The sequence below is a fragment of the Lissotriton vulgaris genome, unplaced genomic scaffold (genome assembly GCF_964263255.1).
Source record: "Lissotriton vulgaris unplaced genomic scaffold, aLisVul1.2 SCAFFOLD_929, whole genome shotgun sequence".
Lineage (NCBI taxonomy): Eukaryota > Metazoa > Chordata > Amphibia > Caudata > Salamandridae > Lissotriton > Lissotriton vulgaris.
Window position 1 is genome coordinate 28,025 of NW_028242548.1, and position 576,716 is coordinate 604,740.

The 576,716-nt window shown below is 46.5% G+C and overlaps 1 protein-coding gene across 1 annotated transcript; it reads left to right on the forward strand.

Moving 5' to 3' along the window:
* Positions 1 to 1,665: 1,665 nt before the first annotated feature.
* SLC41A2 (solute carrier family 41 member 2) lies at positions 1,666 to 418,291 on the forward strand. Its single transcript, XM_086948344.1, has 11 exons — positions 1,666 to 2,032; positions 4,081 to 4,308; positions 39,006 to 39,151; positions 106,082 to 106,153; positions 160,016 to 160,160; positions 220,028 to 220,174; positions 278,269 to 278,416; positions 315,762 to 315,841; positions 334,048 to 334,179; positions 373,815 to 373,963; positions 415,087 to 418,291. Exons 1-11 carry the CDS (start codon positions 1,666 to 1,668, stop codon positions 415,270 to 415,272), a joined length of 1,800 nt encoding a protein of 599 aa, XP_086804470.1. The 3' UTR covers positions 415,273 to 418,291.
* Positions 418,292 to 576,716: the final 158,425 nt, after the last annotated feature.

The window sequence follows — 576,716 nt, forward strand, 5'->3', positions numbered from 1 at the left end:
AGTAGAGTTCAACCAAAGATTAAAGTCGCCCAGCAGCACGATTTTTTTGTGATTGATTATTAAGGGGGCTAGATGTTCTGCCAAAGATGCCGCAAATGTAGGCATGTTTTGAGGGGGACGGTAGATAAGGATCATTAGTAGTGATCCACTGTCAGTGTCCATTTTAAAAGTCATATTATCTGATCCTATGAGGTCAAGAGATGATAAAAGTGAGAATTTGTGGGTGTTGCGAATAATAGCTGCTATTCCTCCACCCCTTTTGTCAGCAGGTCTATTAACATTTGAAATGTAATAGTTAGAGGGGACAGCTGCTAAAATGTGGGGTAAAGAATCTGCATTAAGCCAAGTCTCTGTGAGGAGTAAGAGATCAGGTTGCTCGGCCTGAAGCAGAAAAAATATATCCATATGGTGTTTGACCATAGACCTGGTGTTTAAATAGTAACATTTAAGAGTGGTCTCTAAATCCAGTGAGGGTAGAAGGGGAGTACAGGGATTGGGGCGCGTGGCTTTGCCAGCCGTGGTTTGGGTTTAAGAATGCCATAGCTAGCGGCGCGCTTTAGTACATACGCTGGTAAAGCTGGACCCAGGTTGTCTGTGGGTCTAAGTTGTATCAGGTCCTGGGAAGAATATGTGTATATTTGGCCAGGGGTACCGGCCCCTAGCCCCGGCCGGTCGCGGACGGGCGCAGACGGGCTTGACTTATGGGCGACTTCGGCGCGCATTCGTCGCGCCCGCTGCGCTGCTGTATACACATTTAGTTTTATAGCCTGCCTCCCGGGAGAACTAGACCGCTAGATCCGGTCCAGCCCCACCCAAGATGGTGGCTCGCCTCGCCCTCCACACAAACGGCACCGGCCGCGGTGGAACAGGGCGGGATACAGAAGAATAAACAACACAGTGGGTAGGTTAGTAGGCCTACTCCAACCTCCTGAGCCGGGGTCTCCCCTGGTCGAGTGGCCCAGCAGGAAGTGCAGGCGGACCTGGGGATCTGGACCGGAAGTGCCCGCAGACCGCGAAGGACGGCAAGACGAGTAACTCCTGGACAGCCAGACGTGGCGAAACACGCGGGCCAAAGGAGTGTGACGGACAATAGCATTATCGCCGATGCCCCGGCCCTCCCTGATATTGAATAGGCGGCTGTAAGCGTGAAGGATCCTGCGACGGCGAAGGGTAGCCGCCATTTTCTGGACAGAGGAAGTCACTGCGCACTTGGTGAATACCAGCACTCTTCGCCCTACGGAACACCCCACCGAGGCTTGAGCACAATACATCTGGTTTTGGAAGTGCGACCACGTCACTCCAGACACCCTGGAGCGGAGAGGCACGAGAAGCACGAAACTCAACGGCATGGCGGGGAAAGGTCCCAAGGGCGGTGCCACACAGACCCGCATTGAAAGGTACACCTCCGACAAGCCAACTACCTCCCCGATAACGGGGAAAGATCCGGGAAGCAAAACTGCTGATACCCCGGGAGGTAAGAAGGCGACGCTGGACGATGTGATGCATGCTCTGGCTCAACTTCAGACGACAGTGGGTACGATTTCCACGGATGTCACCTTGCTCAGAGCCGACCTCCACAAAATGTCGGAGAAGGTTAAGGACATGGAGGTGGTTACGAAATCCCTAGTGGAGGACGTCTCCGAACTTCAACAGGCAATGGGGAGGATGGGGCAAGACAATAAAATGCTTCGTGAGAAACTTGATGAACAGGAAGGGCGTTCTAGGCGGAACAACATCCGTATTATTGGGGTACCGGAGTCGGAGGGACTTAAAGCCATGGACCTATTTGTGGAGAGCTTGATCACGGACGAACTTAAACCGAAAGGCTTGTCAACCTTTTTCTCCATTGAAAGGGCCCACCGCGTACCGGGAGGCCAACCGAAGCCAGGGGCAACTCCGCGGCCCATAGTAGCCCGTTTATTTAATTTCTGCGACCGGGACGCCATCCTGCAGGCGGCCAGGACTTCTCCTCCTATTAAAATACAGAACGCTACTATCGCCATCTTCCCTGACTACACGGCGGAGGTAGCACGTAGGCGACGAACCTTCTTCGATGTTAAAAAGGAACTGAGGTCACGAGAACTACCGTACTCCATGCTCTTTCCAGCAAGACTTAGAGTGGTAGCTGAAAACAAAACGTGGTTTTTCGACAACCCGGAGACAGTCCAGGAATGGCTGGAGGGATGGAGGCCGGGCCAACATCCGCGACGGACAAATCGACCCAAGAAGAACCGAAATGCAGGTCAACGCCCGGGCTCCCAGGCTTCGGGAGGAGGACCAGAGAGTAGCGAATCCTTGGGGGCAGACGGCGGCCAAGAAGAGAATGAGGAACAGTGATCTTCGGACTTTAATACTTCAATAGACATTTAATGCTGTACATGCACTTCCCGCCATTGGACACTGGGTGATGGACCTCCGAGGGTGTGAATGAGAGGCTGCCGGCAGCGGAGAGTCCCTCACCCCAACGCGCAAGTACACTGTTCTGGGGATGGGATATGCACTCTGCTCAGTTGGGGGGGGCGGCAGTTTTGAGTCCGTGCAGCAGGGGGGCAGGGAGGGGGGTGGATAGGGGTTCGGGAATGTTTGCAATACAGGGCCCTTTGGTTCTGCGAGTTTTTGTTTTATGCACACACATGCTCATTGGTATGTTTCACTATTCTGGTAGCATCTTGTCTATTGGGGACAGCGAGGAACTGGAATGTTGGAAGGAGTCACATCTACCCTACACTTGTCTCCGTACGCCACCTCGCTCACGGCAGGAGGGCCTCATGGCTGTTCACCACTTTTCTCATGGCCGGGATAGATAACCATACTACACCGGCCCCATTGCACGTCATGTCGTGGAACGTTAGGGGCCTAGGGGACAAGATCAAGAGGGATCTGGTGTTACAGGGTATTAAGAGACAGGGACCTGCCCTAGTTCTATTGCAGGAGACACACCTGACGGGGGCGGCCACAAGGGCTCTAGATAGGCGAGGTTATCATATGATAGTACACGCGGAATTTACTTCAGGGTCCCGTGGCACAGGTATTTTGCAGAAGAAATCCTCCCAATTCATAGTGAAGTCAACGGCAGTCGATGATCGAGGCCGCTTCGCGGCAGTACATGGCCAGTGGGAGGGGAAATTGTTAAATGTGGTCTCCGTATATGTACCGCCGGCACTGCACTCGGTAGCCCTGCCGGACCTCGGCAGATTCCTGCTAGATCTCCCTGACGGGGACTTGCTTGTAGGTGGGGACTTCAATATGACACTCACAGATACCCTCGACCGATTCCCCGCCAGAACGCACACAGATGGCCCCAGCAGGTTACAGACTTTTTTGGATGCACAGGGTTTGGTGGACGTATGGCGTACACTGCACCCAGGTCAGCAACAATATTCCTATTACTCTGCCACCCACAATAGTCTTTCAAGGATCGACTACTTTTTCACACTGGGCAACGGTCTTCTTACCGTGGCCGATACAAGCATACAGCCGAGAGGAATCTCGGACCACTCACCGATCACTCTGACAGTAACCAGCACAGGCACTAAACGAAAACGGATATATCCGATTTTCCCGGGGTATCTTAAAGTCCCACAGATAAGCAAGGACCTGAAGAAAGCTACCCAGCTTTACTTTGAGGAGAATCGGTCCTCAGTAGACTCCCCCTCCACATTGTGGGAAGCCTACAAGACTGTGTTCAGGGGCCAAGCCATCGCCATCGCCATCATTACGAACCATAAGAAAACACATAGGAAGGAAGCATTAGTTTTGGAGTTGGGCCTCGAAAGGGCCAACACTGCCCATATGGCAGGCCCATCGGAAGACACACTTCACGAATTACAGGTACACCAGCGTCGCCTCACCGACCACTTGAGGCGGGTAACGTTGGCGGACATTGCCGCGACTCAACACAGGGTTTACGATATTGGGGACAAAGCTAGCAAACTCCTGGCGTGGCTGGATAAGAAGCAAGGGGGAGGGAGGAACATACTACAGCTCACCTGGTTGGGTATGGCGTCGTCCATACCCAACCAGGTGATATAGTGGAAGTCCTGGCTGATCATTTTAGTGATGTGTACACTCCTGCGATAGTGGTAACAGAGGATGAAGCCCGAAATGACCTCGAATGTGTGCCTCTGCTGAAACTGACAGACGAGGCATCGAAGGACATCGACGCCCCCTTGACTGTCGACGAAATCCAATTGGCCATTGGATCCCTTCATTCGGGTAAGGCTCTGGGCCCCAACGGGGTGCCCATCGAGTGGTTTAAAACTATGTCAGAATCCCTGAGTACGCCCCTGCTTCAGATGTACGAAGAGAGTAGGTTGAAGGGAACACACAATTCCGGACCAGCGGATGGCGACTATTGTAGCCATCCCGAAACCGGGTAAACCCCCCAGCAACTGCACATCGTATAGGCCCATCTCCCTCCTGAACCCGGAGGCCAAAATAATAGCTAAAGTACTGGCGAACAGACTCCTACCGTGCTTAACTCAATTGATTCACCCGGATCAATCCGGCTTCATGCCGCATCGAAGCACGGCCCTAAACCTTCGCAGGGTACATGGGGTTGTGGCGAGGCTCTCGATGCTGCGGGAGCCGGCCGCGATCCTATCATTAGACGCCAAGATGGCGTTCGACATGGTGGAGTGGAATTACCTCTTCGCAGTGCTCGCACGTATGGGCTTTGGTCCAGTGTTTATCTCATGGATACGTATGCTTTATAAAGATCCCATGGCCAGAGTGGTAGCAAATGGCCACATCTCTCAAACCATACATTTAGGGCGTGTCACACGGCAGGGATGTCCACTTTCACCCCTCCTTTTTGCTCTGGTTCTGGAACCGCTGGCGGTTACTATTCGTACCACGCAGCTCCTGAGGGGGATCCAATGGGATCCACATTGGGAAGATAGTGTCCCTCTACGCGGACGACATGTTGATATACCTGACCTGGAGGACAGCCTTCTCAACCTCCTAGCTCAATGTAATTCACATGGGCGAGTATCAGGGTACACCATCAATTGGGCAAAGTCGACAATCTTTGAGCTCAAAGGGCCACTTCCGCCACTCCCAGACTCCTGTCCACTGGAGATAGCACCCTCTTCCTTTAAATATCTGGGAATCCATATTACCCGCGACGAGGCAGAGTTTGCACGGCTTAATTTGCACCTCCCTTGCTCCGACTCCGTAACGATGTGCAGCACTGGAAAGAACTCCCACTGACATTGCTGGGCAGGGCGGCGTTATTTAAAATGATGGCCCTGCCGCGCTTTTTGTATATTCTTGAGAATGCCCCACGCTTGATACCGGACAGCTTCCTCCAAAAAATAACGGCACAGATCACGGGCCTGCTCTGGGGGAACCGACCAGCCCGGATTTCACACACAAAGCTGAATAGGAGTTGGTACGATGGGGGCATTGCACTGCCCAATATAAGACTGTACTATTGGGCGCCCCAACTTAAGATCCTTAATCAGTGGGTACACGCCCCGCAAGATGATCCAGCGTTCAAGGCAGACAGGGCACAACTGGGCACGAACAGTTTGCTGGCTCCACTATATCACCGAGGCATTGCGGCAAAACTCATGGGACCCACGAAACACACTGTTCGCCTGTGGTACAAGGCGCAAGCGAAGCTAAAATGGGATGGGACCATCACAAAACTTACACCTTTATGGGACACTAAGGCACTGGGACATCTGCGACGCACTAAGGGCTTTACCCAATGAGATAACATCGGGATTTCAACTGTGGGAGACATGTGGACTAGAGAGGGGGTGGTTTCCTTTGCAACCCTTCAGGAACAGTATGAGTTGGGGGATAACGAACTATACAGATATATACAGATCAGACACGCCCTACAGGCAGCAATCCCACCAGACACATCCCCACCGGAATCCTCTCCGCTAGAAGACCGTCTGCTCACGGACTTCTTACAGGAGGGTGCAACCTCGCTGACATACCGCAAATTGATCAACAACCTACCTGACCCACTGGAGAAGCTAAAAGACAAATGGATGACTGATGTCGGAGATCTAGACGAGTCCGACTGGAACGCAGCCATGGCGTCTCCACGTGAGGCAGGTATATCCTCCAAATTCCGTCTAGTGCAGTTAAAAATTCTACATAGGATTTATTACACCCGAACGACACTACATAAACTGCAAAGGGCGGATCATCCCTATTGTCTTAGAGGCTGCGGGGCAGAGGGCACGTTTATACACACGCTGTGTAGTTATTGGCAGCGGGTTCTACGTACCATTGCACAGACACTTCACACCTCACTCACACTGGACCCGCGGATGTGTCTACTAAATGTGTGGGGGCCTACTGATCTTACCTTCTACGCAAGGGTATGGACCACGATAGGACTGGTCACAGCCAAACGAGACATCGCACAGAAATGGGGGTCGGCAGACCTCCCCACACTGGCACAGTGGACCAGGAACATGGACATGCTCATGTTGACAGAAAGAGCAGTTTACAAACTACGGGATAACCCTCGTAAGTGGAACGGGGTCTGGCAACCGTGGCATTCCTACAGGGGGGATATATGTGAGCCGCTGGAGGAGGAGGATCTTGAGGGTTCTGATGATGAAGAAGAACACTGAATGGGGACCGGGGCAGGAGCATGGGCCACACACATGGAGGAACTGGGGATGGTTATGTAGCAGGGGTTTATGACGGTGGGGGTAGGGAAGGGCTCAGGGTACGGAGAATGTACGAGTGGTCCCTCACATGACAACTATGATGCTAGATGCTATACCGAGTCTAACTTAATGACATGCTGATTCATGTGTGCAATTTCTTTTAGTTTCCGTTCAAGGTTACAACAAAAAAACATAAAAAGCAAATTGTAATTTTTACTGTACATTTATACGCTCCGTTCATCTGACCATTTTGATAAATGATGCTGCTCTACAATCAGATGAGGTCCGGAAACATACGCATTGTTTATATTTATTTTGTACCGCGAGCCGGCCTCAGGGATGTAGGCGTTTATGTGATTGATGATAATACTATTTGATTTTTGCAACAAAAAATTTTTTTTTTTAAAACATTTGTATTTGTGTTGGTTTTGAAAACAGATAAATAAATGGCATTGTCATTTACATTGCCAATAGCGCTAACTTTTCCAAAGGCGAAACCGTTGCATTGTAAATGCTTGTTATTACTATACAAACACATTTCATATAAAATCTGACAAAAAAATTGTAGGCCTGAAGCACAAGTGTGAAGGTGGTAAGAGAATTACATACATAGCGCATAGCAGTTTGAAGCACTCCATAACACTAAAACCTGAAGCACTGTATGAGTACATGCATATTTACTAAATTATCACAATACTATAAGGAAAGACACTGAGAATTCATAATTGGTTCACTTTTAATTTAGTAAATAGATTACTATATGGTACATAAACAGTCACTATGGTTTTGCAACGGTACAAATTTAGAGTAGTGCAGTGTTGTTTGTCTAGTGTAGGGGGTCGTGCTGGGGTAGTGTTCTAGGGTAGTGCAGTGGTTTTTGGGTAGTGTAGGAGGTCGTGCTGGGGTAAATTGAAAGTTTAGGGTAGTGTAATGATGTTTGAGTAGTGTATGGGGTCGTGCTGGGGTAGTGTTTTAGAGTTTAGGGTACTGCACTGGTGAATGGGTAGTGTAGGTGGTCGTATTGGGGTAGATTTAGGGTTTAGGGTAGTGCAGTGGTCTTTGTGTAGTGTTAGGGGTCCTGCTGGGGTAGTGTTCTAGGATAGTGCAGTGGTGTTTGGGTAGTGTAGGAGGTCGTGCTGAAGTAGATTTAAGGTTTAGGGTAGTGCAATGGTGTTTGGGTCGTGTAGGGGGTCGTGCTGGGTAGTGGTTTAGGGTAGTACATTGGTGTTTATATAGTGTAGGAGGTCGTACTAGGGGTAGATTTAGAGTTTAGGGTAGTGTAGTGTAGTGGTGTTTGTGTAGTGTAGGAGGTCGTGCTAGAGTAGATTTATGGTTTAGAGTACTGCAATGGCGGTTGGGTAGTGTAGGGCGTTGTGTTAGAGTAGTGTTTTAGGGTTTAGGGTTGCGCAGTGGTGTTTGGGTAGTATAGGAGGTCGTGCTGAGGGTAGTGATTTAGGGTTTAGGGTAGGGCAGTGGTGTTTGGGTAGTGTAGGGGGTCCTGCTGGGGGTAGTGATTAGGGTTTAGGGTAGTGCAGTGGTGAATGGGTAGTGTAGGTGGTCGTGCTGGAGGTAGATTAAGGGTTTAGGGTAGTGCAGTGGTGTTTGTGTAGTGTAGGGGATCGTGCTGAATTACTCTTTTAGGGTAGTAAAGTACTGTTTAGGTAGTGTAAGGGGTCGTTCTGGGGTAAGTTTAAGGTTTAGGGTAGTGCAATGGTATTTGGGTAGTGTAGGGGGGTTGTGCTGTGGGTAGTGTTTTAGGGTTTAGAGTAGTGCAGTGGTATTTGGGTAGTGTAGGGGGTTGTGCTGGGATAGTGTTTAGGGTTTGGTGTAGTGTAGTAGTATTTGGGTAGTGTAAAGGGTCATGCTGAAGGTAGTCTCACTGAAAAAGTACATGTACTTACATGTCTGCAAATACATCAACCAACCAAATTATTCTCTCTCAATTTTCCCAAATAGACACTGACTCTCAGTATAATTCTAGACAAATAACAGTATTTCTTATAAATGGAGTATATAGATACTGATTGGGGAAATGTAGGCCTGAAACACAAGCGTGAAGGTGATCACACTACTACTTGCATAGTGCATAGGAGTTTCAAGCACTGCATGCCCTAAAGCCTGGCTCACTACAAGAGTACATGTACTTGTATGTCTGTCTGCAAACACATCAACCAACCTAACCATTCTCTTTCAGTTTTTCCAAATGGACACTGACTCGCAGTGTGATTTTAGACAAATAACAGAATTTCTTATCAATGGAGTGTATAGATACTGACTGGGGAAATGTAGGCCTTAAACACAACTGTGATGGTGATTACACTACTACTTGCATAGTGCATAACAGTTTTAAGAACTGCCTACCCTAAAGCCTAGCTCACTGCAACAGTAGATGTACTTATATGTCTGCCAACACATCAAACAACCAAATCATTCTCTCTCGATTTTCCCAAATGGACACTTACTCACAGTGTGATTCTAGACAAATAACAATATTTCTTATAAATGGAGTAGTAGGGTAGTACAGTGGTGTTTGGGTAGTTTAAGGGGTCGTGCTGGGGTAGGTTTAAGGTTTAGGGTAGTGAAATGGTGTTTGGGTAGTGTAGGAGGTTGTGCTGGGATAGTGTTCTAAGGTAGTACAGTGGTGTTTGGGTAGTGTAAGAGGTTGTGTTGTGGTAGATTTAAGGTTTAGGTAGTGCAATGGTGTTTGGGTAGTGTAGGGGATCGTGCTGGGGTAGTGTTCTAGGGTAGTGCAGTGGTGTTTATGTAGTGTACGGGGTCATGCTAGGGATAGTGTTTTAGGGTTTAAGGTAGTGCAGTGGTGTTTGTGTAGTGTAGGGGGGCGTGTTGGGGTAGTTTTCTAGGAAAGTACAGTGGTGTTTGGGTAGTGTAGGAGGTCGTGCTGGGGTAGATGTAAGGCTTAGAGTAGTTCAATGGTGTTTGAGTAGTGTAGGTGGTCATGCTGGGGTAGTGTTTTAGGGTTTAGGGTAGTGCAGTGGTGAATAGGTAGTGTAGGTGGTGGTGCTGGAGGTAGATTAAGGGTTTAGGGTAGTGCAGTGGTGTTTGTGTAGTGTAGGGAATTGTGCTGGGAGTAGTGTCACTGCAAGAGTGCATGTACTTATATGTGTGCAAACACATCAACCTACCAAATTATTCTCTCTCTCTCAATTTTCCCAAATGGACACTGACTCACAGTGTGATTCTAGACAAATAACAATATTTCTTATAAATGGAGTAATAGGGTAGTACATTGGTGTTTGGGTAGTGTAGAGGGTCGTGCTGGGGTAGTGTTCTAGGGTAGTGCAGTGGTGTATATGTAGTGTACGGGGTCATGCTAGGGATAGTGTTTTAGGGTAGTGTAGGGAATAATGCTGGGGGTAGTGTCACTGCAACAGTACATGTACTTATTTGTCTGCAAACACATCAAGCATCCATTCCATATATTCCATAACTGCATTTTACTATTAAAGCTAAACTCATTTTGGAAACAGATAACCTATGACTAGTTTCTAATTCTACGAAAACGTGAGAACACAATAGGTTTTTAATCAATTACATGTCCGGAAACACATGAAGTACCAACATGCTTCTCTTAGAGTGATTCCTAAATGCACACATACCCACTATGTGATTCTACACAAGCAACTCTATCCCTTGCATTTTACCAAAACACATTTACTAGTCTACAAGACTTTAGGTGACTCTACACATTGCACACAATTTTCTACTACACATTAGTATAGAGTGCCTCTATCAGAATGATTCCTAAATGCACACAAGACTCACGGTGTGATTCTAGACAAACAACACTAGCCCTTGCATTTACCAAAACACACACCAGAGTTTCTTATACAGAATCTCTGTTTTGTACACCTCTCACCAGAACCAAAGAATGGCACAGTTTCCCTCTCATTCTGAACACATATACACCTAAACATCAAATCACATTACTTTCCACATTAATTCAAAAGCAAACACACATTTCTATTGGTTACACATTTCAACCCTTTCCAGATGACTTACATTTCAACTCTACCCCCAATCTGTCTTCTCCCTGTTACCATAGAAACAGTTCATGGAACACTTAACTGAGCACACAGGTCAAAAGTTCCTCACACAATGTTGCTAATCAAAACGGCAAGTGTGCTTGACTTTTCAACATATCAGCTTATCTTATGTAACGTTCCTTTCAATCAGTTTTTGTTAACCAATAAGAATCCTGCTTTTAAAAAACAGAAACATGCACCCTAGTTTCCAGTGTAGAATGTTGCCTAACAACCAATCATTTATTTTCTTTTTTCAAAACTGCATCTTATCCACCATTTTAGAAAAGTCTTAGTTTTCAAACTGCCATTTCATTTACAGAGACCATCTGAGTGCATCCAGACCTCCCTTCAAGATGCTTAAAGTGTGGATTGTGGGACACAGCTATATTTTCTGGAGCCAAAGGTATTCAGAAAACAAAGGAATTCACAAAGACCTAGGTTTACCAAATGTAGACATTAAATGGATTGGACAGAGAGGGTTAAAGTGGCACCAATTAATGCCATTGGTTAAATCCTTTTTGGATCTCCAACACCCTGACCTCATTATTGTGCACTGTGGTGGCAATGACCTAGGCACTTTGACTGGGGTAGGTCTGCAAATGCTTATGAAGGACACCTTAGGAGAACTGATGTCACTTTTCCCCCAAACTGCCTTGAAATGGAACTGGTCAATTTTGTCCACAGATTGAGAAAGCTAGGAAACATGTGACTAAATCTGTTTGTGCTTTTTTCCGAGACTATAGAATGGGGCCCATTTACCACAACAATCTGCGTTTCAATATGCATGGCATCTATAGGAGAGATGGGGTACATTTTACAGATGAGGGGTACAGTCTTCCTCTTGAACTTTATACGCTGCATCAGTACTTACTTGTAGGTACTAAAATCTCTCAATAAACACAAGGGCTCGTTTTAGAGCCACCTAAGAACTAAACACATAAGCTTGATGTATATCTGAAAAATATTATTTGTTTTTTGGCTTGGAGTCGCGCACCCATCGCGCCAAAGTCATGCAGCCAACGCGTACTAGTCGAGCACCACACGCGCTGGATTCGCGCACCCCACCGGTTAGAAGCCATGCATCCAGTGCGTGCACACCAGGGGCCGCACTGAGCTCTGCGTTGAGTGCGCGACTCCAAATTTTACCGTTAAAAAAAAAAACACCAGGCCCTATCACTATTTGTATTATCCCCGGGGATCCCATCCCCTGGGGCTTATATACAATGTTGAGGACCGTGGGGGGGAGCCCCAATGCCCCCACGGTCCCAGCCGGCTCCCCGCAGCCTCGGGAGCCGACATTGCTGTTCCACATAGAGAGCTGCTAACATGCAGCTCCCCATGTTGTAAAGCAATATGGTTTGCATTTTGAAAGAGAGAGCAGGTTTTCATGCTCTCTCTTTCAAAAATCCAAACCACGTTTGCTATGGGAGGGCGGAACCCGCGAGACTCCCGCCCTCTCATAGCAAACAGCAGTGTCCCAGGGGTGGGCACCCCGAGACACTGCAGGAGCCGGCCCTGGAGGGTGGCTTTCCCCAGGGCCCTCGAGAGCTCCAGGAGGGGGTCCACACAGCCCTCCTCCCACAATTCATAAAGCCCTGGGGGTGGTGGTCCCCAGGGCATGGGAGGGCGATTGAGCCCCCGCCGCAAATTATACTGGGAGGGGCTTTTCAGCCCCTCCCAACAATTTATTTTGTAGCCCCGGGGGTGGCGGTCCCCGGGGCTGGGGGGCTCCTCTGGGGCCTCTTTAAATTTATTAATTTTGCCCCCGGGATTTGCACCCTGGGGGCTAATTATAAAAGAAGGTCCTTTCTATTTTTTTTTTTTTTACTGCAGTGTATTTAGCGATTTGAAAAAAATTGGGGGGGGGGGGCTGTTCTGGGACCCCCTAAGCAGGTCTAGAGGGTCAGGGTATTTCTACCCTGCCCCCTTTATACATTTTTCACACATTTCACAGACTTCTTCAGCCTCGCCTCTACCGAGGCATAAAATGGCTGCCAACAGTTCCTAGTTTCGAATATTTTCAACCACTTGACAGCCAATTAGCATTCAGCGCGTGATTGGGAGGGTGCGCTCAGGCTGCGCTCACGGTGCTATGATCCGCCGCGCCTATATATATATAATATATATATATATATATATATTCACTGAAAAAACCATAGGTTATAGACCATATATAGTTAGGAATTCGCATTTACAAAACCTTATTTTACTCACACAAAACCATTGAAATTCCATATATAGTTAGTTGCACTAACTATATATCGCGCACCCGCAATCCACTGCTGATGATGTCACATATTACATCATTCATGACATGGTCAGTGACATCACTGATGACATCACTGATGACATCTCAAATGACATCACTGATGACATCTCAAATGACATCACTGATGACATCACTGATGACATCTCATTTGACATTACTGATCACATCACTGATGATATCATTCATGTGATAATACGATGAACCTCTTCAGACTCTAATGTAACCTTAGATACACTCAGTGTAAACAGACACTCACAGACTGTCACTCATCCATGGAGTTACTCACACACCTAGTCAGTCATGCAAAGAATCAATCACACCTCCATTTCCTCAACTATACAGTTATACAAACTTTACTTATTCAAACATATACTAACACATTTACTCTCTTATACAATCCCTGATACAAGTTCACAATGATCCATACAGCCACTCACACATTCACTGGCTCTTATGCACAGTTATTTATATATGTCAACTCTCACATGTACTGTGTTTTACATATGTACTTACTTTGACATGTAGCACTGAGATATCCATTCACTCACCAATACACTCATGCACACAGTCAACCGCCCATACAGCTGTTTCCACATGCACTTTTGAAACCATACATCTAGTGAATCAACTGCTCACACATCTATGCACAGTCATACACCTCCCAGCCACCCACACACACACTCAGTCTCCCATACAAATACTTGGGCAACCAATCAATAACCCATATAGTTACTCATATAGCTACTGATCAACACATGCAGCAGTTTACAGAACAACAGACATTATGATGCACAAATTAAGACAGTTTAGTCACTAACCCATGCACTCAGTGAGACACATTTAATCACTCACTCATACAGTCAGTCATGCACCTACTAAATCCTTCATCCAGACACTTATACATCCACTCATTCTTCAATATGTAAGACATATTTTAACTTTACAGAAACATACAGTCACTGGATGTTGTCATCAGTGATGTCATTTGAGATGTCATCATGTCATCAGTGATGTCACTGACCATGTCATGAATGATGTAATATGTGACATCATCAGCAGTGGATTGCGGGTGCGCGATATATAGTTAGTGCAACTAACTATATATGGAATTTCAATGGTTTTGTGTGAGTAAAATAAGGTTTTGTAAATGCGAATTCCTAACTATATATGGTCTATAACATATGGTTTTTTCAGTGAATTTTCAAAGTTTTGTAAATGCTAATTCCTAACTATATATGGTCTATAGCCTATGGTTTTTTCAGTGAATATATATATATACATACATATATAAACATATATCATCTGTATATCTATATAAATACAAACATAAATGCATGCATACATATACTTATATGCATACAGATGCATGTTATTTACATGAAAGTTGAAAAAACACTAATAAAAGCAAAGCTAAAAAGCCACCTCATTACAAACAGAATGGCTTTAACTTAAACGAGGGCGAGATCTATTGCATTTTCAATGCTTGTTTACTTTGGTTCCATCAAGAAGGCATTCAGATGTGTCACACATTTGCCATAAATTCTGAATGTTAGCACTCTAGTTGCACATTAGATCACTGTAGTAAAGCTACTTCATTCCAATCAAGATGGCTTCTGGTGTGCCATACTTTTGTCATAGGTAAGACTGTTAGCTGTTCTTTAGAACACTCTGGGACATTCTGTCATTGGGCTATACTTGGGGTACATCTGGGTGATATTTGGGCTACATTTAGGCTCTTTTGTCTCTGGTGGCCATTTTGGGAGACTGCATGTCAGAATTTTTTAATGAAATAGAAGAGGATTTGAAAAGTCACTCAAAATGTGCCCTAATTTTTCTTTCTGCAGCACTAATAATACCTTCTATTGCATAATATACCCCCTCATTTTGTTCCTTTTTAAATTAAATGTTTTAAGAGTTACCACTTTATTCCCATCACGATGGCTCCAGGTGTGCTAGACCTTTGTAATAAGTAGGACTGTTAGCGCTCTAGTTGTTCTTTAGAACACTCTAGGAGGCTGCAGTAGAACACAAAGGAATCAACTGACAGTCTCTGTCCTTGTTGGATGTACATGTTTTACTGAGAATGTCAGACCTCATTTTCACATGACTGAGAAAGATAATGTGAATTTACAGAAAATATGCTTTCAGTTTAGCTTATAGATCCCCTTCCAAACCACTGTGGGAAAATCATGAGATATTAGTTTTCTTTCAAACAATATTCATGATATCACAGCAGAAGGTTTTTTCACATGGTAAAATCACCTTAGAACCCACCACAATTCCTAAAACGAGTATGGTACCATCAACAAATGATTTATAATGTAACTAAAGTCCTAAAACCCTCTATTAACTACAATGCTTTTTAATGAGGTGCTATCATGTATATTGGTCCCAAGATGGCTGCCAATACTTCTTGGATGAAGTGCTGACAGCCAATCAGATCAGATGTGTGGTTAGGCTCCGCTCAGATATATATCTTTTTTTGAACCTAAATTACTCAAAATCCACTGGAGCACATATATTGAGACCTAGCAAAGGCACATCGGGCTAACAGTCTCTACAATTTTGCCAAGTTTCGTGCAAATCCATTCAGCCGTTCGAGCTAAAAGTGAGGCCAACCACCCTATGGAAATTAACATGGGAAAAACGCGTTTTGGGACCCCCCTTTTTTCTCGGCCCCCCGTTGATGAAACCTTCCCAAATTGTCAGGGGCTGCTCAGAAACAATGTTCCATTTTCCTGAAAATTTCAGCCAATTCCGTCCACAAACGCCAAAGTTATTAGACATAGAATTTTCAAAAATCCCATAGAGAAAAAATCCTAACTATATATACCTACTGGCGACCGCCAGTAGGTAATATATATATATATATATATGTATATGTGTGTATATATATATATATATGTATATGTATATGTAGCAATCCCCGCTACCTCTCGCCCGGAGCCCTGTTCTGGATACCGCAGCGCAGGAAGGGGAGAGGAGACCTCAGGTGCAGGTGAGCAGTGTATTTTTATTTTCTCAATGCAGTCCATATCACGAAGGGCGTACTTGTCAGTGCAAGGCTGGACTCTCCTTGAAGATAAATTTCTCACCAAATTCAAATATAACGCAGCACTCTCCAGGCGTGACTAAGACCTGTGTGGCTGAAACTCGTAGATGGAGTAAGATGGCTTGACCAATAAACAAGTAAAGAAAACCCCAAGGAGAGTGCTGCGTTATATTTTAATTTGGTGAGAAATATATATATTTCTCACCAAATTAAAATATAACGCAGCACTCTCCTTGGGGTTTTCTTTACTTGTTTATTGGTCAAGCCATCTTACTCCATCTACGAGTTTCAGCCACACAGGTCTTAGTCAGGAGAGTGCTGCGTTATATTTTAATTTGGTGAGAAATATATATATTTCTCACCAAATTAAAATATAACGCAGCACTCTCCTTGGGGTTTTCTTTACTTGTTTATTGGTCAAGCCATCTTACTCCATCTACGAGTTTCAGCCACACAGGTCTTAGTCACGCCTGGAGAGTGCTGCGTTATATTTTAATTTGGTGAGAAATATAAATATAAATATATATATATATATATATATATATATAATCTACTGGCGGTTGCCAGTAGATAGTTATAGTTAGAACCTAGTTTCCATAGGAAAAACGTTTTTTGTTTTCCTAATAACTTTGGCGCCTGATGACAAATCTTCGTGTAATTTTCAAAACTCGTGGGGTGCTCGGGCCAGCTCCTAGCCTGAAAGTTGCGGGTGATTCGGCAAGCAGGGGCCGAGAAAAACGGGGGGGGGGGTCCCAAAACGTGTTTTTTCCATGTTAATTTCCATAGGAAACTTTAGACACGGCTACAGCCCGAACTGCTGAATGGAATTACACCAAATTTGGTAAAAAGGTAGTGCTTGCTTCAGAAAGCGCACTTTTTTAGGTCTAGCCTATGCAGCTCTCCTTAGGAAAGAGACCTCTTTCGATTGATTTAGCTTACCAGGCAAAAACGTGCACACTTTGCATTGCTTTCCATGCAACGCGTGCACGTTTGGCTATTCCCTTGCGGGAGCCAGTGGCGTCATATGTTGGCTATTATTGCGCTCGCTCCCGCAGGGGAAACTCTGCCTGCTCTCGGCCGCATTTGCCCCCACCGCCCACACTTGCACGAGACGCGCTTGCGCGCTTTTTTATTTCTGCCTTGCAGCATAAATGCTGCGCATGGGGCTCCTCTGCCCCGGGGCGGCCGACCCTGCACGGGTTTAGGACTTGATGCTGTAGATGGGTTTGGGCCCGTTCCTTTTCTGTCCAGCGTCGGCACCCATCGTCCTCTCCTTCCACATGGGCAGCACCACTGGAAGTGTGTAGCGGGCGAGAAGCAAATGATGTGGCAAGAAAAAACGATTATGCTGGGATATGTGGCACATTTGTTTATTTTTATATTTATAAAACCTTTGTAAAGCGCGAAACGAAGGCCCGTGGGCATCTCGGCGCTAAGTAACTGCAATGTTTAACCAACAAGGGGACTAGGAGTTCATTGATTAAAAAGCCAGGTTTTCAGGTTTTTGCGGAAAGACCAAAGGGACGTGCTGGTCTTGATCGAATGAGGCAATGTGTTCCATAGTTTTGGAGCGGCCACAAGGAATCTTCTGTCACCCCAGTTGACAGATTTAGTTCGGGGGATCACCAGTTCCAAGGAACTGGAGGAGCGCAGTGTTCTAGACGGGCAGTAGGGGGTTAGGTTCTGAGTGAAGAACACTGGTCCGGCATTGTGTAAAGCCTTGTATACCAAGCACAGGGATTTGAACTTGATCCTCTTCTTTACCGGGAGCCAATGAAGCTGTCTTATGGTGGGTGAAACCGGTTGGTATTTGGGAATTCGCCCTAGGAGCCTGGCGGCCGCATTCTGTATAGACTGCATTTTCGTTAACACTCTCTCCTGGGCACCTAGAAACAGAGCGTTACAATAGTCTAGGGTGGAGAGCACCAGGGAGCTTACCAACGTTTTCGCGGTGTTTTCAGGTAGAAAGGGCAGAATTTTTTTGATGAGCCTTAGTTTATGAAAGGCTGAGGAGGATATCTGGTTGGCATGTGGTAGGAAGTTCAGACGATTGTCGAACATGACTCCCAGGTTCCTCACCTTGTCAACCGGGTCTGGGGGCTGGCCCATGGGTGACGGCCACCAAAGGGGGGACCACTCCGGGGAGAGATTGCCAAAAATAACAACCTCCGATTTGTCGGAGTTTAGCTTCAGACAATTGTGTGACATCCAGTTCCCGATTGCCGACATGCCCTGGTTGAACAAGTTGGCTTTCTGAAGCCCGTCATTTTTGACGGCAAGGACCAGTTGAGTGTCATCAGCGTATGAAGTCAGGCTCATCCCGTGTGCCCTGATGACATTGGCAAGGTCCGACACATAAATGTTAAATAGTGTCGGACTATGGGATGAGCCTTGGGGGACTCCACATGGTAGTGACAGGGGGGAGGATTCAAAAGGTCCTACAGTGACGACCTGGGTCCTATTAGCCAGGAAGGAGGCAAGAAGATTTTTAGCATTTGGTGATAGTATTTATCTTTGTTATACTTGTACCGCATTAGTACCGGTTTAACAACCAAGCATAGCAAAAAGCAACTGAAAGGTGAACAGTTCACTTTTGGGATGGGTGTTTCTTCCACTCCTTATTTTTATTTTTATTTTTTAAATAAGCTTTGAACCACTTGAGCCAGACACAATATTTTTTGTGTGCTGAAATCTGCAGATTATGTGGCACAATCACAAACTCTTCATTATGTGGAAAATACCACAGCTGCAAATTGAATAATTCCAGTGGCCCGAGTGTAGGAGAGTCCTGTGAGGCAGCCACATGGACGTCATCACAGTGCTTTGCAGCCTGTTGATAAGGAGCGCTAAAGCACTACTTTCAGTGTGGTGTGGCGCTCGTGTTTTTTAATGTTATTTCTATCTAAGCTCGTGTGCGCCTCTTGATCTGTGCCACATTGATTGACCAGACGATTTTCAGTCTATAAGTAAAAGGCGTGGGCTTTAGGCCTCATTCCAGCAGTGCAGAGTGCGTCGTGGCAGCTCCAGCCTGAGACGGTGCGACCTTCACCTGGTCCCATGCCCATGGGGTACTCTTGAAGGGCCTGCAGTGTCCTGTGCTTCCTTCTTCCGAGCCCGACATGTATTTGGGCACAAAACCTGCAGTGTCTCCTCCTTGCCCTCATGGCATGCTCCAGGCCCGAGGTTTGCCACCCTCTTGTGTGCCCCTGGACACATCTGAGCCAGATCCAAGGTGGTGGTCGCGAGGTGACCCCCTCTCGCACATCCGAGTTCAAGGATGGTCTCCGAGGCAGTGACCTGGGGAAGATCCCCGGGGTGGCCGTCGTCTCCTGCGTAATTAAGAAGGTCCGACTGCCTCTTGTTGGTGAGACGAACGGTCCATCTGGTGCTTCAGTGGCGGGCGTGTGCACCTGTCCCGGATGTACTGCCAACCCCTGGCTGGGATAAAACTGGAAGGGAGGACAGGCCTAGAAGCAAGAAATGCAAACACAACAGTTGATGCACAGAATGCAGAACAATGTCATACATTCACCCCAGTACAGAGATCTGGGCCTAAATCCATCGTTTTTTTGCACTCCACCCCACCCCAGTTCAGACATGGCCATATGCAAATCAGCTTTGACCCTGTGCCTCATGGGAACAGTCCAGCCCGAACTGCAAAGCCATGTCTTTCCTGGACCGGCATCAAGCATCCTCGGACCGGTTTCTGGCTATCAGCCGTCATCAGCCAGGATAGCTTGACTCCAGTGGTGTGGAGAGCACAGGACTCACGTCTGAGCATACCCGTCCCACTCGGGGTGACAAATGCAAAAACAACAGTTGATGGACCGAATGCAGAACAATGTCATATATTCACCCCAGTACAGAGATCTGGGCCTAAATCCATCCTCCTGTGCGGCATGCACCAGCGCCCCCTCGGGGTCTTCCTTCCGCTCCAAAGTCCCCAGCTTGTTTCACCCTTCCATGAATGCACACATGCTTCGTTCATGCATTCCTGCCATGGCTCCACGTCCGGGGAGAGCAGCAGGCGGCTGACGGCCCTTCAGAGGAGCAAAACAAGGCCTGCCACTGAGTCCCCGGGGGCCCTCGCAGGAGGCTACCAATCAGGATGCACACAGCAGCCTCCCCAGGGACCGGGAAACAAACCAGCCCCCTCCCCAGGGGAGTGAGTGCAGAGGAGGGCAGAGCCAGCGGACATGAAGCATGCCCGGCCGCAGGTGGATTGCAGCCTGGCTCCCACTGCCACCCGGACGCCACCGGAAAGGAAGAGCCATCCGCCTTGCACCCTTCTTCGAGTCTTGGAGAAGAGCTTCTCCCACTGGCTCATTCGATGGAGTGAGGGTTTTTGTTTTGTTTTTATTCTTCGCTGGCTGCCTAGGCTCTCCCAACACTCCTTTGCTCTTTGTGAAGCCTCCTGTCCTCAAGCAGGCCGTCACTGAAAGAATCCTCTCCCATGCCCAAAGACCCCTCGATTCTAGACACTAGACCACGCCTCCCATGGACAATGGGGTCTTGGTCACCGGAATACTCTCCAGCTCAGTCTGCGGTGGTTCTTTTCCTTCACAGAGAAAAGCCATGCTTCAAGACAAAGTCCCCGTAACTTTTACACAGGCAACGGATGCTGATACCTTTGTGATGATTTTTGTCTCGCGCTTTTGGTACACAATTGATTGTCTTGTTTCTCTGTAGCCAACACGAACCAAAGCCCTTTGTCCCCCCTTGTAAAGTCGGGTGCAAAACAAAGCTGCTAATGTTGGACTTGTCTCGCCTGTGTGTTAACACAGGTGCACTGTGCGCAGCAAGGTTTGCTGGAACAGGAAGGCTGCCGGAATGGCCTCGGCTGACGAAGTTATGCAGCAGAAGGGTGGTTCGATCCAGTCAGACAGCGAGTTCCATCCCAGCAGTACCATCCAAACCCTCTCGCCTTCAACACAAACAAGGGTTTCAATCTTTCAAAGGGAATGACACTTCTTCTTGTGCTGTCCTCGACCTAGCAGGCCAAGAAAAGACTATTCAGTGGCAAGAACTTAGCAGACATGTCCTTGTGTCTTTTCCAGTCCTGCCACCTTATGGGGTGTGTGGGTCCCCCTCTCCTCGAGGCCATTCATGCCTCCCTCCATGTCCCAAGAACTCTTCAAGGAGGCACAGAAGCACCTCTCTTGGTAGCCATAGAGCAGGGCCTGCCTTCTGGAGGTGGCAGTGCGTTTGCCCACACTGTTTTTGCTATCACGAAAATAAGCCAGTGAACTCTAACCCTTTCTGCGTTTATAGAACTGAAGCTACTCTTTCCCCTTCAGAAGTTCAAGATGCCGACTCTGGCACTAGGCTGCAGGCCAGCTCGGCTATGGGCATGTGCCGGGGATCATCATGTTCACATGAGGGGGCAGCATACATGAACAATACACAGTGATGCTTTGGCGGCCTCCGTACACCTTTGTAAGTCCTAACATAACTGCTGGCTCCACCAGGAGCACTTCTGTTGGTGCCTATATTTGTACTCGCTGTATGAAGTCCATCCTTCAAAGCCCTAGATGGCTTCTGGTGAGAGCTTGCTAAATGGAGCAATATCTGTCTTGTATGGTTATTGTCTACTTCAGATCTTGGAGTCCCCGCCCCGCAAATTCTTTCACCAACTAAATATGTTTACTTCATAAGATATTCTGGACACAGTTCAAGTGGAAGGAAGACTGCCTGCACAAAAAGAAGGGGACTGATGGATTGCTCATGGTAGGCCTGATGGTTCTAGGGTATCTTGGACTGTAGGCCTCTTGCACTTAGTGTTCTCCGTGTGTTTAATTAGCCTGCTTCTGGGTTCTAGGACATCCATGTACCTCCTTCAGATCGTTCCTTTGCTAGTCAGTGGGCGATTAAAGGATCTGTACTCCCTATGTATAATAACTCTGCTTGACTGGTTCCTGCAGAGCTTGCATTTTCCACCTAGGCTTCTCCTTGGATGTCCTGTCTGCTTAGGCGTTGTCACAGTGCTCTTATCAGTCAGTTCTTGTACTCCAACTTTGTCTTAGCTTTACCTTCAGAAACAAGCATTTGCAATGCAATAGGTCTTGCATTTGCTAGACTTTCCGCTATTGGAATTGCAAATTACAATGCTTTTTATTTGTGTGGGTGTTGAAAACACATAAATAACAAGCATTTGCAATGCAATGGTCTCGGCATCATTAAAGGTAGAGCAATTGGCATTGCTCATGACATTTCTTTTTTTTTTTCTTTAAATCATAACTAAATGGCATTGTCATTTACATTGCCAATACACAGCACTCTGCACTAAACAGCACACACCACTCTGCACCTGCACTCACTGCTCTGCACACTCACTCTGCACACTCACTACTCTGCACACTCACTACTCTGCACACTCACTACTCTGCACACTCACTACTCTGCACACTCACTACTCTGCACACTCACTACTCTGCACACACTACTCTGCACTCACTACTCTGCACTCTGCACTCACTACTCTGCACTCTGCACTCACTACTCTGCACTCTGCACTCACTACTCTGCACTCTGCACTCACTACTCTGCACTCTGCACTCACTACTCTGCACTCTGCACTCACTACTCTGCACTCACTACTCTGCACTCACTACTCTGCACTCACTACTCTGCACTCACTACTCTGCACTCACTACTCACTACTCTGCACTCACTACTCACTACTCTGCACTCACTACTCACTACTCTGCACTCACTACTCACTACTCTGCACTCACTACTCTGCACTCACTACTCTGCACTCACTACTCTGCACTCACTACTCTGCACTCACTACTCACTACTCTGCACTCACTACTCACTACTCTGCACTCACTACTCACTACTCTGCACTCACTACTCACTACTCTGCACTCACTACTCTGCACTCACTACTCACTACTCTGCACTCACTACTCTGCACTCACTACTCTGCACTCACTACTCTGCACTCACTACTCTGCACTCACTACTCTGCACTCACTACTCTGCACGCACTCACTACTCTGCACGCACTCACTACTCTGCACTCACTACTCTGCACTCACTACTCACTACTCTGCACTCACTACTCTGCACTCACTACTCTGCACTCACTACTCTGCACTCACTACTCACTACTCTGCACTCACTACTCACTACTCTGCACTCACTACTCACTACTCTGCACTCACTACTCACTACTCTGCACTCACTACTCTGCACTCACTACTCTGCACTCACTACTCTGCACTCACTACTCTGCACGCACTCACTACTCTGCACGCACTCACTACTCTGCACGCACTCGCTACTCTGCACGCACTCACTACTCTGCACTCACTACTCTGCACTCACTACTCTGCACGCACTCACTACTCTGCACGCACTCACTACTCTGCACGCACTCACTACTCTGCACGCACTCACTACTTTGCACTCACTACTCACTACTCTGCACTCACTACTCTGCACTCACTACTCTGCACTCACTACTCTGCACTCACTACTCTGCACTCACTCACTACTCTGCACGCACTCACTACTCTGCACGCACTCACTACTCTGCACGCACTCACTACTCTGCACGCACTCACTACTTTGCACTCACTACTCACTACTCTGCACTCACTACTCTGCACTCACTACTCTGCACTCACTACTCTGCACGCACTCACTACTCTGCACGCACTCACTACTCTGCACGCACTCACTACTCTGCACGCACTCACTACTCTGCACGCACTCACTACTCTGCACGCACTCACTACTCTGCACGCACTCACTACTCTGCACTCACTAGTCTGCACTCACTAGTCTGCACTCACTACTCTGCACTCACTACTCACTACTCTGCACTCACTACTCTGCACTCACTACTCACTACTCTGCACTCACTACTCACTACTCTGCACTCACTACTCACTACTCTGCACTCACTACTCACTACTCTGCACTCACTACTCACTACTCTGCACGCACCCACTACTCTGCACGCACTCACTACTCTGCACGCACTCACTACTCTGCACGCACTCACTACTCTGCACGCACTCACTACTCTGCACTCACTACTCTGCACTCACTACTCTGCACTCACTACTCTGCACTCACTCACTACTCTGCACGCACTCACTACTCTGCACGCACTCACTCCTCTGCACGCACTCACTACTCTGCACGCACTCACTACTCTGCACGCACTCACTACTCTGCATGCACTCACTACTCTGCACTCACTCACTACTCTGCACGCACTCACTACTCTGCACGCACTCACTACTCTGCACGCACTCACTACTCTGCACGCACTCACTACTCTGCACGCACTCACTACTCTGCACGCACTCACTACTCTGCACGCACTCACTACTTTGCACTCACTACTTTGCACTCACTACTCTGCACTCACTACTCTGCACTCACTACTCTGCACTCACTCACTACTCTGCACTCACTCACTACTCTGCACTCACTCACTACTCTGCACGCACTCACTACTCTGCACGCACTCACTACTCTGCACGCACTCACTACTCTGCACGCACTCACTACTCTGCACGCACTCACTACTCTGCACTCACTCACTACTCTGCACTCACTCACTACTCTGCACGCACTCACTACTCTGCACGCACTCACTACTCTGCACGCACTCACTACTCTGCACTCACTACTCTGCACTCACTACTCTGCACTCACTAGTCTGCACTCACTAGTCTGCACTCACTAGTCTGCACTCACTAGTCTGCACTCACTAGTCTGCACTCACTACTCTGCACTCACTAGTCTGCACTCACTACTCACTACTCTGCACTCAATACTCGCTACTCTGCACTCACTACTCACTACTCTGCACTCACTACTCTGCACTCACTACTCTGCACTCACTACTCACTACTCTGCACTCACTACTCACTACTCTGCACTCACTACTCACTACTCTGCACGCACCCACTACTCTGCACGCACCCACTACTCTGCACGCACCCACTACTCTGCACGCACCCACTACTCTGCACGCACTCACTACTCTGCACGCACTCACTACTCTGCACGCACTCACTACTCTGCACGCACTCACTACTCTGCACTCACTACTCTGCACTCACTACTCTGCACTCACTACTCTGCACTCACTTCTCTGCACGCACTCACTACTCTGCACGCACTCACTACTCTGCACGCACTCACTACTCTGCACGCACTCACTACTCTGCACGCACTCACTACTTTGCACTCACTACTCACTACTCTGCACTCACTACTCTGCACTCACTACTCACTACTCACTACTCTGCACTCACTACTCTGCACTCACTACTCTGCACTCACTACTCTGCACTCACTACTCTGCACTCACTACTCACTACTCTGCACTCACTACTCACTACTCTGCACTCACTACTCTGCACTCACTAGTCTGCACTCACTACTCACTACTCTGCACTCACTACTCACTACTCTGCACTCACTACTCTGCACTCACTACTCACTACTCTGCACTCACCACTCACTACTCTGCACTCACTACTCTGCACTCTGCACTCACCACTCTGCACTCACCACTCTGCACTCACCACTCTGCACTCACTACTCTGCACTCACTACTCTGCACTCACTACTCTGCACTCACTACTCTGCACTCACTACTCTGCACTCACTACTCTGCACTCACTACTCTGCACTCACTACTCTGCACTCACTACTCTGCACTCACTACTCTGCACTCACTACTCTGCACTCTGCACTCACTACTCTGCACTCACTACTCTGCACTCTGCACTCACTACTCTGCACTCACTACTCTGCACTCTGCACTCACTACTCTGCACTCACTACTCTGCACTCTGCACTCACTACTCTGCACTCACTACTCTGCACTCACCACTCTGCACTCTGCACTCACTACTCTGCACTCACTACTCTGCACTCACCACTCTGCACTCTGCACTCACTACTCTGCACTCTGCACTCACTACTCTGCACTCTGCACTCACTACTCTGCACTCTGCACTCACTACTCTGCACTCTGCACTCACTACTCTGCACTCACTACTCTGCACTCACTACTCTGCACTCACTACTCTGCACTCACTACTCTGCACTCACTACTCTGCACTCACTACACTCACTACTCTGCACTCTGCACTCACTACTCTGCACTCTGCACTCACCACTCTGCACTCACTACTCTGCACTCTGCACTCACTACTCTGCACTCTGCACTCACTACTCTGCACTCTGCACTCACTACTCTGCACTCACTACTCTGCACTCACTACTCTGCACTCACTACAGCTTCCTTCCACAGCTAGAACTAGTGCATAATGTCAAAACAGAGAAAACAAGGAAACACACTGAAGCTGTCTGTACCACGCCAAGTTCACATTTCGAGCAGCATGTGTTAAATCACGCTTTAGACTACTTCTCTACTCAAAAGTAGTACATTTCCTTCAAAAAGATAAAAATATGACATGCAAACAGTAATGCCGAAACAAACTGTTCAGCATGGGTTCTGATTTACATGAAAACCTTAATTTCACTTAAAATAATAATAGTTTTTAGCTAAATTAAATTTACATTTGGATTTAGGGCATATTCACATATTTTTAGTAAATTTAAATGAATTTATTTTCTCATGTACGTTATCATAACCAATGATATACTATAGTGTACTACGAGATTATTTTGGATTGGTATTATTAGTTGGCTTTAATAGTACAGTTCTTAACAAGAGAAACAGTATTTTGGAGTAAAAAAATAAATCAAACATTGCAGTATTTTAATAATGGGATCTCATTAGGAAATAGTTTGGGAAGTGGAATGATAAAGTAATTGTAATCCAAAAAGTAACAGTAACACTAAAAGAAATCACTCACAATGTTTCTTCACTTTACTTTTGCATTAGTGTTCACTTAGCACCTAATATTTTTTGACAAAACAGAAAATTTAAAATATTCACAATAGACTACCTCTGTCCTTTTCCTCATCTTCAAGTTGCCCACCCCTCTCAACTCCTCTTTTTTTAATACTGTTGAATAATGGAAACCGAAAGCAAAGAGTTATTACTGCAATAACCCAAAGACTACACCAAGAATAACTATAATTAAATTAACTATTATCAAAAGTAAGATGTATTTTAAAGTAAATGGGAACTAAAGATGTGCAAAAGAAAATCACGAACTGATAAAGTTGTAACATCTGAACATCTGTGAGAGGAAGAGTAAATGACCAGATTTCATTTAGGGATCTTACACAATTAAAGATATACAGGAGCAAATGTGTTCAGTTGCAAAGATGCTAATACAATATATTTATCTACAATAAAATCAGGCTCTACTAAAAACCTCCCTTTCCCTACCATCACCTAGATGAAATCTTTACCACGTGCCCCATGCGCTTGGACAGACCACGAACATAGAATTTACACAAGAATTGAAAAGAAAACACATAAAAAGATGCTTAACTAGAAAATCTTTCTACAGCATAATACAGTTTAAAGTCCAGGGAACGTAAATAATGTAGGTTGCGCAGAAACTCTAATGGGGATGACAACCATAGACTCCATATGCCTTTTTACAATAATGTATCGAATTATCAAACATATTTCATTACCGAAAACAAATGCTGGAGATCTGTTTCAGAGAAATTAAGAACACTCTCAGAGCATCAAAAGCTAAGACACTTGGACTTTGAAAGAAATGTCAGTGGCAGATGGACACGCTTTCATTTAGCAGCCAAATATACAATAACTCTTACTGCCCCCGGAATTCCGCCGCGCCCGCACCGGAAGTCAGGCAAGGTCGCCTGTGACGGGGCGGAGCCGCGTCCGGACCGGAAGAGGAGGCAGGCGAAGGAAATGCGTGGAGCGGCCCGGGGCTCCTGCGAGCGTGGAGAGCCCCGGGGCCGACAACAGGACGTTGCACGCGTGTTGCGGGGCTCCCTTGACCAAGAGGGAGTCCCGGGATAGGAGCCGCAGCGTCAACTCTCCCTGCCGGTGCGGAGAGCGGAGTCCCCCAGATTGCCACAGTAAGTTAAAGGGGAGAAGGGGGGCCGGTGCGTGCGTGCGCGCGCGTGTGTGTGTGTGTGTGTGTGTGTGTGTATGAGTGGGGGGGTTCTGTATGTATGTGCGTGCGTGAGCGCTTCTGTTTCTATGCATGCGTGTGTTGTGTGGGAGCCTCGCGCAGCGCTCGTACTAATGCGCGTGCCAGTTTAGATTCGCCTGCGCGCGGCCAGGAGTGTCTCCTGGGAAGCACGCTCGATGACATAAGATCTCGGCGGAGACGCGGTTCCGCGCGTCTTTAGCCGAGACCTAAAAAGCATTGTCATTACAATGCCAATAGCTTAAACTCTGGCAAATGCGAGACCGATTGCATTGCAAATGCTTGTTTTAAATGGTGTAAATCCGTTGCTGAGAAAATCAAAAAATAAAAGTTTCGATAAATAGAGGTGCGGTGCGGTGCGGTGGATCCACGCACCCTCCCGACCGCGAGCTTTATTCTAATTGGCTGTCAACACTCCAAACCAGGAAGTGTTGGCAGCCATCTTATGACTCGGTAGAACCGAATCACAAGAAAAGAGAAAAAGAAACGCAAAAAAACTAAACAAGGAGGCAGGGTAGAAACCCCCTGACCCCCTAGGCCTGCTCAGGGGGTCCCACAAGGACCCCGAGGGCCCAAAAAACATGAAAATACAAATCGGCTGAATTTGCGCTGGGCGCGCAAATCCGACCAAGGGCAAAAAAAGAGGCTCGGACTTCTGCGCTTCGGTATTATTTAGCCCCCGGGTGGACCAAGTCCCGTGGGCATAGTGAAATGTAACTGCGGGGGGCCCAGGGGGACCCGCGCAGCCCTGGGGACTGCCACCCCCCAGGGCTTTTTTTTAATGTTTGGGGGTCCTCGAAGGCCCCCCCAAGCCCCGGGGACCGCCACTCCCGGGGCTATTATCAAATATTTGCGGGGGGCATACTCTCCCTTGCAGCCCCGGGGACCATCACACCCCGGGGCTTGTTTTTTTTAATGTTTGGGGTGCCTCAAAGGCCCCCCCAAGCCCAGGGGACCGCCACTCCCGGGGCTTTTATGAAATATTTGCGGGGGCACACTGCCCCCCTGCAGCCCCGGGGACACCCACCCCCGAGGGTTGTATTTTTTTAATATAAAAAAAACCTGTGTGAGGGGGCTTGAGCCCCCCACACTCCCCGGGGACCGCCACCTCCCCGGGGCACTAAAATGCTCATTTGGGGGGCCGTTACGGACCCCGAGCCCTGGGGACCACCACCTCCCCGGGGCTGTGCATTGGATGGGACGGGGGCCGCCCCACCCCCCTACTGGAGCCTGTGATGGCCCTGGGGACCACCACCCCCCAGAGCCGACTCCTGCAGTGTCCCAGGGTGCCCACCACCGAGACACTGCTGTTTGCTAGGGCAGGGCCGGAGCCTCGCGGCTCCCGGCCTGTTTTTAAATTATTGTGTGGGAATTTGATTGCTTTTCTTCTCGGGGGGCTTAATTACTTTTTGCATCACCGGTCAGCCGCTGAGAGACGCCATCTTCATGAAGTGCGCTCTGTAGCTTTTTTTGGCTGCTGGCGTATAAAAATGCATGCCGCGCAGCGGAGGAGCGCGCCGCGCCGAAGGCAAGCCCGTCTGCGTCTCGGAAGCGGCCAGGGCCAGTTACTCTGCCCGTTGTCCTACCAACACCCGGGTAAGGATATCTTATACCAGGGAGGATCTTGTGGCTCTTCATAACTCTTCTGACCATTTTCATTCCCAGTTTAACTTGCATTCGGTCCAGGATTACACTTGTGGGTTTTCTTTATGCCTAACATCTCCTTTGGCCCACTACTTCTGGGGTGTCTGCCCAAGCCCTCCAAGCCGCAATCGATCTCAGCGGATTTGATTAATGTGCGCTCTCTAAAAAAAAGTCACTGTGAAGTGTTTGAACTTCTCTCCGATCGACCATTTAACCCTTTATTGATTACTGAAACGTGGCTGGATAAAACCTCCGACCTGTTTGTCACTCTGGCCATCCCTACGGGATATAAAATCGCCAGGGCCGATCGTTTGGAGGGGATGGGTGGAGGAGTGGCAATTATTTTTAGAGATGTGTGATCTCATCAGGGGCGATGAGGAGGCTTTGGACTTAAGTATCAGGTTCTCGCCCCACTGCCTGCTTGAAGGTTCATTGATTTATTGCCCCCGGGTTCTGCTTGGTCCTGCTTGCAGTCGTTGGGTGATGCTCTGACTACTAGGGTTCTTCGATTTGCACAGTATTTGTTCTTGGGAGATTTGAATATCCTCCTTGATCAAGTGGAATCGAAAGACGCCCTGGCGCTGGGGGACATCCTTCAGCTCGCCCAACTGTCGCAATGGATCACTCTCTCGATTCATCAGGGTGGTCATATCCTTGACCCGATTTGTTCAAATTTTAGTTTCATGGCCGAGGATCCTTTACCAGTATCATGGTCTGACCACTTCCCTACCTTCTTTTCCTTGAAGCTACCTTCAGGGTGTGTGACTGGTTTCAATTCTCGGAAACCGGCTTTTAAAAAAATGGATCCTTCTAACCTGGAAGAGGTCTTGGTGACATCAAGACCTACCCCTGCCCCAGACCTGGATGGGAGACTTCGGGGTTTCACGAAGTGGCTAGCCAACTCTGTCTTTGCTTGCTACTCCCACTTCTTACAGATTCTCAAGGACTTCGCCTTCTAACTCTTGGTTTTCTTCTGACTTGCGCCTGCTTAAGCAGGAGTGTAAAAAACTGGAATGGGTCTGGCGTCGTAGGGATTACTGCCCCCTGGCTAAGGCTGCTCTTATGGGCCGACAAAAAATCTATTATGCAGCCATTTTTCAGGCCAAAAAGCAGTATTTTACAGCCCGTATTGCGCAGGCCCGCAATAACTCCAGGAGTTTCTTCATATAGTCCAGAGTTTTACGTCCCCTGCGGCTCAAATGTGTGCTCTCCCTGCTACAGAGGGCTGGTGCAATACTTTATCTAATCTTTACTTAGCTAAAATACGCTTGATTCAGGCTACTTTTATTTCCTGCCCTGGGCCTTCTTCTGCTTCGTGGCCCATTGCCTCGATGTTGTCGGTTCCAAGGCAGGTGCTATCAGCTTTCACACCTGTGGATCTGACCAGCTCTCTTAAGATTTTGAAGGGCCTGAAGTCTGGTTCCCCCCTCTGATCCTTGTACGGCAAGATTGCTTGCAGCAGTGGCGGAGATCATTAACCCTGAGGTTAATGCTATTATCAAAGCCTTCCTTGGTGAGGCCCGGGTGCCGGAGGAGTGGAAGCAGGCTAAAATACTTCCCCTCTTGAAGAAGCCTACTCTCGACCCTTTGATCCCAGGGAATTATCACCCCATTTCCCTCCTTCCCAGCTTGGCCAAAGTCTGTGAGAAGGTGGTTACCAGACAACTCACAGAGTTTGTTGAAAAATCTGATGATTTACATCCGGCGCAGTCTGGGTTTCGCGCTTCTTACAGCACGGAAGCAGCACTGGTTGAGATCTCTGAAGCCATTCGCGATTGCTTGGATGCTGGTGGTAGAGCAGTCTTGGTAATGCTCGACCTGTTGGCAGCGTTCAACACGGTCCCACATTCCAAACTGCTCACTTGTCTCACCGAGATTGGTGTCTCTGACGCAGCCTTGCCTGGCTGAGGTCCTTTCTGGAAGGGCGGGCCCAACAGGTTTGGCTGCCACCGGCTGCTTCTGCTCCTCTGGCGCTCACCTCGGGTGTCCCTCTGGGGTCTTCAGCTAGCCCACTTCTTTTTAATATCTATGTCAATCCTTTGGTCTTTTTGGCCGAGGAGTTAGGTGCTATGGTGATAGCATATGCTGATGACACTCAACTCCTCTTTACGTGGGGAAAGGGAGAGGACTCAGTCATGCCTGTTTAGAAGTGTCTGGCTGCAGTTTTTGGGTGGTTGGCGAGGGCACAACTCAAGTGTAACGTAGGCAAATGCGAGATCCTTCTCTATGGCAACTTCTCCCCTGAGTTCAGAAAAACGATTTAACCTCCTGGATTTCCCTTTCCTTCTTCTAATAGGAAATCCGCAAAAAATCTAGGAGTGTGGTTTGAGGATAAACTCTCCTTTTCGGCTCCAGTAAAGAGGATTTTAGGTAGTGCCTTCTTAAAACACTTAAGAGTTTTCTCCCTCTCTTGTCTAGATCTGCCAAAGAGACGGTTGTTTGGGCTTTGGTCCTGTCTCGTTTGGATTATGCTAATGCCCTGTATGTCGGCATCCCTGGATATTCCATAAATAGACGTCAGGCGATCCAAAACGCGGCCGCTAGGCTGCGTTTAGGTATTGCTAGGAGGAGCAGTGTGCATGCTCATCTCCGCGCCCTTCACTGGCTGCCCGTGGTGGAGAGGGTCAAATTTAAATCACTGGTGATAGCTCACCGTGCACTCTATGCTCTTGGGCCCTCCTATCTGCAGAAACTGTACTCTTTATGTCCCACCAAGACAATTACGATCTTCTGCCCTTCTGTTGGCTAAAGTACCGCATGTCTCCCGCCACAAACTGGGTGGCTGTTCTCTGGTTGTTAAGGCCTCCCAGGCCTGGAATGCTCTCTCTTTTCTTCTCCGCAACACTCAGGACCCGAAAGCGTTTAAGAAATTACTAAAAACTCATTTGTTCCCATAATCGCTGACTGTGATGTTAGAGACTCCTCTTGGTTCCGCGCTGGGACACTCATTGGAGTAGCTATTGTGCGTTATAAAAGGATTAAACATAACATAACATAGCAAACTGTGGTTTGGATTTTGCAAGAGAGAGCAGGGAACCTGCTCTCTCTTCCAAAATCCAAACCAGATTGCTTTTCCACATGGGGAGCTGCATGTCAGCAGCTCCCCGTGTGCAAAAGCAATGTCGGCTCCTGCAGGAGGCGGGGAGCTGGATGGGACCGTGGGGGCATTGGGGCTCCCCCTCTGTCCCCAACGAGAGGCCAGGCCCCGGGGGATGGGGTCCCTGGGGCAAGCAGTGGAAGGGGATGGGGGCCACGTGCCCCCCCCTCCCCAATAATAAATAAAAAATAAAAAAAATAAACATGCAAAGGCCAGCCCCGGGGGAGGGGGTCCCCGGGGCCATAAATGGCCTGAGGAGGGGGCTAAGGAGCCCCCCTCCAAATATACATATTTTTTAAAATAAACACTGGCCATGCCCCGGGGGATGGAGGCCCCGGGGCCTAATATGGCCTGGGAGGGGGGTTACGCGGCCCCCTTCCATTTTTGAGATAAATAAAAAAATAGGGGTCAGGCCCTGGGGGATGGGGTCCCCAGGGCCCATAAAATAGAAAAAAAAGACCGGCATCGCCGAGGCCCGCCCACTCCCAGCAACACTCTGCAAGCGAGCTCTATGGCGCGTTTTAAGTTGGGGAATTAATTCCCCTTCAATCCTGAGGGCCCCTGGGGCCAACTAGCCCACCAGGTACCTCCAGTAGGCGCCTGTTTACAGAGAGGCGCGTTTGCTCAGTGGTGAAGGGAGGGGCGACATGCGTGGAAACATGCGTGGAAACCTGCCCTGTGGCGCTTACTGGAGGTACCTGGTGGGATCGTTGGATCCCAGGGACCCTCAGGATTCAAGGGAACTTAATCCCCTAACTTACAACGCGCCAGGGGGCTCCTTTGCAGAGTGGTGGAGAAAGAGGGCACAGCCTTTGTCTACCTTTCGCCAATCCCACTGTATGGAGCTTACTGGAGGTAAAAGGTAGGCTAGTTGTCCCCTAAAGGACCCCCAGCAGTGAAGAGGACTTCAATCCCCATCCAAGAGCGCGACAGGGAGCGCATTTGTAGAGTGGTGGGTAAAGTGCGCGTGGCCTGGTACGAATACTTACCAGTGCTGCTGTGTGGGACTGACTGGAGGTAACAGTTTGGGCAGTTGGCCCTCAAGGATGTCCGTGGGGGCCAACTACCCCTCTTGTTACCTCCAGTAAGTCCCACACAGTGGGATTGCTAAAACATCTTCGGAGTCCATGGCCCCCTTTCTCTACCACTCTGCAAACGTGCCTCATGACAGACTACGAGAGGGGGGATAAAGTCCAATTTTTAGTCCTGAGGGAGTTGGGGGGCCAAGAAACCCTCCTGGTACCTCCTGTAAGTCCTACGCACCGGAATTCCTGAGCGTTGATTGGATGCCCAGTACCCTTTCTCCTCCACTCTGCAAACGCGACTACTAGTTAAAGTAGCATATTTCTGTACCTCTGATTTATAGGTAGTTTTAATCCCCCTGCCCTATTATGTACTAGGGCCTTACAGAGGAGGTCATGCTAATTACAGGGGTACCCCAATGCATAGTGTTCCCTAGTGTATGTAGGTGTTTTCACTGCATTCTAAGTGCCTTTTAGCATAGCAGTGGCTCTAGGCCTGGTTAGTCAGAGTCAGTTACCACCAGTACCCATCTGAAAAAGTTGTGGGCACATGATGATTTTGCAACAAGGCCTCTTTCTGCTCCGCTGTTAGTTCTTTCTGCATATGTCTTGCTCCTTCCTGCAGTTTTCTTCGTCTTTGTGGACTTCTGTTGCTTCTTTCTGCATTTCTTTTGCTTCTTTCTCTGCGTTTTTTTCTTCTTTCTACACATGTCTTACCTCTGTAGGCATAGTTAGAAACTAGCATTTAAAAAACCTTTGAAATTCACTTAAACAACCATTGGTTTCAGGCACGTTATAGTTAGAAATTAGCATTCACTGAAAAAAACATAGATTTCAGGCACGTTATAGTTAGAAACTAGCATTTAAAAAAACATAGAAATTCACTGAAAAAAACATAGGTTTTAGGTAAAGTTCTAGTTAGTTGGACATTTCACCCATACAAAACCAGAGAAATTCCCCTGTTATAGTTAGTTCAGCTAACTATAACTCTTGCCCCCGCAATGCACTGCTGATTACGTCACATATTACATCACTCATGACATAGTCAGTGACATCACTGATGACATTACTAATGACATCTCAAATGACATCACTTTTTACCATGCATGCTTTTACAACAAAAATCTTCATTGAAAAGGCATGCATAATAAAGGCACATGTATGGTTAAAGTTTTTGTTGTGAAGGCATGCATACTAAAGAATCATGTGTTATAAAGACTGCATTGTAATGGCATGTATGGTTCCGTTATCCGGTATACAACTGCTCTGATACTAAACACACAACTGGTGGGTTTATTTATTTGTTTTAGTTTTTTTATAGTGCTAGCTAGACCCAATGGTATTGTGGCCATTCCAATAAAATTTTTTAATGGAGGTGGGGTGGGGTGGTAGTTTTTATGGTGCTTTGTGTGCCCAGGGGGCAGGCAGTCTGGGAAGTCAGACTTATGTCATGGATGATAGATCGTTCAATTTTTGCAACTCTGCCAGTGAAGTAGGTGGATATTTCTCCACAACGTTCCTGGGTGGATATTGTTTCGTGTTGGGTAGTGAGGGTAGTTTGTTGTTCTATTATGTGAGGAGAGCTCCCTCTGTCTTTTCTTCACACTGTCAAGTTGATTGCAAAAGAGAGTGCCATTTTCCCTAAAGATGTGCTTTTTGTGGGAGAGTCATTCTGATCTGAGGAGCGAAAGGTATGCCGGTGCTGGGTTCTGTCTTCGTTACCCTTTTGGTCAGTTTTAGTTGTCTCCTCTCCTTGTTAAGGTATCTAGATTGGGTTTTTCTCTTTAGTTTCTGTCTCTCTTAAGTTTGAGAGGAGCCACTTGATGAAGAACCTCTGTAATTGCTGAGCTATAGTGGATGGCGAAGTAATTTACGGTGTGAGGGAGAGTTTGAGAATGCAGTTTGGCCTGATCCTGAATTCCAGCTCCGTTAGTGGGATTTGTTTGATAATCCTTGTCAAGTGCGTGGGTTTGCTAGATGAGGCTGGATACGATCTAGGGAAAGCCTTGAGTTTGAACAGTATTCGAAGGTGGTCAGACCAGTCAGTGGGCATGATGGATCTGAGGGAGATGAGCTCACTTCTGGTGGTTATCGAATCTAGAGTAGAGCCTTTGCTATGGGTCAGTTCATTGCATAGTTGCTTGAGGTCATTTATTTCAAGAAGATTTAATAGGTTACAGACTGTGGTGTCTTCTGTGTCATTCCAGTGCAGGTTGAAGACATCTAAGAAACCTTGGTACCCATCTTCTGCGTTTGCCCGAAGTTCTTCAAACGAAAAAAAAGCTGAAAGGAATTTTTATAGAAATCTAAAAATTTGATCCTGCAGGCAAGCGGTAATGAGAATTTGCCTAGCTTTGGAGCTGGTAAGTTCCAATTCTATTAAGGACTCGGAGGCGAAGGATTATGCCTTACTTTCTTCACTTTATTGCAAACAGCAGCAAGAAAAAACACTTTGTAAACTACATTTCCCATGAACAATAGGGAAAACAAAGAGTCACAATGGCAGTCCTTTGTCGCTCTCCGCACTCCTGCAGCTCCCATCACGCCCTGCAGCTGCTTCCTCTTCCTTCGCGTGAAGCCCATGCTCAGACAATCTCATGCATCTTGTTTGGTACCGTCGTTTCCTGCAAAAAACGCAGTGTCAGATACCGACCATGTACTCGACTCAGCGACATATACAAGGCGAGAGATCATATAAATCCATAGCCAAAAGGAACAGGAAAACAAATTACTTGCATTCCTTACGGGGAGGGTCCACTTCCATGAAGTCATTGGGGGGGATAATCCTCGCCTCCGAGTCCTTAATAGAATTGGAACTTACCAGCACCAAGGCTAGGCAAATTATCATTCTATGGCAGGACCGGAGGCTTCGGATTATGCCAGTTCAAAGCTTGTCGACCACCAGCCGAGCCGCTTCCAACACTGGCTTGAAATAGAATCTCTTAAAGGTGGAGTCAGAGGACCAATCGGCCGCTCTCAATAAATCCTCCAATCGAGCCCCGAGGGCAAAAGCTTTAGAGGCCATAGCTCCTCTTGCAGAGTGTGCACCAAATTGCTTGGTGTCAATTCCCGCCTCCTGCATCACCCAACGCACCCATCTGGTGATAGTTGGGGAAGAAACGGCCTTGTACGGTTTATGTAGGGCAATGAGTAACTGTCTTTCGCCTGGGGGGGGCGAGTATCTTCTGTTAAATCCTCATAAGCACGGATGCACTGTACAACGCACAGTTTAGGGGAATCTGAAAAAGCTGGATAAGAGATCACTCTCGACATGGACTTAGTCCTCCTACTCACTGTGAATGACACCCCATCCGGGGAGAAAACTCTAGCCGTAATGTCTAAGGCACGAACGTCAGAAACACGCCTGCAAGACACCAGGCACAACAGCATTGCCAATTTAGCCGTGAGCTCTTTGCGAGATAGAAACCTATTCGGTTGCCAAGACAAGAACAAGTTGAGAACTCGGTGGACGTCCCACAGGACAGAATAGCGTGGTTCCGGAGGCAAGGAGAGACGGATTCCTCTCAGGAGCCTGCACACCAGAGGGTGCTCCCCAATCGGGACCCCTGCACCAGGTCGTGTCTGGCAGAAATAGCAGAGCGGAAGGTGTTGATGGACCTATAAGCTAGGCCATCCTCCGCTAAGTCGGCTAAAAAATTAAGCACCTAAACTACATCCGCCCCCAGGGGATCGAAACTACGTCGCACACACCAGCGACGCCATCGATGCCAGGCTGATCGATACCTTCTGGTCGTGTTATCTGCCCATGCCTTGGAGAGCAGGTCCTCTGCCTTTCCCGAAAGGCCTCGGAGCGTCCAGCGACGCCGGAGATCCGCCATGCCATCAGACGCAGCGATCCCTCCTGGACTAGCCGGTGAGGAGACCCCTCCGGACTGAGCAGAATGTGAGGAGAGTGGGGGAGTAGGATTGGAAAATCGCAAGAAAGTTCCAGAAGAACTGGAAACCAAACTTGAGATCTCAACCATGGAGAGATCAGGACCACCTCCGCCGACTGACGGCGAAGCAACGCCGACACTCGCGTTATCATGGAGAACGGGAGAAACGCATACCCCTGCTCGCTCGACCAATCCTGCAGGAATGCGTCTGTCGCTTCCGCCAATGGATCCGGGTGCCAACTGAAAAACCTTGGGAGCTGATGATCTAGGCGGGACGCGAACAGGTCCACAGTAAAGGGACCCCATTTGTCCGCAAGTCGCGAGAACACCTGAGGATCCAATTTCCATACACTGGCGTCCAACAGGTGCCGGGAGTGCCAATCGGCTACTTCGTTCATACGCCCCGGCAGGTACTCCGCCGTGACCGACACCTGCCGATCCAAGCAAAATTGCCAAAAGTCCTTGGCTAGGTCAGCCAACACCTTCGATCTGGTCCCTCCCAGATGGTTGATATAGCAGACCGCTGACACGTTGTCCATCCGGAGGAGGACTCATGACTGAACCCTGTCCTTCGTCCAACACTGGACTGAATTTGATGAACTTTGAAGATTAAGACTATGATGAAGAATTCTCAGATGTACGACGAGAAAATAAAAAGAAAATAAAAAATTAATTCAATGGACTTTGAAAGAATATTGATTTAATTGTGGACATCTTGTCTCTTGAGACCATAAGAAACTTGCTTGTGCTCGGGAACTACTTGTCTTTTGGTCTAAGACAATGTTTTAGAGTGATAGTAAAGAAATTGTTTTATGTTCATGATACTCAATGAATGAAATTGAGTTAATGTTTTTTATTGACTAACCACTTAAACATTATTAATATATTATTATATACTTCTCTGTGTGAAGAGACAGGTCTCTGCTGTTAAAGAAAAAAGGCACACAGTGCGACTTGCAAAAAGAGTGAAAGACGATGTGATGCTTATTTAATAAAAAAAATAAAATAAACAATGCATTTGGCTTAGCATTTAACATTAACACTGAATTATTTTCTCCTTCGTGTATATATTTTGTCTGCATTTATTTTAATGCGTGTCTCATATTTAGCACACAAGCATATACAACACCCGTAGTGCAAATAGAACTAACATTCAGACTAATGACTTACTTTTTTTTACACAATTTTTAGGGAAACCATCACCATTTAAATGTTTATTATAATGCACTTTCAAAGGGATTTATGCTCAAATGTTATCTTTTAGCATATAAGCAACAGTTAATTTTTCTCTTCTTTCAACAGCATTGGGATGTGTTCAAAAATATTACAGAAGTTTTTATCTTGGTTCCTGCACTTCTTGGTCTGAAGGGTAATTTGGAAATGACTTTGGCATCTAGGCTTTCAACAGCAGTAAGTTTTCTACATTGTAACATGGAGTAAGAGTATTGTTTCAAATGTAGCACATGTTACCCATACCATTCCATTGTGACTGTATTGCGACCTAATGACATAGAATTTGTGTTACAAATACTTTTCGATATGTACCAGGAAAATGACTACTTTAGTATTGCAAGTTATCCAATGAAAAGATTGTCAACTTTCGTTATCTGCACTCAACCTGCAGATCTTGTTTTAATGATATATTGTTTACATTTTACGATTGTCACATGGAGTATCCTGGTCTGTTAGGGGTTGTATTTTAGACCTGTAATGATTGTACGGGAGGGCCAATCCCATACCAACTATTAACAGCGAAGATTCCTCTTCCTCGTTGGCAAAACAGACAAGTTTGAGAGCCCTTTATTGTAGCCTAAATGATGTAAGGAGTTTCAAAGAGACTGCTTTATAATTGAGCTATTATGAGAGTTTCAAATAGGTTTTGTCCCCCCACAGGATGATACAAAGACTATTATTAAAGTTTGAATTCACCTTCAGAGTTTCCAAACATAGAATGCTCAATTCCCCTCAACAAATATGTTTTTCAGAAAATCTACCTTTCTCTAAGTACAGGACATAGGCATGTGTTAGATAAGATACTTTTCCAATAAAGAAAATAGATTGTACACCTCTCCCCTTGATTGCTGAATTGAAATGTTGAGGGCTAATCTGCTCTTAATTAAAACTCTCTACATCTAATCTAGAGGCCATGATTGCAGTGCAGAAGAACTCAAATAGGGTTCAATATAAAGAAAATGGCTGGGGTATTGCTGTTTAGCTATTGGTAAGAGGATCTGTTCTTTGACCTTTTTGAGAAATCACATTTGGTAATTCACTTGTTTTTAAAAAAATCACATAAATCATGCAAAGTCTGACGTTGACCCCTGCAACAACATTCTCCATGGGTATTAGTACTTCATTTCTAGAAGTGGCAGACAAATTGTGATTGGCTAATGCATATCTTCGAGTAGAAAAATTCTTTCCAGGGGGAAGGTAATTTGGTACTGGCCAGTCCAATGAAACCTTCATATGTGGTTGCTTTATATCGTTTTGCAAGAAGATATGTCAGCTCCAAGATGTCTTGGCTTAATAACCCTACCTATTCTCTTTTTTATTAATGGTGCTTTCTGCACTTGCCTTTCACACAATGCAAATAGCAAAACAAAATTTCGAACATGAAATATGTTGCAAGCAATATGTAAAAGCCATAGACTAATTTAGTCCATGATAGAAAATTCAATTCAGTTAGTCAGTTTCATTCTCACAGAAAGTAGATGGGTTTACAAGCACAATAGATTGCTACCGGGCAAAATGTTTGCAGGAAACACACAAATTCGTGGAATGTTTAGTTGATGGTCTCATTGAATGAGACAGTAAAACTATTTGGAGGGGCAAAGTTGCAGTTCGATTGTTTTTGTCAAACCCCTGCTTCTCCAGACGGTTTCCAGTAAGTTGGACGTTTCACAGCTGGAACACCTGGGCCTCTGAATTATTTTCACCAGCTTGTAGTCCCATCACCAGGCCTCGGCCACCTTGGTTCTCATTAAAGCCATTGTCTTGTTCAACAATCTTCCCAAGGTTTCTGCTCTAGTAGTTTCATGATAATGATGGTCCTTGTGTTTTGGACCACTGCCCTTGCTTCCTCTCCGCCAATTTGGAACTACTTATTGAGAGTTGTCACTGGTGTAGGCAAGATGTGTATATTCTTCATCACAAATTCCTTTTCTTGTGAACAGTGATTGCATTAGCACTGTCTAAGTTAGAAGGTTACCCTGGGGCACTCGAGTCACAGGTGAATCTATACACCGAGTATGCTGCATTTTGAGTTTTTAGGCTCTTCCTTAGATCTTGGCTTTCCTGAGAGTTTGGCCATTTTAGCTTCTTGGGCAGAGATTAAAATCAGTAATTTGCCATAGGAGAGGCGTCAAGAAAGATGAGCGTCTTGAGGAAGTATTAGGCTCACACGGATCTCCCCCTTTCCCTTCATAAAGTGAAACAGTCTCTGGGTCTCTTCACTGCAGTGGTTTAATTCAAGCTTATTTTGGGCAGGAATGCTTGTCATAGTGACCTCTTTGGTGGCATCTCTCCTACTAGCTGGATTTTCTCGTGTCTCTATCATTGTGGCCTGTTCGGATAGGTCTTTTTTTAGGTCTCGCCCTGGAATTCGCATCCGAAGGATGCGTCCAGGGCGGAGACGTATAGCTATCGGACACAGGAGAATGGGAGGACAAGAAACTGTCACGAGCTTTAGACCTTTAGAAGGCAGATTTGGGTGCGCGAACGCGCACGTTCCGTCCTGCGCCGCGCCGTGCACTTCCCTCCCATACTCCCAGCAAGCCAGCCTAACGCGCATGCATGCACACACATTTACACTTACACGGACACGCAGGCACCCAGACAGGCAACCCCCACCCCCCCCCACAGTCACACACACACACACACACACGCATACACACAGACTCCAAGACACATACACACACACACACACGCGTGCACGCTCACACACATACACAGCCAGCCACCGCACACTGCGCGCGCACACACATGCCCCCCCGCCCTCGAAGCCCAGCAACAAGGCGAAGCCCCACTCACCGGCTTCCTTGGGGCAGCGGCTCTCACCGGCAGCAGGACTCTTCCTCCCTTCTTCAGCACCGGGGCACAGGGTAGGCTCCTGCCTGCTCCGGTGCTCCAAACAATCGCGGCTCTCCCGTGGGAGGCGGGGTAGGCTCCCGCCCTCCTACTTCCTGTTTCCGGTTGTCCCGCCCGGCCTGCCTGACTTCCTGGTCGCAGGCCGGCGGCGGACTGCAGGGGCATTTGATCGCTGGCGTCCAAGCGCGATGCAGCGCTTCATCACTGAAGGGTAAGAAACTGCAATGTCTTTTACTTTGTCTTAACAGTTTCGCATGTCGTTTCCGTTTTTCTTTGAAATACATTTTTATAATCCCCTGAAAAAGAATGAATAGCTAAATGACGTCTCTCAAGTACTCTTACATATCTTGGTCTTTTGTCAGCTGTGTAATTCGCCAGAAGATGATAATTATTTTATCTATGCACTTCTTCTGATGGTTAGGGAGTGAAGCGATGCACACACATGATTCTATCCATGTTACTTTTTATTTAACTCCCATCCGGTTATATCATGCGGGTATAGATGTGCAGTTAACACAACCGAGGCGCTCGCAGGCCTGGCACGCTGTCAGAAGTACAATGCATACATACATTTTCCATATTATTCTGTCGCTCCTGCAGCAGAAGACCTGAAACACGATCCATTGTATTTTACCACTGTCGGTCAGTATCCCCTTAAACGTTTCCAGCACCGATTCTCATAGGGTTTTTTTTTTTTTTTTACTGTGAGTGTAACTCAAATTACATAGATCACAGTTTTTTTTTTATTGTGTGTGCGTTATTCTATTATCTTCTTATATTTTCTTATTTAATTTAAGCACGCTTCCAAAATCAGCCTTGAACATCTTTGTTTGGGTTCAATTCATTTTCATTTTCATATAAAAAGGTAAAGCAAGTAACAGTATACCATAGACCCCTGTAAGGCTGTAACAATACATCTGGAGGGAGAACCCGCATGAATTAGCAGTCTTAAATAAGTATGGTGGGAAACCTAATAAGATACATCGATAACTGCAATCAGAGTGGAATAAAAGGGGCTGGGTCGACAGGAGTGTGTAACATTGCAAATTAAGCGGCTCATAGGGAAAGGGGGCTAGGAATATTGGAAAGGCGAGAATGGAGAGGGAGAAAAAGAAACCAGCAAGGGGAGTAGAGAGGGGAAGGGAGGCTACACTGGGTTGGGGTCGCACTTTACAGGGGGTGGGGAGTACCATCTTTTAACACTTCTAACATGCATTGTACCATCAATAGTGCTGGTATGGTGAATGGTTCTGGCCGGTGGATCACTGCAGGAAATTGACAGTAAGATTTTAGCAAGTTTGGAAATATGTCCTTCAGTGTCTAAACAGTTGGTCCTAGAGCGAAACGTCTGCTGCTTTTCGTTTTATTTGTCTTTTAAACATTTAGAGTGGGTGCTTTGTTCTGTTTTCATGAGCTCGGATTTGACTCCAGCTTCTGCGAAAGTGAAAGTGATGAGCTGTCCAGTGGGCATATTGCCATCCTTGGTGTGGTTTAGATATTTGTCAGTTGGGGATTTTATGGGCGGGCGAGGACAGCATTTGCACAACAACTAAAAAAACTTGCTGAATAATATTCGTTTCCTGTCCAGGTGCATCTTGGCATGGACTGTAGCCAGGGCCAGTGGAATTAGGCGGCAGCGGAGAATCAAATTATAGAACATGTTTGGTTAAATTATGCAGCACATCATTAAAATGTTTAACTTTTCTACAAGAAATATTGTATATGTACTTTTTTATGCAAAGAAAATTTAAATACTGCATAAATGACTTTTCTACAACACATATTATATATGTACCTTTTTATGCAAGGAAAATTAAAATAGCGCATAAACAAAAACATTGCCATTTACATTACTAATAGCTCAAACTTAAATAATGCGAGACCTATTGCATTGCAAATGCTTGTTCTTTCAGTGGAGTCTGAGACCGGGGCAAAGATTTGGTCGGTGAAGAGCTCATGTTTCTTCCTTGCCCCCTTGCCCTCTCCTTCTCTCTTGATTTCCAGCCATTGTTTTTACATTTGTTTCCTCTCTAGGGTAGTGAAGATGGGTTGTGCAAGGCTGGCCTTGATTAAGGATTCCAATTGGGCCACTGCCAAATTTATTTAGCTGTTTACACGTACCATTTTGAACTCCTCTCATACTAGAGGAACCTGCATGCTTTTGATGTCTTTACTGTTTACCTAGCGAGTATGACCCCTGAAGGCAGCACTTTTGTCACTGCTGGCTAAGTGAAGGGTTGCTATGGCTTGATTCAGGGGACTTCCTCTCGCTGCTAGGGCCTGGATATGAGATGTTGTCTACTGTAATTTATAGGCTGGTTGCTTCACTGTGTTAAGCAAACACAAGGAGATGATGGATGGAGTGCTGAAACCTTTCAGACACTCACCCCCAGTCACAGATCTGGGTTGCACCCATCATCGTTCTTTAGCTCACTTCGCCACCCCAATTTAGATACAGCTATATGCAAATCCGTTTTGACCCTGTACCTCATGGGAACAGTCCAGCCTGAACTGCCAAGCCATGTCTTCCTTGGACCGGAAACAAGCATCCTGGGACTGGTTTTGGGCTAACAGCTCTCATCAGCCAGGCTAGCTTGAATCCAGTGGCAAAATGAGCAAGGGACCCACGTATGGGCATACCCTGCCAATTTAGGGCCAACAAAGCAAACACAAGGAGATGATGGATGGAGTGCTGAAATTTTTCAGACACTTACCCCCAGTCACAGATCTGGGTTGAATCCATCATCGTTCTTTAGCTCACTTCGCCACCCCAGTTCAGACACAGCTATATGCAATTCAGTCCTGACCCTGTGCCTCAAGGGAACAGTCCAGCCCGAACTGTGTTGCAACCTGGGCAAGTATTCACAAGGACCCCCTCCATAATTAACTAGAGGAAAGACCCTACTGTGGGTGAGGGGGGCTGCAGGGGTTCTGGGTGTTTATAGGGAATCAGTGGATAATAATATGGAATGTAGGTACCTGTGGATTGGTAGGGGGAAACCCGATAACATTATCTATCACATGGAATAAATGGGTCGAGTACATTATTATACTCAAGCTCAACTGTCTCTCAGTTGGCTAAACTAGGGTTTCCTATATATGCGCCGCTGTATGTCCTCATACTTAAAGATGTGATTTGGTACCTGCTATGATCAAGCTGCGATTCACTGCATGATTACCATTGTTGAGCATATGGTTTTAATGAAATGTGTTGTGACGGAAAAGTACCTCGCATGGTGATGAATGTGCACCCCTGCACTGAGTGCCCCAGCTGCATTAATGTCTGGATCCCTGGTACTGATTTTTGTTGTCACAGGCGAACACAGACAATGCGTGTGCACCATGACATAGTCCTGTTTCACAGATTGCAGTCTTTTTGGACCGGTTGGGGCAACCAAAGCACTACCCTCATAGTGATGAAAGGAAGAATCAGGAGGCTCTTCTGGAAACTTCAAAGGTTGCTCTTTGATTCAGAGAGCGGTCACTGGGAAGGAACCTGGACCCATCTCCGGAAGGAGATGGGGCTGATAAGAATATCATAAAGAGTGGGGCAGAGGCTCTGCAGTAACCTTTTGATAAACATTTCACTGTGTCTGCCATCCAGGTGTGAAACCCTGGTCACTCCCATGACATGTGGTGTAGGGCTATCCGATTTGGATTTGCTCCTTCTGTGACAAGCTGCTCTCTGGAGGAAGGGCAGGGCTGAGGAGAAGGCACTTCAAAAGGCATCAGACCCCCAACATAAACTTCAAAAGCTCAAACTCCAACTCACATTTGATGTATGGAAGTGGAACTCCATGCCTTCAAAATTGTCATCTATTAAACAGCCAGATGACTGTGCGAGAAGAAGAAGCTCCGGAAGACCTCTGCCAGTGACCAGGACATTCCCCAGGTACTCCAAGAGCACCTACCCCTGGCGCACCAGTGCCTGTCTGCTTGCCAAGACTAGTGGTCCCTGTGAGGAAGAGGAGTGTGTTGGAGGGAGCCAATTCCAGTGGGGGATCCTGACAATTGGATCCCTCTTGCTTGGTGTTAGATGTCTGCTGTTCTGTCGGCGACCCCCCCCCCCCCATGCCAGAGGAGGGCCGCCGTGAACTTTTTAATGTACCAATCACGTCATTGCCCTTGTGCAGGTTTAAAATCAGCCACCCCTTACGCAAGATGTGGCTGCCGTGAAGATTGCTGCCATGCTAATTGGGCTAAGGCCCTGTATGGAGTAAAGTTAGCAGCCTCGTATGCCAGGTGGGTCTTCGATGAAGATTGCTGTTGTGTCGATTGGGCCGTCTACAGAGTGAGTTCGGCGACCCCGTATGCCATGGCGGGCCACCAGCACAAGGCAAGGCACGAGGTCATTGCCCTTGTGCAGGTTTAAAATCAGCCACCCCTTACGCCAGATGGGGCTGCTGTGAAGATTGCTTGCATGCTGATTGGGCTACACCCTTGTATGGAGTAAAGTTGGCAGCCTCGTATGCCAGGTGGGTCTTCGATGAAGATTGCTGCTTTGTCGATTGGTCCGTCTACAGAGTGAGTACGGCGACCCCGTATGCCATGGCGGGCCACCAGCACAAGGCAAGGCACAAGGTCAGTAAAGACCGTCATCGTGAGGAGGAGGCTGCTGTGGTGACTCGAGCAGGCCCAAGACCCGACTGAAGACAAGCACCAGGAACATCACCCTCTCTCCTTGTGGGGGATGATCCCAGAAAACTCACGAACACTGGAAGAGCATCAAGCACCTCCCCCCTCCCTCTAAAATCCTTGCTAAAGTGTTGGCGAATAGACTGATCCCCATAATCCTAAAATTGATACACCCCGACCAATCAGGCTTTATGCCAGGCCGCAATACAGCCCTCAATCTCCGTCGTCTACATGGAGTGCTAGGCTGAGGAGACACAATACAGGAGGACGTCACTTTGCTCTCGCTCGATGCCAAAATGGCATTCACCACTATTGAGTGGCCCTTCCTGTTTGCGGTGCTGGAGCGCATGGGCTTCGGTTCCAAATATTTGAAATGGATAACACTCCTTTATACAAACCCCATAGCACAAATAGTAGTGAACTGCCACACGTCCCGAACTATCCAACTGAGTAGGGGAACTCGCCAGGGGTGTCCCCTGTCGCCACTCACCTTCGCTTTACTGCTGGAACCTCTGGCGGTGTGGGTTAGGGGAGATCCCCTCATCAGGGGTCTAAAATGGACGGAACAACATAAAGATAGAATATCCCTCTATGCAGACTATATACTACTATACATTGCGGCCCTGACAGCGTCAATCTACCGCATCCTCCACATATTCCTGATATTAGGCAACCATTCATGATACACCATAAACTGGGCCAAATCCATAATGTTTCTCATACACGTTCCAAAGCCAAAACTACCTAAGGGATGCGAGGTCCCGGTGGCAACAGAGGGATTTCGATACTTTAGAATCTACGTGACCCCAAACACATCGCTCTTCTACAAGGCCAATATGTGGGTGCCCCTAATGCGCTTACAGGCAGATGTTCGACCCTGGCAAACCCTCCCCTTGACTTTCCTCGGAAGGGCAGCCCTCTTCAAAATGCTTGCATTGCCTCGCTTCTTATACGCATTCCTGAGTACCCCTTTTAGAGTCCCAGAGTCCTACTTCTCAAACATCGAGAGTGCAGTGAGGACGTTGTGGAGGGATGGGAGGTCGCTGTGCATCACACTGCGGAAATAGACCAGGGGATCGTACGGCGGCTGGATTGCCCTGCCAGACCCCAAACTGTACTATTGGGCTTCCCAAGTTACTGTAATAAACCGTTGGGTCCACTGCCCACACACTGATCCAGGTCACCAGATGGATATTTGGCTAATGGGGCATGGTGGGCTCCTCAAAGCTCTATTCACGAACCCTAAGCACCAACACCTCACCGGCTCTACTGCCCATACTGTAGAAATCTGGCACACGGTGAATACAAAATTAGGGTGGCATAGGAAAATCATACAGGCTAGCCTCTCTGGGAGCTGGAGTGACTCCGTGGATTGGGCTCTTGCCCCGGGGTTGACAAGTGGGACCTGATAGGTAGCTCTTCAGTGGGTGACCTATTGAAGAAAAACTGACTTCTCTCTTTTGCTGACCTGCAGAAGGAGTATCAACTATCACAGTCTGAAACTTTTAGATACTGACAAATCAGACATGCCAAAAGGGCCGCAATCCCCGCAGGGGTGCCTCTCCCAAGGCATCTCACTAGAAGACAGGCTGACACTTAATCCCATGCCCAAGAAAGCATATCTCTCACATGCATGAAATTGCTCAACAGCAGACCTGACTCACTAACGCGTCTTAAGCAACAATGGGTGGTAGATTTGGGGGAGATAGAAGAAGATTGGCGAGACGCACTGGCTTACCCTTGTGAAATAGCCATTCCCATGGGACTAAAACTGGTAAAACTAAAAATCCTGCACAGAGCCTATCTAGCAGCAGGAACCCTGGTCAAAATGGGGAGGAGAACAGACACACGGCCTATGACTGTGCTCACATGAGGGAACCTTTTTTCACACGGTTTGGGATTGTCCAGTCATCCAGAATTACTGGGCAACAGTTATCTCCAAATCTGAAAGGGTGGAGGGGAAAATGCTCATTGCCACCGGAAGCTCTGCTTATTAAATATATGGGAGGCCTCCGATCTCAAAACCACTGAACAATCCTGGGTTACTCTGGACCTGGCACTAGCCAAATGCAACATAGCACAAAACTGGGGCATTGACGAATTGCAGACAATCGGAAGATGGGAGGCTGACATGGACAGATCTATGATAGCAGAAAAAGACGTTTTCAAAAACAGGGTTTGCTCTAAAAAGTGGGTTTTGAAAGTGGACGGCGTGGAATACGTATCTGGGTGAGATCTGTTTGTCTCCATCTATTGAGCTGTGTAGAAGCAAAGGCGGATTGCGAGAACCATGCTGGGAGGGAGAGGCACATCGAAGCTGTAAATGCCCTGGTGGGAAGTTCCCAATGCAAGGAACACTTGAGATGTACCCTAACTGTAATTCTATCATCTGCTGTAATGCTGAGACTTTGACTTTGTTTTTGTTTTACTCAATAAAAAGAATATAAAAAAAAGGAGTTGAAATGGGATTCCTGAGACTGACTACTAGTCTGGCTGAATGCTACCTATAGTGAATCCGGAATAACCACTACCGCTACCGAAAGGGGAGGGGAACTCAACAACCTGCCTACAAAAACACGAGAGCACTGACCTCAGGGGACTGTGTATTTTGCTTGTGAATGCTGTGTTTTACTTTGTGTTTGTATATAAATACAATTTTTTTTATAATAGCAAGTATTTGACTGGACAATCATTTATTGCTGCTGCATGTATTTTGAGTTGTGAGCCTGTGTTCACCCTCCTGTATCTATCTACCTCCCCACCTGGAACCCCACCCCAAGAAGCCTTGGACAACTCGACTTCACGCTACCACTAAGAGTCAAGTCCTGAATGGGTACTTTGCCCAGTTACTCTGGATCCATGGTGTGTTAGGCCCCAGGACATCAGGAGTAAAAGAAAACGTCTCAAACCCCACGTTTGGGCCCAGTAGCTCCTGTTTGCCTTTTGGGCCTCTGAACGAGCTCTAACAAAATGTTTAAGTCTTTTCTTTAAATAAAAAGGCATGATCTCTGAAGACCTCTGATTATACTAATGTAATCTTGTTTTTGGAGGCTGGCGGACTTGTGAATGTGTACAGTGGGAAGGGCGAAATATCCCCCCCGCCTCCTCATATCTCCCCCTTTCTTCTTTTTTGCTCTTTATCTATGCCTACAGTGAACCCCAGGAAATCCGCTCTGGAACACAGTTTTGCTTCTGAGAAATGAGCAACTGGTCCCTTCTGTGGTAAGACTCCTGTTGGTGAAGGCATATTTTTTTTCTAAAATTAATGGGGAAAGGGGGGTCTTCCCCTTATTTAGGTCTCAGCTAGCGACGCAGCGCATGCGCTGCTCGCCGTGGCGAGATCTATTGGGCGAGATCTATTGTTGTCGGTATCTTGGCCGAAGGGGGACAGGATATGTACACGCGTGCGGAGGACAGGAGTTGTGCACGCGTACGCACCTCTCCTGTCCACGCTCGCGGCGTTTGAGCAGACCGCACGCATGGCGTGCTTTAACTCTCACTGCGCCAGCTTGTACAGGAGTTGTGCACGTGTACCCACATCTCCTGCCCACGCTTTCACTCTCACGGTGACAGCTTGTTTCAGTATGCATTGAACAAGAGAGGCGAAGAGACTGCTTATCACTTAGTCCTTTTCAAGTGAGGTGAGTGGTGCTTACTCTGTTTTAGTAACCTGGGTGCAGGTAAACCAGACTAGCCTTTCTTTCAACAGTGTATGGTGTCTGGTAGCACTGGGTTCTTGAAACGTTTTTGTTCTCCAGTGTGCGCTATTACAGCAGCTTCTGCTTGGATTTTATTAGTAAAGCTTGGTGAGCTACTTCTGGTGCTATAATTTTTAGTGAATTTTTCCATTACACTTTTTTGCTGAAGGAGGAGATAGTCTTTACTTTTATAGAGTTCACTGACTAGGATTTGACATTTGCTTTGGTCAGAAGAAAATGTGTGGTGCTGTAATTCAGTGAAGCACTGAAGGGTTTCCTGTAAAGATGCCCGCTGGAGTCCTGTGGGAAGCACTGATTGACCGATGGATGTTCTGAATGATGGAGCTGTTGGAGCGTTCTAGTCCTGGAGATGAGGTGAGAGCTCTGGGAGAGTGTTTAAAGATGTGATGTGGAGAGGAGAGGTCCCGTCTGGAGCCCAGGCTGCTATAGCCCTTGGAAAGTAGTTTTATGTAGGAATCTTTAACCGTCCTCTGAAGAGATCACAGCCCGTATTTCAGGGGGGGTGACCATGGTTTTTGCTTTACCTATGCCGGAATGTTACCTCTGCAGTGGAAGTGGGTGTTGTTGGCTGTAGATATGGAGAACTCTGTCATTAAACAAATGTGTGCTTCTCAGAAATTGAGAGATTGTAGATTGAGAAGGGTACGATTTCAAGTCCCTGTACTTGCGGTTTGTCCTGTGGGTGTGGTGGGGCCCTGGCTGCCTTCACGAGGTCTGTCACCCACTGTGGGATCTTTTCAGTCGCGCTTGCAGATCTCATTTCTCGCTGCCTGGCAGCAGGTGTATGAAAACGAGAAGTCTGCTAATGTATCTGGTTATTGACGTACTTGTTTTGCGCCTGGGCAGCCACAGGGCTTGTTTTTAGGGAATGTTTGTTTCTTGCATACATGGGTGCAAGCGCTGTACCAACCCGTCTGTGCAGGGTTAACGAAATTGGGGGCGACAACAAGAACAACTTTTGAGGGGACTCTGTACCTGGTTTGGAATGACTATTGACTAGTAATGTTAAGGCATGTGTGTTTTGGGTGGGGATGATGTTAGGGAAGCTGAGTGGCTTTGGTATAGGCATTACACACCCAACGTCTGACACACGTTTGATGTAATGGACAGAGCAGGATTTTAGTGTTTGTGGCAGAGCTGGGACCTATTGTGTTTTTTAGAGGGAGAGGATCCTTGGTTCTCTTGAGGATTAATGTACGCACAGTCTCAAACAAGTTTGATTGGTTGGGAGGGTGCTGGATTTCATGCCCCACATGCTTCTGTCCCCTGAAGAGCTTTGTCGTCTTAATTCAAATGTTTGCGTTTTTAAAATACTTATGTTACATATTGTTGTATTGCCAGGCAGGCGTCTGCATTAAGAGTATCCGTGGTTTGTGCCTTCTGCAAAAGTCAGATTTTATTTCTTTTTCTTTTTTTTTTCTTTGCTACTAATTCACAGTATTACATTTGTAGACTGGCTTTATTGTGGCAACTAGGAGCGATGTCTCAAGTGTAGAGGAAAAAAAACTGCCTGTGAACCCTTTGTTCATCATAAGTGTCTTTTCTAGGTGTCAATGTTCCCCTTCTTGGTCAGCCTTTTGCTCTGTGCCAAACTTTCTTGTCAAACAAAATAATCTTCCTCATTGGCTCTAGGCCTCTGGTTTCTTCTGTCGTTGACAAAGGACCTGGCCTGTGTGCTGTAACTACCATTTAAGCAAACGGGTTCTGCGTTTGATAGTCCAGGCCTCTAAGTGCAAACGCGGCATGGGGCACTTGGAAACAAACAATATTTGCAATAGAATAGGTCTCGCATTTGCAAGAATTTAATCTATTGACATTTACAGCGCCAATAGCTCAAAGTCTCGTAAATGCGAGACATATTGCATTACAAATGCTTGTTCCATTAGGCAGGGACATTGAGGAGCCCCCTTAAACTGAAAGGGATCATAATCTGAGTGAGCACGTGTTGTGGACTTCTGCAGCTCAAAGGAGCTTCAAATGCAAATTTCCGGAGTGTTCGGGTGGGGAGGGTGTAAGGTGGTTGTAGTTTGCGATGCTACTTGGCTGTAGCTAAGTCCCCTTTTAATGTGTTATCACTCTCTTCCCCTCTCTCTTGCCCTGCTAGAGCACGGGACCGCCGCCTTCTATGAGGTGCCCCCTGGTACTTTCAAATGCAGTGCAGTTGCGTGAGGCGCCATGAGACACTAAGACAGTAGGAATTGTAGCAGTGTGCGTCGGACTACAGAAGTCGTCGCTACTTGCTGTGCTGCCACACCTGCATGCACACTGCCAAGCAGTGTGCACGTTTCCCCACCGGCTTTTGCCTAAATATTCCTTATTTCTCAATGACAAAGCAATGCAAAGCTATGCATCACTCCCATCCGGTATCTATTCCTAAATTCCTTTCCTAGTTTCAGTGGGGCGGTCTTCCTTCCAACATTTTTGCATTCTACTCCTTTATAATTTGTACCGGCAGTTATTTCTGCTTATTACATGTCTCAGACGCAGCAACATATTTTCTTTTAAGGAAATGTGTAGCTGTGCATGACGATTTCAGTTTCTGCATCTCGTCTTCAGGCTGACGCCACAATTCACCTAGTAATTAACTTGCATATTGTTGTTTCTTGTAGAGCTACAGAGATCAGTCATTGCACGATTTACTGGTTACAAAAGTGAGTAATAGGTACGTTTTGTAATGCGATCTAAAGCTTTTAGTGTACATGTAAAGCACCTTAATGACATATTCGAAAACGGCGTAATTTCAGTGTTTTTGTTCTGGCATCCTAGCTCTGCAGGTGTCATCAGTTGCTGATCTCAGAGTTTAGCCAATGCTATATTTTTCTTTCTTCTTTTTTAGGAGGAAGCCTACCAGACAGCACAGTTGTCTGTTTTGCTAAAGATATCACGGGGACATTCAGAAAGCTTCCATGGGAATGCATTCTGCCCGTTGCTTATCATTTGCTTTGTGGTTTGTAACTCAAATTTTCTGGCATGCTATTTGCTGGCTGTTTTTGTTTTTGGCTTTCCAGCGTGAGTTCTTTCCACACAAGAAGGAAAGCCTTTTCACACCATCTCCCCTTGTATTCTTCCACAAGTTCTCCTTTCTGTATTCACTTTATAGGAGCAGTAGTTCTGCCACATCAGGAAACAATGCATTTCTAGCTTGGACTGCAATTAATGATTCAGTGAATCACAACAATGATTGTACAAACAAAAAACACTATTGCCTTGAATAGTGTTAATATATTGAAACAAGCATTTACAATGCAACGGTCTCGCCTTTGCAAAAGTTAGCGCTTTTGGCATTGTAAATGACAAATGTTTTATTTATGTGTTGGTTTTGGAAACAGATAAATAAATGGCATTGTCATGAGCAGTAGAGAGTGAGTAGTAGAGAGAGAGTAGTAGAGAGAGTAGTAGTGAGTAGTAGAGAGTGAGTAGAGAGAGTAGTAGTGAGTAGTAGAGAGTGAGTAGAGAGTAGTAAGTGAGTAGTAGAGTGTGTAGTAGAGAGTAGTGAGTGTGTAGTAGAGAGTAGTGAGTGTGTAGTAGAGTGTGTAGTAGAGAGTGTGTAGTAGAGAGTGTGTAGTAGAGAGTGTGTAGTAGAGAGTGTGTAGTAGAGAGTGTGTAGTAGAGAGTGTGTAGTAGAGTGAGCAGTAGAGACTAGTGAGTGTGTAGTAAAGTGGTGAGTGTGTAGTAGAGTGGTGAGTGTGTAGTAGAGTGGTGAGTGTAGTAGAGTGTGTAGTAGAGTGTGTAGGAGAATGTGTAGTAGGGAGTGTAGTAGAGTGTGTAGTAGAGAGTGTGTAGTAGAGAGTAGTGAGTGTGTAGTAGAGAGTGTGTAATACAGAATGTGAAGTAGAGAGATTGAAGTAGAGAGATTGAAGTAGAGAGATTGAAGTAGAGAGATTGAGGTAGAGAGATTGAATTAGAGAGATTGAGGTAGAGAGATTGAGGTAGAGAGATTGAAGAAGAGAGTGTGGAGTAGAGAGTGTGGAGTAGAGAGTGGAGAGTCTGTAGTAGAGTGTAGTAGAAAGTAGTGAGTGTGTAGTAGAGTAGTAGAGAATGTGTAGTAGAGTAGTAGAGAGTAGTAGAGGGTGTGTAGTAGAGTGTGTAGTAGAGCGTGTGTGTAGTAGAGTGTAGTAGAGTGTGTAGTGTAGAGTGTGTAGTGTAGAGTGTGTAGTGTAGAGTGTGTAGTGTAGAGTGTGTAGTGTAGAGTGTGTAGTGTAGAGTGTGTAGTGTAGAGTGTGTAGTGTAGAGTGTGTAGTGTAGAGAGTGTAGTGTAGAGTGTGTAGTGTAGAGTGTGTAGTGTAGAGTGTGTAATGTAGAGTGTGTAATGTAGAGTGTGTAATGTAGAGTGTGTAATGTAGAGTGTGTAATGTAGAGTGTGTAGTAGAGTGTGTAGTAGAGTGTGTAGTAGAGTGTGTAGTAAGTAGTGACTGTAGTAGATAGTGTGTAGTAGAGAGTGTCTAGTAGAGAGTGTGTCGAAGAGAGTAGTGGCTGTAGTAGTGAGTGTGTAGTGAGTGTGTAGTAGAGTGTAGTAGAGAGTAGTGACTGTAGTAGAGAGTGTGTAGTGAGTGTGTAGTAGAGTGTAGTAGAGAGTAGTGACTGTAGTAGAGAGTGTGTAGTAGTGTGTAGTAGAGAGTAGTGACTGTAGTAGAGTGTGTAGTACAGTGTGTAGTAGAGAGTAGTGCCTGTAGTAGATAGTGTGTAGTAGAGAGTGTCTAGTATAGAGTGTGTCGAAGAGAGTAGTGGCTGTAGTAGTGAGTGTGTAGTAGTGTGTAGTAGAGAGTAGTGACTGTAGTAGAGTGTGTAGTACAGTGTGTAGTAGAGAGTAGCGACTGTAGTAGAGAGTGTGTAGTAGAGTGTGTAGTAGAGTGTGTAGTAGAGAGTAGAGTGCGTAGCAGAGAGTAGTGACTGTAGTAGTAGAATGTGTAGTAGAGTGTGTAGTAGAGAGTGTGTAGTAGAGTGTAGTAGAGAGTAGAGTGCGTAGCAGAGAGTAGTGACTGTAGTAGAGTGTGTAGCAGAATGTGTAGTAGAGAGTAGTGACTGTAGTAGAGAGTGTGTAGTAGAGAGTGTGTAGTAGAGAGTGTGCAGTGATTTGAGTTTTACATCAAATTAAAAACGGGAACGGAACAAACTCATCCTATACATTATTGTGGTAGGTGCCCACGCATATAGGGTTAAATGATGCGTTAGATGCCACAGGTCCCACCAACACGCTTCCTTTATGATAGGAGAATGCCCAACATCGCGGAGATTTGCTCTCTGTTCTTCCCGGATATTTGTATTTTCAAATGTATAATGTTATCCTGCTAAACGAAGACGATGCTCAAACTATAAAAGAAGAGGGTTTCACAGATATGTTAGTCCTTCCGGGCAAACGAAATGACCCAAAGAAAGATCAAGTGACAGTTTAGAGCTCCAAGTGAGTCTTAATAAAATCAGTGTCTGGAACGCATAGCATCAAAAAACGAGCGGGGCATCAAACTGCAGTGTCATTCAATCAAAGCTTCAAGGCTTCTGAGCGCTAGCCGAGAATTATTTTTTGTGAAGCACTAATCACTGTGGAAGGTGCCCCTGCTATCCCAGATGTGAGAAGTCAGTCTGATATGAAAATAAGCAGTATTTGGAATGAATGTATTTGGCAGGGGGAAGGTGGGGCGGCGCAAGACCGTACTGACGAGTGAACAGGAGCCATTTTGTACCGAGTGATTCTGCCTGTGTGCATGTAGACAAACCAGGCAGCAGCATGAGCATGTGATTCGGTAAAATAACAAGCATTTACAATGCAATGGTTTTGCCTTTGTTACAGTTAGAGCTATTGGCATTGCTCTTGACACTCTGAAGCTCCACTCTGCACTCTGAAGCTCCACTCTGCACTCTGAAGCTCCACTCTGCACTCTGAAGCTCCACTCTGCACTCTGAAGCTCCACTCTGAATCTGCACTCTGAATCTGCACTCTGAAGCTCCACTCTGAAGCTCCACTCTGAAGCTCCACTCTGAAGCTCCACTCTGCACTCTGAAGCTCTACTCTGAAGCTCCACTCTGCACTCTGAAGCTCCACTCTGAAGCTCCACTCTGCACTCTGAAGCTCCACTCTGAAGCTCCACTCTGCACTCTGAAGCTCCACTCTGAAGCTCCACTCTGAAGCTCCACTCTGCACTCTGAAGCTCCACTCTGAAGCTCCACTCTGCACTCTGAAGCTCCACTCTGAAGCTCCACTCTGCACTCTGAAGCTCCACTCTGAAGCTCCACTCTGCACTCGGAAGCTCCACTCGGAAGCTCCACTCTGCACTCTGAAGCTCCACTCGGAAGCTCCACTCTGCACTCTGAAGCTCCACTCGGAAGCTCCACTCTGCACTCTGAAGCTCCACTCTGAAGCTCCACTCTGCACTCTGAAGCTCCACTCTGAAGCTCCACTCTGCACTCTGAAGCTCCACTCTGAAGCTCCACTCTGAAGCTCCACTCTGCACTCTGAAGCTCCACTCTGCACTCTGAAGCTCCACTCTGAAGCTCCACTCTGAAGCTCCACTCTGAAGCTCCACTCTGAAGCTCCACTCTGAAGCTCCACTCTGAAGCTCCACTCTGCACTCTGAAGGTCCACTCTGAAGCTCCACTCTGCACTCTGAAGCTCCACTCTGAATCTGCACTCTGAAGCTCCACTCTGAAGCTCCACTCTGAAGCTCCACTCTGCACTCTGAAGCTCCACTCTGAAGCTCCACTCTGCACTCTGAAGCTCCACTCTGAAGCTCCACTCTGCACTCTGAAGCTCCACTCTGAAGCTCTACTCTGCACTCTGAAGCTCCACTCTGAAGCTCCACTCTGCACTCTGAAGCTCCACTCTGAAGCTCCACTCTGAATCTGCACTCTGAAGCTCCACTCTGAATCTGCACTCTGAAGCTCCACTCTGAAGCTCCACTCTGCACTCTGAAGCTCCACTCTGAAGCTCCACTCTGCACTCTGAAGCTCCACTCTGAAGCTCCACTCTGAAGCTCCACTCTGAAGCTCCACTCTCCACTCTGAAGCTCCACTCTGAAGCTCCACTCTGAATCTGCACTCTGAATCTGCACTCTGAATCTGCACTCGGAAGCTCCACTCGGAAGCTCCACTCGGAAGCTCCACTCGGAAGCTCCACTCTGCACTCTGAAGCTCCACTCTGAAGCTCCACTCTGAAGCTCCACTCTGAAGCTCCACTCTGAAGCTCCACTCTGAAGCTCCACTCTGAAGCTCCACTCTGAAGCTCTACTCTGAAGCTCTACTCTGAAGCTCTACTCTGAAGCTCTACTCTGCAGCTCCACTCTGAAGCTCCACTCTGAAGCTCCACTCTGAAGCTCCACTCTGAAGCTCCACTCTGCAGCTCCACTCTGCAGCTCCACTCTGCAGCTCCACTCTGCAGCTCCACTCTGCAGCTCCACTCTGCAGCTCCACTCTGCACTCTGAAGCTCTACTCTGAAGCTCCACTCTGCACTCTGAAGCTCCACTCTGAAGCTCCACTCTGAAGCTCCACTCTGCACTCTGAAGCTCCACTCTGAAGCTCTACTCTGAAGCTCCACTCTGCACTCTGAAGCTCCACTCTGAAGCTCCACTCTGCACTCTGAAGCTCCACTCTGAAGCTCCACTCTGAAGCTCCACTCTGCACTCTGAAGCTCCACTCTGAAGCTCCACTCTGCACTCTGAAGCTCCACTCTGAAGCTCCACTCTGCACTCTGAAGCTCCACTCTGAAGCTCCACTCTGAAGCTCCACTCTGAAGCTCCACTCTGCACTCTGAAGCTCCACTCGGAAGCTCCACTCGGAAGCTCCACTCGGAAGCTCCACTCGGAAGCTCCACTCGGAAGCTCCACTCGGAAGCTCCACTCGGAAGCTCCACTCTGAAGCTCCACTCTGCACTCTGAAGCTCCACTCTGAAGCTCCACTCTGAAGCTCCACTCTGAAGCTCCACTCTGAAGCTCCACTCTGCACTCTGAAGCTCCACTCTGAAGCTCCACTCTGCACTCTGAAGCTCCACTCTGAAGCTCCACTCTGCACTCTGAAGCTCCACTCTGAAGCTCCACTCTGAAGCTCCACTCTGAAGCTCCACTCTGCACTCTGAAGCTCCACTCGGAAGCTCCACTCGGAAGCTCCACTCGGAAGCTCCACTCGGAAGCTCCACTCGGAAGCTCCACTCTGAAGCTCCACTCTGCACTCTGAAGCTCCACTCTGAAGCTCCACTCTGCACTCTGAAGCTCCACTCTGAAGCTCCACTCTGAAGCTCCACTCGGAAGCTCCACTCGGAAGCTCCACTCGGAAGCTCCACTCGGAAGCTCCACTCTGCACCCTGAAGCTCCACTATGAAGCTCCACTATGAAGCTCCACTCTGAAGCTCCACTCTGAAGCTCCACTCTGAAGCTCCACTCTGAAGCTCCACTCTGCACTCTGAAGCTCCACTCTGAAGCTCCACTCTGCACTCTGAAGCTCCACTCTGAAGCTCCACTCTGCACTCTGAAGCTCCACTCTGAAGCTCCACTCTGCACTCTGAAGCTCCACTCTGAAGCTCCACTCTGAAGCTCCACTCTGCACTCTGAAGCTCCACTCTGAAGCTCCACTCTGCACTCTGAAGCTCCACTCTGAAGCTCCACTCTGAAGCTCCACTCTGAAGCTCCACTCTGAAGCTCAACTCTGAAGCTCAACTCTGAAGCTCCACTCTGCACTCTGAAGCTCCACTCTGAAGCTCCACTCTGAAGCTCCACTCTGAAGCTCCACTCTGAAGCTCCACTCTAAAGCTCCACTCTAAAGCTCCACTCGGAAGCTCCACTCGGAAGCTCCACTCGGAAGCTCCACTCGGAAGCTCCACTCGGAAGCTCCACTCTGAAGCTCCACTCTGCACTCTGAAGCTCCACTCTGAAGCTCCACTCTGAAGCTCCACTCTGCACTCTGAAGCTCCACTCTGAAGCTCCACTCTGAAGCTCCACTCTGAAGCTCCACTCTGAAGCTCCACTCTGAAGCTCCACGCTGAAGCTCCACGCTGAAGCTCCACGCTGAAGCTCCACTCGGAAGCTCCACTCGGAAGCTCCACTCGGAAGCTCCACTCTGCACCCTGAAGCTCCACTCTGAAGCTCCACTCTGAAGCTCCACTCTGAAGCTCCACTCTGAAGCTCCACTCTGAAGCTCCACTCTGAAGCTCCACTCTGCACTCTGAAGCTCCACTCTGAAGCTCCACTCTGCAGCTCCACTCTGCACTCTGAAGCTCCACTCTGAAGCTCCACTCTGAAGCTCCACTCTGCACTCTGAAGCTCCACTCTGAAGCTCCACTCTGAAGCTCCACTCTGAAGCTCCACTCTGAAGCTCCACTCTGAAGCTCCACTCTGAAGCTCAACTCTGAAGCTCCACTCTGCACTCTGAAGCTCCACTCTGAAGCTCCACTCTGAAGCTCCACTCTGAAGCTCCACTCGGAAGCTCCACTCGGAAGCTCCACTCGGAAGCTCCACTCGGAAGCTCCACTCTGAAGCTCCACTCTGAAGCTCCACTCTGAAGCTCCACTCTGAAGCTCCACTCGGAAGCTCCACTCGGAAGCTCCACTCTGAAGCTCCACTCTGAAGCTCCACTCTGAAGCTCCACTCTGCACTCTGAAGCTCCACTCTGAAGCTCCACTCTGCACTCTGAAGCTCCACTCTGAAGCTCCACTCTGAAGCTCCACTCTGAAGCTCCACTCTGAAGCTCCACTCTGAAGCTCCACTCGGAAGCTCCACTCGGAAGCTCCACTCTGCACTCTGAAGCTCCACTCGGAAGCTCCACTCTGCACTCTGAAGCTCCACTCTGAAGCTCCACTCTGCACTCTGAAGCTCCACTCTGAAGCTCCACTCTGAAGCTCCACTCTGAAGCTCCACTCTGAAGCTCCACTCTGCACTCTGAAGCTCCACTCTGAAGCTCCACTCTGCACTCTGAAGCTCCACTCTGCACTCTGAAGCTCCACTCTGAAGCTCCACTCTGCACTCTGAAGCTCCACTCTGAAGCTCCACTCTGCACTCTGAAGCTCCACTCTGAAGCTCCACTCTGAAGCTCCACTCTGCACTCTGAAGCTCCACTTTGAAGCTCCACTCTGCACTCTGAAGCTCCACTCTGAAGCTCCACTCTGAAGCTCCACTCTGAAGCTCCACTCTGAAGCTCCACTCTGAAGCTCCACTCTGAAGCTCAACTCTGAAGCTCCACTCTGAAGCTCCACTCTGCACTCACTCTGAAGCTCCACTCTGCACTCTGAAGCTCCACTCTGAAGCTCCACTCTGCACTCACTCTGAAGCTCCACTCTGAATCTGCACTCTGAAGCTCCACTCTGAAGCTCCACTCTGAAGCTCCACTCTGAAGCTCCACTCTGAATCTGCACTCTGAAGCTCCACTCTGAAGCTCCACTCTGCACTCTGAAGCTCCACTCTGAAGCTCCACTCTGCACTCTGAAGCTCCACTCTGAAGCTCCACTCTGAAGCTCCACTCTGCACTCTGAAGCTCCACTCTGAAGCTCCACTCTGAAGCTCCACTCTGCACTCTGAAGCTCCACTCTGAAGCTCCACTCTGAAGCTCCACTCTGAAGCTCCACTCTGAAGCTCCACTCTGAAGCTCCACTCTGAAGCTCCACTCTGAAGCTCCACTCTGAAGCTCCACTCTGAAGCTCCACTCTGCACTCTGAAGCTCCACTCTGAAGCTCCACTCTGAAGCTCCACTCTGAAGCTCTACTCTGAAGCTCTACTCTGCACTCTGAAGCTCCACTCTGAAGCTCCACTCTGAAGCTCCACTCTGAAGCTCCACTCTGAAGCTCCACTCTGCACTCTGAAGCTCTACTCTGAAGCTCTACTCTGAAGCTCTACTCTGAAGCTCTACTCTGCACTCTGAAGCTCCACTCTGAAGCTCCACTCTGAAGCTCCACTCTGAAGCTCCACTCTGAAGCTCTACTCTGAAGCTCTACTCTGCACTCTGAAGCTCCACTCTGAAGCTCCACTCTGAAGCTCCACTCTGAAGCTCCACTCTGAAGCTCCACTCTGCACTCTGAAGCTCCACTCTGAAGCTCCACTCTGAAGCTCCACTCTGAAGCTCCACTCTGAAGCTCCACTCTGAAGCTCCACTCTGAAGCTCCACTCTGCACTCTGAAGCTCCACTCTGAAGCTCCACTCTGAAGCTCCACTCTGAAGCTCCACTCTGAAGCTCCACTCTGCACTCTGAAGCTCCACTCTGAAGCTCCACTCTGCACTCTGAAGCTCCACTCTGAAGCTCTACTCTGAAGCTCCACTCTGCACTCTGAAGCTCCACTCTGAAGCTCCACTCTGCACTCTGAAGCTCCACTCTGAAGCTCCACTCTGCACTCTGAAGCTCCACTCTGAAGCTCCACTCTGCACTCTGAAGCTCCACTCGGAAGCTCCACTCGGAAGCTCCACTCGGAAGCTCCACTCGGAAGCTCCACTCTGCACTCTGAAGCTCCACTCTGAAGCTCCACTCTGCACTCTGAAGCTCCACTCTGCACTCTGAAGCTCCACTCTGAAGCTCCACTCTGAAGCTCCACTCTGAAGCTCCACTCTGAAGCTCCACTCTGCACTCTGAAGCTCCACTCTGAAGCTCCACTCTGCACTCTGAAGCTCCACTCTGAAGCTCCACTCTGAAGCTCCACTCTGAAGCTCCACTCTGCACTCTGAAGCTCCACTCTGAAGCTCCACTCTGAAGCTCCACTCTGAAGCTCCACTCTGAAGCTCCACTCTGAAGCTCCACTCTGCACTCTGAAGCTCCACTCTGCACTCTGAAGCTCCACTCTGCACTCTGAAGCTCCACTCTGAATCTGCACTCTGAAGCTCCACTCTGAAGCTCCACTCTGAAGCTCCACTCTGCACTCTGAAGCTCCACTCTGAAGCTCCACTCTGAAGCTCCACTCTGCACTCTGAAGCTCCACTCTGAAGCTCCACTCTGAAGCTCCACTCTGAAGCTCCACTCTGCACTCTGAACGGTCAGACTCCAAAAATCGGCCCTAATCACAATAGTATTATTTCACCTGCGTGAATATAAGTCTTTGAAATTCTGGCTAGTGGTAATACACACAAGTAATATAAAATTGTTGTTCCAAAGAGCATTAAATGGAAATAAAACAAGTACCAGACCCATTGACGCCTGCACCTTAAAAGTGAAACTGACTGAAGCAAGCGCCAGGGCCACGTTGAAAAAAAAAGCCACACACATTAGATGCAGTCAAGGCGCGCTCACGAGGTCAGAAGGCACTCCACAGGAACAACTACCAGACACATTGTTTCATTTCACTCTGAAAATGCAGGTGTCAAAGTGAAACTGACTAAAGGAAGCGCACAGCCCATTAGATGCAGTCAAGGCGCGCTCACGAGGTCAAATCTCCAAAGGAGAAGCTCGTGACAGCCTGACTACAGCAGAAAAAGCTCGTAACAGTCTGATGTCCACAATATTCCCAGAAAGTGGCAACATAAGTTGTCTCGCATAGACAGCAAAAGCTTCGCTTTTGCTTTCGTCTAGGCGAGACCTAAAAATCGTGTGTGTTGAAGAATAAGTAATACAGAACATGACACATACCCAATATACACAACAAACATAAGTACTTTTTTACAATGTTGACAAAAAAGAAAAGAATAACCGTTGTTGCCCAACTAGTGTATCAAAGAAGATGAATTATAGGTCTTGTTAGGACTTTTTTCACTATTAAGACAACGCTATACACTTAATTTTTGTTCTATGTGTTATATTTGTTATGTATAGTTTGTATTGTTGATACATGTATAAAACCACTTCAGTCACTTTCTTTTCTTTTTTGTCACCATTGTAAAAAAGTACTTATGTTTGTTGTGTATATTGGGTATCTGTCATGTTCTGTATTACTTATTCTTCCAAAAACATGATTTTTTCAATTTATTATTTAACAGTATTCGAGTCAATTGTGTTTTTTGTTTGTACAATCAGTGTTGTGATTCACTGATTCATTAATTGCAGTCCTTCATCTGTGATGACTAAGTAAGAAATGTATTGATTCCAGATGGGGTCAGGGGCAACAAGTTTTCATTATTATTTTGTCCTCTGCACAAGTAAGCCAACGTCATGCAGTACAAACCTTTTGGCTGCCAGTTTATAATACCACATTATGGTTCAGAGGAGGGCACTGTCTACAGTTTAGGTAATATTTGTGTCCATACGTTAATGGTAATCGAACTTGTACCACTGCACTCTTTGAACTGGCCTAGACTAGAGTGGTGTAGAGCATAGTAGCACTCTTCACCACTCCAGTATAAGCTACTCCAATCTGCTCTTCACCACTCCACTCTACCAGTGGCGGCTGGTGACTTTTGAAAGTGGTGATGCATTAAAGCCAGGTAAGCAGCAATATAAAATAAAAAAAACACATCATTCGCATTATTGGAGATTATCCTGCAAGACCAAAAACCATTGCACCACGTTTTCGTATCAAATATAATGGGAGCTGTCAGCACTGCTTTAGCAAAAGTAACCTAAAGTGGACCCCATAGACTGCTTATTTTTCTAATTTGATACCAGACGACATTTGCACAAACAATTTGTGCAGTTCCAAAGAGAGGTTCACGACAGCTGGCACTCACTGCTAGAGCAGGTCACCTTAAATGGGGAGGTTCGGGCTCTAAATTTCAATTGGTCAAAAAGGATTTAATCTTTTGATCCTACAGTAAATTGCAGGGCATAGAAAGTCAGTTTGAAGCATGTGTGTTACCTTTGCTGACAACCTGGGGTGAGTAGGAGGTTTGCCTTGATGCAGGCCAGTGATGTGCCAGCGTGTTGGTGCAATGCTGGAAGTCAGGCTCGCGTGGAGGCAGAGGAGCCACGCTGCACCGCAGGCACGTGAGCAGGGTGGCCCTACAGCTCTTTGGAGCTCAGTCTGACAGGGAACAAGCACTGATGGCCTGAACTATGCTCCACAAGAAGAGATCTTTCATGGCATCTATGCCATGGCCTGGCCTTTCATTTTTAGGTCTCGCGACCTGCATTGCACTGCGCAGCAGTGCTCGTGCAGGCGAGAGTCCTTTTGTCCGGGGTTCAAAAATGGACCCTGGAATCGCACACGCTTGTGCGTGTGTTTTCTGTTTTGGAGTCTGTAATTGAGCTCTGAGTGCATGTTTTGTTTCAACAGAGCATGCAATATGCCAAAGGTGGGCGCATTGCTCTGCCCACGGCCTATTGGTGTCTGTTACGTGCACCAAAGCTCATATGTTTTCAACTATCGTGCCCAGACACGGGCGCGATAATTGAAAACATATGCCTCGCAGTGACACACGCGCACCACTCACGGGCGTGTTTTTTTTTTTCCGTGCCGCTTGTTTACATTAGTTCTTCTCGTCTATACCCTTTCCCTTCTTTGTCAACTTTTGTCCTAGCAGCTGTACTGCCAACTATACCGGGACACCTCCACTGCTGATTATGCCCCACTACTTACACCATGTTGGTGAGGTGATGCACCAGTGAACACCATCCAAATGAAAACCCTCTTCGGTGGCTCCGTGAACGTGCCGAGGACGGTGTGCCCCTCCGGACGGAACGCAGCGCTCCTGGCCCCTGGAGCCTGTGCTCACATTCCTCTGCTCTCCAGGGCCACAGGGGTTAACGCGCTGGCAGCCCCGTGAAGTGTTTGCGGTCGGGGAGCTGAGCCTGCGGCCGCCATATTCCTCCCGCGCGGGGCCCGGTCCTGCGGCTGCCGCTCGCCCCTCCGCCCGTCCTCCCTCCCTCCCACCAGCAGTCCGAGCCGTGCGGACCCCCCGCCCGGGACTGTGCATGAAAGTCTCTTTTCCCGTGAGGGAGGGGCCGGGGGCTCTGCTCGCCGGGGCCCCTTCACCAGGAGGAGTTGGCAAGTAGCGCACTTGTAGCAGTAAAATTACACCATGCTTCTCCTCCATTTTCTAATGAAATCCGCGTGGGAGAGCAACAGGAGTTCGAGGCGCTTTTCCTTGGAGACTTTCGCCGTAAGTTTGGGCTCCTGTAACTTTTTGTTTTGTTTTTTGTATGTATCCAACAACACAGGAGTGACTGAATGTTCAAAAAATAAAGATAATAAGAAAAAGTGGAGTGATACGTGAAAATAAACGTTTTTTTGTATAACCCTCACTCACCAGTCTATTGGGTGACATGCTTCATCATTGGGTTTTTATCACCAGGCGGGCAGAGAGCCTACCTGGTGTGCTACGACACCTGCAGTTGCAGTGGAGCTGGACAATTAGATAAATACAGTGCAAAACGTGATAGTGATAAGGACTAAAAGGTGCGAACACTGACCAAAACCAAACTTTAATAAAGGTCACGCAATTAAAAGATTTGAAAGGACAACCTTGACTGTGAATTTGAGTCAGATTGTCCAATTCGATAGGTCAAATGGTCGACATGTTTCTGCTCATTGAGGCCGATTTGGCCGAGCTTTCTTCAGGACCAACAAAGAAGGTACAAACACTGGGCGGTGTGCGCACTCTAAGGCCTAACCTCAGTGTTACGAAAAATATGAAACTCATGGTTATTAATACCGGTTCACCCTGGTGTATCCAGGTGTGTAAATGTGAAAACAGATTCTGTCTCCCTTCATGGGATCGGTGGCAGGGGTTACTTCACATCGGAAAGTGCTTACTTCCGATGACTCCCCGCGTTGTGACCTACGAGGTTCACATCCACTGCCCGAATACTGTTTTTTGTATGTGCATGTTTCAATGTTTGCTGTTGTGTAGAAGTGCCGGCGAGAGATTCGGCAAGAACGCACAAAGACTGCCCAGTTGCAGAAGAAACTGTTCCAGATGGGCGGAGGTGTGTGTGCCAGGCATGGCGCAGCAGAGAAAGTTTGTGTGGAAACACTTCTGTGGTGGTTAAAAGAAAAATTCGCACCGAATGCGGGAGACGAAGGGTGAAAGTATTCGAGTTTGTTTTCCACATCGTTCCTCTATTTCAGCAGCTAAATGGCTCCAATTCTATTTATTTCTTCTTTTTAGTGTTTTTGTCTTTCCTGTTGCCGTTCCAAAGTGGCCAGATCAGACGTCAAAGTCTGCTCTGTAAATAGACCTTTGCTTTTTTTGTTTGTTTGTTAGTGATTGCGCAGTACAAGGTTTGATTGGTAAGGACAGAGCAGTGACAGGGTCGAGCGAGGGCAGGCAGATCGATAACAGTTGAAGCTAGGAGCACAGCTCCAGGGGGCTGTGCGGTAAGGGGGTGCTTCTGCTCGGGAGAGGAGGAGGAATGCTGAGGTTTGAGGGGTGGGGCAGAGGAGAACCGTGGCTGTCCGGTCCGTCTGTACATAGCAGTGGTTGGTGTTAAGCTGGGTGTGTGATGGTTGTGGTGGCTAGAGCTGGTGACGGTGACTAGAATAAACAATGGAGGTTCAGGAAGAGTCCGCTGCAGTGGCTGACCGCAGTGAGAACCGTGGTTGCCGGGCATGGAGGAGCTGTTCCTCACAATGCTGTTGTGAGGAACAAGGGGGATGGACAGTTGTGAGCAGTGATGGAATAGTGGGGGTATATCTAGTTAACGGACTGAGATCGCTGCTTTTAGATTGATAGAGCAATGACTGCTGAGGCCTGGGCCATAGAGTTGTGTTTGCTGGGATGGGGGTGCAGCACTGATTGCTATGGATGATGAGCAGTGACTGCTTGGGTGCAGTACGTAAAACATTCACTGGATATGGGCAGAGTCTTACTGCCAAGGTTGGAGTGAGTATAATGGTGGTTATTGGACCGCCGGCTGTGGAGCGTACCCGTGACTGGCGATAGATGTGAGGCCAGGATCTAGTTGTAGAAGCAAAGTGTATCGAATGTATTCTGCAGATGTCAGTCGGGCATGTGTAACATGCTAGGTTAGGTTGGGAGGGGCAAGGAGGTGTAACCTGCCAAGGGCTATAGTTCAGTTTCTCAGGCTGCTGAAATCTCCGGTACCAAAAGGGAGATTCAGTTCCTATAATCTCATTTGGTGACCTAAGCGATTGTTGATCACAGCTAAATTAGCTAAAGGGTCAGAGTTGAACTCTCCTGAACTCTCCTGATGCCTTAGTTATTGCTACTGACAGAAGGGTTTTCTATCCGAGGGAATATTTTCACCAAAACCGTGATTGGTACACAGACAACTGAGCCACAGCCCATTGGACTACACCTTGCGGTGATCTTACGCGTTTCATATACTTGCATGGTGTTTACTGCTGTGCGTTCAGATTGGAGACTGGTATCAAGGTGCATACAACCTCGAAGAGATTGCTCTGTACTGTCATAGATGCTTTATCCACCAGGCAACAACTGTAATATGATGACCTCACCAGCTGAGAATCCACTCGGCAGTCGCCAATTCTTAAGCCCAATTGTCTGAGTCGATCTTGCTTTTCTGTGAGCAAATTATATGAAGACTGGAGAACATGCAACTGGTCTTCAAATTATAAATCCTGCTTCTTGGGTGGAGTTGAGATGTAGAAGGACCTGCCAGGCATTAACCAAAAGTATAATTGTCATTTTATGGTGGTGGGACCGAACAATGCCCCATACAGCGATTGTGGTTTTGCGCCATGCCTTGATTGCTGGATCTGCAAAGTTCATTAGATACTTATTTCTTACTAGACTACGATGGCATTGGAGCACTTACAGAGAACAAGCACTATATATGAGAGACAGAAAACCCAAACCTATTGAGAGCTGCCAAGCTGTAGACATTCACAGTATTCTTTTCTATCCAGTATGTTCATTTGGTATTACAGACAAACTGTGTCCAAAACTTGTTATGGTAAATATCAATGTACTAAATGACATCCGATGTCCCTGGTTCTTGCTCCAATTGACAGATGTAATTTCCTCCAGCTTGGTTGATACTGATCTGTGAAAGTTTACATGTCGAATAGCTCCTCCAATTCAATGTAATTCAGAAAGGCCATCTTTCGTCTTGGGAATTAAGGTTGTAGGTCTGCTAAGAATGGTATTCTATCTACTTCAAGATGACATTAGGGAGTCTGAAATAATTATATTGAATTCGCTTTAGTAAGTTACTCAGTTTTTGTATCCACACATATAGTCTGATCCTGCTATCTTGCTGACCCTTTATCAGGACATTTTCACTTAGCATTGTTGGTTCTAAATTTGCGTTCACAGATATTTGAGAATCGTGCGTTCCACAGCGATTGTCCCTAATGCATCCAGCATTTTGCAGGCGCCTTTAAAGCTCTTAGCTGCAATGTTTACACTAAAATGTAATTTCCTTTTTTTAAAAATTGTTATGAGGTTTCATTTTTAAATATTAAGAAGTGTCTCCTTTGTGGTAATGCTTCCACCGGATTTTTAAAGAATTTGGTGATGATGGAAGAACTGAGTCGAGAGGAACCAGATTGTTCCGTTGACATCAGAGATGGTGTGATGATTTGGTCAAATAAGTTATGACTCTGATGGCTCTGAAAGGTTTTTAATATTTTATGGTCCAGGAGTCTGGTTTGCAGAATGCAACAGTTAACCATATCTTTTGCTAAAAATGCCAAATGTACCTTTATTTTACTGGCAAGTTTTGAGACTGTAATCATGGGTTCTCTTCTCAAATAACATCATAAAGAGGTACATCTTCTAGGGAGTTATTTTTCTGTCCTCAGATTATGAAAATCCGACCATTGTATTTCAGAATTAGACCTAAAAGCCTGATCTTGTTTTGGGTTTGATGCAGGTTATGTTAATACCCTGCTCTGGGATCTCTAATGGAGTTCACACAGACATCAGTCTTGTCGTTGGCTGACCCATGGGTGTTATCTTCACCGGGGCAAACAGGACAGAAAATGCGAGCCATTTCAGTTGCTCAACCCCACCCCATAAGCTTACGTGCTTTAGTGAGAACTGCACTGTTTCAATATTTGGGAACGTTATCGAGATATATGCTTTCTTGTGTGACTTTGGACTTGCAGAACTTCCCAGTCCCAAGAAAATAATACCTAGCTAAAGTTGCTCCCTTTTTAGGTCTCGCCTAGTGACTCAGCTCAAAATACAGAAAAGATTGCACTGGCTGAATTTCTTCCCTAATGCTGCCCCGATGTCAGCGGAATTGTATCCCGAGTATTCTACTCCATATGAGGAGTTTCCTGCAGAAATTGGAGGATTTTCAGCTTCCTGCAAACTTCCAACGAGAACTGTAATTCTTAAATTCTCCAGAAAATCTGTGTTTTTCAGATCTGGTGCATTAAATTGTCAATCCTAATTTCCGTTTTTCATGGATCTTTGATTTTCTAAGCTGCTAAAATAACTCAGTAGATTAAGGAATCTACTCGTGAAATGTATGTGCACATCATAGATCTGAATCCAAGCAGAATATAGTGATTCCTACAGTGCTGGGTAATACTAAAATTAGATCTACAGCACTATGAAGCCACAGTACAGTAACAAAAACTGCAACAAAAAAGTTTTTATTTCAAATGTTCCTGTGAAATTTATAAAGGCAGTTTTATGTTGCAAGATACAGCAGCTGTGGGAAAAGCAAATATGACTAACTGGAGTCTGTATGTCCTACGAATCTCCGGGACATCTCTGTAGGTTGAATTATTTGGGTCTGATCAAATGAATCAATTTGCTGACCAATTGTTTCCAAGGGTCCCATATTTAACGGTTGACTTGCGACCTGTCAGGATGAATTACACGTTCTGACTACTGCTGAGTTTCTGAATGATGAGATGACATGCATAGGCATGTTAGATATAAATCTTAATAACTTGTTTTCATAACGGTCAGACAGTGCTTCCCACGCACCCTGCAACAAACCGGGGATAGAGTTGAAGAATACATCCTGATTTACACTACTTCAGAGAAATCCGTTAACCTCTCTTCTAGATGAACTCGGTCTGGTGTTCACATTGAAACGTGTGTGTGTGCGTAGGGTATCACTTTGAGGTGACAACACCAGGGGCAGTCTAACCCTCGGCATTTTATTAAGAAATTGAGTCAAAACATTTTTGCCTTCTAAATTGATGTCATACGTGTGAGCTTCCTGTTCGTATGGGAAATGGGTTGTTAGTAAACTTAATGTGGTATATATCATCTCATTGTAAAAGCCTAGTGTACACAAGGTTGTTGGCACACAAACTCACTTATAAGACCTTTGAAACAGTTGAAATTGATCATTATCTAGTTATTATTGAATCGTGGACATCCGCAACAGGACAGAAACACGTCTTTTGTATTCATTACATTTCCTTAAAAAGATGCTTTCAACTTTAAAAATTGAGTGAGTAAGTAATACATTTGAGTAATAAAACAGACATTTACGGAGGTAGTCGTAGTGCTATACACACATCAGCACAGGCTTGTTCAGGATACTGCACTCCAGTTGCGGCCGGCATTACTCGCGGGGGATGGGGGGTGGGGTAGGGGTTGCATGGGAAGAGACAGGTTTAATTAACAAAATTTAAAACGTACCTTCCCGGGTCCCGTGCCTCAGCTCATGTACGGGTCCCGTTGTCCTGCTGCTCTCTTGAACACGAAGCAGCCACAGGCAGCCTCCCTCCCCTTCCCTAAGCTAATCACTACAATGAAATGGCAGCATTGTGATTGGTGGGGACGGCGCCCAACTGGGTGCCTATGGGCAGGCCATTTTCTCTATGTAGGCTGCATAGAGAAAAGGGAGAGTCCGCATGACTGATTTTGTCGGCTCCAGAGGACTGACCAAACCAGTCTGGGCCCACAGCATTGGGCTAGCCACGCCTCCCCTGCTTCACAGCAGACCCGCCCACCCCCAACTAGGCACTTCTGATTTCTCACACTGCGAGAAGCAGAAACATAAAATGGTAGTTTTACCATTTTATTATTCTGCTTCTTTCACTGCGAGTAAGCAGTGGAGCGACTCTCCTCCGCCCTAATGGAGGAGCCACCCCTGCACTCTGCGCAACTCTGCAATACTGCACTCTATGCCAGTGCACTCTACACCAATGTACTTTACTCTATAACACTCTGTAACACTAAACTCTGCGCCCCTGCACTCTGCGCTAACCCACTGTCTGCCACTCTAATCTACTCTACTGCACTCTACACTACTTTTATGCCATTACACTCTGACACTCTTTGCCACTGCACTCTACCCTGATCCACTCCAATCTGTGCCACTTCACTGCACTTTGAAACATGTACTCTGAAACAATCTACTCTATGCCACTGTATTCTACACCACTCCGTGTCATTCCGGTGTATGCCACTGCTCTCAAGCCACTTTACTCTAAACATCTGCATTGTATACCAATGCACTGTACACAACTGCACTCTGTCACTGCATTCTACTCTACTCCCCTAAATTCTATGCCACTGCACTCTGCCCCACTCCACTCTACACCATTCTACATCACTGCACTCTCTGCGCAACTCTACTCTACACCACTACACTATACGCCACTGTACTCTATGCAGCTCTACTCTGCACCACTGCACTCTGCACTACTGCGCTCTACTATGCACCACTCTAATCTATGCCACTGCTTTGTACTCTGCTGAATTCTAGGCCACTTCACTCTATGCCACTGTACTCTACATCACTATACTCTGCAACACTCTATGCCAATACCCTCAACACCAGTTCACTCTTCTCTGCAACACTTTACGCCAATGCACTGTACACCAGTCCACTCTACTCAACGCCATTCCACACCTTTATTTTGCACCACTGCATACCACAGCATTCTGCACCACTTCACTTTACGTCTCTCTACTCTGTACCATTCTACTCTTTGCCAAAGCACTCTACGTGACTCTACTCTACTACACCATTGCACTCTACACCACTCCAGTCTAGGTCACCCCAATGTACTCTGCATGACTCAAGTCCACGCCACTCTTCAGCACTGCGCTCTATGTCAATACACTCCATGCCAATGCACTTTACTCTGTAACACTCAACTTTATACCCCTACATTATATGCCACTCTACTCTACACCACTGCACTCACTCTTTACCATTACGCTCTATACCACTCCAATCTAGACCAGTGCACTCTTCACCACTCCAGTCCAGTCTAGGCCACTCCACACTGCTATGCACAACTCCACTCTACGCCACTATACTCTACACCACTCTGCGAGACTGCACTCTCTGCCAATACTCTCTACACCACACTTTACTCTGTAAAACTCAACTCTATGCTCCTGCACTCAAAGGGCTGTACAACATTATGGATCAGAGGAGGGCACTGTCTACCGTTTAGGTAATATTTTTGTCCATACATTAATGCTGTTCGAATTTGTATTTATGGTTCATTAATACAAAGCCTTTCTTATTAGGGTGAGCGTTCAAAGGAAATGTTGTAAGCTTGGACTGCACTACTGTCAGTGTTTCCGGTGTAAAAATGTGTACACCCGTTTAACAATATGAGGCTACATACAATGTTCCCGGAATGCTCTCTAATTAGATGGAAATATCTGCAGAACCTTTAAAGCAAGATTGATGATCCTTTGCTTTCAAAATACAATGTTCACAAAAGAAATGCAACAAAAAAAAATGCTTTGCTAAACCACTGTGAAATTGTAGGTAACATTTTTTTGAAGCATCATTTAGTAAACTTTGTTGATGCATGCTAGTATTTCCCAAAAATATTCATAATGAAAAATCAGTACAACCCAGTTTCATCAAGATGATGGGAAACATGAACACAAACGAGCATTTGTGAAGCCAATAGGTCTGACGCTGGTGGTCAGCCTTTTGGTTTTATCAATGCATGTCTTGTTTTGATATGATTTTTGTAAAACTTTGTGGAAGCTGTCATGCCCTCACTATTTAACCAGACATTGGCAAAAAGCAAAAATATTTTTTTAGTCTCAAAGCACACATTGCCTCAGTAGTCCCTGGCACGGAACAAAATTACTTTGTGTGCCGATATGCTCCTTGGGACAGAGCGATGCTAGTCGATGGCTGGATGGATAGATAGAGAGAGACCACTTTTTAATAAAAACAAAAAGTCTTGGGTAATTCTAGACCAAATGAGGGGCCCAAACCTTAAAGAAAGTAACACAATTCCACCCATGGTGTACACCCTTGCATTAGTGAAGTTTTACTGCTTTCATGAATTCACAAAAGACAGGCCAGGAAATCGTACTCCTAGAAAATATTTGTGTACTGCTTTTCAGCACAAGCAAATATGCAGGTGTAGATTTGCTCATGCGACAATCTGAGTGTTTACAAGTTCACTTTTCTACAACCACTTTTTTCCTAACCCTGGAAGAAGTTTTACTTCTGTTATTATCAGGAGTACATTTCAACCCTTCTGTCATTGTCTGGAGTACATTTCAACCTTTCACATTATGGGATAGATTAGAGAAGAGCTGTCGAAAAATTCCAGACTCAAATGGGCATTCCAACCCTGGAACTATTGCTCAACGCTACCTCCAGCCCCAGTAGGTAGATCTGCAGAAAGGTGGCAAAATAGGGAAATTGCTAGAATTCAAATCTTCCTATAGTATGAGCCCTGGCATAATCGGAAAGACGAATACCAGAGCTTTTACATAATGAGATTGCTGCCATAATTTGTTGCCGCACTATGTGGCACCAAAAGGACAAGTGGATTTTTTTATTTACAGGGCAAGTAGATTTCTCCAGTATTGGGATATCTTTCATAGATTCACATGCTTGGCTCATTCCCCATCGTTGAAGTGGGCATCCTTGGGTACTTTAAAAGCAGTAAGTAATGACTTTAACATTAAAGTTAATAGAGTAAAAACATTCTCTTTAATATCTCGTCCTAGTCCTTAGGAATGGTCCAAATTCCAGCTAATCAGGCGACAGCACCCTCTAGAACCCTCTTCACAGAGGCTCCAGGCTCTCAGATTTTCTATTGCACGTCTTGTGAAGGGAGTCTCCCTGATCTCTGCTCAGTTCTTTCTTTTGGCCTACTGAAAAATGTTCTTCTTCAGAGCAGTATGTCTTCTACAGAGAAGTCTCTTTTTAGGCATTGTGACTCCTGTGGGAAACTCAGACTTCACGCGGATGATTCCCACAAAAAGTGGATTTTTACTGCCTTCACCCTGATCATCAGATGATAGATGGTAACATCTGCAGAACTTTCAGAGATAGAGAGGGACATCTTCTGTGGCTACAGAAGTTGAAGACCAAAGGCAACCCTCTGTCTGATGAGGATAGTGATTCTTCCCTCAAAACTACTGCTTCTAAAATGAAGGCAAGTGAGGTGGATTTGGTCTCTCCCAAGGCGGTTAAGATATTGAAGAAACATCACCATTATTTAAAATTTGGTGATCAGCCCTCCTCATGTAAAAAGGAATCTGCCTCTCACAAGGGTCCTTCTGTGCCCTCTACAACTTCTACAGCCCGAGCTAAGGTAAAGTCAACGTCCTGGTCTCTACCGATTTCGTCACCTCAGAAAGGCACTCCATCGACGAAGCCGTAGACGATGCCCTCGTCGGCAAAAGCTTCAGTAGCCACACTATGATGTCGACCTTCTCTTCGCTTCAAACTAAATTTATATCTTCGTCGACCATAGTTTCTGTAAAGGTGAGGCCTTCTACGTCGACATCTGCACCATCTATTATATCGACTACAAAAAAAGGACTATCGTTAAAATATTCGTCTATGAATCAGTCATCGCCTCTGCAGCTGTCGACCGCTCTGAAAAACAAGCCTCCTAGACGATGGCTCCGCCGACGGACACGAAGCCTATTTCCACATGTCAAAGCTGTTGACGGAAGAGCCGTCTATGAAAACTCAATCGTCAACGGTTGTTTGACATCGTCGTCCACTCAGTCGACGATTTTGCCCGCAACTCAGGATAATGGATCCGATTCTACGTCAATGAAGAGGCAAGTTGCCCAGGACACTGTTTTATCATCTTCAGTTACCCAATCTAAAAGAGCTTCACAAGAAGTGATTTTGCCTATCTACACCTCTCCTAGTAAGGTGTCAACCAGTCCTCCAGAAGAAATATTTGATTATGGAGACAAAGAAGATTCTGATGATGAAGACATGTTTGGTGTGGCCCACAGTCCTCCAGATCTTCAAATAAAATGCCAGGAGGATCATGATGAGCACATCTACTGTCCTCAGGACCCCAACCAGGATTGATAAAGTGAACAAATCATTCAAATGTCTGTTTCCCTAGTATCAAATCCACAGCATATGGTGGAAGATTACTACTGCAGATTCCCTCCTGCGACTTCAGTCCCTCAAACTCCTACTGCGCAGCCATCCTTGATAATAAAATCTCCTCCTTCTTTTTCTCCACCACCTGCAGCACGGCAACCACAGGTTCAGGAGCATCACACTACTTATGTGAAAGAGAGGAGGGTGAGCTGGATGAGTTATCACTACCTAACGAGTGGGACGACTATCAGATACAAACACCATCTCCTTCCACACTGCCTCCAGTGGATTCTGCACCCGAAGATATCGGTGGTTTTCATACCCTTATGGAATGAGCGGCAAAGAGATTTCAGCTTCCCATGGTTACCAAACAGGCTAATTGTTTCCTTTACAATTTTAAGTAACTGACGTAAAGACAGATTCGTTCAATCCCCATAGTGGATTTTATATGGGTGGAAGGCCTCAAGATAATTAACACCAGCCTCAATTCCAGCAGTCATGCCTAGGTTGGAGAAGGAGTATAAGACGCTGGACAATTCGCCGGCCTGCCATATAGGGCAACCTAAGCCGGATTTGGTGATTTCTCAGGTGGCTCAATGTCGTGCCAGGAATCCTGCTTCACCCCTGTCTACCCCTCCAGATAGAGATGGAAAAAGTCTTGACTCCATTGGCAAAATATTCTCCACTATGGCAGTACCCACTGTTAGAGCGGCAAACTCTCTTGCCATTCTGAGTAGATGCGACCACCAAATGTGGTTGGACATTTTGCCATTTGTTGATATGTTGCCACCACCCCCTTTTCTGAATCGTTTTGTCCACCATAAGCGTGGAAGGGTATACTCAGATGTGAGTCCCTTGCTCACTGCACCATCAGGATTCAAGCAAGCCGGGCCGAAGACGGCTGTTATGCCAGAAACCGGTCCCCGGAAGTTTGTTTCCTTTCCAGTGAAAGAATTGGCTTGGTAGTTTGGTCTGCCCTGTTCCCATGATGCACTGGGCCAGGGACAGACTAATTTGCTTGTAGCCAGGTTCTGAGCTGGGATGGTGCAGTGAGCTAAAAAACAGTGATGGATCAAGCCCTGATCTGTTGACTGGGTACGAGTGTTCTGCTTAATTCAGATACTTGGTCCTTCCCCACCCCCTTTTCTGAATCGTTTTGTCCACCATAAGCGTGGAAGGGTATACTCAGATGTGAGTCCCTTGCTCACTGCACCATCAGGATTCAAGCAAGCCGGGCCAAAGACGGCTGTAATGCCAGAAACCAGTCCCCGGAAGCTTGTTTCCTTTCCAGTGAAAGAATTGGCTTGGTAGTTTGGTCTGCCCTGTTCCCATGATGCACTGGGCCAGGAACAGACTAATTTGCATGTAGCCAGGTTCTGAGCTGGGATGGTGCAGTGAGCTAAAAAAACGGTGATGGATCAAGCCCTGATCTGTTGACTGGGTATGAGTGTTCTGCTTAATTCAGATACTCGGTCAATCACCACCCCCTTTTCTGAACCAGGACTCGATAGCAGAAGTAAGGAGAATTCTTCAGGATGGAGAGATGCTCTCGGTGGAAATTGACTGTGCTGTAGATGATTCGTCAACAGGTTTCCCCCAGTTGGCTGGGGAGGCGGTCCTAGGAAGACAGGGTTGGTTAAGAGCTACTTCTTTCAGCCAAGAAGTACAGACAAAGATCATCGAGATGCCTTATGACGGGGAATCCTTATTTAGCCAGCAAATTGATGAAGAGCTGCAAATGATTAAGAAGGATTCAGATACTGTTAAGTCGTTAGGCACCCTGTAGTTTAAGAAGCAGCCTTTTCGTGGAGCCTGAGGACGTGGCTCGTCTTCCTGTCAGGAAGGTTATAGCCAGTACAAACAGTTCCAACCATATCCGGGGCAATCCCGATATTCATCAACACAACATCAGCAGTCATACAAGCAACGTCCAGCCGCTTCCTACAAGCACTATAGAGGAAAGACAACCTTCAGAGGCAGAGAGCCCACCAAGAAACCGTGACAAACGCCCAGTGTCAGCCAAATTTCCCACCAGTCCTTGCACAATTGGTGGAAGGATTTCCTGTTTCCTCCCCAAATGGTCTACCATAACAACAGACAGATGGGTCTTCGATATAGTTTCCAATGGTCTCCCTTTGGAATTTCAGAAAATCCCTCCAAATTACCCACCACGAGGTCCTCCGCTTTCTCATCTAACGGAATTATCTTCTCAGATAAAGGTAATGTTGCACAAGGGAGCGATCGAAGTGGTACCAGGGGCACAGCGAGGAACAGGATTTTATTCAAGATTTTTCCTCGTAAGAAATAAATTGGGAGAATGGCGCCCCATCTTAGACGTATGTTACCTAAACAAATTCCTGAAAAAACAGACCTTTCATATGTTACTTTTCCAGAGGTGCTTCAATTAGTGAATCAAGAAGATCACTTGACTACCTTAGACCTTCAAGATGCCTATTTTCGTATCCCCATTCACCCCAAGCATAGGAAATTCTTACGCTTCAGAGTGGCTGCCAGGGACTATCGGTTCCGGGTTCTCCCATTTGGCCTTCGTTCAGCACCTCGAGTGTTCACCAAGGCCCTAGCACCGGTGGCGGCTCTTCTAAAATAAGCAGGGATTTACATTTTTCCTTACCCGGACAATTGTCTCATTAAGGCAAAATCTTTACAGTGGCAAGCAGGCATACTCAGAAATGCCTCTCCCTTTACAAATCCTTGGGGCTTTCCATTAACGTTCCAAAGTCTCCGCTAATTCCTTCGAAGGTCAGAACGTTTTTCGTAGCAACCTTGGACACTCAACAGGCGAAAGCATTCGCCTCACAGGATAGGCAGGAGAAGGTTCGCAGGCTGGCAGCTTTACTCATTGTAAAAAAGTCAATTTCAGTACAAAAGTACAAATTACTTCTGGGAATGTTGTCCTCCTGCATTCACCTCATTCTCAACTGCCACTTGTGGATGAGGCCCTTGCAAGATGAACTAAACAGTCAGTGGTTAAAAATCTCAGCATCATTTGAGGATATAATATGGATAACCATAGATGAAGGAGGCACTTCAATGGTGGACTTACATCCCGAACATAGCCACAGGCCAGTCCTTCTTAATAGATTCTCTGAAATACGGAATTACCACTGACTCCTCCCTCGAAGGTTGCAGAGCACATCTGGAGGGCCTGACAGTCAAGGGCAAATGGGACGGCTAGCAACGGTCCCTAAACAACAATCTGTTGGAACTAAAGGCAATTTTCCTGGCCCTCAAGTCCTTTCTTTCAAAGATCTCAGGAGAATCAGTTTTAATTAGGACAGACAGTGCTACAAGTATGCACTGTCTGAACAAACAAGGAGGGACAACCAAAGTTGGATCACCTCTTTTTATCATTGGGCGAACTGAAGTTGGATCTATTTGCGACCAGTCCGAACCGCAAATGCTGTTCCTCGCCAGCTGGCTACCCCAACAGGGATCGTGCAGGGAAGCGTTTTTGATAATTTGGTCAAAGATTTATGCTTACTCTTTTCCTTCTGATTCCTTTTTATTCCAAGGGTGCTCCGGAAGATGAGGAAGGAACCTTGCTGAATACTACTCATAGCACCTAGGTGGCCTCGCCAGTTCTGGTTCACAGAGCTTCTCCTTCTCTCGGCGTGCAAACCCATTCTGTTGTGTCCAATACCAAACCTGTTAGCGAAGAATCATGGCCAAGTCTGCCATCCAGACCTACAATCTCTTTGATTGTTGGCTTGGCTCCTGAACACTATAAAGTTGGCCGATCTAGCCATCACTACTGTCGTGAGACCCTTGTGAATGCTAGAGCTCCATCCACTATCCAAACGTACAAGCTTAAATGGAAGAGATTCTGCCATTGTTGTGCAAGCTCTGAGGTACATCCTATCCAATCTCATCCAGAGCAGTTACTACCTTTTTTCCTGCAGCTGGCTAAGTCTGGTCTCCCCTATTTTCTTCGCTGCAATATCCAGATTTCGGCCGCATAATGGATCACAGTGGCTTTGGTCATCAAGAATTATGAAACCCCATCTAAAAGGCTTGTTTAGAATGTACCAACCAATAAGGCATCCACTTCCACCTTGGCAACTCAACGTTGTGTTGGCACAACTTATGAAAGGTCCATTTGAGCCCATTCATAAAGCAGACCTCAAATATATCACATGGAAGTCGGCTCTTCTGCTAGCTCTTACGTCCGCTAGATGAGTAAGCGTCATACAAGCTTTCACTATTCATCATCCTTTCCTTCAATTAACAGGGGACTCTGTTATACTTCGTACCAATCCTACCTTCATCCCTAAGGTCTCGTCGGATTTTCATTTAAATGAACCAGTCCTTTTAAAACCTTTTTCCAAAATCGGCAAACACCAGCGGAAAGATTTTTACACTCCTTGGATCTAAAGAGATGTATCAAATTCTGTTTGCAGAAGACGACCACCATCCGCAAACCTGATCAGCTTTTTGTGGCATATGGGAACATCAGAGAAGTATATTATTATTACATTTTATTATCGTTTCTTGTTAGCTTGAATGGCTGTATTTTTGTTTGTTAGACAACAGCAGCTATAACAAGTCCAGATGTGATTAGTCCTGTATATTATAGGTTACGGATATTTGGGATTGATGTGTTATTTTTTGATATGTAGTGCTGTTTTTTCTTTTCTCCGTCTGCTTTGCTTCATTTTTGCAGTGATACTGTGTTATTCTTTTTGTAAAATCTGTGCTTGTATGTGTACTCATGGACTTCAATAAAAAAAAAATTAAAAAAATTAAAAGGAAAGGATATCCTGTTACTAAACACACTATAGCATGTTGGATTTCATCATTATACAGCTGTGCCATCAAAAAGCAGGTAAAACACTATCTTCAACAGTGAAAGCACACTCTACGAGAGCTGTTTGCTCTTCAACATCCGTCTTTGCCAGTGTGCCTATACAACATATGTGCAGAGCAGCAACCTGGTCGAGCAGGTACACATTTACAAGGCATTACTGTTTGGAAGCCACAAGCAATGCTGACACAGCTGTGGGACAAGCGCTTCTCTGTAATCTTTTTCAATAACGTGAGCCTCTTCTGCCCACCTTCCTATATGTTTGGACTATTGCTTTTATTTGATTGATAATGGACTTGTTTGTTTTTATCATGTATACATTGTTATTTACACTTGTGTGTATATATGTGTGTGTGTGTGTGTGTGTGTGTGTGTGTGTGTGTGTATATAGATTTTAATCACAAAATGAGATGTTACACGGCATGTTCCATTTGAAGTCCTGTTACTTGACTCGGCCGACTCGTTCCAGCGTATGGCTATCTTCCGTGCCGGGAACTTAGCACGCTTGTCAGCTGGTGCTCGTTAGGTGGACACAGAAGTACAAGCGCTCTGAGGCCAACGTCCAAACCCTTCTGTTGTTAAAGGTACAATGTCCCTCTTGAATGATGCTGCACTGATGTTATTTTTCAGCCTGACAAACCGATCTTTATCGTAAAGGCAGTTCAGTAACTGACCTTCAAGCACTATGGGGAGCTCTGGAAAAATATATAGAAGTAAATCGGGATCCAAAAAGATTAAAAAATACTGGCACCTAATTGTAAATGACCCAGACATAGGTTTCCTTCTAGGATCGAGACCATTAGTAACCTACAGGAGAACAAAATCAATAAAAGATTTGGTGGTAAAAAGCCACTTACACGAAGAGATACCAACATATTGGCTCCAAGAACAACAGCAAGGCTTGGTGAACTGCAACACTTACAAAGCGTGTAAAATTGGAGAGAATCGGAAAAATGTACAGGTCTTTGAAGGAAAAAAAAAAGAAATCAATCAAAAAATTACTTGTACCACCAAATTCGTTATATACGTCATCAAGTGCAAGTGTGGCATGCAATATGTCTGAAGCGCAATCTTCATGTTGAAAAATAGGATACTTGAACTTGTAAGAGCGGTGAAAAATAGAGACTCAACATATGCCACGGCGAAACACATGATGGCATGCCAAAATGGTGATTGGAAATCAATGAGTTTCTTTGGTATTCACACAATACTGAGTAACGAGCAAGGTGGAGACAAAAGCCGCAAACTTCGTCAGATGGACTCAAGATATATAATCAGACTAAGAACAAAGACCCCTTTGGGGATCAACATCGCCGAAAAATTGTATGTACATCTAAAAAAACAGTACATGCTGATAATAAATTCTAAATGCAGCAAAAACAAGGACTGAAATAATCTGTATAAAGGAAAGGAAGAAGAGAACAACATGTTTGACTTATAATGGATATTGTAGGCACTAATCCCAACAAAAAAAATGGAAAAAGAACAAATACAAAACCATACATATGGAGTTAAAGAATAATATGGAATAACTTTACGGCGGCAGCCAGTAAAACAGTGGTAAAACATACTAATGGACATGAAAGAAAGACTCACACAAAAAAAGCATACTCACTGAGAGGAACGCTGATTACTAAACCATTACATTTGTAATGTTGGTAAACACTTTATAAAATTATGTAGTAAAACACACCATCAACAGTCTAACAAGCAATATGTAAATATTGTAATATAGGAAACCAATGTAAATGAGCACTACATCTCCCACAATGCTGCATTGTAGGCTAATGTGAATTGTATAAATGTTGCTGAAAGAAAGACTCGCCTACCATGATTAAGGCCTAGGAGGGCTGAAACAAGTTGGTGGAATCGATATAGTATTAAATTCTGATTAATTGGAGTTCTCAGAGTGCAGCGCATTTTTGTATTAAAATTAAATTCCATGGCTTGGATTCAGCCTATTGCGCTTGCACCCATTGTTAAGCGTGCTGCATACCGGGATCCAATATTGTGTAACGAGATATATATGTATATATATATATGTGTGTATATATATATATATATATATATATATATATATATATATATATATATATATATGTATGTGTTTATATATGTATGTATATAGATTTTTTTTCACAATGTGATCCTTTGCTTCTTGAGAGCACTCGACATCGTGTGCTCTGCCCAGGGGTCGGATCCAGACCCAGTATTAATTTTTGTTGAACAAATGAGGCAGCACAACCGGGTGATTTTGAAGCTTTTAATTCAGTGTTTCTTCACCCCACCAACGCGTTTCAGCCAAACACAACCGTGACCATAGCCGTGTTTGGCTGAAATGCATTGGTGGGGTGAAGAAACGCTGAATTAAAAGCTTCAAAATCACCCGGTTGTGCCGCCTCATTCGTTCTACAAAAATGTGTGTATATGTATATATATATATATGTATATATGTATATGTATATATGTATATGTATATATATGTATGTATGTATATGTATGTATATGTATGTATATGTATGTATGTATATGTATGTATGTATGTATGTATATATATGTATATATGTATGTATGTATGTATGTATGTATGTATGTATATATGTATATATGTATGTATATATATATGTATGTATATATGTATGTATATGTATGTATATATGTATGTATGTATATGTATATATATGTATGTATGTATATGTATATGTATATATGTATGTATATATGTATATGTATATATGTATGTATATATGTGTATATATATATGTATATGTATATATGTATATATGTATATATATGTATGTATTTATGATGCATTTTACTACATACAGGGTTATGTATATTTTTTTACTGCATGCCTTATATCAACATACATACCTATAATACTACTGCTATCTATTTAGATTCAAGCGTGTGAATCTTTGAAAGATACCCCAATACTGGAGAAGAAAATAAGTTACTTACCAGTAAACTTTGGTTCTCCAGTATTGATATCTTTCATAGATTCACATGCGACCCACCCTATTTGTCAATATTCAGGGATTTATCCCGATATTATAAAATGGTCGGTAAAATGCAATAATTATAAATGTTGCTGTGAATAGTTGTAAAAATCGTACTATTCCAAAAGTGTAGTCCGTCGACTATGTTTGCCTAAATGTTGGTAATTTTAAATGAACCAATCACTAAATAGCACTGTGCACTTTAAATACGCTTGAAAAATGTGGTTACTCTGTCATGTGATCAAGGCTTTGTGCCGAAACGTTATGGCGACAGCTGAATAAACTCTAACAACCAGCATCTCATGTTTGGTCCGTGTCTGTTTCCAGCGCGATCGAGAGCTAAGGCGATTGCGACAGGAGAACTGAGGTTGGTGTGTATATATATATATATATATATATATATATATATATATATATATATGTATGTATTTATGATGCATTTTACTACATACAGGGTTATGTATATTTTTTTACTGCATGCCTTATATCAACATACATACCTATAATACTACTGCTATCTATTTAGATTCAAGCGTGTGAATCTTTGAAAGATACCCCAATACTGGAGAAGAAAATAAGTTACTTACCAGTAAACTTTGGTTCTCCAGTATTGATATCTTTCATAGATTCACATGCGACCCACCCTCCTCCCCAGCATAGAGGCTCCCCTGGTTATTTTTATATGCTTACATTTCCCTTGCGCTTGAAAATCTCAGAGCCTGGAGCCTCTGTGGCGAGGGTTCTAGAGGGTGCTGTCACCTGATTGGCTGGAATTTGACACATTCCTAATGACTAGAACAAGATATTAAAGTGAATGTTTTTTTCTTTATTAACTTTAATGTTAAAGTCATTACTTACTGCTTTTAATGTACTGTGGGACTTCCACTGGGAATAATTCAAGCATGTGAATTTATGAAAGATGCCAATACTGGAGAACCCCATTTTACAGGGCGTAACCTATTTTCTTATGGGTCAACCTGATCCATGGTCAAGTAGATATTTGATTACATTCCACACCCCTTCCACTGTACGCCACTCTAATCTAGTCTGCACTAGGGCACTCTACGCTACTTTGCTTTACGCCATTACACTCTACACCACTCTACTCTTCGCTACTGCACTCTACGCCTCTTTACTCCACTCTACTTTATGCCAGTGCACTCTCCACCACTCCACGCCAATGCGCTCCACACAACTGAACTCTACACAGCCTAGACAGCTACACTTTATTCTGCACCACTGTATTTTACAACACTGATCTCTACACCGCTGTATCAGTGCTTAATTTGAGCTGGTGGTTTTCTGTGCTTGGCACCCCCAATTAAATGTCAACACCGGCGCTTGTGGCAGTCTGCACAAGATGGTGCTGTCTGGAGATGACCAAACAACAGGTAATTATTAATTCAATATACATAAAAAATTACTATTACCTGCCACCCATGCCATTTTTACAGCTTTGGGGGTCTCAAATAGTCAGAATTGTCACAGTTGTGGGAGTGTGAGGGTTATAATAGTGTTGTTACTGTCATTGGCAGCATAGCAGGAGCAGTGGGTGGTGTAAGCCTCCCGACGAGAGCCCTGGAACCTATTTTTATTTTTTTACAAATTAAGCACTGCACACCTCTGTACTCTACAGCACTCTATTATTATTTATTATTATTTATGTAGTTTATACAGCGCACAGCTACCCCCGAAGGGGTGTCCCGGCGCTAGAACCAGAACCTCAAGGGGGAAGGGGGGAAAAAGGAAGTCAGCAAGAAGGGATCACAGTCCGGAGAATAGCCAGGTTTTTAATCTAGCACGGAAGATGGATTCGGACGGGCAGAACCTGAGGTCGGTTGGAAGGCAGTTTCACAGTTTAGCAGTGATTACGCTGCACCCTCTGCCGCCCATTCTGGCGCGTCGAAAGCGAGGAGAGGTCATGAGGCGTAAGTTGTTAGATCGCAGTGATCTAACGGAGTGAGATATTGACACTCTCTTTTGAAGGTAGATGGGACCAAGGCCGTTGATGGCTCGGAAGGCGAGGGTGAGGATCTTGAACTGGATGCGGCTTGCAATGGGGAGCCAGTGGAGCTCCTTGCGGTAGGCAGCAACTGACTGACGGTAGGGGATGTTTCCGATCAGTCTAGCCGCCGCGTTCTGAACGATCTGGAGCCGATCGATCAGATATTGAGGAGCGCCGGCGTACAGGCTGTTAGCGTAGTCCAAGTGAGAGGTGATGAGGGCCTGAGTGACCGTTCGGCGGGCGTCCAGGGGGAGGTAGGGAAGGATCTTCTTAATCATGCGCAGCTTCATAAAGCAGGCAGAGGTGACCTTATTGACTTGTGCTTTGCATGAAAGAGAGTCGTCGAACTGGAAACCTAGGTTGCGTACAGAGTGGACTGGGATGGGTGCGGGGTCAAGTACAGTGGTCCACCATGGGGAAGGGGGAATAGGGTTTTTCTGATTAAAAAAACAAAACCTCTGTTTTATCAGAGTTAAGTCTTAGGTGATTATTAGTCATCCATACACTGATGTTGTCTAGACATTGGCGGAAGTTGGCAAACGTGGAGTCAGAGTGGTCTGTGAAGGAGAATATCAACTGAGTGTCATCAGCGTACGAGACCACTCTGACTCCACAGGACTCCATGTTGGAGGGAGGCATTCCAGATTGCACTCTCCGTCACTGAATTCTACTTTGCACTATTGCACTCTAAGCCAATGCACTCTACAATGCTCTGCATCACTGCACTCTACACCACTGCACTCTGCAGCACTCCACTCTACACCAGTGCACTCTGCATCACTTCAATCTGCACCACTTTATGCCACTGCACTGTCTGCCACTCTACTACGCTAAATTCCACTGTACCATATGCCACTGCACTCTATGACTCTACTCTGTACCACTCTTCTCTGCACCACTCCACTCTGCACCACTACACTTTACTATGCACCACTCTAATCTATGCCACTATGTTCACACTCTGCATTGTACGCCTCTGAATTCTATACCACTCAGCACCACTGAAATCTACGCAAATGCACTCAATGACATCTACCCATCAACACTGCACACCCCTGAAGTCTACAATACTCTGCTATGCTCTGATGCATTCTATGCCAAGGCACTGTATACCACTGCACCCTACACCACTCTACTTTATGCCACTCTACTTTGCATATCCATTCTCCGCCACTTCTCTCTACAGCACTCCACTCTATGCCACTGCCATCTATTTTTTTTTTTTTTTTAATACATTTTTATTGCAGGAATTAGTCAAAGTTACATGTTGGTCCACGGTAAGGCAATTGGTCCACGGTAAGACGATGGAAGAACACTAATACACGGCCATTTAGCCCACAACCCGGAGGTCGGGCGGCATTTATATTGAATCGATGCCCCCCCCAATTAAACAAAACACACCCAGGGGACTAAGTTCAAAACCTTTAGTGCAATAAGTCATCAGTGCAGTAGGAAGCTTATGACGCTCCCTCTTTTCCGCCTCCCCCCTCCCACCCCGCCATCGGTGATCTGGTAGACGTGCAAAGAGCGTGTGGTAGGAGACATTACCCTTCCTGACTGGAATACCGCGTCATTATTGCTCCACGGGGACGTAGGCTGCTCACCATCATCACTATCGGTGTCACTGGGTGTGTTGTGATCGCGCAGGGCCTGCACCAATGTCTCCCACGCCTGTGCTGATTCTAGCGCCTTCTCATTCTGCTGCCACCTCGCCAGCTGATATCTCAAGGTGCTCTCACCCTCAGCCCATTTAAGAAATTCATTGCGCCATTTAGTGCCCGTTGGACCAACCGGTGCCTTCCAGTGTCTAGTTATTTCCCGTTTCGCCAGGAGTAGCCCCATGTCAATAAATTTACTGGTAACTTTGTTTTTGGGGGTATGCGGAAACCAGTGCAAGATCCCCACCGCAACATCAAACTGTAGGGACCTTTCAGTGACCCTGTTAAGGGTGTCCCCTATCAGCGTCCAATATGAGGACAAAGCGGAGCAGGACCATAACATGTGAATGAGGTCAGCCCCAAGCATCTGGCATCTAGGGCAGGCCCCCGTGTCCGAGGCGAAGTATTTCTGTATCTTCTCCGGGGTCAGGTAGGCGCGGTGCAGTATGTAAAAGTGGACCAATTGGAACCGAGCTTTACGCGTGCTCTTCCAGGCCCGGCGCATCAGCTGGGCCCATGTGGTCTCCGGGATGTCCTTCCCAATGTCTGCCTCCCATCGGGTCCTGAGTGTGTCCAATGGGGGTAGCCGCTCGTTGACCATCCTGGAGTACAAGCATGTTACGGCTTTGACCGTTCCCGCCGCCATCATGACATATTGACACGCCGCTGACGTCTGTGGTTCCTCAAAACCATTCTGCCAGTGCGCTTGAAGTGCCCTCGTGATCGCCGCATGAAGCAAGAATTCGCCCCGAGGGATGTCAAAGCGGTCTAGAATCGCCTGGAAAGGCATCAGCACTCCATCCTCATAAAGGTCGCCTATGATCTGTATTCCCGCGTCCTCCCAAACCCGTAGTTGCGACCAATCGCCACCATTCGGCAATGCAGTGAGCATCCCCAGTGGGATTTCTGGGGCATAAGGGTGTTTCATTCCCGACTTGCGTTGCACCCGGTTCCAGCACTATCGTATAGTGCGTTCCTCCTGTGTGAGGTCCTTCAAAGCCAGCCTCTGTTGTAGTGCAATATAGGATAGAACGTGTCTGGGTATGCCCAGCCCCCGCTCCTCCTCCGGGCCTCGAACCTCCTGTGCTATCTCCTGAGTGTAGGTCTGCAGTTGGGCAGCCAAGTAATACGTTTCAAAGTCGGGTACAGCCAACCCCCCCTCCGCTTTAGGTCTCATTAGGGTCTTAAGCGCAACTCTGCGGCGGCCCGATCCCCAAAGGAACGCCATGAGCAGAGAGTTCAAGTTCCGGAAGACGGCCGGTGGTATCCAGACCGGAAGCGTCCTGAAGTAATATAGTAGCCGAGGAAGCGCCACCATCTTCAGCAGTGCAATACGTCCTGCCACCGATAGTGGCAGGGTGGCCCAGAAGGACATGCTACCCTTTAACGCCCGGACGCATCGGGAAATGTTGCCCTCCAGGATGTCAGCAGGGCTGTGATAAATGTACACCCCCAGATATTTAAGGCAGCTAGGCGCCCATCTGATCGCCCTGGGAGTGTCGGGTTGGGGCTCTCCCCCGCGAACAGGCAAGTTTTCGCCCAATTCTCCCTGAGGCCCGACATCTCACCGAAAGCAGTGAGTACTGCGTCGGCCCCGGCCAAGGCTTCTCCAGCATCCTCTAGGAAAAGCAACAGGTCGTCAGCATAGAGGGAAACGTACTGCTGCCCGACAAGGTCCGCAATCCCCTGTAATAGGCCCCGGTGCGAATCGACAAAGGCATCGCAAAGAGCAGCGGGGACAGCGAGCAGCCCTGCCTCGTGCCTCGCTCCACCGGGTATTGTTGGGAAATCAGCGGGCCTGATCGTACTCTAGCCATCGCCGAGGCGTATAGCACCGCGTTCCATCGCAGGAACCCCTCCCCCAGGCCAAAGCAACCAAGCACTCTACGGAGGTATTCCCACTATAAGCTGTCAAAAGCCTTCTCCAGGTCAATCGAGAGGATCATGGGATGGGGGGCCTCGGCGTGGTCCTCCTCCAACAGGCGGAGCAAGCGTGGGATGTTCATCGTATTATTACGCTTGGGGATGAATCCCGCCTGGTCTTTATGCACTAGGGAGCCCATGTGACCCAGCAATCTCGAGGCTAGAATGCTGCTTAAAATCTTATAATCGACCGTAAGCATCAAAAGCGGCCTGTAAGACGCCGGGTCGTTGCCCCCCTTATCGGGTTTGAACAGGGGGACCACCAGGGCCTCACGCATCGAGCCAGGAAGGCGCCCCAGACGCTTCGCCTCCCTGTAGACTATATAAAGCCGTGGGGCCAGTGGTCAACGTAGGTGGAGTAGAACTCCACTGGAAGTCCGTCCAGGCCTGGGGTCTTGTTTCGCGCCATCTTTTTTATGGCGCTGCGGATCTCCCACAGCTCCACTTCTCTCCCAATTCCTTCGCCTGATCAGGCTCCAGGGCGGGGATTGGTAAATCCTGTAAGAAGTCATCAATAGGGGTAGTGTCCGGTGACATCCTACTTCGGTATAATCTTTCATAGTAGCTCAGAAAGCAACTAAGGATCTCGGGTTGGGTATAAACCTCTATGCCCTCCGCATCCCGCATAGCCACCGTGGGAGAGGTGCGCCTCGTAGGGTTGGCCAGCCAAGCCAGGAGCGCTCCTGATTTATCACCCTCAGCAAGTGACCTGGTCAGATAAGCCTTGTAGTCGAAACTACGTAGCCGTTCAACTTCCACAGCCACCGTTTCCTTCGCCGCCGAAGTCTGTTGTTGAAGCTCCGGGCGGCCGGGACGGAGGAGCTCCATCTCGCGGAGTTTCCGATCAGCTTCCGCCAGGTCCTCTAGAAGGACCCGTCGCATCCCCACCTTCTTTGTTATGCAATAGCCCCTAACCACCACTTTAAATGCATCCCATTCAGTGGCCCTCGCCCCAGTTGTGCCCTCGTTCTCCGCGAAGTACGCAGCGATTCTGTCTTCCATTTCACTCCGGAACACCAGATCTTCCAATATCTCGGGTGTAGCCTCCAAGTTGGAACGTAGGGGGTACCCGGGAGCCACCTAAAGTCGGCCAATAGAGGATTGTGGTCGGAGATGGTCCTCGCTAGATACTCAGACCTCACGGCCGAGGATACTAGTTCCCCCGACCCCCAACAACCCATCCAACCGCACATGCAATTCGTGCATGCCGGAGAAATGGGAGTAGTCTCGGGCACGTGGGTGCTGGGCTCGCCAAATGTCCGTCAGTCCCCACTTAGTCTGCCATTCCAGTCTACCCTTGGCTACCCGGTGGGTTGGTGAGTCCGGAAGAGGAGGGTGAGATCTGTCGAGATCAATGTCCACCACCGAGTTGAAGTCTCCTCAGATCAAAAGAGGTCCTGATTAAATAGTGGGCCAGAGAGCCCGACAGTGCATCCAAAAAGGCGAGCTGGTCCACGTTAGGCGCATAAATGCTGCAAATGTTCAGATCCTTTCCCCCCAGTTTGCCAGCAATGGCCACAAACCTCCCCTCCGGATCCACAGTGTGTTTAGTTACCTGCAAGGGAACCCCGGCCCGCACCCAGATCAGCGCGCCCCTAGCATAAGCTGAGTATGTGGTGTTGTATAACTGCCCTCTCCACCTATGCTGCCACGCCAATCCCTCTGTCTTAGTAAGGTGTGTCTCTTGTAGCAGCGCAATCTGTACGCCTCTACGCACCAGGTAAGCGTGGACCTTATGTCGCCTGGACATGGAATGCAGACCGCGTACATTCCAGGTGATGCACTTCAAGGTAGATAATCAGCCATTGTCCCATGGTATCTCATCAAGTCTCCCCCAGCAAAGCTCAAGTACAGTTAAGCACAGTGTAAGCCCCGCAGCGATGGCTTGTCTTCCCCCCAACAACAACAAAACAACCCCCAAACACTTTCTCCCCCCCACCCTCCCCAGAACAGGTCCCAAATAGTACCATCTAGTTCCCATCCAAACTGCTCCCTGACGGTAGCCACCGCAGGTGTGCCTTAAGGGCAAAGTGGGGGCTGAGCGTCGACAGGGGGTCTCCACACCTCAAAGCTACCGAAGTGCGATCGAGCCCTGAGTTATGAGGGCCGAAAATGGGTTTGACCCCAACCCACCTCATATCCAGTTATCCAACAGTTTCCCAAAGATTCCCCCTCACCCCACCCCTCCCCCCCCCCATTGGAACCGGCTCACCCGAAATCATCCCTGTCCATCGAGCAGGCCCTCCCCCGTCTCTGGGGATATCACAGGGAGGCTCACACTATCTGTCTCAGAGTCCTCCGTGTCCGTGTGGCCTCCACCCCCGCCAGGCTCCGAGTCTTCAATTATGGGTCCGCCTTGGGAGCCTGACATGCTGGATGCCATCTCCAACATCCCCCGCCGTTCCGCTGTAGTCTCCACTGTCGAGGGTCGGCCAAGTCTGCCTCGGCGATTCCGGATCCTTTTGGACCTCCGCTGTAGGCCTATCTCCGAGGTAGTCGGGAAGGAGGACCCCGAACCATCTTTGCCTGCTCTGTACAGTTCAAGCCAACTGCACGCGTCCTCCAGGGTATCGAAGAATGTGGTCGTGCCGTCCAGGATGATGCGGAGCCTTGCTGGAAATAGCAAAGAATACTGGATGCTTTCACTCCTCAGTTCTCGTTTGATCGCTAAGAAGGAGGCTCGCCTCCGCTGGGTCTCATAGGTGTAATCTGGAAAAATGGTCACCCGACTGTTTGCCACCTGCTATGGCCCATTTTGTCTGGCGGCATTGAGAAGCAAATCCCTGTCGCGGAAATGTAGTAGCCGCGCCACCACCGGGCGTGGGGGTCGGCCCTGTTGCGGCGGTCTGGACGGCATCCTGTGCGCCCGTTCCAGAGTGTAAAAGGAGGAAAGCCCTTCTGGTGCCACCACAGTCCTGAGCCAATCCTCCAAATAGGCCACCATGTCACCACCTTCGATTTTTTCCGGTAGGCCCACCACACGGATGTTATTCCTTCTATTGCGCCCTTCCGCGTCTTCCGCCCTTCTTTCCAGAGCATCTATGCGGGTCAGAGCGTCCTTCATGGCGGCGGCTAAAGTTTTTTGCGCGGGTTCTAAGATTCCCACCGAGCTCTCCACTTCCTTGACTCTGTCCGAGAGCTTACCGTGGTCCGCCCTGAGCAAGCCCAGGCTCGTCGCGACCTGGGCAATGTCTTGTTGGAGGGCCGATCGTGTATCAGTGATCGCCGCCAAGATCCTGCCGAGTTGTTGTTGAAGGTGTGGGCTCCCCGACCTCTCCGGATCCAATCGATCGTCTTTATCAGGCGTCTCCACATCCGAGGCGGCCTGAGTGCCACCCTTAGTGCTCTTCGGCTTCACCATAGCGGCCGTGGTCTCCAGTGGAGGACCCGGTGGTCGCCCAGTCGAGGGAGGGTCAATCAGAGTGCCTTCGGTTGCCGTCGAAGGATCCGTGCCGATGCGGACCGCTGGTCGGTCCCCGGTGTGGTGGCAGGAGATATCTCAACTACTCGTAAACCAATTACACATAGCTGGGTGCTCTCCCATGGGGGTTTATCCGTCCACCGAGAGTGTAGGAAGTCCGTGATGGTGTCAGTGGGACTTCGCAGGCTCGGCGAGGTCGCCGGGATCAGGCAGCAATGGCGTCCGTCGTTGATGCCACGTGGCGCAGGCACCCAACGAACTCTTTCCCCTGAAAGGCCGCGGAGGCAATGGGTCGGGCGGGGGCCAGCAGCCCCTCTCCTGGAAACAAAAGGGCGGTAGCGGGGGGGAGAAGGGTCACTACTAGGCAGTAGTGCACAGCCGGGGTCTTCGATCTCCTCGAGGCACCGTCGCCTTCGCCACCAACTGCAGGCCTTGTCGACCACCAGGTTCAGCCTACGTTGATTCTGTGATTAGGCCGAGCTCCGTCCAGCCACTCTCGCTGTCTCTCAGTTCCCGGGTTGGGCTCACAACTCTCCCAGTGTGGTGCAAGTGGGCCCACACGCTGCCGATTCCGAGGACCAAGATGGTGTAGGTCCGTGTCGTTCCAAGCAGGACGACTTGTCCGGCCGCTCCCCCTTCCCTTCGCGGCTTCATGGCGCAGTTAGGGCTTGGCCGAGCGGCGGTCTCGATGGGCACCGCTTGGAAAGTTCACAGGTGTCTCCAGTCGCTCAGTCAGTCGGCACTGGCGTCGCACCTCCAGAGGGGGAAGGAATAAGAAGGTGTCACCGGTCCTCCTAGGCCCGCGGGCCGCTTCAGGACCATGAAGACGGAGCGAGCGCCATCTTGAGCTCTGCTCTGCTCGCCCCGTGGGTTCTCGTTCGCCTCGATCGGGCCTCGCTGCAGGTCTCCAAAGTCGCCCCCCGGTTCAGCACCCACAGCGCTCAACGATCTGGGGGTCGGGTGCCCGTGTCGCCCGGGAATCAGGATTAATGGCGGCTCGATCGCGGAGCCGAGCGCACAGGCGACCTCCACCATCGGCGCTCAAGCCACGCCCCCGTCATGCCACTGCCATCTATGGCACTATATATTACTCTGCACCACTCAACGTCACTGCACTCTACATCACTGAAATCTACTTCACTCCACTCGACTATGGAACACACTAATCTACACCACTGCATTCAATGGTGCTGCTTCGTATGCTGCTGCACTGTACGCCACAGCACTCTATGCCACTATATTCGGCAACACTCTACAATGCACTCTGCTCCAGTCCACTCTACGATGTGCTACTCCACTCTATGCCACTCCAGTTCACCACACTCTCTGCAACTCTTCTGTACAATACTCTACTCCACTCTTCGTCATTCTCTCTGACACAACACTCCACTCACCTCAAGGCCACTAATGTTTATCAGCAGAGGAAAGCTGAAATCGAACTGAAGCACAAACTGCACTTTATAATAAGTTATGTAGCACTACAACACTTATTCCAAAGTGCTATTCACAAACTGCACATTTGTTAAAACATACAATTTTGTACTAACTCACATTTTTGTTGTATTTTCCTTTCTCTATTATTTTCTATGTGAGGGTGTTTTATTACCAGTGGTTTGCTATGCGTAGTGTTGAACTTACTACAAAAGTGTAAGCTACTACAAAAGGGCAGTTTGGGACTACCAAAAAGTAGTAAACGCACTCAAAAGTGTTACGTTACCTTTGTGATTCAGGCTGTACATGTTTTAAGAATGAATGGTTGCCGTTGTGGAACATTTACTTAATTGTTGATTGCCTCTTTTACAATTTAGAGGATGTATTATTCAACATTAAACAGTGTTTTCAATTCCTTCGCTTTACCTCCTTCTACCCACCCCATAACTATAAATTCACCCTTACCTCCTTTTACCACTACCCATCCCTAAACCATAAAATCACCTCTACCCATCCTTAAACTTTAAATGTATCCTTGCTTTCCTTTACCTTACTCACCAGAACCCTACGTTCACCCTTATCTCCCTCTAACTATTCCCCTAAATCCAAAAATCACCCCAACACTGAATCCTTAAATTCACCCTTAACTCCCTTTATCTTCACCTACCCCTGAACTCCAAAACCACTCTTTACCTCTACACACCTCTTTTTTATGGTTTATTTATTGTTGAGGCAGACAAACCAGTAGAGGCATTAAGACCTCAGCAGTCAAACATGATAGTTAATACAGCATGCAGTACATACAATCAAATATACAGCAGAGCATCAGAACTAATGTGAGAGTGGACAACAAAGGACTAGATACAACCACCCATAGACAGCAGTCAATGTGAAGGGGCCCTCCACAGATGAGTGCAGCAACTCCGAAATAAAAACCCAATAATCCAACTATGAACTGGCAGTTCAGAGATATATCCCTCAGCCAGCATCAAGAGTAAGCAGATAAATCTGTAGTGACTCCCAAAAGTCTCTAGGTCTTGCAGCACTGGGAAGGGTGCATGACTGAAATTGCCCACTAGATGAAGACCAACTGCCTAAAGCTGAACATTGACAAAATCAAAATTGTGATCTTCTGGAAGAGCACATTACTGTGGGATTCCACCAGAGCAAAAGACCCTACCATCCATGTAAACATTCTCGTGATCATCATGGACAGCAAATTCGATATGACCGCCAAGTCAGTCCCATCACTGCACCCAGAAAAACATCACACATGCCCTAGTTACAAGTAAACTGGACTGTGGGAACACCCTCCTTGCTGGGTTCAACAAAAAACTAATCAGAAGGCTGCAGACCATTCAGAGCTCGACGGCCAGAATCACTCTCAACCTCCCACGCCACACTTAACATCACACCCTAAGTGTAACCTTACTTCCGAAAATCATAATCATCTCTCTTTTACCTTTACCTACCCCAAGCCCTAATATTACCCTTACCTCCCTTTACCTCTATATTCCCCCAAATCCTAAAATGACTCTTACCTCCCTTTACCACTTCCAACCCCAAACCCTAAAATAATTCTTACCTCCCTTTACCTCTACCCATCCCTTAACCCTAAAATCACCTTAACTCCCTTGCCTCCTCCTGTATCACCAGAAAACATCACTAAAAATTCACTCCAATATTTTCAAGATGCTCCAAAAATGCAGACAGAGCTGCATTCCCTGCTCTGATGGCATTTTTAGCACTGCCTTCATACGGGGCCAACATGGCAAACTTTAGCATGGATGTAGGAAAAATAAACAAATTCGTTTTTTTCCTTAAATGCCTTTTATGTATTTGTTAGTTTGAGACATCGCGGCCAAGCCATGATCCTTCTTGCTTTTGATAACTTCCAACCACGTTAAATAGATTTCAGCCCTCGCACCCATTTATGGATGGAGGTTATCATTTTTTTTATTATTAATTCATTTGTATTTTGCCTACCATCCTCAGTCTTTGGCTTACATTTCCCGCTACCATTAAAAAGATTGAATATGTATTCAATTTCTTGTTCCTTACGTTTGCTGAAAAGTTGTTATTATGATTTGTTCCTGAAAACTTTTTGGGGGGGAAGGCCGAGAATAATTCCATACGAAGTGAAAGCATCACTGCCCTTCGTGGTCAGCTCTGGCTGCGTCGTCGTGTTTTTCTTCCCCCTAACTTGCAGCAATACTGCGCAGGAGTCACCCTGCTGCACATCATGGCTAATGGATATTTACAAGGCCAATAGTCGTTGCATCGGCGAGACCTGTTGTCTTTGCCAATGCCGGTTACTTTTGTAACTGGTACAGGGAGCTCTAATCCGTAGAGACTCCAGCAAAATGCAGACTGTTGCCCTTAACTTCACCATTTGAGTGAGCCCTGTGATAAATGTCCCTATTGCCCTTACCAACTTTAGTCCTTGGAGGCAAAATCCTCCTTCGTCCCCCTCAGACTGAACTGTAGCTGGGGTCAGTAGAATTATGGTTTTGAGGTTGCCACGGTGCAGCGGGATGTTGTAAGCTGTCCTCTCAATGTAAAGCGAGTTCGGGAGGAAATGTAGGCTGCTTCGTATTCTTTTATTTCAAATGTTCGGTCTGTGAACATTGTGTAAAAACAATTATAAAACTTTGCAAACATTACCAACACAAATGATTGTAGGGCTACATTTAACAAGTTGCAACATTTATCATAATGTAAGAATGAAGTTTGCAAATCCTACGATGAGTGCTGCCCACAGAGAATAAAATCGATTCTTCAGTTCTTCTTGCTTTTCTTTTGTCTAAGGCAGTCTTGAGGGAGGCCACGTTGCTTCCCACTGAGTAGTTTCAGAAGAATTCACACGGGACCCTGCATATAGGCAGATGCTCCTGCTGTCAACCTCCTATATAAGGAGGGGAAACGTGACCTCAATCCGATGTACTGGATCTTTGTAACTTGTGTTGCCATTCACAGCGTGACTTTAGCCAACTGCCCTACTTTGTGAATAAAACCTGGAGCTGCCCAGGTGCTCACTGATCTTTTGCTGGACTTGAACTTGTGATAACCCATGCTTCTGAAGTGCATCCAGCGAGTGGGGCTGGCATTCTGTCCACTGTCCCCTGGCACAGACTAAGCCTGAACATGTTCTTGAATGTGTTATTACGGCAAAATCCAGATCACGGTCTGACGTATGCCCACCAAGAATAATCTATCTAGCTCCTGAGATCATAGCCCAAAATGTTACTGACCTCTTTAATCTTATTTTCAAGACTGGAGAATTCCCTAAGCAATGAAAAAAAGGCCTTCATCCTTCCTCTCTTAAAAAAACCCTACCTTAATACTTTGGATCCTAGCAGCTATTGCCCTATTTCCCTTCTCCCACTCCCGGCACAAATCATTGAAAAAATTGATAAATCAAGATCTTACCACCTTCATCAATAATAATCACTTTCTGGACCCTACTCAGTATGGCTTCAGGAAAGAGCACAGTACGGAGCTGGCCCAGAACAATGCCTCTGAGAAGATCAGATGAGAGGTTGACAAAGAAGGAAAGGCGGCATTAATACTATTAGACCTCTCTGCAGCTTTGGACTGCTCAACCATAGCCTATTGTTAAACTGTCTCCAATTCCTAGCTATTAGTGGATCAGCTCTTTCTCTCCTCAAATCTTTCTTTCAGAACGAGAGCAGCCCTTTCAACTGAGCAATTTTGCATCACCTCCCTTCAGATTACCTTGCGGTGTTCCTTAGAGTGCTTCGCTCAACCCTTTCCTTTTTAACTTGTATATCGCCCAACTGGCAAGTCTCATGAAATCTTTCGGCTTTGTCATGGTGTCCTATGCCGACGACACCCAGATCCTCATCTCACTAACTAGCAACATTCAGGATACAGCAGCCAGGTTTCATAACTGTAGGCAACAGGTTATCAAGTGGATGCTGGAGAATTATCTAAAGTTGAATTCAGGCAAGACCAAGGTCCTTTTTTTTGGATCAAACGCCTCTATCTGGTCACCCAACTGTTTGCCTCATGAACTCAGTATGCTCTCAACACCAGTTACAAAAGCAAAAAATCTGGGAATAATTCCTCCACCTTCTACACCCTAAAAACGCTCAGTAAAGTCTTCCCATTTATACCCAATGATCTCCAAAAAACAGTGGTCTCCGCTCCTATTTTCTCTAAACTAGACTATTGCTATGCTCTCTTTGTCAGTCTACAGAAAGGTCTCCTTGGCAAGCTACAGGTTATCCAGAATGTAGTTACCACACTTTTGACAGGGACTTCCAGGCATCCGTGTGCCAAACAGATACTTGTCTCCCTCCATTGGCTCCCCATGAAGAAACGGATAGATTTTAAAGCCCTATGTTTTGCTTTCAAAGCCCTTACACAAGTCCGGACCCGAATACCTAAAGCACCGGTTCCATTGGTATAAACCTCCAGGAACTCTCCGCTCTTCCACTTCCAATCTTGTTGAGGTTCCTAGATTCCGGTTATCAAAATGGGGAGGCAGAAGTTGTTACCACTACTTCCAAACTGAGGAACATCCTTCCTGTGCATTAAAAAAAATCTTCATAACTGCTTCCATTGAGAAAAGCCTTCAAAACAAGTCTATTTACTCTTAGTCACTGACTTCAACGTCATAGAATTTCTGTCTCTATCAAATGTATGACCCATCAGTCTGGTGGCGCCTAGACGCCTCTCTGCATTAGTTTCCGTTTTATAAATAAAAAATAAAAAATCAAAAAATAAAACTTTCTTACTGATGCTATGTTTGCCTGCAGTGCTGCAGCTTTTTAGGTTTCGCCTAAGTTAAAGCTGCACAAGCAGCTTTTCACGAAGGTGAAAACCTAATGAGAATAATATGTGGGAATCCGCCCCTCTGTTCCATTGGCTAGCACCATAAATGGAGGCTAGCCATTGGAACAGAGATCTGTCCGTCATGGCCGGACCAGATTTGTGGGCGTTCCCGTGATTTCTTCCCTCTCCACCCCTTTCCGATCGTCATTGCGGCGAGGGCGTGTGCAATGTTTTTTTTTCGTCTCGCCATGTTTTCTTCATTTCCACAGTGTAGAAGTCCAGGTGAGTGCTTTTTCTTGCCGTTCCCGCCCCCCTCCCGCTGTCCGTGCTTTTTCCACCCCCCCCTCCCGCTGTCCGTGCCTTTCCCGCCCCCCGCAGCGACCCCTGGCAAAAAAGCTAGCTCCGATCCCACCACCGCGTCGGAAGAAGCAGTCCGTGCTCATCGAGTGGGACACGGGTGCGAGGATCGCTTCGGAGCCTCTCTCTTGTTCAATAAGACATCATTTACTAATGCTCAAATTCAGATTGCCCCTTCCACCAAGCAGTCCATCTCCGCACACTAAAGTACTTCACCATTTTGTGACTTGAGCATACCGTTAGTTTCTCGATTCTCTTCTGAAATGTCTATGTCTCTTTGTACCTTGTTTTTAGAAAATAAACTAGCTACCTTGAAGATTTATCACCACTTCGTGTTGCCTGCGATTATCATTAGTAACAGTACAGGTTTGTTTCAGCATTTGTAGTATTCGTGTTACGCACCCGAGTATTTATGCATGAGCATGTCCTCTTTGCTCTCCATCACGCTTCGTTAATTGACGTTCTGGGAGAAGATTCTGTTTCATGATTCTCGACTTGCGGTAGTCACAAGATCACGCTTTTAAGCTTCCTACTCTTCAGCTTATAACAGTCGTGTAGCACCCTGAAGCATTTCATTCTACATCATGAGCAAGCACAACTACGAATAGTTCGCAAGTGTTGGCAGACCAGACAAGCATTGCAAGACCCATTAATGTCACAGTGACCTACCTTATATGCCTGACACAAAGACACGCACGGATGAACTACCAATATCTTGTTTTCTGTGTAAACCAGCAGCTCCTCTATTAGGTTTTGTAGCGCTATGGTAGCAGGCACTACCAACAAACACGATATTAACAAGTTGAATTGTTCACTGATAAAAAATTATTCAAAAATACGGCATAAAGATGGAACATAAAATAGTTATTCGTTCTAAAATTGGATTAAGAGGTGGTGGGGGTGTGCTCCAATCCAGGATGGATTATAAGGCCACTATAATGCTTTCTGGTAGTTGTTCATCAGAAGCTGTTTTTCACACTGTTGGCATGAAGCTGGTACTCTGCCAGCTTTCAAATGTTGCCCCTCGGTTTTTGCACAACGTGTTCTGTCTCCAGGTCTATTAATAAAGGGTTCCTGCAGGCAGTGAACCAGCGTCTGTGCACCCTCTTTATCACTGCAATGAATCCACATGGCTGCCAGAGCAGAGCAGCCACTGACGACATAGCCTTCCGTAGGATGTGAGAGGTGTCTAAGCAATCAACCTCCTCCTGGAAGGAAAACTCCTTTGCGCTCAGCCAGCAGACAAACTCCTTGCCTGCACACACCGACACCGACGCAGACGAAGACCGCAGACACATGCCGGACGGATAACACAACAGAAACTCACACAGTCAACACAGCACACACACTCATTAACGCACATCACTCAACCCAGCACTGGCTGTTCATGTCTTCTCAGATGGGTGTGTGCTGTCAGTCAGCAAACCTAACTGTTTATGTAAATCGAGATGTCCTTTTCACAAGAGCCTCATGGCAAGCTTTGCAGCTCGTCATCTGTCTTCACGAATGACAGATTGGTGTTTAATTTTTTTATTCGCTCTCCTCAGCTTCTGGAATACTTACACTGCAAACTTAAGAGGGTGTCTGTATTACATATGGAATGTTTAGGCAGTGTCCAGCTTCACATGCACGTTTGCTTTCTAGCTGATATAAACCACTGGATTTATGGGTTTTAGACAAAAAAATATTCACAATAAAATGGTGATTCAGTGACTGATTGAAGGGTGTCTGGCTCTGTGTGGGTGTCTGCCTCTGTGTGGGTGTCTGGCTCTGTGTGGGTGTCTGGCTCTGTGTGGGTGTCTGGCTCTGTGTGGGCGCCTGGCTCTGTGTGGGCGTCTGGCTCTGTGTGGGCGTCTGGCTCTGTGTGTGTGTGTGAGTGTGTGTGTATTTGTGTGTGGGGCTCTGTGTGTGAGCAATGCCAATAGCTCTAACTTTTCCAAAGGCGAAACCATTGCATTGTAAATGCTTGTTTTGTATAGTGACCCTGCTGTGTGTGGCAGCCAAGCTAAAGATGTAAACTCAATGACTGTGTGGTCACAAACATCCATAGAGCCACTGAAACTTCTCACAACGAGGTAGAGATGAGCTGCCCAAGAGATTGAGAGATACAAGTGCAGGTGGGAGGTTGATGAATCAGCCTTGTGACTACACCCATCTCTGCACCAATATTTAATATTTAAATACATTTTCTTATTAAATATTTGATCTGGAACATATGGTGAGTCTGCATCTGGTTGGTCATTTTGAGCCCCCATGTGTGCTCAGGTTGTTGGACCATGCATGTTTCATGGTGTTCCTCCACTGTACCCCCACCTATTGGTATGAACTCCGAGACTGTCACCTCTCCTTCCATGTACCTTAACGCCATAAGTTGATATTATAGTTTCCTCTTTGATTTGCATTTAACAGTTTGCAGATATGTAGATCTGCAAGCATGTTTTCCTTAGGTAGCCGAAGAGATACAAATAATCCTGTTTTGACCGGAAGATATTATGAGTCTCTATTTTGAGTGCTCGTTTCAGTTTTAGTAGAGCTTTGCAGAGTTGTTGCTTCTGAGCCTTGTGTTTCTTTCTCTGTACTTGCTGCCTTGGTTCTGTGACTTTCCCATTGTTGTGCGCTCAAGTATTTGAATTCTCACCCCCTCCTCTCCAGATCAATTATCTCTTTCCTACGGTCAGATAATAGCTATACATTCTTCTGCTTACTGAATTCTTTGGTTATCCATTTTTTTCTATCTTCATTTTTTGTTTGTTTTCACCTCAAATTATTTTCCTGTTGACGTACCAATGTTCTTTTTGGGAACATTTGACTTATTTGTCTGTGTAGCACTGTGACGTCTGGTTATTATTGTTTGTGATATATAAAACTGAAGATATAAACAAAATAGATTTTGTGCAGGTTGGACAAGTGGAGCCAGGTGTGTTTTACTTGGTCTCTAAAGTTACTTTTCCGATTCATATTCCATGGAGAATTTTTTGGGATGGGTATAAAGTTTGAGGGCATTCACCAAATTGTTCATGAAAACAGCGTCTACTTCATGCTTTAAATAAGTACATATAATTGGCCCACAGATTTTTGAGAAAACTCACCCGGCATCCCATAAAAGAATGGCAAAAATATCTATAGCCACATGATAGCTTAAGCGGCAAAAATAAAACACAAATCTAGACTGGCAGTTTAGTTAGCTGGTTGACATTAAACAGTACATCTCCAGTAGCAAATCTAATATCTGTGGCTCCTGTTTTGTAAAAATCATTGGGCTTAATGACAACAGTTCGAACACGCTGTACCCGGTGCTGTTTTTTCATACCAAAAATTACATTTGGGCATTCGCTACTTAAGACTCGCATGACTGCGGTAAGAGGCAATTTGTTGTAGCTTTTTTCTACCTCTTTGTTTAAGAAAAAACGTATTTCCGGTCTGGCTGTCGTAACGTAACAAATCCAATTCCGCCCATGTAATTAAACAAATTGTTTCTCAATTTATTTTCCATTTCAGGGCCCACGGTGTTTTCAGTCAAAACTTGTGTGGAAATGTTCTGTTCTGTCCCTGCTGGCTCTGTGTTCCAGTTTGCGAGTTGTAAATGAAAACTTCCTCCCTTCACTGTTTGGAATGAATTTTGCCTACCTTTTTAGGTCTCGCACCTGCGAACCGATTGCGGAGCGATAGTCGCTGCGAGACTCTAGATGAGAAAAGATGTGCACGCGCGCGTAAACGGATCAGGTCGCGCACGCTTCCTGTCTCCCATGGCTCGTTGTAAGCAGACACACGCACACACACATACAGAACCCCCCCCCGCCGCGCACACATAGAGAACTCTCCCACCCGCCGCCGGCGCCGCGCATTAGCACGCGCGCACACACACACACACACACACACACACACATAAAGAACCCCCCCCCGTCGCCGCGGCGCACGAACCCACCCTTGCCCAGCTGGCGGCCGCGGCACTCGTCGCTCACCACCACCTCCTCGATGCGCCGTAAGGACACCGTGTTTAGGCTCCATTCCAGCAGCAGCAGTCGAGCAGCAGCCGGGGATCAAAGAGCTGCGTGTCATCTGGCATCATGGCAGGAGGAAGCGGCTACGTCTCCAGCCCCGGTCGCCGATACCAGCCCGGCAGGAGCGCGAGCCTCTGACGTAGCGCGGTGGGTAGGGGATTCTGGCGCGCGCAGCATTGTCTATGAAGGAGGCGGCTTTCGACCCGCGCCTTCGGATTGGGTCACGCACGTGAGCTTATAACGTAAACCGCTCACGACGCGACCCAATCCCAAGGCGCGCGTCTGAATCTTCCTCTGCCATGCTTGTTGTACTTAGTAACTGTGGTTATGAATAGAAGTTATTTCGTGTGTGAATGAATAAAGGAATTCATGTTTGCCGATATACGATGAATTCGCACAGGAATGATACCAAGACACATTAAAACAATTGTATGAAATGATCTGATACTTCATTTACAATAACAGTGAAATGATGAATGGCTAAATTCACTCTGGGCTTCATACATTGCAGGTGAGGTAGTAATACTTCTCTAGCGCGATTTGCCTGAATTCGATAACATACCACATTTTATACTTGATATAGGCATTGGCTGTAAAAATCAAAATTACATTGATTCAAGTGCCTGAACAAACATGATCTTGCTTGTATGTAATGCTAGAAGCGAGAAACGCCCGCAAACAAGGGACAATTGGTTTGCTCTCTGTAAAACGTAGTAACCCTATTCAACAACCTGTATATCATTACTTCGGCACATGAAAGGGCATATAAATCTATGCACACGAGTTGCCAACTCCAACATGGCACCAGGCGTGGATGACAGATGCGGCCATGTTGATGTTGGCATTCTTTAAAGTTACTTTGTTACCCACGGGAGGGGGTTTCTGACGCAGGGCGCTCAGTGCGTTGAGGGGCACCCAGCAGTGGGTGGGGCACCAGCTGTGGTTCAGGGTGGGAACAGGGATGGCGGCCGGAAGGTGAAGCAGATCCCTAGGGAAGGGGCAATCTCTCGGACCCTCGGCGAGCAACGGAAGCCAGGTGTTATGTGGACTTTAATAAGATTTGCCTCCATTTCCCTGACGCTTAGCAGCCTCCTGCCAGCTGCGCTTGCAGGTAGGAGGGCGGTGGGAAGTTACCCGTGTGTATTCCCCTGAGGCAGGCTCTGCTCTGCCTTGCTCCATAAAGGCGCCTTATGTATATAGTGCTGGGGAAATAAAGTGCTGGTGGTGCTTGCTTCCTTTCAGTGTGCATGGTGCTGCCCGTGCTATAAGTAACCGCTGCTATTTCCATGGCAAATCAGCTGCTGGGAGTGCAGGCAGCATGGCCCTGCACCAAGACTCGGGCAGGAGCACTCACTCGATGCATGTGTCTCTGTTTCGTAGATCGACTGCAGGGTCGCGAATAAGTTTGCAGGGAACTCATTAGTATTTTTAAATGGGTTGTAATCCTCCCAGCTCTTCAGTGTGCCCAAGTGTGGAGAACTGTAACTGTCTACATAGTGAGTGTATGGATCGCCGAGCCTGGTGAAAGTATTCCCGGAATCCAGTGCTTATAGTGGGCGGGCACGGGGTACTTGCACTATATGATTTGCAAGGCACTTCTCAGCAGGGGTGCAATACTTTTTAATAGCAGCACACTGGCACTTCTCAGTAGAAAACGGATGCTATGGGGTAGTGAGTACCTGCTCTTTTATATTTTATTTTGAGCACTGTCCGAATCTGATACGTTTATTAAGAACATACCTAAAATTGGAATGCAACATGTAAGGTGCTAGTCTGAGAGCTGAGAGCAAATCTTTTTCACCTAGACATACACGATCTGTAATGGTGTGTAGGATTGTTTGAAAACGTTGATTTATCAATGTCATTTAAGTAGGTGCAGGATTTCGGGTTGGGGTTGTTAACCGCATCGCTGCGGCTGTAATTTTTGAGCAATTTGAGGTCATGATCATTTTACGTGCCTCCATGCACGTGATTCACCAAAATGCTAGGGGTAGCAGAAGGGACATCATACGCCGTTTGACCTTAATGACATCACAGGTGTGACATCACTTGACCGATGACCCAGAAGTTTGCAAGAAGGTCCTGTCACACAACAATAAGCCTGATGAGATCACAGTAAGTGAGTTCAGCTTGCTGCATTTATCAATGAAGGCTGAAACTGTCGTTGTTGGATTAATTAATTCATATATTTCGATTCAGGTTAGACCTAGTGCTTCAGATAGGATGAAAAAGGGTCTCTAAAAGGGGCATGGCAAAAGAAGTAACTAGCAATTTCTTCAAAGAGGCATGGGCTATGTATTTGAGAGCGTGGCTTAAACATGTACACTGAAATCTTGTGCTTTACGCAGCATGCCACCTGACCGGCATTGGGTGCCTCTGTGAGTTTATTTGCAATGCAATAGGTCTCACTTTTGCGAGAGTTTAAGCTATTAGCATTGTAAATGACAATGTCTTTTATTTATGTTTTAAAAACAAAAACCTAAATAAAAGGCATTGGCGTTTACAATGCCAATAGCTCTAACTTTAATAATGCGAGACCTGTTACATTGCAAATGCTTGTCTTCCTCCGGTAATTACACTAGTGCCTGGCAGGCAAACAGCCCTGCCTCCCCTAGTTATTCCAGGCACTCGGGCCCTCATGATAAAATCACCGGCAGACTTGGCTCGACGGTCACTCGAGTGCCTGTCAAACCGGGATTACAAGTTATACAGAATTACTACATTTATGACTTGTTTTCAACTAACGAATTCTACCAGGAAAACGCTGGCGGAATTTGTGCGTGGGAAAGTGCTCTTAAAGATAAAACTCGTGGTAACGGGATGCTTAAACTCCGAGACTGCGTGTTATGAAGAGAGCCTGAGTTTAGTCACCCTACCACAAAGTGTGCGTACCCTGTACAAAGGATAGAGTACAATAGTCATGGAGCATAGACAAAATAAAATACAGATTATCAAACAATGACGCACAAGATATTCCTTTGTCATCCTCTGAAATGACCGACTTTTCACCTGCAGGCCACTCCTTGTGCACATAGCCACACCTCACAGCTATAACAAATACTTTGCTTTGTTTGCTAAATGCACGTCTACAGGGCGTTTGAATTGAAACATGGAAGTTTCTGATAAAGAAATATATGCAATATCTGTTATGAGGTTGTTCTGTTTAAAAATAGGACGCTGCTGTACAACCAGTCGAAAATTCATGCTAAGCTAAAACAAAATGCAGTTTTAAAAGGTTGCAACTTGTATCAAGCCGAAGGTGTAAGATTTCAAGACCATATAAGCCAGGAAGTTTAACTGTGTTAAGCTTGATACACATATGCTCTTGACGGTTGCCAGTCATAAGTAAGTATTACCCTAAAACAGGTGACATAATTGCAAGGTTGTATATTATTTTCGAGTTAAAAAAAGTATTTCCCTGATATGTTGATGTGTTTATTACATTAAGACTTTTTTTTATTTTGACAGGTCAATGTTGGTAAAATGGATTCTCCAATTGAGAAGTGGAATCTAATAATTGGCAATTTAGCCTTGAAGCAGGTGAGTTCTTACAACTGCACGAAACGCCGGCAGGGACCCTTCAATGATCTTCTTTCTGATGGCTAATAGTCCTAAAATAGTTATTGTTCACCAGCGACTTTCACATTAGCCTGTGCTTTCCCTGGTTATATATATCAATACTGTAATATTTGCTGCCTACTAGATGCATCCTTTTAATGTGTGCATGTAGTGGATGTCTGTTTTCAGTCGTTTCACTTATGGAATTGTTTTTCAAACGCTATAGCTCCCTACCTAAGCATTCAGTAGGTGAGAGCTGTACAAGTAACATTGAAATGCTTTCACAGTAAACAAGAGGGGCGTTTCCATTGGAGAAAGATCTTGAAAACCATCGGGTATCCACAGAACTGTGACAAGACCTTCATCGAGTTAATGAGGATAATCAACTACACCTGCTTACATGATGTCATCAAACGTTGCAACTGCATGCTATAATCTTGTGGTAGTCCTGTAAACCTCATGAGCAACGCACTACCACGACCGAACTTGCAACAGGTAACCACAGACTATCACTTATCAGAAGGCTAGACTAGACAGTACTGCGTGGGCATGCAAAAAGTGCTGATTTTCCAGATTCAATTTTCAGCTGAGGGAAGTCAAAATATTTCTATAAATGACGCATCCAATGAGAAGAATAGACCAAATGATCTGTCGTAGAGATTCTACTCCTGTATTGGAAAATGGCAAAATATCTGCATCCTCATACCTTACAAAAACAATTCTGCAAGTTATTACAGTAGTATTTGCCCGGACTTCAGTAAGCAGCTTAAATTTTATAGCGTGGTTTAAAAAAAAACAAGATGGCTTAACTTTGTCTAATGAGAATGAATCGGAAACTCCCCTCTTATCCAGTGCTACATTTGTAAAAAATAACCCCCCCAATAATAATATAATATTTTTATATGAGACCTGTGCTGCGGAATGGTTGGGTTTTCAAATACCAAGGCTACTGTGTCTTGATTCCACTGCATGTTTCTTTGTTGCACCAGCGTTCACTTTTTGTCTCTTTTTTTCCACTCAAGCTGTTTCTTTTCCATCCATGCGTTCTCCCGTAGTCAGATTTTCAAATATATAAACAAGTTCTGGTCCCCAAAAATGAGTGCTGATGCTCAGCAGAATTCTCTTTTTTCTGCCTTTGATAGGCTCTCTCTCTCCTTCTTTGAAGGCGTGTATTTGGTGACCTGTGTTTCACCAAATTTGACTGCTAAACAAAAGAATTGTCTTCCCTTTTGGCTGATAATGAGACAGAATATCGAGGCCAAAAAATTTGCACTGCATGAATATCGAGTTGAAAATATCATGGAGTGGTAATATTGAGTGCAAGAATATCGTTGGCGAGAATATTGAAGGTAAGTAATATCGATAAAAAAAAATATACAAGTCAATAATATAGTTTGCAAAAATATAGTTTAAAATATCGATTTTTTAAAAATTAGTGTTATGTTTTTTAGTTTATATTTTAAATGTATGTCTTGTCATTTTTTTGTAGAAGTATTGTTTATGTTTTTTAATATATGTGTTACATTTCTGATAAATATTACATTTAATGTAATTTAATTTTGCGTCTCTTAGTTCCGTAACAGGTTGTGGGTTTATAGGGCAATAGGGTGGGAAGTCATTTACTTATAATAAATTGATTATAATTTTTTTATTTAATTGTATTTATTTAAGTGATATTTAATAGTGTTAATTGTGTTTTTAATTTTTGTTGGGTTAATTGTATGTGTGGGTTGTGGGGTTTATAGGGGTAAAAGGCGGGAAGTAATTTATTTTTCATTCATTATTAGTTAATATTTAATTGATAATTAATTATGGTAATTGTGTAATTCTTTAGGTGCTGGTTGTGGGGCTAATAGGGTGAAGGGTGGGAAGTGATTTATTTTTAATTAATTAATAATTTGTTAATTAATATTTGATTGATAATCGTTAATTGTTTAAATACTTTTTTTGGGGTGTGGGTTTTGGGTTTATAAGGGTAAAGCGTGGGGAGTAAATACATTCTACTTAATTTATAATTAGTTGAATACTATTTGTTATTTAATTGAAAAATCATTTTAATGGTGTCATTAATATTTTTAAAGTTCAATTTTAGGTGCAGGTTGTGGGGATGATACGGGTAAAGGGTGGGAAGTTAATCAATTTTAATGAATTATAATTTCATTTGTAATTAATAATGGTTTAATTGATAATTATGTTAATTGTGCAATTTCTTTTTACATTTTAGATATGGGTTCTGGGTTTTGTAGGGCATGGGGTGGGAAGTAAATCAATTATAAGCAAGTAATAATTTTATTGAGATTAACCAGTATTATTAATTTAATAATTGTGTTGTGTGTTTTGTGGTTTTATTGTGGGAAGTACATTGATTTATATATAATTAATACAAATTAATTTCTTGATAAATATTTATACTAATAGTGTAAATAATTTTTTGGGTGCTGTTGTGAGTTTTGTGGTGTTATAGGGTGGGAAGTAACTAAACTAAATTTATGTATTAATTAATGTTTTTTAAATAAATAATTTCTAAATAAAAATATTTGTATGACAATCATTATTGTATTTTATGTATAGTAATATTTGTAGGCATTTGTGTTATGTATTTAACATTATAATGTTTATACTTTTTGACATTTTTATATATATATTTTTGAACATATTTAAGTTTTTTATTTACTTAGTTTTTAAAATATTTTTATTTTGTTGAAGATATTTTGTTTTTAATGTTGAACTGACTGGAGTGGGACTAGTAAATTTCACCCGTCTGCAATCCAACACTTTCCCTCCTGTAGCACTGACTGGAGTGGGAATAGAACATTTTACCCCTCCACAATCCAACACTTTCCCTACTGTTGCCCTCACTGGAGTGGTAATAGTACATTTTACCACTCTGCTATTCAACTTGTTCCCTACTGTTGCAATTACTGGAGTGGGAATTGTACGTTTTACCCCTCCGCAACCCAACACTTTCCCTACTGTTGCATTTATTGGAATGGGAATAGTGAATTTTACCCCTCCGCAATCCAACTCTTTCTCTACTGTTGTAGTGACTGGAGCGGGATTAGTACATTTTACCCCTCCTCAATCCAACTTTCTCCCTACTGTTGTACTCACTGGAGTGGGAATAGTAAATTGTACCCCTCCACAATCCAGCTCTTTCCTAGTGTTGCATTGACCAGAGTGGGAATAGTACATTTTACTGCTCTGCAATCCTACACTTTCCCTACTGTTGCACTGACTGGAGTGGGAATAGTCAATTTTATCCCTCCGCAATCCAACGCTTTCCCTACTGTTGCATTGACTGGAGTTGGAATTGCTTTTTTTTTTTGTTAATTATACATTTTATTGCTGTGTTAAGTGTGGTTGGAATAGTAAATTGTAGTATTTTGTAATGTTATATTTTATGTAATTTAATATTTATTGTAGTTAGAATACTAAATCTTATTTTTGTGTGGTGTATAATATTTTGTTACTGTTGTGGTAGGAGTAATTATGTTTATTTAGTTGAAAAATGTTTTCTTAGTATGGTAGGAAGTGTGTGTATGTGTGTGTATATATATATATATATATATATATATATATATATATATCGTTGCACGTTCCTAGAAATCAGTTCCAAGAAAAATGGCCAGCACTCCAGTGTCCGTGTTCTTTTGGTTATTTTATTTCCAAACCCCCCAGCACCCTCGACGACAAAAAAATAATAAAAAAAAAATATATATATATATATGTATTTTAATTTGTAATAATTTATTTTATGTTGCAATTTATATAATTATGTTTGATTTATTATAATAGTAACATAATTTGCAATGTATTTTTGTTTGCTACTTATTTTTAATTAAATTGTAAAATATTTGTATTTAATTTTTATTTTAAATGAAATTGATTCCCTTTTTTAATATTTAAGATCTTATCTCAGATATCAGCTAGAAATGCTATCTGTGAAGCGCTGACCACGCTACCTTTATTCACGAGCTGTGCGAGTAATTCTGCTTGTTTTTATCGTACTTTTAAAAACTGTTTATTTCCCCTCTGTATTGCATACATCATACTTTTAGGCCACTTGCACGCATTTTCGCCACTTTTTCACGGCTCTAGCTGCCGTTAGGGCTTCAGACCGGGGTCAGGGATTTCCTCCCATGGCGCCCATCTTGAGTGTGGGCCAGAGTGGTGTGAGCGCTCTAGTGTCCCACATAAAAGGAAACGGTCGTCTCCCGCGCTAGCGGTCGCGTTTGCGGGAGCGCCGTCCCTGCGCCGGAGTCTCGCCTGAGTCAGCCCGTCTGCGCCCGTCAGCGTCCTGGAGGCGCTCGGGGCGAGAGCCAGGTGGGTCTCACTTAGCACTTAGTAGGATGTACACTAAAGAGGAACTTTTGTCCTATAACACACATACTGCTCCATGTCAGCGAGTCATCCCCTATTCCACAGGGGCTATTACTAAATGTTTCATGTGTGGGTGGAATCCTGGTTTCACCGAAACCCCTCCGTGCAATCTCCCTCCTTTAGGCAGCAAATGTGCATTATTAAACACCAGGTCCCTGCCCCAACACGCTCTTGACATCCATAATCTTCTAACACACGATGAAACGGACTGTCTCTTTCTCACGGAGACATGGCTTGGTGAGGGATCGGAACCTGATCTGGCCATCGCCATCCCTCCCACGCATGCTATTTTCCGTCGAGACAGAAGTACGGGCAGGGGAGGTGGAGTGGCCTCATTATTAAGAGGCACATTCCATGTACTATCCTGCCTGTGGATGACCTACCAGGCTGTGAAACCCTAGCCTTTTCCTTGGCCCTCTCCCCCCATCAATCCTGCTTTGGGCTCTTGCTTTATAGACCTCCTGGCCCTCTCGGCTCATTTACCGAGGATTTGTTCTCGATTATTTCCACACTCAGTCTTAGGGCAAAACACTGCCTAATCCTAGGGGATTTTAACATCCACATGGATAAGGTTGAGGACCCTGAAGTGCAAAAATTCCTGGATATGACATCTTCGGTGGGATTTCATATGTTCTTGCAGGCACCTACACACGAGAAAGGGCACATTTTAGATCAAATCTTCTCGACCGTTCCGGTGTCCCTCTCCTCCCTCGCCCCAGTCCTCTGGTCGGACCATTTCCTAGCGGACTTCGTGATAGTACATCATTTAGCGTCCGCTCGCAATGTGCAGCGGCAAATAGCACATATGCCTAGAGCCTTCCACAAAGTCACCCCTGCCATGCTTACTCGGGCCTTAGAAACCTATCCTTGTGTTCTCACAGGTAGGTTGGAGGACGATGTAGTGTGTTTTCAGAACTGGCTCACTGCACGTTTGGAAGCCTTGGCACCACCCCGCCAGGTTAGATCAGAACTGGCAAGAGCGTCGGCCCCGTGGTTTTCTGCTGCCTTGGCTGGTAAGAGAAGGCACTGCAAGAGGCTGGAGAGAATTTGGCGGAGGCAGTATGATACATCTGCTAAGCAGTCTTATAGAGAAGCAGTGAAGGAATATCATCGGGAGATCACAGCAGAGAAAAAATCCTTTTTAGCTAAAAGGATCGAGGAAGCAGATAACTCCTGCAAAGAGATATTTAAGATTGTTAAAGAGTTTATCTCTCCCTCCTGCTGTACTCCCACGTCTGTCTTCTCGGAACCATGGATTACGGAGCTTGCAGAATTTTTCACTAATAAAATTCGTACCATCCAGTCGGCCTTGCAAGGAGCTCATAACATCTCGGATTCCGGCTCTGTGGCCGACGACTCTCTTAATCCCTGGTTACACTCATCTGCATCGGACACGGATACCTCGGGTCCTACTCTTGACTGCTTTCCTGTTTTAGAGCTTCATGCCTCGCTGGACCTCTTGTCCAACTTGAAATCTGGCTCTCCACTTGACCCTTGCCCCGCCAAGTGTCTTGCGACCTTGGCTCCTGCTCTTAATTCTATCATCAACCCCATTATCAACTACTCCCTGAGCATGGGCAAAGTCCCCACATCTTGGAAGCAGGCCCTAGTCCTTCCCCTTATTAAAAAGCCGAATGCAGATGCCAAATTGCATTCCAACTACAGGCCAATCTCGTTGCTGCCCGCTTTGGCCAAAATAGCGGAAAAGCATGTACACACCACCCTAGCCAACACTCTAGAGGTCAATTCCTTGTTACATCAGTCACAGTCCGGGTTTAGATCTAACCTGAGTACAGAAACCGCTCTACTCGAGGTGACTGAGGCTGTGAAGGAAACTCTGGACAGGGGCGGAAAGGCCTTGCTCATCATGCTTGATCTGTCGGCGGCCTTCGACACTGTTCCCCACGACCTTCTCCTGACAAGACTCTGGGAGATTGGCCTGAGGGGAACGGTGTTCGAATGGTTTCTATCTTTCTTGGCCGACCGCAGACAAATGATCTGGGCTCCCCCTTTCTCCGCCCCTATGCCGCAGCTTGAGGTGGGGGTCCCGCCGGGCTCCATACTCAGCCCCTCTCTTTTTAACATCTTCATGACACCTTTAGCGGCGCGAGTAGACGAGCTAGGGGCTCAGATCGTCTCCTATGCGGATGATACACAGCTCCTGTTCACTTGTGACAGGGGCTGTGACTTCGACGGAGCGGCCATCCGGAAGTGTCTGGAGTTTGTGTTTGATTGGTTCGGGAAAAGCGGCCTCAAATGCAACTCAGACAAATCCGAGATATTGATTTTTGGTTGTCGGGCCGACCCGAGATGGCCTTCGGCCATGTTCCCCCATTGCCAGCGATTCTGTTACAGCTAAGAATCTGGGCATGCTGGTTGATAACACCCTCTCCTTCAAGGCCCAGGTAGCTGGCCTGACGGGGAAGTGCTTCGCCATCCTAAGGATGTTGAGAAAGTTTCTGCGGTACCTATCTTTGAAGCACAAGAAGATTACGGTGCAGGCCTTGATAGGCTCACGCCTAGACTATGCCAACATCCTTTATCTGGGCCTTCCTGAATATCTGCTGACCCGCCTGCAGGTAGTCCAAAATTCGGCAGCCAGGGCAATCTTTGGTCTTACCAGAAGAGCCAGGGCCAGCAACCTCCTTGTTACTCTGCATTGGCTGCCGATTCGTAAGCGCATCTCCTTTAAGACCTTAACCACAGCTTTTAAGGCGCTACACAATTTCGGCGCTGGCTATTTGCAGAGAAGGGTCAACTTCTATCTCCCATCTAGACCCTTGAGGTCGGCTGCCCAGGCCAATGCAATCGTGCCGGCAGTGAGACGTGTTCGTTGTGGAGGTCGCTCTTTTAGTTACCTGGCCCCCCGTCTTTGGAACACTCTGCCCTTGACGTTGCGAACGTGCTCCAATCTGTCTACCTTTAGAAAGGGACTTAAAACTCATCTTTTTGCCCTGTAAGTTGTTCCTGTTGATTCTTAGTGCCGCTTTGGCTGTCTTGTTAGTTGCTGGTATTTGTGTGTAATGATCTATAGCGCCGGGACGCTCTTCGGAGCAGCTGAGCGCTTTACAAAACCCCCGGTAACATAACATAACATAACATTTTATGTTTTTGGTATGTTTACATATATTTTTGACAATATTATGCTATTGAGGATTTTTTAAATTATATTGTTTTTAAAAAAATATATTTTTATTAGCTTTTAATACATATAAAGCATGCACAGTACCATATTATTCGAGCAAAGATGTTACAATGACATGAATATGCCAACAGGAAACTATCTATATGCACATATAGAGTGGGGGAGTGGCATGTTTTGGCTGGTGGTTGACGCCATGTGCGCGCGGTGGAGAACTAGGGGGGGGGGGAACATGGGAGTGAGTGTAGCGGGATTTTAAATTATATTGTTAATTAAAATATTAGTTTATAATTTTTATAAACCTGAAGATTTTAAGACGGTAGTGCAATCACTAGCCCTCTCAAAACTGGACTGTGGTAACGCCATCATCACAGGAACTCACCTTGCCCCCATAAGTTCAGTTCTCAACCTGGCAGCCTGGCTAATAACAGATTGTAAACAGTTTGAGGACATCACACCGGCCGTCAACAGCCTCAATTGGCTCCCAATTGAAGGAAGATGTTTCTACAAGACTGCTTGTATCACCCACAAAGTCCGTCACACACATAACCCCAGTTATCTGGAGAAAAATCGTTAGAAAGCTGGTAAAGCCAGATCTCAGAGGAGCTCCAACTCACTTCTTCTCATACCTCCCAAACTGAAAAAGAAATCTTCCCAGACTCGTTCTTTCTCTGGAAATGCTTCCACGATATGGAACTCACTCCCTAGAGACCTGCGCTGCAACCCCTCAGTTTCCAGTTTCAAACAGGACCTTAAACACCTACTGCTCAACAAATACTTTAACACGCACCCTAACTGAGCTATGTCCCAAAACTCACACCCACGCTGCCTTGACCAGTTGCAGCTGTTAAATTAGTGTTTCAGTTGTCTACTATGTCTTGTACGTTTTCAGCTTAAGCGGTTCCTATGTTTGCATACTGTAACTACAGCTGCGGGCAAACGATTTTCTTTGTATTTTTGCATGTACTTCAATATAATGATTTTTCATTATATGTAAAGCGTTCTGATACCTTCTGGTCTAGCTAGCGCTATAAAAACTCATCAGTATATGTGTATAATTATTTGTATATATATATATGTGTGTGTGTGTTTACATTTTTTAAAATACGTTTATTAGTTGCATTTGATAAAATATACAGTTATTATATTTTTTATTATAAATTAAAGTTAGTATTTCATTTGTTTATTTTAATATTTTAAATTATATATAGTTTAAATTCGATATTTAATACAACTATATTATTGTAAACTATTTTTTTTTTGTTTCAATATTTTTGTACTTACCTGTTTAAGTAAAGGGAGCCAATATTTTTGCATTATATATTTTTACCTCAATTGTTTTTTTTTTCTAACATCTATATTTTTGTGGTTGATATTCTGTCAGTAAACCCTTTTGGCTATGTCTTTCACGATTGACCTACAGCAAAGAATAGAGTGCAGAAGTTGAGGATGGACTGTAACGATGGCTGTTATCTTGGCTAGAAAATAACCATCTGTGGAGCTTCTGTCTACATCAGAGTGTGAGGAATTCGGGATCAAACACCTGAACTGTTTCGGTATTGTGCTTAAGGACTATTGTAAAGATTGCCTCACATGTTCGGGAGCCTCAACTTGCCTTTTGGGAAGGAAACGCCAAGGCGCACATACCTCCAAGTATGTAATTCTTGTGATAGGGTCATCACGTGACTAGGTTAGGGTAAGGGTTAGATTAAGGCTATGGGATAAATGTTCTTATGATATGCGTAAATGAAAGAGGTAGGGCTAAGGTTTGGCTTTCAGCTAAGTTTATGGGTAAAAATAGGGTGAGTGAAATTGCATTTGAATATTCGGATTAGTGATCGGATTAAGAGACAGGATGAGTATGAGACATAAACATCCAAAGCCCTAGGCATTTGGGTTAAGGTGCAGAACTGCAAGTTCCGACAGGAGGAATCCCCCTCACTACCTATAGTACATTCTTTGAGTGGTTAGTATCCCACATAGGAACTTCGTACCCTCTCTTTGTTGTAGTATAACTACAAATGTCATGCCTTGGGTTAAGCCTTATGGTGAGGGAGTTGGGGTCAGAATACTGTAGAGCATGAATAAGGATCACAAAAAATAAACATAATTATTTTAAAAGCGAAATAGATTAGAAAGATATGCTTTTGAACTAACTGCCAATTACATCAACAGCATTCAATTTTGAACAATTGCTCTCTGACTATTAGGTTCACACTATTGGGTTTTCCTATAAATTTCGAACTATGACCTTAATTCCTTCTTCTAGGATACCAGTACAGTGGCATTGATACTGGCATTGCCTGAGTTTGATGCAACAGCACTGGATTTCTCAAAAAAATCCACTTCTCTCACCCATATGCATAAAGCAAACCATTCAATGAGGGAGAAATGACTTCTTTCCCTACAGGAGCTCGTACCAGGCCCTCCATGGATACTCAATTCAATTCAAAATTAGCTTTATTCGGTGTTTGACAAAAAACCATAAAAGCATACAGGATACAAAAATAAAAACATTAGCAGACTAAATAACTTTCCTCGTTAAAAAAACTTCTTACAAGATACATGTCATGAATACAAAACAAGTGAGAATCATAAAAATGCGTACAAAATTCTAAAATTCATTAAGGACTCATGGAGTTCATACAGTGTCCTGTATTGCGTATTATTTGATGTAATAAGGAACAAAGTAATACAATATTTTTTTGTTTTATCCATACAGTCCTAATCATTACCCATGGTCCCTCTGCACTTTACAATGAAGGTCAAAAATTTTATTGCTGTCACTATGGTGATTTCATCTTGCATCATGTACAATCTGACCAGTGCAGTTTTACAGGTTCTCAATCCCCATGTTTTTAACAGTGGTAACAGGTATCTTTTTCTCCCCCATTGATAAAATTTGCAGAAGAAAATGCAGTGTATGTTTGACTGCTTAGACTGGTCGTCACATGGACATTTTGCCAAGTTAGCAGACCAATCGTTCGGGGCAGGAAATGATATTAACCTATAGAATGACTCCGTCCTCATTCGAGTCAGGAGCATTCTATGATAGCAAGAATAGATTGGGGCTAGGTAAGCATGAAGGCCTGTACCATCTAGGATATTGCGATGGGCAACTATTGTAGACTTATGCCCATCTAAGTACCATCTCCGTTCCTCCAGTAGATCAAGACATGCCACTTTTAGGGCTTTTTTTTCTATTTGTGAGCATGATATGGGATTCAGGTAGAGATCTGGTTTGCCAATGGAAAACAAAAAGTTTTTCACATAGGCCAACCATGGCTGCTTACTAGAAGCGAGATGATTCAAACAGTCTTGGATTACTTCCCTGTTGAAACTTGTATCATCACATGTCCAGATCTTGAACCACAACATCACTGGCGCTATTTTTATCAGGTCGGTGATATGGACTCTATTCAGTTCGTTGTGGCAGATTGTGGTGGACGTGGAGCGGGGGACTGATAATAGATATCTCAGGAAAGCATTTTCCACTGTTTGGATTTGTGCACAGTCTGCCAGACCCCAGATGCCCGCCCCGTAAACAGCCGTGGAGACACATTTCGCAGCATAAATCTTAAGTAGTATGTCTACAGGTTTCCTACCCAGTCTTTTCGCAAATTGTTTGAGGGCACCTATCGTGCGAGAGAAGGCCATATTCCGAGAGGTTATTGCTGTTGACCATGTGCCCCTATTGTTAAATATGATACCTAGATAGGAAAAGGTTTTGGTCATAGCAATCTTAGTATTATTAACGAAGGTTTTACACTCTGGTATAATTTTCCTAGTTGTGCATGACATTGTGAATGTTTTTCCCTCGTTTATTTTTAATCCTCTCGTGGTCATGAAGGTTGAGAATCCTGTTAGCGCTTTCTGAAGGCCCAACTGGGTGCGAGCCATGATCACGGCATCATCAGCATATAGTAGTAGTGGTACTGAGATGCCGTTTATTTTAGGATAGTCCACTTCAAAGTCTTTTAAAAAGTCTGCTATCTCATTAATGTATAGATTAAAAAGGAATGGTGCAAGGATGCAACCCTGTCAGACCCCCTTTGCTATAGGGAATTTCCTGGTTCGCTCACCATTTTTTCCATATCTGACTGTGGCGCCAGCGTCTCTATAGAGTTCCTGAATAAAGAGTAGAATGTTTTTATCTATCCCCAGTTTGACCAGGGTTTTCCATAACATGCTATGGTCCAGACAATCAAAAGCCGAGGTTAGGTCGACGAATGTTAAAAAACAAATTCCCTTTTTCCCTTCCAATGTATTTACTAGTTATTAAGGCCAGGTTTAAACCCTGCTCTACGGTACCTAGACCAGTTTTGAAACCATACTGAAATTTTGATAATATCCCTTTGCTCTTAGACCAGGTTTGCAGTTTGGTTAACAATACTCTGCCTGCAACTTTCATCAGGGTGTCTAGCAAGGAAAAAGGGCGGTAGCATTTTGGGTCCTGTCTATCCCCTTTTTTAAATATTGGAATTACTATGGCTTTGTGCCATGTATCAGGAAAACCCCTCTTGCTATACGCGTTTAATACATTAGCTAATAGAGGAGCCCAGAGATCTACATTTTCTTTAAATATATCGATGGGAACTCCATCTGGGCCAGGGGCCTTTAAATTAGCACTCTGTGAAATTGCTAGCTCGAGCTCTGAGGGGGTAAAAGCTATATTTAAAGGGAAGGTCTCTTGCATTACTGCCTGTTCCACCTGGCTGTTAGTAAAATCATATTGTGAGGACATAATTGTTTGATCTTTTTTGTATAGGGAGGTAAAATAATCAACCCAGATGTCTTCCGTTATGGCTATCTCCATCGAATCAGCCTTGCTGTCCTTGGAAAAAAAGGGGGCATTGATTTCTTTCCAAAAAGAAATATTATCCCTCAGGGCACTTGCCTTTAGTAGGGCTTCCCAGGCCTGATTTTTCAATTCATCCTGTCTCTCGCGTAAGGTCTGTTTGTAGGCTCGCCTGGCGTCTTTAATCAAACTGGTATCTTTAGGGACTGACTTTAATGCCTGTAATAGGTCTTTATGGGCTTTAGAACAGGCGGAATTAAACCAGCCGTATAGTCTCTTTGCTGCCCCTATTTTTAGTTTTTTAGTTAGCTTATCATTTATTGTGGTAGTTATGCTTCCATAAGCCTCTACAATTAGCTGGGGGTTAGAGTTAAATTCTAGGCAGGTCGAGAATTGTTCCAGTTCTTTCTGGACTAACTCCTTCACGAATTTTGTGGAATCGATTTTTGCCCATTTTATGGCATATCCATTCTTTCTTGCCAGTGATACTGAGTGACCATGTAGAATACTAGGTATGCTTGTTGCAGGACTCTCGGGCTTCTTGACGGCAATAGTGGTGCTAATCGGGAAATGATCACTTATTACCAGGTCTTCCGTATTAAACTCCTCCAGACAGCCCTGGTTCCTATTGGACACTAGGATATAGTCAATTACAGTGCCCAACCCTCGACCAAAGAAGGTTGTCTGAAAAGCTACAGAAGGCTCACATAGTTCATTGGCGAACCCCAAGTCCCAATCATGCAGTAGTTGGTTTAACATGTTACCCATAATCGAGTGTTCAAAGTGTGTAGTAGGGTCCCCTCTTAAGTTGTAAATGCCACAGTTTTTTGTGGCACTGTAGGGACACAGATGACAATTATAATCACCTACTATTAGAGTACAATCTGCATCTTGCCCACCTCTCGTAAGCATTGTAACAAGCTCAGCTATTAAAGCTTTAGGATCTACTTTTGGCACGTTGATATACAAGTTAATCACAAAAATGGACCACCCCTTTGCTTTGACCAGAAGTCCTTGCATTGATCTGGCCACCCCTACTGTAGATCCACCTGCCATGTATGGGGTCAGTTTTGTGTTACACAAATTAGAGGCAAAGATACAAACCCCCCGACCCTCTACCACGATTACCCTGTATTGACGGGACGTAGAAGGTGCTAAAGCCCTCAATGTGGGTCTCCTCCTGGTCCCAGCATTCTTGTAGGCATATTATATCCTGCTTACCCATAAAGGATAGAAATGATTGGTCCCTTGATTTATTGTTTAGCCCTGCGATATACCAGGAAGTTATTTTTAGGCTAAGTTTTTGTTGATTGGCTTCTAATGCCTGTGACTGTTTAGTTGGCCTCTCCGTACCCTCTGCACTATGTTCTACCTCCCTTATGTTTTGTATGGTATCCCGCGGGCTTGTGGGTGTGACCCCACCATTGAGTTTCAGTTGGACTGTGGGGCCTTCCCTTTTTGGGGTCTCATTTAGTTGGTGTGGTGGATGCTGAGGTGTTAGCGGTATTTCCCCTGTTGGGGGATTAGATATGTTCCTTGATGGCCCAGCACTAGTGTTGAGAGTCTGGTGGTCCTTTATACTGGACTCGTCTGAGATGCCTACATTATTTCCTATCTGATTTATTGCCCTTATTGGTCAATCGACCATGTCTAGGCAGTCGAACCTGTTCCTTGTGGGAGCCCTTCTCCAGTAATCAGGATTTATGTTTTCTCTTCTTGGTGGCCAGGGACGATTATCCCACCCTCTGTTCCAGTGATTGCTAGTATTCCCATTTCTGTTTCTGTTGTAGTTGTAGTGCCCCACCTGTGTCCAGGGCCAATCCTGAACTTCATACCAACTATTCGGGTCACCGTAATTAAAAGTATTTAGAGGTAGGTAAAAAAAGGAGAGGCGCTGAACATCAACCCCCCCCCTTTTCTCCAGGGCTGGCCATGAGGATATGTAATCAGCTGTGGCAGGGTCCTCGCAGTTAAGTACAATACAATCGCCCTGCAGGCTTTTTTTGGTGTCGCCAATCCAGAACACTCTTCTCATTGAGATGATTCTGCTATGATTAGATGGATGAAGAGGTCTGTTTTGGCTCAACCACTGCAATACCTTGTTGCGCAAGGACCAGGGGGGTTCGTCTGTACCATCTGCCAGCTCGGTGACCCCGGTAAGTATGACAGTGTATGGGGTCGCCTCAGGTGGGAGATGTATCGGACGCCTATACCTATGGCCTTTCCTCCCATTGGCCTGTGGCTGGGGTGGTTGGGTTTTTTGTGAGGTCTGTGGGGTATCCTTCTGCTTCACTACTTGGGTAATTGACTCAACAGGAGCCGGGGTTTTTTGGGGGTTATCAGTGGGGCCTTTTTGTTTTCCACTCCCTTCTGTTGGGGCAGGTTTTGAAGTAATTTGTTTGTTTTTTGGGGCTTCGGTGTTTACAACTCTTTCGATCGACGAGGGCTTGGGTCGGGTGGCTGGTAAGGACGGGGGTTGAGCCAGGTTGTTTGTGTCTTTCCCATTCCCCAAAGCCTTGGCTGGTGTTCCTAATGATTTTTGCTTGAAAGCTGGGGTATTTAATTTGGCTAGTTGCTTCTCAATGGTCATGATGCTTTTTTCCAAGGGTTGCAGATGGTGTTTTAGCAACATACCCATGCTTTTTGTGATGAAATCATGTAGTGTTACACATGCAGTACATGGCTTCTGTATGCCACCCCCGAGGGCTTGATTCTCTGTCAGCTCTCGGTGAACAGCGTCCTGCGAGATTGCTATGCAATCAGTGTTACTATTAGTAAAGTTCGATTGATCTGCCTGGACTATGTCAGTAGTTGGCTTGAGTGAGGTCGTTGTGTTATGCAAAGCTGGTGTTGTCTCATGTGGGGTCAGGTCAGTGTTTTTCCTCTTTGCTATAGCACCCTCCCGCTCGCCCATGGGGTTGGGGTCTACGTTATCCACATGATCATAGGGGAAAAGTAGATCTGGTGTTTTTTCCAGGTCCTCACTGGAGTTGGACCCCAGTGAGAGTTGGGTGGCGGATAGATCTACAGTGTTTGAAACCGTATGTATTAATACATTTGTAGTGACCGGTTCCTTAAGCAGTGGAATAATAGGGCCCTGTTGTGTAGGGGTTTGTGCAGAAGCCAGGAGCCCCATAGAAGATCTTCTTGCAACCTCCAGTTCATGGGAAACCCTCCTTTCTAAAATGTGTATGCTTTTGTCTATTACCTCATGAGTCTTGGTAATAAATAAGTCTAGGGGACCAGTAATGTCGGTTAAGCTAGAGGTCTTTTTACTTCTCGTACGCTTATTTATTTTTGCACCAAGTATGTCAGAGTTATTAATAAGAATAAGAACAAGACAGATACTTGGTAGAAAACCAGCAAAGGTCACATTTAAAGGTAGCGGTATGAGAATGAAAATGTCAATACCGTGGCCCAGTCCAGTCCTGCACAGTCTGTAACGGGCTGAAACGGGCCCGCCCTTGGCCCGGGCTTCGCCTCGCGCTTCTCCCCGCGCGCGTCCCGCGTTGCGTGTGAGGGTGTTCTGTTTATAGGGAAGTTCACGCACGGGGGCGTTGCCGCCGGGGGAAGAGGCACCAGCTGGAAGAAGCTAAGGCTTCTGGTCCTCGCAGTCCCCCGGTGCAGGCAGCCAGTAAGATGGGGTCAAGCGCTCGCTGGGAGCAATTAAGCAATCCGTCGACCACGGACAAGCTCCCACCAGCGACGCGACCTCCCAGTTAGCAGTTCACAGCAGGGCAAGGTTTCTCTGGGCAATACCCTCCGTTGGACGACAAAGATCCTTAGCAGGGAGACTCCAAGATCAGCGTGTGTGAGCGGCACCCGCGGAGCGGGTGTCGCGAAAAGTAAGTAGGCGGCAGGTAGGGGGCGTTGCCGCCGGGGGAAGAGGCACCAGCTGGAAGAAGCTAAGGCTTCTGGTCCTCGCAGTCCCCCGGTGCAGGCAGCCAGTAAGATGGGGTCAAGCGCTCGCTGGGAGCAATTAAGCAATCCGTCGACCACGGACAAGCTCCCACCAGCGACGCGACCTCCCAGTTAGCAGTTCACAGCAGGGCAAGGTTTCTCTGGGCAATACCCTCCGTTGGACGACAAAGATCCTTAGCAGGGAGACTCCAAGATCAGCGTGTGTGAGCGGCCATGGATACTCTTTCAGTGTAACAGATGAAAGACAAGAGAGAAAGGATAACATGGGAAAATGCAATAGTCTGGAGTCAACCCCAGTTGTGGTGCTCATACTAGGCATTCCTTATTTATCTACGTATTCCCCACCTCCAGTACCAGTGTTTGAAGGCTAACCAACTGCACAAACTCAGACTTTTGATGCCCCCTACTTCTCACAGTTTTGCTGTGCAGCACTTTGATGTCAATTGTATGGAATAGGATTGTTAGACCTTATTGTCCATGGAGCTGTAAGGTGCTCTTCGAAAAAGTTATTTGGTTAGACTGTAGCACTGTCAGGGTCTGGATTTTTCAGTGCTTGGGTACTTGGTTCTGGTCCTTCCTGTCTATCTTTGTGGTTGTGGTACTGCTTCTTTTTTTTAATTGGTTTGGCCAATGAACCTGTTATATGGCCTGTTGGATTTGTGTGGTGTCTTACATTGTGCATGAGTGGGTGTATTTGTGCATGGATTCTATTTTGTGCTGGAGTGAGAGAGAGTAAGAAACTCATGGCACAGTGTTCCACTAAATATTTTTATTATTTATTTTTAGAGTTTTCTATAGCGCGAACCAGACCCAAGATAGGGTAACAGAGCGCTTTACAACGTGAGCAGGGAAAAAAAGAAGCATTTGTATCCAATATCATCGATCAGTACAACGTAAAATAGGTAACAAAAGAGGCATAATAATGTTCGGGGTACAGATGCAGAGAATGGATCAGCTCTGTTATAGGGAGTCAAATCGTGATTGAAAAGGACTTCTCTTTGCATTAGTGTTTGCAGCTGTCTTGGGATTTGTGATGAATTTACGGTAGGAGTTTGCCCATCAGGAATGATTTTGCTTCCTTTTTGAAGAGGAACGTTGAGGTAGTTTTTCTGATGAATGGTGGAAGCGAGTTCCAGATTCTTGGCGCTGCTCCCGAAAATGCTCTGTTGGAGGTTTTAGTCTTGGTGAACCTTGCGGGTTTCAGGAGTAGGTTATCTGTGCTCCTGGACTGTCTGTTTCCTCCAGATAGCGTACGTTTTTGGGCTAGGAACTGCGGGGTATTTATTTATTTATTTAACTTATATAGCGCGTTATAACCACCGGGGTCTCTAAGCGCTGTTTGTTCAGATTACATAGTGAGGTATGGCATTCACTTGATCCCACTAGTGCGCCTAGGGTCTGCTCCATGCTTGCTTAAAAAGTACAGTTTTTAATTTTTTCCTGAGGATAGCAAATTGCTTTCCTTCCTAAGTTCTGGGGCCAGTTTGTTCCACAAGGCTGGGAGTGTGTTGGAGAAAGCACGTCCCCCCACCGTGGTCAATTTGAAACGGTATTGGAACAAAAGAGTAGCGTCCGACGAGCGCAAGGTCCTACCCGGTATATATGGGAATAGGCGGGATTTCAAATATCTTGGTGCTTTACCATACAGCGCCTTGTGTACGATGCACAGTCCTTTGAAAACAACCCTCTGTCGAATCGGGAGCCAATGTAGCTCCTGCTTGTGGTGTAACGCTCCTGTATTGTGGTGTAACGCCTTATGAGTAATACAAGCAATCTTTAGTTGAATACGGGCTTCATAGGGTAGCCATTTTAGTGCCTTCAGGTGTGGCGATATGTGGTCGAATTTCCTTGATCCTGAAATAATTCTAGCTGCGGCGCTGAGACAGGCTTTTAGGGGTGCAGTAGATGTTTTGGGAAGTCCAGATAGGGTGGAACAACCGTACTCCAGCCTTGAGATGACTAAGGCCTGAACTGATGTTTTGAGGTCCGGGATCTCGATAAATGGCTTCATTTTTCTTAGATAATTGAGGTGAGAGCGGGCATTTTTAGCCATCGGGTTAATGTGAGCTTGCATGTTAAGATTCTTATCTAGTGTGACCCCAAGTGATATTGTGGAGTCCAACAACGTTGGAGTGCAATTCAAGGCGGTGATCATTTTGGTCCATTCCTTTATTTCTTGGGAGTTGTTGGGGTGGGGGGGGGGGGGGAGGGGGGGGGCTGGAGGGGGAGATTAAGAGAAATTCCATTTTTTGAGCATTTAACTTGAGGAAGTTGGTTGTTAGCCATTGTACAGTTTTTTTAAGAGCTAGTTTCATTAACTTTATCTCTTCCATCGAGGTGATTTTGCTGTAAAGTTGGGTGTCATCTGCGTACATGTAATAGGATATGCTTGCCTGTTGTAGTATGTCAGTGAGAGGTTCAACATATAGATTGAATAGAGTGGAAGACAGGGTAGAGCCTTGAGGTACTCCTAGTAGTTTGGGTGAGGATGGAGAGAGGATCTTGTTGGTCATGAATGATTGTGTTCTGTTCTCCAGAAAGGATTTTAACCACAGGAGGACTGTGCCAGAAAAGCCCATCCTGTCTTCTAGTCTTCTTAGCAGTTTGTCATGGTTGACCGTATCGAAGGCTGAGGAGAGGTCAAGCAAAACTAGCAGGCATGTTTCATTGCGGTCAAGAGCTAAGAGGGGGTCGTCTACTATATATAGGATGGCTGTTTCAGTGCTATGGCAAGGTCTGAAGCCCGATTGGTGTATGTTCAATAGGTTGAAATTTGTGATGTGTGATTTCAGTTGTTGTTGAACACATTTTTCCAGGACCTTTGCTAGCATAGGGATGTTGGTTATTGGTTGAATGTTGTTGGGGTCGGAGTTACTAGCTGTCGTTTTTTTAGGATAGGAGTAACTTGATCAGATTTTAGGCAGTCAGGGATGTGACCTTGTGAGAGCGAGGCATTAATGATCTTGGTCCAAAGAAGGGCTATGCCATGATAGATGTGGGGTAGGCACTTTGCTGGGACAGGATTATTGAAGTGGTTGTTGAGTTTAGTAGTTGTTAGAATTTTTAAGATATCATCGATATCATAGTATTTGAAGTTGGACCAGTTCGAATTGTTTTTGGTAAGAGTTTGCTTGTTTAGTACCAAGTTATTAGCTTGACTGATCTTGAAGGTGGCTAAATTGGTCACAACAATTTTGAGTTCAAGTTGGAGGGCATTAGTTTTTGCTGCGAAGAATGAGGAAAATTTGTCACTGCTTAACTGAGAGGCTGATGTTAAGAGTGAAGATTTGGCCAGCTTGTTCGATTGTTGATTCAGAATTTCGAAGAGTTTTTTAGGTCTATTCTTGGCATTATCTAGTTCTGATTTGCATAAGTCTTTTTTTGATCTTAGAATGCTTTTGTTGTATGATTGTCTTGCTTTCCGGAGTAGTTTCTACTGGGGACTGGAGGGCTGAGGCCTCTATTTCCGTTCAGATGATCTGAGTTTGCGTCTCTCCTCGTTCAGGGCTTCACTGAACCTTGGGTTTTTGTCCTTGTCAGGGATTCTTTTGAGTTTTGGCTGTGCGGCTTGGTCGAATATTCTGGTCATCGTGGAGATGTAGTGATCAGTGAGGGCAGTGACGTCACCTAGGTTGTTGGAAGTGATAAGAGCTTTCTCACAATGAGAGGCTAACTTGATCCAGTTGATGTTCTTAGTGTCTCTTATCCATTGCTTAGGTTTATTTGTTGTGGGAGGGTTTTCTTGTTACAAGAGGGGATTTGGAAAGTGATAATGTGATGTCACAAGGGGTAATCGAGATTGGCTCATTTCCAAACCAAAAACTATTGAATCAATCTAGCGTGGCACCTTTTGAGTGAGTGGGCTCTGAGATAGCTTGGACCAAGGAGTGGTCCACGAGGACGGATTTAAGGGTGTTGACCTGTTTGTCCAGATTGTTCTCCCAGTGTAGATTGAAGTCACCCAGGAAAATGTCATTATAGTGAGGGGCCGAGTTAGCCGTGATGATTTCCATGAGTTGTTCTGTGAAAGATATGTTTTGTCCAGGAGGATGGTAGAATATATGTAATTTGAGGGGGAGGTTACTAGGTGAATTTACAGAGATCCCTAGGTATTTACAGAAGTCCAGGGGTTCCGCGTGAAATTTAGAGACTGTGAGGTCAGAGCGATGTATGCAGGCTAATCCATCGCCTATTTTGTGAGGTCTGTCTAGTCTAGTGATGTTGAAGTCTGGGGGGACCAGAAGGTCAAGGCATGGAGAGGATGATTCCGTGAGGATGATTATGTTCATATTCATGCTAAGGATGAGGTCAGCAATGTCGGAGGCGTGTTTAGTGGCTGAACGGCAATTTCGAAGAAGGCAGGAGATCTGGTTTAGGGGATTCTTTGGACTAGGCTCCTGGTTATCTTGGATTGGGGTTATAGACTTAAGATTATTCCGATTTATTCCTCTGCGGATAGGATGTGATGTTCTGCAAGGGTTGAAGGAGATTAGGTGGATAGGGAACTCTTCTTTATCAATGATATGGTTGGGTGGAGGTTCGTACAGCCGTTACAGAGATTGCAGTTCCTGGTCCGTAATAGAGTTAGAGCGATTGCACATGCGCAAGAATCGATTGTCTAGCGGCAGGAGGATAGTTTTTGCCACGTTGTCAGCTGTCTTTAGCGAGTTTTGGAGATATTTTAGTGTAGTAAATGCTTTTTCCGCAAGTTGTAGGATGGTTTTGATTTCAAGGATAACGTTTAGAAGGTATCTAGCTGTGCGGTAAGAGGTCTTGATACAGTCATGTTCCATCTGTTGATGCTGTGTGGAGGGCAGGAAATGGGGGGTCAAGGGAGTAGGATTAAAATTGTATATCATGGAAGTTCTAGTTGAGGGTGATCTAGAAGTGCGAAGTAAGGGGGGCAAATTGTTTATCTTTCTTTCACTGAGTGTGGGTGCATGGCTGGGACGAGATTCTTCAGGGGAGGTAATGGAGGATGGGGTAGAAGTAATAGGGTCCGTAGATGTGTTGCGAGAGAGAGAGAGAGAGGAGTATAGCGTAGTAGTATGTGCTAAGGAGATAGAATTATTGCCTCTTTCCTCGGTTCTAGGTAAGGGAGGTGGTTGGTCTTTAACCAGAGAAGAGTGGGCAGTGGGGTTAGTAGTAGAGCCCCTAGATGTGCTGGAAGATGTTAAGGATGATGAGGGTGACCGTGCAGTGTCTGAGAAGGAGATGGAGTTGTTGCTTCTATCACTACTTAAGAGTGATAGGGGTCGATGTTCTATCTGAGTGGAAGGAGTGGTGGGGGTAATATTGAGTTCCCGAGCAGTGTTATTTATGAACCCTGAGGTTGTCCGTGCAGTAAGTGGGAAGGAAGGGAAGTTGGCGTTTTCTCTTTCCACTGAATTAGGTGAGGGAAGGGGTTGAGGGAGGAGCTGCGTGAGGTGGCAGAAGGTGTCAATGCAATGTGTGCATAGGCCGGAGCGTTGATGGGGTCTCTGTCCTCTAGTCTGGGTGTGGCTATGATCTTCAGTAAAGGAGGGAGAGGAGGGGATAGTGAGGACTTGAGAGGGAGTGGGTGTATTAAGGGTGTGTGTTTTTAAGTGATAAAGTATTTGTCGAAGAGTTCTAGGTCCTTGTTAGCAGCTTGAATAAGGACAGTGCCATTTTTATAGGATGTTATATTCAAGGTGGCTCTGGGGATCTGTGAGGGATTCGTAGTAATCCTGGTTCCGTAGGGAATATTTTTATGGTCTTGGATGGAAAGTAACCGGTGAAAGGCCGATCGCCATTTGGCTATTTTTCTAGTGAAAAATAAGAGGTTATTGATTATGGTGCCTTTTTTGACGTTGTAGGAGTGATCTAGGAATAGGGTATCCGGGGTTTTTCTGAGGATGTATCTATGAGAAACTTCATACAGCTACCTGAACTTTATTTATCTTGTAATCCTGTTCAAAAGCTGCCAGTTTAACCTGCAAGTCAACTTAGTCTACATATGATGGAATTTTTGTTTGAATTCTAAACCGAGACCGCATCCAGTAGGTGTTCTACTCAGAACTTCGTTCAATAGGAGCCAGTAAAGAGCTTTGAGCAAGGCAATGGTGTGATTAATTTCCCCCATGTCAGGGCAGGCTAGTTAATGTGACGGATTACTGGGAGATGTGGTATGTCTTATTTAAGTTTTTTTGTTGTTTAATGAAACTACTTTAATCAAATTATTCATGATAAATCTTCTTAACATCTATTGATGAGTGCTTGATTTGCTAAATATAGGTGCTTACTTTATAATTGCATGATTGAGAGATGCATGCTAGTGTCATGCTTCAGTAATAGTTTAGCTTGTGGATCGTGCAAATATGCCAATTGCCTTTTTAGTAGTGCACAAAATTGAATACTGTCTTCATAGAAACCATGCTGGATCCAGGCATTGTGCTGCTTGTGTATCAGTATCATGCATTCCTGAACCACTTGTTTGTAATAGGTCTTTAAATTCCTTATGTTTGAGGTGACCTTCTTTATCTTCCTGAATGTCTCATTGGAGCAACAGTACTGCATGGGGGCCTATATGTTTGCAAGGAAATAAACTCACAGGATCGTGAACACCTTAGAGATCCAGGCAAAGTTAATGTATGTATCAAGTTTGCCGTTTTCTTCCACACTATTTCAAAATGTGAGTAGGAAACCTTATCTAGTTCCCATGAAAATGGGAAAACAAAAATAATTGAAATTACCAACCTCATTTACTCCAACTGTAGGATTGTGTAGCAAATGAAACCTATACAAACTGACAACTGAAATCGTTTACAGGAGTGCTTGCCTTGGTCTGAAGATGTCCTTTATGGTATAATCCTTAGAATTTACCACCTGTGGCACATCTCACTGTACCCCTTTGCACCACCGGACACATCATAAATAGATCCCCTGTAGTGCAATGCTGAATGGTCCATTTGAGGCACATAGCCATTACTTTTTTTGAAGCACATTGCTCTGTGCTCCCCTGGGTCACTTTGCTTCTTGTTCCTGTGTCGCACATCACCACCATCTTCACTGCTGTGTATCATCCTGGGCTCAGCCATTCATCATAACCCAGTGTTTCCCTGAGTCACAGCACTCACTGTTTCCGTGAGTCATATTATTTTACTATGGGAGGCATCACCCACTGCGTTCCTGATGTGTACCACCATCAATCTCCTGATAGCTAGGAGACTAGTGGTGTATGTGCATCGAGTGCGTGTAAGTCTCTTTGGATGTGTTTATGTGCATGTATGTATGTTCTGTGTGTGCATGTATTTTACAAAAGGCAAATCTGTTTTCTTTATCAATACCTGATTGATGTGTTAATATAATCTAATAGTGCAGTCTGGACAAGAATCATACTCTTTTAATTACCGCTTTATTATTTCTTGTAGTGTTGAATGTTCTAAGCATCATGAGATGTAGGTTTAACTTTTTAATGACTGTTGCAAATATGCTAGGTCACCCGACATACGACCTTCCAAAAGACCTGGTGTTCACTGCCATGCCCAGATTTGTATTTGGACTGGTGTGGCTATGCAAGGGACTGGATTTTATGGTTTCTTTAGTCCTGAAAGGGGTTCTGGAGTAACTTGAAATTCCCTTTGTGCAGACTCCTTTCTGGTAAAACGTAATAGAATGCCCTGGGTGAGATGTATTTAATATGCATTGCAGCACAGCTGTTTGGATAAGCCATCTCTGCGCCCAAAACCATAACTGTAAAGGGTTCAACAGAAGTACCGTGCATTTTTAGGTCGAGCAGACCTACCCTCAATGCGTGAGCATTGAAGGTGTCTGCCTCAGACCTATTGTGGCCCATATTTAGGAATGTGGACAGCTATCAGACGCGCACTTTGACAATGTCAGATTTCACCTCGGGAGCGCGCGTCTGAGCTGCGCTTGCGCGGAGCAAAGCCCTTGCTCACACACAGACACAGGCAGCCCCCACCCCTCTGCATGCACGCACACACACAGGCGCGCGCATGCACACGCAGGCACACGGCACACATACAGGCACACGGCACACTACCCCCTGCCTCGCATTCTCTCTCAATCACACAGTGTCACGCATGCGCACACACATTGCCTCGTGCACACACGCACACACACGCGCGCACACACTCCCCCCCCCCCCTCCCCTCCCCTCCCCCACAGGCATACACACAGGCCCGCACGGACTTCACATCAGCCCTGGGCCCCACTCACCGACTGCGCTCTTCCGGCGGGGCTCCTCTCGCGCTCTGCTCCTCACGGCGCGGCGCGTCTCCTCTTCTAAATCGGGGCTCCCTCAGGTCAGAGGAGCCCGCAACAGGCGCCACACTCCTCCTTCTCCCCGGCCCCCTCCTGGGGACCCGGACTACCCCGGACCGGCAGGGCGCTCCATGCGCCGGCATGCCTTCTCACGGACCTCGGGAGGTGGGACTTCCGGTCGGCCGCGAGCGGATTGGCCGGCCGGCTAAGAGCTTCCGGGTCGCCGCGGGCAGCGTGGCGGCACCCTATAATATGAACTGGTTAATAAAGGCTTTGAGTTCGGCCTCGAGAAGCTTTCATTTTTAGTCCACTGCAAGCGATTTATTTTCTTTGTCGAGCTCTGATAGCAATGCTGAGTAATCTTTCAACATTCTAGTTGGGTGCCTCAGTATTTTGGTGGCTTTCAGCATCTATGTTGAGTGGCTTTTCGCTGCTGATGTGGATCTGTTTTCTTGCATGGCATCAAGCGGGCTTTTATTTCTTCCTGCCATGCCAATTATTCGTTCTCGAGGTCGAAGCAGGTTTCGAGGGTTTGCCTCCATCGTGGTACCTTGACTTAAACCCACGTGGCTCCTTCGGTTTCACTCGTTCCTCTGATGCTGTCTCCCTAATGTGCTTATCTGCCCCTTTGTCTCTATGCTGCCCTGTCTCGCTGTGTGCTTCTATGCACACCAACCCTCCAGTCTTATGTTGCTCTGTCTCACTGTGTGCTTTTCTGTGTCCGATGTTTCTGTCCCTGGTGTTGCGTCCCCTGCCTCTGTGTTGCTCTATCTTGCAGCTATGTTCCTTCCGTGTTCTTTTGTCTTGCCTTGCACTTCTCTGTTCCATGTCGTTTTCGACCCCCATGTGGCTTCAGCTCTCATCACCATCCCCCCCTATTGCTTCCTCACCCGCCCCAGCCCCCCATTTTGCTTCCGCTCTTCTCCTTGGTTTACTTTTTTCCTTTTTAGTAACTAAAAAAAAGCATTGGCATAATTTTGTAGGCACGTGTGCGTGCCTTTAAAATGACACTGCCATTTGTATCATATTTTTTTTTCTAAAAATTCTTTATCCATGCTACACAGCACCATGCATACTGTGCAGCATGGCTAAAACCCAGTAGCAAAACTAATAGTTCCCAAAGACAAGACTGGTTTGCTTTGCCATAGTTGTAACAAGTCAGACCAACACATAATTACAAACCACACAATTACACTCTACTGAATACAACATACACTCCACATAATTATAGGCTACATAATTCCACTGCGCTCAACGCAACATACACTCCAAATGCCACTCAGTGCCACATAATTACACGCCACATAATTACATTGCACTCAATGCAACATACACTCCAAATACCACTTAGTGCCACATAATTACACGCCACATAATTACAATGCACTCAATGCAACATACACTCCAAATACCACTCAGTGCCACATAATTGCAGGCCACATAATTAAACTGCACTCAATGCAACATACACTCCAAATACCACACCATGCCACATAATTACACGCCACATAATTACACTGCACTCAATGCAACATACACTCCAAATACCACTCCGTGCCACATAATTACACTCTACTGAATGCAACACACACACCACACAATACCACTCAGTGCCACAAATATATGCTACATATTACACTGCACTCAATGCAACATACACTCCAAACAATACCACTCAGTGCCACATAATTACACGCCACACAATTACACTCTACTTAATACAACATACACTCCACATAATTATGTGCTACATAATTACACTGTGCTCAACGCAACATACACTCCAAATACCACTCAGTGCCACATAATTACACGCCACATAATTACACCCTCACTCTATCGCCATCACTCTCTCTATCGCCCTCCCTCTATCTATCTATCGCCCTCCCTCTATCTATCTATCGCCTCTATCGCCCTCCCTCTATCTATCTATCGCCCTCCCTCTATCTATCTATCGCCCTCCCTCTATCTATCTATCGCCCTCACTAACTATCGCCCTCACTAACTATCGCCCTCACTAACTATCGCCCTCACTATCTATCGCCCTCACTATCTATCGCCCTCACTATCTATCGCCCTCACTATCTATCGCCCTCACTATCTATCGCCCTCACTATCTATCGCCCTCACTCCATCTATCGCACTCACTCCATCTATCGCACTCACTCCATCTATCGCACTCACTCCATCTATCGCACTCACGCTATATATATCTATCGCATCACCACAGCATCATTCAGCACCACCACAGCATCACTCCGCGCCACCACAACATCACTATGCGCTACCACAGCATCACTCCGCGCCACCACAGCATCAATCTGTGCAACCATTCAACAATAACTGGTTCAAATATGTTCTCTCAATGTTTCAAGTTTTATTACAAATGTCATACAAAGATGTTAATATTTCACTTCTGTTCTTGGATTTTTGTCACAATAAAATACACTGAACATAATCTTCACAAAAGTCAGTTACAAAAGTTTAAGCTATTGCCATTATAAATTACAATAACTTTTATTTAAGTATTCATTATTAAAAAAATTAAAAGCCATTGTTGTTTGTAATATCAATACATCGAAGTCACAGAAATACAACACATATTGCATTACAAATGCTATAGGTGTCACATTTGCGAAAGTTAAAACTATTGGCTTTGTAAATGACAAAGCTCTTAATTTTGCTATTTATAAAACCAACACATAAATATAAATGTGTCATTTACAATACCAATAGCTCAAACTTTCCTCATGCGAGACCTATTGCATTGCAAATGCTTGTTATTTTTGGCCAGCCAACAAAACTGTGTGTACACCACAGTTCAATCATCTCACCCCAAACACATATAGAGCCTCAGAATTTTCAGAGGTAAAACTTGAAAGTTCATATCTGATAGAGACATCTAGCCGCAGATTCCTTATCTTAGAACATCTCAGGCGTCCGGCTGGATCCGTAAACTTTTGCTGAAGCAATAGCCTTGCACATCAGTAGGTGGCGTCAGACGTAGTTTGTGTCGTCCGCGCCGGAAGTGATATCTGCGTTACCTTTTTAGGCCCCACCTCGCCGCACTGACGTCAGTTCTTTTCTTTCTGCACCAGCTAGCTCAGATCCGTGAATAGAGCAACCCACTGTCACTTTTTGACAGGCTTTTTTTGAAGTTTTGTTAACTATTTTTGGTGTGTAGATTTTCCCTTAGATGCAAGTTCAGCAACTTCTGCACGGCCGTGGGCACAGCTCCCTTTGACCCAGTAGATCAGGCGGCCAGAGTTCCAATCAGTCAACTCTTCCTGCAGCTTCTAAACCCTTCAGGGTCATGGGCGGCGGTTGGTGGCAGGATCAGCCATCACCTCCACAACTGGCAAAACATAACATCATACAAGTGGATTTTTCAGATAGTCTATAAGGGCTACTCCCTACCTTTTGAAACTAACCCTCCCTCCATGCCTCTGACTTGCGACTGACTGACGGAGGACCACCTTCAGGAGGAACTCTGGGCTCTCTTGGCCAAGGTAGTCCTAGAGAGGGTACCGGTGCCAGAAGTAGGCTGTGGTTGCTATTCCTGCTACTTACTGGTCCTGAAAAAGGACAAGGGTCTTCGTCCTATCCTAGATCTGCGAGCTCTAAACTACTTCCTCAAAGAGGAAAAGTTCAAAATGCTCACTCTGGCTCAGGTCTTGTCTGCCCTAGACTCAGGAGACCGGATGGTAACACTGGACTTGCAGGACGCCTGTTTTCACATTCCCATTCTGCCTGTTCATCGGGTTACCTGTGGTTCACGGTAGGCCATGAGCACTTTCAGTTCACGTTGCTCCCCTTTTGTCCTTACCAGCACCCCTTGGGTGTTTGCCAAGGTGATGGCGGTGCTCGCAGCTCATCCACGCAGATCAGGGGTGCCAGTCTTCCCCTATCTCAACGACTGGTGTTTGAAGGCTAGCATGCCCAAGGCTGTCGTCTCCCACCTCCAGGCTACGGCGAACCTCCTGCTTTCCCTTGGGTTTCTCGATCCAGTCACACCTGACTTCCTCTCAGACGCTCCTTCTCATCTGGACACAGTGCAGTTTCTGGTCTATCCTCCCGAGTGACGGGTCCAGGATATTTAGGGTATGATACCGATAGATAGTCCAGGATATTTAGGGTTTCAACCTCTATCCTGAATTTCCGTGAGAATGACTGAGGCTGCTGGGCCTCATGCCTCCTACATACTGCTACTAACACATGCCAGATGGCATATGCAGGCCCTGCAGTGGGACCGGAAGTTCCAGTGGGCAGCATCAGGGGAATCTCTCCGATGCAGTCCATATCTCGGAGGGGAATACACAGGATCTGAAGTGGTGGCTGACCAACCACGATTAGGACAGACCGGGGCCTTCCCCATCCAGATCACACAGTAGTGACAGATGCGTCACTCCTGGGCTGAGGCGGCCATGTGGGAAAGGTGAAAATCAGAGGACTCTGGTCTCAGCTGGAATCCGGACTCTTCATCAACTTGCTGGAGCTCCGAGTGATTTCATTGGCATTGAAAGCTTTTCTCCCTTCCATTAGGGAAAAGCTGGGTCTGGTGTTCAGTCAACACCTCCGCCATGTGGTACTGCAACAAACTGGGTGGTGTGGGATCCTGGACACTTTTTCAGGATGCCCTGGGCATTGCTGGAACAGCAGGGCATATCCCTGGTGGTTCAACACCTGGCAGGTTCTCTGAACTCCAGGGTGGACAAACTCCGATATTGATGCCTAGCGGATCACAAATGGCAACTCGGTCCGGAGGTGGTGCAAGGTCTTTTTCAGAAGTTAGGAGAGCCTTGTTACATCTGCTTCCCTCTGGTGAGAACTCTCAATGCAGCAATTTTACGCGCTGGAGTTTCCAAGGTGGCACTCGCTCAGTGATTCTTTTTGCCTCAAGTGGAGCTCAGGCCTCCTGTAAGCCTTTCCGCCAATACCACTCCTGTCCAGAGTGCTCAAGAAGATAAGAAGCGACCAAGCCCAAGTCATTCTCGTGGCTTCGGATTGGGCACAGAGGGTCTGGTATCCTGAGCTTCTCCAACTAAGCATTGATCCTCTGATCACAGTGCCCCTAAGGAGGATCTTCTCTCACAGCAGCAGGAGAGGGTCCTCCACCTGAACCTATATGCTCTACGCCTTCTTGCTTCAAGATTGAGCGGCGGTAGTTGACAGCATTTAACATGTCTCCCAAAGTCTGTGATGTGATTTTGGCAGCCAGGGGTCCCTCTACTAAGTCTGTGTATTCCCGCCAGTGGCAGAAATGTGTAAACTATTGTACCGAAAGTTCTATTGACCTTCTTTCTTCTTCCCTCTCTCAAGCCCTTCTCTTTATTTTGACCCTTGCCCAGCAGGGCTCATCTCTGGGCACTCTTAGGGTACCTTTCAGCTGTGTTCACATTCAACACACATTTCGTCACAAAGATACATTACCAATTTCAGTACTAGCTACAGTTAACCTTCAGTTCTTGACCCTGAGGAGCACCCCACTAATCGATTGTTAAAACTTTTTTAATGTTTTATTTATTTATTTATTTTTAGTGGTCATATGGTCCTCAAGGACCTCTGTATGACACCCAGTGGTCCCAAATCTGGTCCCACTTCCCCGGGCATCCCCTCTGGTACACCACCTTTTCTGCTGCACAGCACCAGTCTAGGTCTTCACTCCACTCAGTGACCCCGGGTGTTTGGTTCGCGCCCCCTTGCTATATTCCTTTTTGAAACTGTCTGCTGTCTTGAGCCAGAGTCTTAGATGTTTGGGTCATCTGTCCTCTCCTTCCACATATAGTACGTGCCACCTGGCCTCCATTGGGACTTCTTGGTCCACTACCTCAGCCATTTTCTGTACTATCTCTTTCCAATACTGTTGAATACGGGGGCCGGCCCATAGCGAGTAAAAAAAGTGCCCCTTTCCCCACAAACCCAGGTACACATGTCAGTATCGCGGTGGTTCATTCGGTGTAAAAGTATACTTGGGGTGTAAGATCTATGAAGTATACGTCAGTCCTTGACATTCGTCAGGCAGCAATGAGGGCATCACTGCATATGTTCACTAAGCACTAATGCCTGGACAGTCAAGTCCACAAGGATGGCCTTTTTGGCTGCTCTGTCCTGCAGGACTTCCCGGTCTTAGCTTGTCCGCAGTCCCTCCTCCGGGGAGGGTATTGTTGGGGTATCTCTTCTAAGGTAAGGAATCTACGGCTAGATTTCTCTTGCTGATGGACAAGTTACTTACTTCGGTAACGCCTTATCTGGTAGACTCATAATGTCTACCAGACAATCATCTAGCTGCAGATTCCTTACAAACCCACCCATCCTCCCCTCACTGCGGACAGATTTTTAGGGTCAGGGCTAATCCCTTTCAGGGCCCTATTTGATCTAACACACCACTGTGGGTCGATTTTATGGTTCCGCACTCCTGGCGTGGAAAGTCATGAAAAGCAACTAACGCCAGCACGTTAATGTGGCCCCTATATAGGTGGCATGGATGTCACTTCGGGTGCGGACGATACCGACGTCCTGCGGAGCTGAACAACACCACGTACTGGAGCGCAAGTGTATTGATCGAACTAAAGTTTCTGGATTCATTCACGCCTGGGATATTCTGAGGTAAGGAATCTGTGCCTAGATTATAACTCTACCAGAAAGTAAGCAACTTGTTCTTTTCACTAGAATGCTGGTGCAAACTGATTTTTAGCTTGAGATGTATAGTCCCAAAGAAATTATTTGTCATAGCAGTAAAATTATCATGTTTGAAGTTAAGGTTACTGCAGACTGATCTATTACTGGGAGGACCATGAGAAACTTTGTTTCCAGCCAAATCTGGAATGACCTCTCCCCTGTGAACACAACTCTTCAGATATTACCTATACCTTATCTTTTGACAAGATTATCATGATTGAATTTTCCATCAAACCCGGCATCTTGACGTGCTTTAAGTACAACTTCTCACCTACAATCGATGGCCTTCTGAAGGAGCAGGCCCAGTTCTAGCGTATGGGCTAGCTGGGCCAGGCCCACCCAAACTTCACCTTTGGCCCTCCCAATTGGCAGAAGAGGTGTATGAGCACGCACCTGTGAATTGCTCCCGCCATGCAGACAGCCATATCTTGTGATGATTTTTCACGTTGTTTACATTAATTATCAGTCAGGGGAAGGGTTTCCACCTTTTCCCATTTGGTGCAGTTTTAAGAGTGTGCAAAGGCTTTCAAATGATACTAAATAGGACTATGAATAAAATGTAATGTATTAATTTATAACATGACTCTTGTCTGTATTTACTTCTTTTTACTAGACCGGAATCTTTGCAGCTTTAGAAGACATTTAAAAGTGTTTTCTATTTATATTTATATTTTATGGTTGAAGTAAGTACAGATAAGGGCTAAAAATACCAGCTTTAGGTGATTTTACTCATTTTGTACTAGCTGAGACATTAAAATACCGGTGGTTTAGGTAGAAATCGGGCCAGGTAGCAACCCTAGTCAGGGGTCATTAAGGAACCTTAGAAGATATTTTAAAGTGTATGGTTTTTTATAAATTATGTTTAAAGTACTCACTGAAAAGGAAAAGAAGCATTGGAAATGCAATAGGTCTCGGATTTATTTGAGTTAAAGCGAATGGCATTGTAAATGGCAATGTCTTTTAGTATGTTTGTTGTGGAATTGTGTGGCGTGACATTGTGTGGTGTGGAGTGTATTTGTGTAGCGAAATGATGTGGCATGAGACCGATACGCACATGGAAACATACAGACGCACAGACAGTCACGCACACTGAGATACTGACACACGTATAGAGACGCACACACAGACCGAGACACACCTAGAAACAAAGATGCACACACAGAGAAGAGACGTACTTACATTGACAAATGCACATATAGAGACGCACACACAGAGATAGCATTTGCTTCTGTGTGTAAACGAGCACTTTGTACTTATAGTCCATGCTTATGAGAAGCAGGCTGGCAGTCTCTTTTACTGCCAGCCTTGCTCATTGTAAGCAAGGACTTTACATTCAAAGTGCGTGTTTATGCACCGATTGCAGGTTTTAAAAAAATGATTAAAAAGCCTTGTCATTTACAATGCCAATAGCTCAAACTTGGTACTCCATGCATCAGTATACACTACTTCTACAAATAGCAAACAACATACATCCACTCCACTACAAGCAAAAAACATAAGTCCAAAACAATTTAATTTACAAAGCAAATAGCTCAAACTTTCACAAATGCAAGACAGATTGGATTGCAAAGGCTTGTTTTTAAGTAGTAGTTGGGGGAAGCAACACAGGAGAGCGGAAGCAACATGGGAGGCCAGGAGCAACACTGGGGCACACATGAGTGAAGGAGAAGAAATGGGCAAGAGACTAATGTAGAGCGGGCGGGAGAGAAGTATACCAGCAAGAAGCCAACGGGGAAGTACAGGGGTGAGGAGGAAATTCAAGGGGGTACAGAGGAGGACAAGGGGAAGCAACACGGAGGGCAAAGTTGGGATGGAGGAGCAACAAGCAAGACAGCAACATGGCGTGGGGGAGAAGCACACAGGCTAGAAAGCAACAGAGGGAAGTACAGGAGGGCAACAAGAATGGGGTAGGAAAAAGCACACGAGCAACAAAGAGCAACACAGAGTGGGGAAAAACACTCTTGTGGCATGGTTAACAGTAAAGTAAAAAGTAATGGTTGAAAAGCAAGCAGTGGAAGAATAGACGCCAGCATTATTGCTTATGGCCCAGGGTAAAGTTGCCATAGAAACTGCTACAATATGTTTCATTGAAAAGATGGTAACCCTACTTACAATAGGCCTGCAAAATCTCTTTGTTGTAGAACCTGCTTGTACAAGTTGGTGGAATTCCATGTTGGGCTTTCCCTGCATGTTCCCTTTATCAGACCCACAGTTCACTGAATTGGCTCATCTCTCCTCGTTGTTTTCTCATTCTACACTTAGAAAATAGCGTCACTGTTCTACTCTGATAAGATTATCTTGCAGGTACCGTGACACGATGCCTCCCTGCCACTTGGACACAACTTTGTCTTTTCTCAGCTTTCAGCCCTGCAAGTTATAATGTTAGAGAGCGCTAGTCCTATTTGTACAACTTAACCGAAACTACAACTCCCAGAATGCACCAATGTACTAAATTAAATTATTGGAGCAAAATCGTTCTGGAGTATTACAGCCACCCGTGAACCCTATCTGGTGCCTACCCTGTTGCCTTAGGTCCCCCGAGCCTCCTCGTTCTACCTTCAGCATCATAAACCACAAGCTACAAGCGTGGCGGATCTGTCCCCAATCCCCTACTTACAAAGGCCGTCAATGTTAAGCGTACGTTCTCCGTCTTGATCTTTTAGTTTTTATGAATAATCTATATGTGTCGGCAAATTCGGCATTTCCGGGTCGCACGGCATCCAATCCGATAACAGAACATGCTCTGGGCGTTACCTGGAAGTGAGAGTGACTCGTGTTCTGGTTAGCGTGATCTAGGAATGGAGGACTGTTTGCAGGCCAGCCAATCCTATTGCGGTGCACAGAATCAGACGTTTTCATTGGCTGTAGAATCCACACGTCGCCTGTGGCATATTTACACATAATTGCTAGGTGTTCCTGATTGGCGGGCGTAATGTTGATCGGTGCTGCCAACGTTGTTGCCGGATGACTTTAAGCAAAGCAGTTTACCAGCAGTCCTGTAATATTGTATCCGGGCAGTGATAGATGGGCACTCCCTGCTTGGTCGGATAGGAGTGGAAGGGAAGCAGTGCGGGATGGTAATTGCAGCACCCAGCGTGGCATTTCGGAAACCGGTTAATCCTCGGTGGGAGGTGGTATAACTTTGATCACATGGACCAGTACCGGTCAGCATAGCTGCCACGTTTTCAGATCATTTATGTGTGATATTTCAATACTTCCAGTCTCTGTCTGAGTTGTAGTCTACTGTCAAATGTGCAACACTTTGCTTTACACTTGATTGCAAGTAAATCAAAGCAATGAACAGTATTTCTGAGTTTTCAGTCACGGTATCCAGATCTATACAGCAACGAGCATACCCAGCTCTTAATTTGAACTGGTGGGGACCCCCGGGAAGCACACTGAAAGTTATTGCGAAAGCGATCGCCATTTCAAAAAAAAAAAAACTCCCGCCAGTGGTGCGTGCGCGCCACTGCAGGCATATATCATCAATTATCGCGCCCGTGTCGGCACGATAATTGAAGACATATGGCCTTTGGTGCGTGTAACAGACACCAATAGGCCATGGGTGGAGCTACGCAACCGCCCATGGCCTATTGCGTGTTCTGTTTTAAAAATACACACACACAAAGGCCAATGAAAATGGACCTAGGAAATAACACGCACGAGCTGCGTGGAATTTCCAGGTCCATTTTCAAAACCCCGAGAAAAGAACTCTGGCTGCGCGACACTGCTGCGCATTGTACGCTAGGGCAAGACCTAAAAATGCCGGCTTTGGGTGATTTCCTCTTTTTGTGTACTGTCTAAGACATTAAAATATTCATGTCTGAAGAAAATGGCCCTGTGGCAACCGTAGCTCGTGTCTGAGGCAAGCTGCAGTTGGGCATTGTGTATTGACGGAGTGGGGACAGGATGTTACCTGCCAGTGATGGAGCAGGTGCAATGGCACCAGGGGCTACGGCTGTGAGTGTCCTTCTGAATCTCAATTATGTATGTTCTGATTATGTATTTAAGTCTGTGTATTATGCACGCAGTTATTTACCGTAAGATGGGGCATGAATTAATCTATTCAGCTAGTGGCAGTGCATTCCTCATTGTGTCTGTCTGTTCTGAGCCAGATGTTGTGGTAACCTAAATAACCCTTTTATCTTTTTGAAGATATTGTTCTGGGCAGAATTTATTCTCACCAGTACAGCAGACTTACAAATGTGAGCATTTCATATTCTGATATCTTATTTCACTACATTGCACATTTCAACATTTCTTGGTTTTGGTCACGGCCATTGGAATGATGTGATTTTGCTGTTTCTGTGTTTTCTACATAATTATTGATTTGCCACATAAGCCGTCATCTGCTGCCTAATCTGCAGATGTATAATAACAGTGTAAGTCAAACTGATCAAAAGTTACAAAAAAGGCTGCAACTTGTGTTGCCGTAAAGTTGAAGGCCCTTCACAACTGTTGACATCACCTTTCTGCTGCTTATTGGTATTTGTGGGCGTTGTACTAATGAGTTAGTAACAAGTGTACACACAATGTCAAAATAATGAAGCAATACTTTCACAAAGTGTGGTGCCTTATGCCACATCATTTCCCCTTTCTTGTCGCACAATGTATTCAACCCTGCGCATCATTTGGTCCTCCCCTACTCCATAATTTCAGTGACCCTGGTATAGTGATCTTACTCTTTGTCTAATCACATCTACTCGCAGTGGGACTTATCATAATTCAGTTAAGTAAATTGCTACCATGGGTTATGTATGCACTATGGCAATATATTAATGCTAATTATCCAAACGTACCTCAGAGATAAATAATTCATTCAACAGGTATCTTTTAAAATGGACATCTCTAAAGTTTTGCCACAAACAAAATATGATTTTCAGATAAATGGATAGTCTCTGTGTACGTAGCAGAATATACTGTATACAGTGGTATTAAAATCAAACGTACAATTTTTAAGGCCAAATTTAATCTATTCTATTTGTTCGCATTTCCTGAATAGCGTATGTTTACTTTTTACATTTCACAGCATAGGACTAGCTTTAATAAGATGTCATGTAGCAATGATAGGTCACACAACTGATGATCCATGCACGGAAGCTGCAGAGCGGGTGGTCCTTCAACCTTCACGCCTAAAGCTGCATTACATACACATTTAGAAAATACATGCTCTGTCTGTCTGATCCTGCTCCGCATACAAAATACAGGGTGGGCACAGAGGTAAAGTGATACCCTCATTGGCATGGGACCATGGCCCCTTGCAAATGATGGTATGCCCTTTGAAGATAAGTCTGGTTCTGCAGGTGCATCGGCGTTACCAGTACTTCAGAAGGGGCTGCACAAGTGTCTGCAGCCCCTTCTGGAATACTACAGTGAATGTAATGTAATGTAACAGTCATTATAAAGCACTCTGTTATTCCGGTGAGTGTCCTGGCGCTATAATTCCAAAGTGAACAAAAACTGAAGGACCTCGCTGTTAGTTTTGATAAAGCAATGTTTTCAGTTTTTTCTGGAACTGGGAGGTGACTGAGATGCTCTGTAACTCCAAAGGGAGTTTGTTCCATGTTGAAAGTCCTAAAAGCGAAAATGAACTGGCTCCTGTCCTGGGCCGCTGGATCCTTGGATTATTGGCCATAAAAAAGTTAGCAGAGCTTAGGCATCTGAGTGGAACATGAAAGCTGATACTTGTGCTAAGATAGACAGCACTAGACTGTTTCAGAGCCCTATGTACCAACAGCAGTTCTTAAACAGGATCCTCTTCATTATAGGAAGCCAGTGCAGTTACCTTAAATAAGGGGAAACAAGTGTTTTCGAAGGCAGACCGAGAAGAGTCCGGGTTGCTGCGTTTTGGACCACCTGCAATTTCATAATCCGGAAGGCAGGCAGGCAGGCCAAAATACAGTACATTACTGAAGTCAAACCTAGATGTTATTAAGGTCTGAACTAGCTGTTCCTTGCTGAAATGCGTATGTGCTGCACTATACCGCACACATCCGATGTGTGAAAAGTATAACTAGGCACTGTATTTTCCACTTTGTACTGGAAGGTTAACTGTCAAGTATAAAACCTATACTAGACTTTGTGCATATACCTTTGCACTGTGGTAAAAAGAAATGTGTGCATGGTGTCAGGCAGCCTGTTTGTGCCTGAGTGCTGGAGGAGAGAGCCTCAGTACAATATCTTAGTAAGTATGACTCTACAATGCTCTCTTCCCCTAGCGCAGTGCAGCGTAGCAACTGCAGTTGGAAAATTGGGGTGAACTCATGGGAGCATCAGGCTAAATTGGCTTGGCCCATCATGAAAGACTTAGGTATTTAATGAGAGCAGTCTCTGTGAAAAACCTGCTTTAAAATGCACTATTGGTCCTATTTTTAAAAAAAAAGGTTTATCTGGGGAGACACCCCCAGAACCCTACCTAAATGATGGCAGGCTCGCTCGCTTCACTCTCTACAATTCGGGGCAAATATTACAGCCCACCACTTTAAAAAATCATAATCCCTGATTTCAAGAACAGCAGGCAAACGGTGCCTTCATGAGCACTGTTTAGTTTTTGCAGCTTCCCCTGGGACTGGAATACTACATGTCAAGATTTGAGCCTATTAAAAAATTGGGCAGTGCAATATACACTCTCTCTTCTGATTTTAAAAAACAAAAAAAAGCTTGTTTAAACTATTTGTTGCGATGTTTCATTGTGAATACATGAAAAATTAGGGGGCACATTAGGATCACGGGCTGATCGCCCGCATGGCGATGGCGATCTGCCCGTGATCCGACCCCGTCCGCCACCCATTTCCCCACGCCATATTACTATGGCGGGGGGACCGCGGCGGACGAAAAGACCGTCTACCGCTTTTCCGCCCGGTCAACGAGTTGACCGGGCGGAAAAGCTTTTAATATGGTGGCGGTGTCTGTTAGACACCACCAGCCATATTAAGATGGGTGCGGAAAGATGCCTTTTCGTGACGGCATTGCCAAAGGCATGCGGGAATTGACCGCGGGGCCCGTTGCCCTTATGGCGGGAGGTCCCTTTTACTGTGAGGATGGCGGGCGGACAAAGTCCGCCCGCCATCCTAATGATGCCTTTAGTGTCTAAAACCTTCACCTCTGTGCTTCACATGAGTTATAGAACCTTGCAGGTGAACTTCAAGTAGAATGTATTTACAGTTACGTATACATTTATTCCAGTAGTATAGTTTATATGCAATATATGGCAATTTTACATCAAATATTCATGTGGACATAACTACTATTGTTTTGCTTAAACCCATTTTCTTTCTTTCCACATGATTTAGCAATACATTTCTCATTGCAGAATACAGTAACTATTAAATAATGACCATTTATGGTATAAAACATATAGATTATCGGTGCTGTTGTGTGTTTTGTGCTACTCTATCCTCTTCAGGTGAACACATAACTTCTTATGTAATTCTAAGAGAAACGATTTAACCCCTTCACTGCGGCGGTTAGTCCGCCTCAGTGCTAAGGGGGCGGGGTGGAAATGCAGTGGGCGCATGCTGGTGACGGAACCGCTCCGTCACCAGCGTCTGTTGCGCTGTGCTTATGACGGAGCGGTTCCGTCATGGCCCCGCCCGCTCAATAGAACACTCAGTGCAGGTGCGGAATTCGCGCCGCGCAGGAACGTCGGGCGGGCCATGACTGAACCGCTCCGTCATCAGCACAGCGCCACCGCAGCTGATGACGGAGCGGTTCCGTCATCAGCAGGGGAGGGGTTAATGATCTCCTTGCATGTCACGTCAGCAACCTAATACAAGGGATATCTAAAACAGACATTTCTCTGTTTGTTATTATATTTGTCATGCTTTTATTATGGCTTTTATTATAACAGCAGCTATGTCAATTATTGTGAAGTTATCAGGGTTAAGGTCATGTGACATCACTCCCTAGGAAGATTGAGTGTCAAAGGTCATATGATGTCACTTCCTGTGATTTCATTAAGGTCAAGTTTTGTGACTTCATTTCTGCTACCCATGGTATTTTGATGAATTGACGTCTGTGTAAATCTAGGGCTTGTAGGCCACCTCCAGAATTTACATAAATTTGGTCTATTTGGCCCACCTGAAAGCACCCTTGGCCCATCCAGATAAAAATTCCTGGAACCGGGTTTGGGAAGGAAAATGTTGTGTGATAATGCCTTTCCCCACATCACATAGAGGGGAGGAAAAGTTCCCTGTGCTCGCTGCAGTTTAGTGGTCCATTCAATAGAATGTGTAGTGCTTCTAAGCCGGTGCTTATGCCCTCTGCTTTTGGGCCTTGTTTGTAGGTTCAGTGATGAGCTGTCGATATGACTTTTGATTATTTTGCTTTGTGGGCAATTGTTTAAACTCAGAGGGGCCTACAGCATATAGCCTCCCTTGAAATTATATGTGCAGTGCCACAGTGATGCTTAATGAGAACACTAAGCAACAAGGAGGATTCACAGGCAGCACGTGCCACACAACCAGCCCCTGTCTTGCACACATTTCCACTGTGTCTCCAGAGGCTGAGACTGAAGTCCATGTCAGGGTGATTCGTTACAGTAAGAAGATTGAGTTTGAAAAAATGATTGGTACAAAATGTGTGTCCATACTGCCCTCACCACACCACACCCACCACGAAAAAGCTCCACCTCACTTTCACGAGGGCATGTAAACTGCTACGTGCACAAATTGTTATGCCATAGACATGGAAGGTTTAATTTTGTTTGTGTGCAATGATTTATATTCCTTGCATCTGGCGCTCCAGCACTTTCTCACGTGCAGACCATTATAAGTATTTATGTTTGCAGTATTACATAGTGCGAACTCAGCCCAAGGACTTTTGAGCTCTTTTCATAAGTAGCAGTTACATTACAAAAGGTCAGATTAATTTTTTTATACACAGGAAGATAAAGTGGTTTGCCCAGTATCACAAGATGCTGAAGCCATCGCAGGGTCTTGAACCAGGATTCCCTGTTCCAAAGTCAACAGCCTTGGCCTTAACGCAATATTGTCTCCCTCAAAAGTACAGTCCACATGCAATGGTAAAGGCATAGAAAATCTAATCACAACAGCAAACGTGCACCACAACATATAGTATATGATATATAAAATTCAATAAGTCGTAAAGGGTGATATTCCTCAATTTGTAATCCTTTATTTCAAAAGCATAAATGAAGTACCATACAGCCGACGCGTTTCGTCCAGAAACAGGGGACTTCTTCAGGGCTGTTAAATACAAACATATAAATAGACAGATACAAAAACATGTTTGACAGTCACTTACATACATCTATATATACAATACAATTTATATACACTTAAAAAATGCTTTAAGAACAAAATAAGGCATATGGATATGTTTGCTTCTGTTAAGAATATAGAGAAGTCTATCTAGTTGGAATCACTCCATACGGAATCAGACACAAGTAGACAGACAGCATGAGGTATAATTAACAGAGGGGTATAATATACACAATGGTTCCATGTAGGCAGCACAGTGAACATTTCTAATTATGCTGCTCATATTAACAGAGGGTAACATAGATTTAGTAAACTATGAGTCGAAGAAAAAAATAATACTCAAAATCGTGCAAATATCATAATCAGAAGGAAAAGAATCCAACTTTGCAGTAAGGGTGGAGATAAAAATGAAGGGAAGCCAAGAAAATTGAAAAAGATTAGATAAGAAAGAAGGCACTAAAATAAATCGAAAAATGAAAAATGAGAGAAAATGTTGTGGTCTTAAATATATACCTAGTTTCAAGGGTTACCGCTTCAGAAATGTTAATTACTCGAAGGTCAGTAGAAAGAGTGGCTCCTTATCTGGCTAGAAGTATATCTCTTTTGTTCTATAGAGAAATAGGAAATAGTGAAAAAATTAATCAACATGTATCTATACCGTTATGATATAAATCTAGCTTGATTATCTGGACGAGGATGGTCTAGGAGATACAAGGAGACAAACTTACAACTGTAATATGATCCAACTAATCCCGTGGAAGATTCCACTAAGCTTCAAATGGAAGAGCAGTCAATTCCGATGCTTTCAAGAAATACTGAGTTGGATGATAATAAATGAAGTGGTCTGTAAAAACAAAGCCTAGATATAAGGGTTTTGATATTAGAGCGTACACTCACTGAAAATGACCACACATCAGAAAAATGCATAGTGTGATTCTCTTACGAGGAGATTTCCTTAATAGGTATTGTCAGGATATTCGTAAAACAAATACCAATGTGAATAATAGGGTCATTCTATATTTATGGTGGGGGCCCAAGAATAAATGATATTCATCCTATGCTCGAATCAAGAAAAAAGTCTGGCACAAAAAATGAAATAAGGACCCTCTGTACCTATTAAAAGGCTGGCAACAGTACTGACCAAAATCATTCCATGAGGGAGCATAGAAAATATGTTAAAGAGCTGTAATTCTTCCAACATGTTTATCCATTGGGGGTAGGGGTAGGTGGGAATTCATCCTTCTGTCTATTCCCTACCCGGGTCTCAGATTAGAGCAAGATTCTGTTCCATGCCACTGTACAGAACAACTTGAAGGATGCAAAGGCAGAGTTCATCTAAAATCTACCAAACTCTCTCAAAACTGTGCGTCTGACTTCAACAAACAAAAGAACCCTTTTACCCCTGTCATTTACCACACAACCACAACTGTATGTTTGTAGCATCTGTAGCTTCAGATGCACATGCTCTGCATACTCCTGCCATCTAATGTTGGTCACGGATGATTGCATCTTGTTTTGTTTTGATGAAGTCGTTTGAGTCACAAGGTATGGTGTTACTCCTTCTTTAACTGGCAATGTGCACAGGCATCGACTCCATTATTTAATTGTTTTCTTTCACCATCTCTTTTGGACATGTTTCAACAATGCTTCCAGACTTGACATCTTGATATTTGTTTCTGCTGAGAAGATTTCCCCAGCGACAGTCATCCGCTTCTGCTCCCTCTGCGTGCGTCAGATTTATTAAAGACCAGGTCCTCGACTCTTGGGTGCCCCTACATCTTCTGTCTCTCTGTAGAATGAAGAGGCATGGAGTGTGATGAAATGGACACCCTGCAAAAAATGCCCTCCATGCCTCGCCAAATACTCCTGGGCCGACCTCCACAAGGTCGGCTACCTCTGTGTCTCCCATTACCACGACAATGGCACCTTCTGATAGGCTTTTCGGTGCAAGGAGATCATTCGCCTAAAGAGAGACTGGTGCTGGGCTCATTTTAGGATGAGGTGGTGGATGGTAGGCTCACCAGACATCTTTGGTAAAGCAGACTCCCTTGAAGCTGTAGAAGAGGAGTATGCCGAGTCATTGGGTGTCCCAGGCCAGCTTGGAGGTCATCGATTCTGACTTCTTTAACCAGGAGAAGAGGAAAAATTTGTTCGACACCTGTCCTAATACAAAGTCGACTCGCAGAGCAGCGTTGAAGCCGAAGCACACAATTCTCACACCAAATGCACACAGAGGCAGAGCATGTCATCCAAGGGGGGTCAGCATCGAGCCACATAAAGAACCACTGCTGCCTGCATGTCCACCTCCCCTTTCTGGCCCCAGTAAAGTAAGCACCAGAGCCAAAAAGAGATCCAGCATAGAGCTCTGACCCGTATCTGTCTTTAAGTCTTAAGAAGTCTGTTGGTGCTGAGTTGAGTCTTACACTGGTAGATCTAGACCTTTTTCTCCAGCAGAGGGCTACAATGTCCCTTTTGCCAAAGAAGACTTGTGTGAAGAGTACGACATGGATTTCTTTGGGGATTCAGACCTAGAGCATGTCCCAGTGAGGGTCATACTACCCTTTTCAAACCCCGGACTCCCACCCCCACCTAACTCCTTTAAGGAGCCTGTAACGGCTCTGGTGGATAAACCCAATGTGGAGAAAAAGATCAAACCTTTTCCCTCTGACCCTACATACATCAACGATCACCCCCTCCCCCGGCACGCTTGTGGTACATACCACCCACAAACAAGCTGCTGCTCAAGTGACCGGTGCCTCTCTTCCCCCTGACAAAGAGAGTAAGTGCATAGACGCAGCTAGAAAGAGGATAGCAGTTGAGCTGCTACCAACCCGCTGAGTTGGCGCCAGCCCCCAATTCAGTTGACTTCTGTTACACTACGATAGGGTTCAGTAGGAGAAAATAGAGGGAGTACTGCAGAACATTCCTGACCAGTTCAGAAAATATGAAAGCAATTGTTTCTGAGGAAAAAACAATCTCTAATGTCACCATACGTTGCACCCTCAAAAAAGCTAATACTGGGGCATGAGGAGTAAACACCTCTGTCATACCCTGGCGGCGCTCCTGGATCCAAATATCGGGCAACAAGCCGAGAGTTCAAAAGTATCTCATGAACGTACAAGTTGCTTACCTTCGGTAACAGTGTATCTGGTAGCGACGATTCTAGCCGCAGATTCCTTACCATTGAATTATCCCCAGGCGTAAGACTGGATCCGGAAAATGTTCTTTGCCACAGCATCTCTGAGCGCCGGGGGGCGGTACCACATGACTCCACCCTGACGTCGTCTGCGGGCGTGACGGCAGCAAGGTCACATAAGCCCCTCCACGGCACGCCGCGTCAGTTTTCTTCTGAGAACTTCTCCGCGCCACAGCGCGGAGCCATCACAAACAAAAACTGTGAGAATATGGGAATAGTGTGCGAAAAAATCAGATAAACAGGAAGGGAAGAAACGAATGGTGAGGACCAGCACCATCCGGTAGAGTGCCAGGCACTGTGGCACCGAAAGTCATAGAAGGGAAGAGCAGAGCACAGCTACTGCGAAGCAACCCTGCAAGTAAATACAACATCCTCCCAGGGGGCAGGAAAGCATGTGAAAAACGCCACAGCAGGCAAAAAGGGGATTGCAACCCCATCTATAAACAGTGAGGGACAAGAAGGCCAGAACAGAATGGTAACGACAATCCGCCCTAAGACAACACCAGCAAGGAGAGGCGCAGTCCCTGTAAAGAGCCAAGGTTCAAAGCACAGCCAAAAGACCCCAACTCAGAGGACTGCAGGGGAATCTGAAATTTCAAGCAAAGAAAGGGGAGAAGAGCTTGCGTAGGCCCCCACTGGAAGACCAGGATGCAGGGCCGCAGAAGTACCCATGAACCCATCAGCTAATACCAGAAAGGAAGGAGTGGAGCAAACAAACCGAACAAGCATCCCACTAGAGAGGAAGTGAAAGAGGGTACTCACAGAAGACAAAACGACCCAGAGGCAGACGAGTGCAGAAGACCAAGCTTAAAGTGCTCGCAGAACGGGGAGGAAGGGCGAGTCGTGAAGGAATGTACGGCTAGAATCGTCTCTACCAGACACACCCTTACCGAAGGTAAGTAACTTGTACATCTGATAGAGACTACTAGCCGCAGATTCCTTAACGTAGAATAGATACCCTAGCCATACCCAGAGGGGAGGAGGGTCTGCGAGAGAGCCCTCCCCCCAGCGTGGAAGAACACAGGGCCCCAACAGGGGATGTGTTATTGGGACCGGAAGGACGGTCCATCCCCCACCAAGCAAAAGGAAGCAAAAACGAGACGAATGGAGGCCCCAAGACCCTCCAAGGTACAAGGGGCATCCGCCAGAAAGCCGCGAAATGATAGACAACGCCAGAGGAGTACCGAGGAAGAAAGTCACCCCAAAACTCCAAGGAGAAGTGGTAGAAATTGAGGCAGAGCCCTCCACAGGAGAACATACACACAGAGAAGGGGACAGCTAAACCGGCCTCATCCTCAAGCCAGCGGACAAGGCAGGGACGGCTCCACAGTCAAGAAAAGCAGGCGTGAGAAGAAAGACGCTGTCTCGCAAGGCTCCAGCAGAACAAGAGGCAGGAGCACAAGGGCACGCGTCAAACCCCCGACTGTGGACCAGAAGAGCTGGCATGCGCAGCCAGCAGCTGGCAAGTACCATGAAGCCGAGCACCCAGACCAAGCCGAGCGCCATACAAAGGCAAAGACCAGGAAAATCCATAACAACCCGTAAAGGAAGACCGTTCCAAACATAAACCGACCCACGAAAAGTGGGACCAATCAGAAGAGGAGAAATGCGTAGGACGAACGAAGCAGTCAACCAGAACACAGGAAATACTAGGAAGCCGATTCTCCCCACCCCCTGTAACGCCAGACAGAGAGCCAGGCCGAAACGCCGGACAAAAAGGGGTGGAAACACCACAGCACAACGCCGCAGACAGCATGCCAAAGCTGAACCAGTGATGCAGCGGTTACTGAAAATTCCAGAACCTGGAGCAGCACAAGCTACGCCCAGACAAGATCAAAGAAACAGCACCAGCGGTACACAGCGACGCAAGGAAAGGCGAGGAACCTGCAAAAAGGGGGTCCACACCCTCCCAGCGTAGGACAGAGCTATACAATAGCTACAAGTACCCCACTTAGGGTATGCCACGTCCAAAAGAAAACATGGGAACCACTCTTAGGGAAAAAATCCTGCAACAGAGAACAAGAACATCAGGTCTGCTGTAGGAACCACAGACGGCTTAACAATCAGCAAAAAAAATACACACCTGCCAAAAAGGCTGAGCCAGCAGCCAACAGAGGAGAGCGGGGCCAACCAAGGGACCCCGAAGGCACGTCAACCCACACAGAACATACAAATGGGCCACTCAAAACACCAGATTCCAGGGAGCAGGTGGGATAACGCCTCCCATCAAGCCCTGGAGGACCAACAAGTCAGCCTACGGATGGGGAGGAGGACGGAGTCCCGCAAGGAAATGCTGAATGGTGGGGTGCGCATGAGTGGTAAATAAAAGGACCCTATCAAAGGGCAGGTCAACCAAACGCTCCCTAATATTCTCAGGAAAAACAGCATCCCGAAGCCAAGCGTGGTGACGGAGGGCTACAGAAGGGGCCATAGCATGGCTGAGAGCATCAGCAACATCCAAAGCTGCATGAAGAATAAACGTGGCCAACTCTCGACCATCCAACACCGTAAGTCAGCACGGGCACCATCATGGGGGACATGAGAAAGAAGGGACTCCACAGGATCCCACAGGCTAGAGGTAGCCCTTGCCAACACACAAAGCGTGTTGAGCCCCTGCTAAGCAGCACTGGATGAGGTGAAGATGTTAATCCCCATGAATCCAACCAACAGGCCTCCCAAGAGGGAGGACACAACACCACAGGCAAGGACAGAAAAGCAGTCCGCAAAAGAGAGCCCTGAGTAGAAGGGTGGAAGGAAAGGCAGACTGGGTCGTGCGGAGCAGGACGGTGGCAATGCATGAGCGGGTGAGGCACTGGATCACCCATGGCAGGACGCCCCCAGAAGAAAGTTATGGAGCGACGCTTCGAAAGGAAGGAACAGCTCCTGTCCACCAGAGCCCTGGTGGAGAACTTCCAAGAGATTATCCATAGGGAATGGGGTGACTGGGTCAGCCATGCGCAAAATGCCAGCGGCCTTGGAAGTAGCCCGAACAAAGGCAACACTGGCTTCCGTAGAGCGTCGTGGGGAAGAAAGCAATTCCTCCGTGGGCGACGGCTGTAAACTGAGCCGTCCTTCCCCAAGTCCAGCTAGAGAGGGAAGTCGCCAGTCACTGATAGGTTGTGGATCCACTGACGAGTGGGGGACCTGAGGAACCCTCGGGGAAGGTGGAGAAGCCGGTGGAGGAACCAACTGCAAGCTGCGGAATAGAGGTTCCGAGGACTGAGGCTGCAGGATGGCAAGGAGCCCTCCCTGGAAGATGCCGGTGAAAAAGTAACAATGCGGCGTCCTGTTTCCGGAGAAGAAGAGACCAGGAGATGACAAACTTCCAGAAAGGAAGGAACCTGTGGAGACTAACTAAGGACCTGACGCCGACATGGCGCTGTGGAGTCCGCCACAGGCTCTGGCTCGACGTTGATCGGCGCCAGAGTGGACACAGGCCAAGTCGACCTCCACCACCACGTGCTGCCTAGGAGAATGGGGCAGGGTCGGAGCCAGTTTGGCTAAGGAACGGCGCAGAAAAGGCACCCGGTCGACCTCACACGGGGCAGCATCACGCATTGAGGACCGGGAGCGACGCGGGAAAGCACCCCTGGCACTGCCAGGGCTGGGGAGGAAAGCCTTCAGCACCGAAGCGACGCCGGCCCGGCCTCTGGCGAGGCAGTCACCCGCTCAGAGGGCCTGAGGGGAAATCGGGGACAAGTCCTGAGTCCCGGCGACCACCTGCGACGTCCCTGTGGCGACGCCACAGGGAGCCCCATAGGGATTTGCGCGAGGCAGGGACGACGTGTGTCGCAGAAGGGAGCCCCTCGATGAGACCACCCTCCTACAACGTGAAGTCGAACCCTTTGGCACCGGGGCCGACTCTGCGCTAGGCAAGGGATCAGCGGATGTCTCAGGAGATGGAGGAGGGGGCCAAAGAAGCCTGCAGTGCCGCAGCGTAAGCTGTCATTTGGGCCCTAGTCGACCCGACGCCAGGAAACTGCGGGTAGGATGGTGACAGACAAGGGCGCACGTCCCGAGGGGAGCCCGTGCCCTCCGCCGAACGAGGACAGGGCCACGGAGACCAGCTGCAGGACCTACCAGTCGGCGAGCGACGCCCTTGGGGCCATGGCAAAGGGCGATGTTGCAGGCGGAATAGGCAGCTTCTGGCTTCCGAGGCAGGGGACGGACGCTGGGACGACACCGACCTGTAGACGCGGGCCGACAGCAGTTTCTTCCAGCGCACCCGCCGTGACTTCGGTTTGAAGTGCTGACAGGCGTTGCAGTCCGTTGAGTCATGGTGCTTGCCCAAACACCACATACAAATCGGGTGATGGTCCGTAGCCGACATCTGATGTGCACAAGAGGTACACGTCTTGATGCCGGAAGGCATTCGCACACTGGTCCTCCAGGCAAATTGAGAAAAAGAAGGCCTGAAAACTGACGTCGGCGCACCAGGGTGGGGCTTATGTGACCTTGCTGACGTCCCGCCCGCGACGACGTCAGGGCGGAGTCACGTGGTACCGACCCCCGGCACACAGAGATGCTGTGGCAAAGAAAACTTTCCGGATCCAGTCTTACGCCTTTGGATAATTCTACTTTAAGGAATCTGCAGCTAGTAGTCTCTATCAGATATCAGATATTTGACGAGGAACACCTCTTTGGCCAACTCGTTGAATGACCCTGGCCACTAGTTGCTCCTTTCTTCCCACATGACAAGGGGCGATGCAAGACCACCTCCCTGGCTGTACCCAGTCATATCAAAGACAGCTCCAGGCCTACCATCAGTGAAGGGGTGGAGGATATATACGGGGAAACAACTCCAACAGAGGCGAAGGCATGCCACGATCGAGATCCTCTGCCTCCAAACACTGAGTTGCCACCTCCCCTCTCCCGCCCAATCATATATTCTCACTTGCTGACAGAACACCACCTCAAACTGTTGGGTTGTATAAATGATCAAGCAAGGTTATTGCCTAGAAATCTTTTCAGCCCCCCCAAGCAACCCCCCTCGCCCATACACCCTCAGCCCTGAACACCTTTGCCTACTGCAAGAGGCGGTTCAGTCACTCTTCAAAGGAGCCATAGAGCCAATGCCTCCGGAACACTTCCTTATTCCTAAACAGGACATCTTCCTGCTGCCAATCCTCAATCTCTGGCCTCTCAACAGATTCATCCTCTCTGAACGTTTCCATATGACCAAATGATGTTACCCCCCTGCTACAGTGAGGCGTCTTCATAATCACTCTAGACTTAAAGGACACCTACTTTTCTATACCCATTCACCCAGCTCACTGGCTCTATCTCTGCTTCACGGTAAGTAGCCAGCACTACCAATTCAAGATGTTTCCCTTTGGAGTCGTCACAGCCCCAAGAGTCTTCACAAAGTGTCTAGCAGTGGTAGGTGTCCCCCTCAGAATAGGGGACATGCGTGCAGGCAGGAATGCCTAGCCCATACCAGAACTGCTATTTCCCTGCTCAATATCTTGGGATTCACAGTCCATGCCACCAAGTGCCATCTCCAGCCTCTTCATGTTCAGCCCTTCCTAGGCAAGGTACCAGCATGTCAGAAGCTACTGACTTTTTTCAGTCGCCTCCCACAGTCAGATCAGTAATATGCTTCCTAGGAGTGTTGTCCTCTTGCATACCCATAGTTCTCCATGCCAGGCTTCACATGTGTCTGCTATAGGAGTACCTCTCGGGACACTGGTCACAAGCGGAGGGTCGTTGGGAGGAGTTAGTCTTGTTATGGGCCAGCACCCATCGCTCACACCTATAGCAAAACACCAACAACCTGTTATGGAGCACGTCCTTTATAGACCCCCATCCCACTGGTGCCTATTATCAAGAACGCATCACTCAAAGGTTGGGGGCGCAGCTTCTAGACATGACAGTCCAGGATCTGTGGCCACCACATCAATAGGGTCTCCACATCAACTAACTGAAAATGTTGACCATAGAGCTAGCTCTCAATATGTTTCTACAGAATGCTCAGGGCAAGATAGTCCTGGTATGGACTGACAACATGACTGCCATGTACTATCTCCACAAACAGAGCGGCACACACTTCCCACATCTTTCAATTCTGGGGCAGCAAATTTAGCATTGGGAGTTTCACCATGGGATACATCTCCTAGCAGAGGGGTTTGACAGCAACTTTGCAGACCTGCTCAGCAGGACATATCAAGTCTATGAATGGAAACTCCACCCACAAGTCCTATTCCCGTACGTTTAGCCTAGGGAATGTCAAACAAACAGACCTCTTCACCACTTGCGAAAACACAAAATGCTAAAAATTGCCTCCTGGTTTCCACACCCGCAGCGCGTGGGCAATGCTGTATGAGTGAGCTGGTCAGCGATCTTTGCTATGCTTTTCCTCCTCTCCCACTTCTCGCGTACTCAGTGAGGAAGCTTTATCAAGCATAGACTTCCAAGATAGTCTAAAGGCAGCTGCATAGTGGTCTGACCAGCTAAGAGGGAACACTTCACTGAGTTGCAGCAGTGAATCATTGGAGAAGATTCCATCCAGTATATGGCCCGCACTATGCGTAGAGCATTGGCCAGTTGGGAGAGACCGAAACAAGACATTGTGTTAATAAATGACCCTGACTCTTTGCATGGGGCATCCTCAAAATGAAAATTAAGCTCCCCTAGAATTGTGAAATTAGTTTTCTTTAAGTATTGTTCAATCAATTGACCAATTTCTAGAGTAAAGACCGATCTAGGGCCTGGTGGTCTATAGACCAGAGAAGGATCATGAGCCCACGTCTCCATAACTAGAACACAATCAGGGCCGTGTGCCACTATTAATTCAGCAAATTGTATTTTGTTTTTGATTAATGACATAGCGTTAATCAGAAATCCCCTAAACTTCTATTCTTTTTAGCTACTCTCCTTCAGCTTCCCTCTTTCCAGTTTAATATAATGCAAGTTCCAGAGTTGAACCCGCGAATAAATTAACCGTAGGGCCTCTTCTAGTCCAAAACAATCAAGGAATCTGCTGCATGGGGCAGTATGGGCTCAGACGAACTTGCCTTTGGCGTGCCAATAACACTTCCGCACTCGCATCGGCCTAAATAGGTGTTCCCCAGTGCATGAAAAGCGTCTGGAACGCTAACTGCCCAAAATGGCGGGTCATATGGCAACCTGCAAGTGGGGCAGAAGTTAATTGCTCTCTCGTCACAAATTGCCAAGCTGGGGTGGATCAGAAAGCAAAGTTAGTAAAATAAGCCTGCTCTGGAGTAGCACTCATAGAGACTGCCTCCCGAGGAGCGGTCCCGAGTAATGCTAAGTAGAACACAAGTGAGGCAAGTACATAGATTAATAGTTGTAAAGTTGTCACATATCACACAAAGTAAAAGCAAAATGTTAAAAGTTAATGAGAGCTTGCTTGGTCTCCAATAATTTCCATAATCAGGGCTCACAAATCCTTCCAAGACTGGTAATTGTAATTTTCACAATGGCATTGTGTTGCTATCACCTCCCAGAATCCAATTTAATAGCATGGACTTAAAAATCGTACCTGGCAATGCATTGGTACAATCACAAAGAATTAAAGGAAACTGGGAAGGACAATTCTTCTGGAAAGCGCTAACCTGCTTATTTTAGATACCAGCAGTTAGATCCAAAATGTAATTGACTCCCTCGTAGCTGTCAAATTTTTGCCAAGGTTCCCTTAAAAAATGTTCTAGTCCTTATGAAAAATTGCAATTCCCACGCTGGGTCGAACTGGGACAAAAAATAGGCCTGGCCACCAAAATAAAAGTGGCCTGCATTAGCAAACCAGATAGCTAAAAAAAAGTGCTCCACATGTGCAAATCAAGCCAGTTTTGAACTTGTATAGACATGCTGTATGAGTATTTTGCAAAGTATGGGAGACTGCATGCATTTGTTTTCTGCAGGCAATCTTAGTTTTAACATCGTAGAAATCAACAGTTAAATTCGGCTCACCTGGCCATAAAACTGGCCCACAAACTGCTTAAAAAACAGACCCACACACTGATCTGTGAGAACAGCCCACCAGGCACTGTCTGATTGCGCTACAGGCTAGTTTGATCCTGTTCCCAGATATCTAAAAGTTTGCATGTTTTCCCGCTCTCCCATTACAATGAGAGCTGCATCTGGATCTAGTGGCTGGCATTTTAACGGGAAGGTATGATTTATTTTTGTTAGTTTTAAGGGCTGATTATCATATCAGTCTAAGTGGCTGAGAATTAAAGGGAGGATCACAACTGGATCCCTCAAATGGATGAACACATCCTCTGCATAAAGCGGGAGGGCATGTGTATACCTATTAGATGTGACTCCTCTCGTGCGCTCTTTTTCTCTGAGTGTGGCAGTCATGGGCACAATTGCTAGGTTCAACAACAGGGGGAAAGTGGGCAAACCTCCCTCGTCCGCCTATGTACCTCGCTGGCCTTAGAGTTGATCTTTCCATTGGGGAAATGTCAAGTTATTCAGTAAAATGGCCATTGTCTCCAACTCTGGTCCAAATCCCATTTTCTCCATCACAACCTGTAGGAATGTGTAATTTAAGGTATCTTGTGCCTTTTCAATGTAGGGCAGCGCTGTTCCAAGCAATTGGTTGTTAACCAGATGACACAGTCTACTTATGTCGAGTGGTGTATATTTCTGCTGGGAACTAACCTGGAATTGATCTAGATAAATCTATCCAGGCAACATAGGTGAGAGTCGGTTAGCCAGCAATGTTTAACATTGATAAGGGTCAGTTGGTGCCCAACTCCAAGGGTTTCCTGCGGGGCTTGAATAGAGCAATTATAATTGCCTCCCTTGTAGTGTGAGCAACAAATGACTCTCCTTACATGTCATGTTTACGTCCCGCAGCTGTGGTGCCAGTGTATCTTTGTAATAATCTGAATGTGGTAGATTAGGTGTTGGATGTAAAACCCTGGATTATTCTAAGAATTTAACTACCGATAATTTGTCAATCTTAGTGGGTACAACAACATGCTCTCAGGTATTTTCTGTTTACCTTCTAGATTGGCATAATAATAATAGATAATAAGGATTATAAATAGTCTAGTAAGAAAGACGCTGTTTCAGGCCTTAATGGCATTCCATCAGCTGTAACTTGGAATATTAGGCATCTGTGTTGCATTTTCCTTCTTCAGACTGTTATATAAATGAAGTAATCACAAATCATGCATAAGGTCTCTTAATGCATCCAATATACAAGGATGGATCCAAGTCAAATACAAAACATTTCTGATGCATAGCCCTTTTGGGCTACGACTAATATGGTATGCTCCTGGGCTGAGTAAAATAAACTAATCACTGGGTTGTGGCCAGGATTCGGGTTAATGGTAACAGGACAGACAAGGTTGTTGCATTGCCCTTGCTCCTTTACAAGTCCAAGATCCAAAGAAAGCATGTAAGCCAGGTTCGAAGATTTTGAAAAAAAAACTATAAACGGAGGTGGTTTATGGAGCAAACTCTATAATCTTCATATTCTATAGATTTTGAATGAGGTAACCTGTCCCTATATGATATTTTGTAGATACATTTGTTACCTTTACACTTGATATGGTTTTAATTAACCCTCAATAATAAATTATGCCCCCACAGTATGTTTCTGATTATGTGCTTGCACTGCTTGCTATGCATCAAGCATGACTCGTGCAAAGGTGGTTGGCGAAAATCCGAGACTTTGCTTTTTTTGTAAACGTTCATAGTGGGCAGTCTGTGCATGTTATCAGAGTGATTACTGGTCTGTGGCTCTGTGGTGTGTGCTTGAATTCTTTTGAACTTGAATCTAGTTATGCTGTGAGCTATAATATTCTAAGAAGCTGTTTCACAGTTGGTTGAAGCTTTCTTCAAGGCTCTGGGAATTCCCTCTTGCCATTTGGAACTCCTACCCTGCTCACACTCATTACTTTTTTTACTTACTCTATTCTTTGACACAAATCTTATTCTATGAGAAGAGCTGCCTCCGTTGCTACTCCCCATGCAACCTGATTTTGTGTGTACGTGTATGCTTTTTGTATTGTTGTAACACAGCTTTTAGCAGGTAAAACATTTTCCAAAAGTAGGACTTCCGAGTTTTGAAATGTTGATAAACTGAACTGTACCTTTTCTGACTGATAAGCTTTTTCTTTTTGACTTATTCTTTTACTGAATTTGCTGTAATTAAATGTTGTTCCTCTTTATTCTTATATGGATAACACTTTAATACAAAAAGCCTATTTTAATTGCATCTTTTTCAGTGATCTTTCTTTATTTTAGAACTTATACTAGTAGTTTTAACTGATGTTATGTCTTTTAGGTGCAGGCAACAGTTGTTGGTTTTCTAGCTGCCGTTGCAGCAGTTATACTGGGCTGGATACCTGAGGGCAAATACAGCCTCAGTCATGCAATACTTTTATGTTCAAGCAGTGTGGCTACTGCCTTCATAGCCTCTCTCTTACAGGGTAAGGAATCTTCTTCTAACTGTATGATTATGTTCAGAGTTTCAAATCCTAATCCTTGAAAGAACATGAGGGTTCTTTGAACAAGAAGTGATCAGTTGACGTAAAAAGGCATTGGGCCTGAAATGGCATTTTACCAAGTCCATCGCCATAGAAAGCATGCTTAATCTCACTCTTTAAATATCTCCCTGGTAGAGGCTATGTAAAAATGGTTTATTGCTTCTCATTCTAGTCATAGCAGTACCAGAAATTTACCACTGGAGTCGTATGTGTAAACATTGTTCCTTGACGTTCTGCTACACCATTACACACACTTCCCCAGATTCAATGGTCCGGGTCTTTTACAAGCAGCTCTAATACATGTTTTGCTAAATACTCTTTTGTTGCTATTTATTTTCATCGAAGCTTCAGCTTTGGTACACCATTTTCCTTCTTATACCATTGACAGCACTTACTAGCATTACAATAGTTTCGATATCTTCATGAAAATGAGTGGATTCTTGTCTGGACTTTGTTAGGCTTTCTCTGGCAGAAACAATGTTGCTCTTTGTCCTGTCCTATGTTTGATTTTCGATATGAAGCACAAAAACACAATAATGACCAACAATGCAGTCCCATTTGTAACCCCAGCGGCGCATCTGCAGCACATAGGAGAGTTATTAGATAAGGACATAGACTCAGAGCGGCACACCATCAGTGTTACAGGTAAGTACCTACAATGGGACATCGACTGAGGCATGCTCCAGGTCCTGTGAGAGGAACGTAAAAACAGACAGAGGGACTGGAGCAATTGATCCTTATTGGTGTGTGGGGCGGGGCACTCCTTCCCACATCCCCAGGGGAAATATTTATGATATTGCCCCTCCAGGGTACCCAGAAACATTCATACTTGCGGGGACCCCAAGGGCTTTGTAAACCCATTTTTCCATTACTGCACAGTAGTCCGTGCCCCACTTCCACTCATAAAGGGTGGGAGGGGGAAATTCGTCCATCCAGTGCCTGGCATGATCTCTCTGGACCACCAGATATGCCTCAGCCAAGAGGGTACACATGGCCTGGGGCTCATTCATTTCGTCCATGTTTCCTAGCAATAGGATCGAGCTCCAGGCTGAGAACCAGTACCCGCTCCAGCCTGTTGTTCATCCCCGTCCATTCCTTCTTGTGGCCTGGCACTCCTACAACATATAATCGAGGGAAACTGGGAAGTGACAACAAAGCAGGCGCTCTGGCCCGGGCGCTTGCCACATGCCCCACAGCCTCTCGGGGAATAGTAGATTCTGAGAAAAATTCTGAATTGGATCAGACACGCACACGGAGATAGCCAGATCACGTGAAGCCATCTTTACCTCCATCCACTTGTCGCCACCCAGAGCACCCACCCAATGGGCCCACATCTTACTCACGTCCAGCTCTGAGAGTCAGTAAGAGGTCCAGTGTATTGGCCACTAACGTTTTGTACAGACGTGATATGCCAAGCTCACCCAGTTCGTAAGTAATCAGTTTTTTGTCAAGGGAGCTAAACTCAGGAAGGACTTAGAGTTGTGACTTGTATTTGTCGAAGGACTGTCATAACTCTAGATATTTGTAAAATTGGGAGTTGTGTAAGCTAAACTCCCCCGGGAGCTCCTGAAAAGATTTCATGTGTCCCCCAGCCCAGACGTCTCTGAGTCTGGAAATACCGATTAGGTTCCAAGCACCAAAGCCTGTCAGTCAGACTGATTCAGACAGTCAGGGTGCATGCCACAGGGGTGTCGCTCCACTGAGCCTACCATACCATTGTTAGTGGTGGAGGGCCTGGTGCCAACACTGGAGTGGAACACAGGGAGGCGAGGGAGTGCGGGGGCGACCGGCTGTAACGTAAGGAGAGCATCCTGTGTGAACGGAGCAGCTCCAGTTCCAACCTGTGAGCTTGGCCATCTCTGTCCGCCTGGAACCATTCATTGATATTCACTAGTTGGGGCGCCCAGTAATATAATGTCACATCGGCCCATCCCAGGCCCACCTTATGTGGGAAGGATCAACATTTCACAAAGTTACCCTAGGGGTCTTTCCTGCCCACAGGAAACTAGAGCTCTGGGCCTGAAGGTCTACAAAAAAAGCTGGTGCGAAGTAGTAGGGATAATGTTGGGGTACATATAGAAGACTGGGGAGGGCCACCATTTTAAAAACAGCACCTGTGCCTGTGATAGAAAGGGACAGTTTCATCCACCCCCCATGTCTCCTTCTGCTCTGTCCATCAATGGGGCAACAGTGAGCTCCCAATAGCAGTGCTCCTTAAGGGCTATCATCATACGTAGGTAAAGTGGTTGCTCGCCACTTGCAGCCAAAAGTCAAATTCCTCTCCCAGGTGTGTCCCCCGCATCGGCACAAGTTTAGCCTCCAGCAAAAGGCCTTGCTGTAAAGCTCCTGTATTTCCACCACTGTCCCATTTGTTACCTGCCAAACACTTTCAATGACAGTCATACTGTTACTTGACACTAAGGAGGAATCCTTATTGGTGCAGAAGGATGTGGTTACTTTGTGAGGACTTGTGAATAACGAAATAACTTCTTAAAGCACAGCCACAAGCCTTAGAAGCTGGATTTTAGGTCTACCTAAGTTAAGTGGATAAAGATGACTTAATTCAGCATGCTGGATTTGAAGCATTGGATATACAAAGGATGAAGAACCCCAATAACTTTCAACTATGCACAAGTAGACCCCCCATTCAGTGTTCTAATGTTTAACAGGAAGACATGCAGCTAATCATCAAGCACTAGTTCATTCATGCCATTTAAGCTAAATAACTCTTGCAAAAGCACTTTATTATCAAGAGAGGGAAGCAGTTGTCGCTCAGGGAGGAGTGAATTTCAGCGGGGGTGATGTCTGCAGAGACTCCAACTTGCTCTCCATTGATCAACTTGAGCCCCCACTTTGGCCCACCCCATCCCTTTCAAGGCACTGTGCGCATACCAGCTGGACAAGGGCCAGCAACCTTGGTCAGTTTTTACATTGCCTGCTATTTTTCTATGGATCTACTTTGAAGGTAAATGAACCTGAAGGAGAATAGCACAAGGGTGATTGATGTCATATATACTTTTGATTGCATTGTTACAATGATTCAGTGTGAAAAATGTGAGCTAGTGAGCCCATCTAAAAACGGAGTCTTTTCAAGTGAATCTAGGAGCTAATGGGAAATATGCGTCCATGATCGGTAGATCTAAAGGGAATGGACTGAAGAATACTGTAGTGGGCTGGCTTGCAAAGCCTATAAAGGCCTTTATTAAATGAAATTACCAAAAAGTCTTAAGTAAAACACGTAATCCTTAATCCCCAATTGATGCAAGGAAGAAGCCGGTATAATGACTGACTCAACTGCAGTTGTGAATAATCTTCTATTACAAGAAGGTGGGATTCTGCTCCTGATGCTGAAGGTTTCCATGAAATTTCATGAAACGAGAGCTTTGCATTAAATAGCTTGCAGAAAAGATTAAGCACTGAGATGTCAATCCTATTGAGTACCATGAGCCCGAGAAGCAATAATCAGGCCAATTTAAATGATTCTGTAATTAAGAAAATGTCTTCTTTATAAAAAATATCCCTCAAATACAATAACAGGAACACCACTGCTGATACAGACAACATTGGCAGCCATCCTCTAAATTTTGAAATGTTCTCAAAGGAGCAAACTATTCAGTCAGACAGAATACGTAATGTTGACAGTGAACTCTGTAGTGGAGGACTGGCAACTGAAGGCAAGCAATTTCTTGCAAATAAAATGGAAAATAAGGATAAGGAGCTAAATGTCCTTCATAGAGTAATCAGACGCTCTTGTGATCGATGCAGGCACCATAAGAAGACCCTGGTTAAACCAACTGGGCACACGCAGAAAGCACAGTATTACACCGGGAGGAAACAGCGGGACTTAGGAAATTCCCCATTGCCCAGCTCTGGGATGATGTACTGAAGTCCTTACAGCAGGCGTGCCTAGACAACGGGGTCACCTGAGGTAGCCCACACCCGAACAAATTCACAGGCATGAGACACTCAAGAGACTCTGGTACCAGTTGCCCCCCTCCCCCCTCCTTTTTGTTCCTTCTAAGGAGTGGCCCATACCAAACCTCCCATAGCTGTAGAACACTTGTACTCCGCTCACATGTATTGTACCACGCTTGTAGCCCCTCACGCTCAGAAACACTGGTGCTTCACTGCACACCTAACTCAGTCGTGCAGTTTCGCAACCCTTCCATCTCCCAGGTGACAAAAACCGCATCCCGCTCCTTGTGCGTGACAGGCACGACTGTTCCACCCCAGAGACGCCGCACAGACCCCCTCGTGATGGCCCCCCTTTGCGCCCCCGCTGCTCTCACCTTGCCCTAACCTGGTACTACCAGATCCTACCTATTGCTGCAACTCTTCCCCCCCCCCCCTGCTCTTACACAAACAGACGCCCTACCCATTAATAGCCCTTCTCTTCCTGTCTCCCCCTGTCAAGGTTCACGTTCCAGTTTCTATGTTAGTTCTATTTTACGAAGCAGGACCTTTATCATAACCGGTTAGGCGATAAGTAATGTACACATGTGATGCTGATACCTACACCTCCGCTGACACTCACTAATTCCACTTCACTCACATAATAAGAGGCACGTCACGCACAACTTGAGAGGCGTGACTGAGGAACGCGCTCTCCGATCACACATCGATGGTCCTACGCTACGACTTATATTTCTGACCACCATAGCAACATTACCACTGCTGGAGAATGGCAAACACGCTGAGGCACCAGGCGTGCGGGATGCGGCTATGACGGCCGCTTCCACTTACCGCCGCCGAATGCGACTACCCCTATGCCCTGATACAACACAACATTGCTCCAACTGTTTGTTATACCGCAGTATCACATGCGACAGACCTGTGCTTCTTTATATTTCTGATCCCACTGTTTAATGTTGCCAATGGATACTAACCATAGATGTTCATGGACTGCTGATATCATATCCATGACACCGGAGATTCACTACCACATAAAAAACACGTAAAAATCATAGGCCTGACTGTTACCCGAGCTACCCTAGGTATGATGTGTACATGTTTTATCCTACCACGCTGCCGGACCCCAGGGTTGTCGGCTACAACGGCTGTGTTATCCTACCAACTATACGTACAACTTACACTTATTGCAGCTGGCCCAAAGAAGTTGTAGGCTATGTGCTGTGTCAAATGCAACATGTGCAATAAAGGTCTTAAAAAAAAAAAAAAAGAAGACCCTGGTTAAAATGTTACGCAGAGGAAAGTTAGCCAAAAAAAAATAATAATATTAACTATTTAGGGTGGTGTGCTCAAGCTGTGGTCCCCCTATTAATTATAGTTTCTATGGCGAACTTTAGTTGTATAGCTTCACCTGTGTCCTTTGTTCATGATTTTATTTCAGAGACTCCAAATTTAAATGCAAAACAATGCCACCATAAGATGATCTTGATTGATAGACTATAAATAATACATCAATCCCCAGGGATAAGGATTTCTTCTGAAAGGAAGGCTTGAGGTCTGTACAGCGTAGGGAACAAATTAGGAGTCTGTGGAGCTTGCCGAGTTTCACTTGCATATTTCCGTGGAGTTAGAGTCCACAAGATTCTGCAGAGTTAAGGGAGTGGGTGGAGTTCGGTATGTCATGCTACTTGTGCTGATTTTAAGCGCCTGGGGCTTGTTCCATACTGTAAAATCGGTGCAAGCGGCACCACACTGCACGCCAGCAGGAGCTACACTTTCTACCGCTCGAGTAGATTTTCTCAATGTAGGCATCGCTCTGCAAAAGTTAGCCAAGGACATTCCTAAGATTGAGGTGAAGTTAACTTCAAGTTCAAGTGGTGGCTGGAATATATTTGACTTTGATAGATGGTGCTATTTTTTTTAATTTTTTTATTGAACAATATCTGAGCATTACAATTTGCAATAGAGGGTAACGGAGAGTATGAATAGAAAACCTCAATGAGAACAGAAAAACACAGATTGACTTGTAGTTTTAATATTATTGTAGAATCATTCAAAACTTAAAACGAAGGGGACCACAGTGCCACCCCCACGAGGAGCATAACACCCAATGCAACCCAATTATGAAGTATGACACCTTAATGGGTGTGTGAGGGCTACTCTTCAAATTTGAGCATTTTCCCTGCATCCAACCTTCACTCATTGACTAAGATAGGCATACTATACTCTTCGCTGCCGAATGGGCTAGCACTCATAGGAACAGTTACTCTCTTGTGATTTAGGTGGCTTTCCCTTCGCCTCGATTTCGCCTGAAGGTTTATTTTTCTTTACCTGTTTCTTTACCCATTTGCTCTTTAGTCTGTCAAAATCGCTTCATTTGCAGATGCATTTTACCAGTTCCGCAATGTATAATCACATCTCAGAAGATTGCATTGTTAAAATAATTGCATCATCTAGCAGTGCCCTTAAGGTTCTTTGCAGGGGAACACTTTTAGTAAGATCCACCTCATGTTTTCCTGCCACTTCAGCCAATTTATTATGTGTGGCAGCTGCACATCTCGTAATTTCTTTACTTAAATAAATCAATTAATTTTCCTGATAGTGATCCAAATGTGAGAAGTTCAAACATTCTCTGTTAATTGTTTCTTATTCTATCTTTAATTTTAGCACATCTAAGGGTCTTGCCATTTCTTGACTAGCAGGTAGGCTCTCTGATTCTCCCAGTCTCTTACTTTCTTCAAACCATTGGGGAAAAATCCCATCCTCAAATTATCCTGTCTGTCCCTATGTAAATGGTGTTGTAAGGACAATTCGTCTCTCTTCTCTTTCTTTTTTAAAATAGAATTTTATTGTTTTCCTATGTGCGCGTAACCTTCCAAATAAACATTGCATTTACCGCCATTACGCAGATGGCTCATCAAGCATTTTCAAAGTACTCAAGGTTATTGTAACTGTCCCCTTTCCCAACAATCCTAACACCCCCTCCCCTCTACACTCACCCCCCTGCCAGTGTGCCCTACTCATCTAGATCAAAAGGAGGCTATCGGACTATTCTGTCGTCCAACCAATCAAACAGAGGAGAAGAAATAGAAAAAACAAGAAAGAGGTTCCACTGCTGAAATGTATATTCCCTCGCGTCATCACTCTAGTCCGCTAATACCACCAAGCCCGGAATGTGCTAGGTAGCCCTCCACCACGCAGCCATTTGGTACACCATTCCGTATTATATTCCCTGTCAGTTCAGTATTGTTGCTCTCTCCCCTTGCTCTGACTCTACATCCTCCTCCTCTTCCTCAGCGTCCATAGCAGGGGTCTGGAGTTCTGCCACTAACGCTCCCCATGCCCTTGCCGCCTCCAATGCCTTGTCATTAGCAGTACGCCTAGCCAGTTGCAAGCGGAGCGTCCCTTCGCTACCTGCCCCATTTAAAAAGCTTGCTCTCCATCTCTGATAGTTAGGTCCCGTCTTTGACTTCCAGTGCATGGTAAGCTCCCTCTTCGCCATAATTAGCCCCAAGTCATAGAACTTACTGGTAATCTTATTGATGGGTGTATGCGGGAACCAAAGTAGCAAGCAAGTCCCCATCTCTGCCTCTAACGTTCGCCCTGTCGCCTGATTTAAACATGCTACCATCTCTTCCCAATAGGACCCCAGCCCCGCACAAGACCAGAACATATGATGGAAATCCGCTCCGTCAGCATAACACCTCGGGTACGGTGACTGGGAGCCCCCGAAATACTGTAGGATTTTGACCGGCGTCAAATAGGCCCTGTGTAACGTAAAGAACTGAACTAATTGGAACCTGGCGTTACGCGTACCCTTCCAAGCACGTCGCAACAATTGAGGCCAGGTCGTCTCCGGTATGGATTTACCGATATCCGCTTCCCATTTGCCTTTCAAAGCATCAAGGGGTGGAAGCTGCTCGACAGACAGTCGTTTATAGAGGCACGTGATAGCTTTAAACATACCTGCCGCCATGGTTACATACTGGCAACCCGGTGAAGTCGGAGGTTCCAGTAGCCCCATCTTCCACTGTCGCTAGATCCCCACCACCAGAGCGGCGTGCAATAAATAGTCTACCGGCTGTAACTCAAAAATGCTCTGCAATTCCTGAAAGGATAGCAGAGCTCCGTCTCTATACAAATCCCCCACCATGTGGAGCCCAAGTTCCTCCCAAACCGATAGTGCGGACCAGTTCCCTCCATGCGGAAAGGCTGTACACATGCCCAGAGGCATCTCCGGAGCATATGGGCGGGAACATCCCGCTCGTTTCTGGCTCCGATTCCAGCACAAGCGGAGAATTCGCTCCTCAAGAGTAAGCCGATCAAGATTGATCTTCTGTTGGAGAACTATAAATGATAATACATGCCGGGGAATTACTCTGCCGTGCTGTCCTACAGGGCCTCTAAACTCCCAAGCCACCGCTTGTGTGAGACACTGTAGCTGCGCCGCCAGATACCATTGAAAATCAGGGGCCGCCAGTCCCCCCTCCGCCCTTGGCCGCATCAGGGTGTTTAGCGCAACTCGCCGTCTACCGAAACCCCAGATAAATCCTGTGGTCAAGGGCCTAAGCCTCTGAATGAATGATGCCGGGATCCGTATAGGCAGTGTGCGAAAAAAGTAAAGCAAACGTGGGAGCGCCATCATCTTCAACGGTGCCACCCTTCCGGCAACTGACAGGGGGAGGCTGCTCCAAAACATCCATACTGCCCCGGAGCCCCTTCATCGCTCTGCCCACATTGCCTTCCAGGAGGTCAGGCTGTGTGTCATAGATGTGAGTGCCCAGATAGTGTAGGCAATGGTGTTCCCATCTCAAATCTTCCACAACTGGAGGTTCACGCTCGTCTGGGGTCAAAGGGAATAGGCAGGTCTTGCCCCAATTCACTTTTAACCCAGAGAAACAGCCAAACCTCTGAAGCAGAGCTTTGGCACCTCGCAGAGACTCACCCACACCCGCCAAGAACAACAATAAATAGTCTGCGTACAAGGAAATGTAGTGGACCTCCCGTCGCAGCGACAAGCCCTCATAAGACTGTCCCAGTCTAGCATGCGCGACCACTGGCTCAATAGCCAGGGCAAACAATAACGGGGATAAGGAACAGCCCTGGCGAGTACCCCTCCCCACCTGATATGCCGCAGAAATGGTAGGCCCCGTTCGAACCCTGGCGGTAGCTGAGTTGTATAGCAGTTTAGTCCACCGTATGAACCGATCTCCTAGGCCAAATTCCTTCAAAACTTGAAACAGATAAGGCCATTCTACGCTGTCGAAAGCCTTCTCAATGTCAACCGAGAGCACCACTGCGCCCTGGTTGCCATCACGTCCTCCTTCCGTAACTCTAATTAGCCGACATATACACGTCGCCGTGTTCCTGGTGGGGATGAAGCCCACCTGATCCGGGTGCACCAAAGCCCTCATGTGTTCCAAAAGCCGTGGTGCAAGAATCTTACTTAGAGTTTTATAATCTACTGTAAGCATTAGAGAGTGGCTGATATGCAGAGGGAGAGCAGGTATCCCCACCTCGCTTCAACAACGGCACTATGATCACCTCTCTGGTAGTCGAAGGCAAACTGCCCAGTTCCCACGCCTCCCTGTACACGGATTGTAAACGTGGAGCAAGGAGGTCAACATATGTCGCATAAAACTCTACAGGGAGGCCGTCCGCCCCTGGCGTCTTTCGCCTAGCTATATGCTTAATCGCTGTTCTAATCTCTCCTAGAGAGATTTCCTCTCCTAACATGTCCCCCTGCTCAGGGTCTAATCGTGGAAGTTGGGCTGCCGACAGAAAATCGTTGACCCCGACTAGCAGGTCCGGCATCGCGCTCCGATAAAGCGATTTATAATAGAGCAGGAACTGATCATTAACCTCCTTTTGTGAGTATACTAGGTCCCCGGCCGCCGTAGTCAGTGATAAAATCGGAGTGCCCCAGGCTGCCGGATTAGCCAGCCAAGCTAGCAAGGATTCTACCCTTTCCCTCTCCGCATGCGCCCGTACCAAATATTCCTTATGCTCAAATCATCGCAACCTTTCACTTTGAGTAGCCATTGCTTCACGTGCCACAAGGACCGCCTCCTGCCCTTTCGTATCTATATGGCTTGCCTTTTCTGCTCGGCGCAAACGATGCTCCTCCCGTTCTATATCTTGCAGTAACGTCTTGCGAGCTCCTGATGTGGACGAGATGCACACCCCTCTCACTACAGCTTTCAAAGCATCCCACTCCTGGGCCCTACTCAATGCTGTTCCTGTGTTCTCTGTGAAATAATGTTCAATACCATTTCGGACCTCAGTACTAAAAACCAGGTCCTCCAGTGTCAAAGGGTTCAAGCACCACGTGGGGATCGTTTGTCGCTGCCTAGACCACTATACCGCTATCAGACAGGGATTGCGATCAGAGATCGTCCTTGCCAAATATTCACTATGGTAAGTCAGCCCCTGAGCTTCCGGTGAGCACAAGATACTGTCAAGTCACACATGTAAATCCTGCGGCACTGAATAAAACGAGTAATCTCTATCCGTAGGATAGTGCGTCCGCCAAGCATCGACTAGGCCCCAGATGTTCTTCCATTCCCGCCTCACCTTCGCTAATCGATGAACTGCAGATTGGGCCAACGGAGGATGTGATGGGTCCAGGTCTACATCAGTGACTGAGTTAAAATCACCCCCCAAAAACACTGTGCCCCCCAGGATTGATGCTAGCTTCCCCGACAACTGCGAGAAAAAAAGCTGACTGTTCTGCTTTTGGGGCGCACACACTGCATAGTGCTACATCCCTCCCATCCAATCGTCCCTGTACTGCCACAAACCTCCCCTCCGGATCAATCACCGTAGTCAAAGGCTGGAAGGGAACACCCAACCTCACCCAAACCAATGTCTCTCGCGCATATGCAGAATAGGTAGTATAAAACAATTGGCCCCTCCATCTTTGTTGTAGCGCCCGCCCCTCAGCTTGATCAATGTGAGTCTCCTGTAAAAAGGCCACCTGAATCCCCCTACGCACTAAATATGCATGTACCTTGTACTGTTTTGTCATGGAATTCAGCTCCGCACATTCCAGGTGATGCATTTCAACTCAAGTTGGGTCCCCATATCGGAGTATGCAACAAAACAACCTCTCCCCTCCCTGAGTAGGCACACTGACCGTTCCCTTGAGCCCAAAACATCCCCAACAAACCCTCACCCCTCCCCTCCCCAGAACTTGTGCTAAACCATAGTTACCCATCCAAACCCCGTCCCAATAGTGGGAACTCGGTAGCTACCAGAGTCTCACATCTACTGTGAGGGCGATGGGGGGGACTCTACACCAAATCAAGCTGGACAGCGATACCACCGTCTCATGATCCGCGCTCAGCCTCCAATACAAGATCCCCCCTGCGCCGCCCTGCCTCAGAGGGGCCCCCTTCTAAATAAACGCCCCTGCCACCCCACAAAATGAGGAAACATTGGAATAAACCTCTCACTACTGCCTCGAGGCCCATCTCTGCATTCCCTATGAACCCAGTCCCTAACTAGGATTTCACCCCTTACTGCATACAAACTGGAACATGCAAGAGTCATTCGTCCAGGAGGCCATCGCAGTCCTCGGGGTGACATGAGGCAAGGTCTGGCTGTCCTCTTCAGAGCCCTCCGACACCAGTTTCTCCGACCCCTGCTGGGATCCCGATTCTACCAAATGAGCTGCGGCTGCCGCTCCCGAACTGGCGGAGACCACCTGAAGCGCCGTCTGCCGGTCCATTTCCGTCGACGGCGTTTGGCTAGTTGCCGCCCGCTTCCTGGGTCGTCGGCTTCTGCGAGGTTTAGGGCAGGCATCCATTGTCCTCTCCTTCCCACTGCTGCCATCAGTACCAGCCCTATACGTTTCTAGCCAGCTCCATGCATCGTCAGGTGTGTCCAAGAAGAACGCTTTACCATCCACCAGCACTCTCAGGCAAGCCGGGAAGAAAAGAGTATTTTATGCCCTCGTCGCTGAGGGCCTTTTTGACCGCCAGAAAGGCAGATCGGCTGCGTTGGACTTCATAAGAGTAGTCAGGATAAATGGAGACAGGCATTATCCACACGATAGGGGACATTGTCCGTGCTTTCTGCAGAATAACATCAGTCTTTAAAGTGCAGTAGTCGTGCCACTACAGGTCAGGGAGACCGGCCGGAAGCCGGCGTACGGGCCGGCATCCGATGAGCTCTCTCCAGCGTGTAGAACTGCGACAATCCATCAGGGGCCACCACGTCGCGCAACCAAGCCTCCAAGTAGGCGACCATGCTGTCCCCCTCAACTTTTTTGGGCAGACCCACTGCCCGTATGTTATTGCGCCGATTGTGGCCTTCGGCGTCCTCCGCTCTTTTCTCCAGGTGTTGCCCCCTCCGCAACAAGTCTCACACTGTCGCAACAGTCGCCTTTTGGGCCGACCCTAGCACTTCCAACGCAAGTTCCGTGTGTTTGACTCTGTCCATCAGCTTCCCATGGTCTGCTCTTAATAGCCCCAAACTTGTCGACACTTGAGATCTGTCTTGGTGTAATGCCTCCCTCGTGTCTGAGATGGCTTTCAGAATTTGGTCCAACTGTTGTTGCTGCAGCCCCGATGCTTGTATTCTGGAAGGATCCTGATCTTGGCCCTCCTGCAATCCCTCAGCCGGGTCAGGGGGCAGTGCCCCGGGTTTTGGCCGTAGTTTTCCCATAGTCCAGGCCCCAGTCACTTCTCCAGGCACCCATCAATCGGAATTTCACAAAGGGGACCCCCAGCGACACGGGCGCCGGCGTGGACGGTGCCCCGTTACTCCTCCAAGCCGGCAATTTCCAACAGTGCCAGTCCCCCCCCGCTGGTCATCCACGGAGGCAGGTAAGTTACTCAGTGGGCCAAGCGCAGCTGCCCAGGATCAGCGCAGCCAGACTGTTCCCCCACATCGCGAGGCGCTAGGCAATCGCCGATGGGCTGTACTCCCCACAATGTGGCTCTCTCCTGCAGCAGCTTCGCCAGGCCGGCCCAAACCACCGAGGGCCGGAGTCCGCGACATCGCTCCAGCCTCCTGGCGAGCGGACTCGTGAAGGCCGTATTTGTGTGCTCCGCCTCATGCACCTATTCTCCAGTGGTGTCGCCCCCTCCGATACTGCCCTCTCCGGGCTTTGGACTGAGTCTAATGTCCCCAGGGCAGAGGGAGGGTTCGTCTATGAAGCGCAATACAGCGCTGTTCCTTACTGCCTACTCTCCGGTCTCCACGCCACTCATACCGGTGTCTGGCAACAATCCCCCGATATCGTCCGAACTCAAGCGGAGGGATGGGTCTCCACTGCAATCGTGGTCGCTTTCCACCATCAGGGGGACTTGCATGGTTTTAATCCGGCTGGTCGTTCAGGCGCCCGGGCACTCACTGTCTCTGCGCCAGGCCGATATAGCAGGCGGGCGCTGCTGGAGGCAGAGGAGAGCTCCGGAGCTCCTCCGCGGCGGTCCTCCACAAACGCCGATTACGGACCCGGCGCCACAATCCGCCCAGGAAGGTCCGGTGCCCCTATTGAGCGCTACTGCTGTGGTCGGCGGAGGCGAGAAGGGGCGAAAGCCGAGATTGCATACCTCCCTCCCTGCTCGGCATCTTTTCAAGCGGCAAGATGGCGCCCGCGATCGGCGAGACTGGCACCAGGCAGTGAGGGGGACTGACGAGTCTGGTGGCCGCTCTGGAGACGCTAGAACACTGCTGCTGAGACCGGAGGGAAGGCTGATTCTCCCGCTTGTGACTGTGGTGAGGAGGTGTCCCATAGCGGCGGGCAGGGGCCCTACAATTGCATCGAATCTGATTTACCTTGGCTGCCTGACCTTAAGATGGTGGCGCCCAGGACAGGGCAGGCTCCATTTGAAAATCGGCGCGAATTCGTCCAAGGCAGCACCTGAGAAAACAACTCTTCCCCGTGCCTGGGAGGTGTCTGGATCTCTTGTAAAGCGCTGAAGTGCTGGATCTCTTGTAAAGCGTTGAAGTGCTCTGGAGCCAGAGTCGCGCTATATTAAACTGCAAAGTTATAGGGAAACAATCTTTCGAAATTAAAGGGTCATTATTCACTATGGGTCATAAAATAGCGCCACCTACAGACACTTATGAGAAAGGTGCTCCAAAACGGCGCCGGCATATCTGCAGGTCCGCCTAGTAGCACCTTAAACTGCGGAAGTGTGAGCGGAGAGCCCCTGTTGACTCCCGGATAAGCCCTACAAGTCTGGCAGCACTTGCGCTCCAAAAATGGCGCCGACTCCGAGCACTGCACTGTTGTAACAGCCTAAAACTGCCTGCCTTAGCTCAATCTTACTGACCCAGCCTCAAATTGCCCCCATATTGGCTCTGAATGGCTGTTTCACGACCAGCTCATGCCGCCTGACCTGAAAATGGCAGATTCTGAGACCTCGACTCCGCGCGCAGCGCGCACCTACACTCCTAATTACCGAGCTGCATTAAGTGAGTCCACAGCCTGTCTTCCAGATGTTTCTTCTCCACGGCCAGTGCTTCCGTCAAGCAATCGGACATCCCTGCGGGCGTCTGCGAGTAATGCATTCCTCCATCAAAATCGCCATCCGCTAAACTCTTTAACTGTGTGGTATTTATTTTGAACAATTTTACAGCTGCGCAGCAAATAGTGCCAGCTGCACCGTTTAGGCCTTTTACAGCTGCGCAGCAAGTAGTGCCAGCTGCACCGTTTAGGCCTTTTGACAGCTGCGCAGCAAGTAGTGCCAGCTGCATCGTTTAGGCCTTTTTACAGCCTGACGGCACATTAACCCGGTTTTTCCACCACAAACGTTTGGATTATGCGCCCCCTTTTTGCCCTCTTTTTTCTCCTCACTACCGCTCTCCCAGCAACACCCCTCTCATCTCTCCCCCACCCTCCTTCGCCTCAGCTTCCCAACATGGCCACCTCTCGAGTTAAGACTGGAGCCAATTGCTACAAAATCATTTATCCTCCCGACCAGACTAAAGCTACAATAAAACGACTTAAGCATAACACTATTGAACGTTTCCCGGACTCCCTTTTTGTGGATCAATTTTACAATGGTCGTCTTGGGAGGCTCAAAAACGATTTCATCTTCTTCACTCGCGACATCCCCTCTTGGTCCAACAGTTTTTACAATTCCCTTAACGTCACCTCCTCCTCCTCTATCCCTTATGGGAAACAACTAAAAATTTCCCCCTCTGGGTGCTTCGATGGCTACCTCACTATCTCACTCTATAACAACGGTACTGTCATGATCCAAGGCAAAGACTCCTGCCTCTCGCTCTTTGACCACCTCTTCCCCACCTTACTCCCCGTCTCTGCAACCGGGTTTCCCCTCGACTCTCCTTCCAGCTCCACCCATTCCTCCCTTTCTCCTCCGCCGACCCCACCCCACTCCAATTGGCTGCACTCTCGAGAAGCGCAGATCGGCCCTTTTCCCTTTCCCCCCCAACTTACCTCATCTCCTATTCCCCCCCCCCACACAGTATGTCCCCTCCCGCATTACTTCAGCCTTACCACTAGCCAACACGCTCCTCGTCCCATCTGCACTATCACGATACTCCAATCTATTCTCCTCCCCCATACTTCTTCCCATCACCCCCTTCTTCAGTCCACCTCTCCTCCAACACTCTTCCCCAATTAACTGTCTCTATGCTCCCCTTAGCCCTCCTTCCGTCCCTTCTCTCCACCCCTTCATTCCCTCGTCATTCACCCCATGTTTGCCACATTACCACTGCATCTCTCTACTCCCTCCTACTCCTCCAGTACTGCCGCACTACCCCCTTTCCCCTCCTAGGAACACCTTCCTTCTCCCTCCCTCGGGCCCAGCAGAACCACTTCCCCTCCTCAACTTCCCTTTCTCTCAACCCCCCTCACTCTGCCAGATGACCGTTCCCTCACTGCTACCTCTCCTAACTGACAGGACCTCCGCAACCAATGCACCTCTTTTCCGCCCAAACCTCCTACACTCCCATGACGCCACACAGGCCTCCCCCCTCCTACTTCCCTACCGACGTGTTCCGCACCTTTCTCCCTCTAAATTTGTCCTTAATTCCTCTCCCTCTTGCAACACCAACAATGACAACTCTCCCCTAACCCCCAATTCATTTACTCCCGCTCCCAACCTCCACCTTTCCCCACCTGTGAACCCCACCCCCCAACACACCCCCTGCCCCCCCTCCTCTCCCTGCCGTCCACCACTAATTCCACCCCCCCTTATTTCAATCGAGCCACCCAACCTTCCGTGCTCTGCCTCCTTCTCACTAGAAAATACGCTAGGCTCTCTGATCACCTCCATCTCTCAGCTTACAGCTGCCATTTCACTTTTATGCTCTAAGATCCCCACCCCTCCGTGCACCTCTACCCCCTCCCAACTTCCCCAGAGTTGCACCTCGCCCCCTCACCCCAATACAGCCAAGCTCAACCCTTCGTCTGCAAACATCGTTAACTCACACAAGCCCTTGAACGCCACCCTTCTTCAACAGGCATACCCTAGCAACCCCAATGTCTACACTATTCCGACAATCACCTCTGTCAGAACAAAGCGTCCACCTAAACCCTCCCGAGCACCTCCGCAAATGTACAATATCCCGATCACCCTTCAGAGCCCAAGTGCCCCCGTCACCAAAACAGTCTTGACAGAGCTGCGCTGTATGCTTCACAACTGCAGATCTGCAGTAAAACACAAACTTGAAATCTCCGACACCATCACCCTTCACAAACTTGACATGCTCTTCCTCACAGAGACCTGGTTCAAAGATACCTCTCACTCTATGTTTGATCTCCTATTACCCACAGGTTATTCCATATTTAGGAATGACAGAACTGAAAACACGGGGGGAGGTGTTGCAGTCATCTTCAGAAACGCCCTCCAACTTAAGGCGTCTCCTAGCAGCTCCTCCCACACCTTTGAATGCCTTTCTCTTGAGCTTCAATTGCAACACCGTTCACCGCTCAGATTCCATATCATTTACGCCCGCCTCGTAGTAGTAGCTCTTCGTTTATAGAAGATCTCAAAGACTTCATCAGCGACCAATACTCTCAAAGTGACAATCAGACCATCGTGGGTGACTTCAATCTCCACTGGGGCGGACCGCAAGACTCCTCTGCGAACTCACTGGCCACCTTCCTCTCGGTAAATGATCTTATCCAACACTGCACTGAACCGACCCACTCTAAGGGCGCAATCCTGGACCTTGTTATTTCTAAAGCAGACATGCTTTCTACTACTACCCCTATTCATGTAGATTGGTCTGACCACCACCTCATCCCATTCTCTCTTCAACTTTCACACTCTATAACTCTTGGCCAACCCAAGAGGGCCATCTCCTGGTTCCGTGATGCCAAAAACATTGATGTCGGTCCCCTCTGTGAATCAGCTTTGCTTTCACTTCCAAGGCTAGACCCGAACATAGCTGTTGACGATCTCACCTCCCAATGCCTCACAGTTCTTGCAGCTGAAATTAATAACGTCGCTCCACTCAAAAGCAAAAGGATAAGGCCCACTCCCTCAGCACCTTGGTTCAACAAATCCCTTTATGAGGAAAGGAAGCATCTAAGATTCCTGGAGAAGCAATGGAGGCAATTGCCTTCCACTGACAATTTAGCCTTGCTTCGCACAGCAAGATCCAAATACCACAAGCACATCTTCCTTGAGAAAGCGACGCACTTCAAAACCCTCCTTGATTCCGCCAAAAATAGACCCAAAAAACTATTCGATCTCATCAAGACTCCGAGCTACTCTCCCCCAACCTCCAAGGTGGAGGATTCTACAAAGAGCAGCGGATTTCGCTACTTTCTTCGATGGAAAGGTGAAATCACTTGTGGATCAGGTTGCTCATCCTACACCTCCAGAGGAGCGCAAATCCTTAGCCATTTGGCAGAGCTTTGACCCCATATCTGAAGATGCCCTTCTCGAGTGCATACGCGAAACAAAGCCCTCCAACCATTTTCTTGACCCTATCCCCAGTGCCATTGCCTTTGACTTCTATACCCATTCCCTCTCCTATTGGACCACTCTGATCAACCTCTCCCTCTGGCAAGGCTCCCTTCCTGTCTCCTTCAAAACTGGGCAAGTCACTCCTCTGCTGAAAAAGCCCACTGCTGATGCGAATGACCTCAACAACTTCCGCCCCATCACTAACCTTCCCTTTCTTGCAAAGATCACGGAAAGATGTGTAGCCAAACAACTCTTTCGTCATATCAAGGACAATGATCTTCTTGACAATTGTCAGTCCGGCTTCATCCAAAACTGCAGCACTGAAACAGCCCTACTGCAAGTAGTTGATGATGCGCTGAGGATACTCGACTCAGGGGGGTCCCGTCTGCTAATTCTCCTTGACCTCTCCGCAGCCTTCGACACTGTTAAATCACAACACCCTCCTCAATATTCTTCAACAGAGAATGGGCATGGAGGGCACTGTTCTTAAATGGTTTGCATCCTTCCTCTCTGACAGATCTCAAATGATCAAAATAGCGAACAGTCTTTCTTCTCCTGTGGCGGTGGGTCAAGGTGTTCCCCAAGGCTCTATACTTGCACCCACACTGTTCAATCTCTACTTAGAACCACTGGGAAACCTCCTAAGCAAATCCGGGATTCACTATCATCTCTATGCAGATGACACTCAACTCTACCTCAAGGTTGCCTCCACTCATGATCTCTCCATCCTAAGATCTACTCTTGACTCCATTCAAAACTGGATGTCATCTCATCAATTGATTCTGAATCCCTCCAAAACTGAATTCCTCCTCTTCTCCTCCTCACTCTCTCCTCCCCCGGTTCAATCATGGATGGATCAGATGAATCTACTAAACAATAAACCCATCATTGTCGACAGCGCAAAATCCCTTGGTGTCATTCTAGACAAAAAACTCAATCTAACTCCCCACATCAATTCTATTGCAAAATCTGCTCGCTACCAACTGCGCCTTCTTTGGGGAATCCGTCGCTTCTTCCCGGAGCGGGACCTTATAACCCTGGTGCAATCACTGGTCCTCTCCAGACTCGACTACTGCAATTCTCTTCTTACTGGCCTCCCCAAATCTCACCTGTCCCCACTTAAGTCTGTCTTCCATTCAGCAGCTCGTTTCATCTATGGGGCCAAAAGAAGCGATCACATCACACCGATGTTATCCACCCTCCGCTGGCTTCCCTTCGAGGCTAGAGCTATCTACAAGACCGCTTGTATCACCCACAAAGCCTTGCACTCCTCCTCTCCCCGCTACCTGGCGAATAAACTGAAACTCTCTGGAGGCTCTAGACCTTCACGTAATGCCGAGAATCTACTGCTTGAACCTCCCACTTTCAAGAAGGAAAGAACAATGGTCCAATCCTTTTCAGGCAACGCAGTGAGAATCTGGAACTCGTTTCCGCCTGAGCTCCGGACCACCGCCTCCTCCCAGGCCTTCAAAAGGGACCTCAAAGTTCTCCTCCTCCAGAGACACCTCCAAAAGTAATTCACGTCCTCTTGCTATTTGAAGGAAGACTTCCCACTACTGATATTTTCTACTTTCCATGACCATGGGAGTGCCTTCCCAGTGTTTTCTTGTGGTGGGAGTGTCTGCCTTTTTGCAGTATTCTCCATGTACTTGTGTTCGGTGCCCTTTTGTAACATGCACACAACACTTTGCCCTTGTAACACACGGTTGCTACCTCTCACATGTTTTTACGTTTGATACTTGCACAAGTGCCACCTTGCCTACGTAACGCCTGTTCTTGTGCCTAGCACTTATTGCAGTATCATACCTCAAATTATACTCTGTTTTCTCTTATAACTGCACACTTGTCACTTTTCCTCTTGTGCACTTTTGACTACCTCATGTATTTTTGGTTGTTCACAATTTTTACTACGTCAAGTATTTTGATTGCTCACAATTGTCACTGTTACCTTTACTACCTCATGTATTTTTGGTTGCTCACAATTTTTACTACCTCATGTTTTTGTTTGCTCACAATTGTCACTATTACCTTATGTAAGTAACGTATGTTTTAGTAATCTGCTCTTTTGTAATGTTTCTCATTATGTTTCATTTCTGTTCCTAATGTGAAGCGCTCTGACGCCTTCGGGTAAAGTCCGCGCTATATAAAAATGCACAAATAAATAAATAAATAAATAAATAAAAAGGCCTGCTCACCGCGACCATCTCTCTGCTGCGTCACCAGCCCACCGGCACCGCCTTCCCAGATCGCGGGCCTCCTGCCGCCCCGCACAGGTAGAGGCACCCACCGCAAGGGCCGCAGCTGCTCCGCCTCCGAAAGCCGCTGACAACCGCAGCGTGCCGAACCCAGGCCCAGCCGCTGCCGGCCCTCCCCCCCTCCACGGCGGCCTCCCAGCCACACGAGGGCAGGAATGCGATGCTCGGAGCAGGCCCCAGCAATTCTTCTCTCTTCTGTTAATGAGTAAACATTATAGACTAGTGACCAGGCAACAATCTGTGAATTCTGCGAGGTCTGGATTAACCCTGTCGCAGCTACTCCTTCTTCCGCTCCTTGAACAACCGTGTTTGGAACAATGTTTATTAGTGCAGTGGCAATGGTTACTGCCAGTGTCTGTGCTGTCACAATTTATGATACTGGCACAGCTTCATTGCCGCCGAAGGAATTACAGTAGGGATTACTTCAACAGGTGCAGCAACAATTGGAAGTGGTCTTTCAATTTGAACCGTACTTAGATCAACAGGGGCTGCAGCCCCTGTTGTATTAGTGGTTGTGTAATTTCTATAAGTGATGGAATGCACATCCTTACTTTACCATCTTTATAGCTGTTCTTTAAACAATTTTAACAAGTGCTCTAACGCATGGATTTCGTTGTGCAGCTCCTGGTACGAGCCCTGCCCAAGACCCGCAAAAATGCTCAATCCAAGCTGGTGACCGGGTAGACCACCAGTCCCAAGGTACACAACCTGTTTTGCTTCTGACTCCGGCGACATTCTTCATAGTAATCCGAATTATCCATTTTTATTCCAAGCATTTATCCATTTTTAATCCAAAATTTTGAATGGCATGAACTTTTGATGTCCAAATTAAAAAAATGTTATTGACAATTTGGTTATTCCAATGTGCGAGAATAAGTATGAGCCCTCAAAATATGTCTATCCAAAATGCATCCATCATCAAAATCCATTGCATTTCGGGAAGAGTCCAATTGTCCGGGTTAACTGGAATGTATTATATTTTTTTTAAATGGCCTATCGGAATGAGCAATAAATATATTATCTCTACTATATACAACGATACCCAGTTAAGTGCTAAATAATATGTCACAGCACTGTAAGCAACGCTTGTATCCCAAACGGACAATCTGCATGAATGCCTATGGTTCAAAATAATTCTATAACCAATGATCCACACCACATGCAAACAAATTAAATTAAATGTTTACTCCCGAAACTGCATTTATCTATTGTTTAAACATAACCATTTGTGTGCAAGATATGCTACGTGAAAAAACAGAACTAAAAATATGTGAACACAAGACCAACTTAGGGATGAAACAGTGATAAAGAAAAATCTGGTCACCAACGTTCAGCCCCACCAACAACCAGGCTTGTATCAGAACAAAGTGGACCAGATGCCATTATATTGCTGTTATATTGCGGAGTTACTTGAAACCCGTGACCCAAGAGCTAAGTCGTAACAAAATAAAAGTAAAAAAATAGACAAAATACTTGTGCAGCCCAATGCCCACAAGTCAAATTAAAAGCACTAATATGTGCCGATGAAATAACCATACGGTCGAATGGTAGTTTAGCCAAAAAGACAATACTACAGTGACTCGATAATACATACCTGACATTGATATGAATGTAAGCATGAATAATGCTGCTGATTTACAAACTTATTCAACCTTTCAAAAAGTACCATAAAATTAAAGAATTTTTATGGCTGTGCGCTCCATATTCTGAATTGTTGTAAAATGATCGCTGAAGTGCAATCTGACCGAATTCTGAGATGGGATAAGCTCTGTTGCAGCTTCTCCTACAGCTCCCTGAACAGCATTGTTTGAGCGTTGTTTATTGGCGCAGTGACAATGGGTACTGCCAATGTCTGTGCTGTCACATCTCATGATACTGTGACAGTCACCAGTGAAGCACTAATCCCTGAAGCAATCTCTCTCTCTCTCTCTCTCTCTCTCTCTCTCTCTCTCTCTCTCTCTCTTTTTTTTTTTCTCTCTTTCTCTCTCTCTCTCTCTCCCTCTTTCTCTCTCTCTCTCTCTTTCTCTCTCTTTCTCTCTCTCCCTCTCTCTCTCTCTTTCTCTCCCCCCCCACAAAGCAGGGAAATAATCCTGACTTTGTAGCTTCTCCTATGTTTCACTAACACCGATAAAAATCAGTTCAATCGCAACAATTCATTACAGTCCCTATCTCAATTGTGTAGTCAATCGTACCTCACAAATCTGCACCACAAAACTTTAGCAGACAAATAACACCACAATTCCAACTGTTCATCTTCAAATCTTGCACTACTTTTATTCCCATAATAACTTCAGCTTCTCAACATCCAAGCAAAGGCCTTTATTTCAGAAAAAGCAAACACATAATCGCAACATAGAACGTAATCACTAAAAGTCAAAAGTGATGCATAACCCTGTTGATACTCACATCTCCATCACGGCAACCATATTTGAAACTGCAACTCCTTCAGTTTTCAAGTTCGGTAGTTGGACTTAAGGACATGGACTTCTCTAAGGTGGGTAACTTATTTCTGCTCCCCTCTCTTGCAACACTAATCGTCCTCTCACTGCCACTCGATGGAGCAGGGTTTTCTGTATATCCGTCTTCAGGTGTAATCGTTAAATAACCCACCACTGGTCATATGGACCTTTTTAATGGTCAACGAAGAAAAATGAGAAACAATCAGGAACATAAACCATACATTGTTAAAGACTTATCATTAAGTCAGTAATGAGAGTTGGTGTGAATTAAAGGGTTTTATTTTCAAATCTTTTCAGGTTTTCAGCTATTTATTTCTTAGTCAATAATCTTAAATTTCAGCATTAGAAGTTAATATAATCCATTAATCGATATTTAATTACAAAATAGAGCAGAATGTTTGTTAAGATAACAGTCAAAATAGTAATAATGCAACAGGTGTGTTCCATAAGGGAAACTCCCTATTCTAATAAGCTCAGTAACCCATAAAGAGTTCTGATTGAGAGGAAGCTCGATGCGCAAGCCTTTAGCTTTTGCAAAGCAGACTGGGAAGTTACTCTCCGTCACAATTTGGCAGGCAAATAAAATTAGGTTAAGTAACCTCTCATGTAGAGAAGTCTAGGAGTTCAGAGACAAATCTCTAGTCAGAATGTCAGGGAAAAGGAAATCCAGTAGTATCTGCCTCTCTGGGGTCTAAGCTTCGCTGTTCAAGTCAGCAAATCCACAAGTCCTCTAGGAATACGCATTAATATAAACACATACCTTCTATGTTGCAACATTATTGTCTTTCATATGATCCATCCACCAACAGAATATGAGCAAACTCCTGGGAACATGCTCACTCATCATGTTCTTACCCGAGCGTAATAGACTTTCAGATATCCGTCCAAGGAAGTTACTGTGTTATTTTCTTGAGGTTCAAACTTCTTCCCATAACTCATTCTTCCTGTCGCTATTGTCTCTTCCAGATGGCAACCTCACTATCTTTTGTCTAATACAAAACAAGTTTCTATTCACTAACTAGCAGAAGACTTCTGAAGTTGTAACATCTGCAGTAAAGAGAAAAAAGCATCTTGCACAAACACCTATTCAATGTGAGAACCATGCTTCTTGGCTGATACATTATTTTCTCATTTATTAAGACATCGACAGTTAAGCTAACTTAGTCCAACATTTGATTTACGAACAAGCCGATAAGATTCAAGCATGATTACCTATTACAAATTTTGCATTTAGCACATGCTTTATTTAAACGTAATACTATACACATTTTTATTACGATTGGTTTCAATAGCAAATAAGATTCGGTGCAGCAGTGTTGAGGTTGGTGCAAACCCCAAGCTTTCATGCCTCTCTCAGCAGCTGTAATATGGGCACCAGGCTCCTCCGCTGATCCAGTTCATCAGATGGACCTCCCATGAAAACAGCCTATTAAATGCTCCTATATTCTCTCCCTGGCTTAATCTGGTCTATGCAGGTTACTTTGCACCCACACAAGGAGTCACACAGCAGTGTCTGTTAGCTCTTTTTGACAATGTTGCTCACTGTCCTTGGCGCTCAACTACTCTTCTCCATATGCCAGTGAGCTCAGCACCATTTCAGGTGCACCAATTTTATTATTTTCTTCCTGTCCTCTATGTACCCTGAGCCAGTCCATCTCCATGCTTAGTCCAAAGCCAATGGCTCATTCTGCTACCATGCAGAGAGGCCATCAGGCCTCTACAGCGGAGCTGGGATGTTGGGGCCTCAGTTCCTTCCTTTGAGAGTCCCTCTCCATCCTCAAGTTCCATATAGCTGTCTCCTGTTTACTTGAAGCCCACGACCACCTCCGTAGTGAAGACTCTGCCTCCTTTGTCCAGAAGAAGGCTCCCTGCCCAACCACTCAATCCTCCTCCTCATCACACTTAGGAATTCGGTGGTCAGCAATCCACACTTCCTGGGCCACCCTCAACCCCTGTATCCCTTACAGGTCTCTCAGGACCATGCTTCTTACCTTTCATCAGCCACACTGTCCCCAACTGGTCTCAGACGGTCCACCCCTGGAAATGACGTGACATCAGAAACTCAGTCGCCATCTGCTCTGATCTGCAGGGGCTCCTTGATAATCCATGTGGTCCCACCACTGCTGATTGTGATTTTCATCATGGCCCAGGATTGTTATGAAGGGTACGTGATTAAACTTCCCAGTTTGCGACCCACAGCGCCCAGTAGCGGCTGCTCCTGTATGGGGTTGGTGGAGTGGGGAGGGGGGGGGGCGGCGCAGGGGGTTAATAACACAACCTTGGAATGGCTGACCGCTGCCTCCCCTGTGTCCTCTTCCTTCTTCCTTTTTGCAGTCCGGCTGGCAGCAGGAAGCACCTGGCACATAGGCTCCCCTGAACCAATTACAACCCTGCAATTCAGCGTTGTAATTGGTCTGAGTGTCGTGGATCGGCATTCAGACTGGAATAGGGAACCTATGCATGGTACTCACCAGGCTGAGTAATGCAGCTTGGTGGAGAACGTGCAAAGTGCGCATTAACTGTTTGGTCGGCCTAAGAGGGCTGGCCAAACAATTCATGCGTACTTTGGGAGTGCAAAACACTCCTCCCCGTCTCTGCCCTGCCCCGCCTCTCCCCACACTGCACACAGGCCACTGACTGCATGCAATAGGAAACATTAATAATGATACGTTATTAGTCATTTTATTTTTCCTATTTGCGCAGTGGGGCAACGCTCTTCCGCCTTAGCTGAGGAGCTGTCACTGACTGCTCCACCATTTTGCCTGAAATCCTATGATATTATTCTTAGATGTGTCGCCTACATTTATACCAGAGTGTTACTGAACTCTTTGGATATTGGACAAGAAAAAGTTATGTAATCCTGCTAGACCAGGCAAGCTTTTGGCCTGATCCGAGTGCTATTCGTCATATTTTTGCCCTAGACTCTCTAAAGCCCACAGCAAAATAGGCCCTTCTTTCTAGTTTTTTTAATTTCGGCGTTCACTACTTTTGGTAGCAGGCATTTGTGAAATGAATTAGTTAAATTATGCACGCCAACAGGACAGCTGATAACTAATTACCGTAAACACTGAAAAATTGGATCATGCCATCAAAGTCCAGACTATCTGTGTTGAGGAGAAAAAGTGCAATTTTGTTTAGCATTTAAATTGCGATTTGTTACATACAGAAAGTAGCCTCTATCGACGTTTAGTCTAATAGTTGATGACAAATTATCCTGTAAGGAGCCTAAGCAGATGGGGTTTAAAAAGTGTCCCTAACTCTAAATCATACATGCCAATACATCCCACTCAGGCGGGCGACACCAGATGTTTTAATATGAAAATGACTTTATTTTATGTGTCACCCCTCCTAAAATTGCATTTGTATAAATAAGTCTCCCACTTTGTAAATGTTGGCATGTACCATGAATGTCTTATTTGTGATAGAACTGTCTATATATCACGGTCTCACAATAACTCCAGTGCGAACATGCATGTTAATAAATTAGTCCAAAGCAAACCCACGGAGATGATGGAGGGAGCGCCGAAACTTTTCAGGCACTCGCCCCCAGTCACAAATCGTTCTTTAGCTCACTTCGCCACCCCAGTTCAGACTGAATAAATTAGTCCAGTCATCCCTTATGGGATGGCTGGGCTAGTGCTGGAATGATTGCCAATATGTAACCCCTAAGACTTTTCTAACAAAAATGCTGAGCCCTTTTGTGAAATTGGGGTACTTCGTGCCTAAACATTAATAGCTTTTTTCCACATGCGGAAATTCCAAATTCGCGTCCACATTTACATCACCATTTGTGTCCAAATTTGCGTCATTATTTTATATTATCTAGGCGATTTTAAAAGTACCCAGGGTTTGTGGATATTGCTGGAGGGCAAATAGATAAAATATAACTAATTTGGGAATTTTATCAGAAGACGTGCTGCACGAGAAAGTGTATCTTTTTTTTAACTTCTAAAATAACATCAATGAAAGGTTTGCTGTACTAGGAACACATCTTTAGCGTCTTGAGACCCTCCGGGTAAGTAGTGCGCTATATAAATGCCTGTGATTGATTGATTGATCTTCCCAGCTTTCCGGAATAAGCAGTTGTATAAAAAACCTTTATTGTGCGTCGTTTTCTGCATGTTTCTAAGATGTAGTCCATTTTTCCTAATTGTTGTGGTTTGTCTACTTGCCGTTTGTGATGGATGTAGGTGTGAACCACACCGGTGGTCTGGAAAGCCATACATTTCTGAAAAGTAGTATTCTGAATTCAGCAAGGGGTTGTTTGTGTCCTCTGACCCTGCTCGCAGGCAGGTACCTTCCCACGCTGCTGCACGCCTCCATCTGTCTATACCTGCCCACTGCCCGTACCCGCATTGTTTTGCCTAATTATGATTGTTTCTATGCCTAATTGTTCCACTCTGCACCTATATTGTTTTCTTCCTTTGTGCCTAATTGCTGTTCCTCGCCTGCCTCGCCGCCCGTACCCGCATTGTTCTTGCTTAATTTTGTTGTTTTCTGTGCCTAATTTGTTTCTCCCTGTGCCTTACTTGTTTTTTCTTTCGCGCCAAATTGCTGCCCCTCGCCCGTTTTCCCGCCACTGAGTCCCTGTGGCCCGCCCCCCTCACTCCCATTTGCCGCCCCGCTCCCGCCTCCCAGCTGCTCCTCTCTCTCATATCCCCTCATATGGAGGCTGCTCAGCGGCCACGCTGCGGGCATGCCGAAGGCACGCCTAAGGCAAGCCTTTATGCGTCCGTCCATGCCTGGACTGCGCCCAGCGCCAGAACCCCTGGCCCCCGCAAGCGCCACAACACCCGCATCCGCTACAACTCCAGCACCCTCCACACACTCAACACCGGACGACCACGCACCTGCCGCCTAGCCGCCCTGAAGCGCACTCATGGACCCTTCTCCTGCCGGAACTGCAGCTTCACCAATATCCGACCTGCCAAACCCCCTACCAAAGAACCCAACTACCTCAAATGCATCCTCCTCAACACCCACTCCGCATGCAAACACGCCGTAGCACTCTGGGACCTACTGGACTCCAACACCCCAGATGCCTCCTTCCTGACGGAGACCTGGCTGAACCCCTCTGTGAGAAGTTGGCCTGGTATATGGTGTTCACTATTCTAGTGAGCACCTTGCACCAGTCCAAACGACCCTTATGGTGATTGGTTGTAAGTCAACCTTATAGACCAGCTATCCTAATGGCAACGTGGACAAAGCAGTCTTAGGCTAAACTCAAGAGGGCATGTGAAGCCAGCTGTTTTACCATATGCAATCCTTTTAAATACCAAATGGAAGGACACCACACAAGTTATGTATTACAAAATATATGTATTTATTTCTAGAATAATCCCCTTAACTCTTTATGAGCACAGGAGCACAAGCGTTAAAAAAAGAACACAGAATAACATACAATAAGCTGCACAATTAAGGATAGGCCTTCGTCGTCTTTTCAAGATGGCCGGTCCTACGTCTCTCGTCGCCTCCACAGGTCTAAGCTTTGCTAGGACTGTGGATCGGGCTGTTGGAAGTCCAGGTCTTGTCGGTCTCTGTCGTTCGAACTCGGGCGGGGGCAACGGCAAAGAAAGTCTTGTCGCGCTGATGGTGCCTGCTTGCACAGGGTGGCCACTCCTTGACCACAAGGGAGATTCTGCAGTCTTCTACGTTGAGTAGGATGTCGAAGGGTCAGGAGTTTCGTTTCAAAGTTTCAGTCAGGATGATCTAAATTGCATTGGCACAGCTCCTACCTTTATTCCAAATCAAGGGGCTGGATCACCTGCTAGGTCCCTCCTATGGGTGGGACCCAGGAAGGGGGTGGTTACACCCCTTTCCCTTTGTCCAGTTTCGCGCCAGAGCTGGGGCTGGAGTGCCCCAGCACCGGTTTGAACTGGGCTATGCATGGGACGCCTTGTGCGCTCCAGGCAGTGTCTAGTTTCATTCAACCCTCCCTGCTACAATCCACTATCTCCTGTCTGGGGTGGTGTAACAACTCCCTGTGACAGGATACCATTTGTCCAGGCCTCCCCTGCCGGAGTTTCGGTCAGCAGCAGGAGGCCAGACTTGTGTCTGTGGCAGCAGCATCCATTTTGTGGTGCTGGGGCTCTGGTTAGATTTTGATAAAGCCAAACCAAAGTTAGCAAGTAACCGCGAGGATTATAATACACTTAAGAGTGTATGGTATGGCAATATCCCAGAACAGCTAAGGGAGTTTATCCCGAAAGCTGCAGACAGGCTCAGCTCATGCTAGAGCACCATCTCACATAAAACCAAGCACTCTGCCTCCAGGATTGATAAGGCCTGCCATAGGAGTGACTTATAGGTGCATATGTGTCCAGATATAGGTTTAGATATAGGTATACTATATCTAGGCAAGGGGTGATTACACCACCTTGCCCCAGCTGAGTGATCAGCCAGTTGTGTCAGTTTGGATAGCCAGCCAGGGGTGGAAAAAGATATGCTGCTGCCCCTGGTAGGCCTTGGATGCACCTATGCCCTGGGTACCTATAGTACACTGTACAGGGGCTGATCAGGTGACCCAAAGTCCAATTGGAGCTGTACCTAAGGTACATGGAGTCCATTTTACAGAGAGAGAGCAGATAGCCTGGGACCCTGATTAGCAGGATCCCAGGCCAACTGAGTTGAAAACCAGCAAAACACTAGGCAAAAAATCTGGGGTAACCATAGTCAGGTATCCACCTTCCTACACCCTCCTTGGCACCCGACATCGCCATAGTCATCCCGGAAGTCTACAAGATCCTCCTAGGGGACCTGAACTTCCACCTCGAGAACAACAACAACACCAACTCCACCACCCTGATCGACAACCTCGCCAACCTCGGACTCAGACAACTCGTCACTACACCCACCCACTCCGTCGGCTACACGCTTGACCCCATCTTCTCCGCAAGCTCCCACGTCTTCACCACCGAGCTCCACGGGAACGATCACCGCTGCATCCAATTCACCTTCCGGAAACCCACCACGCACCACCGCACCCAACAGATGCAGTGCCGCTGCTGGAACAAAGTCACCGAAGACTAGCTTTCCACCACCCTCGCCCGGAGCCCACCCGCAGGTCCGCCACCGCCGCTCGCAACCTCAGTCAGTGGATCAACGACTGCGCCAACACCCTCGCCCCGCTCAAGAAGCCCTCCAACACCCCAGCTGGTTCACCAAAGGCCTACAGGCCTCCAAGCTACCCTGCCAAAAACTCGAAAAAAAACTGGATCCGTGAACGAACACCGGAAAGCTATATAGCCCAGAAGAACGCCACCCACATACACCACCACCTCATCAGATCCGCCAAAAGGACCTCCTTCAAAGACCGCCTAGACAACAACGCACACAACAGCAAAGAGCTCTTCAACATCGTGAAGGAACTCTCCAACCCTAGCTCCAACACCAACGACATCCCACCTTCACAAAACCTGTGCGACTCGCTGGCCGCCATCTTCCATCACAAGATCGCAGACATCCACGACAGCCTCAACGCCGCGACCACCCTGGCAACCACCGAGACCCCGCCCCCATGACGACCACCCACACCATCCGCCTGCTCTCCTGGACCAACATCAACGACGGCGACACCATCAAGATCATGAACACCGTACACTCCGGATCCCCGGCAGACCCTTGCCCACACTACATCTTCAACAAAACCAGCAGCACCATCGCACCCCATCTCCGGAAAACCATCAACATCTCCTTCGAGACAGCTACCTTCTCGGAGAGCTGGAAGCATGCAGAGATCGACGCTATACTCGAGAAACCCAAGGCTTGAGAAAGGGCCAAGCCCGAAATGCATCGGAGCGTTTTCGTTTTTTCATTGCAAATGTATACTGGAATCAATAAAATAAGGATATGAAATGAAATATTCACCTAATGAAAATGCAATACAAATGAACTCGTTGAACTTAGTCTGTCCTTTTGTGACGAACCCAAAGGTGTGCCCAACCGCAGGGACGCACTAACAATGTTTGTGCGCTAACCAAGCATCATTTGAAGGAGCACAAACCCATTTTGACAGGAGATACCACTAGAGATTATGCACAGTTCGAGGAATGGATTAGCGACATAGGAAATAGAATGAAACATGTGGGGGCAAAAAGCAGACCCTGTCCTAAGAAGAAATCCGCGCCCTGGTACACAGAAAAATTAAAAGAAATGCATAGGAAAGTGAAAACCTTAGAGCGCAGTTGGCGTCGTAACTATGACAGTAAGGAACAGGATGAGTATAAAACAGCAAGGAGGAAGTACCACAACCTGATTAAACTTGCGAAGGCGGACTATTACACAGCCGCAATTGAATTAACGAATAATAAACAGAAGGAAATATTCAAAATTGTGAATAATTTCAGAAATCTAACATTTCTCACAAAGGAGATTCCTCCATCGCAGGATTTGTGCGACTCCAAAGCCAACTACTTCGAACAAAAAATATGTAATCTCACTAAGGGTTTCCCCCAGTTGAGCTGGTGGATCATGAGAATATGAAGGAGAAAGACATGGAAAGGACTGATCTGAAGGTTTTCTCCCCAATTACGTTGGAGGACATTCATCAGGCCACATCTTCAATTAGATCAGGGTCCCCCTTTGACCCATGTCCACCGATGCTGTTACAAGCTATGTTAGAGGAGACTACTCCTGTAATAAGTGACATCATTAACTCATCACTCCGGACGGGCGAGATCCCAGACCAATGGAAAGTGGCAGCGGTAAGACCACTTCAGAAAAAGACATTACAGGACCCTACGACTTTGTCTAACCTGCGCCCCATTTCACTTTTGCCTGTACTTAGCAAATTAGCAGAAATATTTGTAAACCGGCAGCTTACAACTTTTTTTGAGAAGGAAACAACATATTTCACACGAATCAAGCAGGCTTTAGAGCTCAGCACTCTACGGAGACAGCCCTCCTGTTTACAACGGAAACCATACGAGCAGCCATGGATCAGGGCAAAAAGGCTGTCCTGATCCTTTTAGACTTATCGGCGGCATTTGATACGGTGTCCCATGCTATTCTGGTGAATCGCCTGGTATCAGTAGGCGTTGCAGGCACCGTATTAAAATGGTTAAAAAATGTCCTCATGCATAGACGCCAAATAATTACGTTAGGACAATTTTGCTCAGAGGAAAAGGCATTGAAGTTGGGTGTACCAAACGGCTCAAGTTTGAGCCCTACTTTGTTCAATCTTTATATGGTCCCCCTGATCGAATTAATTGCCTCCTTTGGGATCAGCACAATAGCGTATGCTGATGATACACAGCTGGTCCTAATTCCGGATAAAGACATGGCGAATGCAGAAATTAACCTTAAAAACTGTTTAGCAGCCACCTTTAACTGGATGAAGAGCAATCACTCTAAGTGCAACTCGGCCAAAACGGAAATTTTGCCGTTTGGGCTTAATAATTCCTTCTCTCCGCAAAAATGGTGGCCGGAGGACACTGAAGCACCGCCTAGTACAATCAGTATGGCACGAAATTTAGGGATCAAATTCGATGATACCCTCTCTTTCAAACAGCAAATGGGAGTGGTAGCAGGTAGCTGTTTTTCCATCATAAAGGGGCTGAGGACGTTTTTTGACCTGCTTCCCGTGGCCGCCAAGCGAACGGTAGCTGTGGCACTGATTACATCGAGACTGGTTACTGTAATAGCCTGTATGCAGGAGCCCAGAAAACGGCCCTTCACAGGCTTCAGATGGTCCAGAATGCAGTCGCACGTCTGGTGCTCCGGTTGCCCAGAAGGTCCTCAGCCTCAACAGCGTTGGAGGCCCTACATTGGCTACCTATTCATAAGAGGATCTTGTTTAAGGTCCTATTTATTACCTATAGAGCCTTTCACATGCTAGGACCGATATACCTGCGCAAAAACTTGTGAGATATTGTCCTTCTAGAAATCTTAGGTCAGCCACAGCAAATCTATTGACTGTCCCTAAATTTAGACTGTCTACGAAGGGAGGGAAATCTCTAGCAGTGATTGGCGCAATGGCATGGAACAAACTACCCGACCACCTGCGTCTGATTACAACTGAAAAGGGCTTTAGGAAAGCCCTCAAAACCTGGATATATAGCCTGTCGGAACAAGCTTGTAAAGCCCTGAGATGAACTTCACACTCCATTCAGTTGGAATAGCACAGCTGCAGAACATCTATCCAGCTAGCTATGAGTCTCAGCGCCAAGAGCGCTATATAAATATCACCTCATATCATATCATATCATTTTTTCAGACACCTCTATGTAGCCAGCTAACTCTTGATTTTAATTACTTTGTCTCGCTCAGAATTTCGTCCTACTTTGGCGATAAAATTCAAGAGTGGCAGCGAGCGCTATTTGCCAAAAGGATTTTTTTTGAAAATTTGAGAAGTGTGGGGAGCATACACGGAGGAGAGTGAGATTAATGAAAATGTGTGCTTGTGCCGTTTCTATTTATAGAGTGAATAATGCAGAGGGTAGGGTACGTTCGCATTTAATTACATATGCTGTCTGTATTGATTTATTTGTATACTAATTCAAAATTGACCATTTTAAACTTTTCATAAACGTTTGAAATTTGCAAATATCTTAAAAAAAACGTAAGGTCTAAGCGAAGTTAGTAGATAAAAGCTGAATAAAACGAGGCAAGTCACGCTCTATGGAAAATTTAGGAACATTCGTAAAAGGAAGTCGTATAAGTTTGAAAAATAAGAAACAAATGCCCAAAAATAATTCTGAATATCTATTTTCTTATAAATCTCGTAGACTATACATTCCATATAAAAACCCTCATGCTGTGCATCTCAGTATGCTTTGTCAGTTGATTTTATCTAAGAACAGGACTGCATGCAAAGAGGAGCTGCTTTACTAAAGTTCTTACAGGGGAGCGCCCGCTGTCTTTGCTGCACCGGTTGGAAGGAAGAGCTGACAATGTGTTATTATCTATTGAAAGGTTCTGGTTAAAGCTAAGTGTAACACTGGCCTCCGCAGGCATCCCTTCGAAGTGTTTGCCGACCCCAGACGAAGCCTTCCCTGTTTAAGGCTCTTTGGGAAGTAGACGAAATGGGCGATTCCCGTTCTGCCTTAAACCAATGCCGCCCCTTTTTCACGCAAGCTGGAAAGCTCGCTGGAAGGAAACCGTGAGACCCCCCCAAAAAGAAACAGCTGAGTGCGGGGATCGGTACACCTAAGGACCACACTCCGCACTGAAGAGCATGGACGGGAGCTCATCCGTGGAAGGCGAAGAAGGGGCCTGAAGCCCCTCTGCATCCTTGAGTTCAGATCGCATGACCTTTGGGAGAGTTTGTGCTGAGTTGTTGTTAAGGAGTATATTTTCGCTCTGGGAGTAGGGTGGCTCCAACAGGAGTTGCAGTAGATGCATCTGTGACTCTGTGAAAAAGCACTGTGTCACGAACACGGTTTTTTCAGTCCATGGTATTTATCAGTCCACCGTACGTTGCATTCCTAGGCAGCGACTGAAACATCACAAGCAAAGGACACTAAAAGCCAGGCGTTGATGTTATTGTTTAAAACGTTAGTCTGACTGAAGGTGGCACCTATATTTTATTGCAGCAGTTAACGTAGGGAAGGTCGTACTTGCCTTGAAGGAAAAAAAAAGCAAGGCCAGAAAAAAGACAGATGGCGGCTGTGCGTGTGCACGCGATCGTGAACGCAAGCTTGAGGCCAGCTACCTCTGGTAGCACTTTCAAAAATTCCCTTACTAAAAATCGAGCAAAGGCTCGACCTAAAAAGCAGCATGACGTCCGCATAGAGCTAAATGATGAGAGGGCGATGATGCAGATTGATGGCCGCTTGTTTGTGACATTGTTGAACAAGACATGCCAAGGGTTCTAATGTTGGGGCAAACAGCAGCGGCGACAGTGGGCACCATTGCCGAGTGCCCCTAGTTATGGAAATCGGGTCTGCAGTATGACCCACCCACGCGGACCCGCGCCGTAGGCAGAGCATAAAGTAATCTGACCAATTAACAAAGAAGGGAGAGAAACCTATTCGCTGGAGTATAAAAAATAAATAGCCCCATTCAATTGAATCAAACGCTTTGGCAGCGTCAAGCATGACAGCCACAGTCGGCAATTCAAGAGAGAGTGTGGAACAACGCAATTAAATTACGAAGACAATAAGATGTAGACCGCGTGGGTATGAACCCAGATTGGTCTAGTAGGACCAGATTTTGCATCTGCGGTTGAAGGGGAGTGGCCAATATTTTTGCTAAAATCTTCACATAAGTATTAATTAGCGATAGTGGCCTATATGAGTCGCAGTGAACAGGAGGTTTGTCCTTTTTTTAATAGGGTAATAATTAAGGCCCCGCGAGGGACGGGGGAAAGATGCCAGAGTCGTATGCCTCTGCGTACATCTTCAGCAGAAAGGGGGCGAGCTCCTCAGCATAAGTCTTGTAAAATTCAGAGGTAAAGCCGTCCGGGCCAGGGGCCTTTTCGTTAGGGAGAGAGGCTATGGCCGCACGGACATCCTCCACCGTGATAGGTTGACCCATATAATCCATCTGTCCATCCGACAGCCACGCAATGGCCACCTGTGACAGGTAGGTAACTAGTTCCGCGCAAAGTCAGTCTCTCCCTGGAACGTGTACAGCGCTTCAAATGTCTGTCTGAACTTTTCCGTTATATCAGTGACGCTATAGTGGTCATGCCCTGATGTGTCTGTAATCTTAGTGATTATGTTGTGGCTCAGGCGATGCCTGATTTTCATTGTTAATTGGTGTCCCGGCCGCCCCCTTCTCCGTAAGAGCGAGCCGCGAGGCGCTTGGAGATATATCGCATTTCTTCCACTGCCAGTTTCTCATGTTCAAGCATGGCTTCTTTAAAGGACGCTAGAGTCAACTCACTGGGTGCACATTCATAATTGCGTTTGTCGGGTTAGCGTGGCTTCCACCTTGGTTATTTGGCCCTGTATAATTTTAATATACCAGCTGTTGTACTGATGCATGTGCCCCTGTATCCCTCCCACAGTACTCCAGCACTATCTACAGACTCCTTATTATTGGCAAAGTAGTGTGTAATGGCCTCTTGAATGGTCTTTAAATAGAGAGAATCCAATAATGACTCAGAGCGGAAACACCAAGTGAAGGGTCAGGCAGTCATCATGGGAATGCAGAGAGTGAGTTGCACAGGGCAGTGATCAGAGAGAGTGCGTGGTAGATTCTCCACCCCGGTCACCCAACCTGCCACCCTCTCACCCACCAGCCAGTAATCAAGGCGGGACCAGCTGCCATGTACTGATGAAATATGCATTCCTGCAAGTGTTTCCGCATGTTTATGTCTCCATATATGCAGCAGGCCAAACTCCACTAGCCCAGAGTTTATTACTTGAGCTGTCCCTGGTGAGTGACCGTCCCTGCCACCAGACTTGTCTTTGCTGGGGTCCAGGTGCGTGTTTAGGTCCCCACCCCAAAGGATTGCCGCATCTGGCCAGTCTAGTAGGGCCGCTAGAAGATAAACATACAGACCAGGGTCATCTACGCTTGGACCATAACAGTTGACGATGGTGACCAGTTTACCTACTAGTGTACCATGCAACATAGCATAACGCACTTCAGAGTCAGTGTGTGTACGGTGAGCTGTTAAAGAGAGACCCTTCTTTAGTAGTGTGAGGACCCCCTGCTATAGGAGGAGACTAGGCGAAAGCTGGCCCAGCAAGCCCCCACCAGCTGGTCAGTATGTCGTGCCAGTTATGTTTCTTGTAAAAGGGCGATACTGATATGATGGTGCTCTAAAGCCAACTTACATTCCATGTTAAAGAACAAATGGACATACTATTACTGTGCATATTTAAAGCAAAGCATATTGTCTAAGGAATCTACCACTTGTCCCAAAAGCAAACAGAAAGCATAAGCAATAGCCAATGAAACAGATAATCATCTGGCCACGGAACAGCCCTTAAACCCCTCCCACTGCATTACCCCCCACCCACTTCAGCAACCCCAACACGCTAAAGCCATCCCGAAAATCCAAGAACAAATCCTCCGTATACTACAAGGGAGTAACCAATGATGGGGAACACCCATATAGGGGGACGCTGAGCACAAACTCTCTCCCGGTGTAGGTACGAGGTGGCAGAGCTATCGTGTCTGACCAGTCTCAGCCCATATTTCACACATTCGGTTTGGACGTGAAAGGAGGACCCTCACAATATTATAACAATAGCAATATATTGAGAAGGCAATGTGGCTTCGGTGTAAGCAGAGTGGCATTGGTAATTTACTCAAGCAAGCCTCTGACCAGAACATATCGCAGACCGTGAGAGTTCTCCCCCCTCCCCCCTCCTCGCCCCCCCAGCACCACCTCAGCCCATACAATGGCGCCCCTTCACAGGGAGCGCAGCGGACGGGCGCAGCGGGCACGCCGTCAGCGCGCCGAAGTCACGCCTAAGTCCAGCCCGTCTGCGCCCGTCCGCGGCCGGACGGGCCCAGGGGCCAGTAATGCTGCCACTCCTATATTCTATTCGTCCCCCGCCCTTAAGTGCTTACATGCCTCGGCCAGCCTTCTCCCCCCCGAAACCTGGACTCGCATTACATCACTCGGCATTGCAGGCATTTCACTCCCTCATCTTGCGCCGACGCCACCACTTATCGCTCCGGCTCCTACCGAGTCGCCAATTCGGGTCCTATACCTAAACACCCGCTCAATGGTCAAGCACCAAGTCGACATCCTGCATTTACTCATGTCTGAAAGTCCTGAGGTCTTATTGTTATCAGAGACTTGGCTTACTGACGATTCACTCCCAGACATCTTGGCTGCGCTACCCCCAGACTACTTTCTGCTGAACACCAACCGATCAGGGGGTCGCACCGGGGGAGGGGTGGCGGCGGTAATACGCAAGGATCTTAAGATTATTGCCTCCGCGACCCTGACCCTACCGGAAGTGGACACCCTGGTCCTTAGCCTGGGGACCGAGGTAGGTGCAGTCACTCTTGTGCTACTTTATCGTCCCCCCCACTCCATGCCGTCTTTCCCCTCATCCTTTATCGATCAGCTGACCAACATTGCTACCTGCTCCCCCCGTATCGTCATCATTGGCGACTTTAATTACTGGTTTCAGCACGAGGACGCTGGCCCACATGCTTCCGAACTGTTCGAGGGTCTCTCGAGCCTGAATTTCATCCAACTAGTCAGGTCTGCCACCCATAAGGGTGGCCACATCCTCGATCATATTTGGACCCATGGAGTCAATTCCTCTCGCCCACTAATAACACCTTGTGTGTGGTCGGACCACTATTTGATCGACACCACATTCTCGGCGGTTGGCCAGATCAAGGTCCCCCCACGGGAGGGTGGCACTGCTCGCAAGTGGAAGGCTGTCGATCCCTCCAAACTGCTGGCTCATCTGTCCCAAACCTATCCCCTGTCACCCAACGACATTGGTACCGATGAGCTCCATGGGCTTGTGGCAGACTGGCTCACTACAGCCAGTGACATTTTTGCTCCCCCCACTAAGTTCCCCCAATCTCGGCACAGCAATTCCCACAAGTGGTTTACCCCCCACCTTAAAGCCCTCCATTTGGAACTTCGCCAGCTTGAGCGCAAGTGGAGGAGAGACTACTGCTCTCCAAGCAGAGATGCCTATGTGGCTGCCCGCAATAGGTACAAACTCGCCATTCTTGCTGCAAAAAAAACTTATGCCTCAGGTAAAATCTTATCTGCCCTCTGCCAGTCTAAGGAAATTTTCAAAGTCCTTAACGAATTTACCTCCGACCCCAGGACGCTCCCTACTCAGGCCCCCACACAGGTAGCATGTAATACCCTCAGCACTTTTTTCATCGAAAAAATTGTATTGATTAAGGACACCATCCCTGTCACGTCTCCTGGCGCTGGATCTGTCTCCCCCCCTCACAACACCTCCTCATTCACACAATTTCCTCTTCTAGACTCCACTTCTCTGGCCACTCTTGCTACCCGCATCAAGTCGGGATCCCCAGATGACTGCTGCCCCCCCTCCATACTCCGGGACATCTGCCACTCCCTACCTGACTGCATTCTCCCCCTGCTAAACTCTTCTCTTTCCTCCGGTACGGTGCCGGGCTCCTTCAAGGAGGCCGTGTTGGTGCCCCTTTTGAAGAAGCCGGGGGCTGACCCCGCCGTCCCGGGAACTACCGCCCTATCTCTCTCTTACCTTTCTTTTCAAAAATCCTGGAAGCCCACGTCACCACCCGTCTCTCACAGTTTATCGAGAGTTCCAACTTTCTCGAGGCCAACCAGGCAGGCTTCAGACCCGGCCACTCTACGGAGACAGTGATCTTGGCCGTGCTGGACGCCCTGAGAGACGGTGTCGACAAGGGTGCCCCCCAGGCCTTGGTATTACTAGATCTGTCAGCCGCCTTCGACACGGTGGATCACAACATCCTTCTCCACCGTGTCGAGCAGGCTGGCTTCCAGGGCCTGGCGTTGGCCTGGGTCAGATCCTTCCTGACTGGCAGGTATCAGACCCTTAGCCTGGGCACCTTCAGTGCTCCTAGGGAGCACTCGCTCTGCGGGGTCCCCCAGGGTTCTTCTTTGTCCCCTCTTCTTTTCAATCTCTATCTTCGCCCCCTTCTTTTTTCCTTGAGGCAGTGGGACGTTACCGTGTTTAATTACGCGGACGACCTGCAACTCATCTTTTCTCTCAATTCCCCCTCTGCTATCCCCAACTTTCAGGCAGTCATGTCCCACATTCTCCAGTGGATGGGCCACAACCAGCTAAAGTTGAACCCCGGTAAGACGGAGCTCCTCCTTCCCGGTAGGAGCGCCACCTTCTGGGGGCCTCAATTCTGGCCGGCGGAACTGGGCCCTTCTCCCACTCCCGTGGCTTCGGTGAAGAGCCTGGGGGTCACTATTGACTCCGCTCTATCCCTAGGGCCGCAGGTGGGGACTGTGGTCTCGTCCTGTATCTACCAGCTGCGCAGGATCAGGAAAGTGGCATACCTCCTTACACCTGATGCCCTCCTGCAGGTTATCATGGCCCTCGTCCTCTCCCGCCTAGATTTTTCCAACGCGATCTATCATGGTCTGCCTAAAACATCGATGGCCAGACTGCAAGTGGTCCAAAATCAGGCGGCGAGACTGGCCTTAGGGATTCCGAAGTGGCAATCCGCCAGGCCCCTCCTTGCCAAACTCCACTGGCTCCCTGTCATCTCAAGGGCAGCCTTCAAGACCGGCTGCCTCATCTTCAAGTCATTAGCTGGGCCCTGTCCCGCCTTCGTGAAATCCCTCATCAGACCCTACTGCCCATCCCGCAACTTGAGATCCTCTCATCTCCATTTCTTGACTGTCCCCTCTTACAAGCTCTGCAGATCTGGAGGCCGGAGATTTGCATACCTGGCCCCCAAGCTCTGGAACTCTTTCCCCCTTTCTCTTAAAACCTCTAACTCTTTGACCCTTTTTCGTAAGTCTCTAAAAACTTGGCTTTTCCCCCAATCTGGTTAGTCTTTCTGTCCCCTCTACTTCCAACCAGCGCCAGGAAACCCATGGTGTCAGTGCGCTTTACAAGCACCCCTTACAATACAATACAATACAATACAGCAGAGTGCAGCCCTCCAATGAGGAGCCAATAGCATTGTTTAATTCCCGGTTGGAAGAATTCTACACCGCCCCAACATTATGATAAAAGACAGTACACTAAAAATACAAAATGGGTCGATGGCAGCAAAGGACATTAGCAGTCGAGAGAATCATACCACAATCAAGAACATTCTGCAGCCCCCCAAAAAGCTCTACATGGCATTAGCTTGTGCAACATGACATGAAACAAAACCAGGGGCATTGTGCTGCTTCAACACAGGGAAGTTAAAGTTCCCCTTGGCCATTCGCCGTATCGTTATTGCCCACAGTTCCGTCTCCCTACGCGTGCCTGGGGGATCGACTGCGGCGGGATATAGTCTTAGCAAAATCCAAAGCCGCTTTCAGGCAAGTGAAGAATTTGTGTTTCCCATTGTCCTCCACACGCAATTTTGCAGGATAGAGCATAGCGTACGGCATACGTGCAGCAGGGAGGAGTTTCTTGGCAGACTCTCTGCAGGCCTCTTGTACAGCCAGCATGAAATCGGGGTAGAATGTGAGGGTTTTACCTTCATGCATGATAGTGCCCTTCTCCCGAGCAAGGCGGAGAATCACATTCCGGTCTCTGCGCTAGTTGTTGCAGCGCGATCTGGCTTCCACATCCTCATTACGGGCCTCGATGACAGCGAGGACTTTCTCCATAGAGGCTGCCTTTTGGGTAACCTGCTGCAACCCATTTCCGCATCCGAGAATCGCGTCTCGGCCTCCTCCAGTAATTGTGCATGCTTGTTCAATTTGGAGGACGTATGATCCATGCGTAGATTGAGGTGTTCTATCTTACCATTGATGGACTGCAGGCTGGCCTGCATAGCAATGACACAGCAATGAGTGTTTTATCAGTGTTGGTTAGGTGATCAGCAGGAGTGCCGCCACCGAGGCTGCATGTTGGGCCGACCTGCCCTTTTTCCGGGGGTCGAAGGTGAGGCGTAGTGTAGTGTAGTTCCTATTTTCCCTATAGGCTCTGCGCATTGGAATAACATAAACAGCAGTGTAGACGTAGGACTGCGGTCTTCTAGGTCTCTACTGACTATGTTAGACTTAATTTAGGTTTGCGCCAGCTAGCTCAGAGGTCACTGGAAACTTTCTTGACTGAATAGGAAGTGATCAGCTTCACTGGCTCAGACAAGAAGGGATTCAACTTCAGACAACCGCATAAACATGACAACTTTGCTCCTCAGAATAAGAGTCAATCTCTAGAGTCGTGTGAAACAATAGACAGCTATTTCACTCAGTCAGTTGTGCAGATTTAATTTCACCAAGGTGCAGAGAATAGAGAGACCGGCGTTTTCAATAAAAGATATTATTTATTGAGCAGTCTTCCTTCTCATGCAAGAGAAATGAATTGCCACAATTGCAAGACTTGTTATTATGAAAAGTGCGTACAGTAAAAGGAGTATTACGAAATAATACTGTAAAAGCATTGATACGGTTTCTTAGCCATAAGATAGTTAAAATGAATAAAATATATACATTCATATATACATTGGCTAACGACCTCAACTGGTGCTTCTAACTACGCCTACCCCGGTGTACCTGACCTAAGCCTAATACATGGGAGGGAGTAAGTAAGTAGCAGTTTAAGTTAAGTTGGTTTTTGCCACGAGTTTGATTCAAGAATTCTCTCTAAGCGTTTAGTCAGCACCGTAGCTCTGGAATAGAATGTAGGAGGTCTGGTATCTCCTTCTTAGGACCCGATATCCCAGTCACCCGCAAGGGTAGGCTGGAAACGCCGGAGCTGGATTTTCTCGGCAGGAGAAAAGACAGTGTCTTTCTCAGCGCGTCAAGGAGGGGGGGCAGCGTCCGTGGGCTTATCGCATCTGCTGGGCTCTCTGCAAGGGGACAGCTGTTTGTCTCCAGTATTCACCACCACCGTGTGTTTGCTTAAGGCAACTTTGGTATATTTATACCTGAAAGGTGCCGAGTTTGACATAAGTTTTTGGACATAAGACGTCAATAAAGATGTCACTAAGAACTGGTCGTTCTTACAGTGCTCGCAGGAGTTCTATTACTAATCAAAACAAAGCAAGCAGGGCTTTCCCAGGTTGCTGGGGGTTTGGTATGTCGGAAGAACTTGGTGTGCTATCTAGGAATCTTAAGGAAGTGGCTTCTGCTGTGTCATGGGCTGCAGAGGCGAGTTAGAGAAATATGGCTCTGATTCTTATGCCATTATAGGGATATGTATTGATTATAGCCGTATAGGGGCATGAGGTCACAATATTAATCGGGGTCCTAGATAAAACACATCCGTAGTTGGCTCTTCCCCATAGTATACATACAGACCAGCACACCTAAGACGCTGGCAGAGTAGACGAGCACAGGCCTCTACAATGTCCAGGGTATACCGTAGTTCCAACAAATGTGGGTAATACAGCGCCTCCAGCAAGGACTACTGATTGGGGGTCATATAGGCTACAGCAATTGCAGCTTGGGTAAGGTCCAGCATCCCCAATAACAGCGACATAAAGCAGACCCCAATTTGGTGACCCCATAGTGGCAATAAGCAGCCGCCACCAAGACTTGTGCAGGATCAGGCTGCTGGAAACACTAGACTGGCACTAGGCCCGAAGGGGAAGTGCACTGCGCAACAGGGGCTCAGCAGGGCCGCACTTCTGTAAGGCACCAGCGTCGTGAAGGTCAGGGCCAGGGAGGAGGAAACAGACCCAAGCACTTTAGGGGCAGCACAGACAAGAGAGGCACCTTCAGGGCTGTCTAGAGAAGACTGAGGCAGTCAGCGCTGGTAGGCGGCAGGTGGCACAGCAGTGTGTAGCGCAGCGGGCAGCTCCGCAAATCGCAGCAAAACCGGGACTGCGACTGAGACGCTGTTCTCTCGAAGCATCCTCACTCCACTCCGCCAGGTGGGCCCAAGGTCAGCGGTAATAAGAAGGCCTCCAGTATGACTAAGAGGCCCCAGGTAATAAGCGCTTAGCGGGCAGTATGCAGGCAAAAAACGAACGACACCCTTAAGCGGCCCAGGTCAGGCCTGCGGCTGCGTACCGGTCGGCCGTGAGGCCAAGAGATTCATTGCGGTCCCCCTGTCAAGCCCAGCGCCGGGAGGCCACGCGGATTGAGACCTGGAGGCGGCGCAGCTCTCTGGTCGACGCGGTATGCGTCAGCCGAATGCCCACAGGGCCCGTCAGGACCCGCCACACCGAATACCCCACACCAGGCCTTGTGAGCCGAGTGCACCCCTCGTACTCCTAATACCCTTAGCTCACCCCTAGCCCCGGCCTACCTCGGGCGCCCGGGCCGAGCGTGCCCCAAGCCGCCACGCCGTCAGCGCTGATCCAGAAGCACACACGCTGCAATGGCGAGATTTCTGCCCAGGATAGTTTTCCCAAATGTTTCTCAGTCGTTCAGGGAGCTGAGGCAGCCGTTTGTTGCAAGAGGCGAGTCTGGATTGCAAGGATTATTTTCGGATTGTGAGCTCAGCCGGTGCAGCAGCTCTACAGAGCGGCCCTCTTGCAGTGCACTATCTAGCTCCCCCCTCTTCTTCTCGATGACTTTGACTGGGATGGAATTGAATGCAGTGCCGATAGTGGCCCAGGGGTCTGTGGGAGCCCCTGAGTGGCCTGTCTTCATTATTGCTGCAGTGTCCTTGATGAATAGAGCGTTCCATGGTATCGGTTGGTAGTCTTTGGTTGATCAGATCAGTAGGCTGGGAAGGTCGATGGGGGTTGGCTGGGGTTCAATGTCGCTGTAGATCTTGGTGATTTTTTTTTTTTGTGGAAAAAGTTGGAGAGGTTGTTGCAGAGTTCTTATGTGGGAGTGATGGTTTAGGTTGCGGCTAATGGGTTGCTGAATTACTTGATGATGGCGAAACGTTCCTTGCCTTTACTGGAGCTGGATTTGATTCTCAGGATCAGGGCCTTTTTTCTTGTACTCTTTTACTTGAAGGCGATAGTGGCTTTTCATTTCCATTTCGAGTTATCTGCAAACTCTGTTGGATTCTGTGATGTCATTGTTGTACCAGTTAGCTTTTTTGTTGGAATCTTTAGGTTTTGTTTTTTTGAAGGGGCACCAGGGTATTGGCGCAGATGGTGATCCAGTTGTTCAAGTTGTTTTTGTTGTTGATGAGGTCGATGGTGGGGCCTGGGTAGTTTGGTTGGATGGCGATAAACCCTTTAGTTTCTTCAGCTTTCTTCCAGCTGCAACTTTTGGGTGTTGCTATACTCAGTAGGGGTGTTTGGTGGCCCTGTTATGTGGAAGTGGACGACGGAGTGGTCTGGCCATGGGAGTGGGGTGATGTGGTTTACTTTAACCGTGTCGCCGGAACACAAGATGGGGTCTAGGGTGTGTCCAGCGATGTGTCCAGAGCCTTGTATGAGCTAGGTGAGGCTCATGTTCTGTAGACATTTGAGCAAGTCCATGGAGTTGAAGCCTGTGGGGTCCTGAGATGAAAATGGAGATTGACTGCAAGTACGAGGTCTTGCTGGGACTCAGTGCAGTGAGGTCAGTGAGGAAGTTCCTGAAGTGGGTGCAATGGCCTTGGGGCCGATAGGTGGGGGTGCCTTTAATAGTGGTTTTACTATCCATCTGAAGCTTGAAGTGCATGTATTCCATAAAAGTGGCTTCTGGTACACTTGAAGATGCCTCTGTGGATGATGGCGAGTCCTCCTCCTGGTTTATGGTGTCTGTCCTGGTGCAGGATTTTGTATCCATTAGTGATGGCTGTGCGGGGTTAGTGTGTGTTGCTGTGTGAGTGCGGGTCTTGCGTTCTGACTTGGTGAGCGGTGTGGTGTGTGTTTGTGGGCGCTGGATGCGGGTGTGTGGAGGTAAGTGAAGTGTGTAGGTGAGCAGGCAAATGGACCCGCTGTGGACTGAGGTGTGGCTTGGTAGCAGCGTTCGTGGCGGCATCAAGGGTAGAGCAGCTGGAGTTAATCTGCGGTGTAGCTGTGGGAGGTGTTTGGACCAGGGTTCCTGTCACTGGGCCGTCCAAGCATGGAAGGGTGCAGATGATCTTGCCTTTGGCGCGCCAGCAGCGCAGCCTCACTGAGGCCTACCCTAAGTAGGGCCTTGGAGTGTGGGAAGAGCATGTGAGAGCAGTGAGCAGATTCTGCAAGACAGGGAAAGTCCAGCTGGGAGAGCGAGAAAGTCCAGCAGGAGCAGCCAGGTTGGAAAACGTGATCAGCAGAGCAAGTCGGGGGCAAAAGCTGACAGAAGAGACCAAGATGCAAAACCGAACAGTAACCGGACCAAAAGAAGTAAAAAGGGGAAGTTAGGAGGAACCAAGGAGCAGTTAAATGGGCACGGGCAGATAGAACAGACAGCACAGACAAAAACAAGAAGTTATCAAGTCTGGGCCAGAATGAGCTGCTAACAAGAAAAATGGCAGGAGACTGACACCAACACGAGTAAAGGTGAAGGGTGCGCTGAAGAGAGACACCTCGGCACCTACAGCAGCACCTACTCTCCAGTAGTTCGTCTGGTCATCTTCATACTAAGAGATAGTTGTTTTGTTTTAAAGGTAGAAACGCATTTGAAGTACACTTAAAAATGTAAAAAGAGCATAAATATTTCCCTCATTCAAAGTTTTCGTTATTTTGACGTTTTGGACTTGTCTGGTTTAATGTCTGTCTTCAACAGGGTGGTGTGGTGTGGTGAATGTCAGTGGAGAGTGTTCTTACACTCACCTGAAGACAAAGCCACAGGCATCAGTTAGACCTTATGGTCTACCCTGGAAGACCTTGATTATGTGGATGACTTAGATTTGCTTTCTCACATACACCAGTATATGCTGGAAAAATGTCTTACCTCAACATCAATGCATAGCAAATAAATCTGAAGTTCAACATGAAGAAATCTGATGCCATGCCATTCAACATCCCAAACCCTTCACCAATCATGATGGTTGGAGAGTATCTGGCCGTGCCTAAAGATGTCATCTACCTAGGCAGTATTATTGGACATGATGGAGGGGCAGGCTGTGACATCAAGAACCGACCAAACAAGGCCAGAATGCCTAAACAATGCTGAACAATGTGTGGAGGTCATCTCAATACAGAACCAACACCAAGCTGAGGCCATACCTGAGGTGTGTTCTGCTCACACTCTTGTATGGATTGGAATGCTGGCGGATGATGAAAAGCAGCATCCCCAAACTGTCAGCCTTCCTCACAAGTAAGCTGAGAAGAATCTTACATATTTTCTGGCAATGAACCTTCTCTAACCAGGAACTACTCACCAGATACAGGCAATAGAGCATCAACACCATCATTATGAGAAAATGATAGAGATGGATAGGACCCACTAAAAAATTGAGTAAGGCTCCGTAACAAGAACAGCTGTGCAATGGACCCATAAGACAAACTGAAGAGAGTCAGACCTAAGAACACTTAGGGGTAAATTATGGAAATGGAAATGAAGACTCTTAACCACATCTAGGGCACTGTACAGAAACTTTCCCAAGGCTGACGGAAATGGAGATCCTTCATTGCTGCCCTACATGCCAGTTGGTATAACAGACAGTATGTAATATAATGCGTATTTGTGTGTGTGTCTGTCTGTGTAAGGTTGGGTTTAGTACAAATGCTGGAAGTGGTTAGAGAGGTAAATAAAATGCACTCTTGGCTGATGTTTCCTACATAATATCACAGACCAATAAGTAGAGTAGAAGATCTGAAATAGTTGTTTAAAGCTATTGTAACAAGGTTCAGGTATTTCTGTGGATCTAGGATATTGCAGTACTTGGGAACTGAGATTCACTGACCGGCGCAATGTGGTAGGTATATAGGTGCAGTGTCTTGCATACTACCAGTACGCTCTCTGTTCCTTGTTAAGGGTATCATACCAACTTTCTCTCTTTTTTTACTTTCTCACCCTACCCCCTCTTTCTAGGTTTCACTTGCCCTCTTTCACTCTCTTTTTCTCAGTCTCCCTCTTTCTTTAACTCTCCTTACACTCCTTTCTCCCAGTCAGTGTCTTTGAATTAGTGAGCCTTTGCATAATTACTGGAAATAATCCAGAGCTAAATTAGGTAAGTACTAACAGCTCTCTTTGTGGTAGTGTGGGTGAGCAGTTAGGATGTGTTAAGAATTTATTGTATTAACTCAATCAAGGACTAATTACACAAACTCAAAGACCGAATACAAACCAATTCAGGAAGTATAAAAAAGGTATACTTGTGTTTTATTTTAGAATCAAGCAGGGCTTGGCACAAGTAAGTATAATATACTCTCAAATGCTAGACTGTTCAAGGAACTGCAGTTGTAATTGAAGTTGCAATTGTTGCAGATTTGTATATGCTTTGGAAACAGTTTAAAGTACACAGTATTTATTTATTCATTTTCAGGTAACATTTTAGTTACTTTTGGATTACATGAGTACTTGAGGTGGTATGCCTAGATACCACATCTTAGGATCTCACAATATAAGGTAATTAAGACTTTTTATACATTTTGCAGTTTAATTCTCTTTTCTCCATACAAACATCAGTTCAACACTTTGAACATTTTAGGACCAAAATCTCTTAACATGGGTTCATATGGGAGAAAAGTGTTAGTGGTTTCTCAAGTAAGTACACAACTTACGAGTGAGAGTTTTAGGGGTTAGGACCAAGTTTCCACACGGTCTAGATAGGCACTCAAGTTGTACCACCAGCTGCACTCGGGGGGGGGGGCCCAATGTTAGCCAGTAGGTCTAAGGGGGTCTTCAGTTAGGGACTGCTGGTGAGCAAGCCACTCTGGTGTGGGAGCAAAACTTGTGGGGTTACGGTCAGCACTTCAGGGGCCAACGACAAACACAGGAGCTGCACCACCAGCTCCACCGGGGTGCTTGGGTGCAGGGTGCAAAAAGGATGTTGGGACCCTGTGTGTTTTAATGGAGACCTTTGCTTGTGCAAAGTTGCTACAGGATCATGCAGAGAGACTTCCTGAAGGCGACCACCAGCTGTAGAGGTAAGTTGTTATCTTGAGGGATGCCTGGACACATCGGTTGGGCCACCCAAGGTCGTGGGATGTCTGGTTCAGGGGTGTCTTCTTGCGTTGGGTTTTCTTATCATCTCTGGTTGCGGTCAGGGGGACCCTTCAGGTTGAGCCTGCAGGCGTCGTCTTGAAACTTGAGGGAGGTTGGGATCACCAGATCCCTGGTCAGGATCACTGGGGAGACCTCCATGGGGTGTTGGGGCACTCGAACTCAGGCTGTGGGTGTCTGGTTCAGAGTTGTACAGAATTGTGGAGTTGCCGGAATCTGGATTCTGTGGGGGAGTCTTTGCTTGAGCAAATTTGGTGCTCACAGGAGACAGTCTGGTAAGAGGGTTGCAGAGCAGGTCCTCTGGGCTCTGGGGGTTGCTGGTTGCTGGACTCACCAGGGTACTTGCTGTAGGCAGGTCATTGACTGACGGGGCGAAAGCAGTTGGTGTCCTCTTCTTCTTTCTGGTCAGCACAGCATTTTGTTCCTTCTTCTTTCTTCCCCTAATCTGAGGAGGCAAGTTTCAGGGTTGCCCCTAAATACTAGATTTATGGTCGTTTAAGGGGAGTGCAGGTCGGGACTAATGGGTCCCTTCCTTGGGGTGGGTGCACCCCCCTATTATGCCACCCTCCAGTGAGAGGGGGCATGAGCCTCTCCCTAATTGGCTGAGTCCCCTCCATCTTCAAGATGGAGGGGACAGAGATGTGTTTGTCACCTCGCCTCCCCCACCTGAGGGGTGGGGTTGGCAAGGTAGGCACACCTTTCTTCCTAGCCTGGTTTTCCCGTCGATTCCTCCGCTCAAAGTGGGGCCAGAACCAGTGGGAGCCAGTTGATGGGGGCAGCAAAAGGCCCAGATAGCTTCCAAAGGTGGCAGGCCTTTAAGCTTCCCCTTTCGTGGACCCAAGCCATTCTCGGGGAGGAGGCATGACATATCTGCCCAGGAAGGTTTTGTTTCTGGATCAAGAGAGCGGAGGCTTTCTACCCAGGGGCCCAGAAACCTCTCTGGTGGTGCCAAATGGCGGGCAGCCATTCAGGAACCACACCAGGGCTGGGTAATTTTCTCGGGCATCTTAGAGATGCCCCTTGAGTGCATTTTGCATTAAATTCAACACGGGCTACAGTGTGGGTTTAATGCGCTGAGAAGCTTGCTACCAAACTTCTAATTTTTAGTAAAGCCATTCTGGAGCTGTGGATTTTGTAATGATCAACTCCCAGACCATATTCTCTTTATGGCTTTACTACACTTACAATATCTAAGAATGGGCTTAGACACTGTAGGGGTACAGGGCTCATGACACTGTACCCCCTCCTTATGGCTAGTACACCCTGCTAGAGGGGTGACTTACATAGGTCTTAGGGAATGGGTTGCAGGCATGGCACACAGGGATGTGTGTCATGTCAACTCCTCACTTTTCTCTGCACCAAAACACGCAGCCTGCAATGGCAGTGTGTGGGTTTTAAGGTACAAGGCCTCTACGGGGCACAACAGGTGCTGCAGCCCTTAGATGTCTTCACTGGTCACAGTGCCCTTGGTGCCTATGGTATCTTTTACAAGGGGCTTACCTGTGTCCAGAGATGTGCCAGTTGTGGGTACAAAGGTACAGTCATGGGAAAGAACACTGGCCCTGGGAAGGGACTCAAGGCACAACAAGTCAGGTTGCATCAGATGTCTGGCAGACAGTGGGGGTAACCATGCAAAATGGGGCACTTTCCTACACAACCCCCTCATCACTGGGTTGGGATAGTACCGCTTCCATCCCTAGCTCAGAGTCAGCAGTCTGCACTATGAGCTGCTTGAGTAACCTGGAGCCTTGAGAATAGGTGCTGAACACATTGCCTCTTTTAGGGTGTCAAATGCCTTTTGGTAGCCAACTGTCCAGTTCACTTTCTTGGACATTTTGTTGGAGGTGAGGTTTTTGAGGGGAGTCACAATGGACCCATATCCCTTCACAAACCTATAATAGCCAGTCAAGCCAAGGAATGCCCTGACTTAGGTGTGGGTTTTTGGAGCATCCCAATCCAGAATTTATCTGGATTTTGAGTTAAAGGGGTTGGACATGGCCTCCACCTACAAGTTGGCCCAAGTACACAACAGTTCCCTGCCTTGTATGGCACTTGGATGGGTTGATAGTTAGACCTGCAACTTGAGGGGCCTGTAAAATATTCCCCAGGTGACCCTGCCAGGAAGAGCGAAACACAGCAATATAAAAAAAAGCTGCTCTATAGCCTTCCAACCCAGCAAAGACTTGATTCACCTACCTTTGGAAGGTGGCAAGGACATTCTTTAGACCAAAGGGCATCCCAGTAAATTGGAAGTGCCCATCAGGTGTGGAGGTGGACCTCTTGGGACCATGGGGACCATCTAGGGAGCAGCTTGCTGCCTCAGGCCTTCAAGAGTGGGGCAGACCTGCTGCCCAAGGCACAGCTGTCACCTAGATAGTCCCCATGGCCCTAAGAGGTCTACCTCGTAAGGTTCAAGCTCCATGGGCTCAGTTTTTTCTGGTGCTGACAAGTCCTCTCCCTGGTGAGATGTGTCCTGATCTTTAAGCTGGGTCGAAGCTTTTTTCACCAGTCTTCCGACCTTTCCTTTTGGGAGGTTGGGCCATAATTTCAGGCTCCAACACTTGATTTTCTCCCCATGCTAGGCATTGTTCTCTGGTCTTAACACACACTATTTCAGGGATCTGCAGCATGGCTGCACGTGTCTTTCTTTCTACCTCAGCCCATGCTGAAGTTTCCAGATAATTTTCAAGCAGGCAGGCAGGCAGTTGTGAGCTTTGGGGAGACCACTACCTGTTTCAGGCCGCAACCCCTCTCTCTCCTTCCCTCGTCTAATAGCACCATAGCCATGCATGGTTAGTGGTGACACTGTCTGCATTGGTAACTGGATAGGTTTTTTTAGTTTGGTATTGCTCTGGGGAAACCAGTATATCTCTCACCATGGTGACACTGGCACCTTTATCCCCAGGGCTTCTATCTGAGTCCCATTCACTAAAGGGTACTGCAGGTACTTCTTTAAAATAAGGGGGGCAGACAGCCAAAGTGGCTAGCCCTCCATCCCTCTCAGAGACTAAAACAGCTTCAGTTTGAATCCGGATTTCCTCTGGGCACACATTTTAGCCCATCTGCAGATTAACAATATCAGTAGAAACTGGTGAGGGACTCAGAGCTGATTTGTTGGGACAGGCAGCATATTCAGCTTGGTGTCCCTTCTTGTTACAGTGAAAACGCCAGGTCTTTGCAAGATCAAAATATTTCCCCTTGTACCCACTAGTGAGCTGGGAAGAGCTCTTGGGCCCACAACCCCTGACCAGGATTTAGGGGCCTTTAGAAGACTCCTGTATTTTATCTTTGGGTTTCTCGCCCTCTTTCCCCTGGGGAGGCTTTGTGGCCCCTTTCTTTTTCTCACCCCCAGTTGTTGCCTTGGTTACCCTTGTCTTGTCCCAGTGGTCTGCCTCCTTTCCCAATTCTTGGGGAGAAATTGGACCTAGGTCTACCAGATGCTGGTGCAACTTTTCAGTGATGTAGTTACTTAAAATGTGTTCCTTCATAAAAAAATTATAAAGTTTGTCATACACCTGCACTTTACTTCCAGTCAACCAGCCACCTAGTGTTTTACTGAGTAGTGTACAAAGTTCACGCAGGACTGACTCTGGGATTTCTGAGCCCCCGGAATGTAATTCTGCACTCCTCAGTTGTGAATCCAAATCCATCAATCACGGTGTCCTTCATGATTTCATAAGACTCTGCTTCTGCCCCTCTAAGGGTAATAAGTGTGTCCCTGCACTATCCGGGAACAGTCTCCACAGGAGTGCCCCCAGTGAGATTTCAATACTTTTATGGCTTTATAAGCCTTCTAAAAGGCTGTGAACAACTTGGTGAGGTCATCACCATCCTTAAATTTAGGGACAATCCCTTTGGTGATTTTAGGATGATAGGATCCTTCTTTTTCTAAAGTTGCTGCCACCATTGATGGGTTCTAGGCCCATCTCTGCTCTCTCTTTTTCTAGAACTAGGAGCCTAGTCTCTTAGTCTAGACTTTTGGTCATCCTTACTAAAATGAGATCCTCCTCAGCGAAGTTGCCCTCGCTGTCTGGTAAGGAGTTGACCCTATCTCTGTTGGAGCCAGACCCCGTACCTCTTGGATGTGGAGGGTAGGACACAAAGTTTCCTTCCTCCCTAAGTAGTTGAGGTGGTTGGTCTTGGACTTCATCATCCTCACTACTTTCCCCATTTTCCTGAAGGTAGTCTTCTTCTTTGGGGTGGTCCCTTGCATGCCATGCCAGGAACCTCTGGGGTTGTACCCTTGTAGGATTGGACCCAGTTCTTATTTGTATAGCTTTACAGAGAAGCCTAAACTCTATAACCTGTAGGTTGGAGTAAGGGGTGAAATCAAGCTCCTCAGCCATATTCCCTGGTTGCTCCTTATATTTCTAAGTGAGGTTCTTGTTTGGAAGACCTACACTAACAGTTCCAGATACTTTCCCCAAAACTTCAGTGACTTTTACTTCTTCTAACAAAGAAATGTAGTCAATTCAAAAATGAGTTGTACTAAAGACAATGTTGGGTTCTTGCCATGTGACCATAGGTTGACTAAATTAATCCAATAAATACAAGGCTTTACATACCACTGCTACCACCAATGTTGGAAGGTGTCTGTATATACTATAGCAAAACGAGATTTAGTGTGCAGAGTCCAAGGAGTCTCCAGGGGTATAGCAGAGGCTAAATTAGGTAAGTAATAACAGCTCTCTTTGTGGTAGTGTGGGCGAGCAGTTCAGCTTATCCAAAGGGTGTGTTAAGCATGTATCGTATTTGCTCAATTAAAGACAGATTACACACACTCACAGACAGAATCCAGACCAATTCGGTAAGTATAAAAAAAGATATACTTATGCTTTATTTTAGAACCAAGCAGGGCTTGACATAAGTAAGATAACTATACCCTCAAATACAAGACTGTTCAAGGGATTGCAATTGTAATTGAAGTTGCAATTGTAACAGGTTTGTATATGCTTTGGAAACAGATTAAAGTACACAGTAACATTTAGATAACTTTTAGTTACTTTTGGATTATTTTGGAATACGGGGTGGTATGCCTCGATACCACACATTAGGATCTCACAATACTAGGTAAGTAAGACTTGTTATTCATTTGCGGTTTAGTTCTCTTTTCTCGATACAAACATCAGTTCAACACTTAGAACATGTTTGGCCCAAAATTTCTTAACATGGCGGGTTCTTAGGTAAGTACACAACTTATGAGTGGTAGTTTGGGGATAAGGACCAAGGTTCCCCAAAGTCTGGATGAGCACTCAAGTTGTACCACCATCTGCACTGGGGTGGCAGAGTGCAGAGTGTTGGGGGATAAGAGGGGCTTCGATTAGGGACTACTGACGAGCAGGCCACTCGGATGTGGGAGCAAAGCTCCTGAGGTTAAGGTCAGCACTGCAGGTGCCAGCAACCAACACAGGAGCTGCACCACCATCGGCACCGGGGCTGCCGGGTGTAAAAAGGATGTCGGGGACCTGGTGCGTTTCAATGGAGACCGTTGGTTGTGCAAATTTGCTGCAGGCTTTGGAAGGAAGACTTCCTGAGGGCGACCACTTGCTGTATAAGTAAGTTGGGTTCTTGGGGGATGCCTGGACACGTTGGTTGGGCCACCCAAGGCCGTGTGGCGTTGGGTGCAAGGATGTCTTCTAGACTCCGGTTTTCCTAACAGTTGCGGTTGGGGGGACCTTTCAGGTTGAGGCTGCAGGTGTTGTCTCGAAGCTTGAGGGAGGTCTGGGATCGCCAGATCCCAGGTCAGGATTGCTGTGTAGACCTCCTTGGGGTATTGGGCCACCCCGAATTTGGGGTGTGGGCGTCTGGTGCAAAGTGATGCAGAATCGCTGAGTCGCTGGAATCCAAATTCTGTGGGTGAGTCTTTGTCTCTTGTGAGCACCAGATTTGCTCAAGCAGAGTCTGTAAGAGGGTTGAAGAGCAGGTCCTCCAGGCTCTGGGGGTTGCTGGCTGCTGGACTTTCCGGAGTTCTTGCTCTAAGCAGGTCGTAGACAGGATAGGCAGGTAGGGTTGGGGCCAAAGCAGTTGGTGTCCTCTTCTTCTTGGGTCAGCGCAGCTTTTCAGTCCTTCTTCTTTCTTTCTCGAGTCTGTGGAGGCAAGGTTCAGGGTTGCCCCTAAATAATAAATTTAGGGGTGTTTAAGGGGTGTGCAGGTCGGGACCAATGGGTCCCTTCCTTGAGGTGGGTACACCCCTTTTTATGCCACCCTCCAGTGAGAGGGGGTATGAGCCTCTCTCTAATTGGCTGAGTCTCTCCATCTTCAATCTGAGTTCTGAGATGTGTGCTTTACCTCACCTCCCCCACCTGAGGGGTGGGTTTGGCAAAGGTGGGCACACATCTCTTCCTAGCTTGGTCGTCCCGCCAATTCTCCCACCCAAAGTGGAGGCCAGAACCAATGGGAGCCAGTTGCTGGAGGCAGCAAAAGACAGGGACAGCTTCCAAAGGCGGCAGGCCATTGAAGCTTCCCCTTTCATGGACCCAGCCCATTCTGGAGGAGGAGCCATGACACCTCTTAACAGAGGGGCCTTTATTTCTGGACCCAGAGAGTGGAGCCTCTCTACTCAGGGGTCCAGAAACCTGAATGGTGGTTTAAAATGGCGGGCAGTCATTCAGGAACCACACCAGCGCTTGTCGATTTTCAGAGGCCATCTCTAAGATGTCCTTTGAGTGCATGTTACATTAAAACCAACACTGGCATCAGTGTGGGTTTAATATGCTGAGAAGTTTGCTTCCAACTTCCCAGTTTTTAGTAAAGCCATTACCGAGCTGTGAAGTTTATAATGACCATATGGTCTTTATAGCTTTACTACGCTTACAATGTCTAAGAATGGGCATAGACACTATAGGGGTACAGGGCTCATGCCACTGTACCCTCACCTTAAAGCTAGTGCACCCTGCTAGATGGGTGACTTACCTAGGCCTTAGGCAGTGGTTTGTAGGTCTTGCATACTGCGAGGCCTACCCTGGTCACAGTGCCCTTGATACCCATGGTATCTTTTACAAGATGCTTGCCTGTGGCAAGACAAAAATGGGGGTGGGGGTGGGGGGGGGGGGGTAACCATGCAAAAAGGGGCACTTTCCTAAACTTGTAGCAGGGTTTAGAAGAAAAGTCATTGTTGTTGAGATACCCACAAAAATTACCTACACCTCCTGGCCTAACTAAAATTACAGGAAAGATCTATTTAGCTTCAAGTTGAAGTCTTACTTATTTGGATTATTCGCTGAAATCGTAGAAGTCTGCTAAACTCTTTGTAAACAATTATATACAGACATGTTCATCATCTATGCTTTGTATGTCCTCTCTAAATATACGTTGAGTATTATAACTCCCCCATAAAGGACCTCTCCAGAACTGTCAACAGAACCCTTTTTGTTTTTTTACATCAATTTTTTATTGTTCTATTTAAAGCACTCAAACCCCAGAAAAATCCGATCTATTTAGTCTATCTTATGAGTGTAGTCAAGACTGATATTAGATCTTAAGTTAACGGTGAACATGAACGCCCCTTATCTCACTGACATGTACCGGGAGAGAAAAGATCAGACACTGGCTACCATCATTGTCATCCACAAACCGGGCAAGCCCGCAGATCAGTGTTCTTCATATAGGCCCATTTCACTGCTCAATTGCGAGGCTAAGATCCTTGCGAAGGGGTGTGGAGTTCCTCAGGGCTCATCATTGAGCCGTACGCTCTTCAATGCATATTTGATGCCGCTGACCGGGATTGTTTGTCCGCATGGTATTAACATCATTAACTATGCGGACGACACCCGGCTGGTGGTCTCCCTTGTGCAGAAAAGTGGCCTCCAATCACCGTCCAACCTAGCAGTATGTTTGGAGGAGGTGAGGAGCTGGATGATGAGCTCATGTCTGAAGCTCAACGACGACAAGACCGATCTCATGCTTTTGGGCCCGGCGGCCCCTTCCACTTTGGAGCTGCTATGGCCCGCGAGCATGGGGACGGTCCCTGCCCCGAGAGACAACATCAAAAGCCTGGGGGTATGGCTAGATAAGTCACTGAGCTTCAACACACAGGCCACCAAGGTGGCGGCCACCTGCTTTGGCCTCCTTAGGGTGATCAAAAAAATCCTTCCCCTTCTTCCATTTGAGGCCAAGCAGATAATCATACAGGGCCTTGTCCAATCTCATTTTGACTTTAACAACGCCCTGTATCTTGGAGCACCGGATTACACCCTAAAAAAGCTTCAGCATGCTCAAAATTGTGCTGCTCGTGTGTTACTTGGAGTCCCACGAAGAACATCTATAAAAGCGGGGTTAAGAACGTTGCACTGGCTGCCTGTCAAGGACAGAGTAAAGTTCAAATCTCTGTGTATCGCCCATCAGGCTTTTTGAAAAATGGGACCAGAAATCAACCACTCTTTGATTTCTCCTTATCTTCCCAATAAGGCGCTTCGTTCCTCATCTGCATTTCTGGCTAAGACTCCTAGAATCTTTAAAGCCAGAGCAGGAGGATGCTCCTTCTCGTATAATGTATCAGGACTATGGAACACCCTTCCCTTGCACATGAGAAGCAATTCCAACTTAACCAGTTTTCGGAAGCAACTTAAAACTTTTTTGTTTCAATAACCAGAATCCTTGTTTATTTGTCTAAGGGCAATCCTGTTTAGTCACAGCGCCTGGACGCCTGAGGGCAACTGTAGCGCTTTACAAATTTTATTTTCATTTCATTTCATTCCCTTTCCACTCATCTGTTACAGGTCCTTCCCACCCTGATCCACCTGGACCAGTCCAGGTTTATGCCGGCAAGAAACACATCTCTTAACCTCCGCCGACTACACGGAGTGCTCTGCAGGGCAGATACTATTAGAGAGGATGCTGTGGTGGTGTCCCTAGACTCTGCTTCGGCATTTGATACTATTGAATGGCCATACCTGTTTGAGGTGCACCGCAAGCTAGGCTTTGGCCCCGAATTTATCAAATGGATGCACCTTTTATATTGCCAACCATTGGCGCAGGTGGTCATAAATAATCGGAAATCCCCTGTTTTTTCCTTGGGTAGGGGCACCAGGCAGGGCTATTCCCTATCACCACTCCTCTTTGCCTTGGCCTTGGAGCCCTTGGCGGCGTGGATCCGTTGGGTCCCTGCTATCAGGGGCCTGAGATGGACTCATGGCTGGGAGGACCGCATCTCTTTGTATGCAGATGACATCCTGCTTTAGCTAGCCTCCCCAACAAAGTCCCTCAACGAGGTAATGGATATATTCTATATCTTCTGTAGATTGGTGGGATACCGGATCAACTGGTCCAAATCTGTGCTCTGTCTAAGCCCCGACTCCTCCGGGGTTGCCAATTAACAGAGGTCGTGGAAGGATTTTAATATGTGGGAATCTGGGTATCCAAAGACCTGTCTCGGTTCTATGAGACTAACCTTCAGCCCCCGCTAGCACGCCTTAAATCCGATGTCCTGCACTGGAAGTCGCTTCCCCTAACTCTCCTAGGGCGTGCAGCATTGTTTAAGATGATATCCCTCCCCTACTTCTGTATGCGCTGCAGAACACGCCTATTCCAGGCGCAGCATCGTACTTCAAGGAGCTAGAGTCTGTAGTGCGGGACCTGCTATAAGAGGGTAAACCCCCCCCCCCCGCATTGCGACGCAAAAACTTTCGTTGGAGTGGTTCGACGGTGGAATTGGGCTTCCTGATATGAAACGGTATTATTGGGCTTCGAAGCTCATTGCGATCAATCAATGTAGATATAGGCGACACGATGATCCAGCCTTTTCGATAGACCGATGTCTCCTCATAGGCGGCGGTTTCGAGGGGGTGTTGTATAGTAAATCTCCGACATCCGTCCTGTCTGGTCCGATTAAACATGCCTTGCAAGTGTGTAAGGACGCTACCAGAAGCCTGGGTTGGGAGGGCATACTCACCAGGGCCACGCCGCTCTGGCACTGTGACGAGTTGCGTCGACTTTCTTTCCAAGGGCTTGATAAATCAGAGGTCATCGGCACTTCCAGTATTGGGGACCTATGGAAATCGGGCGAGGTCATACCATTCTCCCGATTACATCAAGACTACGAAATGGCCAGTTCAGAACAGTTTTGATATCTCCAAATCCAGCACACTTTGATTGTAGTTCTCCCTAAAGGGGCTGACCTCCCCAGGTCCTCTCCGCTGGAGGATAGGATACTAGATTGATTGCGATTTGCCTGAAAAGGCTGTATCTCTCATATATAGGAAGCTCATTAATAACATGCCTGATTCACTGACCCCTTAGAAGTAAATGGGACCACGACATGGCTGGGCTGGATGACGAGGAGTGGGGGGCTACAGTAGTGTCTCCACATGAAGTATAGAGTCAAATAGAGTCACGCAAACCTTTTCTATTTTCAAATACCTTACTTTCGTACACCTTAAACAAGTCTTTTTAAACTTTTAGCACTTAGGGCCCCTTCCCTCTTCCATGTATTTTTGCAAGATATGTTGGACTGAGTAACAAGCCAAATATCTAAATTACCTTCTTTTGTAATACTAGTAAAAACTTAAAAGAAAAAAGGTAAAAACATAAAAAATAAAACCATTTGATGAGACTGATTCTTTGACTGAAAGAGTGGTCTGTGGAAATGAGCGATTTATAACTCTTTTTCTTGTTGATTTTTTGAGTTGTTGTGCAGTACTGGCATCTATTTTGTTGACTATAAATTTGGCGTAGCCTTACTGCGCGTAAGCCAAAACCCTCGTTGTTGTCTACTCCACATGAAGTAGCCTTTTCCTCCAGACTCTGATTGTTTCAACTGAAAATCCTTCACAGAATTCATTTGTCCGGACCCTCATTGGTTCATAGGGCTACGTCCAAGACAATAGCTGTGCGCGACACTGTGGGTAATAGGGCACCTTTGTTCATACTGTGTGGGAATGTGCTATAATACAGAAATACTGGAGGGGGTGGTGCTTATGATGGAGAAGGCGTTGGGACAACAGATACAATGCAACATCAAATTGCTTTTATTGAACATTTGGGACCCCACGGACCTTAGTGCCAAGGAGAGAATTTGGGTGAATTGTGCTTCATGGTGGCCAAGCGAAATATTGCACGTCTATGGAGGTACCGAACGCATCCAGCTTTGCTGATTGGGCCAAGAACATGGACTGGTGTATGGTGACGGAAGTTCCTATTTATGCTTCTAGGGGGTGTCTGACGAAATGGTCACAAATATGGGGGTCTTAGAACTCTTTTCGAGGAGATATATGTCAACCACCTGGGAGCGGGGATGAGGGTGCTGCTGAAGCTGTATAGTATGTGACTCCTGACGACAATCTTGATGTACCGTGCAATGAGCTACTAATGTATCAATGTGCTCTACGGTTCCTCTGAGCAAGGTTGTGCTTTGATTGTTTACATGCCTTATTTCAATAAAAAATAATAATAAAAAAAGACTGATAATTGATCAATGGATACTTTTCCTATAGTTGAAATAACGATTGGCTACCAACATCATCTAGCATGTTCTCCTGATGTTCACTGCTCTCACTCTCTGGTTTTACATGCCCAGCAGAATAGATCGCCTTTTTCTATTTGTAGACCGATTTATACTTCATCAATTTCTATCTCTGTGTAAATTCACAATGACCCTGTCTCGAAAATAAGGATAAATTCCAGACATAATTTGCTATGGTGTGCATACAAATGACGCAAAACAGAATTTATTGTCTCTTTTCCCTATGGGGCATTTCCTTGTTTGAGTACGTGTTGCAAGAAATATGTTTGGCTTACGAATTTTTTGAAAGTATCACATTATAACGTTACTCTAATGTTTTCTTTCTTATTGAAATAGGTATCATAATGGTTGGTGTCATAGTTGGATCAAAGAAAACTGGTATTAACCCAGATAATGTTGCCACTCCCATAGCTGCTAGTTTTGGGGACCTCATCACTCTTGCAATATTGGCTTGGATAAGTCAGGGTCTTTATTATTGCCTCGGTAAGTAAAGCAGACCTTCCTTTGCATGAATAATGCTATTAATATACATTCTTTAAATTAAATGGACCATTTTGAGGGGTGATTGAAAATTAAAACTATTTATTTTGGCACTCCAAAAAACCAGGATTAAATGTAAAAGGCATCTTTAACATGGCATGCTTACCATGAATGACGACATCACACATGAGTGAAGCTGAAACACACTTTTCTTCTAATGTACTGCACATTGTTAAGTGAGCTTGCACTTCACATGTTTGGTTTGTGGGTTCCAGTTTTTAAAAGAGGTGATAAACACTGGATAATAAAACACAGTTATGTTTTCATCAGTTTTTTATTTTTAGGCATTAGGCATTTTACGCCTTGTCTCACTTCTCCCTATTTATATTTTCAGGGAGATCTCCCCCTAAAACGCCCTTTTCTTCCAGCTGTTCTCGCTCTCGCTCGCTAGCCAAACTAGTGGACTTTGCTGTATATTTCATATGTGCACTAGATCTTCCATTTCAGGTCGAAGTGGTTTGCTAACAACTTCTTGGGGACACTCAAAGTTTCAGTGGGAATGCAATCCACCCCTTGTTTACCATTGACTTTTTCGTTTGTTACTCACATTTGTTTGCTTTCTGTTTCCTGGCTCTATATGTTTTAAGCTGCCCAGCTCGAGTTCATTCCTTCACCTTCCCAACCCCTAGTTACTGTATTCTTCCTCCAGTGCTCAGTTTCTTCAAACAGGCCTATAAATCTTGTTTTCATCTGATCACATTTGCTGTGCATTCAAACACAGAGGTCAAATGTCAGGCTCTCTCGTCCAGGGAGCTTGGTGTTTACTTCACTTTCTCTGACTTCAAAGTGAGAGTATTTGTGTGGCAATCATGCTGGCTCCAGGCAGTGCTTGAGGGAAGTTTTTTTCTACCACATAACAAAATATAAATGTCTGTAAATGAACTGTGCAGATATTTCAGAATTAGAAAAGCTCAAATGAAGCGCATATTGTGGTAATTCTGAAGTGTGGTGGAAAGAAATATATTAAACCCATCACAACAAATCAATACACTAGGTGATGACATTTCCAGACATTGATTGTGCGCAGTATACTTTCATATGTGAAACTGTATGTCTGTGCAAATGTAATGGCAATTTCCAATTGAAGATGTGTTGTCTATAATGTGAGTGTGCTACTACACCATAGGGTATTCCACTCAACACCACACCACTGCACGCCACTGCATTCTAATCTTCACCACTCCACTTTACACCATGCCACTGTACTCTGTGCCACTGCACTCTACTCCATTCTACGCCCCTGCACTCTGTGACACTTACTCTATGCCTCTCTGCTCTACTCTGCACCGCTTTACTCTATGCTAATGCACTCTATGCCACTCCAGTCTAGGCCACTACATCACTCCAGCCTAAGCCACTCCACTCTACTCTGCACAGCTCCACTCCACTCTGCACAGCTCCACTCCACTCTATGCCACTCTGCAACACGTCACTCTAGGGGCCATTGCACTCTATGCCAATACACTCTGCGCCAATGCAGTCTGCTCTGTATCCCTCCACTCTACGCCCCTACACTCTATGGCGATCCATTGTATGCCACTCTAATCTACTCTGCACTGCTGCACTCTACGCCACTGCACTCTACACCACTACACTATGCCACTACACTCTATGCCTCTCTGCACCACTGAAATCTACTACATTCTAATGTGGAACACTGCAATCTCTGTCCCTGTACTCTGCAACACTCCAGGCTACGCCACTTCACTCTACTCTACACCACTCTATGCAGTTGTACTCTATGCCACTATACTCTGCACCACTATACTCCACTGCAGTCTGCGTCACTCTACTGGACAGCACTGCACTCTATGCCACTGTATTCAACGCCACTGCACTATGTCACTCTTCACTCTGCACCACTGCACTCTATGCCACTTCATTCTACTATTCACACTCTGTCACTGCATTCTTCGACACTGCATTGCACGCCACTGAATTCTATGCTGCTGCACTGTGCTCCACTCTACTCTACTGCATGTTACACTACTGCATGTTACACCACTGCACTCTACAACACTCTACTCTGCAACTCTGCACTCTGTGCCACTCTACTCTGCACTAATGCATTCTTTTCCACAGCACTCTATGCCACTCTACTCTACATCACTTTACTCTGCATCTCTCCACTCTATGCCACTTCACTCTGCAGCACTCCAGTCTACCCCACTACACTGTATGCCACTGCACTTTATGGCACTATATACTACTCTGCACCACTCTACGCCACTCTACTCTACACCCCTCAACATCACTGCAATCTGATAGAGACTACTAGCCACATATTCCTTAACATAGAATTGCTCCCAGGTGTGAGACTGGATCTGGAAAACTCTTTTTTGCCACAGCATCCCTGCGCGCCAGGGGACGGCATCACGCGACTCCGCCCAGGCGTCGACCCCGTACGTGATGTCAGCGAGGTCACATAAGTCCCACCCCGGCGCGCCTACGTCAGTTTTTTCCTTTTCCGCGTGCAAAGCGGATCCGGTCGATGCTCCAGGCCTGTTTAGGCCCCTTTGTCTTTCACTTTTGTGGTTATCTGTATGGAACAGTGTGCGAATGCCTTCGGTCTTTAAGTCTTGCACGTCGTGTGGACGCCTTATGTCTGCGACGGACCATCACCTCATTTACATGTGGTGTTTAGGGGAAGATCACAGCTCCATTGATTGTGAGGTATGCCAACAGTTGAAGCCGAAGGGAGTGCCAGATAAAACTACTCTCGGCACGTCTCTCTAGGTCTGCTTCTTCCCCTCACTCAGCTTCGGCGGAAGGTTTTCAAAGCGTCCGCCGTCGTCGTCCTCATCCCTCTCCTATGCCACACCAGCATCGCTCCCCGGTGGGTAAGTGTCGCAGTTTGTCCCTCAGGGCTGGCTTCCGGCCAGTTGTCGGGGTGGCTCTCCGCAGGTGATGCGGCCCGCGTCTCGACCTCCTATTCACCATTTCCCGGTGAGGTGGCGTCGAGAACCCAGTTGGAGACATATGCGGCAGCTTTGCAGGCCTCGCTGGCTTCTCCTCCTTCCCCTCCTGGGACGTCGGCGGATCCCTTGCACTGTGCGGGGCCCTCCGCGTCGTCGCCAGCGGCTCCGGCCCCGGCGCCGACTGGTTCGGCTCCAGGCTTGGAGGATGTGGTGCCGTTTGGGTGCGGCCCTTAGGGGGTCCCTCTTTCGGACCACGGTGCCTATGCTTCGCCGCAAACTCCTGAGCGAGTCCCTGTGGTGTCGAGGGAGGTTGCTGGGGCTCGGGTCGCTTCCCCGAGCCCCTCTCAGCCCTCTGGACAGGCGGGGACCTTGTCTACGGCTGAGGTGATGCCGCTACGGCACCGGAGGGGTCGACGGATCCCCCTCGTCCCGCTATGGGTCGAGGCTGGAAGGGGACCCCTCGTCCCCCTCCGGGCCCCTCTCGTCCCTCCACGCAGGCAGCTGCCTCGTTGGAGGTTGAATCGGCCTTGGCGGCGCCACATGGGTCTGCGGACCGGACCCCCTACGTCCCATTCTGGGTCGAGGCTGGCGGAGGGCTCCTTGACACACCCCAGGTCCCTCTCGTCCCTCCACGCAGGCAGCTGCCTCGTTGGAGGTCGAGTCGGCGCCGTTCTGGCGCCGTCCCTTAGCCACTTCGGCTACGGTTCTGCTCTGGCCCCCCGTGCTGTATGATGTGGGGGAGGCCTGTCCGGCGTCTCCTTTGGCGCCGGACGGTGATGACGTCCTGCCTCAGGCTGCGGAGTCACGGACTCGTCTTTGGACGCTCCCTCTTCTCCGGAGGGTGGGTGCCTGCTAGAGTCATCCTCACCGGAGACGGGCCGCCGCGTGGTGGCTTTTTCCCCGGCGTCATCAAAAGGCGGCTCCTCGCTATTCCTGAGACTGCGGTTTTTGTCGGAAGAGCAATAGGTTCTGTAGTAGGGGATCTCTGTGTATAGTCATAATCTAGTGAATAGTCCCGCCCATGTGCGTGGACCACGGAGCAATCAAAAATAATCTCTTACAGTGTCAAAAAATGCAGAAATGCATAGACACTTAAGAGAGAATTTAAAGACAGATAATGCAGCCTAAAAAGGCTACACTGTCCAGTACTTCAACTAGAAATTCCACCATAAAATCCACAAAAACAGCAAAGCCTGTACAGATTTCCCTTGCTTCACCAGCAAGATCCCTCAGGAATGATAGAGAGGAGAACCTGGACAGACAAGCCCCATAGGCTGCCATTATGTGGCTTAAACAGTATACTGTGCCTTTAAGGAAACCTTCCAGAAGCTTCTCCCAGTATCCCAGAATGCATAGCAGGTCCAACTTACTTTCAGTTCTTTTTTCCGGCTCCTGCAAGCAGGACCCCGGAGCATTGAGCTCTCCCTTTTCAAGGGTTTTGTTGGTGTTTTTTGCACTAATTTCGATTTTGTGTACTTTTAAAGTACTTTGGTGTCTTCTTCTTGGTCTTTTGCACACTTTAGTTGTCTATAATGCCTGCATTATTTGACAAATGCCCGAGGTGCTCCAGGAAGAAGGCCAAGTCAGACCCCCATGAGGTCTGTATCCTCTGCCTTCCTTCTCCCCACATCCCAGAGGAGTGTGAAATCTGCTGTGGGTTCACTGGCAGGACCCTGAGGGACAGGATGAAAATCAGACTTCAGGGACTCGAGGAGAGAAAGAAGAAGGCACAAGGTGGGTCTGGTGGGGCTTCTTCTGCCCATGCTGAGGCCTCTGGGGGGCTCCCCAGGGGCAGGAAGTCCAGCAAACGTCATCTATCTCCGTCGTGGTCAGTGGCTCCAACCACGACGTCGAGATGAATGACTGCTATCTGTTCCCCTTCTCCCCAGGGCTCTGGGTCGAGGCGACGTCGACCGCCGCCGTTGAAGTCTCCGGTGGCATCTTCATCGTCGTCGACGTCGGTGTCGACGTCAAGTGATCGCAGTCGTGGGGCCCGGCGTCGGCGCTCGTCGTCGAGACGACAACGCCGCCGCCGTCGTCGAAGCGGAGGCGATCGGCGTCGAGGGGCTCCTCGGCGTCGAGGCACAGAAGATCGGCGTCGAGGCACAGAAGGTCGCCGTCGAGGCACGGACGTTCGACGACGAGGCGAAGGAGACGTTCGACGTCGAGGTTGTCTCGCTCGACGTCGAGGAAGCGCGACTCAACCCCGAGGAATCGGCGCTCGGCGTCGCGTCGCCGTTCTCCGACTCCCAAGAGGCGCGGAAGGAGCGCTGACACCAGGAGTCGCTCTGGAAAGCGTCAGGAGGCTGTGGATAACTCTCCTAGGTCCCAACCTAGTGAGGGGGGAGTTTCACCAGGTTCAGCGCACTCTGCTGTGTTCACCCCTACTAAGCCTAAGTCGGTTACTCCTCCTCCTCCCCTACCAAGGGGGCCTCGTCCTTCGGTCCCCTACTCCACCACCACTGCCGCCTCTTCCACCTCCTCAAGCTCCTCCGTTGGAGAATCCTCCTCCGGTTCCTCCGAGGACCTATTCGTTGCCGAGGTTCCCTACTCCTCCTAAAGGGACCCCTCGGCCGGGGGCGCCACCCAAGCCTAAGTCTCCTGCCCCGGTGGCTCCAGCAGGGCGGCCTAAGCCCAGGAGATCGCGATCCCGCTCCAGGCGGAGAGGGAGAGAGCGTAGTCGGCACCGATCCTCTACGAGATCGAGGCGGCGCCACAGGAGGCGAGAGTCGCGGTCCCGCACGGATTCCTCCGGGACCAGATCTTTCTCCCCAACATTGTCGGACTCGCCAGGGACAAGGGTGTCCCCAGTGGATGAGATCAGTACCTTTCAGGACGTGCTCTTAAGGGGGGCAGCGAAGCTCGGGATCACGGTGACGGCTCCAACACCGACGACGTCCGTGATCTTTGAGACGCTTCACAAGAAGCACCTGTCCCGCCCTCTTCTGCCGCTCGTGCCAGGTTTGGTGGAACCAGCGAAGGAACTGTTCCTTACGCCTGCAACTACGAGGACCGCTCCGTCCCGCCTTCTTAAGAAGTACAGGGCTCTGGACTCGGACCCGGCGTTTCTGAGAACTGACCCGGTGCCAGACTCCGTGATTGTGACGGCAGCCAGGAAGCAGCACTCGACCTCCCAGTCTTCTACTGTTCCTCCGGATAAGGAAAGTCGGTGGATCGACTCCAATGGGAGAAAGGCCTGTGGGACGGCCTCTACGTCCATGAAGGCCGCTAGCGACACGGCCCTGCTGGGGCGTTATGATCGGGCACTGTGGGAGTCCCTACAGCAGTTTGCGGATCTCCTTCCGAAGGATCAGAGGGAGGATTTCCTGGAAATCCTGAAGGTAGGGATGCTGGTCTCCAATCAAGTCATCAGCGCGGCTGCTGATGCCTCGTTGCTGGCAGCCCACGGTTATTGTCATGGAATTAACCAGAGACGCCATGCCTGGCTTCGACTGACGTTCCTCAAGCCGGAGGCCCAGCAGAGAGTTGCTAATCTGCCCTTCTCGGGGGAGACCCTCTTCGGGAAGCACGCGGACGATGAAATGGCCCGCATGAAGGCAGAGGCGGAGACCTTGACGGCGGTGGGCTTGGAGAAGCCCAAGGACAAGAAGAGCTACCGCCCGTTCCAGAGGAGGTTCGGGGCGCAGGGCAGAGGCCGAGGACAAGCTACGGGTCAGCAGCAGCAGCAGTACCGCAGGCCCTTCTAAAAGCGCCAGAAGGGTAGGGGAGGCCAGCAACCCTCTACCGCGAACAAGGGCGCAGCAGGGTCTCGTCCCTGAGCTGTTACTTCCCCCTCGTCCGTTACCCGCTCCGGTGGGGGGAAGCATTCAATCTTTTCTGGCAGAGTGGAGAAAAATTACTCGGGACAAGTGGGTGCTGAATATTGTTTGCAATGGATACAGTCTTCGGTTCACCGGCCCGCCTCCATCGATCCCTCCGGTCAGCTCACAGTATTAACTGCGCGAGCTCCAGGCGGAGGCCAACGTCCTCTTGAGGAAAAGGGCCATAGAAGACGTGCCTCCTGTCTCAGAGAGGAAGAGGTCTGTACTCCCAATTCTTTCTGGTCCAAAAAAAGGACAAGAACGAGTTCAGGCCCATTCTGGATTTGCGACAGGCAAACAAGTGGATTCGCAGAGAAAAGTTCCGCATGCTGTCGTTGCATCAGATTTATCCTCAGCTGCAACGGGGAGACTGGCTGTGTGCCATAGACCTACAGGATGCTTACTTTCATATGCCCATTGCACACAAACACCGGAAGTTCCTGCGATTCCAAGTCGGCGCCAATCACTATCAATACACAGTGTTGCCGTTCGGACTGAAGTCCGCACCCAGAACATTCTCGAAGTGCATGGCGGTGGTGGCCACACATCTGCGGAAGAACAAGGTGTTTGTCTACCTGTACCTGGACGATTGGTTGATCAAGGCCTCCTTCTCGGAAGCTCAAGCGCACTTCCAGAAGACGTGCGTTCTCTTGAACAAGCTGGGGTTGCACATCAACATGTCCAAGTCTGTCCCGACTCCGGTCCAGTGCATGCAGTACTTGGGAGCATCAATCGATACGCTGTCAGCAAGCGTGTCTCCTTCGGAGGAGCGACGGCGATCGATCCTTCGGAAGGCTCAGGCTCTTATGACCGCTCCATCTACAACAGTGAGGACGGTGTCTTCTCTACTGGGGTCGATGGCCTCTTGTATCTTCCTCACTCCCCATGCAAGACTTCACATGAGACCTCTGCAGGAGTGCTTGGAGGACCAGTGGGAGCAGAGGAGAGGATCTTGGGACGACAAGATACGACTGCCTCTGCATGCTCTTCAGTCTCTGAAGTGGTGGTGTTCAGCGGAGAATCTCCTCAGAGGGGTTCCCTTCCACAAGGACATTCCTGCCCAGACGATTGTGACGGATGCTTCTCTCCACGGCTGGGGAGTGCATTCGGGAGACTTACAGATTCAAGGTGCGTGGTCTCCGATGGAGTCCACTTATCACATCAATTTCCTGGAACTCAGGGTTGTTCACTTGGCGCTGAAGGCCTTTCATCCGTCATTCCGGGCCAACTCTCGGCTTGTACAGACGGACAATACTACCACGATGTATTACCTCAACAAGCAAGGGGGGTCGAGATCGCACACCCTGTCTCGGGAGGCGCAGATGATCTGGCATTGGCTTCTGGCAAGAGGATTGACGATAACGGCCACCCATCTGCCAGGTGTGCAGAATGTTCAGGCGGACGCACTGAGCAGACTGATTCAGGAAAATCGCGAATGGGTCATAAACGACGACGTGCTAGGAGAAGTCTTCGAAAGGTGGGGGACTCCAGACGTAGATCTGTTCGCCACCGCCGAAAACTGCAAATGCCGAGACTTCGCCTCCAGGTACTACCAGCAAGGGAAGCTGGGGAATGCACTCTGGATCAACTGGTCGAACAGCTTTGTGTACGCTTTTCCACCCATTCCCCTGATTCCAGCGGTGCTGATCAAGCTGTCCCAATCCAGGGCGCGGATGATCCTGATTGCCCCGGAATGGCCCAGGCAGTGGTGGTTCACGGACCTTCTACACCGGTCTGTCCTTCCGCACATACGGCTGCCGTGCAGGCCGGACCTTCTCACGAAGTTCGGGGGGCAGATGTTGCACCCGATCCTCTCCTCTTTGAGTTTGGCGGCATGGCTCCTGAGATAGTGCAATATGGCCATTTGAATCTCCCAGACGATTGCATGGACATACTGAAGGAGGCTAAGCGGCCTTCCACTAGGACTTCCTATGCTTACAAGTGGAAGAGGTTCTGTATCTGGTGCAAGTCTAAGAACTATGACCCTATGACATGCAAGGAAGACGTCATCCTTCCTTATCTTCTACATTTGGCGCAGTCTGGCCTTAACGTTCATTCCATTAAGGTTCATCTCGCTGCCTTGACTGCCTACAGGAAATGCCCTTCACAGACTTCCTTCTTCCAGATCCCTGTGGTCAAAGATTTCTTGGAAGGCTTGAAGAAAGGATTCCCTCCTGTCAGGCTTCCTTCGCCTTCATGGGATTTGAATGTGGTGCTGTCCAGATTGATGAAGGATCCTTTTGAGCCTATTCATAAGGCTTCGTTGCAGCACCTGTCCTGGAAGGCGGCGTTCCTCGTGGCCATCACATCGGCCCGCAGGGTGAGTGAAATTCAGGCGTTGTGTTGCCAAGAACCTTATACTGTATTTCATGCTGCTAAGGTTGTTATGCGTACTCACCCTAAATTTCTTCCCAAGGTTATTTCTGATTTTCATATCAACCAGACTATAACTTTACCTACGTTTTTTCAGAATCCTTCATCTCCAGCGGAAAGGTCTTTCCATTCCCTGGATGTCAGGAGGGTGTTGAAATTTTATCTGGATAAAACCAAGGATATTCGTAGGTCAGACCAATTATTTGTCAATTATGGATCTGTCAGGACGGGTTTTGCTACCTCTAAGCAGTCCATCTCCAGGTGGATTGTGTCCTGCATACAGCTGTGTTACCAAAAAGCTAATAAGACCTTAGGGCGTAAGCCTAAGGCTCATTCCACCAGGGGTAAAGCTGCCACGACGGCTTTACTCCGTAATGTTCCGATTGCAGAGATCTGCAAGGCGGCCACTTGGAAGTCGGTTCATACCTTTGCTAAGCATTACTGCCTGGACACTGATGCCAGGGCAGACGCTCAGGTTGGGCAGGCTTCGCTGCGGAATTTATTCGCACTATAGTGGTTGTTTCTGTTTCTCCACCGCCGCTTTGGTGTGGGGATGGGCTTGCCATTCTATTCACTAGATTATGACTATACACAGAGATCCCCTACTACAGAAGGAGTAGTTTCTGTCCTGTAACTCCAGTTCTGTAGTAGGGGTATCTCTGTTATAGTCATAAGCGCCCTCCCGCCTCCCCGGTGGAGAAATCTTCATGTAAACAATGCTACAGGTCTGGCGTTTTTTACGCCTTCAAAAAGAACTGAAAGTAAGTTGGACCTGCTATGCATTCTGGGATACTGGGAGAAGCTTCTGGAAGGTTTCCTTAAAGGCACAGTATCCTGTTTAAGCCACATAATGGCAGCCTATGGGGCTTGTCTGTCCAGGTTCTCCTCTCTATCATTCCTGAGGGATCTTGCTGGTGAAGCAAGGGAAATCTGTACAGGCTTTGCTGTTTTTGTGGATTTTATGGTGGAATTTCTAGTTGAAGTACTGGACAGTGTAGCCTTTTTAGGCTGCATTATCTGTCTTTAAATTCTCTCTTAAGTGTCTATGCATTTCTGCATTTTTTGACACTGTAAGAGATTATTTTTGATTGCTCCGGGGTCCACGCACATGGGCGGGACTATTCACTAGATTATGACTATAACAGAGATACCCCTACTACAGAACTGGAGTTACAGGACAGAAACTACTCCTTCCCCACTCCTTGGTCCATCCTTCTACTTTTCAGGTCTGGCCTTTGCCCGCCCCGCTTGGCTTCGGGGACAGCCGCCTTAGTTTGCAGCCGTCGCACACAGAGGAGCTGCTTTCCCCACCGCGGGCCCTACGGAGGCGGGTGCGGCCTTTACTCGTGTTGTGTCCACGGCTGTGGGTATTTTGCACATGGGTGATCCGGTGGCTCATTTCCCTGCAGATCATCTTCTGGAGGTTCTCCACCTGGGCTCTGGTGGGAGGGAGCTGTTGCTTCCCTTTGAGGGATCGCTCCTTTCTTCCCTGATGGGGACTTGTGGGCTTCCTGCCACAGGTGACCCGGTGCCCCAACACCTCCTGCACCGGCACCTTCCAGCACCGCGTGACCCGGCGTGTCTTTCCCTCCTCCCCTCTGCCTCCAGTCTACTTTTGCGGACTGCCTTTCCCTCTCTACGGCAACTATTGGCTCCACCGTCCCGGGAGACCCGCTGGCTGGACTCTTGGGGACGCAACATGTTCGCCTTGACCAGCGCTGCTCTGCGGGCCCTTAACACCTTATGTATGTTGGCTAGGGCCACCTCTTGTTTGTGGAACTCGGTCGAGTCCTTGGGGTCCGCTACTTCACAGGAGACTGATCAGGTTGACTTGCGGCACGTTAGATGGCCGGGAGCTAGTGCCGTTTATTCTTCGCTCCGCTCTGGGCATATCGGAGGTGCTGGGTCCTGCCATGGCCTCTTTGCCTGCCCCTCACCACCATGCTTGGCTTCGGGACCGTGTGTTCCCGGAAAATGTTCGGGAACGGCTGGTTGATCTTCCCTTCGATGGCACTATGTTATTCCATGCCCCGGCAGACTCCGCCATCCAGAGGTTCTTGGCGGGGCTTCGTCCTCCTCCTCCTTCTCCTCCTCAGTGACTGGATGGTTGATCTGGTTCTTGGACCTCCTTTTGGGCTAGTCGCCCTTGTTGGTCTGTGTGTTTTATGGCCACTTGAGTCCTCCTTGCTCAGACTGTGGCTTTGTTGGCTGCTGGAATGCCCTTGTTGACTGTATTTTTTGTTTGAGTTATCTGCACAGATGGCCCTGAGATTAGGCCTTCTGTTCTCTTGGGCTGCTTGAAAAGCCTTCTGCGGGGGTTGTTTTTCCCCGTGGCTTTTTTGGTTGTCCTCTGCTGCGGAAGTTTCTTCCAAAGATGGTTCCCATGTCTTGGGACTTAACGTACCCTATGTGGGGTAGTGGTAGCTTTTATATAGCTTGCGCTGTGCTAGGGAGTTGTGGTCGCCTTCGGGCCTCTGCTCTCCATGGTGTTTATGTATGTTGCTGATGCAGATCCCTTGCTGGATTGGCAGTGGTGGTGTGTCCGGGCATTCCTTCGCCTTCCTACTCCTGTCCTGGAGGCTGTGATGGTTTTTCTTTTTTTCTTTCCTTCTTCAGGAGTAACTTGCCCAGCCTTCCGGGGGACCCCCGGGCTGTTCTTCCTGCTTCCGGCTGCTTATTTCTGCCGGCGCTGCTCTGTCTGGTCTGTTGATTTCCGACGGTGGTGGACTCATCTTCCTTTTCCTTGCCTTGGTTTTGGCTGGAGGTTCTGTTGCCTTGTAGGGGCATGTTGTGCTTCGGCCTTCCCTGCCCTTGTTTTCTCTGTTGAGGATGAACGGGCCTTCTCTTTCTCCTTTCTTCTTCCCTCACCCCTTTGGGGGTGGGTGGTGTTCTGCTTGTGGGATTTCCCCTTGCCTGGGGGACGTGGCTCCTTGCCCTGTCCGTTGGACTGGTCCCCTGTGGGACCCTCTGTTAGGTCCAGGCTGGTGGGGTCCTTTTGCAGACCCTCCTTCCCCATGGGTTTGGCTAGAGTTCCTCTTCTACGTTAAGGAATCTGCGGCTAGTAGTCTCTATCAGATGTATGAGTTACTTACCTTCAGTAACAATGTATCTGTTAGAGACTATTCTAGCCGCAGATTCCTTCACGGCCCACCTTTGGCTTCTGCAGTCGCCTCCTGGTGGGTGGCTAGGTCTTCTGTGAGTGCATTCTTTCGTTCTTTTGACAGGACCATTTGTCTCGTTCTTGTTCCTTTCCTCCTCTTTGGCACTTTGGAGGTTGGGTCTATGGGTACTCCTGTGCCCCGCTGCTCTGGTTGCTCCAGGGTTGAGGCTTGCCTTTCCCCTCGTCCCTCCCTCTTGTTACTAAGGTTCCTGGCCCCTCTGCTAACCTCTGGGTTGGGTTCATCCGGCTGTGCCTTGCCCTTGTTCCTTTGGGGGGCTGTCACACCCTGTGCTGGGGTTGCCTTGGAGGTTTGTCCTTCTCTGTTTGTCTTGGAACTGGTACCCCCTTCATTGTTCTTGGTTGGAGTTATACTCCTGCTACATGTTGTTCTGACATTTTGCAAATGTTCCTTGCCTCGGGGGGGGGGGGGGGGGGGGACTGTCTCCATGCTGGCAGGGTGGCTGCTCAAGGCTATGCTCTGTTTTTTCTTCTTTCCTTGCCTTTGGGTGCAGCAGTGTTGTCACTGCTTCTCATGGTGTTGTTCGTCACCATTCCTTTGTCCACTTTTTCTGCTCTTTCGCACACTGTTCTCATGCTCCCACAGTTTGTCTGGTGGCTCCACGTTGTGGCGCGGAAAATTTCTCCAAAGAAAACTGACGTAGGTGCGCTGGGGTGGGACTTATGTGACCTCCCTGAAGTCACATACGCGGACGACGTCTGGGTGGAGTCACGTGATGCTGTCCGCCCAGGGATGCTGTGGCAAAAAAGAGTTTTCCGAAACCAGTCTACGTTAAGGAATCTGCAGCTAGAATCGTCTCTACCTGATACATCGTTACCGAAGGTAAGTAACTCGTACCTCTGTGCCTCTCTACTCTGCACCACTACACTCTATTCCACTGTATTCTGTGCCACTCTACTCTGTGGCACTGCACTCTGCACCACTGCACTCTACTATGCAACACTCTAATCTATGCTACTGCATTCTACGGCGCTGCATTGTGCTCGGATGTATGTCGTTACAACGCAAACTTTTACAACGCATACCTACGCATTTTTTACACCACAACATCCATTACAACGCATTCCATTACAACGCATCCCATTACAACAAATTCTTTAAAACTACCTTTACAACGCATTCCACTACAACACATACTACATTTACAAAGCATACCATTACAATGCATACCATTACATTGCATGTATGGTAAGTATTGGATAGTGTAGGGGTAAAAATTACTATTCTAACTCCAGTGGGGTGCCACAGTAGGGTAAGTGTTGGATAGTGTAGGGGAAAAAAATTACTATTCTAACTCCAGGGGGTGCAACAGTAGGGTAAGTGTTGGATAGTGTAGGTATGCGTTGTAATGGTATGCGTTGTAATGACTGCGTTGTAATGACATGCGTTGTAGTGGTATGCGTTGTAGTGACATGCGTTGTAATGGTTGAGTTGTAATGGTTGCGTTGTAATGGCATGCGTTGTAATGGATGTTGCGTTGTAAAAGTTTTGTTTTAAAGGTAGTGCGTTGTAAAAGTTGCGTTGTAAGTGTTGTTTCTCATTGTGCTCTGCTAAAATCAATGCTGCTGCACTCTACGCCACTTCACTCTGCACACTGTGTGCTAATGCACTCTACTCTATGCCACTCCACTGTTCACCCATGTCTCCACTCTATGCCACTCCAATACACAACACCTATGCCACTCCACTCTGTGAAACTACTCTTTGCCATTCTACTCTACGACACAACACTCTCCTCTACTCCATTAACGTTTAGCCAGGCTGAACAGCAGCCACTCTGGTGTTTTTATCCATATGTCTTGCCATTCTCAGCATTTCTGCACACAAATGCCATTTTGAGTTCGGCTGAAAACAGGCACTTTTGGTGAAAATATGTGCTTCTAGGCAGGCCATTACATAAAATGCCTACCTTGACATTTTTTCTGTAGTGAAAGAAGTGAGGGCGCGATATTTTGTGGTGGCAAAGCCTGCGATTCACGGTATCATGAGCTTTATGATCACAGCGGAATATTTTGAAATGTGCATAAGTTACTCTGCTTGTTGGAAAAGAGTTTCCGAGTTGCAAAGTAACTTTTGTGACCCATTTCCAAATTGCAAATAGGGAGAGCGGTGTGAAAACGCGTCCCATTTGCGATTCAGAATGCTATGATACAATTGTGTAAAAGTTTGCTCAGTCACTGACCTGAGAGTGGAGTTGTTAACTGATTCGCAAAGAGAGGGATGTCCGTTTGGGACAGCTTTCCCCTTGAGAATTGTGGTGGTTTGTATTGCGTGGATCTTACGGTGGCCCAGGTGTCCATTGCACGCTGACTGTTGTCATTCATTCGGACTGACCATTTTTTTTTATTTCTAAAGGGACCCGTGTACCTGTGAGGATGGAGGTCGGTTTGCAAGCCTTCTACATAAGATGGTGGAGTGCTTGATATATAATCACTATTCATTAGACGGGAGGGGTTGCCACCCCCTGTGAAATCTCGTTCTGCTGTGTCACAGGTTAGCTCATTAATTGCCAGCAAAATGCAGACTTGGTCGCAAACCGTTTGAAGTGCAATTTGCACACGCTACTTTTCACTCGGGCTGAGTGGTCGCTCCCAGTGTCCCTTGAAGGCATCTGGTATCGTTGTGCTGCATTGCGATTTCTATTTCAACTGCTATTGCCAATTTGCTTTGCCTGCTGTTTGCCTGCTCGCCGCTTTGCTGCATTTGCACATTTATTATTAATAACTGTAGTTTGTACTCGGTTTGCGCGCTTGACCCTAGCGCTCCGCTGTGCTCCCCCCTCCGCCTCCATTTTGTTTGTTGTTGTCGTCCTCGTGAACCCGCCCCGCCTCCCAGCTGAGCCGCCCTCGCCCCTCCCCCTCCACTATCCATATATGACAGTTGCTCCCGCGCGCAGCGTTCACGCGCAGCGACCGCGCCCCATTCGCGCCGAAGGTGCGCCAAAGGTAAGCCCGTCTACGCCCGTCCGCGCCTGGACCGCGCCCAGCGCCATACCCCCTGGCCCTCGCATCGCCCAAACATCCCGCATTACTTACGATGCCACCACCCTCCTAGCCCTTAACCCCGGCCGTTCCCCCAACTGCGTCCAAGCCGCTCCTGGACACACCCATGGACCTTTCTCATGCTACTCCTGCAAGTTCATCGGCACTGTCAACAACTCCGCTACGATCGCACCTCAGATTCCCGACCCCAACCACCTACAATGCATCTTGCTCAACACCCGATCGGTCCACAGGCACGCCATTGACCTATGGAATCTACTAGACACCATCTCTCCGGACGTCGCCTTCCTTACAGAAACATGGATGAACGCCTCCTCCGCCCCAGACATCACCATTGCCATCCCACAAGATTATAAGATCATACGCAAGGACCGTACCGGCCACACAGGAGGAGGAATCGCTATCGTCCATAAGAAATCTATCCACATCTCAACCAGCTCTGACATCAATCTCGCCAACGCTGAACACCTTCACTTCCAGATCCACATCGACCCCAAGGGCACCCTCCTTTACAGACCACCAGGACCCCGCGCACAATTTAGTGAGGACATCACGGACTTCATCACTCCACACGCACTCCCCTCTAAAGATTACATCCTTTTGGGAGACCTCAACTTTCACCTTGAAAAGAACAACGACCGCAACTCCACCACCCTTCTGGACAACCTCGCCAACCTCGGACTTCGACAACTGGTCACTTCCCCCCACCCACATCGCAGGTCACACTCTCGACCCTATCTTCACCTCCAGCAATCATGTCTCCTTCAGCCACACTACGGCTCTCCTCTGGAATGACCACAGCTGCGTTCACTTTACCTACAACCAGCCCAAACCCAACAACCACCCCCAACCAACTCTGCAAAGAAACTGGAACAAAATCACCATCGACCAGATCTCCTCATCGCTTCTTCTAAACCCCCCAGCCCACTCCTCAAACCCCGACCAAGCCGCCACCAACCTCTACCTATGGCTATCCAACAGCGCCGACAGCCTAGCACCACTGAAAAAGCGACAAAGCAAACTTGGCAGCAAGAAGACCTCATGGTTCAACGATGATCTTAAGAAATCCAAGAAACTCTGCCGCTCCCTTGAGAAGGCCTGGAAAAAAGACCCAACCACCAGCACCAAGGACGCCTTCAAAAACGCCACCCGCATACACCACCAACTGATCCGAAAAGCCAAGAAAACCGCCTTCAAGGAACGACTAGATAACAACGCCCACAACAGTAAGGAACTTTTCAACATCGTCAAGGAATTTACCAATCCCTCGGCCAACTCTAACGACATCACCCCCTCTCAAGCACTCTGCGACTCCCTAGCCTCATTCTTCCACAACAAAACTGCAGACATCCACAACAGCTTCGACAACCAACCCGGAGACCAACCCTCCCAACCATCTACCGGACCTTCACCCCCCTCGAACACCCTTAATGACTGGAACCCTATCTCCACTGAGGACACCATCCGCCTGATGAATTCCATCCACTCGGGATCCCCCACAGACCCTTGCCCTCACCACATCTTCAACAAAGCAGACTCCATCATAGCACCGCACCTCCGAGACGTCATCAACTGCTCCTTCAAATCCGCCACCTTCCCAGAAAGCTGGAAACACGCCGAACTCAGCGCCCTTCTGAAAAAACCCACAGCGGACCCCACCGAACTCAAAAATTACCGCCCCATCTCGCTCCTTCCTTTCCCGGCCAAAGTCATCGAGAAAGCAGTCAACAACCAGCTCGCCGCCTTCCTCGAAGCCAACAAATCCCTCGACTCCTCACAGTCCGGCTTCCGAGCAAAACACAGCACTGAGACCGCCCTCATCGCAGCAACAGACGACATTCGAACGCTACTGGACAATGGAGACACAGTCGCCCTCATCCTCCTAGACCTCTCCGCAGCCTTCGACACAGTCTGCCATAGCACCCTTCTACAGCGCCTCAAACATCGGAATCCAAGGAAAAGCACTGGAATGGATCACTTCGTTCCTCACCGGAAGAACCCAGAGCGTCCGCCTTCCACCATTCAAATCAGAGGCCACTGAAGTCATCTGCGGCGTGCCACAAGGATCTTCACTCAGCCCCACCCTTTTCAACGTATACATGAGCCCCCTCGCGGCCATCGCACGCCAACACAACCTCAACATCATCTCCTAACCGGATGACACTCAACTGATCCTTTCACTCACCAATGACCCTAGCACCGCCAAAACTAACCTACACAAAGGAATGAAAGAAGTAGCCGAATGGATGAAACACAGCCGCCTAAAACTGAACTCAGATAAAACAGAAGTCCTTATCTTAGGTACCTCCCCCTCTGCATGGGACGACTCTTGGTGGCCAGAAGCCCTTGGAAAAGCACCCATCCCGACAGACCACGCACGGAACCTGGGCGTCATCCTGGATTCCTCACTCTCGATGAACAGACAAGTCAACGCCGTCTCCTCTTCTTGCTTCAACATTCTTCGCATGCTCAAAAAAACATTTTGTTGGATTAGGAAAACGGTCACTCACGCTCTGGTCACGAGCCGACTGGACTATGGAAACACCCTCTACGCCGGTACTACAGCTAAACTCCAGAAAAAACTCCAACGAATCCAAAACGCCTCAGCCAGGCTCATATTAGACATCCCGCGTAAAGAACATATCTCTGGTCACCTGAAAAACCTCCACTGGCTTCCCGTCAATAAGAGGATCACTTTCCGGCTCCTAACCCACGCACACAAAGCACTCTACGAAATCGGACCAGAATGCCTCAACACACGACTGTCCTTCTACACCCCCTTCCGCCAACTACGATCATCCAACCAAGCCCTTGCCACGGTACCCCGCATCAACAAAACCACCATGGGAGGTAGATCCTTCTCCTACCTGGCAGCTAAAACCTGGAACTCACTTCCCACTTACCTTCGCCTTACCCAGAACCACCCAGCATTCAGAAAGCAACTTAAAACGTGGATATTTGACAAGTAACTCCCCACCCCTCCTCAAGCGCCTTGAGACCCTCTGGGTATGTAGCGCGCTATATAAATTCTATGACTTGACTTGACCGTTGCCTCTGGACATTGGGCCCTTCATTTCTGCAAACATCACAAATAAGACAGCAGATATAAAGTCCGTATGACGAGAAAGTACAAGTGTGATAGCAGGCCGCAATCTTTATAGAAAGCTGAGGAAAGTGAATATCCTCCTGAGGAGACTCGGGGGCGGGGGGGGGTAGGAGTAGAACTAAACTACTGATGCCCTCATTAGAAGTGGGCCCTAAACTCCAGTGGCCCCTGCAATGACAAACGCGAGCAAATTGACCTCCACCTTCTTCATCAAAGTCCGTGATAAATACATGCAACTTAGCTCACCATAGACCGACCCAGACACTAATTACAAGTGGCCTGGAATGTGATCTTTATTTCTCCATCCCTGGAAAAACCATGACCAGTTCGACATAAGGCCAGTGCTGCATTACAGGATCTCAATCGTTTTACTGGTTGATTTCAGGTGTTTCCTGGCCCTTCAGTCCTCAACTGCACAATGACAAGGGCCTGTCGTGCAAATGCCTACGTTGGGTTATTGTTCAAATTTCTAGATGATTTTAGTGTCCTTTGCATAGTTGAACTAATAATATCTTAGGGCAAAATAAAAGTGGAGTGAGGATCAATAGCAGACCCTTGAAGGACAGAATAGGGCTCAGGTAGGAGGGGTAAGGGGAAAGAGGTGATTTGGGCATGTTCTGAAATGAGTGTAGTAATGAGCCAGAGGCCTCCTCATCTTATATGCTATTCTTCAAGAGATGCCGAAGGAGAGGTGGATGACGCACAAGATGATGAACTCTTTCCTCAAATCTGCTGGGACCTTTAGGTCTTAATTTGGAGCCCCGTCAACCTTTCATCTTTCAGAGGTCTAGAAAAGTAAAGTATCATTAATGTTTCACACTATACAAAACAAGCTATTCGTATTATTGTTATGCTTGGCTCTCATAGAGTGCCAGTGTCCTACTCAGATTTGAAATCTGGTCATTCACTGCTGTGACAAAGAAATGTAGCAAACGTCGTCTCCCACTGTTACTGTGCGATGTGGGGAAGTGCTTGCTTCCCTGTGTTGCCCCGCCCAGCCGAGTCTGCTGAGACCCCAATGAAGCAGAGGAATGATGGCTGCTGGACCCCCTGCTTCTCCCGTCTCTGCAGTGCCTGCTGCATGTTACAGCTGCCACATTTCCTGTAACCCATCCGTTTCTGCTGAACCATTCTGCCAGGGATTGTATAGCTGCATTGGCAGGGCTCTGGGACCGCCTTTCAACGGACACCGACTTCCTCCACCATGAAGAGCTGGGACCGTGGCTACAGCTGGGCTGTGGACTGAAGGCGCTGAGTGTGGTGGCGGGTGAGGGGCGTTTTTTATATATATATATATATATATATCTGCTCCAAAAAAAACACCAAAAGCGAGTCACTCTTTCAAGCGGGTGCTGCAGCGCGGTGGTGTACTGCGATATTTATTAAGGCTCCACAAACTTTTCTATTCCACGAATAGAATAAGCAGCACTCGCGGGATATCAGCAAAAGCGAGTTTTATTTTCAAAACAGACGCGTTTCGGGAACGCTCTGCGCGGCGCCATTTTTAACCAAACATCTGACCAATAATGTTAGACACAAACGAGGGACACCTGCGCATACCACTTAGTAGCAAGCGCCATTTGTAAATGGAATATTTACAAAAGAATCAGTGTTTTCATACAGTTCATTAGTTATCTGTCACTTAAACAATTACTACGATAACATCATCAATCGCTATCTTGCCGTGGATCGGCTTTTGCGCCCCAGCCGGGTCAATCATAGGTGGAAAATACAGACGAGGGATACGTGCGCATAACACATAATTATAAGCACCAATTGTAAATAGAATATTTACAAGAAATGAGCATTTTTCAGACAACAATACAGTTCATTAGTTATCTGTAAATTAAACATTTGCACAATTCTACGATATCTTCATCGTTGACTGGGTGGACACAGCCCCGGCTCACGGGTACAGAGGGGAACTGCCATGAGCTGTGACTACATTCTACACGAATCTCGTCACAAACAGCAGAGTTATACCTCACGCTTGCACAGATTACTCCAGCCTATGCCCCAGGGGGTCAGCGATCTGCTAGGTGAATCATCCGGCACAGGTTAGGTTGTAACCAGATACAGTGCACAATGATGCGTACATTATTAAATATGAATTATTCCATATCGCATATACTGAGAACGGACGCCCTGTGGCGGAACAGTTGTATGGTATTGCAGCCTTTATATATATGTCAAGTCTTGCGGCGCTGTCACATACAGAGTAGCCAGATACCAGGAAGTGCCCCCGCCCCTTCTGCTGAGAGAATCCATTCTTCCTTGATTACTTTGGTTTACAATCGAATTTCTCTGTAAGGCTCCAGTTTTCACACTAAACGGCCTAGGTCGCAGAAGGTTTTTTAATTAGCCTGAAATACTGTTAAACACAAACTGTTAAAGCAAGGATGTGGAATAAAGGCCAGAGCTAACGACTTTAGAACTGGAGAACCAGGTTCGAGTCTCGTCTCAACATCCTGTGATCCTGGGCAAATCACTCAATTTCCTTGTGCCTACCAAGAAAGAATGTGTTCTTGTGTAATGTAACTAGTGCTAATGTAAAGCGCTACCATACCTCGGGTTGAGTTTGCGCTATATATAAACTAGGGGTGTCCTAAGTTCCTGGAGGACAGCAGAATCCGTGTCAGATTTTCATGAGAACCAGTTGCTGCATGAGTTCCGTTTAGAGGAATTAAATGCCATTTATCCTAAGTAACTATCCTGATCCATATCTGGCCCTCCTGGACATACAGTGGACCCCAACTGGCCTAAGGACTGGGAGGACCCAGGTCTGCTCCTTGAAACACACAGGTCGAAAGGTGTGTGGACAGCCACAGGTCATTCTTCCAGTGCTTGAAATGGAAACATTGGCAATGGGCTATCCAGGGGTTCCTCCCTAGCCGAAGTGCTGGGGTGACGTCCCTGGAGGCAAAAGAAAGGAGCCATGCCGATGGCCAAATGCCTGCTGTTGTTATATGCGTATTCCGCCATCCATAGTACATCAGACCACTCCCTCTCAACCGTAAGCAACAAGCAGCGGAGGTACTGCTCCATGGTGTGGTTCGTTCTTTCCGCTTGCCCGTCCGTTTGGGGGTGGTACGCAGAGGAGAGGCGCACGTCCATTTCCAGTATACTGCATACTTCCTTCCAGAAGCGGGACACGAACTGTGATCCTCGGTCGGTGATCACTACTGAGGGTATGCTTTGGAGGCACACCACGTTGGTTACGAAGATCAAGGCCAGGTCGGCTGCCGTGGGTAGTTTCATCAAGGGCACGAAATGAGCCATCTTGGAGAGATGGTCAACCACGGTTAGCACAGTGGTGTGGCCGGTCTTGGTAACTGGGAGCTCGACCACGAAGTCCATGGAAATGGTGTGCCACGGGTAAGGAGGCACTGGAATGGGGCGTAGAAGGCCAGCAGGGGGTTCTGACCTGTTCTTGCCTTGTAGACAAACGGCACAGCTAGAGACGTGGTTTCTGGTGTCAGCCTCCATGTCCGGCCACCAGAATTATCTCTGTATGAGGTCGAGAGTCTTGTGGTATCCGGGATGGCCCGAGAGGACGTGATCGTGGCACATACGTAGCGCTTGTTGTCATCAACTTAGCCTGTCCCCCTGAGTACTCTATGTACACTTTGAATCGACCTACTAGAGGTGGTGGCATTGCCCTCATAGTCAGGTCCTGTTTTACCTGTAATTGGAATGGCCTTACCATCGCTGGCTGCGAAAGCGCCTCCTTTAAGATCCTAATCAGCCCTCAGTTTACGCTCTCTGGGATGGTTGTCTACCGACCTCCTGGTAGCGATGTAGTGTTCAGAAACGCATTTCCAGATGCTGTTAGTACGCTAGTCATGGGCTGTGCTAACTTTTCCATCTTGGGTGATCTGAACCTGCATTTTGATATTCAGACCAACCCGGCGGTGAGCAGTATTCTAGCTGATTTAGAGGCTTTCCAGCTCTCCCAACAGGTATCCCAGCCCACCCATGCAGGGGGCCACATTTTGGACCCCTTCTTTACCAACTTGGACGAGGCTAGGGTTCTGTCCATCTCCCCTTTAGGGTGGACGGATCATTTTCTTGTGACCATTCGGTACCCTTTGCCTGAGACCCCTCCCACTCCATCGGTCAGAAGGGTTCCTAGGCGGCACTGGAACAAACTTAGGCTGGACGATCTGCACCGCCTCCTAGTGGAAGAGCCGCTAGGCCCTCTGGATAATGTGGAAACGGGCTATGACCAGTTTTGTACCTGGATCTCCAAGGCATTGGACTCTCTGATTCCCATAGTTTCGAGCAAATTAAGCTCTAGAGAGTCGAGTCCCTGGTATGACAGTGCGCTGCGTGCCTTGAAGGGTATATGTAGACGGGCGGAAAGAGCGTGGCGAAAGTCTTATGGGGCTGATTTGAAAGCCGCATACGTTGCTTCCGTCAAAATCTACCATCGAGCTATTTGCAGAGCTCGTGCGGCATTCTATGCTTCGGAATTCCGCAGCAGCTCGAATCCGTCCAAGACCATATTTAAAGCCGTTAAAGATCTTTTGGCGAAAAGGATTTCCCCCCCTGGCAGTGGGGTCCATTTCCCACTGTCAGTCTCTGGCTTCCTTCTTTTTGGAGAAGGTCCAGGTTATTTACCGGGCCTTCCCCAGTACGGGCCAGTTTTGGGAGTCCTAGATGGTGCTCAAGGCCATTCTATCCTGCACTCTTTTCCCCCATTACTTTCGGAGGGGTTCAATAAATTTGCTTCGCAAATTAAATCTGGCTCTCCGTCGGATCCAGTTAGACCCGCTCTTTTTAGAGACCAGTCCTTTCTGGGGCGCTCTGCAGTGTGTTCCCTAATTAATCTTTCACTGGCCTCAGGTGTGGTTCCAACTAAATGGAAGCAGGCGGTGGTTTCTCCAATCATTAAGAAGCCTTTGTTGGACCCCTCGAAACCTGAAAGCTATCGCCCTATTTCATTACTACCCTGGCCGGTGAAGATTGCGGAGGCTCATGTTAACTTGGCCTTGTCAGAACATCTTGTCCGGACCAATGCCTTAGACCCCACGCAGAATGGCTTTCGTGCTGGGCACAGCACGGAAACGGCCCTTCTTGCAATGGTGGAGCACCTACGTGCGGTGCTGGATGGTGGTCAGACGGCGGCGCTGGTATTATTAGACCTCAGCGCCGCCTTTGACACTGTTTCCCACAGCATTCTGCTGCACCGGCTAGAGGAGATTGGTGTTGGGGACAGGCTTTACAGTGGTTTCGCTCCTTCCTCGACAATCGTTCTTTCTGTGTGGCCATCCCACCCTTTTAGTCCAAATTCCAGCCTCTGGCCATGGGTGTTCCGCAGGGATCCTCGCTGAGCCCCACGTTATTCAACCTGTACGTGAGACCGCTGGCTGAGGTCGCTAGGCAGTGGGGCCTGACTTTGGTCTCGTATGCCGATGACACTCAGCTGGCGGTTACTCTCAGCGGGGATGCGGAACAAGATGCCCCCAGGTTTCAGAATGGACTGAAGGCGGTGGCTAACTGGTTGACGGCGAACTGTCTCCAGCTTAATGCCACTAAGACAGAGATTATGATTGTCGGTAAGAGAGTGGAGCTTTGTGGTGACAGGTGGTGGCCCTCAGAACTGGGACCAGCTCCGACCCCGGTCTCGGAACTTAGAAACCTGGGAGTCTGGCTGGACGCTGGCCTCAACTTCGTTGGCCATACTAAGAAAACTGCAGCCTGCTGCTTTGGCGTTCTTCGGGGTCTAAGACCTGTTCTTAAATTTTTTGATGCCCCAACTAGGCAGCTGGTGATTCAAGCTACGGTTATTTCTCGCCTGGATTACGCCAGCTCCCTCCTGGTGGGGGCTAATCAGGCAGAAATTACCCGCCTACAGCGGGTACAAAATGCCGCAGCCAGAGCGATAGTCGGCCTGCCCAGATTTTGTCCTTTTTCCAACGTTCTTCACTCCCTGCATTGGCTACCAGTGAGGAAGAGAATTAATTTTAAGGTTCTCTGTTTGACTTTTAAAATTCTGAAGGGCATAGGTCCTCAGATTCTGTCTAATTTTTTGTCCTTTTATGTTCCGACACGCTCTCTTCGTTCCTTGGGCCAGGCTCTTGCCGTGGTCCCTCGGTTCAGGCTCTGTCGTGCCGGCGGGCGATCCTTTTGTGTAAAAGCCGCAGCAATCTGGAACTCCCTTCCGGTGGAAATTCGTCTGCTGGAGGATCTTATGCATTTTCGGAAAGCCATTAAAACTTTTCTGTTTTAGTCTCTCCTTTTAGCTGTCCCGTTCTGATTTGGTTTTGAATTGTGCTATGTTCTATCTTGTTAGGGCGCCAGGACGCTCCTTTGCTGGAGCAGCTGCGCGCACAATAAATACCTATAACATAACATAACAAGGCTCCCCAGGTAGGTACAGTTTGTCACCCCTAAACAGAAACCCGTTCACTAGAGCCACACCCTTGTGCCCTTCTGCCAGGGCAGCTGGATCTGTTCGTTGCGCAGCTGTGACATGAACTCAGAGGACACCACGACGCCCTGGAAGTGGTGTTCCGCTATGATGGGAACAGGCTCGGTGGCATCCGTGGCGTCATCGGTTTCCTCCAGTCGTGTATGGGCATCCGCCTTGGCGTTTTCTTTCCCTGGTCGGAACATGATCGTGAAATTGTACTCGTTAAAGAACAGGGTCCATCGGAGTTGGCGGGCTGTAAGGGCACGTGCTGAGCGCAGGAACTGGAGCTTCCTATGATTTTTGTAGATAGGTACGGTGTGTTTTGCGTCCTTCAGGTAGTGACGCCATTCTTCGAACGCGGTCTTGATCGCCAGGAGCTCCCGGTCAGACACTGTGTAGTTGCGCTCCGCGGGTTGGAGCTTCTTGGAGTAGAAAGCCAACGGGTGTAGGAGTCCTGTGCTGGCATTACTTTGTGACAACACGCCCCCTAACGCGTCCTTTGAGGCATCCGCCTCCACTATGCAGGGCTGTTCATTGTCTGGGTGCACATGAACTGGGGCTGTGGTGAATCATCTCTTCAGTTCCTGAAAGGCATTGTCCGCTTTCTGGTCCCAACAAAAGCGTACACCTTTGCGTAGCAACCGGGTGATATGAGCCACCATCCCGGAGAAACCCGTGATGAACCGATGGTAGTAGTTGGAAAACCCCAGGAACCTCTGGACCCCTTTTACTGTCTCCGGAGTGGGCCATAGCAGGATGGCCTCAACCTTTTTGTTGTCCATTTGGATACCAGCAGGGATGATGATGTGTCCCAGGAACTCAACTGTGGTGACATGATTAACGCTCTTCTCCAACTTCACGTACAACCGATTCTTTCCTAGCTGTTGACAGAACGCAAGTGTTGTATATGTTCGGGGATGGACTGTGAGTATATCAGAATATCGTCTATGTAGACGATGCAGAAAACATCGATGAAATCCCTTAACGCCTCATCGATGAAGAACTGGAATGCTGCGGGAGCGTTGCAGAGTCCGAAAGGCATGACCTGGTACTCGAACAGACCGAATTTAGTCCGGAAGGCGGTATTCCATTCGTCGCCCTTCCATTCTTTGCCCTTCCGGACTCTGACCAGGTGGTAGGCTCCCCGCAGGTCCAATTTGGTGTAAACGGAAGCTTTCTGTACCTGATCCTAGAGGTTGGAGATCAAAGGCAGCGGGTACCAGTTTTTCACCGTGATGGCGTTCATCGCTCTAAAGTCAATACATGTCCTCAGATCTCCTTCCTTCTTCGACACAAAGAAAAGGGGAGAGGACACAGGAGACCTGGAATGGCGGTTAAACCCGTTGTCCAAATACTCATCCAGATAGGAGCGTAGGTGGATGTTCTCCTTTTCCGTGAGTGAATATATCCTGCTGCATGGCAACGTGGAGCCGGGTATCAGATCTATCCTGCAATCAAAGGAACGATGTGGTGGCAGGGTGTTGGCTCCTTTCTTGTCAAACACTTCCGCCAGGTCCAGGTAAACCTCAGGCAATTCTGCCTGAGAAACCATCCCCATGCCTTGCACGGGTAACGAGCGGGCTTGTATGGTACGGATCTCGGGTAGGTCGTCCCTGCAGCAGTGTTCTGAATCCAAGTTTATAACCCTGGAAACCCAGTCGATACGGGGATTGTGTTTTACCAACCATGAAAGGCCCTGAATAACCTTAAATTGCGGTGCGTCGATCACGTCAAAGCTGATGGATTCGGAGTGTTGATTAGTGAAGGTCATGGTCATGTCTTCAGTTTGATGCCTGATTAGGCCGGAAGTCAGGTCCTTTCCGTCAACTGCCTTGACCGTTTCTGGTTGTGCTTTGGGCACCGTGTTCATGCCCAGGGTTAGTGAATAGGTGGTGTCAATGAAGTTGCCGGTTGCTCCGGAGTCGAGCATAGCGATCACCAACCGGTTATCGCCTGTCTGATTTCGCAAGGTTACTTCCACTCCTACGTGGTGCGTACTGTCGAAGACTGCAGGGATCGCTGAGCTGCAGGAAGAAAAACCCAGAGGACCGACCCCTTTGTCTACTGGGTTGCCTCGTTTCCCGTCTTGTTTCCCTTGTCAACGGGTAACGCAAAGGGCCTTCTGCTCCGTGGGCGTGTGGGTTTCAGCGGGCACTCCCTGACGAAGTGTCCGCTTTTGCCACAATACACAACATAACAAGAAGATATGCCAAAACTGATATGGTAATTTCAAACACTAAATGACATCCAGAGAAGAAAATCAATCCAAAACCGGGAAATGCTAATTAATAGCTATTTATTCAACATGAATGAAAAAATGCAACATATGAATCATTTCAATCAAAATATTGTGGATGCATATAGAACAAATTGGACACAGCACAATTTAAATTACAAACAAACCTTCACTAGTCAGACATATCAGTCATTCAACTCACATACACACATTCATACAAAATACTCCACACAATCTGGAAGGACAAATGTACCAGTGTGGGAAGTAAAAGGGATTGCTCTCTTAATCAACACCAAATTTACAAAACAAATTCTAAAAGATAGCCACAATACAGGCACTGGTTTTGCTTTCTCCTCTTTTCTCTTTCTTGGCTGGTCAAGGGCCCTCTGATGCCTCCTATTTGCATGGGCTCCGGGGTGTCACCTGGAAGGACCGCTTCCTCTTTGCCTTTTACCATGCCCTTGTCCCCGAAAGACAGGAAGCGGTTGTCGCTGCTTTTCCCTTTTTCAGTTCTTCTTTCCTGCAACCGGAAGTTCATTTTGACCACCAGGTCTATGAAAGGGCCTATTTCGTCCGGATTGGGTAGCTGTGATATGAGATCCTTAAGGTCATCACGCAGTCCCCGGTAGAACACCGACACCTTCTTGGCCTCCGGCCAGTGGGCCTCGATGACGAGTCTACTGAACACAGTAATTTAGTGAAGCAGGTCGTTGTTCCCTTGCTTTAAGTTGAGTAACTCGTTGTCTGCTGCTTGCACAAAGTTGTGATGGGCGAACATCCGCCTCATTGCTTCCTTGAACGTTGGTAGGTTGTTGAGCATAGGGTCATTGTTTTCCACCAGCGAAATGGACCACTGGGCGGCGTCTCCGCCCATGTACTACAGAATGAACGCAACCTTGGATGCTCATCGGGAAAAGCTGATGATCGGGCCATGAAATGCAGATGGCACTGATGGATGAAGATGCCATATTTAGTACTGTCGCCATAGAAGCGTTCGGGTGGAGCCAGTTGCACTGGGTGGGGTGTGATGACTTGTATAGCTGTGTCCTGATTGGTGGCAGTGGAGGAACCCCCAAATGTGAACGTAGGCTGTCTTAACAACCCTTCTTGCCTGACTCTGGGGCTAGTAGTGGTTCCCCAAGGACTGTTGAAACCGTCCGCCATCTGGCCCTGTATAGCAGTCATGTCATGGCATAAGCTAAGGTTCTCTGCCTGCATGGTAGTCAGCAAGGCTGCGATATCTTGCAGGGTAACCTCAGGGACATCCATGTCGTCTGGGCGGAATGGTTTACTTGGGCTTCTAATTCTGTCGGGTGCCCCACAAGACTCACCTTTGCTTGTGAAGCGATTCCGCAGAGACAAGAGCCACCGTCCCTGTACCCACCTGACCCGTGCGGAGAGTGTCACCCAGCAGGGATGGGATGGAACCAGGGAAGGGAGCCAACAAAGGAAGGATGAGGTCTGGGTGGTTGTGGAGCAGAGAAGAATCTTGCAATCACTGGGGAAACAAGAAGAACTCAATCAGGATATACCACACCCTCCCAATTCAGGGTAGACCACTAATCACATGCAGGAAGGGGCACCTGTTTAATAGACTCACCATGGCTCACGGGGACTCCGCAACCAAGGAATGAAACGAGAACCAAGGTAAGCGCCCCATCGCAATCGTAAATAACCAAGGGAAAGCGCTCCTGCGCTGATTGGAGTGAATATGCACAATTTGCAAGGACTTGGCGCTCCTGCGTGATATAATGCAATCCTATGTACAAGCAAGAGGCACTTGCGTGGTGATCGGGGAAACAAAGTATGAACCACCAAGTCGCAAGCGCTTTTGCACTCACAACACACAAATAAACAATGCGCTCCAGCGCGGTGAAAGTAACAAAGAACAAAGCGCTCCTGCGCGGCGTGGTAGACAGAAGAAACAAAAACAGTGCTCCTGCGCGGGGTTAACTGAAAGAGAATTCCAAGGGTAAGCGCTGTAGCGCGGCCCAGAACCTGGACTCAAAGCGCTCCTGCTCCGATGCACACAAACAACAAAAGCTTACTGCAAGCGCTGGCGTGCTTCCATGGAAAGGCACCAGCAGCGCTCCTGCGTGGATTCGATCCGTAGGTGACTTCCAAACCAGGCTTTGTAATGCGGCGAGGACAGAATACAGGGAGCAGTCCGCAGCGTCTTCAGGGCTCCGTTCAGGGTCCGAACAGGATTAGAAGCATAGAGCCGGCAGGAAACTCGGTTTAAGCTTTTCCCCCGGAAGTGCTAATTGACCAAAAGAACTAGACCGGGACTTCACTTCTGCCCGGAAGTGAGGTTCCCGATGCCTGCATGTGAGTAGGCGCCGCTCGGGACGGCGGAAACGCCGCAACGCGACAGCCTGGGGCCTGACCACGATGACAAGTCATGCCCCGACTGTCGGGCCTTAAATTCGAAGGCTAGGCGGAAGCGGTCCCGTAAGCGCCTCGAGCTCCGGGCACTCGGCCCGCGCCGCTCGAGGTCCCGGTCTGGAAGGAGTTCGAGGGACCGGTTGCGGGGCCGCAGTCATCACAGCTTGGCGAGTAGACAGCACTCGTCGGGCTCCAAGTCCTCAGGTAAGAGGCACAAGAAGTCAAAGAGGCGACATCGCTCTTCTGACTCCCCCCCCCCCGACGGACGCTCGACGCGGCCGGGGGTTCGGGTGACACTGCCGACGCGGCTCCGCCGGAGCCGCAGGCGTCGCGGCCTGCTCCATACCCGCTGGTCCCTGTGCAGAATGCAACGCTGGAGGAGTTTGATGCCTTCCTCATGGCCATGAGGTCACTCTCTCCTCCGTCGGGTTCCGCCGCACCTTCGGGCCAAGCGGCACCGACTGGGAGCCCAAGCAGGCCTAGTGCTTCGGCCCCGGCGCGGTCCGCGACTTCGGTCCCGATGCCGCAAGGTCCCGTTGGATCGTTTCCGGATTCGGGTCGCCGCTGGTCGACCTTACGACCCCGCCGGCGTCGGCCCCTAGGGTGTCATCGCCGGCGTCGTCCCCACACGACGCCGTCCCTGGTCTACCCCTCGGTCCGGATCCGGCGTCGGATGCCGTCGATCGACGCCGCTTTCGGCACCAGCCGAAGCAGAGTACTTCGAGGATCTAGGTCCATCCTTTACACCTGATTTTCAGGACATGGACGACGAGGGGTACTGGGGGAGGTCTGAGGACCCCCTGGCACGTGAGTGCCAGTCATTTCAGGACTGGACACAGGAACTAGGGGAAGCCAGTGGCCTGGATATCTCCCCAGACACTGGTTTTGTCTCCCCTCCTACCATGGCTACGGAGGAGGGGGCTGCTTATAGTGTGGTGCTGATGAGGGCGGCCATGGCCTTGGCCCTTTAGCTCCCCATAGCAACAGTGAGGTCTAACATCCTCACAGAGATCCTTAAACCGCAGGCAAGCTCCCCAGAGCCTCTACTGCTGTGTAATGAGGCTCTCACGGATGTCCTTTTGGGCACTTGGCCCAGGCCCACTACAGGTCCCCCTGTAGATAGGAACGCCGCTAGGCGCCACCGCCCAGCCCCGGGCGACTCTAGTTTCTTGTCCACCCGCTCCACCCCTGAGAGCCTGGCTATCCAGGCCTCTACTTACCAATCCGCATTCCCGACGGAACCACCAGATCGGGAATCCAAGAGGTATGAAATGTTCGGAAAGAAGATGTTCTCCTTCCTTAGTTTGGGGCTGCGGTCGGTCAACACTGCGTGCCTCTTGAGCGGTTACACCCACTCTTTGTGGGATACGGTTGCGGCCGTGCTGCCCGAGTGTCCGGAGGGAGCCCGGCGAAACTCGCTCAAGCCCTCGCGGAGGGAAGAGACGCAGCGCGGTACTCTATACGATGTGGACTGGATACCATGGACTCGCTAGGAAGAGCGATTTCCACGTCTGTGGCGGTTCGCCACCACACCTGGCTGAGGTCCGCCAACTGTTCGGCCGATGTCCAAACACCCTTATGGACATGCCGTTTGATGGCAGCCACCTCTTTGGTAGCAAGGCAGATCATGCGCTGGAACGCTTCAAGGACTCCAGGGCACCAGCCAAGTCCTTGGGCCTGTCGGCCTGCGTCTGGAATCTTCAGCTCAGCACTCCTTTTGTGGCCACGGAAGGGGTGCTCCCACACGTCCTGCCATCTACGGGCCGCAGACTAACATTCAGCGCGGTGGCGGATGTGATTACCGTTGTGGTGGTAACAGGGGACAACAGTGCGGCCAGTCCACATCCACCCCCGCAGCATCCGCCTCAAAGCCTTCCTAGTCTGAGCTTTCAGGCCCATTTAATGCCAGTGGGGGGCAGGGTTCGCCATCACCTCCTCCACTGGCGCACCATCACATCGGACAGGTGGGTGCTGCAAATTGTTCGAAGGGGCTACTCCATCCCCTTCGAGGCGACCCCTCCAGCCATGCCACCACAGTACCACCGCGTGTCGGGGGATCACTTGCAACTTCTGCAAGAGGAAGTTTTGGCCCTCTTGGCCAAGGGGGCCATTGAGCGTGTTCCTGGGCCAGAAGGAGGACGTGGTTGTTACTCCCACTACTTTCTGGTTCCCAAGAATGGCAAAGGGGACCTATGCCCTATCTTGGACCTAAGGAACGTCAACGGCATCCTCCGGAAGGAGAAGTTCAAGATGCTGACTTTGGCTCAGGTCTTAGCTGCCCTGGACCCAGGAGACTGGATGGTAGAGTTGGACTTGCATGACGCATATTTTCACATCCCCGTCCTGCCGGCCCACCGGCGCTACCTGCGGTTCACGGTAGGCCACGAGCACTTTCAGTTTACCGTGCTCCCCTTCGGCCTTACCAGCGCCCCACGGGTGTTCACGAAAGTGATGCCGGTGGTCGCAGCTCATCTGCGCTGGTTAGGGGTTTCAGTCTACCACGACGACTGGTTGTTGAAGGCGGGCTCGCCCCAGATAGTCGTCAGCCACCTCCAGACTACGGCCGATCTCCTGCACCTGCTGGGGTTCTCCCATCAATGTGCCGAAGTCACACTTGTGTCCCTCTCAGAAGCTCCTCTTCATCGGAGCGGTTCTAGGCGCAGTTTCGGGTTTATCCTCCCGAACAGCGGGTTCGGGATATTCAGGCTCTGATTCCGATCTTTCAGTCATTATCCCGAGTCTCGGTCAGGTTGACGCTGCGGCTTCTGGGGCTGATGGCCTCCTGCATCCTTCTGGTGCATCACGCCAGGTGGCGGATGCGGGCTCTGCAGTGGGAACTGAAGTTTCAGTGGGCCCAGCATCAGGGCAATTTGTCCGACCATGTCTTGATCTCGGAGGGCACTGCAAGACAGTTGCAGTGGTGGCTCACGGACTGCGATTGGGTCTGCGGCAGATCCCTCTCCCTACCCCAACCGGAGCACGTAGTTGTAACGGACGCGTCCCTCCAGGGCTGGGGGTGCCACATGAGAGAGGCGGAGATCAGAGGCCTTTGGTCTCCGGCGGAGTCCCGGCTCCACAGCAACCTTCTGGAGCTGCGGACGATCCGACTTGCACTGAAGGCATTCCTCCCCTCTGTCCCGGGGAGTGTAGTGCAGGTGTTCATGGACAACACCACCGCCATGTGGTACTGCAACAAACAGGGCGGGGTGGGGTCGTGGACCCTATACCAGGAGGCTCTGAACATCAGGGCGTGACCCTTGTGGTTCAACACCTGGCAGGTTCCCTGAACGCCAGGGCGGACGAACTCCGCCGTCGGTGCATGATGGGTCACGAATGGCGTCTGAACTTGGACGTGGCGCAAGGCCTCTTTCAGCAGTGGGGAGATCCTTGGTTAGATCTATTCGCCACAGAAGAGAACGCGCAATGTCATCAGTTCTGCGCGTTGGAATTTCCAAGGCGGCTCTCGCTCGGAGATGCTTTTCGTCGCAAGTGGAGCCGCGGTCTGTTGTACGCCTTTCCTCCTATACCACTTCTGCCCAGAGTGCTGAAGAAGATCAGACGCGACCGGTTCCAAGTCATCCTTGTGGCTCTGGACTTGGCACGAAGATACTGGTATCCCGAGCTACTCAGCATGTCTGTCGATCCCCCGATTCGTCTGCCTCTTCAGGAGGACCTTCTGTCGCAGCAGCAGGGGACGGTCTTCCACCCGAACCTGTCCAGTCTCCACTTACATGCGTGGAGATTGAGCGGCGGCAGTTGAGGCCATTTGCCTCCTGAAGTCTGTAATGTGATTCTGGCAGCCAGGCGTCCCTCCACAAAATCGGTATACTCCTGCAGGTGAAACAAATTTGTGGCATGGTGCACAGCAAAGGCTGTGGATCCACTCTCTGCCCCTCTTTCAGAGGTTCTCCTCTTTTTTCTTTCTCTTGCCCAACAGGGCTCTGCTCTGGGCACTCTAAAGGGCTACCTCTCTGCCATTTCTGCCTTCTTAAGGCTCCCTGATCAGCCCTCTTGGTTCAAGTCCCCAGTTGTAAATAGGTATTTGAAGGGCATCACTCATATCTCCCCTTCTGTTCCTTTTGTGATGCCTCAGTGGGACTTGAATCTTGTTCTGACTTATCTGATGTGCGCTTCTTTTGAGCCACTTCATAACTGTCCTCTTAGTCTCCTTACTCTTAAGACTGCATTCCTTGTTGCCATCACCTCTGCCAGGAGAGTGAGTGAGCTCCAGGCTCTTTCTTCTCAACCTCCTTTCCTTTCTGTCCATCCGGACTAAGTTGTGTTGCGGACGCAACCCTCTTTCCTGCTCAAGGTAGTCACAGCCTTCCACATCGGGCAGTCCATCACCTTGCCCACCTTCTTTCCGCCTCTGCATCCCTCGAAAGAGGAAGAGAGGCTCTACCGGCTGGACCCAAAACGTGCGCTCTCATTCTATCTGGATCGCAAATGCCAGTTCCGGGTGGATGACCACCTCTTTGTTGGTTACATGGGCGGTAAGAAGGGACGGGCGGTGCACAAACGGACCATTTCCCGATGGGTCGTCTTGTGCATCAAGGCTTGTTACTCTCTGGCTAGAAAGGAGCCTCCTGTGGGGCTACGTGCCCATTCCACTCGGGCCACGGCGGCTACTACTGCCCTGGGTCGGGGAGTCCCCTTGTAGGACATCTGTCAGGCAGCTATTTGGGCCTCGCTGCACACGTTCGCAAGACACTACTGCCTGGACAGCCAAGTCCGTAGAGATGGCTTTTTTCAGCCGTTCCGTTCTCCAGCAATTTTTGGTGTGATCATTGGTTCGCAGACCCACCACCAGGGTTGGTATTGCTGGGCTATCTATTCTAAGGTAAGGAATCTAATACTAACCTATTTCTTTCAGAAGCCCAAGTTACTTGCCTTCGGTAACGATATATCTGTAAGAAACAGTAGTTAGTATTCGATTCCTTACCGTCCCACCCATCCTCCCCGTTCTGCGAACCGATATCTAGGGTTAAGGTGATCCCCTTTCAGGGCCCTAGTTTTTATGGCACCAGTGTTGGTTTTTATCGTGGCTCTGCGTTTCTGGCGCGGAAAAGCTGTGTATAAGAACTGACGTCAGCGCGCGAGGGCGGCGTCTAAGTACTCTGACGACGTCATAACGCCGTCGACGGACGCGTAGCCGCACACGACGCCTACCGACGTGCAGGGGTACTGCTACGCAAAATTTTCCGGATCCAGTCTGACGCCTGGGGATATTCTAAGGTAAGGAATCTAATACTAACTACTGTTTCTTAAAGATATATTGTTACCGAAGGTAAGTAACTTGTGCATTAGGAACAAACGCACTTGGAAGGAAGCACACAACACGGGGAAGAAGCACAGAAGAGACCAAGAAACACATGAGTGTGAGACCAACAAGGAGTGCGAATGGGTGTGGGGGAGAAGTACACAATACAGGGTGTGGGGAGAGGTCGCCATTTGGAGGAAGCACATAGGGAGAATTGGAGAGAGCCTTAAACTGCATACACTCTCACGAAGCGCTTGACCAATAAGAAAAAAGTCCCTTGAAGTGAGCTGCAAGAAGTATAGAAGTCAGCCAATCAGACGAATGGATTAGAGATATGCTCCAGGATATCTCTGGACAAGCACAAGATCGGCAAGCTGAGACTGGGAAAGACACGGAATAAGGAGCTACAAATGAGTGTGAATAAAGCCAACCAATGCTAAGACGTGTGGGCTGTGACGGTGTAACACTAGATGTCTAAAGCAGGCCTTTAAAAATGTTGAAAAAATATTTAGGGCAACCCAGAAACCTCTTGTGAGATTGGGTATCAAGGGCCAGATGTAGGTGAAATAGATTTACCGATTTTTAATTACCGAATTTTACCGATTCGGTAATTAAAAATCCGTAAATCTTTGGGGTGGACATGTAGGTATTCCAGATGTGCTGGAATAACGATTCGGATGATTTCGGTATTTACTGATTCGGTAAATACCGAATCGGTAATGCCCATTCATTCCTATGGGCTTTGAAGCCCATAGGAATGAATGGGCATTACCGATTCGGTATTTACCGAATCGGTAAATACCGATTTTCACAAGGGTGCAGGGGGTGTCACTTTGACACCCTCTGGCACCCCCAAAACAGGCTCGGGTGCCATGTGGCAGGCATACATGCCCTAAGGGCAGGTCTGCCTGTCACATGGCATAGGTGTGCATGCACACATGTGCATGCACACCGGAATCGGTATTTTACCATCAAATTGGATTTGATGGTAAAATACCGATTCGGTAAGGCCTCTGGGACTCTGAAGAGTCCCACCTACATCTGGGTGGCTCAGATTCGGTAAATTTACCGATATTTTTATTTTACTGAATCGGTAAAATTACCGAATCGGTAATTTTACCAATTCTGTAAAATAATGCCCCCTACATACCGGTTACCCTTTTATCGATCGGTAACGGCCGAAAATACCGATTTTCGGCCGTTACCGACCGACCTACATCGGGCCCCTTATGTAGTACAGGTCAAAGGCCAACAAAAGTATCATTTAAGGGAAGATAAAATCCGTTTAAATGCATTTGTATGCCCTAAACATTGACATGTAGAACCAAATAACTGGAGCAAATCAAAAATGAATACTTTAGTCTGTCAAAAAATCATGTAGATGAAAACATTGGAAAAAGATCAACCCTACAGAATTAAAGTAATATGTATTTATATGATATGAACAGAAATAAACAAGAGGTACCTAGCCAGCAAAACTCTTACACTAATCTAAACAAAATGTCTTTAGAATCTGTTATGCAAACATGCATTCAAATTAAAGGAATCAGTTCAGTATGTTAAACAGGTAATTCAATGACCTCAATCAATCAATCAATCACGTAATTTGTATAGCGCGCTACTCACCCGGTGGGTCTCAAGGCGCTGAGGGGGCAGGGTCTGTTACTGCTCGAAAAGCCAGGTCTTGAGTTGCTTCCTGAAGGAGAGGTGGTCCTGGGTCAGTCGGAGGTGGATGGGGAGGGAGTTCCATGTCTTGGCTGCCAGGTAGGAGAAGGATTTTCCTCCGGCGGTGGCTCTGCGGATGCGTGGTATGGCAGCGAAGTCGAGGCTGGTCTATCGTAGCTGGCGGGTGGGCGTGTAGAAAGTCAGGCGGTTGTTGAGGTACTTGGGGCCCAGGTCGTGGAGAGCCTTGTGTGCGTTTCTGAGGAGCTTGAACGTGATCCTCTTGCTGACCGGGAGCCAGTGCAGGTCTCTCAGGTGGCCGGAGACGTGGCAGTGTCGGGGGATGTCCAGGACGAGTCGTGCGGAGGCGTTCTGGATGTGGTTCCAGCGTAGAGGGTGTTTCGTAGTCCAGTCAGCTGGTGATGAGTGCCTGGGTGACCGTCTTTCTGGTTCCGGGGGGGGATTCATCGGAAGATCTTACGGAGCATGCGCAGGGTGTTGAAGCATGATGACAAGACGGCGTTGACTTGTCTGGTCATCGAGAGGGTGGAGTCTATCAATCAAGAACATTTATATAGCGCACTACTCACCCGGAGGGTCTCAAGGCGCTTGGGGGGGGGGGGGGGGGGGGGGTCTGTTACTGCTCGAACAGCCAGGTCTTGAGCTGCTTCCTGAAGGCGAGGTGGTCTTGGGTCAGGCGGAGGTGGGTCGGGAGGAAGTTCCAAGTCTTGTCGGCCAGGTAGGAGAAGGACCTTCCTCCTGTGGTGGCTCTTCGGATGCGGGGGACGGCAACGAGGGCGTGGCTGGTCGATCGGAGCTGACGAGTGGGAGTGTAGAAGTTGAGGCGGCTGTTGAGGTATCTTGGGCCTTGGTTGTGTAGGGCTTTGTGTGCGTGGGTGAGGAGGCGGAAGGTGATTCTCTTGTTGACCGGGAGCCAGTGCAGGTCTCTCAGGTGTCCGGAGATGTGGCTGTGTCGGGGGATGTCGAGGATGAGTCTTGCTGAAGCGTTCTGGATCCGCTGGAATCTCTTCTGGAGCTTGGCGGTGGTTCCGGCGTAGAGGGCGTTGCCGTAGTCCAGTCGGCTGGTGACGTGGGCCTGGGTGACCTTCTTCCTGGTCTCAGTGGGGATCCAGCGGAAGATCTTACGTAGCATGCGTAGGATGTTGAAGCATGACGAGGAGACGGCGTTGACTTGTCTGGTCATGGAGAGGGAGGAGTCCAAGATGAAGCTCAGGTTGCGTGCGTGGTTTGTTGGTTTGGGTGCGCTGCCCAGGGCGGGGGGCCACCAGGAGTCGTCCCAGGCGGAGGGTGAGGAGCTCAGGATGAGAACTTCCGTCTTGTCTGAGTTCAGTTTCAGGCGGCTGTTCTTCATCCACTCGGCGATGTCTTTCATCCCTTCGTGTAGGTTAGCTATGGCGGTGGCGGGGTCGTTTGTGAGGGAGACGATCAGCTGGGTGTCGTCGGCGTAGGAGATGATGTTGAGGTTGTGTTTGCGTGCGATGGCTGCGAGAGGGCTCATGTAGACATTGAAGAGGGTTGGGCTGAGTGATGATCCTTGTGGTACGCCGCAGATGACTTCGGTGGCCTTGGATCTGAACGGGGGGAGGCGGACTCTCTAGGTTCTTCCGGCGAGGAACAAGAAGATCCACTCCAGTGCCTTCTCTTGGATTCCGATGTTGCTGAGGCGCTGCACTAGAGTGCGGTGGCAGACAGTGTCGAATGCTGCAGAGAGGTCCAGGAGGATGAGGGCCGCTGTGTCCCCATTGTCGAGCAGGGATCTGATGTCGTCAGTGGCTGCGATGAGGGCGGTTTCGGTGCTGTGGTTGGCTCACGACCTAAGATAAAAATGTTATTTTGCAAAGAAGTAGAACCATTGTCTCCGTCTTTAATGTCAACAGTACGCAAGACCATCCTCAGGACTTGTTTTAGCTACATGAAAAAGTATCATGGACATGTACTATGAAGGAGCTGTATGAAACAACAATAAAATCAACAAGTTGTATAGTACTCTTGTATCAGAAAGGTGCTTGTGAAACATTAAATGTGAAAGCACATATTCTGTTGAAAATGAAAGTGGTATCTTGGAGGTATTTAGACAATTTTATGAGGTATTATATCAAAGAGATGAGTACGATGAGGATGGTGCGGCTAATCTTATCAGCCAGTATTGCATGGCAGATCTCCCTGCAGAGGAGATAGAAGGGCTAGAAGCTCCCTTTTCGCTAGAGGAATTAGAACCAGCAGTAAATGGGCTGGCAAGGGGCAAGGCTGCAGGGCCAGACAAGCTACCTTTGGAAATGTATAAAACTTTTTTTTCTGTCTTAAAGGTAGATCTTCTGGCAACAATGCGAATGGCCCAGAAATGTGCTCCCCCTATGACTTGGAATGAAGCATGTATAGTTGTGTTCCACAAAAAAGACAAACCTGAGAATCTGCCCGGCTCTTACCGTCCCATCTCACTTTTAAACGTGGATGGGAAGATCTACTTGAAGATCTTGGCCAATAGGCTTTCTTCTGTTATCTCCGCATTAGTTTCTACTACACAACACGGGTTCATTCCGCATCGAGGAACGGCGAATCATGTTAGCCGTGTGATAACTTTTTTTGATTATGTTAATGTAACCCGGGAGGCACTTTGTCTAATTTTATTAGATGCCGAGAAGGCCTTCAACCGGTTCTCATGGTGCATTTTATGGGATGTCATGAGGCGATGAGGCTTTGAGCCTGAGTTTATTACTTTGTTGCAGACACTGTATCGTCAACCTGTAGCCCGCATTGGCACCATGGGACTCGAGTCGGAGGTGGTTCAAATACAGAGGGCTACCAGGCAAGGTTGCCCCTGTTCCCCCCTCTCATTTTCATTATGCATCGAACCGTTTTTAAGAATGCTGGAATCTAGCACTAGGATTCAACCAGTGACCATACAAACCTATCAGTTCAAGGTCCTCGCCTACCCGGATGATGTTGCTGTCATTACGCCAAGTCCAACTATAGCGATGCAGGAGATCGAACACTTAGCTATAGAGTTTGGAGTGGCATCTGGCTATAAGCTGAATACAGCCAAAACTCAGTTGCTATGCGCCAATATGTCGAAGTATTCTGATCCAAGGGTATGCCAAGAGGTTACATATTTGGGGGTCAAGCTTAGGGTTTCAATCAAATTGGGAGGCTCTCCTTTCGGTGGTAAGGAAACAGTTAGACCGGGCGGAATGTTTGCATCTCTCCCTAGTGGGGCGATGCAGTTTGCTAAAAATTATGATAGTCCAGAAAATGCTGTACTTCTTCAGATGTGTCCCCTAGAAATTCCTAAGGCGAGCTTGGCACAGCTCCAAGCTATTTGTATGCGTTTTATGTGGTCAGGGGGCAAGGCTCATCGTGCCGGGCGATACATGATATTACCAAGAAAGTTAGCCGGTTGGTCGGTACCAGACTTTACGTTGCATTATTATGCTTGTATGATTCATGGTATGAACATTTTGTTAACCGGGGCTGGTCCCCTGGATATCTCTGAATGCCCATCCATATACCAGTTGTTACTGGGAGTGAAAGCAAAAAATTGTTTGTTCTTGCACCTTGAGTGGAGCTACTACAAGCGCACGAGATTTAAGGTCTTGGAGGCTGCATATAAGGTATGGAGAATACTAAGGGGTATGTTTGGCTTTGAGAAAATTTCTTGTTATACACCACTGGTATCTTCAATATTCTTGCCAGTTGATTTGTGGGATCGGGTGGTGCATAATTGGAGGCTGAAGGGAATAAGGGTGGTGGGTGACCTTTACTCTTAAGGTTGTCTTAAATCTTTTGAACAATTGCGGGAACAGTACCAGCTCCCTAGGGAGAACTTTGCTAAGTATTTACAGATCAGGAATTACTTGGTGAATAGTGGAGGCATTTTTCAAGTTAATCCCTTGATAGAAGATAATATGAAAGCAGCAAGGATAGGCACGCTATATGGTCATATGTTAAGCACTAAGGCCAATGATATCGAACAACAAAATTCGAAATGGGGGATTAAAATGGGTAGGAAGGACATACAAATAGAAACTTCTTTGGAAATGGCTAAAAATGTATTCCTCTCTGGAAAGCTATCTGCGCAGCACTTTAAATCACTTTTTAATTTATATTATACACCAGATAAGGTCTCAAAATGGCCCAGGGATTTAATAGGGAAATGCTTCCGTTGTGGATACCCATCTGCAGATGTTCATATTTTTTCTGGGTGTCCATTGTTAGCAAGTTTATTGACGCAGGTGGAGAAATGTTGATCAGAGATTATTGGTACTCCAATGCAATTATCTGCCACGCAGATTCTTTTAGGTGTAGAAATGGGACTGGTGGAGACAGGAATATCAAAGCAACATGCTAACTTAATATTTTTAGTTACAGCGGTATATAGACTTACTATAGCCTCTTTTTGGTTGCAACAGGAACCGCCTTCTTTTGAAGTATGGAGGGCACGGTTCTTTGCGGTATATAATATGGAGCATAGTTTATATGTCCTCAAAGGCTATCGAAAAAAGAAGCTTGGTGAGCAAATATGGAGCATAGTCTCGCAGTACCTTGAGTCCGAAATTTGAACCCCGGCCTCGCCTAGGTCACCTGATGTTTGTAATTTTAAGTCCTTCACTCTCACCGCTCCACATTGTAACCTAGAATTTATGACTGTTTATACTGTTTCTTTAGCTCTCTTCTTGTATTATGGATGTTTTAGTGTTATCAATTGTGTTTTGATTAAAAAAAATTCCTTGTTGATTTGAATGCTAGCAACCATATATTTTAAGTGCTAGAGTGACTCATTCCTACTGACTCATGTATTTTGCAAAAAAAAAAAAAAAATGTGAACGCACACTCTTGTTGCACGGCATACTAATGGCGATATGTAAAAAATAATGTCCTAAGTGTTCAGATAAAAATAGATACTCATACCCGACTTAAAAAACAGATAGCTTATAGCCAATAGTTTAGTTTCAGTCTAAAATTAATTAAAATTGTGAATGAGCGAACGAACCAAGGGATTTAGAAAAGGAATGTCTTAAATTTCAATTACATGTATATTTGTAGATACCGCACACTTTTCCTAAAGAAACTAGCTTGAGGATCAGAACTCCTATAATTTTCTACAGAATATGAGATGCTTGTCAGTAGGAAATATACATTTGTACCAGAACCTTAGTTAAAATGTAATGGATGGCTTACCTATTCTAACATAGTAAAACATTAAATTGACCAGCGTGTACGCATAATCATCTCAAGGGATGGCGGTATGCACACAGAATCAATCAGCAGTGTGTTTGCATAATGAGTTGGTAGAGATGGCAACAATGGCGAATACTCTGTTGGGACTCTGAATTATTTAAGCTCACAAGAAAACGTGGTCCTAATTATGTGAAAAAAGAAAGTGTAGAGCAGTAATTGATAACAGCCATACTTAACAGAAGTAGGAGCAGGCATATATTTACCTTTGTTTAGAAATTACACAACACTAGAGCTATGCACCATAACAGCCATATTGGATATGAGACTTAGAAATGTGGTGCCAAATGGCGGTCATCTGTCTATTTATGTAGCTTGTAGTCTGATGTGGAGCACATAATAGAAACTCTGAAGACCTCAACAACCTGTTTTTAAAAAATATATATTTTTATTATGAAAAAGTGCTTTGACAGACACAGCAAATCGCCTACAACCCTGAGGCCGGCTGCATAAATACGTAAGGCACATCTCACTGCAGCGCTACTCACATCCTGGAGGCTGGGCAGCGCTATACTTAAAAATCGCAGTGCCGGTCATTGTACATAGCCTTTTCGCTGCATGTTCGTGATGTTAAATAGTCACCAAATACACATTTTATCGAGAAAAACAAACAAGAAGGCGTCCGCACAGTCAATCGTCATCAGGACACGGACCATTGTGCATTGACACGCTAATAAGGCTCCCTTTAAGGCACCAATCTACCACAGAACCCCCACGCCATCTTCGTTGCGCAGCACTAATTTCCGCTCTACGCCCCAGCCCTCTTTGCAGTCTGAACTCAGCATTTTCCCCTTCTTGTGGAGCACATCTTACTCCCAAATATAGCAATCCCCTCTATGACTCTGGAGTGCTGATTCCCACTTCCACCCCTGTTGGTTTATCTGCAGCCGGACCCCCTCCCCTATCCTTCAGGTAAGTAGTATAGAGTCCCCAAAAGTTCTTTAGTCTGCTCCGTGGATAGAGAAGTTCACTGAAGTTTTCTGATTGTGTGCAGCAGTAAAGAACATCCCACGACCATTGCGTCGCTGTGGGGAAGGGTCCCCTAAGCCAACACCCAAACAACCTATTTTTAACCTTGTCTAGCGGCTTAAGGAAATAAAAAGGGGCTACTTGAGACCGTTTTAACATGTAGATCCAGAACCCCCCCTAGAAAATAGATGGCACTTTAAGGGCACTCTGAAAATCATTTTGAATAGCTGTGGTAAGCAGGAAATGTACATTAAGAAAAGCATGTTTTACATTGATTCACGTTTTTTATATTTAGCAGTATATAGAATTAAGTACTTTTTTAGGTCCCGCCTGGAATAAGCATCCGAAGGATGCGTCCAGGCGGAGACTTATAGGTGCCTGTCTCGGGGGAATGGAGGGACAAGAGGGTGTTACGAGCTTGAAAGCCGGATTTGGGTGCGCGGACGCGCACGTTCCATCCCGCGCCGTGCACTTCCCTCCCATACTCCCAGCAAGTAAGCCTAACTCGCATGCATGCACACAGACACACACACACGCGCACACGCACTTACTTACACACACACACACACACACACACGCAGGCACCCAGAGGCAGGCAGACACATACAGGCAACCCCCTCTTACCTAACCGGGCTTCGCGCGTAGATTTAACATCGTGGACGCGCATGCCCATCCTCCCGGCGCCGTGCACATCTCCATCCTCCCGGCGCCGTGCACATCTCCTGTCTGTCCCACATTGACACAGCGCCTCTCTCAATCATGCACGCAGCCCCCCCTGAACACACACACAGACACGCACATACACACACCCGCCCCCCCCCCTCTACAACTAAGCCCCACTCACCCATCGACGTCCTCAGTCGCCCCTCCTGACTTCTGCAGCCACCGCACGACAGCCGTGACGCTCCCGAACTTCCGGTTTCGGGACGTGCACGCTCACAGCTTATTTCTTCTTTTCCTTCCACGCTGCTATAATGGAGTAGTCCGTCGTTTGTCTCTACCGGTGTTAGTGTCTCTCGCACTGATGGCTGATGTTGCAGAAAATGCGCCTGGCGGTGGGGGACTTGTTTCTTTGAACACTCCTCCACCTTCCCTCACAGCGGTAATTTACTGGAAGATTGTGAGTCTGTGCGCAGGAGGGTAACTGAGAAGCCGCCTTTATACTACAGCGAGGGGCTAACTTCAGCACAGCATGCAGCTTCTACTTTTCTGGTACGTTCATCTCAATAAGTCAGACCAACTACGGAAGCGCTCTTTCAAAATGTTAAACTTTATTTTTAATTCCTGTCCTCACTCAATGTATTTTAATTTTTAAAGCGCTTAGAAACGGCAAGACTGCACGAAGCGCTATTAGTATTTCTCTACAGGGCTTCGTAGCACACAACGCGTATTGGGATAGCACACAAGGAGGTCGGGGTCCCTGCAGCTCACACTGCCTCTACAGGGCTTCAAAGCGCACACACACCATCTATAGGGCTGGCACACTAGGAGATCAGGGTATGTGCCAGACTACACAGGAGTTGGTGGCACACATGCAAGGATCGGGGTACGCATGTCCTACCTTGGGAAGAAGCGGGGTGTCCAAGACCAGGGAGCAGCCCCCGCTCGTGCCATCAGCAGCAGCCCGGTCTGACCTGTCACTGCCTGGCAGTCTGTCTGGAGGGGGTGGGTGTGGACAGGACGGAGGAGAGGGGAACAATAGGAGGGCCGATCCGAGAGCCCCCATTCCTCAGATATTACATTCGCACCCTGCACCCTAACACCATCAGCAGGGTGTAGAGGGCCTTGTTGTGGCTTGTTGCTCACTCGTTTTTAGTAGGATTTGTCTTGAAAAGGTGGCTGTGCTGCCCACTGGTTAGCCATTAGTGAAACCGGTTTATCTCTGAAGATTAGCCTGTTTGTGCAGGCAGGGAACCCGACTTCCTGCATAATATACACGGGACAGTTCCCAAAGATTGATGCAAACGTAAACTGTTACATATTCAATTGCCTCTCACCTAGCGTCCTTGGAGGTACACTAAACAGTTTTCCCATTATGCTAATTTCCAATCACTGTAAGGTGTAAAAACTTAACTTGAAGACAGCCATTGTTGATTGCACATTTTATTACTCAGTCTTCCATCGCCCACTATATGTTGTGTGCAAAGGATGTTATCTTGTAACTGTTTAATCTGCAAAACTGTTGTCACACATACACATTATTTTGTTGTGTCCTAGACAGGCTGCTGACCGGCTGCCACACACATACACACAACTCCACACACACACAGCCCCTCCACACACACAACACCACACACACACAACCCCTCCACACACACAACAACACACACACGCAACCACACACACGCAACCACACACACACAACCACACACACGCAACCCCCCACGCACAACCCCCCACGCACAACCCCACACACAACCAACCCCCCCACACACACAACCCCCACACACAACCCTACACACACGCACACAACCCCACATACACACAACCCCAAACCCCCACAACCCCACACACAACCCCCCACACACACAAATCCCCACACACAACCCCACACAGACACACCCAGACCCCCCACACACACACCCCCCACACTCACCCCCCCCCACACACACAAAACCCCACACACACAACCCCACACAAAGTCCACACACACACAACCACACACACCCCCCACACACCCCAAACACACAACCCCCGCCACACACACCCACACACACAACACCCCACACACAACCCTACACACACACACTGCCACACACACCCACACACACCCACAACCACCCTACACACACAACCCCCCCCACACACACACCCACACACACACACACCCCCACACACACAACCCCCACACACAACCCCCACACACCCCCCCACACACAACCCCCACCCCCCCCCACACACACCCCCGCACACAACCATACACATACAACCCCACACACAACCCCCCCCCACACACACCCCCCCCACACACAACCACACACACCCCTCCACACACACACACACCACCACACACACAACCATACACACACAACCCCCCACACTCACAACCCCACACACACAACCCCACACACACAACCCCCAAACACACAACCCACACACACAACCCCCAAACACACAACCCACACACACAACCCCCAAACACACAACCCACACACACACAAAACCCCCCACACACATAACCCCCCACACACACACATAACCCCCCAGACACATAACCCCCCACACACACAATCCTACCGCCCTCACTCTATCGCCCTCACTCACTCTATCTATCGCCCTCACTCACTCTATCTATCGCCCTCACTCACTCTATCTATCGCCCTCACTCACTCTATCTATCGCCCTCACTCACTCTATCTATCGCCCTCACTCACTCTATCTATCGCCCTCACTCTATCTATCTATCTATCTATCGCCCTCACTCTATCTATCGCCCTCACTCTATCTATCTATCGCCCTCACTCTATCTATTGCCCTCACTCTATCTATCGCCCTCACTCTATCGCCCTCATTCTATCTATCTATGTTCTACCTGCACCTCAATGCTCTTGCTTCCTGACATTGCTGTCTCTGGTCCACTCCGGTGTGTCAATAAAGTCATCCAAGAGCTCTTCGCTGATGCTCCACCCTGGGAGCGGGGAGAGAGAGGGGTGAAGCAACCTATAAGGTACAGACCAAGAGGCTTATTTTGAGTTTGGCGGACAACATACACCTTAACAAGCATTTACAATTCAATAGGTCTCGCATTATTAAAGTTGGAGCAATTGGCATTGTAAATGACAATGTCTTTTATTCATTGTTTTTAAAACCTGCAATTGGTGCATAAACACGCACATTGAACGTATATTCCCTGCTTACAATGAGCAAAGCTGGCAGTAAAAGACTTCCAGCCTTGCTTCCCATAAACACGGACTATAAGTGCAAAGTGCTTGTTTACGCAACGATGCAAATGAAGAAAAGGCATTGTCATTTACAATGCCAATAGCTCAAACTTTAATAATGCGAGACCTATTGCATTGTTTTATAAAGTAAAAGCAATGGCTGGACTGATTGCATTTAACAATGATGAGCCTGCGCAGAAATGATTGGAATATCTGTGACGAGGACTCGATGATGAAGCATGCCACTGGAGTGAAAACACAGTGGGTGAGAGTCCTTAAAATAAACCAATGGGTTTCCAGGGAGGGCGGTACTAGGTGGAGAGTCCCCCTTATTTTATTATGGTTTGATACAGCTCCTTCGCAGTAGGGGCCCATGATACTATTTCCTATAGGTAAAACAAGTACCAAGGATGGTCTTGCATACTGTTGACATTAGAGACCGAAACAACGAAGATGGTTTCACTTCTTTGTAAAAGAACGTTTTGGATCCTACGTCCGTGAATTGCCTGTTTTACATGCTGGCCTGATTTCCTTAAGCAGGTGACTTCTCATACATTAATCCGTGTTTTCATACCAGATGTAAGGGCATTTCATACAGATTAATGTATGTGCATTTTGCTGGCCATGTACCCCTTGTTGTATTTCTGTTCATACCCTATAAATACCTATTACTTTATATCTAGACGCCTAGTCTTTTACAATGTTTCATTCTTTTCATTTTTTTGATTGACTAAAGTATTCATTTTGCGTTTTTCCTGTCGATTGGTTCGAAGCGTCAATGTTTATGACCTACAAAGGCATTTAAACAGATTGTACCTTTCCCTTAATGATCCGCTTCTTGGCCTTATAAAAACATATGGTTGGGGCGTTGCACTTCTTTGTTTAACCCTGCACGTGAGTCCAAGCTATTGACGGGCAGTATCTTTTCTTGTACTGTATTAAACATTTATTGAAAAGGCTTACAATGTAAGGTCAGGTCTTTACAGAGTGACATGTCGTTAAATTAAATAATGCACTCTAAACATGGTAGAAGACTTAAGTCTTCCTCCTGTTATAGTTTCAACCAAGTCCTGGATTATAAGAAAAGTACACATATGCTTGGTCCCTAGACCGCAAAAGTCAAACTCTTAAGGCTTATGTAGTAAAACAAGCAGTTGTTAGTTAAAACCCGCTTTACCTTTCTTCTATACAAAAAAGACAGATGACTACACCCCATCCTTGACTTCGACATAAGCAAAATGTTTGTATTAGAGGGGACAATAGAGGTCCAATGGCAGTCACTGGGCTCCAATTGTGGCAGTTAGAACATTTTACCTCTGGTGTTCTGGGGCCGCCTTTCTGTTGGACCCAAAACTGATCACCAGTTACACTTTTTCATCACATGACCCTCAAGCTAGTGAGACAAAACTCAAAGACTTCTCAGGCAGGGGGTAGGGGCTAGAAACCCAGAACTAATTCTATATACTGCCAAATACTAACAAAAGTGAAGCAATGTAAAACATGATTTTCTTAATATAAATGTCCTGCCTATTTAAAATGAATTTCACCTTAAACAAATCCCTGTCTATTGACTTTAACAATGGGGTCTTTAAATCAATAAATCCTTGCCTGTGGGCTTTGGGAAAGGGTTTTTATAATAAACAGTTCTGGACTACAGATTTAACAACTTGTTATAAAAATAAGTACAGCTCTGGTTGCAAGCTTTGTCAGGGGGTGTGTCTGTGCATAAATCCTTTTCTCAAAACGCCTTTGGGTGCTGTTCTACACTAAATAGCAGCCAGATCCAATCCTAGTGTTCTCCTTTGCTGATCCACTGTTTTCTTTTTATTTACGTCTTAAGCTCGCCTGATGGGAGAGCTTTGTTCTATATCCCCATCCACTAGCTAAACCTGACTACAGAAACCATCCTGGGGAAGTGGAGCAGTTCTAGCGCAGTGCTTCTAAAACTTTTAACTTCTGTGGACCCCCACTTAAAAATTACTTGGACTCGGAGAACCCACTGAATACTTAATGGAATCCGGGGACCACTGTTGAGTCATTACTGGAAACAGGGGACTCCTGTCTAAGCAATTTCTGTTATTTAAACTGCAAAACAATTCACAAAAATACAGAAATAAGCATTAATCAAATACACAAACCACATATTTTATATATTTCACAAAAAATATACAAAATCTAACTTTTAGATTAAATAGGAAGGATGAAGCTTTTTTAAATTCAATTGAAACTGTGGGGAAAGGAAAGGTAAAATCTGTTTAAATGCATTTGTAGCTCATAAACATTGACACGGAGTAGAGGTTTAGACAGGATTTAGGATACTGAACTCATTCAAGACCTGGTCTGACCAGGACAAGCATACATTTGAGTTGATTTTAATTAGAGGGGACAAAAATGAAGTCCATATTGCGCCCTCCTAGGTCAGTGGGCTCCCTAACATCCTGGTTAAGTCAGAGAGCTAAAACAAGCTAAGAAAAGCCTGTTTCCAGCTGGAGGAAAGGTCATCATTAACCAAATTAATTGAGACCACGGTCCATGGTTCTGAGCTCAGGTCAGGAGGGGCATCTAGAATGCACCCCTCAAAGGGCCAATGACTAAAGTCCTGCCTACTGTCACCCTGCTTGGAGAAATTAGCATTAATTTTAGTGCAAGGATCAAACCTTTTTGTCTCTTGCCTTTCAGGAGAGATGCCTCAGATCTTTACTATTCGCAGTAGTCTTTCTCAACTGGTTAGTCTTTCCATCCTTTAGATACATGGGTGAATATTGTGTGTCCACTAAGAATGAATAATACAGAGCGAGTATGGAGTAAGGTGGTGTGTGTGCTTTACTGATCTGTGCTTTACTGATCCGAAAGAGACACGTTAGAGAAAGATTCCTTACCTTAGAATTACCCGCAGGTGTCAGACTGGATCCGGAAAACTTTCGTCAGCAGTACCCCTGCGCGTCGGATAGTGGGTCGTGCAGTTTTGTTTCCTTCGTAGGCGTTGTGATCGCCGGGATGATGTCGCGGCAGCTAGCGCACTGTCATCAGTTCTTTCTTTTTCCACGCCAGCAAGCGCAAATCCGGAGAGAGCGCTACCCCCAATCAATTTTTGACTGAGTTTTTTCGGACTTTTGATTCTTTCTTTTTTGAGTCTTTGACTCCTGGTGTTGTAGGGATGCCTGGTTTCAAGTCTTGCAAGTTTTGTCCCCACATGATGTCGGTGACGAAACCTGCACCGTGAGTGTCTCTACTGCCTGGGGCGCGACCATGACCCCACGGCGTGCCCCAACTTGGCTCCGAAAACTTTGCGAGAGCGGTCCCGAATGTTGCTTGTGGCCCGGTCCCGAATGTTGCTTGAGGCCCGGGAGTCGGCTCCATGCTGTTCAAGGTCCTGGTCCCGTGGCCGGTAGAGGGACCGGTCGCAGAGCCACCACCATCGTTCGACGAAGTCTTCGCACTTGAGGTCAGGTAAAACGAAGCACAAGCAGTCAAAGAAGCGACGCCGCTTGGCCTGTCGCGCGACACAGCTGAGGATGCCGGTGGTGCCACCCCCGCGTCTCCAACGGAGCCTACGCAGTTGCCAACGGCCTACCCGCCTTTACCGGGTCCGTCGGCGACTCTGGCCCAGCTGCAGGAATTTCTGTCAGCCATGGGCCGTCTCTTTAGCCCGTCGGGCCCTCCCGGCATGCCTTCGGGCTCCGTGGGTCTGACTGAGGGTCCTCGCCCTTCTTCGTTAATGGCTCCTGCCCGACGTTGTCAACGGCTATGGCCTCGGCGCCGCTAGACCCCCATGGATCCATGCATGGATCCCAGCCGATGTCGGTTGAACTCGTATGACCTCCACCGACATCGGCGTCTACGGCACTGCCAGCGGCGGCCGATGTTGTCCCCGGCTTCCATGGAGACGGTACTGAACCAGTGTCTATCTACGCCGATACGAACAGGGAATTTTTATCCCTTTCTCCATCCTCCTCCTTCTTTACCACCTCCCCAGCAGGTTACAGAGGACAGGGAGGACTGGAAGGGGTTTGAAGACCCTCTTGCAGCCCAATGCGAGTTAGACCCGGACTGGGCAGAGGACACATGTGATCTGGATTTCTTTCCAGAACCTGGAGCACTGCCTCCTTCTACTGTGGCTACAGTGGAGGGTGGTACTTATTCAGTGGTGTTGCGTAGGGCGGCTGAGACTCTCCACCTGGAGCACCCTACGGTGGCCATCATGATTAACCTCCTAACAGAAGTGCTTAGGCCGGCTTCTTCCTGTGTGGAGCACTTGCTGCCCTTTAATGATGCACTTTCTGACGTTCTTTTGGGTACCTGGTCCAGGCCCAACACAGGGGATCCTGTGGATAGGAACATGTGAGGTTCCGTGATTCTGAACCTGTTCAATAAAGGTCGTCGCATCTAGACGATTTTGGTATCAGCGGACCGCAAATGACGTGTGCGGTATGTAACAGTGTTTTCTCCATAAACGATCTATGGAAACACTACGTATTCAGGGATTTCGTTCGAACCTTCGGGTTCCATTTTGTGTACGGTAGCAATTTTGTGTGGTTGCCCTCACATAGGCCGATGACTACGGCCGAACGAGTCCTTGGGACACGTACACCTTTAGCTGACTTTTGTATGACCTGAACGAGCTGACTCCCTTGCCCGAGGCTGACCTCTTTGAGCCAGTTCCTTGTTAGGCAGCTGGTCAGATAGAGATCAAAGAGCAGGACATTGCTGAGTTTATGGTATATGCACACACCCTTCTATCTTGCTTCTCATCTTCTTCTGTTCCTTCCTTTATGGCTTAATTACTGATATGGGTTGAGGTCTTTCATTATGGGTCCGTCCGGTCTGTTCAAGCAGGAATGTTGGATTTTGCTTGGTCATTTCTGGTGGGCTGGACAACGGAAAGTGGGTTTGTCGTCATGCGATATGTATGAAATGTCATCATTTGATTGGCCCGTTTGTATGTAATTGATGCTAGCCAGGAATGTGATTTTTAGCATAAAAGACGATGCTCCGCTCTATGAATTTGTGCAGTCTCTAGCGAACCACCCGTGTTGTGCTTCGTAGACCTCTGTTCCTGGTTGCAGCCAATAAACTTGGTCTTTGACGTCACCGAGAAGTATCCTGTGTCTCTGTATTCTAAGACAGGTGAGCCCGAAGGCATCGGGCGTTTCCCCTGGCGCCGCTGGGTTCTAAAACCTGGTTCTTCACGTGGCCCGACACCATCGCCCGGCCCCGGACGACCCCATTTTCCTCTCCTAACTCCCTACCCCTGAGAGCTTGGTTGTCCAAGCCTCTTCATCTCCGAGCGCATTCCCTTCTGCACCTCCAGACAGGGAATCCAAGAAACAGGAGCAGTTTGGGAAGAAAATGTTCTCTTCTGCCAGTTCAGGGTTGCGGTCTGTGAACACCGCATGCCGCGTGGGCCGTTATTCCCACTCTGTGTGGGATTTGGTGGTGCACATGCTACCTCAGTGTCTGGAGGAGGCCCGGACGGTGTTCTCCCAAGCTATTGCTGAGGCGAAAGATGCACCCAAGTTCACGATTCTTTGTGGCCTTGACACCGCCAACTCGCTCAGCAGAGCGATTTCCACGACAGTGGCGCTATGACGTCATGCCTGGCTGAGGACAACCGGCTTTTCCAGGGATGTCCAGAACACCTTGATGGACTTGCCTTTTGATGGCACTCGCCTTTTTGGCGATAAGGCAGACAGTGCGTTGGAGCGTTTTAAGGACTTGCGGCCTACGGCCAAGTCCTCTGGCCTTTTGACCACGCTCACTCCTTCGGCTTCTGCTTTTTGCTCCTTTCGTGGCCAAGGAAGGGGCGCCCAAAACACGTTTGTTTCAAGGCCACAGGCCTGTGCAGCGACAGTCTCAGGGCAGCCGCAGACGTGGGACCCGCCGAGGTGGGTCACGCGGCCAGCGGGGGGGTCAGTCCACCACCTCCCCTGCCACCACTGCCACCAAACCTTCCTAGTCCGGTGTTTCAGGCCCACCAAACGCCAGTTTGCGGCAGGATTTGCCATCACCTCCCCCACAGGGGCACCATCACTACGGGCAGGTGGGTTTTACAGATTGTCCAAAGGGGCTACTCCTTCTCCTTCGAGACCACCCCTCCAGCCATGCTACCTCAGTACCACAACATGTCGGGGGATCACTTGCCACTTCCCCAGCAGAAAGTTGCGGCCCTCTTGGCCAAGGGGGCCATCGAGCGCGTTCTGACACCAGAAGTAGGTTGTGGTCGTTACTCCCACTACTTCTTGATTCTGAAAAAGGACAAGGGCCTGCGTTCTATCTTAAACCTTTGGAACGTCAATCGCTTCCTCCAGAAGGAGAAGTTCAATATACTCACACTTGCGCAGGTCTTGTCTTTTCTAGACCTGCAAGACTGGATGGTAGCGTTGGACTTGATGGATGCTTACTTTCATATCCCCGTCCTGCCGGCCCACCGGTGTTACCTGCGGTTCACGGTAGGCCACAAGCACTTTCAGTTCACTGTGCTCCCTTTTGGCCTTACCAGCGCCCCTCGGGTGTTCACAAAAGTGATGGGGGTGGTCGCAGCTCATCTGCGCAGATGAGTTTTCAGTCTCCCCCTATCTCGTTGATTGGTTGTTGAAGGCGGGCTCGCCCCAGGCTGTCGTCTTTCACCTCCAGACTACGGCTGACCTCCTGCATTTGCTGGGGTTCTCCATCAACGTGCTAAAGTCGCACATGACTCCCTCTCAGAAGCTCCTTGTTATCGGAGCGGGTCTGGACACGGCGCAGTTTCTGGTTTATCCTCCCGAACAACGAGTCCAGGACATTCAGGCTATATTTCCGATCTTTCAGCCCTTGTCCTGGGTTTCGGTCAGGATGACCTTGAGACTGCTGGGCCTCATGGCCTCCTGCATCCTGCTACTCAATCATGCCATGTGGTATATGTGGGCTCTTCAGTGGGACCTAAAGTTCCAGTGGGCGCAGCATCAAGGGGACCTGTCAGAGTACGTCCAGATCTCGGAGAGCACTGCACAACAGTTGCAGTGGTGGCTCACGAACCAATCTTGGGGCAGTAGCAGATCCCTCTCCCTTCCCCAACCAAAGCGCACTGTGGTGATGGATGCGTCCCTCCTGGGATGGGGCGGCCACATGGGAGAGGCGGAGATCAGAGGCCTCTGGTCTCCAGCGGAGTCCAGGCTCCATTTTAACCTTCTGGAGCTCCGGGCGATCCTACTTGCACTGTAGGCATTCCTTCCCTCTGTCAAGGCGAGGGTAGTGCAGGTGTTCACGGATAACACCACCGCCATGTGGTACTGCAACAAGCAAAGCGGGTGGGATGCTGGACCCTATGTCAGGAGGCTCTGCGTCTCTGGACATGGCTGGAACATCAAGTCATTTTCTTGGTGGTTCAACACTTGGCAGGTTCTTTGAATGCCAGGGCGGACAAACTCAGCCGCAGATGCATGATGGATAATGAATGGTGTCTTCACTCGGAGGTGGCGCAGGGTCTCTTTCAACAGTGGGGAGAACCTTCGTTAGATCTATTCGCCAACGAAGAGAACACACAATGTCAGCAGTTCTGCACGTTGAAATTTCCAAGGCGGCACTCGCTCGGCGACGCTTTTCGTCATGAGTGGAGTTGCGGTCTATTGTATGCTTTTCCGCCTATACCACTTCTGCCCAGTGTGCTGAAGACTATCAGGCGTGACCGGGCCCAAGTCATTCTTGTGGACCCGGACTGGGCTCGAAGAGTTTGGTATCCCGAGCTACTCAGTATGAGCAAGGATCCCCCGATCCGACTGCCTCTTTGGGAGGATCTTCTGTCGCAGCAACAGGGGACGGTCCTCCACCCGAACCTGTCCAGCCTTCACCTCCTTGCATGGAGATTGAGCGACGACAGTTGATTCCATTTGACTTGCCTCCTGAAGTCTGTGATATCATTCTGGTAGCCAGGCGTCCCTCCACTAAATCGGTATATTCCTGCAGGTGGAATACATTTGTGGCATCGTGCACAGCAAAGGCTGTAAATCCCCTTTCTGTCCCTCTTTCAGAAGTTCTTTCTTTGGCCCGGCAGGGCTCTTTTGGGCTCTATTAAGGGCTACCTTTCAGCAATTTCGGCCTTTCTCGGGCTCCATGATCAGCCCTCTCTTTTCAAGTCTCCCGCCGTAAGTAGATTTCTCAAAGGCATTACTCACCTTTTCCCTCCTATTTCGTTTGTGATGCAGCAGTGGGACTTGAATCTGGTTCTTACTTATTTGATGTGCGCTCCTTTTGAGCCGCTTCACAACTGTCCTCTTCGTTTACTAACTTCAAAGACTGCTTTCCTGGTTGCCGTCACCTCCCGAGGCGCGTGAGGGAGCTCCAGGCTCTTTCATGTAAACCTCCTTTTCTGTCTGTTCATATGGACATGGTTGTGCTTCGCACTTGTCCTTCCTTCTTGCCAAAGGCTGTTACTGCCTTCCACATCGGGCAAACAATCGCCTTGCTGACTTTCTTTCTACCTCCGCACCCTTCTAGAGAGGAAGAGAGGCTCCACCGCCTGGACCCAAAACTTGCGCTCTCCTTTTACCTGAACCGCACACTACAGTTCCGGGAGGATGACCAGCTCTTTGTTGGCTACGTAGGTGCCAAGAAATGCTGGGCTGTACACAAGAGGACTATCTCCCGCTGGGTCGTCTTGTATATAAAACCTGATATTCACTGACTAAAAAGGAAACTCCGGTGGGGCTATGTTCCCATTCCTCCAGGACAACAGCAGCTACTACGGCATTGGGACGTGGTGTCCACCTGCAAGACATCTTTCAGGCAGCCACGTGGGCCTCACTGCACACTTTTACTAAGCATTATTGCCTTGACAACCAAGTCCGGAGCGGCAGCTTCTTTGGCCGTTCTGTTCTCTGTGTCTTTCTGGTGTGATCTTGGTTCGCAGACCCACCACCGGAGTTGGTATTGCTGGGGTATCCATTCTAAGGTAAGGAATCTATCTCGAACATGTCTCTTTCAGATGCACAAATTACTTACCTTCGGTAACGATATATCTGTAAGAGACATTAGTTAGTGATAGATTCCTTACCGCCCCACCTATCCTCCCCGTTCTGGGAACTGATTTTGGAGCCATAGTTTCAATGCACCAGTGGTCGGTATCTTGCATGGCTCTGTGTTCCTGGCGCAGAAAGTCATATACAGAACTGACGTCCGCGCGCAAGGGCGGTGTCTAAGTAGCTGCTGCGACGTCATCCCGGTGATCACGACGCCTACGACGGACACGGAGCAGCACGACACCAACTTCCGACGCGCAGGGGTAATGATGACGAAAGCTTTCCGGATCCCTGGGGGTAATTTTAAGGTAAGGAATCTATCACTAACTATTGTCTCTTACAGATATATTGTTACCAAAGGTAATTAACTTGTGCTTTGAGCACAGGAACCCTTAAAGGGATTCCTTGTGTGTAGGGTTACACAAAATGGAGGGCGTAGGTGTGGCTGCCTCAGCCCCTGGACATCCACAGCAGGCCTTGGAAGATTCCTGACACTGTAGGGAGATATAATTTCAGTGCCTCTCACTGACCAATTTGATATAGTCCCTCTCCTGGTCTCAAATCAGTTATGATGAGGCTGTGTAAGAGATTACAAAACTTTGGACGTCTACCTTATTAACTACCAGCCTAGAGAAGCTTTCTTAAGTGTCTTAATTGTCTATTGTCTTTGAACATAATATACCTCCTGTGATATACCTCCTGTGATTAAACATTCTCATATCGCCAGACCCAATGGTTTACAGCTGACCTGAAGGCTGAGAAATGGCAAGTTCAGCAGGCAGAAAAGAAGTGGCAACTTACTGAGGCTTTCCTGGCACAGAAACTTCAGCTTAGGTATTACAAGAACTGCCCTAATCAAGCTAACCTCTCCTATTATGAGAAACCCATCGAGGCTTCTAGTTCAAACTATGCCATATTGGGGGTTGTTGGAGAGCAGGCTTACAGAGATCTGTGACAGACATACTTCTCTGCTTACTAGCAAGACATGCTATTTATAGGACAACAGATATGCAAAGTAGAGTACTTCGCCACTCGCATAAATGGCCCTTTATCAACAAGTACTGAAGAGTAACTTTGAATATTTGATATCTCAACATAAGATCGAAATTCAGAGCCTTATTCTTCAGATTTCAGAAATAGGGATCATTTGAGACACAGTTTAGATGACTGTCTTGAACAAATCTTTTCTTTTCAAAGAAGGTGCGGCTGATCCGTGTGTGTGTGTGTGTGTGTGTGTGTGTTTGTGTGTGTGTTTGTGTGTGTGTGTGTGTGTGTGTGTGTGTGTGTGTGTGTGTGTGTGTGTGTGTGTGTGTGTGTGTGTGTGTGTGTGTGTGTGTGTGTGTGTGTGTGTGTGTGTGTGTGTGTGTGTGTGTGTGTGTGTGTGTGTGTTCGTGTGTGTGTTCGTGTGTGTGTGTGTGTGTGTGTGTGTGTGTGTTCGTGTGTGTGTGTGTGTGTGTGTGTGTGTGTGTTCGTGTGTGTGTTCATGATTTCAGAAACAGCTACTTTCAGAACCAGTTGGGAGGGCAATTGCTCCAGAGCAAGCCAGTGCCATTGAGCCAGACAGCCCCTTTGTCTTCCTGGAGTATAAACTTTTTGTCACCCCAGAAAAGTGTACATCACTTTGAAAGATTTTTTAAAGCCACCGTAAAAAACATGCAATTCCTCCTAGTGAAAATAATTATCATATTAAGTTGTATAGTTTGTGGGGGTTAGTATTGACAACAGCCTGTTGTATCAGTAAATGTTCTTCTTTTAAACTCCACAAATACAAAGATTACATATAGTTTTATAGAACATGGTCCCAATTCGGGAGATAAGAAAATAGCCCATATGCATATGGTATTGTCTACACAAAATGTCACAATGTTCTACTGATGTATCATATAGCTTGATTGCCAAGTTTGAGCATTCAGTTATTTCCATGGCTTGTAGCCTAGCTCGAGTCTCTTCTTGAAAATATGTGCTATTTTTACTAATGGTTGCCAACAAGATAAACAGGGAGTACCCACACATTAGGGTTATAGATTATCTTGTTATCAAGAGCGATCCTTAGCCTACAACTCCGCTATTCACTTGGGAACAACCAGCGGCATGGTTTATGAATGGAACTGCTATATAGGATATTCATGAGAGAAAGCGGAACTAGTTGATTGGGAGTAATGTCTTTCTCACTGTACAATGAAATATGAGTTGGAAATGTTTGTATTATTATTTTTTTCATTTTTCAAATGCATAGGTGGATAAAGACCATATAAGAACTCTGGTTTTCTCAAACTCATTCTCAAGCATACTGATATCTAAATAGAGATCTTACTTCTGATACTTGAGTGTGATGCATATTGGAGGTGTATAAAGTGCATTGGCTGCAATTTTATTCACATCTGAAATGTAATTTTTCAGTTAAGGTATTTTATTTGTCAAGCCAAGAATTGTGATCACGTTCTCTACATGTGAGCAATAAAAGCATCCTCTGTGCTAAGATTGCTAATAACAAGGTACAGTTTTATAAAGATGTGTCTTTCAGTGATCATTTAGAAATAACACAAGACTATGGCATTGATTTGATCTTCTGGATCTCTTTCAGGGTCACATTCCTACATATCTCCACTAGTTGGTGCTTTTTTCATGGTTCTAACTCCAATATGGGTTGTTATAGCTTCTAAACATCCCGCCACTAGGATTGTTCTCCATTCAGGATGGGAGCCGGTCATAACTGCAATGCTGATAAGCAGGTAAGTTTGCTTGAAAATGTGATTGTCTGTGATCTGTTGTAGTCGCATAACTTTTAAACAGTTGTAACTGAAATATAATTGTGTTGTTTTATAATTTTCACTGATATGTTTTCCTTTTGTTAGCAGATCCAACACATGTATGCCTGTCAAATTTGTAGCATCAAATAGTTTTCATGTTGAACATAATTTTAAGGTCATACCGTGTGTGAGCGTTGAAAAGCCATTAGGCAACAATCCTATGATTTTGTAAATATGTTTTGGTAGGAAGAACTGTAGCCCCTCAGCTAAGATCTTGCAGGATTAAAAGTACACCCTTCTGAGATGAAGTACACAAGCAGTTATAAGGAGATTCTCTAGTAAGCTTAAATTCAGTATTGTGTGGACATGTTTAGGCATCTTAGACAAGGATTTAACATTTCTCAGAAAAATGTATGACCTTCTAAACGATCCTACTGTAAAATCCATTCTTTAAAACAAAGTTGTTGCACCATTCCTGGTGGGCATGGATGTGTTACACAAGTAGAAGTGACGCCATAAACGTGAAAAAGTATCGTTTTATTTTTATAATCGAATGCTTAGTACAGATACCAATTCATTTCAGACTCGCATGACCGTAACTGAGTATTCAAGTACTACTTTTAGGGATGCAATATTGACAATCGTTTGTGAAACGTGCATAAACACAAGTAGTCTCTGTTCCTTAAAGATTTGTCCCTCAACTGCATGCTTGCCTTGTACTCCCTATGCTATGAGGGTTTTACAGTGTATTCTCTTCTCGTCGAAGTGTCTTTGTATTTTGAATTGAGCTAATGGGGAACTCTGTGAAGTTTACTGCTTGTTCCTTTCATACTGTTTTTTTTCTTAATTTAAAATGAATAAATAAAACAAGAAAAAGATTGAAAAGAAAACAATCTCGTTGTCGTTTATAGTGACCTTCATTTAATTGTAATCGGGACTCCCGATTTTTTTTTTTTTTAACATTTCTGCCTTTATGTATCCATATTTATTTTTTGCCATCATATTGGTATTTATCCATAGTTATTTAGTGTTTTGAGAATCAATGGAGTCATAAAATTGTAGATTTCCATATTTATTATCTTATAAACATGCACTCAAACTTTGATGCCTGTCGCGTTCTAGCAAATTAAGCAGACAAATTACAAAACACTACACCCACAGATAAATATTAGCATTTTGTACAAATCTGTGTTAATATATTTTTATATTTAAAGAAATATCATCCTGCTTTTTAACTCCCTAGGGTCTCTACCTGATCAGCGGTTGGCCTGGAATTTATAAAGGACAGCATGCACAGTCTCTCTCTTAAAGGACAATTTTCAGCATTTTCTGCTTTAAAAAATGTATGCCGACAGTAAACGGATTGTTTTCTGTCTGTATTTCTCTGTAAAGACAGTACAAACTGAAAACTGGGAGCCTTAATTATAATAATTGGGGGTTATTTTGAGCTTTTAATTTAAATACGAGAACCACGTGAGAAGCACAAATGACAGATACATACCTTGAGTAGAGCTTACATTTTGGCCGATAACTGAATCTGCTCCACATTCTAACATTTCCACTGCTGCAACGCTACATATGCGGCAGTTGTGAATTGTAGCCAGGTCCGCTTCCATGCTAGGCACAGTGGTGCAGACAGGGTAGGAAGGGAACCAACTCACATATCCATGGATGACACTACTTGGCCATCCTCATGTTACTGCAGTCTTTGTTCAGGCAGCAAAGTTGTAAGAAAGTTGATTGTTTGTTGTGGAAGATTAAGTACCCACCTTAAGTAATAATCAAAATCCCTTGACAGGGTGAACCACTAGAGTCACTCAATAACCCTGAGCTCACTCCCTGGTAGCTATGACAGAGCAGACCGGCTTAACTTAGTGGAAATGTTTGAATATGTATGCTGTATCAAAACAGTGATAAAGTTGAAATGCAAAACAATTCAAATTCCAAATTAAAATAGAAGAATTGAGTACAGTGGAATAAACAGAATGACACTAAAGTGACAAACATACAGTTAGGGGAACTGGAGTTACTAATTTTTACATTTTTAATTAGAAATAATGGCCAATGGTCGCGGTAGAGCAGTTTGTAGATGCAATTTGACGCTGACTGGGATGGAGAGCGGGTCAGATACACTAACCAGATTCACCCTAGTCAGAGATTTTACCTTCTGGCTTTAGTCCTTTAAGTCCCAATCCATCATAAGTGTACACTTCTGAAGCCACTCAGGACCCCAGGGGAAACACTTAGAGGCTCACTGGCTGCCAGGCAGAGTTCTGTTCAGGTCCACTTGTAGCTGCCTCGCTGCAGGAAAGGCCTCTTGTAACCTTGGAGTTCACTTCTTTGTCTTGGGTCCAAGAGAGATCAGGTCCAGTCAACCTTCTCAGGTTGCAGGCAGCAGGTCCCGTCTTCTTCTAATCTTCCTCAGGTCGGGGAGTGTTCCGAAGTTGTTGCCTAGATATGCCACTTTATGGCTGGTACAAGGTAGTGGGTTAAAATGACCCCTGGGCGTGGTCTAAGCAAGGGGTGAAGGTTCCCGGGACTAACCCTACGTTCTTTGGGCATTTTCAAGATTACAACTGTCTTATGCTGTAAAAAAAACCTGGGCACCAAAATCCCTGCACTCTACCCCCCTACAAAACCCAGAGACAGACGTCTTGTAGAACAAAGCAGGGTTCGAGGGTTCAGCGACCAGGCAGTAGATGTACAGATTGTTTTGGGTTCCAGCTTTCCCCCTTTGAAAGCCAGAGTAGCACGTGAAACCCCTGAAGACCTGTCAAGCAGGTCTTAACCTTCCAGGAGGATTTGACACTGTGATGTTAACAAGAGGCCCACTGGGATTGGGGATGGTCTAGCTAGGGGAACTAAAGAAGGGAACAGGTGTGGGTGTTACCTGCATCTGCTTGTGACAGGGTAGGATTCTTTGAAGTTATTGATAATCAAGTTCCAGGTACAACACCACCTCCCCACACCCATGGTCTTTTTCCCTGTCTTTTGAGCAAGTTCCCATGTTGTTTACACCCATTCACATGTTAAATACTGACTTAAAGAAGTGGGAGATAAAATTTCAGATCAGATTCCAGTAACTTCAGATAGGGAAAAGGTAACCTTTTACAACTACCTTTCCTTAATATTGATTCAAAATATGATTTAACAATTAAATTAGATTTTTTTTTAGCTGCTTACAGCCTAAAATTAGGATTAACTGTAATAGTGTAACCCAGTGTTTTCCTACAGAGTAGCCAGCTTTTCAGCATTGGAGCTTTTTTCACTGTAAGGACATGTGAAACAGAATACTTTTACATGTCCTACTTTTATATCTCATATAACCTTCCTTATAGGCAATAAGGCCTACATATGAGTGACTTTTTAATATTTAAAAAGAAGGTTTTGAACTGTCAAAAAGATTTTATTTTGATAGGCTGAATGTGGCAGAAGAAAAAGCTATCTTGGAACAGTAAAACCCCAAAGAGAGGAAAAATCAAGAAGTAAAAAAACTAAGAAAAAGTAATAACTCTTTACCTAAGGCAAATAATATAAGGCAAAAATAAAACAATTATTTAGGCAATAAAGCAAAATTCTAGAAAGCTAGCAAACCCAAACCTTAGGTTCATGAGAGGATGAAAGTAAGTGAAGGGGCGAGGGACACGATGAAGATGGATCCTCAAATGTTGTGAAGCCAAGATGTTCTGAACAGCATCTTTAAATAGTTTTCCAGTTCTGACCGTACCGAATTGCCTTGAAATTACTTTTCTCAATCTTGTATTAACGTATCCCACAGATCAGAATACTTTCTGTTGCTTTTGTATTTTTCCCCTCTGGCCACTAGATGTCCTTCTTCCCTGAATCCCCATAAATGCTGCTATTTTGCTCTTCAATCTGTTTCCCCACTTACATGTCCCATTGCAGAAAGTCAGGACAAAATAAATCTTTTCGCTCTGCAAGAAAAGTGGAATGAGCGGGCTTGCGGACCAGGCTAAAGGTCACTGTGACCCTGAGGTGCTAAGGCATGAGAACAGGAGCCATGCTGTGTCAGACAGCAACCGTACTCCGGGATGGTACCACGGTGAAACCCCGAGGTATGTGCAATAACTCACCTTGCTGAGACATGGGAAACGTGGGTAAGGGTTTGAGGATTGTGAAAGCCGCAAGGATAGCAAGCAGTACCATGTGTGATGGTAGTGGCAACAGGCCTTACTCCTGACAGCGTTATATCTAAAGGGGACACCAACACGTATTCTTATGTTCATAGGAGTGACCACGATCAGTCTTTCCTCCATTTATTTATACCCTCGGATGGATCCCGGCCCTCAGGATGTAGAGACAGCAACAATGTATTGTAGAGACCGGGTGGCACTATACATACCTTCCAACTTTTAGTAACTGGAACCATCCCGTTTATTATTCAGTGAGCACATAGTGTCTCAGTCTTTGACTTAGTGCTGGGTTCGAGTGAAGACCATTCTTCTGGCTCTGACCTCCTCCAGTTTGTCTGCCAACCGGCAGGGTGTCAGTGTGAGATTGCCCTACGCACCACCCTGATGGCTGTGATGGCCCTACGAGCCTGACTGTGTTGTTTCGGTTGTGCCTTTAGGGTGATGGTCGGTCTGGCCTCTCAGCATCAGGAGAGACCGTGATTTGGTCTTCTTCCTGGTCCGTTTCTACATCCCAACCGGGAGGCTTTTTTGTTTAAACCAGGGCATGCTATGGGCTGCCGTCGTGTGGCCCCGCTGTACCGTGACCATAGTTCCATGGATGTCACCTTCCAAACCTCCCTCTCGATGGTGTGTGGAACATCCATCCGGATGGCTGTCTCACTTTATGACTTGGTCTCCCGCCAGCAACCCAGGGGCTATTGCTTGGTGGGCCAAGCTGGCCATGTTGTTCTTGCACATCTTCTCTCCTGAGTGGCCTGTCCATCCAATATGGTGGGCTTCCACTCAAGCCTAGAGGAGATACAGTTGCAAGTGGCTCTTTGCATTAGGTGTTAAATTGATGCTCAGTTCGGCTTGTTGTGGGGAGTTTGTCTGTAGGCTCATAGGAGCGTATGGAGGCAACACTCCAGAACCTCCCCATTGTCATACCCATTCTGAGTGCCCTGTTCAGTTTGTGAATGAAGCTCCCCACCTCTCCATTGGCTTGGGGCACTGAGTGCTTGATATTTAGTGACCACAAATATTCCTTGTATTCTTACCCCTGGAACAGAGCCATTGTCTGTCTTCACTTTTTCTGGGATATTTTACTCCAAAACTGGATTCATCTTGGAAAAGGCAGTGGACTGTATGAGTTCAACCACTGCGTACTTGATGTGATTGTCCCTTATTACTGTGGTGGGCCACCCGTCCGTCCGGTAGGCTCCCGAAGTCCATGCTGACTTAGGATTATAGCCGCTTACATGGGTCCTTTGTGAGGACTGGTTCTTGGACTGGATCTCCACTTGTCATCGCACATGAATGGCAGCTCTGCACCTTTTCGTCCACCAAAGTGTCCATGCTGGGGAACCGCGCTTTGTCTCTCAGCCTTGCTTTAGTCATCACCACTGCTTGGTGGCCCAGATGAGCCAACTCGACATCTCTGGTCTAGAGGCGCTGTGGTATCACAATTTGCCCTCCCCCTCCACCCCCCCAGCGTAGCAGGCCTTCACTAGAGGTGCTCAGTTCACCTTGTATGCAATAAAACTGGCTGAATGTCTTTTGTACAGTCTTCTTCCAGCGACTTAGACCCATCCAAGAAGTTGCGCCATTGCTTCATCAGGAGTGCGTCTTTGGCCTTTGAGAGGCTTGTGTCGACAAGGGTTGTTAACGTTATCCCTGCAGTGGACAGCTCCTTTGGACACACGTCTTGCACCACCATCCTCACGAAGTCTTCCGCCCCTTCAACCTCCTCAGCCTTGTCTGGTACATGCTCTCCTTGCAGATGACTCCACATCCAGATGGATCAGCAGCCCCCACCCCCCCTCCTCAGTGACTTGAGACCCTCACAGGTGAGTAGCTGTATATACAAACTCCTGATTGATTGATTGATGACTCGACAGGTTGTCGGCTGGGTTGTTGATCCACGGGCGGTACAGAGCTCCAAATTGAAGGTCACTGCAAGCAGAGCGACTAGAGGCTTGTGTTTTGTGATGACCCCGAATTGTTACCCACAGAGGTATAAATGGAAGTGGCTGCAGGCTCACTTAGTAACCAGCGCCTCGCACTGGATCTGCACATACTTGGTTTCTGTGTCTGACATTGCTCTACTAGTGTATGCGATTGGAACCCAGGATCCTTCACTATTCTCTTGCAGCAGCGCGGCTCCTAGCTCAATGAGGCTCACATTGATCACCAGCTCTGTGTGGATTGAAATAGGCCATTGTGACATCTGCCAGTAGTGCTCCTTTTACTTGGCAGAATGCCAAGTCAGCTCGCGAGTCCCCCTCCCATGGCGTATCAGCTCTAGTGAGTATCCTCAGCAGTTCGGTCAGGGTCACCATGCTTGGGAAGACACTGTTGCAGTAGTTTGCCATTCTCACGAAGCTAAGCACCTCAGTGGCATTTCGTGGGACGGAAGCGGACCTTTTTGCCTCAATCTTCTTCAAGTCAACACGAAAAGATATATCTGAAGAATTCTATTGATTCCTCATAGAATGTCAACCCACAGTCTGCTAGCCATTGAAGCATGGACCTGAGTCTCCTGTGATGCTTCTCGAGGGTATTGGAGAATATAAGAATGTCATCACTAGTATTCGGAACACCCACCAGTCCAGAGACGGTTTTGCATATTGTTTTCTGAAACACATCTACTGCTGATAGTTTAGCCTCTGATGCTGCCGGAGACCCTCGTGGATTGAGATGGTTGTGATTTATCAACTGGCCGGTTTTAACTCCAGTTGTTGGTAGCTAGTGTTTGTCTAGTTTGGAGAACTATTGGGTTCAATTCAGGACCACCACAATGTCGTCCACCACAGTGGTAATGTTCTCTTCGGATGGCTTTATTGGGGAGCCACATGTCCACGCACAATAGAATGGCTCCCGTCTATTTGGGTTTTGGTCCAATCAACAGGGGTGAGATCCACGGGTCGGCCCAGTGGCTTTCTTCAATCACTCCTTGCCTCGTCAGGCTCTTCAGCTCACCAGTGGAATGGGATCCTCCAGTGTCAAAGTGATATTGGTCTCTGTCTCGTCGCTCTGTAACCAGACCTTGGTGCCTTTTAGACGTCACATCGAACAGCTAAGGGTATTCTAGCAGGGTGGTAGTAGTGTGGGAGTCATGGACTTGCCGGGCAAAGAAAATGAACCCTAGGTCTTCCGCTGTGTAGCACCCAGCAGCGTGCCGGTGTTTCCTTCTGTGATGTGGAATTGGGCTTTCCCATTGCTCACCGCTTCGACTTCCACTACCCCACTACCAGTAGTGAATCCATGCCACTGTATGTGTAGATCCCTCCTTTCGTTTACTTTAGCCTTGGTCGAGGTACCAGCATATCAAACAGTGATGAGTCATTACTTTGATGGAGGCCCTTGTGTCAATCAGTGCCCTCACTGCCGTGCCACCAATCTCCACCATACACATAGGCAGGGAACTCTTCTGGTTACCCTCAATCCTGGTAAACAAGGTGGTAAATACCTTGCTGTCATCTTCATCATTACCGGCATACAGTCTTTGACTGCAACCTGCTGGTGACCGTCAGTCTCCTCCTCCTAGATTGATAGCTGCTACAGGGTGGGCTTTGCCTTGTCCTTGTTTCCTGATCAGAGCCCTTGTCCCTCGCTGCGGCACACTTTGGCGAAGTGATTTATGCGTCTGCACTTGGTGCCGGACCTGCCCCGGGCGTTGGTGGAGTTCAGCACTCCATGCTCTCAGCCACAGTTGCCAAACTGTCCCTCCAACGGTTTTACACCACTGGTTGTGCGGGGTCAGGCCTTTGTATAGCATCTACTTGCTCTTCATTCACGTTGATGGTGCAGGATGAACCCACCTGGGCAGATCCCCTCCCTAGAGCCACTTCCATCTCATCTGCTTGGGTGTGTGCCAATTCATGCGCCCTTGCTTCAAGGTGGATCTCAGATTGGCACAGGATTAACTGTCTGAGGGATGCCTACTTGTATTAACTGAGCCCTGATTTCATCCGTCTGGCTAATGTTAGTGCACATGCTTGCCAGCTTCAGGAGCCGTGTGTAGAATATATTCACTGGCTCATCTTCTCGTTGCCTGGCCTGGCGCAGTTTGAATCGCTGATAGTCCAGATTAAGTTGTGGGTCAAAGTCTGTCAAGGCAGCCATTGCAGTGTCATAGTCTGTATCATCTCCTGTATTGGGAAGGGTCTCAAACAGGTCATATTGTTGTGCCCCGTCAAAGTGAAGCTGCAGAGACCTCTTGACTGCATCATCTGTTTGTCTTGTGGCGCGGAAGTAGTGCGGTAGACGCCGCAGCTGTCGCGGGCTCCGCCTGAGTTCACTAAAGGGTGGCAGAGCTGTCACTGAGGCATGAGTCGCTGGTGGGGTAGTACTTGTGGTGGTTGTTGCACGGACGTGGCGTGGCAGTGCAAATGTCAGTGCGCAGTCGGGTGATTCTAGTTGACAGTTCTCTGGTGTTAATGTTGCACAAGTTTCCTGTGTTGCGCGTTATTGTCTCTAGTGGTTGGTTCTGTCACCTCTAGACAGACTCCTACCCATGACTCATTTCTCTTCCTTTGTTTTTATTCCCCCTAGGAATATTCTCAGGCGTGCACCCACTGCAATATCAAGCTTTCACTTCAGTTTTTTCCCTCACAGACTTGCTCACCGGCAAACAGTGTCCCCAGGTGCAGTCCTCGATGCCTTGGAAAACCTCCAGCGCACGGCGTTTAGGAAATTGCTGGGACAGCCTCAGGGCCCTTCCTAATCTTGGCACCAGTGCTTAATTTGTAAAAAATAAAGTGCCAGGGCTTTCGTCAGGAGGCCACTGCACCTTGCACCACACGTTGGGCCTGATTCACAGAATTTACTGAAGATAACTGAAGACAAAATCCTAAAGTTACTACCATTTCTCATTTTGGTATTCACAGAAGGCACTTACTCATTGATGAGTAAGTGCCTTCAGTGAATACCAAAATGGTAGTACGTTTAGTATTTTGTCTTAAGTTAGTTCTGTGAATCAGGCCCATTGCCCCTACCAGGCTGCCAAAAATAGTAACAACACAGCTATTAACCATCACACTCCTACAAGTGTGACAATTCGGACTATATCATGCTTCCTGAGCTAGAAGAATGGCTTGGGTGGCAGGTAATAGCCATTTTAAAGGTATGTTGAATTATTAATTACCTGTTGTTGTGGTCATCTCGAAATAAGCCAGACAGCGCCACCCTGTGTCAGACTGTCCCAAGCGCCGATGTTGACAGTTAAGTGCAGTGCTAAGCACCAGAAACCACCGACTCCTATAAAGCACTGCTTGGTGCCCATGTGGGGTGAGATGCCCGGCTTCACCGACTCTCCATCAGCATGCGCCGAGGATATAAGGCTGCACAAGTGATCTGGTATGCACCTGCAGGTGGCGCGGTGCCAGCTGCCTCCTCTGCGCTGGGATGCTGTCTGTCTCGACCGACCGCGGTGTGTAGGCAGTGCGCACACTGCGTGGATTGTCACAAGACCTTCATGCCAGCACACAAGGATGGTAGCACCATCTCTGGTGTCCAGGGCTCGAGTCGGGGTACCACGCAGGTGGACGGCGTCCCCCCACTTATTTTACCGGGTGGACGCCGCCCCCACTGCCAAACAGCTGGACTTCACTCTTTGGCCTCTCTGGGACGAGATCGTAGCTCACAGCGCGCTGCTCACGCACTGGATTCTCAGATGCAATCTCATCTAAGGGGTGAGCGAGGGGAAGCAATGAGCCCGATGGTGCAAGCCACCTCTCGTGAAGTCACTTCCTGCCGTGACATCACTTCCGGTGACCGCGTCCCCACACTTCTTATTTTAGGACTTGTGCCCTGCTGGTGTCCTGCTACCTCTTGAAGCACACCACAGTACGGGCCTTCTCTAGCCTCATGGTATGTCCTTCCTTTGACCTCTACTCCGCTGGGCCGCTTGCAGGTGGCTGCAGGGGGTTCAACCGTCCCCGTCACCAGTATTAGCTGGGGTGGGGGTGGGGGTTTTACATAGTGGCAATGGGCCTTACTCCTGACAGAAGTATAACCTGAGGGCCCCCCAACAACTATCGTTATGTTCCAAGGAGTGACCACAAGCCGTCGCTCCTCCATTTATTTATACCCTTGCGCCCAAGGGCTGAGCTTGGGATGGGGAGACAGCAACAATGTATTGTAGAGGCTGGTGGCACACTACAGCATGTATGGCAGATTTTCACCCTTCACAGACGAGTTCTATATAGTGATGAATCTGCACCACTAAGATAACAACTTTCCAGGAAAGATGCTGCAAATGAGCCTTGTGCGTTGGTTTAAATAGAGACATCGTTCGCCAGAACTGTGACAAAAGATGCCGGAGGAGGACATTTACAGAAAGCAGTGACTGCAGCCACATTCACCTTGATAGTGGAACCGGAAACTGTAAGGGACATTTAGCCAGGTAGAGTAAAGATTCATCCTGGAATGTTCTCAGATCTGCTTGCTTGCCGATCTACAATAAGCAGAACCTTTTCCTAATCCTTCAGGATAGCCAGGTCCTCATCTGGACGTTTTAGTTGTCAATGTTGTCACACATCTTGTGTTTACATCTGCCTCAAAGAGAATGATCTTGGGCTTTCCCCAGCACGAGGAGATATATTGTAGGTTTTATTAAAGCAGCATAGACCCATCTGGTCTTCCTTAACCCGTTAGCTGCGGCAGCTATTCTGCCGCAGTGCTATGGGGGAGGGGGGCCGCGCGGCGCTCCCGTGAAGATGAGGTAGGGGCGTCGGAAATGGTATGCGAGCCAGCAGACTTTAACCATACATCCCTGTATTCGTGTTGCTGCGGGGCCTGGTCCCTGGCCTAGCACACAGTCTTACGCTGGTGGGTGGTTCATGTAGTGTCTAAAACGTTTGGGTGTAGATGCGAAATTCATTCTTCTGCCAAACTCCACTATTTAGCGCGCATTAAAAGCTATATTACAGAAGAGTTACCATAGCCTAGGAGACAATATTATTGTATACATGGTCAATTATGTGATTTCCTTCCCTGCAAAAAAAGTTGTGATTATTCAAGTAAAATAACAATTGGGTAACGCGTAAATGGCACTTTCTCCGACCTGGAAAGTTGTACCACTGCGTCCAGCGATCCTTTATTCCTGCCTCTGTGCCACTGCAATCCAGTAGATGCGGCAGTAAGAGGTGTGCAGTTCCCCCCTGCAGCCACACCAAGGCCTTTAGTGCCAATATCGGCAACACTCCCCCATCCCTCTCACAGCAATACTTCAGAGAAATAATCAGACACAACACATTTTCAGTGGAGAAAATTGCTGCAGGTTTATTTGCATAACAAATATGCCAACATGGTGGGTTATCTTACGGGCGATCCCAGGGCAGGCAGCCCCTCACCACCTGCCCACCTGATGAGCCAATCTACCTGGTGGCCCTTGCCAACCGGTGTTTGTCGATTTGGGGGAGGGTTTAGCCCCTCCCACCGGCGGACCATCAGTCCACCCCTTACTCACACCCCTCCCAGTTCAGGGGGGCGGAGAGTTGCAGGCAACACCCGGTTGCTCAGGTCAACAACCGCCCGAAGGACTAACTGGGCGCTATCGCTCCTCCAGGGTCCAACGTGAGGACCTCCCTGGGGATTTTGGCTTTCGCACCCTTACTGTGCTCCTGCAGAGGGTACCCTTACTGTACCTTACAGCCTCTGGATCGCCCTGTAACTCCGCCTGCAACACAAAATAATAAGTTAGTGAAACATTCCCCCCCCCCCCCTGCCTGTACGCTGGGTACGCGGTGGGGAGGGAAACAGCATTAGGGCAGCAGGAGAAAGAGGGTGCTCAGAGGGCGGGAGAGGTATAAGTACCTCTCCCCGCCCTCTCCTGCCCGGAAGTGACGTCGGCCTAGGGGACCCTCGAGGATCCCGAACACTGGGAGGCTGACTCGTCGTGAGCCACCCTGTGGCACTAAGTTGGGCCGCCCTCTTAGGAGGGCCCCCTGCGTGGGCCCAGGTCAGCCCTGCACATTACGCGGTGCCCGGATTTAGGAGTCGGGATGTCGAGGGGCCTGACCTCCGATTCTGACTGATATCACTGCACTTCCGTTGGACATTACTACTTAAGTCCCCTGTAGTGGAGAATAACAGCCCGACCTGGAATCCTGAGTCCATATCCAAGTTAGTGGGTAGAGGGTGGGAGGGTCAGCAGGTGAAGCGAGAGCTGGGGGGCATTTGCTGGTCTCCCTGTAGTGCCGGAGCAGGGACGGTGGGAGCTTGGAGCAACAGCTACCTGTGGCACCTGTGACATCGTAGCACTGTGCAGAGTTCAGGTATAGTGTCTCTTGGCCCAAAATGATTAGGTCTGGAGGATGCGGATTTGGTCAGTCCAAGCCTGGATACACTGTGCAACCCATAATGTAGGGCCGGTGCTAAGCATGGGCAGTGTGGGCAGCTAACCAGGGCCCCACAGTCAGCCCTCTAACTTGGGGCCCAGCACCAATGGACAGAGTCAGGCCACAGCATGAAAGGTGCCACCTTGCAAATGCGCCCCTTTAGGAAGCCTCCTCCCCTGGCCTCACTGCTATGGTGTAGCAAGGGTTGTAGGTGGCTGAGCGGGAGGGGCTGCAGCTTTAGAAGCATCTATTGAGATGCAAACAGCCCTGAAGGTGTCATGTCTATGCAAGTAAGAGAGGCCTCGCACATTCCCTTTCTGCCCAGGGCCCGATGAATCCTAGAACTGGCCCTGCGTAATGAGTGTCTAAAGTTACAAAGAAAGGCGCTTGCATTGACATTTTGGAGCTGAATGACCCATCCCCTCCTGCAGTGAGCTTTCCAGAGAAAGCAGCATCGTTTTGGGGACTGTTGTGCTAGTTATTCAGGGTGTAGCACAAGAAGTTGCTCCCTCACTTTGGTCAATGTATTAATGCTCCCATGTATTTCAAAGTTCACCAGTGTGGCACAATGAAAGCAGCCCTGGGAAGGATTGTCTAAATAAACTTCATTTCAAATTTGCTACATTGTGAAGTATTTTAATGACACCACATTTTTCATTCTATAGCGGACCAACACGCCAATGCCCTAAATGGTAGTTGGAAAAGTGTGTGTGTCTTTTAAGCTTTGTATTATACACCATTCTCAAAATGTATGACTCATAGTATTGTCCATTATGTGCTAAACTATATGGAGCTCATTAGGAGTTCCCTTTTATCTCAGTGGGGAGATACTGGGCGGGATTAAATCATACAGCCTCCCCTCACACCCTCTTAGAATTGTGAATAACATTCTGTGTTTAAATCTACATGTTTGCTCCCTTCTGGGGGGCATGGGGGACCAAAATCCATTAACATTTACCACCTGCTTGTAGCAGGTGGTAAATGTTGCAGGGGATTATTTCTTAGCCTAGGTGTGGTTGGAGGCAGGGGTCAGCAGGGGGACAGATGTGCTTAAATCCTTCGCCTTTAGATGGGGGAGGTTTCCAGGTCTTGCTTACACAGTGAATGCACTGTGGTGCAAGATGCATTGTTTGCTATTCAGTGGACTTACAAATTGCCCACAGTATAGCCTTAGTTGTTATCGTTGTCACTCTCATTTGCAACCATTCCATTGTAGTGTAGTTCCTATATTCCCAATAGGCTCTACGCATTGGAATAATATATCCTATAGATTTGACGAAGAACTTATGTCTACTAGGTCTCTATCGAATATATTAGACTTAATTGTGAGTGCCAGCTAGCTCAGAGGTCACTAGAAACGTTCTCGAATATACAAGAAGGGATTAGTTTCTGATAACCGCATAAACATGACAACTTTGTTTCCCCAAGAATAAACGTATCTTCAGAGTCATAGAAACAATCGATAGATATTTTACTCAGTCAATCGTGCATGCTTCGTTTCATCAGAGGTGCAGAGAAAATAGAGAGACGGGCGTTTTCAATAAAAGGATTTATTGAACAGTCTTCTTTCTTATGCAAGTAAAGTGAACTGCTACAATCGTAAGACTGGTTGCAAAGTATAATGCGTACAGCAAGAAGAGTATTATAAAATAATACTGTAAAAGCATTATATGGTTTCTAAACCATAGATAAATACATACATAAATAATAAAGGCTAAAAGTACTCAACTGGTGCTTCTAAAATACGCCTACCCCAATGTACATAACCTAAGTCTAGTACGAGGGAAGAAGTAAGTGAGGTGTAGCATAGGTTTAGTTTTTCTTTGCCAAGAATCTATCCAAAATTTCTCTTAGGGTCTAATCAGCTCTGTACCTTGGTTTTAGAATGAAGGAGGTCTGGTATCTCTGTCTTGGGACTTGATTTCCCAACACCCGCGAGGGGAGCGTGGAAACACTGGAGCTGGATTCTTGCCGGGAGAAATGCAGCCTCTCGATCAGTGCATAAAAGAATTCTGGGTAACCCAATGAACCCTTGTAGGCTTGGGCAGTGAACAATATAGAGTAGGGAATAGCTACAAGGGATTTTGTTTATACACTACTTGAATTGGTTTATTAGCATGAGCCTTGGGAGTTAGTTTTCAACACTCTAACCCAAATGTATCCATAGGATAACCAAACTAATTATTGATATTGGTCACATTGAATGAAAAGGGAAGAAGAAGCACACAGAAAAATCTATTTATATGAAAAAATATTGTATATCAGTCAGAAGAAAATAAATTCACTGGAATACAACAAACAAATCAATGTAAGCAAAAAAAGTCACGAACAGATATGTGTGCAAATCGGTTCATAACAGGACATCAACTCCTTTCAATAGCAGTGAATAACTAAGTCCATTTATGTACGAAAGTTACTCTTAGGAAAATAAATTGCTTTGGAGATGATGACGAGGCCGACGTTTCGGTCTTTGTTGCAGGTGTCTATAAGACCATCATCAGGACAATTGTATATTGCAGAGGAAGCCCCCTATATAGAAACAATGTGATAATATTACATTATGTGCCAACTAAATTCAATGACATCATAAACAGACAAATATTTATCAAACAATCGTGTGCATAACATAAAAAATGATGTTTCTCAAGTATTCTTCCATTCATAAATAAGGTAGATATGTCAATTATCGCTAGACAGTCTTGGGATTCGTGAATCAAATTTGAGCTTATACTGGTGCCTCTAGCGGGCTAACCTTTAAAAAAGAACACCACCAACGTTCATTATACCATGTGTGGAATGGACATAGACTTACTTAACAAATGCTGAAGAGGTTGTTAAAGTCAGTTGGCTAATAAGTGGATATAAATCACCGCAGAGATCTGTCGGGAAGAATGCAAGGTATTGTGTCATATTGTGATTGTATTACTGTCTGCCAACTTGATATCAGGTTTGGAAATTTTCATACCTGTTGGATTCTTGAAATCAATAATGAATGGTTCAGGTCAGCAATGAATGGTTCAGGTCCGCAATCCAGCACAAATAAAGGAAAGCTCTTCGAGTCACAAGTTGACTGTGTCACTAAGAATAGATTTAGGCACGGATTGAAAATTACTTCCAATGAAATGTGATTACAGGAGTTTGATCAGTTACTGTTTATTTTGACCAAACGCCTCAAAAAGGCAACAAAACCCGGGGCATGGTTTGTACTGCCGTCCATTAGTTAAACAGCGATTTTAAGGGGATGGTTGCGGCATAGCTCGAGGCTTGTGTGCCTGTAGATAATGACGCAGTGCGCGTTGCACTCAATTAAACATATAGCGCTCACGTTGTTTCATGCATTGCAGTTTAAACAAAGTTGTCGGAAAGTGCCGAATCTAGAAGGAGCCGAACTTCATATTGGATTACGGTGGGCCTCGAGAGTCAGTCTTATTTGCAACAACATGCTTCATCTCGAAGGGCAAACCAACTATGGGGAGTGGTGGATGTCTTGGACACAATTTTAGCCGCGAGCATAATAGACGCGGATACAATTTTAGCCGCAAACACAATAGATGCGGACAAACTATAAACGCAATTCCCAGGGTACCAAAATGTGACCCATGGTTCCAGTGACTGCTTTAAAAACTTAGATCTATCATGGGAGAAGCGGGATCTCAACACTATGGCTAAATTAAAAATTGCCCTCATCTAAAAGGACGGCGCATAAGAACTTACGTTGTTCACGAGGTAAGACGGCACATCGAAGGTAATCATGCTGTCATCTGCTTGTTGCGAAATACAGATTCAGACAGCTGCTCGGTTTTTAAACACCGTGACCCGGATGTCGTACCAGGTTAATCAAAAACAGAGGATCGACTAACGCCACTGTTGGTCAAATAGACAAATTACACTTGCGTCGGCCATCTTGGGATGTCTAATGTTGCAATATACTGATATATTGAACAATGGTGGTGATCGCGGCTAGAAGCTGGCTGATCTTAAACGTATATCAATGTCATACAGTTGCTCCCAATAAACATTAATGTATCATGCAGCATACGATTTAACACAATTCTAACAAGCAATATTTATGCAAATATGAATTTGACAATTTCACACATTTGGAACCAAAACGGATTACATCACATACAATGAATACTTGATTGAACAATATGGTATATTGAATTAATTTCCAAAAAAGAAGAAGAATCAGTTCAATGAAGCTACCGGGGATTCTTTCTGTAAATGATAATCTGGCTACTAGTCTACTATAAACTCTATAACAGCAAAAAGACATGCAAAAGAAATTTTTTTCTTAAATGTATGAGTCGCAGTATCCAATGTATACAACATCAGAGCTGTTATTATTAGCGATTTTCAATATATCAGGCAACCAAAGAGGTTATAAATTTCAACTGGACACATTAAATAGAACATTCATTATTCTAGAGTCAGTTATAGGAGCTAGTAGCAGGTGATTAGATCTTCAGGATATCAAACTGCACTTTACGTCAGACAGGCTAAGGTTTGCCATTCTGTTGAGGAATTTAATCCATTTTTAACAGAGTCGGCAAAGCAAATCCAACGTTGTTCTTTAATGGTTAGAATACGATCTACATTAGGTTGTCTTATGGTGGCTTTAACAATCTCAACAACCCACCATAGTACTCTTTTTCAGTGTGTTTTTTGAGTAGGAAATGCTCATCCAATGGGGCATTTTCAGAGCGACAACGAATTCTAGACTGGTGTTGAAGAATACGTTGCTTTACGGTCTGTGTTGTTTTGCCAAAGTATTTAAGACCGCAAGGGCATTGAATACAGTACACGGCATTAGGCATGTTGCAATTCGAAAACCCTACGAGGGAGATCGTCTTGCCATTCAGTTGGAAACATTTCAAGTTACTGGTGGTTTGGCATGCTGTGCAATGATTGCATTTTTAGTGCCCGGTCACTGGGCTCAGTTGGCGCATGTTATCAATTAAGTTGGTGTCCTTATTTCTATATGCGTGTACGAGGCGGTCTCTCAAGTTGGACCCTCTTTTAAAAGCAAACATGGGGTTCTCTGTCAATTCGGGTAAATTAGATAGTATTGACCAATGTTTTGTGTCCAGTTTTTTGATAGTTAGTCGCCATCCCAAAAGTTGGGACACAAACCAGCTTGGATAAAGGTGTTTTAGTTTTGACCTGCAACGGTGCCTCACGATCGTTATACCATGCTCGTTTAAGGGAACGCTTAAGAAGTTTGTTGGGTTAGCCACGGGCATGTAGTTTTTCTTTCAATTTCTGAGCTTCAGAGAAATAGTCCACCCGTCTTGAGCAGTTCCTCTGTAACTGGAGGAACTGCCCAAAGGGGAGATCCATCCCTCAAAGCCTGAGGATGGTGGCTTTTATATTTGAGGAGCGTATTTCTTGCAGTTGGTTTTGTGAACAGTGTAGTATATAATGTATTGTCCTCACTGACTTTTATGGAGATGTCTAAAAAGTCCATGCTCTCTTTGTTATGTACAAGGGTAAATTGGAGATTAGGATTTTTGGCATTAATCCAATGATGAAATTCCACAAGGGCCTCAGATGTACCTAATGAGCTGCGTCAGGCAAGTAGATAGTCGAGCTGCTCCGAAACACTGTGTGTTTGCTAGGGCAAGTGTAGGCATATTTATACTTTGAAGGTGCCTAGTTTGACGTAAAGTCTGGCATACTAACGTCATCAAAGAACCCCAAAGGAATGGTAGTTCTTTGAAAACTCCATGAATTCTTGGACAAATCAATATTCAAGCAAGGGGATGTCCCTGACTGCTTAAACAGAGTTTTCCAAGAAATCGTTGTGGCTTTTTGGAACGAGTGGAAGTAGCCATGCCTGTATTTGGACAACATTGGCTATGTCTAAATATGGTTATGATTTCTATGCCTATATAAGGGCATGAATCGGTAAATTTTGCACGGATCCTATAACGCCATACAACTCCCACTCCACTTTATTATGTTCGTTATTACTAAATTCTAAGCATTGAAAACATATCTAAAGCATGATGTGTAAAAATCCCTCCCAAAATACATAAAATGCATTTGAAATGGTTGTACACTAAAGATGAGCATTTGTGCTGTACGCATTTTAAAAGCAGTGTTGTCATTCAAAGCACATAGTTTGACATTGAAAATGCTATTAGAATGAGTCATGAAATAACATCTATGAAATGGCTCTTAAATACAGGAAAAAGGTCGAGACCATTCCATGACAGAATATGTAAACGGTTTAGGTTGTGGACAAGGTCAAATATTGTCTCTTGGAAGCGTTTCAAAGAATTCTTGTTCTCTAAGAATAGTTCTACTTTAAACAGATTACTTTGTGCCAAAAAAATAAAAAAGTTACATTTTGGAAAAAGTCAAATCGTAGAAAAACAGAGTTCTAAAGTTGGAAGTTTTGTTTTGAAAAGTGAAGGTCGAATACAGAGTCCCATAGAACGCTGTGTACTAACTTCAAAAGTCATTCTCGTTGTTTGGAGAAAACATTAAATCTTCTAAGCGGGTAAAGAATTCGTCTACCACAGTAGGTGAAATTTGGACCACTTTGTTAAGTTAACGGATTGCACAAAAATGTGAAGCATTGCCGTCAGAGTTAGTCGCATTAGTAATGTTCAGTGTTCAATGGAGTTGGAGATGGTATCTGTGTGCCTGTCAATCGACGTATCTCACCATCAGCAGATTGCGTCTGTGAGACCTCAACGAATGCCGTCATCAGGATTGGTAACCACTGGGGACAACACCATGCATGGGCCGTTACTGAACCAAGCAAAGTATCAACATCCGTTGGCAGTGCTGATGGAAGTGTTGGACAGATGTCCAACACGCATTCTTCTTCACATATCAGGCATCGTAGAACAGGTAAGATGCAATCTTGCCAGATTGGCGGAATGATAGAAACCACGTGGTATTCAGATCTCTTAAACGAGCCAAGCCCAGAATCTGTATCATGCGCTCATGACACTTCATTGCCAGGAGAGTTTTCTCTATGGTAATCTGGGGTTCGCTGGTGACCGGACTTGCCATATCGTAGCAGAAGGAATAAAAATAGTATTCCTGCTACATGTCCCAAAATGAGAGGCAGGCTGCCGAACACACAGAGTGCATGAAGTTTGGAAAAATGCAGAGGACTGATTCAAAAGGTGCTAACAGTCATGAAAAAACTGTCTTAAATGCATGTACAATACCACTGGTATCAGACTTGTTTAAGATACGACCTAACATTTTTACGAAGTGTACAGGGCAGTTTGTTGATAATAGGGCATGTATCTCTGCAGAGGACCTTGCAACTTGTAGTTCATACATCTCTTTGAACGAGGTCAGTGGCACAGTTTTTTGTAAAAGAATGGCTCTTATTCCGCTTAAAGTATCAATTCGTATAGAAGAGATGTTCGGTGAAGGCCATAACGGTGACTCCCCGTCTGTCTTAGTTTTAGGAAACAATACTAGCATACAGCAAGTGACCCTGGCTGACACAGTTAAGAGATAGGCTGTTCCTGGCAACATGCCACAGCAGCTGTGATAATTCAACATTATATAGCTTCCGTTAGAAAGCTGACTAAAAATTGGATCTATCACTGCAGCTGGAGAACCTTGCAGGTGGCAGGATAAGTTGGTCGAAGAACCATCACAGGCTCCATGTAAATTAATACCCTGACATAAAAGTGTACTGCTTAGTGCTCTTTTACATTGTGTACCAGTAAGAAATACTTCCTGTCCCCCACTCCAACATATGTGTGTATATGGTAATTCCCAGGTTGACTAAATGTATTCTTTACCCAACCTTTCATACACGCCAGCTGGTATATGTTTCAAACAATATTGAAAATAAAAAATCATGACAGAGTGATTATTCCGTGTATTAGCCCTTCTGTTGCAGGTTTTTACGAAACAGTTAATGGTAATCTTTCCAGTTTCTTAATGCTTAGCATCGTATAGTCTGCTCCTCTTTGTGCCAAATTGATTTGTTTATCAGTAAGGTTAAATACAGAAAACAATGACGTGGTGATGATTAGACGCCATGGCACATATCCAGAATGAAGATTTTCGCAATGTCCGGCCTAAAAGCATTATAGAACGTAATTGTGACTGTCCATGCTGTAGCATGAGCAAGTCCTGTTCCATTAAGTCAATGGCAGAGGATACTATGCTGTCCAAAGAATACATTTTGGATGAGTCGTTAACCCATTGTCAACTACAGAGAGAGCTTTCTCTAAATTAATACGATCAATTTCTCGTATTCGTTTGGCAGTTTCTGCTTGTGTCGCTTTCCAAGCTTCATATAAATGGCATATACACCAGCGTATATAAAACGTTTATAACGCCGTTTCGCAGGGCCTTGTAGAAGTCCCTTAAATCAACGCCATCTTTAAGTAAAAATAAGTATTGTTTTACCTCTTTTAGTGTGGATTTTTGTCGCCAGTCAAGGCACAGTTTTCCTACACTGTATGTTGTTACTATCCCTGGATGTTGTCTCTGGACATATCTTGAATCCGGCCTAGTGAGTGGTGTAAAACCTTATTCAGGAATCTATCTTGACAGCTGCTTGTGTCTGTGGGCCAGATGAACCATTTTTTCCAATCAGGATCAGTTCTGTTTTTAAGTAAAATTGTTTTTACGTCGCCCACCCCTTCTGTAGTGTTTTTACTATCCGGTACAGGTGTAGGTATGGACGGTTTGTTTAAATCTTTTATCTTGGCTAGGCCAAGACAGGACGTCTGTTGCACAGTGTCGTTCAAAAACATTATTTGTTCAGGGATAATGCAGGCTCGAAATAAAGCTTCTATTCCCTGCACCTGCCAGTCTTTTGAGCCCCAGACAGTTTTTGTTTCTATGTTGTCTTTCCAAAAGTCGACCTAATGAAGATAGCTGAGCATAAAAGGCCGCAGAATAAATTTGCTTAGTATTAGTCAACATACTTTTAATTCCTGTCTTAATAACATTTTTAAAGAAAAACGTTTCTGGATTTGAGATATTAAAACCTGAAAAGTACGGAAATTTGTCATAAAATGTTTTTGAGCTACCCTTTGGTGGCGTTGGACAATGTTCCCATTGATTGAAAGTATAAACATTTCTAGGGTTTGCAGATTTATGCAAATAATGATGACCATAGTGATTATAAAAGTACATTTGTTCATAATCTGATGAAGCTTCTAAGTATTCATGTTTTGTAAATGTTGCAGACATCTCGAAGTCTGACATCATATTATTAACAGTCTCAAAGTCCCAATCATCAAAAAATGTGCTGGGTGATACAAAGTCACTCAAGGAAACCTTGAATTGATGTGGAATCTTTAACAGCTCTGCAGGGGCACAGATGTCCTAATCAGTTCTGTCCCATGTTATACCACCAGGTATAGGAACGGCTGTGATGTTCACTGATGTCAAGTCTCTTTATTCACAATGAGATGATTTGTGTGGCTTCAGGAGTAAGTTGATGTTCTTATTTGCTGTGTCCATTTTACTATATCTTCCATTTATCAGCATTCCCAAACTTAATACAAGAATTATCCAAAGTAGGAGAAAAAGTACGCCTAGCACAATCCAAAATTCAACCCATGGTGAAACCAGATAAGTTTTTTCAAGTTGCTGAAAAAGTTCTGTTACTAGTATTTTTTTGCTGGCGTCGTTTCAGGTTCACTGGGATCCTCTGAAAACGTATCAAAGTTAATGAAATAGCCAGAGGCAGTTCTGTCAATTGTTGGTATTGCATCAGGATTACTTGAAATCACTGAAGCTACCGGATCCTTTGTCATATTAGTATAGTCAGATTCTACATCATTGTAGACCGAAGTTTCTTGACAAACTGTTATTTGAGTCTCAAGAGGCACGAGTTCCATTGCTTTATTGCTTAGTCCTTCTTTTCGCACTGCAGATTCTTCAAAGGTGATGAGTCTCTCAGTTTGAATCTTTTGGATAGTAGCAAGGTTTGCTACATCTTTGGAGTTCACTGGGGCTAACACTTATAATTGACCACATGATGTGGTTTTACCAGGTCGATGGATACAAATCTGTTCTCCTTTCTTCCAGCAAGGGGCGGTAGTTACACCGTTTTGATCCGTGGATTGCTAGCCCAGGTACTGGTTTTCTGTAAGAAGGCCTAAATTCCTTCTTATCCGCGATCTTTTCTCTGACTAGATCCCCAATCTTTGAAATCCAGACCGGCCTTGCTGGGACGGGTGGTTCCCCTTCAGTGGTTGTTGGCTTCTGTAATGGGTTGCTTTGACTTCTCCTTGTTTCATTTAAGTCCTGCAAAACAGCCAAACGGTCTTTGATATCAAAAGGTTTTTGTTCTACCATTGAAGTGTGACGATCAAGGTCCTGGACACGCATTCTAGTACCAAAAAGGACATCGTATAGAGTGAATTTCTTGGCAGATTATTTAGACTACGTTGGACACTTATTAGATGTTTGACCCACCCGTCACCAGAGCCTAATACCCTACCTGCTATAGATTGCTTTATGTCCCGTTTTTTTTTCTTTCCACTACAGAATTTCCCTCAGGATGGAATGGACTTGAATACCGAGATGCAACGCCCAGATTGGCCATGGCCTCCTTGTAAGCTTTGGAGCTAATCGCAGGACCCTGTCCAGAATGTAGTGTGCCGACTGCGTATGTGCCGATAAAGACTCTCAAATCTTTTATAACAGTTCGGGCGTCAGCAGAGCTCTGAGGCCACTTCCAAATGAATCTGTCCTAATAGTTATGGGACCGCATGTGTCCATAAGAACGTCTGCGTGTAGATAGTCTAATGCTGTCTAACAAAGGTGTCTTTACTGGGCTGGCTACACTGTAGTCACGTATCTGGGGGTCTTCTCTGCTGCGATCTCTGTTGCAGTCACTGCAATTAATTGCAAATTCATAAATGTGGGTATTCATCCCTGGCCACCAGTATGTCTCTTTTAATTCTAGTATGAATTTAGAGATGCCTTTATGTATCAGACCCTCTCCCAAGTGTGCTTCGCGTATCAAAGCTACTCTACGTCTCCTGTTTGGAATTACTCTATCCCTCACTCCAGGGATTCGAGCAAAAAGAACGGAGTTGGCATCAATTATGTATGAATATTCGAGTGGATAGTTTAGAGGTAACGCTGCACCGCTGCCTTTGCTTGTGGCATTGACAGCTAGCATTATTTTGCCGTCTATTTTTGTTTTAGAACGAGTGATTGCAGCTACGAAAGCCGTTTGCCCAGCTGCCGTCTGTGAGAAGTTGGCCTGATATATAATGTTCACTATTCTAGTGAGCACTTTGTATCAGTCCAAACAACCCTTATTGATGATTGGTTGTAAGTCAACCTTATAGACCAGCTATCCTAGTAGCATGGATACGAGCAGTCTAAGGCTAAAGACTCGAGAGGGCGTATTAAGCCAGCTGTTATACCACACATGTACCCCTTGAACACCAAGTGAAAGGACACCACACAAGTGTTATGAAAATAAACAGTGTATTTATTAAAATCACAACAGCCCTGTACTCTTTATGAGGACAGGGTACTAAGCACAAAACAAAACTCTTACGAAAATACTTAAGTTAGCACAGTATATACAAATGCCCGAGGGGCACGGAAAACCATATACTCTGAAAGTGGAATGCGAAATTACTAGCAGGTAAGTACAGTACTAATAGGCTTTGGAATCGCTAGGTCTTGACTATAGAATCTTCAGATTACTTCTAGGAGGCCTAGGGGACTCGGGTGCAGAGTGTGCACTCTCACGCGGGATGCGGGACAAAGTCTATGGTAGCTAGATTTCAGAAAGTTAGTGTTCTCGGGCGAACCCGACCTGGTAGGAGGAAAACGAAAGTGGATCCTGACCCTTGGATAGTGAGGCTATGCTGGGGCACCGAAATGCCGAAGTTACCTAGCCCAGGGGCTGCAGCTGCATATGTTTCAAAAGACGTCGGGAATCCTCGTAGACGGACCAGGAGCCTGGAAGAAAGATGCTGGCAGGCGACCAGTGAAGAGAGTTCGAAGTGATCCAAGCCTGGATCTTGAAGATGGATGACACCTGAAAGCAGAGGGGACCAAGTTCGTGACTACTAGCCATTAGTGAGGTGGCACCAGGAGGGCACCGGATGGTAGTCACCTCGACTAGGTGAGTGGGTGACGCTGTGCTCTGCAGATCTCACGGACCAGGAGGCGTTGTCGGCGACCAGGATGGAGGAGCGAGCTGTCCCACGATGGATGAAGCTGTCGGCGTCGCTGGACCCAGGATTGGGCAACAAAGCCTTGGCAAATTCAAGCCCACGCGGTGGACTCAAAATGGCGTCTGGAGTGGACCAGGAGGGTCCGGGGTGCTTCTCTCGTGGAAGGAAGCAAGGGCCAGTCTGGAGCAACCAGACCAGCAGCAGTGATGTCGTCGGGCGTCGTTAAGAAGGCCACAAGCCAGCCGGCTAGTAGCCAAACAACGCGGTAAGCAGCAAAAAGCAGAAGGGCCCCACGCAGATCGTGGAGATGCTGGAGGGCTGATCTTCGGTGCTGGAGCTACTCAGGGTTGGGGCTTCTCGGACCCCAAAGCACTCACCAGTGGAAGACTCGGTGGGCTTGTTGCAAAGAAGTCGTGCAGTCTTGGCGATCGTCGGTCCCTCGAGGTCTCGTCGCACTCACGGTTCTCAGCTTGGCTGTAGAGGTGAGTAGAGGTCAGAGGTGCCAGGGAAGCCGGGTCTCGTCGAGCTGTCGTCGGATTCCTGAGGAAGGACTTGCAGCAGACCGCAGTGTTCTTAGGATGGTGCCTGCGGATACAGGGTGACTACTCCTTAGCCACAAGGGAGAATCTTGAAGAAGAAATCTTGATGTCCTTTCGCAGAAAGTTGTGTCTTGATTCCAAAGATGATCTAATTTGAACAGGGGGCCCGCTCCTATCTTTATACTAAAAAAGGGGGCTGACCCGGTGACTAGGTCCTGCCTATGGGTGGGACTAGGAGGGGGGTGGTTACACCCCTCTCCCATGCCGGACTTTCCCCAGGCCAGGGGCTGGTGTGCCCCTGGAACTGGTTCTGACCGGCCTATGCGTAGTGAGCACCGGGGTGCCACTCAGCAGTCACCTTCCTGTAAAGCCCTGCCTACCCAGGATACACAAAACCCTGTCTGGGACGGTGCTAGCACCGCCCTCGACAGGAAACCCTTTGTCCAGGCTCCCCTCGCTGGAAGGACTCCCAGCTGTAGGGGGTCAGACTCGTGTCTGTGGTGGCAGCATCCATTCTGTGGAGCTGAGGCTTCGTTTAACTTTAACTGGGGTTCACAGTTACATACATGTCGTGTCCCTCTAGAAGGGTGGAATGCTAACCCCGTCGCCAGAATTGGCGAGGGGTTAGTATTCCAATTCGTATGACACCTTACTCGACATGTTTTGATAAAGCAATACCAAAGATAGCATTTAACCGCGAGGATTATAATGCACTTAAGAGTATATGGTATGCGATATCATGGAACAGCTATTAGGACTTGGTTCCGCAAGCTGCAGACAGGCTCAGCTCATGCCAGAGCACCATCTCACACGATTCCAAGCACTCTGCCTTCAGGATTGTCAAGGCCTGCCATAGGAGTGACTGATAGGAATCTGTGTGTCCATTTTTAGGGTTAGATATAGGTATACTATATCTACAGCAAAGGGTGATTACACGAGTTTGCCCCAGCTGTCATGCAGCCAGTTGTGTCAAATTTAGGAGGCCAGCCAGGGGTGGCATAATGCATGCTTCAGCCCCTGGTAGGCCCTGGGTACACCTATGCCCTGAGTTACAGGGTCTGATAAGGTGGCCCAGTACCAATTGGAAATGTACCTAAGGTACATGGAATCCATTTTACAGAGAGAGCAGTAGGCCTGGGGTCCTGATTGGCAGGGTCCCAGGTCGACTATGTCAAAAACCAGCTAAAACCCAGGGCAAAAAGTTGGGGGCAACCATAGTCAGGAGGTACCTTCCTACACCGTCGCAGCTTCATCAGCCAATGAATTCCCTGCAACGTGAACGCCATCATGCTGATGACTCAGTGTATGGATCACGTGAGTCTTTTGTAGTTCTTTCTGTATTTGAACTACTTGTAACCAAAGCAATTTATGCTTGATTGTGCCACCTTTTGCATCTTTGAAACAGTTTTCAATCCAATTCGGCCAGTATTCATTGTAAGATTGAACGCTTTAATACGAATCGCACACTATGAGTGTGGGGAATTCGCGATTGGCATTTACAAGCACCATCTTAAATGCCTGTAGTTCAGCTCGCTGAGCTGTACAGTCTCAGAGATTGCGTTTTTGTGACCATAGGTCAAAATTTACCTTCACGCCAACAACCTTTAACGATCGCGCACGCAGCACTATGAGCTTGTTTACCCCCAATTGCGGGCTGTGCTGATCCGTTTGTATAAATTATACATTTGTACTGTTCTAGAGGCAGAATCTCAGTGGGCAGAGGACATTCTTCTTCGTATTGTAGAAATTGAGTTTTCAAGTAGGGTTCAAAAACGTATTCAACCTATGTTGCAGCAAGAGAGTTAACCCATTGTATCCATCTTGGATGTAAAGCCTTTGCATTCGGAAGGCTTGCTTTTGTCACTGCCTCTAAGGCAGGTACAGGAGTAACGATCATTATGAGCTTACCCTGTGTGAGTACTCTCTCTTTTGCTACTGCAGTTTGAACCGCTGTCAGCATTTTTTCTGTTGAAGTGAATTTCATTTCAGCTTGTGTGTACAAGTGTGATTTATAAGCAATTGGTACTTTTTTACCTTCATTAAAGGTTAAGTACGTGAATCTGCATCTTCCTGGGATTATTCAGATTACAAGGTTGCTTACGTTTACGCCTGTCTGTAAATGTGTTGTTAACATATCTCTTTGCACTGAACCCAAAATTTCAGTGTGTTTTTGAGTCGTTAGTTGTTTTAAAATCAGGTTTGATTAATTCGTAGAGAGGTTTAACCCTTTCTGCGTAGTTTAGAATGCATGTTCTTTCCAAATTCCGGAAACCTAGAATTGACTAAGTTTTTTTCGTTTTTGGAGGTTGGAGCAGCACACACTTTTCTAAAAAAAATTGGCAGCCAGGCTTTTGCCTTCACTTGATAACTTGTATCCTAGAAAAAGGACGTTGAGGTGGGCATTTCTTGATTTTTTAAAGTTGAATTTATACCGTTCAGAGGCGAATCCAAGTATAATGGTATGCACTCTGTTCAAGTGCCTGTCCAAGTCATCGTCTGTTAGATAGATGTCATCGACATAAGATAATGTCTCATCATCTTACGTTTGTAGTAACTCTTTTACTCTGGCTGAAAATAACCCTGGACTATTCTTGAATCCCTGGGGGAGACGACAGAAGTGACGTTGTAGCCCCATAATTGAGAAAGCGGTCAAGTTCCTGCTTTCAGGTTCAATGTTTTGACAGAAGAAACCGTTAGAAATATCTAATGTGGTTTTATATTTATTACGCACAATGTTATTTATTAGTGCTGCACTGTGTGCATTTTGTACTGCAAAGGTTTTGTAACAAAAGTTTAAATGTCTGTAGTCCAAAACTAGACGATATGTATTGTCTGGTTTGGGGACAGGAAACAAAGGATTGTTCATTGACGAGGTGCATGTTTCAATCGCCCCTTGGTATTCAAGTTGATCTAATATCTCCCTGACCTGTTTTTTAGCTTCTTGCTTAACTGATACATGTCCCAAAATGAGAGGCAGGCTGCCGAAGACAGAGTGCATAAAGTTTGGAAAAATGCAGAGGACTGCTTCAAAAGGTGCTAACAGTCATGAAAAAACTGTCTTAAATGCATGTACAATACCACTGGTATCAGACTTGTTTAAGATACGACCTAACATTTTTACGAAGTTACTTCATATAACTTATAGGGTACACTAACCCTGGTGTCAGCTAGTTCAACTTGAATGCGCTCATTCAAGTCCATTGACTCCAGATGATCCTTCAAGATCTTGCAAGCTATGGTGACTTCTGCTGCGCTGTCCAGCATTGTCTGGGCCCACTCCCCGTTCTTGAGTTCTGTCCTCAAGATCCTCTGCATGTCTGATTTTTAGACCTGCTACTTTCTTTTTGGTGAATTGAGTTTTCTTATTTTTTGGAACGTTTTGATCGTCTTTGGATTTCACGCGTTCTTCCTTGTGTTCTGACCGTCCTCTTCTTTCCGATTTCTGTGAGGAAGTCTGAAAGGTACGAAAGGAACATGTATCAGTATCTTGATATCTATCAGGTTTTTTCAAATTATCCCTGTTCCTGAGGTTATACCTCTTTTCAGAGGGCTCCTTGTGAGGAGACCTTATTCCTGACTGAGAACGCTTCTCTTTAGAAGTTTGTTTAGTGTTCTCCCACTTCTTTTTAGGAGTAGTGAGAGTATTTTTAATAAAGACCTTTTCAGGACTTTCTGTAAGTTGGGGTTTAACTGGTTTCCCACCCAAACTATCTCTACCTTGTTCTTCATAGGATTTTTCAATTATTCTGGCCAGTTTATATGGTTGCTCAGTTACAGCAATTTCTCGTATTTTTTGGCAGATCGCCACAGATGCTGCTTCACCTTTGATATTAGCTAATGTTATAGCTGAGACCTGTTTGAAATCTTTCAGTAATGTCATACCCAGATTCAAAGCAGGCTCTGCCCCGTATTCATTTTGACTCTATTTCAGGACATCTGGTATAATGGCCATAGACGGTACACGATGTCTTTTTGTGTAGATTGCAGCAAAGACTGTACCCCAAATGTCGCAGTCCTCCAGGTGTGGTGCGATCCCCATTGGTAAACAGATTGTTAAAATTCTGTGTTTCTCATGAGGGGTAGTATCCGGAAATACTGCCTCGATTTGAGTAATTTTTTGAGCTATCCAGAATGAAATTTGTTCCCTTTTTGCGGGCAATTTACCAATGACCAATTGTATAGTCTGTGGTGTAATTGTATTTGTGTTCCCCTGATGAGGGGTTTGTTGTGGAATCCTTATAGGAGGTTGGACTTATAGAGTCCGCATGACATATTGAATCAATTGTCTACGTATTTTTATTAGCTGTTTTAGTTGAACTAACAGTTCTGCGTCTGACATTTCTTCAATGTCAGGATGTGGTGTATAGCTGGCTAGTACCGGCCATGCTGCTCCTGGTCTACCTTGTGGACTGAGCCTGGTAATGTGATTTTGATGTTGTAGGGCGCCTTTAAAACGGAGTGCATGCTCTTGGTAAGTTAATGGAATTTCAATGTCCTCGAAAGGAACGTATTCGTTTGGACGATTCTCTACTTTGTAGAAGTGAAACACATGTGGTGCTGCATTTGCTTCAGGGAAGAAAATCCATTAATAGAATACCTCTGTCTGCCGATATTCATGTGCCTCTATGACAAAAATTACCCTACCACCTCTTGATGAGGCGTTAAACAAACCAAAAACTAATATATAGGATTTTCGTCCTACCCCGTTATGGCGGATATTTGATCCTTTTACCCACTCCAGACATCTGTTGGAGTATTTTACGGGAAAAATCAATCAATCAGGCAATTTGTAGAGCGCGCTACTCACCCGCTAGGGTCTCAAGGCGCTGGGAGGGGGGGGGGGGGGGGGTGTCCGCTACTGCTCGAATAGCCAGGTCTTGAGTTGTTTCCTGAAGGAGAGATGGTCCTGGGTTAGTCGTAGGTGGATGGGGAGAGAGTTCCATGTCTTGGCCGTCAGGTAGGAGAAGGATCTTCCTCAGGTGGTGGCTCTGCGAATACGTGAGACGGTGGCGAGGGCGAGGGCGAGGCTGGTCGAGCGGAGTTGACGGGTGGGTGTGTAGAATGTGAGGCGGATGTCGAGGTACTTGGGGCCCAAGTCGCCGAGAGCCTTGTGTGCGTGGGTGAGGAGTCGAACATGATTCTCTTGCTGACGGGGAGCCAGTGCAGGTCCATCATGTGGGCAGAGATGTGGTTGTGGCGGGGGATGTCCAGGATGAGTCGTGCGGAGGCGTTCTGTATGCGCTGGAGTCTTTTCTGAAGTTTGGCTGTGGTTCCCGTGTAGAGGGTGTTCCTGTAGTCCAGTCATCTGGTGATGAGGGCCTGGGTGACCGTCTTCCTGATTTCAGTGGGGATCTATCGGAAGATCTTGCTGAGCATGCGCAGGGTGTTGAAGCAGGATGACGAGACGGCGTTGACTTGTTTGGTCATCGTGAGGGAGGAGTCCAGGATGAAGCCCAGGTTGCGTGCTTGTTCCGTTGGTTTGGGGGCGGTGCCCAGGGCAGGGGGCCACCAGGAGTCGTCCCAGGCGTCTCTGTGAAAAGCACAACTGAGTTACTCTAGTATCTAGCGTTAAATTAGTGCCTTGCCCCACGTTGGGCGCCATGTAGTGTAGTTCCTATATTCCCAATAGGCTCTGCGCATTGGAATAATATATCCTATAGATTTGACGTAGGACTTACGTCTACTATGTCTACAAGGTCTCTATCGAATATTTTAGACTTAATTGTGAGTACCAGCTAGCTCAGAGGTCACTAGAAACGTTCTCGAATAAAAAAGAAGGGATTAGTTTCTGACAACCGCATAAACATGACAACTTTGTTTCCCCAAGAATAAACGTATCTTCAGAGTCAGTCAATCGTGCATGCTTCGTTTCATCAGAGGTGTAGAGAAAATGGAGAGATGGGCGTTTTCAATAAAAGGATTTATCGAACAGTCTTCTTTCTCATGCAAGTAAAGTGAACTGCTACAATCGTAAGACTGGTTGCAAAGTATAATGCGTACAGCAAGAAGAGTATTATAAAATAATACTGTAAAAGCATTGTATGGTTTCTAAACCATCGATAAATACATACATAAATAACAAAGGCTAAAAGTACTCAACTGGTGCTTCTAAAATATGCCTACCCCAATGTACCTAACCTAAGTCTAGTACGAGGGAAGAAGTAAGTGAGGTGTAGCATAGGTTTAGTTTTTCTTTGCCTAGACTCTATCCAAGATTTCTCTTAGGGTCTTATCAGTTCCGTACCTTGGTTTTAGAACAAAGAAGGTCTGGTAGCTCTGTCTTTCCCAACACCCCGCGAGGGGAGCTTGGAAACACTGGAGTTGGATTCTCGCCTGGAAAAATGTAGCCTCTCGATCAGTGCATCAGCTGGAGGGTCGGCTTCCTTCGGCACTTGTTGTAGCGAGCTGCTTCGGGCAAGTAGATAGTCGAGCTGCTCTGAACCACCGTGTGTTTGCTAGGGCAAGTTTAAGCATATTTATACCTTGAAGGTGCCTAGTTTGACGTAAAGTCGGGCATAATAACGTCATCAAAGAACCCCAAGGGAATGGTAGTTCTTTGACAACTCCATGAATTCTTGGACAAATCAATATTCAAGCAAGGGGATGTCTCTGATTGCTTAAGCCGAGTTTTCCAAGAAATAGTTGTGGCTTTTTGGAACGAGTGGAAGTAGCCATTCCTGTATTTGGACAGCATGGGCTATAACTATATCTAAATATGGTTATGATTTCTATGACTATATAAGCGCAATGTGTATTATACCTATATAAGGGCATGAATCGGTACATTTCGCTCGGATCCTATAACACCATACAACACCATTGCTTATGTCCTATAAGTTTGCCTTCATTTCTTATGCTAGCTCTTCCCTGGAGCATGGACCAAGTATGTCTTCTTCCTTACCTTTGTTCTTCCTTGTCTTTTTGCTACACCCTATTTTTTTTATTTTATAACATTTTGGTGTTATTCCTGGACATGTAATGTCAACTGATAGAGACTTCGAACCACAGATTCCTTACCTCAGAATTATCCCCAGGTGTCAAATTGGATCCGGAAATGTTTCATGAACAGTACCCCTGCGTGCCGGTAGGTGGTGGTGTTCTCCTCTGTATGGCGTCGTTGACGTTCTCCGTGCCAGAAGTGACACTTATATAGGCACCAACCCCTGTAGTCCGTTCTTTTTCCGTACCAGTCAGCACTCCAAGTCGTCGGGTAAGTCCCACAAGCGCAAGAATAGTAAGAAATCTTTGCCCTGTACATCAAAGTCATCCTACAAGATGAGGGAGTGTCGTCCTTCAAGGCCTGGTACGCGGTTGACCCTGCACCTGGGCTACCTTTGCGCCTCCCCAAATTTTCAGAAGCCGAAGCGAACCCCTCCAAACTCTTCGAGTTCTATGAGGCCATTCACCTCATATTTGTGTAGATTGTTCCCACTGGCGCGCCTTCGGGCTTCGCGGGTTCGGGGGCTGCCACTGGTTCTCTGCTGGCGGCTCTGCCCCTAGCTCCAGTTGGGCGCCTTGGATCCGGACCAGAGCCGGTCGTACCATTTCGACCTTCCCAAGTGCCGGTACCGAAGCAGACACTTCCAGCGCCGACCCCATTCTCATCCCCGACTCTGACCCAGAGCCTGCAGGGCGTTGTCTGATGCCGACTCTGGCGCTGACTGGAGCCATGCCTTCCGGGCCAGAGCCCGATCCCCTTTCTCATGGACTGGGACTTGGGGAGGATTTGGAGGGTTCGCCGGATCATGAAGAATACCAGCCCCCAGACGCCAACATGGACTGGTGTGAGGAATTGTCAGACACCAGCAGACCGGACACCTCTACAGATACTGGCATGCTCTCTCAACCAACTGTGGCTACAGAGGGGTCTTCTTTTGCTTTAGTAGTGAGAAGGGCAGCTGAGGCCCTGGACCTTACCCCACCCTTCTTGGCAGTCCCAACCGATATCTGAGTGGAGGTGCTTCAATTGGGAGTGACCCTGACAGACCCCTACAGAACTGCTTCACTCATTTAATGAATCCCTGACGGACGTTCTGCGGGGAACTAGCTGGGGTTCACTATCAACGTGCCGAAGTCACACCTAACTCCCTCTCAGATGCTCCCTTTCTTTGGAGCCGTTTTGGACACAGGGCAGTGTCAGGCCTTTTCTCCCGAACAGTTAGTCCAGGATATTCAGGCTATAATACCAATGTTTCAGCCTCTAACCTGGATATCGGTGAGAATGACTCTGTGGCTGCTGGGCCTCATGCCTTGTGGCACATGCCCACTGGCATATGCAGCCTAAGCAGTGGGACCTGAAGTTCCAGTGGGTGCCGCATCAGGGGAATCTCTCTGAGATTATCCAGACCTCTGAGGGAACTGCAAAAAAACAGTGGTGGTTAAAAAAAAGTGAGTCAATTGGGAAAAGCAGACTCCTTTCCTTTGCCCTACCAGATCTTACAGTGATGACAGATGCGTCACTCCTGGGATGGGGTGGCCATCTGGGAGAAGTGGAGATCAGATGCCTCTGGTTTCCGGCAGAATTCGGACTCCACATCAACCTATTGGAGTCCATCAAAGGAAGGCAAGTGCAGGTGTTCACAGACGGGTAGCATGAGGTCGTGGACCCTCTTGCCAAGAGGCCCTGTGTCTCTGGATATGGCTGGAACATCGGGCCATTTCCTTGGCGGTTTAACACCTGGTGGGCCCTCTATATGCCAGGGTGGATTAACTCAGCTGAAGATGTATAGCGGATCACAAGTGGTGTCTTCATCCAGAGGTGATGCAAAGTCTCTTTAAGCAGTGGGGAGAGGCTTGGTTAGATGTGCTTGTCACCAGCAAGAGCTCACAATGTCAGGGGTTTCCAAAGTGGCTATCGCTCAGAGACGGTTTTTATCTCGAGTGCAGCTCAGGCCTCCTCTAAGCCTTCCTACACATACCACTCCTGCCCAGAGTTCTCGAAAAAATTTGAAACAACTGGGTCCAAGTCATCCTTGTGGCTCTGGACTGGGCTCAGAGAGTTTGGTATCCCCAGCTGTTGAGCATGGCCATTGGTCCAATGATCATGCTGTCGGGAGGAACTTCTCTTGCAGCAACAGGGGAGGGTTGGCCACCTGTACCGGTCAATGCTCCACCTTCATGCTTGGGGATTAAGTGGTGACAGTTGGCAGCTTTCAAACCTCCGCCCAAAATCTGTACTGTTGTCATGCCAGCCAGTTTTCCCTCCACCAAGACTGTAAAAGCCTGCTGTTGGGGCAGGTTTGTGGCATGGTGTGCAGAGAAACCAGTCCTTCTCTTTATCCTTTAGCTTGCCCAGCAGGGCTCTGCTCTGGGCACCCTAAAGGGCTATATTTCTGCCATCTTAGCCTTCCTGCGGTTACCTGATCAGTCATCCACCCCTCTTCAAATCCCCTGATATAAATACGTTATTCCATGAGATGTGGTACCTCTTTAAAACCCAATAAGGCAATCTTCTTGAATAAGAAAAAAATTGAAAACACTACCAGCTTCACCTATTTGGGAGTAAACTTCGATAGTAGGGGCAACTGGACTAAGGCAGTACAGGCCAGAAACCTGGCAATCAATAGAGCAAAGGGAGCCTTGATAAACTTTTCGAGGAAGTTAGGTGGCCGCCCAGTCAAAGAATTTTTGCAAATATATAAAGCCAAGTGTATCCCTATTGGCACTTACGGCGTGGGTATCTGGGGTTTTGTTAAAACCGACCAGATACAACGAAAAGAAAATGACTTTATTTGCTACCTGCTCGCGACACCAAAATCTATGTCTACTTTTTTTAGCCATAGGGAACTGGGCATTGCGCATATAGAGGACACAATTAAATCTGCTCCCCTCCTCCTGTGGCATAAGATCTGGGCAATAGAGAGGTTATCTCGGACTGCTTACAGTTAGATTGAGTGAGAAATATCAGATGACTACAACATGTAAAAAATATGGCAATAGACATTGGTCATATAGAATATTTTGAGAATCCTATGTGCTTGGAATTTGTCCCAAGACGGGTGCTGAAAAAGTTGATTATGGATTTCTTAGACAACAAAAGATGGCTCACCTGTAAAAGAAAAATGTATTGCTTAAAATGGGTCCGGGTTTTATCCTTCACACAGGCATACAGTCATATCGATTGCAGGACCCTAGTCCTTTTTCAAGAACGCTACTGACCAGGTTTCGGGACGATACTTTTTACCACCTGATAACATTCTCTAATCTTAATGATTGGTCAAAACATCTGGGAAAATGCCCTTGCGACGGCCACTCACAGCAATCAAATATTCATTCGATTCTTTTTTGTAAATTCTTTGAGGAACCCAGGAAATTGTTTTTGAAACCAATCTTTATAAATTGGGGCATAAGAGGAAATAGGGCAGCATATTGTAAACTTAAGCAGCTGGAAACAGTCCTGGAGGTCAAAGCAGTGGCTTCTTTTTTGAGAGTTTTGATTGAATTGAGGAAGACCATGTAACTTATGAGAACTGCCTAGAGGGTCAATAAATCAATGACCCGTTTTGTGATCCTTTTAACCCTGTCCTTTATATTAAACAATTTTAAAGTTTTTATGAAACAATGAATTTTTATCTGTTTTTAAAACCATGTGTTAATAGTATCACTTCATTTATGTAACACCAGATTAGCTAGCTTTTAAGTATGGCTTGTTATTTGTAACAAAACGTCTATTTCCGGGATCGTAGCATATTTTTGTGAACTTTGCTGATTAATTGAATTGATTTTATCGAATGTATTATATACTTGTGCTTTTATGATTTTGTGTAAAAATCGAATAAAGCTGAATAAACAAAAAAAAAATAGGTTATTGAAAGGTTTGTCACATGTTTTCAAATTCCTGATGCCTCAGTGGGACCTTAATCTAGCAATTGCACAATTGTCCGCTCCTTACCATCAAGACCGCATTCTTGGTGGCAATAACATCTGCCTGAAATGTCAAGGAGCTGCAGGCATTGACTTCCAGGACTCAGACCATCTACCCATACAAGCTGGTTCTTTGCACTGGAGCTTCCTTTCTGCTGAAAATTGTAACTCCTCTTTTCATGTAGGCCAGTCCATCACTGTGCCTACTTTTTATGCTCTTGCCATATCCCTCCAAGGAATAGGAGCGCTTTCACTGTTTGGACCCAAAAAGAGCATTGCTGTTCTACCTTGACCACACAAAAGAGTTCCGGGTGGATGGCTGGGCAGAACCGGACCCTCTCCCGATGTATTGTCCTCTGCATTAAAATTTGCTAGACATTGGCCAAGGGGTGAGGGCTTGCAAGCTCAATCCACTAGATCCAAGGCTGCGACCATTGCATAGGCACTTGGAGTCTCTGTCCTGGACATCTGCCAGGCAGCAACGTGGGCCTCTCTACACACGTTCACAAAACACTATAGGCTAGAAAGTCCGGTCCGTCGGGACGGGCACTTTGCTTGTCAGTTCTGCAGGAGGTTTTGGTGTGAAATTGTTTCACAGACCCACCTCTGCAGAGTTATTGCTTGAGTATCTAATCTGAGGTAAGGAACCTACGGCTAGAAGTCTCCATCAGATGAAAAAGTTCCTTGTTCCTTGTAGCTGTATCCCTCTCTTGATTTTGAATATTTTGAGATGTTGGTTTGGGCATTTGCCAGATTCCAGTTAAAAAATATGAAACGTTTGACTGACCACGTGCTCCTAATTTCATTGTAAAGAGGTATTGGTCTTGAGGGAACACAGACGATGCAAAGTCGGGCAATGGTAGAGGACACTCAAATGGCAGTGTATAGCACATGCTTCTTAAATATTATCTTTATTTAATAGAATATGCAATAAATTGTTCAGGTGACTGATTTCAGGTCTGCCCCATGATTTTCTCTAATGTAACGGACAAGACATGAAGGTGGTACGAGAGCACTGAATTGAGCGCTAACATCTTCAATGCTCTGAGGAGCAGTGTTGTGCTACCAGTGTAATATAGGCATGGACATTAAAACAAAAAGAATTCCAAAGCTATACTAAGATTTTCTCTGACTTTTGCCGAAAACCATAGCTACGCAGGGGGTTGGGGGAGAGAGTTGGCGGGTGTATTGTCTCAGAAACAATAAAAACACTTTTGTAAAAATCATTGTTGTTACAATGAAATAAATGTTTGCGAGCTTGATGTAATTATCTGTTAAATATCGAATTTCGTTTTATTTTGTAGCATTGGTGGCCTTATATTAGACACTACGGTATCGGATCCTAACTTGGTTGGCATTGTTGTTTACACTCCAGTCATCAACGGTGAGTGATCCTAAATCGGTTCAATTCACAAGCGGTCTTTTAAACTTCCACACATGGAGCATGATACCTCCTTGTTTTTTTTTTACTTCCCCAATATAATTGTAGATGCATTTTTGTAATATTTTTTTTAACTGTGTTAAGTTATCAAAAGTACAATGTTCTATCATTGCTGATTATCTCATGTCTCAACCTTTCAAATTATTCTTGAGCCAGGCAAGTGACAGTAATGATAGCGCTTGAGATACATATGTTACATTTGTTTTTAACGTGCTTACTACAAAATGTGGATGGGTTGTGAAGGACAGCTGTCCCTGCTGATGCCAGTGATTGACGCAGCCCCTGAGCTTATGTGCACAGAAGTAGAAGCAAGTATGATGTACATTACCTTCTGTACTCTGGACTTCTTACTAACTGTTGTAGTGGAGGACAGGGTCTTCATATAGATGAGTCTGGAGCCCCTTATGTAGGAGGAAATCTCTTTCTCCCATGTTAGATTTTTACAGCCACAGATTCATAGCTTCTTTGAAGATTCCATGCTCTATCGATGCGTAATTAACTGCCTAAGTTTCTATTTATGTGTGTACACCTACACGCACACACTCGCTCACTCTCACTCTCTACATCCATGCATCATTATATTCTCTCAGCCCCCTCACTAAACATTTCAGAGCACATCCGCTTAGCCCATACATGGGTCAGTAGTATCCTTATGCCTGAAGCACATTATACCAAACTTACTCCAAGGGATGGATTGCCAAGGTAGTTTCAAAATGTGCAGATATTAAGTACATGCATCTAATGATGAAATCTTGCCCTTGACTACTCATCCTGTTGCTCAGATGTACTTTGTTTGCTGCCCTACTGAGAGTCATATGGCTCATGTTTGACTGTGTTCTACCAGATATGTAGGCAAATGACGAGTAACAGGTTGAAAAGAATAATTTTTATTTTATATTGAATGTATTCACTCACACAAGTAAATTTAGAACAAAGGTGTTATTTTTCTTAGCAACCACGTTGGTACATAAGTAGTGGCCATTTGTTAGTAACATAATGAGAGGTGAAAAATGTATGTTCTTTGACGGTTACTCCATTGATGGAACCTAGGAGGCATAGACGGACAAAACAACTAACATGGATACCTGGAGCTATGCAATACAATTCTGTAGTCTGTCTTTACGCAAAGTTTACATTTGTGTTGATTAAACAAATCTTTTTGACCAGGAACCCACAGTGCATAGTATCACAGCAGAGCATAAGAACATTCGCAGCATAGTGGTATCTAATGTATCCGGTGTAGGTAATTGGTGTTGAGTGGTACAAAACCTAAAATATTGATTGAATTTATATATGCAGATGAATATTCAATTTACCGGGGTTAGGAGACATGGTGAGGTGAAGGGTGGTCATAGACTAGAGCTTAAGCTGTGCATGTCCCAAAGATGGAAGAGGTGGACCTTGAGGAAGGACTTGAACCAAGGCTCAAAGTTTCAGGATCACGATCACTAAAAACGGTGGGCAAATTAGGGATCATGCTTCTGGGCGGAGATGTGGCTGAGGTTTGCAGTATGCAGTGCTTATGTGGTAATTTAGCAAGAGAGGTTTCCTGAGAAATAGGAAGTAAGGTGCCCCGTACGGTCTTGAAAGCAAGCAACAGAAATGTTTAGAGTGCCCGTTGTTTGGCCAATGGCCAGCAAACTTTGTGGATGTGGAAACGTGGGTCCAAGAAGTTGAAAATTGTGAAAGTGGCAAATTCAAGACAGTAGAGTGAGTACTGCAGGATGTCCCCCAGAGATAAGCACTGAAAGGAAGATACAGGTGAGTTTTTGATGTTCTAGAGTTGCAAATTTGTGTCAGTGAAGGTGATAAAAACACTGGCCTTATTTTGGAGTTGAATTCAGTACCAAGATTGCTACGAGAGTGAGTGAGAGTGGGGAAAGTCTACCTGAGGAAAAGAGATGGAGGAAGTCCGAGGGATAGGTCAAGGGGATGCCGGGTAATAGGTTATTCCATTCTTGAAGCATGTTAGGTACAGGAAGCATAGGACCATCCATTGTCTTATGGTTGTTGGTCAGCTGGAAATTGTTGTTTACAAGTAAATAAAGAGACTAGAAAGTAGATTTGACTGTAGTGAAAAATCCCTGGAGTGGATTTGGCCAAACGGAGAGCAGAGAGGGATAGATATGTAATGGGTTGATAAGGTTAGGGTGAGTAACTTAAAAAACAGGCATACAAGTGTTTTAGAGCACAAGGTAGTTGTGAAACAGGAATATATCAGTGAGTGTATGGTTGTATATTTCTTGAGCAGTGGAATTATTTAATACAATTGAAAAGCTTGAAGGATTAGTGACAAAGAGGGATAGAACGAAATGTTCCATACATTTGCTAGGAATTGATGATTTAGTTAAAGAAGATTGAGGAGGCACAGGAAGGGTTGTCACATCGAAGTATGGGGATGCACTTGGAGTGGTAAACGAGGGAATGAGGCAAAGTAGGTAAAGTAACCACGTTTTAGATGGAGAGTAAAATGTGTGAGGAGGATGTATTGAGTGTCCTCAGGGTATCTGATAAGGTTAATGTTTGAGGAAAAAATGGAGGTGTAGTTAACCAATAGGCTGGTATTAGTTGGAATGATATAAGTGGGTGATGAGAGTTTTATGGTGAATGCTGGAACTGTTGTTGAGGCGATTGAGTCTTTATGATAGGACAGTTTTCCTAAATTAGTGAAGTGGACAGGATATTCAAAGTTGCAGTTTATCTGCTGTCACACAGTGATCCTCTGACACAAGCAGTCTCACAAATGTAGCCCCACATATATGGAGAGCCTCCAGTGCAAGCACATACTCCTCGCAGAGTCCCGCCCAGTCCCTCTCACACAGAGCTTCTTAGAGATATATGCTACAACACAATCATCTTTTCTGACGTTAGCAGAGAGACTTATGAAACGCAGTTAATGTTACAGACTATGCCACTTTGCTCTTGGCCACATAATGAGACCCATTCCTACTGGCCTTTTACATGGAAAGACCTAACATGTGTGTAATTAAAGTCTAGTCCTAGTGGCCTTTCAAAGGCACTGACATTTTGACAGCTGAACCTATTTCATTTATATACTTTAAAAAAAATTAAACAATATATTAAGTTTCCATTGTCGGTAAAACAACATTATATGGCTTTATCACAGGATCCACTCCTCGCAACAAGGAATGATTTGACAGAAAACAGCTGTACACCACATTTTCTGTCTCTAATATTGTCTATTTACATTACATCCACATTGTACCTCGTAGTCGTCCCATATTTCAGTCCATTGTCTAGGGCAGCCTCTGCCTTCATAGACTTGCCTTTTAGTTAACATACACTAGTCTGTCCTTTTTCCACTTATTCAACTTATCCCACTGGCTAGAAATTTTTATTTTTTTGATGTCATCAAGCCACGGGTGATGAGCAATTTTTGGTATTTTGAAGGTCCTCCCTCCCCCCAGATGTCCAACATGGTGGCCCCAGGCATGTCTGGCACTTGTTGACCTGTGACCTCTCTCAGGCACGCATAGTCTCCCCCACCCACCCACAAAAGGGTTCCAGAGCGGGGCACTACAAGAGCTGGTGGGAAAAGGTGCCTGTCTGACAGCTGGCCCGTAGGCATATGTCCAACATCGCTTGCCCCATTTTAAATTGGAGGACTCTTGTATAGTAGGACCTATGTAGAATGTGCAGCTGCAAAAGCCTGAACCCTGCTGGGATTGCAATAATCTGCAGAAATCAGTGCTTCCCCGCATATCTCCTCGTCGAGCTCACTAAGATCGTCTTCCCAGGCCGCTTTTAGTTGGGTTTGTGGGTCAGTGAAGTTGAAAATAATTTTTCTGTATGTGACAGAAATTGCCTGTGTGAGTAGAGGCTCGTTGAGCAACCTATCCTCTAGTGGTGAGGATTTGTCGATCTCTGTGTAATCTTGTATATGTGTTTGTTCTGCGTGTCAAATCTGGTAGTATTGAAAGTCCTCTGTTCTCTAGCTCATATTCCGCTTGTATAATCACCCATGGCATCATATCCCTTTCTCTCCACACATCCCCCAGGGTATTGATTCAAATTGTGTGCCTCCCAATGAAGTTAGTGAGAGTCCTCTCACCTCTGCGGAGGCATCACAGTCCCAGAGTGGGGCTCCTCCGGGTGTTAGTCTCCCATGCCAATCCAGATATTTAGTCGCCGCCCTCCAGGTGTCTACCACAACTCTTGTGTGGCTTGGAAGTGATCTCGCAGACTTTGAGCTGTACAGGGCCCCCGGATATCCTCTCTTCTCCATTGGTCCCTCCCCATGTCATCTCTCCATGATAGCTCCTCCTGAGGGGAAACGCCCATACATTGATCAAAATAAGTTGTGAGGCCCAATAATACTTTCAGATATATGGGAGTGCAATACCCCTTCATAGACTTACCTCATAAGTTTGGCTAGAGCAATCATTGCCCCCCATACTCCATAGGAGGAGCCAAAGCTCCCCCTCCACCCTGCAAAAATACTTCTGTCGGATTTTGGATGGGTGTTCTGGAGTACTTACAACAATTTATGGAGGTTAATCGTCTTGTACAGACCTGCATGACCACATAGCGCCCAGGAGAGGGGTGGGTAGGGGAGGGGGTCATCTCCAGTGTTTTACATACCTTGTAAACTGTTCTAATACCAATATGAATGTGCTTTCAAGAACTGTTCTGGGTCCTTTGCAATATATATGTGCCTAGATATTTAAAGCCCTTTTTTTCTATGACAATCTTATCGAAATGGGCGGAGTGCCTAGTCTATTTAGTAAGTGGATACAACAGACATTTGCCCCGGTTAATTCTGAATCCTGAGTAGTTGTCGACATTTAAAAGATGTGCAGGATTCTAGGGATTGTTTTGTCAGGTTTCACCATATAGAGGAGGATATCATCTGCATACAGTGATATACGCTCATTCCACCCTTCTCCCAAGCCATGAACCAATGGGTCCTTTTTAGGTCTCGCTGAACCAATGCGTAAGCATTGTTCGGCGAGATTCTAGTAAGGCTTCCGAAAAGTCTCCCCAAACTGCGGATTAGGCACAGTTCAAGTGAGCCAGGCGCGTGCACATCACCAGCCACATCGCACTCCATACACTATTAGTCTGCGACTTCAAAGCAAGCCCCCCCCCAATCAGACTTCAAAGGAATGCGCTCCCGCCCCGCGCTCCCCTGCCCCAGCAATGCTTGGGCTCCTCTCGGCTGCATACATTACACGCCAGTGCCCCCCACGCTGCGGTCTACCAGGGCAGAGGATGTGCACACGTACAACTGGCGACACATTAGCACGTTTCCTGCTTCATCGCTTAACGCCTCAGACACAGGAGATGAGCACGCGTCTTGCTGGTGCCATATGATACATCTCTTCTTTCCTTTCTCAACACCTCACAAGCAGGAAATGGGGGCACGTCTCAATAGCGCCATGTTACCACACCTCTTACTTTTTAAGGGAACCACAAAACAAGGTTAATATATACGACAGTTTAGTGTCAATGCGTTTTATTCATTTTTGTTTGCTTTATATAAGCGCCCTTAACCCATAATTTACTACCCTCCTTCCCCCATACTTCTCCCTTTCCCTCTCCACGTCGCCGCCCAGCAGCACTTTAGCCTAATTTTATACCGCATAGTACATTTCCAAATACAGTGCGCTAAGCACTACAAATGCGTTTTCTTTATGTAATGTTTACTTCATAAAACCGCCCCTAACCCATTATTTACTACCTCCCCCCCTTGCCCCTTTTCCTCTCCACGTCGCCACCCGTCAGTACTCTCACAACTTACAGCTCATGTCTGACACAAATTAAATTTACACATGCCCCCACAATCTTTCCCCATAACCAACTACATACGTCTCCGGCATTGCTATAATTTATCGCACCGCTTTACCCATTGCTAAACAGCAAACAAAAAACCGCACTAGAAATTATTACAAAGCCAAAGCCTTTCTGCTCTGTTTTGTACATACTGCTTCATAAACACAAGAAGAGTGGATCGTAAAAGTGCTTAGCACACCAAAATGCGTTTTATTTATTTCATGTTTGCTTCATATAGGCGGCCTTAACCCATAATTTACTACCCCTCCACCACCATACTTGCTCCTTTCCCTCTCCACGTTGATCTCAGCAGCACTGAAAGCAAATTTCATAGCGCATACGGCATTCCCAAATACAATGCGCTAAACACATCAAAAAACGTTTTATTTATGCAATGTTTACTTCATATAAGCGCCCCTAACCCCTGATTATTCTTTCTCCCCCACTTTCCCTCTCCACGTTTACACCCTGAACCACTCTTACAACTTACCTCTCATGCATTGCACAAATTATATTTACAAATGCCCCCACGATCTTTGCCCATAACCAACAACATACGCCTCCGGAATTACGATAATTTACCGCACCACTTTAATGATTTCTAAAAAACAAACAAAAAAACGCGCTGCAAATTATTACAAGGCCTTTCTATACTACACCACATACACGTACTCTTTATTCTTCGCATAACTTACTGTTTATCAAACTTCTTCAATACTGTTTCTCAAAGCTTATCCGTCCCTTGCAAAACACACTTTATAAATGCATGCACAAAAACACTGAGTTTTCTCACGTACAACGCCTACAGTACCTCAGTAAACTCCAAAACAACCTTTACTTTTCTAAAACTCCACATTCAAATATAGTCCTGCATGTACCTTCTGTTTTTCTCTGTGTCTGTTATTAACACACACAATGCTCCTTTGCGCACACAATACTCTCAATAAAGTTTTGTACGTACTACTTTTCACAGACGCAAGCGGGGGTTAATCATTAAAATGCTGCCGGACGGTCACATGGGTAGGTAAAGAGGCAGGGTAGTACGTAGTAAAATATATGTTTCAGACGCTTACAAATAAATAAACATTTAAATACAGAACACAAACTTCACTGCGCATACTGCATTACGAAATATCTGAAAGACACGTTAGTGATAGAATATCCCCAGGCGTCAGACTGGATCCGGAAATTTTTGCGTAGCAATACCCCTGCGCGTCGGTAGGCGTCGTTTGCAGCTCCGCGTCCGTCGCCGGCATCGTTAGCGCCGGAATGACATCGTCGGAGTACTTAGACGCCGCCCATGCGCGCTGACGTCAGTTCTTCTTTTTTCGCGCCAGCTAGCGCAGATCCGGAGAAGCTCTACCCCTAGTCATTTTTTGACTAAACTTTTGATCTTTTGATCATTCTTTTTCCTCGAGTCTTCGACTCTATCGTTGCCGGTAGGGATGCCGGGTTCAAACCCTGCTCGAAGTGCGACCGACTGATGTCTGTCACGGACCCCCATCGCTGGTGCCTGAAGTGCCTAGGCCTCAATCACGACGACCGCACCTGCTCTGACTGCCGGGCCCTGACGTCGAAGGTTAGGCGGGAGTGGTCCCGCAAGCGGCTCGAGCTCCGGCAGTCGGCCCCGCGCCACTCCAGGTCCCGGTCCCACCGGAGGTCGAGCGACAGGTCACGAAGTCGGGAGTCATCGCAGCTCCGGTAGTGGACACCGGTCGTCAGGCTCCAAGTCCTCAGGTAAGAGGCATGAGAGGTCGGAGAGACGTCATCGTTCCTCCGACCCACCCCGACGCTCACACGATGCGGCCGGGGGCTCAGGCGACACTGCCCACGCCGCTCTGTGGGAGTCGCAAGCGTCGCCGCCTGCCCCACACCTTTGGGTCCCTGGGCACGGCGCGCCGCCGGAGATCGAGCGGTACCTCATGGCCATGAGGCCCTCCCTCCTCAGTCGGGTTCCGTTAAAGTTAACTCGAGCCTCAGCATCACAAATGAATGCTGCCACCACAGACACAAGTCTGACCTCCTGCTGCTGGGAGTCCTTCCAGCGAGGGAGGCTTGGACAAAGGGTTTCCTGCCTTGGGAGGTGCTAGCACCACCCCAGACAGGATTTTGTGTATTAGGTAGGACAGGACTCAAAGGAATGAGACCTGCCGGGGCACACAAGGTGCCCTGTGCATACACCGGTCAGAACCAGTTCCTGGGGCACTCCAGCCCCAGAGTTGGTGACAGACCGGACAAAGGAAAGGGGGTGTAACCACCCCCCTTCCTGGTCCCACCCAGAGGAGGGACCTAATCGTAGTGCAGCCCCCTTTAGCTGAATAAAGGTAGGAGCGGGTCCCATTCCAAATCAGATTAATCTTGACAACTTCCACGAAGAAACTCTTGACCTTCGACCTCCTGATCTCCAGAAGACTCTCCCCTATGGTCAGGGAGTGACCATCCTGCTTCCCAGGCACCATCAAGCTCCTGTGCGGTTTGCTGCAAGTCCTTCCATCCCAGAATCCGACGACCCAGCTCGACAAGACCCGGACCTCCAGACCTCTCTGACCTCTACCCACATCCACAGCACAGCTGGGACCCGTGGGTGCGACGAGCAACGTGGAGACGGCATTCTTGGGAAAACCTGCACAGCGCTTCCAGCACGACCGCCGAGGGATCCTCGAGTGAGTGCACTGGGGTTTGAGAAGCCCTACACCGACGCAGCTCCTGCACCAAAGACCAGCCCCCCCAGCATCCACGAGATCTGCGTGGGGCCCTTTTGCCTGGTTGCTGCTCTTCCTGTTGTCTGGTCACTCGCCGGCTGGCCTGCGACGTCTGAGACGCCCACCCGAAGAATCCGACACTGCTAGTCTGGTCCCCCAGACTGGCCCTTGCTTCCCTGTCAACGAGAAGCACCCCGGACCCTCCTGGTCCGCACCAGACGCCATCTTTGCTCCACCGCGTGGCTTGCATTTGCCAAGTCCTACTGTCCAGATCGACGATCCGACACCGCCAACAGCAGCAGACTACGTGGGACAGCTCGTGCCTCCAGCCTGGTCGTGAAGAACAGCTCCTGGTCCACACAGCTGAAGAGAGGCGCCCCTCCCTTCACCTGACTGCGGCGACAGCACCTGGTTCCCTCCTGGTTCCAGCACCGTCACTGGCTAGTGACCGAGACTCTGTCCCCTTCCCTTTCAGGACTTCTTCCTTCCAGTTCCATCCTTGGAACCACCGGACTCCTCCATCTGGCTGCCTGCCAGCAACTCCTTGTTTCAGGCATCACCGGGATCAACGCAGCAAACCTGACGCAACTTCAGCCCTATGCACCCGCAGCCTGTGGGTTAGGTAACTAAAGCTTCTAGGTGCTGAAGTCTGTGTACACTATCCTAGTGTCTAGGTCCACTGTTGTTTTCCCTCCATCCGGCCGGGTTCGTCCGGAATCCGTAACTTTCTGAACTGTACGATCCATAGACGTTGGTACGCATCCCGCGTGAGAGTTTCCACTCTGCACGTAAGTCCCGTGGGCCTCCTGCTCCTTACTTACCCAGTTTGTAGCGTAGTCCCAGCGATCCTCCAGCCTCTGATCTCCTTACAGTACTTTCCTTCCTCGCATTCCATTGTTTTGAGTATATGGTTTGCCGTGCCCCTAGGGCGCACTTGTAAATATTGTGCGAACTCGTATTTCCTTTAGAGCATTGTCATGTGCTTAGCCCTCTGATCTCATAAAGAGCTCAGAGGTGTATGTTAGTTAATAAATATCTGTTTATTTTCATAACAACCTGTGTGGTGTCCTTTCATGTGGTATTCAAGGGGTTATATGTGGTAAAACAGCTGGCTTCACATGCCATTCAGAGTTTAGCCTAAAGACTGCTTTTGTCCACGCTACTAGGATAGCTGGTCTATAAGGTTGACTTACAACCAATCACCATAAGGGTTGTTTGGACTGATACAAGGTGGTCACTAGAACTAGTGAACATCATATATCAGGCCAACTTCTCACAAACAGGACTGGACATATGAGCTTGGGGAGGCCAGAGGTCTTAACACATCGCCAGACACTGGATTTATCTCTCCTCCGACTGTGGCTTCGGAGGAGGGGTCTACATATAGTGTAGTGTTGACGAAGGCAGCCAAGGCCTTACACCTTGAGCTCCCCGTCGCGGCCGTGAAGACTAACCTCCTCACTGAGGTCCTCAAACCGCAGTCAAGCTCCAGCGAGCCTCTTCTGCCGTTCAATGAGGCCTTATGTGACGTTCTTGTGGGCACTTGGTCCAAGCCCGCCACAGGCCCGCCTGTGGATAGGAACGTGGTCAGACGCTACCGCCCGGCCCCGGGCGACCCATGCTTTTTGTCCACCGATCCCACCCCCGAGAGCCTGGTGATCCAGGCCTCCAATTCCCAGACCGCATTCCTGTCGGCCCCGCCCGACCGGGAATCCAAGTGATACGAACAGTTCGGGAAGAAAGTGTTCTCGTCTGTAAGCTTAGGGCGGCGGTCTGTAAATACCACCTGTCTCTTGGGCCGCTACACCCACACTCTGTGGGACACGGTTGCGGAGGTGCTGCCACAATGTCCGGAGGAGGTCCGGGCTAAACTCGCCCAAACCCTTGCGGAGGGCCGAGATGCAGCGCGTTATTCCATCCGGTGTGGGCTGGATACAACTGACTCACTGGGCAGGGCAATGGGAACGACGGTGGCGGTTCGACGCCACGCCTGGTTGAGGTCCGCCAACTTCTCGGCCGATGTCCAGGCCGCACTTCTGGACATGCCGTTCGATGGCCGTCGCCTCTTCGGCGACAAGGCAGACCATGCGCTGGAACGTTTTAAGGACTCCAAGGCTACGGCCAAGTCCTTGGGCCTCTCGGCCCCACGCCAGCAGATGGGTGCCTTTCGCTCCTTTCGTGGCCACGGAAGGGGCGCCCCCACACGTGCTGCCAGCCACATGCCGCAAAATGTTCAACAGCGCGCTGGCGGCCGTGGAAACCGCAGTGGCGGTGGTCGGGGACAACGGCAAGGCCAGTCCACACCTCCCTCCACAGCACCCGCCTCAAAACAGGGTTCGCCATCACCTCTCCCACTGGCGCACTATCACATCGGACAGGTGGGTGCTGCAGTTAGTCCGAAGGGGCTACTCCCTCCCCTTCGAGGCGACCCCTCCATCCATGTCACCGCAATGCCACCGCGTGTCGGGGGATCACTTGCAACTTCTGCAAGAGGAAGTCACGGCCCTTCTGGCCAAGGGGGCCATCGAGCGCGTTCCTGGGCCAGAAGTAGGGTGTGGATGTTACTCCCACTACTTTCTGGTACCCAAGAAGGGCAAAGGGGACCTACGCCCTATCTTGGACCTGCGGAACGTCAACGGCTTCCTCCGGAAGGAGAAGTTCAAGATGCTGACTTTGGCTCAGGTCCTAGCTGCCTTGGACCCAGAAGACTGGCTGGTAGCGTTGGACTTGCAGGACGCTTATTTCCACATCCCCGTCCTGCCGGCCAACCGGCGTTACCTGCGGTTCACGGTAGGCCAAGAGCACTTTAAGTTTACCAAGCTCCCCTTCGGCCTTACCAGCGCCCCATGGGTGTTCACGAAGGTGATGGCGGTGGTCGCAGCTCATCTGCGCAGGTTAGGGGTGTCAGTCTTCCCCTACCTAGACAACTGGTTGTTGAAGGCGGGCTCGCCCCAGACAGTCGTCAGCCACCTCCAGACTACGGCCGACCTCCTGCATTTGCTGGGGTTCTCCATCAATGTGCCGAAGTCGCACCTGTGTCCCTCTCAGAAGCTCCTCTTCATCGGAGCGGTTCTCGACTCGGCGCAGTTTTGGGTTTACCCTCCCGAACAGCGGGTTCGGCACATGCAGGCTCTGATTCCCGTCTTTCAGCCGTTATCCCGAGTCTCGGTCAGGTTGACGCTGCGGCTTCTGGGGCTGATGGCCTCCTGCATCCTTCTGGTGCATCATGCCCGGTGGCGGATGCGGGCTCTGCAGTGGGACCTGAAGTTTCAGTGGGCCCAGCATCAGGGCAACCTGTCCGATCATGTCTTGATCTCGGAGGGGACTGCGAGACAACTGCAGTGGTGGCTCACGGACCGCGACTGGGTCAGTGGCAGATCCCTCTCCCTACACCACCCGGAGCACGTGGTTGTGACGGATGCATCCCTCCAGGGCTGGGGAGACCACATGGGAGAGGCGGAGATCAGAGGCCTCTGGTCTCCGGCGGAGTCCCGGCTCCATATCAACCTTTTGGTGCTGCGGGCAATTCGTCTAGCACTGAAGGCATTCCTCCCCTCTGTCAGGGGGAGTTTAGTGCAGGTGTTCACGGACAACAACTCCGCCATGTGGTACTGCAACGATCAAGGCGGGGTGGGGTCGTGGACCCTATGCCAGGAGGCTCTGCGCCTCTGGCAGTGGCTGGAACATCAGGGCGTGACCCTGGTGGTTCAACACCTGGCAGGCTCTCTAAATGCCAGGGCGGATGAACTCAACCGTTGGTGCATGATGGATCACGAATTGCGTCTGAACTCGGACGTGGCGCAAGGCCTCTTTCAGCAATGGGGAGAGCCTTGGTTAGATCTATTCGCCACAGAAGAGAACGCGCAATGTCATCAGTTCTGCACGTTGAATTTCCAAGGCGGCACTCACTCGGAGAGTGGAGTTGCGGTCTATTGTACGCCTTTCCGCCTATACCACTTCTGCCCAGGCGCGACCGGGCCCAGGTTATCCTTGTGGCTCCGGACTGGGCACGAAGATACTGGTATCCAGAGCTACTCAGCATGTCAGTTGATCCCCCGATTTGTCTGCCTCTTCGGGAGGACCTTCTGTCGCAGCAGCAGGGGACGGTCCTGCACCCGAACCTGTCCAGTCTCCACCTACAAGCTTGGAGATTGAGCGGCGGCAGTTGAGGCCATTTGACTTGCCTCCCGAAGTCTGTGATATCATTCTGGCAGCCAGGCGTCCCTCCACAAAGTCGGTATACGCCTGCAGGTGGAACAGATTTGTGGCATGGTGCACAGCAAAGGCTGTGAACCCTCTCTCTGCACCCCTTTCTGAAGTTCTACTCTTCCTTCTTTCCCTTGCCCAGCAGGGCTCTGCTCTGGGCACTCTTAAGGGGTACCTTTCTGCTCTTTCCACCTTCTTACGGCTACCTGATCAGCCTTCCTTATTCAAGTCCCCCATTGTAAATATATTTCTGAAGGGCATCGCACACATGTTCCCTCCTGTTCCCTACGTGATGCCCCAGTGGGACTTGAATCTTGTACTAACTTATCTAATGTGTGCTCCCTTTGAGCCGCTCCATAACTGTCCTCTCCGTCTTCTTACCCTGAAGACTGCTTTCCTGGTTGCCATCACCTCTGCCAGGAGAGTGAGTGAGCTCCAGGCTTTTTCTTCTACTCCACCTTTCCTCTCTGTTCATCCGGACAAGGTTGTGTTGCGGACAAGACCTTCCTTTCTGCCCAAGGTTGTCACGGCCTTCCACGTCGGGCAGTCCATTACCTTGCCCACCTTCTTTCCGCCTCCGCATCCCTCGAAAGAGGAAGAGAGGCTCCACGGTCTGGACCCAAAACGTGCGCTCACTTATTACCTAGATCGCACACGCCAGTTCCGGGTTGATGACCAACTCTTTGTTGGTTACGTGGGCGCGAAGAAGGGAAAGGCGGTACACAAGAGGACCATTTCGCGGTGGATCATCTTGTGTATTCAGGCATGTTACTCCATGGCCAAAAAGGAGCCCCATGCTGGATTGCGGGCTCATTCCACTCGAGCCAAGGCAACAACAACTGCCTTGGGCCGAGGAGTCCCCTTACAGGACATTTGCCAGGCAGCTACGTGGGCCTCGCTGCACATTTTCGCAAGACACTACTGCATGGACAGTCAAGACCGGCGGGATGGCTTTTTTGTCCGTTCCGTCCTCCAGGACTTTGTGGTGTGATATTGGTTTACAGACCCAACACCGGGGTTGGTATTGCTGGGGTATCTATTCTAAGGTAAGGAATCTATCACTAACGTGTCTCTTTCAGATGCACAAGTTACTACTTGTGTAACGATATAGCTGTAAGTGACATTAGTTAGTGATAGATTCCTTACTGACCTACCCATCCTCCCCGTTCTGCGAACCGATATCTAGGGTTAAGGTCATCCCTTTTCAGGGCCCTAGTTTCATGGCACCAGTGTTGGTTCTATCATGGCTCTGCGTATCTGGCGCGGAAAAGCTGTGTATCAGAACTGACGTCAGCGTGCATGGGCGGCGTCTAAGTACTCCGACAACTTCATTCCGGCGCTAACGACGGACGCGGAGCCGCAAACGACGCCTACCGACGCGCAGGGGTATTGCTACGTAAAAATTTCCGGATCCAGTCTGACGCCTGGGGATATTCTAAGGTAAGGAATCTATCACTAACTAATGTCTCTTACACAAGTAGTAACTAGTGCACCATGAGGAACGCGCAACTAACTACGCTTTATTTATTTAAATATTTATTACGTAGAAGCGTCCCCAATCCATAATTTACTACTCCACATCCTACCCATCTCCCTCCCCACGTCTCCACCTAGCAGTAATGCCACAACCAACCGCCCCTGCATAGCACAAGATATTTTTACACATGCACCCACAGTCTTTGACCAGAAGCAACAACATAGTCCTCCGTTAATATACAAGAATTACACACACACTGCTTTGTCAGCCTACTAATTTATTAACAAACTTTCTCCTTTTAGCCTTACTATACGTTTTTCGCCCTATTTAAAAATATACCATTTACATCTTTCAAAGGCTTTTTATTAAGTTCCTTACTTGCAAGTTACCTTTTAACGCTGCATACTAACATTTTTTCCCTCTCTTAAAACACTTTACAAGTATACCTCATCCGCAACCTATATCTTAATATTATCTACACAGACTTTACCCTACAGGGACTAAGCTTACCCTCCATTGTCCGCATGTAACAGCTCGCTCACAAACAACAGACTCCAACAAACATCAATTAGCACTTTCAGATTTTACTAAACGCTTCTTATTGGAACTCTCTCATGCCCCTCATCCATTATAAAACTTACACTGCTTTTCATATTCCTAAAAAGTACGTTTTACCTATTCTCAGCTAACATTTTCCTAACCACCTCTAACAACACTTCACTACAGCCATCTGCCACAATTATATTTCTTTTACTTTAGCACACTCATTAGCATGTACTACAAAAGCTATCGGTCATCACAATGCTGCCAGGCACTAACGTACAGAGGTACAAACACTAGTGGGAGGTACTAAACTACAGATAAGAGCAGCTAACAAGCAAGTTACATTCAATAAATATATCAAATTAGGTTACACGCACTGCATTGCATTTGGCAATGCAGTATGTGCGCCCCAAATCGTTGTATTTCTTATCATGTTAACTTACATAAAAGCGTACCTAATCAGCTTTTGCTACCACCTACCCACCCTGCTATTCCCTCTTCCACGTCCTTCCCCCACAGCACTCATTCTACCAACCGCTCCTACTGTGCAAATAACAAGTACGTTCAAATCCGCACAGCAATACTTCCTTCTACTTATTAACTATCGACTTTAAAAATTCCCACACTTAACCGCTGTACATACAATACATCTCTTCCCACTATACAATCTTTAACATTCTTAGCACAATGAATCCATTGCTAAAATCAACACCAAATACTATAACAGTTTTACCGCATTAGCATTCACCAACAATAAACAGCATTGCAACTAACACACGTACAAAGCTTTTACATGCTTCAAGCCACATACTTAATGATTATAATTCACGAAAACGTACTATTTTTTTTTACTTTTTAATACGTGTCGCCCAAAGCTGCTCAGCTCCCTCCAACATGCACCGAATATCTCCATGCGCACAAACACAATGTTATGCATGCACATAGCGTCATCAGCAAACTCCGACAGCAGGAAATGTGCGCGTTAACGTCTGGCAGTGAAATAGCGCGCCTGTTTCTAATTCCGGAGCACGCGCACAACACCGTTCATACAACTTAAATCACATGAGACAATTCGCGCATATTGAAATACTTTTTTCACAAAGAAATATGCGCATACTAAAAGTACAAATACGAACCTTTGCTTCCTACAAGGCACACACTACATTATTGTGCTAAAAACGTACAGTTTATACTCATCAATGCTAGTCGCCCAAGCAAGCTGCCCGGCTCCCTGCAACACGAACATAACGTCTCCAATATACCACTAAATCTTGCAAACAGTCTCTACATGATTGCTATGTATACAATGTGGAATGTTCAATGTTTATATACTGTATACAAAAGTATGTAACATTTTTGTTCCTTCTGCCTTTAATATTAGGTCAGACAAATATTTAATGCCAATAATGGTGTCCATTATTTGCTCTTCTTGTTTTAAAGGGACAGTGCACAGATTGTCCTCCTCTCAACACACTCCCCACACACACACACCCACACCCTCACACACACCCACACACACACAACCCCGCACACACACAACCCCCCCACACACACACACAACCCAAAACACAACCCCCCCACACACACAACCCCACACACACAACACCCCACACACACAACCCCCCCCCCACACACAACCCCACACACCCATACACACACACCCACCCCACCCTTTATACACACACACACACATCCCCCCACACAACCCCACACCCACACACAGCCCCACACACACCCCCCACACACACCCCCCACACACACCCCCCACACACAACCCCACACACAACCCCACACACAACCCCACACACAACCCCACACACACAACCCCACACCCACACAACCCCACACACAACCCCACACACCCACACAACCCCACACACACAACCACACACACACACAAACAACCACACACACACAACCACACTCAACCACACACAACCACACACAACCACACACAACCACACTTAACCACAATCAACCACACTCAACAACAACTGGTTCAAATATGTTCTCTCAATGTTTCAAGCTTTATTTCAAGTGTCACAAAAAGATGGTAATATTTCACTTCTTCTGTTCTTGGGTTTTTGTCACAATAAAATACACTGAACATATTCACAAAAGTTATTTACAAATGTTTGAGCTATTGTCATTATAAATTACAATCACTTTTATTTAGTATTAATTATTTAAAAAAATAAAAGCCATTGGTATTTGTAATATCAATACATCTAAGTCACGTAAATACAACACATATTGCATTACAAATGCTATAGGTGTCACATTTGCAAAAGTTAATACTATTGGCATTGTAAATGACAAAGCTATTCATTTAGCTATTTTCAAAACCAACACATAAATACAAAATTTGTCATTTACAATACCAATAGCTCAAACTTTCCTAATGTGAGACCTATTGCATTGCAAATGCTTGTTAACCCAGCAGGCGAGGGGTGCCAATGCCAGGGTGAAATGTTTAGGAGAGAGTGGGAAGCCCAGCTGGGTCTCTCTTTGGAGTAGAAACCGGTCTGCCCAGACCCCATTGACTCAAACTCTGGCCTGCGGCTAATGGAATAACACCTTTATCAATTTGATCTAGTTTGAGCAGATAGCCATCCTCTCTAACACTCCCCAAATATAGCACCACTCCAAGATGTCAAATGCCTTGACCGTGTCCAAGGGCGGGACAACTGCTGGTTCGAATACTCCCTCCACGTTTTCTATATAACCAATCAGGCATCTTGTATTCAGTGTCATTTCCCTGTGGGGTATGAACCCTAATTAATCCAGGTGTACCAAGTCTGTGATCACCCTGAGACGAGTGGCTAGAATTTTGGCAAGTACTTTGCTCACCATGTTAAGTAGCAAAATGGGCCTATAGGAGGTACACTCAGTTGATGACTTGCCCTCTTTCAGTCATTAATATTGCAGCTTTAGGCTGATCTGTAGGTGATACCCTGTACTCTCTCGCTTCGTGGAACATCCGGTACATGTGTGGTGCCAATGTAGCGGCCATTCCCTTATTGATTTCTACAGGTAGGCCGCTAGTTCCAGATGCCTTTCCTTGCCACTCTTCCCTTATTGCCCGAATTATGTCTACTGCACTAATATCTTTATCTAACTCGTGTGCCTTTTCTCTCTAATGCTGTGGGGTAACTCCTGAATCTCCCTTTGGATCTTCCCACCCTAGGAACTTTATAACTCAGGATAAAATCTCACAAACTCTGCTACAATCCAGTCCTTTTAGCCACCAGTCTTTTCCTTTTGGGTACAGTAAGTGACATTAGAGAAACTAAAATACCTGCATAAAATGTACTTTTAGATTAAAAAAAAAAGAAATCTGTAATACTTGAAACTAGAAAAACTAATTCTCACAACATGCAAAGTGTTTTTGTAAGTATCCTCTAAGCAAAACTTCACATGTCTTTCAGGTATTGGTGGAAATCTAGTTGCTATTCAAGCCAGTAGGATTTCTACTTATCTCCATTTACATAATATTCCAGGAGAGCTGCCAGAGGAGGCCAAAGGTTGCTACCATCCATGTAAAACATTTTATGGAACAGGTATACATTTTTTATTTCAAATCTGTAATTGGACAGTGGATATCTTATTTTACTATTTACGTGACCTTGATGTATCTTGAAAGTTTCTCCACATATACACATTTGAAACTATATTACAAGAGAAAGTATGCATCGTAGCTATGAACTAAGTAGGGTTGCTACATTGTTCCTGGCAGCACTCCTGTCATAATTTCCAAAATGCTGCCTGAAAAACATTAACATGTCAAACTCTTTTGCATGCAATAAAATAAAAATGTTTACTTCTTTTGAAGAATCCAACAAGTAAAAAAAATGTGAAATTGGAGATTGTAGGAATAAGTATTCTTTCATGGATACTCACCAAAGTAATGAGCACTGAATTGTTCCACCCATGTGTCAGATCCCAGAGAAAAAAAAAATGTTGTATATGTGTGTATATATATATATATATATATATATATATATGAACGAAAGTTCGTCACCGGCTAAGGCAGCAGCCCCAGCCCCACACTCACGCTGACGAAAGAACGGACCCAAATTGTAGTGCTTAATCCTTCGTGTTTATTTCAGCAAGCCTGCCGCCGCCATAACGCGTTTCGCCTTTACAGCTTGATCACATGGCCATATATATGTGTGTGTGTATGTATATATTTTTGTGTGTGTGTGGACAAGCTCTTTTTGTATACAAATGTGTACATACATATAATTTACTTTGCAGCCTAAATAAGACTTGAAATGGCCAAATTTCATTCATTTTCCATTTAAAAAGTGTCTGCAATTATATTAAAGTAATCACTATATCTAAAGTGACTAGAAATGTCAGTTACACACCTATTCTCAAAAGGAAAAATAAATGGAATATAATGCTAGCAGGTAGGCTGCACAAGTAAAGCAGTAAAACTGGTACTGTGTCTTTAAGGGCCTCACCCTTCCTCCAGTGTGGCTCACTGGTTAGAGGAGGCAGACCCTGATGCAGAGGTCAGACCCGGGACCAGGGTTCAATTCCCGACGCGGCAGGGTCTTGAGCTCAAAATGTCCACGGACTTGATCATTCTCGCCTCGGTGCCTACTTGAATCATGGGTTCACACTCTGCAACTCTGGGCAATAGCTTGCTTAATCTCCACTACGGCCCCACCGCGATGGGATGCCTGGTCTTCACCTTGGGGATACCCAGTAGGGGTTATCTCGCAGGGAAAGCCAGGACGGGTTCCCAAAGCAAGCGCTAAGAGACCTGTCGGTGATTTGGTGCTATATAAATCGAAATTAACATAACATAACATAACATATACCATATTGGTGACCATTACGCCAGTTCATTTTTCTGGCTCCTGACAACAGGACCCTGGAGCACTGAGCTCAGCTTTTTTGCCTTTTCTTTATGAAAACCTTTAACAGCTGATTTAATCCACCTCACTCAACATCCTTTAGGGCAAGAGGGATTTTTCACCTATTTTTTTTTATTGTAATCGTTAATATTTTCCAGTCAGAATGCCTTCATTCTTTTATGAAGTGCCATACCTGAGGCAAGAAATAGCCGTATGTTTCGTATGCCATCCAGAGGATCACCATCCTGAAGAATGTGAACATTGTCAAAACATGTCTGAAAGGACCCTGAAGGGATAGGCAAAGGATCAGAATACACAGCCTCCAAGAGAGACTTAAATAGGCAGCTTCAGCACATTATGTGGGACAAGGAGAAGTTTTTCCATTTACCTCCGTGCCCTACTCTTGCTCAAGTACTACCCTTGAGATATATCTAAAGAACATGGAAGGAAAGAAAAATGACAATGTTCCCATTCAACAAATAGAAGCCTTCAACGTCAGAAACAAGTACTGTTGCAACATGCTCGCTGTCGAGACATGCTACATCCATGACATCGAAGTCATGAAGGCACACTCCATCGATATTGAGACCACAGTCTACTTCAGGACCAACCCCTTCGACGTCCGTGCCACCTCTATCGACACCACGAAGACCATCTCCCTTGATGTCAAGACCAGGAGCTCACATTCTATATGACCTCATAGAATTCCTTAATGAGAACAGACATCAGATTATAACAACCACCCAAAACACTAGTCTGCTTCTGCACGGGGGTTTTGTTGCAGGTTTGCATTAGACACATTGCTTGGTTAAGGCTTACAGGGTTAAAACCTGATTTTCAAAAGAAAATTCTTAATCTTCCATTTTCAGTGAATTCCCCTTTCTACTCTAATGCAGATAATATGGTGGCTCTAATGAAGACTAAAATAAATGCTCTAAAGCAGTAGGTCTCAAGAAGAGGAAGGAATTCAAGATGCACTGTAAGACTTATGATATGATGTAATTCCCATAGAAGCTTCCAGTCCCCTCAATGACAACCCCTACAGCAGCTGCAACAACAGCAGAGGCTGTTTTTCTATCCAACTAGGAGCTTTGAAAGGCTGAGGAGACCAACAGACCTCAGCCACCTAGGAAAGCCTCCACAAAATCATCAATGAGACCTCACTTCTTCCCTCTCCATTTGTCACCCCAATGGGAGGCAGTATCTCGAACAATCTACAAGAGTGACAAAATAAACGAGAGACAAATGTGTCTTGAATATTTTTGGGAATAAGAATTCTTTCACGTTCAAGTCTCCTCCATCTACTGTACGACCAAAGAAATCTTTATAACATCATCAAGACTTGCTTTGAGAGGAAGTGGACACTATTTAAAAAGAATGAGGCGGAGAAAGTTCCTTCTTAGCAAAAAGGAATGGCAATTTTCTGTTACAGAATAAAGGATCAGAGCAAGAATTCAGACCCACGCTTGATCCTTTACAAAACTAACAAATAAATGGAAAAAGAAAGCAAGGTTCTGAATTCTGGCTTTACCCCAGATCTTCCCCCAGTCACATCAGTGGGACTAAATGTTCACAATAGATCTTAAAGTGTGTATTTACACATCCCAATCATGAAAAAACACATTAAGTTCCTAAGATTTGTGTTAGGGAAAAATTTCTATCATGTCAAAGTCCTACCGTTCGGCCTTGAGGGAGCCCTCATGCTTTTTCAAAGTGCATTGCAGTAGTAGCGGCTTCCCTCCGAAAGTTAAAGATCTTAGCCTACCTGCACCTGGATGATTGGTTAACAAAAGCAGTATCTCTGTATCTGGTAATGAAACACTTTGATCAAGCACTGGATATCTTACAAAATCTGGGGTTAAAAATCAACTTTAAAAAGTAAACCACTATTCTAGTGCTTGTGAGTGACATTAGACACCATTGTTACAAAAGTGTATCCTTTGGAGGAGAGACTCAAATCTGTCTGACATACATGTCAATGTCTGAAGCACACTCTCCGTCAAACTGCTTGTCTGATTTCTTCATTACTAAGACAGGCATTGTGCATCTTTCAAACTCTGAATGCCAGGCTCCATATGCGGCCATTACCACAATGCCTACAAGACCAATCAATCAATCAATCAAAGACATTTATAGAGCGCACTACTTACCCGTAGGGTCTCAAGGCGCTGGGGGGAGGGGGGGTGGGGGGGGTGCCGTTACTGCTCGAACAGCCAGGTCTTCAGCTTCTTCCTGAAGGAGAGGTGGTCTTGGGTCAGGCGCAGGTCGGGAGGGAGGGAGTTCCAGGGCTTGGCGGCCAGGTAGGAGAAGGACCTTCCTCCTGTTGTCGCTCTTCGGATGCGGGGGACGGCGGCGAGGGCGTGGTTGGCTGATCGGAGGTGGCGTTTGGGAGCGTAGAAGTTGATTCGGTTGTTGAGGTAGCTCGGGCCTTGGTCGTGTAGGGCTTTGTGTGCGTGGGTGAGGAGGCGGAAGGTGATTCTTTTGTTGACGGGGAGCCAATGCAGGTCTCTCAGATGTCCGGAGATGTGGCTGGTTCGTGGGATGTCGAGGATGAGTCTGGCTGAGGCGTTCTGGATCTGCTGGAGTCTCTTCTGGAGCTTGGCGGTGGTACCGGCGTAGAAGGCGTTGCCGTAGTCCAGTCGGCTGGTGACGAGGTCCTGGGTGACGGTCTTCCTGGTCTCGGTGGGGATCCACCAGAAGATCTTCCGTAGCATGCGTAGGATGTTGAAGCACGCCGAGGAGACGGCGTTGACTTGCCTGGTCATGGAGAGGGAGGAGTCCAGGATGAAGCCCAGGTTGCGTGCGTGGTCTGTCGGTTTGGGTGCGGTGCCCAGGGCGGGAGGCCACCAGGAGTCGTCCCAGGCGGAGGGCGACGAGCCCAGGATGAGGACCTCCGTCTTGTCTGAGTTCAGTTTCAGGCGGCTGGTCGTTATCCACTCGGCTACATCTTTCATCCCTTCGTGCAGATTGGCTCTGGCGGCGGCGGGGTTGTTGGTCAGGGAGAGGATCAGCTGGGTGTCGTCGGCGTAGGAGATTATGTTGAGGTTGTGTTGGCGTGCAATGGCCGCGAGGGGGCTCATGTAGACGTTGAAGAGGGTGGGGCTCAGCGAGGAACCTTGAGGGACGCCGCAGATGACTTCGGTGGCCTCTGACTTGTACGGTGGTAGGCGGACTCTCTGTGTTCTTCCGTCGAGGAAGGAGATGATCCATTCCAGTGCCTTCTCCTGGATTCCGACGTTGCTGAGGCGCTGTACTAGGGTGCGGTGGCAGACAGTGTTGAATGCCGCGGAGAGGTCTAGGAGGATGAGGGCCGCTGTGTCTCCGTTGTCCATCAGGGCTCGGATGTCGTCGGTGGCGGCGATGAGGGCGGTCTCGGTGCTGTGGTTGGCTCGGAAGCCAGACTGTGAGGGGTCGAGGGATCCATTCGTCTCGAGGAAGGCGGCCAGCTGCTTGTTGACGGTCTTCTCGATGACTTTGGCTGGAAACGGGAGGAACGAGATGGGGCGGTAGTTCTTGAGTTTGGTGGGGTCCGCTGTGGGTTTCTTGAGTAGAGCGCTGAGTTCGGCGTGCTTCCAGCTCTCAGGGAAGGTGGCGTGTTGAAGGAGGTGTTGATAATGTCCCGCAGGTGGGGTGCGATGACAGCGTCGGCCTTGTTGAAGACGTGGTGAGGGCAGGGGTCGGTCGGAGATCCGGAGTGGACGGAGTTCATCGTGCGGACGGTGTCTTCGGTGCTGATCGGCGTCCAGGCGCGGAGGGTGGTGGTGGGGGGCGGTGGTTCGGACGTGGGGTGCGTTGGTTGGGTGCTGAAGCTGTTGTGTATGTCCGCGATCTTGTTGTGGAAGTAGGAGGCGAGGGAGATGCAGAGGTCTTGCGAAGGGGTGATGTCGTTGTTTCCTGCGCTGGGGTTGGATAGCTCTTTCACGATGTTGAAGAGTTCCTTGCAGTTGTGTGCGTTGTTGTCCAGCCGGTCCTTGAATGCAGTTTTCTTGGCGGTGCGGATCAGCTGGTGGTGCTTCCGGGTGGCATGCTTGAAGGTGGTCATGTTGTCCGGTGTTGGTTCTCTTCTCCAGACTTTCTCGAGGGCTCGGCAGTTCTTCTTGGAGCTCTTGAGTTCGTCGGTGAACCATGGGGCTTTCTTGCTGCCGGGTCTTCTGGGCGGGGTCCTCAGCGGGGCGAGTTCGTCCGCGCAGTTGCTGATCCACTTCGTGAGGTTGTCGGCGGCCTGGCTGGCGTTCGCTGAGCTGGCAGGAGGGTGCTGGCTCAGGGAGGTGGCGAGCTGGTCGGCTGTGATCTTGTTCCAGCTTCTGCGGGCAGCCTGTTGCTGGTGGTGGTGGATCGGCGTTCTTTTGAAGGTGAAGTGGACACATCTGTGGTCCGTCCATTGAAGTTCTGTGGCGTGGCTGAAGGCGATGTCTGTGCTGGATAAGAAGACGGCGTCGAGTGTGTGTCCGGCGAGGTGGGTGGGGGTGGACACCAGCTGCTTGAGTCCAAGATTGGCGAGGTTGTCGAGCAGGGTGCTGGTGTTGCGGTCGTTGTTGTTCTCCAGGTGGAAGTTGAGGTCCCCCAGGAGGATGTAGTCAGCGGAGGGGAGGGCATGCGGGCTGACGAAGTCGGCGATGTCCTCGCTGAATTGAGTGCGTGGTCCCGGAGGTCGGTAGATCAGGGTGCCTCTGAGGGTGGTCTTCGGGTCGGTGTGGATCTGGAAATGCAGGTATTCGGCGGTGGTAAGGGTGTTGTCGGTGCTGGTCGTGAGACGGATGGTGTTCCTGTGGATGATGGCGGTGCCTCCTCCCATCTGGTTGGCGGTGCGGTCCCTCCGGGTGATCTTGTAGCCCTCAGGGATGGCGATGGCGATGTCGGGTGCTGAAGAGGCGTTCAGCCAGGTCTCCGTGAGGAAGGCAACGTCCGGGGCTGTGGTGTCTAGGAGGTTCCAGAGTTCGATGGTGTGTCTGTGGACGGAGCGGGTGTTGAGGAGGATGCACTTGAGGTGGTTGCTGCTGGTGTTCGGTTTGGCAGGTGCTGGTGGCGGGCAGGTCCGGATGCAGGTGAACTTGCAGGCGTGGCAGCTGAAGGGTCCGTGGGAGCTTCGTGGGGTGGCTCGGTAGCATCCTGGGGTTCGGCCGGTGTTGAGTGCGTTGAGGGTGGCGGCGGTGTACATCAGGCGGGTCGGTCGGGGTCCTCGTGGGCCAGGGGTCCTGGCACTGGGCGCGGTCCAGGCGCGGACTGGCGCAGACGGGCTTACCTTTGGCGCGCCTTCGGTGCACAAACGGGGCACCCGCTGCGCGTGACCGCTGCGCGTTCGCACGGTCGCCATATATGGCGAAGTGCGCGGGGGGGCGGAGCAGCTGGGAGGCGGGGAGGGTACAGGAGAAAAAGGGGCGGGGTTAGCGGCGGTGGCGGGAAGCGGGGAGGGATGACGAAGGGCGCAACAAAACAGGAAAAACGGCAGAGATAAACAAAAAACAGAAACCAGGCAATACAGGGATTAAGGCAACAGGGAATACAGAAGAAAAACAACAACAGCAACAGACACCAGGCAATACAGAGACAAAGCTAAAATTGCAACAGGGGCAGGTCGGGCGGCCACGGGTCACGCTGCTCGAAGGCAGGGGGCGTGGTCGCTCGGCGGCAGCGAGGCAGTATCGGCAGGGAGGCACTCGCAGCAGCTGGTGGCCGTGCGGCGCGGGGGTGTCCTACAACTAGGACACACTCACCTGCGTCGCACGGTCGCCATATATGGCCAAGTGCGCGGGGGCGGAGCAGCTGGGAGGCGGGAGCGGGGAGGGTACAGAAGAAAAAGGGGCGGGGTTAGCGGCGGTGGCGGGAAGCGGGGAGGGATGACGAAGGGCGCGACAAAACAGGAAAAACGGCAGATGCAACCAGATATCGGGAAACTGGGAGAACAAGTTAACGTTATCTCAATTAGCACTCCAGTTGTTCCCTTGGTGTTCTCAAGAACCCAATCTGCTGAATGGGATAGGTCATCAGGACATTCTATCGCAGATCTTAATAACAGATGCATCATTACCAGGCTATGGTGCTCAAATGTACCATCTGCAGATACATTGAACATCGTCACAGAGGGGTAAGTCCTGCCAGCTCAATTTATTGGAATTAAGAGCTGAAAATCTAGCTCTCCTCCCATCTTTCAGGGCGAGTATCCTTCTAGTTCAGATGGACAATGCAACCACTGTGTATTATCTGAACCAGCAGTGGAACACACGCAAGGCCTTTGTCCCTGAAAGCCTAAACCATTTGAAAATGGCTGTTTCTGTGAGGTCTTCTGTTTTTAACAGCAGTCATCTACTGGGGTTTTAAAAGGTATAAATGAACACCCTCCGTTGACTAATATATGAAAATTACAACTAAATCCTCAACAAAGAAGGGCGTTGAGGCTTCTTCCAAAAATGGGATTATCTGCAAATAGAGCTAATGGCAGACGCAAACAACAAAAATTCCCAAACTTCGCTTCAATATATTACCAACCTGGGTCCATGGAGAATGGTCTTATGGTCATGGTAATTTCTCTACTCTTTTTCTCCCATCTCACTGATTCAAACAGTGTCAATGAAGTTGCAGTATTATAGAGCATGAATGATTCTTGCAGTCCCAGAGGACCACAGCAGTGGTGGGTCACAGATCTCCACCGATCAGAGAGACCACGCATGAAGGTGCTGTGCAGACCGGATCTTCTTCTTTACAAGTTTGATGGGTACAACCTACATCCCAACCTTGCATCGTTGAACTTAGCGGTTGGCTTTTGAATGCTTGCAGTATGGACGTTTAGCTATTTCGTAAGACTGCATTCACAAGAGGCGAAGAGGGCTTCCACTAGAGCAACATATGCATTTAGGTGGAATATATTATGCATATGGTGTATACAGATTAACTATAACCCTACTAGGTGACAGGAAGAGATGGTTACTCCATTATCTTTTACATTTTGAAAGGTTGACCTCTTCTTTACATATATAAAGGTACACCTTGAAGTGATTACTGAACATAGGAAATCTCCCTTGAAACTCCTTTCTTTAAAATCCTAGTAGATAAGGACTTTTTAGAGGTTATGAAGAAGGTTTATCCACCCATTTGGGCTGTTTTGCCACCTTGGCATTTGAATACTGGGCTTTCAGGGTTGATGGACCCTTCCTTTGAACTTATACACAAGGCGCCTCTGCAGCATTTGTCATGAGACAGCGTTTCTAGTAGCTATTAATTCTGTGCGCAGGTTCTGTGAAATCCGAGCCCTATGTTCCCACAAGCCTAATACGGTTTATCATAAAAACATAGTGGTAATAAGAACCCACCATACTTTTCTTCCACACGTAATGTTGAATTTTCATGTGAATCGAACCATTTCCTTGCCAACCTTCTGCCTTAACACTTCCAAAGCAAAAGAAAGGACTGTTCAATTACTGGATATCAAAAGGGTTATCAAATTTTGTTCAGACAAAAAAAGAGATCAGACAATGTGACCGTGTATTCGTAAACTATGGCCCACTAAGGACTAGCGTCCAGCATCAGACCAGTCCATCTCTAGATGGATCCTTTTTAGGTCTCGCCTGTTGTCGATGCGCATGCGCATCGAGCAAAGCGAGACTATTGCGAGTTATCCACTCTTTATCCACACTGCAAGGAATCGTGGCGATTCCTTGCAGTGCACGATAAATTTAAGGTCAATGCGCATGCGCATTGAGCTTATGCGCATGCGCATTGACCTTAAAAGTCACATGCGCGTGCACGTCCGTCGTGTTTTACCCGCTCCGCCCCCTCCCGCCGTGTCGCATTTCTCCTCCCCCTCCCCTCTCTTCCTTCCGTCTAACGCCTCTCCCCCTCTCCGCCCCCTCCCCTGCCCGCCGTGTTATTTGTTTATTTTACCCGCCGTGTCTCTGCTGCTTCCCCCTGTCCTGTCTCTCCTCCTCTCTCTCTCTATACCCTCCCCCTCCTCCCCACCACTCCCATCAAGTCCCTCTGGCCCTTCCCTCCTCCCCGGACCCCTCCTCCCCTGCCCCCTCCACCCTTTCTTGTTTGTTTTAAAGACTAGACTACGTTTACCTCAGAGCTGGCTCCAGCCCCTGATTAAATTGTTAGTGGTAAGTGAAGGCCAAAAATGCCGTAACCAGACTCTCTTTTAAACAAGCCGTTTTGTCATGCTGCGTCGACGATGATTTGGTGTATTAGGAAATTATTGTTAACAAACTAAACGGCCTCGCGGAGACGGGGCCAGCCCTGTGGAGTGTTTATACCCCTCTCCCAGGATTTCTCCTAAGACAACTGGCTTCTTTTCTTTTTATGGTTTGTTTTTACAAGGCTTGTTTTAACTGAGGCTTGGCGTGACGACCTAACGTTTGGGGTCAGAGGGACATTTACCAGGGGCATGTTGTGGTTGATAAAAGGCTCCACATTTCTGCAGTCGTGGGCTGTCTTGACAGACATATTGGCGGGGCATGGGCTTCGTTGAAGAAAGACACGATAAAGAGTTCGCATTGATAAAATAGCATTGACTGATATAAGCACCCTGCCCTGATAGATGCAATCTTTAGTTCCGTTGGATTCGTGTGTTCTGGTGTCTTCAGATAAGGCGAACTATCCCCCTCCCTACGAAAAATAAAACCGCAGAACATCTCCTGCCTTCGGTCTCCTCACAAGTTTGTTTATTTGAGCCGCACCGCCCCCTCCCGCCGTGTCGCATCTCTCCTCCCCCCTCCCCTCGCGCCGTGTCGCATTTCTCCTCCCCCCTCCCCTCTCTTCCCTCCATAAAATAAAGTAACTGCTGTACATTGTCCAGACTTAGAAAAACAAGGTGCACCTATAGTCATATTTTTATACTTTGTGCTCGGATGGGCAGTGCCAACACTCTACAACTGCTCACAGGAGAAACACCTAGACAGTGCTTCACAATCACGCCCTTTCCCCCATGTCCGGGAAGCCACTCGAACAACAACGCATTCACGTTATTCCTGCCACAATATTGTGTCCTCAAAACCTACTCACCCTCTGGTTGAAGGGAGTACAAAGTCTGATCATACACTTTGAACATATAGTCATTGTTTGGCTGCTGATGAACATCTGAATGAGCAATTATGTATATTTTACTTTCATGTCAATTTGCACCAGATTTGCACCAGATCCCGCTCCTGCCTTCGGTCTCCTCACAAGTTTGACCTGGGTCTTCTTGCTCTTTACTAAAATGGGAGATGTTTTCCTCCATAATCAGTGTATCTAAGGTGGAATCCTTTTTGCACTAAAGAGTACTTGTAGGCTGCAAGAAAAGAACATTTGGGAGCCCCTCATCTTGGTTCTGAGCACGTATTGAAACATTTGCTGGCGGTTTTGCATATGTAATTTAGGGTGACTGAGCTTCAAGAAAACTAAAGTATTCCGTGAAATTGTTGACTCTGTTTGGGAGTAATTCATAGAGGTGTCTCTCACTGGAGCTCATGGCTGAAAGAAAATAGAATGATACCACTTATGCCTTTCATGCATGGACAGTGTGCCCCCACGGCGGCTCGAGGTGCCAAGCCCCCAAACAGAAAAAAAGAGCGTGAACCCCTCACCCTCACTCACCCTCACCCCCTCACCCTCACTCACCCTCAACCCCTCACCCTCACTCACCCTCAACCCCTCACCCACCCTCAACCCCTCACCCTCACTCACCCTCACCCTCACCTTCACTCACCCTCAACCCCTCACCCTCACTCACCCTCAACGCCTCACCCTCAATCACCCTCAACCCCTCACCCTCACCCACCTTCACTCACCCTCACTCACACTCACCCTCACTCACCCTCACCCACCCTCAACCCCTCATCCTCACTCACCCTCAACCCCTCACCCTCACTCACCCTCAACCCCTCACCCTCTCACCCTCACTCACCCCCACTCACCCTCAACCCCTCACCCTCACTCACCCTCACTCACTCTCAACCCCTCACCCACCCTCAACCCCTCACCCACCCTCAACCCCTCACCCACCCTCAACCCCTCACCCACCCTCAACCCCTCACCCTCAACCCCTCACCCTCAACCCCTCACCCTCAACCCCTCACCCTCAACCCCTCACCCTCAATCCCTCACCCACACTCACACTCACCCACCCTCACTCACACTCACCCACCCTCACTCACCCTCACTCACCTTCACCCTCACTCACCCTCAACCCCTCACCCACCCCCACTCACCCTCAACCCCTCAACCTCACTCACCCTCACCTTCACTCACCCTCAACCCCTCACCCTCACTCACCCTCAACGCCTCACCCTCAATCACCCTCAACACCTCACCCTCACCCACCTTCACTCACCCTCACTCACCCTCACCCTCACTCACCCTCACTCACACTCACCCTCACTCACCCTCACCCACCCTCAACCCCTCATCCTCACTCACCCTCAACCCCTCACCCTCACTCACCCTCAACCCCTCACCCTCACTCACCCTCAACCCCTCACCCTCACTCACCCTCACTCACCCCCACTCACCCTCAACCCCTCACCCTCACTCACCCTCACCCTCACTCACTCTCAACCCCTCACCCACCCTCAACCCCTCACTCACCCTCAACCCCTCACCCACCCTCAACCCCTCACCCTCAACCCCTCACCCTCAACCCCTCACCCTCAACCCCTCACCCTCAATCCCTCACCCACACTCACACTCACTCACACTCACTCACACTCACCCACCCTCACTCACCCTCACTCACCTTCACCCTCACTCACCCTCAACGCCTCACCCTCACTCACCCCCACTCACCCTCAACCTCAACCCCTCACCCTCCCTCACCCTCACTCACCCTCAACCCCTCACCCTCACTCACCCTCAACCCCTCACCCTCACTCACCCTCAACCCCTCACCCTCAATCCCTCACCCTCACCCACACTCACCCCCACTCACCCTCACTCACACTCACCCACCCTCACTCACCCTCACCCTCACCCACCCTCACTCACCCTCACTCACCCTCACCCTCAACCCCTCACCCACCCTCAACCCCTCACTCACCCTCAACCCCTCACCCTTAACCCCTCACTCACCCTCACCCTCAACCCCTCAGCCTCACCCTCACTCACCCTCAACCCCTCACCCTCACTCACCCTCAACCTCATGCTAAAGATTTACAAAAAAACCCATAAACAATTCTAAAAGCACTAACTCTAATGCTGCGAGACCTATTGCATTTCTAATGCTTGTTTGTATTCCGTTCTTCTACATGTTAGCAAATAAATCCCTCCCTAATAAGCCTATGTCACATTCAACTTGGGGAAAAGCAGCTACAGTTGCTCTTTTAAGAAATGTGCCAATTTCAGAGATTTGTAAAGCTGTTACATGATCAATACATACCTTTACCAGACATTATTGTTTGGATTCAGAATTCAGAACTGATGTACAAGTGGGCCAAGCCTCTTTGAAAAATGGTTTTCGGTGCTATGGAGAACTGTTTGTTTGTCCTTCTTGTCTCTGAAAAGTTATCGGGATGAACCTTCTATTCTATTCAGTCCATAGGACTATTGATCAGGGTCCAATAGATGTGGAGTAATAGGTTCTTACATGTAATCTTAGTTTTCTTCCAAAGTAATAAACAACCCACCCTCTTCCCCGGATAAGAGTTTAGGCCTGAGGTTCTTATCTTCACCCAGGATCGTTTTATCTTAAAACAAATGAACATACCTAATTCGCTATCACCTTTCCTCTAGTGTCCCATTTGTAGGGCATGATGGGACACTAGAGGGAGGATGAGGCCCTTAAAGCACAGTACCAGTTTTACTGCTTAACCTATGCAACCTACTACTAGAAATATCCTTAATTCCCTTCACCTTTCCTTTGTCACTGAACAGAAATTGATTACAGGTAAGAAACCTTTCCTTATGTTTCTCACAGCCCACACTTGACAGGGGCCTTTTTAGTCTCCCTACAGACAGCTTTAACTGTACGCCAGATTTCATGGAAACACAGCTTACATTATACAGGGAAGATATTTGGGTCAGCTCACTTCATACATTGACTTATTTGGATGAGCCCTCTTCTTACACTGGCACAGTGGGTAGTCTGTCACATTTGGTATCACCCACCTGCATTTTGCTTATACTTACATTTTCCCAGTAAATAGTGTGGTTAGTAGACAGCGTAATCCATTTGCTGATCAGGGTAAGCTCGGCGGCATCCCATGGTTCCATTAGGCTGCTGTGTGTACAAGCCACCTTGTAGCAGCTTTAAAAAGCGAGCACTTATTATCAGCTAAAATTAACTATATTTATGCAAAAGCTAAAATAAAATGTTTGTGTCAGAGTTAAAACATTATTTTTCTTGGCCCAAGAAATTATCCACCAAGAACCTTGTAATGTACTACTAAACTTATGGTAAAGATGGCTGCGGCTCTCCAAACCAAGGGTGCAGTTTCAGTGCAGAACCTAGCCTTGCTGGACCCTGAGCCAGCATCGAAAAGCTATATACTGTAAACCATTTTACCTACTTGCAATTGCTAACTTCGTTTATCCCGTAGGACCAAAATGTTTTGATATTTGTCCAGAAAATGTTTTAAGTGTTGAACTATTTCTCTATGGGAGAAAAGTAACTGTGTTTTACACCTGAAAACGTCTTACTTACCTTGTATTGTAGGATCCACGGTGTAGTATCTAGGCATACAACCCCGAGTAGTCTATGGAATCCAAAGGTAACACAAAAGTATTTAACAGTAATTTCGATGTAATTTAAACAATTTTTAAAGCATATATAAACCTTTAACAATTGCAAATCCATTCCCAATTGCTTTACCTTGTAATGTTTTACAATTGCAAGTACATTTTACCTACATGTACCAAAGTCCTGCTTGGTTCTAGAAATAAAATATAAGTATACCTTTTTTATACTTACCCAATTGGTCTGGATTCTGTCTCCAAGTGTGTGAAATCAGTCCTTGATTGAGTGAATACAATAAATGCGTACCTGCTCCCCCCGTACCCCACCCCCCATAGGCCTAACTGCTCGCCCACACTACCACAAAGTGAGCTGTTAGTACTGATCTAATTTAGCCTCTGCTATGCCTCTGGGGGACTTCCTAGACTCTGTGTACACTTTACCTTACTTTTGTACAGTATATACAGAGCCAGCTTCCTTCAGATTTCAGCCCTGTTTTACTTTGATTCTGATGTTCTTCAGGGATTGGAGCACGTTCTGTATAACGAAGATGATGAGATGGATAGATTGGTCCCACCTCATTACACTGGTGCTGGCTTATTTCTTGACCTGCAAAATGCTAGTTGATTAGACACTTCATCAGAACAGAACAGAATTCGCCTTTAGGGTCCCCAACTGAATAAAGTGTCTGTTTCATGGTAGGATTACATAGAGCCACGGAGGTTTTGGCTCTGCAGTTGCTCATTGTGGAAACAATACTAATCTTTTGACTGATACATTGCAGCCTGGGCCTTGTAGTTTGAAGTCCTTGCTTCCATTTAACAAAGGTTTGATGGAGTCCCTCATGGTTGTCCGGTCTAGTTCCCATTCAGTTCCACAAGCGAGTCTCCCTGTCGATCACCGACACTGCATCAAATGCTCTAGCCTTTTGATTCGTCATTTGACTCCTAAAAGCCTTTTTGTTCAAGCTTCTATATGCTAAATTAATCTGAATGCTTTTTCCACTGCGCTTAATGTGAATGCATTTTCCACTGGGCTACAAGACATAGAGTCTAGGAAAGTTGACTGTATTGGAAAGAGGCTGTCCTCTTCCGCTAGCTTTGCACACCTGTCATTAACAGCTGTGTCCCTCTGGGACATGGAGAGCGAGATTTTATCCAGCATGGTGGAGGAATTCCAAGGCTCCTTTGCCCAAAGTGTATAGGGTGCCTTAGACTCAGCAGGGCTTATTTTAAAATCTGATCTGAGCACTATTGCTTAGGCTATGGGCAGCAGTGTCGTAATGTGATGCTTGGCTGTGCCCATGCGGTTTTTCAGGGGACAGCTAAGCTTCTCTTATGGATATACCATCTGATGTGGCCAGTCAGTTTGGTGAAAATTGGAATTCAGTACTGTGGTGCTTCAAAGCTAGCAGGGTTATGTCTCATTTTCCTGGGTCACTTTCACCTGCTCATCAGTTCCACCAGATATGAACATTTTGTGGATACTCAATGGGCCTTGCCGACTGCCAGAAATAGTCCAATAGCCACCTCAGTCCTGCCGTCTGAGGCCATTGTGGTATGGGATTCAATAATGTATCTCCGGGTGGTGCACGGTTACTTCAGAAAGTGGGTTCTTCATATTTTTCACATTGGTTCTTTGACTACTCCTCCAATGTTCACCCAGCTTCTATCTTGCTCTCTCTCTATTGTGAGAGAGAAAGAAAGACATGATCTGGTCTTGCTTGCCAAGGTCATGATCGAGATGGAGCCTAGGGAGACTGGGCATAGGGTCTTATTCCTGGTGCCTAAAAAGGGTGAGGAATTGAGGCCAATCTTAGACCTCAGGCGGAAAACCTTCCCCACAAAGGAGAAACTCAAAATGACAATGCCATGGTACTGTTGGCCTTTGGGATGAAGACTTCTGTCCCACAGGCAGTACCTCGAGTTTGCAGTATAGTCGGAACATTTCCGCGTACTGCTCTGACCTTTGGCTACAACTTGGCCCTTCAGGTCTTCACAAAGATCGTGGTAGTGGTTTCAGCCCAACTTCGCAGTTTAGGTATATACATATCCCTGTACCTTACAACTGGCTTCTGAAGGTGAGGTTGCCTCAGATAATCATCAACCACATGCAGGTGACAGTTTTGTTGCAGTCCACCCTTGGGTTCTTGACCAATGAACCAAACTCCCACCTTCAACATGTGCAGAAGATTCCTATTATAGAGGCAGTCCTGCACATACTGTCATCCAAGGCCTATCTTTCCTTGCTAAAAGTCTGTGACTTTTAGGCTGTGATCCTGGTGTTTCAAGAATAAGCTCTTGTTATGCCTTTGTTGGTTCTGGGACTTCTTGAGCTCCTGGTCACACGCACCTTGCTGGTGCCGCATGCCCAGTGGCACATGCAGGTTCTTCGATGGAACCTAGTTCAAGTTCAAGTTCAAGTTCAGGAATTTGTATAGCGCACTACTCACCCAGAGGGTCTCAAGGCGCTTGGGGAGGGGGTTCATTGTTAATCGAATAGCCAGGTTTTAAGTTCTTTTCTGAAGGAGACGTGGTTCTGTGTAAGGCAGAGGAGAGTGGGGAGTGAGTTCCAGGTTTTGGCCGCCAGGTAGGAGAAGGATCTACCTCCCATGGTGGATCTTTGGATACGTGGGACTGCGGCGAGGCCTTGATTGGAGGATCTTAGTTGGCGGGTGGGTGTGTAGAAGGATAGTCGAGTGTTGAGGCATTCGGGTCCTAGTTTGTAGAGGGCCTTATGTGCATGGGTGAGGAGACGGAATGTAATTCTCTTGTTGACGGGAAGCCAGTGGAGGTCTCTCAGGTGGCTGGTAATGTGATCTTGTCGAGGAATGTCCAAAATGAGTCTTGCCGATGCGTTTTGGATGCGTTGGAGTTTTTTCTGTAATTTGGCTGTAATTCCGGCGTAGAGGGTGTTTCCGTAGTCTAGTCGACTTGTAACCAGTGCGTGGGTGACAGTCTTTCTTGTCTCGGTGGGGATCCAATGGAAGATTTTTTTGAGCATACGAAGTACGTTGAAGCAGGAGGATGAGACGGCGTTGACTTGTCTGGTCATCGAGAGGGAGGAGTCTAGGATGAAGCCTAGGTTGCATGCGTGGTCTGTGGGAATGGGTGCGGAGCCCAGATCTGAGGGCCACCATGAGTCATCCCAGGCAGAGGGGGAAGATCCTAGGATGAGCACTTCCGTTTTGTCTGAGTTCAGTTTTAGTCGGCTGTTTTTCATCCATATGGCTACTTCTTTCATGCCTTCGTGAAGATTAGTTTTGGCGGTGTTGGGGTCTTTGGTGAGGGAAAGGATCAGCTGGGTGTCGTCAGCGTAGGAGATGATGTTGAGGTTGTGTTGGCGAGCGCTGGAAGCGAGTGGACTGCCTGTAATGGTCCCAGCACTGGACAACATCTGCATTTTGGATCCATCAACCTAGCATCTGATCTGGTGGATGATAGATGCCCATCTGGTGTGCTGCAGACCGCTCTTCGTGTCCTAGACAGACCTTACAGGAATGACAGATGTCATCTCAGGGTTCGTGGGTCATTTATATGATGTGGAAATCCAGGTTTGCTGGTCACCAGTGGAGCAGCGTTACCATCCTTAAGGCAATCAGGGGCAGGTCAGCATGCCTGTCATGAGGTGCTGCAATGGGCAGGGTGGAGTGGGGTTCTGATTTTGTCTAGAGGCTGTGGCAGTGGCTGGATCTTTGCAGGATCTCTCTAACTGTAAGTCACTTGGCAGGTTCCCACAACATCAGGGCAGACAAACTAGGCAGGCATCACCTTTCCAATCATGAGTAGTGTCTGCATCATGTAGTGACACAGGGCATTTTATTCCAGTGGGGTGCACCCGTATTAACTCATAGATTTATGTGCTACTACAGAGAGTGCTCAGTGCACAGCCTTTTGAAGCCTTCTCGTTGATCCCAGACATGTGTTCCATCTTTATTATGTGTGGTCTCATTTATACATTTCCTCCTATGCCACTGATTATACGGGTCCAGAAAAAGACGAAGCAGCACGAGGCCTACCTCATTTTGAAATACCTGTATTGGCCTTAGAGGGTAAGGTACTCAGAGCTCCTGAAATCAGCATATATGCTCTATTTCAGCTGCCTTTTTAGGAAGACTTTCTGTCTCTGCAGCAGGACATGGTCCTGAATCCTTTCCTTTTCAATCTACACCTCTATGTATGGAGGTTGAGCAGAACCAACATGAGATAATTCAGTCTTCCATGAGAGGTGATTGATGTCCTTTTGGCTGCTTCCGGGACTACCACAAAGTCCATTTATTCTGGCAGTTGGTCTAAATTTGCCACCTGGTGAGAAGAAAAGCAAGTTAAACTCCTACAGGCTACGTTGTCTGATGTCCTTCTGTTTGCTTTGTCACTGACCTTGCAAGGTTTTGCTGTGGCCACTGTTAAAGGCAACTTAACAGCCCTTTCTACCTTCCTGCATTACCTAATCAGCCTTCTTTGTTCTAATAACTCTTTGTGTTTCATTTTTGGAAAGGGCTTTAACTGATGTATCACCCTGCTCCCTTTATTATGCCACAGTGGGATCTCAATGTGGTTCTTACTTTTTGGGTGTGTGCTCACTGTGAGCCACTGTACAGTTGTACACTTGATGGTCTTGACTTTGAGGACTTTGTTTCTCATGACCATCAATGCTGCACACTGCGTCTGTGAGATGCTTGCATTATCAACTCCATGTTCAACCTTTTACACTGACAAGTTGGTACTTCAGATACATGCATCCTTCCTTATTAAAATAGTGTCACTTTTGTAGTCCATCATGCTCCATATATTCTTCTCCCCACCACTTCCCCTTAAGAAGGAAAAGAAGCTACAGAGGTTGGATCCCATTCAGAATGTTTGTCTCTTTACTAATAGGTCTTAGCAGTTCTTCATGAACAATCAGCTTTTTGTTGGATTCGCTGGTGCAATACGAAAATAACCATAGTACAAAGAATTGTCCTTTGTATCACACTGTTATGCCTTGGTCAAAAAGAATGCTCCTCAGAGCCTTAGAGCTCACTCCTCTTCATATTTTGGACGTCTTCTAAACTGCCATCTGGGCAGGCACTATTGTATTGACTCGCCGGTCCACAGGGAGGGCTATTTTGTCTGTTTGGTCCTTCAAGACTTCCTGTTTGTATAAGTCCACTCCTCAAGCCCTCCTCCTTGATGGGCACTGCTTAGGTATCAATTCACAAGCTGTGTGATCTGCTGTAGACATATCCATCAGAAGAACAAGCCATTTACCTTTAGTAACATTCTTTCTGGTATTTGCTTTATCTAACCACAGATTTGTCTCTGCCTTCCCTCTTCCCCATTCTGTGGAGTTGACTTTTGAAAGCATTAAGACTCCAATTTAGGTCGCGCCCACACTGTGCTCCTTCTCAGGAGGTGGGACGGAGACATGATGGAGGCCAAGGACGCCCCCTACTGGCAGTGTGCAGGACCGATTGCAAATAATTTTTCAGAACCAGACTGCTTCACAAGATGAGGTATATGCTGTTTATTAAGGTATCTAACAGAAAGAAAATTACTGAAGGTAATGTTATTAGAAATGCATCAGCCATCTGTCAATCACAGTTATTAATGTGTATATGGAGGGAGAGAAGTGGCCTGTTTGAGGAAATATGTATGTATCTGTGCTTTTATGTGTGTAGTGTAAGGTGGCCAGACCTCCCGGATTTCCTCGAACAGTCCCTGTTTTCATGGGACTACGCCGTTCTCTGCACTTTTCCTAATTTTTAATACATGTAGCGGATTTTGGGACAAAAGCAAAGTTATTCTACAAAGCAGAAATTAAACTATCCTATCCTTTCAAGAGACCTCTCAGAAATGTTTTCAGTTATCTGTTTATTTAAGGCAGCTCAAGAGGAAGTCAGTCGCATACTGGCAGCAGAGGGAAGACAGAGTGGGGAGGAGGGGAGGGGGTCAGAGTGGAGGTTCTGCCACAGCCAATGTATGATAGCGTAGCCTTGTAAATGTGTGTGTATGTATCTATGTATATTCACTTAAAAACCAAAGGTTACAGGGACGTTCTAGTTAGGAAGTAAACTTAAAAAAATCTTCAAAATTCACTTAAAAGTAGAAAAACAAAGGTTACAGGGATGTTATATTTGAGCAAATAGCAAAAAACTAGAAATTGACATAAAAAACAAAGGTTGCAGGGATGTTATAGTTACGCTCAGATTTCACTCGTACAAAACAATAGAAATTCAGCAGTTATGGTTACTTGAGCTTACTATACCTTACGACCCCGCAACGCACTGCTTATGACATCGCTATATATGGTAATTTGAGGTGGTTACCATCAGGGTCAGCAGCTTTTTGCACTAAGAAAAAGAGCGTTTTTTTTTGGGCACAAGACGCTTACTTGTTGAAGACAGGGAGTCCTCTGTAAACTTATCCGTACCACAATTCCAGATGTGGAGTGCTACAGTGCGGGCTGTGATTAAATAGAAGCTGAGTTCATGGAAGCTCAAAACTTTCTCCAGCTATCTCAGCCTGGCTTCAGGACTGAATACTGTTCTGAATCCACCCTTTTGGGTGAAATTGAGCTTCTGAGGCAGCGCCTGGATGTGGGAGGAACAGCAGCGCTGATTTTTTTAGACCCTAGTGCGACTTTTGATACCATGTCCCACTCTATCATGGTGGAAAGATTGATGGCCTTGGCTAGCCCTGGAGTGGCTCCGATCCTTTCTTAAGGATCAGTCTTTTCAGGTTTTTCTTCCACTGCCAGAATCAGAACACAAGCCCTTTCCTCTGGAGTCCCGCATGGTTCTATGCTGATCCAGATGTTGTTTAAAATAATTTCCCACTCTTTGGCAAATAAAGTAGAGAGTAGTGGCTTGTCCCTTTTTTCCTATGCTGATGACACCCAGATCATCTTTACTGTTTCATCTGATCATAATCATCTTCTGATCTCAGTTTGGGCTTGAGTTGTTTCTCCCTATGGATGAATAACAACTCACTCAAGCTCACGGAGTTCAAAACTGAGATTATGATTTTAGGCAAGAACCCTGCTCTCTGGGGCCCTCAACATTGGCTTTCTTCCTTAAGTGCTCTGCCTACTCCATCCTCAAAGGTCAAGAACCTGGGCTTCCGTCTGTATGACACGTTAGCTATGAAGCTGCATGTGGCTAAGGTGACGGCCACTTGTTTTGCAGTGCTCAGGTGCCTAAAAAAGATCCTATGGTTGATCCCCTTTTCTGTGCAAAGTACTGTGATTCATGCCTGTTAGAAACGGGGTAGAGTGCTGTGGAGCGGATAGGCTAAACTCAGAGGCATTGTGTAAAGCATCTGCACAGCACACTCACAGGTGACACACCAGGCACACTACAAAAGAGACTCCACACCAGGTTAGGTGGAACAACAGCATATGTATTATGCAGAACACATCATAAGACAATCACTGTTGTAACACTGTGCCAACTGGCACCAGGTAACCATTTACAGGGGACTATTTACACGGCCGGGCCAATCGGGCCACTGCCAGCATCATCACACAGTCCAACGAATAAAGATAAAGTCCTCAGCAATAACTGGGTAGCAGCTAGTACCTTGGGGTAAATCCAGGCACTTGGCATTATCACATTAGCATTACAGCAGGCATAACCCTAATAGCATTGGGCATAAACCACAAACAGAAATCACATTAGCGTTAGGCACCGAACCTGGGAAACATATGCTGCATAACATTAGGCATAAAACATGTAAGCATTAGGCATAAACATCTGCATTACCATATTAGGATGGGGCCTAGAACAAAACCAGCATTGCATGGCATTAGACAAAATCCATGTTCCGCATAGACAAAGGAATAAAGCTCATGAACAGTGGGTATCAGGCTCTTTAGTATGAGGCAGAACTCCAACAGCATACTGCAATAGGCATAACCCTGTGAGCATAAAGGAATCTTCCATGGGCAGATGCACCACCATCAGTATAAAAGTCTAACCTTAGGACATAAGAACCCATTGTGCATCATATCCCCAGGAATACCACATTAGGCCCGCTCATATCAGCAGGGCCCCCCTTAGGGAAAAGTATTAGGCAATAATCAGCAGTAGGGTAGACCTATCATGCCACCAACATTGCGGGTTAGTCTTTTGGCGCCACTGCACCTGGGGAGCCCCCTCCTTCCAGGGACTCTAAAAGGTAAGTTGCCCAATCGTTACAACTGCCCACTGTCCGGTGGGGCAGTGTGGAAAGCCCAGTCAGCACCGGCACTACCGTGCCTCCAGAGCCCCCACTGGGACTCTAACAATCATCTTGCCCCATGTTGCAGCTGCCCGCTGTCAGATGGGTCAGCTGTAAGTTCAGCACAGGCACCACTACACCCGTAGGGGCCCCACTCTGGGGCCCAGAAAAATGAAAAATGCTCCTTCGGTGCAGCGACCCGCAACTGCGGCGTCGCTGTGTAGCCCCCGGGGGCACTGTGGCCCTGTCCATGGCGGAGCCCCACTGGGACTTCAAAACCATTATGGCCCCAACGTTGGAGCAGCTTGCTGTCTTGCGGGGCTGCTCAGCCACTACTGGCACCCTCTACCCCTCCTCGAGCCCCCACACTCACAGGGACTCTCGGGGGAATCGGCTCTTCCCTGCTGTGGCATCACTTCTTCTTCCTCGGCGGCGGGTCAGGCACCGACAGTGTGCCTGGGGCCCCCCTCCACCTTTACCTGCTGTACGCTGCAGGACTTGTGGGGCTCTCTCCATGCCTAGGGATCTGGACCTCTCTTCAACCGGTCCCACCCCACCCTCCTGTGACAGGGGCTTTTCTCCAGAGCCCACGAGGCTCCCGTACGGCTTCCCTTGCTTCCTGCTACTCGTGGGGTGGTCCCGCACACCACAGGGTCACTCTGTTGGCTTCCGGGTCGCCACAGGCAGGGTGGCGGCCCTCTTCTCATTCGCAACCTGGGTTGCGGCGGTGATATCTGAAAGAAACAGGTTGGTATTAGATTCCTTACCTTAGAATATCCCCAGGCGTCAGACTGGATCCGGAAATTTTTGCGTAGCAGTACCCTTGCGCGTCGGTAGGCGGCGGCTCCGCATCCGTCGCCGGCGTCGTGGGCGCCGTGATGACGTCGTCGGAGTACTTGAAGGCCGCCTGGGCAGCAAGCGACGCCGGAGGAGATCGAGCGCTTCCTCATGGCCATGAGGTTCCTCTCTCCTCCGACGGGCTCCGCGGCGCCTTCGGGCCCAGCGGATCCGTCTGGCGGCCCTAGCGGGTCGGGTGCTTCGGCCCGACGCCAGCGGGTGTTTCGGCCCGACGCCGCCGACGCCTTAGGGCCCGGCGCCGGAGGGCCCCGCTGGATCCGCTTCCGGATCCGGGTCGTCGCCGGTTGACCCGACGACCTCACCGGCGCCGGTCCCTAGTGTGTCACCTCCGGCGCCGCCTTCGGGCGACGCCGTCCCCGATGCCCCCATCGATCCGGTTCCAGCGTCGGAACGGCACAGCTGGGCGCCGCTCTCGACGCTGCTTGGAGAGTTCTACTTCAACGAACCGGCCCCATACTTTGACAACCCTGATTTTCAGGAGATGGGCGATGAGGAGTATTGGGAGGGGTCTGAGGACCCTGGTCAACCAGCCCTCCAACTCCCAAAAACCCATTCCCGACGGCTCCTCCCGATTGGGAATCCAAGAGGTACGAGCAATACTGCAAAAAGGTATTCTTCTCCCTGAGTTTGGGACTGCGGTCTTCCAACACCGCGTGCCTCTTGGGCCGCTACACCCACTCTCTGTAGGACGCCGTCGCGAACGTGCTGCCAGAATGCCCGGCAGAGGTCAAGGCTAAACTCGCCCAAACCCTTGCGGAGGGTCGAGATGCGGCACGGTATTCCATCCGGTGTGGGCTGGATACCACCGACTCACTGGGCAGGGCGATGGCAACGACCGTGGCGATTTGTCGCCACGCCTGGTTGAGGTCCGCCAACTTTTCGGCTGATGTCCAGAATACACTCATGGACATGCCGTTTGATGGCCATCGATTTTTGGCGACAAGGCAGACCATGCGCTTGAGCACTTTAAGGACTCCAGGGCTACGGCCAAGTCCTTGGGCCTCTCGGCCCCGTGCCAGCATACGGGTGCCTTTCGCTTATTTCGTGGTCAAGGAAGGGGCGCCCCCACACGTGCTGCCAGCCACGCACCGCAGACTAATTTCCAACGCAGTGGCGGCCGTGGAAACCGCTGTGGCGGCGGTCGGGGACAACAGCGAGGTCAGTCCACACCTACCCCTGCAGCATCCGCCCAAAACCCTCCTAGTCCGTGCTTTCAGGCCCATGTGACGCCAGTGGGGGGCAGGGTTCGCCATCACCTCCTCCACTGGCGCACTGTCACAACGTCCGAAGGGGCTACTCCCTCCCCTTCGAGGCGACCCCTTCAGCCATGCCACCGCAATACCACCGCGTGTCGGGGGATTACTTGCGACTTCTGCAGGAGAAGTTACGGCCCTCTTGGTCAAGGGGGCAATCGAGCGCGTTCCTGGGCTAGAAGTAGGGTGTGGTTACTACTCCCACTACTTTCTGATACCCAAGAAGGGCAAAGGGGGCCTACGCCCTATCTTGGATCTACGGAACGTTGACGGCTTCCTCCAGAAGGAGAAGTTCAAAATGCTGACACTGGCTCAGGTCTTAGCTGCCCTGGACCCAGGAGACTGGATGGTAGCGTTGGACTTGCAGGACGCTTATTTCAACATCCCCGTCCTACCGGCACTATCTGCGGTTCACGGTAGGCCACAAGCACTTTCAGTTTACTGTGCTCCCCTTCGGCCTAACCAGCGCTCCACGGGTGTTCACGAAGGTGATGGCGATGGTCGCAGCTCATCTGCGCAGGTTAGGGGTTTCAGTCTTCCCCTACCTCGACGACTGGTGTTGAAGGTGGGCTCGCCCCGGACAGTCATCAGCCACCTCCAGACGACGGCAGACCTCCTGCACCAGCTGGGGTTCTCCATCAATGTGCCGAAGTCACACCTGTGCCCCTCCCAGAAGATCCTCTTCATCGGAGCGGTTCTAGACTCAGCGCAGTTTCGGGTTTATCCTCCCGAACGATGGGTTCAGGATATTCAGGCTCTGATTCCGATCTTTCAGCCTTTATCCCGAGTCTCGGTCAGGTTGACGCTACGGCTTCTGGGGCTGATGGCCTCCTGCATCCTTCTGGTGCATCACACCAGGTGGCGGATGCGGGCTCTGCAGTGGGACCTGAAGTTTCAGTGGGTCCAGCATCAGGGCAACCTGTCCGACCATGTCCTGATCTCGGAGGGCACTGCGAGACAGCTGCAGTGGTGGCTCACGGACCGCGATTGGGTCAGTGGCAGATCCCTCTCCCTTCCCCAACCGGAGCACGTAGTTGTGACGGATGCATCCCTCTAGGGCTGGGGAGGCCACATGGGAGAGGCAGAGATCAGAGGCCTCTGGTCTCCGGCGGAGTCCTGGCTCCACATCAACCTTTTGGAGCTGCGGGCGATTCATCTAGCACTGAAGGCATTCCTCCCCTCTGTCCTGGGGAGTGTAGTGCAGGTGTTCACGGACAACACCACCGCCATGTGGTACTGCAACAAACAGGGCGGGGTGGGGTCGTGGACCCTCTGCCAGGAGGCTCTGCGTCTCTGACAGTGGCTGGAACATCAGGGCGTGACCCTGGTGGTTCAACACCTGGCAGGTTCTCTGAACGCCAGGGCAGACGAACTCAGCCGCCGGTGCATGATGGCTCACGAATGGCGTCTGAACTCGGACGTGGCGCAAGGTCTCTTTCTGCAGTGGGGAGAGCCTTGGTTAGATCTATTCGCCAAAGAGAATGCGCAATGTCATCAGTTCTGCGCGTTGGAACTTCCAAGGCGGCACTCGCTCGGAGACGCTTTTCGTCGCGAGTGGAGTTGCGGTCTGTTGTACGCCTTTCCGCCTATACCACTTCTGCCCAGAGTGCTGAAGAAAATCAAGCGCGACCGGGCCCAAGTCATCCTTGTGGCTCCGGACTGGGCACGAAGGTACTGGTATCCCGAGCTACTCAGTATGTCAGTCCATCCCGCGGTTCGTCTGCCTCTTCAGGAGGACCTTCTGTCGCAGCAGCAGGGGACGGTCTCCACCCGAACCTGTCCAGTCTCCAACTCCATGGTTTGAGATTGAGCGGCCATTTGACTTGCCTCCTGAAGTCTGTAATGTTATTCTGGCAGCCAGGCGTCCCTCCACAAAGTCGGTATACGCCTGCAGGTGGAACAGATTTGTGGCATGGTGCACAGCAAAGGCTGTGGATCCTCTGTCTGCCCCTCTATCTGAAGTTCTTCTCTTCCTTCTTTCTCTTGCCCAGCAGGGCTCTGCTCTGGGCACTATCAAGGGCTACCTTTCTGCCCTTTCAGCCTTTCTAAGGCTGCCTGATCAACCATCTTTGTTCAAGTCCCCTATTGTAACTAGTTTTCTGAAAGGCATCACGCACATGTTTCCCCCTGTTCCGTTTGTGATGCCTCAGTGGGACTTGATCCTTGTTTTTACCTATCTGATGTACGCTCCCTTTGAGCCACTTCACAACTGTCCTCTCTGCCTACTTACTCTGAAGACTACTTTCCTGGTTGCCATTACCTCTGCCAGGAGAGTGAGTGAGCTCCAGATCTCCTTTCCTTTCTGTCCATCCGGACAAGGTTGTGTTGCGGACAAGACCCTCTTTCCTGCCCAAGGTTGTCACGGCCTTCCACATCGGGCAGTCTATCACCTTGCCCACCTTCTTTCTGCCACCGCACCCCACAAAAGAGTAAGAGCGGCTCCACCGTCTGGACCTAAAACGTGCGCTTTCGTTCTATATAGATCGCACACGCCAGTTCCGGGTGGATGATCAACTCTTTGTTGGTTACGTGGGCGCTAAGAAGGGACGGGCGGTGGGTCGTCTTGTGTATCAAGGCTTGTTACTCCTTGGCGAAGAAGGAGCCTCCTGTTGGGCTGACGGCCCATTCCACTCGGTCCACTGCGGTTACCACTGCCCTGGGCTGGGGAGTCCCCTTGCAGGACATCTGTCAGGCAGCTACGTGGGCATCTCTGCACACGTTTGCAAGACACTACTGCCTGGACATCCAAGTCCAGAGGGATGGCTTTTTTGGCTGTTCCGTCCTCCAGGACTTTCTGGTGTGATTATTGGTTCGCAGACCCACCACCGGGGTTGGTATTGCTGGGGTATCTATTTTAAGGTAAGGAATCTAATACTAACCTGTTTCTTTCAGATAAACAAGTTACGTACCTTCGGTAACGATATATCTGTAAGAAACAGTAGTTCGTATTAGATTCCTTACCGTCCCACCCATCCTCCCCGTTCTGCGAACCATTATCTAGGGTTAAGGTCATCCCCTTTCAGGGCCCTAGTTTCAATGGCACCAGTGTTGGTTTTTAACATGGCTCTTCGTTTCTGGCGCGGAAAAGCTGTGTCTAAGAACTGACGTCAGCGCGTGGAGGCAGCGTCTAAGTACTCCGACAACGTCATTACGGCGCCGACGACGGACGCGGACGACGCCTAACGACGCGCAAGGGTACTGCTACGCAAAAATGTCCGGATCCAGTCTGACACCTGGGGATATTCTAAGGTAAGGAATCTAATACTAACTACAGATATATCGTTACCGAAGGTAAGTAACTTGTTCTCCTGGCAGTTTCCAAGCACGAGGTGGGCTCCCACCGACGTTGGCATTAACCCCGCGGGGTGGGCTCCCGATGGGTCTCCAAATACGCCGGAACGCGGGGTGGGCACCCGCATGGCAAGATCACCATAAAACCGGGTAGGCTCCTGTTAGCGGTGAAAACGCGGGGTGGGCACCTGCCGTTATAAAGCAAGCAATTGCAGGGTGGGCAGCTGCGAAGTTTGACAATACAGGCTCCTAGTCCTCGTTCACCAGCACAGGGGGAATCCCACACGCCGGGATTCCCTCGTAACACGTGGGCAGCACTATAATGCAGCAGTAGCGCGGGGTAGGTTCCCGCTGTATTTTCAGATGATCAGCTCCTCCAGGCTGCACAGCGCTGCAGGGGGCATGCGTTCTTCACCTCCTGGGCAGTAAAGACAAAGCGCTCACCACGTGCTAGAGGCAGGGCACAGTCACTGCTGAAATAAAGTTATAGTACTTCCCAGGCGCTAGGTCCCACCAAATAAAGCTGCAGCCCTCACAAGGCGCTAGGGAGCAGGAAGCCCAGTCACTCTTATTATAGTGCCCACGAGGTGCTAGGGGCCAGGAGTCAGTTAATGCAGGGCGAGATCAGCAGGCAATAGGGCAGCTCACCAGCCCTGAAACAGCAGTTCCTAGGAACAGTCATCCTCCATTACGATGGCCATCCTGCCAGTGCTCTGAAACACAAGAGAGTCCCTAATTGTTGGAAAATATCCTCAGTCAAGGCCCCTTATGTCACAATGGGCACACCTTGACTTGAAAAACACAAGTATAAGTCTGACGTAGTCCTTGATTTCAGTCAGACCACAACTAATATACAGACAACAACCAAATTCAATTAGAAACTCAGGGTCTAAGAAATAAAGTTTAAAGTATAAAATTAAAATTAAAAATATAAGTCTTGTGGCATCCAAAATTCCTTAAATTTGTATATCTTAAAACCAATAATTTTATTAAAAATCATCACATTACAGTACATCACATTGCATATTACATAATCATACAAAACATTATCATAAAAACCAAAGAGTCGACGCGGCGTTTCGGTGTCTTGACGAGTTAGTCACACCTTCTTCAGGACGGTTTTTAAAATCACTTGCGTATCAAGTGAGACAGATATTGATTAATCGTCTGTATTTGGCCTCTATTTCTTAATCCATTAGAGGTATATTTTACCATATCATAAAATATTTCCACCTTTGTCCAGATGTCTATATACTGGAAAGGTTTGCTGCACCCGGGATGACCACCGTTTGGATAGATTGGTTATGTACACTTCAACTTTCGTTTTGAAGTTTAGAGTCACCTCATGGGGTCTGGAGGAGCTATGGATCCTTCCTCCTGCTTCCGACTTTATGCGTCTGCTTTATTCTTCCTTTCTAATCAATTTATCTTCATAACGTCCAGCGGCCTCCCTGTCATCTACTTCCTGGTGCAGCATCCTGCCAGTGCAGCAGTCTCCACTCCAGCAAAGTCTATCACTAGCCCTGTGGTGTAGGGCTCCCTGTCACTCCGAACACTAGACCGCCAACCCATCTCAGGCAGGCTGCACAACCACACAGTAATGGCGTCCATTTTAGAGGTGAAGTTTCTGCAATGGTGAAAACAAAGGTGCGTACCCCATTGCACCGCATTTATTATTTTCCTCTCACACCACACATGGCATATACATTTCCTACCATGGGGGAGATGTCCTGAAAAGGGGGGCGGGGTTCCTAATATAAGCCTATGTAAGACAGAAAGCACACACACACTTGGCACTGCTAACCATCGCTAAAGTGTCCAGTTTCCTACAACCACTCATTCCACAGCAACAAAAAGGCCAGGGGGAAGGCCAAAAATTTCTGAATGACCCTGCAAGCAGGGCCAAGTCCAACATGACCCCCTCCCATCCAAAAGCCAGGGTCAACCAATCAATGCCTTGATGTGCTACCCTGCTTAGGGCGAGAACAAATGGACGCGGGCCTGCAACTGCAGGGGCACCCGCAGGTTCTCCGCCCCTCTGGACCCAGGTGATTCTCTCTGTCAACACTCCCTGGACCAACTATGCCACCCCACTGGTACTCTCTAGTTGATTGCGGCCAGGACCGGCCCCTAGGCCATCCAGGTGTCTCTCGTTCGTGCCATCTCACAGAGTGGGGGGCAGTAGCACCAGGCACATCATACCCCTTGGCCACTCAACCTCTCCTCCCTGCAGTTCCAAACTGCCACTGGTTCTCCCACCTGGAGTCCGCACCCTCAGGCTGACCAGCAGTCATGGGCGAGGCTCTCCTCCCCCAACCGCTCCTTCTGAGGTTCCGCACTCTCCTCCTACGCGAGGCACCCTCAGAACACAAATCCCTCCCCAGGCCTGGACCCTGCAACTGATCCACCAACCTAGGGTCTAACCCTCTTAGGTTTCACTGGTGCCAGAGGTGAGCCCTCCCTCCCTAGGCACCCCCTCCCAGAGTTCTGCACCCTCCCACTGGAGAAGTACCCCTGGAAGACAAACAGAGGGGGACACTGATTATAGACGTCCCTCCCGCCATTTCAGGCAATCCTGAACCTGGCATCCCAGCCCAGGATCTAAACCCTGTGACTGAGCAGACCCCAGAACCCCTGGAGCTCTGCTTACGACGCCTCGGGTTCTCCTGACACTAGGGGCTCCTCTACCATGGATAGCCTATCGGAACAGCCTAGGCTCCCTACCTGGGGCTCCCTTATGGAACTCTTCAGGCCCTGAGACTGCGGTTGGGGCACCTCGGCACACCTCCCCATCTACGAAGTTGTACGGGCGGGTCGAGACCAGCGAGTCTCGGGAGGGATAATCCTCGCCTCCTAGTCCTTAATAGAATTGAAACTTTCCATTACGTTAGCTAGGAAATTTTTCATTCTATGTCAGGACGGAGGCGAAGATTGTGCAGTTTCAAAGCTTTTCCACCACAAGTTCTGCTGCGCCATAGATGGGCTTGAAGTAAAACTTTTTGAATGTGGATTCCGAGGACCAATCCGCTGCTGCCATGATGTCCTCCAGCCTACCGCCCACCTGAATGGCTTTAGAGGCCATTGCTCCTCTCGTGGAGTGTGATCCAAATCTGGTCACATACACCCGGCTTCAGTCATGATCCAACGGACCCACCTAGCGATGGATGGAGCCGAAACCGCTTTAAGCGGCTTCTGCAGAGCAATGAGAAGCTGCCGTTCCCCTGGAGGGCGGTACTCCGCCGTCATGTCCTCATATGCCTTGAGGCAGCGCACTACACACAGTTTTGGTTGATCCGGAAATGTCAGGTATGACACCGACCTGATATTAGTTTTGGTCCTTCTAGCAACCGTGAAAGTAACTCCCTCCGGAGTGAACATCCGTGCCGTGGTATCCAGTGCCCGCACTTCGGAGACTCGTTTGCACGAGACCAGACACAGCAAGATCGCCAACTTAGACGACAATTCCTTCCTGTTCAGATACTGGTTATCACGCCAGGAGCAAAGGAAGCGCAGGATGATGTTGACATCCCAGAGATTCTTATATCTGGGTTCCGGGGATTTGGAAAGTCTAGCACCCTTCATGAGTTTGCAAACCCAAGGATGTTCACCCGCCGGTTTGCCATCGATGTGGGCATGCCGATATGCCAAACCCGATTGGGCCAATTCAGCCAGAAAATTTGAAATGTGGGTAACGTCAGCCCCCACGGGATCGGCGTGTCTTCCCAGACACCAACAACGCCACCGCTGCCAAGCCGATTGGTACCTCTTGACAGTACCTGGGGCCCAGGCTCTGCTGATGAGTTCCTCAGCGTCCGCCGAAAGGCGTCCGTCTTGCCAACGTCCCCTGAAATCCTCCACGCCATGAGGTGCAAGGTCCCCTGAAGTACCAGCGGGTGCCCCTATCCCAGGGGCCACGAAAATAATGAAGGGAACAAGGGCAGTCGAATCGGACAATCCGACGACAGTTCGAGCAGTGGGGGAAACCAGGCCTGAGGACGCCAGAAGGGGGTCACCAAGACCAGCGATGCTTGTTCCAGCGACCAGTTCTGTAAAAATGCATCGACCGCCGTCGCCTCCGGGTCCGGCCTCCAGCTCACGAACCTCGGGAGTTGACGGTTGAGTCGGGAAGCGAACGGGTCTATCGAACGGCCCCCAACTGGTCATCAAAGCCTGGAAGACTGCAGGGTGCAGTCGCCAGTCGCTGAAATCCTGGAAGTTCCTGGAATGCCAGTCCGCGATCGAGTTTTGTGTGCCCGAGAGATATTCCGCCGACACCGAAATCCACTTCTCTAGGCAGTAGTGCCAGAAGTCTTTCACCAGGTTTGCTAGGGCCCGGGACCGAGGTCCACCCAGGCGGTTGATATATTGCACCGCCGACACGTTGTCCATGCGCAGCAGGATGCAACACAACACCTGGTTCTGGGTCAGAGACTTCACCGCGAAGGAGCCCGCTAGAAGCTCCAGGCAATTGATGTGAAGCTGAAGCTCTTCCTCCGACCAACGGCCCCCCATCGTGATGTCGCCGCAGCGAGCTCCCCAGCCCGCTCTGCTGGCATCCGATTCGATCAGGTCCGGGCTGGATCCGAAGATCGCTCTCCCGTTCCACGCACTCATGTGCTCTATCCACCAGCGCAACTCCATCCTCGTCTCCTCCGTGAGGGAAATGAGTTCGGAGTAGGTGAGCCCTTTCCGGAGATGCTGTGCCTTCAGTCGTTGAAGGGCCCTGTAGTGCAACGGGCCCGGAAAAATCACCTGAATCGAGGATGAGAGGAGACCCACGATTTGAGCGAGGTGCTGAAGGGAGATTCTGTCCCTCCGCAGTGTCTGGGAGAGTTCTTTGCGAATCTTGGTCATCTTCTGCTGCGGAAGGCTGAGGCAAGCAGTCCCCGAATCTATGAGGAAACCCAGAAAAGTTATCTGCCTCCTCAGAAGAAGCTCGGACTTCTGAGCATTCACCACAAACCCCAGGTCCTGGAGCAGAGCAATAGTCATGCTCAAGTTGGAAAGAAGCCGAACCGGCGACTGATCCATGATCAGGATGTCGTCGAGGTAAATGATCATCAGAACACCTCTCTCGCGAAGAGTCTCCACTACTGGCCGTAGGAGCTTCGTAAAGCACCATGGGTCCGACGAGAGGCCGAAGGGGAGTGCTTGAAACTCGAAGACATCCCCGTTCCATAAGAACTGCAGAAAGTGCCTGTGAGGCGAACCATCCAATCCCCCTGGAGGAGAATGTCGCGTAACAGATGGATTCCCTCCATCTTGAAATGGCGGTAGACCAGCCACTCGTTGAATTCCCTTAGGTTGATAACCGGTCGAAATCCTTTGCCCTTTTTCTGGACTAGGAAAATGTTGCTCAAGAAACCCGAAGGGTGAATGCGTGTTCTGCGGATCGCTCCTTTCCTGAGGACTTCCGGCACCTCGTTTCAGACAGAATCCTGTCTTCTGTGGAAAAAATCAAGGGGCAAGGGCGAACCCTCTGCCGGGGAGTGCCATAGAACTCTATCCGGAAGCCCCTGACCGTCTGGAGCACCCAAGGGTCTGAGGAGATTTTGTACCAGTTGTGGAGATGATCCCGTAACCTCCCCCCCAGAACGGATGGGGAAAAAAGGGTAACACTCACCGGGTGGGCCTCCGGGTGCATTGGCACCGCCGTGATAGCCTTTGCCGGCGCCTCGACTAGGGTAGAAGTTCCCCTGGCGACCGTCGTTCCAGCCGTTGTTACGGCGCTGCTGGTTCTTGTTATTGGGGTGTTGCTGGAATTGGCGGCCGGAGGAGCGACCCCGTCCTCTTCTGGCCCCTGCAAAAACCCGTCCAGGAAAAATCTTCTTGATGGACGACTGTGCTCTGTCTAAAGCAGAGAAGGTGGTGACAAACTTATTTAACTCCTCAATAAAGGGTTCTCCAAACAGCTTGCCTTGTGCAATAGGCCCTGCCTCCGAAGTGGCCAAATCTCAGAGTTTAGGATCTATCTTGATGAGGAGGGATCTCCTCCACTCCGCCGCCAACGCGCAGTTTGCGTTACCCAGGAAGCATAGGGCTCGCTGTGCCCAACCTGCCACGACCTCCGTGGACATAGCCGTCCCCGACTCCTTGGCCCTCTCGGCTAACTGGATAATCTGGGTCATGGGGCCCACGGCGTCCAGGAGCTTATCCTGGCAGTTGCGCCAGGATCGATCTATGCCCTAGGGTCCTTCATAAACTTAGCATAGAGCTTCTCATCGATGTCTGGTGTCGCTGCCACTCTGCCTTCCAGCTTTGGGCGAGGGCACTCACCCCGCATGCGGGTCCTCACCTCTTTTTCTAGGGGTTGGCGTACCTTACCCGCCACATACGCTGCTACTTTGGGGTCAGGGATCCATTCCGACGATCTCGGGTGGTAGATTTTCGTCGGATCAAACATGTCGGGGTTTTGTCGTCCCCTTCCACAGATCCCGAAGAATGAGACGCCGGGCACCAGGGTCGCCCTGAGTACACATCCTCTTCCTCCGAGGAGACATCATCCTCGGTAACACCCTCTCCCTCCACGGGGAAACCATCCTCCTGGTCAGAGTCCGGGGCGACCTCGTCGCCATCGCCTCCGGGGTAGAATCCCTCCCGGCAGGGTACATTTTTAAGCGTTTGCGCACTCTTGCGGAAGGAGTCCCTCAAACGATCGAACTCCTCCAAGTGCCACGCGTGACGATTTTCTGACTTTTTCCCTCCACCCTGCGCACCTTTGGATCACGCGGTCAGCAGGCACAGCGTTACCAAACACCCCGGGGATGCTTTGGGTGAGGGCATCCACTCTCTCCCGCAGAGGTGCCAGTACCGTGTCTAGTGCTTGTGAAAGCGCGCGACCAACCGCCGGTGGCAGGGGCTGGGTGCAGCATAGTTCCTCCGCCTCCTGAATGGGGGGGGTTTGACTGCTCCGCAGACTGCATCATATGAGGGTGTGAGCACTGAACACCTTACGATTATTTTCAAAAAGGTAGCCCCCTCGCCGGTGCTCTGCCAGTTCCACTGTCAAAAACTTAGTGCGGTAACTGTAAACCGCCACTAGATGGCGCTGCGCACACTGCGCGATTGAATACACCGAGCCTGTGTCAGAGCGAGGGTTGGTGAGGCCGGTAACACCGTGCCTCAGCGCGCCATCCCAAAGAACAAGAACCGCGAGCGCAGCCTTATTCCGAACGGTGGCGCCCCACAGAGCCGAGGGAGCGCGAAGACGCGCTCCACACAGTCCGCGTTTGAGCGGCAAAGACGGCGCAAGCAGCGCCTGTCGCGCGTCGTGCTGCCAAAAGCCTGAAATAGAGAAAAAAGCGCACTACAGAGCAAGCGCTATTGCACAGGCACCGAGTATATAACAGAAATAACTATATAGTATAATACGTCAGAAAAGGTAAAAAGAAGAAATGGCACTATGGAAAGTGTCTCCCGAGAGAACCAGCTACATACAACAAAGCCAGAAATCAAGTGTTTTGCCCCGAATCACAGGTTACTCCGCCCACACCACTACCAAAACCCGGTTCCCCTGCTCCAAAGTCGTCACCCCAAACCATGAAGCCACAGCCTCCCCCCGCGAAGCCCACACTCCGACTCTCACACAATCGGTAAACTCGCCTCAAAACCATAGTCTGAGGAGCGTGGGGCACGAGCTGCCCAGATACAGGAAGACAGAGAAGGCCTGCCGGTGAGAATACTGGCATGGGAGATCCAGGGAATGTACCAGCCTAGCTGGTCAACAACCTCCTGGCTTTATTTTATTTATTTTTATGCGTTTTTATATAGCGCAGACTTTACCCGAAGGTATCAGAGCGCTTCACCGCTCGCTGCTGAACGACGACCGATCTGTGTGGCGGAAGAGCGGTAAGGTGAAAACCCCCCTTTTGCCTGCCCCAGTCCCAGTTTATTGGCTCGATTCCCACCAGGCACCGCCACAGAGGATTTCTTGAAAAAACCTTGTACGGGGAATTAATCACTGGGACGGGGTCCCACATGGGCCATTACCCGCGTGGTGAAACAGGGGGGAGGGGTTGTGCATTGTCAATATGGAGTTCAGTCGCATTCTAAGATCACGCACTGAGCATTACCTGAACTTTCATTGGACAGTTGCTCTTTCACATATTGAACTGCAACTCAAATGCCAGTGCACCCATCATTAAAGTGATAACCAGCAACAGAGAATGTAGCGATCGCCGAGGCTTTGCCAGGTTCCTCAATGCCTACACCGTCTCCCCGGGAACCTGGTGATCAGATTGACCGGCAGACCCCACCCCGCACAAACCCCTCTCGCCCAGGCCATTCGCTTGCGGTTGACCAAGCAAAGTATGCCCTCCTTGCCAGAGTGGACATCTGCCTGGGTTGCTCTGGGACAGACCGAGAGACAGAACCAGGTCAGTCGTGCAGCCCAAAACCTAACGGGGACAGGGTAGTGCCGTGACGAGGGCTCCTAATGGCAAAAACCTGCGACCCGCAACCAGAATGCCAGGCCGCAGCTCACCAGCTGTTCCTGAGCCCGCAGCCCCAAGACCGCCTAGGGCGCCAGTGATACCAGGTGTTACCCGGAAAAGGGGGGGTGGCAGTGACTCACTGGCAATCCCTTTCGGTGCTCCGGTGAACCCAGCTGTCAAAACGCGCACAGTGACTGGTCGCGACGGTGTGTCAGCCCCTCCCGCAACCCCGACCCAAACCAACAGCCAGCCCCAGCAGGAGTCCCGTGCTGGCCAGCTACACAGCGGTACCAGAGGGAAGCATGGCGTGCACCGCACAGACCCAGGGCAGGTAGCAGTCCAGACAGGACACAATGTCCAATCGCGGTTCGGGGCATTTATCCTGGGGGCAGTATGTCCCACTAGCTTGGTACCAGCCTGTGGTACAGCCAGGAATGAACCCGGATGCAACCACCAGCCATATGTAACTCTTGCGCCAACATAGCCCGGATAAACTTGCAGTGCTATCGTTCTGCAGTCAGGCCAACGGGCCGTGGAGTGCATCCCCCCGAAAGTGACCGCGGCACACCCCACACAGAGCCGTCGGGGAGGGTGTGGCCGGGATGGATCGATGATCAACCCCCGGGCCATGGCCTTGTGGTTGGGTCGGGGGTGACTACCACTAACCTCCTTCGCGTCGCAGACCAGGACGATGACCCAACCGCAGGACAGACTCCCACGACCTCCCTGCCTCGCGCACCGGACATGACGCGGCACAGCCTGCGACCAGCAAGGGGACTCCCCCAGAGTCCCTGCCCCCTCAGGAGGAGGGGGTATGGGGTGCACAATGCCACTAGAGGGCTGCCCTCTTGAGTGGCCTCCTGCGGTGGCCTCGGGCAGCCGCAAAGATGCTGTGAGTCTGGTTTTCTGGCCCAGTTCTTAGGCAGTTACCTTACACCCGCGGCAGAATACACATCCCTCCTTCCACCACACCCACAAAACAAAACTGCATTTTTCCCGCATTTTCCAAGTTGTTTTGAATAAAATGCACACACACGCACCAAAGAAGTGAGTTGTGCCCGCGCTTTCGCCCTTCTGACATGTTCGCACGTCTCAGTTTAGAAATGTGTCGGCGCCAAACTCGTGAGCAAGCCGGTTCTTTTTACTAAAACAAACTTCTAAGAACATTACCTGAGTCAATCTTCGCAGGGTGCGATCACAGGTATGTTTGAATTATTGTGGGCGGTTCTAATTCAGGCTTCAACGTTTGATCACGATGAGTGATCCTGTGCAGGTAACTCATCCTGCCAATAGTGGCCCCGGAATGGTCGAGACGGAGAGCCCTGAAATTGGTGAATACAATAACGACAGATATTTACAGCACTTGGAAAGGGCAGACCAGCTATAACGCGCAGGATAAAACAATTGTCTCCAGCTACCAGAAAGAGTGGAGCTTGTTGCAAAGTCTACAGAAATATATATAAAATGTACCCACAATCACCCCAAAACCTTCAGAAGAGGGAAGCCCCAGATGTGCGGTTTCTGAAGGGATCAAAGGTCGGTACGGTCTGGATCGGAACACGATCCCCACGTGCAGTTGATCGCATGCCCCGTATTGTATATAATATACACGTCCTGATGCACAAGACCACACAAGCGGCCCAGACCTCTGCTTTCCCGCGCTGCTGTTTTCGTCTCTGGTGCCAAAGAGCACACCGGGCAGGTGGGGGGGCTCTGTCCAAAGAAGAATATTGTCAAAAAAAGAGTCCCATTTTTTGTTTTCACGCGGCCAATGTTCCTCTTTATTTGTGTAATGCCCAGCATAAGTCAGCATTCTAGTGCTGAGCCTGTATCTACACTTAACACCCACCCACTACTGATGTCACTGGTCAGGTGACACAGCATTAATAAAAGAGGCAGAGCCCACGTGCTCTGGGCCAGTTGCACCATACCTCCAGTGTGTCCTGTGTCTGCGTGTGACTGCCTGCCAGCATGAGGGCCTAGGGCCCATCAGCAGACTTTACAATGGCGACGAGGCGGTAACGCTAGCCACGCGTGCCGCAGCTAAAAGCAAACCTGATGAAAAGGGGGAGAGAGCTGCCTGCAGCAAAGGCACACCCCCGAGGAAGAAAAGAAGCCGGCCGCCGAGAGCCCCACGAGGCGTGTGTCGAGCCCCGGGCCTGGAGAAGGAGGAGGTGACCGGGAGTCCACCCCGCACCTCTCCAGCCTGCTGAATGCCGCCCTGCCGTGGCGGTGCCCCCAAGAATAGAAGCGGACCGGCCAGAGCCCACTTATACCAGCCGCAAGTGAGCTTGAAGAAAAGTGCGGACCGACCGGAGCCCACCCGCATCGGCCGCGAATGTGCCCACGTATGCTGAGACCAACGTGGAGCCCGCCCGCGTGGTCGAACAGGCCCGTTGGCCGAAGGTGAGCTCAAGCGCAATGAGGCTAGCGAGAGCCCACCTCGCTGCACCACGACGAAGCCTACACTGACTCCCCCGCCGCGTAGCGTGTGATCCCGAGGTCTTGGAAGTAGACATGCCATCTTTGCTAAGATATTATTTTCTTTATTTTTGCTCATTATGTATGTTTATTTGTGCCTGTATTATTGGTTTTCAATACTAAAGAGAGATGGGAAGAGGGTGGGGGGGTCTTGAATTCTTCTTTCTTTTGTAACTCTGTTTGAGATTCTGCTTTGTGAAAAATAAAAAAAACATTTATAAAAAAAAACAGATCAGATTGAAAATGGGGGGTGAGGGGAGGGGGTTCTAAATTGACAATATTCATGCCTCCCTGTGATATTTTAAAACCAAGACAATTGAGTAGTGTATCCTGCATAACTAATTCATCAACATGTTTCAGTGTTAGGGTGATTTCCTGTACCAGGTCAAGTGCTTTTGCTAAGACATATCCCAGTGAAAAAGCAATTGTGATTGTGAAATTCTTTAGCAAAAATGCATTAAAAGGATAAGTGTCTTACTTTTAATTAAAAAAGTTCACCTTCCCAACCTTTTTGTGTTATTTAGCTAAATTTTCGGAAATGGTATTGGCTTCCTAGATATTAAAGACTTTCTATCACTTCTGTTGCTTATGTGTAAAACCATATAGCGTACTATAATGAGCTGTCCCACATGATTTGTTCAGAGTAAAATACACTTACAACCACGGTGGAAGTCTTCTCATATAGCGACTGTAAAAGCAACTTATATCTTTAGTGTTAGATGGAGCCCTAATGTCTTATAATTTGATTAATGGATTTTAAAAAAATTGTCTTGGATGGTTTTAGTTTGTTTTTATAATTAACTTATTTTACTAAAGACTGGGTATATATGGATGTTTACATTACTTTTTATTTACATTGTTTCTAATTAATAATGGAGAAAAAGTGCATCATGGTTAAAACTAAACACAGAGATTTTAAAATTCATGCTGTTAATGTTTGGACCTATTCTGATTTGAACATTAACTTATCAAAATATGATTTTTAAATACATCAACCCAAGGAAATATTAGTTTCCACTAATATTTCAGCCTGCCTCTTACCATTGCAGATGAACCCATGAGCAATTCTTAACAAGAGTATAATTGCATTGCTTTCCTGCATGAGTTTCACTAAAACTAGCCTTATTTTCTTGACCCCAAAGTGAATGTCAGTCTGAGAACCTCTGTTTTTATTTTGCAGGTGTGAATAACAAATCAGCTCAAGTTCTATTGCTATTGGTTATACCTGGACATTTAATATTTTTATATACCATTCATTTAATGAAAAGTGGCCATACTTCCTTGACCCCAATATTTATAGCAGTATTCTTGTTTGCTGCTCTTCTACAGGTAAGGAAATTGATTTCTTAAATTTGACTTATAATGTGCATGTGTAATTTACAGAAAATGGGATATACAGGTCAGGTCTAGACAACCCAGTGAATTCTCAAGGAAGATTTCTCTTGAAAGAGTAGTCTGATGTACCAGACTGGTTGAGTTATTTTTTAACTTGAGCATTAAAGAGTGAAACAATGGAAAGATAATAGTACCTTGTAAATAATTTTTCTCTTTACTAACACTGCTCTCCTTTATGCGTAAGAAAGACTAGGGCTTTTACTTTCTCTTAGCTATAATGTTGTATTCAGGGTAAAGCCTGAGACGTGCAATCCTTCATCAGCAAGTCTATGGCTAGAAACAGGATTGCCTACAAAAAATTTGTAGTTTATCTGCCTGTCACACCAGCATACTTGCTTCAGTTTTTATTTTAACTTAACATAGATAACCAATACACTTCAATTATCATCAACATCATTTTAGTATTGTGTATAATATCAACTTAGGGTGCCAGACATCTGGCTTTGAGTATGTGGCCCTACCATGACTAAGTGCAGTGACCATTGCCCTTTTATAGTTGGAGAGCTATAGTAGAATGTAGTTGCTATTTGCATAGAAAATGGCTCACATCTCACAAAGCAACATTTCTACACCTAGCAATGTTGACATGGAATGAGGTGGACAGGAGGAGTGTTCTCTGTATACTCCGATTCTCAGCAGAGGTACACCTCAAACCCACATGTAGATTGAAGTTGCTAAGCATTTCTGATAGATACATCTGCCAGTGGATTCCTCAACTTGTGAATATCCCCTTGCGTAAGCAACATTCGGAAATTCTTTTGTAGCTTCGCGCCGACGTGGACGACGTCATAGAGCCACGGCATCGCACGCGACTCCGCTGACGTCACTGACACTACAATAGGCCCATGCCGGCGTGATGACATTAGTTCCCTTTTTTCCACATCGTCAACGCTAACGGTTTTGGGGAATCTCAGTAGCTATCTAGTGACTTTGTTGCCTTTATCTTTGCTTTTCTGCTTCTTTTTTTCAACACGATGTCGACAAAGAAGACCGGTTTCAAGCCCTGCAGGGAATGCGAGAAAATGATGTCCATCACGAACCCTCACAAGGACTGCATATGGTGTTTAAGTTCTGACCATGATGTGGATGGATGTTAGTCTTGTCGGAAGATGAACCCGAACGCCCTGCGGGAAAGAGAGACCAAACTTCTGTTGGCGAAGCTGAAGGGTGACAAGGAAAGAAAATCTTCGAGATCTCGTTCGAGAAGGGCGAGGTCGAGGTCGAAGTCAAGATCCAGATATCGAGAGGAGTCGACTTCGAAGTCCGCTTCAGACCATGCTTCGAAGTCGAGGAGGAGACATAAGAAGAAGAGACAAGAGTCCCGGCGTCATTCCGGTAAGGAGTCGGACTCGAGGTCCAGGTCACTGAAGAAGGTAAGTACTACCAAGGTGGTCACGCTGGATGTCTCGGATCAGGAAGGTGAGGCTTCACCTTCGGAGTCGCAAGTTCAGTCGCCGACTCGGGCTTCGAATCTGTCTCCGGTGCGGTCCCCGACCCGAGACGAGGAAGAAGTTCCCATGGATGAGGATTCTGCGCCTGTTGAAGAGCCAGAGCCGAATCCGAACCCTCCTCAAGACCAGCCTGAGGATCTTCAGCCACCGTTTCCAGCCACAGGCCAGGACCCATCAGCGTTTTTAAACGCTATGTATGGTGTCTTTTCAAGGGTGTGGTACCCCTCTGGCGCACCTTCGGGTCCCATGGGTCCTCTGGCCTTCAATTTAGGAGTCCCTCACTCCTATGCTCTGGCTCCATTCATGCCCGCTCCGACGCCGCCATGGCAATACCCGGCTCCGCCGAGGTCGTCGACGCCGGTACCGGCGTCGCCCGCTCCAGGTCGACATCGAGGGCAACCCACTGGACCATCGGATTCTATACCGACGTCGGTTCCGGCTCCGTCGGAGTCGTTGGTGGATCCGGCGGTGAGGCGTGTTAAGAAGAGGTCTAGGAGGGAGGCACAGCGCCTTATGGAGGAGCAGAGATATATGGAGTCACATCCTGATATGGAGGAAGGTGAGCTGGAGGATGACTGTTTTGAGGATCTAGCTGATGCTAGTGGCCTGGATTTTTCTCCAGAGTGGGAGTTACCATCCGGTTCTGATGCGCCTTCAAAGGACGTCCAGCCTTATCATCTGGTGATGAGGAAGGCAGCGGAACTTCTGCAATTAACTTTGCCAACAGTGGAGTTTAAGTCCAATCTTCTTACAGAAGTTTTACATTCGCCCAGCTCTGTGGTGGAACCATTGCTTCCGTTTAAGGAGGCCTTAACGAAGCCTACTACGGAGGTATGGAAAAAGCCTCTAACAGCACAGACGTTTTCCAAGAGTGTGGCGAGAAGGTACAGGGTTGCGCCTGAAGACCCTGCTTTTCTGATGTCTCATCCTTCTCCTGAGAGTCTGGTCATACAAGCAGCCTGTTCCAAAAAGACTGTGAGTGCGTTTCCTCAAGTGCCTGGTGATAAGGATGCCAAGAAAGAAGATCAGGTGGCTAAAAACACCTTCTCCTCTGCGAGTATGGCTTTGAAGTCCACTAATGTCACTTGCCTCATGGGGAGGTATGTACATGCCCTTATGGATACAATGCGTTCTTTGGCTCCTAAGATCCCTGATGATAGCAGGAAGGATTTTGAGGAGGTGTTATCAGACGCGCAGACAGCGGCACGTCAAGTGATACAAAGTGGATTGGACAGTGCAGACTCGGTGGCACGTATCATAGGCACTGCGGTTGCCTCAAGGAGATCGGCTTGGCTGAAAACTTCAGACTTTTCAGCAGATGTTCAAGCTGCTTTGCTGGATCTGCCGTTCGATGGATCTGGTCTCTTTGGGAATAAGGCTGATACAGCCTTAGAAAAATTTAGGGCTACTGCCAAATCTTTAGGGCTTCAAATCAGAGGTTCTACAGCCAAGAGGTTCAGAGGTTTTAGACGCTCTTCCTTTCGCAACTATCGGCAAGGTTAGCAGCAGCAGCAGAATCCCTTGTACAGGACATATAGGGGAAAAACAAAGGGCTCGACCTCAAGGTCGTCAAGCCTCTTCCTCCTCTACCTCCTCCAACCCCCCCAGCCTCAGAAAAGCAGCCCTAGATCCGCCATTCAGGATCATGTGGGTCCGGTGGGGGGTCGGCTTACCTACTTTCTACGGGATTGGGAATCGGTTACATCAGATCTTTGGGTTCTCAATCTCGTAGAAAATGGGTATGCCTTTCCCTTTCGGGAATTCCCTCCCAATTACCCTCCTTGCCAAGGTTTTTGCACGGAAGAACATCTGTTACTCCTACAGGAGGAAGTGCAGACACTTTTAAGAAAGGGTGCGATAGAGGTTGTCCCAGAGCAGGAAAGGGGTCAGGGATGCTACTCCCGGTATTTTCTGATACCCAAAAAGGATGGCAGGCTTTGTCCAATCCTGGATCTCAGGATCTTGAATCTCTATCTGAAACAAGAGAAATTCAAGATGCTCACCCTTGCACAGGTTCTTCAAGAAGACTGGATGGTGTCGCTCGACTTGCAGGATGCGTATTTCCACATCCCAATCCTGAAGTCGCACAGGAAGTATCTCCATTTTATGGTGGGATCGCAACACTATCAGTTTGCGGTCCTTCCTTTTGGAATTACTACAGCACCTCGAGTCTTCACCAAGGTGATGGCGGTGGTGGCAGCACATCTCAGAAGGTCGGGAAATCCAGTATTCACCTATTTGGACGACTGGCTGATCAAAGCAGAGTCGTCAGAGAAAGTGCTCCAGCATCTGCAGGAGACAACTCAGTTGTTGTACCGGTTGGGTTTTTCAAAAATTGTACCCAAGTCTCACCTGGTGCCCTCCCAGCGCAACCTGTTCATAGGTGCTGTACTGGACACAACTGTATGTCTTGCATTCCCTCCACCTCAAAGGATTCGCGACATACAGGAAATGATTCCTTTATTCTACAATGGAGCGGTCGTTCCAGTCCTGAAGGTCCTTCGCCTGCTCGGTCTGATGGCTTCCTGCATTCTGTTGGTCAACCATGCGCGCTGGCACATGAGGGCGCTCCAGTGTGCCTCCGCAGGCAGTGGTATCAACACAACGGAGATCTCTGGGAGTCGGTGAGGATCTCCAGAGAAACTGCGGCCGATCTGTCTTGGTGGAGTGTGGAAGGCAATCTGTCTCAGGGAAAGCCTTTTCATCTACCTCCTCCGGTGGTCACAGTGATAACGGATGCATCCACTCTAGGGTGGGGTGATCATCTGGGGGATCTGGAGGTCAAGGGTCTTTGGTCTCCAGAGGAAAGGTTGCTTCACATCAACCTTCTGAAATTGCGGGCGATACGTTTGGCGCTCAAGGCTTTCCTCCCTTCCCTTCGCGGTCTGTCGGTACAAGTCCTGACGGACAACACGACCGCGATGTGGTATATCAACAAGCAGGGAGGAGTGGGGTCGCAGTGTCTCTGTAGGGAGGCTCTGCGCCTCTGGTCCTGGGTTCAGGACCATCAGATTTGTCTGATGGCAAATCATCTGGCCGGAGTTCTGAACGTGCGAGCAGACAGTCTCAGTCGGCAGTTCTCGGCCGACCACGAGTGGAGGCCTCACCCGGAGGTGGTTCATCACGTCTTTCGGACGTGGGGGACTCCTCAGGTGGACCTGTTCGCCACTCGCAAGAATGCTCACTGCCCGTCATTCTGCAGTCTCCAGTATCCGATGCAAGGAGCCTTGGGGGACGAGTTTCAGTTGAATTGGGGAAGACCACTCCTTTATGCGTTTTTTCTATACCTTTGATTCCTTGGGTTTTGAGGAAGATTCGCCAAGACCGGGCCCAAGTTATATTGGTCGCCCCGGATTGGCCAAGAAGGGTGTGGTACACGTATCTTCTCCACCTCTCCTCTCGCCCGCCACTCCGTCTCCCGTTCAGGGCAGATCTCCTCTCTCAAAAGGAGGGGCAGGTTCTACACCCCCACCTCCAGACATTACACCTTCATGCCTGTTGATTGAACGGGGCAACCTGAATTCCTTTTCTCTCCCACACGATGTGGTGGATGTCATATTATCGTCTAGGCGTGACTCCACTAAATCCATTTATTCTTACAGATGGTCTAAATTTGTCTCTTGGTGTGGGGAGAAGTCTGTTGACCCTTTGAAAGCCCATTTATCTGATTTACTACAGTTTGTTCATTCTTTGGCGCAGCAAGGGTTTGCTGTTGCTACGGTAAAGGGTTATCTTTCGGCATTGTAGGCATTTCTCTGTTTGTCGGACCAGCTGTCTCTTTTCAAATCTCCTCTGGTTTTGAGGTTTCTGAACGGCCTCACAAATAAGTTCCCTCCTACTCCTTTTATTGTACCTCAGTGGGACTTCAATCTTGTCTTAACCTACTTGATGGGTTCTCCCTTCGAACCCTTGCACAAGTGTCCCATGAGGCTTTTGTCTTTTAAGACAGTCTTCCTGGTTGCGATTACCTCGGCAAGGAGGGTAAGTGAGCTTCAAGCTCTTAGTTCCAAGCCCCCATTCTTGATAAGGTCATGCTGAACGAATGGTTCTCAGGACCAGGCCTGCTTTTCTCCCTAAGGTGGTGACTCCCTTCCACCTAGGTCAATCTATTACCCTTCCTACCTTTTATCCTCCTCACCCTTCCAAGGAGGTGGAGAGACTACACCGTCTGGACCCCAAGAGGGGGTGAGTTTTTATCTTGATAGAACTAAAAACTATCAAATGGATGACCAGCTCTTCGGTGGGTTTGCTGGCTGCAAGAAAGGAAGAGCGGTACATAAAAGGACTCTTTCAAGATGGATCATCCTCTAAATAAAGATCTGCTACTCTTTGGCCGGTAAGGATCCTCCAGAGGGTATAAGAGCTCATTCTACTAAAGCGAAGTCTTCGACATCTGCACTTTCAAGAGGTGTGCCGGTTAAGGTCATTTGTAGAGCGGCGACTTGGGCCTCCCTCCACACTTTCGCAAAGCATTGTTGCTTGGACACTGAGGTGATGAGGGACGGCCACTTTGCGCGCTCTGTCCTTCAGGATTTTCTGGTGTAGAAGAGGGGACACCCTCCTCCAGGAGTGGGGACTGCTGTGGGACTCTATTCACAAGGTGAGGAATTCACTGGCAGATGTATCTATCAGAAGAACAAGTTACTTACCTTCGGTAACGCTTTTTCTGGTAGATACAGTATCTGCCTGTGGATTCCTCACTGACCCACCCGCCTCCCCGTTGTCCACTCTTCTATACTAGAGTTACAGTAATGTATTTACTTTGTCAAGGAGTTGTTTATTTCAAATGTTTTATTGCTTTTGCTTCACACTGTGTGTGTTACTTTGATATTTGTACTGCGTAAACTGTGTATATGTCTTCTGTCATTGGTCCATCCGTGTGCCTCGAAGGCACGGAAAAAAGGGCGGAACTGATGTCATCAGGCCGGCGTGGGCCTATTGTAGTGTCGGTGACGTCAGTGGAGTCGCGTGCGATGCCGTGCCTCTATGACGTCGTCCACGTCGGCGCGAAGCTACAAAAGAATTTCCGAATGTTGCTGACGCAAGGGAATATTCACAAGGTGTGGAATCCACAGGCAGATACTGTATCTACCAGAAAAAGTGTTACCGAAGGTAAGTAACTTGTTCTTTTAGGTCTCAGCCTACCAGACAGCTCAGCTGTGTGGTATGCAAAAGACAACTTGGGAAGTTTCAAAAAGTTGAGCTGGGAATGTATTCTGCTCATTGCTTGCCATTGGCTTTGTGGTTTGTACCTCACGTTTTCTGGCTATCCAGCTCCATTTGCTGGCTTGATTTGCTTTAGGCTCCCGAACTCGAGTTTGTGCTTCCCCATGCCAAAGCTGTGTTTACAGCATTCTTCCACAAACTCGTTTTCTGTAATAAACATGTGTAAATCTTGTTCTTATCTCGTCACATTTGCTATGCATTCAAAGAACAAGGTCAATTGTCAAGCTGGGTCTTCAAGCAAGCCTGCTGTTTATTTTGCTTTCGGCGGACTTCAAAGTGAGCGCTTTTGTAGGAGAGAGAAATTCAGCATACTTTCTCCATGGAGCCTGCTTACATCCTTTAAAATATATATATTTTTTAGGAATAGCCTTCTCAAAAGGTATATTGTTCTTTAGCTGCAGAAAACATTTGCCTTTTATTTGTGGGGCATGAAGTTCACTATTGGCATTGTCAGGGTGGCTGGAAGCATTAATGTTTCTAAGATCATGTTTGAAAACTACTTTTTACAACAACAAAAAACTTGCGCTGATTCAGTCTGATGAAAAGTTCTGCATGTGAATGAAATAGTTTTGGGGAATTTTTGTAGAGAACTTTTAATATTTAACATGTGTTTTTGCAAAATGTTTTTAGAAATTTAGCTGGCCCGCAAGTTAAGATTGCAGGAGACCCTTATTACTTGCTTTCTTTCATGTCGATTAACTTGTAAATAGATCCTTGCCCATTTTCAACGGGGAGCCGCATGCAGAATTTAGGAGGGCGCTTGCGGACTGCACTGATTTCGTCTGATGCACTAATACTATTAAGAGGATATAGTTCTGCATGTGAATGAAATACATTTTTGCAGAGACTTTTTCATATTTAACAAGTTTTTTGCAAAATTCCTCTTCTTTGGCAAGCCTTTTAATTTGTGAAACTGCCTTTTAGGAACAAAGTACAAAACCATATTTCAATCTCAGCTTCAGCCTAACAAATGGTGATCTTGGGCAATTTACACTATTTATGGCCCGTTCACTTTCAAGCATAGCATTAGATCTTTCATAGGAAAGAGCCAGCCACATTGTAACACAATTTAACAATGCTTATTTTTTACTTTGATGTGTAAAGCATATTATTTATGACATCTGTGGCAACTCATTTTGGAGAGTTGCATAAGTTTAAAGGCACTTTTTATGAAAGCTTTTGTGTTTATGCTAGCTACACAATAATTATGTATTCCATCTGCAAATGTGCCTTTTTCGGAACACAATATATTACTTGATATAAACGATTTCCTCTCTTGTCCTTGCAGGCACTAGGGTATTTATTTGAAGGGTGCAGCAGGTGCAGTAGCACAGGTGCCAAATTATCCCTGAAATGCACTGAACACCTATTATTCCTATATTTTTCTACTAAACAGTCACAAGTGCAATTACCTTGCAGGCACTAGAATCATGATTTGAATGGTGCAGCAGGCACAGGGGCTAAAAGCTTAAGTAAACCCACTAAATACTGATTATTGCTATATTTTACTACTAAACAAGCTTGTCACACGTACAGTTACCTTGCAGGCACTAGGGCCATGATTTGAATGGTGCAGCAGGTACAGGGGCACCGGGGCTAAAAACTGTAGGAACCCACCGAATACTGATTATTGCTATATTTTACTACGAAACAAGCAGTCACAAGTGCAGGTACCATGCAGGCACTATGGTCATGATTTGCATGGTGCAGTAGGTGCAGTAGCACAGGTGCCAAATTATCCCTGAAATGCACTGAACACCTATTATTCCTATATTTTACTACTAAACAGTCACAAGTGCAATTACCTTGCAGGCACTAGGATCATGATTTGAATGGTGCAGCAGATACAGTGGCACACGGGCTAAACGCTCTAGGAAACCCGCTGAATAATGATTATTGCTATATTTTACTTCTTAACAAGCAGTCACAACTGCCAGATCCTTGCAGGCAGTAGGGTCACGATGTGAATAGTGCAGCAGGTACAGTGGCACAGGGAATAAAAGCTCTAGGAAACTCATTAAACACTGATTATTACTATATTTTACTACTAAACAAGCAGTCACACGTACAGTTACCTGTAGTCCCAGTGTTCCCTGTAGGACAGTACGAGCACCGCCTCCTCCACTGCCGTGCTTGCTGACTCTTCCTCTCTTCCCTCACTGGCTTCCTCCCTCACAGGCTTGCTCTCCTCCTCACCTAGGACACTGGCACACAAAAGTGTACAGAGCACATGTTTTCACAGTACGGGCAGCTTTTATAAAAAAGAACTTAAAAGTTCTATTAAGCAGTTTAGTGCTTTACGCACAAAGACACTTTTTTATGCCACTGGGGAGATTACATGATTTGCCCAGGATCACAGGATGTTGAGCTGACCCCGAGACTCGAACCCGGTTCCCTGAGTTGGCAGCTCTTTCTATTATTTCGCATCTTTATTATAGTCCTCTGCAACATGAACAAAAAACATTGACAAAGACAGTAGATCTCGCATAGGCAAGACCTATTGGCTTTAACAATGAATATATATATTTATTTATTTTTAATTGCGGAAAAATCCGCTGGGCATATGTTGATAGCAGATGTGGTGAGCTGGTGGAAATAATTGTGAGAGAATCGTGAGATAGTGAATTGACGATTACCCGCATAGGTGGGTACTTGTAGAAAGTCAAGTCAAATTAGGGATGTATTTTAGGATTGGGTCCAACAGATGTCGGGGGCCCTCCCATTTAATGAAGTGATTGTGCTGCTTCATCTTAGTATGTCAGGAAGGGTGGGGAAGTAGAGGACACTATTAGTAAAATCATTCTCATCCCTACCATCCATGAGAATGAAGGGTAGAGATGAGTACTTCTGATTATGGAGAGGAATATGCAGTAAATTAAATGAAAGTTGAACAGGAAGGTTTTCAGCTTTTTATTAAGAATTCGGACTTCCATGCCGTTGCTGCACCAGAGGAAGCTCAAAAGGCTGCTTTCCAGGGGTGAATCTCTTGGTTTCTCATGAGATTTTGTAAACTCCGTGGCTTTTTGTATCAACACATGTTTGTGTACATTGGATAATTGTAAGTGAGTTCCCACGCATTAATGGAGTACCCATATAAACAATGCAGCAGACGAGATCATTTGCCCTCACAAGCCACCTTTTTTCATTCATTTCAATTATAACCTTTAGCACTGCACTTTGATGTCCGTTCTAAGGTCTTTGTTGAATACCAAATGATGTTATCTCACACCGACTTACCCATCAACTCACTCTGAAATTTAGTACACAACTTTGCTTCCCTGTACAACCTCAATGTCTCCCTCAGAGTACCTCAAGAAGTTGCCTTTTGCACAATCTCCACAACCATCGTCCTCTTCACTACTCCTCTGCCCACAATGCCATCCTCTAACAAACATATCCTCACACTCATGTCTGTTAGCCTACCTTCAGCCTCTTTAACTCTCTGACAAAGTATGCTGCAAAACATCAACCCCTTTTGTCTTCCGGTTTATTTTCCAATTCATTCTCGCTGGCATCTACCCACAATGCTATAAATCTGTTCTATAACCTATTGTATTTCACCCAACCATTGTAAGGGCTTACAGTATCGATTTTCCCACCTCCACTCTGCCAAAAGTGTCCTCAGAGATTGTACAAAACTCCCAAAAGTCCATTGTAACCACCACAAAACCACAGACCACTGTAAGTTCTAACCTTCTAGTCATTTGATGTTTCACAGCAGCTTTTGTAATGATTAACCATTTAACCTAGCTAATTACTTTCCTTTTAAATTAGTAAAGCACTGATTGGATAGTCTCTTCCTATCTCGAAATGCTCCGTTTCAGTGTCAAGGTCCTCATCTGGCTACAATCCAGGTCCCATCCACCTCTTTCCATCTGCGTCACCTTCCACAGCCACTTTATTTACTCCCTGAACTTCACCTCCGTCTCTTGGAAACTACGGAACGTGATAGTCTCACTTGTGTGGATCAGTGTTCTAAAACGATATTGTGTTTTTGGATGACCAGCTGCATGTAGAAATTTCAAGAAGCTCCAGGTGGTCCAAAATACGGCAGCCAGACTTCATTTGGGCATCTCTGCCAGAAACCGCGTGTGAAACCACCTGCGAACTTTGCACTGGCTGCCCATGGTGGAACGGGTGAAGTTCAAAGCACTGGTTTTGGCCCACCGAGCTCTGCACGGCCTCAGCCCATCCTACCTACAAAAACAGTTATTTGTATGTGCCATCTAGACAGTTGCGTTCTTCATCCCTTCACCTATTTCAGGTTCCCTGATTCAAATACCAGAGGCTATGTGGCAGTTCGTTGGCAAGAAAGGTCGCTGTTGCCTGGAATGCGCTGCCCCATGCCCTCCGTAACATTCAAGACCCACAGTATTCAAGAAAAACTTGAAAAAACACATCTTTTTGCTAAAACAGACAACCTCACCCTTTTTTTATAGGCTTCGCGCCGGGACAATTACGAGTATCCGTGCACGCGACAAATTAAAACAACATAACAGAACAACAAATATTCATTTAAAAATTGATGATACCCATACTTTTCTATTACGGATAAAGAAATGGTAATGATTGAAACAAAATTAAGAAACAAAACTCTTACAAATGAAGATGAATTGGTGGATCAGTGCAACTGATGGATGTACCATTTATTGAATACCTTGAGAAAATATAATGGGACTGTCTTAAGCCCTTTCAATTTCTATGTATTCAATTATTGCATAGAACTTCCCACAAACCTACCAGAAAAGTCTTGTGTACTTACCATATTAAGACCAACATGCTAAGTCAGAACAGCTTTGCAGTGTTACAAAAGTATCTTGGGGTAAATATCTCCTTTATTTGAAGGACTCCTGTCTGAGGAGGAAATTCGTGCCTTCTGTGGCTTCTCATCTTGTTTCTGTGAACAGTATGCCTTCAAATTTACAAGAAGTCTCGCAACTCATCACTTTTCTTGTGAGGGGAGACCCTACATAGGATGTCATAAGTGGCTTCCGGCTGGGTGATCTATTCAAAATGTGGAACACTATACCCCAAAGCACAACTATGGTTAGTATGCACCTTATCCTGCATATACCAGCGGAGGGGCATTTTTCTGTTCAAGGTCATATTAGTATTCCAGAGATGAGACTTCATATTTTTAGACGTCACGTTGATGACCACTGCAGAAGACTAATATATTCCCTCTATGATCTTCAATTATATGTACAGGGTTTGGGATAGTCTGCACCTGGATACATTTCTACAGGCACAACATAGTGCAATATTATGAGCAATGTGAAATTCAGTGAGGAAATTCCAGGTGGTCAAAATAATTGATACGCAGGAAATTTCCTTATGGAATTCCTGCAATTATGAGTTCATCGCCATTGAAAGGGAATAGTGCAGGTCCAGATTTACTCCGTAGAATTTCACACCATGTTGCCTGTTCCATAGGGATGAACACTCACATTTACCACCTGCTTTGAGCTGGTGTTAAATGTGCACTGGGGTGGGCGGATGAGGGATGAGCTGGCGAGGATAAGGGAAGGAAGGAGAAACAATCACCTGGTGGGGGCAGAGTGGCTTGCATGCTCCCTCTGTGCCATTGGTGAGGGTCTGGCACGGGCTGAAGAACTGGTTTGGCTGCAATGCATCTTTTCCTCACAATAATTTGAATGACTGGATTTTTCTGACTGTTAAAATCTGGTCTGTTTTTTCTGCATCTGGTAAATCCAGGTGCCAGAACACTTGTGATCGGGTAGAGCGGAATTCCAAGTTACACCTAGTAATTGGGTTCATATTTTGAAGCTTTCGTGGTTTTCTTAGTAGTAGGCAACACCTGATGCCAGGTATAATTCTAGATATATATATCTACAGTATTTGTTAAGCTGATCTTAGACGGCCAAACTCAGTGGTAGGAAATGGTGACAAGTTAGGATCTCCTGTGCAGAGATAGTCTGTCAGCTGGCTGTATGATTCTGTGTAACTTTGTGTTCAGTAGGGAACGTGAACTTGCCTGCATCACCAATTTTAAGTTTAAATCAATTTCATTGACATGCAGCGAACATATGCAATGCAACGAAGACATGAAGCCTTCATATCTGAAACAATAATCTCTCCACGTGAGCATGATAGTAGGATGCCAAACTATCCATACTAATATAATAGAGAGCGCCCAAACCTTTGAGGCGGTAATCTCAGGAACCACGGCACCAATCACAACACCCAATACAGCATTGGAAAGGGCAGTTTCAGCAGAAGGACCTAGGCTATGCAGACGCCCACCATATACATTTAAAAGGTAAAAGAACAGTGCCAGCAAAGTAGTCCCTTGTGGGCGTGTCTGCGTTGTTCTGTGGGCGTGTGCTGGGGGCGTGATAAACGCTGGGGGCGTGTGGTACGTTCCGCCCTTCATACGATGTCTCATATCGTGTACTAATCCCAACCTGCTCCCTTTAAATACCCTGCACCCCATAATCATAACCCACCCTTACTCCTTAAAATACCCCAACATCCTTAAACACTAACCCATCTTCACCCTATAAATATACCCTTTACCCCAAAACCCAAACCTATCCCTAAACCCTAAAAATACCCCTCTACCCCAAAACCCAAACCTAGCCCTGAACCCTATAAATACCCTTGTACCTCAAAACCCAAACCTACCCCTGAACCCTAAAAATACCCCTGTACCCCAAAACCCAAACCTAGCCCTGAACCCTAAAATACCCCTGTACCCCAAAACCCAAACCTAGCCCTGAACCCTTAAAAAACCCCTGTACCCCAAAACCCAAACCTACCCCATAACCCTAAAAATACCCCTGTACCCCAAAACCTACCCCTGAACCCTAAAAATAACCCTGTACCCCAAAACCCAAACCTACCCCTGAACCCTAAAATACCCCTGTACCCGAAAACCTAGCCCTGAACCCTAAAAATACCCCTGTACCCCAAAACTGAAACCTAGCCCTGAACCCTTAAAATTCCCCTGTACCCCAAAACCCAAACCTACCTCTGAACCCTAAAAATACCCCTATATCCCAAAACCCAAACCTAGCCCTGAACCCTAAAACTACCCCTGTACCCCATAACCCAAAACTATATCTGAACCCTTAAAATACCCAAACACCCCAAAACATATACCTCAGTACCCCAAAACATATGCCCCTATACCCATACTTACCTTATCCAAACATTAAAAAACACATGCTTTTACCATTCATGCATTTACAATGAATTTCGTTGTAAATGTATGCGTGGTAAAAGCATATAAAATGTAATGCCATGCGTTATAATGGCATTGCGGAGTCATGGTACTTTCGTAATGAAAGTATGCAGAGTGATGGTATGCAGAAAGAAAGTTGCGGAAGAATGGGTGTTTACCCTCCCCCGATAAGTACATTGGTGGCACGGCGGCCCACATCTCCAGCAACATACTCATACTTTTTCACCACCCATTTGAAAAATGCACAGGTCTCTCTCATTGATGTCCAGCACTGACATACACTTTTAGACACACCTCCCGCCACAAGTTCTAGAATTGCGAAATTTAGAGCTGGGGAGCTACGTTCGAATCTCGGCATCAGCTCAACATCCTGTGATTCCAGGCAAATCGCTTAGTCTCCCCGTGCCTACCACAAATGAATGTGTTCTTCTGTTATGTAAATTGTGCTCATGCCATGTTGTCGAGTTCGCGCTATATAATATTGCAAGGAAAAATAAAGTAGGGAAACTAGAGTTCACACATTACTGAACGCGCACTCTTAAGTGCATCAGCAGTGCACTGTGAATCGGAGCGTTTCACAGGCCTGTCACAGATAAGAAATGCTATCAAAACGAAATCCTACAAAACAATATACTACAGGCCGGCAGCAATTCATACCCGGACAACATCGGGACGGGCTGCTGGTATGTAATAAAACGTCTCCATTAACAAAAGTGTGTTCATCATTATCAAAGTGCTTTTTTGGGTGCCATAACCATCAAAGTGTACAGTAAAACATCAAGGTAAAATATTAAAAGTCAATTAATATAAAATATAAAAAGCATACTGTCATAAAATTTCATTCTCATTACATTAATCATCGCATAGGACTTCTTAGCGAATAATCGCAGTGTAGCCCTGTAGGAGGGTAGGATCCTTATAGCATGGTTAACTCCACTTTTTGCCTGGTGTCAGTGTTGTTTTGATCTAGTCTGTTGGGATCCTGCTAATCAGGCCCTCGGCCACTGTGCTTTCTCCCCCAAATTTACATGGCAAGTGCTTTGGTACCTCCATAATTGGCTGCTGGTGTACCCTTGTAGAAGGTACCCAGGGCAAAGGTACACCAGAAGCATCCCATGGGCTGCAGCATGTATTGTGCCACCCAATGAAGTCCATCTAAACTGTGACTACAGGCCTGCCATTGCAGCCTGTGTGAGTTGGTGCTTGCATCTCAAACGACAGATACAAGTTTCCTTATATCTGAGGTCACTACACTTTAAACCTATAAGTCATCCCTATGGCAGGCTCTTCAGTCCGGAGGGCAGGGTGCAGGTTATAAATGTGAGGCTGCCCCTGCATGAGCAGGACACCCTTTTAAACCCTGGAGTTGATTTTCCAGGCTTTGCAAATGTGGTCAGCCTTCTTTAGACATATAGTGGACATTAGGCATTAAGAGATGTCTAACTGTATAGTGGATGCACCGAACCCGGTTGTGTGTGGTATTAGACATGTTGAAATCATACCCCAACACCGATTCCAGTGTTAGAATTATGATCCCATGTACTGGGGTGCTCCTTAGGGGACCCCCTTTACTCCCAGTAACAGCCTTTCACAGTCTGTAAGCAAACTAGTGCTGCAGACGACCACAGACACGATTCTGTCTTCCTGCAGCTGAGCCAAGCTCGAGCAGGGGAAGGTAGAACTATAGGTTTCGTGTCACAGGGAGGTGTCGCCACCTCCCAGACAAGACTTAGTGTATTGGGCTGGAGCATGGTGCCCTTCTTGCATACCCCAGTACCCCAGTTCGAGCCAGTTCAGGGAGCCCTTGGTTCTCACTCTGGGGCGAAACTGGACAAAATACATAGGAGTCTGCTCCCCTCTGTCCAGCCCCTCCTCTGGGAGGGACCCCCCAGTTGTTCCAACACTTTCCTTATGGTACTTAAGGGCTTACCTGTGGATGGGTCCTTAGATTCATCGTGAGACAAGACTCAACCCTTAAACTGCGTCATTCATCAATCATCTTGGACTTCGTTTGACTTCGACTGGAAACAAGACTGCACCAAGGAATATTCCTGCTGCTCCTGGTCTCGCTGTTCTTCAAGTCTTCTTCGTCGTCTGTGTGTGCTTCTTCCAGATTCTTCAACAGACCTGTGGGCATCAAGTACACCAGAAGAAATCTATCTTGGAGTGAAGAAGTAACTCCCTTGCACCTGCAAGCACCAAAACGAAGCTGACCAGTCAACTATTCCTGTCATCCTACAGGCTTCCTAAGGGTCAGAAACACAGGTGGTGGTTCTGCAACTCCCTCGAGGCCTGACCTGTCTTCCCTGCAATTTTGAGGCCAGTATCCGTTGTCAGAGCTGCTGGGGCCAAATCCTTGTGTAGCGGGTCGGTCGTCTTGCCGTTGACAAGTTTGTTGGCTCTGCACTCCAGAGATCTTCGGGCTACAAGAAGCTGCAGCATCTCTTTCCTCCAAGATCAGCGTCCTCACCGCATCCTCTGCACCGTGGGCCTTCATCTTTGGTGACCTGCTCAAAGTCCTCCTGCGACTTCTGCACCTTCGGCCTGTGGGTCTTCCTGATGGTCTTCTACTGCTTCAGTGGGCTCGCCTGTTTGCTCTGGGCCTGCTCTGACTCTCCTGCTGTTGGTAAGTCCCTTGGACCCAGCTGGTCTGAACTTTGCTCCTTCTTCGTCTTCCATGCCAGTTGCGGCCACTAAGGCTTGTTGGACACAGACTACCTAGTCACTGACATCTGACATGGGACAGCTTGTGCATGGCTCCTGGTCTTCCTCAGTGTCGCGTGGTCCTCACAGCTGCAGCAACAAGGTCCCTGTCGACTCTTCAGAATCTCCCAACGTCGGTATGCATTATGTCTCTGTGCCTTTTGGTCTCCTCAGAGTAGCATAGGCTCTGTTCTCTCTGCTTGCAGGTTCTTGTCTTCCAGAATCCACCCTTGGATTCCACCGGACTCCTTCAACATCTTCCCTAAAGGCATCTCCGATAGTTGTCTATGGCAGACTCTGACGTCTATTCACCCCTATGTACCCGGGTTCTCTTAAGTAGGTAACCTGGTTTCTGTGGCATCCAATGATGGGGTAGCTCTTCAACCTTCTGTCTTCCAAAGAGTTTCTTTGTGGTCCTTCAGGAAGGGTCCTTCTTTAAAACTGCAATTGCCCCATTGACTTCTATTGGACATGCGGCTGTGTTTCCATTCTGCACACAGCTTCCATGGGGTTCCTGGGTACTTGCCTTGGGTGATTCCTCTTTCTTAATATAGGGTTTGGTCTCCCCGTGGTGACAACTGTATTTTGTTCTACTTAACGGATCGCTTTTGAAGTATTTTTGTGTATTGTGTTGATATCTCCTTTTAGGAGATATGCCAATTCGATTGGGATATGGTGTTGTAATAAATAGACTTATTTTTGCTAAACACTGTGTGGTTTCTTTTCATCTAACTTACACTACAGATTAAACTGGTAAAACAAGCTGCTTAACACTCCTTCAAGATAAGCCTGAAGGTTGCTCTCCACAGCTACCACTTTGACAGGTACTATGGTTATCAAAGATCATTAAAACCACCATAAGGGATGTCTGGATTAGTGTGAGGGGCACCACTTGAATAAGTGCGCTCCACATACTAAGCAAGACCCTCAAGTCACAAAATGAGAAAGTACTACGTCCGCTGCATATCTACATAGTGATCCTCGAAGAGTGTAAAATCAGATTTATCTGACTAGTTAAAAATGTAACTTGGCGTTTCCAAATAAAGTGCAAATTTTGTACATTGTAGAGATATCAGGGAATCCGCAGGACCAGAGTGTCTAAACAAGGTGGACAATGTAACAGACGACAGTACAAAGATTGCTAAATACAAATGCTTACAAAATTAGGTAAAACCTAATTTTGCACATTTAAAAGAGATCGCGGCAACCAGTACTAACTGATTTTTTCAACTAGACTGGCACCTCCGTGACGTGGATTTGTGAGCAGGCTGCTATCAGCAAGTATAATTAGGTCAGGAACTTAACTCATTTGCACCAAACGTTTTATAGGAAGTGGCTAACCGAGAATACAATTAGACCAGAAGTGTCAGTTTTTGAAAGTCACTGCGCAACTGTACAACGGATAATCCCCAAGTTCAGGTACACCAGGCGTATCCACTTCTGGTGGCAGCCTCAATACCTCGAACAAAAGAACAAACTATGTATCTGTCTCAGGGGCCAAATTACACGCCTGGACACATATCGGAGACCTGTTCTTGTTGGGTCTCGTCTAGCATTAGCAGCGCGCATGCGCTGCTCTCGCCATGACGAGGGCCTTTTGGAATCGATAAGGATTCCAAAGAGTGCAAGTGGCAAGACAGAAGAGACAGAAGATGTGCACGTGGGGATTGGATGCTTTACTGGCGGCGTGATACACTAGGGACTTTTTTTTTGCCGTCAGTAAAGGCCGTCCCCCGTGCACATCTTCTGTTTAGTTTTTAAATTTATAATGCGCAACAGCTACCCAAAAAGGGTTTCCCGCTGCAAAGGACAAGTCTGGGCTCAGAGGAGGAGAAAAGACAACGCAGTTTATCTGTTGAATAACCAGAGTTTTAAAGACTTACGAAACTGAGTATAGTTCGTCTCATTGCAGAGTGATGTGGGTAAAGAGTTCCAGGACGAGGGGCCAAGGTAAAGGAAAGATCTACCACCCATCCGGGCTAGTTTGAATTTAGGGATGATGAACCTTCCTTGGGTAGCAGAGAGGAGATTTCGAGAAGGGAAGTAAGGACTGGCCAAGGACTGAAGATAACGTGGAGCACAGCAAGATTTAATTTTGTGCCTATAGCTCAAAGCCTTGAACTTTATTCAATTTTCAATTTTTAACCAATGTAGCTTGGGTTGATAGGTTGAAATGGAAGTGAACTTTGGGACTCTACACAGAAGTCTGATAGCAACGTTCTGTACCATCTGTAGTCTGTGGACTACAGATTTGTTTGAGCCCAGATAAAGTATGTTTCCATAATCAAGCCTAGATGTAATTAGGGCATTGACTACGGTTTTTCTGGTAGATTCTGGAAGCATTGAACAGATTTTCCTTAACCATTTAAGAATGGTGAAACAAGTTGCTGCAACTTTGACTGATTGGGGGTGCATACTGAGTGATTCATCAATCGTAATACCCAGATTTCGAACTTGGGGGGGGGGGGGGGGGAGGAAGATCACCCATTTCACAAGGCCAATGTAAGGGGTTCCAGAGATCTTTGTTTTTTCTTAACACCAATATCTCTGTTTTTTCTCCGTTTAGTTGGAGAACATTTTGCTGCATCCAAGATTTTGTTCAAGCCAATTTTGAGAAAAGAAGGAGCGTTTGTGTTATGTGAGGAGAGGGAGAAAATGATTTGAGAATCATCGGCGTAAGAGCTAAGGGATAACCCTACATTTTCTGCTACCTCAGCCAGTGGTCTTACATACAGATTGAATAACAAGGGCCGCACTTGTGTTGTTCAGTTTTGCATCTAGGAACTTTCATGTTTTGTTTGTGTATGCTGATGTGCTAAATAATGACTGTGGTCCTCAAAGTGCCTACATGCTAATCTCCTCCACTCCCCCTAGTTGTCGTCACTTACTTTGTAGTGTTCTAACTTTCTGAATCCTTCTTTCTACCTTGATAGTTTCTCCTCCGCGATCTATTGTCCGCCTGCTTCATTCTAAGTCCTGCATTGTACAGGGTGCAAAACCCCTTGCCGAAAAATTCCCACTCAGTTTTAATGTCTACTTAAGTTTTCCTCATGCTAATATGCAAATTACCGGCAGAAGCGCAGTTTGCAGCAGCTTTTTTGCACATGAGTAATCCTATTTCAATGTTGTGCCTGTATCGTTTTCTCCACGTTTATGGATGAGGTTACTACGGTTTGAAAAATAAAACCAACAAAAAACTTTACAGAGTAGAATTTTGCCCCCCCAACTCAATAAAACAAGCATTGAAAATGCAATAGGTCTCGCCTTTGATTAAGGTAAACCCATTTGACCTATTGCATTTTCAATGCTTATTTCCACTGGCTACTTAATGCCTTCAGGAGCAAGTTGCGTAGACAAAACCTTGTGTATATGCTTTTGGCAAGGGGTGGTGTAATGGTATCCATGAATATTTCAAAATGCGGGCTTGTTTTAAAATCAAGAAACTGTTTGGTTAGCTGCCCAAATGTCCCCCTTCGTAGATTGTTGGTTGTACACGTAAGCCCAGTATGTTGATTTCAAAAGGGAAATCTTTGACTTGCAGATTTTTCCATGGTCCTCCCATAATATAAGTAGGCCTCGCTTCTTAAACCAGCTAAAAGCAAGGTACAGCCAAGGAACCTTAATGGCACTGCCTATTTCCATCAGATCCCTTAAAGAGTCCCTATAATCTACTAGCTCTGGGGTTGACTAGACGCGAATCCAGTATGTTAGTGGTTTCAGCTGTGCCACATTTAAGGTGCGTTTTATACCTATATCAAGGCAAAGTGGAATAACTGTTTTTTGTATGGTATGTATATTGCCCATGCACTTTTATGGTTCACGGGCCGAAAATAAAGTATAATGAATGGAATGGAATAAGAGGATTGTTGGTCGGGACCGAGAAAAGAGATCTTATAAAATTAGTCTCTGCTGCAGCCAGCTTCTGGTTGTCAGTATAACCCTAAACTTCGGCTTACAAGAGTGCTGGACTTTGAGCTTTAGCACGGTATGCTTCATGGGCTGGTAAAATTGAGCAAAAATATGTACCCTTGTGCAGTCGAACTTTGGCGTTAGCTCTGTGGACTGTTAGGAGGAAGCTTTTATTAATTTGGGATTCTCGTTTGAACTTATCAGACAGTTTGATTCCCAGATAGTCAAGACAGAAAAGGGGTTCACTGGCAACCCTTACAGTACTGCTTCTGGTTGTGCTTTTACCAAAAACCATACATTTTAATTTTGATGCATTTACTTCAGGACGCATTACCATGCAGAATTCAAGAAACTTATCAGTAAGGCTGTGGAGACCCATAGGGGTTTCTGAGATAAGGAACGAATCGTCTGTAAAAAGGTGTATAGGAATTTTTTCTCTGTTTAAAATGGGAGAGTCATCCGTGCATACAATAAGTGCCTTAACCACACCATTAATATACAGGGTAAACAGGAGAGGGGTAAGGACACACCCCTGAGTGACGGCAGTGTGAGTAGTCCGTTTTGCCCCTGCTTCCCCTGCGCGTGCACCTAGTTTTTGTCATGTTATCTAGCGAGGAGACTGACCAAGCTACCGGGGGCCCCTATTTCTGCGAGCACTCGGAAACAAATCTCACCGGGAACAAGAGCAAATGCATCCTGCTCTTCAATAGCGGCCACTTATAGTCTTTGGTTGCGGAGCAGCTCATAAACACTTGGTCAGAGGTGCTGGTTTTAGCTCGGAAGCCTGCTTGGAGTGGGGACAGCACCTGTTAATTATCTATCCAGTTTTGCAATTTATCAAGGATTTGTCTTGAAAGAAAACTCTGCAAGTTGTCTATTATGCTGATGGGCCTGTAAATTGATGGACTGCATGTGTTACCTTTCTTAAAAACTTGGATTATTTGCACCCCCTCTAAATGTCAACTTGATGCCCAAATCGAATAAAGGGGCTCATTAGGATTGCGGTTAATCCGCATCCTCCGGGCCGGCGGAAGCCACCGCCGGCACGGAGGATGCGGATTAACCGCTGCGGACTGAAAAAAGACCCCCCTGCCAGATTAGGATGGCTGGGGGATCTTTTTTCTGTCCGCCGCTTTTCAGCCTCGGTCGCCTTCCGACCGCGGCGGAAAAGCTCTAACATGGCTCTATCAGACACCGCCAGCCATATTAGGATGTTGGCGGTCCTATGCCTTTCCACGGCGGCATTTCCGCCGTGGAAAGGCGGCATTTCTGCCGTGGAAAGGCATAGACTTTTCTTTGGGGGCCCGTTGCAGGCCCCCAGGGGTTAAGGGGGGGGTGCACATGGTGGGTACCTATGGTACCCCCTGCCTTTGCGTGCACGAAGCGGCAGGCACCACGCGGTGCCTGCAGCTTTGTGCACGCAAAGGAAAACATGGTGTTTTACATTGCGGCGGGTGCTGCTTCAAGCAGCACCCGCCGCAATGTTATATATACAGGATGTGACCGCCAGGGTGGCTCATCCAGGAAGGAGGTCAGCCATTCCAGGGCCGCGTTCGACACGGTTAACCATGCCACATTATTACATCGTTTGAGTGGCATGGGCGTGTCGGGCGCGGCCCTGGAATGGCTGACCTCCTTCCTGGATGAGCGCTTCTTCCAGGTGTTCGATGGCGAGGCAGTATCCTTGAAACATCCACTGAGCTGTGGGGTTCCTCAGGGCTCGGCCCTGAGCCCCACGCTCTTTAATGTCTACATGAGTCCTCTAGCAGGAATTGTTCAGCCCTTCGGTGTGCGTATCATCACCTACGCGGATGATACCCAACTGGTGGTCTCTTTGGATCACACAGAGGGTTCATCCAACACCTTGGGGCCCTGTCTAGAGGCAGTAGCCAAGTGGATGCACTCCTCATGTCTTAGACTCAACGGGGAAAAGACAGAGATCATGTTATTGGGCAATCTTGCACCGACCACTCTGGTTTCCATCTGGCCCACATGTCTTGGTTCTCCTCTGTAGTGTAGTTCCTAGTTTCCCACTAGGCCCTGCGCATTGGAATAACATAAACAGTAGTATCGACGTGGAACTGCGGATATTCCAGGCCTCCACTGACTATGCTAAACTTAATTGGGTGTGTTACCAACTAGCTCAGAGGTCACTGGAAACTTTCTTCTCTACATGGGAAGTGATCAGCTTCCCTGGCACAGACAAGAAGGGATTCAGCTTTTCAACAACCGTGCAACATGACAACTTTGCTCCTCAGTTCAAGAGTCAATCTCTAGGGTCGTGTGAAACAATAGACATGTATTTCACTCAGTCAGGTTAGTGCAGTTTACTTTCACGAGATGTAGAGAATAGAGAGACGGGCGTTTGTCAATAAAGGGTTAACATTTATTGAACAGTCTTTCTTCTCGTACAAGAGAAATGTATTGCCACAATTGCAAGACTTGTTATTATAAAAAGTACGTACAGTAAGATAAGGATTGCGAAATAATACTGTAAAAGCATTGATATGGTTTCTTAGCCATACAATGGTTTAAAAGTAATAAAACATATATACAGTCATATATACATTAGGCTAAAATACTCAACTGGTGCTTCTAACTACGCCTTCCCCAGTGTGCCTGACCTAAGCCTAACACGTAGAAGGGGAGTAAGTAAGTAGCTTCAAGTTAAGTTGGTTTTGCCAAGGTTTGCTTCAAGAATTCTCATCTAAGGGTTTAGTCAACACCATACCTCTGAATAGAATGATGGAAGTCTGGTATTTCCTTCAGGAGGAACTCGGTATCCCAGTCACCCGCGAGGGCAGACTGGAAACGCTGGAGCTGGATTTCTCAGCAGAAGAAATGCAGCGTCTCTCTTCAGCGCGTCGAGGAAGGAGGGGGGACAGCGTCCGCGGGCAGCTTGGCATCTGCTGGGCTCTTCGCAGGAGGACGGCTGTTCAGCTCCTAAGCTCACCACACCATCGTTCGCGCTTTAGCAGCAATAATGGTATCAGTAGCTTCACCACCAAAGGGACAGCAGCAGCATCAGCGTACTGCATACAGCATACAACAGCAATGGGACACCAGCAATTGCTTAAGGCAACAATGGTAGTATTTATACCTGACAGGTGCCTGGTTTGACGCAAGTTTGCTGGACATAAGACGTCAATTAAAGATGTCACTAGGAAGTGATAGCTATCAGTTGCTCATTAGAGTTCCATTACTAATCAAAACACAGCAAGCGGGGATTTCCAGGTTTGCTGAGTTTTTATCTTGTTGAAGAACTCGGAGTGTTAATCTAGGAATATCAGATAGTGACTTCTGCTCTGTCATTGCACTAATTGCTTGCAAAGGAAGTGGCAGAGAACTATGCTGGAATGTGGCTCTGTTCGTGTGAGGCCAGAGATGACTTTCTCAATATCGCACTTGAACGGTTATGCCAATATAGGGAATAAATGGATTTATAGCCAAATAGGGGCATAAGGTCACAGTATCGATCAGGAACCTAGATAAACACGCAACACCCACTCCACGTTTTCATGTCCATCAAATTACTAAAACTAGAGCAATAAGATGCATGTGTAACATTGCCCACCCCAAAATACATAAATGCATTCGAAATAGGCGTATTTGTCATACGTGAAAATTTAGGTACTGTACATTTTTGAAGCCTAGAAATCATTCAAAAATGATTGCATATGAAATCAATGAACGATTATGCAAAAAGAATTACACATGAAATATCTCTGAAACAGAAGAAGGGCGAGATAAATCATCACATATAAATGCATTGCAATAAATGTGTGCTAGAGGCTGATGTAAGTTGTTATGTCTCTAGATGTGTTTAAAAATAGAAGTTTGAAGCTTCTGTTCTCTAAGAATAGTTTTTACGTTAAGCAAAGAATTGTTCGTGCCAAAAAAAAAGGTCAATATTAAAAAATTTTCAATTCAAAAGAATTATTGCTTGAACGGGAAAATAGAGTTCCAACGCTTTTTGCAGTTTTTGTTGTTCAAGACTGAAGGCCGAATTCAGAGTTCATGGGAACGCTGTGTGTCGGAAAGCTTCTCAAAAGTTATTGTTTCTGTACGGGTGAGAACATCGTATCAGACAGGCTCTCAAAGAATTGGTCTACAAAATCAGGTGACAGTTCAACCAAATTCGATAGTGCTGTAACTTGGCAGGTGTGAGAATGATTGCTGTCATCATAGTCGCGTTCAGAAATGCTCACAGAAGGTCGTACCTGGGTGATGCTGCTTTTGTCACTCGCTCCACTGTTACCACCTAGTCGTAGTACAGGAGTCTCAACGAATGCTGTCATCAGGATTGGTAGCCGCTGGGGACAACACAATGCGTGAGCCGTTATTGGACTGAGCAAAATATCGACGTCCATTGGTACTGCTGATGGAAGTGAAAGACAGATGTCCAACACGCATTCATCTCCGCATAGCATACATCTTAGTACCGGTAAGATACAGTTCTGCCATATAGGTCTGAATGAAAGGAACTAGGTCATGTTTAGATCTCTCAGCCTGGCCAATCCGAGGACGTTAGTTATCCTGTCCCGGTAGCGCATTGCTAGGATTGTCTCTTCCATTCCCATGGGAGCTATGTCTGAGTTTCGGCTTGCCATAACGAAGCAGGAGGGTCAAAAATAAAATCCCTGCAACGAGTCCCAAAAATAGTGGTATGCCGCCAAAAACAGAGTGAACAAAATTAGGAACGATTCCCAAGATTGCTTGAAAAGGTGTTAGCAGTCCCGTAAAAACTGTCTTAAGTATGCCTGGGATGCTTGTGGCACTAGACATGTTAAGGAGTTGGCTAAGCATTTCTACGAAATGCACGGGGCAATTTGTTGATAAAAGTTCATGAACTTCAGTAGCTGTCCTTGCAACTAGAAGATCATACGTCTCTTTTGATGACGTTATAGGCACTGTTGTCTGTAAAAGCACAGACTTCATTTTGCTTAAAGTATCAATTCGTATAGAATAGAGATTCAGACGAGGCCAGATGGGAGTCACTGTGTCTGCAGGCCCACTCGGTAACAATGCCTGCATACAGCATTTGACCATGGATGTTACACTTACTAGAAAACTTTTCCCTGGCACTAGGCCACAACATCTGTGATCCGTTCTAAGAATGTAACTCCCGTTTGCAAGTTGCATAAAGAAGGGCTCTATCTGAGTTGCAGGTGTGACTAGCTGGTGGCATGAAAGGTTGTTAGAATTTCCATCACATGCGTCGTGTAAATTAATACCCTGACACAAAAATATATCGTTTAGTGAATGTTTACAGTTGTCACCACTAAAAAATACATTTTTGTCGCTGTCACTATAGCAAGGATGTGTGTATGGTAATTTCCATTCAGATTTTACATATCCTTTACCCAATCGTTCATACTGGCCAGTAGGTATGTATTCAAGGCACTTTTTAAATCGGAAAGTTGTTATCGGAATTGTGATAATTCCGTGTATTATCCATTCAATGACAGGACTCTCTGACATTGTCAATGGTAATCTCTCAAGTTTTTTGATGCTCAGGATTGTATAGTCTGCTCCTTTCTGTGCCAAACTGATCTGTTTATCAGTAAGGTTAAAAATGGAAAATAATGACGTTGTGTTGATTAAACGCCAAGGCACATAGCCTGAACGAAGATTTTGCAGCGTCCAGCCTAATTGTATAATAGAACGTAATTGAGATTGGCCATGTTGTAACATTAGCAAGTCTCTGTCTATCACATCAAAGGCAGATGATACAATATTGTCCAACGAATATATTCTGGAAGACAGAGTCATTAACCCATTGTCTACTACAGAAAGTGATTTCTCCAAATTAATACAATCAATTTCTCATATTTTTTCAGCTGTTTCAATTTGTTTGACTTTCCAAGCCTCGTTGTACGCAGCATAGATGGTCGCTATGAAACGCTTTTGACGCTGTTTGCGTGGTCCAAGAATGAAATCGCGCAAATCAGCACCATCTTTTAGTAAAGACAAGTGTTGCTTAATTTCAGCCAGTGTGGATGATGTTAGCCATTCAAGGCAGAGTTTCCCTACACTGTATGTTGTTATTATCCCTGGATGTTGTCTCTGGGAATATCTCGGGTCTAGTCTGGTCATTTTTAACCCCTGTGTTTTATTCAGGAATCTATCTTGACAGCTGTTTGTGTCAGTAGGCCAGATTAACCACTTTTTCCAATTAGGATGTGTTCTGTTAAAATGTAAAATTTGTGTTACGTCTAACTCAATATCTGCAGTTATATTTTCAGGTATAGGCTTTGGTATAGACGTTTTTTTAAGGTCTTTGATCTTAGCTAGGCCAAGACAGGATGTTTGGTGTATTGTGTCATTTAAAAACATTTGTTCTGGTATCATGCAGGTTCTAAATAGTGCTTCAATGCCTTGTACCTGCCAATCTTTTGTACCCCAAATTGTTTTCGTTTCAATGTTATTTTTCCAATAATCAAAACCAAATGTCATCATTTTATCATACAATGCTTCTGAATATATCAATTTAGAATTTGTCAGCATTGTTTTCATTCCTGTTTTATCTAACAGTTTGTAATAAAACGTTTCTGCATCACTGGTGTTAAACCCTGAGAAGTATTTGAATTTCTCAAAAAATGCTTTGGAACTGCTTTTAGGTGGTGTAGCACAATGTTCCCATTGATTATACATAAAAACATTTCTAGGCTGTGTAGATTTATGCAAGTAATGATCACCATAATGTGTGTAACAGAATAACTGCTCATAACTAGATGAACCTTGTAAATAATCATGATCTGTGAATCTAGCTGACATTACTAAATCAGACATCATGTCATTAATACTGTCAAAGTCCCAATCATCAGAGAATGTGCTAGGTTTTACAAAGTCACTTAAGGAAACCTTCAGCTGATGAGGATACTTCAGGATTTCGACCGGACCATATATCTCATAGTCAGTATTCTCCCATATTACCCCATCAGGTATTGGAATTGCTGTGACATTTACTGTTGACAGTTCTCTTTTCTTCACGTGGGATGATCTGTGTGGTTTCAGGACTAGGTTGATGTTCTGACTTGCTGTGTCCATTGTAATATATTTTCCCTCAATTCATTTTCCCAAACAAAGTACCATGATGAGCCAAAGCAGGAGGAAAAATACACCTAGACCGAACCAGAACTCTAACCAAGGTGAAATAAGGTAGACTTCCTTCAGTTGATGAAAGAGTTCCGTTACTTTTTCTTTAAAAGTCTTTTTTGTTTCTGGCATCACTTCGGGGTCGTTTTGATCTTCAGAGAAGTTGTCGAAGTTGATGAAATAACCAGAGGCAGTTCTGTCCATTGATGGGATTGTTCTTTCAATCTGTCTCTCGGTAGCACTTTCTGATGCCACATTAGTGTAGACTGGTGTTGTTTCTTGACGAACTGTTTCAATCTGTGTCCCAAGAGGCACGAGTTCCATGGCATTATTGCATAGTCCTTCATTGTGCACTGCAGGCTGATCGAATGTGATTAGTCTTTCAGTTTGAACCTCTTGGATTGTTGCAAGTTTGGGTATTCTGTTGTTTCTTGGGAGTCCACTAGGCCTACTGTTGATTATAGGCCACATGCTTGTGGTTTTACCAGGTCGATAGACACGACTCTGTTCTCCTTTTTACCAGCAAGGGGCGGTAGTACCACTTATCTTGTTCCGTTGACTGCCAAGACAGGTACTGCTTTTCTGTAAGAAGGCCCAAATTCCTTCTTTACCGCGATCTTTTCTCTGACTAGATCCCCAATCTTTGGAATCCAGACAGGCCTTGCTGGGGCTGTTGCTTGTGGTGCCTCGTCAGTGGTATTTGGCTGTTGCTTTAACTTTATGTTGCTTAAGGATTTTCTTGTTTCATTCAGTTCCTGTAAAACAGCCAAACGATCTTTGATGTCAAAGTCTGTTGTTTTTTCTTGTACCACTGACATCTGACTATCGAGGTCCTGAATGTTCATTCTAATTCCGAACAATAGTTCGTATGGGCTGAAACCTTTTAGAGAATTTCTTGGCAAGTTATTAAGACTAGTTTGGACACTTATTAGATGTTTGACCCACCCAGCGCCTGAACCTAATACCTTCGCTGTTGTAGATCGCTTTATGTCCCGGTTTTTTCTTTCTACCACACTATTCCCTTCGGGGTGCGACGGACAAGAATACCGCAACCCAATTCCCATGCTGGCCATGGCCTTCTTATAGGCTCGAGAGCTGAAAGCAGGACCCTGGTCAGAATGGAACGTGGTAATTGCGTATGTGCCGATAAAGACTCGCAAATCTCTTATAACCGTTCTAGCGTCAGCCGAGCGCTGGAGGCCACATTTTTAAGTGTGTTTAGCCTTAACTGATTAATAGGACGCAGGTTGGGGTGCAGGCAGCGTTACGCTTTTCTGATCGGTAGCCGGTATCATGGTTCACTACTGCGATCCCTATTGCAGTTTTCACAGTTGTTTGCATATATTTGGTGTTCTACACTCATTCCCGGCCACCAGTATACTGATTCTAATTCAGTCAGGGAGTCCCTGATTGTTTGGTGTCTCAGACCCAATCCCATGTGTGCGTCTGCTATTAAAAATATTCTCCTGTTCATGTTTGGAATTACTCTGTCCCCCACTCCAGGGATTCGAGCAAAAGGAACGGAGTTTGCATCGATTACGTATGCATAATTGAGTGGAAAGTTCACGGGTAGTGCTGCACAGTCGCCTTTTACGGTCGTTTTTACTGCCAGCATGGTTTCCCCGTCTATGTATTTTTCTGTACGCTTTTTTGTGGCTACGGAAGCCGGTTTAGTTGCTTCCGCTGTGGCTGTATTAGCCAATGAATTCCCTGCAACGTGAACGCCATCACGTTGAAGACTCTGTGCGTGTACCACGTGAGTCTTTTGTAGTTCTTTGTATAAAAGAGCTACCTGTTTCCAGAGCAATTTATGCTTTATTGTGGCACCTGTGTCATCTTTGTAATCGTTTTCAATCCACCTCTGCAGTTTATTGTTGTAAGAGTTGACGCAAAAATGAGAATCGCACACTATAAGTGTCGGGAATTCACGTTCTGCATTTTCGAGCGCCATCTTTAAGCATCTGATTTCAGTTCTCTGAACCGAACAGTTTCTTACAGATTCAGTTTTTGTTACTTTCGGTCTGAATTTACCGCACAGCCAACGACCTTTAATAATCGCACAGGCTGCATCGTAGGATTTACTCTCTACGTTGAAATGCTGTACAAATCCATCTGTATAGATTATACAGGCATATTGTGGGAGAGGCAGAATTTCGATTGGCAGAGGATATTCTTCTTCATATTCTAAATCATTCAGTTCTTCGAATTGCGGGGCGAAATAGTATTTCACATCTTCCGCTCCTAGAGAATCTATAAACTGTATCCATTTCGGATCCAGTGACACTGTAGGCAGGTTTACTGGGCTGAATAGCGCCTCGAAGGCGGATTCCGCTGTAAGGATATTAATCCGTTTGCCGTGTGCTAGTTCTCGTTCATTTGCTAATGCGATTTGCACTGCTTTCACAGTTCTTTCTGTGTGACTGAATGTTTTTTGCTTGTGTGTACAAGTAAGATTTAATTGAAATTGGTACCTTTTCTCCCTCATTAGAGGTTAGGTATGTGAATCCGCATCTTCCTGGGATGACTCGGATTACAAGATCACGTGTGTTGTCACGTGTATCTAATTTTGTTTTAGCTAACATGTCTGTTTGCAGTGATCTCAAAATTTCTGTGTGTTTTTGAGTCCAGGTGATTTGTTTAAAATCAGGTTTAATTAGTTCGTAGAGAGGTTTAACCCTCTCTGCGTAATTTAGAATGTAAGTTCTTCCGAAATTCAGAAAACCTAGAATGGATTGTAAATTCTTCAGCGTTTTTGGAGCTTGGAGCACAGCGCACTTCTCTAAGAAGTTGTCCGCTAGGCTTTTCCCTTCACTTGATAATTCGTACCCTAAGAATAGTACTGTCAGATGGGCAATTCGAGACTTTTTAAAGTTGAATTTGTAACCCTCTGCTGCGAACCCAAGTATAATGGTATTCACTCTTTTCAAGTGAGTATCCAAGTCGTCGTCTGTGAGATAGATATCATCTACGTAAGATAATGCCTCATCATCCAATATTTGTAGTAACTCTGTTACTCTAGCTGAGAATAGTCCTGGGCTGTTCTTGAACCCCTGTGGGAGTCGACAGAATTTTTTCTGCGACCCAAATGCAGAGAAAGCGGTCAAATATCTGCTTTCCGGTGCAATGTTTTGACAAAAGAAACCATTAGATATGTCTAATGTCGTTTTATATTTTTTCCTAACTATGTTATTCATTAGGGCTGCACTATGCGAGTTTTGTACTGCAAACGTTTTGCAACAGGTATTAAGGTGTCTGTAGTCCAAAACTAGACGATATGAATTGTCTGGCTTGGAGACAGGAAACAAAGGATTGTTCATTTGAGAGGTGCATGTTTCAATCACCCCCTGGTACTCAAGTTGATCTAAGATCTCCCTGACCTGTTTTTTAGCTTCTTGCTTAATGGGATACTGCCGTTGGGCAGTTGGTTCACTTTTTAATTGGATTTTGTGAGGCGGAGAGTCCTCATCCCATCCTACATGATTTTTATACAATGCCGGAGCCTGGGCTACTGCCCATTTCCTTGCATATGTATATTTTTTGTGAATCGGAATGTGATTCGAGAAGGCAGGCATAATAACTTCTTCGCCACGAGGGCGCTCCCTGACAAACTCTGGGGGCCAATCTTTTTCAGCTAACAGAATATCGTAGCCTTTTGAGAGCTTATCCCAAAATGGACCCCTAATTTTCCTAGTCTTATCACCCTCCATACGCAATGTTATTTCGTATATTTTATGGGGCTCGCTAAGCCTGGTGTCGGCAGTTTCAACCTGAATGTATTCATTCGTGTCCACTGTCTCCAGATGACTAATCAAGATCTTGCGCGCTATACTGATTTCTGCTGCACTGTCCAACATTGTCAATGCCCACTCCCCGTTTTTCAACTGTGTCCTCAGTATTCTCGGCATGGTTGATTACTCTAATACTGGCTACCTTCTTTTTAGGAAATTGAGATTTTTTACTCTGAGCAGGTTCCTTGTCTTTGGACTTGGTGTGCTCTCCTGGGTCTGACCGTCCTCTTCTTTCCGATTTCTGTGGAAAAGATCGAGAGGGACGTGTATCAATACTTTGATATCTATCAGGTTTTTTCAGATTATCCCTATTTCTAAGGTTATATCTTTTCTCAGAGGGCTCCCTCTGGGGAGACTGGTGTTCTCGAGTCGGAGTTCTTTCCCTCCGTCGAGGAGACCTTCCTCTGGACTGGAAAACTTTTTCCTTGGGAGTGGATTGTTTATCTCCATCCCAGCTCTTTTTAGGAGTGTTTGAATTATTTTTAATAAATAATTTTTCAGGATTTTCGAGCAGTTGGGGCTTTACTGGTTTCCCACCCAAGCTGTCTCTACCTAATTCTTCATAGCATTTTTCTATGATTCTGGCAAGCTCAATTGGATCTTTTATATCTGTTTCCTTCAACTAATGGCGAATCGCCACAGATGCTGCTTCTCCTTTTATGTTGGCTAATAATATAGCCGAGACCTGCTTGAAGTCTTTCAGTAATTTCATACCTAAATTTAAAGCGGGCTCTGGACCGTATTCATTTTGAATCTGTTTTAGCACTTCTGGTATTACCGCCATAGACGGAACACCGTGTGTTTTTGTGTAAATGGAAGCAAAGACTGTACCCCAAGTGTCGCAGTCCTCCACGTGTGGTGCGATTCCCATAGGAAGGCAGATGGTCAAGATTCTGTGTTTCTCTATAGGGGTAGTATCAGGAAATACTGCCTCTATTTGAGTGATTTTCTGTGCTAACCAGAAAGGAATTTGTTCCCGTTTTACGGGTGTTTTACCAAGACATGACTGTATGTTCTGTGGTGTGATTTTATTAGTGTTCCCCCGATGAGGGGTCAGCTGTGGTACATTAACAGCTGGCTGGACTGTTGCAGTCCGCATTACATATTGGACTAATTGCCTATGTATTTTAATTAATGTTTTTAGCTGTACTAACAGGTCTTCTCTAGACATTCTTGCAATGTCAGGATGTGGTGTGTAGCCGGCTAGAACCGGCCACGTTGCTCCTGGTCTACCTAGTGGACCGAGCCTGGTAATGTGATCATTGTGTTTTAGGGCGCCATTAAACCAGAGTAGGTGCTCTTGGAATTTAAGTGGAATTTCAATCTCCTCGAAAGGAGCGTACTCTTCCGGAGGTTCCTCTATTTTGTAATAGTGAAACTCTTTTGTTGTAGCGTTTGCCGCTGGAAAGTTTATCCATGAATAGAATACCTCTGTCTGCCGATACTCGTGAGCCTCTATCACGAAAATTACTGTACCACCTTGAGGTGTCAGTCCGTTCTCTAAGTTTTAACGTTATAGATTTTCTTAAGTGGACTGGAATGATAATTGCACCCGGGTCTGTGTGTTCGGGACCTTGCTGAGTCGCATCTACTGCGGCCCCAGTGGTTCCGTTTTCTCCTGGCATTGTTTAAATGCAAGGTTTGCAGAGTTGGTCTCCAAGGAGACAAAGATTAGGTGCACAATATTTTGGAACACTGTATCCTTAAACGTTGAATAAACCAGAGCTTTACATAGGAATCTCTTCCTACTAAGGTCGGGCGGATTTTAACCTTTCACCCACTCCAGACGTCTATTGGAGTATTTACGGGAGAAAGGGGTCTGTGAAATATGCACGACTGAGTTACTCTAACGTCTTGCGTTAGTTTATCGCCTTACCAAACGTTTGGGCGCCATGTAGTGTAGTTCCTAGTTTCCCACTAGGCCCTGCGCATTGGAATAACATAAACAGTAGTATCGACGTGGAACTGCGGATATTTCAGGCCTCCACTGACTATGCTAAACTTAATTGGGTGTGTTACCAACTAGCTCAGAGGTCACTGGAAACTTTCTTCTCTGCATGGGAAGTGATCAGCTTCCCTGGCACAGACAAGAAGGGATTCAGCTTTCCAACAACCGTGCAACATGACAACTTTGCTCCTCAGATCAAGAGTCAATCTCTAGGGTCGTGTGAAATAATAGACATGTATTTCACTCAGTCAGGTTAGTGCAGTTTACTTTCACGAGATGTAAAGAATAGAGAGACGGGCTTTTGTCAATAAAGGGTTAACATTTATTGAACAGTCTTTCTTCTCGTACAAGAGAAATGTATTGCCACAATTGCAAGACTTGTTATTATAAAAAGTACGTACAGTAAGATAAGGATTGCGAAATAATACTGTAAAAGCATTGATATGGTTTCTTAGCCATACAATGGTTTAAAAGTAATAAAACATATATACAGTCATATATACATTAGGCTAAAATACTCAAATGGTGCTTCTAACTACGCCTACCCCAGTGTGCCTGACCTAAGCCTAACACGTGGAAGGGGAGTAAGTAAGTAGCTTCAAGTTAAGTTGGTTTTGCCAAGGTTTGCTTCAAGAATTCTCATCTAAGGGTTTAGTCAACACCATACCTCTGAATAGAATGATGGAAGTCTGGTATTTCCTTTAGGAGGAACTCGGTATCCCAGTCACCCGCGAGGGCAGACTGGAAACGCTGGAGCTGGATTTCTCAGCAGAAGAAATGCAGCGTCTCTCTTCAGCGCGTCGAGGAAGGAGGGGGGACAGCGTCCGCGGGCAGCTTGGCATCTGCTGGGCTCTTCGCAGGGGGACGGCTGTTCAGCTCCTAAGCTCACCACACCATCGTTCGCGCTTTAGCAGCAATAATGGTATCAGTAGCTTCACCACCAAAGGGACAGCAGCAGCATCAGCGTACTGCATACAGCATACAACAGCAATGGGACACCAGCAATTGCTTAAGGCAACAATGGTAGTATTTATACCTGACAGGTGCCTGGTTTGACGCAAGTTTGCTGGACATAAGACGTCAATTAAAGATGTCACTAGGAAGTGATAGCTATCAGTTGCTCATTAGAGTTCCATTACTAATCAAAACACAGCAAGCGGGGATTTCCAGGTTTGCTGAGTTTTTATCTTGTTGAAGAACTCGGAGTGTTAATCTAGGAATATCAGATAGTGACTTCTGCTCTGTCATTGCACTAATTGCTTGCAAAGGAAGTGGCAGAGAACTATGCTGGAATGTGGCTCTGTTCGTGTGAGGCCAGAGATGACTTTCTCAATATCGCACTTGAACGGTTATGCCAATATAGGGAATAAATGGATTTATAGCCGAATAGGGGCATAAGGTCACAGTATCGATCAGGAACCTAGATAAACACGCAACACCTCCCTCACCGAAACCCCACATCAAGAGCCTTGGAGTCTGGCTTGATAAAGCATTAGATTTTTCTGTGCAGGCCACCAAAACTGCTTCCATCTGTATTGGACTGTTGAGAATGCTCCGGAAGATCCTCCCATTGCTTCCTTTCCAGGCGAGGAGAATCATGGTTCAGGCCTTGATACTCTCCCGCCTGGATTATGTAAATGCGTTATATCTGGGAGCTCCGGCAGCAGTGACCAACAGACTCCAAGTCACACAAAATTGTGCTGCCCGACTTTTGTTCGGTATCCCCCGCTGGCAATCAGCAAGGAAGGCCCTAAAAGAACTCCACTGGCTCCCAATTGCTGCCAGAACACACTTCAAAGCTATGTGCATTGTGCACAAAGCATTTCACCGAACCGGTCCAGCTATCCTGCGTTCTTTGGTTGTACCCTACATTTCATCTAGAACCCTTCGTTCCAGCATCTTGCATCTTGCCACCACAACCAAAGTCAATAAGGCTCGTTGGGGAGGCCGGGCTTTCTCACACATGGCGGCAAAGATGTGGAACTCGCTCCCGCCGAACATGCGGGAGATTAGCGACCTGATGGTCTTCAGGAAAACATTAAAAACTTACCTGTTCGCTAAAATGTGCTAAATACCCTGCTATCCTGCTCACCACATTATTCAGCTCAAGCGCTGCGAGGCCTCCGGGTATGTATGCGCTATATAAATATAATTTTTCATTTCATTTTATTTCAAGTGGTGGCTTTCAGTTATACCCACATATAAAAGAAATTAAAACAGACTTCCAAAAGTAGCATTGGAAACACTTCTCATTGCTAGGCAGTATAGCCATAATTAAGATGAGATTACTACTGTCAATCTTTTATTTTTCAGACAATCCTTTTAGCACTTCCATGAATGATACCTAAATATCTCTGGGCAACAACTTCATATGGCATGGCAAAATACCAAGATAGCCAGAAGGATAATATATAGGACTGTATCACAGGGAAGTTTTGCCACCCATCACCTTCAATCATATTTCCAAGCAGCACGTCTAAAATTACTGGTGGAATGGGAAAAACTGGCAACATAAGTTAATTGTGTTTTAATGTCCACCTCCTAGAAGGTACATCTCATCTGGCAGGTACCTTGGCTCTGTCATTCTGGAGACCATATTACACTCCTACCATTAGACCGACCGCATCAATTTAGAAGCCAGTAAGTGAACACAGAATTCACAACCTTCCCTCCGTCGTTTACACCTATCTGTCTCAATTCACATTTTACAAATGATCAGCAGAAATTTTGGAAAGAAAGAGAAGATAGATGTGTAATAGTGGTATTGCTTTTTGTCAATGTCCAAGTAAAATCATTCGAAGACCTCAAATGACAATATAATGTCCCAAAATCTGGAAAAAATCCCCTATCTCCAAACTAGGTCCTAAACCCATCGAGCAAAAGCGAGGACTCCAGCCCAAAAACGGACTTTGAAAAGTGTCCGAAAGGTATGAGGCATGACAAAAACTTGGTATAAGCACAGAAAATGTACAAGTACATACTAAGCATATCCAGTGCTTAATTTGAGCCGGTGATTACCAGTGGGGGCCACTGGTACTCTTTTTTGGGGGGACCGGTGCTTATTTTTCCTAATACATTTCTGAGAGCATGAGAGGGAAAAACATATAATTGGGCAAGAAAGATGGAGAGAAAGATGGGGAAAACAGTCACAAATGGATAAACCGAACCTGCAAGATTGATCTAAACTGAAGGGAGTGTATGATAGTGGATTTAAGAGGCCTGGGATTCATTTAAGTCTAAGCAGCCTTACTATGCAGTGCAAATACATTTAATGGCGGCGAGTTGCCGAGCAGAGCTTTGGGCACCGGCACTCATTCTTATACAAATTAAGAACTGGGTTTATCCTGAGACGATAAAATCGCTGGACAGGGATGCAAGGATAAAAAATTGGAAGGCCCGTTTTACAGAAAGAGACGGAGGAATTGAAAGAAGGGCTCAGAGTGTAGAGAAGACAGACTCAATATAATATCCCGCTGTATTGGTGTAGAACCCCAGAGAAACTAGCAGCATGGGTTAAATCTAGAAACGGTGGTGGTTGGAGGGCAAATTGGACTGTAGGTACATTGACAAACTTACCTTGGCACTGGCCCATTTTGAATACATACTGGGAGGAGATTTTAAAGAGGTGGGAGCATTTGAAGTACCAATTCCAAGGGACCCCGGAACTGTCCTCCCGGGCCTCCCATTCAAAGGCAGAAGATCCCACAATTTGTGTGGTGTAGCCAACTAGTAGCTAGTACTAATCCTGGCTAGATGGGAGAAGCATCAGAACCTGACCATGCAAGATTGGCTTGTTAGAATGTGGAACACGCTAGCTATGGAAAAGATTACACTAGCACTAGAACACAAGCTGACACTCTATGGTGCAGACATACACCTATTGCTAATAGTACAGTGCTAAAAATACACTGAACTCACTTGCCTATGCTACCTAAGAATAATGTGTCTCATCCAAGAACAGCTCTCCCAAATGCGGAGGTACATAATACAAAAGTGATAGCTCTATATCATTAGATGCTATTATCATGACTTTGAATACTCTAGTTGTAAGTGAGGGGACCATGGGATAATTGTGTAAAGGGTTTTGGGGGGCTATTTCTCTTAATGCATTTGCCGTGTGTTTAATACTTGCCGGCCATAAGATGAAGGTGATGGTATGAGTATGAGGAAAAAAACAAAAACTGTTAAACCTTAAACACTTCTAGTTCCATATTTTTTTATATAGGCCACTATACTATATCCATAGATTTAATGGGAACTTTCACCATTAAAAACATACAAGTAAGGGTTAAGATTTAAGCTCGAACCTGAACGTACTATTGTGATATTTTGGTATTCATCAATATTCCCTGTAGTAAACATGAAAGTCTGTGCCATGCGTCTCTTCTAGTGGACTCCTATTCCTGCATTGCAGATTTTTTACATTGCATAGAAATCCGTACAAGTGGAATGGGGGGGCGCTATACAAATACAGGTGTTTTCAGTCTGCTGGGGGACCATTTTTCCAGTGGAAAAAGATCTTTCTGGATACGCCTAGCAAATCTGGAATTCCATCCTGGAAGGGGTAATGAATCCCAGGCCATTTCCATTGTGAAAAGTGGTTCGACTAGCGGCCAGCACGGATCGGGAATAGCAGGGGGTTGTATAAAAAAAAATGAAAAAGTACCTGCTCGCCGCTCTTCCCACTCTGTCCCGCATCTCGATATCTCCCCTCCGGGGCAGGAACAGGAAGCAGCCGGGCTCCCTCCCCTAAGCCAATCAACGCTGCAATGCAGCTTTGTGACTAGTCTGAGCGCCGTGGATCGACGCTTAGACAGGGAATGGAGGCCTGGGCATCAGGGGCGGCTGGTGACATTTGAAAGTGGTGAGGCGTAAAATAATTTGCATATTGCACCGCAGCGATCGAGCGCAGCGAGCGAGCCCGAACCACCTTGCATCCATCCATACATCATTCATACATCCACCCATACATCCACCCACCCATCCTGCATCCATACATCATTCATTCATGCACCCACCCATCCACCCATCCATCCATCATGCATCCACCCATCATGCATGCATCCATGCATCCACCCATCCATCCACCCACCCACCCTGCATACATCATTCATTCATCCATCCACCCATCCATCATGCATCCGCCCATCATGCATGCATGCATCCATACATCAGTCATGCATCCACCCATCCATCCACCCAACCAACCATCCTGCATCCATACATCATTCATTCATGCACCCACCCATCCATCCACCCACCCATCCATCCATCATGCATCCACCCATCATGCATACATCCATCCATCCATCATTCATGCATCCACCCATCCATCCACCCACCCATCCTGCATCCATACATCATTCATTCATGCACCCACTCATTCATCCATCCATCCACCTATCCATCATGCATCCACCCATCCATCATGCATCCACCCATCATGCAAGCATCCATGCATCCATCCATACATCATTCATGCATCCACCCACCCATCCACCCACCCTGCATCCATACATCATTCATTCATGCATCCACCCATCCATCCATCATGCATTCACCCATCATGCATGCATGCATCCATCCATACATCATTCATGCATCCACCCATCCATCCACCCATCCTGCATCCATACATCATTCATCCACCCACCCATCCATCCACCCATCATGCATGCATCCACCCATCCATCCACCCATCATGCATGCATCCACCCATCCATCCACCCATCCTGCATCCATACATCATTCATTCATGCATCCACCCACCCATCCATCCTGCATCCATCATTCGTTCATCCATCCACCCATCATGCATACATCCATCCATGCACCCATCCACCCACCCATCCACCGAACAATCATTAATGCACCCACCCTGCATCCATACATCATTCATGTATTTTTATGACCATATAAAAATAAATTATGGACTCTAACAAGCCTTTAGGATCGATGTTGAAGGATGTGCCAGTTTACATATTACATCACCCCTACCTTTTTATGCTGGAAACCATCTACCGCCCATGTATTTGCCATCCTGTAAGCCCTAGGTATGTACTATACAAATTAACATACACCAACATGCATGCAATAATAAATGCATATATCATGCTATTCCGCATCTACCGTTTGTTAACATTTTGAAATTTTATAACCTTAGTTGAGTTCAAAGAGTACATTATATTTGTGGTGACAGTTGTTAACTCATTTTCTGGAAAATGTTTATAAAATGAAATCTGTTGAAGGCTGTTGTTGCAACTATCAAAAAAGAAATTCTGAGAATTTTTACATTTCCAAAACCCCATGCGTGAAATTAACGGGTGACCTGGAATAGACGCACACATTTCTGCAGCAGATGCTTTAACACACTGAACTATCTCAAGTCATTTGTGCAAGCTACTGGAACACGGAAAACACACACTCTTACCTTGCTGCCGGTCCCGAACACGTCACAGGCTCACAGCGCCCCTGGCCAATCCTGGCGCCAGGGGCGCAGGTACCCTCTCGCCCGCAGCACGCCCATTAGGGCTCCTGATGGGCATGCGCAACGCCGCCAAAACACAAGTGCGCATGCGTGGGCACGGGTAAAAATTCACCCTCCGTCCCCGCGCATGCGTACTTGTATTGCCGTCTGTACAATCATGTCAATGAATCAACATGACGCCCGCCCGGTGGTCTGACGTCATGTTGATTCATTGACATGATTGTCATGAGGGAGCTGCGGGCTGCGTCGGGCAGGGGGGGCTACGCCCCTACGCCCTAATGGACGAACCGCGCCTGCTGGACATATTCTCCACGCGGGCTGTAATGCAGCATGCGTGGAGAACATGCAACGTGCGCATCACTGTTTTAGACGGCCCCGGAGGGCCCGCCAAACAGTTATTGCGTACTTGGAGTGGGCAAACTACTCCTCCCCTGCTCTGAGAGCAGAGCCGCTCCAACTGCCCGCCTCACAAAGCTGCGCAGCAGTAACAAATACATTGATAATAACCTTGAGTTATTATCATTGCATTTGTTCTTTCTTTCATTGGTTTGCAGCAGTGGGGCGATGCTCCTCCCCTGAGCGGAGGAGCCGCCATGGAGAAGGCATACCACAGTGTACATATTTGTGGGCGTTTCCCAACTTCCAAGGTAACCCAGTCCATGGAATGTCGACTTCTCACTCTAGGGCGGGATTTATTTCTACGGATTTCTCCTCACTCGTGGAGGAGAAATCTACAGTAGTACATGCATTTATGTCCGCCACGTATCCCTCAGTGCATTCTAGGAAGGCGTAACAGTGGTGTTTACCTGTTGTTAAAAGGCCACAATATGTTTGCAGTAGCATTAAGTGTGCTGATGTTGCTGACAGGTAACCTGGTAAGGTAAAACCTTTAAAGCACACCGATCAATAAATGTTAAAAGATAATAAATGTAGAGAAAGATTCTGCATTCGTAAACGTTGTGTATTGTGGTACTCTTGGAAGTCAACCTTTCCCATGGATGTCTATGTGTGCAGTATACTGAGATTCCTTGTGATTGCTATACAACACAGACATCTGCATCCACATAGGGATAACTATTCCAGGCTTTTTCTGACTTTCACAACTTGGGGTTTGTGAGCCCGATTTACTAATATAGTAGCAACGACTCTTATTATAACTCTGAGTGCTCCTTTTTCTCTTTTTAGTTCTAACTGTTGAAAACACTCAAAATGTTCAAATATTTACTTTGTTTTATATCCCTAGGTGGTTACCCTCCTGTGGGTCGCAGACTGGATGGTTCACCACATTTGGAAGAAAGGGAAAGACCCGGACAGTTTCTCCATCCCTTACTTAACGGCGCTGGGTGACCTGCTCGGCACAGCCTTATTAGCCCTTAGCTTCCGCTTCCTCTGGATCATTGGCGACAGAGATGGCGATGTGGGCGACTGAACTTACAAGCCATTTCTGACTCTGCCGTAGGACTGTAAAAGGGAACAATAAGTGATGTTATCCTCCAAAGGTCTTTGTTTCTTGGGGTTCCAGAAGCAACTGCAATCAGCATGGATTAAGGAATTGGTGCAAGAAAATGCTTTATTTGACGTTTTCAGCAAAAGAGCGATTCCTTTTTTTTTTTATTTTGGACTGAGCGAATGAAGAACAGTTTGCCTGTAGCCAACACTCTTTGTATAGGGGCCAAATCTTTTTGTTTTTTCGGGTTAGTAAAAGGGTATTTATTTTTGCACCGAGCAGAATGGGCATCATAGTTTTCTCCGAGCACTTCATTAGATCTTAAATAATATTCATTTGGGGGAAACATGGTGGTGCCATCGTGAGGAACTCCGTTCTTTGCAGAAGAGTGCCCACATCTAGTTGAATTGAATTGAATGAACTATTGTCACTGTGGGGTTTTTGTTGTTCTTCAGCCTGTGTTTTTTGCATGTGTCTGTCCAACATGTACAGTGAATTGGAAAGGTTGGTGCAGGGCCCTTGCTGTACGTGCTATGAATCAGGCTTGCCCCTGTTTTTCGGATGCTTTGCCTACCATCCCCTGAGCAGAAAAGTGTGGTGAACCCGGGAGGCCAGAGCCACCAGCGAACCGTGCAACATTGCTGTGCAGTGACAGGATTTCAGTCGCCCACGATATTGGAAGGAAACCCTATCGAGAGGGCATCCAGCCTACGTAATGCATATTTTGAAATATATTCAGCATTACGATAGTCTAAACCTTCTTCCCTGTTTGTGATTGAATGGGGAGGGCCATTCGTGTGACGCACATTACCTATGTGGGGCAGTCATTCTGCAATCAGTAAATGAATCGTCCAGGAACAGCACCTTTCATCCTATGAGAAGATTGGGACGGCAGGTCTATTTAACCAAAATCTATTGGCAAGTTAAAAGCACCTTAGAGCCCTTCTCGGACTTCCGGCCTTTTAGAGTGAAAGTATACATTCCTGCGGCGTCTCCCTGTACCTCGCTTCCACGGTAAAGTCACAGGTTAGGTAGGGGCTGGGTGGTGATTCTATGACTGATGCAACACTTCAGTGAAAATGTAGCACTAAATAACCATTTTTAAGTATCTTTACTATGAAACCTAAACACACCCTTTACTTTTAAAATAAATACACAGAAAGAGACAATAGGTTTAAGTTCAGATTGGACAAGAGCGCATATGGCTCCTTTTAGACGTACTTTTAAAAATGAAATTAAGCACTTTTTTTGGGGGGGGGGGACAGGTTAAGGATCGATTTAATTATATATATATATATATATATATATATATATATATATATATATATATATATATATATATATATAGTAGTGCGCACCCACATCCTGTACAAACAATCATTATTCTTTTTGCAAAATCTTTTCAAGATGATACAACATCCCTGGTCTTGGCTGTGTTACAAACCAGAGCCACTTTTAGTTCATTGTTTGATTTGACATAGTACTCTTCTGAGTATTGCCATTTATTCCTGACTTCAGTTGTGGAAGTGCTGTACTATGTGAAATCTGACTCCGTCAAGCACTTAATCGCCCCCGGGGGCACAGGCTGGATAAGTGATCTGTTTTACCTTTGCACTGTGAGAAGTGGGATTTCATATCTCTTCCTCCCTTCATGGGATGCTCTTCACTGGCTGTATTAGATATAGTGCCACTGATGCGCAACGTCCAATGAGCCTGGTTTTTGCACCTCCGGGGCACTATGAAATTACAGAAGGGGCTGCAAAAGCTTGTACACGCCATTCTGTAATACCAATCGCACCTTCATGCTTCTTGCGCCAGCACAATCACAAGGGGCATGCCCTCTTTACATAGGGATATGGCACCATGCAAATGAGTGAATCCTTTACCTTTGCACCTGCACTATGTTACATGTCTGGGCACTGGGTCGATAAAACCTGTACCTCAGCGCATCCACAACCCCTCGAGGGTACCATTTTGTAGTGGGCCGGGGTCTCCCAAGCCCCCACCTCCTGGAAGGCACTCACACACTGCATCCGCCTGTAAGGAAATGCAGACTGCAGTGAAGGCGTATTGGCTACTGCAAACAGCTGGTTCGCCTTTCACTAACTTGCGGGTCACCATTCAGGGGGGAGGTGCATTTGCACTGTGAGCAACCGGCGCTCTCAGTTGAGTGTGCCGATTCGCAAACTGGGACAATGTGCCCAAACTGCAATCCAGGCCTAACATGTTTGACACATTTTGTCCATTGCTACACAGTATTTATTTCTTATAGATCAGTGTGTGCATTCAGTGTTCTACTTTGCCACAGAATGGTGAGTAAGTGTACATTGGTACCATCCGCTACATGATGTCTGCAGCAGCAACAGACTCTGGTCACATGAGACGTGAGGATTTCTGCTGGATTAAGGATCTTGCACTATTCACTGTGCCCTTTTATGCTCTCCCATCTGCTACCTGTTTACTTGAACTCCTGCTCTATATATTTTTGAGCATGGAGTATGTTGGTATCTGCTATTTTGAGATCCACCGTTGACAAGAATAAGACCCATCAATAGACTGACAGCCACCTAAGTACATTTCCTGTAAACCGAGACATGGGTGTCAGCAAGAACTAGTTTGAAAACACCTACTGTGCCAAACAATTTGATTATGGTCTGTACAAGAAACATTTCCATTAGGTTTATGAACCACTATGTAGTGTAGCAGTGCATCGGTGACCAGACAGAAAAATAGGAAGTAAGTTCTCAGTGATAATATTCGTAATCTTTCATTGTAATATGGTACGAACTTGGAACCCACTAGTACAGCATAATAGCATATATTTAAGTTTAAAAACATTGTAATGACCTAGCACTTTCTGTGATTTATTACATTGTACTTGTTTCATCTTCGGGTATCCATTAATGTCTAATAATAACCACTTCAACTGTTCAATTGTTTTTCTTTTTTATGTAAGACATTGTCCATCAGCTCTGTATTAAAGCCTCTATGATCCTTTGTACTTTTGCATTGTAAAATGTTGATTTATTTTACTCCTTTACACTAGCTAGCGCTTTCAGCTCTTGAATTCTCTCTGTGTTCTAAGAATGGTCATATTTTCCCTATATGCTGTTGAAGAAGCAGTTTTTTGGAGCAGTAGGCGGATTTGTGCTGTTGACAGTTTATAGATATGAAACAATATTTCTGTCAGACAATATTAGAACATTCTTGAACCATTCCGAGTGGAGGTGCGATTCATTGTATATGCTACCCATTGCTCTTATCAAAATGAAATAAGATATCAATATTCAATACTAAATCGTAATAGATCCTAGGGGTTGTCTTTGTTCCGGCCAAAGTAACCATACTTAGCTTTACTAGTCACTCCTGTCAGATCCAGACTACTGACCTAAGAAGCAGCGTGTATTCAACAGAAGCCTCTGTCACTATCAAAGTTCATCGGAAAAGTTAGGGTATGTGGAGATGTGACATTTACAACAACAATTTATTTCAGAAAGCAGGCAAATAAAATGTTGACTTACTACCCCATGTCTGTAACTGAGGCCTAAGGTTATATAGGCAGTTTTGGACCACTCTTTGGTGAAGTGGACCAAACTAAAAGCTCCCTACTTAGCCCACTGTTGTGTGAGTTCTGACCTGGTAAATTTCTCCAAAATTGTATCTATCATAGATTCACATGCTTAAAAAATTCCCGCAGGAGAGGAGGAGCTACGCGCGCATCCGAGATGGCAGCGTGAGCACAGGGCTCCTGAGACCCTCGCCGCCCTTCACACATATCCTGAAATTATCCTGATCCTGAATACGTAAGGACGTAGTTGAACAACAGCGGCTGAGGGGCTCCCCCCAGTAGCCTTGAACCAACTTTCAGTTTCGTTTTTGGGTCCTGGCACTATCAGATCGCAAGACGGTTCCGGTTTGCCCGAGGTACAGCTTGGCTCTGCCTCTTCATCGTGTGCCTGCTGTCGTGAGCGCTTCTGTATCAAGCTACGTTGTCACCCCTGCCACTTGAGCCCACTTTTGTAGACTCTGGTGATCTGCCCGCGAACGGCCATTTTCACCAGGTCTCACAGGCCCCTCCGGGGCACATTTTCCAAGATGGCTAACAGGGCCGACAACGAGAAGCGGAAAACCAAGACGCCTCTACGCGGGAGACCGATCCAAACTAACGTCATGGACCTCGATACCCATCCTAAAGGGTCCTTCAGTGGTAGTAGCCGTACTCCGGAAGAAGCCAAGGAAGACCCGGCTGCGCCGACCGAATTGACTCTCCAGGATGTCATGGGCGCCATTGCCAGCATGAAGGCATTGGCCAGCAATATGAAGCTCTCGCTCTTAAAATCGACACGGTGGCCATCGATGTTACCCTGATCAGAGCTGACTTGTCTAAGACCAATGAAAGGGTCAAGTCGCTGGATTTAAAGACCTCTAGCCTCACGACCGATATGTCATATCTACAGGCTGAAATCGGAAATCTGCGATCCTCCAACGACCTCATGTCTCACCGACTGGAGGACTTTGAAAACAGGGCCCGACGTAACAACATATGCATCATTGGTGTCCCTGAAAACCCCGAAAATCCTGCAACGGATCTCCTGGTGGAAGACCTCGTCCTAAATCACCTTGCCCCTACAGGTCTGAGCAAATTTTTCGCCGTGGAGCGTGCCCATCGTGTGCCGGGTGGGAAACCGAAGCCGGTTGCCCCTCCGAGGCCTATCATTGCCAGGCTTTTCCATTTCAGAGATAGAGACGCTATCCTGCAGGCCTCGAGGGTGAGCGGCCCTGTAAAGTTCGAAAACACAACAGAGAGCTTTTACCCGGACTTCACCCAGCTTGTTCAAAGGCAAAGGATGGGTTTTCAGGGAGTGAAGCGAAGACTGCGAGACGTGGGCCTGAAATATGCGATGCTATTTCCAACCAGGCTTCGTGTTGAATACGAGGACCGGACGCTTTTCTTTGACTGTCCTGAAAGTGTTAGTGACTGGCTGGATTCTCTACCTACGCGGAATGATCGAACTGAGCACCCTGGTGGTGCCGAGGGTGGTGTGCCGGAGCAATAGTGATACTGTCTTTCCCGACATCCGAACATTTGACTTATCACACAGCTGGGTTCGATGATTCTAATATTATTGTGTTTTACTGTTGTATGCCCGAGGGTGGCGGGGGAAACGAGACTCTTTCCTCCTCCTGGTTTCTTTTTGTAGATTAGTTTAATGCCAGGGCGACAGGCACACTGCAAGTTGGGGTGGCTTCTGAGTCTAACTCAAGGGTGCAGGGTGGGGGGTGTTGCAACGGGTTCAAGTTGGGGGGTGGTGGGGGGAGTTTGTGTGTTTGTTATTTTCTCTCAAGGCAACGTATTGTTCTCTTCTTTGATCCGGTCATTGTGTTCTTTGTGGGGTGGATTCTGCATTCCTTGCCGGGATGGGGGGTAGTGGGTTGAGGCTAATGTCTTGGAATGTCAATAGGTTGGGAAATAGAATAAAACGGGGAGTGGTGCTACAATTCTTGCGTCGCCTCTCCCCTGATGTCGTTCTCCTACAGGAAACACATTTGATTGGGAATACGTGTCACGCCATGAACAGGCGGGGGTATCGTCTTGTTGCACACTCGGGATTTACTTCTAGTTCTAGGGGCGTGGGCATCTTTGTCCCCTCTCCCTCTGGAAATAGATAATGTAATCCTTGATGATAGGGGGTGCTATACCGCTCTCACTGGCAGATGGGAGGGAAGGACTGTTTCATATATTACCGTATACGTCCCGCCGGGTCTACAGGCCTCTACTTTGCTGATATTGGGCGTGTAGTGCTGGGGCTTCCTGATGGTATCCTGGTTATTGGGGGGAGACTAATTTGGTTGTCTCTGGCAGTGTAGATCGCTACCAAGTCTCAATCATGGCTAAGTGGGTTTTTGGAGACTTTTGGTCTAGTAGACTGTTGGAGGTTGATGCATCCCGAGCAGACGCAATACACTTTCCATTCTGGGGCTCACCGCAGTCTCTCCAGACTTGACTATGTCCTGATGCCGGCGGCGCAATCCTCCTCAATTAGAGAAATTAGACACCTTGCCCGGGACATATCAGACCATTCCCCTTTGTGGCTCTGCATGGATACTAAAGTGTGTGGCGAAGGACGGGTCGCTCCCATAAACCCATGGTATTTTCGCAATCCTAAGACCCGCGCTGATTTGATAAAGTCCCTTGGTCACTATTTTCTTGAAAATGTGGGGTCTGTGTCCTCATCTGTCTCATTGTGGGAAGCTTTCAAGACGGTTATCCATTGACAGGCTCTGTCACTAATCGCTGGGGCTAAGAAAACGAAATATGAAGAAACTGTTCGTCTTGAGACAGATAGCCGAGCTAGAGAGTGACCTTGAGGTTGGCGTGACTCGTGCTAAACTACACTCCCTCGGCCTGAAGCATCTAGATTACAGAGCCCTGGTGACTGATGCTGCCAAAATAATGAATAGAGAGCAACAGGGCAGATTGTATGATGTTGGAGACAAGGCTGGTAAATTGATCGCGTGGCTCAATAAGAAAGGGCGAGTCGTGTGGTTCCCGTGATTGAGAATCTTGATGGAGTGTGTGTGAAAGATCCGGCTGAGATTGTTGAGTGTTTTGTGGAACACTTTCGAACGGTGTACTCTCCGGTCTCTGATAGGGCAGAGAAAGATTCTCATCTGTTGTTGCGCGACATTGCATTGCCGCGCCTATTGGAGGTCGACAGAGACTTAATGGATGCACCACTCTCGGCGGATGAGATTGTCATCGCCATTCGTTCCGTTCGCTCTGGCAAGGCTATGGGTCCCAATGGTCTGCCCATTGAACTATACAAACTGCGTCCTGATAAAATGGCACTGTATCTCCGAGATATGTTCCTGGAGTCGAGAGACCTTGGCTCCCTTCCTCGTGATCAGCCTCTCGCTACGATCGTGGTTATCCACAAGGAGGGAAAGCCGCAAGATCGCTGTGCTTCCTATAGGCCCATCTTGCTCTTAAATGCCGAACCCAAAATTCTAGCCAAATTGTTAGCCAACCGATTGATCAAGGTAATTAGTGACCTGATCCACCCGGATCAGTCTGGTTTTATCCCGCATCGCAACACTGCACTTAACCTGCTGCGCTTACATGGCGTCCTCGCGAGGGCGGCGTCTCTTCATGAGCCGGCCATTTTGGCTTCCTTAGACGCCACAATGGCCTTTGACACAATAGAATGGGGTATCTCTGGGCCGCCCTCGCGAAATTTGGTTTTGGTTCCGGGTTCATCGGGTGGGTGAAACTTTTGTACGATAAACCGCTGGCTCAGGTGGTCGTTAATGGCCGAGTATCAGACTCTTTTACCCTCGGGTGGGGTACACGGCAGGGCTGCCCGTTGTCCCCCCTACTTTTTGCCCTCGCTCTGGAACCACTGGCTGCCTGGCTGCGATGGGAGCCTTCGATAAAGGGTATCCAGTTGACCCCGGATTTTGAGGATCGAGTATCGCTTTATGCAGATGATATCTTGTTGTACCTCACGTCCCCCCGAAAATCGCTTAACGTGTTGTTTGACGTGCTTCCTTCGTTCGGAAAGAACTCCGGTTTAGTCATCAATTGGACTAAATCCTGTGTTTATGTGCTTTCGGGTGGTCTCCCTCCTCTGCCTCGTAGATTTCCTAGCCAGGTCTCGCAGACGGGATTCAAATACTTGGGGATCTTCATATCTTTAGACCCCACCGTCCGTTACGAGCGCAACCTGCTTCCCCCTCTTCAGAGGCTGAAACTCGACATTATTTTCTGGCGTAGGTTGCCATTGTCACCGCTCGGGCAGGCGGCGCTTTTTAAAATGATGTCCCTGCCACGATTTCTGTACGCGCTCCAGAATACGTTCGATATTATTCTGGCGAACTATTTTCGAGAGGTGGAGAGCTTACAGAGGCGGCTAGTTTGGTACGGACGTGCGCGTATCGCCCTTGCTAAGCTAACGCTCCCCTGGTACGACGGTGGTATAGCGCTTCCGGATATCAGGCGTTATTATTGGGCCTCTCAGTTGAGTGCGATTAACCACGCAACGTACGCACCTGGGCTTATCCCGGCATGCGAGTTGGACAAGTACCTGTTACCGGGCGGGAACTATAATAGGGCGCTCTATTCTAAGGTAGCAGGGAGGAAATTAACTGAACCTACCAAGATCGCTGTACGAGTCTGGCATGATGCGAATGTGGCTTTGGGATGGAGAGATCGACTGACCCGTGCAACTCCTTTATATGCGTCCGAAATATTGGGATGTCTCTGGAAAACGAAAGGTTTTGAGAAATGGGACACGATTGGTATTAGCAGGGTGGGCGACCTTTGGGCCAAGGGCAAAATTAAGACCTTTGAGGCATTAAAGACAGAATACGAGTTGAGTGACAGGGAATTTTTCAGATATGCACAGGTGCACCATGCTTTGACCTCGGTTTTCACTGTTGGCGTCGATATCCCTGAGTCCTCCCCACTCGAAGATCGTGTGCTTGATGGTCATGTGCCCGATAGCACGATTTCATTAATATACAAGAAGTTGATCAACAATCGGGCGGATCTACTTACACGTCTCAGGGAGGTCTGGACTGGTGATGGTTTGGAACTGGACGATGAGGACTGGCAATCCGCGTTATCTTCGCCTAAGGAGGTGGCTATTCCTGCCCGTCTCCGCCTTGTTCAGCTTAAAATCGTCCATCGTGTGTATGTTACTGGTCAGCGCTTGGTTCGTATGGGTTATTCCCCCGATGGGTTATGTAAACGTGGCTGTGGAATGGTTGGAACCTTCCTTCATATAATTTGGGAGTGCCCGGAGGTGGTTGCATTCTGGAACCGTGTTCATGCAGTGATGGAGAGGGTCACGGGAGTTGTATTACTGCCTGAAGCCAGGCGCTGCCTGTTGAATGTGTGGGAAACGAATGATTATATTGTTGCTCAGACCCAGTGGGCGGCCCTTGGGAACATGATTGCCAAGAGAGACATCGCACAGTTGTGGGGTTCCCAGCGGCCGCCCACGGTATCGGTATGGAAGGAAAGTATGGATTGGTGCATGTTAAGAGAAAAGAGTGTATATGTGGCATGGGGTAGACCTCGGAAATGGAATAAAATCTGGAACCAGTGGAATGCCTACCGTGGAAACATATGTACGCCCCCTTTTGTTGAGAGCCTAGATGTCTCCCTTTCCCCCTGATCTGACATTCCATGTATCCTTCACTTTATGTTACTATCGACTGGCTTCCCCGCGGACCCCCCTACTTTCTGTATTAGTTACATGCTGAATAACATTGCACTCAGAAGTTCTTCCTGTATGAACACATGTCTGTGTATATTGTACTATTGCCTTGTGTATTGTTCTTTCTTTTTTCTTAATAATTTTTTTTTTAAAAATCCTGCAGGACAGTGTTAAATATAGCCTGTAAAGCATTAACAGTCACATCATTAACCTATTGATATCATTTTAGAAAGAACCAAAGTTCATTCTATCAGGAAAAAGCTCATAGATCACCACTGCCCCAAAGGTCACCATACCTCTGATTTCAACTGCACGTCAAACATGAAAGTAGTCCCCTGAGTTCTGCTCAGTTTTTTACAACCTAGACTATTGCTATTCAGTGTAGATTTTCCACACATCTGTGGATGTACCATATAGAACATACAGACAATACCTGATACTTCCAGAAAATGTCTCTTCAGACCTTTAGACAAGAATAAGATTCACTCCGATGACCCTCACAAACAGTGTATTTATTGCCCTTATCCTAACCATTAGGCTAATGAATGCAAGATATGCTGCACTTTTTAAACTAAAACCCTCAAAAGACCGACAGTGAAGGCTTTAAATGTGTTTACAAAAATCAAAATGTAAGGAAACACTATCCTCTGCTTAAGAGTTAGATGTTCCTTCAGAAAGACATAAGAAACACGTAAAAAGGGAATATTCAGATAACATAGGCCCTGAGACGTCTTATTCTGAGAACATGCCATCCACTTCCAAAGAACCTTCAAAAAAGGTCCTCAAGTAATCCAAAAATTCTTCATCAGAAGAGATAATCCTGCTCGACAAGCAGAACATACTAGGAATGTCAAAAATGGGAGCTACAGAAAACCCAGCTAAACAGAATCTTCCGACGTTCAGACAAACCAAAGTTAGACCTGTTTGAGACTGATCAGAACAGGAAATGTTGCTATTTTGCCACCAAGCATGCCATCCTGGGGTCATGGGGGGATGCTTATTCGTATAGGCTGGTCTGAGTCTTTGCTTGTGCTTAACCCCCTTGCCCTAATCCCAAAAGTTCTGCACAAGATAAAGAGAGAGCCATGTCAGATGATTCGGATCGACACCTGGTGGCGAAGGCAGCACTAGGTCAGATAGCTTCTTTTCCTATCAGAGCAACTGAGCATACTGTTGCAAGGCTCTCTCCTTTTGCATGTCCTGTTGGCAATAGATGTATCAGAAACAAACAAAGACACATTACCAGCCGTTTAACTTTAGCCCTTTGTGCAATTCAGTATGCAATAGTTTGGCTATTCATTTGTAATCAGTGAGTTCAAGCAATTACACCTGGATAAGACAAGTTTCTAGGATGCTTCAAACCTCACTACCATGAATTACTAACAAATGAGCATGTTCTAATAATTAAATATGACATTAACGGGGCTATTCACAAAGGTAACATACACTTGTGGGTTAAGTTTACTCTTACACTTTTGATTAACTTTACTACTTTTGGCTGTTCACCATTTGCAAGTGTAAAATTAGCCACAAAGTGAATACTTACATGTCTCCACCCCTGAAACGTTGACTGGAGTCAGCCAAATTTACATGAGTAAGCTACTACTGTCAAAAGGGAGCAGTAGTACGTCCATCACCACTGATACTGCTACAACCTTCCATAGAAAGTGATGGAGGCAGAGACTTAAAATTACTTTTACTTTAAATTGTGTGTGTGTGTTCATTCTGAGACTAATGAACCCATTCACAAACCCACTCAGACACTCTCACACCCACTGGCAGACCTACTCAGACACTCACAGACCCACTAAAACACTCACAGACCCTCAGGCACCAACTCACACACATACTTGGACACTAATGCACCCTCTTAAGCCCACTCACAGACACACATACCGACTCACTCACATACACTCGCAGACTCGCTTATACACCCATGTCCCCACCTTACACACCCATTCACAGACCCACTTGAAAACACCCACTAACACACTCATTCTCTCACACCCACTGACAGACCCACTCAGGAACTCACGCACCCACTCACACAGAGACTCATGCATACACACACACACACACACACACACACACACACACACACACACACACACTCAGACACTCAGACACTCACACCCCCACTCACAGAGCCATTCAGACACTCATGCATCTACTCACACACTCAGGTACTCATGCACCCACTCTCAAACCCCCTCAGACGGTTTCACACCTACTGACAGACCCACATAGAGACCCATGCACCCACTCGCACATCTACTTACTCATGCACCCACTCACACACCCACTCAGACACTCGCGCACATACTCACACTCACACACCTGCTCTCAAGCCCACAAAGACACACTAATGCACAGACCCCCTCTGGCCAGGGGTCACCAACCTTTTCTGAAATAATAGCTACTTAAGTTCAAAGAAAATAAACCTGAGCTACTAATATTAAGGTTGTAAAAGTTATCATGTTTGAAAAGATTACATTAGTGGCCACCCTATGCAGGTTTACCAGCAGAAATCACATCAGTGCATCAGGCAGAGTGATTAGTAGTAATGTAAAAAAAAAGGTGTTGTACTTCATATATGTAGTTCATTAGGTTAGTAGAATGTTGAAGTGGGTGTTCCACTGCTGAGGCTCATGTAAGGAGCATTTCTCTGTTCTCAGTTGGATCGGTTCCTGAGAGAGGGCAACAGCAGTGGCTTTGTTTGGTGTAACAGGGACATATACTGTTTTTTAAATCTAACTACATCTACAAAACAGTAGAACATTTAAATAATGTTCATTTGTAATTTTTTACTTTTAAAATGTATATAAAGTATGTTATTTTTAAAACGTAAAGTTAAACAAATGCTCAAATAAATATGAAAATATTGTATTAAAATTTGCACTAAAAAAATCAAAAACAATTCTGGAAAATAGGTAAATATTACAGGAACGTTACAGTTTGAAATTCAAATTAAACAATCTTCGGAAATTACAAGAAAAAACAAAGGAACTTTAAAGTTAGAAAATAGCATTTAAAAAACCATAAAATTCACTTAAAAATCAAAGGTTACAGGGACAAAAAAAATGTAAGTCACCTATCTGTGTTCCTGTTACTTCACCATGGCATATGGCTTTGGCAGTTTGTCTTTACATATGTAACCCATAACAGCCAGAGCTGCAATACCATTGGGACCAAAGTGATAGTTGGCAATACGCCACATGCTTTTTCACTCAAATTGCTTCAAATTTATTTTGAAAAATCTGTCATTTTCCACCAAACATCAGCTTATAGGTTCTGAAAATAGACACATTTTTGTTTAAAATATAAATGTTTCAATTTTGACAGACCCATATTAATTCAGCCAAGCAAAAGCTTCTAATTTCTTTGCTGGACTGTACACAGGATGTACCTGGAGAGCTACCAGTAGCTCACGAGCTACTCGGAGAAGCGTCACTCAGACACTCACACTCATTCAGAGACCCAGTCATGCACACACTCATGCACCATCTCGGAGACCCACTAAGACACTCACACACTAATCCAGACAGTCATGCACCCACTCTCATGCCCACTCAGACACTCTCACACTGACTGACAGACCCACTCACACACTCATGCACCCACTCACAGACCCATTCAGACACTCATTAAGCCACTCCAAGACCCAGTCACACTCGTACACCTATTCATACATCTACTCAGACACTCATGAACCCAGTCACTGACCCACACACACACCCACTCAAAGAAGCACTCAGATATACTCATTCATAGCCCCACTCAGACCTTCACACACCCACTCACAGATCCAGTCAGACACTTACACACCCACTCACACATCCCCTCAGTCACTCATGCTCCAACTCACATACCCACTTAGATACTCATGCAGCCACTCAGACATTCACACACCCACTCACACACCCATTGAGACACACACTCATGTACCCACCCACACACCCCTTCATGTGCCCACTCACACATCCACTTAGACACTCGCACACCCACTCACAGACCCACTCAGACACCCACTCACACACTTATGCACCCACTCAGATAGTCACACCCACTGAGAGACTCGAACACCCACTCGCGGACCCGGACACTCACAAACCCACCCAGACATTTACGCATCCACTCACAAAAAGTGGTATAGTGTATTTGTTATAGATCCTTTATCAGTATTTATAACATGCGGCCTAACAGGGGAAATGTCTTTATAAGGCCTATATATCTAGAAGTAGTTCTAATGATAAAGGTCTCATTTACAAGATATATTTCTTTACATTATTAGAGAAAGTATAGGTAAAATGATTGCTTAAAAAATTCTTGTGAGTGCAATGCACATTGTTCTTTTTTGCAGTGGCATAGTGTGCAGGTTTTTTTTCCAACAATCTGATTCCCCCCCCCCCCCCACTGTTCAATAATGATTCTTTAATTTATGGTGTACGAGTATAAAACCTGAGAACAGTAACAAAAATGGAAAATAAAATGCTTAATTTTAATGTTACATAGCATTACAGCATAAGAAATTAGTAGTAATTTGTTTGTTATTATACAGTTATGCATTATTAAAATTGTAACTATATTGTGTAATTTTATAAATTGTAATAGTAACTCATTTGTGTTTTCTTCTTCATACAGATCTATGGCATCTATTGGAGTAATGTGTTTTACTAATTACTTCTTTCAGTGCTGTTCCATAAAATTACATTCTCAAGGTACATAGCCAGGCAGACACTAATACAGCGACTCACACACCAGTACAGTGGCCGCACACTGATAAAACCTGTGACACACCCAGTTACACATCGTTTCAGACAGTGACACACCAAAGCATACACTGATACAGCTACTGACACAACCAGGCATAGTCCAATACAGAGACTGACCACACCCTGGCCCACTCTCATACACCCAATGTAGCAACTCACATACTGATACAGCCACTGACGCATCCAGTCACACATTAATGCAGCCACAGCCACACCCATTCAGACACTGACACAGTCTCTGAGAGAACCATTCACACAGCGATACAGCTACTGACACGCCCAGCCAAACACTGATACAGCCACGGACACACCCAGGCACACACTCCCAGATCTAGTAACACGCCGACTCCCACATTGATTAAGGCACTAACACACCCAGGCAAACACTGACCCACCTAGCTACACACTGATACAGCTGCTGACACATTAAAAACATGAGTTAGCTCTTTGTTTGACCAGATGGTGGTTCTAAAAAGAACTGTTTTATTGTAGTAGGTTTTTGTAACAGTCTTATATTTTCTTTGTATTTTCTTTTTAGAACAAAAATAATCAATGCAGTAAATGAGGTAAAGGAAGGGAATTGGGACGTAGCAACCGGCTTCAGTCTCTGAAAAACATGAAGGTTTAACTAAGAGCAAAAAAAGTAACAACTGTGGTTTCTCACAGCTTTGAGGTATGCAGCCACCGACGTCATCTTCAAACCCACTGGCATGTAGCATTTGTCGCAATGAGTAGTCCTGTCTTGTAAGTTTTAACAGACAGCTGCTGGATCAGTAATTACTTAAGCCACTAATGGTTGTGACAATGCTCCTAAAGATGTTAAAGGTCCTGCTTCACCTACCTTCCCCCGCATAATTCTATTGCACGCATATTCATAGATGATTTTCAGGTGCCTCCACATGCAAGTGTTTGCATTGTTATATTTTTAGCAGTGTCTGTGGATAGTTCTTTGCCTCAGATGTTGCACTGCACATACTTTGTACTAATCTTCTTTTCCCCATAAGGTATGGTGAAGTGTTTCCACACATACTTTTGGCAGTTTGCATCTCTTCCTCCATTCAAAGAACAGGTGCAGATTCTCATTGCTCAGTGAAAGACAAAACTGTTGCCATCCCATGTTCTATTTTTTAATTTAAAAAAATGGAAGAAAAACACAGCACTAGTTCTTCCCTATTCTCTCTGTACAGTGCTGAAAGGGAAAGAACAGATTTAGGGGGTGGGGTCCGAATGTACCAAATCAGAAGTAAAGGTTTAGTGTATTATCAAGCGAGTTAATGGATTCAGTCTGTAAATTTGTGGGCTTTTTCAACTGCTAATAAAAAGTAAATATCTTAAAAAACACACATAAGTATGCATATCTGTTCAAATCAATATGTTCCCACTGATATCATAAAAAAATATAAGGGACATATATATGCAAAGTTCAATTTTACAGGTTTGTACAAATCCACAAATGTTCATTCGCAGATATGCTCCAATCACGTGATCGGTGTTAGAAACCATAGTATACCTGTATTTGTGACTTTCTACTCTGTACCGCAGGTGGTCTGCGAATCCATAAAAATTGTTTTTTAAATCTAACTACATCTACAAAACAATGTTCATTTGTAATTTTTTACTTTTAAAATGTATATAAGGTATTTTATTTTTAAAAAGTAAAGTTAAACAAATACTCAAATAAATATGAAAATATTGTATTAAAATTTGCACTACAAAAATCAAAAACAATTCTGGAAAAATAAGTAAACAGTACAGGAACGTTACAGTTTGAAATTCAAATTTAAACAATCTTCGGAAATTACAAGAAAAAATAAAGGAACTTTAAAGTTAGAAAATAGCATTTAAAACACCATAAAAATTCACGTAAAAATCAAAGGTTACAGGGACATATACTTTGCAAATAGACTGTAAAAAACATAGAAATTCACTGAAAAACCAAAGGTTACAGGGATGTTACCGTTAGGAAAAATAATATTAAAAACCTTAGAAATTCACTGAAAAAAACCAAAGGTTACTTCGAACTTATTGTTAGGCTCCGATTTCACATGCACAAAACCATAGAAATTGAGCAGTTATGGTTACCTGAGATAACTATAACTTACGCCCCCACAATGACCTCAAATATAACATCACTCATGACATGACTGATGAAATTGCAAATGACATCACTGATGATGTAATCCACAGTACCACTCACACAACCTCTTATACACCCACTCCCACAACCATAAACCACTCACACACCCACTCATCCATAGAGCCCCTCCCACTCATCCATACAGCCACTCTCGTTCCCATACACCTGCGCAGTCACTCACCCATATAGTCACTCACAAAGCCACACAACCTTGCAACTACTTACACCTCCCCTTATAGACCTATACAACCATTCACAAACCAACTCACCCATACAACTACTCATATCCACGCACACATTCACACAACCACCAACACACCCACACCCATAGTCAGTCATGTACTCATACAACCACTTACACATTCACACAGCTACTCAAACACCGATACAACTTACAGATCCAATCACACACATATACAACTGACACACCCATTCAACCACTCATGCTCCAATACAACCACTAACATCCACTCACACACCCATACAACCACTGACACAGCCACTCGCACACCCAAAATAACACTCAGCCACCTCTTCACAGACTTTTACATCCACTCACACCCACCGACAGTGCAATATAGCCACTCACATACCCACTGATAGACCTACACAGCCACTGACATATCCACTTACACATCCGTACAGTCACACACCAATACAGCCAAACACCCATACAGCCACTAAGACACCCACTCACACAATGATACAGACAGTGACCTAGCCACCCAGATTACCTATAGTATCACTTATTAGCAGTAAAGCACAAATAGTAGTTTAACTTATGCAGTAGATAAGAATATATTTTTAAGTCTCAGAAACTTTAAAGAAACACTCACACTGGATGATGTCATCAGTGATGTCATTAGAGATGTTATCAGGGATGTCACTGACCATGTTATGAGTTATGTAATATGTGAGGTTATAAGCAGTGCATTTCAGTGGCGTAAGTTATAGTTAGCTCAGGTAACTATAACTGCTGAATTTTCTATGGTCTTATGCTTGTGAAATCTAAGCCCGACTATAACATCCCTACAACCTATTATTTCAGTAAAAAATAAATATAAATATATATTCACTAAAATAACATACGTTTCAGGGACATTATAGTTAGTTGGACATTTCACTCGTATAAAACCAGAGAAATTTGCCTGTTCTAGTTAGTTGAGCTAACTGTAACTTGCGCACCCGCGATGCACTGCTGATGATGTCACATATTACATCACTCATGACCTTGTCAGTGACATCACTGAGGACATCTCAAATGACATCACTGGTCCTCCTTTAATAGGGGTTAGTTGTAGCAGATCTCCAAATACAATTAAATGTTTTCCCCCAAAGAGAACGTCGTAATCTGTTTTTAATACCTGCTGCATTCTCAAGTGTACAAAAGCAAGCATTAAGTTTGAGACCATGCTCACCTCATCAATAATTAAAAGTTTCATTTTCTTCAGCACTTTTGACACTTCAAAAGAAGCTTCTCCAGACAATTACTGATATTCTATTATCATGCTCCACTGGTAACGTCAATAATCTACGCAAAGTAACTCCTTTAACATTGTGTGCAGCTAATCCAGTTGGAGCTGTTACCACACAACATAAATGTGAACCAGTAGTTTTTGTAAGATAACTGGTCAAAACTTTAATTTAAAAACTTTTACCTGTCCCAGCTTGAACACTGATGTACATCATTTAAAAGATGAACACAGACATTCTCTTTTTTATGCAACAAACCATGTTCTATCCGTTCTCTCAATTGCACATATATTTCTTTCTGTTCAACATTTACTTGTTCTTCTAGCTTTCCCAATGTTATATTCTCCTCATGTGCTTGTTGCATTGCAATTTCGACTTCATGCATAGCAATCGCTGCTTCATTTTCCAGCATTGGTTGTCCAAGAGGATCTTTGACTATCTTGAGAACTTTCATGAGCTATTTCAGCTATAATAGTCTTTTCCTGTTCAACTTCATCATTCAACATTTTTAAATATGTAGGGAAAATTGGACATCCAGTGCTATCTTTACAAGCATTAAAAGAATCTTCGTAGCAGTCAAACTCTCAAACTAATTCACTTTTGCTACGCCATGGTTTAAACAGTTGCAGAAGTGCTAAATAGTAAAATTCTCGCTTATCAGGAGTTTCACAACTTAGGGCTAAATGCTAGTCGGTAATGCCAAAAATCGGTAAATTTCATCGTTACCGACCGGTATTTACCAATGTGCAATGTAGGTATTACCGAACTCCATCGGTAATGAGGAATCTGCAAAAATAAGGGAAACCAGTTACCGATTCCTTATTTACCGATTGGCAGACACAGAAATACTAAAATACTGAATCAGTAAATAAGAAATTGGTAAATACTCACTAATGCAATGTACCAAAAATCGGTAATACAGAATTTTCCAGAAATCGGTATTTAAGAATCAGTAATTATCACTGACTCCAAGCAGGTGGTAATCAGGTGCACTGCATTAAAACAGCCCCAAAATGCAACAGTCTGAACACAATGGCGGCCCTCTACGTTATAGCAAGGTGGCTACGTTTGCGAGCAGCAGGACTGATGGTCTGGAGACGGAAAGAGCGTGTGTACAGACTGCGTGTCACACTGTTCCAAATGACTGAGGCAGAAATACATGAGAGGTACAGGCTACACCCACAAACCATCCTAGATCTGATACGGGACCTGCACCCATTCCTGGAGCATCAGACACCAAGGGCGCACGCCATACCAACACATGTGCAGGTGCTCTGTAGCCAGCACCTACTTTCGTCAGGAAGTTACCAGGGTGTGTGGTAGCTGTGAATCAAAGAGGTCCGCTGCACTCCGAGGATAAATCAATTAATTTGATGGATAATCGATGAAAGTACAGTCTTTCAGGGTGAACCCCTACTGTCCAGGAGGGGTGGAGAGATATGATACACAAAAAACCTTACAAGCGTAAGGTGGGTGAACCTTAGCACTCCTATGTGCTAAAAAAGCAAATTTATGCGAAGGTATTTGAATGTTCAAAGTTTTATTCACTTTGAAACATGATTCATGTGATTTTTTCATTCCAAAAAGATATTCGTATGGATGAACAGAACTTAAATGCATTATTACATCATGATGCCAAAGGTAGAAAGAATTTTTTTCATTGCATCATAGTTGTAGTAGTGAAACGACGTATATCAATGTCCCCAATGCATTTCGAGCTGGGTGGCTCTTCATCAGGGGTTCAATGTGTTTTGAAAAGGTGTAACGCGGGTAAGTGCTGTAATGTACAGGTCCAAAACACGGTGCATGGTAGAACGCCATCAGAAGTGTGGTAGCTGTGGCAGGTGTTGTGTCACAGAGTTGCCTGTCCCGTTTCTTCAACTCCTTCTTGGATGCCATGATGCAGAGAATGCATCACTACATACGCTTCCCCAGCAGACAGGAAGAACTGCAGAAGACAAAGCTGGATTTCTACCAAAAGGCACAGTTCCCACATGTAATAGGGTGCATTGATAGGACCCACATACCAATCTGCCCATCTGCTGCTACAGAATACATATACCGCAACCGCAAATCCACGCATTCCATCAACGTGCAGGTGATATGTGATGCAGACAACACCATCACTGACATTGTGGCCAAATTTCCAGGGAGTACCCATGACTCCTACATATTCAGTAACCGTACCTGCTAGGTAAATCAATGTAACACACCTTGATGTATACCTTGGATGAATGTATTGGTGACTCCAATTAATGGCACCTCCTTTCCCATTTAGGTGACAGCGCATATACAGTGTGGGCATTTATCCTAACTCCATACCTCAACCCTTCCACCCCAAGTGAGAGGAGATACAATGTGGCAAATAAAAGCACGCGCAACGTTGTGGAGCGCACCTTTTGGACTACTAAAAAGCAGATTCTGTTACCTCCACAAAAGTGGAGGTACACGTCAGTACTGTCCCATCATCTGCTGCATAATAATAGCAACATGTGTTTTGCTGCATAACCTTGCCACAAAGAAAGGAACAGCAGTGGAACTAACTGACTCTGAGGACGAGGGTGAGGACTGTCCACAGCCAGAGCACAGCGCAACAGGTGTGGCAGCAGCACCGGATGGGAGACACAGACAGGCTGAGATAACACGCAACTACTTCTGAGTATGTAAGGAGACATAGCCAGTTACTGTATGTGAGTGATGGTGTTTAATGATCATAGCACACCACCACAACTTGAAGTGCGTCACATGTTAGACCTAAATCAAATGCAGTGTCCATACGAAAAATGGGTTACATCACCCATTTCAGTAAAACCATGTCATGGCTGGCTCTACTTCCTGCACTCACGAGCTGCACTGCCGCGTTCCTTCGCCCCACTGTCCGCATTGCCAGTCTGTCCAGTGGCAGCGCTGTGGTGGTCGCTGCGCCTCCTGGACTCTGTGGGAGGGGGCGTGATGCTACTGCGTCTAGTAGCCTCTTCACTTTCACTCCCATCACCTGTAGTGGCCACCTTGTCAGTTTGTAGCACTTCAAGTACACTGGTCACTGTGCCAGCCCCCTTGCCACATCATGGCTGCAGTGTGCCATCTCCTCCTGCATGGCCACCGAGCGCCTACACAGCAGAGAGGTGGCAGTGGAGAGGCTTCGACCACCTTGGTTTAATTATCAAGTTTCTGCCTCTCCCTGCACCTCGACATACGGTCCTCATCTAATTTGCATCACAGCAGCCTCACAGCCTCGGACACGTCCCTCATGCCCTCAGCCATAATAGTGTTCATGGAATTGATGCCCTTCTCAATACGATGCATCTGGCCATTCATGTGTGCCATCTCCCGCTGCTGGTGGTGGTGGTGGTGGGGTGATGTACCCTGCAGGCGACTGGACCTCCTCCTCTTGTCTCCTCTCTGTCCTGGATGCCTTTACTGTGTTTCCCGCTGTTGCCCTGCGAGATGGCTCGCCTGTGAAGACAGAATGTACATATGCTCACTTATCTGGCAGCATTTGCATTGTAATAAATTTCATGCCTGCCAATCACACTGACTTTCCTCTGCTTGCTGATTGCTAATTGGTGTCACATGCCTTTGGGTTCAGTGGACTGACTGTTCTGACGTGTTACTTCTGACTACATTTCCTATGATGCATTGCAGGTTTTAAGTAAAACGTGTACTTGAGTGGGAGTCCCTATGCCTCTTTGGGGCTTGGGGTAGGGAGTGGGGGGCACAGCATGCTGTGAATGCATCTTACCTTGTTTGTTGGCAGCTCTGGCTGAGCTGTCTGCATCTCCAATCCCACTCACACTCTCCGGCTGGAGGGTGGACTCAACCAGGAGATCCAGAGCAGTTGGTGCAGGTGCTGTGTTCCTCCCCATCCTGTACGGTCGGCCTGCTTCTTCCTCTCTGCCAGCCTCACCTTAGCAGTCTTCCTCCGATCTTACCATCTTTTTTTTAGGTCCTCAATGGAGCGCTGGGTGACTCCAATGGCATTTATTGTTTCCTGAATTGCAAGCCAGATCTGCCTTTTCTGTGACTCTGACACGTGCAGGACTGTTTCCCAAATAATTTTTTGTGGTCCTTGGTCACATCCTCAATGAGGAACTCCAGATCCCTCTCACTGAATTTGTGCTTCCTTTTCCTTTCAGCTGCCTCCTTCTCCCTCTCCTGGTTGGCCCTTTTGCTAAGTATTGGTTGCAAAATTCAGTTGAGTTGCTCCTGGCTTCTCTGCTCTGCTCCCTGCCTCACAGTCAGCTCCAGCTCCAGGTTCAGTGCAGCTGCATGGCTGTGGCCACTTCCTGTTTGGGAGGTAATGAGGATGCACAGGGTTGGCTGATTCCCCAATTACCAATTTTTTAAATTACCGAATCGCTATTTACCGATTCAGTATTGAGGATTCTGTGATAACGATTCGGTAATGTGGATTCGGTATTTATTTTTTACCGATTCATTCCGAATTGCTATTTTTTACCGATTTTTACTGAATCGGTAATTTTTACTGATTCATTACGTACATCTGGAAAACAGAGTTCTTAATAACAAATCAGTAAAATTCGCTATTAAGGACTCGGTATTTCAGGATGACCTACATCTGGCCCTAAGTTTCTTGTGGTTTATAAGATTACCCTTTGTATGTTTTACTAAACAACCATGACATCCAACTAATGCAAACTTTCCTTCTTTTAAATTCTGTTTAACATTTATTTTGAAGCTGTAATGTTGAAGTACTTCATACAGACATAGCTGTTCCAGATGTTGACTCCTTTTCGGATAGTATGTGTCCAACAAAAAAAAAGAATTTACTCTTCCTTTAGAAATGACTGGACGGGGAAAACCAAACCGACAATTGGTGTAAAATTTTCCTTTAGACTTGTATTTTCTTCTGCGATACTTTCTACAACGATGACTTTGGAAACGTAAAATTTGCTGTCTCAAGCTTCTATCTCCTCCTTCTCTTGGAATCTCACATGTCACATACTGTTCGATGAAAGACAATACTGTTTCATCAGAATCATCTCCAAATTTAGGTGCATCCTTGATCCATAGAAGCATATGTATATGAGGTGCACCTCTTGCTTTATACTCCTTTCTCCAAAATAAATCGGTAACTTCTCCAAGAGGTGGATTCTTTTGGATTACAGATAAAAGACGTCATAGCTTGAAACCTATGATTGAAATATCTGCACACATTTACAGGATCCAATGAACACAGTTCACCAGGAGTCTTTATTTAAAAAAATGTTTATATTGGAATTCGCTTCTCTTAGATACTCAAGCAAATCTTCCCATGCATACTCTGCACAGCTAATTGTGACAAACCATGTTGGTGTACCTGAGTTCCGTAACATACACTTGAGTTCTCCTTGACGACGATACCAATACTCATTTGTTCCACGTTGACATGCCATCAAATTGATTAACTGTGCTTCTAAATTTTCATCTGTTTTTTGAAATTTCTCCACAAATTCTTTCGCAGAAAAAGTGAACGATGAACTCCAGTTTTAAGTATATGGTTTACTGCATACAAGAGAGAAGACAGATCACTTTCAAACAAAAGGTGAAATATGTATGGAATGCACTGTCGAAATCTAGGATCTTCAGAATATAATCTTGTTGACCGATATTCTGAAGCTGGAATCCGTACAGGTCGGTCATCATATCGTCCACCTTTTCCAGTAGGAAACAGCTGTGGAAAACAACGAGCTTCCAAGCTTTTCTCCCATACACTTATTGGAGTTCCCTGTGCTTTTTTCATTTGAAGTAAATCAATGCTACTTCCTATCTCGTCTTTTGAATGCAAAGGACATATTGTGTAATGTTCATAAATCTCTTCAGTCTTTGACTTGTCCACTTTCTCTATTCGACCACTTGAAATTTCAGATTCATCTTCTAAACCTATTTCCTGTTCATCCGCAATTACATTTTTGTAATAAATATTGTTCTCTATTAGATATAAGGTAGCCTTTTCAACTTTATTAACATCCAGAAATTCTTGCCATATTTTCCGACTCTTTGTTGGTACACCATTTACTAAAATAACTACTGGCTCATTTTCCTCTTTCTCTCCAGCAATAGTTTTAATGTTATTCTTAAAATCCAAAGGTAAGTACACCACTCTTCCTTTCAGCCCTATTTGCAAGTCTGTCGGTGGCAGTTTACCTGTTTTAGGCTCCATCCGAATTATAGTTTGAAAAGGATGAACAGATTGAATTAGAACCGACTCATATGTATTCAATTTGGCTAGCTCCTCCGGAATAGCTCCTAATTCTAAGTTATTATGTACTGCTCTAATTTGTTGTAACAATATTTACATATACCTTGATCACTACCTAACTCAAATCGACTGTCAACAAACAAGTAAGTTGCAAATTCTTACATATACCTTGATCACTACCTAACTCAAATTGACCGTCAACAAACAAGTAAGTTGCAAATTCTTCCCACTTACCATTGTTCTCCTTTTCACTTTTCAAATACAAATCAATATTTCTACTTTGACTTTTATAATGAGTATGTCGACAACAAACACAAGCATAGTTTGGCATTTCAGAGCACACTATATTAAACTTTCCAATTTCTTCTGCAAACGGATTAGTGCTGGTCACTTTCTCATCTCCTCGAACATCTGTAATTGTCAAACTTTCACTTTGTATGAACTGCTCTTCTGAACCAAAATATCGCATTTTAATATCATCACACTTTTTTGAACACCTGATAAAGAACCATATAAAAGACTTGCATTCAGTTCACTCAAATATAATGCAGGACATTTTACATAGTACAGTTTCCTTACAAACTTCTGCATTTCTGAATGGTGTACTGCTAACATCCTCAAATGATGAAAAACACTTTTACAAACTTTTCTTGAAAGTCAAGCCATAGAATGCCCATACTTCTCAGTATATTTTCTTACATTACATGTATCTAGTCCTTGTAACAACTTATTCTTCTGTTTAATACTTTTCTGAGTATATTCTCGTAGCAAATTTCGCATTATATCAATGGATTCCTGTTGAATACTACAAATACTACTACAACTCCACTTATAAACAGGAGCTTGCGGACGTTTCCCTTACACTTCTTCAGCTATTAACACTTCTGCACTTTTACCAACCATTTCCTCCTTTGGAAGAGGACAAACATCCTGAACTTCGTAGCAACGACCTCCAGTATCAACTGCAAATGATCAACTATTTTCCTGGAAGTAACTTTCCTCATTAAAAAAAGGCTCAGTAGTAGAAGTATGTCTCAAAAAGATTTTACAAAAGTTGGTTCTGTTCACAAGTCTCTTTTTTCAACTTTTGTCTTTTAATACTTTGACTATTTAATCCAACAGTTTCATTCTCTTTAAAATCAAAATGAATAACTTCTGTTTTAAGTTCTCTTTTATATTTGCAGCATGTTTTCATTAAATTCTGAATCACTCTAGATCGAAAAAATCTCTGATGAATTTCTATAAATTGCTTTTGTCTCTGAGTAGCAGATACTATTTCTTTATCATGTTTCCTTTTCCTCGTATTTGAAATTGAACTCTGCTTCACCATACTTGAAAAATTATTTTTTGCTTTGAGTGATTCTTTTTTCATTAAATGTTCGTAATATTTTTTATCAAAAATTGTCTTATACTTTAAGTAGAACAAACTGTGTCTGTACTACTCGCATTTTTTTCTACTTCAAGATTTTTTCTTTTACTCAAATATATATTTTTCTTCTTTTTTCTTTTCTTTCACTTCTTCTAGGCATTTCCAAATTTTAATCCAAACAAAATAATTTTCTGTAAAAACAAAAATAGATTCAATTATTTTTCACATTTGTTCACTATGTTAAAATAATAACATACAATTACAATACTTCCACTAACGACTTCCAGACCCAGTGCTGCAACGTGATGGAGCATGACAGAGGAGCACTAGGATGACAAGTAGTGCCATAGAACATACAGCAAGTACTTATTTAATTATTTACATACACCTTTACAATTTCTATATAACTATACTTCCTCATACTTTTCAGCTCTCCGCCACACCCCACCAACCCACAGCACTTTCTCTGCAACCCACCGCAGACAACTTTATACATAGTACTTTTAAAAATGTTAATCTATGTACTTAGGATGATATTATCAACCAAACAGCACACAGAAAAATGTCCATTATTAGACTAACAATTTTATCTACAACTACGAAAAACAACACTGCACCCAGGGCTTTAAGTGTGTGAGGGGGTGGGGGGGGGGGGTGTCTGTGGGGGGCTGACTACCAGCACTTTATTTTTGGGGGCTTCGAAACGGGTCTTTATAGGGCTCTATTTTCGGGCCTCACTAACATAATCAGTTTTTTTTCCCTTTATTGCACTGCGGTGAGACTGTGAGAGCATGCACATTGCTCACTACTTAGAAGTGCAGACATCATGCCAAGTGACATTGTAGGAGAAGGGAAATCCTTTAAAAAGAGACATTTTCTCTTAGGATTTCTGTGTTGCACTGGTTTTTGCAACACAGGAGCAACATCATCGTAGGGTGATTAGCAGACAGACTACCAGGCGCGCAACGCCCATTGCCCCAAACTCTCTGAGACAGCTTCCCGGGTGCACAAACAGAGCTGCACCCGAGTACTTTCCAGGTCTTCAAAATATAATTTTTTTTGTAAATGAGACTCTTCTTTTTCTCCCTTTTTTACAGCTCTTGCATCCCCACTCTGCCTATTACTGAAAGAATTAGGCTCCCCCGAAATTTCGCTCTGGTTGCGCCTCTAGAAACAAGTAGGCAACTGCAGCACGACCCTGCTCTCGCCTTCTCACTATCTTGTTTTAGTGCTACGAAAACATACGCTTTGCCTGGCTCACTTACTTCTCACACTTCCCTTCAATATGAACATAAAAGCTATGCAATTACTTTTATGTTCCTATACTGTGCTTCACCTGGAAATATAGAACTGCAGGTTCCCACCACCCCAAATTAGCTCTCTGGTATACTTTCTCAAATGTAAGAAGTACAGGTATTCGGGATCTGTCAGTCACGGCCACTTTAAAACAGTATACCTATATACAGCTCGACAGAACGTAATGTTTCTAAATTAACATCTTACACTGAAAAGCTCCTTTACATTTATTTTGCTAGATGTGCCTTTGTTTAAAACACCACTAGAGAAGGGGAGTGAAGTATGCTCCACAAAGAGTTACTAAAAGCTTTGTTATTCTTTATAAGAAACATCTGCCTGTCAATGCTTTTTGCCAGCCTTTTCGACCCCTTAAGAGGCTGGGTGAATGAGTATAATACGTTGTATTTAGGATCGGGCGGAGGATGCACGGAAATAAGAACGTATAATTGAATAAAGAGCGAGTAGATGCATGGCCAGATGCATCAATGCATAGATACATGGATGGATGTATCAATGTATGGATGGAAGGATGAATGAATGCAGGGACCAGTACTTATGATAGATGGGTGGGGTGATAGAGGCTTAGGATTGGTTCTGGGACAAATGTATCTATGCATATATAGGCGTATGGCTGCATGAATGGTACAGTGCTTACTATAGGCGAGTGGGCTCATAGATGCTTAAGATAAGTGCAGAAACAGATGTATGTATATAAGTAGAAATGTATGCATCAATTAAAAGATGGTTGAATGGCACAGTGCTTAGGATGGATGGATGCTGGGCTTTAATTGTGCCTGGTCTGAGGACTGGCACTTATTTTCAGGGAGCCTCCAAACGGGTCTCTATTGGGCTCTATTTTCAACCCTCTCAAAGATATTCAATTATTTTTATTGCACTGCAGTGAGAGCAGCAAATCGATGTACACATGATTATTTTGCTCACTACTGACAACTGGAGACATCATGCTAGGTTACCTACATTGTAGAAGGAAGGAAAATCATTTAAAGAAGAACGTAGGATAATTGGAGAGGATTTTCTAAAGCACACAATGATACCTAGCTTGATTTAGACCACGGCCCAACTTGCATAGCCCACACCCCTTTAAGAGCTTTGCCCCCCCCCCCCCCTTTAAGAGCACCCCCACTTTATTTCTCCCACTTAGAACCCTGACTACACCATATTAACAAAGAAACAGTGTAAGCTTCCAAGGAAATCTACAATGGCACCAAGTTTTATAATATGCCATCAACGCTGGCAGCCTTCTACCGCTGTACAAGAGTGTCTATCAGCATGAAGATTTGTTATCCACAGAAATGTTGTGTAATTTGTGTAGCTGTCTGCTGGAACACTCATCACCAAAAGCTAATTAAACATGGGAATTTGCCAGAAAAACATATACCATACCATAAAGTGTTTCATAAATGGGCACACTGCCACTGCACCACCCTCTTCGCCATCCATCCTTAACCTTACAAAATCAAAGAGAGCCACACCAAACCTAGTAGACACACTATAGCAATACACAAATTTAATTTCAACAACTGTCTCACTGAACGCTCATGAGCAAAGCGTATTAAAACATGCACATTTGCGGGTAAAAATATACCATGCCATAGGTGTAGGAGAGTAGGGTCTGCTTCCTATGGTTACTCCGACTTTTTGCTGTGTTTCACTGGTTTTTCGACTTTAGTATGGCTGTGGCCCTGCTAATCAGACCCACAGCCTAACTGTTCTCTCTCTAAATTGATACCATGTACTTTAGGTACATACCAGATTGGTTACTGGGTCACCCTTGTGAGCCCCTGTATATTGTACCTTAGGTACCCAGGGCATAGGGACCCCCAGAGGCCTACCAGGGGCTGAATCATGTATTGTGCCACCCCTGGTTAGTCTTCCAAACTGGCACCACAGGTCTGCACTTGCAGCCTGGGTAAGGTGGTGTAAGCACCCCTTACTTAGATATAGTATACCTCTATCTACCTTATATATAGACACATAGTAACCTATAAGTAACTCCTGTGGCAGGCCTTGACAGTCCTGGAGAGTGATTGGTTTTAAGTGAGAAGGTGCCCTAGCATGAGCTTAGCCCGTCTGCAGCTTTCGGAACCATCTCCTTATAGCTGTTCTATGATATAGCCATACCACATACTCTTACATGCATTATAATCCTTGCGGTAAATGCTAACTTTGGTTTGGCTTTATTGAAACATGTTGTGTAAGGTGTCAAACAATTTGGAATACTACCCCCCTACCCCCACCAGTTCTGGTGGTGGGTTTAGCATTCCACCGTTCTAGAGGGAGAAGACATGTACTGACTGGTAAACCCGGTTAAAGTTTAACAGAGCCCCAGCATCACAAAATGGATGCTGCTGCCACAGACACAAGTCTGCCCTCCTGCTGCTGGATGAAACTCTGGCAGGGGAGGCCTGGACAATAGGTTTCCTGTCCAGGGAGGAGCTAGCACCTCCCCAGACAGGCTTTAGTGTATTGGGGCACGGTGGGTTGCATTTAGTGAATGTTTTTCAGACACTGCCTGGGGCACACAAGGTGCTCCATGCATTTCCCAGTTCAAACCGGTTGCTGGGGCACTCTACCCCAGCTCTGGCGTGAAACTGGACGAAGGGGTTTAACCACCCCCTCCCCAGGTCCACCCATAGGGGGACCTAAGAGTTATCCAACCCCTTAACTTACTATAAGTATAGAACCCCAGTCCCTAGGACTGTAGATTACCCTGGGCGAAACTCTGCAACATATATGTTGGACCTTCGACATTCCATATCGACTGGAAGACGGAAGAAATCTCCTTTGTGGCCAAGGAGTGACCACCCCGTTCAAACAGGCACCAACTGCATCTTTGCTGGTCTGAATTTTCGAGGCTCCAGCCCAATCCCGAAGAATCTGCGACACAGGACACAGACTTCCAGACACCTCTGTAGCTGACCTGAGCTCCCAGCAAAGCTGAGACCCGTAGTTGACACGAGAGACGTGGGACCGGAACTCCTGGACATCCTGCATTTTTGCAATTGCACCTAATTCCCGAGGTATCCTGAAATTGTGCATTGGGGTATTTGAAGCCCCTGCCCGAGCTCTTTTTACACCGAAGTACAGAGGCCAGCACTCCACAAGTGACCCGTGAGTCCCCTTTCTTCACCGCAGCTCGAGGTGCCTACGCGGCTCCTAGTCCGTTGGCTAGTGAGGCCCCACAAAGGCCAATCATTTGTTTCTTGAGCTTTCCTGGTTGCTCCAGATGTGCTCCCACTCCTCTTCTGAGGAGGAGTCCCTCAGACCTTGCTGGTCTGCACCGAAGCCAATCTTGCGTGGGTTGCTGTTGCCAAGGCTTGTTGAGTCCAATCCGGATTCAGACACCGCAGTCAGCTAGATCCTTCGTGAGACAGCTCGAATCCAGCTCCTGGTTGTCGTCGACACCCAGTGGGCCTCGTGGCTGAAGAGTCAAGCGTCACCTTTCACCTGATATCACCCGACATCGGCTGGCATCTTCTCCTTGCCATCCTGGTCACTGGCTAGTGACCCAGACTCTATCCCCTCTGCTTTCAGGTTCTTCACATCTCCGATCCACCCTTAAATCCACCGGACACTTTTCCTCTGGTCGCCTGCAGCATTTCTTCGCAGCTCTCCATAGGAATCGACGATGAAATCTGACACCAAAAGACACCAATGCACCTGGCTTCCCTGGGTGAGGTAACACGAGTACTCGGGTGCTCCCATGGTTCTTGACTCTCGAAGTGTCCTATTCTATAAGGGTTCCATCGTAATTCACCTCCAAGTGCCCTTAATCTTTAAAATTGTAACTTGTTCGTTCTCCATAGAAAGTCAATGGTGATCCGCGGCTGTGTTTAGACACTGCACGCGTCCCCCGTGGGCCTCCTGCATCCTAACTTTGGGTGGTTATACGTAGCCCCAGCGGTTCTACAGGCCCTAGGCCTGCTTTCTAATTCTCATGTGGTTCTTATACCACTATTTTATTATATGATTTGTGAGGCCCCTAGGACATAACGTATACTGTGCAACTTATTGTATGCTAATTAAGTTCCTTGTATTGTACTTTTACCTCTGACCTCATAAAGAGTCCAGAGGGATTGTGTTTAGAATAAATACGTATATATTTGATATATACCTTGTGTGGTGTGCTTTAATTCGATCATTCAAGAGATCATAATTGGTAAAACATCTAGCTTAACTCGCCTCTTAAGTCTTTGTCAAGATGATATTCCTCGGGACTTGCACGATGATAAAAGGGTCCACCTCCAGGCAACTCCAACTCTGAATTATCGTTATGACACAGAGTATTGGAATGGCCAGGCGGGGGAAAGGGAGGTAGGAAAGGAACAGCGGGAAAGGAGATCTGTAAAACAAAACGTCACAGCGTTTACATCCAAGATGACCAAACATTAATACTCAATTAGTCTGTTCTAATAAATAGGACTATAATCACCTGAGTCTTCCCTACTGTGCAAAAAATATGGCAAATAGAGGTTTTTCTGCAACAGAACATATATACATTGTTAGAACCGAGAAACACTCCTCTAGTCTCACTGAATGCTTTATGCCGGTCACCTACCTTAAAGCCTTTCCTTTTTTTTACGTATTTCTTTAAAGGCGGGTCTTGATTTATAGAAGGTTCATGAGATTCCAATATAGATTGCTGGACCTGCCACGCAAAGTGTTCAATTGTGTCTTTTAAGTTGTTAAACACAAAGTGTCCAAACATGTTCCCATTGTTCTTGAACAATAAGTTAAAATGAATTACTTGCATTCATTTCTCAAATGGTATGGAAAGAGCTCTTTTCCAAAGTCAAAAATTACTAGGAGATTCGAAGGAGGCAAGCATGATTTTTCCTGGAACTAAATCTACTGCAAAAGCTTACTGCGATTCAGAGGAGTGGAAAGATTCTGTCCTTCACCTTCGTGACCTCCAGGAAATAACTCTCTGCTTTTCCTCGCTCTTCCTTGTCACAGAAGACTTCAGGTTCAGCTGCATGAACATGTGGTAAAAAGAATCTAAAGCTGATCCAAAGCGGGAGCTCCGACGTACAAAGACTGCAAGGAATAGTGAGCCCCAGAGTTCGTGCGTGGTCTCCTTTTATAGCAAGGACCCGCCCAGATGCTCGCAGTAGTTTGTTCCGTTCGCGGAAGCAGAACGGCTTGAAAGTGGGCGTGGCATACCGCGATGATCGCATGTGAGCTTTTCTTTTTTCACAAAGTCTCTTAGCTGTGTTTGAGGGTCTAAGAGGGGTCAAAAAGCATTAGGTACAACTACAAATAGACAAAGCATTCCTTGCATAAGTGCTATTAGGCTACACGTGGTAAAACATAATCCTATGCTATGAAAACAGAAATATACATCAAGAGACATGATTTGAAGGCAACATACAATGCAACCATAAAGTGTGTAAAGAGATGACATAGTATAAAAAAACAGGATCGTATAAGGTTAATCCAGCACAGTTGGAACTGAATACTATGAATAAAACACCAACAAATTCAATAATGAAAACATTGTCACCAGAAACGTGCTGAAGAAACTGCAAGGTGCATTTTGTCACAGAGTTAACGCGAGCAACTGCCCGTGCCCCTAGAGCCGCAGCCCGTAACCATGACAGTCTTAGGCTGAAGGCTGCTCTCCACAGCTACCACTAGGATAGCTTTCTATAAAGGTTGACTTTAAACCTACAATCAATAAGGTTCGTTTGGACTGGTGCAAGGTGCCCATTAGAATAGTGCAAATCATATGCCAGGCCAACTTCTCACAATAGGGCGCTATATAAGTGCTCCCAGTGGTACTACATCACCTTCAATAGCTCGACATCTGCACGTTACTAAATTCTGTGTTTTAATGACCAACATACCCCCCTCCCCCACACCCACCCCCACCCTTGTTTAACCGTACGAAATCAAATAGAAACCCCCACCATTCCTAGTAGCGCCACTATACCCATACACAGGCTTAATTTTAACAGGTGTGTGCCGGAACACTTATCAACAAAAAGTATTAAAAGATGCAAATTGGCGGGATAAACATAAACCATCCTATAGCAAGGTTAATAAATGAACCCAGTGGCACTAGATTACCTTCACTAGCTACACATCTCAACGTTACAATATCCGAGTTATAATCAGCAACATACCCACCCCCACCCTTGCTTAACCTCACGAAATCAAACAACGAGCCCCAGCACTCCCGTTAGCGCCACTATAGCCATACATAGACATAATGTCAATAGGTGTCTGCCGGAACGCTCATCAGCAAAAGCTATTTAAACCTGCAATATTGCAACTAAAACATACACCATACCATAAGACGGTTCATAAATAGTCGCAGTACCACTACACCACCTCCACACCCGCCCTTCCTTAACTTTATGCAATAAAAGAAAGACCCCAGCAAAAGTACAAGTGCCACTATAGCCATATTAATGCTTAATTTCAACAGATCTCTCCCTAAACGCTGATCAGCAAAACAAATTAAACCTGCAAATTTGCGGGTAAAACAACATGCCATAGGGCGCTTTATAAGTGCTCCCAGTGGTACTACATCACCTTTAGTAGATCGACATTTGCATGTTACGAAACTATCTTTTAATCACCAACATACCCACCTCCGCCACACCCACCCCCCACTTGTTTAACCGTACGAAATCAAACAGAAACCCCCACCATTCCTAGTAGCACCACTATACCCAAACACAGAGTTAATTTTAATAGATGTCTGCCAGAACACTTATCAGCAAAAATTATTCAAACATGCAAATTGGAAGGTAAAACATAAACCATCCCATAGCGCGGTTTATAAATGGGCCCAGTGGAACTACACCACCTTTACTAGCTACACATACCCCCGTTACAAATGTCTGTCTTATAAATCAGCAACATACCCACCTCCCCCACCCTCACCCATACCCTTTCCTAACCTTACAAAGACCCTCAAACGAGCCCCACCACTCCCGTTACTGCCACTATAGTCATACATAGACTTAATGTCAATAGGTGTCTATCGGAACCCTCATCAGCAAAAGCTATTAAAACCTGCAATTTTGCAACTAAAACTTACACCATACCATAAGACGGTTTATAAATAGTCGCAGTACCACTACACCACCTCCACATCCGCCCTTGCTTAACTTTACGCAATAAAAGAAACAGACCCACAAAACGTAGAAACGCCACTATAGCCATACAGAGGCTTCATTTCAACAGATATCTCCCGAAACTCTCATCAGCAAAACGTTTTAAAACATGCAAATTCGCGGGTGAAACATATACCATGCCATAGGACGCTTTTTAAGTGCTCCCAGTAGTACTACATCACCTTTAGTAGCCCGACATCTGCACATTACTATATTCTGTGATTTAATCAGCAACATACCCACCTCCCCCGCCCTTGGTTAACCATACGAAATCAAACAGACACCCCCACCATTCCTAGTAGAATCACTATACCCATACACAGGCTTAATTTTAACAGGTAAAATGATCAAGCGGAAACCGCTTGCCCTCTACGCACTGTTGCGCTTTCAACCTAAAAAGGTTGGATAGTTTCAACACACTTTTTGTTATAACACATGAAAACTCATAAACCTTTTTGTTTACAGGTATTACATTTTTACTAGTGTTTCAAAATCGAAAAACATGAGATTCACTTGAAAATCAGTAAATAACACGAATTCATAAATTTCAGATAATGAATATGCAAATCAATGTTCGTTTCACATCATGAACAATAAAGATCCAACGAACAATTAAACAATTAAATCCAACGAACAAGTGTTCGTTGGATTTAATTTTATTACTATTAGAGGAACTAGCAGTTGTCATTAATGAAATCACAGAGGAGATCAATCTTATAGAATCAGACTTAAAAACCAGAATGGACTCACAAGACTGGTCAAAGTTCTTGGAAGAAATGAATACCAGAATGGACAAACACTCAAAAGAAATTCAAGAGGGTAAACTGAGAAAGTACAAACGCGATACACTGGACTACAAGCTGAATGAAGTGTATACGTGGGCGGAGGTGTACGCCCAGAGGAGAACCTTCACAAAAAGAACACCAAACACATCTTCACAAGAAAGCGTGGTTTCAGAGGGAGAAACTCGGGCCACCAGAGAACCCCCAACAGTTGCAACTACAACACCTGGAGTAATGGAAACAACAACTAATGAGGGAGCAGCTTCCTCTAAGACGTCTTTTTCCGCCCAGGACGCGGATACCACACAACCTCCCGGGAAAACCAAAGGAAAACAAGGAGAGGTAAAGGAAGTCACAAAACCCAATCTGAGGAGCACACGACCAACTTAGTATTGAACATTTCAGCGCACGATCTGACACCTCAACAAACTAAAGTTCTCAACAAAGGGTTGAATTTTGTACCAACTTACCAGACCAATCCCCTTGAAATCGAAATTGACTTCTTTAAATTCATGAGAGTTTTGCGTTTAAGATATTTCTTCTCCAATCTTCCAGACCAAGCCTCAGAACAAGATCCACCTGAATACATGGAGTTCAGACCCAAATCTGTTTTTCAAGCACCCACATCTCATAAGATCTTAGACGCTTTTGAAAATCTAGTGCTCAATGATCTCAAAAAGATAAATACTTCCAAGAAACGCCAATGGAATCTTTCCAAATATGAGAGAGACACATTACAGGAATTAGCTCAAAATCCGAACATTCAAATTCAACAAGCTGACAAAGGGGGTGCTATTGTCGTAATGGATAAAACATTTTATGAGTCAAAAGTGATTGAACTTGTTTCTGACATGAATACATATGTCAAGTTGGATCATGATCCCACCAAGGAACTTCAAAAGGTATTAGATCAAATACTAGACACTGCTGAAAACATGAAATGGATCAACAACAAAACAAGACAATTCCTCACTATCACAGTTCCCAAGCAGCCAGGACTATATATGCTGCCAAAAGTTCATAAAAATCTTTCAAACCCACCATTTCGTCCCATAGTCACGGGATGTGGCACCATCTCCGAGCCTCTGGGCCAATTTATTGATCAGTTCTTGCAACCTTTCGTACAGTCATGGTATTCCTACACCAAGGATACCACTCATTTCCTACAAAAACTAATGAGAGTCACAGTAAAACCGGGCATGCTGCTATGTACCATGGACGTCAGCGCCCTATACACCTCTATACCGCACTCTGCTGGAATAGAGGCTGTGGAATGGGCTCTGTTGAAACAAGAAAACATACCTGTCAACAAGATTTTTTTATTGGAACTTTTGCATTTTTGTTTACACCACAGTTATTTCAGATGGGACAATGTTTATTATTTACAAAACAACTCCATTGACACTGAGGTTTATCACAAGGCTACTGACAGAAATACAGCTTTGTCATACAACAGTTTTCATTCCAAAAATTTGATAAACAATCTGCCATATTCTTTGATGCTAAGGGCGAAAAGAATTTGTTCCCAAGAAGAGACCCTCCAAACCAATCTGGATACAATACATACCAGGTTCTTATCCAAAAAATACCCCATTGAGGTATTACAAATAGCAAAAGAAAAAACTGACAAATTACCCAGGGAAACCTTGTTTCAGAAAAAAACTAAGCAGCCTCAACAAAGACAGGTATTTGTTTCGAAATATTCAACCAGCTCACAAGAGATCAAAAAAAGCATCTATCACCATTGGGAATTGCTGAGTACGGAAACTGATTTCAAAGATCTATTTACCAACAAACCGATCTTTGCATATAAGAGGTCACGCAACATCAAAGAACTCTTGAAACCACATTCAGTAAAAACCATGGAGAGCTATAAAGGAATGAAAAAATGCCAAAACTGCGTACATTGTAACAATGTAATTGTAACCAACACAGTCAAGCACCCACATACGGGGGAAACTATTCTCACCAGAATCAACGCAGATTGCAACACCATGAATGTTGTATATGCTATCAAATGTCCCTGCGGACTGTTATATGTGGGGAAAACTGAGAGAAAAACCAAGACTCGTATATCCGAGCACAAAAGTACAATACGAAATAAGAACACCAAGAGCAGTTTAGCGGTACATTGGGAAAAAAATAGGCATACCATAGCTCAATTGAAGTTCCAGATCCTAGAAGTGGTTGCCCCATCTCCCGGCAAAACCCTCACAAAAACTCTGTTACAAAGAGAGATCTTCTGGATAAAAAAACGACAGACTCAAGATCCCAAAGGGATCAATGATCGAGTTGACCTAACTTGTTTTCTATGATATTTGCGCATCCTAATACGCTGGAGGGCTGTTTTCATAGCTTACTTTATTTCATTTGATGTGTTGCACATTTTTTATGGTTGTTTCTATGATTATATCAAGAATAGCACTTTCATGATAATTTCTTTCATTTTGTATTGACAAAGTTGCACTTTTCTTGTGTACAACTTCACACCACTACAACACAGCAACATGGCGCCCACGAGCCGTCTTGTAGATCCACTTCGTTTTCGAAGTCCGCTTTCTATGATCATAAACTGACGCGTCATAAGCACAGACAGGCGCCGTTAGATTGGTGCTCGTTTCCGGCCAAACACCGGACTCAGTGACCGGTTGAGAGGGAGAGAGAATTTCGTGTACTAAACCTCTTCAGGATTACATCAGGTATTTGTGTTACACGAGGTCGCGTAGTGCATGTATGAAGAATAGAATGCAGTAGAACTGATTCTCGTTGTTCGTGTTTTGGTTTCAGCGGTAAACGTGGATAGTTAGAGTGAATTGGGATCCTTTCCGCATCACGCCATATCAAGGAGGCGCAAGCCGGTTAGCGGGGATATAACGCATTCACGTAAGTCAAGCAGTGAATTGCACAAGTCGGTCTGTTTAAGTCTTACGAGATCTATATACTATTTTGCACTGAGGCTAGACTGTTACGTTTTTTCAGGTTTCACTCAGGCAGTTTCTAAAGACGCCAACAAACGTATGGGCATGTTTTGACTTCACCGATTTCGTCAGCTCTTATAACTGTATCACGCCGTGGTTTATAGCAGTAAGTGTCATCTCTGGCTTAAATGTATTTTCCATTCCCGCGTCTTCGCTCAAACAATCCTTTAATGAGAGCGCTTGTTTTTTCAGGCACGATTGCACACAATTTTCAACTTTCTTCGCGTTTCACGAGGTCACACCGTCTTTAACACACGCCTTTCATAAACACAAGTGAGTGTGCAACCACGTATTGATTTGTTTAATTTGTGATCTTACCATGATTTCGTAGGATAAACAGACGTTGGATAAATTTATGTATCTGATAATTTCATGTATTAAAACTAATACAGTGACATTCTATATACTCTGTACCTGGAGAGCCAGATGACATTTATGTGACCCAGTTCTGTATCTTTTTATTGCAGGCATTGTCCCTGAGGAAGGGCCTCACAGGCCCGAAATGCATTGGGCATGGCTAAAAGCGTGGACAAGAAATCTTTATTGTTCATGATGTGAAACGAACATTGATTTGCATATTCATTATCTGAAATTTATGAATTCGTGTTATTTACTGATTTTCAAGTGAATCTCATGTTTTTCGATTTTGAAACACTAGTAAAAATTTAATACCTGTAAACAAAAAGGTTTATGAGTTTTCATGTGTTATAACAAAAAGTGTGTTGAAACTATCCAACCTTTTTAGGTTGAAAGCGCAACAGTGCGTAGAGGGCAAGCGGTTTCCGCTTGATCATTTTGCATGTTCATTTACCGGCACACATTGGACAGTGTGTCTCCCTTCTCAGCACGCGTGATTAATTGATGTTTATTATTTGTAAAAAGAAGTGTCTACTGTTTATACTGTTAGGAGTGCCTCTCCCATCACTAACTGTTGTTTAATTTTAACAGGTGTCTGCCGGAACACTAATCAGCAAAAACTATTCAAACATGAAAATTGGCGGGTAAAACATAAACCATCCCATAGCACTGTTTATAAATGGGCCCAGTGAAACTACATTACCTTTACTAACAACACATGTCCACGTTATAAATGTCCGTGTTATAATGAGCAACATTCCCAATTCCCCCACCCATGCCCTTGCTTAACTTACGAAATCAAACAACGAGCCCCAGCACTCCCGTTACCGCCACTATATCCATACATAGACTTAATGTCAACAGGTGTCTACCGGAACGCTCATCAGCAAAAGCTATTAAAACTGCAATTTTGCAACTCAAACATACACCATACCATAAGACAGTTTATAAATAGTCATAATACCACTACACCACCTCAACACCCGCCCTTGCTTAACTTTACGCAATAAAAAAAGAGCCCTAGCAAACGTAGAAGCGCCACTATAGCCATACAGAGGATTAATTTCAACAGATGTCTCCTGAAATGCTCATCAACAAAACGTATTAAAACATGCAAATTTGCGACTAAAACATATCCTATGCCATAGGGCGCTTTATAAGTGTCCCAGTGGTACTACATCAGCTTTAGTAGCTCGACATATGCATGTTACTACATTCTGTGTTTTAATCACCAACATACCTATCTCCCCCACACCCCCCCCCGCCCTGGGTTAACCTTACAAAATCAAACAGAAACCTTCACCATTCCTAGCAGCCCCACTATACCCATATACGTTGTTAATTTTAACAAGTGTCTGCCGGAACACTTATCAGCAAAAAGTATTCAAACATCCAAATTGGAGGGTAAAATATAAACCGTTCCATATCACGGTTTATAAATGGGCCCAGTTGAACTACACCACCTTTACTAGCTAGACATCTATATGTCATGAAAGTTGTTTAAACACTCTGTAGAGTGTATAGCAGGGGATGGGGAGAGTAAACAAAGTTCTTATTCCCAAACTTTTGATATACCGTCCCTTTACTGTATCTATATTGAAGACAATAAATGGAATGAATAAATTGGCGAGTGTCTCAAAAGGGATAGTGAAGCTAAGCATCGGTAAAACCCGGACCACTTCAACACCTACATATATCCAGCACAGTGACACAGCCTAACAAATAGTATCACTTAAAATCACATGTAGTTCTCTAATGTCAACAAAGTCATGCAGAAAATATACCGCACATTTTTATTTATTTCTTATCTCTCACACATGTATAAAACATCTCTTCCAAAGAAGCACTCCCCAACCACTTCTATTCCATAAGAACAGAAAATAATTAATATGTTTACTACCATATATTTTAGAATATCTACCTTTTTATTAATCACTTAATCACTAGTAAGAAACTACAAAAACTATGAACTATACCCAAATGCAAACCAGAAACCATGTTCATATTACATCTCAACCTAGGATCACATGATTCAAACTATGCATACATATAAAAGGCACATATCACTTTTCCTATCTCTATCTCCTCTCCATGTAATCTCCAAACACTGTAGACGGCCTCACAGTACAACAACCTACCTCGACTTACATTCAAATCTACCTCTCAGTGTCAAAAATGAGACTACAACCTGCCCACATAACATTTTTGGGTTTCGTTTTATCGCTTTTAACTTAATAACACATACATCTCCTACCACCAACCCACTATTTTCACAAAAAGTATAATTTGCAAACGTCCGACATTTTGTTTATCTCCCCGAATACATTACAAACCCAAATTAACGCTGTACCTCATTTTCAAAACCATACAATCCTATAAAGATGACAAACTACACTACTTCTTTGTGAAAAATTCCTAAACATGTATAAAGTACTTATTTACCAACAGGTCAAATTTTATGCATATTATATAACCAATATCAAATCCAACACTTTACTAACACTATATTACTTTGAAATAAAAAAATACTTTCAAACTTAAAAACATTCCCTCAAATACTTAATCACTACTACAGAACACATAAAACACCTTGTTCATTTCTAACTCACCTTTGTAGTTGGTATGCAGATTTCAAATGTCACACATAAACACAATTCTTTCTTTGTCACATAGTACATGTAAAGCACCGATTTCATCAAGAATGGAACCAGGAATGCCACAATTTCTCTGTCGCTCTACACATAAATACATATAAAGAATAAATCAGAATACTTTATTCCTTCAATGACATTCCAAAACTTATCTCCATTGGTTAATTTTGATTTTTCCATACGAAAAGCTACTTAATATTCCACGCCACATACAGGTCACAAGTTCAACCTTTTTTATCACCAACCTTTCTGGAACATTCTGCGACACCTGCAGGTTAAAAGTTCATCAATAATTTTTGTAACCTAACGATCTACTTTTGCAACATTTTATCAAACATTTAACGGCACGTGAAGGTTAAAAGTTCACAATAGGGGTCAGTAGTTCATCAGCTTTATCTCCAACTCCAGCAGTACCTCAGCTTATTCCCCCAGCGCCAGCAGACCCGTAGGAGTCGGTGCTTTCCACTTTCCAAATACCAAATTAATTTCATACACACAAATGTATCTTCGCACTCCCTATATAACACCCTCTAAGCACAATACATAAGTTACAATGTTTGAAACAAAAGTTCCTCCGAGTAAGTATAACTATGTGCTGACACTACTTGGACAGATGTGGCACAGGGGCCAGAGCACATGACTTCCCAGCATATGACACACAGTTTGGGATCACTCTATCATCCCCGAGTCCGGCAGCACCTCACCTTAGCAGCATAAGACTCTTGACATGACCTCACATATTTTCAGTACCCCAGGACTTTCAGACCAGTACCGGTCAGTAGTTTGTCCTAGTAGGTATAAACACATGCTGGCACGACTTCCACAGCTGTAGTGCCGCGGTCACGGCACATGACTTCACATCATAAGACACACAATTTGGGCTCAACTTTAAATCCTCGAGTCCCGCACCAGCTCACCTTAGCAGCATCAGACTCTAGGCAATACCTTACTTAATTTTCATAGTCCAGCACTTTCGGACCAGTAGGTATGAGTAGTTTGCATCGCACCCCACTGTATAGCACACCCTGAACACCCTACAGAGGTTACAGTGCTCCTACCCTCCTCTTTCCTACCTTTTTTCCCCTTTTTTCCCCTTAATCGCTTCAACAGAATCACAAAAGAGCAGCCAACACTACCTAGTTCCATCAGATTCTAGACAATACCTCACATATTTTTCGTACCCCAGGACTTTCACACCAGTACGGGTCAGTAGTTCATCCTACTAGGTATAAACACATGCTGACACTACTTCCACAAGTGTAGTGCAGCGGCCACGGCACATGACTTCACAGCATAAGACACAAAGTTTGGACTCACGCTTTAATCCCCGAGTCCCACACCACCTCAGCTCACCAGCACCAGACTCTATGTAATACCTCACTTAATTTCCGTAGCCCAGCATTTTCACACCACTAGGGGTGAATACTTTGCTTCGCACCCCCTCTATAGCACACCCTAAACACCCCACAGAGGTTATAGTGCTCCTACCCTCCTCTTTGCCAGATTTTTTGGCCTTTTTTCCCCTTACTCGCGTCAACAGAATCACAAAATGGCGGCCAACACTTCCTAGTTGCAACCGTTCGCAGCCAATCAGGAGCAAGCTCGTGCTTGTACCGCCTCAGCCAATCAGATGGCAGAATTCCCAAATATTGATATCTGTAAATTTCGATATTTCTCAAAAACTACTGAACAGATTTACACCAAATAAACAAAAGCGTGTTTTCTAGACCAAAACCCTTCTACCTGCCAAATTTGGGGTAATTCCGTTCACCCGTTCGAACTGTAGCCTTGTCTAAAGCTTCCTTTGGAAATTAACATGGAGAAAACACGTTTTGGGGTCCCCCTTTTTTCTCGGTCCCCCTTGACGAATTACCCCAACCTTTCAACATAGGAGCTGATATCAACAAAGAATTTGTTTTGCAAATGTCGCGAAGATTCATCAATCGGCGCCAAAGTTATTAGGAATAGAATGTTGCGATTTTCCTATGGTAACAAGGTCCTAAGTTTAACTACCTACTGGTGAGCACCAGTAGGTAATATATATATAGATATATATATAGATATATATATATATATCTATATATATATATATATCGACTCCAAACTTCCCCAGTGTGCTGGTGCACAGACAGGAACACAGACGCAAGATATGGCCGAAATCAGACTTCTTTTTAATAAGTTTATTTTCTTATGCTGGGGACATGGTGCATGCCTCAGACTCGTTTCGGACACGAGGCTGTGTCCTTGCTCACTGATACAACGTGGAGGCTACCACAGTGATTTAAAAACACCAGTTACGTGCCATTTCTCAGTTAATAGTAAACATAAAGAGAGGACATCCCTAAAAACAGTATCTATACAACATGGTTCAGCCATCTTATAGTGTCCAACAATAAATATAAATATTCTTGTGGCTGCTGCAACATATACACAGTCCATACAGCAAATTGTAAATCTGGAAATCAATGAATGCATCAACTTCATACCCAAATGATGTTAAAAATCCAAAATATTCTAAAATTACATATAAAGTGCAAAGTGCTAAATATCAATTTTGTCGAAAGTGCAAATTTGGATTCAATGTTGATTGACCATATAATAATAAAAAATGTTAAATACATGATATTAGCCCATCAAAACTGTACATATAAAAATTGCTTAGTACAAATACTATTTACATTCCTGTTATCATGGGGGGCGTGGCTTGGACGCCGATCGGGATGGCGGCGTGAGCTCGCAGCTCCGCGCGGAATCCCGCTGATTCTCCTGTTTTCGGTACCCTGGGCGACCCGGAGGCGAGGCACCTGCCCTCTGAAGTGTAGGGGGACAGCCGGGCACGATCGGCGAGTCGCTGGGGGACTGCTGGCCCTGAGGAGATCGAGTTGAGGAAACGGCCGAGGTGTTGCCGAGAGTGAGAAGAAAATGGCGGCGATGAGGCGGGGCGGCCCCGGACTTCAGTTCTGAGCCGAGTTGTCGCCGGCTGGCAGGAGATCCTGCAACAGATAGATTGGGGCACTAGAATCAACGGTGCTGTGCCCAAAGACCAGAGGACGTAGACCCGTCCCGCCCAGTCCTTGGGAACCCTCGCTGGCCGCCGCCCCGAGGTCTCTCCTTCCCCCTCAGGCTTCCGAGGGGGTCGGCTGAACAGGGCTCGCCAAGCTGGTCATTGCTCCTGAGGGCATCGGCGGCGACACTGGACACTGTCCGGAGCCGGGGAGCCGGCACGGAACCACGAGCACGGACACTTGACGGGCACTTGGGCCAGTGACGCAGCACCCTGGAATGGCGGCGATCGGAGGGCCGATGGCCGAGGAGCGCGCTGTGGGGGACCCGGCGACATCAACTCGGATGGGTGAGATTCCTCCGCCGGAGTTGGACCAGGAGCAGCGTCTGAACCGACGTTTGGATGCCATACTAGATGCGATCACCTCGACCAAGGAGGCGCTGCATCAAGATATCGCCCAAGTGGCCACGGGCCTGGGGCTCCTACGAGCGGACCACGCGAAGCTGGCGGACAGGGTCAAGGACCATGACCAACTGTTGCTGGACCTGAAGCCGTCGGTGGTGACGGCGGAACACAGGATCACAGATATATTAGCCCGGCTGGACTCGCTGGAACGGCGGGCGGAGGATGCCGAAGGCCGCAATAGGCGGAACAACGTACGGGTCGTAGGCCTGCCGGAACGGATTGAGGGGGAAGATGCGGTGGCCTATATGGAGAACTGGTTCCGCACAGTGGTGGCGCCGGAGGGGCTTACTCCTTTCTTCACTCTGGAGCGAGCTCACCGGGTACCTGCTCGCCCGCCGGGGCTTGGCCGCCCCCCCCGACCGATGGTGGTGCGGCTCCTCCACTACAAGGACCGGGATCTCCTCATCCAGCGGGCTAGGATGTCGGGCCCATATGAGGTGGAGAACAGTAAAGTCACAATTTTCCCGGACTACACCCAAGCGGTCCAGAAGAACAGGGCATCGTTCCTAGCAGTGAAGAAGGAGCTCCGGGAGGAGGGCATCCAATATTCCCTGCTCTACCCGGCCAAGCTGCGGATCATACTGGATGGCACTACGCACTTTTTTCAGACTCCGGACGAAGTTTGGCAATGGCTGGAGTCTTACAGAGCGGGGACGGACAGGTCGCATAAAAGTAGGCGAGATCAGCCTAAGCCGCCCCGGATTAGGCAATCGCAGCGCATCAGGTCCCGCAACAGGCGCCAGCGGGAGAAGCGAGAGGCTCAAATGGAGGCGGAGAAGAGGGATGCACTCGCAGAGACGGCGGCCATTACGGGGTCGCAACAGACTAGTGAACTGGCAGAATCGGACTCAGGCGGGGAAGGCAGCAGAACGGGAGAAGAACTCTCTGAGGCGGAAAGCTCGAAGGGGCTGATAGTGACCCCACAAACGTCGGATGGGATATTTTGCGGCTGAGACTGTTTTGGGACTTGATCGAGACTTCATGGTAGGGTGGTATCCTGTTGGTGGAGAGCGGGTTGCTGGGTATGGGGGCTGAGTGCCTAGTGGGGGATGAAGGCGCGGGACGCGGGCTCCGCTAGCTGGGGTCGGCGGTGACTCACCCCCCTTGGGCCCTTAAGGCCTGCTGTGGTGGAGACCACAGGGTAAGAGTGTGGGACGTTGGTTCAAGGTTTGGATGGGGGCGGCCATAGGGTTCGTGTGCTCTGTCCTGGAGAGTGGGGTTTGGGGAGTTTTTCTGTTTCGGGTGTGTTGGGGGGGGCAACTGCATTGGGGGGGTTATGAACCTTTCTTTTTTGAATCGGACTGTTCGATGTTGGAATGGGGACATTACCTAATTTGAAATGCCTGACGTGGAATGTCCGGGGGCTGCGTACCATGGTGAAACGTCACAAAGTTCATGCATACCTGGTGCGTAGGGGGGTTCAGATCGCTATGCTACAGGAGACTCATCTCACCAAAAAAGAGTGCGCTGCATTGCAAAAAAGATGGCGGGGCCTGGTAATTGGCACCACTTATTCAGCGTATGCCAGGGGGGTGTTGATCTGGGTGAGGGCGGGGGTACCCTTCCAAGTGCTGAATCAAGTGGTGGACCCTGATGGCCGGTTCGTGGCGGTGGAGGGGAGGTTGTATGGAAGAGATGTGGTTCTCTGCTGTGTGTATGCGCCGAACACTGATCAAGCTCGATACTTTGATGGCCTCTCGGGGTCCTTGGCCTCTTTCCTGGCGGGCCCGATAGTGTTAGGGGGGGACTTTAATTCGATCACGGATGTGGCTCTGGATAGGTCCCATCCCCCCCTAGTGGACTCCCCGGTACGCAGGTTAGCCTTGCACAGGAAGGACTGGCAGGATAGATGGGGGTTGCTGGATGTTTGGCGGGAGCAGCACAGAAACGCCAGGGATTACTCCTTTTATTCTGCTCTCCACGATCTGCACGTCAGGATAGATTCGGTGCTCTGTGGAGGGTCCCTAGCCCCCTTGATCTCTCATACGGAGTACCTGGCTAGGACCATCTCGGATCATAACCCCCTATTGGTGCACATACAGTGGCAGCGGGAGCGCTCAGCGATACCAACATGGCGGCTTCGGCCGGAGACGCTAGATGATTCTGTGTTCAGAGACGCGGTCCGGCAAGGCATTGATAGTTATTTCGGCGTGAATGAGGGCACGGCTACGAGTAGGTCCACGGAATGGGATGCAATGAAAGTGGTGGTGAGAGGGGTGTGTCTGGGTAGGTTTTCGAATGCTCGCACGGCTGTGTTGAATGCGCTCACGAAAGCGGAGGAGACGTTGAGGGACTTGGAGCGCCGCAGGCCGGCTAGGCCGGACTTGCAGACCCAGTTACTGGAAGCGAAGGAAGTGGTTGCCACCGAGACATAACGTTTGAGGTGTTACGACTACAGGCAGTATATCGTCAGAGCGCATGCGGAACGGGACAAGGTGGGCACACTCCTGGCCAGATTAGCTAACCCGGAACTTAGGGGCTGCCCAGTCCTCAGCATTAGTACTGCGCGGGGGGAGATGGTGCACACTCAGGCAGCGGTGTTGGAATGTTTCAGGGTGTACTATGAGGGTTTATACCAGAGCCAGCTGGAAGTGGAGGTTCAGGACATTGCGGACTACCTGGGGGAGAGGCAGCTACCGGTCCTGGACGAAGAGGACGCGAAGGAGCTGGGTGGCCCGATCACGCTCACTGAAATACGGGTGGCCATTAAACACATGGCCCGTAATAAAACACCCGGGGTGGACGGATTGCCAATTGAATTTTACCAACAATATGTTGATAGCTTGGCCCCCAGGCTTCTGGTGGTGTATACGGAAGCTTTTGAGGCCGGGGAACTGCCTGGGTCCATGCGAGAGGCCTTGATTATACCGCTCTTAAAGCCTGGCAGGGATGCGGCGGATGTACGGTCCTATCGCCCGCTATCCATGTTGACGGTGGATTACAAGATTCTGAGCCGAATCCTAGCCACCAGACTGGCCCCACACATGACGGGCTTGGTGCACAGGGATCAGGCCGGGTTTATACCCACGAGGAGCACGGCGCTGAACATTCGCCGCTTGGTGGGAATAATGGACGCCATCTTGGACGAGGAAGGAGCTCCGGCGGTTCTGTCCGTGGACATCGAGAAGGCTTTTGATAGTTTAGAATGGTCTTTTCTGGATGGAGTGTTAGAGAGGTTTGGCATGGGAGAGGGGTTCCGCCGGTGGACGAAGGTCCTATATGCCTCGGCGACGGCGAGGGTGCGCTTGGGCGGTTTGGTATCGGCGGCATACCCGGTGGGTAGGGGCACGCGACAGGGGTGCTCCCTATCCCCCCTATTGTTTGCTCTGGCGATGGAACCTTTGGCGGTACATGCGAGGTCGGGCGACAGGTACGCGGGGATAGCCAACGGTGAGCAGCGGCATTATATATCGTTATATGTAGATGACCTGTTCCTGTACCTCGACAACACGGCGCTGGCCCTGGACGGTGCGATGGACCTGTTGTCGGAGTTTGGCCGGCTATCGGGCCTCAAGGTCAATTGGGCAAAGACTTGTGTGTTTCCGCTTAGAGCGGGATCGCCCGACCCTGGTGGCGAACTGGGTGTGGTCTGGGAGCCATCTTGTTTCACCTATCTAGGAGTCCGCATCTACCACGCGACTACGGACCTATTGGAGGGCAACATTGGTCGATGTGTCCGGGCACTGAGGGGCAGCTTGTCCTTCTGGTCGACCCTCCCGCTGACGGTTCTGGGTAGGATCGCGCTTTTAAAAATGGTGGCGCTCCCCCGCTTTCTCTACTACTTCCGGACGTTGCCTGTTTGGATCCCTCAGGGGATCTTCAAAGACCTGAGGACAATGATCATTGGCTTCCTATGGGGGCATGGTCGCCGTAGAGTGGCGCTGAGCACGCTACTTCGCCCCAAGATAGAGGGGGGCATGGCTGTGCCCGATTTTGAGCTATATTATTTAGCGGCGCAGTTGCAGGTCCTCACACAGAACGTGGCTAGGGTGTTCAGGGGGCCAGAGGAGGACCGGAACCGGGGGATACCACGCCATGTGCTATCCTATATTGTCATGCAACAGAGGCTCGAGTTGCGGGGCCTCACTATGGAGGAACGGACGCTCCGGCTGTGCTGGCAGAGGAGCCTTCGGAGAGCGAAGGCGACGCGGCCTTATGCACCGGAGATCCCGATCGGTATGCTGACGGCCTTGCCGCACGGGGGAGATTGGTCCCCATTGCTGGACTGGGAGGAGGCGGGCCTGCAGGTAGTGGGCGACCTATATATAGATGGGGCCTTAGCACCGTTCGATGCGCTCCGGGAACAGTTTGGGCTGCCCGACGGGGGGTTCCTTTTGCACGCGGCAGTGGTGGCTGCTATACAGAAGCACTGGAAAGGGGGGCTCATGGAACCGACAACGACTATGGCGTGCCAGTATGTGGTAATGGCGGCGGGTACGTTCAAGGCTGTGACGTGCCTCCATAATAGGATGCTGAATGAGGGACTGGAACCGCTCCAGAGGCTCAAGACTAAATGGGAGGAGAGTGTGGGCCGGCCCATACCGGACACGACATGGGGCCACATCTTGCGGCGCACGTGGAAAGGCACGAGAAATGCGCGCTTCCAGCAAGTGCATTTCTACGTGCTTCATAGGGCCTACTTAACCCCTGAGAAAATACAGCGGCACTTTCAGGTACCGGATGCCCGATGCCCACGGTGCTCGTCTCCGGGAGCGGACATGGACCATTTGTTCTGGGGGTGCTCGCACTTGGAGGCCTATTGGGCAGAGGTGGGGGCCCTCCTAAACGAAGTGACTGATAGGGAGGTGGACTTCGATATGGCGGCATGCCTGTTGCTCTGGTTCCCGCACACCAAACACACCAAGGTGACGAGTAAATTTATTGATCTGGGTCTGATACTGGCGCAAAGGGAAATATCTTGGCATTGGAAGTCCAGGGGGGGACCCTCACTGCGTAGATGGAAGAATGAACTGCTGCGGTGGTCAGACTGCGAGAGTGTGCTCCGGATGAAGCAGGCTGTCAAGAATGGGAATGAGAAGGCTTTGGATGCGGCGCGTGCATGGGAGTTAGTGGTGCAGGCCTTGCGTGATTCTTTGGTGGAGGATGAGGACGGTGGGAATTAGGCCAGCGGACACTGCGGGGCGAACACAACAGAATCATAATCTGCACTGTAGTGGATCCATCCAACATGTCGGAAAGAGGCATATACCTTTTGCAGTTGCCAGGGGGGGGGGTTTCGGGGGGGTTGGTTAATGGGAGTTTGGGGTGGGTCGGAAGCCAAATAGATGGTTACCCAATAGGGCACCTTGAATCTAATAGGATGGTGGAGTACTGTGCGGAGTGAGGAATGGCTGGGGGGTACGGCCAGGCATGATAGACCTACAGTGCTCGGGGCAGGACCCGACATGGGCGGTACCACCGATAACCACTGGGATGGCTGACGGAGTGTTGTTGAGGGTGGGGGGGTAAAAGCAGATACGCAAAACGACATATCAACCATGGTCCCTATGGGACGTGCACAGTGATGTTTTCCTATGAAGTGGAGTATCATGCCGCCCGGCCTCCGGGATGCGGGCTGAATGGCTGTGTACGACCTGTGTTCTATTATTGACCGGTGGGAGGTCACGGGTGCACTGGCTGACTACTTGTATTCTGTGGTTTCTAACTCTGCAATAAAAATATATTTTAAAAAAAATACATTCCTGTTATCATCAGTACAAATACGTAGCTCTTATTCAAAGCGCCTTACTTAGTATACTGTATCTTATGTCTACCTCTACAGGACCGTTCTTACTGCTTCTGTGCAAATACGCAAAAAATGGCCAGTATAGCATGATGAAATGTATATCATGTCAAAAAAGCCTAAATGTACAGTGCTATATTGCAATGATATATATACAAAAACTGAGCAACTATGTTATTATACAATCAACATTGTAGAGTTATTCCAACCCTAGTGTATAGTTAGCAGCATATGTGGACACATTGTAAGATAAGATGAAAATAATATATTTGTACTGTCATTAAAAATGGGGACAAACCTTACCCTCTGTAAACGACTTAAACTGATTTACGTGCAACCGGAAAATATGACTCATAATATTGTGTGGTGCTCAAAAATATGATCCATAAATAAGAGATGCACTTAAACGAATAATCTTCACCGTTAATGTGATTGTGTGATTTAAAAAGCTCTGCAATGGGGCTATTGAAGGGCCATATTTCATAATAGCTGTAATACAACCTATATTAAGTACTGATAATAAGTAAAGCAACATTGATGAGTTCAGACTGTGATTCCTGTCCTAGAACTTCAGTTGTCCAATAATGGACATTGCACAAAGTGAATGGTAGGAGACTGCAGAAAATATCTAAAAAGTCCATAGTGACTCTGATTTATAACCGGTGGGGACTTAATACAATTCATAAAAAATCATAGAAAATTGTATAAGTCTTCACCCACGTTCAGGCCCATTGGTGTTTTGCTATTTAGGTTTACTATGTATCTCGATTCTAATTGTCTAAGACATTTTTCCCTGTTGCCCCCTCTTTTGTTCACAGCCACTGCATCTATCACAAAATATTTTAAATGTGACAAGTCATTGGCATGGATGGCCTTGAAGTGTCGAGCTACCGAATATGTTGGATCCGAGTTGACAATCGCTCTTAGATGTTGTAATATCCGTACGTGTACTTGTAACTTAGTACTTCCCACGTAGGACATATTGCAGCTTCATTTCAAGATGTATACCGCATATTCAGTGCGGCAAGTGTAGTGGGCTTTGAGGGCTACAGGGACGCTAGAAAAAGGAGTTGCATAGGATGTGGTGTTAACCCCGAATTTACTTGCTCGGCAAGAGCTACATTTAAAAAAGCCCTTGCGAGGGGACAGCCAATTACCAGATCTGCTCATTTCTGGACTACTTGTGACCAGGTCATTGCGCATAGAATATGCCCGCCTGAACGTGACCGTCAGTGTTTCTGCAATTACCTCCTTCAAAACCTGGTCTGTGAAGATGGCCATTGCTGTTTGACAATTTTAGTAATTTGTCTAGCTTGTCTACTAAATCCTGTGATCAATTGGATTTCACCCACATTAGTGTCTTCCACATTGGTTTCCTGTTTATCTCTGTTTGGGTCCAACAGGGAGAGAGGATTCTGGGCATTGGCCTTTTTCATGTCTTGATCTAATCGGCGCGAATTGTAGCCCCTAGCCAACAGTCTGATCTTGGCTTCCTGTTGGTGCTGTTCTCTTGTTTTGGGGGTGCTACATGCCCTGTGGATCCTAAGGAACTCCCCAAATGGGATGCTGGCTATGGTGTGTTGTGGATGGAAACTGCCTGCATACAATATAGTATTGCCCAAGGTGCTTTTCCTGTACAGACTGGTTACAATCCTAACGTCCTGTATTTGGACATGCACATCCAACAAATTGGCCTTAGTTTTGTCTATATTGGCAGTAAAATGTAGGTTTAGTTCATTTCTATTGATGTTATTTACAAAGTCAATGGCTTCTGTGCTGTTCCCTCGCCAGATGATGAAAACGTCATCTATATAACACCAGTATCTGACAATATGATTAGCCCATGTTGTGGCAAATTCCGCCCTGAGGACATGTTCCTCCCACCAGCCAACGTGGAGCCCCGCGTAGCTGGGGGAGAAACATGCCCCCATAGCCACACCTCTTAGTTGTTTATATACACTGTTGTTAAACATAAATACATTATTGTGTAAACATCTGTCAATCATCTTGATTAACATCTGGTTGTGGCGATACATTTCCATGGGTCGTTTGTCTAGAAAGAATTTTACTGCCTTCATGCCATCAGTGTGGGCAATACTGGTGTATAATGTCGAAATGCCCATAGTCAGGAATAAAAAGTTTTCAGACCATTCACAGTCAGTTAAAAGGTACAGGAACTCAGTGGTGTCCTTTACGTACGCCGGTAGAGATGTTACGAATTCTTGGAGATGAAAATCAATGTATTTCAAGTGTTCTTAAAGGTACTATTGATGGATGAAACAATAGGTCTTCCGGGTACTGGTGTCTCTTGTTTGTGTACCTTCGGAATAAAATAGATTTGGGAAGGATGGGAAAATCATTATTGAGAAACTTAAATTCATCTTTTGAAATAAGGCCTTCTCTTTTCCATTGATTGAGATCCTCTCAATATGTTTTTTGAATCATTTTAACTGCAGCCATATCGATTTTGGCGTAACATTGATCATCGTTTAGATGTCGATATGCTTCATCCATGTATGCCTTCTTGGCCCAAAGAACAACGTTCCCTCCCTTTTCGGATTGGTTGATAACAATGGTGCCATTATCCTTTAGTTTTTTCATCAGGGTGGAGTATTGTTTCATTTGTTTATTGGGCGGCTTATGGGATTTTAGGGTATTAAGTTGCAGTTTCTTCAATTCTTCCGTGATGCGATCCGAGTAGATGTCAATAGCGTCTCGTGGCATACTCGGAAGAAAAGTAGATGTAGGTTTGAAAGGACTCCTGGAGGGTTGCCCAAGATTAATCCCCTCCATATCGGCTGCCTCTTGCGTACTGCTTGGATTGGATGTATCATTGCGTAATTCATGCAAAGTTCGCATGATCCCAACATCTTTGCCTTGAAGTCCACATTGTTGTTTTTTTTTTTTTTTTTTTTTTTTTTTGAAAACCTTTATTTTCCGGAAACATAGTACACAGCGTCAGCCTACAACCACTGCGGGCCGGCTGCTATGACAATATACAATCATCCCGAGGTACCTTGCATTGCAGCAGATATGAACAAAAACACAACGAAGGATTTGCAAGGAGCCCAAGGAAAAGGATAACGAGGGTTTCATTTTATAATTTTGACGGATCATCCTAAAGTCAGACAGGGTAGCTGAGTGGGCGAACCACATGAAGGATGTTCAACAGTGATTCATCTCTATTAAAATACTGGCGTAAACATTCACAATAGGGATATACAATCATAGAGGTAGATGCCGCCCCAAATAGCGCCCGCCCATTCAGTGTATAAATCAGGAATTACATCTAGCTTGCCTACGGTATGACAGGATATAGAAGGGACCATCATATAGCAGAAATAAAGGATCCAATGACGTATAAAAAAGGCAGTCATTACATGTCCAGATTCGTGACAGGATATGCGCCCTCAATCGATAGTGGAAAAAGGGAAGGAAGAGCAAGTTCTGTAATCATTCAATGACTATGTATGAAAATCGGTATCTATATCATAGAATCAATGAACCAAAAGTTAAGGACGTGGACGCAAAACACAGAGAAAATAGACGTTTCCTAAAGAACCAAACCCAACCTCCCGTCTGACCCAAGATACATAGGAAGAAAAAGAGAAATAAGAATAAAGATAAAAAGAAGGCCATAGAAACGAAAAGAGAAAAGAATAAAGCCCCACCCCCCCACCCTGCACGTCGAAGAGGCTATGGCCCACCCCCCCCTACTAACGTGCCTGTCACCCCAAGAGTACCCACATAAGGGAAAGACGGGGGGAAGACAACCCCCGGAGAAGAAAGCCCGGGGGAGGGCCAGAAACACTGTAACCCGGGCTCCCAGCCCACACCCTACCCCCAACCCAAACACCACAACCCACAAGAGATCAGACCAGCTGTAGCCCGAAGCGAGCAATTATAACAAGCGTGCAGCCACCCAGTACATTGAGAACAATACAGTCCAGAGCGCAGCCAGCCAAGTAAGAAAGCATAGTAGGGACCCCCCCTTCTCCACGTGCCCCAGGACCGCCCGCACACTAAACCCCCCATCTCCTAAACCGGAATCAGCAGCTGTGCCCATCAATCACAGCCCTATGTAGGGCAAGACAAAAAAACAATCAAAAGTTCCAAAGTAGTTTGAGAGTCCCGATATCCGTCAGCCATGGAAGCAAAACCAGAGCAAGGATCCATCACCCCTGGCCCGAGCGTTGCAAGCCTCCCAAAAATGGCGACTGCAGGAAACAGTCCGATGGCAGAACAAAGGGACAAGATGGCCGTCCCCAACAAAGAGAAAGCATGGAAGGAAGAGACGAGTGTCCCCAGTCCACAAGGAGTCGATTGGCAAAAAAGGCTGGCTTCCCAGCCCTAACAGGAGAAAGTACCACCGACTGGGGAAAGGAGGAGGCTTCAGAGGCAAGAACTGTAAAGAAGCCGGGCAGCCGGGGAGTCAGCGGTCCATGCAGGAGCAATGATGGTGGAGGCTGAGCCTCGGAGTGCGGAGTGGAGAGAGACATTGTAGCAACATCCATGTCGGTGGGCAAGCCAACAGCACTGTTGCCAGAAATCGCCAGCGACAATGCAGGTGCCTGCTGCAACATAGTATCCGGGCCAAAGACAATTGTAGGCAGCAAAGAACCAGAGCGCCACCGGTGTCTCGGCGCTAGAATCGCCTCGTCCATTTTGCGGCACAAGTCCTTAGTAATTTGCCGACACGTAGATCTGAGATCCGTGATAGCTGCCAGGATATCCATACAGGTGGGGGCCCGCTGTAATCCCACACAAGACGGCTGTTGGGTCCGCATCCCCGGTTTACAGGAGTGAGTTAGAGCAGGCGCGACAGAATGTCCAGGGGACAGAGAAGCAGCCATCTCTCCTTCCTCAGAGACCGCCATCTTTACATCGGCAATACGGTGACAATGGGAGAGAGGGACGATCAGAAATCGGGACACATCAGGCAGGGGCGCCGGCAGGGGAGCGGCTCGCAGGGCAAAAGAACAATCTGTAAACGACCCCTCGCCGCTGGTCCAGAGGCAGCTCCCGACGCAGGCGGTCCCGCCCGCCTGAGCCGAGTCAGCCCTCCAGTTGCACCGCAATACAGTACGAGGGGGGGTAGGGGTACCGTCCCGCCAGTGCCCACCGCATCCAGGTCCGGGGAGCCAAGGGTTCAGAAAATGACCTCACCGTCTCTCCCCGCCGGCGGTAACTCTGCTGCAAGCAGCGGCGCTTCCAGTAGTCGTCTACCCGGTACATCGGCATCCCTCGGCGGCCATCAGAGCTGGGTCCTGGGGGTGCACTGGCAAATGGCTCACACGACCGTATCTCCGTCCACACGGCTGATAGAAGCCTCGGAGGAACGCGGTTGTGACCAGCGCGTGCATGCGGTCGTGGCGCCGCATCAATAACTCGGGATCAGTGGCAGGATATCGGTGCGGGAGTAGGAGGCTCGCGGAGCTGGGAGCCTACACGTCCGTCCTGTCGGCCATCTTGGCTCCTCTGAAGTCCACATTGTTTAGCAGGATTACTTGGATCTAATTCTTTCCTTGCTTCCAAGCTGGTCTTAATAGCGTAATATTTTTTTAACTTAATTTTGCGAATGAATTTAAGGATGTCAATACGCGTATTGCAGTAACTAAAGTTGCTTTCCGGGCAAAATGACAGGCCTAAGGACAAAAGTTGTTTCTCTGCTTGATTTAACTCTGTTTCGGTTAAGTTGATAATAGTGTTCTCATTTGTCAATTTTTCTGCTTCCAGAAACGTTTTTTCTGTTGCCTCCCTCCTCCTGTCGGAGCATTTGCGACGCTGCCACCTTCTTGCATTCCTCCTTAGTTTGTTGCTCCTTTTTGATTCCTCGGGCGTAATGATGACTTCCTCTGCATTCTTATATACTCTATTTCTTCGGCTAGTGTTAGTTGCCCCATATCTCCTCGCTTTGAACCTGGGAGGCTATCGTCCTAGTTCATAATCCTGTTGGTCACGGGCAAATTTAAAAGCTTTCCTTGCTTTAATGACATCTTCTTGTTTTCGCAAACGCTCTTTCATTTCTCTTGTATTTTTGTCAATAAATTCCTTCTCATTGGTATACTCGCTTTTCGTTAGTTCTTCATTTATACGTGTGATCTCTTCAAAAATTTTCTGCCGATCGATTCTGGCGTATTTTATTAATAGACATACCAGCCTCATAGAGGCCTCCAAATTACTTTCCGCCCACTCCTCTAATAGGAGCGGGTTAGGGTTTTTGAAGCTTGGCACTAACATAATTCGCAGTCCGCGTGGGACTCTTCCCACTTCATGATATTTTTCCAGGGATCGGATTTCCCACCATTTTGTGAGCTCACTGCGACTGTTTATCTCCAAAGCCTAATTATTAATGATTTAATATCCGAATTGCTACAAGTCTCTGTGCCAACTTAGCCTTCCAACATCCCGTTTCCCTGGAACAGATGAATGTGGAACCCAGTTTATGAGGCAAAAACGTATTTATTTGAAGCACTGCACCTCTGCCATAAAGTGTTTCGGCCTTCCAAAGGCCTTGATCACATGACGCCATGCGTAGTGCCTTACAAACATTTAAAGTGCCAGTGCTTAACTCGTGATCACTTAGGTGACTACATCATAACCATAGAAGAGTTGTAAGCAATTTCATCAGAATGCAATGCAATTGCACCTCACTGGTAAAAAATACGGATTCCTTTGGTTTTAAATCAATTAATAGTTCATAGTATTAAAATATCAAAAACGGATGAAATACCAAATGCATTTGACAACTTAATTTCTGTCATGTTTATGCAATAATCCACTAAAACCTGCATAGTTAAAATACTGTGTTAAAAGGCAATATTATAAGTAGTTAAAATATTGATAGGGTAAGAAGCAATTTCCTTGTCAGTACATAGTTATATATACCATGAGAATCAATATTGTATGCTCTTTCACTGGTTTTTGATGGCTTTAGCTTTAAGCTCACTGAGTAAATACCCGTTGTTATGACCTAAGTGGGCTTAACTTCCCCTCCGTGACCTATTGTGATTGAGTGAAAGTGCAATGTGTATCACCATGTTGAATCCACAAGGATTCTAAAGTGCCAAGTGCTACTTTATAAAGACAAAGAACTATGTGACTGAAGGGCAAATTGGCTGAAGGAGAAACTCATCATAAGCAAGTGAAGAAATCTTCACTTGCGTTGAGCCCAAATGGAGTTATATATATATATGAACAAGCTCTCTCGTAGAGTGAAACGCGTCATCTTCATTTCATTAAACGTCTTCCCTGTTTCCAATTGTTGGATTTGTGATTCCTGTGAGGCCTCGGTGATTTGCTGGGCGTGAGGCTTTTGAGGTCTTGACCTTCGGTCCCGTTCTACTTTCAACGGACCTGGACTGCTTATATATATATATATATATATATATATATATATATATATATATATATATATGACACTGCTTGTATCCAGGACCAGGAGCCCATGAGGGGTGGAGTAGTGAAGCTGGTAGAGCACCAGGTGTGGTATTCAGTTGCTAAAGGAAAAGAACAAATGCTTGCTCAGGATTGTGTGGTCACGTTGTGATTCAGCATGACAAGAAAAAAGGGCTTTTTTCCTGAAGGGCAGTGCAAAGCCTGTAAATGCAGCCACATTAAAAAAGACGTCACTTACCATGTCATGAGTGATGTAATATGTGACATCATCAACAGTCCATTGCGGGGGCGCGAGTTATAGTTAGATCAGCTAACTATAACAGCCGAATTTCTCTGGTTTTGTACAAGTGAAATGTTAGCCTTACTATAACATCCTTGAAACCTATTTCAGTGAAATTCTAAGTTTTTTTTAATTGCTAATCCCTATTTATAACGTACCTGAAACCTCAGTTTTTTTCATTGAATTTCTAAGGTTTTTTTAAATGTTAATTTCTAACAATGCCTACATAGGTAGGACGTGCAGAAAGAGGAAGAAAAATGCAGAAATAAGCAAGAGAAGTGGAGAAAGAGGTAAGAGCGGTGCAGAAAGAGGAAGAAAAGTACAGAAAGAAGCAAGAGCAATGCAGAAAGATGCAACTCGGGTACAGAAAGAGGAAGAAAGGTACACAAAGGAGCAAGAGATTTGCAGAAAGAACCAACAGAGGTGCAGAAAGAAGCCTAATTTGACTGTTCCTTAGAATAGACTCCAACAAAGCAGCTTATCCACTAATCCTTCTCCCAAGATGTCTTAAACCTCACTTTTCTCTTGAAGGTTCCCTGTTAATCGACTGCTCAGAATGGCAGGCATACCAAATATAAAACAGCAATCCTAAGCCTATCACTGTTGTCACTCTGAGCAAGTTTCTGAAGGTATGCATGCATGGCTATGTTTTTACCTGGTGACATGTTAAAGGAAAATAAACATACAAAAACAGGTTGTCTATATAGCGTAACCAGAGTACAATGTGCGCCATCATTTGTTTGTTTTTGTCTGACCAAATTTGTTCTGCCTCCCACATGCCCATGGTGAGATTCGCATATGTGGGCGCAAAGGAAGTCTCCATTGCTGTACCTTTGCTTTGCTTTGCTTGTAGTATTTTTTGTCAAAGATGAAGATGTTATTCATGAGGCAGAAGCGTAGCATTTCCACTAACATATTGGTCTGTTGGAGTACATTCAATGATCTCGATTGAAGAAAGGATTCCCAGGCTTTGATCCCTTCTTCATGCCGAATTGAAGTGTACAATGATACAACATCAATGGTTATCATTGTATACTCATCTTTTCAGGGTATGTTGCGATCCTGTTCAAAAGTCCATCAAGTCTCTGATGTAGGACTTTATATCTTGTACGAATGGGAATAAGAAGATATCCAGGAGTTTTGAGGTATTCTCTAATAGGGAACCACAGGAACTGACAATAGGGCGTCCTGGGGGATTGTCTAGGCCTTTATGTACCTAAGGTAGTACGTAAATCGTTGGTGTTACCCGAATGTTTAATCAGCAGATAACCCAACTCATTCTCATCAAGCAATCCATGCTGGTGCCGGTCCTGAAGCATCTTGTGCAACATTTTCATGATCACAGGTTTCCGGTCCTCCTTAAGTCTTTCATACTTTGACGGATCATTCTGTTCTCGCTTGATTTCAGAGTAGTATTTTTGAGCATCCTTGACTACAATATTACTCCCTTTATCAGAGGGTTTTATGATGATCTTGTTGTCCGATCTTAAGTCATTCAGAGCCCACCTGTCGTCATGAGACCTATTTACAAGTTTGTTTTGATTCTTCTTCCTTTCTTTGATGTAAATAGTGCGTAATTCTTCTGTCATTAATTCCTGGAATATATCAACTCTGTTGCCCCTGATAGTTGTGGGAAAAATCTTGATCTGGATTTGCATTGGCTGCTGATAGTTACATTTGTTGTAATTGCCATTGCTTCACAGATTTGTGTATTCGTCCTGTCCACTTTGTCCACTGGTGCATTTATGTCACTTTCAGAATAAGCTCTGCGCTGTTGTTAATGGCACAAGATCATTACGGGTGAGTGGTGCTAGATGTTCTGGGTTTTGCTATCCCAAAGTTCTTGTTGGCATTGACGCAAAATATTTTTTCCATTTGAGTTTGCGGCAGACGAGGTGTAGATCTACCCTGGACATTACCAAGTCCATGCTGTTAGAAGGGCAGAACCTTAGTCCTTTGTTGAGTAGATTAAGATGTTTGTCAGTTTTTTGGAGGAGAGATTAACAACCAGATTGTTTTCTTGATGTTGAAGGCTGACAAGCGGTGATGGGTTTGTTTTTTGTACCCGGTCTGGTTCTTTTGATTAGTTATCTATGTTTTGGGGCTACCTTTTCCTCTTCTTTGCGTCGTCATTCTCACAAGACGCATTTCCTCGGAAAAATCCAATCCCAATCTGCTTGTTGGTAGTCCTTCATCTCCTGAGCTTACTTCTGAGCTCTCTGTGCTTGACAATCTAGCAGCTTCTGCAGGCCCCGGGGACCCCATCCTCCAGGGCCTGGCCTTAAATTGGGGACCTCCGGATGAGCCCCAGTGCCCCCTGCTGGAGCCGGCATTGCTTTTGGACAAGGGGAGCTGCTGGCATGCAGCTTCCCTTGTCCAAAAGCAATCTGCTGTGCTTCAAGGAAGCAAGAGCAGGTTTCCTGCTTTCGCTTCCATGAAGTGAAGCAGAAGTTTGCAAAGGCAGGGCGGGAGCACTGCTCCCGCCCTACCATTGTAAACTGCAATGTCCCAAGGGTAGCCACACGGGACATTGTCGGAGCCAGCCCTGGGGGATGGCGGTCCCCAGGGCCAAGGAGGGCTCCAGAAGGGGGGCCGTGCATCCCCCCTCCCAACATACACAAAGCCCCGAGGAGGTGGTGGTCCCCGGGGCCTGCAATGGACCCTGGTATTTGCATACAGTGTGCCGCGGGGAGGTGATGGTCTTTGGAGCAGTGTGGGGGATCTTGAGCCCCCCACACAGAGTTTTTTAAGTAGCTCCGGGGAGGTGGCTGTCCCCAGGGGCTTGGGGGGCCCGCAAGGCCCCTGCCCCAAAAAAATTGAAGCCACAGGAAGATGGCGGTCCCCGGGACATCGTGGGGGGAGGAGCCCCCTCACGCATTTATTTTTGATGAAGCCCCAGGGAGGTGGCGATCCATGGGGAAGCGGGGTCGCATGCCACCTGCTCATTATCAGTAAAGCCCCAGGGAGGTGGCGATCCCTGGGGCAGCAAGGGGCCTGCTACATAAATCTAGATTGCCCCCAGGAACTGGCCCACCCTAGAGCCTAAAACAAAAGAAGCGTGGGAGCCCGCGCTTCATTTAAAAAACCAAACTTGGGCCGGATTTGCAAACCAAAAACAAATCTCACTGAAGATTTTTTTTAAAGAAATTGGGGCATAGGGGATCAGGGTGTTTCTACCTGGCCTCGTTTTCTTGTTTTATGACCTTTTTTCTTGTGACTCAGTTCAACTGAGTCACAAGATGGCTGCCAACACATTTTGGTTTAGAGTGTTGGCAGCCAATCAGAATCATGCTCGTGCTCTGGGGGATCCACAGCAGTCACGAGATATATAAATATGAATATTTCAGGATCTACTGAACGGATTCACACCGTTTAAAAAAAGGTTGCTTTCTGAACCAAGAACTACCTTTTAGCCAAATTTGGTGTACTTACGTTTGGGCTGTAGCCTTGTCTAAAGTTTCCTATGGAAATTAACATGGAGAAAACTTGTTTTGGGACCCCCTTTTTTCCCGGCCCCTGCTTGACGAATCACCCCGAAACTTTCAAGACAGGAGCTGATCGGAGCAGGGCATTAGTTTTGAAAAGTTCGCGAAGATTCGGCAAAATACTTTTCCAATGGAAACTATGTCCTAACTATAACTACCTACCGGCAACCGCCAGTAGGTAAGATATATATATATATATATATATGGAATGCAGTGACCAAGGCGGTTTTGCCGGCGAAATGCGTCTGACGAACTAAGGAATAAAAGCTATCTGTGTCATCAAGTATCACGGAGTCGGTGCCTGTTTTGCGCACGCTGTCAGGATGGAAAAATATATGTATATATATATATATATATATATATATATATATATATATATGTGTGTGTGTTAAGTAACCTTACTATGTCAATTATGTAACGGCTCACTTGCACTTTAAAAAGGGTATGCCAGCCCCCATGACGGTGTCATGTGATCAAGGCTTCGTTAAGCCGAAACACGTCATGGCAGGTTGGTGTTGGGCTAAAGAATAAATAATTTGCACCAATTTCTGGGTCTCGCTTCGTCTTTTTGGCTATCCTGCTGAATTGTGGGCGTCAACTAACCTTATATATATGTGCTATATATGTGCTATGTACAACATGCTGCTAAAATTTTAAAGCCGTCCTCGCAAAGCTACCAATTTTTGTGCACATGTTAAACACCTTATATTAGAAGTTTGTTTTCTATGTTTACTATTAGAACACGTGGTGTTATCATGAAAGAAAAAAATGAGTGTGTGCTCTATTTAAAGTGAACACTACTGCATGGCCGTCATGTGATCAAGGGCAGTCCCTGCCCGAAACGCGTCATGCCTACCTGAACTGCTGAAATGGATAATAAAAGTTCGCTGTAACACTCTGCAAGCCGTGTGGTGGTCCGTATTTTCTGTGGTTTCAACTGGGAAACAGAAACTGTTCCATATATATATATATATATATATATATATTACCTACTGGCGATAGCCAGTAGGTATATATAGTTAGGATTTTTTCTCTATGGAACTTTTGAAAATTCTATGCCTAATAACTTTGGCGTTTGTGGACGGAATTGGCTGAAATTTTCAGGAAAATGGCACATTTTGTTTCTGAGCAGCCCCTGAAAATTTGGTGGGGGTTCGTCAAGGGGGGGCCGAGAAAAAAGGGGGGTCCCAAAACGCGTTTTTCCCATGTTAATTTCCATAGGGCGGTTGGCCTCACTTTTAGCCCGAACGGCTGAATGGATTTCCACGAAACTTGGCAAAATTGTAGGGACTGTTAGCCCGATGTGCCTTTGCTAGGTCTCAATATATGTGCTTCAGTGGATTTTGAGAAATTAACGTTTAAAACAAGATATATATCTGTAACAGCGCTCCGGGTAGCGCTCCGGTTCGCGAACTTTTCGCGTATCGGAACTTTGCGAAGCGGAGCTGATTGGCTCTCCGGTGTCTGTCAACATTCTAAACAGTCCGGAGCGGCCGCCATCTTGTCTCTCGGTAGGATCGAGAGACAAGAGGAGGCCAAAACAAAGGGGGAAATGAAGGAAAGGGGGCAAGGTAGACCCCTTCTGACCCCCTAGGATTGATGAGGGGGATATCATAGAGCAGGGGTCTTCAAAGTGTGGGGCGCGACCCCCAGGGGGGCCGTGGAGTGACTTAATGGGGGTCGCGCATTCCCGGTCACACTTCTGCCCATCGGACAACAAGGGATTCAGCCCCCCTCCTCCCCCGTAGTGTGTCTCAGCTCGAACTGCTGTGAGCTCCGCTGGGCTGTGTCTGCAGTCTTATCTCCAGCACAGCCTGACACGCCAGAGTTTTTCACAGGTCGTTAAAGACCATTTATAGATTTACATATGTGCTGTAAAAGTGTAGGCACTGCCTGCTGAGCTATCTTTTGACTAGTGGGCATTCTGAAATGCTGCTTTAGAGCCCGACCTTCCCAAAGTTCCTTAATGGAAAACCTGAACTGCATATCGGCAAAATAAAAAACACAACCAAGTTGAAGATGTTTTTTCCTCTCGAAGATGCATGATTAGAATGCAAGACATTACACCACTTAATATATAATATTTACATTATAATTATCAGGCAGAGACTAAGGGTTTATGCCACAATGGATGAGTTTTCGCCATATGTTAAGCTAATAGCCCTTTACCTACTGTGGGCATTCAGAATATCAGAAAGCAGTGTCCCGAAATGAAATAAGTGTTGCTAGGAAACATGTTGCAGCGTTAAGAATATTAGTGGGCTTTCAAAACAGCTTTGTACAAAACATAAATTGTTCACGACATTAGCAAATTGTAACCTATCACCGACTGCATAACTTGGCCTTGAATCCTAAATACAAACAGTAATTGTGTTAATTTATACATTTTGTGAGAAAATATTGCATAATTATTTAAAACTGCTTTGAGTTATCCTTCTGACACTTTAGTAAAGGAGATCACCCTGGTCTCAATATTAAAGACCTGTTCCCCACCATTACTTTATTTCCTGCATGGAGGATCAACAAGCATTGGCATAGCCAATAGGTCTCGCTTTTGGGACCTTATAAGTATTTAGTTATGCAGCACAATATCCTTGGTGCAATAACATCAACTGTTGCATGGCTAAACAGTTATAAAGTCCCAAAGGCGAGACCTATTGGCTATGCCAATGCTCGTTTTTCTAGTTCCAGTACCCCCTGGGCCCCAACTCTGCCTATTCCTTACATTTGAATTTTACATCTACTTCACGGTGGAGGCCTAATTAAAAGGTCTTTTAAAGACCTGCCAAGTACTCGGGTGTGGCTGTGTGTGTGTCCCTGAAGCCGTTTTGAGCTGGGGGAGGAGGGGAAGTGGGGGTGGGGGGCTGGCAGAGCAGGCTATAGTGTAGCCCTTTGTGGTCAATGGAGATTGCGCACCTGGAGCTGTGGGTCCCGTGACACGTCCCCCGCCCCCAGCAGGGAGGCACAGAGATGCCCTCCCATGATCGGGTAAGAAGTAAGAAGACGCAGAGAGATACTGCCCCCCCCCCCCCCCGCTTGAGAGAGGCACAGAAAAGGTGGGTGAATTAATGATGGGTGGATGGATGGATGTAAGGATGAAGGATGGATGATGTGTAAAAAGGTGGGTGGATGAATGATGAATGGATGGATGAAAGGGTGGACGGATGGATGAAAGGGTGGATGGATGGATGGATGGATGAAAGGATGGATGTATGGAAGGATGAAAGGGTAGAAGGTTGAAGGATGTATGGATGGATAAAAGGTTGCATGGATGAATGATGGATGGATGGATGTGTGAAAAGATGGGTGGATGAATGATGGGTGAATGGATGGATGAAAGGGTGGATGGATGAAGGATGGATGTATGGATGGAAGGATGAAAGGGTGGATGGGTGAAGGATAGATGGATGAAGGATAGATGTATGGATGAAAGGGTGGACGGATGAAGGATGAATGGATGGATGAAAGGGTGGATGAATGGATGGATGGATAAAAGGTTGCATGGATGAATGATGGATGGATGTGTGAAAAGGTGGGTGGATGAAAGATGGGTGGATGGATGGAAGGGTGGATGGGTAAAGGATGGATGTATGGATGGAAGAATGAAAGGATGGATGGATGTGTGAAAGTGTGGGTGGATGAATGAAAGTGTGGGTGGATGAATGATGGCTGGATGTGATGAGGTCTAACAGGCGCATTTATGGTTGTCAAAAGATGATGATGAGGTGTACCAGTTTCTGGAAACATTTGTCGGAAGGGGGTCCTTACCCCTAAAAAGGTTTTACAAGGGGGTCTCGGCATCAAAAAGTTTGAAGACCTCTGTTATAGAGCCACGCGGGGCCCAAAAAAAAAAAAATTTCGATTTTTTCGCCGTAGAGACGCGTCTTGGTACGCGAACCGGGCAGCTAACCGGGAAGCTAACCGGCAGTGTAACGGGAGTCTGAGGAGTAGCTGATTGGCTGTCAACATTGTAAACAGTCCGGAGCGGCCGCCATCTTGTCTCTCGGTAGGATCGAGAGACAAGAGGAGACCAAAACAAAGGGGGAAATGAAGGAAAGAGGGCAAGGTAGACCCCTTCTGACCCCATATGATTGATGAGGGGGATATTATAAAGCCACGCGGGGCCAAAAAAAAAAAAGAAAAAATCCGATTTTTTCGCCGTGGAGACGCGTCTTGGTACGCGAACCGGGCAGCTAACCGTGGGAATTTCAATGGTTTTATGTCAGTAAAATTTCCAGCTAACTATAACTGGTGTGAAACCTATGATTTTTTCAGTGAATATATATATATATATATATATATATATATTTACACACACACACACACACACACACACATATAGATATATAGGACTACTTTGTAATTTTAAAGCAGGCTTTCATATATATATTTTTTGCTTGCAATGTGACCCTGGGTTTTATGGTGCGCTGTACAGCGGGTGACATGTGAAGGTGCCGGATTCTAGCCCTGAATTCAATTTTTTACACAGGACGCAGCACTCCATAGTTTAGCGTTTCAACAATTTAATCCAGCAACACTCCACCAAGGCGTTTCAGCCTTAACACGGCCTTGATCACGGTTAGTGAGTCCCTTTTCTATTGCACTATATATACTCACTTTGCTGTTGTCATTCCTATGTTATCAGTATAATCAACATATACTTGTTAAGTACATTGTGTCTTATTCGTGCAGCAATTGTTGTCAGGGGCGGCTGGTGACATTTTAAAGTGGTGGGGCGCAAACTGATTTGCGAGTGCGGGCCCCAGGCCACTCAGGCCGGCGGCGACCCCCCCCCCCCACGTACACAACACTCAAAGAAATTTATTCACACATGCATACACATAAACACATCCATTCACACCACTCTCCACCAAACATTCATGCATACACGCACGCTCGCACCAAACACGTTAAAAGAAAAGAAAAACACACACTCTTACCTTGCTGCCGGTCCCGGTCCGCGCCACCTCTGGGCTCTGCTCCCCACACGTCACTGGCTCACAGCGCCCCTGGCCAATCCTGGCGCCAGGGGCACAGGTACCTCTCGCACGCAGCACGCCCATTAGGGCTCCTAATGGGCATGTGCAACGTCGCAAAAACACAAGTGCACATGTGTGGGCACGGGTAAAAATTCACCCTCCCTCCCCACTCATGCGCACTTGTGTTGCCGCCTGTACAATCATGTCAATCAATCAACATGACGCCAGACCGCCAGGCAGGGCGGTCTGACGTCATGTTGATTCATTGACATGATTGTCACAAACGCCGAGGGAGCTGCGGGCGGCTTCGGGCAGGGGGCCCCCACGCCCCAATGGACAAACCGCGCCTGATTGTTGTTAATTCATATTGGGATAATCCCACCTCTAACAATGTAACAATGTGAAAATTTCGTGTTTGCATTCTGGTTTAGTACCCAAACCAGAACGCAAACATGAAATTATACTGATAACATAAAATTCATTTTAGTAAATAGTGTAAATGAAGTTGTATTGAAAGCACTCCAATTCTCATAACGCCACATTAAGGCAAAGTGAGTATATATAATGCAATAGAAGGGACTCACTAACCGTGATCAAGGCTGTGTTAAGGCTGAAAAGCTTTGGTGGAGGGTTGCTGGATTAAATTGTTGAAACACTAAACCCTGGAGTGCTGTGTCCTTTGTAAAAATAAATAAATATATATATATATATATATATATATAGATATATATATAGATATATATATATATATATATATATCCGTCTGCTCCGAAAGAAGGGTTCTTCCGGGATCCTACTCCCATCGTCAGGTGGTGAAAGAGGTCGATATGCCTGGACAGACTACAAAACGCAAAATCAAACAATTTCTCACATGCAACACTAGTTTTGTCATATATATTCTTGAATGTCCATGTAAAATGCGATACGTGGGCAGCACTACTTGCATGGCCAAAAAGCGCATACAGGAACATCTGAGAGCTATCACCAACGTAGATGCCCACTATCCTGTTGCTAGACATTTTGAGGACTTTCACCAATCAAATACTTCTCTACCGAGATACTTTGCAGTGGAACAGGTCAATATAGGCAAAAGAGGGGGCAACCGGATCTTAGCACTTAGGAAGAAAGAATCCAAGTGGATCATGGAATTAGAAAGCAGATATTCCGGGGGGCCACAACTTAGATGAGGAACTTGCAACTCATCTCCATGAAGAGTAGCACTAAAGTTTGATGTCACTGATTAAGAATTTAGGACATATCTGAAATGTTGTTCTGTTGATATCTTTTCACTGATGCAATCTGTATGTAACTAGAATGTCAAAGCTAGTTTTGGTTCCATTTGTAATGCATATTTTAATAATGTTTATATGTGTTTTTTTAGGAGGAAAGGAAGGGAGACACTACTTTTGTTAATGCACTTCACATCTTCCCTACCCTTTTCTTCGGCGAACGAAGTCACTTCACTATAGTAAGATAAGGAATTCACTTATCACTGTTTGTTTATAACATTATTGTGACCCTAAGTGGCAGCTTCTCTTGGGGTTTGGCTGCTTGTAAACTAGTCACACGTACAGGTAGACTTGTTGAATAGATTTATCTTGTGGAAAATTGTAGAAAAAGGAATAAGATAACGCTTTTTACTACTGACTTACGGAAAATAGACATTATAGGCACTAGACCGCAGAAAATATAAGCTTCTAAAAATATAAGCTTCTATTATTATGTATTACTCTCAGTAGGCAGACGTATAGCACATAGGCACTAGACCTGTGGAACAATTTGCATTATAATGAATTTAGAGATAGTTGTCATAACAGGCACTTGACCAGTGATTCTCTTTTTTTGATTTGCTTCATACATTACTTTGTTATGCTGTCTCTCTAAGCTTAAACCAGCCTGTCCATGTTCTTATCTGGACTTAGATGGTTTCTTTTCCGAATTAGTCATGCATATCTTACTTTCAAGAACTGCACTTGCTTTTTATGCTTTACTGTTGGGATTCCCACTCCATTCCAAAATGGCGATTACATTTACCAGGAATAGCAACAAGCCGTGATACGTGGACTTCTTCACTGTTTGTTACATTGTCCATTGTTTATGTGTATTTAAAACAAGCAAAATGTTATGTTGGTTAACGTGTGATCAAGACACATCCTGTGTCGAAACGTGTAACGTTTTTCTGAGGAATAAAACAACCTGAGCATATATACTACCGAGCGTGCGTTATGCTTATGAGCAACTTGTGGATTTAAATATATATATATATATATATATATATATATATATATATATATATATATATATATATATATATATCCAAACATCAAGGTGCCTGTAAGGGAAAGACCCACAGCAGGTAAGTATGGCTTAGTATCTTTATTGGAGGATGCCGCTTTAAGAAGAACAACAGCTGTTGCTCAAATCGCCCCAAAGTCTGACGCATTTCATGCTCGTCGCATTTAATCAGGAACTAAGGCTTTAGACTGCGCGATGGCAAACAGTTTTCTGAGCACTTGTATTCAATTAAAGTCCCCACCTCAGTGGGCGTAGCCAGTCTCATGGCCCTCTGGTACTTGTGGTGCCATTGTCTTACCACAGTGGGTCGTGTGCCTTCTGCATATTTTGTATGTGTTAACCTCTTCTTCCTCAGGATCAGTATGTAGATCAAAAAGGCCCCCTCCGGATCTATCCAAACCCAGTGTGCTATTAAAGCCTTGGGCTAAAGACGGATCAGATGAGGGCTGCAGGAACAAAACGGGAAGGAAAGGAAGGGGACAGCGGGGAGGGAGAGCTGCAAGACAAAGAACAAGAATATTGGAAACGGTTCTTGTACAAGGATACACAATCCAGTTCATTGATCTACTCTCTCCCTACCTGAATAACAGAAAGAGGCTGCGATACTCAGGAGATACTTCTCGTCTACTGAGAACAGGCCCTGTCTGAATAACTGGAACCTCCCCTCTGAAATACACAATTGAATTGAGGTAAGATATGTCATGAAATTAGATCTACCACATAAAAGATGAATACCTAAGCTAGAACTCCACCTACCCTAAACTCCTTCCTTTCAGAGGTTAATGTGGGGGTCTTGGAAATACGCCTTCACAGCAGCCCATAAATGATAATTGAAAAGGTAGGGGTTACGTCACCCGAATTAAGTAAGGTTATGAAATACCTTTGAAAATGGAGACAAGCGTAAGCGGCCTCCAGATGATGAGGGGGGTGTAACGCTTGGTTGAACTCCACCAAGAACTCTCCCCCGTAAGTATTTAACAAATTAATCCTCTGCAATAGCCGTGGAAAAAAGGCTCGCCAACAGAGGATTAACCATGAACAACAAACGAGCAGAAGAACCCTTTCCGCATTAGCCGATGCAAGAAGGCTATCCACCGGAACAGGGTTACGAAGAAATGGATGCACCACAAACTCCGTTTCCGCATGAGCCGAAGCAAGAAGGCTCGCCAACGGAAACGGGGTGAACTAGTGGTACCCTGAATATGGAAGTCCTGTCCTCCGCATGAGCCGGTGCAAGAAGGCTCGCCAACGGAGGTACAGGGAATGATGCGCACAACGGAAATCAAAGACCGCCCTCCGCATGAGCCAAGGAGAAGACTCGCCAACGGAGGGTACGGAAGAAAGCGCACAAAAGAAATCAAAGTCACGGTCTCCACCGAGCAGCGGTTAACTCACCAACTCCTCCTGAAGGCTGAACCAAACTATCGTGTAACAAAGCACTTACACGTTCTCTAGAAAACAGGATCTGGTCACGAACCATCCGGGTCAAGCGTCAGTATATCCGACACCGGAAACAGGAAATTCAAGCCTTATATTCCCGCATCCATGCCGCTAAGCATTCTGGACCATGTAGTTTTAATTCCATTGCGTCCTTCAGGTGAGGCGCGAGTCGGACCATAACAGTATGCATGTTTGTATATGTATGTATGTATATATATATATATATATATATATATATATATATTACCTACTGGCGGTCGCCAGTAGGTATATATAGTTAGGATTTTTGAAAATTCTATGTCGAATAACTTTGGCGTTTGTGGACGGAATTGGCTGAAATTTTCAGGAAAATGGCACATTTAGTTTCTGAGCAGACCCTGAAAATTTGGGGGGGTTTCGTCAAGGGGGGGCCGAGAAAAAAGGGGGGTCCCAAAACGCGTTTTTAACATTGAGTTTTCCATAGGGCGGTTGGACTCACTTTTAGGCTGAATGGATTTACACGAAACTTGGCAAAATTGTAGATATGGTTTGCCCGACGTGCCTTTGCTATGTCTCAATATATGTGCTCCAGAGGATTTTGAGAAATTAACGTTTTACAAAACAGATATATCTGTGACAGCGCTCCGGTTAGAGCTCCGGTTCGCGTACCTGACGCGTAACGGAACTTCGCGAAGCGAAGCTGATTGGCTCTCCGGTGTCTGTCAACATTCTAAACAGTCCGGACCGGCCGCCATCTTGTCTCTCGGTAGGATCGAGAGACAAGAGGAGGAGAAAAACGAAGGGAGAATTTAATGAAAGGGGGCAAGGTAGACCCCTCTTGACCCCCTAGGAATGATGTTGGGGTTATTAAAGGGTCCCGTGGGGCAAAAAAAAAAAAATTGGTTTTTCGCAGTAGAAGCGCTTCCCGGTACGCAAACCGGGTCGCTCACCGGTAGCGTAACGGGAGTTCGCCATTTTGTGTTTCGTTTTAATTAAATCACAAGATGGAGGAAAAACAATGTGGGAAATGGGTATAAGGGGGCACAGGAGACGTATCCTGACCCCCTAGGTTTTCTGAGGGTGGCTGAGGAGGCTCATATATGTTGATACATGTCTTCCAGCGGCTGCGCGTGAGCGGAATTTTTTTTTTGCTGCGTGACGTCTGTTAACGTTTGGTTCGAAGGAAATCAGGAAGTGTTGATCGCCATTTTGTCACTGCGAGTAAATATATTGTTCATTTCAAAGCGTTCGAACATGGAAAAGGGAGAAGGTAGAGATTGTCTTGCTGCGTAGTTTTTCTCAGGGTGTGCAGTAAGGCCCCGGTTGTGCTTATACTCACGGTGGGGTCTTCGAACACTTAAGCAAAAGATGATCCAAGCTGAGGCAAAGGAGGGTGTCAGTCGGGGGGGGGAGCAATGGTGCAGTTTTCACTTCCATGTCTATGTGTTAAAATCTGGTTTGCGATGTCAACATAATCGGCGCCACCTTGTCCCCACTCAGGCACGTACGCTCTAGCAAGCAGCAGCCATTTTGAAAGCGCTATAGCCCCTCTGCCCCTCGCCGGTCCCCAGCCCGTCTCCCTGGCGCTACGAACACCCCTCCTCTCTGACCACCCCCGCTCTCTCTGTGGAAAATTAATCCGTATTGATAAACATTGTCTGCGCCATCTTGCCTTTTTTTCAATGCCACACTTTTGTCGTGCACGGCAGCCATTTTAGATGCCTTGACCAGACCCACTGTCTGCACGCCGCCGATCCTCAGCACGGCTCCCCACCCTCGCAAGCATCTCCCCCACGCACTGGTCACCCCCGCTCTCTCTCTCATGCATGGGCCATAAACCTCCCCCCATCTGCGCAGCTCTTCCCTGAGAATCACACCCCGTGCCCGCCCGACACCTCCCTTTCACCCTATTCACTACCGCACCCTCTGACACTCCTCTTCCTCTGTGTCCGATTGTCCAGGCCGGTCCCAGGCTATCACCTAGCCCTGCGGATGTAGTTTATGGCCCCAACTGTAAAGAATCACCCCTCTTTAAAGGAGTTATAATAGATCAAGGCCCCTACCCCATGAGATCCGACACACCACACGCATTCCGGGAATCGGCGGAATGTCCTGCTGTTCCTACTATCTGATAACGATCCTGTATTGTGATTGGGGAGGGGATTCTCACTGTAAGGGTGTGTGGGACCGAGCCTGAAGCGGAAGATTCCAGGGATGCTTTTCTGTACATCAAAGTCTTCACAAGAATGTGTCACATGTAATAAAGCAATAAACCTGTGTATAAGAGGCCAGGCCTCGGAGATGTGGTCAGAGCACCTCCCGAAGACATTCTGTGTGCGTGTCCGAAATGACAGGCTCTCCTCATGAGAAATAAACCCTGTTCTTGCGTTCCAGCCTCCAGCGCCTGTCTCTTTATTTGGTAACTATTTGCTATGGGAAATTAGAGGCGTCCTTGCGCCAACAGCCTGGGCATTCAACAGTAACTGGCTGCTTTTCCTCAATTGGCGTCCCAACGCGGGACCCATCAGCGACATGTGGGTTCAGTAAGAGAGGTCCTGACGACTGGGTGAACGTCTAAACGATTGGAGTATACCTGCCTGGAGAGGACCCTCGTCTGGCTGCCGATCGAGTGAACTTCACCGATTCTGAACGGACCTCTCTTGAGTGACCTGCTGTCCTGACTGGGACCCCACAGGAGTGCTGTGGTAAAACTGGAGTAAGAGGACGATCGGGCGCTGGAAGGGGAAGGCGAAGAACTGTCCTCGTGGTCCGGGTAAGGTTAAGTAGGACGTTTTATACGTCTGATTGGCAGGATGGTTTTATCCACCTGATTGACTATTTGATTGATTGTTTGTATCGGAATTGTTTGAAAATACTAGTATTATTCGATTGATTGGTTCGTTTTGCCTTGGTCGCTACTTGATACATTGGTCCTCTTTGGAGATTCTCTGTCTACAAACGGAGAGGAATACGAAGATTCTCTCTTCCTTTGCAGGTAGTGAAGGGTAGGTAACGCGGACCTTTGTCCCCCGTTGTAACCCGTCGTGCCTATCTCTTTCTCACCATTTGATTGTTTGATTGTCCGAACACTGGTTGTTTGATATTAGTTCTTTGGAGGTATTCTCTGCTTACAAATAACGTGGAATAGAGATATTCCGTCTAGTCTTTGCATGCAGTGAAAAGATAGGTAGTGCGGACCCTTGTCCCCCCTTTTGTAATCTGTCATGCCTATCTTCTCCCCACTGATTGGTAATTGGTTCTACCCGGACCATTTATTAGAGGTAGCTCGTCCGGCCCCACCGGAGGGCACCCCTAATAAAGAGGACATATATATAAAATACGGATTAGCCACGGTACCTTCCTAGCAAATTATGGCAAAACGAAAGGAATCAAACAAAATCAGTAGGCCACTGATAGGATCCTTTCTGAGCCTGCTAAAACAAGAAACACCAGGAAATAGCCCTCGGCAAAAAGTATGAAACCAGGGGGAGGAGCCAAGCTCGCGGTCGGGATGGCCACAAGGTAGTTCGGCTCCGCCGCCCTCGCTGCCTAAGCATGCCTGCCCTACCACCCACCCCGCCCAATAACCGACAAACCCTATACAAATGAAAGTCTGCTGATACCCACTATTGGCGTCACCAGATTGGACTAGATCACGCACAATTGGACTATGTCTTTTTCTGGTTATACAGTAACATCTTTGTGCTCGTTGCCACATTACAAATATATAGCACTCCAACAAAGTAGTAGGATTATAACACTTTAATAACTTATAAATATATACAACGCTCCAACAAAGTAAACACGTTAAAAAAAAAACATTTTAAACAACTATTTACATGGCAGCCTGCTGCAACATCCATCTCAAAGCATTCACCGTCCGCTTGACACTGTCCCTGCCCCTCCCTCCCCGGAGTAGCAACAATGGGCTGCTTTGGGCTGTCTTTTAGTGTGCTTTGGGCTATAAAAAGCCTACAAAATCCGTCGGCCTGTGAGGCAGCGTCAGTAGCGGACCGTTGTGCGAATAGGCCGAAGGCAGCACAACGCGCCGAGAACCGGACGGCACCGAGGTGGTGTCCAGCAAGTTGCCGCACTGGTCTGGCCATCCTACAATGCTGCACCGAAAGACGGCGTAGGGCGCCCCAGGGGGGGAGGCGGCACGAACGGGCCTCCCCCGCCTCCCCAGGTGGAGGCTCCTCAGCTGCAGCTGGGCGCCCCTTGGCGTTTCACTCGCCATCCAGCTGAGTTGCGCCCGCTCTTGCCTCACCCGCCATCCAGCTGAGTTGCGCCCGCTCTTGCGGCACAGTGCCTCACCCGCCATCCAGCTGAGTTGCGCCCGCTCTTGCGGCTACAGCGTCTCGCCCACCATCCAGCTGAATTGCGCCCACTCTTGCGGTGCCGCGATAGGTGGCTGCCACAGGACTCTCAAAATGGCGGCCGGCTCTTCGGATTTGGGCCTGGTCCACTAAAATGGCCCTGGGACACCTTGGAACTCGGACGCTTGCCTGCTAGGGCATGGGCCCCATTCCCGAAAGCGTCCCCTCAGCCTTGAAGATTCTACAAAAGTCACCGGGGCCCCCGACTCCCGCAGGCTTCCAGGGGGGAGCGGCTGTCATGATTGCTTGCGGAATGGCCACGACGGAGCCACGAGATGGTGGTGCTCTCATGCTGACGCCAGCTTCAGTCTGAAACATCCAGAAACACTGTAGACTACCAATTCGATCAGTTCCGGTGGAGCCCCAACGTGACCCGGTAGGGAAGAACTTGCCCTCCCCTCTTTTGACTGATGGTTCTTGTTGCCTATCTCTTCTGTTGTCATTTAACGGAACCTTTTTTGACTGCCGAAAGGGGTTCTGGTCCGACGGCTGGTTGGTGGAGACATTTTGACTATATCCTGGACCTGCCCGGCCTCGCCCAAAATGGCGCTGGTATAAATGGGACTCGCAACTCCTTGTTGTGTACTGGTTGCCCAGCCTTGATATCACGAGATACGTATGCAGTTTTGAATCACATGGCGGGCGGGGACGAGTACTGATTGAACATTTGGACATCCCTATTGATATTAAGTTCTGATATGTTCTTGATTACTGTACTATTGAAAGTTCGATTTAACGTCACCCATGGTACTTGCCCGCAAATGTATATCTAGATAATTTTATTGTAACTGGCCCTGTCGTACTTTAATTATAAAATTTATGTCCACCGATTCCGCAACTGTTAGACACCTTAGTTCTTGCAACCTAATGGCCCGCCCGTTACGTTCTTCTACAGTGTAAATGTCCCCTCATCCTATACGATTCCAGTTTGCTCCGTGGCCGGCCCACGTGGTTATAGGCCCGTATTTGTATACTGACATTTTCACAATAAAGGTTTTTAAAACAAAACATGGTAGTAGTACCTAGATTGGTAAGGTTTTGAATAAAGTTTTGAATAATAGCCACTGTTTTCGAATCAGTAAAAGGCAAGTGAAATAAAGCAGCCCGATTACATGACGGTTAAAAGGTATAATACGCAGGAATGCTGTAAAGATAAATGGTCAAGGGCTGTTGTGTTTTCCACTCCTGCAACATAAAGTGATCGATAAGAATCCGATATTCAGGCCTATCAGCGACTAAGACAGCAGGCCGAGCCTCTTTTGCTCAACAGCTCCCTCATGGGACGAAGAAATGCCCTTTTTCTCGAAATAGGAATATTTTACTTGCAGGACAGTTGTAAATTTCCCGGGAAAATACATTAGCCTGGAACATTGTTAGTGATAAACTGTAAATGCATCTGGGTCCATTGCTTTAAAAGTCAGAGTGAGAAAAAAAAAGGTGGGGCTTTCATCATTTGGGGAAAAAAAATGTTCTAAACCATTGAAAAGTGTTATTTTTAGGTCATATGGCCAAGCCTTCAATCATTAGGAAACCAAAAGTAAAATGAACCAATGAAAAGTTTTATAAACAAGTCACATGACCTGTTATGCTTATGTTACGCGCTCCGCGCCGCGCCTCGGATCGCCTCCAGGGCGCTGCGATTCGCGCCTCGGTTCGCGTTCCGGAGCCCTTCCGGGTGCGCTAACGCGGCGCGTCATAAGACGCATTACGCGGCAACGTGATACGTCGCGCTTACGCGACGCGTCACAATGTTGATTTCTAACGCTGTAGTTGCGCTAATGGAACGTTTACCGGTTCGCGGACCGGATCGCGGAACAAAATGAAGCTAACGGGAAGCTGCCCGGTTCGCGGACCGGCAGCGAAACAAAAAAAATAATTAAAAAAAAATTTAAAAAAAATATATATTACAAAAATATAAAATATATTTTTGAATTAGAATAAGAATACATTTTACAGCTTTTGATATTTGCTATTGAAAAACCATATAGTTAGGGATTAGCATTTACAAAACCTTGAATATTCACTGAAAAAACCATAGGTTATAGACCATATATAGTTAGGGATTAGCATTTACAAAACCTTATTTTACTCGCACAAAACCATTGAAATTCGCATATATAGTTAGTTGCACTAACTATATATCGCGCACCCGCAATCCACTGCTGATCATGTCACATATTACATCATTCATGACATGGTCAGTGACATCACTGATGACATCACTGATGACAACATCCAGTGACTGTATGTTTCTGTAAAGTTAAAATATGTCTTACATATTGAAGAATGAGTGGATGTATAAGTGTCTGGATGAAGGATTTAGTAGGTGCATGACTGACTGTATGAGTGAGTGATTAAATGTGTCTCACTGAGTGCATGGGTTAGTGACTAAACTGTCTTAATTTGTGCATCATAATGTCTGTTGTTCTGTAAACTGCTGCATGTGTTGATCAGTAGCTATATGAGTAACTATATGGGTTATTGATTGGTTGCCCAAGTATTTGTATGGGAGACTGAGTGTGTGTGTGGGTGGCTGGGAGGTGTATGACTCTGTGCATAGATGTGTGAGCAGTTGATTCACCAGATGTATGGGTTCAAAAGTGCATTTGGAAACCGCTGTATGGGCGGTTGACTGTGTGCATGAGTGTATTGGTGAGTGAATGGATATCTCAGTGCTACATGTCAAAGTAAGTACATATGTAAAACACAGTACATGTGAGAGTTGACATATATAAAAATCTGTGCATAAGAGCTAGTGAATGTGTGAGTGGCTGTATGGATCATTGTGAACTTGTATCAGGGATTGTATAAGAGAGTAAATATGTGTTAGTATATGTTTGAATAAGTAAGGTGTGTATAACTGTATAGTTGAGGAAATGGAGGTGTCATTGATTCTTTGCATGACTGACTAGGTGTGTGAGTAACTCCATGGATGAGTGACAGTCTGTGAGTGTCTGTTTACACTGAGTGTATCTAAGGTTATATTAGAGTCTGAAGAGGTTCATCGTATTATCACATGAATGATGTCATCAATGATGTGATCAGTAATGTCAAATGGGATGTCATCAGTGATGTCATCAATGATGTCATGTGAGATGTCATCAGTGATGTCATCAGTGATGTCACTGACCATGTCATGAATGATGTAATATGTGACATGATCAGCAGTGGATTGCGGGTGAGCGATATATAGTTAGTACAACTAACTATATATGCGAATTTCAATGGTTTTGTGCGAGTAAAATAAGGTTTTGTAAATGCTAATCCCTAACTATATATGGTCTATAACCTATGTTTTTTTCAATGAATATTCAAGGTTTTGTAAATGCTAATCCCTAACTATATATGGTCTATAACCTATGGTTTTTTCAGTGAATATTTAAGGTTTTGTAAATGCTAATCCCTAACTATATATGGTCTATAACCTATGGTTTTTTCAGTGAATATATATATATAAATATATCTATATATATATATATATATATATATATTTTTGTGCCACAAAGTGATCCAGCAGACCTCCGATGCGCTCAACAGCGCGTGCTCAGCTCAGGGGTCGGATCCTGACCCAGAATAAGTTTTCTGTCACACAGGGAGCGGCACACCAAATTTCTGTTTACAGCCTTTTAATCACAGATTCACCCCACCAACGCGTTTCAGCCTCACAGGCTTTGTTCACGGTCAGTAAGTCCTTCTACTATTTTCTTTTTATACTAGCCCACACTAGCCTTAGGTGGCATTGTGGGAGATGTAGTTTTGAAAACAGTATTTACAAGAAATTAACTTTTTTTAAAATAAAGAAAGAAAGACCGGTGTGTCATTATCCTTATACATAATTTTAAACATGTTAAATCACATGGGTTGATTAGTTCATAGTTGCAGGACTAGTTCCAGTTTCTTACTGTCAATTCATGGTTGGGTATAGTACCCTTTTAATTGAAAGTTAGTTCAGCTGGTACTGTCTAGATCACTCCAGATGTATGTGGAGGTCTTCCCCAAAGTTCATTCCTCTCGGGGTTTTGGTTCGTAGGCGGATGATCATGCGAGATTCCATTTGTCGCAATTTGCGGACAATGTCTCCTCTTTCCATTTTGGTTAGCATTTTCACCCCATAGAATCTCATTGTCCTCCAATCTCCTTCCTGGCAAGCATTGATGTGTTTGGCAGTTGCATACAGCATGTTTTTGTTTTTCACCGCCCTTATGTGTTCCAGCATCCGTTTTTTTAACATGCAAGTGGTACTCCCCACATATTTGCTTCCACATCTGCATTCGATGATATACACTACATTCTTGGATGTGCATGTTATTTGTTGGTCGATGTGCATAATATTGCCATTTGGTTCTTCATAGCTTTTTTTGTTGGTTCCTATTTTACATTCTTTGCACGTTGAGCAGGGTTTGAAACCATTACGTTGATTTTGTAGCCAGTTCTTTTTTGGATTTTTTTCAAAATAGATTTTTACCAAGAGGTCATGAAGTGAGATGTTTATATATATATATATATATATATATATATATATATATATATATATATATATATATATATATATATATATATATATATATATATATATATATATATATATATATATATATATATATATATATATATATATATATATATATATATACACAGGAACCTCCAGCGAGGCAGAAGGAAGGGGCCACACAGGGTTTTCACAAGAGAAGGCCTTTCATTGGAAAAGCAGATTTGGGCATAATGCATTTCAACAGTCACGTCTTCCTCAGATGCCACCGCCACACTGAAAACAGCCCCACGCCTCCGTTTTAAAATCAGTCTGCAGCCCTCCCTTGTTAAGAAGGACACACCTCCCCTATCATGTGCTCATTCACCTGCTGCATTCCGGTAAGTCCTACAGCTCCCAGAATGCATCTTTTCTGGGCTGATGGTACGAGGGGATACTTGAAAAATTGAAATCCTTGTGGAAATGGTGTGTTGCAGAACAGAGCGCGCTGTCTCCTGTGTAAATTATTTCCTCCGGCCTCCTCGAGTCCCTGCATAAATTCCAACCTCCGTGGCACAGTTCAGCAGGGTCATGGGCTGACTGCAATTAACCCAGTCACCTCGTGAAGTCACGAGCTGCCTACTGGCAGTGTCCCTTGCTTGGCCAGTGCTTAAAGAGGTGGGCTGGAGCAATCCGATACCTCGGGAGAAGAAAGAAAAACCTGCTTGCGCAGACACCAGTGAAATCTCCAGCCAGCTTTGTAGAACGGGCCCCTTGAAGCGTCTCTGGTTGACGCTAAAATATGCACAGGAACCTCCAGCGAAGCAGAAGGAAGGGGCCACACAGGGTTTTCACAAGAGAAGGCCTTTAATTGGAAAAGCGGATTTGGGCATAATGCATTTCAACAGTCACGTCTTCCTCAGATGCCACCGCCACACTGAAAACAACCCCACGCCTCCGTTATATATATATATACATGTATATATATATGATATATATATATATGATATATTTGTTTTTTTACAAAGGGCACAGCACTCCAGGGTTTAGTGTTTGAACAGCAAGCCCTTAAATTCGTGGAGGACATTAACCAGAATTCCCTAAACCTTCATTTCACATATCATATCAATAAGAGCAGAATTGAATTTTTGAATGTTGAAAGATATGTAGAAAATGCGATGATCAAGTCTACCTTACACCGAAAATCCACTGCAGGGAATGCTATTTTGCATGCATCTAGTATGCATCCCAGACATCTTATATCTAGCATTCCCTACGGCGAGATACTACGCTTGAAAGGAATCTGCAGTACATCCCATGACTTTGAGAAATGCCTGGTTGACATGGTCAAGCGTTTCAAAGCACGGGGTTACACAGAAGATATTCTGCAAAAGGCTATTCAGAAAGCTAGAACAAGACCTAGAGATAGTTTATTCAAAAGAACTGACATGAGGGAAGATGAAATAGAACCTGCTACCACAATACATGGAGTAAAAGAAAAGTCAGAAAATGTAAATGTATGTCCACTGCTAATTACGACCTTTAGCAGCGATGACAGAAAACTGAAAACTATTATTAATAAGAACTGGCCGATGTTTTAACTGACCCAGTTCTCTCTGACCAACTTCCAGATACTCCAAACATTACCTTTAGACGGGCCAGTAATATGAGGTCTGCCTTGGATAAGGCAGCACCAGAAACAAAACAGAAACCGTCCTGGCTACATTCCAATAAAGGTTTCAAGAAATGCACTAGTTGTCGTGCATGTAAATTTAGTATAAACAAAGGTAGCTATTCCACTCCCTTTGGCACAAATGAAGTACCCATTAGAGGCAATTTCAATTGCAAAACAGATTTTGCAGTCTATGTTCTCACGTGCACCTGTGGTTTAAATTATGTGGGAAGCACAAAGCTATAGGTGCACGTGAGAATTCTGCAACATCTAAGGGCCATACTTCATAGCGACCCATCCTACCCGGTTGCCCGCCACTTTAAAGACGTGCATAATAAAGATCTAAACTGTCTCATATACTATGTGGTTGGGGCCATCCCTATACTCAAAAGAGGAGGCAATCGCATGCGCTTACTAGGACAAATTTAAACAAAAATGATCTTAGAACTTGATAGTAAGTGGCCGAATGGGTTAAACAATATTGAGGAAATGCATAGCTTTGTTTAGTCCCTCATGTATAACTGTTTATTCCTACCTACATACGTCAAAGTATTTTGTCTCACATCACCCAGTCCCATTATATAGGTTCCCTAATTCTGAGGACTTAGACTAGGAGAAATACATCTGGTCTTGTTTTGCACAGCATCTACTTGAATACGAAAAAATGGATTTATATTTGTCTACTATAATTGCACTATTTATCGACATAATTAACATCAATTATTGTGTGTATATAGTATGAACGTTAATAATATAAATATAAATGTGTATATATATGCAGTTTTTATCTCTTTTATCTCTCTTAACCTAACATGTGTAATATTTTATGAAATCTCTCTTTCTTATAGAGCAATTTTATGGAGTATTTGATCATATTTGGATAAGTGTGTATATCTCAACTTTATATTATAGGTTATTTAATGTAATTTTCTACTTTTTTATGATTTATTTCTCTAATATTTTCGATTTCGTATCGCACTACTTTTTTACTGTTTTGATGAATTTTAGAAGGTAATTTATATGATTTTAACAAAATTATTACAGGGCTCTGTAATAGTTGTTAGTTACAATATCGATAAGCCTCATATATCAAACAGTCACATGCACTTTATATTTATGCCCAAGTCTGTCTTCTTTGCACTTCCCAAAATCTGCACATATTTCACCTTTATATCCATGGTCGTTTTCTTACGATTTATATATTGGATAACCACGAACAAGCACATATGGTGTCCAATAATTGAGCTTCCATTTATTTTGTTATGTATTCATACAGACAATTGCCCAATGTTAAATAATCAATAGTGGATTTATCCAGTGATATTATGACTTTAGAAAACTTCTGATCTATTGAAAGAAATGTAATGGCATTTATGCTGTTAAAAGGACTGTCTTTCGTTATCTTCACAATATAAGATAAGAAATGTTTTCTATGTCTATGACCATATGATGTATGATGTCACTGTTAGGGGCGAGCACACTCTCTTTGCGTTAATATAAAAGCAACAAAAAACTTTATCGACTTGCAGCGTGAACAAGGGCTCGTGAAAGCCTGAAACGCGTAGCTGTTCTGTGCAAATAAAATTACTGCACCTGATTCTGTGGTCTGTCTCCTTCTCTCGCTGGCGTTGCAGGATTGCTTGCTGGAAGTGGTGTGGAGTTCTTCGAATATATATAGTGCCCCGCCGCTTGCCTTGGCGGATCTCAGCTGTTCACAGAATCTGAGCGGTGACGAGAATGAGGGGGGCCTGAGCCACCGGCATATATTGGGAGCCGAGCAGCGCTCTACATTTGTTTCCACCTACCAAGGAAATATTTTAATGGAGCAACAGTGACCTCCACTTGGGTGTGCACGATCGAGTAGTGACAATATGAACAGCAAGTACCAGAATGCTCTGTCACATCCTGCATGGGCGGGACTTTAACATTTCAATAAATTAACGTGCATGAAATCAAGTCACTGTTTCTCCGTTTGTCAGCCAGTGAACAAGGGCGCAGAGACGCTTGAAACGCGTATGGCAGCAGAAGGGAATCTCATGTAACAGGCTGCAAGGCTGCTACCGGTGGTACGTGTGCTGTAACCCCCTCATGTGTGGTATTCCTACGAGGGCAACCTTCTCTTTTTTCAAATATTGTGGCTAGTCCGGCCACGGGAGTGCCCCGCCGCTTGCCTTGGCGGATCTCAGCTGTTCACAGAATCTGAGCGGTGACGAGAATGAGGGGGGCCTGAGCCACCGGCATATATTGGGAGCCGAGCAGCGCTCTACATTTGTTTCCACCTACCAAGGAAATATTTTAATGGAGCAACAGTGACCTCCACTTGGGTGTGCACGATCGAGTAGTGACAATATGAACAGCAAGTACCAGAATGCTCTGTCACATCCTGCATGGGCGGGACTTGAACATTTCAATAAATTAACGTGCATGAAATCAAGTCACTGTTTCTCCGTTTGTCAGCCAGTGAACAAGGGCGCAGAGACGCTTGAAACGCGTATGGCAGCAGAAGGGAATCTCATGTAACAGGCTGCAAGGCTGCTACCGGTGGTACGTGTGCTGTAACCCCCTCATGTGTGGTATTCCTACGAGGGCAACCTTCTCTTTTTTCAAATATTGTGGCTAGTCCGGCCACGGGAGTGCCCCGCCGCTTGCCTTGGCGGATCTCAGCTGTTCACAGAATCTGAGCGGTGGCGAGAATGAGGGGGGCCTGAGCCACCGGCATATATTGGGAGCCGAGCAGCGCTCTACATTTGTTTCCACCTACCAAGGAAATATTTTAATGGAGCAACAGTGACCTCCACTTGGGTGTGCACGATCGAGTAGTGACAATATGAACAGCAAGTACCAGAATGCTCTGTCACATCCTGCATGGGCGGGACTTGAACATTTCAATAAATTAACGTGCATGAAATCAAGTCACTGTTTCTCCGTTTGTCAGCCAGTGAACAAGGGCGCAGAGACGCTTGAAACGCGTATGGCAGCAGAAGGGAATCTCATGTAACAGGCTGCAAGGCTGCTACCGGTGGTAGGTGTGCTGTAACCCCCTCATGTGTGGTATTCCTACGAGGGCAACCTTCTCTTTTTTCATATATATATATATATATATATATATATATATATATATATATATATATATATATATATATATATATATATATTAAAGTCTGCTTTAAAATACAAAGTAGTCCTATATATTTTTGTTTATGTGTGTATATATATATATATGTGTGTTCAAAATGTAAAAATAAATACATTATTTTATCAATCAATATTGTAGTCATATTTTGTAACTGAAAAATAAAATGTCACTTTTTTAAAAACTTACATTAATTTAAAGTAAAGCGATACTCCCATACATGACTGCTAGTAATGTGTAATACATTATAAACAAATGTAAATCTTTTAGTTCAGGTCCACTTTTTGTTTAATATATCTTTGAAAAAATGTAATTTAATGTATTTAAATTAGTTAAATATTTATTTAAAAATTAAACTAATTGTGTTGTAGCATTTATATTATGTTCTACATTCAACCTAAATTTGTAACATTAATTCACATTAATATTTAAAATAAAAATCTTTTTCTGATTTTTTGAAAAGTTTCTTAAACGTTTTAATGTTTTGATAATTTACCATAGGAAGATCTCCACCCAGATGGGGAGATCTCCCTAAGGTAAAGTGTAGGAAAAGTAAAAAGTTAATTAAACGTCAAAAAATCTGTAAAAAGATTTTTTGTTAAATAATAATGCTATGAATCAATGTATTTATTTTTAATGTAGAACAAAATCAAAACAAATTACAGCACTCGACTCAAATTAAAATGTTATTATTTTAAATATATGAACTTAAAATTAATTTTCTGTAGGTTAAATTGCAAACGAAATTCCCATGTAAATTAAAATTAACCATTTTTAATATGCTTTAATAATTATTAGAAGTGATGTACAGAATGAATTTAAAGTAAATGTATTCTATTTTAACACAAAATATTGTAAATTAAAAAAGGGTAAATTATTTTAAAATCAAATATTGAATGTTTTATTTTCAGATTTCTAAACATTTATTAATTGTTTTAACTTTGTTATATTTAACATTATTTCCTCTAGAGTTTTATTTTTACTCCCAGCATCCATTATTTTTTGTGGGTGTTGCAGTGTCAGTGGTTGGCCATGTGTGGTACTGTACTTAATCCAGCTCTTAGCTAGAATACATTTGCTACTGGTTTGGATCCCATTTATCTGCAGTAACTTTAGAATTACAGTATGTGACTAGGAATGTGTTTACTTTTTTATGCATGGGTGCACGCCCTGCCCTAAACCCATCCTTAACCCTCCCTAAACCCTCCCTTTAGAAGTAATATTATTATTATTAATGTTTTCCAGCCACTCCCCATGAACACTTCCACATTTGCTACTAAGGGCCCGATTCTGCTCTTTTATCTAGCCGGATCCGGAGTGTTTTCCGACCGAGCCAGACTCCTGCAATCTGCCAGAGCGAGTACGATGTGGCCGTGTGCTGCCGGACTCGGTTTGGTCGAACTCTCATAGAAGTCAATAGAAGCCGGACGTACGACGCGTACATGGGCTCACATTGACTGAATGGGTACGTCTCGCACAAGGGCGCCCCCTAAAGTGGGTACCCGTCTGTTCCATCTGCCCTGTACATGCCTGTGTTGGGGAGACCTTTGGGTCTCACCCTGTGTCCAAGTCGTAAGGCTGTGGGTGACGGGGGTCTGACGCGGAACTCCAGAGGCAGTTTCCCAGACGTTTTGCGAGCTGGAAAGTTCAGCTTGAACTGGATGTCCACCGCATGCATTGTACTGGTTCGGTCTGAAATCGCCTCCACTGCGCGGCACGGTTTGCTTACGGACGAGACGTACGGAGCGGCTCGGACCTGGAAACCATTCGGTCGGTGAATTTCGCTTTGCTCGCATCGTACTTGCTTGCTCGTACAGCTGTATGAGTTGGGCGGAAAACACGGGTACCGCTCGTACTTTTTAAGGCCGGATCGCGCTCGGTGCCCTTCTGAGCGAGATCGGAATCAGGCCCTAAGTAGTAAACTTTTGTGTGAGGATCTCCCCATAAAAAGATAGGAGAGGTGGAGATTTGCACTTGTAGGTTTGCGAATTGTATTTTGTAGCACAACTGTAATACTATACATTCTACAAAATATAGTTTGTGATTCAGGTCCCTAGAGCTAATCTGACAATGTGAAAGAAGAAATGAGCTGTTGCAGGTTTTAAGATCTGAGTGATTAGAAATTGCCCAGCAAAATGAGGCTCCAATGTAAGATGATGACCAGGAAGTAACAGAGTCGTGGTAGTCGGTTTAACCTTACTCCCAACTACTTGGTATTCAGTTGCTGTAGTGAGCCGGAAAGAAATAGTTGTACGTATATAACATGATAATAATCCTTTGAGAATATACAGCATAACATGGTAGACCATGTAAATAAAAAATCTTGATTAAGCAATTCTGTACCAATGTACAAAATGTATGTAAAAGATAATACCCCGTTTTGAAAACACAGCCATTATGATTAAAAATGGTGGGATTTTACTTGGAATGCCAGGTTTCTTCAGCAGTCGCGGTATTCTAGGCTTCCACTGCAGTCATAAAAAGTTGTAGTGACCTACAGTCTTACTCAATCAGTCAGAAATTGAGTACAAAGACCTAATATTTTTTAAGATTTTTGGCACTGATTAAGGAATCCAAAAATGTGCAGCTGAGACTAACTGCTAATTGCAAAGATGGACATCCAAACAGAAAGCTAAGTAAAAAACAATGGCATGCAACAGTTGAGCAATTACAAAAACCTCAACAAATGCTATAGATTTTTCTCAGCAACAAACACTCCCCTCAGAATAAATTGCTGAACAACACGCCCATTCACACATCGCCATATACAAGCATTGTCTTATCAAGATGATCCTGCTTGACTGGAGAAGAGCTATAACAAATGACAAAACACAATGTTAGGTCCACATACAGGCACTGCATTGAAAGACACCATGATAGTGCTCCTCCAGTGCTGCCATGTTGGCATAAACTGAGCCTTCATGACCGTTCATATTGTCACATACGTGGCTATGTGCACCTGCCCCGGTACCACCTGTAGTAGCTTACGCAGCCAAGGCTAACCTAACACGCATTTCAAACAACTGGAGCAATTGACGAATTCTGTGGAAAAAATAGTTAAATATGCTGTTGAAGGAATTTTGTGTAACAAGTGTTTAAATAAGTTAATGTTTTTGATCAAGCTTGGACATGTTTATGTGAATCGCTCAGTTTGTGCACATTTGTTAGTGTTAGCAAATATGAACACTTGTTATATCTGATGTATGTAACATTTCTTTTTATGAATGTGTGTGTGTGTGTGTGTGTGTAAGTATGCATTTCTGTTTTTGTATATGCATGTTTCTGCATCTGTTGTGTGTGAATAAAAAAAGTGGACAGAACACTACATTGAAGCACACACTAAGAAACAGAAAGGAGCACATTTGAGTTCTCATCTGAAACAACGCATGTGCTGTAGCTTGCGAGATAGTTCGTTATTTAAAAAAAACAAAACTATAAAGGGCTTAGATTCCTTCCTTTACACACCAAACTTTGGCTTCATCGTCACTTCTATTTGCTGATTCCTTATTAGTCATTGTATGCTGGTTTCGCTTTCTCTTCTTTTGATTCTCCCTTTCGTAGTTCATCGACCAGGTACTGATTGCATGTTGTTTTTGATGAGTGCCCTTCCGCTGCTGCTCGCGTGGGCTTGACTGTTTTTTCTTCCCTTGTTCACCCTCCCGTGTTGTTGCTTGCTTCCCATCTCATCAACCGCGTTGTGTGGATGCCCCTCATTGATGCTTCCACCTCCCTCCTCGTTGCTTGTCTGTTTTTGTTTTCGGCCAGCGCTGGCAGCTTGATATATCTTTTGTTTTAAAACTTCAACATGGGCGTCCGCAGACATTTTTCCAGGGGGGTGGGGGGTGAGGGGATGGCAAAATGTTAACATCATCACCATCCTCCGACATGATACACTGGGGCGCAGAACTGGGAAAGACTCAATTAAATGCCAGGAATCCAGGACATGTGACTGACCCTGCCACAGGCCAACAAACACCACCTGTAGGGAAAACGCTAAACTTTCTGACAAGGTGCTTTAGCTCTGTCTGCTAGGTGTGCAGACTTCCGGGTCCTCGATCTAACCCCAATCAAGGCTTCTTCAGCACGGTTCGGTTTTTATCAGAATACTTTAAAATAGCCTATGATTAAGGCACCAGATTGAATATACTGTGTGCACAGTGTATGTTAGGGATTATTTGTAGCACACATATTTACCAATATTGGCTTCTTGGTGCTCAAACATATCAAAAGTTAATATAAAATGTGACTTGTGTTGCTGCGGAGTGGATGGCCTATTGTAAAGGTTGACTGGTCACCTTTCTCACTGCTACGTTTGTATGTTACACTGGTACTAATAAGGCAAAATCTTTCCAGAGGAAGGAGATGATCCACTCCAGTGCCTTCTCCTGGCTTCCGACGTTGCTGAGTCGCTGCACTAGTGTACGGTGGCATACAGTGTCGAAGGCCGCGGAGAGGTCTAGAAGGATGAGGGCTGCTGTTTCTCCGTTGTCGAGCAGGGCTCGGATGTCATCGGTGGCTGCGATCAGGGCGGTCTCGGTGCTGTGGTTAGCCCGGAAGCCAGACTGCGAGAGGTCGAGGGATCCGTTCGTTTTGAGGAAGGCGGCCAGCTGCTTGTTTTTGTTTTTTTTAAACCTTTATTCAAAAAATAAGGAGATACATGCGCAGGCCCACAACCATCATGGCCGGCCGCAAAGACAATCAATGATTACAGGAGAAACTGAAGCCAAGCAGTAAACAGGATATGTCAAAGTGTACCAAATGTGGCTGTGGGGCTCGCAAACAGGATGTGAGGTCTTCATTTTAAATTTTTAGAGAAAGAGTAGGGGCTGCAACAACAAGGACATCACACCTCACAGGATAAGAGCACAAAGGAGACAGTTGGGAATTACCCCAAGTACATTCGGAGATAGGCTATAACTAAAGCGACTATGCAATCCAGGCAGCCACAGCGATAATACTGGACAATAAACCACACTACGATAATCCACATGTCTAGAAATCACCCCAGAAAGCCTACCCCTCAAGAACAGAAAAGCAGAGGCTTGTCGAGAAGCCGAAAAAGAAAAAGGAAAGGTGCAAGACCAAGAGACAGCCAACCCTACGGAAAAGGAAAGAACCCTCCCAAAGCCGGAAAAGAGCGATAGGGACCATAGAACAAAACAAACTAAAATAACAAACCCCCCCCCCCCGCACCCGCCACCCTGCACCCCTGTAATGGCTACGGCATAACCCACTAACAGCGTGCCTGTCGCCCCGGAACTGCCCCACAGAGGGGAAATTATATATAAAGAAGTGGAGGGGGAGAAAAACAAACAAGCCCCCGGGCACCTGATACCCCCCGCCGGCGGTGACCCCCCCATAGCACAATCATCATCAATAAAGCAAAGAATAGTCAGCGTTATCACGGGGAGGACAGTCACCAGGAACCCCCCCCCCACCCACCCCCCCACCCCCGGCCCGGTGAGATATTCAGTGCAGTCCCGGCAGAAATAAACGAAGTGACTTTAGGAAAATAGAAGCAACCCTGCAAGTCCCACGAGGAGATCTATCGCCAGAGTCACAACAGTTGCAAACCAAAGGAGCATCTCAGATGGTCCAAAGCAGTGGCGAGGAGCAAGTAAACCTCAAAGTCAGTCAGCCCTGGCCAGTGCGAATCCGTACCAGAGCACATCCCGACCAAGCCACATCCGACCAGAGGCAGTCAAAGCGTCCATGGCGGACCAAGGCAGTGAAGGTGGAACAAAGTCCGGACCCAAAATGGCGGCATCCGTTAGGTAGACGGGCCAGAACAAAGGGAAATGGCGATCTTCGTCGACGAGACCCTGAGACTCGACCATGAAGAACAGGACATCCAGCGACGACACACCATCGGATAGGAGACTTAGAGGGAGGACCATGTACTGCAGCAGAGGAAGGAAGGATGAGGTCGACTCTCCGAGGAGCAAAATCGGGCCGCCGCTCGGGCCCCTGCGAATGGCGGGTCAAATCGCTCGCCTGGATCACAGACTTCAGTGCAGGCGCTGCGGCGTCCGTGGCCAGTCGGGAGCAGGCACCATCAAGTTTCGCCGCCAGGGAGACACATGCGCCGGTGAATTGCGAGCGGAGCACCCCAATTGCCGCCATTACAGATCTCAATGAATCTGCGCCATCCATCCCCTCCAACCCGGGGTCGAGAGGACGGAGGGGGACACAGTCTCCAGCCCACATCGCCGGGCTCCGGGCACACATTCGGCGATCACATCATCAAGGGCGCCCCGCACTGGCACACTCAGGACAGGCACCGGCCGTGGGTGCAGCCCAGTGACCCCGGGATCGGGAAGCGAGGGCCAGGCACACAACCCACAGCCACGGTGCAGGAGGATCGCAACACGTCACAGTGTCTCTTCTCCGGCACCATCCAGCAACGAGGACGAGAGTCAGGAGCGAAAAGAATTATCCAGACCTGGAAGACTGGCCACAATCGCGGTCCCACAGCCAATGTTGATCAGGGCCCTCTCGGCGATTCAAAAATCGAGGTCCCGGCGGCAGCCCGGGAGTAGGCCAAAAACGGGACACGACAGAACTTCGTCACCAAATAAGGTAGGAAATCCGGGAAAGCACCGCTGACATCAGGCAACATTCAGACATCCAGGCACAGGGCGTGGGTGGAGGATAAACGACAGGATAGACGAGCCGCCGGCGGAGGTCGGCGGAGCCGGGAGCTTATGCGGCCATCTTGGTTCGCGGCATAGCTCCTCCCTCGGCCAGCTGCTTGTTGACTTTTGCAGGGAACGGGAGCAGCGAGATGGGGCGGTAGTTCTTGAGGTCGGTGGGGTCTGCTGATGGCTTCTTTAGTAGAGCGCTGAGTTTGGCGTGCTTCCAGCTCTCCGGGAAGGAAGCGGTGTCGAAGGAGGTGTTGATGATGTCCCGCAGGTGGGGTGCGATGACAGCGTCGGCCTTGTTGAAGACGTGGTGAGGGCAGGGGTCGGTCGGAGATCCGGAGTGGATGGAGTTCATCGTGCGGACAGTGTCTTTGGTGCTGATCAGGGTCCAGGCGCGGAGGGTGGTGGTGGGGGGCAGTGGTTCGGTCGTGGCGTGCGTCGGTTGAGTACTGAAGCTGTTGTGTATGTCCGTGATCTTGTTGTGGAAGTAGGAGGCGAGGGAGTTGCAGAGGTCTTGAGATGGGGTGATGTCGTTGTTTCCGGCATTGGGGTTGGAGAGCTCTTTAACGATGTTTGGCTAGTGTGCTACCACTCTGTCTTACTTTATTTAGTTATTTACATATTTTTAGCCTTTTATTCCCAATGCTGCCCTTTGGAATTATAATGTCAGAAAAATATGACCTTTCCAGCAAAAGCGTCTTTCTTTTTTGGATCCATTTCACAGGGAAGCAATTAAAAGAAAGGAGAGGAAAGAGAGTGAGAACCCCGTCTTGAAGTCAAGGTTTTCATGGGCGTCCACAGGGGGGGGGAAGGAGGGTCGCTCCAGGGGGGGGCAAGCCCTCCTTGCACCCCCCTGCGGATGCCCATGAACTTCAAGCCAAGCCGTGCTGCAACGTCGCTAAAATATTGACAAAGGCAATGGCTTGCATAGGCGAGACCTATTGGCTTTCCCACGCTTGTCCCACTTATTTCTCACAGAGAACCGGTAAAGCGTTCTTCTGAGTTTTTTTAAATCTTATTGAAAAGTTCAACAATGTTGATATTTAAGGCTGTCCCAGCTTGGTTGTGGAACCAAAAACTCAGAGGAACGCAGGATCATTTGCAAAGCCGTGTTTTGGAATAACATCATCTCACAATCGAAAACTCACTTGAAATACCATTTGGATGTTTTTTACAAGGTGCTTCAAGACTGGCCCCCTTCTCAGCAATGATGTCAGCCTCCGAAAGTAGCTACAATAGGATAGAGTTGAAAAAGTTCAGAAGGGTGGGGCATCTGATTGCATAAAGTGATTCCATTATGGAATAAATAGTGAGAGGGTGTGGCTTAACCAGCCCCAATGGCGGACACGTTTCTCGGAGGTTCGGCTCAAGGGCCCAACAAGCATCATCCATCCGCCGAAGTGGAGGCTCTGTGACGGACCAGGGGGCTTACACCGAGTCCCTTAATTGAGGAGGCGCCGACTGTTGTCGCGGTGAAGCGGAGAACGGAGGTGATTAAGCACACTCGGGCGGCCGCGAGGTTGGTATGCCACACTCCAAAATGGCAGCCGGCCAGCATCTGTCGAAGTCGGCCTTCCAGCATCTGCCGAAGTCGGCCGGGCGGCACTGGTGAGTTCCATGATCCGGGTGCCTTGGTGGATGCGAACTGGCATAGTGCCAATATCGGCAACATTCATCCGTTCTCATACAGCAACATACATAAATAAACCACACAAAACCTTCTTAGTGGAGAAATTTGCTGCAGGTTTATTTACATAACCAATATGCCAACATGGTGGGTTTCCTTACGGGCGATCCCAGGGCAGGCCCGCGCCTATGCCGCCTGCCCGCCTGAGGAGCCAAATTGCACCGTGGCCGTCACCAAACGGTGATTACCAATCATTGGGAGGGGCCACCCCTCCCATCAGTGGACCGCCAGTCCACTCCCTTGATCACGCCCCCCAAAGGTGGGCGGAGCCTTCCAGGCAGCCCCTGGTTGCTCAGGCCCACAACCGCCCGTAGGACTAACGGGGCACTGTAGTTCCTCCAGGGGACACGCTAAGACATCCCTGGGTATCCTTGGCTTAGCACCCTTGTTGTGCTGCTGCAGTATAGTACCCTTCTGTACCTTGCAGACTCTGGATTGCCCTGTAACTCCTCCACAGCTCTAGGGGTGACAACCGTCACAACCAGGGCCCCGCACCCAAGCCAAAATTCCTATCTACATCTTGTCGCTCCCAAGGCCTCCCCAAGGTCCAGCAGAAATAAGTCCATGCCTACCCCTGAGAGATTAACCCCATCCGCCTCCCAGCATCCAGTAGACTTGCCATGAAGTAAACCATGTCTGCTGAAGCCAAATCCCCTTTGCTCCATGAATTTACGCATGGAGCTGTTCACTCTTCTACGCGAGATCCCCATGGCGTCTCCCGATCGGGCCCCATGCCAAACTGAGCGAGGTAACATTTCCGATCACCACAGTTCGCATGCTCCCAGCTAAGTGCTCAACTGACACATGGTGTCCCTCATCAATTGTAGCAGTCCTCTCCTCCCCAGTGTAGTCAGGTCATTCCCTCCCAGGTGTATGACCAGAATATGAGGTGGAGCGATCCCCCTCCCAAGTCTCTGCTATAGCTTCCTCATCAGCTCGTTGCAGCGCATACCCGGGTAACCTAGCCACGTCATCTCGGTGGCGGAGAAGCCATGCCGCCACTCTCTGATCTCTGCCCACCGTGCCACTCTAACGATGCTTGAATGGCCCATTACCCAGACCTTGGTTCCTGGTAAATAAAGAGATGTTGTGTTTGAAAACCATATTTATTGTAATGTATACACACTACAAGTCTACAATTGCACAACACACCACATCACTGCAACATTACTTGCCCGACCAGCCCGAACTGTACACTTTTATACACAAAATTGCCAGTTGGAACATTGTGCTTGCGACACCCTTCTGATCAAGGCCTGATATATTGTTTATAGCACTGAGACTCCCAGCGACCCACCTGTTTTATTCGCTCTGGCAGCATCCCTGATAGGAAGGCTGTGGTTGCTGCACCGATCCTGGAGGAATGACTGCTGAATCTCTTGCCCACCCCTGTCTGTCCTGACAATTTTAAGCACACCTGCATGATGTGCTCGACTTGAAACGTTGTGACTGGAGACCTGTCCTCGTGCACCAGGAGGTACCCCGCCATCACAGGGCGGAGGCCCAAATAAGCCTGTACCAATAGCTTAGGACAATACCTAGCGTCCCCCAGCCCCTGTAACAGGACCACTCTCCCTTCCCCTGCCTGATCCGTTTTTGACTGTCTAACCACTATCCTGAGGCAGGACGTGCTGATGGTAATGTCCTTGACATTCAAAGCCACCCCGAGGTGTCCTGTTTAGATTGCGCCACTAGCTCCCCAATCCTAAAGGGCCCGAAAAAGGCCAGCGCAAAGCTAGAGGAGAATAGTGTTGCCTCATACACTGAGCGGGTGGCCCTGGGCATGTTGTCCAGCATCCCTTGTAGGATCGTCTAACTGATGGGGGCCCTATTGTCCAGGGATCGAGGCTCACTCCTAGCCCAGCCCTTGAGAGCAGCCCTGATTAGAAAGGATTTGGTCGGGTCCTCCTGTCCTCTCAACCTGGCATGATGGCTGATGGCCGACAGGTGGCCCAAGATCTAAGGGTGTGATTTCCCACCATCCTTGGCTCACAGGATGAACTTTTGCACTCTGAGATCCAGAGAAGACTCCTTGTCCTCCCACGCTCCCATAGTCGCACAAAATTTTTCTACACCGGTCCTATAGCGCTTCCCCGTTCTTGGTGCCAGAGACAGCTCCCTCAAACCCCTTATCCGCTGTTCCACTTCAGAAAATGCCATAAGTGTGGTGGAAAATGGGTCATCTCCTCTCTTGCTCTCGGCCATGTCTCCTGGGAAACCGCGCCACTGAAAACGAGAGAGAGCGTCAGCAGCAACATTCTGAACCCCTTGAATGTGACAAGCCCTGCATTCAACATTAATTAACAGGCATGCTCTCACCAGTTCTCTCAAAAGGCTCAACACTAAGGGGCTGCTCGCTGAGTGTGAGTTGATCGCTTGCACATGCTAGGCTGTCTGACCAGAACAGAACCTTCCTTGCTGCCAGCACCTCTGGCCAAAGGTGGAGAGCTATTACTATGGGGAAGAGTTCAAACACAGTGATCTTTGAAGTGATCTTCTTCTGCCAAGAGTTAGGCCACCTCTCGGCACACCACTCCCTGTCCAGGATAACAGCTCTGCATTGTTAGCCCGGGGTGCGCACCAGATGACAGCCCCATTAAAGTTGTCTATAAAGTCTGCCCACATTAGCAAGTCCTCTCTCATGCCTCTGCTCAGTTTCCCCACGTGGTGCTTTTTCCTGGCTGACGCTGTGGTTCTGGCCAGCCTGCGTGCAAAGGCCCTCCCTGCGGGAATGACCTTGGCGGCAAAGTTGAGTACCGGCGGTCAGAGAAAGTAGATAAGTTGTTTCGATATAGCAGTGCATAATCTGGGACATGTAGCAGTAAACTAGCAAACAGGAAGCACATAGAGAGTCATCCGTTAGAGGATTTCAGAGGTGTCAGTTCTGTTTGGACAAATGCTCCTGTAGTAAGGGAGCTCCGTGGGGTAAGGCGTGAACAGCAAGTAGCTGGGGGTAACCAGCAGAACCCACTTCCTGGGTTGGTAAAGTTGATGAGCTGGGCCAAGGGGCTGCTAAGCCCGTGCTGCGGGCCGCATGTGCACGACCCCTATGAGAAGCAGAGGGCTGGAAGACCGAGAGCCTGCCGCCAAAAAGCCACAGCAAGGTCCCGGTAAGCATGTGCAATGCGCGGATTAAAAACTGGAAGCCGCAACATACTCATGATCCCGCGCATCGGCTGGAATAGGCCACCCCGAGAAGTAAGCAGCTTGGGTGGTTTCCCTCTTTGGCACCGAGTGGCCTGGAGGCCCCAAACAGACACCGATCCAGGCAGAAGGGGCTGCTCTGGGCCCAGTTCAAGTGAGCGGCAAGACTGCTCACCCGCAAGCTTTCGGTGAGTCCGAAACACTTCTCCAAACGCCTCTCCGGTGAGCCTTGCAAACCCCCACTCCAATCTACCCACAACCCCAGGAGCTAGAAGGACTTGAAGCCCAGCAATAATTGGACACGGGGGACAACCGGGGGAGTGCCCCATGGGCTTGTGGATGAGGTGAGGAGAGAAGAAGGGAGCGTGACTCTCAGCTCCCCATATCCAGCGCCTGTGATCTGCCCCGGGAGGCAAGGCCGCAACCACCAACATATAGAAAGTGCGAAGGGGGAACCAGACAATCCGGAGGCCCCAGGTGGCCGCCACCATCAAGGGAGAATTGGCACAACAAAGGAAGCGAGCCCTCCAGTATAAGACAACAGCCAGGGCACTCAACCTTAAACGCTGGGCTGCGCTAGAGATGCTAGACCCCTGTATTAAGGAGGAGAGCGCAACGACAGGTGCCGAGCTGGATGAGACACGAAAACCAGTTCTGTTGGGAACAGGCCAATAGGATGGGTAGCAAGAGCCTTCAATTAGTTGATCATGATCCCAGCGCCCAATCACAGAATCGGGATGGCCCAGACGGCGCTGGGCCCTTGCACTGGGAGCACGTATAAACAGAAGGGGGCTCAGAACAGGCACAACACATTTCCCCCCTCTTACCCCTCTAAAATAGCAGCACCCACGCACAGAAGGGAAACAATCTACACCCGCACCAGATGGAGGGAGGAACGCAAGTGGGACTAACGAAGACATGAAGGGTGCCCGACAGTGCGCCCATGAAGGAGTAGGGGAAGGAAGGCCATCCCCCACCCGTAGTCGCTGGAACGAGCTGCCTAGGGACACAAACTAATCAGGGAATCGATTGGCGAATATCGGTAATCTATCCTCACCTGAGCAGGACTGCTAACAGAACAACGCAGATGCCCTAAGACAGCAGAATATAGGGGGGAACAGCGGTCGGGTAAACAGCCCACAGCCATGGGTGCCCAAAAGCAACTGGGGGACCCCAGCCCCCCAATCTGACGTGATTGAAGTCCCCAACCCAAGACGCCCAGGACACAAACCCAGACTCCAACTCTGCCATGTCAGGCAAGCTTGACAGGGTTCTAGCTGCCATAAAGCACTCACAGGTCACCATGGAGGAGCGATTTGGCATCCTAGCCACTGATCTCAACCTGTTGCGGGATGACCACCGCAGACTAGCGGACAAAGTAGCAGACAATGAAAAAGCACTGCAACCCCAAGCCAAATCACAACAAGACTCCATGAAAGATCTGCTGGCCTGAGTAGTGATATTGGAGGAAAAAACAGATGACCTGGAAGGGCGATCCAGGTGAAGCAACCTGCGCATTTTAGATCTGCCAGAGGGAATGGAAGGGAAAGATCCCATTGAATACACAGAAACTTGGCTCGGATCCTTCACACCACGTGAGGAACTCTGCACCTTTTTCTCGGTCGAGAGAGCGCACTGTGTACCGGCAAGACATCAGTCCCCTGGTTCGCTCCCGCGACCTATGCTGGGAAAGCTCCGCCATTTTGAAGACAGAGATGCCATTCTCTGGGCCGCCAGGCAGAACTGCCCCATCACAGTGGAAGACAAGCAGGCCATGCTCTTCCCCGACTACTTCAAGGCAGTGCAACGGAGAAGGTCATCATTCCTAGAAGTGAAAAGGCTGCTGAGAAACAAAAATATCCAATACTCTCTACTGTTCCCTGCACAGCTCAAAGTCATTCACAACCATGCCACAATCATCTCTACAGACTCGTAGGAAGCTATAGACTGGATGGGTCTGAACCTTAAAATTACCCTAAACCAGAGGAACACTCAAAACCACAAGCCAACGCATCCAGGCCCCCACTGAGCAGGACGAAGAACGCCCGAAGTTCGCTAGGAGCAAGATACTGAAATTACCGGATCTGGAACAAATCATATCGGAATGTCAAAAGGCTATCCAGGCTTCGGCGGAGCTAGGGGCGAATCTCTGGGCCTCGGACAATAAAGACAGTCCTCACATCTTCATGCCTAAAGAGGACCCCAAGGAATCCAGCAACTGCAACGGGAACTCGGGGACCTTGCCTGGCAGGAAGATAGACCTGAAGGGAGATATGCTCTGTTAGAATGTCTATTGGACGGCCAACCAGTATTAATAGGTAGTATCTATGCACCCAACACAGAGCAAACAGCATTCTGGGAGACCATATTGAAAAGCTTGGCCCGATTTACCACCTCACCTTGGATCTTGGAAGGGGACTACAATTGCACATTAGATCTCCCATCCCGACCTCACACGCACATGCGCAAACAGCCCATTTTCGCGCATGGTCAAACCACTGTTCACGAACAGACACAGACGCATGGCGGCATGCACACCTGACAACTAAACACTATTCTTTCCACTCCATTCCCCATGATCTGCGAGTACGGCTGGACCAGTTCTTGTGTACACCCACGATTCTCCCCTTGATCCAACACTCGAACTACCTGGGTAGGGTGCTCTCGGACCACGATGCACACGTTATAACCCTCAGATTGTGCCCACCCTTACCACCAATCCACACCTTGCAGCTCCCACAGGAACGCCTTGAAGACCCGGTGTTCCAATACAAACAAAGGGAAAACATACAAAACTAATTCTCTGACAATGCAAAAACCACAGCTTCCAGGATACTAGAATGGGACGCCTTTACGGTGGCCATGAGGGGAGCCTGCATTAGGCGAATCACAGGAGAGCGTAAAACACTAGAGCAAGTAATTCAAACAGCAGAGCAGCATTTAGCGCAGCTGTCCAACTGTCCAAAGATGCAGACTAACATGCGATCCCTCCTACACAATTAGCAGAGTAGTTGCGTCGCTCTGATAGATCGGTGTTACAACTTCTTAAAGACCTTAATTTTAGATCCACACAGTCAGCTACTACTAGGCCTAGATGTGGCAAGCCTATACACGAGTCTCCCTCACGATGAAACAATAGCCATAATTGAGGAGGTCCTGTACAGCACGAACTGAAAGTACCAGACTCCACGTGGAGTGGTGATGGAATGTATTGCATTGGCCCTAACAAAAATCTTCTTTGAATTTGACAATACAATCTACCTCCAGAGCCACGGTACAAGCATGGGGAGCACATTCGCACCGAGCTTGGCCGGACTCTATGTCCATCACATTGAAACAAACAAAATCTTACACAACAACAACCCCTACAGACAACACATACTAACCTGGAAAAGATACATCGATGATGTGTTTGTGATTTGGCAGTGTGACCATCAGACAGTAACACAGTTCATGGAATGGCTCAACACCCAAAACTCTTCCCTCTGTCCAGGGAAGAGTAGTGTAGGTGTTCACAGGCAACACCACCGCCATGTGGTACTGCAACAATCAAGGCAGGGCGGGTGCATGGACACTATGTCAAGAAGCCCTCCGCCTCTGGACATGGCTGGAATGTCAGGGCATATCCCTGGTGGTTCAACATCTGGCAGGTTCGCTGAACGCCAGGGCGGACAAACTCAGCTGCAGGTGCATGATGGATCATGAATGGTGTCTTCACTCGGAGGTGGTGCAAGGTCAACAGTGGGGCGTGCCTTGGTAAGATCTATTTGCCACCGAAGAGAGCGCGCAATGCCAGCAATTCCGAGCGTTGGAATTTTCAAGGCGACGCTTTTCCTCTTGAGTGGAGTTGTGGTCTTTTATGCGTTTCCTAAAATTCACCCACTCGGTTTCCAACGAGACATTGGTGTTTCTCGACCTCCACATTTTCCACCAAGATGGAAGTTTGGAAACAACAACTCACTTCAAACCAACCTCAAGAAATTGTCTCCTCAGATACGACAGTTTCCATCCTCGACATCTGCGGATGAACTTACCATATGGACAATGCCTCCGCCTGAGAAGAAATTGCACACAAGTGAAAGACTATAAGTCACAGGCAGAGGATTTAAAAACTTAGCTGCGAAGAAGACAATATCCGGACAGGATTATCAATGCTGCCATGAAGAGGGCCAGAAACAACAACAGGGAGGCTTTGCTAAAGAACAAGATCCCAGCTGACCAGAAGCCCACCAGACCAATATGCGTCACCACATATAGCGCCCACTCCAGCGAAGTGTCAAAAAATTGTGAATAAGCACTGGCGTATTCTGACAAGTGGAACATTGAGCATTGAAAAACCTATGTTCGCTCATAAACGAGGAAAGAACCTCAAAGACATATTGGTTCATACCCGCCCAAAACTCAAACCACAACTACAGCTTTCAATACATGGCCTGGGGGGCCATTTCCCATGTGGAAATTGCGCTAGTTGTCATCTGACACAGAAGAGTAAAGAGTCACCTGTTTGGAAACAAGGCAGACAGTGCACTAGAGAGAGGACCACGTTCCACCCAGGGCCACAGGCCGGTGCAAGCTGTTCATCCCCTGCGTGGCTGGGGAAGTGGGACCCACCGTTGTGGGTCTGGGGTCCAGCGAGCAGGCCAGTCCACCACTGCTCCCTCTGCAGCAGCCTCCAAACCCTCCTCGTTTGACCTTCCAGGGCCACCATTCGCCAGTGGGCGGCAGGATTCACCATCACCTCCCCCACTGGTGCACCATCACGTCACACAGGTGGGTTTTGCAGATAGTCTGAAGGGGCTACTTTCTTCCCTTCAAAACTTCCCCCCCAGCCATTCTACCTCAGTACCATCACATGTCAGAGGATCATCTGGGCAGGAAGTTATGGCTCCCTTGGCCAAGGGAGACATCAAGTGAATTCCTTCCTCAGAAGTAGGTTGTGGTTGCTACTCCCACTACTTTCTGGTGCCCAAGAAGGACAAAGGCCTGCGTCCTATCTTGGATCTCAGGAACGCCAACTGCTTCCTCCGGAAGGAGAAGTTCAAAATATCGACACTACCTCAGATTCTGTCTACCCTCGACCCTGAAGACTGGATGGTATTGTTGGACTTGAAGGACGCCTATTTTCATATCCCGTCCTGCCAGCCCACTGGCGCTATTTGTGTTTCACGGTAGGCCACAAGCATTTTCAGTTTACCGTGCTCCACTTTGACCTTAACAGCACCCCTCGGGTATTCATGAAGGTGATGGTGGTGGTCTCAGTTCATCTGCGCAGATCAGGGGTTCCAGTCTTCCCCTATCTTGATGACTGGCTGTTGAAGGCTGGCTCGCCCCAGGCTGTCGTGTCCCACCTCCAGGCTACAGCCGACCGCCTGCATTCGCTGGGGGTCTCCATCAACGTGCCGAAGTTGCACCTGACTCCCTCTCATAAGCTCCTCTTCATTGGAGCGATTCTGGACACAACGCAGTTTCGGGTCTTTCCTCCTGAACAACATGTCCGGAATATTCGGGCTATGATTCCCATCTTTAAGCCTCTATCTCAGGTTTCAGTCAGGATGACCCTCTGGCTATTGGACCCGGTGGCCTCCTGCATCATGCTGTCGGACCTTGCCAGATGTTATATGCAGGCTCTACAGTGGGACCTGAAGTTCCAGTGGGCACAATATCAGAGGAACATGTCAATTGCAGTGGTGACTAACGAACCAGGATTGGGTCGACGGCAGATCCCTCTCACTTCCCCAACCAGAGTTCACAGTGGTGACCAATGGATCATCTGGGATGGGGTGGCCACATGGGGAGGCGGAGATCAGAGGCCTCTGCTTTCTAGCGGAGTCTGGGCTCCACATCAACCCTCTGGAGCTTCGGGCGATTTGTCTTTGATTCAAGGCATTCCTTCCCTCTGTCCAGGGAAGAGTAGTGTAGGTGTTCACAGGCAACACCACCGCCATGTGGTACTGCAACAATCAAGGCAGGGCGGGTGCATGGACACTATGTCAAGAAGCCCTCCGCCTCTGGACATGGCTGGAATGTCAGGGCATATCCCTGGTGGTTCAACATCTGGCAGGTTCGCTGAACGCCAGGGCGGACAAACTCAGCTGCAGGTGCATGATGGATCATGAATGGTGTCTTCACTCGGAGGTGGTGCAAGGTCAACAGTGGGGCGTGCCTTGGTAAGATCTATTTGCCACCGAAGAGAGCGCGCAATGCCAGCAATTCCGAGCGTTGGAATTTTCAAGGCGACGCTTTTCCTCTTGAGTGGAGTTGTGGTCTTTTATGCGCCTTTCCACCTATACCACTTCTGTCCGGAGTGCTGAAGAAGATCAGTCATTCTTGTGGAAGAGACTGTCATCCTGAGCTCTTAGACATGGCCTCTGAGCCGACTGCCTCTTCGGGAGGATCTTCTGTCACAGCAGCAGGGGACAGTCCTCCACCCGAACCTGTCCAGCCTCAACCTCCTTGGGTGGAGATTGAGTGGCGACAATTGACAGCTTTCGACCTTCCTTCCGAAGTCTGTGATGTTATCTTGTCAACCAGACATCCCTCCGGAACAAATTTGTGGTATGGTGTACAGCAGGGGCTGTGGATCCACTTTCCGCCCTTCTTTCTGAGGTTCTCTTGTTCCTCCTTTCTTTGGCCCAGCAGGGCTCTGCTCTAGGCACTCTAAAGGGCTACCTCTCAGCCATTTCAGCCTTTCATAGGCTTCCTGATCAGCCATCTCTTTTCAAGTCCCCTGTTGTAAATCGCTTCCATAAGGGCATTACTCATCTTTTTCCTCCTGTTCCCTTCATAATGCCCCAGCGGGACTTGAACCTGGTTCTTACGTATCTTACATTTATTGAGCTGCTACATAAGTGTCCTCTCAGGCTTCTGACTTTCAAAAACTGCCTTTCTGGTGGCCATCACCTCTGCGAGCAGGGTCAGTGAGCTCCAAGCTCTTTCTTCTAAATCTCCTTTTCTGGCTGTTCATCCAGACAAAGTTGTCCATCGAACTCGTCCTTCTTTCCTTCCCAAAGTGGTTACTTCTTTCCACACTGGACAGACCCTTACTTTGCCCGCCTTCTTTCCGCCTCCGCATCCTTCCGAAGAAGAAGAGAGGCTCCACTTTCTCTATCCAAAACATGCGCTTTCCTTTTATTTGGATCGCACAAAGAAATTCTGGGTGGAAGACCAGCTCTTTGTTGGCTATGTGGGTGCCAAAAAAGGTCAAGCCGTGCACAAACAGACCATTTCTAGATGGGTCATTTTGTGCATCAAAGCTTGCTATGCCTTTGCAAAGAAAGAGCCTCCAGTGGGGTTACACGCCCATTCCACCAGAGCGACGCAGCTACCACTGCTTTGGGATGTGCAGTCCCCCTTATTGACTTCTGTCAGGCAGCTATGTGGGCAAGTCCGGAGAGACAGCTTCTTTGGCTGTTCTGTTCTCCCGGACTTTCTGGTGTGAACTTGGTATGCAGACCCACCTCCGGGTTTGGTATTCCTGGGTTATCTATTCTAAGGTAAGGAATCTATAACTAATTGTCTCTTTCAGATGAACAAGTTACTTACCTTTGGTAACGATATATCTGTAAGAGACATAGATTAGTTATAGATTCCTTACTGCCCCACTCATCCTCCCCTTTCTGCGAACTCATTTCCCGGGTTAAGGACTTCCTTTCAGGGCCCTGGTTTTGTGCACCAGTGGTCAGTGTCTTGCATGGCTCTGCGCTTCTGGCGTGGAAAGTTGTGTACAGAACTGACGTCAGCATGTGAGGGCGTCATCTAAGTAGCTACTGCAACGTCATTCCGGCGACCACAGTGCCAACAACGAATGCGGACCTGACCGACGCCACCTTTTGATGCGCAAGGGTACTGCTGAAAAAAACTTTCCGAATTCAGTCGGACGCCTGGGGTAATTCTAAGGTAAGAAATCTATAACTAATCTATGTCTCTTACAGATATATCGTTACTGAAGGTAAGTAACTTGTTCAACGTGCCATTCTTTTCAAAACAGAGATGTATTAATGTATTTTAAAGACAGGACTTTGAAGCACCTTACAGGACTACAAGCGAAGCAGCGATACTGTTATACAGAAGGGTTTGTTTACTCACTTGGGGCCATATGTAGGTAATCTCTTTTTACCGATTCTTAAATACCGAATTTTACAGATTCGGTATTTAGGAATCAGTAAATAGTATGTGGGTAAAAATTCTTTAAATTTTACCGATTCTGTAATATTTGGTATTACCGATTGGGTATTTACCGATTCGGTAATTCCCATTCATTCCTTTGGGCCTAGAGGCCCATAGGAATGAATGGGAAGCCATTCACTATTACCGATTCGGTAAATACCGAATCGGTAATAGGGGGAACATATTCAGGGGTGGCAGGGTGTCACATTGACACCCTGTTGCACCCCTGAATCGTGCATGTGTGCATATGTGGCACACATATGTCTGCCACATGGCAATTTTAAAAATACACAAAATTGCTTTTTTAAAGGTTTTCGATATTTACCACCAACTTGTAGTTGGTGATAAATAACAAATCCTTAAATCAAAAATGCACTCACTTGAGTGCTCCCTACATAGGATTTAAGGATTCGGTAATTTACTGATTCTGTATTTTAAGGATTCGGTAATTTACCGATTCCTTAAATAATCGAATCAGAAAATTACCGAATCCTTAAATCATTCATTCAAATAACTTTATTTCGAATCCACAAAGGAGTCATAAAAGTATACACTGATATAAAATACATACATTGTCATAAAAATCCACAATACATATTTGCCTATTTAGGATTTACAATACATTAAAAATAACCTCAATCATATATGGACAGGACATAAAATGCTAAATTAATTTCATCAACAGGAAGAACATTTATGGGAATTTCCACTCACAGCTTATTTTAATAGCGCTCTCTAATAGCAAGGGCCGATCTAATAAAACTAAGAACAGCATTACAAATGTTCGAAGTTGACAAGAACAATAAATGTTCATAGCCCTCTTTGTAATAGCATGATCCAAAGGATAATAAGACAGGTCTAATAAATGTATTTCTTGGGACCTTATGCAAAGCACAGAAAAGGATAAGATGCAGTGTACTTTGCGAAACCTTATCATTACAGGGGCAGGGAGGTAGTCTCTCACACCACCCCCCTTGCATTGGAAAGGCAAAAAGGAAGTGTAGAGTACTGAGGTGAAACCTTGTCAAATAAAAACGCCATTGCGTATTGATATTATATGATAAGTAAAAAGGCCGCTGCAATTTGCCCCTAACATACAGTGCGTGCTCACTATTCCTTAAGGTACCCATATTAGAACGGTAGGCATTTTTAATAATTAACTTAGCATCCTTGTTAATCATATCAGGCTTTTCAAACATATTACCTAACCCAATCTTGTAAAAGGTATCCCTAACATATAGGAGCCATGGAATCTCCCTATAGTGGTCAAGTTTAAGGCAATCTTGTAAAATATCCTTTGTCAGTTTTAATTCTTCGGATTGCCAGACTTTAGACCATAGCAGTAATGGAGCTACATGTATAATGTCACTTACAAACTCCATACCCACCTCCCCATGACAAAAACTATTCGACGTGCCAGATGGGACAGATAATAGGCGCTTTATAAATTTATTTTCCATAATCTGTAACTTTTCACAGTTCTGTGACCCCCATACTCCAGCGCCAAAGGTTTCAACGGAGACACGCTTAGCTTTTTACAGGGATATTATTTCTGCTATTCGCCTTTGACCTAATTTACTGGCAAAACGAAAGAGGGCTTCAATTGATTGTGTAACCTTTTGTGCCCGAACTGAAATCAAAGGGTCCCAATTCAGTTTATTATTAAAAAGGTTACCCAGGTAATTGAAATTATCAACTTTCACTATAATTGAGTCCTTCACCATATACCTGCGTGTTTTTACGCTTCTCAGGCCGCAAGTCATAGCAAAGGACTTAGTGAAGTTGACCCTAAGATCTAAACTTTCCATAAATGTATCAAAAGCATTCAGGCAAATCTGCATGCTATTGGAAGTGAGGGTCATTAAAACAGTGTCGTCTGCATATGACAACATTGGTATCCTTTTGCCATTAGCCTGTGGAAAGTCAGCACCGGATTCTAACAAAAAACTATCTAGTCCATTGGTATAAACCAAAAATAAAAAGGGAGCCAAAATACAACCCTGGCGGACACCTTCAGTGGATAATATGGGTCTAGTCTTCTCCCCACCAGGGCCATATCTTATTCTCACTGTTGTAGCGGCATGGAGCCTACGAAGCAAGGTAACCAAGGGTTCCTCAAACCCCATAGACTCCATCATCCGCCACAACTTACCCCTACATACAGTGTCAAAGGCACTGGACAAGTCCATGAATGCCAAGTGGATGGAACTGTTCTTGGCACCCATGTACTTGCCCATAATTAGTGCCAAATTGAGACACTGCTCGGTGGTTCCTTTGCCTCTTCTGAACCCATATTGGGAGTCCACAATAATGCCTGCTGACTCTGCCCATGTTTTGAGGCGTGCCAGTATCACTCTGCCCATTAATTTACAGGACGCGTCTATTAATGATATCGGCCTATAGCAGCGCGGGTCAGACTTGTCACCCTTTTTGAAAATGGGTACCACAACCGCTTCTTTCCAGGAAATCCTTAAATCCAGCCACCTACGTTACAAAAAGCTAAATACTGGTCGGTAACGGCAAATTTACTGATTTTCGTCCGTTACCGACCGGTATTAAGCTACCTACATATGGCCCTAGAATTCTAAAAGAAAGGACGCCAGGTTGCCAAACTCAAGCAATCAACACTTGCGAATTACCAAATGCATCATCGGTGATTGCCGAGAGAGTGCAAGAGGCTCCTTGCTTAAACCCTGGGTTTAAACTGGAATGGCATGGGGAGCAAAAAAACGATGGATCTAGGCCCAGATTTCTGCACTTGGGTGAATGTTTGACGTTGTTCAACATTTTGTCCATCAATTGTTCTTTTTGCATTTGTCACCCTGAGTGGTACGGCTATGTCCATGCTCCCCATGCCACTGGAGTTAGCCTGGCTAATGAGGGGTGAAACCCTGAAACCGTCCCAGGATGCTTGTTTCTGGTCCAGGGAGGACCTGGCCTGGCAGTTCAGGCTGGACTGTTACCATTAGCAGTAGGTTCAAGACTAATTTGCATATGGCTGGGTTCAAACTGGAATGCCATGGGGAGGACATAAACGACTGATTTAGGTCCAGATGTCCACTGGGATGAATTATTTACAATATTCAATATTCTGTCCCTCGGTTGTTCTTTTTGCATTAGTGTGCTTCTGTGGCACACAGTTGGACTGCGTGGTGATCTCCTTAGAAGCCGGAGCAGACACCGAATTACTGGCCAACATGGCTAAGTGGAGAAGTAATCACCCGGCTCCCTCCCTATCACCACAAAGAAATCTGCATGTTGGGAGGCAACTTCCCAACATATATTGTAATTATATTGCCCAAGACACTCTGTGAACCCACACACACTTGAAGACATTCTTGGAGCCAGGAAAAGGGATATGCCAAGGTAATCTTAGACACTGCACAGGCATTGCGTCACGCACCTGGGCTGCACTCAGCTTTCATCCTTAGCTCTCAGACGAACCTACAAACATAACTTTCACAGCCTCTTCAGCGTTGAGTGCACACAAAACATGACAGATTCAATAACGCATCAGAAATTAATCTAGGTTTAGACTTTTTATTGCACTTTACAAATTAATGGCAGCATTCTCTGTGCAACTCTGAGAACGATCAGGAAAAGCTGCATTCGACGTGTGAAGGTAGAGCCCTTTAAGGCTTAAAGTACATAGAAAGGCATATTACATGGCAGTCAACGTAATGGCACTCTTTTGTGCTTTTGCATTCAAGGGGAGCCGAGATGAACTCAATATATGCTCACGTCATTGTTACCGGCGAGGCTGGGGCTAATGCCTCAAGCCATGTCGTCCAAGGTGGCGGCCGGATGAAGGCGTAAGCTCCATGCGAGGCATAAGTATAAAACAAAAAACATAACACTTCAGGAAAACAACAAAAACAGCATTAGAATAGATCACACACAGCCTTTACGAAATCATACAAAACAACAAAATAAGGATATGCTTTAAAGCCGTTGGCTGAGCACATTTTGTATGCAAAGTCAAATGAGACGCAGCAAATGAAAAAGAACATAGTGCACAGAAATAGACATAGCCAAAACTGAAAGCCCACGAGTAATAGGGCCAGTAGCCATAGGCAGGAGCCTCACCCCAAGAGGAGGTTCAAATATAGGGGATCAACCACAGAAAAGCAAGGATTTTCTAAGGACATACAAAGGAACAAATGGAAACAGGTGGGTGTGGTCTAAGCCCACAGAGAAGATACTGCATGTCGAGAGACAGCGCATGCGTGCTGTCTAGGCTCGACCTAAAAACAGCAAAAAATATTTCCTTGACAAACTTGAAACTCTTGTTTGAATATGAAGTTTAATACAGAATTTATTAGCAATGAATCACATTTCCCAAAGTCAAGCAAGAATATCCAGAAGTAGATCCAGTAGAACAAAAAGCAAATCACGTAGCAAAATAGTAGGAAGGGGGTGGAGAGTGCAACAAAAATAAAGGGCATTGAGGCACATTTATCACTTGTAAATGCATTCTTTTATGACAGACATCACAGTCTTAGATTTTGAGCAGCATGTAGAATTCTCTGGACAGGCCATCACCTTGGCTTGGAAATGGCAGTTTATAAGGCTTTTCCGGAGCCCTTCACTAAATCTAATATGGCTGGTTTGGCAGATGAAGAAGCTCAAATTTGATATTCTTGACCTCACACTGCACTTCACGGTCCTGCAACTGCCCTTCTCATCTGCCCAGAAATTGCCAAATCACCACTACACTGGCTACCGGTAGAACAGCATTCAAGAGTGGCTGTATTAACAGCATCCCAGCCTTTATTACAGCTTGTATCCAAAAATACACACATACTCGTAACTTGAGATCCATTCATTTGAATCTCCTTACTATCCCGTTTCAAAAAGATTAAACTTGGCGGCGCCCCCCGCAGATCTGGTACTCCAGTCCACTCGAGATTAGGACACGCCTGTTACACCAGATAAGGCAGCTTCTAAAAACATGGGGGCAGATTTACAAGGCCCTTGCGCCACCCCTGCGTCACTTTTCGTGACATACTGGTGGCGCAGGGGGCTTCTCCATATATACAAGGAGAGGAAACGCCACCCTGTGTGACGTTTCCTCTCCTCGTAAATATGGCCCCTTCACACGCAGCACTGTGTGTGGAAGGGCCGTTCCATGGGTGTTGCTGTGGGTGTTCCCACGCAACCCCCATGGAACAAGACACATCTCCAGATTTACAAGAAATCGTAAATCTGGAGATGCGTGTGAATGCTACGCCACCCTAGAGGTGGCGTAACAAGGCGCAACAAGGAGAAATGTTTTTATTTCTCCTCATTTTTTCCTCTTTCAATGCGTGCTGCATTCTACAGCACGCATTGAAAGAGGAAACAGCCTCTTGTGATTGTTTTTGTGCAGGAAGGGGCACCTTCCTGCACAAAAACTATCTCCCCACGACCCAAGCATCCTTGCACCATGGTGCAAGGGTGCCTGGGCCGACACATGGCTGCAGTTTGTGCGCCAGCGCAGGGGAAGCACAGAGATGCGACATATTCTAGTACATATATTGCATCTCTGTGCTTTCCAACCTAACACAGCACGGCGCAGCAAAATGACTTGCTGCAATGTGCTGGGTTACTTTGTTGTAAATCTGCCGAATGGCTCTTTAGACAAGCATACGACTGAAACTGTGTGCAGTGTGTAATGTTTGTTAACTTAGCGCCAAGAAACCAACCGGTGTATACGCGCTATATAATTGCTAGTAACATAACATAATTTAACATAACACGCTTCATGTGGCATGCAGAACACCCCTCTAGGAGTTTGCTAGCACTGAAATGCCAAATCGATCACCCCATTGAGGACTCCTAACCACGCTATGAGTTTGTCATCCAGCAACATGCTGCCTGATTGCGCGAGGAGTGCACAGTCTTTTTCTGAATGCTTGCATTCTCTGGAAAGCTCTCTGCAAATATGTAATTATATGTCTTGTCCTGACCGGCCTTCCAGACCGGAAGATTTAAAAGGAGCTTAACCCCTGACGAAGGGCATTCAATATACACGAAATGTATTGGGGATGACTTGCACCCTGTTATAGATGTTTCATCAACACTTAATACAACGTCTTCACATGAGTGATGTGATTAATTCATGAAATCGAAAGACTATTACAACAAATTTAAAATAAAAAGATTTCATTGCAACATTACGCCTGAATTTTGATTAAACTTGATTTAACAGACACTTCCAATTAGACACAGGCTGTGCTCCTGAGGGATGCTTCCCAGAGGGGAAGCGCAACAGGGCTCCACATGCATAGCAAAGTTATGTGGATACTGAAACACCACTGGCTTTTCTGAACATTAGTTCCTCCTTGGCCCTTCCTGATGCCTCCTTGGCCCTGCCTGATGCGTACTTACTTGGCTCTGTGGGCTTTCATGGAGTGCAATGCCGACACACCCACAGGACAGTGGAATGGGGCAGGACTGCAGGTTGATTCTCCCTGTAATTTGGGAAAATATGAGTTTTTACTTCGTTTTTTACTGACCTTCTTTTGGAAATGATGCATAACCAAGTATTATGGGACCAGACTGTTGAAGATATTGACATATAGTCAAGTAGATCTAAAGCCTTTCCTGTGACCAAGATTAAAGGTGATCGACCTCCTGGCACATCTATAAAAACATACAATGAAGGATTATTTTCCTCCCAACATTTTACTCTAATGGGGGTTATAAACAAACTGATCAAGATGTATGCCTATTTGGAACGGTTTAGTACATAGATAAACATTGAAGAAATTTCCCATGCATTATTGACTGCTTCTCCATTGCAGTGTAGAATAACCAATATACCCATCGCTTTAAATTGAACTTGTCCTAGTATTTTCAATGGGTTGAACTATCCCATACCAGATATCCCTAATACTTCCAATGAGTTTAAATCTTGGAATTTTAATAAAGAAAATCCACTACGTTGATATCTTGATGCTTAAACACATATGTTGAAATATGATTTCATTTATTTTCCTGTGGAATCAACTCCCACAACGTTAGATTATGTTTCCGCAGTGCAATATTTTCGTCCTTCCTATGTCAGTGATTCATAATAATCTCAATGGTCAAACTAATGACTCAACTATATTCTTTTTTTCGTTTTAACAAAGGCTTCCAAGTTAGATATTAGTAAATGTGTGCAGGAACACAATATATAAATACGAAATAGTTGGAAAACAATGTCTGTTTCAGCTCCACTACCCAAATTAATTCATATTGCGGATACTCCTGAACAGGCTCTATTATCATGTGGTGAAGATCTTGTAGTTGAGAACCATAGTTGAAAATATCTCCTCACAGAGTGTTATCTTCCACACCTCTTTTGGTACCATAAATTAATAATTGGAACATATTAGTAATTTTAATTTGTGTGTGAATACATTTGAAAATAACTATAAGAAGGTTTCAAAAGATGGAATAATAAGCCCGTATTTGTAGTACTAAATACAGCTGAAGGTAAGAAAAGTAAATTCACCTTATATTCTCTAACAAAGAAAAAATGGATAAAAAATGTTTTAGACTAAGGTCAACGCTCCTCGAATAATTAAATCTTCAATTAAAGGGTATAGTTAAATCTAATGGACTTGGCCCTGTGGTTGATGAATTCCTATCTATATAAAAGTAAAAAACAAAATCTAGTTACACATTAACCAGTCCTCCAATGAATCCACCCTTTGAACTCTAATGAATGAGGTGAAGAATCTACTATTATTCTTGTTGATTAATTTTTCATGCCAGATGGGAAGTTTCCTCTTAAGCGATACTGTATTTTGTATCTTTTGCATACACTCCTTCCATTGAATGTATTACAATCTGTATGAGACAGTGTCATAGTTACTATAAATTGACCCATTCAGTATTGATCTTTGTGACATCTGATTTTTTTTTTTTGTTGACTTGGGAACATGTGGATGCTTTGCGTATAATGGGGCTAGATGTTAGCTCCTATTTCCAACAAAAAGTCTAAATTCCTAATACTCAATGTGATAAAGATTAGGGACTATGGCTAACTCACAACTGGTTAAAAGTATGTTAAACTGCAAGATGTATTAGGTTCAGCTGCGGAAATCATGGCCTCCAAATTGAATCGCCATCAACAAGTTTTGAGGGTTCAATTTTGGGATCTCTGAAATGTAGTAACAGAAGCTGATAACTGGGTATATTAGCTGCTGCTTTGCATGCTGGTACTACAATATTTATGGTTTATAAGGATGCACAGCCCTGGTATTGTGATTGTAAATTGAAATATGGCCGGTTAGGCTTAATTATTTTGATCAAAGATGTTACAGCGACATAGAAAATATGACAATACATGTTTATAAGAAGCTTGGTTGAGTGTAAGCAGGATAAATATATAGTGAATTCAGATGATGCTGTGAGATATTTAAAAGATCATGCTAAAGATTGATTATTCTTTTCAAAAGCATCTCTCCATTGGAATGTTGTATTATTGGGCACGTCCTCCAAGAATCTTGTGGCAGTGCATACAACTATTAGGGCAGAGGGTACTTATCAGTGTTGTTGTTTAATATATACATATACCTCTGGGAGTAAAAACAAATTACTGTATTTTTATTTTTAAAACAAACACAAGGAGACAATGGACGTAGCGCTGAAACTTTTCAGACACTCACCCCCAGTCACAGATCTGGGTTGATTCCATCATCGTTCTTTAGTTCACTTCGCCACCCCAGTTCAGACACAGCTATATACAGATCTATGACTGGGGGTGAGCGTCTGAAAAGTTTCAGTGCTTTGTCCATCATCTCCTTGTGGTTGCTTTGTTCGCCCTACCTTGGCAGGGTATGCCCAGACGTGGGTCCCTTGCTCACTTTCCCACTGGATTCAAACTAGCCTGGCTGATGAGGGCTGTTAGCCTGAAACCGGTCCCAGGATGCTTGTTTCCGGTCCAGGGAAGATATGGCTTGGCAGTTTGGGCTGGTCTGTTACCATTAAGCACAGGGTCAAGACTGATTTGCTTATATCTGTGTCTGAACTGGGGTGGCAGAGTGAGCTAAAGAACGATGATGGATTCAACCCAGATCTGTGACAGGAGGTCAGTGTATGAAAATTTTCATCGCTCTCTCCATCATCTCCTTGTGTTTGCTTTTATTTTTAAAACACATATCCTTGACACTTAATTCCATAGTGGGAGATGTTAGAGCATGAATAACACATGTGAACTGGCTTTAACTTTTTCAATGAGTTTGCTGAATTATATTGTACTAGCAGCCCGCACCAGCGTTGCCCGGGGCAGAAGGGGGTTGGGGGCAGCATTTCAGGCTTGCGGCAGTGTTGCCCGGGGCAGAAAGGGGCTGGGGGCAGCATTTCAGGCTTGCGTGTACTGATGGCTCCCGCCCGTCCCTCCGCCCGTCCCTCGTTGCGCACCCGCGGCTCTTGGATGGTTCACTTACCGCGGCTCTTGGATGGTTCACTTACCTTACTCGCCGCTCCTCCTCGCGCTGCTGATTTTACCGCTCCACTGCTCCTCCGCTTCTTGCTGGTCATTACCGCTTGTCCGCCGCTCGCCGCTCCTCCCCGCCTGTCCGCAGCTCCTCCCCGCGATCATGTCCTCTGCTCTTCCTGTTGCTCCTGAACGCAGCTCCTCCCCGCGCTCTCGATGTCATGACGCAGACGTCGCGGCCGGCGCTTCTTTCAGGGGACTACTTTGTTTTTAAAGTAAATTTTTTAAATTTACATTTTAAAATTTTTTTATGTAGCCTATGTCCATCTACACACCCTGACAATTTCAAGGATGTATCGGGTGTGTGGATTGGCGCTGTGATTCCCGAGTTTACCTGGCTCAAAGGGTTGTGTTCTCTCTTTATAATAGTAGTATAGATTTAACAACAATGGCATATTTCTTAATAGTAGGCATTTTGTACACCCAAGTTATGCCTAGGCCTACATTGTACTTGCGATTGAAGTGAGGATTCACAAATGACTTGCTCAGCATTCAAGAAATGTATATTATCTGTTTCTTTTTCAAGTTCCTCTCCATCATTCTCATGAGAAAGCCCGGCACCAGCTGAGACTGCCACTGTCTGAGTTCCAGTTTCTGTCATGTGTATATATTCCATTGGTGTTTATGAGTAAGAATGCAAACAAGTGTTGGATTGTGAGAGGGGTCAACATTCCATGCTCATTGGCTCAGGGAAGTGAAGCGCTGGCTCACTGAATGCTTATTTTTGATGTTTTTGCTTTAATAAGCATGTTTTAGACTTCAGGTAGGCGTGAAGACATTGCTTTTACTTCACAAAACTCAACATTGCTTGGATACTGGCCCTTTTGATCAGGATGAATGTTGAGAATTAGCTGATCCACTAATATCTAATATGAGGAGTGATTAACAGGGGTAGAACATACGGAAGGGATCATAAAAAGTAATGCTGTGCTTTTGAATGGTCGGATTACGGAGGTTGTCCCTCCCGCTAAAACACTTTTGGGGGAATTAAGGGAATATTTGATTGTGTTATTCTCATATTCAGGAATTGTCTATTTACATACCTTTTAAAGAATTAATCTCTGACAATAGCAAACCTAACACCTTGTTGTAATTTTTATGTTTAAACTGTACACCTCATTTTGGTATAATTAAGAATGAAGACCAATTCTTTATTCGGAACCGTTAGGCGGCATTTCAGTAAATGGGGGTCGTTCGGAAACATTCATTCTCCTGAAGGAAAGGAGGCAGGGATGTCCCCTTCCCCCTTGCTCTATGCGTTGGCCCTAGAGCCCCTGGCAATACGGATCAGAGTGGACCCCCTTATTAGGGGCCTTAATTGGTCAGCGGATTGGATGCATAAAATCTCCCTTTACGCTGACGATATTCTGCTCTACTTGGCCAGACCCTACATTTCCATTCACTGTGTCCTACAAATATTTGCTCTTTTTCTTGTTACTTCATTAACTGGGATAGGTCTCTTGTCTATGTTCTGGGTGGGGCTGGCCCAATCCTGCCTTGGGACTGCGGGGCTAAAATAGTTACGGATGGAGTTTTATATTTGGGAATCTATGACATGACCAACCCCGTAGTTTTTTATGACCATAATTTGGCTCCTCCACTGTGCTGCTTTCAGGCGGATGTCCAACATTGGAAAACCCTGCCCCTTACCCTATTGGGCAGGGCCGCCTCTATAAAATTATGGCACTGCCTCACTTTATCTATGCCCTGCAGAACACACCTTATTTGGTCCCAGTGCAATATTTCATTATTATTGAAGCGGAGGTGCTTTCCTTGCTTTGGGATAATGGGGCCCCTCGAATAGCATTGCCTAAACTCATGAAAAGCTGGTTCAACGGGGATATCACCCTGCCTGCAATCAAAAGCTATTATTGGGCCTCCCAGCTGGTTGTCTTTAATCACTGGGTGCATCGATCAAGGACAGACCCCGCCTATAAGATGGATAGACATAACATGCTCCCCGGCAATTATCCCATGGCAATCTATAGAGGGAGGAATCAGACACCTAAATACACCCTGACTTCTAACACAATTGCCATATGGCATGCCACGACAACCGCGTTGGGGTGGAAAGCTAGAATTACACAAATCACTCCCTTGCTTGACAAATACCAACTGTGATTGCTGTCGAAGCATTCTGGCTTCGACGAGTGGAACATGATAGGTCTCTCTAGGGTTGGCGATCTGTGGGCGAGGGGCAGGGTGGTCCTTTTCAGCGATCTCCAAAGAGATTACCAATTACAGAGCGGAGAAACCTTTAGATACCTAGAAGCATACCTACAAGCCCGGAATGCACTGCAAATGGCGATACCCAAGGGCACGGAACTGCCTGCTTCCTCGCCCCTTGAGGATAGACTTCTGGATGACTACCTCAAGGAAAAGGCAATTTCTTTGACATACCGCAAAATACTGAACAATACACCAGACACACTAGAGAGAGTTTGTGCATGATGGGTGGAGGACATTGGGGGCATTGATGATGAAGATTGGCAGGAGGCATTGCCTTTGCCCTGGGAGGTGGCGATCTGCTCCCGATTTAAACTCATCCAGCTCAAGCTCCTACACAGAGCTTACTATACCAATTCAGTGCTTGTAAAAATGGGTGCTTGGAACTCCGCTGCCTGCCCCAGGGGATGTGGCCAAATTGGTACATACCTGCATCAGTGGTGGGAATGCCTGATTCTTTAGACATATTGGGGGAGGGTCACGTCAGCACTGTCCTCAACATGCCACAAAACCATTGACGTTTTGCCCCTCTTGTGTCTCCTCAATATCTGGTAGGCAAATGATCTGTCAAGAGCCAAGAGAGTGTGGGTCTCCCTCTGCTGTATGGTTGCGAAACACAACATAGCCAGAACCTAGAAGGGCTTACTTAAACACAAGTTTTGTGACTGGTAGTCCGATATGGACTGGTGTATGCAGGAAGAAAAAGTGGTATACAAAAGTAGAGGATGCTCACAAAACGACAGAGAATTTGGGAGGCATGGAACATGTCTACAGGGATGATTAGCTCACCCTTTGATGATACCTCCCCACAGTTGGCAGACCATGTGAGGGAATAATGTCTATCACTTATTACTGTATGTTATGTTATGTTATTTGAATTTATAGAGCGCCTGGTTACACTAACCCAGTGTGTCCCCGCGCTAATGTAGCAGCCATAGAGCCGGAAAGCCACAACTAAAATAGCCTGATAACACATTAGATTAACCTACAGGAAACAAATAGGTCTTCAGACCTTTACGAAAGATGGATTCAGATTCCTCCAGCTGGAGATTCTGGGGGAGGGTATTCCACAGCTGGGCCACCACATAACGAAATGAGCGGCCACTCATCCTAGCTCTCCTGATCTTAGGGATATGCACCATTCCTCTCCCACTTGATCTATGCAGCCTAGTCGGTGCATAGGGGATAAGATGGTTGTTTAACACAACAAGGAAGGGGATTAAGGCTTTAAGTGCCGCACCACAAGTCAGGTTCCTAACAGTTACTCAAAGCGAGGGTGCGAATGGTCTGGGATACAACCCCCTAGAACCCAATTTAGAACAAATAAATTTGTTCCATATATCTATTTTCACAAGTTGACCTCGCACACCAAAGGCTGTATAACAAACACAATATAATTATTCAATCAACATTCATTTTGTAACCAAAGTAAAGTCAAACTGTTCTCCCAAGAAATTAGTGCAAGCCAATTTTTCTTCGTTTTGTTCTCTTTATTGGTCGAAACACTCGCAGATAAAAAATAGCCAACGCGTTTCGTCCGAAACCGGACTTCTTCAGGGCTTTGCGTAGTGTAATCCTATATTAAAGGTCTTATCCGTCCTGGCCGGTGTACCAATAGTGAAATTTTATGGTTAAAGAGTAGGCAGATTTAGTTAGACATCCTTTCGTTTAGGGATCCAGTGAAAGTTAGCAAGAGATTAAAGGTAAATGCCTTGAATTCGGCGAGTACGTCGTGTGCGCGTGTGGTCGTCTGGTCTCCCGGTTCCAACCAGACGACCACACGCGCACACGACGTACTCGCCGAATTCAAGGCATTTACCTTTAATCTCTTGCTAACTTTCACTGGATCCCTAAACGAAAGGATGTCTAACTAAATCTGCCTACTCTTTAACCATAAAATTTCACTATTGGTACACCGGCCAGGACGGATAAGACCTTTAATATAGGATTACACTACGCAAAGCCCTGAAGAAGTCCGGTTTCGGACGAAACGCGTTGGCTATTTTTTATCTGCGAGTGTTTCGACCAATAAAGAGAACAAAACGAAGAAAAATTGGCTTGCACTAATTTCTTGGGAGAACAGTTTGACTTTACTTTGGTTACAAAATGAATGTTGATAAGAAGGTTGTGCAGACACACAGGGCCCTTCTTCTGTAAAATCTGATGCCTTACACACATAGCCTTTAACTTCACTCTCTCCCTAATGGGAAGCCAGTGGAGGGAGGCAAGAGTTTTCTTTGCCGACGCTCTCCTAGGTAACATAAGAATAAGTCTTGCAGCGGCATTCTGGATACCCTGCAATCTCCATATGCACTTGTCAGTTGCACCCAGATACAGGAGATTGCAGTAGTCCAGGCGAGAGGTCACCAGGGCATGCACCATGATCTTTCTGGATGCAATAGGGAGGATATCCCGGGTCTTCTATAGACCTCGTAGGATGCCAAAACAAGCGTCTGTCACCCGCCTGATGTGGTGATCAAAAGACAGCTTGTTGTCCACCCATATGCCGAGGTTCTTTGCTAGTTCACACAGTTTCGGAGTAGAACCCAGCGTCTGAGGCCACCATGCCGATGACCAGACTGATGGAGCCTTCCCTATTACCAGTACCTTGGTCTTGGTACCAATAAGCTTAAGACAATTACTTGCCATCCACTCGGCCAGTTCTTGCAGGCACGACATGAAATTAACGGCAGCATCGGACCGAGCCTGAGTCAGGGAGACCACCAGCTGAGTGTCATCAGCATAGGACAGGCGTTAATCCCAAACTTATCCGCTTTTTTGCCAGGGCGGCCACATAGAAATTGAACAAAGTCGGACTCAGCGTTGAGCCCTGAGGCACCCCCTGCATCAGCTTGATGTTCCTGGAACAGTGGGCCCCTTGCATAACTTGAAAGCTACGCTCTGTCAGAAAAGATTCCAGCCATTTCAGAGCCCCATCAGTAAAACCATCTCTCTTTAAAGCTTACAACAAGGTATGGTGGGCGACAGTGTCAAACGCGGCACTTAGCTCTAACAAAATTAGTGCCGCTGTTTGTCCGTCGTCCACGTGCTTCCGAATGATCTCAGTGGAATACAATAATGGCGACTCGGTGGAGTGGAGAGAGTGAAAGCCAGACTGAGATGGGTGGAGGAGATTGTTCTTACAGATGTGCTCTGTCAGCTGTATGTTCACAATCTTCTCTGCTACCTTAGCAAAATAGGGAAGCAGAGAGATGGGTCGCAGGTTGTCTAATTGCTCCATGTTAATATGAAGCTTCTTTTGCAGAGGAAGCACCACTGCCTCCTTACATCTGTTAGGAACCAATCCTGCGCTAAAAGACATGCTGATAAGATGTCTAATAAAGGGCTCAAATATGTCCAGACTCCCTCTAAGCACCCTTGGGGTCCCTGGATCCCTGGGTGACCCTGATTTGAATTGCTATCTTTTTAAGCGTATCCGGTGCAGGCACCAAAAATCCATGGAGATATTGCAATATAGGAACATCCACTTGTTCCCCCTCCCCTTCCACACTTGCCTGAGCAGAATCATGGAAAGATTAATAAATCTGTTCTACCTTCGCTGCAAAATACTCTGCAATCCGATTGCAGGATTTCTCAGATCCCACAACGGGAGGAGCGATAGATGCCAAGGAGGAAATTTCTTTAAAAACCTTAAAAAGCTCCTTATTAGAATTTTCGGCTGTTTTGATTCTCTCCTTAAAATAGGCTGACTTTGCCTTCTTAATGAGCGAGTGGTAGGACTTAATACAGCTTTTATATTCCTCTTCTACGAGGACGGAGAAATCTTTCCTCCATCGTCTTTCAAGACGCTTGCACCCTGTTTTGGCAGTCCTAAGTTCTTCCCCAAACCAGGGGGCAGATTTACGTTTTTTTGTGGACACCTTGTTAGACCAGGGTGCCGTGCAATCAAGGGCGTTAGTAATGCACCTCGCTAAGGCTTCGCACACCTGGTTTTCGTCTAAACCAGAAGGTGGTCCATCTCTCATAAGGGCCTGGTTAAAAGCCCCCTGAGAGAAACTGACCCACTTCCTGCTTTTAAAACCAATTTTAACTTTCTCCTTTGCTTTGAGGGTCGGGAGTTGTATGGTGAAAGGTATTCAAAAGTGGTCTGACCACGGCACCGGACAAGGAGATTCAACCACTAGAGCATCCCATTTGGCAAAGATGGGATCGAGTAAATGTCCCTGCTTATGTGTAGGACATTCCGACTGTAGTGCTAATTGAAAAGTAGCTAAATCCTGACGCAGCTCTTGTGCTCCAAGGCTGAGTGCATCATCAAGGTGCAAATTCAAGTATCCTATCACCAGTGGTTTGTCATGCCTTAGAGCCTGTTGCACAAGATAGTCAATTAAGCTAAGAGAAAACCCGGTGTGGGACCCCGGAGGTCGGTAGACCAATAAACCTTTAATAACATAGTTAGTGGCCGTTCTAAGTGTAAATAATCCTACTTCACTGTTCTCAATAGCAGCTGGCTCAAGGGAGCATTGAATAGAGTGTTTATATATAATAGCAATACCCCCTCCTCTACCCAAATGTCTGTATGTGACACTTGCTTGAAGTATTGATCCAATGTAATATCATGTCGAATAATGTACCAATGCACCAAAGCAATTTGAAAATCTGGAATTGCACTGCACATTGTCCCCTTTTGTTTTGATCTTTTCTGTTTTTGTTTATTCAATAAAAAAGATTTGTAAAAAAAAAAAAGATTGAGGACCAACATGTACGTTTTAAGCAAATCTCATGACTTTGGTATCCTTCTTGATATGTCTGATTTGCTGTTGTCAGTGTGAAATGACGTCTCTTCTGTTACTCTAGAGATTTTCCTTTGTGCAATATATTAAGTTCTTTGTTAATTGAGTGTATATCTATAAAGTTAGTCTTCCTAATAGGACACCACCCAAGATGTACACCATCTCCAAAAATACCATAAATGTAGATAGGAGGTTTAACAGAGAGTATTAGAAAGCAATTAGCACCTTGGCTGCTAGGCGTTTCCCCCCCCCCTGTGCTGAAAATTACCATTTTGCTGGTGTCATGACGAGCTCAGCTCGTCATCAGCACAGCTCAACTGTGCATCATGACGAGCTGAGCTCGTCATGAGCATCGAAAGGGTTAGAAGCATGTGTGGCTTTAGATCTCAATGTACGACCAACGATAATGTGTTGTTTTTACCACTAATCACTGAGACACGTGGGGCAAAGGCAACAGAAGGTGTAGGCTCTGTTTATAGTTGTTTTAGCACATTTGATCGAGTAGATCAAGCTAAGCTCTCGTCAAAGTGATCTAAAAACGGAATACTATAAGACTTATTACATATCATCAAAGCAGCAAACCCAAATACCTGGCATAGGGTCTTAATTGAACAAATTAAACAAATTCACAAAAAATGGATGTGTTTTGCTTCCCCGTGTTATTTTCCATATATGCGGCTGATTTACCCATCTGTCTAGCTAAAGGAAGGTCTTGTCCTCGAAAATGGGCTGTACAATGCAAAAGGAGTTGAGGGAAGGCTCCTACCTGCGTTCTGTGTTTTGCTGCTTCCGTGCCCTGGAGGAGGCTGGGGAGAGGAGATTGGAAACCCGCATTGAACGCGAGCAGGGACTCAAAGTTCCAGGAATCTTAGCCTGACCAAACACACCTGGTCCGGCGTTCTGCTGACAGCCCCGCCCACCGGCCACCACACGTGATATAAAATTAGTTCACGTACCCGCTGCGCGGGAGCATCCTGGGAGAAGCCCGGGACAAGGGCGGGCCGTCTCAGCCGTCCGCGGATTATCGCGATCGGGCGGGCCACCCCTCTAAGTTGTACGTGAGGTGAGTGCATATCTGCATTATTGTGAAACGTACTACTGTAACTTCCGCCCAGGCCTCCAAGAATTTGTCTATCATTTCCTCTTCCTTTGAAAGCATGCTTTAGAATGCTTTTAATTTGGTCACAACAGAGATCGAAAATACATAAAGAAGGATGTCAATGGGATTATCAGCACCCCATTTAAACTCTCCTAACTGCTCAGAAAATGGCAGTGTTACAACTTCACTGCCGTTATCACCGAACATAATAATTGTCAAACCAACCCACAATGATAACCTACCTGTGGGCACGACAATGGATAGCAATGTGATTGCCATTTCTGATTCCCAGCAGGATACAGAAGCTATTATCGATCCCGCCACTTTTGTCTTCAATACCAAAATTTCAGGAGAAAAGAGGAAGAGAGGCCTCTCAAAAATGCCACTTAACAAGAGGAAACAACCACCCTGTAATAAAAGCCAGCCAACCCCTCAGAGTATGTGGTCACGTGGAAAAACTGTAATAAGCGGGGCATCAGCCAGCATGACTGTGCAACCAGACGATATGACTGTAGACTTAACAACAGCAGGAACGGGATCTACTTCCATCTGCACATAGACTAATTCAATTTCTGAAAATGGCACACAAGACAGGATAAATGGTAATTTAATTGATACTATAGTGGACTCAACTTTTAACCAATTGGAAAAGTCTAATGGACAAGCAGTTTAATCTTATTTTTAAACGTTTGGATAGACTAGAAAGCCTGGTGAAGGAAGAAGATGCTAAAAGAAGTGGGGTTACTATTATTGATCAAATCAGGGGTGAACGGCTTCTAAAAGACTTGGAGGCTGTTAATAGGGGCACGGGGGACAGGGGTAACTGCAATACATATGGCAGTATTAATGCATGTGGCAGGTGTGATGTCGATAAAAACCAGCCGTCCCCTAATGCCACGCCCAGTACTGCGGTGGGCACATTGTCGTTGCCACCTCTGTCCGTAGTTGACAGGCCCTTATGTCAAACCTCTTTGCCCACGGTAGTTCTGCCTGCCCCATCTGTGTCTGTGTCAGCCCCCACAAAATCGGCGAAAGATTCAAACATTAAACCGACTACTGTTATGCGGGTTAAAAAACATGCTGATACTGTCCTCCATTTGCCCCCTGAAGCTTGCCCCTATGTTATAATCCTAGCTGGTGTACCCCCTCTCAAAGAAGAGCAAATTGAGTCCTGGGAACCAGCTTAAAAATAAGTGTATTGACTGGCTGTTCAGGTATAAAGGGATGGGAATGGAAATTACCAATGATATTCTAATGGTTCGACGGTGGGATGGGTTGGACCGTCGGTCAAGAATATCCTGGGCGACTGTATAGTCGTGAACTTTAGATACCCTTCCCTGGTGAAATATATATTTAATGGTAACATTGATCACTTTAATTCCCCAACTGTCATAACTTCATTACCTCTGGGGTTCATTTACAGACCTCCTCAGAAAACCCACAACTTAGTTACACTAATACCTTCCATACAAAACCGGTTTAGTGTCTTATCTGACCTGGAGAGTCAGGACTGACCACCAAACAAACCCCAGATCACTGTAGTATGGCCCCAGGACGCTGAAATGGTCAATCATATGGGGATTATATCTGGGTCCACTCACAATCCTCATAAAGTGGTCTCAGAAGTATTGTTGACATCTTGCCCTGTTATTGACGACTTTGGCTCCATAGATCATAATCTAACCATACTTAGTTGGAATATTGCTGGTCTAAAGTCAAAGATGGATATGGTAGAGTGGACCGACTGGATCAGCAAATTCGATATTCTAATGTTTCAAGTAACATGGTGCACCAGTGGCTTGCTTCTTGAGGGATTTTCTTGTTATAATAACACTGTACCTATCCCTGTAGCCGGCCGACCCAGAGGGGGCTTATCCATATGGATAAAAATTACAGCAGGGAGTAAGATCAAACCCCTGGAGACAAATGATAGTAACTTCCAGGCTATAATCTATTCTAATGGGATTACATTATGTTTAATACATTTTTATAATAATGATTTTATTTCAAAACCCAATAGGAATTTTATCAATTTGTTTGATTTTATTGATATAGTTGTAGTCGAACAAAGGTATGGCAAATTTGATGACATCTGCCTGGGGGGTGATTTAACGCGCATTTGCATAAAGGAATGGACAACTCAGCTCTGATATCAGTCCGGGTAACCCCCTGTAAAAGAGGGGAAGAATTGCATAACCACTGAGCCAGCCGGGATTTAATTAACGCTATGGAGAAAGCTGGTGGTATGTTGGACAAGGGTCCATTGCCCACCTTTAGAGGACGTGGTTGTTCGTCTACAATTGATTATGTTTTTATATCTTCCTCCCTTGTGAACTATTTAGTAAAGGCCGATGTTCTAAGTACCGTTCACAGTGACCAAGACCCAATCTTGACTAACAAACTCACAAAACGTAAAGAAATAGGGGCAAAGAATCTGGTTGCATCAACTGACAAATTTAAAGTAATTTGGAAGGGCATAGACAACAAGGCCCTCCTAGCACGTATCATAAAATCTTATCCTATATTAATAGAAACGTGCTTGTCTGGTAGATGCCTAGGCGTGGAGATTATTCAGGCTTTTACTTGGTTATGCGCGGGCATTAAACAAGAAATCTCTAAACCCATTGGTAACACATGTAAAAACTGAAGATGGTTCAATAGCACTTGTTCACGAGCGAACCGAGAATTACGAGTAGCACTTTCTGCAGAACCCAGGGACAGGACTCTGGTCAGAGTCCTGAGAGAACGCTATAAAAAGCGACAAAAACACGTACAGAGGAGTTATTGAAGGAGCAGTGGGATTCTCTCGCAACCTCCGCTGCACTCAAAGACGTCACTGGGTTTTGGGGCGAGGTAAAATCTATGAGGTCTTTGGGCTCAACCATTACCCCGATAAACTGTAATATAGCTAGCAAATCGTGGGAAGAGCATTTCTCGAAAATATATACAGCATCAACAATGACCGTTGACAGTTATTGTCTAGTTAACACTGTTAATATTTCTATAACTGAAGTGGAAGATGCCATAAACCTAAGTGCAGGAAATAAAGCGCCAGGTCCTGACGGATTATCAATTAATTTAATTAAATCCGAGCCAGATTTCTGGTTGCCTTTACTGTGTAACGTTTTTAACAATCTGTCCAATACCACAATCCCTAAAACCTGGTCAAACAGTATTATCGTTCCCATCTTGAAGAAGGGCGATAGACTTAATCCTAGTTGCTATCGCCCTATATCTTTGATCGACAATACTTTGAAGATTTTAGGGAGAGTTATTTTTAATAAGATCCGGAATTGGGCAGAGGAAGCACAAATTTTAAGTCCATGCCAACTGGGATTCAGGAGTAGTGTAGGAACTGTAGAACAGTGCCTGAACTTAAATCTTATATTGGGCAAATATACTATCGCCAAAAAAGCCCCCCATATCTGGGTTTCATGGATTTAAGTTCGGCATTTGATTTTGTCTACCGTTCACGACTATGGGAGATTCTTTTAAATTATGGGTTGGATAAGGAACTTGTATATTTCTTGGCGCATCTGCATAGAGACCTGAAAGCACGGGTTAGGATAAACAACAAAGGAGAGGTTTCCGGGGATATTTTAATTGGTAGGGGGGTTAGGCAAGGTTGTGTCTTAGCCCCCTTTCTTTTTATTCTTTATATAAATGAATTAAATAAATCCCTGCCTAAATTAACCTGCGATGTTCCAAAAATTAATAGTAAACTGATTCCCGTACTTTTATATGCGGACAATGCGGTCCTGATGGGCCGCACACCTAAAGCACTTCGTACTTTAATAACGGGTTTCGTATCTTTTATGGCAGACTTGGATTTGTGTACCAATTTTAATAAATCCTATATAATGTCCTGCGGGCCCAAAAAGCACCACATTCACCATATTGTGTCAGGAAAAGAGCTCTTAAGGAGCACCAGCACTTTTCCTTACCTGAGTCTAGTCTTCTCAGACTCAGGATCCTGGCAGTCACATGTGGCGCTTGGAAAAAAATTAACTCGGTAAGGCTATAAATTCAATCATTAGCCTCCGACAGCCAAAGCAGGCGGAGGTGGTAATACCGTTACTACAGATCTATAGAGCCCAATGTATACCGACGGCGACTTATGGCGCAGAGGTTTGGGGGTATACAATGTAATAGCATCCAAATTGAGGAAAATAGATTCTGTAGAAAGGTATTAGGGGCTATAATTTCAGCACCTACCTATATTTGCCATAAGGAATTAAATCTTCATTATGTGGAGGGTTTCATCAATTCGCGGCCAGCAATATTCTGCATAAAGAAATGGCGAAATCCTGCAGCACTTTTAAATAATCACAGATTGTCTTAAATGTGACAGGAGTAGTAACGTACCATGGCTAAGTGCAGTGAAGAAAAGCCTAGCCAGTATAAGGTTGGAGTACATTTTTTCCACTCCCCTAGTTATAGACGGTATAAGTCTGCAGTCTGTGAGAGGGGCATTGTATGACTTATACCGTGAGGAAAGAGAAAATATGGAGCACCATAAACCGTCAATAATTAGATATACACCTCTTCTGGTGTCACCAGGCAAGAATAATAATATGCCACAGGTATACCTCAGAAAAAATCTTGGGAGATGGAATAGGAGTTTGCTATTTCGTCTCAGGGATGGAAGTATAAAATATTCACTTTGCTTTCCGTTAGGTTTTAATAAAAATTTGGAGAACCTGCCTTGCCTGTGTGGCATCGGTTGTAAACCAACTTTGTTACATTTTCTGTTTTTCTGTGGTTTTTATGTCAGATATACTAAACAGTATTTGATTCCATATTTTAAAGAACATGCTATTATAGATTTTAATTTGGCATTTTATGATATACAGCAGTTAGGTAGTGATAATATTATTTTCAGTGTAAGCTCCTTCCTGCAATCTGCGATACGTTCGTGAGTTTCTATGAATATGCCATAGATAAAGTGAACTATTTTGCACTAATATCTGCGATCTTTGTACTTAGTCAAAAGTTTAGATTGATATCGCTAGAACTGTGTTTACAGAATGTATATACAGTAATTATTGCACTTTATCACTATCCTTGCCCATTGGTCTCATGTTTACAGAATGTATATACAGTAATCATTTGCACTTTATCACTATCCTTGCACATTGGTCTCATGTCGATACTGAAGTTTTTAATCTTAACATGTTTTTATGGATGTATTTTATGTGATTATATATTTATGTACTATTGGCTGTGATGATTTTCATTTTTATGGACATTGCAAAATCCGAAAAAAGACCATTTGACTTTGACTGACTGTACATAAATATTTGTGATCATGTATTCTAAATATTTGGTTATCCTTGGCTTAACCCACATTGGCCTATACGGCCAACGGGAACGATCTGCCACACTCATTGAGAGCCTGGCAATCACTTACAGTATAGAGAAGTGGCTTAAAACGAGGATCTTCCTTTCTTCCCTTTAAATAGTAAGGTGTGGCTTGCCTGGTTGGTGCTGATGAATGTAATGTTGTCCATGAGATGGACCAGCCCACCAAACACGCATCGTAAGGGTGGCGGCGGCTGATGACCCCGTGGGTGTGCAGATAATGTGCTGGCCCAGCGTCCGCTCGGCCAGCACGCAAGTTGTTAAATAAATAGCCCAGGGCTCTGGGCGTGGTTTCAGTTAGTTGTTGGCCACTACTAGAACATACGTGTGCCTGTGTCTCTATCCGGCAGCCCTGCCACCTATTACACTACACTGGCGATGAGGTGGTCTCGCCACCCCGCCGACCCTCGCTGCTGCACCTTTGCCTCCTACCGGCATGTCCTTCGTGGGAAAGCCCCAGCCGTGTCTCCCATTCAGCCTACCTTGTTTGTGGTGCATCGGTCGCAGCGTACGCGGCCTCCGTGGCCTTCACAACCGGAACCTGCTGCAGCGTCTGTGCCCTGCATCGCACCCCTGGTGCCAGCCAGTTCCGCCGCCTAGGGTTTCCTCTTCTGCCTCGGTGTGGCGCTTGGCCACATGTGACCTGCTGCTGCCTCCGCTCCGCTACTGGCCGGCCACGCATGTGTGCGCACGTTCAAGGCCCCAGCTGCACTCTGGCCCTCCAAGCCTGCCTGATCCACGCCGGTGAGTGCGTTCACGCGTGCACAGCCCTCGAGACTCCAGCCAGTGCAGCGCACACCCTGCACAGTCTCCTGTGGCCCTCCCGCTCTAGCCACAGCCCCAGGACTGTATGTTTGCTGCTCAGGCCGTTTGATACAGAGGTGCACCTGACACAAGCCCTCTGTGCCGTCGAGGTCACCGCCAGGCCCTGTCCCGTGCCTGCAAGCTACAGCCACGCGCATTCTAGGACACACCCTGCGGTCACGCCTGGCACAGCCCGGTCGACTGCACCGCCAGTCAACTGAATTTTCACGCCCTGCCGGCATTGAGCCTACTCGTGGAGTCTGCTAGTAACTGTATTGCCTCCGCCGGCTGCCAGGCCTGGTCATGCCTGATAGCACGCCGCCATGGCTACGGTGCCCCCGCTGGAGCCCTTCGCTGTAACTGGGCCCCTGCCATTCCAGTCGGCTCGCTGGAGAGAATGGGTGGAGCGCCTGGAGAACTTTTTCGAGGCTGCGGAAATAGCGGCTCCACGGAGGCGGTCCATACTGCTCCATCTTGGTGGGGCAGACATCCACAAAATCTCGAAGCGGATCAGAGAAGGCGGCCCGCCCAGAAACTGCGCCACAATGCGCTACGCCATCACCGCCTACTTGGAGCCCTTCGCCAGCCCCGACTGCAAACGGTTCCTGCTCCGCCAAGCTCGCCAACTCCCTGAGGAGTCGGTAGATGTGATCTACACCAGGTTGAAGGAGCTAGCAAGCACGTGCACCCTGCCAGATGAGGACGACAGGGTTCGCGCCCAATTCATCCAGGGCTGCGCATCCTCAAAACTACGGGATCGGGTTCTGCAAGAAAACAATATGCCCTTCAGGGACATCCTAACGCTCGCCCGCTCCAAGGAACTGTCGAAGGCCAGAGCTGCACATATGGACCCTAAACCTGCTGTCTCTGTCAAGACGTAACCAGTGTGTGCCGTTCGACCCGACTCCAAGAGCTGCATCCCAGAACCACCCGGCAAGCGACCTCCAAGCCCACACAATTGTCCCGCAGCCGCCCTTGTGGGTGGTGCGGCGGCCCTACTCCTCATGATGGTGCCTGCCCGGCGCAAGGCAAAACCTGCAGTACCAGTGGGAAAGTGAACCACTTCTCAAAGGTGTGTCGATCAGCGCCGAAAAGAAAGCAGAACGGCCCGCCCCGGAGAGTGCGAGCGATAGAACCGTTCCCCGACAGCCCAGCTAGCTGACACCGCTTCCGTCCATGTAGTCAGGATGCTGAACACTCTTTTGGCTGCCTAGCCTGCGGCACCCATGTGTACCGTCAATGTGCAAGACCAAGCGGTTACAGCCCTCATCGACACTGGAGCCACCATTAACCTCATGGCTGCCAGCATATACAGAACCCTATCGAATCCTCAGACGCTTCGCCCCACCAGAGTGCAAGTTTACGCCTACGGCACCAGGTGCCCGCTCCGACTGTGTGGGGTATTCCAGGCAGATCTCTTCCACGACACGGCCCACCAACGGGCCAAGGTGTATGTCTCACAAGAAGGCTCAGGATTCCTACTAGGGTGCAGGGCGGCGCACGACCTCAGCCTGATCCACTTTGCCCTCACAGTCCGGGCCAACGACCTGGACCACCTGCTACAAGGGTTCGCCAACCTCTTTGATGGGATCGGATGCCTGAAAGGCCCTGCCATTCACCTTCATATCGGCAGGTCAGTCGCCCCGGTTCTCCCACGCCACCGGAGGATCGCCTTTCACCTTCAGCCCAAGGTAGAAGCAGAACTGCGCCTCCTGGAGCAAGCAGGAATCATCGAGAAAGTGAGCGGCCCCACCCCATGGCTGTCACCCATCGTCGTTGCAAAGAAACCCAAGCAACCCGATGCTGTCCGCATCTGTGTTGACATGAGAATCCCCAACCTCACCATCAAAAGCGAGCGCCACCTGACCCCGACGGTGGACGACATTATCGGAGAGCTGTCCAGCTCAAAATGGTTCTCGAAGATGGACCTTCGTTCAGGATACCGCCAAGTTCCGCTCCACACGGACTCGCGCCCCATCACAACATTCTCCACACACGCCGGGCTCTGGCGCTACACTCGCCACAATTTCGGAATATCGAGCGCTGCAGAGGTGCTCCAAAACATCATCAAGAACGTTCTTCAAGGGCTAGAAGGCATCCTAAACGTCAGTGACGACATTCTCGTATGTGCGCCCCCACTAGTAGAGCACGTCCGATGCCTCCATGCTGTTTTCTCTCAGCTCCAAGGCAACGGCCCCACCCTCCACAGTGAGAAGTGCGAGTTCCTGCGCAGGGGCATCAGCTTCTTTGGATACCGTTTCTCGGACCAAGGAATAGGCCCAGACCCGGACAAGGTCAAGGACATCCAGGACGCCCCCGCACCAACATCAGTGACTGTAGTCCACATCGTCCTGGGTATGCTCACGTACTGCGGGCGTTTCATCAAAAACCTATCAGATCTGACTGGCCCCCTGCATGACCTCACCAAGTCCACCAGCCACTGGGTGTGGGAAGCGGAGCAAGAGGAGGCGTTCCAGAAGACCAAGGCCGCCCTCTCGGCCGATACGACCCTGGCGTACTTTGACCCTCGGCACGAGTCGCAGCTGGTGGTGAATGCCAGTCCAACAGGCCTAGGCGCCGTCCTGGCTCAACAGGAAGCCTGTGGTGAGTGGGCCCCAATCACCTACGCGAGCAGAACCCTCCCACCCACAGAGCAAAGCTACTCGCAAATTGAGAAGGAAGCCATCGCGATCCTGTGGGGGTGCCGTCACTTCCACATCTATCTATATGGACACCCGTTCATGGTAATAACTGATCACAAACCACTTATTCGCTGTTCCAAGGATCCTCATCATGTCCTCCCCCGAGGATAGAGAAGTGGGTGCTACAGCTCCAAGAATTCCAGTTCACGGTGGGATACAGACCAGACACCCGCATCCCAGCCGACTTCCAATCGCCTATTATCCCACTGGTCTGCCCATGTGTATAAGAGTCACGTCTATTTGCAGACTCCTTACCATCCTTTGTGCATTACCTATTCACATTTACTTGTAATGAATGTTTAAAAATGTAAAAAAATTTTGGTTTTGTACTATTTTTCAAACAATTATTCTGAATTTTTTGCTTAATTAAGGCAGACCTAGTTTTATACCTTTCTTGTTTAGAGCAGTATTATGTGGTATGCTTGAGTCAAGTCTGAATGTGTTGAATGTGTTGTGAATGTGACATGATTGCAGTTTTGAATGGTGGATTGCTTCAAATGAATGTATTCTTATGTGTCCGTTTTCATCTTGATTTCCTCCCAATGTTTTCTTCTCTAATGTAAAAATGAATTTTATAACATTGTTGATTTTCTACAAATAAAATTGCGACTAAACAGCAGTTCCCTTTCTGGAATCTAATTTTCTGTTTGTGGAGGATTAATCCTAGCCCAAAGTTAATATTATCAGCACTGGCACTCCTTTCTGTTATTTGCTATATAGGCTCAGCCTTGCTGATTAGAGCCATCCCTATTTTGTTCCGACTTCCAATCGCGGCATGCCCGCCCAGTTACAGAGCCAGAAGCGGCGGAAGCCACGGCCACAGAAGAGTACGTCAGGATAATCTTCGAGAGATCCAGACCACTTCCCATTTCCCTGGACGAAGTGGTACAGGCCACGCAGGACGATGACTGCCTCCAGATCGCCATCCAAGCACTCTCCTCAGGAGATTGGAAGCCCCTCCAAAGTCCTGCGCCCTTTCGCACCACGGAAGCACAAACCACACTGAAAGCCCTGTACCAAGTGTGCAACGAACTGTCAGTCTCCACTGAAGGTTGCCTCCTAGGAGGCCCTCGCTTTGTCTTACCTGAATGCCTGACTTATCAAGCAGCTCTCCTAGCACACTGTGCGCATCAAGGGATAGTGAAATCAAAGAATCTCCTTCGGAGTGAAGTCTGGTCCCCCGGATTAGACCGACAAATGGAATCCATTGTCCAGCAGTGTCCTGTGTGTCTGGCGACCAGCCTCCCAAACCCCCCGGCACCAATGATCACCAAGGATGGCCCCCACCTCCCCGTGGGAAAGAGCCAGCACAGAATTTGGTAGTCTCCCAAGTGGAAAGTACATGCTGGTAGTCGTCGACGACTTCTCACGGTACCCGAAAGTGGAGATTTTGGCCTCCACAGCAGGGGTTGACGTCATACCCAAACTGGAAAAAGTGATAGCCACCTATGGCCTTATTGGAGAACTTTGCACGGACAATGGCCCACCCTTTACCAGTGCTGAACTCTCCGAATACCTTCTGTCCCACCGAATAAAACACCGCCGAGTGACCCCCAGGTGGCCCCAAGCGAACGGAGAGGTGGAACGACCGATGTGAACACTAAACAAGACAATCCAAATAGCCATCGCCGAGGGCCAAACCTTGGAGCTGGCATTATATAAATTCCTCCGGGAATATCGTCTCACACCGCACTGCACCACCGGCATGGCTCAGCGGACATGTCTCTGACCTCTCCAACTAGAGCCAGCAGGGTTAAAGTGGAAAATATTTTTCATTGTAAATATTTAGGGTGTACGTTGCCAGTAGTATGGCGTTGGTAGTCATATCCAATCTCAATTTGCTAAAACCTTGTCCATAAGAATAGGGTAAGAATCTATTTTTTCATCCTTTATTTTCGAATGTGTATCCCTTATCATTCTTCTGATGGTTCATCAGTTGCTCTCTACCCTCGCTCTCTCCTGCTGACCATGCATCTTAATACTGTAGTTTCCAGCAGGTATCCTTCTTAGAGTTCAAACATTAACTCGGAGCTAAGAGGGATAAGGAAAGGGTCGCCCTCCACTCTAAACCTGTAATTCAACAACAGACCCAGTCCAACGGTGTCAAGCAATATCAGTGACTCTGAAAAAGAGCAGTCAAAAAGTACTGCTCCCAGGCACTCTCTTATATACGTTATAAGGAGGTGATGCACTGTAAAAGACACACCTGTTCTCACCGACAGTACCACAGAACCACATAAACTGTGACCCAAAAACAGTTGGTCGCACAAGTCCACACACAGTGTTGGACTAAGATCTTAATAGAAAAAATGTGCGAGAAGCAAGAGACGCCTCACGGAAACACCACCATCCGGGTAACTGGTATGTAATTTCCAGACAATCGTAAGTTTTTCCCTTTTCCTTAGTCTGTAAATTTTCGTCCCAACACAGGAAGACGCCTTTTCTCCGCTTACGATTGGAGAACCCTGTTACCTTTGTGATACTGGAGCGGCGGGTATGACTAACTTGGCTGACTCCTGTACATAACAGAACCAGTGTCCAAAAGTGGAGGGGCAGCATATGAGTGCAGCCCTGATGAAACTGCTAAAAGCACTATAGCAGTGAAACATGTCGGCACTGGCATTAGGTAATGGTATGCATGAATAGCTACCAGCCTTTTTAATATAAACAGCACACTATCACCTCCCTATGAATAAAGTTGGTTAAGGGATTTGTGTGCTGTGTTTTTAGGCACTCTTTTATGTGTGTGGTTGTCACAAGCAGATTTGTCTGCTCTTCACTGTTTGTCACAATTTTTGTTGTTTGTTTTGGACCCCTCTTTTCTTTCTCCTTATTTCTTTTTAGAAGCAAGTGACTACCGATGATGAGACAGGGGCTTCTCTGGAAATTACATACCAGTTACCCCGATGGTGGTGTTTCCGTGAGGCATCTCTTGCTTCTCGCACATTTTTGGGTGTTTTCGCGAAACATTGTCGCAAATAGTCACAGATTCTCTTAAATCATGAGGATGATTGTCTCGAGCTAGGTATTCAAGGTGGGGTTGCATTCTCTCCCTTCAGACCTGCCATCTGTTCCCACTCCACTGCCAAATACACACGCACAGTCCCTATATTCTGGTTGCAAGGTGGAGGGCTTGGTGCATCATTATGTCCTCTGAGCTATGCAGGGTCTGTCACATTTTGTGCACATGTATGTTAGTTTCTTGTTTTGTTGGCAGCAGCAGTGCTTAATTTGTTAAAATATAAGTGCCAGGGCGTTTCCTGTCGCCCGTAAGGAACGGCCGACACGGCTAACCAACGGACCCCCATTCATGGAATTTGTCGTCTCGATGTGAGACGGCACCCTTGGCAGCTACGCGCCTCTTCTAAATTGGAGAAACTCAGTATCCGTCCTTATTTAGGCGGCACCCTCGGCAGCTACGCGCCGCTTTCACCTTGTAAGAATTTTGTGACCGGCTGCACTAGCCTCCAGAAAAGGTATCTCCGTATGCAACTTGCTGTACACCTCATACCTTCTGACGGATCTACACGACACAGACTCAGTGTCTAATCTTCCTGCTATCCCCGGGAAAGTGTGCCTGATACTACCAAAACTACGAAAACATAGTGATCCTCCAGCTTCCTCCTCGCTGCCAATCTCTACATAGTGGAGCCTACCATTTTGAAATATAATTCTCAGGACCCAGGAGATCTTTGGTTTCCTGAAAATACATATAAAGCATTTCTGCATCAGAATACCCTGTGAATATCATCACCAGATCATTATCATCTTCCCAGTCAACAGCCCCCAGCCCTGACGAAGGTGTGGCCCTTTGGGCCCATACACCGAAACGCGCGTCGGCTCATGTCTCAAGAAATACGGCATATCATGTTATTCTAAATAAGGGGCCGTACAATGAGTTTTTGTGTGGAATAAGATTCTGTTCTATGCCACATATTCACCATCTATGTGTGACATACAACAGAATGATGGGAATGTATCGAAGAATGTGAGTGGAGTGATAGAACTTTAGGTAGAATTATTTGGTGAGAATCTGAGAGAATGAAAGTATGAATGAAGTGTGGATTGTTGCTGGGTAGGCCTTGTAGTGAAAATGTATCTTTGTCATTTTTATCCCTTTGCAATTTCTTATGTCTGATTGTGCAATATTATGTGTTATTTATGTACGTTAAAAAAATCATTTTTCCTTATATCAGGTCTAAAAGGTGTATAGATAAATAAATAAAAAAACATATATTTTTGGAAAAAAAACTTTCTCCCTTGCATATATCTGGATTGTATATATTTTGTCCGGTGCAGTGCCAACTCCTAGCTTCATCACCCCTCATATACTGGGATCCCAGTTTTGGGACCATTAGATCAATTGGCGGGGTACGTGCTCTGTTCTTTATTTAGTTTCTTTTCCCCCTACGACCTGCCTGCATCCTTAAAGAAACCCTTTGGGGAACCCCCTTCTTTCACATTTTGTGCACATGTATGTTAGTTTCTTGTTTTGTTGGCAGCAGCAGTGCTTAATTTGTTAAAATATAAGTGCCAGGGCCCTCATCAGAAGGTCACTGCAGCTTGCACAGCCTATTGTCCCTGCCAGAGCTGCAATTGACAGTACCAACATACCTACTAACCATCACACGCCTACAAGTATAACAATTCAGATTATTCCATGCCCCAAAAACTATAAGAATGGCTTTGTTGGCACGTATTAGTCATTTTAAACATATATTGAAATAATAACCATGTCAAAAGTGCCGGTGCTGACAATTAAGTGCTGTTGCCGAGCACTGGAAAACACCGGCTCAATTTAAGCACTGGGTAGCAGCATGCTCATGGTGCTCCACTGATGCCCTCACCTACTACTTTTATTCTTCAGGGAAAAGTACTATTCAACAATTTGGGGGGGGGGGCATGGAGGTCGAATCGCTCTTGTTTCACCAGCCTTCCAAGGGCAGGTATCTTGCCTTTTTTATCTTTCTCTCCTGCGCTCCTTGCTTGTCAGATTAGATCACAGGGGTGCCACGCATGTCTGGTAGTTCTCTAATTTGTGGGTGAGCAGCTGGCCCCGAACTCAGCAAAGCCCATGCTGCGAAGTCCACCGGTTGGGACACTAAGAGTCTGCTGGCTTCCTACTGGGCTGGTGTCTCGAACTGTCTTTTCTTCAAGGGGCCCAGTCAGGACCTGGCTCTTGCTTCTTCACCTTGCGAGGCCACAGCGTCATGCCAGTGGAGGCCCTGGCTGGCCTCCCACACCGCTCACACCAAGCTGCCAAGCTTTATTGCTGCTGGCAATGCTCGACACCTGCACAGTTTGCGTTGAGTGGCCAGGAGCATCTCCTTAAGATGTTCTAGGGCTGTGCTGGGTCATGCCACTACTGGCACTGCTTCAAGTGCACTCATCAGGGCTGCCTACAGAACATAGCAGCGGAGCTCCAGCAAGCCTGCTATTCATTGGCAGCTCCACCGCTAAGGCAGAGGAGCTTTGCCCCACTGCCTTGAAGCAGGAAAAGAAAGGAAAAAATACAATGATAATAAAGTAATGTTTTTAACATTTTATTTTGTCCTCCCGGGCCGCCCAAAACAGTCATACACACTTTCCCTCTTTTGTTAATGTTAATGTTAAGCCGTACTTTTTGAGCGCACGGCTACCCCAAGAGGGTGTCCCGGCGCTTTAGCAAAGAGGCCTGAAAAAACCAAAAAACCCAGAGGCAGAATTGCTACAGTCACGATGATTACTTAGTGAAGAGCACGGTCTTCAGCTCCTTCCTAAAAGCCAGGAGGTTATTCGCTTTCCGGAGAGAGAGAGGGAGCTCGTTCCACAAGCGAGCTGCCACATGTTGGAAGGATCGGCCGCCCATCCGGGCACGTTTGACCGCAGGCACCTCCATTTTGGCCAAATCAGCTGACCGCAGCATCCTCCGTGGCACATAGAAAGCAATACGCTTCCTAAGATAGTTGGGACCAACAGAGTGAAGGGCTTTAAATCTGATTCTGCCAGAAATCGGTAGCCAGTGCAGCCTAGCTAGCAGCGATGAGGCACTGGCTCTCCTTGGTAGGCCGAAGATGGCTCTGGCCGCCGAATTCTGGACGATCCATGTAGGATGCATTACAACCTGCGTGGAGAACATGCCCACCCCTCCAGCCCCAAGCTGAGCGTCGTATCATGGTGCTCAGACCAATCGCAAATGCTGCATTGCAGCGTTGTGATTGGTCAGGGGAGTCTGTGTGCCTGGTGCTTCCTGTTCCTGGAGTCTGATGCAGGAGAGCAGGAGTGGAGATGCGGGACCCGGCGATAAGGTCAGTGCTTATTATTTTTTAAATTGCGACCCCCCCGCCTCCCACCTCACCACACACGAGCCATGCCAGCTGCCACTACTGCTGTTTTTCAACTCACAACACCACACCTCTTTGAAATCCCCTGTTGCTCATCATCTGTGCTCTGAAATGGACTATGGAGCTATGAGGGCTCAGCTTGAGTCTGTCACAATCTTAGGGCAGAGTCATGCATCAAGCATTTATTATGTATTTGGATGCATAAGAACGGTGCTTAAGTAAACGTCAGTTTGAGCATATTAAAAGTTCTCCCAGCTTGATTTCAACAAAAGCCTTTTTTCACATGCTATTTACGCAATATTCTTGATGAATTGATGATAAAAAATAGCAAATTCAGGGAAAGTTTGAGTCTCTAACATTAGAAGGTTAATCCAAAGTAGCTGAAACCTTCCTTGAGTCTACGGAAAAGCCAGAAACATCCAATCTAAATCTAAGATACTCAACTTCTTCCTTCTTAGACTTGCACTTCTTGGGTTTTCCGCGCAAATGATAAAGTTCATATGTTCTTGATGTTCCACAAGAGTCGTAGGGAATACCATAATTTTCTCCAGGTAGAGTAAAACAAACTGCTTAAATATTGAGTCCATATACTCTGATAAATAGCAAGAACATTGCACATCCCAAATGGCTTTACATGCTATTTAAAATGCCCAAATGGGCTGCAGAAATCCTTTCTTCCACTTAACACCTTTCTTTATAAGCAAGAGATCATAAGCATATCGTTATTTAAGTTTAGTAAAGACTAATGCTCAGGATGACCAAATTATGTGGTAGAGTTGACTAAATTGTGCAGCAAGAAAGTGCATCAAATTCGAATTTACACATATTGACACTGTATGGACAAATGTTGCACCTTACTAATATCAGTTTAACATCTAAATGCAGCAATCAGCAACTGAATAGTGGCCTGCATCTATTCAGAAAAAGTCCTGCCACTGTGCGGCAAAATGTGTGGTAGCCTGTTTAGTAACTTTTGATTCAATTGAGCTAGATACATTATTTTTGTTACAATCTGCAAGATGGTGAACTTTGTGGCAAATGCAGCAAATCCATAATTATGTGGAAAACAAAGCAGCCATAGAATCGCATAATTCCAGTGACATTGTTCATGCTCCATAGACTGAGTCCAGGTGGTCCTTAACAAGAGGGAAATGGTATCTATCCTTCATCTCATTAAAATCCCTATAACCAGTACAAGGTCAAAGACCTTGATCTTTCTTTAATACAGAAAACAACGGTGTTGAATATGGAGTAAATATCTCATTGTTCACATTCTCTCGCAAATAAATCTTCAGTATTTCCTTCTTTTTCTCAATTGAGAAATAAACATATCCAAAAGGAGTGTTAGTGCCATTTCTGATTGGCACAGCACAATCATGTTTCATATGATAGTGTACTGAATAGACTTTAGGCTTTGCCAACACTGGAGAAAAACCATGGAACTGCAGTAGCACCAAAGAAACATTAGCAACTATCATATTGGATATGGAATCTTCATCTTGTCTCTAGTGATAATTGTTAAAAGAACAAAAGATTATCGATATTGGAAGATCAAACGTATGGAACCCAATGGACTCCTGTTCTCTTCTCTTTCTCAGGAGAGGATTGGGTTCTTGCAACATTCATCTCAGGCCATTTAGCACAAGCTTGAATCATATGTCCAGCATCACCACAATAAAGAAAACAGCTTTGCCTTTTACCTGCACTCCTTTGCATTTTCTGTTAACTCCTTGAGTGCTAAGGCCAAGATAGTCTTGTCCTCAGCACCACTGGGGCTAGATGTCCTGAGGACGAGGTTTAATGGACCACTAACAGCCCCTACTCGCACAGGCTCTATTTGAAGCAACTGACCAGTAAAACCCCTGATCGAACAGATGCAATTGGCTGGCATTGATTCTGTAGGAATGGGTCTTCACTATGGCATGTTCCTGCTGCTAGTCTCCTACATTGCGGGTATCAACAAGCGTGAGATTATCCAGGAAGTCCTCTCTACCATCTTCAAGGCCTGGGTTAGCCCAACTATAGACCCATTTGCAGATCTTCTGAACTCTAAGTGAATGGGGTATGTCCCTGTAGGTCATTATCAAGCATGCCGTATTCTGAGAGTTGTCATAAGATTAGTGAGTGACCAGAGTGTGCTGCCATTCTAGTGACTCTGACTAGCCCTTGGAGAGTCTGGTTTTCGAACTTGTTCAAACCAGAGGAATTTTATCTGCTTCCCAAAGAATGAGCATGTAGCCTGTCCACAGAGGAGGGGAGAGTATTGCAGCCCTTTCTACCATCACTCACGCACATTCAGAACATGTTTCCTCAAGTGCTCACTTTTGCACTTCGAGGTCAGTCCTTTGTGGACACCAAAACACCAAACAAGAGAAAACAGCGGAGGTTCTGTGAACTGGGCTCTTGTGAAACAACTCGCTTAAAAGCTTTGCGAAGGATGACATGCTTGGGTTCTTTTCTGGTCATGCGGCAGAAACGGGATGAAGGTGGCCACCTGCAGACTTACCTACTGTCCTCTGTGGGGCACCTGACAGCCCTGGAATGTTCCTAACAGCCAGTAATGCCCAGGCAGGCCGAATGGGTATGTTTCCCCTGGGTAGGTCTCCCACTTCCTCTGTTGATCTGAACCTGGTCTGAGCCAGGCTGATGCACAAACCCCTTGAGACAATCAACTCCTTTTATATCATGGAGGTCTTCTTTTTTGGCGGGCATAACAAGGGCCAGGTGCATAAGTGAATGTCAAGCCATCTGTGCTTCGTAACCTTTCACTGTGTGCTATAGTGATAGGGCGATTCTCTGGACTTTCTTTTTTCCAAAAATGCTCGGAGATTCAGAATAAAGAGATTGTTTTCCTAACATTATTTCCATATCCAAGTGCTTACTCAGAAGATGGAATAGAGCAGTCTGGATGCAAAGCTTTTTGTGTGCTTCTGTCAGGACGACACCAAATAATTTCTTTCATCATATACACATTTTTGATGTTACATACATCTTCTCTGGGAGAGGAGTTGGCCTAACGGCTAGGGCAGTCGACCTCGAATTCGGGGCATTGGGTTCGAGTCTCGGCAATGACGCTTAACACCTTGGCTGCTAAGGGTTTTCCCCTCCGGTGCTGACTTTTTTGAAAGCTCATTTATTCATGACGAGCTCAGCTCGTCATAAGCACAGCTCAACTGTGCCTCATGACGAGCTGAGCTCGTCATGAGCATCGAAGGGGTTAACATCCTGTGATTCATGGCAAATCACTTAATCTCCCTGTGCCTAACAAAAATGAAGGTGTCCTCATGTAATGCCACTGGTGCTATGTAAAGCGCTCTGATACCATATTCGGTCAAGTTCGCGCTATATAAAGCTCTGTAAAATAAATAAATAAATAAAATATAGGTATTTGCTACTTGAAATGCAATAGATTACCTTGTTAGGGAATGAGTTTGGGGGTGGTTACTGCCTCTGACAAACGCTACAGGACAAAGATTTGCACTGTAATCATTCTTGTTAGAATAGAATCTTAGTTGTTTTACAGGATCTAATAATAAACAATTTAAAAATTCATATATATTTATGTGTAACTTCCTACTTATGGATGACAGGAAACTTGCCCCAGCGCTGCATTCTCAGATTACTGATCACCCAGTCAGTAAATTATATATGTCCTCATGAATATTCAAGGTTCTGAGAAATACCCTCCCCTAATACATTTCCAAATAACAAGTCTTTAGAGAAACCCCATGGATAGGTTGGGTCGTATTGTGTACTACACATAAATGTCCATGGGTCTAAATCAATTACAAAACCTACCTCACTGATTAATCAAAACTAATCTAAATCTACACATCATAAAGGACCTCAGAAGTGTGGATACCCATCAGTCACCAACCGGTGCCACCCTTAATCATCATCTGGGTCTCCGCTTGACATTTCCATAGTGAAACGTTGATGGTGAGCCTGGGACCTGTTGATCGTGTCCAACACCAACTTACGAGTCACTGGATGGCCTACAGATGTGAAATGATTATCACTTGTGATGGGAATAACTATATTGCAGTGCAAAACTAAATTACAAAAAGTGAATTAAAATTGGGCGAATGAGAGAAAAACTATCTTTATTAATATTGCTCAGTGCCCAAGACTAAAAACAGTGCAAAAATGGACAGCTTTCAACAAATAACTGCTATCATTGTTAATGGGGAGCTGTTGTCCACAAGTAATCTTTGTTTTCCATTCTGAAATGGCCAACACATTGCCTCTAAATGTGGCGCCACTCTTGAACTTTAAAATAACAATTGTTTAGATTGACCTAACGTTCGGACTTTTGCTAGTGTCTGCTTGACTTCCTTTGATTCCGGCTCAGTTTCCTTGCTCTGTAGTTTCTCTCTTCTTTTCTTCTGAACTTTGTCTCTGGATAGGGCAATCCTTGCATGGGGACGCTCTGTTCTGGAGTAACCACTGCGCTTTTTAGGGCTCGCCCCTTTCCTATTCCGCAGGAATAGGAAAAAGAGCCCTAATGCAGCTAAACCAACCACTACTTAAGGCCAAGGGCTCTCCCCGGATTTTGGGAAGTGCACGCCTCGTGCACGAGCTTGCCTGAGCCTTCTGCCTATCAGCCTGCCAGTTCTCCTCCCCTAATTATTCACTTCACTTAGAAGAGTATATATGTACTCTGGCTCTTCAAAGGCTCTGCTCCCCGCCCCCCGCCTGCACTTCTGCCCCTGTCGCTTCATCTGCTTGCCTTCTGTCCCTTAATCTCCCCGTGACTCCCCCCTCACCTCTCCCACTCCACTGTTTCAGGCCCCCACCATTTGCTAAGGACATTGCTTGTTTTGAAATGTTTGCGGCCGTCTTTTTGTCTTGACACTTTAAGATTTGTTTATTGAATATGTTTGGAGGCGCATGTTAACAATGTTTCTCGGACATTGTTGGTAAGTGTGTGTGACTTTCTTTTCTCCCAGTAGTGTTGCCACGTGTCTCTTCTTTAAGCAACTTCCGGTCCAGATCACATACATTTGGCACTAGTACAAAAAATAGAGCACGTGCTTGTTTGCACCCCTTAGCTGCTGATGTTATATAAATTGGAGCAAACTCACTCTGCAGTCCATATTACATAAAGGCTCCTGCTCGCCTTTCGCCGTTCTGGGTTCTCCATCCCCAACGTAACCTCACCCCTCCTCTTTTCCCCGTTCCATCTTTGCTCTGCCTCCCTTTGCCCTTTCTCTGCCCTCTGCGATCACACTATCAGAATGAAACCGTGCTTTCGTTCTAATAGCGTAGTTGTAATGCCTGCACTTCCTGCCTGCTGTTACAGTCCCGTTCAAATTAAACTCTCCTTGCAAATGTTTTCATTTCAGTTTGCTGCCTTGCTTGCGCTCCTCTTTCCCTTTTTTACCCGTTTCTTCTTTTCTCTATCTGCCCCGGCGTCCCTTTCTCTATTTGCCTCGCAGCGTCTTTTTTTTGTGCTTCCGACGCCCATTCAAAATAAACTCTCCTTGCAAATTTTTTCATTTCCACGCCATCTACGTATCTCAACTCTCCCATTGTTAAGTTGTCTTTTCCTCTTGCTTGCCTCCTCCCCCATTTCACCCATTTCCAGTCTCAGCTTCTCTCTGTGCCCTCCGTCTACCTACCCTCTCCCTTCCTCCTCTTCCCTATCGCCTTCTTCCCTGCTACTTCTCCCACTTGTCTAAACTCTTTCTTCCATAGCTGCCTAGATTCCAGTTTGCTTATGTGTGACTTATGTGCAGCTGCACACTTTATTTCCGCTTTAAAAGCTGTTTTTTATGTGCACAAAAAGACACTTTTCAAGATGATGCTGCAGATGCATTTCACATGTATTTCAAATATGAGCGCGAAAATAGACAGAACAGTAAAATACACCCCTCTTTCTCTCTTCCCTGCCTGTCCCTGCCTCTCTCTCTTCCACCGCCTGTACCAGCCTCTCGCTCTGACTGCCCGTCTCTCTTTCTGTCCCGCTGTCTCTCTCTTTTCTACTTTGCCTCTCTCACTTTTCCACGTTCTATCTCTGCCCCGCTCCCTTTTTGACTTGCTCTCTCTGCCTGTTTCATTGTTTTCTTGCCCTGACTGTCTCACTCTTTCTCTTTGAATGCCTGTCTCCATTTTTCTTCCGTTGACTCTGTCTGCCTGCCTTTTCTACTTTGCCTCTCTCCTTTCTCTCTTATGCTTCTATCTGACTCCACTGCCCGTCTCTGCCTCTCTCTCACTATCCACTGCCTGCCTTTGGCTCTCTCTGTGACTGCCTCTCTCACCCTCTCTTGGAATGCCTGTCTCAGCTTCTCTCTCTCTTTGACTGTCTGTCTTTCTCCGCTACCCCTCCGCGCGCTCTCTCTCCTCTGAGTCTGCTGGAGGTCTCTCTATGACTGTCTGTCACCCCCCCTTGCGCGCTCTCTCCTCTGCAGCCCGTCTCTGCCCCACTCCCCATGCTGCAGTCTCTCCCTTTATCTTTCATTTATGGCCGAGGTGCCGCCAGCCAGAACCAAAAAAAAACGCAGAAATATTTCCGAGCAGTCGAACAGCATTCCCATGCAGCACCACTCAGCACCACCACAGCACCCCTCAGCACCACCACTTTATCACTCAGCACCACTACATTATCACTCAGCACCACCACAGCACCACTCTGTACCACCACAGCATCATTCAGCACCAGCACAGCACCACTCAGCACCACCACATTATCACTCAGCACCACCACATTATCACTCAGCACCACCGCATTATCACTCAGCACCACCACATTATCACCCGGCACCACCACAGGACCACTCAGCACCACCACAGCACCACCCAGCACAACCACAGGATCACTCAGCACCACCACAGCATCCCTCAGCACCACCCCAACATCACTCAGCACCACCCCAGCATCACTCAACACCACCCGAGTATCACTCAGCACCACCACAGCATCACTCAGCACCACCACAGCACCACTCAGCACCACCACAGCACCACTCAGCACCACCAAAGCATCATTCAGCACCACCACAGCATCACTCAGCACCACCACAGCATCACTCAGCACCACCACAGCACCACCACAGCATCACTCAGCACCACCACAGCACAACCACAGCACCACTCAGCATAACCACAGCATCACTCAGCACCACCACAGCATCACTCAGCACCACCACAGCATCACACAGCACCACCACAGATTCACTCAGCACCCCCACACCACCACAGCACCACTCAGCACCACCCCAGCATCACTCAGCGCCACCCCAGCATCACACAGCACCACCCGAGTATCACTCAGCGTAACCACAGAATCACTCAGCGCAACCACAGCATCATTCAGCGCAACCACAGCATCACTCAGCGTAACCACAGCATCACTCAGCGCAACCACAGCATCACTCAGCGCAACCACCGCATCACTCAGCGCAACCACCGCATCACTCAGCGCAACCACAGCATCACTCAGCGCAACCACAGCATCACTCAGCACCACTACAGCATCACTGGTTCAAATATGTTCTTTCAATGTTTCAAGCTGTTTTCAAGCTTTCACGCTTTATTACAAATCACAAAAAGATGTTAATATTTCACTTCTGTTATTGGATTATCGTCACAATAAAAACACTGAACATAATATTCTTCACAAAAGTTATTTACAAAAGTTTAAGCTATTGACATTACAAATTAAATAAATTATTTAAGTATTAATTATTTTAAAAAATTAAAAGCCATTGTTATTTGTAATATCAATACATCTAAGTCACGTAAATACAAAACATGTTGCATTACAAATGCTCTAGGTGTCACATTTGCGAAAGTTATAACTATTGCCATTGTAAATGAGAAAGCTATTAATTTAGCTATTTTACAAAAATAACACATGAATAAAAAAATATTTCATTTATAAGACCAATAGCTCAAACTTTACTAATGCGAGCCCTGTTGCATTTCCAATGCTTGTTTTAACATAACAGTAGGATATTTACAATACCTTTGCATCACAGACACCCGAAGCAATGTTTAGCTTGGCTACTGCTAGCATATGCAAGTTGTGTTTAGATGGCAGCATGTTTAACGTTGTCTACTTGTATTCTTTTAATTTATCTTGCATATGTAGTTGAGTTTGTGTGTGTTGTATTGGGTGGTGTCAGGAGGCGAAAGAAAGAAACAGAAAGAGTCTGCAGGGCTGACCAGACCCACGAAGGGGGCCCTCCTAAGAGGGCGGGCTCCCTTAGTGCCACAGGATGGCACACGAGTCAGCCGCCCAGTGTTTTGGGATCCTCGAGGCCGCATCACTTCCGGGCAGGAGGGGGACGGGGGCGAGGTACTTATGCTGATATTGGCACTATGACTCTGCACTCATGCATCCCGTTCACCCATCCACAAAGTAGAGTGACAGAGCACATGTATGATATATGATGTCTTACTGGGTGCCTAAATCCATCAGCGACACAAAATGAACTTCCATTCATAAGCCAGATCTAATGGCATTGCCAGGACTTGTTCAAAATGGGGACTTGCTAGCATACCGAAGAGATCGGCACGTCGTGCTCATGACATGCTTTCAGAGCTCTGTTTTAACCACATGGCTGCTGCGGGGATTTTTGCGCTGTGCTGCAAATTGCTATTTTGGTGCATTTATGACGAGCTCAGCTCGTCATCAGCACACGACACCCGTGGGTGATGACGAGCTGAGCTCGTCATCAGCAGCGAAAGGGTTAAAGCCAAGGAGACACTTTTCAGTCTGGCCTCTAGGTGGCAGTTTACGTACATGTTGATATTTGAAAAGAGGACATGGACTTTTAGAAACAGACACTGTACAGGTGGTGAAATCGAAGCCGAACCTGTCTGCATTTCCTCAACCTTATTTAGGTATATGACCTTGTTTTAATCTGTAGAAAGGCTGTGCAAATATTGCAATTCAGTCACATACCACATTAAAAAACTGCCCAAAAATATTAAGGTAGCTTCAAAACAAAATTGGCACTGGGTGGGGGACAATTTTTATTAACAGAATTTTAAAATGTGATATTTATAAATGCATGAATGTGGTGTTTATTATATGTTGGCTTCTGTACGCCCTTCCTGCCTTTTTTTTGTTGCAGGCCCCATTAGAAGGCATTATTTATCCAACACCTGAGCACTGGCTCTGCGGAGAGGCCCTGGCCAGGAGCGCAGACCCCGGCCTGGATGAGTCCCATGGGAGACAGGGCACCGGTTTGGAGACGCAGGAAGAGAATGACAAACCGGAGCAGAAGGACCATCACCAGAGGCCAGGACCAGAGCAGACAAGTGATGCGGAACAGCACAGTGATGCCCAGCACAGCTGCAATGCACCTGGGCTTTGGAAGTGGGGTCCCAGACATAGACAGGCCAGGACCAGAGCAGCCAAGAGATGCCGAACAGCACAGCGATGCCCAGCACAGCTGCAATGCACCTGGGCTTTGGAAGTGGGGTCCCAGACATAGACAGGCCAGGACCAGAGCAGCCAAGAGATGCCGAACAGCACAGCCATGCCCAGCACAGCTGCAATGCACCTGGGCTTTGGAAGTGGGGTCCCAGACATAGACAGGCCAGGACCAGAGCAGCCAAGAGATGCCGAACAGCACAGCGATGCCCAGCACAGCTGCAATGCACCTGGGCTTTGGAAGTGGGGTCCCAGACATAGACAGGCCAGGACCAGAGCAGCCAAGAGATGCCGAACAGCACAGCCATGCCCAGCACAGCTGCAATACACCTGGGCTTTGGAAGTGGGGTCCCAGACATAGACAGGCCAGGACCAGAGCAGCCAAGTGATGCCCAACAGCACAGCGATGCCCAGCACAGCTGCAATGCACCTGGGCTTTGGAAGTGGGGTCCCAGACATAGACAGGCCAGGACCAGAGCAGCCAAGAGATGCCGAACAGCACAGCCATGCCCAGCACAGCTGCAATGCACCTGGCTTTGGAAGTGGGGCCCCAGACATAGCCCGTGGGAGCCAGAGCGAGGAGGGAGCTTCAGAGGGGGCCGAGTACACCGTGAGGAGATGGCACTGGCGCATAGATAGAGGTGAGAGCTGCACAGCATAGATGAGACAGGAAGACAGCGAGAGATAGGTATTTGTGCAAGAAGTTCTGAATGAACTTCAGACAGTAGTGGCGGCACCTCCGCTCTGGCGGAGGAGCATCGCCCTACTGCTTTTCAGCAGTTGAAATAATATTAAAATGATATGTGAAAGTTATTATTTTATTTTTTCCTATTGCAGGCGTTTCATCTTTGCCAGGCGGGCGGGGTGGTGCTGCTCTGCTGACAGAGCAGGGGAGGAGAGGTTGGCACTCCCTTAAAGTGCGCATGAGTGTTTGGTCGGCCCTCTGGGACCAGGCAAACATTTATGAGCACTTAGCATGTTCTCCACCCAAGCTGCATTACAGCCTGGGTGGAGAACCTGCCCAGGCTCCCTATTCACGTCTGAGAGCTGTGGCTTGGCGCTCAGACAAATCACAACACTGCAATGCAGCATTGTGATTGGCTCTGGGAGCTTCAGCCTTGGTGTCTCCAGTGCCTCCCTTGTTCCAGCCAGCAGAGGAGAGTCGCAGTGAGGGAAGACGCGAGGGAGGACGCAGCGAGGAGGTAAGTTGAATACATTTTGTCTTTTAATGTATACCTCGTACCCATCTGTCAGACCACCCTCACCTGTTGGCTGGCTCTCCGTCCCGCCACCACCCATCTGTCCCGGCCACCACTGCCAGACAGAGGAGCAGAAAGAGCGCATGAGAAAAAGAGAAAGACGGGCAGAGCTTGCAACAGACGCATGAAGAGAGATGGTATGGCTAAATAACAACTATCGATAAAATTTGCTTTGGCCATGAATTATTGTTGTTGATATTTTGAGACTACTTTAGGCGTAGTTGTAAAAAAAATGGATGATGTATGTGATTGTATTGTGCTATTGAATTGTGCTGTAGTAGCTGACAAAATATGAAAAAGCTACTCTTTTACCTTAGTTTGGCACTTTGGCAAAATATTTTTTAAACCATGTTTGATTCTTTTTAAGGTTTTTACACGTTTGGATATTTGATTTTCTACTTAAACAATTTAGACTTACTATCATGAAAGTAGGCATGCTTTGATGAGAAATGGGCAAAGAGTCTATTTTGGACATAAAAGATGATCGCAGATATCCAATCAAGGGATGGGGTTATGACTTCCATTAGGGCCATAAGGATGGAGATACAGCTGTCCAGAGATTTAGGAGGATGAGTGATTCTGATGTGGAGATCAGTGCAAACTCCATGCCTCTGATTGGTCTGACATTGACTTTGGCTTGATCTGATTGGATGCTCTTTTCAAGGAAATCTGTAATTTCACGTAAATCTATAATTGGAGGATTGCATGAATGGCCTGTTTGGGTTTTCTGAGGTCAGTCTAAATGTGTTTTAAAGTAGGATGTTAATATATACCTTTCAATGCAATGGGGCTATGGTGTTTGCTGGTAAGCTGTTGAGGACTATGGTGTTGTGACAGTGTTAGGTTTAAGGAGCTAGTTGAGCACATTCATTGGTAAGGGTGCATGGCAGAGTCTATGTTCGTAAAGTTGGAGTTTTTAGGTGGCGATAAGTAAAACGTCACCCAGTGTCAACATGGTTCGTGGATGTGCCCCGGATTTTGGGAGGTACTGTATTGTCTGTTCTCTTCTGTGATGCTGAGGTTTCAATTTAGAATGTATGTGCCTATTGATGCTGATTAAATTGGGTCGAGTAGTGAGGCAGGCTGTTAGTTATTGTCTGTGAAGAGAGTAGTGTACTGGTGCAAGTGTTTGCCAATAACATTTGACTTCTAAGCTCATCTACTAGACTTGACTATTTATTTTTGGAAATAGGGTGATGTTGCTATTCTGATGAGTAATGGACCGTTGTTTGTTTTACCTATATTCACTAGGTAATGTCATATAGACTTGGGTGTCATGGGGACTTTGTGGTGATAAAGTGGTGAAGTTATTAGTTTGAACAGTGAGCGCATTGGAGTTGCTTGTTTAGTAGGTGTTGTGGTGCTTGTTTTCTAAATGGGTTATTCTGACTGCAGTGTTTGCCTTGAAGTGTGAAGTATGAAAATGTGAGAGTTATTTCTTTGATGTTGAATGATATATATGTTTATGTCAGTTAGACTGTGGGGTGCTTTACATGTATTGCTCTAAGACTGTTGTGGCGATGTGCGATTTGTTCTGTGTTGTTGCACGTTGAAGGTTGGCATGTTGCATTAGTGTTCAGATATGGGGGTTTGACAATTGTTGTGATCACAAGGAGGTGTGCGTGAATGGTTGTATAATTTGAGCTCTGTCAAAATGACTTGCCAGTTACATTTTCCCATGGGCAAATTCTCTACAACATATTTTTCTATAACCCTCAAGTGCTTTTAACCTTCTCCCCCATTCCGAGTTTTTGTGGTGTCAGTGGGAAATAACCATCGTAAGCCGTTTTATCGCACCAAAGACCAGACGTGCGCAGCTAAGGAATACAGAATCATAATTTGCAATACTCACTGAATAACTAGTTATGAATCGCCATTTGGTATGTACATTTGTAATAGCCTTACCTTTACCGATTCGGTATGATTCGCATTCGCTATTTATAGACCGCAAATAACCATTCGGTAATTAACTAATAGAGTCGCAAGTACGGAACATCGGTTCCTGGCAGTGAATGATGACCTCAAAGACAGCAAGAAGTGTTCCACATGCCTACAAGAAAAGAGAAGAGCATTGAGACTGGGATTGCCACTTCAATCCATTTTGAATCAGCAACTGGCTTTGCTATCCACAGTTGGAAGCCATTTAATTGTCCCGCCAAAAGGCAGAGAAAAAGAAAGACCTTGGAGGGAGCAACAGAAAATTAAAATGTTCTGAAAAAGAAATGGAAGACTATGTAGCTCATCATGACACATTTTCTGGAAAAACATCACGCTTTGTGCCAAACTCATAAAAAAAATTGCCTGAGAATGCAGGAGCGGATAAACTCTGTCGGGGTGACACAGAGATCAATAGAGGAGATCAGAAAAATATGGTATGATCTCCAATCAAGAATCAAAGAGAAGATGGCAACCCACATACATTAGGTTTCTGCTACAGGACCAGGCCCTCCAGCTCAGTCTCCACCAACCCTTCCTGAGGAACTGATAGATTCCTTCCCTAACATATAATATTTAGAAAACACTATTAGAAGTTCTATGTTTAAGCTAGTGGTGCATTATGGGAGATGTAGTACTCCATTGCAAGGATCTTTAGCAGATATCAATCTTCATTTACATAACTTAAAACAGCACGTACATAACTTCTGCTAATCCTACAATTGATTTTAAAGTACATTGTTACAAAGATATTCCTGCACAAACAGATTATGATTCAGAAGGTGAGGGGCAGGAAGAATCTGAAATGTGCGTTGAAGAAGGGAATGAGCCCAGATCCCAAAAACACCACTCCAGAGTCAGTGTTCAACTCCACAATATAGTAGTCCTACACAGTCTGTTGAGGAAGCTGTTGATGCAGGGGGTCATTATGATTTTGAAGAATCTGCAGTGAGGCTCAGACAACTGTGCAGGAGAAATGGAGTGTGACAGTGCTGTGTTGTGAGTCAGCAAAATACAAAGTGTGTTTCCACACAAAACTTATGAGATGAAATATATTTGTTTGAAGGTTTAGAATCCTCTGTTGAAGGTCCAGCACCTACAACACAAACAAATGATACTGATTATCATAATATTAATGGATCTTGAACAAATTGCCACTACTGGCTTCACACATCTGTCTACAACTATACTGAAAAGTCACAAATCTATGGAAGAAAAAGTGGACTCTATCTCACAGACAATGAATACTTTACGTGGCTAGTTACACCTGGAAAATGTGACACAAAGGCCTAGGCAACATAGTTATTTTGCGCGTATTGATGTGTAGAGTCGCTTTATAAACTGCCTTGCACAGTCTAATCGTACACTATGATTCCTCTCATGCCGTACTGTAGGTTTGCTGGTGGGAATGGATCACTATAGTGGCAATGTTGCACGTGGCCTAGTGCAAGCTACTAATCCTGGTGAAAGTTTGTAAACCAGTCTGATTGTCCAAGTGGGGTAGAATTTTGGGCCTGTAGAAAGTGATGTGCTACAATAAAATTTCAATTTGGCTAACTGTAACTCCTGTGCTGTGCTAGAAAAAGTTATATGAAAGTAAATTCGTTGTAACATGACATTCGGGAAATTGTGAAAAAACTTAAAAAGGGCTCCCTGTGAAACACCACCTGCAACATCAATGACACCTTGGAAACTACTGGCGGCTAAGAGGAGGAGCGATCATTATACCTGAACATGGGTGGAGATAGACTTGCTCTTGAGATTGTTTCTCTCAAGCTGAGGCTTAATTTCAGCTTCTAGATCTTAAATACCTGCACTACTTAGCCTGTATTTGTCATAAACGTTCTCCTCTGTTTGTTCAAAAGGTGTAATTCTCCTCCAAAAAATCCTTTCTTCTCTCCACCCCTTTCTCTGCACACCATAGAACATGTGGCGGCCGGAGTGAAGAGCGGGGTGTGTTTAGGGGGGGGTTGCTGGAGAGATTTCAGTTTCATTTGAAGAGCGGAGGGTGCAATGTCCACCCCGAGATTGCATGTAAGAGCGGGGGAGGCTGCCGCCCCCAAAACCTGTGCCGCCACTGGTGCATCCTCCTCGCAATCACATACAAAGCTGCCATTGTTGAACAACATGATGCATTTTGGGGCAGTTTATTTATTGTGCTCCTAGTTAGCACCTCATCGAAGTCGGTGGTAATTGCACATGCACAATAGCCATCCTGCGACCTGTCGCAATATGGAAATGTTTCATACATTCAAAAAAATAGCGAAGCAAATGCTTTTCGTACATAGGAAAATCCCATTTTTGCAGTCGGTAAATTGATTGTGACTGGTTACCGATTTTCAAATGCTTCGTACATCTGGCCTCAGATTCCTACACATTTTCCCCATTATCGACTCTTTCCCTTCACAAATTGTTCCCAGTTATATTTGGAGGAATGTGTGGGGGTAAAATGTGAGGTGTAAAATTACAGCATATCATGTAATCCAGATTTAGGCACAAATACCTGTTTGTGACTGAGTCTGTATTTAACTCAATACTCTGAATGTGGTCCAGAGTGTCTTGAATGTAGTCAATGGTAATCCAGATTTAGGCATAAATACCTGTTAGATTAGAGTTGCAGTGAAGTCTTTTTGAACATACCTACTAGACAGGTATTTTTAAAAAGACTTAATTCCAGCTTTAATCACAACACCCCCACTCCACTCTCTTAGAGTATCTTGTTAATCACTGCATAGACACTCAAAATGCTCCCACATAACCCGTGGGTCACAGCATGTCCCGTTCTGCAGCGGAACAGGATGGACCCAATGATGAAGCATGCCACCAAGGGGTAAACCTGGTAAGTGAGAGTTTTACACAAAAACTTTTTATTTTTCTCTTAGGGAGATTAAGACTCCTTAGAAATGTAGGGTGCTTATTTTGTGTTATAACTCTGGTTCGGAGGACAGACCCAGCTCATTCCTCTCACTCCCTCTTTGTTTTTTCAAACAAAGCTCTAGATTGTGTCAGAGGACCATTTGATTATTTTGATATTAACTGATTAAATGGACCTAAATATTTCTGCAAAGCTCTTGTTCTCTGTTGGAGGTGTAGTGAGTTCCAGCTCCTGGGATAGGTGGTCCCTTTCTGGTCTTGAGCCCATTTTATATGAGAGAGCTAAGTGTAGTAGGGGAAAAACACCAAGGTGTAGACTATTAGTGAACTCCCACATTGAGAATGAAATGAGAGGGTTGGGGGAATATCTCCATTGGTGCAGCCAACTAGAGCACGTAGGCCCAGGTGCTCTAGTTTCCCAACCAGGGACAGGCCTGAGTTGAATTTGTTTGGGGATATTCCACTCCAATTCCTGGGCCTCAATGACTTTACTACTGATAGTGTGGGCTAGGAGCGTCATGTTGAAGTCACCGGTCACTATTGGTGGGGTGCCTGTGTGTTGTACTTCCAGTTTAATAATGTGTTCTATTAAATTTTTTGAAAGTTCCCTGCGATCTTTTCGTACTATTTGAGACCATCCTTGCAAAACCAGGTAACGACCCTCCAGTTTCCTTTATGCTTCTCCTCTGGATGTAGGTGTGGAGTTCCCCTTGATCCGGGGGCGCTTCGTGCATTTCAGTCTCTGCCCTAATGTTTCTGATCGTCCTTTTTTAGGGGAGGGGTGAATCGGGCTTAGCGAGTCTCGGGGGTGATGGGAGGCTTGCCTTTGTTTCATAAATTTGTATACGCAAAACAAAATCAGGTGGTTGTGAGATTTAAACACATCTTTACTTATGCATGAGGTACATTTTACTCAATAATCATGACCCCAAATTTGTTTTAGTAATGATTAAACACAATTTTTTTTTAAACTTTCACATTTGGTGCGATAAAGGAAAGGACAATCCCCATTCAACTCGGATATGCAGTGAAAAATATTTAAAAAACGTGTGAAATATGAAAAGATAAATCAAAAATACATTGTGCTAACACAAAATTTATACATGAACTAGGCTAAAATTGCATCTCCCCCAATCTAAGATTTTACAAGACCAGAACATTGCATTCTCAGTAAGTGCTCTTAGTACTGGAAGATATAAAGGGTCCAGAGGTATCTAATATGGGCTTCCAATAGTTTCTTTAGACAAATGATTTTATACGTCCATATTGATACTGGTTTAACTAGGATCCCCTATTGATTCCGGTCTATGTGTTTCGAACCCACACTGTTTTGGAGGTTCACTTCAGGATAAGGGTTTGGTGAATTCTGCAAGGGTGAAGGAAAAAGATTTTTGAGTTGAGCGATCCGCAAACTCCAATATACTATTACATGGTGCAATGGTTATGAATTTACCTTAGGGGGCACGAGAAAAGGTTTTGATTCTGCCTAATCAATTGGTTATTAGGGATTTGTACTCATGCACCAAATCAAAGGAGCAGGACAGGCTTTTCTGTATTGCTCATGTTGCTCTAAAAGGAAGGGATAAACTTCAATAAATAAGGTCTTTAAAAAATGGTAGTGAAGCACCGAGTTTGTAATAATTTACAAAGCTTCTATTACCTGTGAGTCTCTGTAATTTTTATTTGTTTAAAAGTGGATACTGGAGCCCAGTGTGATTCCTTTCTGTAACGAAAGGGCCTGTTTCAGCCTTTGATTGTGCCTGCACGCTTTAAAAACACAATAAACACTCAACAAGCCTTGTGAAAGTGCTTGCAATCGGGATTAGCTGTTCTGGCTTTATTAAAGTAACTTGAGAACCATCTTGCTGCCAAACCATTCAGGCTGCATTATATCAAGGTCACTCTTGCTGCTATTGTAATTAAATTACATTCGCTTTCGCCGTGTGAATAAACTGTTTTTTCAGTGTGCATATTCACAGAAAACAAGCGTGCAAGGCAAAGTCTTTTGGTCTTTTAAGTATGCGCTTTTGGTACATGGCATATTATCGCTGCTGCTAAGACTCGAGGGTTGCCTGGGAGTGTGAAATGTTTAATTCTTTTAAAACATAATGCAACAGGTCTTTGTTTTCACTTACACAAAAGCTTGTTGGGGCTCTCTCTGGATCGCATTGCCCTCCTGCCACATGGATAATTGCGTTGTGTTCCCATGACCTTTCTTTTGTGAATTGGGTGTGTCCCACAGCAACCGATCCTACTCGAGGATTCTGGGGGATGTAGTGTATTGTCACTGAACTTCTATAATAGTGCATAATTCATGGTTCTTTTTACTAAAGCGAAGCCTCAGGGTGATGGTTGTTAAACAATCCAAACTTGTTTACGATTATTGCACGCAAAAAGGAGATGGGTGATTTTTTGAAAAAAGGATATATAAAAGATAATGTAAAACCTGAAATGGATCACAGACGAAAGCGGTGTCTACCTTGTTTTTGGATTGGAAAAACTTAACATTTTCATTGTTGAAACAACTACATGAGACCGAGTATGGACGCAGGGTTACACAAATAGGTTGGCTACAATCTTTTAGTTTCAGACATCTCATTCAGACCTCTTGATACCGAATTCTTTTTAATAATCAAGTATGCTTCTTTACGGATTAGCCTGGTGTCATATCTCCACCTTTGGAGTCTGTTTGGATAGCACTTAAAACAGTCCAGTGGAACTCTTTCTCCTTGTGTCCCATTTGTTTGAAATGGTTGACCCCTGGTGCTGTTTGAATGTTCGTTTTAAAGCATGATTTATGATGGATGTTTCGTTGTCTCACTTCTTGATTAGTTTTGCCAATGTAAATCTTTTGACATGGGCAGAATATAGCGTAAACCATGTTGCAGTTTGAAAATTCCTCATGGGTCCAGGTGATCTTTCCATCTGAATTTGTTTCATAAATGGCATTACAGCTGAGGTGGGGCATGCACCCTGTGTGTCTTCTAGACCCTTGATAATGGAGACTGTTGCACAACCCTCTTCCCATTTTTGGTCTCGTGCACCTTACTTGATTTAGGGTGCCTTCCATTGAGAGTTTTTCCAGGTGTGTCTTTAGAGACCGGTTCAGGCCTTTTGTCCCTGTCCTGGGAGCAAGTCCACACCTCATTCACACCTATCCAAATACTAATTACTGGCAGGCAGAAGCTGGAAACCAAAATGCAGATTAGATGCCAGTGACTTCAGTCTGGGAAAGGTAACTTTATAAAAGTACCTTTTCCTCAATAGTTATACAAAGTTCAATTTTACAATTAAATTGGATTTTGAATAATTCTTGAAAAGAGTAATTGAAATAATTTTCTAGCTGCTTCCAAACCGAAATTAGCATTATCAGATGAACTAACTAGCATAACCTACTGTTTTCTAGGAAGCAGTTGCCTTTGCGACAGTTGAAATCATTTTGGGCCTTTTTTACTGTAAGGAGATGTGGAACAGTAACCTTTTGCATGTCCTACTTTTAAACACTATGCTCCCGACCTTATGGGCAATCAGGTCTACTTATGTGTAACTTGTTATTGTTTAAGAGCAAGGTTTTGACCTTTCAAAAAGAGTGTATTTTGACAGGTCGAATTGTACGTTTAACCCCTTGCATGCTGATGACGGCCCCCATCCAGCATGCACTATGGCGCTCGTGTGCTGATGACGGCTGGGGGCCGTCATAAACCCGCCCACTCGCGATTTTGCCGCACAGGCGAAGAATCGCAGCAGCATGCAAGGGGTTAAGACTACATAGCTAGTGTACAATGGTAGTTTTAGAGACAGGTTTGCTGGGTCACTGCAGTGTGTGGCACAATGGGGGCTGTAGCCCAAAAGTGACATTTAACTTATACACCCTGGCCACACCCTGTTCCATGTACAAGGGACTTAAAGGTATATTAAATGAACCAATTGTTTGTATACCAATTTCACCATGCTTAAAGGAGGAAGCGCAAGCAATTTACTTAGTGTGCAAAGTTCTACAGCCATCAAATATAGGGTTCAGCAAAAAGGCAAAACTTCCAGGGTGACCCTACCAAAAGGGCAGATTTTCCACATCCATATTGTGTTATCTGCTATTTGGGTTTAGTTGATACCAAGAGATAGATTAGACTTTGATAGCTCATTGTATTAGGTGTTTTGATGTTGTCAGATGCATTAAAGATTGATAGCTGCTCTGGTGTGTGGTCTTGTGTTTAAGGTGAGGACATCTACAGTTAGTTATGCGGTGTGCATAGGTTTGTGGTGATGTGTCCACTTGGGAAGTTATGATCATTGGGGGTCATACCTAGCAGGTTCCTTGGGCTGCAGTATAAGAGTGGTTTCTATGTGGGATCTGAGGGGTATTGTGATTATTGTTGAGTGAAGTCAGGAGGTCATGTTTATGTGCTTTCATTTGTTAAATGTGTAGGATGAGGTTGGTATGTGGTTTGGTTTTTGAGGTCCGAGGGCTGTGCTGTCTGCAGGGTCTGTGTGACATGGACTGGGTACATGCAGGTATTTGAGTTGAGCAGCTGGTATTGTGCAATATGGTGTACGGGGCTAACTGAGGTGTGGTCCCAATTGAGTGCAGTAAGTGAAGAGGTAAGAGGATGTACTGGGAGGAGTAAAGCAAGGAAGTGTGTATTTTATTACATTATTGCTGTTATAGAGAAAATATATCATTGTATGCAGAAATGTAGCATTCGGTAATGTATATAAATGGTATGATAGTACACTCCTAAGGGAGGAACAAAGCAATATCCCAAAAATATCACAATACTGTAAATATTCTTCTACCAGGAATCAACTCCACCACCTCTTCCCCCAAATTCAAGTTACATTAAAAGAACATGGATTTGTGACCATATGTTGATGGGTGTGTTGGTATAATATGTTTCCAATTGGTTCCTTGAAATTGTTGTGAACAAAGTGTTGTCGCCCAGCTAGTGTCTGGATTCTATCTTACAGTCAGTCTACACGGGCCTCCCATCCAAGTCCCTAGAGATTTCAAGTAATAAGACGGCTCATTTTCTGGCAGGATCAGTTGACCCCAGAAAACTGACAATCCATTTCCGAGTATTACAACGCATGTGCACTCATCTTGTGGGTAGAATGCCGATTTCCATGAATGGATCAAGGAGCCATCCATAGTTTCCAAATCAGCTATTTCCATTCTGATGGCCGCATATCTGAGAAGCCACACCAAAGCCTGCCTGATGTCATTCTCCTGAAGTTGCCAAGCAGTGGGGTAACAAAATATTAGCCCCCCTGCTGGGTATGCAGAGGGGGCATGCATGCCCTCACTATACCACCCAGTCCCTCCCCTCTCTATCTTCACTAACCACAACAACCTACCACCTTTAATATAAACAGATGTTTCAAGGATACAGTTAACTCCAGAGATCAACATGCTCTGCAGTCAGAGATAGAATGGGACATAGCAACATTTCTTTTTGGTGGTATTAATGTACACAATTATGGTCAAGGGTTAAGAAGTCATGACTAAACTGTCATCACTGCTATCCCCACTTAAATAACTAGCATTGGCATAATATCATCTGGCACCCTTGGCATTTCATGTGTTAGGTCCAATATGTTTCTCACCTACAGTCTAGATTTCACACTTGGAATTTTGTTTGGACTTGCGTCAAGGCTGGAGAAATCACGCACAAAACCTTTTTTTTAATGAGTCTCCCTTGCATGCTGGTACTTACCTGTGGGGAAGGTGGTGCTTGGCACTTATGAACCAGAAAGGTTGGTTATCTTGTGAGGTGGTAGTGAGGATTGCTGTGCCCCATTTTCTATCTACCCCTTTGAACTTAATCCTAATTTCCATAGCAAAGACGACATTGGCATCTTTGTGAACTGCATCAGTGTGGTCTGACAACCATGTATTTTCTGCTGTTAAGTAATCAGTCAATTCATCACAGTTCGAATACTGCCAGCAATCCACTTATTCACCTCTTCCAGGATAGCTGAGATCTCCTCTCTGGGTGACTCCACTAGGGCTGGTAATCCCATATATTTTGTGGTAATCAGGTTTTTCTAGATCCTTCCTTCTCTATCATTGGTTGTTGTTATTTCTTGGGCATTCACATGTGGGCCATTGACTAACTTTTCCTTATACTAAGAAGTAAATGCACCCCAGATTGCTTGTGTCAGACTACCATTTTTCTGGCTCAATGGGAGGCCGTGGAGCTCTATGTTGACTGGTGAGAGGAGACACGAGTCTCTTACAGATTCTCTTAAACCTCGTTGCATCTTTGGCTCTGACCCAGTTGCGTCAAAATGTGTGAATTGCTTTTTGGGGAATTTAATCAAAGTCATAGATTCCAAGGGCTGTTCTCCCTTGCCACCCAGAGTGCTGGCTTTGCTCTTCCATTTTGTCGGGTGGAATAATCCACTGAATAATTAAGGGACCCAAGAGCTCATTTTGTCTGAGGTTCTCTCTGACTCCTGGTTGGAGGCCTAATAGTGAAAACGAACTCGTTTGGGCCATAAGTAAAAAGATGGATGTTTAGGTTTAGACAGCTAGGTTTAGCTTAGGTGTTGCATTACATTTTTCAGTATGAAACATGTACGATGGCTCAAAAGCAGTACTAGTACAATTCATTTGCAGCTCTATAGCTTGCAACACTCAATACACTACAAGGCAAGTGCACCTCTGAGGAAAAAGGTCAGCAAGGGACACTACGATGCAAGGCCTCAGCTCATTGGCACTCGGAGGCCCACCTCACTGGGTGTGGCTTATGCTACAAAGACCTTACTTCTTCGTACTGGAAGACAGGACGAGAGCAGAAAATAAAAGTAATTTTGCTGGTGACTTTTTGCACACGTGGGTATTGTGCATCGCCCCTACCTAGCCAGGGCCTCTCACTGGCCCATCAGGCTATTGATAGCAGTAAGGGGCCTTATTTATCCTGCCTCCTTCCATTGGCCCGACTAAACCGTGCCAGTCATTTTCCTTTTAAACTATCCTTTACTTGTTTTCCACACATTAACCCAGGGCATTGCCTTCAATGGTGCAGCCAGTGCAGTGCACCGGGGCCCGATGGTATTAGAGTCTCCCTTTTGTGTGCTGTTGCTGCAGAGCTATTCACATTATTTGGAGCCTACCTGCCTGCCCTAGGAGCTCTATGCGCTCCTGTGAATTAGGAAAAGGCGATGTGAGGGGGTGAACATCATCCTTCCTGTTTGATTCACAAATTCAAAATCCGCCTCATTGGGAGAGCCCAGGGCAGGTTTTCGAGTTGCCCCATATAGAGTCAGACAGTAAAGCAGCCCCTGCTCTGCGCTGCTTCAGCCTCGCCTATGGGCTCAGAGAGGGTCCTTGTCTGACTCCCTTCCCGTCCCACCTTCCTGTCAGCAGCAGGCAGACAGCAGCGCAGGGGTTTCTCTATCCATGTGCAGCAGGTGCAGTGGCACTGTGTCAACTACAATTATTGCAGCCATTTAGTATTTTGCTGGTGGCAACGGAGCCCCTGTTCGTTGTGTACATTAGGGTTTGTGCAGCCCCTCCGATGCCACTGCACTGGGACCCACATGATCTGGTTGCTTCACACACAGCTGTTTATAACACAAGGGCAGGTCACATGGTACATTAATTTCATGCTCCGGGAAGGAAAGAATAGATCTGTGATAGCGCGCGGCACAGTGGGGAAAAGGGTTTCAGGTAACCAAAGCAGAGCGTATAACCATTTATACCACGTGCTATAAAACAGTTTACCAAATTTGCCTACTACTATATTTCTTTCTATTTATAAGACTGAATTTTTGGCCCATAACACATCGGGTCCTCTGACGGACCGGAGAATTTGAAAGGGATTTGGCAAAAGATTTAGATGAAATATTCCCCCTATGAGGGCCTAGAATAAAGAGAATATTTATATTTACACCTTTCTATGTACATTTGTATACATCACTAATAATTATACCCTAATGTTTATTGATTCTGGCTTAGTCTTGTAACAAAATCCAGGAAAATCCTTTTCTGATTGGCTGACAGGCATAGGGTGTTAAGTCACACCACTTCCATCGTTCTTCCCTCTCAAACGTCCATTATTTTAGTTTCATGCTGTCATCATGGTCTTTCAGCAGAGGAAATCAAATCTCCCCCTTCCTCGACACACATATTTTCGGATGCATTTGGAAACATTTAACAATACAGTTTGTCACAGAGCACGTTTTTCCTGCAACCGTAGGCAGCATCGTAGATAAACTAGACACGTAGCAGTTACTCGAGAATAAAGTACACAATAGGCAGCTTTAAAGAATAAAACTCAATTTCTGTATTTCTACATTCTAAAGCAAAATTAACCCTAGCAACAATGCTGAGGCCTTCTTGTAAAACATGCAGTTTCTCTAGGAGAAATAAACATGCTTTTATTATTTATTTAAAACAAAAGGCTCCATTTCATAATTTAATTTCGACCTTTATTTAGTATAATAAAACATAATCATTTTTAACTATTATTCTATAATTAACTATTGCTTAATCATTTTGACACAATAAATATTCTTTTTCATATTTTTACTGACGATACAGAAATCGTTTGTGGCCTACTTAAACACAGTGTCATTTTACTGCACTTTTCTTAATTCATTTTTCTCGACTGTTTGTTAATTCTATGGCAGGACCGGAGGCTTCAGATTATGCCTTACTTTCTTCACTTTATTTCTCACAGCAGCAAGAAAAAATAAGGTATAAACTACTTTTCCCATGAACACCAGGGAAAAAACTGGAAATTGAACAGTAAGTCCTTTGTCAGTCTCTATGCACCACAAAAAAGGTTAAACCCAATGCAGTCAGGGGACCTGGGTAGTTATGCGGTACAAGGGAAAGGAGTCCCAGACAGAGAACAAGTGATTACAATTTTCATATACTTATTTCAAGAAGTCAAATTATTAAATGCAACCGGATTTATTTCAAAATTGCATTATTACCTTTCATTGGTTAGATTTCATCAACATTATTTCAACAAACTTTATGTATATGTGCCCACATACACAACAGGGGGGGAAGGTGAAGTGAGGGAAAGTGTCAGAGATAAAGTAGGATTGGGGGGAATAGTCCGAATCATTCGTGACAGGTATTCATCATAGCTTCAAAAACCATGTTCATGTGGTTCCTTGAACAAAGGGCCACAATATTATGCTCGTAAAGAGTCCAGAAATCGAATGATGCAGACCACCTAACTCGCCGTCAGCTGCTTCGGTCTAGCTTGGGGGTAGGAGTTGGTGAAGTTTATATGGTCTACGTTTCGACCCGAAAGATGTGTAGGATAATAGTCCTTACAAAAGGGGTCTTCTTCAGGACAGAATGGTTGTGGGTGGGCAACCTCCTAAAAAGTAATAAAAAAATTAATTAGTACACACCGACCTTGTTGGTACATACAAGGCAGGCGGTTGTTTAAAAAACGTGTTGTCATATAACCACAGAGCATGAAGTTCGTGGTATATACATTTCTTGGGGGAAACCTCCAGAGTCATTTGAGTACAAAATCAACTCACCTATCGCACGGTAGTAGATGGACCGGGATAGATTATTGGTCCATTATTAGCGGGGTAATGTAGTAGTTGATCTATATAGGCTTCCGTGTAAGTGAGTATTTCCTTATCTACCATAGTAATGGATCATAAAAGGAATTTGGACAAAGATTTTGTTAAGAAAATTGACAGCACGTCAAACCTCCAAGGGGAGGTAACGTAACCTCACCGGCCAGCGCTGGTACAGAATGTGTTACACAAAAAAGGTTAAACCCAATGCAGTCAGGGGACCTGGGTAGTTATGCGGTACAAGGGAAAGGAGTCCCAGACAGAGAACAAGTGATTACAATTTTCATATACTTATTTCAAGAAGACAAATTATTAAATGCAACCAGATTTATTTCAAAATTGAATTATTACCTTTCATTGGTTAGATTTCATTAACATTATTTCAACAAACTTTATGTATATGTGCCCACATACACAACAGGGGGGGAAGGTGAAGTGAGGGAAAGTGTCAGAGATAAAGTAGGATTGGGGGGAATAGTCCGAATCATTCGTGACAGGTATTCATCATAGCTTCAAAAACCATGTTCATGTGGTTCCTTGAACAAAGGGCCGCAATATTATGCTTGTAAAGAGTCCAGAAATCAAATGATGCAGACCACCTAACTGGCCGTCAGCTGCTTCGGTCTAGCTTGGGGGTAGGAGTTGGTGAAGTTTATATGGTCTACGTTTCGACCCGAAAGATGTGTAGGATAATAGTCCTTACAAAAGGGGTCTTCTTCAGGACAGAATGGTTGTGGGTGGGCAACCTCCTAAAAAGTAATAAAAAAATTAATTAGTACACACCGACCTTGTTGGTACATACAAGGCAGGCGGTTGTTTAAAAAACGTGTTGTCATATAACCACAGAGCATGAAGTTCGTGGTATATACATTTCTTGGGGAAAACCTCCAGAGTCATTTGAGTACAAAATCAACTCACCTATCGCACGGTAGTAGATGGACCGGGATA

Bases quoted from the DNA above. Each gene is read 5' to 3' on its own strand.
- SLC41A2 (XM_086948344.1), top strand. From the start codon at position 1,666: ATGGGGCAAGACAATAAAATGCTTCGTGAGAAACTTGATGAACAGGAA. The intron at 2,033-4,080 runs GTAGGCGACGAA...CTCCTGCGATAG, and splicing joins CTACACGGCGGAGGTAGCAC to TGGTAACAGAGGATGAAGCC. The intron at 39,152-106,081 runs GTAAGTTTTCTA...TTATTTTGACAG, and splicing joins CATCTAGGCTTTCAACAGCA to GTCAATGTTGGTAAAATGGA.